Here is a 459,580-nt window from a genome sequence, read left to right on the forward strand (position 1 = left end):
ATTAATACATGCTGTTGAGGGTACCTCACTGTCTGCAGAGTGCTGGAAAATCTTTTCTGCAGAATACTGAGTATCTAAATAGTATATTTTAATTTCCTTTCTCATTGTGCAGTGAGAAAATACCATGTTTTATTTGCAAAAATGAATTTTGGAACAACTAGTACCTATATAAGATTATATTATTTACACCTTAGGGATTGGCAGCACCTGGAGTAAGTTACAATGTATCTTTCTAGTTCCTCCTCCTCCTTCCCACTCCCGATTTTTATCCAGGTGAAATCTAGTTACAGTGAACTTTAAGGGCAACCTCAAATAGGAACCAGTGTTAGTGAGGATAGACATATGGTAGAGGGGTGTGGGGAGATGACCTCTGCCTTGGTCTAGCTCTAGCCATTTGGGCCCTGAAGCAGCCTTGAATCCTTCAGTCTCAGGACCTAAGCTAGCATCCTATTTCTTTTATCTTGGAATGGTTCTGGTCACTCAGGTCCAAAACCTGTAATGGTATAGAATATCTGGCTTCTCTGGCAATTTATAGGGGCCACAGAAAAGTAAATCAACTTGTAATTGTTAAAGACATTTGTAGGCTCAAATCAGATAGATCTGGATTGGAATCCTAGTTTTTCCTGTTGGAAGCCATTGAAGATGTCAGAAAAAATAATTAATTTCTTTATGTATTAGTTTTGATAGCTATGAAATGGAGAAAAAAAAAACCTGTCTCATAAGATGAAGATGAGGATTAAATTAGATAGTAAATGTTCAATAAAAGGCTGAGGAGAGCATTTATTAACAATTCATTACAAATGCTACCACTCTTTTTTTCCCTTCACTCATGCTGCAAATATTATTAAATTGTTGCTTCCTTCTGAGAATATAGAAAAATGGAATAGATGTACAAAATGAAATGGAGAAGCTTGCATTTGAGTAGAAAAGGCAGCCATCTACTTCAGCAAATGTAATACGAGGGTAAGCATAAAACAGAGGCATAGCCTGGCCGAGTGGCCCCCAGAGGCCAGAGTCATTAGCACACCTGAGGATGTCAAAGAGGCAGTGTTCAAGCTAAGTGTTCCAGGATGAATAGGAGTTTTCCAAGTAGTCAAGGGTGAAAGTATGTTTCCACTAGAGGGATAGTGCAAGAGTTTGGTTTTGCTAGAGTTTAAGGTAGTGGAGAAAGTGGTCCCAGAGGCTCGGGAAAGACGCTGGGGCCAGGTGATGAGGGCTCCTGAATGTCACACTGACGAGTTTAAATTCTGTCATACTCAGTGGGCCTTTACCACGTAAGGAAAAGCAGAATGACATTAATGAGGTGATGCTCTTCCCACCTCTAAGTGTGACTGACCCAGAATAGAGACCCTAGAAAGCTCAGTCACCACTGATACGTCCAACCCTTCACTTATACATGAGGAACCTGAGGCCAGAGATCAACTCATTCTGCAAAACACCTGATCAAGCATGAACAAAACAAAAATAGGTTATCTGAGTCTAGTGCTTAAACTTCCTCCATATTAAGATCCTCATTTAAATCCAGGCTGCTTCATCTAAGCCCTGCATTCCATGTACTGGATTCCAATACAAGTACTGTTCCTGGGTGCTTTACTGAATAACTGCGTCTCCCCCACCTACTGAAAGCCAGCACTGTCAGTCCTGCACGCTGGAAGTGGGAACCTCAGCTAGGAACAAGGATAGGAGTTTTCCAAGGAGGAAATGAGTCGATTGTAATGCATTACAGATGCAGAAACAAATTCAAAACCCAAAACAGATTGAGAGACTTCCTTCTTTCCCTTGAATTTGCAATCGCTGTTTTAGCACTGGAAACCACCGCATCACGCAGTAGCTGCTCCCTGCTCTTATTACCCCCAGCTGCCACCCAGTCCTTCCTTCCCCAGGGCCTAGCAGGAAGCACGCCAGCCAAAATGTGTGTGTGTACCTGTGTGTGTGTGCGAGCGTGTTTGTGTTTTCATATTACAGGTGCCTGGGGGAACTCTCGCCCCAGAGCAACAGAGCAGGGGCTTGCCTGGGTCTCCTCCCACATCAGGGCCCAGAAAAAGGGGTAGAAGCTGGCTTCACCCCCAGCTTCCGCAGGCTGGGTTCCAGCAGCGCCTCCACTTCTCCAGACCCTGGGCGCTTGCCTCTCTCCTCCCTTAGCAACCGGGAAGCTGTGGATACCAACGGAGAGTGGGAGCCCGGTAGGCTGCGGGTAGCCCGGGCGCCCAGGGGCGGCGGCGGCCCAGCCCAGGTGCCCGCGCACAGGGGACCTCAATGCGGAGCCACCCCGCGAGCGCGACTGTCGCAGCGCCAGCGCGCACGGGGCCCCACGCACCCACCCTCCGCACCTGCCGCGGGGTCCAAAAGGGATCCTGCAAAAATGAGCTATTCTCACCCCTCTGGGTAAGTGACAACTGGAGCTTTTCCACGCTGTGGCAGGTGGCGGCTTCAGCCAGCGGCCCCTCCTCCTCCCTCCTGCTGCGGAGGGAAGGGGCGAGAGGGGAACGAGGGGGAGGGCTGGGGAGAGGAAAAAATATACGAATTCTGGGTTGCAGCGAGGATGGCAGAAATCCCAGGCATCATGTCTCCTCCCTCCCCTTCTTCGTTTCTTTCACCCACGTTCACCCCTTTTGAAATTTTCACCCTGAAAGGATTAAAAAATAGATGTGAAAAACGCATACATTAAGTAAGGACCTTCGCTGGGATCAAGAAGATCCTGTGGTGTGGAACATGTATGTTTAGATGCAAAAGAAGAGGTTACCAAAATATGCATTCATTTGGAGATTTGAGACTAGGAGATGCATTCTCGCCGCAGCTTACATATAAGCGAGATATGAGTTCATTCAGTATCGAAAGAGGTTTCATTGGGAAGAGGGGATATTATTTCAGGGATTTTTTTCCGCCCAACTCAAAAGAATCACAAGAGTCTTTAAAAAGTATTTTAATAAAGGAAGCTTATATGGCACAAGAAAGAGAGGAAGAAGTTGTGTGCCTGTGTATTTACTCATGATCTTCAGTTGCTTTAGGTAGGTGAACCCCTTAGAGGACCTATTTTGGCATTATTCATTGTATTCTAGAAAGAACGCCGTCATCACTGGCTGTTGAAAAAAAAAAGGTTTCTTTTTTTTATTGCAAGGGAGACTATCCAATTTCCTCCTGAATTAAACAATGTAATGCATATTAGACAGTTTTTTTATTATGATACATCTAGTAAGAAGATAAATATCGTAGTCAATCTTGCAATTAAATTAAGATACTTTCCTTTTTAATTGCATTTATTGCACATTTTTAGGAGCAGCAAATTAGCAGAGGACAACATATTTGAGATCATTTGGAGTTTGTGATGTTTGAAATACCACATTAGTCGTTGTGTTGGAACTTACACCGAAACTTCAAGATTTTACTTTTTAATGAATTCTCTGAGTGTAATGACATAAATGAAAATATTTGAAAAAACTAAAGCCATATAAGGTGCCATGTTGGAAATCATTTTGAGAACTTTTAGAAAAGTGATATAGCTATGATTAAATGAACTTTTTGTTTTGTCTCAAGTTGAATTTAATTTAGGTACTTTTAAACATTTTGATGCTGAGCTCCTGTGCAATTTTAGTTTTCTGTGGGTCATGTAAGATGTAATTAGCACTATTTTTCAGCAGCTGATGTTTGCAATATGTTTGCATTTGGGAAAATAAACGTGTCAGTCATGGTTGTCTTCCTATGTTTTTCAAGTTTTTGGCTAGTTAGAATCTGATTATACCATTTAATCATCTTTTATAAAATGTGAAAAAAAACCCTGTAGCTATTTATTAAACTGTGCACGATTAAGATTTCAGAAACTGAAGTCAAATTTTTCTGAAGTTCCATTAGTTCCAAGCCTATGGGGAAAAGGGAAAATTTGTGATTTAATGAAAGAGTATGTTTCATGGTTCTCTTCAGGAAAGATATTAAGATGGCAACAAATACTTTGCGCTTAAATGGTAAGCTCCTGAAAAGTAGGCACCATATTATATTAATTTCTCTGCACCCTTTACTTAGGACAGTGTTCAGAACAAAATAAAACTCAACAAATATGTGCTGAATAAATGGTATCGCCGGATGGTGCATCCAATCTAGAGGTGCATGTATTCAGAAATGAAAACTTTGTTAGAACTAAATATTTATTAAGTGCCTACCATGTGCCAGGCTCCACTCCAGTGTTTTACATGAACTACCTTATTAAATCTTCCCACTCATGCCGGTTTTTAGTCACCCTCATTTTTAAAGATAAGGATTTTGAGGACTGAGAAGTTTCTAGAAGTAGCATTGCTAGGAAGGGTAAGGGCTGGAATACAAAGCCAGACAATATAGCATCAGAGTCATTGCTCTTCACCATCACAATATGTTGCCTCACATGGTCAGCAACTGAGATGTGTAGGAGCCTAAATAAATAAAATTTTGTGTCTGGATCAAACCAACATCTGACAGAGGATGGCTGTATGTAAGTATCTAGTATTTTGATAGATGATTAGAGGCTAATTTTGTAATAGTGTGTGTCTGTACATTTTTTTGGTTTTAATTTATCAGAAGTAAATGAAGACAATAAGCATAAATACAACAAATCTAAATGTCTTAAAATTCACCCAAGAACAAAATTATTTGAATTGCTAAAGTTTTTCCTCAAATGAAAGTAGTGACTTTTTCTTGCTTATGTTACCATTTGGAAATAATAAAAGTTTCAGTAGCAAATAAAAGGTTTCATTAAAGCTGAGAAGGCTTTTCTATCATTACTGAAGCAGTTTGTACTTATTGCATTTTAAGGATAAAATGGTAATAAAGTGCAGTTATACACTAAAACAAAAATTTTAAATCCCTCAAATGCCACCAATCAATAAATGATGTCCTGATTCCTTCTCTTAGTGCTTCCTTTGATTTCCATTGCTTACTTAATTATAGCATGAAGCACTTGATGTAAACATTGCAAAGGGCCTGTGCTGGCTTTGTTCAGATAGAGTTTGGAGTAAATAAAAACGGTTTTTAAAACTTCTGCCAAAGATAATAGAGATTTTGAATCTGAGCTGCATCATAATTTGGTGGAAGTCAACTATAAAATACCATTTCCAGCACTGCGATCTCGAATGAAATTGTTTTAGAGTGCGAAATTACAATTGATTGTCCCTCTAGTTTGCTAAATCTCACTCATGTTGCTATTTGTGTGTGTGTTTGTGGATTGTGCATGAGTTCTAGAGGTGGAATGGGGATTTTATGTCCCTCAGTCATGCATGAGGATAAAATGATATGGCTCTTCTGGCTCCTTCAAAGGATCATTGAATTCATGTGAAGTTGGCTTTCTGTGTGAAAGATACACTTGGCTCTAAATAGAGATAGTCACACTCATCTGTAAATTTTCTTTGAGGAAGGACGAATGAGAAGCATTATAGATCATGACAAGAAAAAAAGCAGAAGACATATGTTTTGAAAGACTGTTGAAAGGTTTAGAAGCATTTTTTGTTAGTTTAGACTTATTAGTTTATACCTTTTTAATGTAAAGAAGTGTTTCTGTAATGACAGAGTACACTGAAGACTGGTAAAGAAAGAATTAATACATCCTTAGTACTACCTGATAACTTAGTCGTTTTTTCATCAAAGGCAGATTAAAAACCACTGTTAGGTCAAGTTGTCAATTTTACATAGTATGTGTATCCAGGAGGGACAACAATGATAAACCCACCACGTTATTTACTACAGAAATGTCCATTGCATTCTTAAGTAACATACGTTTCTTGCCTTCTGAGTTAGCAAACTAGGATGTACTTTGGATAGCTACAGTAACATCCTAGTCTGTTTGTTACCCACTTGCACCACCAAAATCATCTCTTTTACACAGAATTTCAGACTTTAGGTCATTAAATATTTAAATTCAACTTTGGTAGTTTCTATTCACCCTCCCGTTAAATATTAACAAATTAAGGAGTAAATTGATTGTGCTTAAATGAGGTGAATTGAATAGGCTCATTTGTTGTGGCTTCCTCTGTAAAGCATTTCATGTTATAGATTCTGCTCTTTTAAAAATATATATCGATATCTTTTATTCTCTTACTCCTTTAACAAACACGTTTATGTAAGTAGACGGGAATGGAAAGGGGTCTATTATGGCAATGTCACTTAATTCTTTGAATTCCTTCAGAGTTATAAGCCAAATATCACATAGTGATCACACACAAAAAATGTTTTTGATGTTCTTTCAAATGACAGCTCAATTAGGTCCTTCTTCAACTGAACTGAAAGCTAAGGATTGGAAACTACAGTGTTTGAATTGCAATTAGATTTGTTGCCCAGTCATGAAAGTCATTTGTTGTATTAATACCTGTGCAATACTTCAAATTGTCTGTTTCTCAGGTGTTTTTCTAAGCTCAAAGCACTACCTAATAAGACCACCAGATGAAGAGAGATGTGTCTTTCTGCTGGAAAATACAAAGATAATTACAACAAAGTAGGTGGAAATCAACATGACTGGAAGTGCATTTTTCAGGAAGATCAATTTTAGAGGAGTACAAAGTAAACTTGAGCAATAGAAACTGGTTCCCTTAAAACAATTGTATTGGCCCGTTTTTACACTGCTATAAACATACTACCTGACACTGGGTAATTTATAAAGAAAAAAGGTTTAATTGACTCATAGTTCTGTACAGCTGGAGAGGTCTCAGGAAACTTACAATCATGGTGAAAGGCGAAGGGGAAGCAAGGAACGTCTTACATTGCGGCAGGAGAGAAAGCAAGTGAAGGGGAAGTGCCATACTTTTAAACCATCAGATCTCATGAGAACTCCCTCACTATCACAAGAACAGCATGGGGGAAAGCACTTCCATAATCCAATCACCTCCTACCAGGTCCCTCCCTCAACATGTGGGGATTAAAATTCGAGAAGAGATTTGGGTGGGGACACAGAGCCAAAGTATATCAACTATCCTTACCCAAGTTCCCCCAGGAAAATCTTTGGGTTTCACTCAGTCTCTGCTGAGAAAAACCATCTGTAACTAGGAGGATAGGTGGAGATTTGCCCAACTTATTTTGATTATTCATAAATCCATATAAGGTTTTCAGAGAGATGGGAAAACAAAATTTCTGATTCAATTCTGAATTAAAAAATCAGCCCCAAATATTCTGAATCTGAGGTAAAGTTTAATCATTTTTGAGGTTTTTAATTTCCAGTGCTATCACTTTCAATTTAAACTTTAGCCACTGAAGGTAGTACTGAAATAATTTAACCTGTAGTTATTCATTTTGGTACAGACCAAGAGAAGTGGTGTGCAGACTGAATTACTGGACTTTTCCCTGCTATGGCTTACTCATTTCCCCACACAAATAGTTGAGAATAGTGTTATGTTATGGAATGACTCCATACATGTCAATCAGTTTAAATAAATCTATCAAATTAGGTGGGGATAAAATTTACAAAAAAAGAAAATCTAAGATTAAACATTCACATTAGTTTGTAAGTGTCTTTGTCACCTTTTTCTAAACTGGAAATCCTAAATGATATATTATGTTTATTATTCATATAAAAAAAAGGATAGAGGAAAATCAACTGAGTCATAGACAAAATAAAGACCTTGGCATCACAAAAAATAGTTAATAGATATATATTTATGCTTTTATTTAAAAAAATTAAGGTAAACGTATTCATATACAGTTATTTCATTAATTTTACTTTTTGTTTAACTGACCAGCTACTAGTACTGATTATATTGAATAGGAAGACTTGCGCAGTGCCCTACTTCTACAATGTCTACATATTCAAGAGAGAATTATTTGAGTATGTAGACACTGCATTTTGATGTTTCCTTTGTTTATTTCTTTGGCTTAGATCCATGGTTCTAAAACTTAAGCATACAAAAATTGCTGAATAGTACATTGAACACACAATCATGTGTATTGTACTTCATGGGTTAAATAAGTGATTTTCAAGGATAGATTTTTTTTTTTTAAACTAGGTAGTAAATTTGCATATTGTGCTAACTAAAAAGTTGACCCAAACACAAGATAGGATTCACCATACCTCTGGGTTCCAGCAGAGCAGAAGTCATTTTGTTCTTTCACTGGCCATAAGCTCTAAATCACTCTCTTCTTGCACAAGTCCCAGTAAGGAAACACATTCTTCATTGACAACATCATTGCTGCAAATTGTTGTATTAGGAAATATACTCAGATTAAAGTAATTCACCTGAGAGCTTGCCTTTTTGGATTAATGTTTTTCTGGAGGAAGGAGAAAAAGATGTGACAAGTTGAATAGCACAGCTTGAAAAATCATACCTTACTGAGGCTCTTTCAGTATTAGGATTAAAAATTTTTTGACAATTGTAAAATCATTGCTTTCATAGTGAGCCACAAGAAGCATACTTTAAAAGTGAAGAACATTGAAGAGTGTAGATATATAGATTTCATATAGATCTGGATTCTTTAATAATTTCTTATTCTCTTGTGGGTCTACTCACTCTTGCTGTCTTTGTCCCCTTGTCTCTTTTGTATGGTTAACTTTTTTGGTCAATGAGCAAGTTACTGTGAAGTGCAGTTTTTTTCTGACAGTGAAAGCATGGTTTCCCCATGCTCTGGGGACTCTCTTAGAGATCCTCATTATCCTCTTCTCTTTCTTCTGAGCTATCTACATGAATGTTCTGGGATGTAGAAGGTATCTATGCCCTTTTTTTGATGGTCATCAGTGATCTTTTTCTGTTTGCCAGCACGGATAATTCAGAATCAAGGTATGGTATTTTGGGTTTTCATGTACTCAGAAAAGATGTCCCTTATTTCTTCTGTCTAAATCCATGATACATAATTAAGTTGGTCACCTTTCTGGTTATTTCTGTGTCATGGACTCAATTGTGCCACCCTCCCCTCTGTCTGCCACCCCTCCCCTTGTAATGTAAATGTTGAAGTCCTAACCCTCAGTTCCTCAGAATGTGACTGTATTGGAGACAGAGTTTTAAAGAGATAATTAAGGTTAAATCAGGCCAATGTGTGGACCCTAATCCAATGTAACTGTTGTCTTCAAAAGAGGAGATTAGGACAAAGATATGCTCACAAACACAGCCATCTGCAAACCAAAAAGAGAGACCTGAAACAGACTCTTCTCTCATGGCCCTCAGAAGAAACCAACTCTGCTCACAACTTGATATCAGATTTCTAGCCTCCAGAACTATGAGAAAATAATTTTTTCTTGTTTGAGCTACCTGATGCCTTGTTACGGCAGCCCTACCAAACTTATGCAACCTGTTTGCAGCTGCTGATGCTCCTCATTACTTGGCTCTGCAAAGGCTGAAAGTGTTTTTTATGAGAAATGCAAAATCATTTAAAATAAATGATTGGTTGATTGACTGATTGATAACATATGGGGGTCATAGTCAATTTGGGCCCTTAAAATAGAATACCATAGACTGAGTGGTTTATAAACAATAGAAATTTATTTCTCATAGCTTTGGAGGTTGGGGAGCCCAAGAGACATTTGCAGGGTCCGGTGAGGGCCTGCTCTCTGGTTCACAGAGGGCCATCTTCTTGCTGGGCCTTCACATGGCAGAAGGGGTGAGAGACTTTCTGAGGTCTTTTTTTTTTTTTTTTTTTTTTTGAGACGGAGTCTCGCTCTATCGCCCAGGCTGGAGTGCAGTAGCGCGATCTCTGCTCACTGCAAGCTCCGCCTCCTGGATTCACGCCATTCTCTTGCCTTAGCCTCCGAGCAGCTGGGACTACAGGCGCCCGCCACCTCGCCCGGCTAGTTTTTTGTATGTTTAGCAGAGATGGGGTTTCACCATGTTAGCCAGGATGACTGAGGGCTGAGGTCTCTTTTTTTAATGCACTAATTCTGTTCATGAGGGTCCTACCTTCACTTAATTGACTCCTAAAGGCCCCATCTCCTAATAGCATCACATTGTGAGTTAGGATTTCAACATATGAATTTTGGGGTGATACAGACATTAAGTCTATAACATAGACAATAGAGATCTGAAGCCAAAAGTTCAAAAGGGAGATAAAAGTCAAAGCTAACAAAAAATATGAGTAAAAGCTTAGTGAGGAGAAATAATTAAGATAATAAATCAATGATCTCTACAGGTAAGTGTTGAACTGTTAAGTCTGATTAGTAATCAAATTACTCCCTACCTCTCAGTGCCTGATGCTGGTTGAGATAGAAAATTGAACATTTTAAGCTGGTGATCCATTTTTATGTGACTGTTATTATTTTTCTATAATAGTCATAAACATTTACAAATTAATGAAAATTCTTAGGGCAAAATATTGAAGCAAGGAAAGAAACAGCAGGAAACTAAACAGACAATATAAATTGCACATAGTAGTTATGAAACAGCATTAAAAACTAAGGATTTTAAATTGAATTGAATCATAGTGTTTTATAGTAGCAGTTAATTTGGCATTCTCTATATGCCACGGATTGTAATATTTTATATTTGTTAATATTATTTGGCTGTCATACAAAGAAGCTGTTTCTCTTCATAGCTTGCTCCAAGATATTTACAATAATATTGTTTCTGTTGTTTAGATTGAAATAAAATAATCTGCTGTAAATTATAGTAATAGAGTTAGAAGGAACTTCAACTCTCTGGGTACTAGGGATACAAGTGTGTGTGTGTGTTTTTTTAATCTTCCTCTTTGTATTTATTGTATTTTGAAAATTTTTTACTTTGAGTAAAGTACCATGAGGAAAATCAAAATCATTTGAACTTCTACATCCATAAATAATTATAGTTTGCATTTTTGTTATATTCCTGTGGATTATTTAAGTTGATTATTCTGTTTATAAAACTATACTGATAAAGCTGTACTACTTAAAGAGCTGCTTCTAAGACTATTTTGTCTTTGAAGTTATACCAACAAGTACCACACAGATACTTTCCTTGTAGCATTTGAGTAGTTTTTATATCTCCCATGTAAATTGCAAACTCCATGGGGTGGAGACCATACCTCTCTACATCTTTGGGTTCTCACTGTACCCCAGGACTATGCTCCAAACTTAGCTCAATAATTCCTACCATATGTCTCTGACATTAGTGACCTTAGGAATACTTACAGCTGCAAGTAACAGAAAGCCAAACTACTAGTGGCTTAAATCATAATAAAAGTTATTATTTATTTTACAAGTAGTCCTACAGGTAGGTGATTATATTTTTTAGTAATATCGGGACTTGGGGTCTTATCTCTGCAACATTTTTTTTTTTCTATGTTAGCAAGATGACGACCCTAGATTCAGTCATTATATTCTTATCAAACCACTCCAAACCAAAAGGAAAAAGATGGGTAAAAAGATTTCTTTTAACAAAAATCAGGAAGGATACCATTTTTAGAACCCTTCCAGTAGACTTTTCCTTATATCTCATGGACCATAACTGCAACAATGGACATGCTTTGCTATAACAGAGAGTAGGAAAGGGTGTATTTGACTTCTCTAACTTCTACTATGGGAGATAGGCAAGGAAGACAAGTTTGGGAATGGCTTTTTATAGCCAGTCAACCATGTCCACTACAAAGCTTTAGTGACTGGCTGTCTGCTACTGGACTTCAGTTGAGTATTAGATTGTCATATTTGCCAGGTAGTTGTTGTGTGACCCTAAGCAAATTTTGTAATCTCTCTGATTCTTGTTTTTTTTTTTTCCATCCTTGTGGGATTTATATCTGCTTTGTAGTTGTTGTTAGGGTTAAATTAGATGCTGTAGTACATTTACCACAGGGCCTGACACATAGTATATGTCAATATGTTTGCTTGGTGTCTGGTAGCTTATAATACTGATGGTACGTAAGTAGGCACAAACTTCTATAGAACAACTTCCACCTAAGTCCTGAGCTAGATGCAGAGTTGGGTTAATTGGAGAAGGCATCCTGGGGAGATTAATTTGGGGAAAGAATGTTGAAGGACGGGAAAGACATAAAATGATCTATCTGGAAACATTTTTAACTTTTTTAGAGATGTGATCTCACCATGTTTCCTAGGCTGGTCTCAAACTCCTGAGCTCAAGCAATTATCCCACCTTAGCCTCCCAAATAGCTGGGATTACAGGCATGAGCCACTATGCCTGGTTGGGAAACATTTTTAAATAGTAAAAAGCACTCTTTAAAAACTTGGTGTAATTTCAGTCATCACTGCAGTAGTCTATTGTGACTTTGAGTAAGTGAGAAGAGACAGCAGCATTACTTGTTTATTCAGGTGACATGTTCTTAGAAGCAGGCAAGGATGCTATAAAACCATGTGAAAGCTGGCCTGTAAGGAGAAGTTAATACCTCTAATTAACTTTTGTTTTTAAGTTCTACTTGTGTCTTGCTTAGTTTTTGGAACCTTGAGTACAACATTAACTGTACATAACAGATTAGGATTTTTCTTTTTTTAACAAAATGATATTTGCCTTCAATTTTAAGTCATAAATTAATTTCAGATTTATTTCTGATCATCTCCTAAGCCTTTATAAAAATGGGTTTGAACATTTTTTTTCTGTTGAAGTCAACAGTTGGCAATATCTCTGCAACTGTAACAAATGAATATTTCACCACAATTCATAGGGATTTATGTAAGATTATGACTTTTAAAATCTTCTTTCCCGTAGTTCTTCTTTCCTTTCAGTCAAGCTGGAGATATGGAACTTCAACTCATGCTGGAATCTTCCAGAACAAAACCTTAGGGAGTGGGTGAGGCTGGCCTCAGGCTACAGTGTGTGAAGAGGAATATTGAGATTTCAGTCCTTGGTGAGGAGATTGGCTCAGAAAAATTAATGGAAAGTCTGATGTTTCAGGGCCACATGCAAGAGCATGGAGCAGAAATCAAACTTGAGAATGCTGTGACAGGGAGAAGGAGAGCCCAGGCACAGTGGTTAAAAGACAGAGATATTCAGAAACTGTAGTCAGGAGTGTAGGCAAAAAATGGGAACACTTCAAAGAAGGAATGAATACAATTCCAACTGTCTGAAACTCATCTTTCCTATTTTTTTTCTCTTCCTCTAAATTAAAAGGACTGATATTCCAAAGAGAAAACATCAATGTCCAATGCAAAAAACTATGAAATAAACATGCTATTTCAGAAGAGGATTTATTTTTGGAGTCAGAAGGATGTAGCTTTAAATTCCAGTTATGCCTTATGTAAACTCAGGAGAGTTAATTTCTGCATCTCATTATCCTCCTTCAAAAATATGGAGCTAATAAATATCGACACATAATGGGAACTCAGTGAATGGCAGCTATTGTGTATTTATTTTGATCTTTGTGTAAAGCATAAGTTGCTTAAGTCTTTAGGATTTAATTCTTAATGGACATAAACCCCAAATAAATAAAATACACAGTTCAAAATAAGCAGACATGTCCCAAGCTAATTGGAAGGGAGCATAGAGAAGATGTTCCCAGTCAATAATTCACTTTCTTGTTCAATTAAACTAATTTCTTTTAAATGACAACCTGTTCTTAGATTCATGAATCTTTACAAAGAAAATTAATATTGACCTACCAATTCATGACCCCTCAAAATGAGGTTGCTCCTTTAAGGAAATCATGCTCTGAACAACTGAGAATTTTAATAAAAATGGAAGCAATGACTCAGAGTATTTGTACCTCTCGAGTACACTTGCTCTTTTTATCAAATTTGAGAATTCAAGACAAACTCATGAAACTGCATCATTGCTTTGACATTGACAAATGGTAGAAAGACTGGTGAAAATCTTAGGGGTATTATTTTTAAATGGTTGAGTATTTAAAAGTTAGTCAACCTCTTTAACCTTTGCCCACATGTCATTACCATTTTAAATCTTACTACTGCGCATAAGAATTACATTTTAGGGCACTTAAGAAGCTTTTAACATGGTTGATTATGTTTTCCTTCTCAACACACATAGTAAATTTATTGATTTGTTCTCTTTGGTGTCTGGCTTTTCTGTTTTGGTTTTTCATTTCCTTCTTCTTCTTCTTCTTTTATTCTTTCTCATAGTACCTCACTCTGTGGGATCATTTCTAAACATTTTCCCATTGTACATTAAAATTGTACTATTAACATTGAAAAGCATATGTGAGAGTTTTCTTTATATTTGCCAAGTTTGCTTCAGATAAGCAGACCCTGACTTGCATCACAGAAAACTAGTTGAAATCATTGACAGACACTAGGTACCATTCATAAGCATTTGTGGAAATACCCAAAGACTAGAAAGTAACTGAAAATGATACATACATGTGTAAAAGTGTGTGTGTGTGTGTATATATATATATACACACACTTCTGTGTCTGAATGTGTGCACACATATATATTGAGCCATCTTATAATCAATGGATGGTAAAGAGTTTAAGTAGGCTATTCGTATCTATAAGAGACTGTGTTCCAAGATCAAATATAAATAAAGAGTGATCACATTTCCTAGCCAACATAGCCCTCTAAAGTATATTTGACACACAATGGTAACTGCCTTAATCAACAATTTATAATTTAATAATAATGTAAACTAAATTCCCTTTTATTATACTAATTTTATGTTAAATTGTATTAGTCTGTTCTCACACTACTATAAAGAACTACCTTAGACTGGGTAATTTACAAAGGAAAGAAGTTTAAAGAAGTTCCTGGTAAGGTCTCAGGAAACTTGCAATCATGGTGGAAGGGGAAGCAAACATGTCCTTCCTCACATGGTGGCAGGAAAGAGAAGTGCCGAGCAAAAGGGGAAGCCCCTTATAAAGCCATCAGATCTCATGAGAATTCACTCACTATCACAAGAATAGCACGAGTAGCATGAGGGTAACCCCCATGATTAAATTATCTCCCACCAGGTCCCTCCCATGACACATGGGGATTATGGGAACTACAATTCAAGATGAGATTTGGGTGGGGACATAGCCAAGCCATAGCATAAATAATCAACCAATTCCTATTTGGGTGACAGAAACTTGTGATCTCTCTCTCTCTCTGGGACTTTGTGTATGATTTCCCTACTTCTTAGAATGAGTCCAGTTAGTACTTCTGTCCCCGTAATTACCCACCCAGGTTTTACTTCTTCCCTCAAAACTTGACTTGTCATTTAGGACCCAGTTCAGATTTCAGTTCTTCTTGGATACCCTTCTTGTATGAGTATAATTTACTTATTTGTGAAATGGGATAATAATCTGATATATAGGATGTTTTACAGATTAAATGAGATTGTGCATGCTGAACACAATAAACAGTTGCTGTTGTGATTGTAGCACATCATACTGCACTGCCATTCTTTCATTGGTTGGATTGTCCCTTCAGGGCAGGGACTGTGCTTATGCAGCTTTGCAGCTTTGTAACCTTGGGATAGTGCGAGGCCAGGCACATAATAAGCACTTTGGGTTTGTTGCACAAAATAACTCTTCTAATCTCCTTTGTGTCTGGCAGCAGGCATGCTGACTGACTACCCTCCTCTCAGTTTTACCCTCTGGGCTTTAAAAGACGGTGGGTGTCTTCTGTTTTTCCAAGGGGGGTTTTGGAACTGTGCATGTGTGTGCACAGGCGCACACACACACACACACACAGACACACACATGCACCTGTGCAACAGGGGTGGAGACAGTAGCAGGAGGTGCTTCTAGCAGGAGGACAGTATAAAGATAGGCACCATAGCGCTGTCTTATCCCTGGACCTTTGCATATGGTAATGCCTCTTCCTGGAGCAATCCTCTTGTAAGTTCCCGCACCTGCCCCTCAAATTGCAAGGCACTTATTCAGTTCCCTTCTACTGGCTCAGACTTCATTTTCTTCCTGATTGTTTAAATCATCCCCCTTCTCCCAAGTCGTCTTACTGCACTTCTTCTATGATTCTAAACCATGGTTTAGAATCCTGGTTTGAATCCTGGATCTGCTTTTAACTAGTTATGGACTAGTTATCTACCCACTCTACATCTGTTTACTCATCTATGAAGAGGGAAGATAATACTAATTCACAAGATTGTGTATGTTATATAGTTTATGCACTACAAAAATTTAAGAAAGTACCAAATAAATGCTAGTGATAAAAATTCTTAGTTTGCAGAACTTTCCATCCTGGTCACCTTTCCTCTGAACAGCCTCATTATCTCCCTTAGTTTAGATACTATTTTTCTATTAATGCATATTTTTCAAGCTGCTGCAATTTTTTTCTGTTCAAAGATGTAACATTATAAAGAGAAGAATTCATGGTATCTGAAGGCATATACCGTGTCTCATATGTAACTGGTCAAACTTAATGTGTCTCAGGCCTACTGACTCCCATTCACTGCTTCCCTATTGCCTCGTCTGTGAACACTGCAAAATTATCTTACCAGCAGTCAGCACAGTTGGAGACCAGTCTTGTTTTACTAGTCACTTCAAACCATCATATTAAGGCTATAAATAAAATAATATTATGGTTCTCATCTGGCTTCATTGTTAGAATAAGCTGAGAAAAATTGTAAATCAATATTTAGCATAATTGCTGAGATCTGGCAGGTTTGGATGCAAATAAAAAAGAATGAAGAATGTAATATAAAATCATTTATATGATATCAGTTTAATCACCCCCTATAAAGTGACAGGCTATAGAGACTCTTGGTGTAATTGTAGCTGGCAAAGAGTTTTCTTATATAGGAATATAAAATAATTGACCCTCATGTCAATTGTTCTATATTTGTCCTTCATCAAGTTTCTTCAAAAGGATATATTTTTTTCTGCCTCCCTGGGAACTATATTTTATTCTAATGAAATATGCAGCATACCACAAAGGCACCATTTTGTCAAACACAAGAACAAAAACAAATGACAAAAACAAATTGTTAGTATGATCACTCACGTGGACAATGCTGCATTTAAAAAAGCCAAAATACATAAAACATGCTTTTCCCATAGACTACTTCCATTTATTGTCCAGAAGCAGAAAAGAAAGGTGATTATCCTCACATGTGGATTTTATAAAAGGATATATGTCAAGAAATTGGACCAATATGCTTTGTTTCCATTAACTTATTTGTACATTTACTCAACAAATCTTGGCTGAGTTTGTGACAGTTTACTGTGTGCATGGCTCCATGCAACACCTTGTAGGAGGGTGTACAGGAAGAGAATCTTACATGAGTCTGAAGAAAGTGATTAAACATGGGTGAAAGAAATTCTGGTGGAATGTGGTAAGACAAGAACCCTAGGAAAGAGATAGGTACAATTTTAAGGGAACTCCTGTGACATTTTGGCATGTTCTTTATTGATTTATTGAGGAACCATACCTACTTTTAGAACCTCAGCTTCCTGAATGTAAAATGAGGCAGTTTGCCAGATTCTATGTGGGTATTTCTGTATGTGAATTTCTATATTCCAAAAATGATGAAGCTTTAAGCAAATATATTTCTAGACAAGTAAACTGAGATGTTCCCTACAGGGAGTAGTGCGAGCATTTTACTTGATGGATAGTGGCTAGGTCAAGAAGATTGAACTATCAAGGGTCATGTATCTTATAAGGGGTAGAATTAGAATTGGACCTCAAGTGAAGGGCAAATCATGGGAATCAAAATCAAATCATGGGAATGGGTGTGCTCTCTTGCCCTTCCACCTTCTGCCATGTGATGACTATTTTGTGATGGGGTTGTTTCAAAAGTGGTGGTAGGCGAATTCCCACAAGGGAGGGCCTCAAACCATCCTGTGATGGGGCCAGTTGGGATTCCAAAGAAAGAAACACTAAAGGCCAAGGTGATCAGTCCAAAGCATTTATTAAGGGAACCTAGATGGAGAGTGCAGCAGCATATTATCACAATGAATAGTGAGAGAAAAGGGATGTGCTATCTAGGCATGCCCATGGTGAGGGGGCCAGGGTATGGAGATTATATGAAATTTGAGGAAATTTGGTTCACAGTCCGGGCCAGTTTCTTTCCAGCAAACCCAGATAACTTTTTCAGTGCCTGAGAATGTTCAACGCCTCAGTTTGGGTTCAGGTCTGCTGGGCAAAACCTACAGCTGGCTGGTTCATAAAGCAGTCAACGCACTCTGACTTTTAGTCATGATACAGAAAAAAACTGAAGGAACTGGGGAACCTTACAATGACACAGCGAGAAGGGAGAAGGCCCTCACCAGATGATGGCACCTTGATCTTGAACTTCTCAGCCTCCAGTACTGTGAGAAATAAATTTCTATTTTTTAATAAATTACCCAGTCTGTGGTATTCCATTACAGCAGCATGAAATGGGCTAAGACACAGTCCAATCACCATCACATTCAGTGTCCAGTGTTTCTGCTCCTGGCATCAGGCTTATGGGAGAGACCTTGCAGAACACAGAAGAATGGCCCTCAAAGATGTTCATATTTTTGTCTTCAGAGCATGTGGATCTGTTACTTTACATGAAAAGGAGGAATAAAAGTTGCAGATGGAATTAATATTGTAAATCATCTGATGTAAAATAAGGAAATTATCCTTGATTAATGTGGGTGGGCCCCATGTAATCACAAAGGTGCGTACATGGGGAAGAGGGAGGCAGAAGAGCCAGAACCTGAGAGATGTCATTGTGAGAAAGAGTTGACCAGCTATGGCTGCATTTAGCAATGCATGTAGGCAGGCATGTAGACAGCCTGCAGAAGATTGAAAGGAAAAATAACTGAATTCTCCTTTAGAGCCTGCAGAAGGAATGCCACCTTAATTTGAGTCGTTTCTGTCTTCTGACCTCCAGAGCTATAAGATAATAGATTTGTATTGTTTTAAGCTACTAGTATGTGGTAATTTGTTATAGCAGCAATAGGAAACTAATGAACACTTTATTAGTTAGATGGAATAAGTCACAATTTGGGTTAAATAAAATGAACCTGGTTGAACCAAAATTATTTTTAATATCTCCTCAAACAAGTATACTTTTGAGGAAATTTTTAGTGCAAAGCATGATGCAGGAATATATATTTAAGAGATTAGCTGATTTTAAGACTTCAGCACATTGCTTTTATGCTAAAATTATAAAGGAAAGTTATGTATTTGTTAATATAAGTCTATAATAATTTTCACTTAAATGGTTTCTATCTCTGTAGCGGAGAATTGGGTGGATTATATTTCTCTGTGAATATTTCACTATTCACATTTTTCCATCATTATACTTAGCATACTGCAGTCCTCACATTAGCAAGACAAGATGAGCGGTGTTCACTATGATTTGTTACATATTAGCAGGAATAAGTCTTAGGTTATATGATCTTTGCCAAGTGATTTAAACTAAGGCTTGTTTTTCTCATCTACACAATGTGGATGATCATATCTTCTGGTATGGACTGCATGTCTGTGTCTCCCTAAAATTCATATGTTGAAACCCTAATCCCCAATGTGATAGTATTTGGAGATGAGGCCTTTGGGAGATAATTAGATCATGAGGGATTGGTGCCCTTATAAGAAGAGACATAAGAGAGCTTGCTTCTCTCTCCATTCTCTGCCATATGAGGACACGATGAGAAGACAGTCTTCTGTAAACCAGGGAGAGGGTCTTCTTTAAGAACCCAAACATGTTGGTACCCTGATCTTAGACTTCCAGCCTCCAAAAATAGTGTTTGTTTAAGCCACCTAGGCTATGGTATTCTGTTGGAGCAGCCCCAAAGAGACTATGAGAAATTGGTACTAACAGTAGGATACACATATCTAAAAATGTGGAAGTGGCTTTAGAACTAAGTAGTGGGTGGAGGCTGGAAGAGCTCTGAGGTGCATGCTAGAAAAAGCCTAGATTGCCATGAGGCGATTTTTAAAGGTGATTCTTGTGTGGACTCAGAAACAAGAGAAAACCTCCATCTTCTTAGAAAATACATAAACAATAATAAAGAGAGTGTTGGTGGAAATACGGATGGTAAAGGTCATTTTAATGAGGTTTCAAATGGAAATGAGGAACATGTTATTTGAAATTGGAGAAAAGGCAATCTTACAATAAATTGACAAAGAATTGGCTGAACTGTGTTCATATACTAGTGTTTTTGAAAGGTAGAAAAATTGATGCAGAGAATCACTTGCTCCCAGTTATGGAGCCAGTAATGGTGGAGCCAGAATTGAACTGAAGCTAGAGTTGGAATTTCTCTATCTCTTTTCATCCCCAAAGGTAATGTAGACAGTGTGCAGATGGGTAGTATAGGAAGAGATGAGGGTAGAGTTGCAGGGTGCTTCAGGCCAGAAGAAATGACTTTATCAATGTGATTCATAAAGAAATCTTGCCTTAGGTTTTCCTAAAACTGACTCATGTTAAGCAGTAATCTTGTTTTGGAGCTTTTCCACTTTAGCAAGATAAAAGAGCTGTAATAGTTAGATATTGTTCATATTACATGAGTCTAAAAGCAACTAGATGAGACTATGTATGTGAGAGTGCTTTGTAATCTGCAAAATGGAATATGGGTATTACACTCCTTCCCCAGCTCAGGATTCAGGGCCTGACATGAAGATACTTGGTAATGAATTAGCTTATGATGCAGGAAGAAATCTCTCTCTCTCTCTCTCTCTCTCTCTGTCTCTCTCTCTCTCACACACACACACACAGACACACACACACATGTACACACAGTATGTATATGTGTATCTCCCCACTAGATTGGGAGCTCCACGAGTGCAGTGTCTGTGCCATCTCTGTGTCCCCAATGCCTTACAGAATAACCTAAAATTAGTCATTAAACAATAAGCATTTGTGATTTAAAAAAAACTATTATAGTGCCTTTCCTTTTAGCTGGGATTTTTATATGGTAGACTATCTCAGTTTGGGATCAGGAGAAAGGATTGTCAGGAATCACTGACTTTACTACAGAGCCACATTTGTATATTACATGGTGGGAGGCAAGGGTCCGAGGGTTAAGTGCTGAAAGGCCTTAGCTGGGAAGGTAGCACCCCAGTAACTCAGCTTTGACTCCTCTAAACTTCAGGCCCTGAAGGATGTGGCACGTGCACTGAAGTGAGGGAAACAGGAACCACCATGGAGACAAGGTTGCTGTGTTTCCTGGGAGACTGTTTTCCCCAGTGCATTGAGCCAGGAAGTGGGTTTTTCCCCACCTAGTGACCAGGGGATGGGTAGATAATCTTGTTCATCACATAAAGAAACAAACATGTTAGACTGGTCTGGCCAGTGAGTTGTGGGTCTTGACATGACAACATGGCCTGCGAGTAATATGGTCACAATGACCTGGTGCTTTCTGTGACCAATGGAATCGATGAACAGGGTGCAGTGGAGGGTCACAGGCCTGAGGCAGCATGACCAGGAAGTCTAGTGTTGACACTGGATGCAGAGCGTAACATACAAAAGGAATGGAGTGTTCAGCTGCAACACAATCACCAAGCCCAGAGCAAGGTGACCTTATTCAGCCCAGGGTTATGCCATGAGCAAGGAAAAAAAAAAAAAAAAAAAAAAAAAAGAAAGAAAAGTGAAGGGAATAAGTGGCAATGAATGCAGAGGAAAGGGTGGAATTTCAGAAAAGCTCCACCAACCTGAGTTTGTGTTGGTCAGTGAAGCTCTTGTAGTTGGGTAAATGCAATGGTGGACTACAAGTCCATGTCAAGTACAGATGAAAAGGACCAGAACAGAGAGGATCAGCCAGACCACAGTGTGGCTGACACTGACCCACACAGCATTTGACCATCTCCCTGGAAAGGAGTCTTGATGGTCAGAAAGATGGTGACATGTATATGTATGCAGTGGAAATGTTTGCATTGACCATTTTACCAAATCTGTATATAATTAACTTTAGTGCAATTTCTTGATATCAAACAATTTAGTAATCTAAAGTTTCAGTTAAAAAATTCCAGCATTGTCTGAAAAGGAAATAACTGAGCCTGGGTGGACCCTGCTGGTTATTATTCAGCTGTTCTACCAAACTAGTCATATGATGATAGTTGTGGAAGGAGTTGCTTACAAATGGTATCCGAAGCAAGAACCCACATTTATTCCTAAATAGGAAAAGGTGATGTGTAAAAAGTTTCAACCTAATTGGACCTGCTCGACGATTTGTAAGCCTGGACAGGCATCATGCACACATTTGTTAGTAGAAGCCTGAGAGAGCAGAATTAAAATTAGGTGCTACCACAGCTGGCCAAGCAATTGTTATTAGGATCTAATTTATCAGTCAATAAGGAAGTTGAGGCTTATGTGATCCCAACTTTTTGACCCCCATTTCATTTAATCAGGGTTTTAGCACTCCCAGCTATTCCCAAGCTATTGATATTTTTAAGAAAAAACTTGAGCCTGAAAAACAGACAAAAGACTATATATTATATAACTCTAATGATTTATCTTAAGAATCTGTGAACTGTGGAATCATGATTGTTAGGACTGAGAGACACCTGCTCACCTTTCTGAAATGAGGAGCTGAAAAGATATTCTGAGATTTAGAAAGGGTAAGGTATACAATGTTGACCTTTTGGAGACAGGAAACCTTTGATGAACTATAGGACACCAAGACAGTTCATTTAAAAGATGGTTTCAAAGCATTATCTGGAGCTGGTTTTCTTTGTGCCTTACTGAAGCTCTTGGGTTGTCTTTTTACATAAACCTAGTGAAATAATGGCTTTTGCAGTTGTTCATATGTCTGCAACCCTCTTGTGGCACCTTGGTTTCTAAGCTTTGTAACTGCTTTCAGTCTCTTTTGAGGATGAAATTAAACTTTTCTTACCGTTTGGCAGCATGGAACTTTCCTGCGATGTGCTGTTAAGGAGAAAAGAGGCATCAAGAAGTCACCCATATCATCTCCATGTAATTAAGGAGTACAAACTGCTCAATGAAATTGTTGCTAATGATATTTACTTGACTACAGTATGAGTCCCTGCTCTTATCTCAGAATAAATTAAGGATTAGCGGCTCATAAAATGTATAGATTGTAAAACTTTGTTGCCTGTAATAGGGTATGCATTTTTTTAAAGAGAGCTTTGTGTTTGGACTATCTTTAGGCTTTCTTGTTCTCTTTCTCTGCCTCTCCCTGACTCTGCCTCTGTCTATCTCTGTCTGTCTCTCTCTCTCCCTCTCTCTCTCTCTATATATATGTATATAAGTGTATATGTACACACACACATACACACACACACACACAGAGTAGCCCCCTCTTATCTGTGATTTCACTTCCAGTGGTTTCAATTACCCGTGGTCAGCCACAGTCCAAAAATATTAAATGGAAAAATTCCAGAAATAAACAATTTATGTTTTAAATTGCACGCTGTTCTGAGTAGTGTTGTCAGATCCTATGCTGTCCTGCTCCGTCCTGCCCAGGATGTGAATCATCCGTTTTTCCTGGGTATACACATAGTATATGCCACCCACCCTTTAGTCACTTAGCAGCCATATTGGATATCAGATTGAAAAAACCTAGTATACATAGGATTTGGTGCTATCCACGGTTTCAGGCATCCACTGGGGGTCTTGGAATGTATTCCCTGTGGATAAGGGAGAACTACTGTATATACTAACATCTATGTGTATGTCTGTGTATGAATGTGTATGTGCATGCACCATGTACACATACATATATGTGTACAGGTTTTTTAAGTTACTGAATAATTAATGAAGGATAGGTTGAAACAGAAAATAGTGCTCAACTTTGACATACAGACTTAGATTGACAATTTACTAAGGTATAGCATATAATCAACAAACCAATTTATCCTCTTTTAAAATACCATAAAAATCAAAAGTGATCTATGAATTATTATTTTGATGCTGGATGTGAAATTAATGGAAATGTCTAGATATATATGAGGAAGTTAACACTTCAAAATACTGAGCTTAAATTTAGTTAGGAACTTATAACAAGAAAAATAAGTCCCAAACAAAATCGTATCTTTATTTACTGAGCACATTATTATTTTGATACATGACAAATAACATCAGTAGGGATACCAAGAATAATGCTCTATCCTGGCCTAGCCTTCAAATCTAGCAGAGGATACCAAGAAATAAACAATTACATATTATGTGATGAGATAGTAACTCAGGGTCTTATGGGGTAGGAGGTGGGGAGCGGGATTGGAAGGCAACACAGCACACCAGGACATATCAGAGAATGTTTCCTAAGAGAAGAGATGCTTATACACCACAGATATTATCTGCTGGCTGGCAGGTGAAGGAAGGGCCTTCACAGTTGGGGCACCACGTTGTATTCTGAACATGAGAGACAGCAGGTAAGTTTGAGTTACCAGAGTTTAGGGTATGTCATGAGAGGCTAAAGACTCTGCTGAAGGAGCCCTTACTTTCCCATCAGGCGTCCTCTGTGAAGCCCTTTGTGACAACTGGAGCTGGTGGCCTCCTTCTCTGTGCGGCCATGACTTTTTGCATATTTCTCTTGTTGACTTTCCCCATTCACTTTACTTGTTGATGTGTGATTTCCATACTTGTCTGTGGAATAATTAAAATCAGGATGATTTTCTAGGTCTTATCATGAGACTTACAAAAGAGTAGGGACTCAATACATGTTTATTAAATACATACATGAATGACTGGCAGGCTGCATGAGTGAATGATTATGCACTGTTTGGGGAGAAAGTAAAGAATTGCCTTGGTTATCAAACAACCCCTTGTAAAACCTTATTGGTTTTATTTTTGCATTTTAGGTTACTTGCAGCATATAATAGCCTTATGGATAAACACCTGGCTGGGTATTTTAACAATACAAGGATAAGGCGTCATCTCTTAAGATCAGGACTGGTAAGTTTTGGTTTACTTTCCAACAACCTTCTTGCTTCATGAAGTCCAATAATTCCCTACCTTTTCAGGCTTTCTCTTTGAGTGACATCTTCCACTTCCCTTCATTTTAGAAAAATTTCTTTCTTTCCAAAGTTTTGATTTATGTATTTGAGGTTGTTTGAGAAGATAGGAAGGCAGGTCACAATGACTGCTAAGAAAACTTATAAATCATTGAGGAAAAGGCCCTGAGAGTTTCCAACAGCCTATTTCAATTGTTTGTTTATTCATTCATTCAACACATATTTACTGAACACATTGTATGAGCTAGAAACTGTTAGGAATTGAAGATAGAGAAGATTTTACTGTCATCTTCGGAAAAAATATTGCTTTTGATATTCACGGAATATGGTGTGGAAGACATGTACATTTCAACATTCCCCCCACATTTAAAAGCAAATTATTTCCTGTGATGGTTTATTGATAATATTAGTGTATTTCATTAGCTTCACAACTGTTCTTTCCACAAAATTTCTATTCCTCTAAATGTATACAATGTCAAACCTTTTTAAAATGTTACGGTATTCCATGGAAAGAAAGAGATGTGGTTATAGAAAGTGTTAGCTGTTTACCTTCTTAAAACACAATGGGTTTCCTTAACTATTGTTGCCATGGTGTTGAAAGAGCACGTATTGCATTTCTAATCGTTGTTTCTGTGCTTGGCACTCTAGCTGATAGATCTCAGAGAGCTTGCTTTTCTCCTCCTGAGGCTTTGTTATCAGACAGACCTGGCTGAAACCGAGCTTGCCATTTATAAGCCATAGAATCTTGAGTAAATCACTTTCTTAACTTTTTCAGCCCCAGCTTCCTCAGTTGTAAAATGAGAATGATGGCACGCAGCGCTCAGAATTGTGGCAGTTAGAGATGTGCAATAAATGGGTGTTGTAATTATTGTTACTATTAACATCACTTCTTTGGATAACAGTCTGTGAGTTTTGCGTACAAATGAGAAGGACTTTGTATTTACTTATCAGCATCATTAACAAGCACTTATTGAACACTGGTTGTATGCATGGCAATTCAAATAAGAAAGATGCAGCCCTTTCTCTAGAGGTTCAAATATAGCCTCTCAGCTAGCAGTGTTCAGGGACACCTGGAATCCTGATAGAATATGCAAATATGAGAGCCCTGCCGCAGACTTAATTGAATCAGAAGCTCTGGTAAGGGGCCTATCAGTTTTTCAACAAGCTCTGCAGGTGGTTCTGATGCAGGGTCAAGTTTAAGCACCTTTGCCCTATAAGAGCTTCCACTCTAGTTGGGGAGCTCAGACATAGTCGCACAAAGACTGTAAGTGGATTATCTGTAATTCCAAGCACACTTTCTATAGGTACATCTCTTTCTTCCATTGGAAAATGTATTTGCAAAAAAAGATTACCAGTAACCCATCACTTGTAGCACAACTCTGGTTGATCTCAATACTCCAGTGTGTTGCAACAGTAGTGGTAAAAAAATATAGTTAGCAGAATTAAGAAAAATATGTGTCTTGCATGAAAGAGGGGAGAGAGCTTAAATAAGTGGAAAAGAAGAAGGTGAACAATCCATATGGGTAACGCTCTTTGTTTACAGGGGATAGAGAACAATACAACACATCAACAAATATGCCCACAGGAAGAATTAAAGAAAAGGAAAATAAGTAAATCCACAACAAAAATGGTCACTCCTGGGACTTGCAATGATGCCAGTTGAGACCAATATTGAATATCTTCTATGTATGCTACCGCATAATGTGTAAAATTCTGAATCAAAACAACAAATTAAATTACATTTTGGGCTGGAGAGTGGAAGAAAAAAAAGCAGTAGGAAAACAAAGTAATGAAACCAATTATTTTTAAAACAAACTGATGAGCTCCTCTGTAGCTACCATGTTTCCCATCAAAGTATTTCCTGCGAGATCATCAGTCCTATGATCACTGCTCCTGGTCATTGTTTCAAGGTAATACCCCACCCTGTTCCTCCAGGAAAGTGTTCAAAAGAGAAATGAAAAGAACACCTGGGTTCCATCAAGGGAAAATTGTTACTGTGATGAAAATCTTGTTTTAAACGTCAAGTGTACCACCTGTGTGTGTTTTCACAATGAAGGGTATATGAGACTTCCTTTCTCCTTTTTGCCTCATGAAATATGCATTAAAAGTGAAAGTTTATCAACATAGTGATATATTCTTTTAGGCTTAAAAGCTACTGCTGCTTTCTCTCCCTCTTTCTCCCCTCTCCTCTTTTTTCTCTCTCCCTCCCTCCCCGCCTCCCCAAGGCCTCTCTCTCTCTCTCTCTCTGTCTCTCTGTGTGTGTATGTGTGTGTGTGTGTGTGTGCTTGTCTGTCTTCTCCACCCTCCAGCCTCTCTTTTTTGGAAACTAACATCACATTTTCTATTTTATATTTCTATGTATGTTTTATTTATTCATGACAGATCACAAGAAGTGGAAGAATACTTTCTGAAAAAGAATATAAACTAAATATTATGAAGCGGGATCATCAAAAATATATCCGGGAGTGCTTAGCCCAGGCAATTTTTCATAAAGTTCTTGATATGGAGGTATAAATATATACTTATTTTTTATTTTATTTTTTTCTACTTCCACATCAATGAAGAGATGGAGGTATAAATCTTTACTATTTTCTTTGTAATTGATATTGTCTAATGTGGTAATTAATAATGCTTTTGTACCTAGAAAAAGAGATATTCTTTCTGCGTTTCATTAAAAAAGAAAATGAAACAAAGAAATACTCAATATCTCTCTGGGCATCCAGGAGCCAGAAGTCTAGCGTAAGCTTTTCTCCATTTCAGTTGGAGAAAAATATGGACATCATTATATATTTTGTGATATTTAATTTTCCAAATGTAGATTTTTTCATTCACAATGGCTACTCTAAAACATACCAGCCCTCACCATCTGTACCTCAATTTCCATTTGCTGAAAAAAGTGACATCTGTTTAAATATCAGTAATTCCATTGCCATGAATTATTTCAGATCTGTTATTCTTTTAAGGCTCTGAAGCTCAGCCGTATGTTACATTTCAAGGAATAGGCATTTTAACATCTGCTGTCCCTTCTACCGTAGGCCACGCTGGTCAACATAGATGCACAAACCAAGCATCAACAATATATTTTTTTAATCTGACAGGGCATCTTAGTGGGATATCTAGCTAATTTGATAAATTATTTCAGCCTTGCTCCATGGAACTTGAAGTTTCAAGCATCAACACCATTTTAATCTCTGTGAAAAAGCATGTCGCTTCTTGGCTTGACCATACAAGCAGTAAATCAGAAAGCTTGGCTCGTAAAACCATTGACCTGTGAGTGCAGTAAACATTTATGAACAACTGTAGAATCATCAGTAAACCAATATTAAGTCTAGTGCCACTGAAAATATTTATTATTATGCTGCATTAGGTAGATGAAGTGTTCACTTAAGATGTGTATGATCTGTTCATTTAGGAATTTACTTTGTGCTTCATATCATGACCGTGAATTACATAGAATTGTTGTTTGTGGCCCTAAATTCTTGCTTATAAAAGTATTAGCTGTAATTTTTCTGTGAAAACAATAAATAGTACAGCATAAAATTAACACCTTGTTTCAAATTTACCCCACAGGCACTGAGTTCTCTGTTAGCCTTAATCCTTGAAGTCTAGTTTTCCAAAATCTCACTTAACACATTCTGACACATCATAACTGTAGAATATGCTATTATTTAAATCTTTGTGGATTCCTAGTTCTGAATAAATATTTTAGATAAATGTTAATATGTAATATATTAAATAATTGTTACATAACAGAATAAATCATATATAAATATAATAGAGCAAACTATCTTTAAATTGTCACATTTGTCTCACATTTAGTTTATGCTGATGCTCCTTGCTAATACTGCCATATTCACATTCATGCATTCACTCATGCAACAAGCCATAATTGCAGGCTACCATGTGCCAGTATGAGGCTTTGTGTTGAAGCTGCAAGGTAGGATTAAAAAAAATACTGTAGAATGTGACTAAGTGCTAGAGGAGAGGAACAAATAGAGTGAGCTCAGAAAAGAAGAGAAGGATGACTTTTCTCTGTGGGAGTCAGAGGAAGCTGAACAGAGGCCTTGCTGTTTGAAGACTGAGTGAGGGTTCCTGTGAAAACGTGGAAAAGGTGTTCTAGACCTCAGAAGTTACAGAGGTGTGAAAGGACATAGTAGATGGAAAGGAACCCTCACTGAGGCCAGACTGCACAGTGGGTTAGTTGGCAAGAGTGGCAAGAAGTGACACTCTCCCACAAGTTGGTACCCAGTCTCTGGAGAGCCTTAAATTCTCAAGTAAGTTTGGGGTGTAGGTGATGAGGCGATGAAATGTTTTTCAGCAGGGGAGTAAAAGAAATGAGCAGAGCTTTTTAGAAAGATTATGTTGCTAAAAATGTGGAAGATGGATTAATGAGCTGGAAAAGATTGGAGGTGGGAGGTCAATTAGGAAGCTATTGCCGAAGGGTGTAGGCTAATAGCAGTAGTGGTAGTGCTGGGAGATGCAGCTGTCTACAGAGAAGCTGAAGTGGGAGAAAGATTTAAGCGGACTGAATGCGAAGGAGTGAGGGAGAAGAAAGAGCTCAGAAGAAAGAGTTTCTCACCTGGTTGGAGGTATGTGCACTGCAGGAGATCAAGAACAACAGCATGAGCTGAAAAGGAACCTTCAAGTGGTCACAAACATGCCTGTTAGAATGGTGTCCTGGAAGCGGGAAGATTTTCACAAGCTGCAGAATGGTTAAAAATGATGAGCACTGGGGAAACAAAGGGAAATTAGGTTTGACCCAGAAGACAAAAACATTGGTGGACTTGGCAAAAGTAGTTTCAGCAGTAGGGAAGTGGCAAGTCAGTCGATGTGGATGACTACAGTGAGTTGGGGATAAATGGAAGGTGGAAAAAGGTTGATAGTGAGTTGAACAGTTTGATAATAAGTGGGTAGGAGATCAGAGGAAGAGAGAGAGGAAAGAGAAGTGTTAAGAAGAGGATTGATGATAGGAAATTATTGAGTCTGCAGGGCTCCTAAGGCAGTAGGAGGGAACCAAGAACAGAGGGGAAACATTTTTTCAAAGGGCCAATGAATAAAACACTCTCAAATATGTCTAATTAATTTCAATTTGCCTTTTAAACGGATTATTTTTACGTGAGGCTTATTTTTAAATTATAGAATAATATATTACAAAAACTTGGGGGGAAAAGCATAAAAAAGGAAAATAATTACATACAATTCCTCCTTCAGAGACAACTGCTGTTAACATCCATTTCTTTCTAGTCTCTTTTCTATTCATATTTTTACCTTAGTAAACTCATACTATGTTGTGACAGGGACAACAAGGTTTTGTGAAAAAACAAGCAAAAAACAGGAAGTTAGTGTCAGATAGGCCAAGGCTGAAATTACAGCTCCTCCACTGGCTGGGTGTATGACCTGGGGCAAGTTCATTATCCTCTGCCTCAGTGTCTTTGTTTGTAAAATAGGGTGGCTTGGCAATTAGAGTTGTTCAAGAAGAAATAATGTATGTGAAGCATCTTCCTAGCACAGGAACAGACACACAATAAGAGCTTGATAAATTAAATTGTATTTCTGTGAAATTCTGTATCCTGCTTTTATCCTGCATTAGGTGCATTGTCCATCTTTTTAAACAGAATCTGTATGAACCTTATTTAATGATCTGTATGAACCATTATTTAAATGATCAATTATATTTTATTCCATCATATGGATGTGCCAGAAATATAACCATTCTTTTTATAGTTTATATTGTTTCTGCATTTTCTTTTACCTTAAAGAAAAAGGAAAAAAAAATTTTTCAGATAGCATCTTTGTGCATAAGACATTTTAAAAAATTACTTAGATTTCCCACAGGTTCAGAAGTGAAATTTAAGGGTTAAAGGTTATGAACACTTTTAACTGCCTAATATATGTTGAAAATTGAATTTCCAAATAGTTGCACCAATTTATATTCCCACTTGTGCACTGATGCAGATGATTCTTCTCCATTTCAATGACAAGAGGGGTAATTGAGAATATAGTTAGCTGTTGGAATTATTTTTCTCTAAACTGGTCATTGCTATAACCGATATGATTCTCTCCTTTATTCTTCCTGTATGCTTAGCGTTACCATCAGCTTGAAATAAAAAAGAAATTGGAGACCTTAGCTAGGAAGGAGCGAATCCAGATGTTTAAGGTAAGGAGTTATATAACTGTCTTTTACTTCATAGTATTATTTTATGATTTAAAAAAACAAAAAAATACAGTGAAACTATGATTCCAGTTCCCTGGGACACTTTACTTTTGGGTAAAACATAGTTGAAGTCAATGATGGTTCAACCAAGCCTAAACCTTAGCCATCACTATTACAGAAGATTGTGACAAAAATAGGAGCTGTTTGTACAAAATAAATTGTAATGAGGCACAAACCTTTCAAAGACAAACTTGAAAATATTCCTGAAATTTCGCTTTTATATATTCTTGTGATAGAGGGCAAGGGATTTTTGTTTGTGTCTTAAGAAGGTAAAAATGGATGGTAATGTTTCCAACCTGATGGTAAAAAGGGCTTTTTAAGAATGATACTATGACACATTTTCATTTGAATGTGACGTTGGAAATATATGGTGGAAAGGATCCTCATTAGCAAAAGAAAGCATGATAAAATGTAGATTTTGTAAAAGGCATTTTAAAATTCCTTGTTTTCTATTTTTAAATATATCTTCTTTGCAGTGAACTCAGGAAATATAAACTTGAATCAAGAGATGAGATATTCAGTTAAATTCAAGATTTCCATTTAGGTTGGCAGTTTTACTCAATTTCTGAAGTCATTCGTAATCACATGTTGTTCTTAATTTTCTGTGTACTGTGGTATTACAAATATGCAGCCTCAGATACGTTTCACGAACTGACGAATATTTGTAAAGCTTCTGTAGAATAACTTGTCATAAAAGACAGTAATTTTTCACCCTTGCCTGATGGACTCAGGTCTATTTTATTAGGGTGAGAAGATAATTTTGTTACAAAAATGTTTTCAAATGACAGAGGATGGGTCAGTTTTTCAAGATCAAAGAGTTCGTGTGTAGAGATTTGTGGTTAATCCAGCTTTGCCAATATTGCCCGACATCAAGGACTAAGTCATAGATTCTATAATTTATCTGCTGAAATGTTGATGGAGAAAATGTGGTTACTGGAAAAAAGAGTCACTCACACTGCATGAAGCAGGAAAAGTTGCTATGTGTTATTCACCCTTGTCCAGGTAGCCAGACCCGCTAAAGGAAGTACATGGGCATATTGTAGCATTGTCAGAGATTTGCTACCCTTGTGCCTCTTCATATGATTTTTATTTGAACAATTTTCACTTTATTACTGAATTTGGCACAAGATATATTTTAGCTCTCATTTTTTAAAACATGGGACACTTTTTGCCTAATGGAATTATTCATTTTCTAAGATAGAAAAGTACTATTTTCTGGTAGTCTACTGATCACAGTAGTAAAGTTCATTATGCCTTTTGTAGTGATCTGCTTAAAATTAACAAATATTATTACTAAAATGGAGGATACACTGCTTTTGCAGTTATTTCTTTGAGCACAACTAAAGTCGACTCAATTTCTTGCCTTTTACCACCACACCTAACTCCTTAACAAAAGTAACTCTTGGAAGAAACGAGAAAGAATTTCTTTAGTCATATAGTATTTCGTACATGTCATGCATAATCTAACCTAGATTACTAACTGTGTATCTATTTGCTAAATTGCTTTCTTATTCTAGGGAGAGCACACAAGAAGGTCTGTTGAAAATAACATGCCAATCCTATCTCCCCACCCACCAGCCGGCCCAAAGACTAATCGTGGCCATAGTGTTCTGATTGATGAAGGACATTCCAGTCCATTAGCACTGGTGAGTAATATTAAACACTTTGTCATGCAGTATCCCAGCTAATTAATTTATTATTTCTTATTCTCAGAAAGGATACTCTCTGGGAGCATGTCTGCATAATCCCTGCCAGTCCTACTGAATGAAAATATAGTCTTGTATCTATTCAACTGTGTCTCTTCTGAATGTCTCACTTCCAGTAAATATCACTACTGCCAAATCAATTTTGCTCATGAATGCTAGATTAGTTTTCTGGAAGTCCTGATTACTTATGTTACTTATATACCCAAATACTTTCCCTGGCCTGAGAAAAGCTCAGACTCTCAGGTGACATTTAAGACCTTAAACCATATGACCTCAAATTAGCTATTCCAAATTTTTTTCTGCATGATTACTCTTCAGCATCCTTCAATGCAGCAAAATGGGACCACTATACATATTCTATATTTTCTCACCTCTGGATTTTGTTCTTGCTGTTCCTCTACTTCCACCTTATCTGTATATATTCAATGGTTCCATATAGCATATTGGGCTAAATACTAACATTTGAGCTTCTTTTATTAAAAGTCTGCACACATACTCTAAGATAAAAATAATTAAATGTACAGAAATTCTATCCAAAGAAACTAAACAGTGATATTTTATTCCAGTTTGATTCTTTTCTAATCTAAAGGTGGTGTTTGCCTGAGGAAAGGTAAAGTACCTTGAAATAATATAGATACAGGAGAAGATTTGTAAAACATTTGCTGGGGGTTGGTGGTTTAAGTTGTAAATGAATTGCTTGATTATATCTTTATTCTTGCTTCGTGTAGCCTAATATATTTCCTTGTTAGCATGTACTTTTTCTGAATTGCAAAATATTTATGGAGAAATTGCGATGCTTTCACAGATTGTTGAAGTAGGTTCATCACATATAGTGTTAAGCTTTGACATTTTTCAAAGGGTAAATATGTTTTGACATTTCTTGATGAACAGCTCAAATGATGAAAAGCAACCGTCTTTCCTTTGTTGTCACCCTATTTCCAGGTTTGATTTGAATATATATGTATACAAATTCTTTTATTGGATGGCAAATTCACTAGACTCTCAAAAGCTTAACCTGAGTGAAACAAAAGAAACAATCACGTGCTGTTTCCTGTCTTCCCACCTGTTTCAGACAGGAAAAATCCTTGAAAGGCTTTCTTTTCAATTTTCCAGCTGAACACCCTCAATAAATAGTTTATGATACATCCAGCAGATCTTAATGTGGTAGGAGTGAAAAAGTAATTTTAAAATTACAGGAAACACTGACACCAGCTTCAAAAACCTTTCTCTCTGGTAAGCCAGGATTCTTCACGTGGCCCGCCCTGATGGTGCTTTTGCACCGTGATACCTATTGTGATCTTGGAATTAAATAGTTCCCATTTTACAGAAATCCAAATCTCCCTCCCTTTTTTTTCCAATCTGGATACATATTCTTTAAATTTGACTTATGATCTCCAAGTGTCCCTGAGATAAAGATAATAATCCTTTTGAGATATTGCCATTGATTTTTTTTTCTTTTTTAAACTTTTTTAAGTCAATAAGAAAATCATCCAACACAATGTTTGTGCCCTTGGTAACCTAAACTTTCAAAATAGTATACAGATTTTTAGCTGTACCACTCCCATTAAAACTATGGAAAATCATTTCAGCTAATTCTGCATATGCTTGGAACATTCACCCCTACTGATCTACTAAGAATTAGAAATGCTCAGCTAAGCTGAGTAATCACCAGGTAGTTAATTTCAATTCCTATTCTGGTATGGTTTTCAGAATGTTAAGCTACAATGCCATATTTATTCCAAGAAAATATATTACACACAATTTAAAATATAACGAATTTAAGGTGGCTTCTGATGTGAACTACAACAATTTGTAGCTCACAGCTGTTAGTTAATGGTGCAGATTTGTTTTTAGAGATAAATGTAATCAGTTAAACATTTGACTACCACATTCATCTAACTGAATGATATCTATATGCAAATGTAGAGAAGTAAAATTTAGAGCACAGCAGCCAATAGATCATGTTCTAGTTTGCAGTAAACTGTTCTCTTAAATTTCTACAATAGATTTTTCAAGTTTTTGTGTTCAGTTGGATTATTTGACAGGAGAGATCCTTGAGGCATGTTTGTTTTACAAAGTTCAAAAGAATTCTTTTAGGTGATCTGATTCCTTTGTTCAGAAACGTCTATTCTAATTTCTCTTTTTGGGTTTTAAGACCTTTTACCTTTTGGACCATATAGGCTTATTTTTTTGTTTCTTTAAACCAAATGCTGCTTTAGTCAATTCACTTGGCTTCTCATATTGGTTGTGATATAGGTTTGTGTATGGAAACCATAAATATAATAACATTGGCATAAACGAAAGGGTCTCCTCCCCATCTCAGCATATACATGAGTCTCAGCTGGCATGCTATCTTAACTCTATGAAGTCATCAAAAGTCCAGACTCCTTTTGTGTTGCTGATCTGCCAGACTTAGGGTATCGCTTTTATCCATAAAAGCCAAGATGGCATATCACCATTTGGATATTTCAGCCAGAGGGAAGGGTAAAGTGAGAGCACATATCTTCTCTCTAACCACATGACCTGAAAGTCTCATGTGTCACTTCTGCTCACATCTTATTAGCCAAAACTGAGGCATACATCTACACAGAATAGCAAGGGATGCTGGGAAATATCATCTTTATTCATAGTAACCATGTTCCCAGTGAAAAAAAGAAAACAGATATTGGGGAATATTATCTTTGCTACTCTTTTCAGGTCTTGCTCACAACCAGCTCTCTTCCTGGTTGGATGTTCAAATTTATCCTTCTTCTCTGCTTATCCACTTTCTTCTCTTGTTTACCATTTGGATAAAATCCAACTGCTTTTGTGGAACTTTAAGTTGTATTAGCCTCCTCGGCTTACCCTAAACGTTCTAAGAACTTTTACTTCTAAGTTATGGTCTCAGGTATTTTATTGTCTGTTTGGCAGTATTTGTGTGGTTCATTTGACACTAGTTGTTTTGTGTTGCCATTAGATGTTAAAAAATACTTTTTATGTTCTCACGGTTTCTATGGTGGAAATCCAATAAATGCTGACTTAACAAAATCAGAGATTTAGCAACATATGGCATGCTTCTTAAGCCTAATTTCTAAGGCTGGTTTTTGGTAGTAGGAGCTGCCTTATCATCATTTTTTAAAGTATTTACATACACTTTTCCAGAGCTGAATATTTGTTGTTCACCATTCTTTAAAGTCAATGTATTAAATGCTTTTCATTAGTCACTTATATACCATCCTTCTCATCCTCCTACCTAAATATGTATGTACTGTTCTTGATAGGCTTTCTACTATTTTATTGCATTAGAACAACTGGGTCAAAAGTCATGTATTCTACTTTTGACACATTGCTAATCTTTTTTTTTTCTTTTTTTTCTAAGACAGCATCCCACTCTGTGGCCCAGGCTGAAAGTGTAGTGGCACAGTCCCAGCTCACTGCTGCCTCGACCTGCCTGGGCTCAGGTGACTTCCCACCTCAGACTCCGAGTAGCTGGTGCACAGCACCACACCCAGCTAATTTTTGGATTTTTTGTAGAGACAAGGTTTCACTGTGTTGCCCAGGCCAATCTCCAACTCCTGGGCTCAAGTGTTGTACCCACCTTGTCCTCCCAAAGTGTTGGGATTATAGGTGTGAGCCGCTGCACCCAGCCACATTGCTAGTCTTTATACTAAACTAACAATATTCTTTCAATGCCCCCAGAGGCACTTCTAATGCATTATACTAGCACTTCTGGCATTTGCTGCAGTACATTCTTGATTAGAAAATGCATCAATCAGTGGCTCAGCAGGAGACAGATGGCTCAAACAAACAGTGTAATTAGAAAGTGTTTAATAAACTATTTGCAAAGAAGTAGGCAGGGCTAAGGAAATCCAACTACGGATGCTAAGCATGCTAGGGTCAGCATGTCAGAAGCCACAGCACCCAGGCGTAATGGGGGAACAGAGGAATTGGATACCAGAACCAGCTGCTAGTACCTGTAACTGAGAGAGGGCTTCCCAGAAGGAGCTGTGGACTTTGGTAGAGGGACCTACCTGGCCCATTATGACCCTGCAGGGTGAGTCAAGGAGAAGAAAGACCCTAATCTCATCTCCTGCTAGTGCCTCTCACTGGTGGACTCCAGCTGCAATCCTGAGGTTAGTGAGTGTAGTCCCGAAAGGAGTGACCCCCAAAGTCTAGGTCAGGCCAGAGAAGGTGAACGGTAGATCTAGAGAGACAAATGGAAAATATGTAGCATAGAAAACATATCCAATTCTATATACATTTTCCAAAGTTGCCAGTTACATTTTTTTTATTTTTGTTTTCCTAGTATTTCAAGGATGCCGTTGAATAAATTGTAATGCATTTCCTTTCCTCTTTTGTTTGAATTATACTGTCGCTTTTACTTCAGCACCAGTCATAAGGCTGAAAAGATTCAGAGTAGAGTTTATATAGAAGACATTTAGACAGAAATGAGTCCATTCCAATAATATCCTTTTAGACCCCTAAAATAGGAACATTATTCAACGTAACATTCAATTGAGCAAAGCCATTGTATGAAGAGCATAAATTAGTTATTGTCAGCAAGTTTGCAGTATGAATAAAATACAGGAATGTAACGGAGGACATCTCCTTTGTCTAGAATACTCTATAATTGTGGCATATAGTTATGTAGAGGACTTCAACACCATATGTTTTAACAAATACTTTGGGTCATAAGGGTATGTATAATGGAAGGACATAATTAAAGTTTAATCTGTTCAGTAAAAAGGCACCATTAATTACACTAGGCAATTTATTGGGTTATTAATTGGTTCTGGAAACATGTCAAGATACTAATTTAAATGGAATTTTTTCCCTTAATTGTCTAGACAGCCCCTCGACCATATACTGCTCCAGGAAATATGCAGCCTCCAATTCGATTACAGCCTCTTCCCAGTCACCCTGCAGTAGAAACTGTTCCAAAGGTAACTTCGAGGTCCAGATCAAAAACCTCATTGCTGGAAAATGAAGCTCTGTTTCCCATTGGGGTAAATGTTCTTTTTGTCAACAAATATATTTTCATTTTTGAGTAGATTATTATAGGTAATTACAGTGGTCAAGGTATTATATTAGATTAGAATCTACACAGTGAAAATTATATTGTATATGTATAAAACACTTACTACATACTTGTGATTAATTACGTCTTACTCAAATGGGAAGGCCTATAATTTGTGTCATTGAGCAAAAAAGTAAAGAACAGATTGGTAATAATGTATGGTGATTTCTCATTAGTTTACAAGGCTGATTGAAAAACAAAGGGGAAAACTTTTCCGAACCAGATATGACTTCTATCAGAAAAGGCCCAGTGTTGACTTCCTCCATATTTTAAATGCATGAAACCTAGAAAATGAAACTTTCCAAGAATAGGTTTGCATTTGCATGCTGACTTACTTTCCCATCAATGTATGAAATTGCTTCAAGTTTGACTTTTAGAAGGTTGAATATAGAAAGAAAAATAGGTCCATCTTTAAAAAATGCTGAGTTAATCACACATAGGAGCTTGATTCTGCTACCCTCTTAAGGTTATATCTCAGATAATTTTCCCTTATTTAATAGAGCACAGGAAGGAGGTATGGTAACCATGGAATATGAGTTACTTAAATAGGGAGGAAGAATTAGTACATTCACTAATTTGGAAGGTATTGTTAATTTTTCTAACATGAAGAAAATTTTGCCAGCTTAAGAAAAAAACCTGCGACATGAGTACAATTGTCACTATGTTCAAAGGAATGATTATGTTTCATTTCTTAAGAAACATAAGATATATGAAATTAAGTTATTTTTATTTTTAATTGACAGATAACCTTGACACTAAGAAATTAATTCAGACAAATGATTGTGTTTCACAGTAAAAGTATAAATACAACACTAAAAATAATAATATATTAATCCACTTAATGTGCTTTTCAGTTTCTGAAGCACTTTTCATAAATCTTATTTCAGTTAATTTAATAATATTTTTCTAGAAACCAAGAGAAATTAATCCAAAAGTGGTGGTGCTTTTATCTAGGGAAGACTACTTACAGTTGGGCAGGAACTTGTTGAGTCATATGTCAATTAGTTTGACACTTTCTAGGCTCTGGTCTCCACTTTGAAGGCCCAGAGAGTTCCTGTGTTAGCCAGTGTCCGGGAATAGTCACATCTTGTGAGACTGTCCAGGCTAACTAAATGAACTCAAAACAAGCTCATTTTTCTCTAGATAATAAACAAAAATAGGAAACTCAATGGTATTCAGGAGCTATTTATTCACCAAGAGATGTCATAGTCAAAGCTTATAGAAGTGCATTATCCCCTAGTAGGCAGACATATATGAGAAGCCAAATCACAATGAGAAAGTTGCCTAGTGAGCATGGAATCAGAATGAGGGGATACAGTGTAATAGAATGTTAATCACATAAGGCCTAGATGGCCTGATACACCCGTCTCATCTTGGGAATGGGCTAGCCAAAGGTACCAGAAAACTCAAAAGTCTTTGGCTAAAACCCTCTTTATCCTCCAGCGGTAACTTTGACATTAGGACTAGAAATATTCAAAGTCCAATGGGTAGGATTTCCTCTCCCCTAGATAGTACTCGGATGGGTACTTTCCATGCTTGCCAAGGTGATTATATTCGGTTGTAAGTTCCATAATTATTAATTCTACTTTGATCAATACTTTGTCCCATTAGATACGTGAACACCATCAATCAGGTATTACTTAAGCTCTGCTGGCTGGGGAGCAATTTTTTTTTCCTTTAATGTGACTCTTCAAATCTGTTCTGAGCCACTGGATAGATTTACTAATTGAATCTTTACAGGGCCTTTTCCTGTGTCAAGTTTTTGGGGTATGTTATTGAGAGCAGGCAGCTAATGGTAGCTCTCATGTGCTGACAAGATTGAGATAAATTCCACAATAATGTCAACTAGCTAAACTCACTTTTCATTTAGTAAATATTTATTGAGCATTTACGATGGCCTAGGTACTGCTTTAGGCATCAAGATAGCCAAAAGTAACTTATTGGAGCTTACAGTGTAATGTTCACAGACAAAGTATACTGTGATTATGTCTTATCTGTAATTTTTTTCAATGGCACTGATGATGACAATGATTTAATATAAAATCGGACAAGAAGCTCCTAAAGAAGAATAATACTCTGTACAGCGCTGAGCATGTAGTGAGCACTCAGAAAACTCTTACTGCTTTTTAAAAGAGTAAAATATATACATGTTGAAAGTACTTGAAGGTACAACAGATAGAAGTAGGTTGAACTTTGCTAAGTAGCAGCAGTGAGAGTCTTTAATTTAGGCAAAAGTGATTTGGTCAAAAACAGACTGGATGAGATGCAAATGAGTAAAAATAATGACTTGATTGAAAATGAATGTCCTTAGAATGAGAGTTTCTCATATATCATTGGTAGAAGTAGAAGTTAGTATAAGTATTTGTGAAGGCAATATGCAAATATCTATCACCATTTTAAATGAACATGCTCAAGCATTTTAACAAGTAGGAATTTATCCTAGGAATACACACATATGTGTAAAGAAACAGATTCAAGAATATTTTGTACTGTTGTATTTGCAATAGAGAACAACTGGAAGATACCTAAGTAATAGTGTATTGTTTTACCTTGTTGTGTTATATTAAAGTACATTTAAAAAGTATAAAGCAGGGGCCGGGAGCGGTGGCTCACGCCTGTAATCCCAACACTTTGAGAGGCCGAGGCGGGCGGATCACAAGGTCAGAAGATTGAGACCATCCTGGCTAACATGGTGAAACCCTGTCTGTACTAAAAATACAAAAAATTAGCCGGGTGGGGTGGCAGGCACCTATAGTCCCAGTTGCTCGGGAGGCTGAGGCAGGAGAATGGTTGAACCCGGGAGGCGGAGCTTGCAGTGAGCCGAGATCGTGCCACTGTACTCCAGCCTGGGTGACAGAGCGAGACTCCGTCTCAAAAAAAAAAAAAAATGTATAAAGCAGAATTATTGCACTGGCATGAAAAGATGTCCACAATGCTGTTGAACTAAAACAAGCAAGGTAAAGAACAACATGTTAATGTTTTTGAAAAACTGATAAACCTTTTCCAAACAAGGCATGCAATTGATACCTACACAGAAATCATTTTGTTTTAAATCCTTTAATTCAAAAAGTTCTAGATTCATTGATTTTCTTGTCCTTATTATTTTTTTACTTATTTTTATTTTTTATTACAATATAAATGTGCTCCCTTACAGAAAAAATGGAAAATATAAGAAAAGCAAAGTTAGAACGTGACACAATGCAATATCAACCATTCTAACAATTGTGAACTCCTTGGTGAATATCTACTTAAATCTCTTTCTGTTCGTATGCTTTTTTCAATCAAAATATGGGCTATCCATGCCCTTTGCTTATAAGTTCCTTTTGCTCATTTAGCAATGAGAGATATTTAGAGAATGACTTCTCTTTCTACAAAATAATATTTCACCAATAAGCATATTAAAATACAAACTAAGTTGGTCAAAAATTAATTAGAAATTTCAAAATAAACATAAGTACAATATAAATTGGTATTTTAGAAATATAAGTAAATTTTTGCAAAATACATAAATCACTTAAATATTCCTTAAAATTTGGAAAACTACCTCAGGTACACAAAAATTACCAATTTGTGAAAATTCAGTGACTCACTTATACCTGACAAATGTAATTATTGACTATACCTTTGGTGTTTTTTAATGATTAAAATAATACATGCTGATTAAACTCTAAAACAGTATGAAGGTATATCCCTAAAGGCAGCCCCACATTCAAATTTTTTCAGTCATTGCTGTTTTTAATCAGAATTCACACATAAATTATTTAAAAGAAATTTATGGTCATACCATATGAACCTTTTCATTTCAGGATAAATAGATTCATGTTATTTTTGTTTAAGCCTAGTGAGATCTATCATATGAACAAAGCAAGATTTAAACACCCTCCTATTGATGGACTTATATGATGTTACATTTTGTGTGACTAACTTCCTTATATATATATGTGTGTGTGTGTGTGCATGTGTGTATATGTATCCTTACACACATTTATATTAGTAAACTTGTATGGTTATCGGTGTAGGATTTATTCCTACCACTAGAATTTCTAGGTCAAAAGGTATGTACCTTAAAATTTTGATAAATATTTTAATGCTCCCTCTGTAAATGTGGTAATAATTTACTCTAAATAGTACATGAGTTATTTATGCTAAAGAGTACATGCCAGTTTGTTTACAGCTTTGCAAACCCTGCATATTCTAATACCTAGATGCTTGAAATCAGAATATGAGAAAAGTACTAATTTCCTATTGCGAAGTGGGCTAAAGCTCTGCTTTAAAGCACAACACTTCAAACTTCTTGATTTTAAATTGTTTACTTGTGTTGGGTTTAATGGATTGTTGAAGAAAAACCCCAAAAGTACTATAAAAAGTCATCACTTTATGTTATTTAAAAAATATAACACATAAGGTTAGAATTTTATGAATATTTAATTTGCTGCAGATGCTACAAAGTGTCATTTTTCAGCAGACTGGAGTGTTTTGAGTTTGTCTATTGATATCAGTTGTGTTTGCATGCAAAGTCAATCATTTAGGCTTGTCTTTAAATTTGGGTTACATTGAGTCACTGATTCTGTTTCATTGCTTCTTATGTGATGAAATATGATTACAGGGCAAGAAGGCAGTGATGAAGTTCAGGAACTCCATAGGCAATTCACAGAGAATGAATTCATATCAATTTCCAAACATTAACAGTTACATGATGCCTATTCCTCCTCCACCACCCCCAAATGGGAAAATCACAAGAGAAAATAGATCTGAAACATGGAGAGGGAGAAGATTTCGTCCAACCACTGCTCCAAATGGCTTAGAACCTCTTTTGACCAGGGTAATTATGGAACACATTTTTCTTTTATTAATTCATCACAGATTACATTGCACTATTAGATTTCTAGGTTTACAGTAAAAGAATTTGGAGGAAATTGCATGCAAAATATTCTGTGTAAAGAAATACAATTTTATAAGTAAGCTTGAATGAATCTGAAACCAAAGACTTGAGTAGTTCAGTTGCATAATGAGTTTAGCAAAATTAATAATAAAAGATTTAACAACTCTTGTGGTCAAATTTAATTTGAACAATACGTATTTCCAAATAATTTATTTCCTTAAATGCACCGATTCAATCACATGTTGTTAGAAGTATCTTAACATCTAATTTGTAAAAATTGAGAAACCTTGATATACCTAAAAAACATAATATAATTTTTAACAATTTATGGCAAATTACTATATCATACCTAGAAAAAATTATTTCAGTGTTCTTTGAAGAGATTACAGTTTGTTGTACTCATTTCCTCAAAATACTAGTAGAAGAAACAGTTTTAAGGCCTGTTGGACTTTATAAACATACAAGCTAGTAAGAAAGCAAAATAGCTCTTCATTTTTATTACGTTAAATATACAACCAATAGCAATTAAATGAAAGTTTTGTGATTGGCAAATGAGCTGGGTTAACATTTCACTGGCTGACCATCAAGAAGTGAAGTGTCAGCATGCACATAGATTCTTAAAAATCAACCTCACTTTCAGGACCCTTATTCACCCCATGTCCACATCTCACTCCCAGCAACTGTCCTTACCTCTAACCTTCTCAAAAGAAGGGGACCATCTTCTTCCTACTTGCTTGAATTTCCTTCTTTCAACTCTACTTTTACCAATTCTCTCCCTTTGTTGCTGTCTTTGACAGATTGTTTTCTCTCTCACCCCCAAGGCCCACCCTTGCCCTGTGTCTTTGATCAGATACTCTTTCACTGTTGGTGGTACTTCGTATTATCTGTCATTCTCTCTAATTTGGATTTGCCACCTTCCTCTAATATTCATCTCTGTCTCTCAACATATCCAGGCCTTAGATAAAGGAGCAAATTCTTTCCTCACATGATGTAACCTTAGACTTCTGTTTTATCCTGTTCTTCATTAGTAAGTTCTCTATAGAGCCTTACTGGAGCTTAGTCTAACCTGAGGCAACTCAACTTACAACAATATTCTCGCTCACAATCTTATCTACTGTTGGTCTTATCTACTTGCTCACAATCTTATCTACTGTTGGTCAGCTGTAATTCTGGGACCCAGACTGAAGGAACAGCTCAGAATGAAAGAGTCTGGAGTATGTTGGCCTCATGGGCAACAGAACCACAGAATGCTTTTAAGGTTCCACTTAGGAGTGGCACATGTCACTTACACTGGAATGCCATTTGGCAAGCCCTTGAGCAAGACTGACCTCAATGGAGTAGGAAGTATCAGTCTCCAACAGAAAAGGGCGGTAAATATTTACAATAATAGAATCTACCACATCCACTCACTTAATTTTTCACTCTGCATGCTGGCATTGGTTTCCACCTGGCCAATGAACATACTCTCCAAAGGTGTGGCTCACACTTAGCAAAAACAGTGACTTACTCCTCATTCTCAAACACTTGGGTGGCAGGATTTGATTTTCTGATGTTAAAATGTAACACTGGGGTACATTCTACCTGTTCATGCTCTTTAAAAAAACAAGTTTAAATGTCTCACAAGCCACAAGAATATATAAAGTCTTATCTATATATACAAGTTCAACAACAATAACCAAGCAAGCACCATGCACTTACTACATCTTCACAATGAACTCTACTATCATATTATGCAGGAGCCCCCTTTTTCCTGCCCCATCATTCTTTTTTCCAGAGCAACCGCCACACTGACTTCTCTGTGAACTATGTCCCTGCTTTTCTTTAGAGTTCTATCGCTTATATGCACAAAACTTCAGAAATAAGCTCAAACCTAGCATTGTAATGAAAGGACACAATTTCTAGAAGAAAATAAGCTGAATAGAATCTTTGGGTCACAGTCTGGGTTTGGTTTTTAAACAATTTTAAAAGCCCCTTCTGGGGAAGTCAGAGTGGTCAGGTCACGAATGTGTCAAGGTTTCTGGTGAGGTCCTAGTGTGAGTCAGACACTGGATGTCCAGCAGGAAAATGACCAGGGGAATGGGCTTCTGTAGCTGGGCATGGAGGAGGGAGCAGCAGCTTCTTCATCCCAGGGTCATGACAAGTGAAGCACAAATAAGCAGCTGAGCCAGGTTCCCCTGGGATTCTGCATTCAGGTTAGAAGCACAGCATGGTGTCAGCAGGCATGCTGGCTTTGACAGACCTTATCATGTCTGTCTCCTGAGTCACAGGGCTTCAGTCTGACTTACTCTTTTTTTTTTCCCCCAAGAAAGAAAACCATTTTTCTCTCTTTTTGGAATCTCTATTTTGGGAATGTTAGAACTACTAGACTGATGCTCTAAGATTCTTAGCTTTTCTCTCCTACTTTCTACCTCTTTGTCTTTTTGTTCTACTTGCTGAGAGGTTTTTTCAATTTTATCTTCCACACATTCTACTGAGTTTTTTCTCCTGCCATGTTTCAGTTCTAAGAACTCCTTTTGTGTTCACTGAATGCTACTTTTAAAATGCATCTTATTCTTGATCTGTATGATTTTAACTCCTTGGTATTTGTGGAGACTTGCTTTGTGAGCTAATATATGTTCAGTTTTGGGAAAGAATCATATTCTTTAAATGTTGGAATTAGGGTTCTATAAATGTCCAATAGATAAATGTTAAGCATGTTACTCATATTTTTATATTTGTAGACTTTTTATGTGTTTCATCTCTTAGTTCTTGAGTTATAATGAAAATTCATTCTCTATAATTATGGATTTGTCAATTTGTCTTTGTAATTATGCCAAGTTCTGTTTTGTATATGTTTAGAAAATCTTCTTATATGCTCTCAGACTTAAGATTATTTTAATCTTACCGGTGAGGAGATCCTTTTTGTCATATTACTTTTTGTCTTAAAATCTATTTTGTCTAATAATACTTCTTATTTTCTTTAGATTAGTGTGTGTGTGTCTGTGTATGTGTGAGTGTGTGTGTGTGTGTACTGTATATGGAGAGTTGACATTTGAATAACATGGGGGTTAGGGATGTCATTACTCTGCACAGTTGAAAATTTGTGTATAAACGTTGACTCCCCCAAAACATAACTACTTATAACCTACTGTTGACTGGAAGCCTTACCAATAACATAAATATTCAATTAACACATATTTTGTACGCTATTTGTATTATATATGGTATTCTTACAAAGTTAAGTTAGGGAAAAGAAAATGTTATTAGGAAAACTATAAATAAGAGAGATTACCTTTATAGTACTGTACTGTATTTATCAATACCATAAGTTATGTCTTCTTTTATAAAATGAATCATCACCTATAAGCAATCTCAGCTAGAGAATTCAATTCAATCTTTTCTTGTAATGTCATGACTTTGCTTCTTGGAATGCTTCTAGCTTCGCCAGTAAAACTTTGTTGAGTCCCATGATGTTATTCAGTGTTTACAGTATTATGCTAAACACAATGAAAAATATGTAAGAACTTTGAAAGACTACTTTTTACTCTGATGGATGATTTAGTAAAGAGATGAATTGCTCATGTGGACATGACTAGTGTCACATGGCATTTTAAGTGGATACTTGCAACACTTGAGCTCACTACAATAGCAACAGAAGGTGCCTATGAAATTATTACAGCAGTACAGTATGTACTGAAGTTAATTTTATGCAGTTATGATTTAATACTGCGTCTTTATATTTGTTTACATTTATCTTAATTGTAAATGGCACCATGCATGTCTGTTAAGTGTATGTGTAAGTTTTGATAAATCTTAACTTTTTATAATAGATTTGTGTGTATTTTATGGTAGTAAATGATAAAACAGACTAGCATCTACATATATTTTATGCATTCGTAACATACCTTTGTCTTATTTTTCAAAATATTTCTTGCTATACAGTTTGTCTTCAAGTCTTTCAAATTGTTGTAAATCTCCAAATAATTTTCCAATATGTTTATTGAAAAAAATCTGCATATATGTGGACCCACATGGTTCAAATCTGTGTTATTCAAGGGTCAACTGTGTATATGCACATATGTATGTGTGTGTATATGCATATGTGTGTATATATTCCTTTCACTCTTAGTCTTTTGGTGTCTTTAGTTTTAAACTTTAGGCTTTAAATACGTTTATGTAGCATAGGGGTGGATTGTGTTTGATTCAATCTGAGAATCTCTGTTCTATTAATACATGAGTTTAGTCCAAGTATATTTATTTTCTTTAGTGATATATTTAGCCTTATTTCTACCATCTTAGTTTTTTTTTTTTTTTAATTTACCATGACATTTCTTTGTAGAATTTTATGCTATTAATTGCCTCTTCCTAAAACCTCTCCTCTCTTGCCTTCCACGGCATTTTGTTTTCATGCTTCCTCGCTGTCTCCTTTTACGTCTTGTCCTACTCCTTTGTGATTCCTTTTCATCTTCACCCATAAATCTACCCATCCCTATAGGCTTCAGCCTTTACACTTGTTTTTCTATTCAAGATGTAGTCATCTTCACAGATGATTTCATGCTAGATGTCTGTTGGAGTTGACTCTAGCCCTGATTCTTAGGCATAGAGTAAAATTGACTCACTGGGGAGAGTCACACACTTTTACATTAATACTTGAGTTTAGTTTATTTAGATATAGAAAAGATTCATTTAAGGGGGAGATGGCTGTTGTGACTAATTTACACATAAATTCATCTTTCATTTTATGGCTACCATCCACCAAAGAATCTTTTAAAGGCTCTTAAAAAAAGGAAAGAAAGAGTAAAAAGCGATGAAATGTGGCTTGCTGGTAGCCACCACCTGCTTCTCTATGAATGTGTAGAACAACATGGTTTCTGGCTTCTGTAATTCATGTCTCTGGGGATGATCAGTAGAGCCAAATGACAAGGTGTGTTAAGACTCACAGTCCAGCAAGTTGTCTCTGGACTCTGTTGCTTTGTCCTGTTTTGTTCTAGCACCTTCAGAGCTTTGTACTACATTTACAGAATCCATGAGACTAGTTACATTTTGCACTAAGGTTTATGTCACTACCTCCAGACTTTTGTGTTCCCATTCAGATCGAGGTAGTCTAACCTTACCAGTCACCTACTCTACACAGAAGCCTGCTAAAATGTGGATAGTTTCATATATAGCTTTCATATATAGCTTCATATATAGCTCACTTTTATAAAAGTGAAAGTACAGGCTTCCAAATAAGAGCCTACTTAATGGTTATGTTTATCTATTTTAAAAACCAATAACAAAGTTTGCTTTTATTTTTTGTACATTTTTTGAAAGAGAGGGCAAAAAGGTTATGATACTAGTTTGGGACTTTTCCATGAAAGCCCCCTATCTACCTCCTAGGTTCCAAATGAGCCCTGTGCAATTACAGATGCCCAATTGATAGGTCCTACTGCTCCTCAAATTCAACATGGTTACAACTTAAGTCAGTTTCTCCATTCAGTCGCCTTATTTCTCTTAAAGCACAAACTTTTGTCCTGTAATTTGGCCTCAAAATCTGTAATTTCTTCTTCCTTGTGCATTGCACATCCAGCTAGTTGCTAAGTTCTCTAGATCAGAGATGTCCAATAGAAATAGAAGGCAAGCCACGTATGCAATTCTAAAATTTTCTAATAGTCAATTTAAAAAGATAAAGAGAAACAAGAAATAAATTTTAAGATTTTAATTATTTTATTTAATCAAGTATATCTAAAATATCATTTCCACGTGTAATCAATATGAAAAATTTTAATTAAGTATGGTATGTTTTCTTATACTATGTGTTTGATATTCAATGAATATTTTATACTTACAGCAAATGAGCTACCTTTCAAATGCCCAGCATCCAAATGGGGGAAATGACTGCTGTCCTGGATGGCACAACTCTAGATGCCACCTGAACAGTGGCTCATGTCTCTGACAATCCTTTTTCATACTTACTGCTACATCTCTAGTTCAGGGGCTTGCTAACTAATCTCTTAATGGAACTATGGAACTATTGCAGTCATCTATATACTTGTCCTGCCTCTAAATGAGAACATAGCTCAGTCCAGTTTTTATTGATATACTAGGCAAGTGATATACTAGGTCCTGAGGTTACCAAGATGAGTAAGACTAAACTCTTTCTCTCATAAAGATTGCAGTCTAGCAAGAGAGACAGATATATAAACCATGATATATTGTGTTGAGTACTATAATTATGATATAAATAAAACACAGTAGAAACACAGAGGAAAGAAATATTAGTTCTGACTGAGGAGATTAGAGAATGCCTCACAGAGAAGGTGGCATTTGAAATGGGCTTTGAATGATCAGTAGGAAGTTAACAGATAGAACCAGGGAACTGAGATTGAAAGGCAGGAAGGGAAAAAAAGAATGAGCAAAATTCACCTCGTTTTTATTAGATTCTACATAATGGTGCTAAATTAAACTTTATGGAAAAACTCTCAACATGCTCCTCTGCTGCTTGAAACCTTCACTAGTTGACCCTTTCTTAATGAAAGTAGGTATATCGTTCTGTATGGCTATTTTAAAATGTGGGTTTTTAAAAATTATTCAGGTTTGGTGAGACTTACAGATTAAGAGACAATTGCCATCAAAAAAATAGATTGTTACTCACATGTCCCAAGAGGAGGGGACACACCACGTGCATTGGCCAGGGATCCATCCGGAATAATGTTTGCCAATCTGGGCATTGGAATCCAGCTAAATTAATAGGTAAAATTAACCATCACAAGGCTAGGTGCAGTGGCTCACATCTGTAACCCTAGTGACTTGAAAGGCTGAGGCAAGAGGATTGCTTGAGGTCAGAAGTTTGATACCAGACTGGCCAACATAACAAGACCCCATCTCTAACACCTGTAATCTTAGCTACTCAGGAGGCTAAGGCAGGAGGTTGGCTTGGGCCCAGGAGTTTAATACTGTAGTGACTGCACCACTATGATTGCACCACTGCACTCCAGCCCAGGCAACATAGCGAGACCCCATCTTCAATAATATTAATAATAACCCTTACACTACACCATGCAGAGCCACACAAGGAAGCACCAGAGTAGATCAGGAAACAGAGGGAGTGGGGAAGGAAATGTGAGCAGGAACCCTTATTATGATATCTGTGGGAAGGAATAGGTGAGGTAGATCCTGAAAAATCTAGAGCTCTGATGCCTCTGTAAGGATTGAGGTGTTTCTGGGCATGTTAGGAATAAGCATGAGGTAAGGTTTACACAGTAGTAAGAAAAATGGCCCAGAAGAAAGTGAAAAGAGAAACCACACTAAAAGCAAAGTGGGAGGCAAAACCAGCGAGAAAGAGAAGAGAAAGAGAAGAACATATGTAATGCAGTGCTGTGAGGTTTTCATACAACCAGCTGCTCCCTAAGTCTTTGGGATATGAACACTCTTCCCCTGGCTTGTGTCAGATTTTCTCTGTCTAGGGCCACCAGCATCAACATGGGGATTGCTACTCTTTATGTCCAGGCTGGTTTTGTATCAATCTTTATCAAGGAATAGTCACCAAAGTTGGTGTTTGGTTTAACAAGACACTGTGAGTCAGTTTTCTTGTTCTGGTAACTATTGAGTTCCTATAAATGTACCAAGCTTCCTATTTAGGGTGGAACCCACCTACTGTAGCTTTATCAGAATATGGAAAGGACAGAATATGGAATGCCTAATTGTTCCATGTCTCTGTCCAGCTGGATCAACGTTAATTCGTTCCTTACTAAGCGTCAGCACTGGCAAGTTACTGGGGGCATGAAATCAGTAGGATGTCATCCTTATCTACTGAGAGAGAGATAATACAAGGAAATAGTTCCAATATCATGTGACTCATACAATTATAGAGGCCTGGAGATTAAAAGTAGTTGATAGTCTTTGGGCCACTACAATCTGTTCAGTTGCCAGACATTTAAATGTAGCATGAGAAATTGCAATCACTGGGAGATAGTAGGTGTTAGAAAATATAACACATTTTATGTTGTCTGGGGAATGTTGGAACTTATCCCATGGATAATGGGAATCACTGGAGGGCTTTAAGAAGGAGAGTCACATGATCTATTTAATAACAATAGATCCTTCTGATTTCCAACAGGAGGGAGATTTTGAGGGATATCAGACTAGAAGTGGGGAGACTAATTCGTAGGGTGACCATACTTCTCAGTTTTCCTGGAAGAGTTCAAAATTCTGCCCTTTTCTCCCCATTTCCTAATTATTAATAACACTTCTTTCACTGTGTGTCTAAGTTTGGATGATAAATTTCATGGTCACCCTACTTGGTGTCCAGAATTCACCACGGCTTTGTGAAGCAGATGGAGAGGAGTTACTGCCCAACACTATGAACAAGAACAGGCCGTTTGACCCCTGTACTGTTTGCGTGGGTGAGGATAAAAGAGATTTCAGTGAAAACTTAGTATATCAATTGAATGCTAAGTGTTGCAAATATATATAATGGCTAGTGGGTTAACCACTCAATGGACTTGCTGTTTATTTATCAGCTCAGTTGTACTTGCCTGAGAAATCTGAAAAGAAATGAGAAGGAAAGTCATAAGCAACTGGTGAAGGAAGTCAGAAAGATGAGCTTTAGTTATGCAGGGGCATGAGGCCTTGCTCCTGTTCTTCAAACGAAACTGAATTTTTGTGAAAGGTTTTGATACTTACTTGAGGATAGCAGAAAGGGCCAAGAAACCTTTTAAAGTTTCATCTGTCTCTGGTCATTACATCTTTGCAAGATGGTAAGTATAGAGGCAATTCAGTCAATTGAAAGAAACTACTGTTTGTTTCCTAGTGCATATATTGAATCACAAGCTGTCACTTGGGCCTTCTGTTAGAACTCAGAAAAATTTACTTGGTGGCAGTAATTAGGGGATTTTTTAAAAAAGAGAATGAAATAATGAGACCCAAGAGAAAAGAGATGTTACCATCAGAAATAAGCTTTAGTGGAAAGAAATATGAATAAGAGGAAATGAAAAGGATAAGGGTCTGCCTTTTCCTGTATTTTTCTCTTTAAAAGTTTTTCCTTCCAGTTTCTCATTTCATACATAGGACACAGGTCTTTCCCTGACTCTAATCCCACTATTACCTTGTATTTATATAGTGCTTACCTCCTACAAACTCACAGGGCTACCTCTAAATCCATGCTGCTTCAGAAAGTATTACTTAACAAAAGGGGGATGCTTTTATTTAATCAGTCACTTCATTAAGGTGCTAGGAGCAGCTTGGAGCTGGATTTGCCTGAGGTCTGCTGATTGTCCAGTGGGCTGCACCCAGGTTTGTCACAGCTCCACAGTTGCCCAGGCAAGAGGAAACATGGGATTATGATTGTCCAAGTAGGAGCCAGACCTGCCATCATCCCTTTGCTTCAACTGTGATTCAGGGAGATGTTTCTAATCTGCAAGAAATTATCCAGTTTGCTGATTTACTTTCATGGCTCTTGATGCCCCTGTAATATGTCTGTTGATTATCTCTTTATTTGAGAGCTCTTCCTTCCAACAGGCAAGAAAATTTGCTTGAATTTTTAAATCTTGGACTTTCTCCCTCATTTATACTTTCAGACCGTTGCTAGCAGAATTTCATTCCATCAGATTTCTTTCCTCTGGTTTTTGCTTCAGAGAAATAGAATGAAATGGAAAAAAAAATATCTAAAGTGGAAGAGGATGAGTTTAGGGATAGAAATATTTTAGTAGCTCCTTCAAAAATGTTTGTTGCAACTTTGTTATTCTTTAGAAAATTTATGGTTCTCATGCATCTATAATTTGATGGAATCAACTCAAATTACTGCCTTGGATCCACTTAAAGTTGGTCTCTGCACATTTTTTGTCTAGCTTAAAACTGATTTTTAGAAAAGTGAAGTAGATGAGAAGGAAAGGCTGTCCTGTGTACAATTCTAGAGGGCTACGATTTTCTTACTAGGCCCCCTTAAAGTCTTTCAACCCTCTCAGCCTTTCTTATTTCTCTGCCTCTTCCTCCTTTCCTTTTTTCTGCCTCTCCTTCTTCCTCTTCCTCATAGAGGTTAGGCAAACAATGTGCCCATTCACTATTATGAAAATATTTCAAACAATTAATTAGGAGTCAATGCCTAGGACATTGATTTTCTGGCATACACATTTGCTACATATTTTATAAATAATTTAAATTGGGCAATGCCACAGGATATCAAATAAGTTTATGTAGTAATTTTAGAGACTTTGTTGGGTAGATTGTTTTGATACTATAAACAATATTGATATTGGGTTTTCAATCAACTGAATGCCCCTGTGAAACTGGATAGTCCCAAGCACAAATGATTGATGCCCTCTGATCTTCTGAATGACCGTAGACGAAATCACACATGTGCCTCTCCCTCTCAGATGGACTAAGCCCAGGGAAGGATATGTTGTCAGTGCTCAGCTGTAAAGATAAAGCAGCCAATTACAAAAACTATTGCTAAATCTCTAAGTCAGTACAAATTGGAACAAAATAATGTTACTAATATTTATTTAGTTCATTTGTTTGGATTTTTATTGGAGAACCAGCTAAAAGAACCAAAAGTTTCTTCTTGGTGTCTTTGAAATTTTTACTATATATAACAAACACAGCCCCACACACCTCCCCACATACTTGCACTTAAAGTAAAAAATGACAAACTCTATCCAAATCCCCAGTATTTACATTAAAAATACAAAGCCAAAACATATATGTTATAGTTATTTAGGAGGATTTATTTTGCAATGGGTTTGACTTTTTGTGCATTTGTAAATTGACACTTTATTTAGATTTTGTTGGTAGGTACTTAAAAATAACCTTCTTTATTCTTCATATTACAATGTCAGGTAAGAACTCTGATTAGAAAGTAATTTGTTAATAAGCCTCATTTTTTTGTTTATTTCAGGATTCAAGAAGGATTCATAAAACATCCTTGCATAGTAATGCAGCTATTACAATGATCTATTTGGGGAAAAATGTGCACCTATCTTCTGATAATCCTGACTTCCGGGATGAAATTAAAGTTTATCAACAGCACTGTGGTGGGGAAAACCTTTGTGTCTACAAAGGCAAACTACTTGAAAAAGGTACACATAAAATGTGAATGTTTTTTAATTGCTTGGAGTTGGTGCTATAGATAAGCTGCTGTTGATATAATATCAAAATGACTTCAATCACTTTATGAAATTATGCATATCCAGGGACTTATAAACCAGCTGCCTAAAAGTAAATCTAGATTTACTGCTCTATGATTGAAACTGAAGCAGCAATTACTCTCGCAGATTGTGGAAGAAAGGATTTGGAGTGATTTAACCTGGTAACAGATTAATTTTGGGATGGAGATATATGATCATTAAAATGTTGCACGAATAAGCTGTCCCCCAAATTACAAGTTAACTATTTGGCTTGCCATAGTGAATTATACCATACATTATTCTAAGAGAAAAATACCAGATTGGCAATTTGTTCTTTAGAAGTATGTTGAGATAAAATCACAAATCCAATAAACTGCAGGGTGAGTCACACCTAAATAACTTGGTGGAGAATTTGGCTAAATAGCTTTTCAGTACATTTTTGCTTTCATTTGATCATAAATCCACATTTGTCAGCATAGGATAATTTTTATATGCAACATAGGTTTTCACAAATTATACTGTAATGGTTTTTCTTCAATATTTAGTTCAAGGGAGCAGCAGTGAAAAGAAATAGTGTTTACAGGGTTATATTGTTACTTCTTTGCTTAAGAAACTGGGTCCAAAAAGTAATAGCATTTTTACCAATTAAAAGAAATATTTATATTTGGATAATCTTGGTAGGAGTTAAGGGGAAAATTGGGGGCAAACAAGGAATTTTTACTTTTAGTCTTTCTGATTTCCCTCATTAATTGAAGACAGTGACTATCACTTAACATAAAATTCATGTCCTTAAAGAGAGACTATAAATTCATATTGAGGAATTACATATGGAAAACTTTCCATCACAAAAATGGTAAACACTTAAATGGTAGTTTTAACTTCAAGTGAAACATAATATGATGCTCAATGATGTTAGAAACAGTTTTTTTTTTCCATTTTAATTTTATATATTTGCAATTTACCTTGTTTATTTTGCTGTAGCATTCCCGAGTTCATTCCTTTCATTTTGTAGATGAGGAAAATGAGATGATTCCAGAGGTGGAGTGGCTCCCCAAGGTAACACTCTGACCAGAGTTGAGAGAAAATCCCGAGCCCCTGGCTAGGTGCAAGGCCCTTGATCAGTTCCAGGCAGCCCCAGTGAGCTATTCTGAGTAGCATGGAGTTTCCTACATTTTCATGATATGAGTGGTATGAAATCCCTAATGATAGTAGCATAGATACATACACTTTTTTTTTTAAAGTATAACTTTCAGCTGTTAATTTAGGAGAATGCTGAAATTAGCTGTAAAGTCGGAATTAACATGATGAAAAACTGTCCTGGACTTTACATCATACTTTATTCAACAAAATGCATATATAACATCTATTTGCTGGAAAATGTGGTAGATACAAATTAAAAAAGAATGCGGCTTAGCTAAATGATTCTCTGGTAGATGATGTACACTCTGTGATGAGAGTGAAAAACCAAAGGTTATGGGAGAAAGGGTGTTACTTGGCTTAGTGTTATTTTGCATACATATTGATGCTGGGACGTTTTGTTATGGCATTGGACAGTCTTGAATAATAGGATGGAATGGGGACTTAAATAATTGAATCTTGTCCATGCAATAATTTTGTCTCAGCTTGCCCTTGATTGCCAGGAAAGTAATTGTTCAAAATTGAAAAGTTGGGTGGCTCAGAGTTGACTTGTGGTTCAGCAATCTTAGCAATTTAGCTGGACTGAAAAGAATCTGCCCTTTCTACAAATCAAAGCTGTGCATGATTCGGTAAAATGTGAATAGGGTTTTAAAAGATTTCCGTTAACAAAAGTTGGAGAGGGAGCATTTAACATTGTGCTTGGAACAGTAAACTCATTAAAATTTGACTTTTGTTAATTCATCTTGCCTTTTTATTTGAAGTATCAATAAAATCAATTATTTAGAAATGTGGCAAGTGCATCCTTTATTCCCAAGTAATTCATGATGTCTTGAGATTTGATTTCAGACTTCAATCCACAAGCTGATTGTTTATTATATACACCTATGAAGTTACTGAGTATTTTCTGCTACTTGTAGAGTACAGTTTCTTCACAGGCATCTTTATTTGCCATGTTTATCTTTTCAGACAACACAAACCATGGCTTCTTGGGTTCATTTGAAGTGCGAAAAAAACTAACATTTTTTTTTTTCTGTCTTTCTTAGAATCCCTTCCTTTTCTGCCCCATTTTCTTGTATTTCCATAAACGGATCCTGTTGCATCTATCTGTGCATTCCTCATTATGCTCTGGCAAATACAGCTGCTTCACTATCCCATCCACACTTTTATTTTGCCTTTGCTTGTGCTATTTCCTTTGTCTATAATACTTTCTCTTTTCTCCTTTTCAAATTCAAATCTTACCCATCTTTTAGGACTCAGATTAAGGCTATGCAGCTTTCTCACTGACTTCTCTGTTTTATCCCAATAGCTTTCAGTCAACACTCAAAACTGAAGCAGTTCATTGTGCTTTGACTTACATTAACTGTTTTTAATTTTTTCTTTTTTGAGAGACAGTCTCTCTCTCTCTCTCACCCAGACTAGAGTGCAGTGGCGCAATCATAGCTCACTATAGCCTTGAACTCCTGGGGTAAAGTGATCTTCCTATATCAGCCATGCCCAGCTAATTTTAAAAATTTTTTAATAGAGATAGGGTCTTGCTATGTTGCCCAGTCTGGTCTCAAACTCCAGGACTCCAGCAATGCCCCTGCCTTGACCTCACAAAGCATTGGGATTACAGGCTTTGGCCACCACACTCACCTCTGTTTCTCATTTTTCTTCTATTCATTGACTTTTTCTTTCAGTTTTAAAGAATAGCTTTATTGAGGTGTAAATTAAATACCATAAAAGGTATTCATTATAAGTGTATAATTCAATTTCTTTTTGGAATTATACACAGTTGTGCAGCCATTATCACAAACCAGGTGTGGGACATCTCCAGCACTTCAGGACGTTCCCTTGTTCTCTTTGACAGTTGGTCCCTGTCTCAGAGCCAGCCCCAGGAAGACACTGATCTGCTTTCTGACTGCACAGATTTTCTTTTCTGGACATTTCCTATAAACACAATCATACCATGGGTAGTATTTTGTCTTTTTGCTCTCACTTAGCATAATGCTTTTGAGAGTCATGCATATTTATAGTATCAGTAGTGGCTCTCTCTTTGTATTGCTAAGTATATTCCATTACATGGATATACCATATTTTTAAAAATTTATTCCCCAATTAGAGGACATTTGTACTGATACTAGTTTGGGACTATGAACATAAACACACAAGTTTTTGTGTAGATACATGTTGGTCTTGATTAGATTCCTGGCTGTGGTTTTGATTGCTTTTATTTCTAAGTATAGGTCACATTTTCCCATTTTCAAAAACATGTCTTTGGATTGCTTGTTAAAAACTCCATATTTAGGTGATATATATATTTTTTAATCTTTGTATTATTTTTATTTTATTTATTTATTTTCTTAATTTTTTATTATACTTTAAGTTCTAGGGTACATGTGCACAACGTGCAGGTTTGTTACATATGTATACATGTGCCATGCTGGTGTGCTGCACCCATTAACTCATCATTTACATTAGGTATATCTCCTAATGCTATTCCTCCTTCCTCCCCGCTCCCCACAATAGGCCCCGGTGTGTGATGTTCCCCTTTCTGTGTCCAAGTGATCTCATTGTTCAGTTCCCACCTATGAGTGAGAACATGCGGTGTTTGGTTTTCTGTTCTTGCAATAGTTTGCTGAGAATGATGGTTTCCAGTTGCCTCCAGGTCCCTACAAAGGACACAAACTCATCGTTTTTTATGGCTGCATAGTATTCCATGGTGTATATATGCCACATTTTCTTAATCCAGTCTGTCACTGATGGACATTTGGGTTGATTCCAAGTCTTTGCTATTGTGAATAGTGCTGCAATAAACATACGTGTGCATGTGTCTTTATAGTAGCATGATTTATAATCCTTTGGATATATCCCCAGTAATGGGATGGCTGGGTCAAATGGTATTTCTAGTTCTAGATCCTTGAGGAATTGCCACACTGTTTTCCACAATGGTTGAACTAGTTTACAGTCCCACCAACGGTGTAAAAGTGTTCCTATTTCTCCACATCCTCTCCAGCACCTGTTGTTTCCTGAATTTTTAGTGATTGCCATTCTAACTGGTGTGAGATGGTATCTCATTGTGGTTTTGATTTGCATTTCTCTGATGGCCAGTGATGATGAGCATGATTTCATGTGTCTGTTGGCTGCATAGATGTCTTCTTTTGAGAAGTGTCTGTTCCTATTCTTTGCCCACTTTTTGATGGGGTGGATTTTTTCTTATAAATTTGTTTAAGTTCTTTGTAGGTTCTGGATGTTAGCCCTTTGTCAGATGGGTAGATTGCAAAAATTTTCTCCCATTCTGTAGGTTGCCTGTTCACTCTGATGGCAGTTTCTTTTGCTGTGCAGAAGCTCTTTCGTTTAATTAGATCCCATTTGTCAATTCTGGCTTTTGTTGCCATTGCTTTTGGTGTTTTAGTTATGAAGTCCTTGCCCATACCTATGTCCTGAATGGTATTGCCTAGGTTTTCTTCTAGGGTTTTTATGGTTTTAGGTCTAACATTTTAGGCAGTATATAAAAGCTGCTGTGAATTCTGGATTCTGACTTTTCCCCTCAGAGGTTATTGTTGTTTCTGTTTTTTTTTCTTTTTTTGTTTAATTTTTGTTTTTATTTTTATTTTTTTGGTTTTTTTTTTTTTTTTTTTTTTTTTTTTTAGTAAGTTACCAAAATTAAATCTGTGAAATTTTGCCTTTGTCATTCTGGTGCAGAGCCAGCCATGTTTTGCTCAGATTAAAAAATATTATATTGCTATTTTTTAGTCTGGACTCTTGGGGTAGTCTCAGTGTTTTATAGCTCAGGGCTAACGTCTCCAAAAGTATATCTGAAAACATCAAGAATTCATTCTCTCATAGTTTTCGAGGCCAAAAGTCCAAAATGAAGGTGTTGGCAAGGATACACTCCTTGAAAAACCCCAAGGAAGCATTCTTCTTAACTCTGTCAACTGGCTTTCCTCACCCTGTGGTTCCATCACTTCAATCTCTGCCTCTGTGTTCATACGGTATTCTTGTATGTCTGTGTGTGTCCTCACCTCTTTTTATAAGGACATCAATCATTGAATTAAGGGCCAAAGTTAAATCCAGGATGATCTCATCTAGATCCTTCACTAATTATATCTTTAAAGACCCTATGTCCAAACAAGATCACATTCTGAGGTTCTGGGTAGTCATGAATTTTTGGAGCACACAATTCAGCTGACTATAGTGGGTTCAGGGGTACATCTAAACTTTGGGCAATTTTCAAGTCTGTTCCAACTTTTATTTTCCACCAGATTCTCTTGTGTTTCTTCTATGCCTAAGGGAAAGCTACTGGTAGACTAGAGATGTATGAAAAGGTTGAGCCCTCTCTGATCCATGCCACTTCCAGTTAGCCAGGGATATACAGGGAGCTTATCAAATGCTTCTGTGACTGCCGTATTGCTTCTGTCTTCCTTTTAAATTTTGACTTGTCCACTGGCCTGTTGCTTGCCCTTAGTAGAACTATAGTCGTGGCTGGGTTTAAGTGGCTCATGCCTGTAACCCCAGCACTTTGGGAGGCCAAGGTGGGCAGACCACCTAAGATTAGACATTTGAGACCAGTCTGGCCAGCATGGCGAAACCCTGTCTCTACTAAAAAATACAAATATATATATATATATAGCTGGGCGTGGTGGTGTGCGCCTGTAATCCCAGCTACTCAGGAGGCTGAGGCACGAGAATAGCTTGAACCCAGGAGGCAGAGGTTGCAGTGAGCTGAGATTGTGTCACTGCACTCCAGCCTGGGCAACAGAACAAGAATTCTTCTCAAAAAAACAAAAACCAAACCAAACCAACCAACAAATCAAAGAAACAAACAAAAAACCCCAAAACTACAGTCACAGGCCCATGAGACCTCTGACCTTCCCTGTTAGCTTGCCTCTGAGATTCCTGCTTATTCCTGGTCATGCCATGGGCCAAGGGCTTTTCTTGCTCTCCAATCAAGTCAGCCCCCACTGACAGTGAAGTGGCTGGTTATTTGTGGCCTGGCCTACCCTACTAGAACTGCTGTGATAAGGTAGTAGTTAGATGTTGGGGATGAGAGTAGCCCAGGAAAAAATGCATGGATTCCCATTACCTAAAGTTCAGTAATTTTTCATAAATGCATGCTTCTCACTTTGTTTTAAGCCTTTGGTTCATTTCCAGAGATAAAATTTTAAAGAAGAGAGGATTTGGTGACTGCAATCCAGATTTAATTGTTTATTGATATCTTTTTCAGTGAGGAGACCACATTTGATATTTTTCTCTATTTTCATTTCTCTTTAGTACCTAAAACAGTGCTACCAACTGTCAGTGAACAATAAATAATTAACTGTACAAATATTGTAATTATAATCATATATAATGCTTTCTAATATTTTGCATTCTAAAATCTTTAAGATTGTGTGGTGGATAGACGAGTGCATTCTACTCACCCCCATCTCTATTTTATGGGTGAGAATTCTGAAAGGCAACAAAGTTAAATGACTCACCAAGATACGCTAACCTGTGCCATGGACCAAAACCTTCTAATTTCTAGACTATATTCTTTCCACTGCTCCATGAAGAAATCATCAAGTCAGGATGGGGAGGTGTCACTGTATTTAAAATACAAAAATAAGTAACAAAGGAGTAAAGGCAAAGGGTGTCAATTCTTGTTCTAGAAGTCTGAAAAACAATGAAAAAACAAAATGGAGTAGTATCTGGGTATGCTCTCCAGCTACATGAGCATCAGATGGAAGGGCAGTCACTTTTAGGGCCTGATTTCCTGAGCCCATTCTCAACATTTCCTTAACTGCCCTCTCTTCCTGAACTGGGAACGCAGGACGTTGTGGGGTATGACACTGCAGCAGAATGCTTTATATTACATGAGTGTAGAATCAAGCTTCTATAACAAAAACAATCAAACTCGCTTTCAACACCTGAGGAATCCATTCATCATTAAGACAGAAGGATTTTTAAAGATATTGTATCCTAGTTTTCCCAGACTCTAAACTTTGTCAACTTTCTCTTTCCAAATTTGTTTAATTTTACATCAGAAATACTAAGGTATAAATGACTGAATTACCTTTTTAATATGTCTGTTCTTTAGAATGAGTTGCATCTAATGTAAAGTTTTTTTAGTTTTTTTTTTTTTTTTAAGGGAACAATGTGGTATACACAGTGGTTCTAAATAACTTAAAAATAGATTAAAATAATAATTCACTCATTATTTTGGGGGAGCCTTCTAAGCCATTGTCCTGGGACTTGGAGAAAAAAGATGCATCAATTTCAGCTCTTATGGATTTCACAAACATGTAAAGCAGCAAACATCTAGATTAGGGAGGGTTCTTAGAAGCCAGTCCCTAGACCAATAGCATCAGCATCACCTGGAAACTTGTTAGAAATGCAAATTCTTGGTTCTTACCACAGACCTGATGTATCAGAAACAGAGATAAAGCCCAGCAATCTGTATTTCAATAAGCCCTCTAGGTGATGCTGATACACCATTAACATTTGAAAACCACTGGTATAGCTACATCTTAATCCATTGTAGTAAGTGCAAAAATAGAAAATGTGTACATAGTAGACAGGTGAAAATTGTCGACTTTATTATTGGCAGATGTGGAAGGGTCCAGAGAGGCTCTTTTTTCTTTTTCTTTTTTAGGAAGTGACATAAGAAATATTTGTGAGGCACAGGATTTTGAGTCACTCTGTAGAGAATAAAGTTTCCCAGACTTAGGGTTTAGGATGTCTGTGGGGATAGCGGGGCAGGGTGGGGGCTTTGCAAAGAGCATTATAAAGACTTGGAATTATTAAAAACTATTAATTGTAGGCAGTGGTTCTAAATTTATTGGTGGAACTTTTGGGTGGGTGGGGAAAACAAAGTCTTCTCAAATCCAAACAAAATTCAGTATAGCTTGGAGATGAAATAACTGCTTCATTCATGTTTGTATTCAAATATTTAAAGTCACAACTAAAAATAAAAGCATTTTAAAAGGCATTAATGAGTTCACAGTAGGCTTCTCTTATTAACTGCTTTGTTAATAAATGGCATAGCAAGATAGAGGCATGGAATCTACAGAGATGTTTGGATTCAAACTCTAACTCGCCAACTCGCTGTAAGATCTTGAGTAAGTTATTGAACTCTTCTAAGCCTTAATTTCTTGACCTAGAATCTAGTGATAGAAAAATTCCCACTTCACGTGATTGAAAAATAACAAGATAATAAGGCATAATGCCTGGCCATAGTATGTGCTCATATAACTTTAGGTATTATTATTTTATTAAAAATCAAAGAGTTTTTATAAAAACTTGGAGTATTTATTACAAATAAAAGTAATCAAATGCAATTTTATCATTAAAAATTGTCCTCAAATTAAAAGATGATCTAGATCAAGCTTGTCCAATCCATGGCCCACGGGCCACAGAATGGCTTTGAATGTGGCCCTACACAAATTTGAAAACTTTCTTAAAACTTTATGAGATTTATGCAAGAACATTTTGTTTTGTTTTGTTTTGTTTTGCTCATCAGCTATTGTTTGTGTTAGTGTATTTTATATGTGACCCAAGACAATTCTTCTTCTTCCAGTGTGGACCAGGGAAGCCAAAAGATTGGACACCCCGATCTAGATCATAATATTGTTATTTATCTAATAGAAAAACATGATTTAACAGATGTTAGTCCAAAGTCAGCTGCTTTCACTAATGTATTTCTATTTTAATTCCAGAGACCTTTCAGTTTATTTCCAAAAGGCATCATGGTTTCCCCTTCAGTCTCACCTTTTTCCTGAATGGGATGCAGGTGAACAGGTTAAGCTCCTGTTGTGAATACAAGCATCGAAAAGGTTCCAGGCTCGGAGGCAAACGAGGCTACTTTGGGTTTGTGTGTGTTGAGAGATCATCTCCTTGCTACAAGTATGGAAACAAATGTCCTTTGGTAGAGCGCAAGTTTTGCTACATTTTTCTTTGAATGCTTTTACGAATGCATTTCTCTTCACAATTGTTAAAAAAATTCAGTATAGATGAGCCTGAAATATCTAAGTTCAGGGTTATTTATTGTAACATGGTGTGCTGAATTTGAAATTTTAAGATGGAAATCAGACTTACAGAGGTGTTATATGATGAAGATAAAAGCTAGTACATTTTAAATTATTTCACTTTCTATCTCTTCTTTCTTCTCACTTTAAGAACTGTTTCTGAAGGGAAGGAGAGAGATTTTTTGTTTGTTTGTCTGTTTTTCCTCATTCATCTTAGTAACTGGTTTTAGGCTGAGCCTTAAAGTGTGTGCCAAGCATCTGACTTACTTGACTGGACATTTTCAGTTATGCCTATTAGAGGTTAGGTTTGCCTGCATTACTGTCTGACCCAGTTTTCATCATCTCCCTTAGTTTCAATCTTGGGCATAACAAAATGCATGATAAAAGGTCAGTTTTGACTGTTACCAGCTTTCATATTGAACATTCTGTTTGAAATCAGGAGTCTTGCTTATGGGCTTTCATATTTTCTAAAAGTATTGGCTAGATGCCAAGCTAGAACACAAGAGTGAATCAACTAAAGTACTTGTCTCCATGGAACTTATTCTAATGGAGGAAAAGCTGATAACATACCAATGAAGAAATTAATACATGTGAGATGGTCAGCATGATGAACACAAAACAGGGTAAGGGAGATACATGGAGTGAAGGGAGACAGGAGTCATGAGGAGTGTGTTATTTTATGTAGGAAGGTGAGGAAGGGCCTCTCTGATGAGATGTCTTTTGAGCAGAAACCAGGAAAAAAAAAAGTTGCTTTCTTGAAATAGCTTTTGAGATAGAGGAAAAGCATATACAGAAGGCATGAAGCAGGTACACGTTTGGTGTGTCTAAGGTAGCTTGACCACAGCAAAAGGAATAGAACCATGAAATTGGAGACGAGGTCAGAGAGACCATGAGGGCAAGCCACGTAGAGTCCTAGAGTCATTGCAAGGACTTTAACTTTTATCTGAGAAGGATGAGAATCTTCTAAGGTGGGTTTTGAGCAATGACTTATCATGATCTAATAGTAACTCTTGTGGGAAAAATAAACAAGGGAGTGTGGGGAAAATAGCAGAAACTGCTTTAATCCAGAGAAGAGATAATGGTGGAATGAGTTAGAAGTAATTTTAAAAGTAGAGCTTACTGATGAATTGAATGCAGGAAATGAGATAAAGAGCAGAGTCAAAGATGTTTCAATTTTTTTTGTCTTGAATAACTAGAAAGAAGTCCAGTTAACATGTATGTAAGATGAGACTGTGGAAGAAGCAGGTTTTTGGGGTGGAATGAAGCAGTGTTGGTTGAGGACACATTGAGTCTGAGACATGTATAAGATAAGCAAGTAGAGATGCTGAGTAGGCAGTTGAATATACGAATCCGGGGTGAGGTGAGAGGTCCAGGCTGGAGACGCAAATCTGAGACTAGTTTTTATACAGATGACATTTATAAGATTGCTTAAGAATTGAACATAGAGAAGATGTCTGAGTAATGAGTGTCACTCTATTTAAAAGATGAGGGAGGTAAAGAGGAACCGGCCTAAGAAGGAAAGGCAGTGAGTAGAAAGAGAACCTAGAGAGAGTAGTATCTTGGAAATAAAGAAAATGGTTAAAGAATAAAGGCATGATTAATGGAGTTGAATGTGTGGATAGGTGAAGTAAAATGAAGACTCAGGATTGGACATTGATTTGGTAGTGTGTTGGCCACTGGTGATCATGGCACAAGTTACAGTGCAGCAATTGGGGTGTAAGCTTTCTTGGAGTGGATTTAAAAAATAGTTGGAGAAGAACTAAGGCCAGAGACTATAGAGAAGGTTTAAAAATAATTTTGCTATAAAGAATGGTAATTAGGAGGTAGCCAGGAGGAAGAACGTAGGGGTTCAAGGAAGGCTCTTTATTTTTTAAGATGGGAGATACTATAATATGTTTATATGCTGATACAAAGGATTATTGAATACCTTAGAGAAGAAGAAACGTGAAGTATGACATAAAGGTGGAAATTTCTGGAGCTAAATACTTGGGTAGACTGGAGAAGATGAGATGTAGGGCTCAAGTAGGGGTATAAGCCTTAAGAAGAGGAGAAACATTCTTGTATGGTAACAGGAAGAAAGAAAGAAGGCATACAAGATAGAGATGTAAGTTGCTATTAATAGATGTGCTGGGAACAACTGGAAGCTCTCTGCTGATTGTTTCTATTTCTTAAACAATACATACATTTATCAGCTGAGGATAAGGCTGAGAGAAGAGGGGTTGGGTGTTTCCAGAGAGATAAGAGCGTAAAAGAATCATCCAGAGAATGGAAGATTGAATGGCCTAGGGCAAGATAGTATCAGTGCCCACCTGTACTTAGGGACCACATGAGCTGCCTTCCTATTCCAACTCAGATATGCTATCTCCTTATTTGGGGGCAGGTCATTTAACACAGTTCTGTTTAATTCCCAGGAAAGCTAATAAATATCTGCAATCATCTATGTGCAAATATATTACATTCTTTTGGAGTTGTGGTATAAATCCAAGCTGTAAATTATTAACCCTGAGCACTTTCTATGGAAGTTCAGTACCAAAATCTGACTGACAGCGTTTACTCTCGTTCCACACTCACTAGCCTCTGTATAATTCTTTCTATGATTTCAACACTTGGTCCCCTCTAGATTCTTTCTTCAATCTTTTCAAATAATAACATCAAAATGGTTGCAATATTAAAGAATAAGGCCTATGACTCTCAACCGAAATGCATGGTTCTTACAGAAGAATGGTTTTCAATTGTTTTGTTAACTTCATAACCATTTTTCCAATGAAATCTGTGAATGCCCAAAATAGAACAGTACATTGCCATTGGCTGTCTCCCTGTTGCAGGTCAGGTGAAAGTTGAGTCAGTGGTTTAAATGGGACAAGGTTAGGTGAGTGAGTGTTAGAGCCTTGCTTGTTTGTCCTCTTCCTCACTTGAGACTTTTCTGGTTATTCTAGAGGCAATGACACTGCAGAACTCCATGGAGAGTTGAGAACTACCCCAAAGGAGACTGATAGCACTTACTATCTTCTGTAACTTTGGTTTTTTGGTCACACCCATAATGATACTTTTAGTTACATTAAGCAATGCACACTAATTCCTCCAATATATTCAAAATGAAATTAATTTTAATTTATTTTTAAAATGCCAGTCCCTGAAACATTTATGATGAGAAAAAGGAGGACATGGTACAATAAAATGACAGAAAATTATATTTCTAAAATGATTAGGAATTACCTGTTTAAGGTCCTCAGAAAACAAGAAAAGCTGAGCAGTGGTCACTTCCAAAGTGTAAGGTTCCACAACTGTCCTCATCTCTCAATTATAGGAACTGTTTGAAGAGGCATAGTAATTTTCAATTGCTAGTATGAAACATGGGAAGAAATGCCTAACTATGTAGAATGCAGACGGCTTTGAGCTTTCGTAATCATAATCAACACCTCAAATTATATTCAGAAGTCAAATAGGTAGTCAGTGACGAGGAGAGCAGATGTTGCTCACTTTGTTTGTCCAATTCCCTTCAGCAGATGGGCAATAAAAAGTCTGTGCATGCAGTAGGGAGGCATCAAAGCCTTTACGCAGCCACAACATAAACTAAAAGTAACAGCATATCAGAGGCTCCAAATCAATGGATTTGGTGTTGCAATTGATAAGGGAAGAACAGCTTGAACAGAAGGCAATGCTAGTAATCATATACTGTGAAGATTCATGACACCTTTATTCCAAGGAAAGCAATGTGCTAAGCACATCATCATTATAGTCAAGAAATATTTATCGTGCTTAATATGGGTGAGATAAGTATAATCTCGTTATCTCATTTTTTACAGCCTGATAGTTACTTTGAGTGCAAATCCTTTTAGCTTTATTTTATGGGGACATATTGAAAAGTTAAGTGATATAACTCAGTTCTCATATTTGCTTGTTGGAAAAATGTATTAAGATCAATTCCTTTGCTATTTCTATACTGCAGACGGCTGAAATTTTGTGAAATCTTCAGTTTTAGAAATTGCCATTGGGTTTGTTCAGGTTGAGGCATTTTTCAGATTTTATATATTATTCCTATTCTTCTGGGACTGGCAGGTCTTGACTGCTTGCTGATCCCCTTCATCTACCCACTATAAATTCAGTTCTCTGATAGTTGTGTCACATGGAGAGAGGGCCATGTGAGTAGTTCTAGAGAAAGAAAATGAAGAGACTGATAACTACCAGATACCTTTTTCAGATCATGAATTTTATCCAGGTCTTGCCAGAAACTTCTCCAGATTGTATTAGTGTCAGCTGAGAGAGTGTGACATTTGTCTGTGTAACTAGTCATCTCTCCTAGTTATATCATAACTAGGAACTGGAGGCCTACACCTGTAATAGACCAATATGGTTGTGCTTCAGTATGATGTGATGGAGCCTAGCAGTCTTGAGCTAGAATCCAGCTCCATCACCCACGTACTGGGTGACCTTGAACTGCTAGAGCCTTTTAAGCCTCAGTTTTCTCATTTGTAAAGTGGTGATGATAGTTCTTAATTTATTGGTCTATGAGATAATGAATTCCTTAAGATAATGGATACAGAGTACCCAGAAAAGAGCTTGGCACAGCGAGTGCTCAATAATCTTATTATTATCATAATCATCATTTTTATTAATGTATATATTATTATCATTGGAATTCTTATTTTAATATCAACTTAGATATAAAAAAGCTTTAGAAGACAATTTATTCACATTACTTTTGTTATAATGGATTTAAAAGTTTGAATGTCATAATGCATTCAGATTATCTGCATGGTTCACCAGATTTGACTTGGAATGACTTCATAACCTCTATAAATTATTGCCATTTTTGAGGAATAAGAACTTATTACTAGTAAAAATCACCAGAAGACTGTCGTACAGACTTCAAAAGGCCATTCTAAAAGCAATAATGACAGTTCTATGAAAATGAGTGTACAAACTCCTGAGTTACTTACCTAAAAGATGCAACAATATTTGACTGTATATATTACTTTAAAAAATCAATCATATTTATTTAGAGCCAGTCTTGTAAGTCTTTTGTTACTGTTGTTGTGTTGTTAAAATACAAGTTATCAGACTGAATGGCATCTTGCTTCTTCTGACCATTTTTATATCAGCTTCTCTATGTTTATAAATCTGCATGTTCTATTATCACATAATTCTTATTTAAAGACTTGAAATATATTTTTATGTATGTAAAATTATATACCCATCTATATTTCTGTATCTATGATACATGTTACTGTTTAGGACCAAAAATATTCTTGAAGGCACAGATTTTAGTTTGAAACTGTAGTTCTTGGTTGATGTTTTATTTTATTTTGTTTATTATTGTGGATAACATTATTAAGAATTTGTTGTGTTTGTTTACAAGATTTTTGTATCAAAAAAGAATAATTTTTAATTAGCTTTTTAATTGTTTATTTTTATTAGTGTATACTATAATCAAAATATTTTCATATCTTTTTTTACTAGTATAAGAGATAAGTGCTTTCAAAAGCTTTGAGGTTCCATTGTGCTGTCTATAACAGTTAACACACACTTCCTGTTAATATTTTTCATAGGTGCATTATTGCAATGGGCCTTGACAAAAAAACATCTTTGCCAAAATCTAGGAAAGAAAAGAGCACTGAGAAAGGAGAGGACCTGAAGAAGGATGAGGGGAAAATGAGGCAAGAGAGGGAGTATGTGATACCAAAAAGAAATGAGATCAAGGAGAACCAATCCTCTGTCTCAGCCAAATTTTCAGCTCAAGAAATAAAAACAGGGCTCAAAGAAGTTATAACTGCTGTGGAGGAAATGACAAGTAAAGGAAAACCAGGACACGACGTCTGGGAAGACGACCAGGAAAATACTTTAAAATATGGTAATCAACAACACAAGTTTCTTTTCTTGTTGCTGCGGCTGTTTCATTTGTCTTTGAAGTGTGATTATCAAAATTTTCAAAAATACCCATTAAATGTTACCCAGCTGTGGACTTCAGGCAGCTCTGTTACTGTGGGGTATCCCTGACCTCCTTCCTCTGCTGTTTTGTGTGGCGTCCTTTGTCACCTACCTTAGAGGAGGGCAGACCTAACCCCCAAAAGGTTAAAGGTTCTTCCTGCAGAGATGAGGAGGTAGAATAGAGTATATGTCAATATGAATTAGAGACTCTATTGACTTCTGCAGAGACCATTTTGGCCAAATAAAATTTTACCTATTTTAAAAGTTTTTGAATGTACTGTTTTTCATGAAATTGATGAATTTGCTTTGACACCAGGTAGGTACAACCTATATAATTATGTGGTGATAGAGTATTCCATAACTAAAAACAGTTGGCTATAGGCTTAGGGTTGTAGAACCTATCTGTCTGCTGTTTTTCGCTTTCTTCTTTATTCTCTGTTCTCTCCTTCTTCCTCTCTCCTGCCTTCCCCTGCTTCTCTGTCTCCCTCTCTCCATACACATACACCTACCACCCCACCACACACACACGCACACATGCACATTCATATATATACATACACACATACGTATGCAAGCATGTCTCATTTTATTGTGCTCGCTTTATTGCACAAGCTTTGCAAATATAGCACTTTTTATAAATTAAAAGTTTGTGGCAACCCTGCATCAAAGTCTATCAGCATCATTTGTCCAACAGCATGTGCTCACCTCATCCCTGTGTCACATTTTGTCAATATTTCTAACTTTTTCATTATTATGATATCTGTCATGGTGATCTGTGATCGGTGATCTGTGTTGTTACCATTGCAATTGTTTTGGGATGCCATAAGCTATACCCTGTAAGAAAGTGAACTTAATCAATGTTCTGACTGCTCCACTGACCAGTTGTTCTCCAGTGTCTCCCCTCTCCTTGGTCTTCTCTGTTCCCTAACACACAACAGTGTTGAAATTAGGTTAATTAATAATGCTATACAATATACTTTAGATGTTCAAGTGAAAGGAAGAGTCTCATGTCTTTCACGTTAAATCAAAAGAATCGATTAAGCTTAGTGAGGAAGGCATATCAAAAGCCAAGATATGCTAAAAGCTAGGCTACTTGTGTCAAACAGTTAGCCAAGTTGCGAATACAAAAGTAAAGTTCCTGAAGGAAGTTAAGAGTGCTACTTCAGGTGAACATGTGCATGATAAAAAAGAAATCCTTATTGCTGATATATAGAGAATTTTAGTGGTCTTGAGAGAAGATCTAACTAGCTACAACATTCTCATAAGCCAAAGACTAAGTCAGAGCAAGGCCCTAACTCTCTGCAATTCTATGAAGGCTGACAGAGGTGAAGAAGCTACAGAAGAGAAGTATGAAGCTAGCAGAGTTTGGTTCATGAGGGTTAAAGAAAGAAGCCATCTCCATAGCATAAAAGTGTGAGGTGAAGTAGCAAGTGCTGATGTAGGAGCTGCTGCAATTTTATCCAGAAGACTAGCTAAGATCATTTATAAATGTAGCTACATTAAACAGTAGGTCTTCAGTGTAGATGAAACAGCCTTACATTGAAAAATATGCCATCTAGGACTTTCATAGCTAGAGAGGAGAAGTCAACACCTGACTTCAAAGCTTCAAAGGATAGGCTGACTCTTCTTTTAGCAGCCAGTGCAGCTGGTGAGTTCATGATGAAGCCAATGCTCATTTAGCATTCAAAAAGTCCTAAGGCCCTTAAATGGTATGCTAAATTTTATCTGCTTCTGCTCTATAAATGAAACAAACAAAGCCTGGATGACAGCACATCTACTTACAGCATGATTTGTGGAGTATTTTCAGCCCACTGTTGAGACCTACTGCTCAGGGAAAAAGATTTCTTTCAACATATTACCACTCGTTGACAATGTACCTGGTCACTCAAGAACTTTGATGAAGCTGTGTAGTGCGATAATGTTGTTTTCATGCCTGCTAGCACAACATCCATTCTGTTATTATCCTTATGGATCAAGGAGTAATTTCAGATCTTATTCTTTAAATAATATATTTTATAAGGCTATAACTGCCATAGATAGTGATTCCTCTGATGGATCAGAGCAAATTCAGTTGGAACCTTTCTGGAAAGAATTCACAATTCTAGACGCCATTAAGAACATTCATGATTCATGGAAGGAGGTAAAAATATCAACATGAACAGGAGTTTGAAAGAAGGTGATTTTAGCCCTCATGGGTGATTTTGAGGAGCTCAAGACTTTGGTGGAGGGAGTAATTGCAGATGTGGTAGAAATAGCAAGAGAATTAGAAGTGGAGCCTAAGATGAGATTGAATTGTTGCAATCTCATGATAAAACTTGAATAGATAAGGAGTTGCTTCTTAGGGATGAACAGAGAAAGAAGTTTCCTGAGATGGAATTTACCCTTGTTGAAGATGCTGTGAACATTGTTGAAATGACAACAAAGAATTTAGAATATGTATAAAATGTATTAGTTGATAAAGGAGTGGCAGGATGGAGCCCAATTTTGAAAGAGGGTTTACTGTGAGTAAATGCTGTTAAACGACATTGCATGCTACAGATAAATCTTCATGAAAGCAAGAGTCAATAGATGTGGCAAACTTTATTGTTGTCTTATTTTAAGAAATTTCCACAGCCACCCCAGCCTTCAGCAACCACCACCCCGATCTGTCAGGAACCATTAACATCAAGGGAATAACCTCCACCAGCAAAAAGACAATGACCAGCTAAGGCTCAGATGATTGTTAGCATCTTTTATCAATAAAGTTATTTTAGTTAAGGTGTATACATTTTTTTAGATATAATGCTGTTGTATACCCAATAGACTGTAGCATAGTAGGAACATAATTTTGGATGCACTGGGAAACCAAAAAGTTTATGTGACTGTCTTTTTTGCAGTGACCTGGAACTCAACCTGCAATAGCCCTGAGATATACCTGTATATTGAATATATATAGGTATACATTCAGGGGTATAGGTATGCTTGTATATACTTATACATAAAGCAGTAATAACAACAATAATAAAAGTGCCAAGCACTGAGCACTGAACTAGGCACTGTGCACACACAATCTCATTTTATCCTCACCATTCAATATGGTAGGTATTATTATTACTTCAATTTTACAGGCTGGGAAATTGAGGCTTAGATACACAAAAAGAAAGTAGCAGAACAAGAATTTGCACCCAGGTTTGTCTAATTCCAAAGCTCAGTCTTTCAAACACTGTACAACCTTCTATTACAAGTTAGCCTACCCACTACATGGTTGTGGATAGTGTGTCCAAAGTATCAGAAAGGGAGAACTGCCTGTGTGTCCCTCATTCTCAGGAGACAAAGCCTGGTTAGGGGGCACAATAACCATGGGTTGGGGTGACCTGTGGAAGGGCTGGCTTCGGGAAAGGGACAACTTCTAGGTATCTTCCTCCCCACGTCATATTTTTGCTGCCCAAGTGTTTCAGGAATCCAAGACAATAATTACAGGGCTGTTATAGCGCTAGACTTCATGTTGGATTACTACCGAATATAGTGAATCTTTTACAAAAGATTTCACTTAGAACAGTTTTACCAGCTCACCATTCTTCACAATCTCTTCTAGTCTTTGTCCTATCTTGGCATGAGAATTTTAATATATCTGTAGCAATAGTAATCAAAGAGGTATTAACAAATAGGATGTGTTTTCATGTGTTTTAACTTTGAAGACATGGTGGTTTATGGAAGTCATGTTCGGTGGAAGCTTTTCATTTTCTTTTTTTTTTCTTAAACCAACCTAACTAGTGCTATGAGTGATGTACTTTATACTTATGATACCTATGATAAAGTTTTTCCTGGGGTCTTTCTTCCGGGTTGGCTAGTTAATGGACTTTAAATGTCCATTTCCGTTTTTAAAAACGCAGCGGACTCTGTCTCAAAAAATAAAATAAAAATAAATAAATAAATAAATAAATAAATAAAACGCAGCCACAGCAGCAACGGTTCAGCTCTCTGCATAATAGTCACTGATGAAAGGGCAGCAAGAAGTTTGAATCGAGGCCAGCAAGATTAGGTTGTGGCTAGATTGATGTTGACCTGGTGTTGACTCACGTCCTCATTAGTGGGGATGGTAAACAACAAGCTAATTAAATTCTCTAGAAGAAGGCAAGTGGGATAGGGAGAACAGAAGAAATTATGTAAAAGGTTTTAGAAAGCATGCCACTGTTTTATTCATATCAAAAACGTGAGTAGATGGCACAAAAGTGATGTGCTTTGAGCTATAATGCCAATGGAAGGCTTGTGGTTAATAGAAAGCTAATATTTAAATGTGATGATAGCAGGGATAGAATAAAACCAGGGCAGCCTTGACTTTATATTTGAGAGAAAACACAAAATATGATGCCGGGACTGTTCTTGTGGTTCACTTCATGTTCCTTCACTTATGTGCTGTGCTTCAATTATATAACTGTAATTGTGTCCTAATTGCGGGCACTTGTACTGCCTGATTTTAATCAGGTGCCTCGAATAAAGTGTGTTGCTGTCAAAGGAGTACATATCATTTGTGATTTCTCCTGTTCTAAAATCTACTCCCTTCGCTACGCAATCACAAGGACTATTAGTACTAATCCATAATATTTATTATGCACCTGCTATTCATGGCACTGTGCTAAGCACGTTCCAGGGATTATTGCTCTCAATCCTCACCACAGCGTTGTATTACCCATGTTACAGATGGAGAAACTGAAGCTTAAAGACAAATTGCCCAAGGTCACATAGTTAGTAGGTGTTTTAACTGGGTCTTGGGCACATGAATGCCTGATTCCCAAACCCTCACATTTCACTACTATGTAACACTATGGATGGAATTACAGAAATCCACTCATATTCTCTCTGGCCCTCTGCTTATCTTATGATCAGTAGCAAACACCTGTAGTGTGATATATGTATGTGTATTCTGCAGCTAATCTCACCTTTCTCTTTTGGGAAGTCTTCCTTGAGACCCTAAAATGACTTTCCGCTCTCTTTTCATTCCATTCTGCTTACTTGACACTACTTCACACAATTAATTATATGTCCTATATAAAAATCCATAGCAATCCAGCCCAGTTGTGTTGAAAAACACATTACTGAGGATCACATATTAAAAACTACGATAAAGTGAGTTCAGTGTTTCTTGTGTACCTACATCTTATTCCCTCAATAAAAATTGGAGAGTCCTTCATGGCAGGGAATGTCTTATTGTAGTGTCTTCTATCTTGCAGTTTTATCCTCTTAAACATAGAAGATTCTCAAAAAATAGGCTTATTGATTGATAGTTATCAGGGTTATCCTATAACTTGGGAATTATCCTATAACTTGGCCGGTAATACTTGTATCAAAATATTTGCTCGTTTTTATTAGTATTTTCTGTTTGCATCTAGCAATATAAAGCAAATTCTTTATCTTCTTGCTTATTTTACAGTTTTGGTTTACTGATATTCATATTTTGTATTTAAATGTATTAAATCTCTTTTGTGGAAACATTTTTGTGATTATCTAATTTTCTTTGTTACAGGTTTTGATTTCACTTTTCCCCTTCTATCTCCCTCATTCTCTGTATTTACAGAGCTTTCTGCATATGCACAGGGCATACATTTCTAGATTAAGTTTGTTTCACTGGGTGGACAGCTCTCAAGTAAATTACCCGAGAGACCCACCCCTGCACTGACAGAGAAGCCAGAATAGCTAATAACTAAACCACACAACATTGAGAAACCTTTATTTTAATGGTAATTTTTATTTTAAGGATAATTGTTTATTTGCTTAATTGGTTCTGCATGAGATCCTTTTGCTCTCTATCCTTGGCATGTTGTCACTTCAAGATTTTTAGTTTTTCGTGGAAGAAAAGGGGGAACAATTAAATATGAAAGGTGAAAAATTATAACCACGAGGGACAGCTGGAGTTTATCTGATGTGACAATTTCCTTTTCCTGCTACAGATTTTTTGCACCTCTGCAGGGAATAAAGCAAATACGTGACTGTGACAGGAATATTCTATTTTGTATAAATTTTTATCATTGAAATGTAATTATTTCATTTATTGTAGGAATGAAGAATGCATATGATTTCAGTTCTGGCCTACATATAGAATCCTTCATAATGCCTTTTCTTGATGTCCATTTGTTTCTTAAAGAATGTGCTATTCACAGTGTTACTTCTCAGGGCCTTTGGACTTGATTAATTGAATTTTTCCACTTCACTATTCATTAAGTTGATATCCAAATATTTTGAACACTTCTCGTATGAAATATGACCTCACTGGATCTCCAAATTAACTTTCATTATTATAATCCTGTTCTCTTCATTTTTAATTTATTTCTAATTTATTGTTTTATATCAAGTTCTTCTCTTTCCATTTTGGTTATTTTAGATGATGATGTTCATTTGTAAATGAACTTTTATTAGGTTTCAGCCTTGTCATTTGGAGCTTCATTTCTTTTGTGCTCTTGTGTATGTAACTGATTGGAATCTTTGATCATTTGCTGTTAGTTTTCCATGTTCACTAATTGAACGAAAAAGAAGAAGCAAAGAAAGGCTCAGAGAAGAGAGGATAATGGAGTCAAAGTTCTCATTAGAGAGAAATAGGTTAAGATAAGGGGTTCTATTTTCATTCTTATAGTGGAGATTTTCTTTTTTCAGAGTACGAAGAAGATTTTGAAGTAGATGAGGAGAAACAAGGTGAAAAAGCTAATGAAGAAGGACAGGCCGATGTTCAAATGAATGGAATACCACAGTCACCTTTGGATGATAAAAGAGATAATTTAGACCCTGAAAAAGAGAATGAAACCTCATCACAGAAGGCACCAGATGCCCATGACAATGTGAAAGATGAGAATGATGGATGCTCTGAGAGTGAACTGGAAGAGGATAAACAAGGCGAGTTGTTGAGCTTATCATGTAACATAGGCTGTTTACTGAGTGTGTTTACTACTTTTCTTTGTTTTCTATTTAATGACATAATCCTCTTTTTTTCTCTTGAATATATATATATTTAACTTTTAAATAAGGGGTACATGAGAAGGTTTGTTACACAAATAAACTTATGTCATGGGGGTTCGTCGTACATATTATTTCATCACCTAGGTATTAAACCTAGCACACATTAGTTATTTTTCCTGATCCTCTTTCTCCTCCCATGCTCCACCCTTCAATAGGCCCCCGTGTTTGTTGTTCCCCACTATGTGTTCATGTGTTCTCATCATTTAGCTCCCACTTTTGAGAGCATGAGGTAATTTGTTACCTTCGTATTTTATTAATGCAGCTTCAAAAATCTAATGAAAGAGACGTAAAACAAATGTGTCTGTAACTATTTTAGAACGTAAAGGAATCTTAAAAAGGACATTTATGACTATAGCCATATCCTATCAGTGTTCCAGTTACATCGCAAATATAACAAATTGTTTGGAAGGAAAAAGTTAAAAATTTCCTATTTCCACAGTTCAGTGTATCTTTCCAGTACATAAACTTACATACCAATATTTATGTAATTTTTTACAAATATGTGAACATATAATTCATGTTACTCTTGAAATTGTTTTTTTCAGTTTAACTATGCACATATATTAAGTATCCCAAGAAGTCAATACATGTATGGATAACTTATTATTGCTAATAGCAATATGAATGTTTATGGTATGCCAATTTATTGTTTTGTGTACTGATATTTCTGTATCTTTAGGCCATATTTCCTTAAGTATTTGCTTATGTTTAATTTTAGTAAATCCTGGCAGACTGCTTTCTGAAAGGGTCATATAATTCACATTCCTAACAAGAATATAAGAGAAAGCCTGTTTTGTGATACACCCACTCACTGGATTTTATTAATCTTATTTATGTTAATCTTATGGGCAAAAAAATACTAGCTTATTGTTTTAGTTTTTATTACCCTAACTTCTGGTGGGTTGAGCATCTTTCCTAATATTCATTGTCCATTTATATTTCCTTTTCTGTGAATATATTGCTTGCTTTACCCATTTTTCTATTGGATATTGTGGTTATTGGGGGGCTCTTTATTAGGCATAGTTTATCACATGCTATCATGCTTTCATTTAATTTTTTTTTTACTTCATTAATATTTGGTCATTCAGAACTTTTTGATTTTTATTACTCTAATCTATTAATCTTGTTTGTTATTGTTTATCAGTTTCTTTTCTAATTAAAAAGCCTTCTCCTAATCCAAAGGTTAGGGACACATTCCCAAATTTTCATCCATTTTCATTATTTAATTTTGATTCAGATACGTAATCCCTATGAAATTTATGAGTTTTTTAAACAACTTGAGGTAAAGATTCTTTTCAATGCAAGACCATAAAATCCATGTAATAAATAGTACTAAATTTCACTTTTAGCATAAGTTGAATCAATGATTTTCACACATACCTCAGCATTTCAGAAATATAAAAAAGTATAATTTTAATAATAGGTATGATGGGAGAAAGAGAGAAAGCTATATATAAGAAAATATGTGGAAAACAGCAATCAGTAGACTTTCATGGTAAAAGAAAGAGAAATAAAAAAATCCTAAGTTAGAAAAGAAAATGCAAGAGGAGTAGAGAATGTTGGAGAGGATCGAAACACCAGTGGCAGACTACAGCATAATAAGCAATGTTCTCACTAAATGTTAGGAGTTTGGAAACTCAACAGATGTTCAGAAGATAGATACAGGAGATGAGGCAAAATGTCTGACTCTTTTTTGGTTCCATATGAATTTTAAAATAGGTTTTTCTAGTTCTGTGAAAAATCTCAATGTTAGTTTGATAGCAACAGCATTGAATGTATAAAAAACTGTTTTGGGAACTATGGCCATTTAAATAATATTGATTCTTCGTATCCATGAGCATGGAATGTTTTTCCATTTGTTTTTGTCATCTTTGATTTCCTTGAGCAGAGTTTTGTGGTTCTCCTTGTAAAGATCTTTCACCTCCCTGGTTGACTGTATTCCTAGGTATTTTATTTTATTTTATTTTTGTGGCAATTGTGAATGGGACTGCATTTTTGATCTGACTCTTGGCTTGAGTGTTGTTGTATAGGAATGTTAGTGATTTTTGCACATTGATTTTGTATCGTAAGACTTTGCTGAAGTTATTTATCAGCCTAAGGGGCTCTTGGTCCAAGACTGTGGGGTTTTCTGGATATAGGGTCATGTTGTCTGCCAAACACGGATAGTTTGACTTCCTCTCTTCCTATTTGGATGCCTTTATTTCTTTCTCTTGCCTGATTGCCCTGGGTAGGGCTTCCAATACTATGTTGAATAGGAATGGTGAGATAAGGCATCCTTGTCTTGTGCTGGTTTTCAAGGGGAATGCTTCCAGCTTGTGCCCAATCAGTATGATGTTGGCTGTGGGTTTGTCATAAATGGCTCTTTTTATTTTGAGTTATGTTCCTTCAATACTTAGCTTATTGACAGTTTCTAACATGAAGGGGTATTGAATTTTATCAAAAACCTTTTCTGCATCTATTAGGATAATCATGTGGGTTTTGTCTTTAATTCCACTTATGTGATGAATCATATTTATTGATTTGCATATGTCAAACCAACATTGCATCCCAGGTATACAGCCTACTTGATCATGGTGAATAAGCTTTTTGGTGTGCTGCTGGATTTGATCTGCCAGTATTTGGTTGAGGATCTTTGCACTGATGTTCATCAAGGATATTGGCCTGAAGTTTCCTTTTTTGATGTTGTGTCTGTGTCAGGTTTTGGTATCAGGATGATGCTGGCCTCAGAGAATGAGTTAGGGAGGAGTCCCTTGTCCTTGAATTTTTTGGAATAGTTTCAGTAGGAATAGTACCAGCTGTTCTTTATACATCTAGTCGAAATCAGTTATAAATCCATCTGGTCCTTGGCTTTTTTGATTGATAGGCTATTACTAACTCAATTTCAGAGCTTATTATTGGTCTTTTCAGGGATTCATTTTCTTTCTGGTTCATTCTTCAGAGGGTGTGTGTCCAGGAATTTATCCATTTCTTCTAGATTTTCTAGTTTATGTGCATAGAGGTGTTCATATTATTCTCTGATAGTTGTTTGTATTTCTGTGGGGTCAGTGGTAATATCCCCCTCGTAGTTTCTGATTGTGTTTATTTGAATCTTCTTTGTCTTCTTTTTTATTGGTCTAACTAGTGGTCTGTTTTATTAACTAAAAGAAACTAGCTCCAGAATTTGTTGATCTTTTGAATTATCTTTCATGTCTCAATCTCTTTCAATTCAGGCCTGATTTTGATTATCTGTTGTTTTCTGCTAGCTTAGAGATTTGTTTGCTGATGGTTCTCCAGTTCTTTTAGTTATGATGTTAGGTTATTAAACTTGAGATCTTTCTAACTTCTTGATGTGGGCATTTAGTGCTATCAATTTCCCTCTCAATACTCTCCTTAGCTGTATTCCAGAGATTCTACTATGTTGTGTCTTTATTCTCTACTCAAATGTCATTCTGGGGCAAATTATTCAATTTCCATGTAATTATATGGTTTAGAGTACATTTCTTAGTTTGATTTCTAATTTGATGTGCTGTGGTCTGAGAGATGTTTTTTATAATTTCAGTTCTTTTGCATTTGCTGAGGAATGTTTTACTTCTGATAATGTGATTGATTTTAGAGTATGTGCCATATGGCAATAAGAAGAATGTATATTCTGTTGTTTTGAGGTGGAGAATTCTGTAGTAGTCTACAAGATCCATTTCAACCAGTGCTGAGTTCAGGTCCTGAATATCTTTGTTAATGTTCTATCTCAATGATCTGTGTAGTATTGCCAGTGTGGTGTTAAAGTATAAGTGAGAGACTTTAACACCACACTGGCAACATTGCACAGTTACCTCCACATTATTGTTATGTGGGAGTCTAGGTCTCTTTAAAGGTCTCTAAGAACTTGCTTTACTTTATGAATCTGGGTGCTCCTGTGTTGGGGGCATACATATTTAGGATAGTTAGATCTTGTTGAATTGAATTCTTTACCATTATGTCATGTCCCTCTTTGTCTTTTTTTTTTTTTTTTTTTTTTTTATCTGTGTTGGTTTAAAGTCTGTTTTGTTTGGAACTAGAATTGGAGCCACTGCTTTTTCTGTTTTCTATTTGCTTGGTAGATTTTTCTCCATCCCTTTATTTTGAGCCTATGTGTGTCACTGCATGTGAGATAGGTCTCTTGAAAACAGCATAGCAATAGGTCTTGGTTCGTTATCTAGCTTGCCATTCTGTGTCTTTTAATTGGGGCATTTAGCCCATTTGCATTCAAGGTTAGTTGACATGTGTGGATTTGATACTGTCATCAGGATGTTAACTGGTTATTATTTTCGCATTGTTTTTACCTCTGAAATTTTTTTGGTATAAAATCGCAAAATTATTAATTTGAGAAGTATATTAGGATAATATAAAATAAAAGTAAATTAAGTAATCACAAGAGCAAATATTTAGTTTACAGTTCTACTCTTTTCAAAAAAGAATTCAAGCAATCCTATTCTAAAATTTTATGTACACACATACAAGGCAATAAAATAAAGAACATAAGTTATTAGACAAAAAGAGAAGATAGTTTTGCAAGTGCCAGAGATGGGACTGTGACTAGGCTTGAACTAAAAATTTAATCCCAGGCTTCCTGACAGTCAAGGTAAAGAATAAAGTACAATGGGCAAAATAAGAATGATGTTAATTACCAGTAAATTTTAAAAAAACATTTGCCATTATTTTTATTATGTTGAAAGAACTACTCAAGACCAATGGTCAGGCAATGAAATTTTCTTTTTAAGGTTTTAAACCAGGTCTTTTCTGTAATTTATCTTAATACATATATTTTATGTTTCTTAGATTAAATGTGACTAGTACATAAGCTCTTTTGTCAATTCGAATATTAATATTGGAGTTAGGCTTATAATCCTATATGATCTAGAGAAAGTGAAATATATTTTTGGAAAAGTGATATAATCTAAGAGAATAATTTTGAAGAAACTATCCAAGTGTCTCGAACCTGGAAAAACAGTGAAAATATGTTTGCATATTCATATAACTAGTTCAAAACACAAAGGACTCTTAATTATTTATTTCTTTAGTACTGGTGGGAAATTATCAAGTTGTTGATTTCATAAAGATTCAGTACACTCTTTGGATATCTTGTAATTGGGGGTACATTTTGTCCTGTATAATCATCTTGCTTTCTAGGAATCAAATAGATTTTTCTGAAACAGAATAATTTTTTATGTTCAAACAGAGAAAAAATTAGGCAGTTCTGGGTTCTTCCATGGAAGGAAAGCTTTAATCATTTAGACTTGTAATTATTGAATAACTGACAGCAATAGATAAGCTTTAACATTGAACACTGTTTGCACATAACTAATTGGAATCGTATGTTTGGAAAGGTATCTTATAATTGATAATGCAATAGGTCACATACTAGGCACTCTTTATTAAGACTATTTAAAGTGTTAAACCCTATGCTAAATATTTTATGAGAATTATCTCAGTTACCTCAAACAACCTTAAAATGCAGACAATTTTCTTTTATCACCATTTTACAAATAAATAAACTTGGAAATGGTGATATTAGGTAATTCCCAAAGTCACACAGTCAGAAAGCAGTGGAATCAAGATGCAAATGCTACCCAACTTTGGAACCTGCATTTTGGAGAAAAAATAATCAAAATCAGAGAATATCCACTTAGCTGAAGTTAAAGCAAATCTCCCCGATAAAAGAGTTGTGTTTCCTTAAAAATATGCATTTTAGATAAATTTATCTTGAGCTCTTCACTTTACCCTAGTCTCTAACCTTTGTTGTGTTTTTTAAATTTTGTTTTTAAAATGAAGATAATGGACAGTTTCTATGATCAACTTTTAGCTTTTTCCTCCCTGGATGGACTTCCCTATCTACTTTAAGATGGTTTGCTTAGTTCTAGCACATCTCTCTCTTCTCCCATGACTGTCATCTACATCACCAGTCTTTATTGAGGTCTATAATTTATAAAAACCCATCATTCAATAGTTTAGTTTTCACTCATTGTTTAGGTATGTTAAATTTTGCCCTCTAATTTATTACACAAGTTAGTAACACAAATTAATTATACTGTAAAAGCTAGGACTGTGTGTACTTCTTATTTCTCACATAGCTGATTTCTTTTTATTTAACTTTCATGTTCAGGCATTCATGTGCAGTTTTGTCATATACATAAATTGCATGTCATGGGGGTTTGATGTACAGATTATTTTGTCACTGAGGTAATAAGCATAGTAGCCAATGGGTAGTTTTTTGATCCTCTCCTCTCACTCTCTACCCTCAAGTAGGCCCCAGCATCTATTGTTCCCTTCTTTGTATCCATATGTATGCAAAGTTTAGCTCCTACTTTAAGTGAGAATATGTAGTATTTGGTTTTCTGTTCCTGTGTTAGCTAACTCAGAATAATGGCCTCCAGTTCCATCCATGTTGCTGCAAAAGGCATGATCTCATGGCTGCATAGTATTCTATGCAATGGAATAGTATGGCTGCATAGTATTTTTTATGGGTCTCTAGTATTCCATAGTGTACATGTAACACATTTTTTAAAATCCAGTCTACTGTTAATAGCATTTAGATTTATTCCATGTCTTTGTTCTTATAAATAGTGCTTCAATGGACATGTGTATGTATTTGTCTTTATGGTAGAATAATTTATATTTGTTTGGGCATATACTCAATAATGGCATTTGCTGGATCAAATGGTAACTGTGTTTTAAATTCTTTGCAAAAACACCAGCTGCTTTCCAAAATGGCTGAACTAATTTACATTCCCATCAGCAGTGTATAAGCATCCCTTTTCTCCACGACCTTGCCAGCATCTGTTATTTTTGAATTTTTTAATAATAGTCATTCTGACAGTGTGAGATGGTATCTCATTGTGGTTTTGATTGGCATTTATCTAATGATTAGTGAAGTTAAAATTTTTTTCATATGCTTATTGGTCATGTGCATTTCTCCTTTTTTAAAAAGGAATGTCCTTTGGCCACTTTTTAATGGAGTTATCTTTTTCTTTTAAACTTAAGTTCCTTATTGATTCTCAATATTAGACCTTTGTCAGATGCGTAGTTCACAAATATTGCCTCCTGTTCTGTAGGTTGTCTGTTTAGTCTGTTGATAGTTTCTTTTGATGTGCAGAAACTCTTTAGTTTAATTAGGTTCCATTTGTCATTTTAGTTTATTATTTTTATTTTTTATTTTTTTGAGATGGAGTCTCGCTCTGTGGCCCAGGCTGCAGTGCAGTGATGGGATCTTGGCTCACTGCAAGCTCTGCCTCCCGGGTTCACCCCATTCTCTTGCCTCAGCCTCCCGAGTAGCTGGGACTACAGACACACACCACCACACCCGGCTAATTTTTCTGTATTTTTAGTAGAGATGGGGTTTCACTGTGTTAGCCAGGATAGTCTCCATCTCCTGACCTCATGATCCACCCGCCTTGGCCTCCCAAAGTGCTGGGATTACGGGTGCGAGCCACCATGCCTGGCAATTTTTATTTCAATTGCTTTTGGTGTCTTCATCATGAAATCTTTGTCAGGTTTTATGTCCAGAATGGTATTTTCTAGGTTATCTTGTACAGTTTTTATAGTTTTGGGTTTTACTTTTAAGTCTTTAATACATCTTGAGTTGATTTTTATATATGATGTAAGGAAGGGGTTTAGTTTCAATCTTCTGCATATTTCTGACATAGCTAATTTCTTGAAGTATATTTTTAAAATATTAAGCAAGTACTTGAATGCTAACACCAATAATAGTAAGATGCTTTGTTTTGTGCCATGATATCTAGCTACATTTATGTTTTATGGTTATTGGAATTTTCAATGGAAAAATTATATAATTTGCAACATTGTATAGATACAGAATATATAATATTTTAAATAGATATGCAATGAAAACTATAAGAACATATAGCTGGTTCAAGAATATTGGGAAATTTAAGAGCTAAAATTAAATTGGCTAGCTATTTTCTTTTGTTGTTTCATTAATGATATTATTAAGCTACGCTTTTAAAGGGCTCTTTTGCATGCTTAGTGTTTCAAAACAGTGTCATTCTGAAATCAAATCTCATTGCTGATTATGTTTTTTTTTACTCCATTGTCAGACTTTCTTATTTTCCATTCCTTTATTGTGATAACTTGCCTTTGTGTTATTCAAGGCATAAACATGCCTTTTAGTATGTGGAATATCAGCATTAGAGATTTTATCCAGCGAACGAGTAGCATGTATTAAAAATGATAATGACATGATGGATTCCTTGGAATACTCTGTTGAAAAGCCAGACTGCATTTCATTTTCAAAAGTGTGAGAGGCATATGTGACCACTGAATCCCAGACACCAGTACATCCTTTTTATTGACATGATTAAGAATCTTGCTGTTAGTATTTGGATGTATTTCATTTGAACCTGCCTGCACCTGTTCCCAGAGGGCAAACAATTGCCCAGGCTGTCACTCTTGTGACAAGTCGGCCCCATTTGAACTGCCAGCTAACAATTGCGTCGACCCGCCTTGATGAATACACTGTGCTGAGCAGCCCATGAGTGATAGAGTGCTACTGGCTGCAAGCTGACTAAGAGAGGACACTGGTTTAGGAATGATGTGTGAGACTTCCTATCATTTAAAAAGAACGACAGCTTCCTTTTCTCTGCATTTGTGTTGACAACCCCAGGCACTAATTCACCAGTTGAAAATATATTGTCATAGATGAATGTTATAAGGTTGAGGGGAAAAGTATCATATCGCTGAGAATATACTTTTATGGACAGTTTGGATGATAGTGTCCATGAGTAAGAGGTCAACGGCTACAAAGTTACAGTTAGACAGGAAGAATAAGTTCTAGTATTTTACTACACAGTAGGGTGACTATAGCGAATAACAATGTAATATATATTTCAAGATAGCTGGAAGATTTTGAATGTTATCGCCACAAAGAAACGATGAACACTGAAAGTGATGCATATGTAATTACCCCAATTTGATCATTATACTATGTGTACATGCGTTGAAACATCACACTGTATCTCATAAATATATAAAAGAATTATTTGTCAATGATAAATTTAAAAATTCGTAATGAAAAAAAGCCTAGCTCCTTTTGAGAAAGATTACACAGACTGAGATAAAAGTAGAGATAAAGAGACAGAGAAGAGACTTCTCCCAGAATCTGGAAAAAAGAAAGACTTGAAGTAATTTTTTTCTAGGAAGAAAGATAATTTCATTTGTGCTATTTTTCAATCTGTTGAAGAAGTAAACCTTATAAACTTTTGAAGTCTCGGAATCACAATAATATTCTACTTAATTGATTTATGATTTTAATGATCTCACCCTTAATCTTTTGGCTTCAATATGGGTTTGAACAGAAGTATAGGGGTGGAGGCTTCTCCTGTGTTGAAATTCTATGTGCTGTGAGACGCACCCTTGGACTTCAGTGTAATGTGTCTGCTTCTTGGATCAGAGAGGATTATGGGAATATTATAGTTGGCTTCTGATTAAAGACTATAATATGTGTGATTTTTTGTTTGGTCAATCAAACTTAAGTGTTTCTTAATGGTAATAATTCCTCAATCCATAGTCACTTTTCAATTGTCGAAGTAGGAAGGCATAACTTCAGGTGAATACTTAAATGTAGAACCATCCTTTAATTCACACAGAAGTACTTTACTATGAAGTGTTTCTCTACAATTTGAATCTGCCTTGTAGAAAACAAAGGCATTACGTAGACACTCAGTGAACTCTTGTGAATGAAGGGCTGATTGACTAGATCAATAGATGAATGAAAATAATGTATGAAGCATAATGTGACACATGATTTGCTTGTATTATAAATATTTTAATAATTTATTTTAGTGTTTAGAAAGTGAAATTTAAGATAAATATGGAGAACATTTTATTTTGTTTTATTCTCCTCCTACTATACCTGCATTTACCTGTGAATATGTATTCTTCTTACATATACTTATCTCACTGATGATTTGAGACATTTCAACTGATAATAATAACTATCAGTATGAGGGCATATGTTCCCTCTTAAGGCTAAAAATCAGTTACTGTTCATGGCTGGAATCTGATAATTTATACTTTTAGTTTCATTAAGCACAGATTCATCCTACAATATTTATTGAGTATAAAGCACTTATCTAATTATCTATTACTGTACATGAAGATATTGATTGAACTGACATATAATATAAACAGATTTTCATGAACTTGTATCATTAAGACAGAACTATTTATACAACTAATAGTGGGATATATAAATTCATGTGTCATGGCTAGTTTGAAGAAAATAAGAGCAGCACATATGCAGATTTTGCTGTGAACTCTTGGGCTAAAGAATAGGAAGGAGAGAATTGGTTGGTATTAGAGTTGAAAAGCTTATTGGATCCACTGGGTTGGGATCCATGGTTATGCCACTGAGATCATTTAAATTTTTAATTTAATTTACGCATTTTAGTTTGTGAACTTAAACTGCAGTTTCTGTATGTGCTTTCAGCTAATAACCCAAAAACAAAGTAGTTAAAATCAGGACACTAATTAAGGAAATGGTGAATTTAAACTGTGGTAAAAGTATGCTGCTTGCTAGCAGGTGAGAAAGTGATTGAAAACTGAGGTCAGGTCTTGTCATTGGTTTAAAACAATTTGGCTACTGATTGCAATAAGAGTGTGGCAATAGTTTCTGAGAGAGTTATCCGCAGTCACTGTTAGAGTGAACCAATATCTTTATGAACATGTGCAGTGGATCTATTGCCCTCATGCGAAAGGAGGTGGATAATTAGTCTCTGTTTTGAGTGTATATTATAGGTAGAAGCAAGGACCAAGGCTTCTGTTTTCTTGTAGAACATTGTCTGGCACATAGGAAGTTCTCAATATATATTTAGTGGACAAATGAATCTATGTAAGTTGGAAGGAAAGTGAAGGACAACTCAGAACCTCAGTTATGAGGAGGGAGAGCAGACTTTATCCTGGATTTGCTGGACTGGTGTTGACTTCGGATGTGTGTGTGGCTGGTGCCCTTGGTCAGGTGTATCAAGCTAGCAATCAGACAGTATAAACAGTGAGGATTGCTGGCATATAAAGCATACACACGCGCGCGCACACACACACACACCCCATTTTTGTGAGTGTCCCCACAGTGTTCCATAGTTATTTGTAAACAACTGAATAACATGTATAGTTTCATAAAATAGCATCATGATCAATGTTATAAATAAACTAGGGAAGACTTCGATTGCTACCTTTTGCTTTTGCTTTTGCTTTGTATTCATATTCTGTGCCTCGGAATATTTTAAATGGAGTTTGTGCTCTAGAGTGGTGGACAAAATTAATAATGACCAATAGAGATAAAATGCGAGGACAGACTACACATTTCATGAGTTCTGATTTTTGAAAGAGAACAATTTCCTGTCTGTCAGTCTTGAGTGGTAACAGAGGAAAGTTAGCTAAGAGGAGCAATGGCGGGTCCGTGGCTGTGAGTACTTCCTGTCCCAAAGCCTTTTCGCAAATAGAAGGGTCTTGGTTTTACTGCAGTGTATCGTTACAAAATAAGCATTTACAAAAACTTTCTACTTACTAGCTAATGGACATTGGGTACTATTGAACCTCTTTGGACCCCTCTTTCTGGATCTCAAAATAGAAGATAATTATTATTCCATAGGATTAAGTGAGATGTTTGTAAAGTGCTATTTCATGGTTTGGTTTACAGTAGGTGCATAATCATGATTAGTTTTATCTTTATCATGGTAGCTGTGATATCACTCAATATCACAAAAACGAAACTACAAGAGAGAAATTTATTAGAATATACTACATGTATGACATCACAGAGGAAAAAAGACTATAAAGATAATTATTTCATTTGATTAGATTAAATATTTTTCTCGTGTAATTTCTACAATTTTGTAAGGAGAACAAGTAGAATTATCCCCATTTTACAGTTAAGAAAACAGAGGCATCACGAGGTCAGGAGATCGAGACCATCCTGACCAACACGGTGAAACCCCGTCTCTACTAAAAAATACAAAAAACTAGCCGGGCGAGGTGGCGGGCGCCTGTAGTCCCAGCTACTCGGGAGGCTGAGGCAGGAGAATGGCGTGAACCCGGGAGGTGGAGCTTGCAGTGAGCGGAGATCCGGCCACTGCATTCCAGCCTGGGCGACAGAGCGAGACTCCGTCTCAAAAAAAAAAAAAAAAAAAAAGAAAGAAAGAAAAAAGAAAACAGAGGCTTAGATAAGTTAAATAGCATAACCAAAGTAGAAATTATTAAGTAGCTGAGCTGTGCCTGGGACACCAGGATTTGTCGTACAGAAGAATATGTCATTTTCTCTCAACCTCGTGCTGTGTCAAACAAGATTTTAATTATAGTGATGCCAAAAAAGAAAGAAAGAAACAATTATCAATGACATGAAAAGGGAAGAAGGGTCTGGAGAGCTCCTGACTGTGGAAAGAGAAAAGTCAAAGATCTTGCTTAGGACATGGAACATGGCACCAAACTTGCTGGCTTCGGCCAAGACCTCAGGCAATGAGTGCAGATCTTTCCTTTACCAAAACAAGCAAAAGCAGGTTCTTACAGCATCACTACCAGAAGGGAATACACGAACAAATGGAATTGGGTAGGAGGCATAGCTGTTTATCAACATGCTTGCAAGATAATTTTTCCCTCCTAATGACAAAGCGAATTTACATATGTGTTCTGAAAGTTTTTTTTTAATATAAGCATTTGCTTTATCTAAGAGAATAAATAAAATTAGTTTTGAAAATCCTATTCCATAACCCTGAAGCTTTTTAAACTTTTTTATAGGCAAAGTCTTACCCCAGTGTCTGTGTATGTAAATGACAGAAAGAAATGAGAGTGAAACTAAATTATAGCATGAGGTTAGGGAGAAATTTGAAAACTGAAATGAGTTTGTATGGGAGGTCAGGTGCCCTGGCCACTTGGAGGCCATTCATTCTCCTGATCTTTCTTCTCTGAAGGACTGACTCAAACTTGAACCAGAGTATATTTCAGCCCTTTGAAATGAAATAATACAATTAATGGAAGCTACTAAAGAAAGTCAGAGGAGCACTCATTTTAAAAATTATATGACCAACTCTCAGAGCCAAAAGTAGGAGTCATCATTTCCATATTCAGATGGTAGATATATTTTTGGAGTTCCAAACGAGTATAACATTGAGTCCTAGCTAACTATGTAATTAATGAAAGCCATTGGTTAAACTGCTAATAAACCAGAATTGAGGTTCTTTTTGAAAGAAGAAACATAAGACTCCGAAGGGAAAGGGGAGTTCAGAGAACCTAAAGTTTCTGAACAGATACAAATAAGATGGGGAAGAACTCTCCTTGATCTGCTACATTTTCTACCAGGGACACGGCATAGCCAGATTTTATAAAATGGAGAATAAAGAATGAGTAGCTAGAGTGTATGATTTATTTGAAAAATAGTGGTCATCTGGTGTTTGTCAAGGTATCAGGAGATAAAAGCAAATGGAATTAGACTTAGGGGCTCTGTTGCTTAAAGGCTTTTTGAGTTTGTTTTTTACTGCTGTGTAGCATCTCTCAAATCTTTGTGGAAACTCTGATATGTCTCTGAGACTATATTTAAAATGCTAAGACCTGTCATGGAGAGCCGGCAGGACTGGAGGCTTGGAGAGAAGAGGATAAGGGCAAAGACAGTTATTTCTTCTCTTAAACTCTGCACTAGCTGCTACAGCTATTGGTGCAGCTGCCACATGGAACTGAAAGAAATAAAGAAACAGAAAAAACAGTGAGGAGTACAGAGAAGACAAAAAAATAGGCAGCATTTAAATGTAGGATATTTTATTTGAAAGTATATTTATGAAAAAAACAATTACAAACATAGACCTATTGGTTAGAAAAGCAAGATTGTATTTCTCTGGCGTATAGCAATGTATGCAGTGATTTGTTATGCTGTTCAGCTTCCTTATTGAGATTCAGTGTGTATGCTACTTTATTGGAAATTGTTAAAACCTTTCTAGGTATTACATAAACCAGTTGTGGCTACCGTAAGTTTCTAGACTGCATATCTGCAGCACTCTGTCGTCGAACTGCCTAGATGTCTGAGAATCTCTTACCAACTTTGTTCACCCATTGCCCATCTTCTGCTCCCTTCACCTTTTTCAGAGGACTGCCCTGACTACTGGAGGTGCTTCACCCTCAGACTCAAAGAGCCTGGAAATGCCAGAGAGTTTACATCCCCCTAGGGAGGCCCATAGCCAATGTCTGACTTTTCCAAAGTATGAAAGCCCAGCTCCTGCCTAATATAAATTACATCCTAATATAGCTTACACTTCAGAAGTGCCCATGGGATCAGGTTGAGGTTGAGATGGGGCTTGAAATAGCTCCCTTGATTGATTTCTGCCCTTCCTTCCTTTGCTTCCACCACTCCCTTAAGAGTTCTCCTGGAGCACATCTTTAATACATTTCTCGCACATGAATCTTCATCTCAGCTTCTGCGTCTGCAGAGCTCAAAATAAGATAAAATCTCCATCTATGCACACACACACATGCAAGTGTAACCTACATATATTTGTCTACTTACTGGGCAAATACACAGATCTTACTGTGTCCAGATACCAAGATATACTAGGATGATGAATGGTATGGTAGATAAAAATTTAAGTTTCATGCACATGGAACACTGTGGTGATAGAAGGAAATAAATAAATAAAGCTTTTGTTGAAGAGACAAAGGATTATTATTTTTTCTTTAACGAAGTGGATATTTACAAAGGTTTGTCAATAAAATGGCTTTCTAAAAACAACAACAACAAAAAACAGGACTGGTTGATAGTTAAATGTGATCTTTTGAAAATTTCTATATACTCATATGTTCCATCGATTCGGTAAGTTTTCTGTATCCTAACAATGATTTAGACCAGGGATCTAATCCCCGGGCCATGGACTGCTACAAGGTCCATGGCCTATTAGGAACCAGACTGCACAGCAGGAGGTGAGTGGTGGGGAAGCCAGCGAAGCTTCATCTGTATTTACAGCCACTGCCCATTCCCCATTGCTGGCGTTACTGCCCGAGGTCCATCTCCTGTTAGATCAGTGGAAGCATTCGATCCTCATAGGAGCAGAAACCCTATTGCGAACTGTGCATACCAGGGTTCTAGGTTGTGAGCTCCTTATGAGAATCTAATGCCTGATGGTCTGCCACTGTCTCGCATTATCTCCAAATCAGACTGTCTAGATGCAGGAAAACAAGCTCAGGGCTCCCACTAATTCTACATTATTGTCAGTTGTATAATTACTTCATTATATATTACAATGTAATAATAATAGAAATAAAGTGCACAATAAATGCAATGCACTTGAATCATCCCAAAACCATCCCCGCTCAACCCCAGTCCGTGGAAAAATTGTCTTCCATGAAACCAATCCCCGGTATAAAAAAAGTTGTGGATCGCTAAGTAGACTATATGGGAAAAGGATATCAAGTCTGTACTAAACTATATTTTAAAATTTTTAGTATGATTAATTGCTAACATAATTTTCACAATTAAACCAGTTGCTTTATGGAAGAACAACAATGTCATCACTTGCATTTTTTTGTAGATATGAAAACTGCTTCATCAGCCTCATCCAGAAGTCACGCTTATTCTAGTGACAGTGAGGATGAATCTGCAGTGGGGGACAGGGAAGCCCATGCTGACAGCAGCACAGAGGAAAGTGCCAGAAGTTCATCTTCTCAGGAGCTGAGTGAAAATGATGAGCCAAGAAAGTCCCACCTTCCAATTGAGGAATCCTTAGACATTGAAATTGAAGACCAAGAAATAACAAAAGCAGATGTGGAGGCCAAGCCAATGCCAATAGAGGAAAGCTTTGAGAATGTTCTTAAAGAAGGAACGGAGAAAGGAACCCAAGGGATTGCAGAGGGTTTATCTGAGAAGTCCGGGAAACATGTTTCTGCAGAAGAAAAGGAAAAGGATAAGAGTAAGCTTTGGGAAGAAAGCACTGCTCAGGTGAAGGACAAAAAGGCAGGTCTCCCTGGAGTGGAGGAAGGTGGTAAGTATGGCCGTTAAGTTGAGCTGCCATCGTGCTCATGCATGGAAGCTGATTTTGGTCATTGCATTACGCCAAAGCTTGGGAAATACTATTGTGATAATGCTTCAGGGATTCAAGATTTTTCCTGTGTCTCTCTTTGTCACATAATCATACATGTATTTTCAGTTTGCTGTTTGCCTTCTCTTGCACTTAAAAAATTACTTGATAATTTCTATCCAGCCTGTTTCTTATTTTCAGTAAATTCCCTCCTATGGGAATTTCACTTCAAGAATGAAATAAAGCACAATATGTGTTTGAAGGCAAGGATGTGTGTGGCTTTTAGAGGTTATTTATTAGTAGAAATACTATTTGCTTTTAGCTATATATGGATTTTGAGATATATAGCTAATGTTAATAGGTGCTTACTATGTTCCAGGCAAGGTTCTAAACACTTAGATATATTAACTCATCACATCCTCACAAAAACCCAATCGCCCTCTAAGTTACATTCTATTATCATCATCTCTTTTTTACAGATGAAAAATAAAATGTGGCTTCAAAAGGTTAAATAAGTTACCAAGGATTACACAGCTAAAAGAGGCATTCCTAGGATACGAATTCAGGCAGAGTTGTTCCAGAACTTCTAAATATTGCCTATCGCGTCTGTGTAATATGAATTTAGATTTAGCTAATAGTGTAAAATTTTCTTACAAGATTCCAAACTTGCCCTTGAGTTCTTCTCTGAAACTGAGTTACTTTCTGATCCCTGGGGATCCTGAGTGTGTAAGATTGTTCATTTGACATGGAAAGAGTAAGGAGTGTCTGGATAATAAGGCCCCAGACCTTAGACACATGGAAGGTCTGATGCTTTTCTCACCTTGAGGAGCAGAGTGAAAGGGCTGAGGGGTATCCTGTGGACAGCTGGATTGTACCTGCCTGACGCTTGCCTCTCACATAACCTTCTGTGCCCTGGAACTGGTTCACAGTCCTTTTGTTACTCCCTCTCATCTGTCTCCCCTGTCAATGCAGGAGCCATTCTTCTTGATTTTAAGACAAAATTTGTTTTCACATTTTAATATTACTAAAATTCAGCTGCATTTTAAAAACATATGAATATTTTTGGTGTCTATGTTACTTTTAGGCCCTTAAAAACTACTATTAAACCACTGAAGTCTCCTTCTAGGAACTGAAGATGTCGAATAGTTATCTATCACTTCAACCAATATTATTAATCTTCTACTATGCACAAAGCACCATAGTCAATAAAAAATGTGTAAGAGAGGGTTTCTCCCATAACATGCTGAGTGGAAGCCTTGGCACACCACCGGACAAAGGTTAGTAGTCCTATGTAAAATAGAGGAGTTACAAAATGCTATGTGGCTTCAAAGGAAGAGAAGTCCTGTTTGTTAAAGGACACCTTGAAAGTTTTCATGAAGAACATATTTGAGAGACTGTAAAGGTTAAATAGAATTTTGAAGGTGGGATACAGGAGGGTAAAGGTGTTTTAGATAGTGGAGTATAGCAATGCATATGACCTTTGAATAAGTTACCAAAAATAACTTTAGAACAGAGTTTGACAAACTTTGGCCCTGGGGCCAAATCTGAACCATTACTGTTTTGTCTTGTTTTCTAAATAGCCTGAAAGCCAAGAATGATTTTTGTATTGTTAAATAACCCACAAAATCCTAAGAATTTACAAACTGGGACTTTAGAGATAAAATTCATCAACCCCTGCCTTAGAATTATAATTCAAAGACCCTGAACATCTTCAAAAGAATTTTTGTCATATATAAATCAAGATTCTAGCTCCAATATATTTGAAACTCTTTAATAAAATAATTCAAATCTTTGATCTTGAATTTCATTATGAAATTTTCATACATATAAGGTGTCATCTAGAAAATGTGTACAAGATGACAAGCTACTAATCAAAAAGATAGAGGTGTTAAAGGTCAATAGAAACACTAACATTATTTTCATTTTTTAAATTTTCACTTCAGAAAACTAGGTTGTTTACCTGAATTTGTGCAAGTAGACATCTTTTTGTAAAGTAGAATATACATAATGAGGGTCATAATTAGGCTGTAGAATATCAGAAATGTGGCACTATGATCATGTCACCTGGAAAACAGTAGTTTTTGTTTTTCTCTGAGTTTGTGAAATGAAAAGTGTATTGGCTTATTACTTTTCTCAAATATATTGGGAAACCATGTTCTTAACTTGATAACATCTATAATTTTAAAACATTTTGTTATCTTTTTATTAAGGTGGATTCAATACAAGATGGCAAGGTTTGGGACTGTTTATCTTTGTTAAGCTGTAATATATGTGCTATTATTAATTTTTTATTAACAATACACGTGGAATGACATTTAGACAGTAGAGAAAAGTAATTTTGAAAAATTACTCATAGGTTTATTACACACAAAAAGATCCCTTTTAACATTTGGTCAGGATTTTTATTTGTAAACTTAGGATTTACAAAGTTTTGTTTTCATATTTTGTAAAATATATCCTGCTTTATATCTTAACATTAGACCATGATCATTTTTCACATCTTTAATCTTTATGAACATATTTAACCTCTGTATGTTATGCCATTCTGTGATTTTCTTATAATTTAGCTGTTTCCTTATAGTTGGACATTTATATTTTTTCTTACTTTCACTCTTGCTATTAGTACTTTAGTGAGTGTCTTATTGCTAAAATTATTTCAAATTTATAAACATTTTCTTAATATACATTTCAGTAAGCCTAATTTTTGTTCAAAAGTTATAGATATTTTAAGGTTTTTAATAAACTTTTTTCTCACAAAAGTTTGGTTTAAAAGTTTAAACATTACAGAACAGACAAGAATAAAGTGAAAGTGAAAGTCTTTCTTGCCCAACTTCTACTCTTTTTCTCCAGGGATAATGGTGGATAGCAATTTTTCTGTGTGCGCATGATTACAGAAATTATAGGTAGGTAGATAGATATAGATATATTAATATGTATTGATATATTACAAAGATACATACACGTATGTTATTTTTATATAGAGATGGAAACATACTATACATTTTGTTCTGAGACTTGCTTTTTTTCACTTAACCGTATATCTTGAATGTCTTGTCACATAAGCACACTTCTCTTTTCTTCATATTAATCTAATCTGTTACTCTTATATTGCCACAGTATTGTATAACTGCACATTTTTTAAAAATAGTTCTTTAAAACCTATTTTAAAGAACTCATAGTTTCGTTCTATTGTTCATCTTCCACAAAAGAACAAAATTTGAGGGTTGTGAAAGCTAGGAAATACAGAGTCAGGGAATATAAAGCACAAGACATTAACAGGTAAAACAGAACAAAGACCATGTATAACATTCAGAATGATGTAGAAGGATTAATGCTATCAAAAATCTGAGGCTAAGTAAATTATAACAGTTGGGTGGCTAATGTTTTCTAAATACGGATACTCAGGGAAATGATTCAATAAATTTGTTAATATTTTAAATAATAGATTTAAAAGTCAAAAATATTCTTTAAATTTTTGTATGAATAACAATTTCTAAGAAAATTCCACATAAAATCACAAAATATGCACACGTATATATTTTACTTAGATCCCTGACTAGAACTGTAGGTAGAAATGAAAGAGGGCTGAGAGAATGTGTAAATGACCATGTCTCACATTTGCATGATACTTAATCTTTTTAAGTTAGGATAAAAGCTGTGATTATGTTAAAGAATAACCTATGTTATGAATAAATCTGTGGGCTAAAAATCATATACAATTAATAACGTTTTATAGACTCTAAGGTAACACAATTTAATTTGAATTGTTTTTACTTGAGATCATAGTAGCGGTGGATAAATGAGTAAAGTAAAGCCATTGCCTTCATACCTTTTAGGCTGATTGCATAAAATATTTTCCTTCTCACTGTTTTATAGTATGTCATATTTAATTGGACTTTGTCCAGTCCATCAACAAATCAGATGAATTGAATAAAAGATATACTGTACACAGTGAAGCAGAAAGTAAAAGATTATAATTGCTAGCTACAATGAGACAGTGTTCTTGGGTGTTAATCCAGTATTACAGGGCATGGTCTTATTTTAATATGTTTATTTTCTGTTATTTTCAGCTTAAGCTGTCATGCATTGTGACATAATCTTGGCAATATGTTCTAATAGTGGAATAACTCAAGTGCATTTATTTGTAAAGTTAATTTAATTTATATATCATAAATATAAATGAAATAAAGAGTAGTATATTTAATGCAAATTATAATGTAAAATGCATATGGGAGTAAGCATTTTTTATTTTTGTATGTGAGTCAGGAAAAGTCATAGTGCTTGACCAGGCAATTTGAACTTAAATAATAGTATAACTAAAATGAATTGCAATTTTGTTATCAGGCAGGCAGGATAAAATGGTCCTGATGAAAGAACAAGAAAGTCAAGTGTTATGAGTTGAGGTCTAAATACAATTTCTGAATGACCTGTGGAAGCATGTATTTGTTCTAATAGACCTCTTCAGTCAATAAATATTTGCTGAGGATCTGCTTTATGCCACACACTGTTCTCACTGTGAACACGACAGTCGCTTTCCACATGAATTTTATATTCTAGGAGGGAGGTATGCCTGCCAAGTGGAAAATAAGCATGTGATGGGGTATCTGGGCTAAGTGATAGAAGGAAAATAAAAGCAGGGTAAGGGGATAATAGAGTGATGGTTTGAGGAAGGGGTGGTATTTTCGGGATGGCCTCTCTAATGATCAGACATCTGAACAGAGATGAATGAAGTACAGAGGGAGGCCACTCTGTCATCTACAGAAAGACCACAGGGAACAGGGAGTCCCGCAAGTGCAACAGTCCCAAGTTGGGAGCATAGTTGCTGAATGAAGGATTTGGAAAGGAGGCCAGTGTGACAGAGTCTAGTAAACAAGTGAGAGAGTAGCACAAGATGAGGTCAGAGGAAGAAGCTCATAGGTCATGGGAAGGAATTTATTCTGAGTTAGGATATCTTTCCTCTAGAAAGATGTGAGCCCAAAATGGCATGATCTGAACGTTTTGAAAAGACTATTCTGGCTACTATATGGAGGCTAAACTTTAGCATTCTCTGCAACTGTCTTTGAACATCTGTGGTCTTCGGTTTGTAATTAATCCTGGTATTTTGTGGGCCATGTGTCAATGTCAAAGATGACACAAGAACATCTTCACTGTGTAGGTAGATGATGTTAGTCATGAATTTTGTCATGGTGAGTTGTTGGGAAGATAATTGACTGGCTACACAAAAATGATGAAAGCACAGGGATGCTTTTCAAGGTCACCAGGTACTTGGAATAAGTTTGGGCATATCTTTATGGTGTTTTTATGGGCTTCTTACATTCTTAAAATACAGATTAAAATTCTTGATAAAACAGTCTTCTGATATTCAGTTGCTCAGGATTCTTAACAAGTTTTAAGATGGGATCAATTCGTTTTGTTTAAAACAGCATAGGAGAGAGAATGAATTAGATGTCATTGAGAATACACGATAGGGAATGTAAAAGATGTAATTGTATACCAAATTAGAGCATTTATGTTTGACATTTGGGAACCTGGAAGAAAGAACCGATAATGAAGATTCAAGTAAGTATGAAATAGAATAACTAGTATTTTTGTTTCATGACTTAAGCCATTTATTAAAGTTATATGTATTAGTGGTCCTACTTCTCCTTACCTTTCTATTGCCCAAACACCTCAGACACTATTGGCTAGAAAATATGTAGCACAGTTGACCTGCTTATCTGCAGTTTCAATTACTCATGGTTTACCTCAGTCTGAAGATAGGTGAGTACAGTACAATAAGACAGACAGAGAGAGAGAGGAGGAGGAGAGAGAGAGAGAGAGAAAGTGAGAAAGAGAGAGAGACCACATCAACATACCTTTTATTATAGTATATTGTTATAATTTTCTATTTTATTATTAGTTATTGTTGTTAATCTCTTATGTGCTTAATTTATAAATTAAACTTTATTATAAGGATGTATGTATAGAAAAAAGCATAGTATATATAGAGTTTGATACTATCTACTGTTTCAAGCATCTGCTGGGGTTGTGAATTGTGTACCCTGTAGATAAGCGGACTCCTGTACTGTAAAAACAAACAAACAAAACCCCTGAAGCCCCAAGATATACAGTACATTGAAGTTCTTGTATGATTTCTTGAACTTTCCTTCTTATTCCTCTGCATATTTTTCTTTTCATCTGCTCTGGCCGACAGTGACATCTAAAGCTTTACCATGGAGAACAGGCAATTACAGGACAGAAATACTGTGGCTTTGTTCTGCCCCTTTTACATTGTTTTAAAGGAGAAAAATGGCCTAGAGGATGTGTAAAATTGTGGGAAGGTCAGGGGAGAAACGAGAAAGAAATAAACAAAATAAGCACAGAATTACCAAAAAAAAAAATTAGAAAAGAGAAAATGCTAACCTGCAACTATGTTAGACCTGAAAAATTATAACCTTCATCATCATCATTCTAAATATTTTTTGTTAAATCAAAGTTTATGGTAAAGAATACCTGAAAAATTCCAAATTATTCATTTAAACTACATAAATAATGCTTCAAAGTGATCATAAGAATGTTTTTTATTTAGTAAATATTTAATAATTCAATTTGCATCTTGACTAGTAGATATTAAAGTGTCAACTTTTACATCCCACCTGTAATGGCCTGAATTTTAATATGTGATCTGATTTGTTTCCACAAAAGCAGCTGAATTATTGCAGTGAGTTTCTAAGTTTCTACATTAACATAGCAGCAAGTGATATGAAGGCTATAAATCGACTTTTAAGGAGAATGTTAATTAGAAACACTGTGAAATTTACTTCATTTGGTAATATGAATTCAAGTACCTGATTTCTTTCTCCCTGTTCTATTTTCGATGAGGAAGAAAGTATAAAAATAGCAGTTGAAATGTTTCACAAAGTTTAAAAAGTGTTTTTGTATCTGAGGAAGGTACCATCCAAATGTCACAAAATCCAAGGAATTTGCTACATGAGGGCAAATTAGAGAAAGACATCAGGAGCTATCTTGTGTTTGTTTCCCACGAGAAAGAGGAGCGTCCTCATAGAAGTTTAAAAAAAAAAATCATCCTAGACTTAAAGGATTAGAAGAGGCTGGAAGCAGGGGTGAGCTGTGAGGACGCAGAAAGCTGGTATGCTGGCCTCTAACAGTTCAGTGTTCTTCACTGTTGCCACCCTCCCAGGAAAGTTTGTGAGGCAACACCAACAAAAAGTCAGCTGCACTGATGGGTAGAGGGTCTTCTCCCCTGAATTCATAGAGGCACTTCCCTAACAAAGAAGATGGCAATGTCAAGAGTAGCTGTCTAACCAAGCCTGGAAGCTCTTGCAACCATAGAAAAGTAACGCAGTGAATTACATTTCTGCTAAGAAGGTTCAAAGCCCCACTTTCCTTTCCTTTCTCCTTTAGCTCTTGGGTCACTGAATTGGAATTGGAAACTACTTCAGCTTAACATTTGTGAGGAAGATCTGCATCCCAGTGGGATTTAAGAGCATTCAAGAAGCTAACCACTCTCTTAATGGAAAATACAAAATGAATAACTCTCATTTGTATTTAAACATAAACATCAGTCCTTTTTGTAATACATAAGGACATAGAAAAAATGATTAATGTGATTTAGAAGGTTGGTCTATCATGTAACTATTATTCTCCATGTGCCTTTTTTCATAGCAGCACAGAGCAGAATTTGTTGAATCCACATTACATGATAACAGTGCAATAAAACTATAAATTATTTATAAAATATAATTAACTCTCACCAGAAAAATTGAAAATTTAAAAGCAGTACTCTAAATAATTCTTGGATCTAAGAGAAAAAAACAATTCACTGGATAATTAATTAATTGCAATTATTAGTGCCAATAAGTGGTATTTGTAAGGTGACCAATTTCTAACTATAGCCTCAAACTACCGCCCCACTGAAACTATAACAACAACAACAAAAGTAATAAACCACAATGGAGAAGTATTCATAAACAGACTTTAAGAAACTTATAAGAAGGAAGAACTTAACATATGGACAATAAGAAAAACATGCTATTCCACACAAAGAGGATGAAAGAGAAATATGATAAATGGGAAATCACTCCCACTATTTGAATACAAGACTAAATATAAAGATGATGATAATTTTTGCCAGATTAAATCCAAAATTTGATGTAGAATGTCTGTAAATCCTAACAATAATAGTTTGGGATTTGAAAACAATTCATTAATTTGGAAGAAATAGTACTGAGTAATGTGAGATTCTTTGCAATAGCAGCAGCAATAACAGCAATAACACACGACTATACAGGAAAACAAACTCTGGAGGAAATATTTGCAAGATGGATATGCAAAAAATTTATGTTTGTATGCACATAAAAATGGCAACAATAAATATTGGGGACTACCAGGTGGGGGAAAGTGAAAGGGGGCCGTGGGTTGAAAAACTACTTATTGGGTATTATGTTCACTGCATGGTGATGGTATCATTTGCACACCAAATCTCAGTGACATGTAATTTACTCATGTAAGAAACCTGCCTATGTACTTCCTGAATCTAAAATAAAAGCTGGAAAAAATGATTGATGTTTGTAATACATAAAGAGTTCTTACAAATCAATAAAAAGACAAACATCATAACAGAAGAATGTACATTGTATAGCAGGAAATTCACAAAAGGAAAGTTTGCTGCTAATCTTGAAAGCTCTATCCTTGCCACTACTTTTCCATTACTAAAATATCAAATAAAGAAAGAATTGGTGGAAATTGTGAAAATAGTGCAGGCACATAGGCCTTTCAGTCATTATTGATGACATTGTTCGTCCCACCTCCTTTTTAAAAGAACATTTAGAAATATGTATAAAAAGCTTCTAAAAATTCATAGCAATTCCTATTCCAGGAATGTGTCCTAAGGAAATAGTCAAAAATATGTGTAAAAATGATTATAAGTAGCGTTTAAAGTAGCTTTATAATCACAAAATAATAGAAATAGCTCAATATTTAACAATAGACGTTGATGAACTGAAATTTAGTAAGACTATTAGAATGTTTTATGTGTTACTGAAGAGTCTTTTAAATTTAACGATATGGGAAAATAGTCACAATACATTTCTAAATTAATAAAGTTGGATATTAAGTGCTACCTTTAGTAAGAATTTAGTAAAAAATACTTGGAAATCTATTAAAATGTTAACTAGCAGCCTTCTCTGAGTAGTGAAACTATGATAATTATTTTCTTCTTTGTATCCTTTAATTTTTTCAAGCTTTGGATAATCTATCTAAATACTATCTCCATATTTAGGGAAAATACAATACATATTAAAATATATTTGTTTTTATACTAAAAAGCTGACATTGTAATATAAGAATATTTTGATATTTTAAAAAATACCTTAAAGTATCATTATATCATTTGCGTGAAAAGAAAAAGCTTATTCTCTAAGAAATTTTCTATGTGTGACAATTCCATTTTGCAACTAATGCTGTGAGAACTGACAATCACCTTTGCCTCTAGTGGTCACCTTTATCCATTGGTAAAAGACAGGAGCCTTAGGGGATGAAGGGCTAAATAGAGAGAAGCAACAAAGTGATGTGTCACATTGCTGAAATGGGAGTCTCAGCATGCACAGTCCTCTTTTACTATGGGTGGAAAACAGTTGGGGTTAGACACCAGCCAAGTTCTTGCTTTTAAGTTTCAGTTTCAGAAGAACATCTGAGAAAAAATGACCAAGTGAAGCCTTTTCTGGTTTCACATGTAGTAAGTCCTTGATACTTAGGCTAGCATTCCACTCATGCTGAACCCGAAATAGGCAACACCTAACTATACAGGCTCTCATCTACTTCCAAAGGCTAATCCTCCAGGGGCAAGCCAGCAGACGTGGGAAAATGGTGATAACATCCCTGAGACAGAGGGACTACAAGCTTCACTATCATTTCTGAGTGAGTTTTAATTTTCAGAAGATGTTAGTGTCGTTTGGCTTCTTATAGTAGTCTTTTGGTTCAGTAGCTGCTAATTGCGTAATTATTGTTTATTATTAATATTGTAGACTCTATTTTTATACCCTGTGGACTACTTGGACACAATTTTGATGTCTTAGCACTGATGGAATAAAGCTTCATGTAATTGCCAAATAAATTCATATGCAAAACCTAAAACATTGCTTATTTGAACTCTCTAGATATACAGCATTCACATTATACTGGAAGGAAGAAAAGGAAGGAAGGAAAGAAGGAAGGAAAAAGGGAGAAAAGGAAAGAAAGGAAGAAAGGAAAGGATGATATTTGACTCATATGTATTATGTTTATCAAGTTTCTAAAATGAAAAATTGATAGCAAATCCAACTATTACATCATTGTCATGAGTCAATATCGTCTCTAAACTCTTATTGTAAAAACCTTTTGTTGTATTGGATAAATGAGGAAAACTGATGTTCAAATATTTTTAAAAGAGAATATATTTGAACCATATTATTTCCCTTTTTCATTTCTGTTTGTCCTCTTAATATTGTTAAGTCAAAATTTTCCCTCCAAAACCGATTTGAGGCAGGTATTCCACTATTTGTTTCCAAATACAGAGGAGTCAGTAAGTAATTACCCCTTAGTAGTTCACCTTAAAAGAAGCAAGAAACCGCATTCTAGTTCTGTTTTCTCAAAGTAAAGTCGTTTTATCTGCTGTAACAGAATATCGGGGGAGGATGAAGGAAGGAAGGAAAGGAAAGAAGGAAGGAAGGAAGGAAAGAAGGAAGGAAGGAAAGAAGGAAGGAAGGAAGGAAGGAAGGAAAGGAAGAAAGGATAAAAGGGAGGGAAAAGGGAGAAAAGGAAAGAAAGGAAGAAAGGAAAGGAAAGAAATTAGTTAGTTTCAGAAATACCATGTTCTTATCCCAGAAGACAGATCTAAGTCTAGTGTTATTTGAAATAACTTGTTAACAAGGAGGTGATATAATGGTAATGTCAGGGATTTATGGGATTTATGATATGGGTCATCAGATGATAAGCAAGGGTTGTAGAAAGGGAATTGTCAGAAACTAAAGACAAACTTAATTGACTTTACACTTTGGCCTAGAATCCTACCACATTGGGTGATGACACTTAGAAATGCCCATTATCATCATCATCATCATCATCGCTGGTATTTATTAAGTGCCTAGACACTTGCTAGTAAGTGGAAGATGAAGATGCTCTCTCTCCATATTATTTCATTTAATCATCTCAAGAACTATTGAGTAGATAACTCTTTTTGACAGATGGGTAAACCAAGGCATTGGCTTAGGCCAAAGCAATTGCTCAATGTGATATGGTTAGTATGTAATATGAGAATTGAATTTAGGTCTCTGTGATCCTGAAGTCTATGCTAATAACCAACTACAGATAACAGAAATTTCTACAATAGCTTTTACTGTCAAATTTATAGGAATTGTGTAATAGCTTTTTTGCTTCTGTCCACATGGAGTGAATATTGGGGTCAAATCACTAAAATCTACTAATGGATGAAATGCTCATAGTGTAGTCAGCTCTAGTAGTTTTAGTAATTTAAAAAAGCAGTGATGATTGGTGTCATAAAAGCCATAGCACACATTCCTAGAAGGGAAAATGCAACTACACTGCTTTTTTCAATCATTTCATTGCATGTTCATTTGGCAAATCTGTCACTGCTCCTGGCTACTCGCTCTCTCCTTTTTTAATGCAAGTATTTCTCTGCATGGATTTCTTTACTTCATGATCTTCTCTTGTGTATTGTGTTTTCTCTTTGAAATCATAGCTCGGGAGTTGTTTATGCTTCAGAGATTTTTAAAACAAGGTTACATTTTAATGTAAATGCATTTAAATTGAACCACTTGTTTAAATGATGTGAAATGGCTCAACAATGTTCCCATGACCTGTTTTTATACCTTTTGATATTCTATGTGACATCCAATAAGCTGGACAGATAATAGCAGAAGTCTTGGCATCGGACTACCACTGCCACTGTGATGCTGAGTCTGGTGTCAGCAGTGAAGATGAGGGTGGGAAGCCACCGAGGAAGCTGGAGGTTGACACAAGTGGCGGTGAGGGCACATCATTACCTAGGAACGGCCTTCAGAAATCCTCTGCAAAAAATGGCCTGTTTCTACCCTTCTTATTCTTGTTTCTCCCTTCTGCCACCTTTTTTTTTTTCTTTTCAACTAATGAATAGCATGGCCAGAAGTAGTTGAAAGGCCCTAAGGGGAGCTTTACAACTAACATCAGGTAAAAATTTATTGTTCTTTTTTGAATATATTGATGTCTAGGATTAAATAAAAGAATGTTAGATTATACAATACCGGTAGGAATTTTCACATCATTCTTATTTCAATAGCCTGCCTCCCAGACAGTTGAACAGCTAGGTGAATTTGCCTTAACTGATCCAACTGGAGAGATGGAGAACGATAGTACATTTCACAGTGATTCATTTGAACTTTTCTTTCCCTTTTTTTTTTTTTTTTTTTTTAACTAGGAAAGGATTCATTTCCATTAGCCTATGACCTGGCTCTTGGTGGTAAGTATTCCGTCTGCAAGAGTTCCAATTAGAGTGATTCAACAGACCATGACTCACATAAATCTGGTCAAACTTCCCATGTTCTTGAAATCACTAGGCTTTCTGGTATTTATTGAATGACTTTTAAAAAATGCCCTGATTTGAATATATTTATGTGTATGGGGGCAGGGAAATATATTCATTTATTCATCATATGGTCACTTTATCCCACCTTCAATTTTAGTAATTGTCATCAAGCATTGTGAGGCATTTGAGATTTTACCCTTCTTTCAAGCAATAACTTAGCCAGCCACAGTTTTATGGATCATGGCAGAAGACATAAGACACCTGAGTCAGAGAAAAAGGACTTTATTGCTCATAGCAAATAGCAGTAGCCAGAGTACCTGTATTTATGCTGGTTCCCTGAGCTCCAATTCTCCCTTGGCAACACGAAGAGGAGCAGGTAACACTTGATTGTGCAGTGGGCTGAGTTACAGCAGAGGGACCCTGAGCTTAGAGAACCCACATCTTTTATAGTGGGCATTCAACTAGAAGAATTCAGGTGCACCTTCCCAAATATTTATTCTTCAATGCAGAGATACTGGTTATTATTGGTCAAATGGAATTCAAGCAAGAAAATCTAATTATTTGTAAGCAATGAAAGGTGTGCACAAGGAAGATTATTAGGGCTTTCTTTATGCCAGGAACTGTGCTAAGCATAAATTATCTCATTTACTGTCAAAGGATTCTGTGAGCACAGCATTGCTATTCCCATTTCATGGATAAGAAAATGAAAGATTAGAGAGGTGTTATTTCCCAAGTTTGTATAATTAGTAAATGGCAGAGCTGGCGTTTTTTACCCACGTTAGTCTGACTTCCAAGTACACATTCATTCCACTAAATCAAATTGCCACTGTTTGTGAATATTACTTGTTCTCTCATATTAAATATTTTTTTCAAAAGCCCATGGGGTTACCATCAAAAAACATGTAATGTTTTTATACTAATATTTCTTAGAAAAGCTTCAGTTACTCTTTCTCCCTTGCTTGAGGAACATCATATCTGGCTCCTGTATAGTGTGTGTGTGTGTGTGTGTGTGTGTGTGTGTGTGTGTGTGTGTGTGTGTGTGTTCATATAATATCTCAGCTGGATGCCATTAGCACTTTCTCTCCTAGAATTTAGACATAGTATATTACTACATGGTGGCTAGGCAATTTTATTTCCCTGTTTCCCTGAATGTTCCTTAATTAATCCATAAATTTAGAAAACAGATTAGAAAAACAGAGGACTTTTTTTATATACTTTCATGCAGGAATTTGAATAGCAGCAGATACACTATTAAAGAAACTTGACACACATTATTGTTTCCTATTGTTTCAATTTAATTTTGTTTCAAATCCGGTAATAATCTGTAATGAAATAAAATGGACCATATTCTCTCAGGTGAATTGGCTACATGTTCTGTGAACCAATATTTGATTCTATATTTCACTTTGGAAGCTTTTAGGTAAAAGTTAGGAAATAACTGCTGTGATAAGCAGAGGATGACTTGTAAAGTCAACCTCAGCCCTATTGATAGACCTGAAATTTTTATTTTACCCCTTTGAAAGGAGACATCACAAATTACCTTCCAAACACATTTTAAGGGAAATGTAATATCAGCTATTATTGCTTTACCTCAAAATGGTTTATCATAATAGCTGGCAAGAGACCGAGGAAACGCAACAAACGATAAGCATCTTTTGTGTTAGAAGAGGTAATGAAATGGTAAGACAGTCTTGGACGGGGTATAAAGTAGAGAAGTGAGTAAGATAAGGGCTTCAGGCTTCTGGTAGATTGTTGGTGATGATGTTGGGGGTAAGATGGCTAGCCAAGAAGGCAAGCAAGTGAAAAACAAATGAGGAACATCATACTTGCCTACTTTACAAGTTTTTTTTTTTTTTTAAGTTAGAGTTTGACATCTTGGTATGTTAACTAATTTTATAAAATCTAGTCTAGTGTTTTTTTTTAATAAATGAAAAAGAAGATTAAATTGATATAAATTATTAAGATGACCCTTTTCAAAGCTTCCAGCTCCCTAAGTCCTATTCTGCAGTTGGGAAATCGAAATGCTTTAGGTGTTTGGCATAACATGCCTTTTTTAACTTATTTTGCTTGCAACATATATATAACTTTATTTAATAATAAAAAAATCCACTTGTTGCTATTAAAAAATATCAAACCTATATTTATTGAACTATGAACTATGATAGCTTGTGCACCCAGGTTTGCCAGGAAATTATGGGTGAAAACTTGTACTTCAAGAAGAGTATTTAGGCTGAAAAGTGTCCCAGTCTACAAAGTCCTGTCTTGCTTTGTGATACTGTTTTGCCAAAGGCAAATTAGCTTCTGAACACAGGTGAGAGGTAATGCAAATTTGTGTCTTTAGTAAAAAGTCTTACCTTGAGCTACAAAGGTAAGACTTTTTACTAAAGACACCGATTTGTGATGACTAAATCTAGATATAGTAGCTTATCATGTGGGAGTGAGAATCATCAGTTCACACTGTATACTGATTGTGTTGCTAAAGGCCCATGTGAGTTCCAGAAAACATAGGCAGAAGAGAAACATATTATGCTGCTGCAGAAAATAATGGTTTCAGGGCCAGGTGCAGTGGCTCACACCTGTAATCCCAGCACTTTGGGAGTTTGAGACCCAAGAGTTGAAACCAGCCAGGGCAACATAGACAGACCCTGACTCTACTAACAAAACAAAACAAAACAAAACAAATCAAAACAAAAAAATTAGCCTGGCCTAGTGGCATGCACCCATGGTCCCAGCTACTCAAGGGGCTGAGGCAGGAGGATTTTTGAGACCAGGAAATCGAGACTGAAGTGGGTCATGTTCACACCGCTGCCATCCAGCCTGGGTGACACAGAGAGACCCTGCCTGAAAAAAAAAAGAAAAAGAAAAAGAAAAAGAGACAAATAAAATAATAATTTATTTGAAGATTAAATACTCACTATTTTTCTTATTGCATAATTTTTTCCATTCCACTTACTATTATTTCTAAGAAAGGAATCGTGTATGTATGTGAGAGAGAGAAAGAGGAAGCCAAGAGAAAGAGTGAGGTGGAGATTTTATTGATTCCAAGACATGGGGACATGATAATTTTTTTGCTTATTGCTGCTTATGTTAAACATCTCTGATGTTCAGCTTTTCTTTAATATCAATGTGTTCCTTAAATTGGAAGACATTTCTTTTCATAGTGAAAAACCATTATTAAGTCATGGTGCATGTTACAGTCAGCATCCTAGAATCAATGGAAAAAGTGTTTTATATATAATTCAATGGCCTTGTGATATCACATATAAATATCTCACACTGTAAATAAGTGTTATATAAGATTATAGTGTCTCCTCCCTTGTTCACTTGGATTAAAGTAACCTTGATTTCTAACCTCATTTTTATAGCGCCAAGAATGAATTTAGTGGTGGATGAAACAGCAGCAATTAACTCAAACAAGGAATCCCAGCAATTGGCCCAAGAAACATATACACTGGAGAAGAAAGGAGCAAAGGAGGAAGATGAAGGGCCCCAGCACAGAGATGCTGACATAGTACAGGGAAAAGGGGAGGCAGCCCTGTGGGGAGAAGCAGGAGTTGTTCACAAGGCTCCCTTGAGGGCATGGAAGCCAACAGCAGAGCAGTCAGAGTTGGCAGAAGAGTTTACAGAAAAAGGGGAGATCCCTCCAGGCATAGAAAGGAGGGCAGAGGCAGCAGCAGAAGCAGAAGGGGCCAGAAGGCTGGGTGAAGCATGCTCAGATCCAGTAGGACAAGCAGCAGCAAAAGATGCTATGGGTCTGAGTAAAGATAAGGCTCCCGAAAAGCAGGCTTTGATGCTCACAGTGCTTGAGACAGACAAGGCAGCTTTTGAAGGGGAACAGGGTTTGAAGAAGGCAGTGCTTGCAAATAAAGCAGCAACTCTGAACTCGGAGGATCTTCAGGAGGCAGCAGCCCTAAGAGAGGCAGCGACATCGGAGGAGGGAGAGGCTGAGGGTGGGGTGGCTGTGAATGATGTCGGGGAAAGTGAAGAGGAAGCATCCATAGACCTAGAGGACACGGGACCCATGGAGGACACAGCACCAAAGAGAGAGGATGGTTCTGAAGAGGCAATTCTTGGGGGAGAGGAACCAGCCAAAGAGAGAAAGGAGGTTATGAGAACAGAAACAGCCTTGAGCCCCTTCACAGGAGAGGCAGAGGCAAGCCGGATGCGGGTTTCAGAGGGCAGTCCTGAAGACCTTTGCCAGGAAGATGTGGAAGGGGAACAGATGGTGACTGAGGCAGAAGCTAATAGGGAAGATGATAGGAAAGAAATTTTACCCAAGGAATTAGATGTAGCAGGAGAGCGAAAGAAAGCTGAGAGGCCAAAAACACCTCTGAGGAAAACTGACTCTGAGAGAGAAGAGGTGACAAGGGTAAATGCACTCAAGGATGAAGACGCTTTTAAAGAAGAGCAAAAACTTAAAGCAGAAGAGGGGAAAACAGAGACGGAAGTAAGATCTGAGGAAGAGACAAAAGCCCCCCCAAATGAAATGGGATCTGATGCTGAGAACGAAGCACCTGTGGAGGCATCTGAGTTGTCTGACAATCCAGGGATTCTAGGAGAAGATTCACTAAAAGACACAGTGGTTCCCATATTTGAAGCAACACCTGGATTTGAAAAGTCGCTGGAAAACATAACAGCTTTGAGGAAAGAAGGAGGAGGAGAAAGACTGAGCGAAGCCAGAGACACAAAGCACAAAGACAGAGAAGAGCTGTCGAGCAGGGAGAATAGGGCTCTGGAAGAGAGGCCCCGCCAGGATGCAGAGGGGCCCTTGGCAGCTCCTGAAGGTGAGCCAGCAGAAAAGGTGCAGGCCCCTGAGGGGTTGATCCCAGCCACAGGCCAGGCAGAGGAGCTGGCCGCCAAAGATCATGACTCCTGCGCAGGACTGGAGGGGAGGGCTGAAGGACAAGGAGGAGCAGATGTCATGCTAAGGACCCAGGAAGCTGTTCCTGAGGAAGATCCCATGACGGCAGAAAAGTTCAGGCAGGAAGCGATGGGTGAGGACCCAGAGAAGGTAGAGGACAACGAGTGTACTCTGGGGACAGACGCGATGCGGGACAGGAACTCGGAAGGGGACGGGGCCATGGAAGGCGGAGGAAACACAGAAAAGAATGAGGGCATGAGAGGAGGAAGGGTTGTGGCTGAGGAAGATCTACATGGAGGTAGGGAAACGGCAGAAACAGCTGCAGAGGAGAGGGAGGTGTTGGCAGGTTCGGAGACAGCTGAGGAGAAAACAATAACAAATAAAGCCTCCTCCTTTTCAGATGTTGCTGAGGAAGAAACCTGGCACCAAAAGGATGAGTTAGTAGGAAAAACAGCAGCTGCAGGGAGGGTGGTGGTAGAGGAATTAGCACGGAATGAGGAGGAAGTGCCTGCAGTAGAGGAGATGACAGTGACATGTACAACAGAGACTGGGGTGGGCACTCCACGAGTCCTGGAAGGGAAGACCTCAGGGCTAGGACAGGAGCAAGAAGGAGGGTCAGAGGGCCAGGAGGCAGCCACTGGGAGTGGCGATGGGAGGCAGGAGTCGGGAGCAGCTGAAAAATTCCGATTAGGATTATCACGGGAGGGAGAGAGGGAAGTGAGTCCAGAGAGTCTACAGACGATGGCAGCACTTCCTGTGAAGCCTGATTTCACTGCAACCCAAGAGAAGCAACAGCATATGGTGCAAGGAGAAAGCGAGACTGCAGATGTTTCTCCCCAAAACATGCAGGCCTAAGAGACTTGCTGGCAGACGGTGAGTTTAAGCCTGTTGTGTTTGTAGAATTAAATAGCAGCCCTGCGGTGGGTCTCCTCCCCTTGGGGCTGGCTTGTCCCTTTATTGGTGTTTGTGCACATATAAACACACAGGCTTCAATTCTGTGTCACTTAGCCCTGAGCCTGTCAGGAAAGGGGCTGGAAAAGATGAAGGAGGGGCCAAAGCACACACAGGAGCCACTGCTCTTCCCGGTGTGACAAGTCATACTCAGTCTTTGCAAGGCAGCTCCCTCGAGTAGTGAGATCTGTGTCTCCCGGATAGGACCCCAAAGACAAAATGCAGAGGACAATGTGCCACAAAAGACAGACCATAAAAGTAAAGAATCAAACTCTATCTCACAATTCATTTCCACCTTAGTGTTTTAAAGGATGAGATGAAGGTTGTTTGTAATCATTTGCCTTTAAGTGGGCCCTATGCTTTCATTACTGCAGTTTTGCAAAGTTTAATACATTTCATTTCTACATATATAAAATATAAGCATTCTATATTTAATATTTTAAGTATATAAAATATTTTACATTCTGTATGTAAAATATTTAAATATATCAATCTTGAAGAGTGGAACTAAAGACTAAAATTATTTTTTTGCATATTCTGCTATTTCCTTAATGCCCTCACATTCTTAGTGTCCAGTTTCTACTATTGTGAGTGATTTTATCCTGTTACTACTATCCTTTTTATTGTTTTTCAGAATAATTTAAAGATGTCTTCTGGAAGATGTAAAGAGTGGAGAAAGATTCACCCAAGCATCTCACCAGGATTCTTGATTTTTTCTCTCTCTTCTTTTTAGTTGCTGGTTGCGCTTGTCTGAGATGATTCCCAATCTGTCAGCCCTGGTCAGTAGCTCAGTAAGCACCCTGAGAATAGCTCAAGTAGATCTGTAGGACCCTTATTAGGAGCAGTGGTTCCTCAGAGAGAAACTTGTGAGGCTGTTACACATTCTACACACCTAACATTTTCAAATGAAAATGATAATTTTCAAATGTTTGACTTTTACCAAAGATCACTGGAAGGCCCAGTTTGTAATGTTAGGGGTTTGTTTAAAGTCGTTTTTATTTTACAATACAGAGCCCCAATCAATTCCACAATCTCAATTTCATACATGGGACTTTTACTTAAAATCTGTGGTTTGGGGCTTTAATGAATTGGCCTGTGAAAATGAGCTCTAAAGGTCCTCCCACGCACATTCAAAACTAAAATTGCTCCAAATCTCTAAGTTCTTCCAGCAAAAGATTTCTTGGCATGTATATTCACTTATACTTAGAAATAGTTGTTCTTTTAATTTATGCCAGAATAACAAAGTGAAAATCTTATTTCAAAATGTTCTTTGTTTTTGTGTGTGTGTGTGTGTTTCTGTAGTTCTGCTTTCTGGGATAGACTAGTAAAGGGGTAGCTTCCAGCATTTTGTCCCTGGGGCCTTATTTATAGGGCCACTCAGATTTAAATAAAAGTAGTAAATAATTTAGCTAAGTGGAATAAGTATAATAATTATAGCGGTAGGCATAGCATATCAGCATTATGCCAACATTCTAGACTCTTTAGTTGATGTCATTAAATGGAAAAGAAACTTGGATTAAATGGGTGTACTGTTCACCTTCCCAAGTTCTGTTATTTCAAACCTGTGAACTAACCTTGCAGTTCATTATAAATCAACAGTCGCAATTGCATTCTGAATTACTCCCTGATATTATTTTCTAGTTGTGTATCAGCCTGCCTCCTAGGGGTTTTCAGTTCCTTGAAGACATAACCAGTGCCCCAGAGGGCATGTATTTATCTACCATTTCTCTAGGTAAGAAGGTAAAAAAAATTTCCTTAAGCAGTGATTTTCCAGCCAGAATATACATTAGATTTTCATAGGACACTTTTATAAATGACTCAACCCTTTTCCCCACCCCAGAGATTCAGATTTAATTCATTTTAGATGGATCTATGCATCAGTATATCTATTTTTAACTTTTCACTTGATTCGTCTATGTAGCCAAGGTTGAGAACCACTGCTCTAAATCATCATATAATCCATGCTGGCCACACTACACTCAAGGTCCCTAGGGACCAGTCATATTATCATAATAAGTATTTTCCATTTTAATGTGTAATGGAGTCATTCAATGATCAAAAATACACTGGGCCAGATAGTAGACTGGTCGCTTGATCAGAAGGATCAGCACACCAGCATTACCTGGAAATTGTTCCCAGCCTCTGTCTCCTACCTACTAAATTAGAAACTCTTGGTTGGGTCCAGTAACCCATAGCTTAGCAAGTCCTCCAGGTAATACTGATGTACACTGATGTCTGAAAACAGCTGTCATGGACTATTGATTGTATTGAGGATTAGTCTCAGTTGGAAAGCCAACTACAGAGGCATTTTGAACTTTCTTTCTTGGCCTCTCTATGTCTATCTTTTCCTGTCTTTTCATTTATCTGTCTCTTTCTCTAGTAAATGGCACTCAATATAAAAGTGGTGAAGTCAATCTTAAACTTATTTTTATTATGATTTTATGGATACATGCACGAAGTCCCTCTGCCCTACTCCCTATTAAAGGATATTACTCATTGCACATCATAAATCTCCATCATCTGTCTTAAAGTTTTACGAGTAGATTTCAACTACATTATATTCAAGTTCATTTATTACTGAGCTGTATTACTGTGGAGCTCTAACAGTATTTGTTTCCTGATTTCAACCTCAATGCTACAGAACACTTTGAATACATTGCACCTTATGGGAAAGATAGTAAACTTATTAATCCCTTTGAAAAATTAGTTTTGTACAATGTGCTAAGTGGTAATTGCTTTGGATTACTTTTATATTTAACATACTCCATCAAAACATCCCATAACATAATTCTACAATCTGCATGTGAATTTGACTGTGAAATTCAGTATTGTGATATTTTGAATAAGTTAATTCTTTCTCTGCAAATGCTATGTTGATAAAATTACTTGTATGTTCACCTGAAATGATGTGTTTCCTGTTTCTTCATTATTAAAACATAAATCAATGCGTTTACAGATACATGTGAATGGTTCTTTGTAAATAAGACTCAACTTTTAAAATCTCTGTGTTCTTGCCTTACAATATTTGAACTCCACAGAGCAGAGAAGAAAGAATTAGTTTCACTGGGCTGTATTTTTGCGTACAGTATATGATGTATTTATACTGACTGTCTACACTCACATGAGATAATGTCAGGGAGAAAAATTATTATCGCCTATCACCATTTTATAGGTAACTGAACAAAAGCTCAATAAAGTTAAATGGCTTGTCTAAAAATCAGTCAACCTCAGGTCATCTGACAGAAAATTTGGACTTTTTCTTATCATATACACGACTTCTAAGAAGAGGTATCTTAAATAGATACTAAGATACTATATGTGAACATCTACATGTTTTTGTTTACTTGTAGAAGGGAAAAATTTAAACTTCCTCAATATATCCTCTATCAGTGAGAAGGCAGTTATATTTCCAGCTAATGTCAATCAAAGAACAAAGGAGATTATTAAAATAGTTCAAAAGAAAAATAGGCAATCAAAGGAAATGTAGGTAGAATTAGGTTTTCTGCTTGAACTTCTTGAGTTAAGCCTTTTCTAAGAGTGTTGTAAATTTAAAGTACAGTTGAGTTCCTTAATCCTTCTAAGATCAGTAATTTTGCCAGAATAATTGCCTTTGGAAAAATGATTGTTTGAGAAAAGAAAAGAAAGCCTTAAGGAAGATTCATCTAGTAAGTGAAATATTCCAACAGACTCAAGGACAGCCCAGAAGAGGCCGCTTCTGACCTTGGGTAATATTTCCTCTCTGTTTTCTGTACCATTTGATTATATCATTTAAAAAATAAGTTCCTGACACCATGGCCAGCAGCAAGAGGTACAAAAGAACAAAGAATAAATACAGCTGGAATTCTTTAAAAGTTGCTCTCAAATTCACCCCTCTTTTTTTCCTTTGCTTTTTTGTTCTTTATGCTAATAGCATACCCTGTGACAGGGAAACTAAGCTCTTCAAAATAACTGGAAACTAAATCTGTAAGATAAAATGCCGAAATTTGAGAATGCACATGCCTTTTGTAATTTTTTCCAGAAGGCTCAAGCTATTTAATAATCTGTGGGACTCAACAGTATTTTGGAAAGTTGAAATACCCTCATTTTTAATTAGGGAAAACGCAGTACACAGAAGATTCTTGGGACAGAGAAGCTGGTGTCTAAGTCTTGCTGCTTTGTCATATGTTTCCTGGTCTTTATTAAATACCTATTTATAATTAAATATTATATTAGGGAACCATAAATTATGCGAGAAATCTCACAGTTGTTCAGGAGATTGGTGCTAACGAGACACAGAGACTTTCAAACTGGTGTAAATGTACCTCCCAGGGAAGATGAAGCTTTTCATGGGATTCACTGGCAAGGCTAGTTTGCAGATGCTTAACCTCCATATGCACTTTATCTTAAAATGGACTTGAGAACTAGCCTGCAGTCAAAGTTTTTGTCAGACCCCCACGTCTTTTCACAATAGAGACCAACTCTTCATTCACTTACCAAGTTTACTGTGATGCAATGACTCCTAGAAAGACACAAATCAGACAAAGGAACAATGTGAAATATGGCATAGGGGAAGGACTTTCCTTCCTGGAAATGACTGGGTAACAAATCTTCCTGCAAATCGGGTGGTTTTCAACTCTTTGTTTACAACAAAATTAAATGAGGATGTGATTGAATTGCCAACTGATAAATCATTGAAATATTTTTGGTATATTATCAGCCCGTAAATTTTGCCAAATCAGAAGGAGTTCAAATCGGAGCATTGTTGTACAATATAACAAAGTGACTTCCATTCCCATCCACTTATTTATGTGACATGCATAATTACTATATTTTTATATCTATGAAAATGAAACCAAAAGTGGAATAGAACTGATGTTGAACACTGTTATTTCAGCAGTAAATAATATTTGTTCACAGACATACAAACAAATTAAAAATAGAAATCACTATCTTAGATGCATTTTTACTTTTACTTTTTGTGTGTAATATTTGCCAAAATTTATGGTATGAATGTTGTTTTGATCAAATGTGTATTACTAATAATTGCAATGATAGCTCAGTCCAGGCGAGATTTAGCACATAGAGTCTTATGGTCACAAGAAATTTTTTAAATTAAAATTTAATTTACATAATAATTTAATGGCAGATAATTATGACAGGCTGAGAAGTAAAAGACTTTTAAGTATAAAAATATACTGAAGTAGCATACAAATCTGTGGCAAAGTGGAATGGAAATGTAAGTTTAAGAAAATAAAAAACATGAGACTTTCTAACACTAAAGAAGAGCTTAGCCACGTACTTTTGAAAATGGATGTCTTAGGTCAGGTTCCCCCAAAACACTCTGGGTTAGAGGTTCGTGTGCAGAAGGTTTATTGGGGCATGCCCTGGAAACAACACTGTGGAGAACTGAAAAAGCAGAAATGGGCCAAGATACAAGATAGATAGAGATGTAGTTGCCACAGAGGCGCAACTCCTCAAAGGGGAGCTCTCAAGGTGGGATGGTCAAATGCAGATGAGAGACCAGGCCTCTAAGTCCCCACAATAGGACAGTCGCTTGATGTTGGCTTCCTACTCAGGAGCAAGCATAATCTTGAACTGGGTGGTCCCTTCAGTCAAAAGCAATTCCTGTGGAGAAACTCAGATAGCATACCCTACCCCAGGCTGCTGGAGGCCGATCGTGTCCACTGTGAAGAGACTATCAGGGTGGCACCCCACTGCATCCACGACATGGATAAAGGTGATATGGAATTGCTATGGCATTTTCATTTCTTTGGATACATGTAGAAAAGAGATACAACCATTTCATCTTAAAATGTCTTGTTTTATAAAATGATAGAAGTCACATCTGTAACTACTTAAATATATAAAAACGTTTACATGTCAATATAAAAATATATGAAGGGATATTGTTTTTCAAAACCCTTTCAGAGGTATGTGAACAGAAATATTGGCAGTCCACTAGCGTAAAGGACAAGATGAATAGCTGAGGGCCATGTTTCTCGTGGCCTGGCAGTCATCCAGAGTTAGTAGCCAAAATTTTGATTAATATACAAAATTTGTTTTGTCTATATACTATTAAAGTGATGTCTGCCAGTAAAATAAATGAGTGGGTCATCCAGCTTGGTGTTGCTACAAGGAAGAAGAATCCTAGCATAACGTCTAGCTGTTTCTAGGAAAGGAAGTGTGCCCCTCTAGTGTGTCTGAGTACACCATCAGGGCATGATATGGTTTGGTTCTACGTCCCCACCCAAATCTCCTCTCTAATTGTAATCCCCACATGTTGAAGGTGGGGCCTGGTGGGAGGTTATTGGATCATGGGCGTGGTTTCTAATGGTTTAGCACCATTGCCCTAATGCTGTTTAGTAAGGAGTTCTCATGAGATCTGATAGTTTAAAAGTGTGTGGCAGCTTTCCCCTTGCTTTCTCTCTCTCCTGCCACCATGTAAGATGTACCTTGCTTCCTCTTCACCTTCTGCCATGATTGTACATTTCCTGAGGCTTCCCCAGTCACGCAGAACTGTGAGTCAATTAAACCTCATTTCCTTATAAATTACCCAGTCTCAGGTAGTTGTTTATAGCAGTGTGTAAAAGGACTAATACAAGGCAGTTAACAGTTGTATTCAAACAAAATCTCACTGCTAATGAACAGGGATTAGCTAGCTTTTCCTGTAAGGAACCAGGTGGTAAATATTAAATCTTTTAGGCTTTGTGGGATATAAAGTTGCCAATATTAGGATGAAAGTTGCCATAGACAATACTTACAAGAATTGGAATTGGTATGGGTATGGGTGTGTTCCAATAAAACTTTATTTACAAAGAGAGGCAAAGTGTCAGATTTGGCCTGAGGATTGTGCCCTGCAGACCTCTTCTAAAGTGCTTTCAACTTAATAAATAGTTCTGTAACTATGAAGAATAATCTTCACTCTGCCATAGAAATTTTAATTTTCAAAATGTGCCTTAAACACAAATATTTGGAAACAACTAGAGTAAGGAACTAATGACCTTTAATCATTCAGGGGAATGGATGATTTATTAGAATTTGCCTCTCCTTTTAAGATTATTATTTTAAAAACTTCATTTTAGTCAGGTTTTCAATCCTTCCTTTCCATTCCCATCTTCTCTGTTGTATCTGTTAGAATGCAAATGTGAGATGTTGTGAAGAAGGGAAAAATAACTTCAGAATTCTGACAATTACATTTCATGTTAACACAGGTATATTTGTTCTTCAATAGAGCAGTATTTGCCCCATGAGAGAAGAGATGTGATCTGTTCTGGTCCACGTGCAATCCCCTGTGTGAAGAACCGTGTCTGGCAACAGTGTATGCTCAATAAATATATGGAAATGAATGAATACCTGAAATAACATCCAGACTGGGGGAACATTGTTATATGCTGTTCTAAACATTTTTAAGGCCAGATTTGAGTGATGCTGATAGGATGCATGGAGTATCTGAGTTTGTTGATTGAAGAGAAAAACTAGTAATTTTCATAATACATTACAGTTGGTAGGGACATTAGATATCACACACTCTACCTGTTCCCCTTTATGTATCAGATTGAGAAAGCAGAGGCCCAGAGGGCCTGAGGAGTGGGTTACACATTGATTAGGGACAAAAACAGAACTGGAACTTCTATCTTTAGTCTAGAGCTTGTTTCACTTCAAAATGCTGTTTCTCATTAGTCAGATTTTCTTTTTCAGAGACGCAGAATCCTAATTTCTAATCAAATTTACTCTCTAAAACTCAGTGGGTTTTTTTTTGTTTGTTTGCTTTTTGTTTTTTTTTTTTAGAACAGCTAATTTAGTTCTTGCCTTGCAAACATGGAAATCCAAGTTTTCAAATGCAGTATAAGGCGAAACATTTTGGTTGTCTGGATCTTAGAGGTCACTGAAATTAGTCATTGCCCTTTTATAATCCCCACTGAGACTGTCAAGGTCAGTTAGAGAGAGACAGTGGTTATTTACCACACATACATACACACACCCGTGCTCGCACGCACACACACACACACACCCCCGTCATTAACTTAAAGAAAAGAAAATCTCTGGGAATGAATGGAAACTCTTCCCACTGAACTGATCATAATGTTAATGACTCCCTACTTAGCACTGAACTCTTCAGTAAAATTCAACAAATTACAAACCTATCTAAGCATACACAAATTGGCTTAACAAACTCAAATCTAAATTCCTGCACATTAACGATATTGGTTGTATATCAGAATTTTCCTGACAGATTTTTTAAAATTTCTGGGGGTAGAAGTTGGGCATAAGAACAACAACAACAAAAATCTTCCCAGGTGATTGATACGTGCAGCTAAGCTTCCCGACCACTAATCTCAAGTTTGAATAGCTACTGTGATTAAAAAGTAGACCTAAATGTTATTTCACAAGCCAATTTAAATCGTTATAACATACCTTAACCCATTATGCTTTTACTATTGTACTCTTTTACTCTTTAGTTTTCCTCTTTTTCTCCTTTACTCTTTAAACCTCAGAATGCCATGAGGAAAATACTATTATCCCATTTTACAGATGATAAAATTGAGGCACAGAAAAGTGAAGTAACATATTCAAGACACAGAGCAAGGAAGTATCACAGCTGGTATTCAGATCAGGCAAAGTGTCTCCATCCGCAACAGGAGTTCTCAAAGTTTGGTCTGTGTAAGACTGAAGGGTTTAGTAGGATAGAATTTACCGGGCCTTATCCCTAGAATTTCTGATTCAATAGGGCTGCAAACCACCTGTAATTCTGTATTTCTAACAAGTTTCCATGTGATGTTGATGCTGCTATGACAGAGACCAGATTTTGAGAACCTAGAATTCAAATTGTGTTGGTAATATGGATGTAAGGTAGAGTTTGAGAACGACTAGTCAGTGGTTCTCAGCCTAGGCTGCACATGGAGTCCCGTGGGAAGCTTTAAAAATCCTGATCCCCATTCACCCTAGACAATTTGAATCTCTGGGGTAAGACCAGGCCATCAATACTTTTTAAAGCTCTCTGTGCAGCCATGATAAAGAACCACTGCTTTAGAGTACACTGTATTAGCCACAACATTCTATCCCGCCCTCCACACCACTGAAATTCGTCTCTAATACATAATACTGCTACAATTACAACGTTTCCAATGCACAGTCCTACTGCAATTACAAGAGCCATGGTGGGATCATTGTTCTGTCATCCAAGACACAGTTTTTGAGTTGTACACTATTACTCTGTAAGATGCCAATATCCTTCCATTCACCACTGAGGCCTCTTCTGGAGTAGAATATTTCTCCCATAATAGATTCTATTGGTTTTCAGGGCTTCATCACCTTTCGCAAACCATAAGATCCATGAAGCCGAGTCCTGGTGGACGTGGGGCTGATGTTGCCTCTGGACAGCCATGGGGTGTTAAGTGCTGTGTCTAAGTAGAGAGCCCATGTTTGTGGCAATCACTAGCCCATGTGACCCCTGACGCTTAATGTAAGATAATTGTGCACCCCCATCCACCAAGTCAAGGCGCCTTCTCTAAACTGAGTGCCTCTAACCTCCACGCTTGTCCAGTCCACCCCTCAAAAACATCTGCCTCAGCTGATCCAAAAGTGGTTGGGAAGGGTCAAATCACAGTGTGTATTTATCTTATCTCCCAAAATTCATCTCCAAGGGAAATCATGGTATAATAAACAAGAATGGTTTTGAGAAAAATAAGTTAGACAAGAGTAGCCCAAGGAGAAAAGTTGGAAAGGGACCAAGGCAGTCTCATGGATTATACCTGTTGGCATGTAATAGTGGTTTCCATTTACAGGTTATTATCACACATACCTTGCATTCTCATGAAGTAGGCTCTAGTGGCAAAGGAAAGAAGATAGGGCAGGTGTTTTAGTTCCTCACAGGTGAGGCCAAAAAGCTCTGAGATTTTTCCTACCCTTTTGTTCTTAAATGTTGCATTCTATATAATTTTTTCAGAGTCATCTGCCAATTTGATTTTTATTTCTCTGTTTCCAATTTTCTGTTTAATGTATCCACTGAGCTTGTGCTTTCAACAATTTTCTGTTTTTTCTTTTTCTTTTTTTTTTTTTTTTTGAGATGGAGTCCCACTCTGTTGCCTAGGCTGGAGTGCAGTGGCGCAATCTCGGCTCACTGCAACCTCCGACTCCTGGATTCTAGCGATTCTCTTGCCTCAGCCTCTGGAGCAGTTGGGATTGCAGGCACCAGCCACCACACCTGACTAACTTTTTTGTCTTTATAGTAGAGACAGGGTTTCGCCATGTTGCCCAGGCTCATCTCGAACTCCTGACCTCAGGTAATCCGCCTTCCTAGGCCTCCCAAAGTGCTGGGATTACAGGCGGGAGCCACCACACCTGGTCTATTTTTTTTTCTTTCTTAAGGTTTTATGCAGTCACTAATCCAAATCTACCTGATCATTTTTGATAGTCACAGACTGCTTGTTAAGTTTTCACACTTCACATCATTTCTTTTAAAAATTTCTTTAAATATTTTACACTTAGCTATTTCCTGTTCTGAAATGGATTCTTCCACTATCTGGAATTCTTAGTGATCTGTTACTGCAGTTTGTTATTTCCACTGACTTTTATTCATGATGGTTTGTTTCTTAATTATGCATGTGTATTCAGTTAATCTTAATTCGTGAATGATTTTTTGGGGTCCAGTTTAATGTGCCAGTCTTTAGTAAATCTTCTCCTTATTGTTGAATTTTAGTACTAGTATTTCATTGTGCTCAGGGAAACCTTGATTTTCTGTTGTGATTACCAAGATCACTGCTGGTAGCTCACTTTTTTAAAAAAAGAGTTTCCTTATTTCCTACAAGTTCAGCAATAAAAAGAAAATATATATATGTTTTAAGTAGGCTCTACTAGTGTTATAATGGAAAGGCCCTTCAAAGTATAGAGTCCCTATATTATAAAAGGCAGACTTTTGACACACTCTTTAAAATAACTGTATCATTTAATTGAAAAGAAAGAGAATACATATATGTTTTCCAAATATTCATAGGTACCAATATATAAATAGGTACGAGGTCCCAAGAAAAAGGTTTGAATTTGATTATAAAGATACTAGCAATTGAGACAATTTTTTTCACAACCGAAGCTTCTTGCGTGATGGTTTAACACAATTGTCTTTAAATGGTTGTGAAGAGATTTTAAAATCGCAGTGCTCTTGTTATTGGCATTTAACATTGTAATATTCTTTTTAGTGGCATTCAAAATTGCAATGCTCTTGTTAGTAGTATTTCTTCTCTTATTCCGACTCTAAGGCAGGGTTCATACATGGGTCAAGGAAACAGCTAGATTGTATGAAACTTTAGAGAAGTAAAGGACTTAAGTATTTTGAGAACCCTATTTTTTGATTTTTTTTTTTAACTCTTTTGTAACTTGTCTGCTGCAGCTGATAAAATAAGATGGACTCAGAGCCTCTTTCTACTTAGCAGCAAATAATAGGACCATTTAATAGGGGAAGTGGGTTGTCTTAGTCTGTTTATGCTGCTATAACAAAACACTCTCACACACTGCTTAATTACAGGGATACATTCTGAGAAACATGTCAAGCAAGTTTGTTATGGGAATGTTGATGTGTACTAACACAAACTTAAACCTTATAGCCTGGGCTATATCTATAGTGTAGCCTATTGCTCCTAGACTACAAAGCTGTGCAGCATGTTACTGTACAGAATACTGTAGGCAACACAGTGATGAGTATTTGTGTATCTAAACATAGCAAAGATGCAGTAAAAATGTGGCATGAAAGATTGAAAAAAATGGTACATGTGTATAGAGCACTTACCATGAATAGAGCTTGTAAGACTGGAAGTTGCTTTGGGTGAGTCAGTCAGAAAGTGAATGTGAAGACCTAGAACATTACTATATCCTACTTCAAACTTTATAAACACTGTAAAGTTAGACTACACTAAATTTATTTTAAAAACTTTTTCTTCAATAAATTAACCTTATCTTACTATAATTTTTTACTTTATACATTTTTAATGTGTTATTGACTCTTGTAATAACACTTTTCTTAAAACATAAACACATTGTATATGGTACATAAATATTTTACTTCTTTATATACTTGTTCTATAAGCTTTCTGCATTTTAAAAATTTTCTATTTTTGTGCTTTTTAAACATTTTCATTAAAAACTAAGACACACACACACATATTAGCCTAGGTCTATGTAGAGTCAAGATCATCAGCACATTACTAGGCAATAGAAATTTTTCAGTAATCTGATGGGATCACCATCAGATTATAATGCAGTTAGTCTTTGACCAAAACATTGCTATGCAGCACATGACTGTATCTGGGACTTGGTCATGTATAAACAACAGAGATTTTTTTTTTCACAGTTCTCAAGTCTGGTGAGTCCAAGATCAAACTGCTGGCAGATGCTGTGTCAGGTGAGGGCTCATTTCTCATAGATGGCACTGTCTTAGTGTCCTCACATGGCAGAAGGGACAGAAGGGAGAAGGAAACTCTCTTTTTAAAATTTTTAAAAAATTATTATTATACTTTAAGTTTGGGGTTACATGTACAGAATGTGCAGTTATGTTACATAGGTATACACATGTCATGGTGGATTGCTGCACCCATCAACCTGTCACCTACATTAGGTATTTCTCCTAATGCTGTCCCTTCCCGCAAGTCCCCCACCCCACCACAGGCCCTGTCCCCTCCCTGTGTCCATGTGTTCTCATTGTTCAACTCTCACTTATGAGTGAGAACATGCAGTGCCTTCTTTTGAGAAGCATTTGTAAATATCCTTCACTCACTTTTTTGGGGGTTGTTTGTGTTTTTCTTGTAAATTTAAGTTCTTATAGATTCTAGATATTAGCCCTTTGTCAGATGGATAGATTGCAAAAATTTTCTCTCATTCTGTAGGTTGCCTGTTCACTCTGATGATAGTTTCTTTTGCTGTGCAGAAGCTCTTTAGTTTAATTAGATCCCACTTGTCAATTTTGGATTTTGTTGCTGTTGCTTTTGGTGTTTTAGACATGAAGTCTTTGCCCATGCCTATGGCCTGAATGGTATTGCCTAGGTGTTCTTCTAGGAGTTTTATGGTTTTAAGTCTCCTTGTAGGTCTCTAAGAACTTGGTTTGTGAATCTGGGTGCTCCTGTATTGGACGCATATATGTGTAAGACAGTTAGCTCTTCTTGTTGAATTGATCCCTTTACCATTACGTAATGGCCTTCTTTGTCTCTTTTGATCTTTGTTGGTTTCAAATCTGTTCTATCAGACACCAGGATTGCAACCCCTGCTTTTTTTGTTGTTTTCCATTTGCTTGGTAGATCTTCCTCCATCCCTTTATTTTGAGCCAATGTGTGTCTCTGCACATGAGATGGGTCTCGTGAATACAGCACACCAGTGGGTCTTGACTCTTTATCCAATTTTCCAGTCTGTGTCTTTTAATTGAGCCATTTAGCCCATTTACATTTAAGGTTAATATTGTCATGTGTGAATTTGATCCTGTCATTATGATGCTAGTTGGTTATTTCGCCCATTAATTGATGCAGCTTCTTCATAACATCAATGGCCTTTACAATTTGGCATGTATTTGCAGTAGCTGGTACCGGTTGTTCCTATCCATGTTTACTGCTTCCTTCAGGAGCTCTTGTAAGGCAGGCATGGTGGTGACAAAATCTCTCAGTGTTTGCTTGTCTGTAAAGGATTTTATTTCTCCTTGACTTATGAAGCTTAGTTTGGCTGCATATGATATTCTTGGTTGAAATTTTTTTCTTTAAGAATGTTGAATTTTGGCCCCCACTCTCTTCTTGCTTGTAGGGTTTCTGCTGAGAGATCTGCTGTTAGCCTGATGAACTTCTGTTTGTTGGTAACCTGACCTTTCTCTCAGGCTGCCCTTAACATTTTTTCCCTTCATTTCAACCTTGATGAATCTGACAACTGTGTGTCTTGGGGTTGCTTTTCTCAAGGAGTATCTTTGTGGTGGTCTCTGTATTTCCTGAATTTGAATGTTGGCCTGCCTTGCTAGGTTGGGGAAGTTCTCCTGGATAACATCCTGAAGAGTGTTTTCTAATTTGGTTCTGTTCTCGCCATTACTTCTGTGAAGCTTCTTTTAAAAGGGCATTAATCACATCATCTTCCAAGGTGCCCAGTTCTTAATACCATCAACTTAGGGGTTAAGTTGCAGCTTATGAAGTTTGGAGGGACACACACATTTAAACCATAGCCTGGACCAAAGTTAGTTTCCTGGTTTTGGAACTGCACTATACTAACACAAAATATTCCATTTGGGGAAAATGAGTGATGAATATCAATACCTCTCTGCACAGTGTCTTGCAAATTCCTGTGAATTGATTGTTACATAAAATAAAAAATGTTTTCTAAAAAACCAAAGTGGGGGCCTAGCACAGTGGCTGTAATCCCAGCTATTTGGGACGCTGAGGTAGGAAGATCCCTTAAGTCCAGGAGTTCAAGATTGACCTACACCAGATAGTGAGATTCCAGTCTCAAAACTGAAAAATAAGTAATAATGTAAAAATGTTTTAAAAATCAAAGTGGAAACTAGGGTAAGGCCTAGAGGATGGGAGACAATAAAGGAGAATGTTGTACCTGTCTCTGACTAGACCTGAAAAGAATGGAGAAAAAGGAGTCTTTGTGACACAGACAGTTTGCTCTAGTTCTCCAAAGGCCTTGTGAGCCAAAGCTCTAATTAGTGATAACAAGCATTCATTTGCCTGTTGTGTACTCTGTTATGAAATCCCTGAGTGACCCGGCAGGGTGACACGCAGCTATATGAGGGTACAGAAAACCAGTCATCTTCTCCTTGGAGACACGACTAATAGCCCCTTTTAAATGAATAGTGTTATTTGGATAGTTATTAATGCCATGCTTTACAAACATACCCCATAAATTAGCACCACAGGAAAAATAAACTCTATGGAATATATAAAAATCAGTGAAAACATGACTTTTAAGGCAGGTTATTTAAAATTATAAGGGGATGAAAGGCAATCTTTTAACCAGAGTAAGAACATTTGTAAACACTCCTATTTGTTGTGCAATGTGGTTCTGATTAATTACAATGAAGGCTTATGTTATGAATAATCATTTTTTGATATGGCAGTAATATTTGATGGAAAAATTGCAAACAGGAGGTATCTTTCTGCGATTCTTGAGCTGTATTAATACAAATCAATTAACAGCTTAATGGACAGGGTGGGGAAAGGAACATACTAATTTAGCTTAAGCAAGCAACTTGGACAGTTTCCACTACTCACTATTCTACATTATGCAGAATTTCCATTCGTATTAATAACTTATTACTTCTATTAAACATGCATTTTCCCTAAAGCTTAATGTTTCTTCAGTGGACGCCAATTAACTGAGACAGTCTTCTCTTAGCTAGCCAGTTATTTTAATTACTAAAAATTTTAAAAACGTGCCTGCTTTGCATAGATTTGACCAGTTGAACTTGCCTAAAGAATTCATTGACTTAGTGTAACAAGAGGTGAAAGATTTTTCGTGAATAATTCTAAAAAAAACATTTCAGACAGTTGGGTTCCACTGAGCATAACAATCCTGTGTTGCTATTACTTTGCATTTTAGTATTTATCTAGAACTTTAATGTGGTACCTTTCCAATCCAGCAGTTTTTTTTTTTTTGTTTTTTTGTTTTTTTGTTTTTTGAGACAGAGTTTCACTCTGTCACCTAGGCTGGAATGCAGTAGCAGCGAGATCTCGGCTCACTGCAACCTCTGCTTCCCGGGTTCAAGCGAGTCCCCTACCTAGGCCTCCCGAGTAGCTGGGATTATAGGCACAAGCCACCATGCCTGGCTAATTTTTTTGTATTTTTAGTAGAGACGGGATTTCACTGTGTTGGCAAGGCTGGTCTAGAATTCCTGACCTCAGGCAATCCACCCACCTCAGCCTGCCAAAGTGCTGGGATTACAGGTGTGAGCCACTGTGCCCAGTCTAATCCAGCAGTGTTTTGTTCTGTTTTTGATTTAGTTTCTTTGTTCTCTTTGTGCAGAACTATGGCTTGAAGGATGGGCAGGCAATTATAACTAAGGAGGAACTATAATGTGGTGGATAGGTGCAGCTCTCCTATAGAAAAACTTGAGTTTTTGCTTCCTGATTCTTCCTGGACTAGTGGTGAAAAACCATGCGTGAGGCCCAGGTTAATGAGTATTGAAGAGTTACAAGTACAAGTAATAAAAGATCATTGTACTCATTAGTCCTCTAGGGTGGTGAGGAATGCTTAAAAGGAAGGAACGAGAAGCACAGGAAGACAGAGTTTGTTTGGGGCGTTGGTATCCTCCAGACCACACCAGGAATCCAATTATTTTCATGCAAATAACAGAAGATCCTGAAAAGCAGGTAAAAAGTCCTTGCCACCTTGTGGAGACACTGATCAAGCAAATCAAGAATACTATTAATAATGTGAAATTTAAATATTAATATTCTAATAAAGTAGGAAAGTGAGTAAGCAGATTAATAGAATAAGAGCTACAACAAAGAGAGAGAGAGAGGAAACAAATAACTTCATGGAAATAGATAGAGCAAAGGCAGCAAATTCCTAGTAACACTCCCTAATTTTGCTGATGATAGCTGGACTGCAAAGGGGTTGATGAAACACAGCAGTGCTGAGTACCACATGCCATATGTAAGTGACTGCGAAATAGTGAAAACAGAGACAACAGGAGACATCACAGGGACTGAAAGAAACAAGACTAAAAATATAATCTCATCTTAACATCCAACTAAACCCATTCATTCATTTACTGATTCATTCTTACTCTCATTTGAGCATTAATTCACTTATTCCTTCATTCCACACACCACTCCTTACTAAGGAGGAGCTGATGGTGAAAATTTATTTGTATACTGTCTATCCTAGTTTGGTCCCACCTGAAAGCACAGCCTGAGGCAAAAGTTCAGAAACTGCTACTTTTTAAAGGCATGCAATCCTATAAAAGTAGGTTTGAATGGAGGAAAGTCAGAGTGAGAAGGGAGAGGAGGGAGAGCACATTTTACAGTTTGTTATTGAGCTAGATGCTGTTTGGAACCCAGGGCAACTGATTGTCAGTCTCAAGGAATTGTCTTCTGAGGCTCCAAACATGACTGTGCCTCAGGACAATGGGGTGCTGTGCAGAAGGGAAAGAATTTATTTCCTGGCTTTGGTCTCCACAGGGCTGGGAAGACCTGGAATATTTCTCCTCAAGGAAACAGGAGAGCTCAGGGGAACAGAGCAAGAGGCAGTAGGCACCTGCCTTGCCCTTAGGTGAACGTGGTGAGGTTGTGTCCACATGAAGTTAGTTATGGTAATGGTGGGTGGCTTAATTGTGTTTATTTTCATATTCTTTTTGTTATAGAGCCTCAATTGCAGCATGCTACTCTAGGGCTTATCTTACAAACACTCAAATTTTCTCAAACCATAATGCTTTCTTAGCATCCAGGAAATAAATAATTAGCCCTGGGTGCTTGGTTGATTCATCTCTCAGTCATGTGATTTCAAGCATGGCCAATTGTTATGGAACATTTATCATGTGCCTGGCCCTGTGATAAGTGATTTTCATGCATTATTTCACTTAATCCTGTCTCTGAGGTAAGAATCATTATCTTCATTTTACAGATGAGGAATCTGAGGTGAGAGAAATAAAGTAACTTGCCCATGTTTGCACAGGTCACACAGTGATGGGGGGAGCCAGACATTCACTCAAGCCTAACTATAAAGTTCATGCCCTTGACAACTATGCGCATGCTTTGCAAGTATGGTTCCAGGACAAGCAGCATCAGCGTCTTCTGGGAACTTGTTAGAAATACAATTTCTTGGGTCCAATTCCAGAGCTTCTGATTCCACAATGCTGGCGGTGGGCCCAGCAACCTGTGTTTTAATGAGCCCTCTACAAATTCTGCTGCAGGCTAAAGTTTAAGAACTGCTCTATGCTATTCCACCTTTTATAGTTCCATAACTGTATAAGGCAAACATGTGTCATCTGTTATTCTGATCACCTCAAGGTACCCTCAATATTGGCATTAATTCTTATTCCTCAGATGATTTTGAGTTTCAGGAAAGAAAAAAAAAATAGTCTTAAAGACGAGCCTGATATTCTTCACTGTGGACTAATTTTTGAAGTGGTGTTAAGCAGACCATGGATTATTATAAGTAAAACACTGAAGGGCAAACCTACATTCAAATTATTTTTATTGCATATCATGGTCCTGCTTCAATCTTACCCTTCCCTGATTAGTTGAGAAAAAAGAAGAGATGGAGGTCAGTGAAATTAGTGCGCTTCAAAACCTTCTTTAAAGATAGTAAAGATACCTTTCTTCTGCATATGAGCCCATTGGTTAAAAGACAGATACTTGAGATAATATTCTTTTTATCTCACTAATTAAACATAAAGCTAGGCTGGGAGTGCTTTGGAGACATGTCCTCATCAGCAGGGCCTGGCCTCCATGGCAGTGTTTTAATTCAAGAAGCCTAATTTAATTAGCACCCTGCCACTGGGTCGGCTGCTCTGCCGCCTTGGATCTCTGGCCCAAGGAGATATGTGCAACCCCTGCTTTTTTTATTTCTAGTTAGCCTCATAAAAGGTAGGATGTCCAAGGAGAGAGAGGAACTTTGCTTCTCCATCATGTTTTGCATATGGTGCTAATTGAGCTGACAGTCTTGGACCACAGTCTGTTATTGCTGCAGCTGAGTCTTGAGCTGATACCCAGTGAAGGGATTGCACATGTCAAATGGCTCATCTTTGCCCTTGTGGCTCTTGAAATATGGAAGCAAATTGATCGGGGGAGCTCTTCAGTCTGCATGCTTGAGTAACTGCAAGCAAAACAAAACTAGGAAAAAATAAGGTATTCAAATCCTACTGGTAATGGCTACACCCTCTCTCCTCACTTTCCCTACCCAGTGTGCTAATGAGGAAAGGAAAATGTGAAACTCCTTGGCTTCCCTAATTGCAGTGCTTTGCCCTTATAACTTTTTTGTTCTTGCTTATCATGGTGAGAGTCCTGTTTCTGTCAATCATTTTTGGTTCTTTCTGCCTAGAAAATAACAATGCATTTTTTTTTTTTGAGCCTTGAGATTATTTCAGCCCCTTTTCTTCCATAATTACAACAGGGAAAATAATGATTATTATTTTTTTTTGGTTTTACTTTGCAATAATAAGCTGTAGCAATCAGGAAAGGGTTTATTTTTCTGGCCGCTGAAACTTCTCCTGTGATAGTTTCCAAATTTTCCTCAGGACTGTAGAACTGCAGAGTTGTTCACTTTTACCACAATTCTGGATTGAGAGTATGTGCTGTTTTTCTATCTTTTCCTCCCTCACAGTGGAGGCTGTATTGTGTAGTGAACGAATCATGGACATGAGTGCAAGACAAAAGTTGTTTGAAACCTGCCTCTATTCTATACGAGTTTGGATTCATTACTTTGCTTCTCTGATTCCCCACTTTAATAATAATAATAATCCCCTCTTCCCAGGGCTATGCAGAAAATTAGGCCAAATACTATATTTTAAGTAGTTTTAAGCCATTTTCCCACATAATAGTGCTCAATAAGTGTATACTCTTTCTATTTTCACTTAGCATCCCCCTTGCTTGGGGAATCCTTTCTGGTTCTTGTATTTGGCTGAAACGATTTGATTTGTCTTCTAATTTAATTTTAGGATAAACAAGGCATTGCTATCTAAGGTCTGCTGGATCTTGGCTCAAACTGCCTCAGAAGTGTAGGCTCCCCAACTTGCTGTTTGCAAAGATGAAGTTTTTAGGGACATTGATAGTTATTTTTACAATGGAGAAAAAAGTCTTCACTGTTTTCATGCTCTTCTTTTATAATATAGTTCTTTGGATGCATAGTCATGTAACAATAACACAAACAACAACATATGCTGGCCAGGTCTGGTGGCTCAGGCCTGTAGTCCCAGCACTTTGGGAGACTAAGGCAGGCAGATTTCTTGAGCCCAGGAATTCAAGACCAGTCTGGGCAACATGGCAAAATCCTGTCTCTATAAAAAACATAAAAATTTGCTGGGTATGGTGGTGTATGCCTCTAGTCCCAGCTACTTGGGAGGCTGAGGCTAGAGGATTGATTGAGTCTGGGAGGCGGAGGTTGCGGTGAGCTGAGATCACGCCACTGCACTCCAGCCCAGGTGACAGAGCAAGACTCCATCTAAAGAAAAAAAAAAAAGAGGGAGAATTGTTATGGTGGTTCGTGAACTATAGTACATACTTTATATCATTTGAAACCCTTATAGCAAATCTACAGGATAAATTTTTGTTTGTTTGTTTGTTTTTGAGACAGGGTCTCACTCTGTCATACAGGTTGTACAGCAGTTGTACAATCACAGTCTTGATCTCCCAGGCTCAGGTGATTCTCCCACCTCAGCCTCCTGAGTAGCTGGTACCACAGGTGTGCACCACCACATCCAGCTAATTTTTTTTTTTTTTTTTTTGTAATTTTAGTAGAGACAGGGTTTTACCGTGTTGCTCTGGCTGATCTTGAACTCCTGAGCTCCGGTAATCTGCCTGCCTTGGCCTCCCAAAGTGCTGAGATTGCCACCACACCCAGTCAAAAAGATAAATTTTATTATTATCACCTTACAGATAATAAACTGGAGCTCAGACTGGTTGAGTGACTTGCCCAAGGTCACACAACTACTATGACAGGTCTGAGTGACTTCAAAGCCACTGCTTATTGTTTAAGAAAGAGAAAACAAATAAATGAAATAGGAAAGGAAGGACAAAGGGAAAGGAAAAATAAAAAAGAGAGAGACAAAGAGAAAGAAAAAGAGAGAAATCAAACACTTCATTTTAGATGGATTGTCTAGCATTAGCCTTTTCTCCTACCACAAGCACCCATTTTTTTTCTCTTTCCTAGGGAAATGTCAGCTTTGGAAATAATTTAACCCAAATAATCACTCTGTTGGAATAACTCTCTCCTGGTGCTGCTATAATTTGGCTTACAATTACAGTTAATTGAACATCTTCAGAGTGAGCTCAATGCTGCATGCACGTAGAAAGAAATTTAATGTGCTAAGCATGCAAAAACATGATCTTAGAAGTTCATTTTTTCTGGGAGAAAAAGAAAGCAATTAGTGAGACATTTTTCAGCAAGGAAGAAAAAAACCTTATAAAACCCATGGTCTTGAGACAAGCTCTAAGATGATCCCTGGGCCCCATTAAGGGTGCAGTAATGAAAAGGGTTTGTGAGCTACAGGTTGTAATCTGCGAAAAGGTTCTCCTTCTCAGGAATCAAGACACATTAGTCTCATTATTTGCAGACACTTGACAAGACAAGAGCCAGAGGGAAGCAGCCACATCAGGAAATGCAGTGTGAAGAGAGGAGGTGGCTAATTAGAGGAAACAAAGAAAGAGATCTTGATGAATCTGTTCTAGAAAATCTCTTTCTAAAAGAGGGGCATTTCAGAAGCAAACAATCCTCTCTCTGAATATTACCTGGGAGGACACCTGGCTGGGGTTACCTAAGCAGATATGCCTAAATACAGCCAGCGAGAGTTACCCCAGCACTGTCCACTGCCCTGACTATACACACATTTGGCACTATGTATACTGTGACTCTTTTGGTTAAAACTATCTTTTGAAAAAAACTCTCTAAGGTATTTCTTTCAACTCGATTCATAAAAGGATTAAGCCCCCAAAGTATCCCAGGCTAAGTGCTGGTTCGTTTCCCAGAGTAGCTAGAGCAAAGTAATACAGGGAAAGCTATGGAGATAGGTGTTCTTTAATCAGCTCCTTTTTCTCCTTCTCTGTCTTTGCCAGAGGGTTTATGCCTGAGCGGTCACTTCAGGTTCCTCCGTCCTGCTTATTACACAGTCCTTTGGGAACCTGATTGGTGGGATAGAGTACCTGTGACTCCAGAATAATTGCATAAGGACATTAAAAGGCTGGAGGCTAAAAGAAGATAAATCTAGTTGGAAGTACCAAGTTGCTTTTAATTTCTGTCTCTGAACCTACACTGGGCTCTCCACAAGCTAATCAGAGCATGCCAGGATTTGTGACTTTGCAACCATAAGTCATAACAAGAGGCTCAAAGGGATTTGAAAGGTGGGTTTGCTGTTCTTCTGATAGAAAATGCCCTCTAGAAACGTAATTTCTCACTGGCAACGGAGAAGTGGAGGAGAGTGGAGCTTGCCACAGATATCTAAGGAGCAATCAGCACTTCTACTATCCAATTCCATTTATATATGAACCCACATTACTTCAGGAGGAGGAGAAAGCAGGTATGCCTAAATTCAGCCAGCTAGAGTCAGGCTCTAAATTTCTTGTTTGCTCTTTAGGCCTGTGGTTATCCTCTTTGAATTTAGAGAAATGGGTCTCAACTTGGGGCAATTTTGTCCCCCATGGCATATGTAGAAATGTCTGAAGACACTTTTGATTATCATAACTTGGGAGTGTGTGTATTAGGGCTCCCTGTTAGAAAGAGAACCAATCAGATATATATGTGTGTGTTTGTGTGTGTGTATGTGTGTGTGTATATGTATGTATGTGTGTGTATATATATATGAAATTCTGGAGGCTGGGAAGTCCCATGATCTGCTGTCTATAAACGGGAGACCCAGAATAGCCAGTGGTAGAGTTCAAAGGCCTGAGAGCTGGAGAGCTGATAGTGTACATTCCAACCTGAGTCTGAAATCCTGAGAACCAGGAGCACCAAGGGCAGGAGAAGATGGATGCTCCAGCTCAAGCAGTCAGGCAGAGAGCAAATCTTCCCTTCCTCCACCTTTTTGCTCTATTCAGGCCTTCAATGGATAAGATGATGCTACTCACACTGGGAAGGGCTATCTGCCTTTCTCAGTCTACTGGTTCAGATGGTAATCTCTTAAGGAAACACCTTCACAGACACACCTAGAAAGAATGTTTAACCACATATCTGGGTATCCCATGGTCCAGTCAAGTTGACACATAAAATTAACTATCATAGGGGGTGTTACTGGCACCTGGGGTAGAGACCAGAAAGCTGCTAAACATCCTACAATGCATGGCACAACTCCCCACCCTCTCAACAAATATCAACAGTGCCAAGGTTGAGAAACCTTGATTTAGAGGATGTCCAAGATTCCTTTGCTAACCTTATTTCTCTTGCCAAAACCAAAATACATGATTATCCTTCAATTTGCAGCCTTCTTGACCTAAAACTTGTTACTGTTTTTACCAATATGGCTGGAAAAAAATATACTCAGTGGATGTCTTGTTGAAGTAAAATACACTCCTAAATCAATTTTCTATTTCACCAAAGAATCTTTAATCACAGAGGTGAGCACTAGAAGTAACATAATGAGAAAAGAAAATGAACAATGTTCTAAGAAATCAAACCCAGAGCTGTCAAACACAAGTCTACATAATTCAGTCCTGGAAAACATAATTATTATCTGTCCACCACAGACTTAGGCTCCATCTCCAAGTAATGATCTAATTTTTTTTTTAATTTACAAAATTAAAAACAATTCTTCATATACATTCTGTCTTGGTTCTTTTGCGTATTATTCCTTAGGCACAAATCCAAAGCCTGCTAATAGTGGGGAATTAAATAGGACCAGTAAATACCATTCCAATATAAGGAGACCTTTGAGAATAAAATGTTATAGTTGGAAGCCAGCTTGCCGTGGTTGGAATCGTTGCTGTCAGTTCGGGAAAAAAACTCTCCTTAGGTATATGCCGAATGCTGTCAGCTGCTGTCCTCAAAGCTGCTACTATTTCGGCAAAAATGAAAATGCATAGGGCTCATGGGATCGGATACATAGCCTGCATGAGAAAAGAAGTTCAGTTGTTACTTACTAGTCTTTCAGTACATCCCCCAATTTTTTATTACCAGCCTGAACCAGGCAGGTCTTCCAGATCATGTGAACAGAGAATCTGGACAATGGTTGCTGGTGAGTGGCTGCAAAGCAGAAGCAACATTTACAATGAAAACAGAGAGCTGAGACCAGGCAAATATGAATGATGAATGTCTAATTCGGACCCAAGCTGGCTAGGTGGCATTTTGGGTTTGGAGTAAAGAAGGGTACAGCTCAGGCAGATGGCATGCCAGGCTGGCTAAAAGCACAGGCCTTCACGTCAGGCAAATCTGGGTTTAAGCACGGATTCCACTACTTGCTGGCTCTGTGACTTTTGTCAACTTAAACTTTCTATGCCTCAGTGTCTTCATCTGTAAATGGGAGAAATAATAGCACTTATTCATAAGGTCGGCAATGCACCTAAGACAATTAGCACTGTCTGATACCCAGTGAATGCTAAACAAACAATGGCTATAGAAAGGAAGGTGGAGAGAGAGCAGTAAAGAAAAAGGAAAGAGGCCAGGCGCAGTGGCTCATGCCTGAAATCGAGCACTTTGGGAGGCCCAGGCAAGCGAATCACGAGGTCAGGAGATCGAGGCCATCCTGGTCAACATGGTGAAACCCCATCTCTACTAAAATACCAAAAATAGCCAGCTGTGGTGGCACATGCCAGTAGTCTCAGCTACTCGGGAGGCTGAGGCAGGAGAGTCACTTGAACCCAGGAAGCAGAGGTTGCAGTGAGCCGAGATTGCGCCACTGCACTCCAGCCTGGTGACAGAGCAAGACTGTCTCAAAAAAAAAAAAAAGAAAAAGAAAAGAAAGGGAAAGGAAAGAGCCTTTGTTTCTCAAACCAGATGGCTTTGTTTGTTTTCTTCTCCCAGGTAGACCAAATTTTAAAGGTAGATAACATTCTCAGGTCTAAATACCAGTGGCATTTGATGCCCTTTGAAGCAATAGCCTTGGATGTGTCCAGAGAATGAACCTAGTGGCTCAGGATCAGGCCACTGTCCAAGAGAACCACAGGGCTATGTATAGGGAAGCAGTTTTCTTTCCACTCTGAAGCAAGAAAGCCATTCATTGCTTCTGTGAAAGTGAGTAATTTGTCAATAGCTATTGCTGCTTTTGCTTCCCTTTGATAGCTGAGTTTTCATAACCAACCCAGTCATCTACATTTTCATTAAGACCCCTAGCAATATGCAGTTGGATAGACATATTTATTTTCATAAGAAAGGTCTCTGTCAAAATATCTTAGGTAGCACATAAACTCTCTTGAGAGAAAATGCCACTGATAGTGAAACTCCTATCAACTGGTATCTCCCACTCACTTCTTTTGGAACTGGCTCTGGTCAGATGTGAGGAAGGTTATGATGGGGCAGAATGAGATGATGGGCAGTGGGATATGTATCAGCGAATCTAAATTCTGTGTAGACTAAAACAAAATCTACCTCCTACAGCAAAATATTTTCTATATCCAGGCTAAAAATGAGACTTCATTTCAGGCACAGATAGATGCTTTCACAAACCTGTAATACTTTTATGACCATAATCAGCCTTCTAACATACCACATGCAATTTTACTGGCCTGTGATATTCCAGTGCCTCTTGCCCCATAGGACTCCAGTGGAAATTTGATTGTGGACATATATCCCACAAGGGTGGGTGGGCGCTCCCATCAGGAATGAGCAGCAAAATCAGTAAAGCATTGAGGCTAGCATTTATTGTTGATGCCATTATTGCCAGAATGTAAGAATAGATGTGTTGGATTGTGGACCCAGTCGGTTTAAGAGGAACTCAACTGAAATTTGACCATAGGCTTTAGGAAAGGACTGAACCAAGTCTGCATGTTTTGTTACTTTAAGGTAAAAGATCTCAGGTATAGAGAAAACAGCTATGTGTTTCATTTCATCTCCATTTTTGAGCTCTGCTCTTTGGCAGCAAAGCAGAGGGAGAAGCAGCCCATAAAATTGCTGTTATATTGCAATCAGTTTGGAAATAGAATAAAGGGCAATTAAAGGGTTCTTTCCTGTGTGATGTGATGCTCCTAATGGGAGATATCAAATGTATCTTCTTTTATGTTTATAGGTACTCTCACTGCATCCAAACACTCTCATGTTTTCTTCCATCCCTGAGACAGATATGCATAGGAAAACCCAAATTTTGCATTATTACACCACATTTGTCTTACTTCTCCATCTTGGGGAGATTCTTCTTTAAGAAACAAATTAAGTTAAAGAAATGCTTCATCTTGAAACCTCACCACTAAAGGAAAGACTTCTGGTCAAAGCACATGTTTCAAAGGATGCTCTATATTTTGTGGTTGTGAAGTTACATCTGTAAAGGTTTGAAGAAACAATATTATATCTATTAAAAAATGTGAGGATGTGACACTTGGAGTGCATTTTCCCCTCAAAACGATCTGTTACTGGACTGGCCAATTATGTTGTAAAGCTGATGATAAAAAGCACTCATCTGCATTCTAGACACGTATTGGGAGTCAGAAGCACAAAGTTTCCCTTTTTTTAATGTGCCCAAGTAGTTTGTCTGCATCCATTCAGAACATATATTTTTCTTTGTTTCTGAAAAGGTTTCTAATACCTTAGGTAATGAGTCTTTGCAGATGAGGTGAATTGGTGAGGATCCCAAAGCTGAAGGTCTCCTGGGTCTCTTGCCCCCTATCCAGGATCACATCATCCAATTTATTCTTTCCCAAACCCAACTCTTATAATAAATCTGATCTCTTTAACTGACAGACACTTTTTCAGTTCTCCATATAGTCAAAGGAAGTAGCAGTGGATAAATGGGCCCATTGTGCTAAAATTCCAATTAGACATAGTGCCTCTCAGGCTTAAAGGTTGGTAAAAGGACATCCCAGCCCTAACACATTGATATGGCAGCTGATGATAAAGGCAATTGTCCACCCTCTGGCTTCCAGAGGCCTGAAAAAACTTTGCTAATTATTTCCAAGAGCTTTATTAATTCTTTCTGAAGAAGCCCTGTGTAAAATGGATCCCATCAACTGTCCTCACCGCCTCTCCAGCTGTTTGAAGGAATGGCCGGATTTGCACTTTACCCTTGAGTGCTTGGCTAAAGGGGAAGAGCTCTCCCAACACATTATGTCATTGTGAAAATTCATCTCTTGTTTTTCCTCTCCCTGCCTACACACACTTAATGTGGGGCTTAGAAGCAATGGACTTAATAAAATGTTGACAAAGTATTTGGAATATCATGAGAAGAAGGAGTTTTTTTTTTTTTTTTAAGAGTTGTACTTTTTTCTATGTACACAAACACAAACAGGCATTCACAAATAATCACACATATACTTACACACTCATGCACACTCCACACATGCTCACACACACGTTATTAACCTTAAAGGTAAATGAGTCATAAAAGACATATAAAATCAAATTTTATACTTTTACATTTTTAAAGCATCTGCCATTTTGGATATTACAATATGCAATGTTTTCTCCCTTTTCGTTAAATAGATACCACCTTCCTAAGGGTAGTTTTCTTAACAAACCTAACGAATCTGTCTACTTACCATATTTGTCAATGGGTGAGTATTGAAGACTTCTTTTCATCTCCTCCAAAGACAGACCTTGAGAGGAATGTTGTCCAGCACTGGAAAATTAATAAAACACATAGTTTCACAGTGTGGTGATCTGATAATAACACTTTTATAAACACAGAATTTTTCCACTCAATATAGATCGTAGAGAAATGGCAAAGTGATACAAAGAAGCTTTTATCTTAAAAGTGATTAGTTGGGAAAGAGTTCAGAATTATTTGGTTTAAGTCATATCTAAGTGCGAATCCTGGCTCTTATGCATAGGTTACAATTTCTAGCAGTATAACCTCAGGTATGCCACCCTTTCTGAGCCTCAGTTTATTTATCTGTAAAATAGGAAAAGAACATAAATAATTTCCAGTTTGTGCTTGTAATCCTTACTAAAAAGAACTAGAACAAGAACATTATTATCTTAGTAATAATATAAATAAAACACATCCCAAGAAGCATTATTATATTATTTTTATGATAATGATAATATATAGTGATAATATTCATTACATGATTCTTTTGTGTTTATATATATTACTTTACATATAATATCATTTCCTTATTTGATAGATAACAAAACTGACACTGGAACAATTAAGTAACTTGTCACACAGGTTGGCTAATAGTTCATCCAGGATTCAAATCCAAGTCTTTTAGATTCCAAAGATGATGTATTTATCTACCATCAAATATGAAGCTCTTCCTGATTCCTACCTTCCTGACCCTTCTCCTTTCTCAAACTCCTCCTGCTCTTTTGCCCATTTGGCAAATGGGGTCACTTTCTTTCCAGTTCATTTGACTCAAAACCTGAATTTATCAAAACCCTCATCCTAAAGTCTACATCCATCAGTTAATTATATATCTATTATCTCTCTTGAAGCCATTCATCATTTGTCATTCTCAAAGCAACTACTCTAGTTCCCCCTAGAACTTCACCATGACTGTAGAAGAACTTTTTTTTTTTTTAATTATACTTTAAATTCTAGGGCACACGTGCACAACGTGCAGATTTGTTACATATGTATACATGTGCCATGTTGGTGTGCTGCACCCATCAACTTGTCAGCACCCATCAACTCGTCATTTACATCAGTTATAACTCCCAGTGCCATCCCTCCCCCCTCCCCCCTTTCCCCTCCCCATAATAGGCCCCAGTGTGTGATGTTCCCCTTCCCATGTCCAAGTGTTCTCATTGTTCAATTCCACCTATGAGTGAGAACATGCGGTATTTGGTTTTCTGTTCTTGCGAAAGTTTGCTGAGAATGATGGTTTCGAGCTGCACCCATGTCCCTACAAAGGACATGAGCTCATCCTTTTTTATGGCTGCATAGTATTCCATGGTGTATATGTGCCACATTTTCTTAATCCAGTCTGTCACTGATGGACATTTGGGTTGATTCCAAGTCTTTGCTATTGCAAGTAGTGCTGCAATAAACATACGTGTGCATGTGTCTTTATAGCAGCATGATTTATAATCCTTTGGGTATATCCCCAGTAATGCTATGGCTGGGTCATATGGTATTTCTAGTTCTAGATCCTTGAGGAATCGCCATACTGTTTTCCACAATGGTTGAACTAGTTTACAGTCCCACCAACAGTGTAAAAGTGTTCCTATTTCTCCACATCCTCTCCAGCACCTGTTGTTTCCTGACTTTTTAATGATCGCCATTCTAACTGGTGTGAGATGGTATCTCATTGTGGTTTTGATTTGCATTTCTCTGATGGCTGGTGATGATGAGCATTTTTTCATGTGTCTGTTGGCTGTATGAATGTCTTCTTTTGAGAACTGTCTGTTCATATGCTTTGCCCACTTTTTGATGGGGTTGTTTGTTTTTTTCTTGTAAATTTGTTTGAGTTCTTTGTAGGTTCTGGATATTAGCCCTTTGTCAGATGAGTAGATTGCAAAAATTTTCTCCCATTCTGTAGGTTGCCTGTTCACTCTGATGGTAGTGTCTTTTGCTGTGCAGAAGCTCTTTAGTTTAATTAGATCCCATTTGTCAATTTTGGCTTTTGTTGCCATTGATTTGGTGTTTTAGACATGAAGTCCTTACCCATGCCTATGTCCTGAATGGTGTAGAAGAACTCTTAATTCTCCCAGCCCTCAAGCCAGTTCTTTCCATTTCAGTTACTAGTATTACATCATTCAGTTACCTTGAGCCAAAATTCTTGGAGTCATCCTTTGTAATAGCGTCTTTCTCTCACGTTTCTCCCTCAATTCAAGCTTTTTAGCTCAGCCTACAAAACATAATCATAATCTATCCACCTCTCTCCAGCCTCAAGGCCTAGACTAATCTTTTTCTTCTTTGGGCTTTTCCAGTTTGCCACCTAATTGATCTTCCTGCTTTCACTTCTGTCTCTATATTGTCCATTCTTCATATATTATCGAGGGTGATCTTTTCAAAATATAAAACAGATTACGTCATTCACCTACTGAAAACTTTTCAATGGCTTCCCAGTTCATTTAGAATAAAATACAAATGTTCTACCTACAAGGTCCTGGTCCTGCCTATTTCTCAAACTTCAACCCATTCCCCTCTCCATCATCTTTTGCTAAATACTTCTTTTTGGCATTCTTTCTGCCTCTTGAACCCTCCAAGCTCTTTCCCAGTTCAGAGCTTCTGCATTTGTTAACTCTTCTTGTAATGCTCTTCTTAATAAATGCAAATCCCCTTTTGCTGAACACTTGCCCTGCCTTCATCTATCACTGCCTCCTCTGCCATTTAGGCCTCAGTTCAGGCCTGGGACAGTCACAGATCCTGACCACCACTCTGAGTGAATACTCCTCTGCCCATGGCCACTCTCTATCACATCACATCACTTTATTTCCTTCTTTCAGAACTATAGAAAATTATCTTGTTTATTTATCTGTTTACTTATATACCCTCCATATTCTTTCCACACAATGAGGGTGGGGACTTGTCTCTCTTGTTCCCTGCTGTATCCTCAACACTCAGAACAGTTCCTGGTACATAAGAGAAGCTTAACAAAGAGTTTTTGGAGCATTTAATAGAATTAATAGATCCTTAAATGACATTCTCTCCCCAGTCATTCAGTACTCCCCCTAAAGGGTCCTATTATAATAAAAACCTTACCACAGCATTCCCCTGCAATTCCCCAAGCCGATATACCAAGTTCTCTATAGCCCTACATGTGTCTCTGTGTCTTGTATTCTACAATTCCTCAACACATTTTTTGCCCAAGTTCAAGCCAGACTAATAAACTGAATTTTTCAAACATTCCTCAGTTTTCTCTTCTCTATGACTGTGGCTGAGCTGCTCTCAACTGCTTGAATATGCTTATTTATCCCTGACAGGAAGCAGTATAGTACTATGGTTAAGAATGAGCATTGTAGTGCCAGACCCCTTGAATTTGAATCCTGACACCATCACTTACTATCTTGGCAAGTTATTTAACCATTCTATGCCTCAGTGATGCAACTATAAAATGGGAATTATAGCAAGACTTAGCTTATAAAGTTAATCATGAGACTTAAAAGAGTTAATAAGTTTAAAGCACTTTGAACATTGCTGAAATTTAGTAAGCACTCAATAAATGTTACCTACTTTTATTATTCTTCAAGGTCCAACTCAAAGTTGGCATCTTCCTTGAGGCCCTCTTGAAAACTCCCAGTCAGAATTAACCTCTTCCTCTTCCATATCCCTCTAGAACCTGATAATTCTACACAGTACTCATCAGAGTCTGCCTTAGTGTAGAATTATCTGTATTTGTATGCTAGTGAACCTTCTTAGACAGATAGTTCCTGGAGGTCAGAGATTATGTCTGACATCTTTGGATTTCCCACAGGGGTTAGCCAATACTTTGCAAATACTTAAAATAAAAGTATGTTAAATTAAATAAAATTAGATTATTACAAAATGTTCATTTAAAGACATCAGATTTTCCTGAAAGCTAACATCAGTTCACACTGATTAATTTTTTCTACCTGCCTTAAAAATGACTGCGTCTTTGGCCTCACTTCCTTAAGCTATAGAGTAGACACGCTTTTTTTTTTTTTTTTTTTTTTTTTGAGAGGGAGTCTCGCTCTGTCGCCCAGGCTGGAGTGCAGTGGCCGGATCTCAGCTCACTGTAAGCTCCGCCTCCCGGGTTTACGCCGTTCTCCTGCCACAGCCTCCCGAGTAGCTGGGACTACAGGCGCCCGCCGCCTCGCCTGGCTAGTTTTTTGTATTTTTTAGTAGAGACGGGGTTTCACTGTGTTAGCCAGGATGGTCTCGATCTCCTGACCTCGTGATCCGCCCGTCTCGGCCTCCCAAAGTGCTGGGATTACAGGCTTGAGCCACCACGCCCGGCGACACGCTGTTTTTTTAGAAGAAAGCAATGCTTAAAAAAAAAGACAAAGTATTGACTTAAATGGGACATGATGTGTTCTCAATCAACATTAAACATGGCAATAGAATATCACTCAAGACATTTTTCAAAATGTAATTTCCCTTATTAATAAGACCTAACTTCTTTAAAACTCTATCTCCTTTTAAGAAATGTGCTATACACAGTAGTCTTGGCAACACAAGATAATAGGAAATCAATATTTTATCACCAAAATGGCTATCTGGTTTCCTCTAAATAAAAGCTCATATCCAAGCTGCTCTGTTTGTTCAGTTGCTAAATGCAATCCATGTCAGGGGACTTAACCTTTTTGCCCAAGAGATAGATACCACATAGTCTGGCTCCAGATGCTGTTCTAGGATGACAGACAGATGGAAGCTACCCATGGCCAGGTCAAACAAAACAGAAGAACCCAGACCCTGATCAATGGAACTAGCTGTTTCAACCCATGCGCATCCCAGACTTCAGCAAGTGTTTCACAGATGCCCGGGTTTAGAAGATACATCAGGACCTCTATTTGCTGAAGTTGTGGTCAGTGAAAATAAGGAACTTACAGCGATGCAGCTGCCTCAAGAATTCAACAAAAGTAAATGCGAACTAATGACAGGTAAGGAAAGCACTCAATTTTGCAAGTATTTCAACATTGCTGGTGAACTAGGTAGTCTTCCTTATGCTAAAATGATGATCTATATCACAGATGGCCATATATATGAATTACTAGTTACTATATGGGTAATTTTGTGCATGTAAAATAAAACTTTATTTTATAAAAAGAGAGTAACAGTCTTTAGGTTAGTTTTTGCATACTACCATGTTATATTAGTATGTATTATTTTAGTGCTAATTCAAATTAGCTCCATGATGTATACATAAATATAAACATTATCATCAGTCACTGTTTTTATAAAGGTACATTAGGATATGAATAATTTATTAAAATGAAGAATAGAACCAAATTTTTAAAAAAATATTTTTACTAATTAATTCATGCTTTAGGGGTATAGATGTCCTAGTGAACATCTGCCAATTAGACCAGTTCACACTCAAATCCACAATATGTAAACTGTATTTTGGAGTGTGCATGCCATTTAGGCCATAGCTTGTCAGAACAAACTAGCCTGTTTGCAAATGGTCATATTGTCTGTGAATGAATTAATGCACCCTGGGTAAAGACAGGAACCAGGGCATTTAAAACTAATGGCAGAAGAGTGAAGAATAATAGGAAAAGTGCTAGAAAATAATATATCCAAATATAGCCTCAACTCCCCAAAGCAGGAGTAAGACAGAGCCTACAAACTAGGCTAGTGAGTTAATGTACATTATAGGCAAAGCTTCAGAAAGGAATGATTTAAACAGAAGTTTTCCGCACTCTTGGAAAAATACTGATTCCTAGGAGCTACCATGGATACATTAAGAAAAGAAAATCATTCTAGATTTACTTTATTATATTTTTGGTGAAGATAAATATAAAGGGGAAATCAATAGGCTAGAACATACAACTGGATTCTAGCAGAGTGTTGGACAGAATTACTCCTGACTGCTTTGTAAGTAAGAAGGGGAGATCGGTGCCAGATGACAAGTGGTTAGACTGAATTGTGACTGACTGAATATCCACAATTGACACAGTCTTCAAATGGTGAAGGCATTTCATATAGATGACATTCCCACAGAGTTAAGTTGAGCCTTAGACATAGACAACAATTAAAACAAAACACAGCACTTCCTAAGATTAGAACTGTCCAAAAATAGATTGAATTGTTCTAGTAGGGGATACTGCTCCATCCCTAGAAGTCTGTAAGCTAAGGACTGAAGCACCTCTTGGCTGTAGAGGGATCCAGGCACCTATCTGTAGAGGGATCCAGGTGCTGTAGAGGGATCCAGGCACCTACCTGGAGGTCACAAGATGTGACGAGTGACGTTCCAGATTCCTCCATTTCTTACATTCTGTGATTCTTTTTTTGTTTGTTTGATTTGAGATGGAGTCTCTCTTGGTCATCCAGGCTGGATTGCAGTGGTGCAATCTCGGCTCATTGCAATCTCCGCCTCCCAGACTCAAACAATTCTTGTGCGTCAGCAGAAAAGTAGTTGGGATTACAGGAATGTGCCACCATGCCCGGCTAATTTTTTGTATTTTTAGTAGAGATGGGGTTTCATCATGTTGGTCAGGCTGGTGTCGAACTCCTGTTGATCCACCCACCTCGACCTCCGAAAGTGCTGGGATTACAGGTGTGAGCCACAGCGCCTGGTCACACGTGATTCTTTAGAAGGCATTCGTGAATCATGTAGACTTTGAGAAGCTAGCTTTGGCATGTTGGAAAGGCAGAGTGAGATTACACAGTCCCCATTTAGGCAGGAGACTTTTATCTTCCTTATCTGACATGTCCAACATTTGGCCAGGGCTGAATGCCTGATTTGTACATACATGCCACAGTGCATCTGGCTATACGTTACCACTGCTACTCAGCGTGCTGTTAGTAGCTTTTGTCTATATACATTTCATTTGAAATGGTAACTGAAACATGCTATATGCCTGAAGGAACCATTGCATTTAGTGCTCCATTTCAAAGGAGGAACTACATTGGCATTTAAAATGAAGCAAAGGAAACTGTAGAGAAACCACTTTCACATAAACCCATCGTTAAGGATTTGAATGACAGGTTGTGTAAGGCTGGCACTAGGAAATCCAGAGTTGCTTAACAAGAATTCTTATATAAAAGAAATTTGTAGAATATTCATGTTGCAATGCTTACAGGATAGAGGAGATACTCCTAAAACTCTATGCAATTTAATCCAAAGAGATATATTGTTAAGCAAGTCCCAAGAAGAAATACAAAAAATAATGTCTGAAGAGACGGGGGAATTCTGGTGCCATCTCTTTAGTGTGGTGGGACCAGGCAGTGTTACAATGAATCCAAATGGCCCCATTTAGAGCCTTGAAAATAGACAGTGTTGTGGCTTCCAAACTATAGCCTGCCAAATGTTTTTGGTATTGGAGCAATGAATCATGGTTTTGGCTGTGGGATTTCATGAATTCTCAGAATATTTGCTAGTGCCACAATTGCTTCTGACTGAATTGCATTCCAAAGAAGACTTCAGATGGATATGCAGTCCAAAAGGAATCATTTTTTAATATCACGTTCTTCTGAGTGTGGCTTTTGCAAACTTGGGAACTTTGATTTGATGAATTATAACAGATGTATACTATTTTACATGGCTTGAAAGTAAGAGTGAAATTAAAACAATTAAATAAAAATAAAGAGACCTAGAACATTAAGTTTGACTATGATATAATAATAATTTTTTATACTTGTAGAAGGCTTTATAGCTTGCATACACTTTTCTATCGACTAGCTTGTAACATTTTTACAAAACCCCTGTGGGGTGTCTGGGAAGGAATTAATTTCACCTGCGTTTTGGGGATGCACAGTCAGGCTCAGAAAGTTTGAATGACTTGCAGAAACTCACAATGCTAGCCAGAGGCAAAAACCTAACTTGAACAGAAGTTTTTCAGACTTTCATTCCATACTCTTTCTACTAAAACACACTCCATTTAATAATAGCACATGTCAAACTATTGTTCAGTTACCATTTGGAGAGCTCATTGAATTACAGAGCTGATAATAAGTTACAGAGTTTTGGATTATGTGCATATGAAGATGAACACCAAATTCTTCTTAGAGAAACATTCCTTATAATCATAGCAAAATCTGAATCAGCTTTCTCATGTTTGCTTGATCTTTAAAAAATGATACTTTCCTTTATTCAAAAATTGCTTGCTGTTACCTTGCTATGATGCGAAAACATGAGATACACATGCACTAAACTTTCTAAATGAGAGATTTATTATTCCTCTCAACCCTCTGATCTTTCGTAAAATTTTCTAAGCTGCATGCATGGATTCATCTTCCTAAACACAGCCTGGGCTATGTTGAACAGAAAACCATTAGGTTATTAGTGTGATTAAAGACTTCAGGCAAAATTTTCTTCCATTCAAATTGGTCCAATTAGTTTTTATGCAGCCAATAATGCCCTCAGGCTACCTGTACCCCGGAAGATTTAGCCATTTGGATTTTTAATAAGGCAACACCACTTAAGGCCTCACAAGTTTGCAAACATGTTTCGTGGTTTATTGCCATGTGTCATAACAGTGTTACCTATGTGATAATATTAGCATCAGGATCAATGGCCATATGCACATTTCTCCCCTTCTTCATGAGGAATATCTCCAAGTCAGAAGTTATCTCTTATACTCAAAAGGAAACACATACAATAATACCTGAACATAATTTCAGTTCTTTGCCCCAATCTAAGGAACTAATACAAAGAAAAGGTGGAGAACCAGCTTGCTGAGATGCCTAATAAAGGTGTTTACACAAGGATAATAAATGTCTTGCCATAGAAAAGGCTACTAGAGTCATCTGGCTCATCCTTTTGGCATTTAGCTGAAAACAAATAGATCTATTTAAAACAGATCTGTCAGACGAGGTAAATGCCTTTCTATGCTTTGCAGTGTCTTTCTATGCAGTCCACCTTTCCTCTGGCCTAAAGAGTAAGATGATATTTCTATTAGAGACAGGAATTTATTTGGCCTAACTTTGAAATGGTCCAGTCAGACTCTTATGAATGACCATTTGCTAATTTATCAGTTAAGTTCAACATGTTTATTTATTCATGATTTCATCCTGGCTGTTTTCAAACATTATTTTGTTTTTGTCAATATTTCCTACTTGACAATGTCCTAAATTGAAACAAATTTATTGCTCCCATTACAGTGAATGGGCAAGGGCAAAAGCATTTAATGGGGCCAGAGGTCAGTGCAAAATATCTCTTTCAGGAATATCAAACCCATCAGTTTTCTTTCAATGGCAAATGTCCCCAGGCTATAAAAGAACTGAAAGACTTGGCAACCAGGTCATGGTTCTGCTTGAGCCATTAGGCAAATATCCAAGGTCTCAGCTTCCCCCATTTTTAAAGGAAAAAGCAATTAGGCAAAGAATTATGAATAAGGAAAAATGCAGTGAGAACTTAAAGTGTGTATTAATTCCTAGATGGCTCATAAATTATTAAAAGGCTCAACAGTAACCTAACAACACTACCACCTATCAATTTACCTACTAATTTAAGCAGGTATAAATGAGTCAGCAGTACAAACCATTAGGAGGCACGCTTTGCACGCCTTGACTGCTAAAACTGAGGAACATCCTCTATAGCAAAATCTTTCATAGCCCTCCGCTTCTATACTATCATTCAGAAAGAAAAAAAAAAAAAAACGTTTTGAGTTCTTAGGTTCTTGGTAGCATGACAGTCATAAGGCCTACTCCTTAATTCCTCATTTTCTCACCTGCCATTTTACCAGGAAGGAAACTGAGGTCTTGAGAATTGAAGTAACCTATTCCAGTTCATATAGTAAGGCTGTAGTGAAATAGAGAATATAACCTAGAATTCTGATCTTCTAGTTTTATTTGATGATTTTTATTTTTATTTTTAAGGAGAGTAGGAAAACAAAATTGTTTCATACCTGCTAAGTGCCAGGGACTCTACTCGATGCTTTACAAAACTTACAAAATTTGCCCCACCTAACAACCCATTTTATATATGAGGAAACCAAGGCTCAGAGAGTCTATGTCTTATCCAAGATAACTCAGTTGTAATTCAAACCTAGGCCAGGCAATTATTAAATCTTTTCCAACTTAAACCTGTTGGCTCTAGAAGTGATTCTCAAAGTGATGTCTATATCCTTATCTCTCTCCCTTTTTCCGTGACTTTTTATCAAGCACAATGCCAGGAGCTGTGCTCTGTATTAGGAATGCAGACATGAGTGTGATGGACATAGACCCTACCCTCTGGGGTAAATAGAAATGTAGACACATAATGGCTGGGCACAGTGGTTCATGCTTGTAATCCCAGCACGTTGGGAAGCCAAGGCAGTAAGATCTCTTGAGGCCAGGAGGTAGAGGTTGCAGTGAGCTGTGATCATGCCACTGTTCTCTAGCCTGGGTGACAGAGTGAGACCCTGCCTCAAAACAAGAAAAAACCCCATAGACATGTACAGGTAAACTTCAACACAGGAGAAGAAGGGACATGCTCTAAAGACACTCTCCTTACGCAGAGAAAATGAAGAACAACCCTGGTTCACAAGGGGTGGGGTCATCCAGGGATAGAGCAAGGTAGGGGCATGTGCAAAGACTTTGGAATCAAATGTCTGAAGTGAATATATGAACTTTCTTTAAAAAACCTTTTCATTTAAAAACTCTTAAACATAAAGAAAAGTTGCCACAAGTATACAGTGTTTATTTTTCTGAACCACTCGAGAGTAAGTTGCCAATCTAATGCCCATCATCTCCCAAATACTTTAGTGTATTTCTACAATAAAGACATTCTCCTACATAACCACAATACAATCATTTGATTCTTCCATCTACCCTCAGACGCCATTCAAGTTTTGCCAATTATCTCAATAATGCTTTTTACAGCAAAAGAATCTAATTCAGAATCACATGCAGCATTGAGTTGTCATGTTTCTTTATTTTCTTTCCGTCTGAAATGGTCTCAGTCTCTACTTGAATTTCATAACCATGACATTTTTGAGGATGACAAACCAGTAATTTTGCAGAATGTCTTTCAATTTGGTTTTATCAGAGGTTTCCTAATGATTAGATTGAAATTATGCATCTTCGGAGGGAAGTATCACAGAAGTGACGTTGTTTCTTTCGTTGTGTCCCATCACATTTTGATTTGTCTCATTATTGTGTTGTTAATTTTGATTACTTGATTGAGTGATATCTGATAGGCTTCCACAGTATAAAATTACTCTTTTTCTCTTTGTAATTAATAAGTATTTTGTGAGGAAGTACTTTCAGACGATATAAATATTCTGCATCTCAGACAAATTTTATTTACTTCTATCATTTATTTATATCTATATGAACTTACAGTTATAATTTTATTGATGTCCTGTCATTATTTATTTTGATAGTCAAATTAACTCATAGTTGTCCACCTGGGGTGCCTTTGCTATATCCCTTTGATATATCACCATCTTTCTTTGTATCTCTCTACTTTCTGGTGCAAGATGTTTCAGGCTTATTTTCTTGTTTTGTACTTGTCTGAGCCTTAAAGCCTGTCATTTCTTCAAGTGCCTTGTTTCCTTTTGGTAAATAATAGTATTTGGAAATGAGGATCAAGGTACCAGGTGTGTTCCTGCGGATGAAGTGCCGCTCCTCCCAGGCCCTCTCATTTAGCAAGCACAGCTAGAGCATATGTATGAGAATATATAGGTGTGTAAACACATTTAGACTTCACTCTGTCAAAGCATAAGTTTCCAGCAACATCTCCAATTCCAAACTAACAAGCCGAGTGGATTCTAGTTTTCATTCTCTCCATATTTACAACACCATTCTCTGACAGTGAGAAACCCAACTCCCATTATCCTAAATATATTTACTTATTTGATCATTGTCCCTGAATGTACAAATCTCCCATTGCTGTTGCACCCTTTCCCCACTCCAACACATACACAGATATCCTCCTTTACCCACAAGGGCTCCAATATCCCACACCCATGCGGAAGGCTTCCTCACTCTCATGTGTTCTGACACCCACACGCCTATTCCCCACCTGCCTGCCCCAAGTGGGTCCGCTCCTCACTTACCTGGGGATCCAGCACTCAGCACTGTACTATGTCCCTATGCCATGCCTTCCTTACCCTGCTCAGGCTCCAGTCCCTTGCTTGCACTGGGCAGCCTGCCCACACATACACCTTCTTCACTACCCTTATGCTCCAACTTCCTTCCACCAGGCACTTTCCTGTGCCCATGTCCTTCTTAGCCTGCATGGAAGCACAGTGGCACTACTCTGTAGGATGTCCTGCTTACCATGCTTGGGCTCTGGCCTTACTTGAGCCACTGTTCTCTCCACCCTTCTCATAGATACCCTTCTTCCTCGGCTTGGATTCTGATCTCCTATGCCAGGGTGCTTTCCCATGTGGCTACCTTCTTTACCATACTTAAGCACTACCACCTTGGCTGGGCAGCCCCAACCTCCTGTGGAAACTCTTTCCTTCTCCCACTTTTGTTCTGACACCCTATGCCAGGCAGTGCCACCCATCACTCCCATCCACCACATAGACATTCTCCACGCCTTACTTGGATTCTGACATTCTGCTCCATATCCATTGGGGAAGTCCACCTTACTCAGCCCTGTCTAATGACTTTGGACTAAATCATTCATGAAGGGAAGGGAAGGGAAGGGGGAGGGGAGGGGGAGGGGGAGGGGAGGGGGAGGGGGAGGGGGAGGGGGAAGGGGAGGGGGAGGGGGAGGGGAGGGGAGGGGAGGGGAGGGGAGGGGAGGGGAGGGAAGGGAAGGGAAGGGAAGGGAAGGGAAGGGAAGGGAAGGGAAGGGAAGGGAAGGGAAGGGAAGGGAAGGGAAGGGAAGGGAAGGGAAGGGAAAGGAAAGGAAAGGAAGGGAAAAACAGTAACAACGGTGAAAGTTTTAAAATGCTAATCAGATCATGTCACCTCCCTGATTACAATCCCTCAATGGCTGACCAACACATGTAGATCAATAACCTAACACCCTGTCTGATAAAGCCCTCATGACCTGGACTCTATCTAGTTCTGGAACTTCATCTTGTGCCACTCTGCCCTGTCTCCCCTCCCTATCCACCATGGTGGCCTTCTGGTTCTCCTTTTTGCTCATGCCTTAGAAACCCCACATTTGCTTTTCAGCTCTGCTGAATGCATTTCTCAGAGTCTTCTTATGGCAGACTTGTTTTTGTCATTTACCACCTCATCTAACCTTGTGTTTCCTATTTTCTCCTGTGCCTTGTTTCTCAGTAAATATGGATTAAACAAATGATGGAATGAATGAATGATGTTTCCTCTTCTGCAATTTTATTCATGTTTATCTTTGTCTGTTTACTCTGATTCTTTTTAACAAAGTTTGTGGTCATTGCTGAACCTCCTTTCATTTATTTAGCCACTGCTCAAGGATGAGCCGTATGAGTCTCCATGTTCCTGGCACTTCCCACAGCACCTGGCACGGACTAGTAAAACTGTTTATAGTGACCTGAAGGTAGCCTTCGTATTTTTCCACAGGGAGATGGATTTCCAATGTATACAGTTTTGGGGCTATGTGACTTGAACAAATATAGATTTTTATGCTTTTAGAGCAGGCAGGGATCAGCAAACTTTTCCTGTAAAGGACCAGACAGTAAATATTTTAGGCTTTGTGGACCATATGGTCTCTTGCAACTACTCAACTCTGCTGTTTCAGTGCAAACACAGACATAGATAATATGTAAACAAATGAGTGTGGCTGTATTCCAATAAAACTTTAGGAAACAAGCAGGGAGTTGAATTTACCCATGAGTTGTAGTTTACCAATCTCTTTTTTAGAGTGTCAGAGAAGTCCTATATGTGTTGCTCCCCTAAGCTGCCTTTTACCTTTGGGCCAAACAATGATATCTCAGTGAATGTAAGATCTCCATTTTTCTTAGATTTTCATAGCTTCTCCTAGGAGAGGAATGTTAAAGACTAAAATGCATGAGCTAATGGAAAACAGAAAAAATACCCAATTTATATTGATTTAGTGTTTACCATATATTAGACATGTAGAAATTGCATTCTCACGTCATCTTCATTGCAACCTAATGAAGAAGATGATATTATTATTTTCATCCTATAGCTGAGAAATTTGAGACTTGAAGAGCTCAACCAACATGGCCAAGGTCACAGGTTATAAGTCGTAGAACTTGAATTTGAACTCAGGTCCATCTGAGCCCAAGCTTTTAACCACTACTTTATACTCATGGCCACTGGGTAGTTACATAAATAAAAATCACAAAACCAATTTTATTGATGGAAGATAAAAGCAGCAACTAGATTGGAGCCTACAGAGCAATACATATTCTTTTCCCCTATTGGATTGAGGAAAGTTCAAAGGCCATCTTTGTTGATTTTAGATCTCTGGGCTCCTTTGTGTGAATTCAGATCCCTGCAAGAAATTCCATGTTCCTTTGTTCTTTATGACAAGCCAGTCTGAATGGGAAGGTTTTAAAACTCCCTAAACTCTTTGAACATGTAGAACATTGATCTTCACAAACCATTTGAAATACCCTAAGGAGGTTGCAAAATTACAAGCAATGTTTTTTTGTTTTGTTTTGTTTTAAGTGAATGTATACCAAACCTCTGGGACCCTTTGCTTCATCACACAACACCAAAGCTTTCCTCTCCTCCTCTGTGTATTCTTTGCTGTCAGACCCTGCATAAAAATGATATTATGTAGTGGGGGTGCCTTGTTCTCATTGAAAACCTCTTCTCTTGCCGGTAATGTGGGGGCTCTTACCCCACTCTAGTGTGAAGTGCTGTGATGCTTCTTTGAATCCTGGGGCAATCCAAGGTTTGACACTTCCTGCTGGGCCAGCTGCTGCTCTTGGCTTTTGTATTGACAGGAACATGACTGTGGATGCTGTAAGAAGTACTCTGTGGCCTTCTGCACAGCCAGGCCTCCATGATCATATTTATATTGGTATTTTTTAAGCTTTAATATGTGGCACACCAGAAGCACATTCCTTCAGAATAGGAGTCATGCTTTGTTACTTATCTCGTAGCCCTGGCATTTGGACACAGAGTTTACTTGCAACACTTATTTTAAAAATAAATTTGGTTGAACTGAGCTCCTGGTCATTTCTTCAGCCTCATCTCTCAGACTCAATGTTCTATGCAGGTTGGCCAAGTGGTCAGGTACTTGGGGTGTGAAGCTGACTGAGCCAGTTTTCAGTCTGGGCATCTCTACTTCCTAGCTGCTGGCCTTGAGCAGATTATTTTACCTTCCTGTGCCTCACATTCCTTTTTTGTTGCATGAGGACAATAACAATACTTATCACATATGTAGTTATTTGTGAGAATTATATGAGATGGTATACATGCAAAGTGCTTAGAAGAATCCCTAACACACAGGAGGTGCTCAGTATTAGCTATCTTATTATTGTTGTTATTATTCTCATTCTCATGTATGCCTGCAGCATTCTTTCCTCCCCCTCTTCCACTGGATAATGCTACTGATTTTTCAGCCCTCAGCTTCCCCAACACTTGGTTAGGTGTCCTCTGTAGCATGTTTTATATCACACTGAAGAATCTCATCTTTCATTCTTTGTCTCTTTCCCCAGTATCCAGCTCATAGCCCATGCTAAGTAAAATACTTACTATATAATTGAATGCATAGAAAGTAGGTATAAAAGAGCAAATTAATTGGCAACCTCTCCTTCCAGCCCCAAAGTACCTCAGCCAGAGCAATCCTTTTAGAAACAACCCTAATGATGTTACCTCTCTGCCCAAACCCCTGCAGTGGCACGCATCTCAATCATAGTAAATCTCCAAGTCTTGCCAGTGGCCAGTCCCCTTTCATGATGTGGTCCCCTTAGTTCCTTTTTTTTTTCTGTTTCTTTTTTTCCTTTTTCTCTTTTCCTTTCTTTCTTTCTTTTTTTTTTTTTTTTTTTTTTTTGAGACAGAGTCTCGCTCTGTCGCCAGGCTGGAGTGCAGTGGTGCGATCTTGGCTCACTGCAGCATCCGCCTCCTGGGTTCCACAGATTCTCCTGCCTCAGCCTCCTGAGTAGCTAGTATTACAGGTGCCCACCACCATGCCCAGATAATTTATGTATTTTTAGTAGAGACGGGGGTTTCACCATGTTGACTAGGATGGTCTTGATCTCCTGACCTTGTGATCCGCCTGCCTTGGCCTCCCAAAGTGCTGGGATTACAGGTGTGAGCCACCACACCCGGCCGTGGCCCCCTTACTTCCCTACTTCATCTCCTACTACACTTACCCATGATTATTTTCCTTCATCTGGCCTCCTGGCTATATTCTCTAAATCTGCAGACATAATCCCACCTCAGAAAATTTGCACTTGCTCTTCCTAGAACTTGCAAAGCTGTTCCCCAGGGACTTGTGGTTCTCTTGTTCACTTAATTCACGTCTTTGCTCAAATGTTATCTTCTGGGTGAGGCTTTCCTTCACCATTCTGTTTGAAATTGCAAACTACATTGCTTTCTTCACTCCCTATCCTCCACACCTACTGTAATACTATATAATTTACTTTTTAAAAAGTTGCCTGTCACTCTCCTCCCACATTAGAATAAAACCTCTATGAGGGAAGAGATTATTTTGTGTGTTTTATTTGCTGCTGTATCTCCAGAGCCTAAAAGTAAAAGCTTTAGATATTTGCTAGATGAACGAATACATTAGATTAAAGTATGCCCATTGCCCATAGAACCAAGAAAAATGACAAATCTTTTATGAGCATCATTCCAGAAGAGATTTATGTGACCTTTTCCTAATGCATTTTCCTGTACAATTTTTTAATAGGGAGAAGCTGTGTGGAGATTCCATAGCGAGTCACCAGTTGGCCCTATATACCCCAGCTGTGACCACAGCCAGTGAAACTCCACAGCAGCCCGGGATTCCACACAGTGTCAGGTGCAGAATACTTGCACTGTGCTATCTAATAGGCCAAGCCCCCTCTATTTCTGGCAGGCCCACAGAGCTATTCACTTTGCATGTTTCCATAACCATCTGAATAGGGCAGAGATCAGGCTGTTAAAATTCCCAATGCACTCTTCAGAATGCCTCTAAATACTTCTGATGGTAATTGCCACACAGTTACTCTGTGTTTTGAAGACTTTTCACATAAAAGAATTCACTGAAGCTTTTGTGGACACTGCCACCAAAATTACTGGATTGTGTTTGCGGCTGGCCACAGTTAGGCTCTTGACAAATACCAATGCTTTGCAAAAACAATTTTTGGTGAAAGCAACAACTCCACATTCACTCACGCCTTTGGAATTGTGGCTTGATAGAATTGCCTTGTTCTCCATATGGGCACAGGGAGTGGAACATCCCACACTGGGGCCTGTCAGAGGTTGGGGAGAAAGGGGAGGGATAAAATTAGGAGAAATGCCTAATGTAGATGACGGATTAATGGGTGCCACAAACCACCATGGCACATGTATACCTATGTAACAAACCTGCACGTTCTGCACATGTATCCCAGAACTTAAGCATAATTAAAAAAAAAAAAGAGAGAGAGAGAGAGCAAACCACATGCCACAGGGCACTGGTTCCTCAAGACCAAAGAAAACCTCAAAAGTTGTATTAGCAATTACCAACAACTATGTATTGATCACCTACTGTATGCCAGACCAGACACTGCCAACTGTCAGGGCCTGGCATACAGTAGGAGCTCAACCTCTGCAAAGCTAGACTCACAAAAAGGGCAGAGCTGAAGTCTAAATTTTCACTGAAATTACTATAAGCAGCTAATGGTCAGGCAGAGTCTACAACTTTGAGGCCCCCCCCCCCTTTTTTTTAAGTCAATCTCTTTCTCTCTTTCTCTTTCTTGTTCTTGCTTTGGACATTTCAAAAAAAAAAAAAAGAAAGAAAGAAAGAAAGAAAAATCTTACACAACAGCCAACTATATTTGAATACACACACAAAAGAAAGGAAAAAAAAGAATTGCTTGTTCTCCTAGATACGTGTATAGAAAAACACAAATATCATGCTCAAAATTTGATGATACATGTCTTTACAAATCCATATGAAGTATCAAGTGAGTTAATGTCTATAGATGTGCTTTCTGAAATAATAGGTGTTAGAAAATTTATTTCACATACAATTCCTTATTTAATCTTCCCAGCTCCTCTGTGGTATCAGTATTATTATATATTTTTTTCTTGAAGAAACTGAAGGGCAAATTGGTCAGGTAACTTGCCTCAGGTCACCTGGCCAGTAAGAGGGAAGAGAAGAATCAGACAGAACCCACACTGAGGCGCATTGTTTTTCTGTTCCACAACGCGGCTGTGTTACAGAAACCTTGTGATCTGCTGTAGTGAATGCTTGGGGTGTCCCCCCTCATTAGTAATTTGGATTCTTCAATTTCCAGTGGACAGTTGGGGTTGGAGTTAGAAGTGTAGGCTTCTGATCATGAACCTACTGAAGCTTTGGATCATGCAGCGCTGGATTGTAAGTGTTCACAGTTTAATCTCGAATTCCTTCTACAGGCAAAGTTTCCACTAAAGCCAGGGGCTAAGGTAGAAAGACTACAGATTTTCAACCTAACAAATACACCAGTTTTAATCCAGATTTGAATCAAATGATCAATATTCCAATCAGGAAATGAATCATGTTATTCTGGGATTGCTTCCTGGGGTATTTCTCTCTCTCTCTCTCTCTCTCTCACACACACACACACACACACACACACACACTTTAGGGACCAGAAAAACAGCTACTTACATTTTGGGAATATGCGGTAAAAAGACAGATTCTCTCTTTTTCATGCTACTTTTTAAATGTATAATACCCTCAGGAGTAGGTCTTCTATACCGTGTGGGGAGAATTAGTCATGCAACTCCTACTACAAATATTCCCCAAGCACCATTCTGGAAGTGTACACCTTGGTCTACCTTTTAATATGAGACACCAAGCTGAAAGGAAATCCTGTCTAGGGAACGGGTAATCTGAGCTGCTGCAGGTTCCCATAGGAACGCTAGGAACTCACTGCCTTTATTTATGCTCATTTGCGGCAGCTGTCTCCTTTGGATTCTGGCTCTTAGCAAGTACAAGCAGCAGCTCCAAGAGCAGATCTGTACTAAATGTCTCTCTTTGAAGCCCTTGAGTCCATAGCCTTCTATTTGCGTCTGGCCCCGATTCATCAAGGGCCTGAATGCTTCACCTGCTATATTAAGTTTCCAATAGCACCTGAACCAGATTTTTTTTAAAAAAGAACAATCCCTGGCCAGCGAATCAGCATGAGAGCATTGGAAAAGTGATAAGGCAGATAGTAATTACTGCCCGTCATCTATTATTGGAGGGATGTTGATATATCTCCCTCATCTGAATTGTTTTGACTCTACCTGGATCTCAGTTACCTGTTTAGAAGATTAACAACAGTTGGATGCAGCCCCAGAATCACTCTGGGCTTTTGAGTAGTTATAATTCATAGCAGAAATGGCATTATGAATAGACCTGCACAGGCTTTAAAGAAATTCTGACTTATTCTCAGGGATCAAAACACTTAACATTTCAGTAGAAATAGCAAGAAACATTCACTCACACATTTATTCATTCATGTATTCATTTATTAGACCCTGTGCCCCTCTTATCATAAATGTATCACGCTTTGCTGCAATGGCTTGTTCACCAGCTCTGTGAGAATAGAGACTGGGGCTGTCTTGCTGACACTGTGACCTCCATGCTAGGAATATAGTGTCTCTTTACCAATCATTTGCTTAATAAAGGAAGGCAGAAAGGTAATGAAAAAGGCTTTATGGAAATAGTAGCATTTAATTTTGACTGCATACATATATATATATATATACGTGTGTGTATATATATATATGGACATTATCTAAAAATATTCTGAAGTTGAAGCTGTTGCCCAAAGGAGAAGATATATATATATGTGTATATATATATATACACACACACATACATACATACACACACATACATAAAGCATTTACATGTATGTGTGTGTGAGAGAGAGATAAGGTAAGGATTTATTGTACTAGAATACATATTTCATAAAATAGTTAACATTTATTGAACAGTAACTATGTGCCAGGCATTGTTTTAAGTGACTTGCATAGATTGTTTCATTTAATCTTCACAATAACCATGAAGTAAGTATCATTATTATGCCTGTTTTATAGATTAGGAAGCAAAGGCAACTGGAAAGAAGTGAATGAGCTTGGGTAAGATCTCACAGAGAAAATGGCAGTGCCACAATGTGAACCCAGCCAGTCTTCCTGGGAGCACATGTCCCTCATCACTATGATATACAACCTCCAAATATATCCTAAGTTCAGCTCTACAAACTTCTATGGTGATGGAGAGAGGACATTATCTAAAACTGTTCTGAAGTTGAAGCTGTTGCCCAAAGGAGAAACAGCTATAAGAACACTCTGTCCAGTCAGGGCATCCAGAGCAGAGAAGGTGGATCTGTGCTCCCAGAGATAGGACCCCCACACTGCCACAGGGACCCTGCAGACTATTCAATCTTCCCTTCACCTCTGCTCCCATGTCACCACTATTCACAACTGTGCAAAATAAAGCTCCAAGCAATCCTCCCCAAGATGAGTCAGCTCCACATATAACTACCAGGTCTAAATTTCATAAGGGGCCTCTTAGCCCTGTTACACCCACCCCAGCTGCTTAAACATGTTGCAACTCAAAGGGGACTGTTTTCTTTATCACGGCCACATAGACCAAGTCCCAAATACCACATAGTATGCCCCAGATCTCCCTTCCTTCTTCCTTCTCATTTGTTCTCAGTGTCTTAAAAATGGAGGCAGACCATACAGTTACCATTTAAAGAAGGATTGATTTTTCCCATTTTTTTGAAGTTGGGAGACAAAAATGTTGGTGTTTTTCCAAAAATTTTGGAAAGGGAGGAAGGAAAAGGTGAAAAGAGACAAGCAAGGACTGAGGGAAAAAGAGCCAGAGGCAGAAGAGATAACAGGGAAATAGACGGATGGATGGGCCTCAGAAATGAGAAGGTTGATTTCTCCATCCAAGGTAAAGAGAGGAGAATCCATGGAGTCACAGAGAGACTGGAGGGGCTGAGGAAGAAAGGTGGTGGAACTCATGCGAGGTAGTCTCAAATTCTTCAGAAAAGTCAGAGGCGAGGTCACTTCGATTCTGTACATGTATTTAAATACCATATCTTAAAATTTCACACTCAAGATCCCAGTTCAGTCTATTCTTTTGAAAAATTGAATTATCATTTATAATCAAGGTATATGAGGATGCAGATGCATAAGAATGACACTATGGACTTTGTGGACTCAGGGGGAAAGGGTGGGAAGGGGGTAAGAGATAAAAGACTACAAATTGGGTTCGGCGTATACTGCTCGGGTGATGGGTGCTCCAAAATCTCACAAATCACTGTTAAAGAACTTACTCATGTAACCAAATGCCACCTGTTTCCCAAAAACCTATGGAAATCAAAAATTAAATATATAAATGAGCTTGGGCAAGATCACACAGAGAAAATGGCAGTGCCCAAAGGAGAAATAGCTGTAAGAACACTCTGTCCAGTCAGGGCATCCAGAGCAGAGAAGGTGGATCTGTGCTCCCACATATAGGACCTCCACACTGCCACAGGGACCCTGCGGACTATTCAATCTTCCCTTCACCTCTGCTGCCGTGTGTGTGTGTGTGTGTGTGTGTGTGTGTGTATGTGTGTGTATATATATACACACATATATATATGTATATATTCTAGGCATAGATAATGAACTTTTCACAACAGAATGACACACATTATAAACTTAAAGCTTTGGCTTAACTATAACATATCTTCATTACAGTTACTTGTCCTTACATTAGAAAAATTTCATGTATAAAATTTAATTTTCTTTTAAAGATATATTCTGTGGGGTTATTTTATAAGACTATTTACTTTATAAAAAAAGATTCTTAGAAGTTTTTATCTCCATTATTCTGGCTTTCCTATGATTTTAGTTTAAAAATCAATTCAAAAAATTATACTTTTAAAATAAGGTAATTTGTTTTAAATTGAAGACTAAATACTCCTTAAGTAATCCATATTTGTAAATGTTGTCTTAAAAACACATCCTTTACTTATGGAAATAAATTATATAAAAGCAAAATACGTGTTCAAAACACTAATATAATAATTTTGAGCTTAAAAAACAGATACTGTTTTGAAAACACTATTAGCGATGGATTATGAAGCCTCTGCACTGACAGTGTGCTCTCCAGCTAGGTATCAGGTAAAACATGGGAACCATAAGCTTCGTCACGATTAGTAGAATCCACTAAGATCTGTAAGCAGTGGGAGCCATAGAGCCACCCTAAAAAGGAGGTATATTGGGGTGGGAGAATCAGAGATCCTTGAGGTAAGAATAGCATCTCAGAAGTGACCAAGAGTCTATAACTGTCCTTTAGATACATTGATCCCTTTAGGTAAAGAAGAAGAATGAAAATGCTGTGGAAATCTCATAAATAAAAACAATGAAATGAGTGAACAGTAAGAGGCTATGTGGAAACAGGAGATGAAAATAAATATAAAAGTAGAACTCCTTTCAATTTCTATTAATGACCTAATAATTCTTCTAGCCATCCAACTGAAAAGCAGACTGTCACATCTGACAACTCTTTTTTCCTTCATCAATCAGCCAACCCTCTCCTTCTACTCCACTGGGCCAATATTTCTCAACATCTATTATCATTTCTCTGCTTCTTCTTGACTTACCTGGGAACCTCCTGGTCCACCATCTGTCTTCTAGTAACCTGCACACAGCTGCCATATTCATCTCCTAAAAGTGCTATTCTGGTGAGGTCGCCACTTCCTCAAAAACTTTGAATGACTTCCCACCGTATGCCGACCACAGTCAAAGAGTTACTTTAAGTACTAGCTAGGGCAGTGGTTCTCAAAGTGTGATGCCTGGGACATCAGCCTCCCCTGGGAACTTGTTAGAAATTCAAATGTTTCACTCTACATCACACCTGCTGAATCAGAAACTCTGGTAGTGGGCCCAGCAATTTGTGTCTTAAAAAATTTCCCAGGTGATTCTGGTGCATTTTCAATTTTGAGAGCCACTGGCTTTGTGATTGAGACAATGAACTAAGACGTCTTAGTTTTAAATCCTTTTTCTGTTTACCAGTTGTACTCCTTACACAAGACACTTTCTAAGCCTCAGTTTCCTCATCGATGAAACAGAACCTAATTGAGGTTGCCACTGTGAGTTGGACATAGCAGATTATATATAATGCTTAGCACACAGCCCACACATATGGAGCTCTCCATAAATACCGTTATTACTAACTATTATTATTACAGGCGACTCCTGCTCTGATTCTAAACGCTTTCTACGGGCTGGCTCAGTTGACCCATTTACCATTTCCCGTCCAGCCTGGTACCACCAGCACAGTACCTTGCTCAAATAAGTGCTTGAGTGTTTGACATATGAATCAGTGAGGAGCTAATGCCAGAAAATTTTTGATACTAATTCAGTTCCTTAGGGAAGAAGAAGCTTAGTTTGAAATTGGATGGAGTGAAAATTCTAATGAATGTTAATGGGGCATTGATTTACTATCTGACCTAACATAATATAATAAACCAGTTGTCTTTTATTCCCATCTGTAAAATGGGATTAATGCTATTAACCTTTTTTTTTTTAAGAGTTACCCCTACAAGATATATTGCATATAGAAAGTGCCCACAGGTGTTGAGAATGATTTGTGCAATACATAATAATGAACAGCATCTACCGAAATAGGGGTGGGGGAAAAGCTAAATTAAATAATCCCCATCAACGGAGCTGGGGACAAGAATATTTCTGTTTTTATTTTTTTGAATCACTACCAGCATTTTCTCATAATGATGCTCATGGGAGCATGCATTGTAAATATTTCTTGTAGACTTCTGTAGAGAGGTTGCTGGAGAAAATACTGTCTATCATGTGGTTAACAATTGTTGATATCATTTTTGTGAACCGGCAATAAGGGCATCTCATCTATGTAGAATATTCTAACACTGAAAAATCCCAGAAGTAAGCTGCCTTAACTTGTTATAATAAGGGTTGGGGAAACATGTGGTTGTATGAGGGTACATTCATTATTACTACTAGAGAAATAATGCTGGAATTAGTGATGGGGAATATACAGTGATTTCTACATATATGAAGTGGATACCATATTATCATTTGTAACATATAATACTTGCCATGACTTGTCATTCCTCTTTTAAAAATAGCAAGACTAACTAAAGCCAGATTCTGACAATACTAAACTGATTTCCTCTACCACTGAGCATTCTTTTTCTCTCCTTAGGCCATCCTCAACCAAGCTGTGGAAATGTCCTTCTTTTTAAACGTGGCTGACCACGCCACTTATTGCCGAGGTCCCATGTCCCATAGTAGTAAGGTCCCACAGCCCAGGTCTCAAGCAGCAGGTCTCGGTCTATTTCTCCAGCTTCAACCTTTATCGCTCCCTGCCTCATATAGGCAGGCTCTGCACACAATGAACTTCTTTCTCACAGTTTTTCTCGCATACTAAGCCCCACAGTAAAAGGACTTGATCTCTTTACTCTGACACTTCATGCCTTGTGTTGTACAGATTTGATATTGCCTTCCCGACTCAACCATTCTCATCTTAAGTCAGAAACCATGTCTTATTTTTTGTTTATTTTCATCATTTAGCAACATATCTAGAAATTAGGAATCCCTTCCCCATCCAAGTAGATAGTGATTGAGCAGATGAGTGAACAAACAAATGGATAGCAACATTCACTGAGTAGTCTTCAACATTAGTCAATTTTTTTTCCTGGCTAATGGGAAATTTCAGAACAGAAATAAATGACCATATTTTTAAAAACTTTGAAATACCAAAGTTGTTATCAATAAAAACACGGATGATTTACACTTCATACCTACAATCTCAGCCTAGTTCCAGCTCAAAGATCCGCAGAGGATGGCTTCACCGGTAAGTTGATTGTCCTTTCCTTCCCCTCTAGTGAGGCTCCTAAAAACATCAGCACTACTCTCTCCATTTACATTTTCTGCAAAGGCAAGTCCCTTCTTTTCAACTGAGTCAGACATCAGAATCTAGAAGGCAGCCAGGAGGTAAACTGGCTCTATGGGGCATTAGGCTGGCAGGTGTAAGTATAGTCCTTTTAATAACTAATGATCTCCAGTCTAAAGAAATAGCCAATTTAGGAAGACTAGGCTTCTGAAGAGAAAAACCTCAGAATTCCCTTAGCTTTTATCACACTTATTTTTTAACCTACTCGAATGTCATTGCCAGATTCAGCTTTTAGCTATTTCCATCAGTGTTCAGTCTCCATTCCTCACCTGTTGTGTCTGCCCACCTCAAACCATGATCTCCTTAGTTTGACTACATCGGATGTCAGCCACCTGCCCACCCTGAGTTATGTCTGACCTCAATTACTTGCAATATCTTCCTGACTTCTGCCCTAATTAGACTTGTGCCTCTTGTAGAACTGGTTGCCAACAGCAACCATCAGAGAAACTTCAGTCAAACAGCACACCCTTTCCTAGTATCATTTTGATATGTATGGGCATGATAAAACATTAGAATTTCACCTTAATTTTGGTTAACTGTATATTTATTTTCTGAGACAGCACCAAAAAAAAAAGTCTTTCAAGTCTCATACTGGGTTAGGTGTGGGTTTTCTGCATAGTCCCAAATGATGAAGGAAAAATAACAGGACTATGACCCTCAGGAAGGGCACTGACCTAACATTCAGTCTGGAGCTTGTTTTCTTCCTAAGCTCTATGAAGTTATGTCATCCCCTGTATTTGTTTCCTAGGGCTGCCATAAGAAAGTTCCAAGCATGTGAAGGCTTCAAACAACAGAAATGTATTCTTTCACTGTTTTGAAGGTTAAAAGTCCAGAATCAAGGTGTTGGCAAGGTTGGTTCTTTCTGAAGGAATATTCTGAGGAAAATTCTGTGCCTGTGTCCTAGTTTCTGGTGAGGGCTGCAATCCTTATATTCCTTGGCTTCGAGATGCAGCACTTCAGTCCCTGCCTCCATCATCTTCACATGCCATTCTTCTACACGTCTCTGTGCTCTTCTTATAAAGACACAAGTCACCTTGAATTAAGGGCCCACCCTCCTCCAGTATAAACTCCTATAAACTTCTCGCATCTGCAACAACGCTGTTTCCAAATAGGGTCACATTTTGAGGTACTGGGGTCTGAAACTTTAACATATCTTTTGGAGGGATACAATTCAATCCATAATATCCCTTCACATTTTTACCACAATATTGATCTTGTTTTTTATCATGAGTTCCAAACAGAATTTCTTATGCTGTCCTGAAAAAAGCACACATGGCTTTGGGTTTAGATAGACGAGTCAACCCCAGCTTCCTCACTTAGTATCTCAGGAGATGTTTCCTGTTTTGACCAGTTTTCCCATCTTCAAAACAGAGATAATATCTACCTTGCAAATAATTGTGGATATCATATTAATGTGTCCTAGTACATAGTATATTCTCAATAAATTCTATCAAGACTTCTCTTCTTAAGTGAGTAATTGTTACATAATAGAGAACAACAGAGCAATTTTTATTAAAATGAACCTTTTCATCAATGCTCCCCTTTCACTTAAATGCTTCCTCTTGATAAGGAACTTCTCTGTAAGTGTATATACAATCACACAAATTGCCAAAAGCATTACAAAGCCCTTTCAGCTTGTCAGCTTGTAAGCCTCTGACAAATACAGAGAATTATGGGAAAATGCTTTAAAACAATTGCTCCTAGCATTTTGGTCAGAATGTATTTATTAGACCGTACCTTATACTTGATTGTGAAAATAAACAAGGACATAAATGATCTGGCTTTAAATGCTCTATAAAATCTGCATTACAAGACTCTATGATTCATACAGGAAGCTTCTATTTTGGTGTGCCTGGGTAAATTTGGCTATGCAAACTTCTAATAGCCTTTGAATTGAAAAACGCAGTTATCGTTTACTGGCTGACAACCTTTTCAAGGGGGAGAGAGGCAGGCACTGTACAACCAAAGATAACTTTACTTAATTAGTTTTTGGAAGATTATTTTCTCCCCTTAGTCTATAGAGAAACAAAGGTCTGTCAGCACCAGATGCATCTGAGCTTTGCAGATGTGGTTGTGGCTTCTTGAAATCTTTAAAGATTCATCTAAAATATGCTTTCAGGTCTCCTTTTTGTGAAACTTTGACAGGATAATAGAATTAGATTTGCTGAATTTCACTAAACTGTAAAGTAATGTGTCATCAGCTTCACTTACTTTCCAAAAAATATTTCTCTCTGGTAATACTCATCAATCTAGCTTTTCAACCCCTAAACATGAAACTCTGAAACAAAAAGGATGACTCCATCAGTTACGCAAGTGACAAGATGTTAAACATTTAACACTCCCACATAGTAGCACCAGCTGCCTCTGGATGAAGCAGATTTGCTTAGATTTGGCATAGAGGAAAAAAAGGAAGACAAGGAGAAGAAAAATGAAAGGAAGAGGAACTCCTCTTGCAGTGAGAATGCAAAGTTCTCTGCAGATGTGCAGGAGTCTGAAGTGGGATGTGCCTACTGCATAGAACTTTTCTCCTGAGGGAACATTGCAAAGACAGTCATCATCAGGTTCTCAACTCCCACTGCCAGTGCCCCTGCATCCCCACCATTTCATGGGCTCACTCTGATAAGAGTCCCTAGTACACTGGATTAAAATAATGAAGGGATGGGGACTCAGTACATTTCCACATCCCAGTATAATTGCTCAATAAATATCAGCTGAACAAACGAACTAGAAAAGCACACATGGGCCTCTGGGTCATTCGGACTCTCTCCACAACCATTTCCTTACCTTAGGCACCTAACTCTGCTGTAATCATAGGCCAGTGAAACAGTGTTGACTGAGCAAGCTGTGTGCTAGGTTGATTCTAACAACAGAATACCTTGACTTTGTTAACAGCCCCAAACTGGCATCAACTTTAAAGAGTCAAGACTATTTTCCTCTTTAAGTGTCTTATCAAGAGGAATGTTAGTGAAAGAGCAAAAGTCACCTACAGTTTTCCACGGTGAGCCATTTACCTGGATGAGGGACAGGAAAGGCCAGCTTTAGGTGATCACACAGGGACCCCATCATAAGGCTTGTTAACAGAGAAGTTTTCCTTGTAGAGTGAGGCATGCTGCAGGGGGTGCCCATTTTGAAGAACACAGTATGAAGCTCCCAACAGTGAAGACAGAACAGTATAAATAGCAACCCGTCAGTGGTAGGTGTTTGTTCTTTCACTCAGTGGACTTCTGATGAGTAACTACCATGTGCCAGGCGTTATTCCAGGCACTAAAGGATGAAGCCAGGAGGGGGTGGTGTGGGAGTGGAGATGCATATAAAGAGGAATAAGGCATATGGCTGAGATGCTGGACAGTTAACTCAGTAGGTCTCAGATTCATCATCCACCTTTTAATGTAGAGATTCACAAACTACAAGCTGTGAGACCTTTGGGTAAGTTAATTTCTTTCTTTTGGTGTTTTTGTTATGATGGCTGGATTTTTACACCTTTATTTCTCTTTCCTCACCATCTAAAGAGATAGACTTATAAACAGATGATCATGTGTGTGATGTCATCAGTACAGGAATAGTTGAGTGCCATGAGCCACCCTGCAGTGCTGCCTGTTTTGCACAGTTCGAGGGGCCAATCTTGGGTTCAAGGTGGAGCTCTACTGTGTCTATGTCACTCATGTCTCATCTAGATGACCATATTATCCCTAGCTCCAGGTCTGAGTCTGTACAATGACTCATAGTAAACACAGCTGCAGAAATCATGCTCCTTTAGGGTGCCTCACAGTTTCGAGTCATGCCCCAGGGCAATTTCAATAAAGATTGCTGGCTGCTCTACCCAGTCCCATCCAGATCTTTTTATGCTCACTGCCTGAACGAAGAGAAGAGTCTGAGGTCTCAGTGGTCTCAGTGACTGGAAGGGAAACCGCATGAAGGACAGCTACCCTCTTCCTTCCAACTTTCCTTGGGTACTGAACTTACTTGTCTCCGTGTTCTTTTCTGTCTACTTCTATTGACTTTAAATCCTCATCTATAGCTTCTGCTCTACCCACATTCAATCCTTTGCTATTCCCAAATGTACTGCACAGTTTCCCACTTTCCTGCCTTTGTTCCTGTTGCTTCCCTTTCCTAGTATACTCTTTCTTCCTTTCTCTGCTTGGTTAGGTTTGCCAAACTCAAGTGAAACGGGATGGCTTTTGGGAAGTCTACCCTGACTCTTCCCAGGCTCGTAGGGCTTCCTACACAAGGCTTAGTATTTATCTTCCTGTTTGTTTCTCTGACCTCCTCCCTTAGACTGTGAATTCCCCCAGGACTGAAGAGATGTCTAATCCATCATTGGGTGTCCAATATTTACCATATGATTCAATACATAAGAGATGCTTAATAAATGATAGATAAATGTGTATCCAATGGAATTAGATCAGTGAGGAGGCTAGTGTAATAGGGAAAATGACACATACCTTTGTGTTTTCCACCTGTAAGTAATATATTGTTAATTCTTTAAATAAAGTAAGGGTGGATTACATGAGGTCAGGAGTTCGATACCAGTAGTTCGAGGCCAACATGGCAAAACCCTATCTCTACTAAAAATACAAAAATTAGCAGGGTGTAGTGGTGCGTGCCTGTAGTCCCAGCTACTTGGGAGGCTGAGGCACGAGAATTGCTTAAACTTGGGAGGCAGAGGTTGCTCTGAGCCCATTGTACCACTCCACTTCAGTCTGAGCAACAGAGTGAGAGACTGTGACTCAAAAAAAGAAAGAAAGAAAGAAAAAAAAGGTCAGGTGCAGTGGCTCACGCCTGTAATCCCAGCACTTTGGGAGGCCAAGGAGGGCGGATCACCTGAGGTTGGGAGTTTGAGACCAGCCTGACCAACATGGAGAATCCCTGTCTCTACTGAAAATACAAAATCAGCTGGGCATGGTGGTGCATGCCTGTAATCCCAGATACTCAAGAGGCTGAGGCAGGAGAATCACTTGAACCTGGGAGGCAGAGGTTGCAGTGAGCCAAGATCTCACCATTGCACTCCAGCCTGGGGGACAAGAATGAGACTTTGTCTCAAAAAAAAAAAAAAAAAAAAAAGCATATTCAGTTTGCTAAAAGTCTTTATACAAGAATACAAGACTAGCTATCAAAATAGGGATAGGGGCAGACACAGTACTGTATACCTAGAAGGAAATCAACACACATTTGTGAGTTAGTTGATTAATTCCATGAACTTTTCAATGCTAGCTATATTTAATTAAACTTTGTATACTGTTCAAGATCCTATATATGTCTCTCCCAAAGAGAAAGAGAAGTTTATTTAACAAAGTATAACACATAGATCTTGGTAGTTGGTAGTTTTGAACAAATTACAGACAAGGTGCTGTCTAATTTAATGAGCAGTAATTTTCTAAAAATTCAAGAGATTTGACCATCTCTCAATAATTTTTTTTTTAATTTTATTCTTTTTTTTTTTTTTTTTTTTGAGATGGAATCTCACTCTGTCATCCAGCCTGAAGTGCAGTGGCACGATGTTGGCTCACTGCAAGCTCTGCCTCCCGGGTTCACGCCATTCTCCTGCCTCAGCCTCCCGAGTAGCTGGGACTACAGGCGCCCGCCACCATGCCTTGCTAATTTTTTTTGATACTTTTAGTAGAGACAGGGCTTCACCCCGTTAGCCAGGATGGTCTCGATCTCCTGACCTGGTGATCTTCCCGCTTCAGCCTCCGAAAGTCCTGGGATTACAGGTGTGAACCACCATGCCTGGCCTCAGATCTTTTTAAAAGGTGAGAACTGATTGCCCTCTGTACTACTGATCTCAGGAAGTAAAAATCAAGGGGTAAAAAAAGTAGTTAAACATCTCTAAGTCATGTTTAAACTCAGAATTGTCTACCTTTTACAAAAGAAATAAAATACCCAAAGAATATACATGCAATAGAAAATTTGTTTGTAACACTGAAATTCAAGCCGGGCGCATAGGCTCACACCTTGGAAAGCAAGCAGATCGCTTGAGTTTAGGAATTCAAGACCAGCCTGGGCAACTTGGTGAAACCCTGTCTCTACAAAAAATACAAAAATTAGCCAAGTGTGGTGGCGTACGCCTGTAGTTCCAGTTACTTGTGGAGCTGAGGAGGAAGAATCACCTGAGCCTGGGGAAGTTGAGGCTGCACTGAGCCATGATCGCACAACTGTACCGGGTAACAAAGTGAGACCCTGTCTCAAAAAAAAAAAAAAAAAAAAAAAAGAAAAGAAATTCAGATCACTCAATACCAGAAAGTAGTTCATAGGTACCTTCTAAGTCAAACACAATACTCTATTCCTTAACATATATGATATGACAAAATCAACAATCAACATTTTAATATGGTGCTTTGTCCTCAATTTTATTTATTTCATAATTTCATAATTCATTTTCCTCTATGTTAATCTGATAAAAGATTATTGAAGAAAAGAGTATATGATTTTTCTTGCCCTAAACAATAAAGGACAATTTTTAAAAATAAAATGAAAATCATTCATTTGTGTAAAACCAATAAATTTAGATTCGTTAGTTCTCACGCATTTTAAATCTTTTCTATTTTTATGTAGTACTCTAACATTCAGCAGCCACATTCACAATTGACTATCACTTTATTTTCAGGGATTATAGAGAAAAATTGAAATCCTCAAAAGTCATTTTCCTGATTTCTGTCATTGTCATAAATAGCTGCTGGGTAGAAAACATCCAGAAACCTTTAAGTTATTCCAAATGGCAACTTGACTGAGGAATGGTCAACATTGTCGAATTTGACAATCAGGTAGTGTAAATAAGTAAGGAAAAGCTATGAGAAATTTATGGGTAAAGCTGCTATTTAATGAGGAAAAAGGAGTGCTCTACTATCTCAAAGAGAATAAGTGATAAAAAGAAGTAGAAAGTGTCTGAAAAAGGATCCTGAATTTCAGATAGACACAGGCTTTCATTTCTCAACCTCAGAAAGGGGTTTATCCATCTGTGGGTAGAACTGTGAAACAGGGACATTTATCTTTAGTTTAAAACAAAACAACACAAGTTTCTCAGGGATGATATTAAGTGTTTTATATGAATTTTATGCAGACCCTGTAAAAACCAGACAAGGTAATATTATGGTCCCTATTTTAGTTACCGAGGAATAAGTTTATACCGTTCTTAAAGGCAGAGGTGGGATTAGAACATATACCTCTGGCTTCAAGAAGCAAGTTCTTTCCCAGTATAGCACAGTAACTCCCACTTCTGTTATCAGCAACGCATCCTTCCTCCTGAGCCTCTCTTCTACCAGCGCTGGGTTGGGCTCTGACCCATAGCTTGCTGTTGGTTTTCTCAGTTTGTGTGCAATCTCTCATGCTACTGGTCTGGCAGACTGATTCGCTACTTACCCTCTGAATGCAGTCTGTCTCCTGGCCTGTGGGCTATTTTTTTTATGCTTTTCTCTCTGCCTTTTGTAGAGTTTGGTGTCCAGATTCACCAGTTCTAGAACTACTCTGGCCAGGTTTAAGTCCCACATCAGGCATTTGCCACTTGTATTTTGGGGACTTTATTTTTTCTCATCTGTGAAATTGAAAAAATCATAATGCCTTCATTTTTATGAAGATTAAATGATATAACACATTTAAAGTACCATGGCCTGTTATCTGGTACAAAATAAGAACCCAATATGGTTACACTTATGATGGTTATTATTATTATCACTATTTTTATTATACCTTCAGTTCTAGGGTACATGTGCACAAGGTGCAGGTTTGTTACATATGTATACATGTGCCATGTTGCGGTGCTGCACCCATTAACTCATCGTTTACATTAGGTATTTCTGATCTCTTTGCCAAGGCCACCTTTTGCAAGAAGCTACCCACATGCCCTTTAACCTGATGGAATCATTGTCTGCCTCTCCTTTTTCTTAGTAACGCCTCCGTCTGTGTTAGAATACACTAGAGTCATGTACCCATTATTGTATACAATCACATTGCATTATAATACATTTGGGGTCTATTTTCCATACAAACTACTTAAAGGTAGAAATATTATACTATGTTTGCTTTTTGGCATCTTTGGTTCCTGGCAAACTCCTGGCACAAAATAAGGACTCTGCAAATGTTTGTCGAATGAACACCTGACCAATCAGAGAGGAAGAAATACAAACGCTGCCTCAATTTTCAGCTTTTGTGATTTCAAAGGGACTTGAGTTGCTAAGTCTCAGAGCCCATGTTCCTAGATGACTAGCTCATGCCATAGTACACTAAAGTACCATATTAGTAGGGAATACCAACACGGCTAAAACAAGTTCTTTGAAATTCTCACCATAGATCTGTGCATCTCCATGTTGTTGGTGTCAGTGAACCATGCTAATGTGAAGGAGAACAAGAAGTACATTAAAGCAAAAAAGAGACTTTGGGGCCAGAAAGATTTGTATTGATTGAGCCATTCATTCATTCGTTCATTCATTCATTCATTCAAAACACATATATCCATCACACTATATGCCAAGCATTGTGATAAATATTAAGAATGCAAAAATGAAAGACACAGTTCCTGGCTTCAGGAAGCTTACTTTGTGTAACTGCATGTGCATGTGTGTGTGTGTGTATGTGTGTGTGTGGCAACTGACATTCAAAGACATCAATAATTACAATAATGTTTCCATTCTCTGATGGGATATATACAGAATATAGTAACAACAAACATGATGGGTAACGAGTTGAGGGTATTTAGGACAACTTCCTAGAGGAGGAGACGTTGGGATTGAACTTGGTCTTAATTGAATCCTTTAGGTACTTTTGTGTTAAAAAGATGGGGGTGGGGGTGAAGAAATTTAAAAACTGCTCATCATGTGTGCTATTTGCAAATTTTCCTGGACCTATATTTAAAGAACTTGGATTGTGCTTGCCTTGAAATATTTGTAATGAATAATACAGGGATCTTGCGATCAGCACACTATTTACTATTTGTAACTAAATTAAGATAATGATTTGTTCAACATTCCTTTCAATATATTTTCTTTAGTTTAATGAACCTTGTCAATTGATATTACAGATATAAAATTATTTAATATGAATGGCTCTCCCCCTCAAGAAACTTATTCAACAGAGACATGATACCAAGTAGAAAGTGGTAAATGAATTAGAATAGACTAAATCTTTTCTGAGAAGACAGTGAATCTTTCCATCAAGTAAAAGAATGAGATTAGGAATGCTCACAGGGAGCGGCAAAACAACCTTGGAGAAGGAACAGAATCTAGAAAGAGATAAGAGCAAGGTGACTTTCTAAATACAGTACACTAAAGCTAAAAGGGTCCACAGAGATTGGTTACTGTATATTTGCAAATCGCCTGTTAAAATCTTGTTAAAATGCAGATTCAGCAGGTCCAGTGTGGGGCCTGAGATTCTACATTTCTAACAAGCTCCTAGGTGATGCCAAAGCTGCTGGTCTGTGAGTCACACCTTGAATAGCAAGCATCCAATTCAAATGCCTCATTATAGATGATAATCCTAAAACCCAGGGCAGGAAGGGATTTGCTCATGTCACACAACTGATTAGTATGAGAGCAGCTCTCTTGTCTCACACTGTAGCAGCTCAGCAAGTAGTAAAAAGATCATGGGCTTTGGAGTCAGGCTGATCTTGGCTCAAATCTTGGCCCTGCTGTTTACTAGTTACAAAGCCTTGGGCAGGCCATTTATACTTTCTGTGCTTCAGTTTCTCATTTGTAGAATAAATAACTCTTAGCTGTAGAAGAGTTGTGGTAAGTCTGTGCTACCACAGGCATACAAAAAATGCACAATAGCGTCTAGAACATAGCAAGTGTCTATGTTCGAATACACATTTCTGTTCTATGCTACCGATCAAAACATGTAATGTGTTTTCTCTTTTTATCCTTTGGCCAGGTCTGTATTGCCATCAGTGCACACGGCAATATTATCTACATCATATCCCCCTGGGGCCCGGGCTGTGTTAGCATCTGGTGACACTTAGTGGCACAGTTAACACTGGATGGGCTGGCAAATAAGAGACTGATGAAGGCCAAAAAAACAAAAAGTGATTTCATTTTTCTCACTGTCTCTTTGAAAGAGAAGTCAGGGTGGCAAACATATATCCACTAGTAAATTTTCTGTCCTCGTTTGCAGATGAGGCCTTTAAAACATCTGCTCATTAATAAAAAATGTCCAGCATATATCACAAATATTAATGGTGATGATTTTCATTCCACTTTGGTTAATCCAGCAGTTATTTTCTTCCTGGGCCCCTTATTTTTTCAGATTTCCTTAGTTGCCATTACCTAAATATCAAGAAAACTCCATCTCATGGGTTCCAAGGAGATAATAAGAAATGACAACTGGTTAAATGTGTGTGTTTTTTTTTTTTTTTTTTTTACAAGAAAATTCCTGCTTCAAATACTAGTAAGCAAAAGAAAGAATGATGGCATTTTTGCATTATATGAGGTTTAGATTTAGTCCACATGGAAGATGTTAAAGGTGAAAAAAAAGAAAAAAAAATCCATGAGGAATTAAACCTGTTAAACTGTTCAGAGCCATTGTGAGAGCCGCTTCAGAAATCTATTTAGAAATCATTGCTCTTGTATCTGAATCATTACAGAGACACCAGCATCGCCCACTTCTTATTGCTGCGAACATAGCAACAGTTGCCATGCTAGCAAGAGATTCAGATTCGCAACACAAACACTGGAGTCAGGAGGGAGCAGGGTGAGGCCAGAGCTGGAGTCAGGGCGGACGAACAGAACACAGTGCTGCCTGTATAGATTTAATTAGGCTGGTTGTTCTCTTTGGTCCCTGTGCTTGTCCTGTCAGATATTTCAGGAGAGCAGAAGCAGTCTCAAAAGCAGCATTTTTGGACCAAGTCTTACTTTCAGTTGTACACACAAGCAACTGCCAAAGGCAGGATCTGTGTGCTTTGATGTGCTTAAGAGTGGGTCTGGACCCTCCTTTGTGTATGAATGGAGAGGGTTTCTCTTCATTTCTAGGAATGAAAACCTCATAAAACTCTCATCATTAGAAAGTCAGGCCATTCGTTGTCCCAATATGTCATTTCATCTAATTGAAAACTGAGAAATCTGTCACCATTTATTTAGCAGTTTGCCTCCGGCGAATCTTCGCAGGTTCTCTTCATGTGACTGGGAATTAGTTAATTAGTATTACAAAACGCTTGAAGACGGAAATGCACTCTGGCTCGCCCTTTGGTTTAGGAGGGAGGGCATTTTAGCTCGCTAACAAGCGCTGCTGACGGATAGAAAAGAACACGAAATTACAGCATGAGAATGGCCACGGTGAGAGCTGCATCTCATTCTCTCTCTCAAGTGGATATGTTGTAACCTAAATATGTCACTCGCTCACTCTTTTCATGCAAATCTTTTATGTGTGACAATAAATCCAGGTCCTTAAAGCTTATTTTTTTAAAAAAAAAGGTGCCAGTTTTACACATGTAGGGCTCTTCTCATATCTTCACTTTTATTAATTTCCCATTTTCATCACCTCGTCTTTTGAACAGAATATTTTGTTTGATGTTCTTTTACATTTTTCATGGAGAAAGGCTGTTTCAAACTAAGGGTGGTTTTAAAAGTCAAGGAAAGATTGACATTTTTCACATGCTCCTCAACTTGAGGCTGCACACCTTTGTTCGGCGTGAAGTCTCCAAGCCTCTCTCCTTAGTACAGCAGTCGGGAGGTCTGGAGGAGGCCTCACTCGTAGTTTGTCAACTGACTGCTAGATGGCGCTAGAGAGCAAGGCAGCCAAAAACAAGCCGCTAACCTGGTTGCTTTAGTCCACATCAGCCGAAAAGGAGTTCTTAACATAGAGCCCTATGACCTTTCAGCACAGACTATGTCCAGTTCTGGTGATTTGTAAGATACCAGAAGCATGAAATGCAGAGGGCACTAGCAATCAATTTATAGCCCTCCTTTCACTTTTCGTGTATATGTGTGTGTAAGGGAATTGCTTGGTCTGGGTATGCATCTACGGATACGGTGAAGATGTGTTATGTAAATATAATAAATGGCTGTGTTTATTGTTTGGACCTTCATGGAGATGGTTTTAACTTCGTGAAAGACCCCTCCCCACTTTCTTTAATTTCCCCACCTATATAAGATGGCATTCAGGGACATAATGAGTTATACCAAATACTTTCACACTGTCACATCAAGATGCATAGTTACATATTTCCCTTTTCAGCCCCATACCACCAAGATATTAGGAGATTTTCTGATTTTGTTAATTAGTAAAAAAGTATGGGCATCTCAAGAAGATATGAGCTTAAAAAGAAAGAGATAAAAGGCAACTGATAGGCATCGTGGCACTTGCTTAGATTCTAGCTTCTCTCCTTTGGCTTTTATATTTTGCCACTGCAAGCCCTTAATGAGCTTGATAACTGACGTTCAGGAAGTGCATGTCATAAAAATTTTGCGTCTCAGAGATGATAGCTACCCTAAAAAAAAAAAAAAAAAAAAAAAAAAAAAAAAAAAAAAGGTTTGTCCCTAGATTTAGGCAAGGAACATCTTGTTCTCCTCATTATACGTACAAGATCCATAGAACTTAAGTCACCAGTGTCACTGAGTAAGAAAGGCAACTCTTCCTATAAGCTCAGAAGACACTGCTGAAGTGAGGGTTAGATACTAATATAATGTTCCAATAAGCACTGCAGTCTTTTGTAAATTCTATAGATGTCATATTTCAAATCAGCATTCTTTGAATAAGTAAAATATAGGTTACAAAGCCAAATACCCTTTTTGGTTTTATTAAATTTATAAATCTTAAAATTATTTCTATGTAGAATTAGCTAAAAGATGCTGATTCTCTATTGTATTTATGTATGAGAAACAGTGGTCTTTTTCTTCATTTCTGGCCCTGAAAAACTCTTGGACTCTCATCACCAGAAAGTCAATTGTTGCCCCCAAATGTCAGCTAAAAGTTTGTTGTTGTTTTTTTCATTCAGTGAGTGCAATTGACTACTACAGTGGAGAGTATGTTTAATGAGAAAATGAAAAGAAGAGCCTAATTTTACAGTATACTCAGTTCCATAAAGAAATCATGCTAAAATAGAGCTATCCTCAAAGCTAGTTCACAAATGTCACTTCAGTTAAGTTCCTAGAAAGAAGTCTGTCATTTTATGTGCTCTGACTGGTTGTCGCTACTTTTACAAATGTGGTCAGAGAGTGAGCCTGTTTTGGAGAAGCGTGATTGAAGAAGACACAGAGGGTAGGGCTAGGCATGGCTGTGAACGAGGCAGCAGCTGTGGAGTTGTGTTCAGTTTGGGTCTGTATCAGCACAGGCAGGTGATTATAGTGTTTCATCAGGAGGCATAAGCTTAGGCAAAGTGACTATTATCAGAGTTAGAGTGAGAAGGGAAATTTCCTTGCAATCAAAGGCTATTGGCCATAGACAGAGGGCAGTATGTTCCAGTATATCTGCAGAGTTTTAAGTGTGAGGTGGTTCAGTACTCTGGATAGCTCCCTGCTGATCTTCCTCAAAGCCCTAACTTGACATTAGAACTTTCTGGTGTTGGCAAACATGTCGGCAAAGTTTAGTCTCCAAAGATAGCATGATGTGATGAAAACACTACCGGACAGTCCCAGATTAAATTATGAACTACCATTTTTTCTACTAGTTATTTGCATTACTTACATTATTGAGTTTCTGAGTTTTAGCTAAAAAAATGGAAACCATGAGGCACACTTCACAAAATTGTTGAATTCAATGGCATCATGTTTGTGGGAAGTCATTATGTTCACGTACTTCACAAATAGGTGTTTGGCACCTACCATGTACCAGGCACTGTTCTAAGTACTGGAGAAACAGCAGCAAAAGGAGAGACACTTTATGCCTGCATGATGTTTACAATCTACTGTGGGTATGAATATAAAAGTAAAAGATTTTCTAACATTATCACTCCAAGCAAATATAAGTGCTATGAATTTCTCATACAGACTCTTGTTGGCCTGTAGCATGAATTTTAATAGATTATGTGGTGGAGACACGATGGGTTCAAGCAAGGTGGAGGGTCAGATAAGAAACACCTATATGAAGCCAAAATCCTCAAAGGGCAACATCCAGATTAGGTAAATCAGAAAAAATAAAATTCACTTTACATAAAGATATGCAGAGGATAAATATCCTACATTGTTCCTGGCTCCAGGTAAAGTGAGAAAAAGAATATATACAAATATATATACACACACACACACACACACACATATATATATATATATAAAAACTCGCAGAAGTCTCATCTGCCAACCCACATACAAGCTAGTTTAAAGCAGAATTATTACTACATGGGTTTTATGAAAAACTCCAAGTTGGCCGGGTGTGGTGGCTCACTCCTGTAATCCCAGAACTTTAGGAGGCCAAGGTGGACAGATCATGAGATCAGGAGTACACGACCAGCCTGACCAACATGGTGAAACCCCGTCTCTACTAAAAAAATACAAAAATTAGCTGGGCATGGTGGTGCGTGCCTGTAATCCCAGCTACTTGGGAGGCTGAGGTGGGAGAATCGCTTGAACCTGGGAGGTGGAGCTTACAGTGAGCCGAGATTGTGCCATTGCACTCCAGCCTGGGCAACAGAGCAAGACTCCGTCCCCCCAACCCCCCCCCCCAAAAAAAAGAACTACAAGTTGAAGTTTTAGGGTGGTCTTGAGGTATTAATATCTCTAGGTAAAATATGTTTGAAGAAATAAAAAGTATGGAGAGGGTCTACAGCTTTTTAAAACTCTCCTGTAAAACTGTAAGTGGCATGCAATTTCTAGAACTGAAATATAAATAAGAAATAAATTGAATTAGAAATGCAATGAACAAAATAAACAACACATTAAACCCACTTCTGAGAGAATAAGTGAACTGGAAGACTCTGAAAAAGCAGGATAGAGAAAGTAAAGGGTGGGAAATATTTTTTAAAAAGAGATTGAGAAATGTGGAAAACAGTGAGAAACTTTAAAAAATATCCAACTAGAATTCCAGAAAGAGATACTAAAGAAGATGTAATAAAGCTATGTTAGAAGAGACTGGCTGAGGATTACCCAGAATTTATGAAAGATGTCAATTTTCAAATTCTGGAAACGTAATATATCACAAGTTAAATAAATAAACATAAATTTATATCTATACACAACATAGTTAATCTATAGGATACCAAAGATAAAGAGGACTTCTAAAAGCAGTTTTAAAAGGCAGATTAAAAACAAAAGATATAACAACTAGATTCATAGATGAAATTTTAACAGCAGCAAAGAAAGTAAAACATGGAATAGCATTTTCCCCCTGAAGGTGCAGGGAAAAAAAGTAACTAAACAACGAAAATCCTATATCTACTAATATCTTAAAAAAGAGGGAAAATAAGTTTTTTTCATTTCTTTACTTCCAACAGAGTGAGGTTTAAAGAAGTTTTAAAGCTGCATTTATGGAAAAGAAAAACGATACTAGGAAAAAGATTTGAAATGTAACCATAACAAACAATGAAACATTAAACATGGGGTAAACCTAAATAAAACATAGTTGTATAAAACAATGAAATCACTATGGAATTATAAAATCTTGATGAAGATAAAATACCGGAAATTAAAATAAAGAGGTATTATCGAGGCCAGGAGAGAATAATCTTTAATTAAAATGGTCTAAGATCTTTCACTTGAGAATAAGACAAACATATTAAAAATATAATTTGTTGTTTTAAATAATGTATTAAAGTTTCTAGGGTGCTCACCAAAGAATAGAAATATAGCTCATATTCAAATAATCAAAGGAAATAAAAAAAGATAGGGTGAGAAAAAATACTAGACAGAATAAAATAATGTGGTAGCAATTAGTCCAAATGATTTCAGCAATCACAATGAATGTAACTATTTATCACACAAAAGTTATATAAGAACCCCATAGAGAAAATTATAAACTCTTACTAAAAGATATTAAAGGACATTTAAATAAATGCAAAAATGTGCTATGTTCATGGTAAGGGGGACTCAATATTATAAATATGTCAGACCTTTTCACATTGACCTATAGGCTTAAATATCTATAATCAAAATCGCATTTTTTTTTTGGTGGAAAATACAAGCTGATTATAAAAAGTTTAGTAGCCTCCTCCCCTCTTATCTACCAGAGATATATTCCAAGATCCCCAGTGGATGCCTGAAACTAGAGCTATTACTGAATCCAATATACAATACATTTTTTTCTTATACCTACATACCTATGATAAAATTTAACTTATAAATTGGGCACAGTGAGAGATTGACAATAATTAATAATAAAATAGAACAATTATAATAATATACTTTAATACAAGTTATGTGGGACATGGTGCAGTGGCTCATATTTATAATCTCAGCACTTTAGGAGGCTGAATCACTTAACCTTAGGAGTTCGAGACCAGCCTAGGCAACATAGTAAAACTCTGTCTCTACAAAAATAAAAATTAAAAATTAACTGGGCATGATGGTGCATGCCTGTAGTCCCAGCTACTCAGGAGGCTCAGGCAGGAAGATTGCTTGAGTCAAGGAAAAAATTCTAGGTAAAGTATTCATTCATAATAAATAATTAGACATGGTCCGATTTGCAGAAAAAGTACAGACCCTGAGTTCAAGGGAAATGCATGCTGGATGTCCCTTGTAACTCAGTGTGACACACCTGCACTGCTGGGATGTTTCTGTCCATTTGCTTGTTTGTTTATTCATTTCTCTAATGAAGATTTACATTAATAGAATATAAAATAAATGGGTCAATAATTGGTGTATTTATCAGAATATTATGTTTTGCTTTTATCTCATGTTAAACTGTCATATTAATGCTCTGCACGTGAAATCCACTGTTGAAAGAACAGTATCTTTTGTTATAGAACTTTTAAACATTAAAATATTTTTTTAAAAAAACATGCACGGAATGAATGTGGTAGTCACTTTTTCCCTCACACATCTTAGTCACCTACATTCTATCCTTTTAGTAATTAAAAAGAAATACATTGACATTTCGTGCCCTAATAGTGAGGGCGGGAGAGTGGAAAAGAGGTGGAATATCTAGTAGTTCATTATTTTTGGACGAGAATGTATTCGAACTTGACAGGAATGTAGGAGTCAAAAAAATCTGAATGCCAGAGTTTTACTCAAATTGCAGAAATACAAAGCCTGGTGTTTACAGCCTAACTAATAATTTTCCTAGTTTATTATAGATCAAATATTTAACATTCACCACATGCAGTTAAATAATAAATGAGATATAAATTATAACATGGCACAGAGTACTGTGGTCTTTAGTGAGGCATGAATGCAGATGGGGTAGCCCCCAGAAAATACTTCTTCATGACATTGTGATTACGCGGATTGAGATAATTACTGAAGACTGGTTAATATTTTGATAAGATAAGGGGGGTGTCAAGGTTAAGATACAGTGTTAAGATACAGTGATAGGTTGATGGTAGGTTAAACATGAGGTGTTTATGGGAACTAGTGGAACTTCTAGTTTGTCTGTAGTTTTCCTCTCCAAGACTGTTATTGATATTTTGTGTAAGATAATTTTTTGTTTTTTGAGATTGTCCAAAACATTGGAGAAACTTCAACATTCTGGTCACAGCTCACTAAATAGTAATGGCATCTCTTTAGTCCTTGGGAATACAAAAACAAACAAACAAACAAAAAAGAAGACTCTTGCAGTTCCAAAAAGCCTAGCATGTACCTGAGAAGAGAGAGCGACAGTATCACTCTCTGTTTAGAACCACTGGAACATATGATTGAAACGTGTATCACTGAGGATTTTGGACTCCTGAATCAACTGGACTCCCGAATTAACTTAATTTTAGAGGCAATGGAGAATTATTGAAGGTTTTAATGCAAATAATATAATTAGAATTGGAGTTTTACATAATAAAGATTATGATGGTAGTAGGTGGGTTAGAGCATGAGGAAGCTGGAACAGGAGAGAAGTTAAAGATGTTGCAAAAGCTAGGAAGCAGAGCGGTCAAGGCTGAATAATGAACTGGGGTTCACCTGTGTGTGGGGGGGAATGTGTGTGTGTGTAGATGTGTGCGTGTGCATGTGTGTGTATGTGCGCGTGTGTGCATTTATGTGCTGTGAGTTGGAGCCATGGGATTGTAGAAATGACAAGAAGACCCACGGAAAGAAGAAGCAATGTGTGAGAGCATTTATGGTGGTCATGAGCAAGGTGTTGATTGTGGTGAGTTGACAAGAAGTTAGGGATGGAGAGAGGATTGAAAGATTGGAAGAAAAGGAAATATTTGAAAGTTTCAGTACAAAAAAGAGTGTAAGAGAGGCGGTAGATGAAAGAGGGGAGTATTTGACCTGCGGTGATGAGGAGGAGACATGGCCACTGCCATCTGGTAAATACCTGCTCCACTGCAGCAAATGGACACGGTCCCCTTGCTGCTCTCCCTTCTTTATTCCTCCTAGGAACATCAGTGTCATGGTGCTATCATCTTCCACAATTGTTGTAACCCAGAAAAACTATGAGTAAATTAAAATTGTATAAGTTATATTCAACTTTTATAAAATGAATTCCATTCTAAGTGCACTAGGCAAGCTTTCTATTTAAAGAAACCTTTGATGGACCCTTTTGTAGTGTGAAAAATTAATCCCAAATGTATCTGTTTTACAGTTCCAAACTCTGGATCCCTGGTTTTCTTCTCTCGGACAGCTAACTAGGTCAAATCATTCTATTTTCAGAGGCCAGCCCCACACAAACACTAATTGGTTTTCACATCTGAAAGGTTGTGTATCAGTTTGTCATTTCTAAATTTACATGATGTAATCCATGTACAAGTTGGGATTTCATACCCTGTGGGAGGAGCAACTGCCACATGCTTAGTTTTCCAAATATATCTAGAGGCACAAAATATTTTAAAAGAGGCAGAACTTCAAGAGCGCCTTTCTCAAGCTCAGATTTTATCAATTTACGGTTTTAGTAGGAATTAGGGAATTCCTATTATCTGTGGAGAACATCTCTGACACAATTTTGCACCTCTAAATGTATTTATAAAGAAAAATAATAATAATTAGAAATAAATACACACACAACCAAAGACCCCATCAAATCAAGCACTACAAAACTCAAACCTATCATCTGTGAACCTCATGACAAAAAATGGAAAAGTAGATGCATCATTTTTCAAGACATTGTTGAGGTGTCCCCGCATCCATACCTTAGTAGGAACTATAGCAAAAACCTTGTACAGATTTTTCAAAACCATAATGCTATACTAAAAAATTACATTTTAACTCTGTCACTTGAATTAATTAGGAAATCCAAAGATCAGAAATTAGTGGTATATTGCAAGGAATTTTGGCAGGAACGATGCACGTAATAAGTCATCAAAATGGTCCCCTTTGGTCACAGATGCTATTTTACCTTGGCTTTGTCTTTCCTCTTTCATTAGCTGCATCCCCTTCTTACAGAATGACTGGCAGGTTAGCATTGTATCATTCTCTTTCAGCATGTTTCTTATACTTGGATGTATATTGGAATCACCTGGGAAACTTTAAAGCATTTTGATGCCTGGGTGTCAACCCCATGGATTTTGGTTTAATTGGTCCTGGGCAATGGTACTTGTAAAAGCTTCCCAGATGATTCTAATGTGCAGTCAAAGTTGAGAACCGCTGTCTCACAAGCTGTTAAACTCATGGCCCTCCTGTACTTAGTCCATCAATTCTTATATCGTTGGGCTCTTTCACTTTAAGCACCTATTGATCGCTGTTCTCACTTCCTCTGCCTTCATATCCACAAGCTGAAAAGTCAGACTTGGGAGAAATAGCCGAAGTTATTCACAGACTGACTTCCAGGAGAAACTGGAAGTCCAGCAAATACAAGTATTGGCAAAATATTTCAAGCTTCTGGAACATGCCACCTCCTATTCCAGAGAAACTCAGAAAGCACAGGAGAGTCCTGAGTGAGAATTCCAGCTTCGCTTACTTATTCTCCATTAACTTGGGAAAGTTGCTTACCTTTTCTATGAGCCTCAGTTTCCTCATTTATAAAAATTGGAATACCTACTTCCTAAGGCTGAATTAGATGACTATTTAAAACGTTTAAAATAGTGCCCCGGATGTTCAATAGCGACAGCTATTTAAATGGAAAGAAAAGAGAAAATAGTTAAGGCTCGTTTACTGATTACACACCAAGTGAAAAATAGTTACCGTTTATTGATCCAATTTATCTAATTTTTTATTCTTTATCTGCCCAACAAACATTTCTTACTGACTTTATGTCAATCATACTGCTACATACTAAGGATACAGTAATGAATGGAACATACGTAATTTCTATCTTGACACATTTTAAAACTTAGCTAAACGCTTTACCTATTCCTAGAGTTGATTTCAACTAGTGCAAAGATTGAGCTTACTTGGGGGAATGGTACTAACAAACTGACCTTGAATGCACCCTCACAGCAAATCCTTAGGGAATGCCACGTTGTTAAGAGAAACTTGCACCTAGCAGACAGACAAACCCTTATCAGAGTTCCATAACAGTCAGGAAGGGCCAGAAGACTATAAAACACTTTATGAGAATATCAAAGGGAGCACATCAAAAAAGCTGACGGGTTTTTTCACCCAGCATGTAGTTTTTTTGTTGTTGTTTTTGTTTTTTTTAAATTAGTAGTGGTATACATCTCTAGATTCTTGAAGGCTAGAGAAGCTCTGTTCCCTCCACCCTTCATTTGCCTACCTGGGACTGCTGCTGTGCCTCCTATTCTGTGTAGCTCTCCATGTATTGTACATTCTGTGACTTACCTACATTTTTGGAACTATATTCTTTGCTTGGTTCTGCTGGCATCTTTAGATCAAGTACTGTCACTACTATGACAATAGTACCTCTCCTTATAACAACTCTAAGATCTGGTATTATTATCAGTATTTTCATGTGAGATTTAAATAACTTGACAAGGTCATTGAGCTAGCACATGGCAAAGCCAAGATTTAACCTCACATCTGTCTGATTCCACAGCTTATCCTCTTAACCTCTGTCTCAAGTGGACAAACCTCAGGTGATTGTGCTTTAGAAATATCAAAATCTGGCTGTTCATAGAAATAGTTTTAAAAGCCACAAGTAGAGAATAAGAACAGCAGATAGAACTGGAAGATGATGATGTGACCAAATCCAACGTAGTCTTGGCTTATGGGCACTTTTGAAATTATGTGAGAGACTAAAATCCAATAAAAATGGTGTCCAGTTTATGTGGTTATCAATCAAACCTACTGATACTTAATTTCATGACATCCTATAGATTAAAGACTTCATGAATAAGAGTCCCATCTCTTCATAGCTGCAGCTGTAACTCTTTTGTCAGATCGGGAATATAATAACTACAGCTAAAAAAGCAACAATTGCAATTTGTAGATTGTATAGAAACCCTTGCTAACTCCAGATAATCTTTTCCCACTTAAGAACTTTTACTCTGATAATGGAGTGTATGAGTGTGTCTGTATATGTAGGTGTGGGTGTGAGTGTGCATGTGTAACTGGGCCATGTGCAAATGCTTTGGTTCTCATGTGGATGGAGACAGATTTTAAACTAGTCTTTTCTGGTCTTCCATGGGTTGGAAAGTATGCGCTCTATAGGGTATCTATGAAGCTCACAGCGACTGCCTTCTTTGCTCCCCACCTAGAACGGGGGCCCCTGACAGCCATGTTTATATTAATGAAATATGATCCCATTCCCACTCCAGCTACCCATGCCTTTTGCCATATGGCTTTGCAGTTCTTCCCACTAAAAACCAAGTATATTTTTCTTCCTGCTGATGTTGAAGTCAGCTGTGAAACTTGCCAGTGGAATGTTGTCAGAGGATATAACTTGAGCAAAGGCTTTAAATATGCATGTAAACTTGGGCTTGTCCTCTTGAGTTACTAGCCTTTGTCTATGAGAAGAATATACCACAGGTAGTACATTTTTCTATGTAGGTGTCCAAGGAGGGTGAGAGACACAAGGAACAGACCTGAACACAACCTGTAGTTCAGAGTCAAGCTCATCCAAAATGAGCCCACAAACAAGTGAGCAAGAAATTAATGCTTATGATTGCACACCCCTGAATTCTGGGATGGGTTATTATACGGAATTATTATAGCATTATATGACAGATACTTTTCGCCTTGAAACTTAACATTTAAGCTGAGAGACAAAGAGACTATCTATTGGGCACTGGGCCATGTAAATGGCAGAACTAGCTATGAAAGAATGTTGATTTCTTTTTCTCTTTTTCTGACTTACCTTTTTGCTTAATCTTTTTGTTTTTGCTTCCTTTTTCATTGAGGTAAAGTTCACACAGCATAGAAATAACCATTTTAAAACTAGCAATTCAGTGGTATTTAGTACATTCACAGTTTTAAGACCATCACTTCTAATTCCAAAATCTTTTCATCAGCCCCAGATAAAACTGGATGACAATTAAGCAGTTACTCCCAATTTCTCCCTCCTACCTATCCCCTGGAAGCAGCCATCTGCTTTTTGTTTTTATACATTTGCCTATTGCTATGGACTGGAGTGTGACCCTCCTCAAATTCATATGTTGAAATCTTAACCTCCCATGTGACTGCATTGGAGAGAAGGCCTTTAAGGAGATAATAAAGGTTAAATGAAGTCATAAATGTAAAGCAAGCCCTGATCCAGTAGAGTTGGTGCCCTTATAAGAAGATGAAGAGACACTAGAGCTCTGCCTGCCGTGTAAGGACAGAGAAAAAAGATGGATTTCTAGAAAACAGGAAGAGAACCCCCACTGGAACCATGCTGAACCTGATCTTGGACTTCCAGCTTTCAGACTGTGGAAGTAAATTTCTGTTGTTTTATGTACCTAGTATATGGTATTTTGTTGTGACAACCTGTTTTATCAACGTGTTCATTGGTTGATGGACATTTGGGTTATTTCCACCTTTTGGTTTTTATAAATATTGCTCTATAAACATTTGAATACAAGTATTTTTTAAGTACCCATTTTCAATTTCAGGGTATATTCCTAGGAATGGAATTTCCTGGGAAATGGATCATAAGGTAATATGGGTCATATGGTAATTCTTAGAACACTGAACTTGTGTTGCTCAGATCCTCAAAGCTGTTTCCTGGTTTCTACACAGGAATTCTTGCTTGGATGCCATAAAATAGCCTCAGAATACTTTTAATAAATCCCTTTTGTTGCTCTAAAATAGACGTGTCTTACTTCAGCTAGGTTAATACTTGATACTTGAAACTAGAGGACCTAGGCTAACAGATAATAAAATTTCTAATTTTTAGTCAAAATGTAAGAGAAATGGGCTGAAAACTCCTCTTTCAAAGTTTTTCAGAGGGGTGATCAAACCCTGTGATAGTAATCAAATCAGTTGACTATCTTGATAAGATTCTGAGATAAGACTTTACTGTGAGATTTGCTTATATTACCACTCACCTTTGGGACAAAGCAGCATAGGACCTTGCATTTAGAGCATATTCCAATTCGAAACGACTTCTTAAAGCTGCCACATGACTCCGGCCAGGTCCTCCCCGGCTCACCAGGCAATCAGAAGAAGAAGAAGGTGAGAGAGAGCCACTGCTGTTACTTGATGCAGGAGACATCAGCTGAGTGGAGGAGGGGTAATTTTAATTGTTTAATACTTCCAACAGGTGTGAAGACATAACATAAAATACGGATTTAACTTTCTATTCCAAGGTTTCCCATATTTTAATTTCTATTCACTCAGCTTGCTTCTGGCTTTTCCTTTCAGGAAAAAAATCTAATGGCAACATCTGGCTAGCTTAATTTACTTTTTTGACTCAGTTCTGTGCTGAGAGCTGGCCTGTTAAATTTATGCTCATCTTTCTAAAAACAGTAGGCCCAAGTCAGATTCATAAAATATATTTAGAAGGTTATTATTCAATGATCAAAAGATTCTTCACATTTTTCACTATGGCAATAAGATTTATGGCAGAGTTCCTTTAAATCATAGCTAAAATTTTTCACTTTACATGAAATTATTCCCTTCACATAAAATGAATTTACACACTTTTCTAAGAATACATCAATTTTATAAGATGAAAAATGCTTGAATGTGTGGCAAGTGTTTTCCCAGATTGAACAGACCACTCTCTTTGCCATATGATAGTTCTTCAGATGTTTAAAAACACCTGTTGGACTTGGCTGGTGCGGTGGCTCATGCCTCTAATCCCAGCACTTTGGGAGGCTGAGGCGAGCGGATCACAAGGTCAAGAGATAGAGACCATCCTGGCCAACATGGTGAAACCCAGTTTCTAATAAAAATACAAAAATTAGCTGGGCGTGGTGGTGCACGCCTGTAGTCCCAGCTACTCAGGAGGCTGAGGCAGGAAAATTGCTTGAACCTGGGAGTTGGAGTTTGTGGTGATCTGAGATTGCGCCACTGCACTCCAGCCTGGTGACAGAGTGAGATTCCATCTAAGAAAAAAAGAAAGAAAGAAAGAAAGAAAGAAAGAGAAAGAAAGAAAGAAAGAAAGAAAGAAAGAAAGAAAGAAAGAAAGAAAGAAAGAAAGAAAGAAAGAAAGAAAGAAAGAAAGCAAGCAAGAAAGGAAAGAAAGAAAGAAAGAAAGAAAGAAAGAAAGAAAGAAAGAAAGAAAGAAAGAAAGAAAGAAAGAAAGAAAGAAAGAAAGAAAGAAGGAAGAAAGGAAGGAAGAAAGAAAAAACAAACAAAAAAACCTGTTGGACTCATCCTAATTTCCTCTTTTCTGTGATAAGCGTCACTAGTTCCTTCAACTGGTTTTCATGTTACATGATTTTCAACTTATTCAGCACTCAAATCTCTCTCTCCTAAAATGTGTATCCCTGTTTAAATAGTTGAAATTATTCTTTTAAAAGGTTCAGGGTCACAACTGGGTACCACTTGGCCATTTCAGAACAAGAATAATCATATCTTTTATTTTACTACAAGGTAGTCACTTTGTATTCTAACTCCCAATGAGCTTATTCTCCTCTAGCATTCATGATGCTCCTAAGCCATGTCTCTACCATTTGATACTTTTATTATTTTTTCTTTAGCTCTGCTGCAGGACATTGTATTTATATGTATTCCTGTTAAAATTATTCTTGTTAGACATGTCCTGTTACTTCATCCTCCAAGATCTAGAGTCTTGCTTTCAAATATTTTCTGTCCTTCTTAACTTGATTATATCTGCACATGGGATGAGTAGCTCCCTCTTGGCCTTGATCTAAACCATTGACTGAAAAGTTGAAGAATAGAGAGGATAAATTCTTATGAAACTGCACAAGTCAAGCCTCTTTAGGCTGACTCTGGTCCATTAATTAGTGCAACTCAGTCCAGCAAACTGTCTTAGCATATAGCTCATTCATCTTCTCCCTTGGGGACAGACTATAAATAAGAGGCTTGATCAATATATTACAATAAGACAAACTAGTTTAGTAGATCCTATCATGGTTCTTGTTTCTGGAATCCACCTCCAGATGTGTCTATCCCATTAGGCTCAAAGCAAACTTGCTCAAACTCTAAGTTTCAAAATGAGAGGATATTTTAAATTCAAGTCTTGAAGGTGTCTCTTAATATCCAAGGCTTCTGGCAGATGCTTTTGTCCACAGGGGCTGCTGAAACCCCACCAAATATGTGACTACTTCTCCCCACTTTGTGTAAGTCCCAGGACTGAAGAACAGAAGGGAAAGAGGACCTTAGGTATAAACACTGAAGCTTCTTTCTACACAAAAGTTTTCTTTGGAAATTCCAGCAAAGAATCATGAGACAGAGACACTCACTGCAGGCTGTAACTGCGAATCCTTTTCCAATAGACTAGGTCCAATTACTCTTAGTTGAGTTATTTTTTTTTGTTTTTTGCTTTTTGTTTTTTGTTTTTTTAGAAAAAACCCTACTTTTCTTGATGGTTCCACTTTGAGACTTAGTGGTGCAATCTCAGGTTGATGCTATTTCTCTCTATTCTTGCCCCTTCCCTGCATATGCAGATGCATATGTCATCCTCTATGTGTGATGTATGTCTTCCTCCACCAGTAGCACTTATTTGCATTTGAGAATATATTATTTTTGAATTAGTGTGAATGTTTCAGCTCCCTCACCTATTTTGAAATGCATCTCTTGACCAGGTGTATAGAAAATTAAGGCAATTATAGAGAAAATTAAAGCAAACAGCTTTAATAAGGAAAGAAAATTCCATTAGCCTGATTACCAACATATATCACATTAAGCAACATATATGTGGTGTGAAAGCAATGCCCCTAATTAATGAACATATTTTATTGATAATTCTTCTTTTCGCATTGAATGTAAATGAACAATGTCTTACACATCTCTGTATGAAGAAACTTTTGCATAAAATTGATTAAATAATTACCTTCTAATGTATTTGTTATACTTTCCAATTTTCACTCATCAATTTTTTAAGCTGAGCATGACTGTGTCCATTTGCCTGCCCTATTATTTGTTGGAAGGGCTTCAATTCACTCTGATTTTGCCTTTATCCCTGTAGGCACAGCTAATTCTGCTCCACCCTAGGAATTTAATGAATAGGGTAAACATGGATGGAGTTATGGGTCCTCATACTAACTTTCCATAAGTACCATCTCACCTACATTCCCTGACAGCCTTGGATATTCAGGGCTTTTTTATGGACATATTTCAGAAGCTAAAGTTTTTACCTCAATGTTGCAGAGGCACTCTTCTAACTTCGTGACAACTTCAGAAAACTCGGGTCTTCCCTGTAAATAGAAAAAAGAACTTTTTTTTTCCCTTAAGAATAAAAGGAAGGAGACTCTCTTTGGATTTTAAAGTTGGGTATTAGCATTTGTAAAGAATGAGATTAACAATAAAGTATATTTTTATTTAAAATACACTTTTATTGAAGTGTTAATTGAATGTTCATTTGCTGTTCATGGAGGGATGTTGAGTCTCCCTCTGATAAGAGTTTTAAGTCAGAATTTGCAACTACATTCAGATAATGAAATAGTGGAAAAGCTTTAATTAGCTTTGCATGTTTTTAAATGGCAGGTTTCCTCTTCAAAATGAAAGAATAATAGTGAATACCAAAAACTATTAACTATCTCAGTGCCTTGTAATATACTGCACACTATGTATAAAAAGAACTGCTAAAGTAGATTTATAATGAACTTCACTTTTGAAAAGATCATCTCAGATTCAAAACTAAGATGATGATAGAAACCTCAGGACTATGCCTTACTTTAGGGTTTAAGATTAGCTTTTTATCTTCAGACAGTGCCATTAAAGATATTGCCCATTATTAACCTCTGTGTCAGATGAGTTTGGTTAAAAAAAGTTTATTCCAAATATATTTCAAGCTTTGTTCCAGTTGCAAGAGATAAAAATATTTATTGGAAAAATTCTTGGAATTTTAGAAAATGTTGACCTCTTTTGAGAAAATTATTTGTCTTCTTTCGTCAGATCCTAAAACCATACATCCTATCATTTCTCCCTTTATGAAACTTTCACTGCCAGGAGTGGGAGAGCCCAATTTAACATTCAGGAGTAGTAACCAACTAATTTAGATTCTTAGTAGAACAATTTCTCCCTTACTATCTAGCCTACCCCTGAGAACATTGCTTCCCTTATAAGCTGTTTCCTCTCACATACTCCTTGTATCTCTAGGTTGGTGGGGGCAGTGGGAGCAGTGGGAGCAGTGGGAGCAGTAGGGTGAACAAAATCCTGTGTCTTCCTTGCTGTCACTGCTACTTCCAAATGGTTTCTCTTCTAAACACCACCAGCTTGTCAGGCTACATGACCAGCTTGTCAGGCTATACCACCAGAGTCTAGCTACACCCCCTCATTCTTTGGGGATTTAAAAAACTGGCTGGCTTCATATTCTCTATCACTACTCTTTGTACTTTTATTATCCATGCAAATGATCATTAAAATAGCCTGACCTCTGGGTTCCTTTGCCTACTCTTCTCCAATGAGCTTGTCCTCCAAACTCCTTTAGTCACTCAGCCCCTTAGTTATACCCTAGACCCTGTCATGACCAATGCCTGCACCCCTCCATGCTCTTTAACCTCTCAATCTTTATCAGACAACTCTCTGAGCTGTCTCCTTTCTTTCTAGCTCACTTTTTCTAGAAACCCGACTCCAACAATCTTGGATCACACTGGTAATTGGAAGCCATTTTACCACTTAAAACAAAACAAAACAAAACAAGAGCTTTATATTACGAGCATTTCCAAATATGTCCTAAAGTAGATACCCTTCTATCTACCTACCTACCCATCTGTCGATCTTTTTCCTTACTTGTTGTTTTGCTCATTTCATCATCTTTTCACTGTCACTCACTTTCCCTTTACCTATCTTACATTTCATCAACATTTATCATTAGATTCACTTCCAACTATCACTCCCTTGCACACATCCTCAACTCTCTGGCTTCATCTTGCATTTTGTACACTACTGAAAGAATCCTAACCTTTATTGAATCAATTCTGCCTGTCTCATTTCAAAATCTTGACCCTCTAACCTCCCATAGACTGTCAGTACTGCTCAGAGAGCCTATTACATATTTCTAGCCCATTAACTCTCTCATTCTCCAGATGACTATTTTGTACCTTCTCTCTCCTCAAACCTCTAGCTCCCACTACTACATTGACCTACTCGCCTATGACCTACATAATTTGCCCTCACTTTTTTTTCTATGGATGAACTTCGCCTAATTCTGAGGCCAACTCCTTCACTTGTGTGCTCCAGCAATAATTCTCTCATCTGGTTTTTTTTTTTTTTTTTGCATCATTCATGTTCCTTCTTTATTGTTTAATCTCCACCAGCATACAGACATACTATACATTCTCCTATCTTAAAAGCAAACAGCAAAATAAAACCCTTAACCTCTCTTCTTCAAGCTACTGTTTCATTGCTGTTTACCTTTACAGCAAAAATGTTCTAGAGTTATCTAAATTTGTGGTCCTAATTCCCCTTCTTCCATTTGCAATCCATCCTAATCAAGCTTTCTCCTACAACACTGCTGAAACTGCCCTTGCCAAGGTTACAAAGATCTCCTCGTTGCTAAATTCAATGGTTACATCTCAGTGGTCATCTCACTTGGCATAGCATTGAATACAAGCAACAATTCCTTTGTCCCTGAAACACGTTTTTCAATTGGCTTTGAGGACACCATTTTCTTATTTTTTTTCTGTGCTCATTGGCTTCTTCTTAGCCTCCCTTTTTGGTTTCATCTCTCTTTCCTATCTTTAAGCTTTTCATCACCCCAAGACTCAGTCTTTGAGTCTCTTTACTCTTTAGAATTAATTTGTTGAGGAGCTAATTCAGCCTCATGCCTTTTAAAAAACAACTCCCAGCTGGCCGGTTAGCTCAGTTGGTTAGAGCGTGGTGCTGATAAAAAACAACTCCCAGATTTCTATCTCTAGCCCAGTACTTTCTCCTGAACTCTAAACTCATACATGCAATTAATTATATCTATAGCTTTTCCCATTTCAGTAAATGGAAACTCCATCCTTCTACTTGCAGAGGCAACAACAACAACAAAAAGTGATGATCTTTGACTACTCTCTTTATCATTCTTGCCTCTAATATACCAGCAAATTATATTGATCTTACCAGTCAGAATCTGAATGATCAAGTAACTTATATTAGATCAACCCTCCTACAGAAAACAACTAGAAACTCTGGACAAAATGTAAACGACAGCTACCTGAAGGCACTGGAAAGTTAATAAAAGCAAGTAGATCCTGGAGGAGAGTAAGTCACTTAGAAGAAAGGAACTAGTATGTTTCCCACCTCTCTCTCTCTCTCTCTCTCTCTCTCTCTCTCTCTCTCTCTCGCATTTAGCCTGAGGGTAGACCACTTCTGCATTTTAGGAAACAGTTAAAATTCTGATGGTTTGCTTGTTTGAAGGACCAGAGGACAGAATTCAGGGCAACTGGAGTGTATTATTTATTGTTTTGTAACAAATTACCATAAACCTAGTGATTTAAAACAATGTTCATTTATTATCTGTTTCCATCGGTAAGGAGTACAGTATAGATTAGCCGGGTTCTTTGCTCAGAGATTCACTAGGCTGAAATCAGGGAGTCAGCAGGAACTGTGATTCTCATCTGAGGCTCAAGGCCTCTTTTAAGCTCACCGGTTGTTGGCAGAACTCATTTCTTTGTGGTTGTATGACACATGTCTGTTTTCTTGCCATCTGTTGCCCAGAAATGACTCTCAAATTCTAGAGGATACCTACAGCTGCTTGCCACATAGGCAGTTCACAACATGGCTGTTTGCTTTTTTCCTGACTGGCAAGGGCACATGCTTGACTTCCTACTCTGTGACCAGCTGTAAAACGTATTCTGCTTTTGAAGGGCTCACCCAATTAGGTCAGACCCACTTGGGATAATCTTCCTCTGGTTATATGATGAAACATAATCATGGGAGTAATATCTCATCATATTCACAGGTTCTGCCCACACTGAAGGGGAGGGTATTCTACATGGCATGTACACCAGGGGAAAGGAATCTTACAGGCCATCTTAGAATCCTGCTTATTACAAATAGGCAGTAGAAAATGAGAGGGGATCCTGGTAAAAGCCCTGGAATCTATGTGTAAATTATACCTAAATCTCTGGTTGGCCCCTGAACCACACATGCATGAGGCACACTAACCAGTCAGGTAGGGCTAAAATAAATGAACTGAGATTAGATCTGCTGCCCCATGCAGGGCATTGTTCTTACTGTTTTCTCAGACTGGAATTATCTAATGCTTATTCTCTGCCCATGGAAATTCACTGCACTCTGCAAAGCCCAACTCACAAGCTACATCCTTCTTAAAGCATCCACATTATTCCACAACATAATTATTCACTTGCGTCTAGATTTACTTCATTTCTCCTTGTGTTATAGATAAGTATTTACATGTCTATCACTAGCTAGAAAGTGCTTTGATGCAATGGTTTATTTACTCTTAGACACCTAGCACATTCCATCAGAGAGGTTAAATGAGCTCAAATTTGTTAAATTAAATTGCATCATTATGATTAAAAAAATCATCTGGAATATGCTTATCTCTCTCATCCTGGTCTACACCACATCATCTCTTGCTTATATTACTACAATTGTCTCCTATTTTTGCTACTTCTGTTCTTTGCTTATCTAATAGTATGTTCCCAACCCAGTAGTTAAAATGATCATTTAAAAATGTACATCGGACCAAGTAATGCCACTCACTATAGCCTCCAATTATTTCCCATGTTATCTGGGTTAAAATCCTACATCTTTGCGTTCATCTCTAAGGTATACAACAACCTGCTCCTATGATTCTGTGCCCTATTCTTCCTCTTACACACTCCACTCTGGCCACACCAACTTCCTCATGCCCTCAGGACTTTGCATTGGGTTCTCTCCACCCTGACACACTAATGCCTTCACCTTCTCCAGCTTATTGTTCAAATGTTGTTTTATCAGAGAGATTTTCCTTGTTCGCCGTATTTAGAGCCCTCAAGCCAATGTGATCTTCTCCTTTTCTTGTTTTATTTATTCTATAGCACTTATCACCACATGACTGAATACATATTTTATATTATTTGTTTATTATTTATGTCCTTTTATAGGAAGTACACTTCCCAAAGGCAGGGTCTTGTCAGCCCCTGCTCTATGCCCAGTACTCTGAGAGTGCCTAGCATGCAGAAGGTGATCTACAAATGCTTGTTGAATAAATAATAGAATTAATCATTTTATGTCTTTTTCAACATTTCATTTTGTTCTCAAACTATCTTATAGGTAGAGGGTTTTATTATAATTTGCTCCTTTTTTTTTTTTAATCAACCAGTGAAGGCATTATAAATGAATTGTCTTTTTTGAACATAAAATTCAAGTGATGTTAAATATTTCTCTGGAGAGTTGAAAAAGCTTAAAAATAATGGTAAAATTTAACATTTAGTAAACACTTAGAGTACCCATTTAACTCTTATAACACTCTGTACTGTAGGAATTTATTATTATTTCTATTTTATGCAAAAAACAAAAAGATACATTTTTTTCTAAGATAATATAGTCACTAAAAACAGAGCTGAATTCAAAGCTAAGTAGAGCTTGTGAGTTTAATCTTGACTTCATACTCACTCCCTAGGTGTGGCATTTAAATCTATAAGGAGTAAGAATTTAGTTATACTCATGTAAAACTCAGTGCCTGAGATGAGCTTTGCATACTAGAAGAAACACTGGATTGAAAGTTAAGACTTGGTTAAAAAACTACCAGCTATGTGATTTACGATGGTTTACTAACAATCCTGAGCTGTTTCTTTAGTCTCTAATTGGGCTGCAGAATTAAGAGAACTAAGTAAGATAATGTTTGGTGAAAGCACTACAAACTATATATTGTTTTGCAAAGTAACTTAATTTTTTCAAAATACTAATAAATATGCCGTGGATGTGAGCTCTCTGAATTTATAGTCAAATGCTTTAACATTTTGGTTTAAATTCTATGCAAATTAAGGAATGTAGTTGTTTACCTGGCATCTTAAGAGAACACCAAGATGCTTATTGAACAGCAGAAATTACCAAAATGCCTCATGAGCTGTATGTACTAAAATAATGCATAGTAAATGCCAACATTATGATATACATTGCCGTCTACTTTCCTTTCAGGTGGATGGCTGGTACTCTTCGCCATCATGTTGCAGTTGGTGGCAGCTTGCCCTGAGTCATGTGTGGTGTGCACCAAAGATGTAACCCTCTGTCACCAGCTAACCTATATAGTAGGTAATAAAACTAATAACTCTACAAAGCAGTGCTCAGTGTACCTGGAAAATTGGTTGCCGTACCTTTCATTGTACTGACTGTTCTCTGGGCTCAGCTTAAAAGAGGTAACCCTTTAATGAGTAAGCTTCAAACAATGACTAAAGAGACTGGTAATATTTTGTTTTCCTGTTCCTGATGGTCTCAATCAAAACTATTTAAAGACCTTCAGAAGTAATTGAGATATTTTGCTATTGCAAAAGAATATCACCATTTTATCCAGCTACACACTTAACAAATATATCACTTTAATTATATTTTTGTACATACTTTGTGCAGATTTGAACCCTACCACCAGCTGGAAGAAATATAAATGAATCAGAAACCTGAACTGCAATCGTGCAGCATTAGTAAGATTAAGTGATGTACCAGTGAAACAGATTATTATCAAAGTGCGTCTCATTTTGAAAGTCTGGTCTTTTTTTATTGGTGGTAAATGAGCTGTAGAAATGCTAACAAGATACACTGCCTGTATTCATTACATATTGCTTGCTTAAGTCAACAATTTAATAAGACACCTTATTAACAAATTTGAGGAGAATGTGATTTACATCCTGATATCCAAGAAGAGATAAACAAGCTATAAGCTCTGCCAATGGAAAATTTCCATAAACAAGCTTGAGTTACGACAGAGTGGAAGAGGATAATTTCTTCCATTTCTAAAATTCCATGACTCTGATAATTAGGAAGTAGATGTTGTCACCATCCTTGACAGGAGAGAGAAGGTTTCAAGGATAGTTGACGTGTATATTGTTTCTAATCAGTATTGAAAATGCTTTAACACTAAACTCTCCCCATCTAAAATGGATTTCTTGACTTCACTACATTTATTTTTCCTGATCAGAGATAGTTGATGTCTGTAAGAAACAAATATTTCTCATCTACATTGTTGCACCTCTATATCATTCATCCTTCTCATTTACAGAACACCACATTTGTGAAGTTAGATTTCATAATTACAGAGAACAAAATGGATGAATTGGTAGTTGGGTTTCTTTTCTAGACCTAGACAAGAAGTAATTGATAGAAATAATAGCCTGCTCATTCAGTGTCAGCAAATCCCTAAAGGACTGAGAACCCATGAAAACAAACCTCCTTCATCCCGTATCAAAAACAATGACGAGAGGAACAAAATGCCGAACTGGCCAGAATGAATAGCATTCAAATAATCAATCATAAATGCTGAAAAAATTACCAGGATTTAAGCTTGCTTGTGCTGCAGGGATGAGAACAATTCTTTCAAAAGAAGGCACTCTGAGAATCTTTTGTCTTTTACATATTTTTTAATCTCTTTGTTTCTGCGATGCAGTCTGAATTTCCTAAGGGATTTGTGATTTGCTTCCCTGTGGTTGACTGTTCTAATATCACCTGCAGACCTCCCAGTGACAATGGACTCCTCTATCCTTATGACACTGTCATTTGCAGTCAAAACAATTTTAGCATGGTAAAGATGTGTTACAATAACTCCTGATTATAATACATCTTTATTGAGTTAAAATGCTTTGATTTCTAATGACAGAGCAGTGATAGCTCTGAGGTGATTATGGTGAAGGGATTTAACAGTTGGAAGCCCTGAGTACCACCTGTCATCACATGATGGACTTCATTGGAGGGAACAGATATTAGACAGGACGCCAAGATGGCCCAGACTATAATGAGAACCCCACTGACAGACACTTGGGTTGTCTGGAGTGAATATATATCCTTACCAAGTTGCCAACTTTTAGCCTGGGGCTAAAAAGCAGAAACCAGTGCTCCTTCTCACTCTCCCCACCCCAACATGCACCTTTATGTTTGGGAGAAAAGATGATTGACTTCACAGCATAAATATAAATTGCTATAGAACACTGACTAGGGGGATCAGACACAGGCTCAGCTCTTAGTTGACTCTGTACTGGATCTGCAGGGCTAGATCAGGCCGGTACACAGCCTTGGAGGGAGGGCCTGAAAAGACACCTTCAAAATAACATCCATGAAGATAATCTGAAACAATGAATTAACTTTGACATCTAAAGTAACAGATGGGTTTATGTTTCTCAAACAAACATGTCACAGTAGCAAAGAATATAAAAATCCATCATTTTGATATATAGCCAGCTTCCCCTTAAATTTAGAAATCAGAAAATCATTTTCATGTTGTGTACTGTTTACTGTTTTTACCCAGGTGATAAGATTGCTTAGAGGATATTGATTCTCTGCTCTCCACCATACCCCCGCCCTCCCACTCATGTGTATCCTGCATCTAGTCTGTGCTTTTTTGCCCACAGCAGCCCCTATGACCACGAGGGTTTTAATCATCACTGATGGATATCTGTCCTCTATTGAGAGCACCAACCTGTCTCTCTTGTTTAATCTTGCCCTGCTCTCTCTGAGCAGAAATGGTATCGAGGATGTTCAGGAAGATGCCCTAGATGGCCTTACGATGTTGCGGACTTTGTTGCTGGAGCACAACCAAATATCCAGCTCTTCGCTCACTGATCACACCTTCAGCAAGCTTCACAGCCTGCAGGTGCTGGTGCTGAGCAATAATGCTCTCCGCACCCTACGAGGGTCTTGGTTCCGAAACACAAGGGGCCTGACCCGGCTCCAGCTGGATGGGAATCAGATCACTAATCTCACAGACAGTTCTTTTGGAGGCACGAATCTCCACAGTCTCAGGCATCTGGATTTATCCAACAATTTTATTTCCTACATTGGGAAAGATGCCTTCCGGCCCCTGCCTCAACTACAGGAAGTGGACCTTTCGCGAAATAGGTTAGCCCACATGCCGGATGTTTTTACTCCACTGAAGCAGTTAATCCATCTGAGCTTAGATAAGAACCAGTGGAGCTGCACTTGTGATCTCCATCCCCTTGCTCGGTTTTTAAGAAACTACATTAAGTCTTCTGCTCACACGCTCAGGAATGCCAAGGACCTAAATTGTCAGCCATCTACCGCAGCTGTGGCAGCTGCACAGAGTGTGCTGAGGCTGTCTGAGACCAACTGTGATCCCAAAGCTCCCAACTTCACTCTGGTTCTAAAGGACAGAAGTCCCCTCCTCCCAGGACAAGATGTGGCCCTGCTGACTGTCCTTGGCTTTGCAGGTATGCCGGGGAGAAGTGTGCCCTCCTCTTTTCTCTTCACTTGTCCATATTTTTGCAGCATGCTAAGTGATGCTTATCTCAGACACTTGGGGAAATTTGCCAAGCTCATGGAAAGGAGAGGTTGCCAGTAGATGGGGGAGGATATTAGCTGATTTAGCACAAGTTGCAAGAATTTCCTGTTTCAAGGAAGCTGTCTAAAATAGAGGAAAGGGCCCTGGACCAGAATTCAAGAGCTCCAGTCCTGGTATAACTAGCACTGTGATCTTGAACAGGTTAACTTGCTATTTAGACTTTAATTTCCTTGTGTGTAATACAAGAATAACATTTACATTTCATCAACCATCCTTTCACCAAAGAGTACTGGTGCATTTGTTATGACACTAGGTGATAGATATTTAAAAACTGATGGGACATAGACTCTTTCCGCAAGGCACTTACATTTGTGTGCTTCTCCATGGCACATAGTAAGAGTCAGCGGACTTTCACAGATGCACAAAAGGATGCTACTATGGCAATCACATATATCTCAGTCTGCAGTGTTTATATGGCACAGTAGTTAAATAAATGAGCTGTGTAGTTGGATTACCTAGGTTTGAATTCTGGCTCTGCTATTGGCTGTGTGACTTTGAACACATTATCTAACTTCTCTGTGCCTTGGTTTTCCTCCTGTTGGGGGGATTTGAATTCTTCTAAAATTTCTATTTGTCCAACTCTATGTAAACTTTGCCCATACTTCCCCAGACCAACTAAGGGGAGGATAATATGCAATTCTTTATATATTTTTTGTAATTTAAAATTTATTAAACTATGCGTCAGCTATCATTGCATCTCACTGGATGAATAACATAAAATGGCACTTAGTGTCATTAGTTGAAGACCAAAGATGCATGAGATTTCTTAAGTTATCTAGCTCAATCTGTGTGTTTTCCCCTATGCTCTCAGTGCATGGTGAAATCCTCTGCACCTGTGGGTAACCATGGTGATGAGGGGGCAGGGAGAGAAAGAGAGAGAGACCAGAGACAAACAAATGGCATCCAAGACTGACGTATTTTAAATATGTGCTATAAGTCATTATTCTATAACAGTTATCTAGTGAATTGATTGATTGTATTTTTACCTCCTGACAATTACACTTTTAATCAGGATAGATGGAGACCAGCATCAGGTATAGACAATGGAACTACCATCAGCAGTAATCAAATTCACTCGGAAGGAAATTCAAATGTTAGGAAGATAAATTCTTTTAAAAACCATGTAACTATGTCAGTAATCGTATGTACTAAGAAGTAATTTGCCATAAAAGACATAAGTGATGGGGCAGCAGACAGGTTTCCCTTAAATGTGCTTCTTAGAACACTAGCACTGGTGGATAATTAATAGATATTCCAATAAAAACACACAGATGCACATATAGGCAATAGATGGTGGGGTTCAAATAGGTTTAAAAGGTACTAAGTTAAGCAAAGTGAAACAGGTGTACTCACTGCAGCACTTCTCGTAACCTTTCATTTTCTAATGAGCACTATACATTTCTAAGAGGAAGGTGTGATATGGAGCATTTCTTGAACTTATTTGGCCATGATCCCTTTTTTTCATAGAGGATTTCATTGAATTTGTGTTCTAGAGGACATCGTTTTGGAAATATTATAATAGAGCAATTTTTAATATCTTCTAGTTACCTTTTATACCTGTTTTCAGAAATATATATTCAGAAATATATTTAGCTACATTAACGGTTCTTTTTTTGTATTGAGACGAATACAAATTCTAGGAGATTCCAAAGGTTTTGTCAAAGTGAGAGGGAGCTTAATATACGTGAATAAATTCTGATAAATTATAAATATGATTACATATATGTTAGGTTTTGGTGTGTGAAATTATCATGCTAATATATCTTTCATCAAATAATTGTTAAATTATAGTGCTTTGAGAAGAGATTCTTCTTTAAAAAGACTCTGATTTTTAATGTTAATTTGCTCCATTAAGATTCCACTCTTTCTGAAGTACACATGGGGCGAGTTATCTATACTTCTAGATTGTAGGAAAAACACTTAGAACTATAATTTTGCCTATGAGTCCATTTTCTTCTTCAGCTATATCTAAGTCATAAAAATTCAAAGGAATATAAATAGCTATATTCAGTAAATTTAAAACTAATAAATGGTTATTTGGCATCAAACACTAATATCTTGACACGTATGCTATGAACTGGTAGATAAAAAGTTTTTATGAAGCTGTAACGTGTTTCTAATGTTTCAATAAGAACTTATCATTAATTTTCCCTTTTTCTCTTGCCAACTCAGAAAGATTGTTAGAATACTTTTTAAAAATAGAAACAATGCCCATGGCAAAGAAAATTCAAACAGCTTCTTAATAGCACGTTTCGCCTGCCTACAAGCTTCATTTGCTGCTTTTGCTTTCTACGCTAATGGAAAGTGACCATACCTGACTGGTAATGGGATACAGATATATACCTAGCATCAACAGCAGGGGAGTGAGTGAGTCCCTGCCATTCAGACACAATTAGAGGAGAAACTGTATCCTATAATCAGATTATGTTTACTCTCATTTCAATGGCTGATTCTTGTCTTCAAGAACACTTAGCCCTTTTGTTCCTTCATTATTTGGCCCACTAACTGCACCAGTCATATAAAATATCATCCTAATGATTGATTTTTGGATTTTTTTTCCTGATAGGTGAGTCTTTCAGGAACCAATAGAGCAATGCAAAACCTAAACAATGGTAGCTCAGTAATCATAATCATAATCATAAATCGCAATGAACGCTCATTGAACTCTACTATATCAAAGCACTGTGTTAAACATGTCACATATATTATTCAATCCCTGGATAGTATCAGTTATCCTTATTTGTGAAAGGAGAAAAAATAATTGTTAGAGGAATTAGAAAATACCAAGAAAAGTGTCAGAACATAGCTTTGAATCTTGAGTTTTCTTACCCATATAAGTTAAGGAGTGGTGCCAGTTTTTAATTTTTTAGTATGTTCTTTAACATGTTAAATCCAAAATCATTGCTTGGGATAATTCAAACTCTAGAATCTGTCAATGAAAGGATTATTATTTACATAATTTTGCTACAGCTTTTAAAAATGTACCTTAGATTGCTTCAATATGTTAAGAGCACTTTCCGAGAGTGTATTGTTGGCAAATGAATTAAAATAGATTTAAGAGCTCAAGATATGGTAAACTATACAATGGTTTGAGGGTTTTACCAGAAACTGCTATTCTCTGTGTTCTTCATGTTTAACACACACACACAAAAGAAACAATCATGACCTGATACCTTCTCTTTTTATTTAAGTTTAAAAAATATGTTTTCATTAATATAGTCTCCAGGGGATAAAATTGGGCATAGCGTAGCCAGTCAGACAATCTGGAATGTTGTCTTCATTTCCAGAAAAGGGCACCGTCCTCAGGCAATGTGGGTTTAGGACACAGATCTCTTTACTCAATCTGTACTGACACCATGTCTTCCTAATCACATTTTGAGGATTTATAAGATTAGATTACCAGTGATTTCATTATCAGAATTCATAAACAGAATCCCTTCTGTTGATTTAAGAATATATAATAAATATTTCTGCCTCCTTTGCCTCAGAGTTGTGGACACTGGGGATAGAATGTTGAACAGGACTAAAAGGATGTGTTGCCTCACAGTGCTTAATTGTAGCAGAGGAGGACAGTCTGTGAACAAGCAAATGAATGAATAAACACAATAATACACTTATAAGTGTGAAGAAACAAGGGAAATCACTGTGATAGATAATAAGGGTATGACTCAGGGACATTGGTTTGAACATTTAGGTGGTTGAGGATGCCATTTGTCAAGATAGGAAAAAGTGAAATAGAAACAGATTAGAGTCAGCATCTGGGCTCGAGAAACACTGGATCTTGCAATTTTATTCAGAGGAAAAACTACATAGAACATGAAATGACAGTACCAGGCAGTCTTAGATGAGATGTCATTGATTCTATTATGAGAGTTCGTAAAAGGAGGTGCCATAGACAGAAAAAATGTTACTGCAGGGACTGTTTTATCTTAAATGAATTTCAGTTCATGAAACAGTCCTTTTTCCTACCAAAGAGATTCCAGATGGTGTTGTTTCTTATAATCTTTAATATGTATAAAGATCCAAATTGGAAAGCAGAACATTGTCAATGGTAGCCTCTGTCTGAACTGATATTTTCCAAATGGTGAAGGACTTCCTACCCATTCTGATATCTTTCAAGCCATTAACCTTTATGTTTGTGGTTTTTACATTTGATGATTTATATGTTTCTTCCCAAGATGTTATCTTTTAATGGTCTCTCTATTTGTCATAGGAGCTGTTGGTCTCACTTGCCTAGGTTTAGTTGTATTTAACTGGAAACTCCAACAAGGCAAAGCAAATGAACACACATCAGAAAACCTTTGTTGCAGAACCTTCAACGAACCCCTGTGTGCTCATGGGGCAAGAAATTACCACACTAAGGGATACTGTAACTGCCACTTAACTCAGGAAAACGAGATAAAGGTCATGTCCATTGTGGGGTCCAGAAAGGAAATGCCACTTTTACAGGAAAATAGTCATCAAGCAACATCGGCCTCTGAGTCCACAACCCTTGACGGATCATTTAGAAACCTGAAAAAGAAAGACCATGGGGTAGGCAGCACTTTATTTTGCCAGGATGGTAGATTGCTGCATTCAAGGTGTTCACAGTCTCCTGGAAATACGACAGCTTTTAATGAAGCAGGCTTACTTACAACATATAATTCAAGGAAAGTTCAAAAGCTAAGGAATCTTGAGTCTGGAGAAGTCCTGCCTCAAACTCTGCCACACCATATAATAAGAACAGAAGGTGAGTTTGTCTTGTTTTAGAAAATCCCACTCCGTTTAATGCTTTTTGAAGGAGGGAGCCTCCCTTCTTTAATTTCCTCAATAGGAAATGCTATAAAAATCACTGTAGCACTAGTCTATTCCTTTTCTAAAAATATTGTGTGTGTGTGTGTGTGTGCGTGCGCGCATGTGTGTATGTGTGTGTGTTTAGGCTGAGATGGAGATGAAGTGTTCTTACTTTTAGGAGCTGAGATTGCATCTCCTGACTGCTAAAAGTAAATTTTGAGGCCCAACACCTAACAATGTTAAAAAAAGTAGCCTTTTAAATAGCAAGAGTGCTGTTAAGATCTATGAGATGGCTAATATCAGCTTTTATTCCAACATCCTTCGAGCTCTAATGCCAATTCTGCAGTAAGCAACCTTCCCAGAGCATGACATGTTAGAAGAATGGGCCCTCTAATGCTAGTGATTCATTTCAGGAATGATGTCAAGAAACATACTTTGCTTGCTGAGCTGTCAGGGATGATAACTTCCCAGTCCAGGCAAAGTCAGGACTTAATTCATCGTCCCATGCTGGGAGCCAAGTGAATCTGGCCGTGACATCTACCCACTGTACATGGGCGATGTCAATATTTAGGTGGAGGCAATGAATTAAATGTCTTCCTTTTTCTTCCTGAATAGTAAGGCTATGCATTCAGGCTCAGCAGTGAAAATGTTGACAGCTGCTCTGTAAAGAGGTTCCTGTCATTTATTTGAATTGGTTTACAACAAGCAGAGCTTTCTCTAAGAATATGAATGACAGAGGTGCTGTATCAAGAAATTCTTACCACAGGGGTCTGGCCCTAAGGATGCATTTTGGGGTGACTGGACAAGAATAAAGCCATATGTTATTTCACATATGTTATAAGGTAGGATGTGAGTTTATTCCATTGCATTCCCACACTCCAGTTCTTACCAGCGTCTGGGGGTTGATGATTTCACACAAGACAGGGATGGCTGAGGAAAGCAGCATACGCCATAGAAACTGGGTCAGATTGACTTTATTTTACAAAGAAATAAGCACTTACCCTTTCACTAGAATCATACCTTAGGCAGATGCTCCATTTCATCTTTTAACTTTGTCCAATGCCTGAACTTCTCTGTGAGAAACTCTTATAACTGAAGGGGTATGGTCTCTTAACCATTTAAAACCCAGTATGTTGTTTTCACACTGAGAACACTGGTTTGTCAGATTAGCATGAACATTTGTAAGAAATACCTGAAATGCTGCTCCATGCCAGGCATTGTACCAGAACTAGAGAGGGTAGGTATATGAGGAGAAAACAGCCAAAAAATTGCCACTCTGATTATGCCTTCTGACTTAGAAAAAGAATAATGGACTTTCCAGGGTAGAGGGGACTTTAGATCTAGACTAATAGTTCTTAATGTTTATCTCTGAGTCACAGAACTCTCTGAGACTCTGACAAAGGCTACAGATTCTTTCCCCGGCATAATTTGTATACTTACATAAAGCTCCCATCTAGTCCAACCTTCTAATACACAGAGAGCAAGTAGCTTCTCCAAGGTCACCTAGAATGTTGACGGCAGATCTTAGATTGCAATTAGATGCTAGTCTGGGACTTAGTTCACCTCTTGGGGAAAAGTGGAGATGGAGTGTCCCCACCCTTAGGAGTTGAGAGTACATCTCCTGTCTACTAAAAGTTAATTTTGAGGCCTAACACCTAACAATGTTAAAAACGAAAAAGAAAAAAAGCCTTTTAAATAGCAATAGTGCTGTTAAGATGTTTTGCAGTTAAGATGTTTTGCAGTTAAGATTTCCTTTTTTATCATGGAATAAAAAACTACTTCCTCTGGATGAAAAAATTTCATGAAACAATAGAAAGTATCTAATAAATAATTTTAAATTTTAGATGCATTGTAGTTAATAGGGTCGTTTAATGTCAGATAGACTTGGGGAAGTCATTGCCCAAGCATGGGGACTAGGGGAAAGCATTCAATTTCTTTAAAGCTCATTCCTTCATCTGCAAAAGTTATAAGACAGTAGGATATGTCCAATGGATCATGTCTCTTGTGAATATTAAAAGAGATGATGAATGTACAATATGAGCACAATGCCTAGCTCATAGCATGTGCTCTATTAATGGTATTACTATTATTTTTGTCATTAATATTATTTAACGTGTAAAAGGAGATTATAGGCAGACATTAAGGAGAAGCCAGTACAAGTTTCCTTCTTCTATATGTGCCTATAGGGCTGTAGAGATGTCTATCTCGGAACAGTAAAAGGAAGCTTCCTTTTTGAACAGTTCATCATGTACTGTTTTCTTTCAGTGAATGAAAGATTGTAACATTAAGAGGAATTTGCAGGCAGACATTTAAAAGAAACTAGCAGAATAAGTTATAAGATTAATAAGATTAAATATTATATTAATCTGTACCATTTTAAAAGTCCCAGGCAAAGACTGCTGCCACACAAACCGGGCTATATTTCAAAATAACTATTTATTTAACAAATATTTAATGAACATTTTATTAAGTTATGGGAAATAAAACAGATATGATCTCTGCTTTCATTGAGTCAATAGTATTGCAAGTATTTCCCTTTCGTTGTTCAGGTTATTATCTGAAACCTGAATCTTACTCAATATTGCACCCATATTTTGCCCAATATTTAAGTTGCAAATGGGAAATAAATTCAGGAAAAAATTACCATAGCCACTTAAAAAGGATTTAGATATTATTCACATTTAAAGCTAACCTAACCAACAACTAAAGATATATGACCATAAATAACATTTCTATTTCCAACTCCACAACTTTTAAGTCAGCATCACAACTGACTGCAGTGTGACCATAAAGAGTGTCATTCAAAACATATGGAACTGACAAATGTCCTTTGAAGGTTTGGTTAAAAATTAGGAAATATTCAAGAATTGCAATTATCAGAGAAGTCAGTTTTATACTTCTCACAAGCTTTCTAAGTATCTGGTTGGTTGGGGTAATAAAACTCTGCTAAGTGCTAAATTCTTGCATTTATTGTTCCACAGATATCAGCAGTGACACATTTAGAAGAAGATATGCAATACCCACTTCAGCCTTGGCAGGAGAAAGTCTTGAGAAGCATTTAACAAATGAATCATGGCAGCCTCCAATAGAAAAAGAAGACAATGGCTTACAACCTCATAGGCAGAGACATTTTATTACAAGCTCATCATCCAAGCCTTGTGAGCCTGAGGAACGCTATGTACAAAAGATTGTACGAAAACATAGATCAAAATATGATGATCCTTGCGGACTGTTAAAACAGAGCAGACCTAGACATTTTCAGCCAAACAATTCTCTTATCTGTAAATATGTGCCCTGTGATCAATTTGAAGATTACATGAAAGAAAAGCCAAATCGTAGACAACACTCAAAGCCTGAGAAAGAGCAAATCCAAATTAACAGCGCAATAGAAAAATTTCTTACGAGTGAGGACAACATAGATTTATCAGGATTATCAACAAAAATCAAGAAAGCATATTCCCCAAAGAGGGTTAGTGTCCATGATCCTGATTTAGTAGAAATAAATAGGTCAATGATGTCACCCAAAACATCAACCCCTTGGAAACGACAGAAAAATCAAAGTAACCAGCTGACTAAGTTGGGTGTCAAAAACTGTAGCAACCCTGGGGAGAGAAACAAAGGAGAAAAATGGTTTACTAATTCACAGGTTCTGAGAAGGAAGAGAACCCTTCAGCCTGACCTCAAAGGGAAAATTAAAGGACGAAACTTAAAGATAAAATTAAATTTACATCCTTTTAGAAAAGTCAGAGTCCATCCAGAAAAATCCTTGTCAGGTCTCCCAAAGCAATGCAAGCAAGTATTGTTGCCTCCTAAGAAATTATCCAAAACTTCTGAGACAAAAGCCAAAATAAATACTGTGTCTTCTGCAGATTTTCTTCAACAGTCAGAGAGTAGCAACTATGTTAGACTCACTTCAAAGCGGCTGCCTCTGAAACATGCCTCAAAGCAGACCCCATATTACCAACGAAACACTAAACGTGCCCCGCTGCTCAGTGCTAACAACTTGTCTGTAGTCAACCAGAGCTCTATAGAAAGCAACTGTTATTCAGCTGGCCACATTCCTGATGGAAACACATCAAAATTGCCTCAGCCTACACCTACTGATGCTGAGCACAGGCACTCACATTCTCAATTCTCAACTGAACAAATGGAAGGTGCAACTCAGCTTGAATCAAAAGTGCTTAGTTATTTACCAACTACTTGGGAAAATACAGGAAGTGATGTTTTACCATTCCAGCATTCCACGGGGGCTACTGACCAACGGACAACGGAGTCCACTGAGCACATGGGACAGAATGTATCAAACACCAGCGAGCTAAATCAGTTTTCTTTGTCCCCGAGGAATCAAACACAACTTTTAGATGCTCACAAGACTGACAGCTACAACAAGGAATACACTTTAGATCAAAATGAAGCCTTACAACACAGAGAGGAAAATTCAACTCATACACAACTTGGAGATAAAGAAAAAACATTAATGACAAAACCCCAAATACCACATCAAATTGTGGAAAATTGTATTATGGATAAGGAAGAAAATGATGTAGAAAAAAAACTTTCAAAAACAGATACTTGTGATTCCTCTCTCATTCCCCAAACACGATCCAAGAACAACCTATCATTTATGAAGACAAATTCAATTCCATACCAAAATAGAATAGAACTTCCCAAGGATATCAGTACTTCTCCTGTTAGTAGTCAAGCCATTTGGCACCTAACCAATAGTAGCGAAAAAGGAATTGACAGCACAAATGCATTGCCCAGAAATGACGGCACTGAAGCACTAGAGATAAAAATAGTAGGGAAAGAAGAGAAAAATATGCTTGATGAAAGCAAGACAGATTCTAGTATGTTAATTCAGATCACACAAATGACCTTAAAAGGCACCACAAAAGAAAGGCAGCAAACTTGGGAAAATGGAACAAGTGTAAAACATGTATTATATGATGCAAGCTCTGCCGAGGAGACCATTACAGCTAAAGATTTAACTATCGCAAGTTCCCATGAAACCCAAAATAGAATACTTTGCAGTGAAGTAGATCCTGAAATTAACAGTAATATGCATAATTTTAGAGAATTTCAAAATATTCAACCAGATAAAGATAGTGCATACAAAGAAGGCGCAATGACAGTGGAGACACATGAAGCACTTTCCTTCTTACCAGGGTTAAAAGACAGTTTTGAGGCAGAAAATGAAGTGTTTTTAGTTCCTAGAAGAATAAATGAAGCTGAAAGCTCTGCTCCAAAACCTGCACTGTATCCACCATCTGCTGAATATGCTACTACATCACCTTTAGAAGCAGAATAAAGTGAAGAAAATAACTCAAATAGTAATTATTTTCTACTTTAGCTTTCTTCAAGAGGACACACAAACACCCCTTAGCCTTTGCATGCATTACAAATGCATCATTTTGGAGGATAACGATGTCCTCAGTAGCTCTTTGTTATCAATAAAATAAAACCACAGAGTTGAATATATGACAAAAATCAAAGATAGAGTCATAGGATATGTCTGACACAATTAACTGAGTATGCTTCTCTAAGGAATGAAAAACCAAGTAAGAAAAGTTTGGCCAAGTCTTGCAAAAGCAAGCAAACATTGAAAAAGCAAAAAAACAAAAGCCTCAAAAAAATGAAAGACTACATAAGAAGAGTATTTGAGCAGATTTACATTTGATGTTTATTTTATGTAAATTATTCTACACATCTCAATTAGTGGTATTACAATATTGCTTTCTACATGGATAATTATATATTCATATTTGCGTTTGATCCATTTTCCTAATTATAGTATGAAAATAAAAATTCAGCTTTGTTAACTGTAGTCTAACTGATATGCATATTGGCATATTTCATACATTTGCAATTGTCCTGTTGACAATTATCTTAGATTTAAGTAGAAGTCTTTAAAACCTGTTATTTCTCTAAGAGAAAAAAGTTAAGGATTTCCAGGGATAGTTGGCTGTTTCCATAAAAATCTGCAAAATCCAATAAATCCACTAGGTGGAGATCTCAGCTTCAATCATTTTAGAAGAACAGGGCTTGAAGATCAACACAATGGATCCTGAACAAAAGGAATTTTAATGAGCTTTATTGCCAATTGTTATTAATTTAAGATTTTGAAAACTAAATAACCTATTAGTACATAGCTTTCAAGGTTTGATCTCTTGGGTTTCGCATGCTGCTATTGTTTGGAGTGAGAACTCCTCCTTGTACACTGGAATTAAATGTGAATATAAATATTACATTTAAAAATAGTAGCAGAACAAACATGTCTCATTCAAAGCCATGCTTATTTGAAAAATATATATAGGGATTCAAATAATTTAATTTTTGAGACCACTGTAAAAAATATTTAAAGCATACCTTCACGATTTAGAATATTATCATATTTTACATTTTTTAGTAGGGGAACAAAAAGGTTAAAAGGGAAACAAACTTCCTTTTCTCGTATCTGTATACCTGTCTAGGTCTATACATCTTTATATCTACATTTGGTATAATAATAATAATAAATAAGCTTTGTAAACCTTATAAGATTATTAGAACAATATAAATATAGCCCACATACCTCACCTCTTTTGTTTCCCTTCCTATTCAGAATTGCTAGGAAATGACTTAAGTTGTTTATTTTGAAAGTTCCTAAACTTCTTACCTCTCTTCGTCTTTTCTCACCAATATTCAAGACTTTATTGCTTTTAATCCTAATTCCTCTGGTATTTTTGTTCATTATCTCTGCTTGAGCTTAACTCCTATGCCACCTATCTGCCTTGCCTGATCCCACTTTATTTTTAAAGCACCTTTAAGGTGAGAGAAGTATCTATGCCAACTTCTTGCATGATAAGTTTATTCCACCCTAATTGACGGCTTCTTCATCTTTGTAGACCAGGTCACTTTTTTTTTCTTGGTAGCTATCTTTCCTTTTCCTTTTTCCTTTTTTTCTACTTTAAAGCACTGTCACCTTACTGCAGCACCTTTAGCTTTGTTCTCTCTCCTCTCGCTGCCAACAATATCCCTGATATCTAGAGGCCTAATGAGTACTCTTGGTCACTAGCTGACTCTCAGGAGGCAGCAGTGCTAGTTCTCCTGGTCTCTTTTCTCTCTTCCATTTCTGAAATTCAGTCTTTTATCTCTTTATGATGTTTCCTTTGAAATCGTTCTCAGGTTTACCCTTGCCCTTGAATCTCCATGGTAACCATTGTAGTCTGTGTGTTGTAATCAACTGGATTACTCAAACAGCAATCCAGCTGGCTGCTCCAACTTCATTGTCTTTTGCTTGAGTTTCAACCCATCAGTTCTCTGTCTTTGTTGGGCACAAATCACCTGGGGTGCTTGTTAAAATGTGGCGTTTCAGGCTCAATGTCAGAGATTTTCATTCAGTAAACTTAGGATAGGGCCCCAGAATCTTTGTTTCAACAAACATTCTAAGGTAATCTGTAACCCACAGTTCGCAGCCACATATTAAGAAACAATGCTCAGCTATTCCAGTGAGCATTAGAAGATAATTCGGCGCTTGCCTTACTATAGGAACTACATACAATTTTTTAAGTAAGTAAATAAATCCTTTGTATCAAACTCAGATGAACTTTCTAAAAAATTACTTTTATCTTGTCACTGCTTTAGAGATAAAAATACAATTGCCAAAATTCCACGTCCAAATTTCCTGTTCTAGTTTCCAAAATCTGTCACTATCTAATATCAGGCTTTTTTTTCTTCTTCTTCTTCTTCTTCTTCTTTTTTTCTTTTTTTTACCTCTTACTGTTTTCCAACCTTCTCCCATCTTCAATAGACTGGTCTTCTTACTCTCCTCAATGTTCTAGTTTATGAATTTTGACTAAGAAGACACCCTGGAGAAAATACTGTGCTTCAAATTCAAGGAATGAGGTAAAGACAGATATACCAGAAAAAATGAGAAGCAAAGTTGATAACCTAGAAAGTAATGACCAGGATAGCATGATGTTAGTGTCCTCCATCTAAAGATGAACTTGTTTCAAATAATGCCTGATACAGAGATTTAACCTCTCCATGACTACAATGTTGCAACTACTACTAGTCTTTCCCTTGTATCTGTTCTCCCAGTGAATTTTCACATGTTCTAGTTGCTTAAACTGTTCTTTCTCACCAAGCTGTCTTCTTTCAGAAAACTCCTGTTTATGATTTCAGCTCAAGTGTTACTCTTTTTGGGAAGCCTTCACTAACCTACATTCTGACTTTGTCCCCCAACTTGCTTGTAGTATTCTTTTAGTATACATTCTCACAGAGTTTTGTCTTTCTTAACCTTGGCAGGTAACTATGGAATCATTAATGTGTTTATTCAATCAATCTCCATATAACTACCAGGTCTTAAACTCCATTTCAGTTAAGAGTTTCCATCTCTATTGAATCCCTTGCCCCTATCCCTAGGAGGTATACAGGAGGAACCCAACAAATAATTGTTGAAGGAAATAATGAAAAATAGCCGATTGTTTCCTTTTCTTTGCCACTCAGCTTGCTGACATGGTAAAGACCTTACTTGGCAATTAAGGAAGACTCAAATGTGTCACATACAGAAGCAGCTCAACTTCACAATACTGAGGTGGTTGCCAAAGCCAAGTCAGGCTCAACTTACTGGCAGACCCACATATCGCAAGTCAGTTGAAGATTTTGCTTTCCTAATATGGTTTTTCTCTATCTTCCCCTCTGCATCTCATCAGCAGAACAAAGACTCTGTGCTGATAGCAATACAACTTTTCTACTAAGCAATCGATTTTTGTCTTTTTTTTTTTTTTTTTTTTTTTTAACAGAATCCTTCTTTGGCCATGTTCCAATTTCTGTTTCTCATTTCCCAACCTTTTGCTTAAGACATCCGTTCTATTAAAAAAAAAAATGCTTTTAGGACCTGCCAATGACTTACCTTTATCTTGAAATTAGAAATTCCACACGCCTGTTATCTATAATTATGAAGAGGCACTTCATCAAAGCAAAAGGGATTCCCTTGATTGTTATTTGATGGTAAACTTTGTCATAGCTCACATCCCACAGAGAGAAGGAAATTCTAGAATAGGTGCTTGACATACTTTTTCTGAGAAAATATGCCTGAAGTTCATAATGAAATACAAGAAAAGGTTTTCCTAAACTATTTTATGTGATGTAATTTTCAAGAAGACATTTTCTGGACATCAAAATTCAGATGCAGGGATTGAAGGCACTGATAGGCAATAGTGGTATTCATTCATTTACTCAGCAAACATTCTTGAGCATCTAACTTTAGATGTTAGTGTTATAGCAGTGAACAAAATAAAAGAAAACAAAAAGCCCCTGCTTTCATGGAGCTAACATTTTGGTAGTGATGGAAGATTCTAAACAAATAAACATGTAACATATCAGGTTGAATGGCCAGGATAAGAGGTTATCTTCTGAGATACTCAATGCATCCCAAAACGATCTTCATTTTTTCTTCTTAAGAGTTTCTGTGTACACAGATGAGACTGGGTAATGACTTGGTCTGGATTTTGCCTTTAGGAAAAGAATGGAAAACTTGTTTTCTCTTTTCAAATATCTGGACTGGGGCTTATTCTATTTCTCCTAAGTGATTTCCTGAAATAATAACAGCCTCACTTTATCTATTCTCTTGTTGAAGAGAGATAAAGTGCCTAGGAAGGATCAGAAACAAAGTTATATTTTAAGAGGACAATAACTAGGATGGCTTAGGATGGAAAGATAAGAACCATTAGGTCTTTATGTATGAGGTCCTCCAGTGTGAAGAATGCAAACTAATATTCTCCACTCTGAGCAATGGAATTAATGGATTGATATCAAAACACAAGGATTTTAAAAGACAAAATATACTGGCAGAAAGATTACTAGAGACTGGACTGGACTGTGTTACTAGGAAAGAAGTTGTACAATCTCCTCTGTGAATCTCTGAGAACAAAGCAGGCATAACCTGTCTGCACACTTAAGAATCCTTTCTTGTAGGCGGATTGTCTGGAATTTCATTCTGTGATAACATTCCCTCACTATTCTTTTAGACCTATGACCATATTTAAAAATTTATTTTAGTGTTTACATATCCCTTCCGTAACATTGATCACTCCATTTGAATTCTAAGTCTATGCTGTTAACCACATCATGATACTATCACTCAGAAAGTTAGAGAGGGATTAGGACCCAGGTCTTCTGCCTCCCACAGTGCTCCTGAAGACCACCTATTCTGAGGCCTGCCTCATGTTTAAAAGCCAACACAAATCCATCCTGTGCCAAATTTCTTGCTTTGGAAAATGACTAAGTGTGGCTCACGCATAGTTAATAAAAATTGCAGCTGAGATGAGACTGTGAGTCATCTGTCATACCCTGGTCTCTCTTTTACTAATCAGTTGTGAGAAACGTTTCAAAATCAGAAAGCAGCAGCTAAGAAATATGAGATACTCAGACTTCTTGAGGCAATTAGAGACTAAAGAGCAGAAGGCAAATCAGTCTTCCCGCCTTGACAGTCTTAAAATACACACTGAAAGTAGACTTTGGAGTTATACTATTTGTGACAGATTTTGACCATAACACATTTTCTAAGAGGAAATAAAAATTACTCACTTCAGGACATGCGTTCCACCCTCGTATCAGCAGAGATGATACAGGCTTGGGAATGGAATAGCCAATGGGAGGTCTGATGTGGTGGTAAGCCATGTCTGCTGCCGCAGCCGCTGCAAACCAAATGGTCATTTCAGTTTTGAAATTCACATATTTATTTCAAGAAACAAATGAAGAGACACACACACACACAAAAAAGGCATTAAAAATCAATCTGAGCAATATCAGCAGAGATTCAAAGAGACTTCTAGGCCTTTTTCCCCCCAATGGTATAAATAAGTGATGGATAATTTGATACTATAAATTTATCTTTATAATTGTTCATTCATTTGGTTTCAGACTCAATAAATAGCAGAAGGCATTTATAAGGAGTGAAGGAATATGCAAGGAGCAAGTCGTTTTGTTTGAAGTATAGGGTATGTACATGATATTATAAGAAGTAAAGATTGAAAGGCAGATTAAACAAGACTGCATAATGCCATAAATCCTAGGCTAAAGAGCTTATATTGCATGTAGTAAACATGGAATACCACTGAAATTTCCACTTCTGATAGCACCTGTATCATTGAGCAAAATAGATTTTTTAAAGCTTAAATCCTATTACTGGTTATAAGGTTGTTGGGATTTTAGTTTTTAATTTTATAAAGTAGTTATTATTTTTAAAACTCTCTTGGACACTTCACATCCTTATTTTAGCTAACGACACTCATTGATTGAATTCTGTCGTGTTGCCTGCCTGCATGGATTTCTGAATATTGCTCATCTCAATGTCTGCATCACTGTGTTGTGATTCTTAGAACTTCACTGTAGATTCCTGATTGCTAAATATTTCCTGTTCTGCAACCAATGATTTCTATACTCTCTTAGAAACCAAGCTTGTAGCTACTTTTACTGAATGCATTTTGTATCAGGCATCATGGCAGGTAACTATATAAACTCCTTTAATCCTCCTAACAACCATGCAAAGTAGGTGGTGGTGGTGGTGGTGGTGGTGGTGTGTGTGGAACTAGTTTTTAATGTATAAACATTTTACATATAACTAGTAGTTGGTGCAGACTTTTGTTTCAAAATCCATGGTCTCTTCAGCACACATTATAATGAAAATACTCTGTAATCAACACATGATGCCCTGTTATATCTCACACAAATTGCTCTGCATCAGTGAAAGGATAAAGTTCCAGGACATTGCTGCTTCCTATCTTTTAGATTGTGGCGTTGTAAGCATCTGTCTATATCTTAATGACTTTTGAGATATAAGCCACAACTACTGCCTCTACTCTACCAAAATTTACTCCCATCAAATTCTGTTTATCCATACACTTTCAGTAGGTCTAGTGAAATTATATGCAATGTGATTTGATCAACACTTTGCTTTATGGATTATTCTGAATTATTACCTAATTTTGCCAATTGTAAATTAATACTTGTTCTTTGTAGAAGTTTAAAAAATTAAGAGAATTAGAAGGAATAAACGTTATCATTTAGAAGAAACCATTGTTAAAATATTTCATGTATTTCTTATATATTCTTTACGTCATTGACCATATGTCAATATGCAATTATGCAATTTTTTCCTAAATATTAAATAATTAATCTAAGCAATCAAGCATTTTCTTATGTTATTAGCACTCTATGTTAACCTATTTTAATGACACTGCGTTTAGCTTTTAATCATTTCCCAATCTGAGGTTGTTCCAAATTTGGGTGTAAACACTTCAAAGAATATCTTTTCAACACGAGTTGCCAGATTTCATAGATTATTCATTTATGATATTTTGAGGAGTGAAAACGATGTGCCAAAGTGCGTAACTACTTTAAAGACTTCGGTACAACAATTATTCTAACAGTTGTACTAAATTTATACTCTCAACAGCATGTGTGTGAGGGTTATCAATATATCTCATCTGCACCAGAATTAGGTTTTCTCATTTTATAAAACATGTTACTAATTTCAGAGGTAAATACATCCACTCATTTTTTGTTGTTTAGATTGTGTTCTTATCAAATATGTCACTCCTTATCAAATGTTTTCTGTGTCACAAAAAATTAGGCATTTTGGTGTACTTTCACTGGTTACTCTTGACTTTTTTTTTTTTTTTTCTCGAGACAGTGTCTCGCTGTGTCACCCAGGCTGGAGTGCAGTAGTGCGATCTGGGCTCACTGCAGCCTTTGTCTCCCGGGATCAAGTGATTCTCCTGCCTCAGCCTCCCGAATAGCTGGGACTACTGGCACGTGCCACCAACCCCAGGTAATTTTTTTGTATTTTTAGTATAGATGGGATTTCACTGTGTTAGTGGTATGGTCTTGCTCTTTTGACCTCGTGATTCTCCTGCCTTGGCCTCCCAAAGTGCTGGGATTACAGGCGTGAGCCACCATGCCCAGCCACTCTTGACTATTTTTAAATTATTTCTGGAATGAGGTAAATCAATAAGCAAACAGACTGGTGCTTAGCAATCATTGATCTTCTAACTTTGCTCTACTTTGTTACCTTATGATCATTTGGATATTGTTGAGCTGGTGTAGCTCTAAGTACATAAGCCAGTATGGTGAGCACATTTAAAATAATTGTACACAGCCTAATGGGTGGGGAGGGACTACTCATAAAATGAGTTAAACTCAGATGCAGGTGCCAGCCATCCCCCTTTGAAACTCTTTTAGATTCTGGTATCAAAAATATAGAGTTACTTGTTTGCTTCTTGGCAGTGTGTCTGGAAAATCAGTTTAAGATGAATGATATTTAATTCTTCATTATTCAAAGTAGATTCTGCAAAGTCTTGGCATCTCCTCCCCTTTGCTTTAAGCACTCTTGGCAGTGATACTACTTATCAGTGCCTCCACCGAAAGTGGGCAACGCAACATGAGGGGGTCATGACATGGAAATTTGTCACCTTGAGATTGTTTTGTCAGTCTTGCTTAAGCAGCCATGCTACACTAACATTTGGGAAATTTTCTGGTATTACAGATTCAGGAAGGCGATTGTCAGCCCATTAATCAAATTTTTACCTTGATTGCTACAAAAAATATGTTAGAGGATTTGTGTAAATGTTGGTTTCTACTTTAAAGAGTGAGACTTTACCATTAAAGGAGAATAAAGCTAAATTTAAAAATATTAATAACTATTTATTGAGCAACTATTATGTTTCAACACTATCCTGAAATATTTATCAATAGTTTAGTAAAAATAATAATCTAGATCTAGAGTAGGAATATCTAATAGAACTTTTTACACTGATAAAAATGTTCTTGTAATCCCAGCACTTTGGGAGGCCAAGGCAGGCAGATCACAAGGTCAGGAGATTGAGACCATTCTGGCTAACACAGTGAAACCCCGTCTCTACTAAAAATACAAAAAATTAGCTGGGCATGCTGGCACACACTGTAGTCCCAGCTACTCGAGGCAGGAGAATCACTTGAACCCAAGGCAGAGGTTGCAGTAAGTCGAGATCATGCCACTGCACTCCAGCCTGGGCGACAGAGCAAGACTCCGTCTCAAAAAAAAAAAAAGTTCTACATTGTTCAATATGATAGCATAAAGTTACAGAGCACTTAAAATGTGGCTACTGTGACTGATACATTGAGTTTTTAATTTGTTTAATTTTATTTAATATAAATTTAAACAGTCATGGTAAGTGGCTTTCATATTAAACAACATAATTCTAGAGCATAGCTTGCACTCTCATTATCCTGAATAACAAGACCTGAGTTAAACACAGTATTGTGAGTCAGCTGCAGAGTCTATGTAACCATGGTGTCAATTTGTGGATTCAACTTCTCCCTTGTTTGTCAATACTTTATCAGGAAAAGAAAAGACACGAATGGAGACTGTCTATGTTGCTTCTCAAAAGTGACAGACCAGTGAAAAGCTACAGAACAAGCATTCAACACAACACGTGATAACCTCATTCATATATTCATTTGTCAAAATGTACTGACTATTTTATGTAAGTGATAATAAACCAAAAATAATCTGGTGTTATTTTTTTCAATGAAAGTTGGTAAATGAATAAATAAGAAATAAGTGAATGACTAAGTTTTTTCACTGCATGTTATGGTTCAGTCGTTAATTCTAAAATGTGATTCCTTTTGCCTGGAATGTTCTCCCCTACCCCTTTTTCCTTCATAACATCTACTGTCATTTAGGTCTTAACTTTGATTGACTTTTCCTGGGTACCTTCCTACGTACTCCCATAACAATCTGTACTATCATAACATGTATTATACTTAATTGCCTCTTTATTTGTCTGCCTGTGCATATAGATCATAAATGCCTTGAGGTCAGGGACTGTCTTTTAACCATTGTATCTTCTGTGCCTAGCACAGTAATTGGCTATTAATAGGTATTCAAAAGGTATGCATTATTTCCCTTAGGATAATGGCCTCCAGCTACATCCATGTTGCTGCAAAGCACATTATTTTGTTCTTTTTATGGCCATATAGTATTCTATGGTGTATATGTAGCATAGTTTCTTTATCCAATCCTCTGTTGATGTGCACCTAAGTTGATTCCATGTCTTTGCTATTGTAAATAGTAGAGGTCATTATCCAAAGGGAATTAATGCAGGAACAGAAAACCAAATAACACATGTTCTCACCTATAAGTGGGAGCTAAACATTGGGTACACATGGACATAAAGATGAGAACAACAGACACTGCAGACTACTAGAGGGGGAAGGGAGAGAGAGGGGCAAGTTGAAAAACTGCCTATTGGCTGCTATGCTCACTACCTGGTGATGCGATCCATAACCCAAACCTGAGCATCACAATATACCCATGTAGCAAACCTGCACATGTGCCCCCGAATCTAAAATAGAAGTTGAATAATAATAAATTAAACAATTAAAAAGGTAGGCACTAAAAGTGTTATTTAACTGGAACTAATATAAATTCTGGTATATAGGACTCAGTAACATTTACTGAATAAATGAATGAAGATGATAGCTCAATAGCAATAAATATCTTATTCATTATTATGTTTAGAGAACAGGGCACAATGCCTAGCCATCAAGAAACACTGTAGAATGAATATAATGTTTAGTTTAATTCTAGATTACAACATGATCAGGTAAATTACTGAAATCTCGTGGCAAATTTAATCAATAATATTATCTTTCATTAAAAAATATGGGAGGAGGTGCTTTGATAAATTGAAGCAGAGTGACATAATAAGAAGTACCTTTACCAAGGAAATCTGGAGGCCTAATTTTCAGTCTGGCTTTGCTGTAAACTCTCTGGGAGATACTAATTAAGCCAATTTGCCTCATGAACATTAATTTTGTTAAATGTAAGATGAAGCAGGGAAGACATAGTATAATGGTGGCAAGCATGGGCTTTGAAGACAGGGAACCCGAGTATTTAAGTCTTGACTACTCTCTTACATTGATTCTAAAGGAACTTAACCCACACATTACTAGGACTAAATGAGATAATATACATAGAGCTCCAGGCACATTGTTGTCTCTCAGCAAGTGTAGCTGCGTTGTTGCTATTATTATCATCATCTGCACATCTGAGAGTCTCACCATTTCTTTTTGGTTTGAACCTAGAGAACTAGATATAAAAAACATAATTGCATGTTTTCTGTTTTGTTTAGAATGCCAGTTATCTTAGATCCTTTTTAGGTTCTCTTTGGGTATGAATACCAAGTAAAATATTACATTGAGTTACTGCAAATTTTAAGGCTACAACCTATCTCATTGGTCATAAGGCTCAGCTCATAATGCAATATGACTATGCAGACAGAATGACTGAGCAGCTCTCCTTGACAACCTTAATTATCTATACCCCACTTATGGATAAGTTAGTATTAGTTTCTCAGTCCCTAAAGTAACCTTTCACTGTCTTCTGTTTTATAAAATTAAATTTAGAAACTCATATTAAAAAGACTGAAAAGAGAGCAATACACTACAATATTTTGTTAGTAAGTTTTGACCAGTATGAAATTGCCATAAATATCTTAATTTTTCCACTTTGATTGTGTTTATGTGTGTTCTGAAAAGTATAATTGATTCTACTTCATTGTTTTTAATGGGCAGGGCTGTGGTGAGACAAAGCAAATGTGTTCTACAATCCCAGCAAGAGCTAAGACACATTCTTTGTTAAACTGACACTTTTCAATGATGTATCACCAGAGTGTATAGCATCTGAGAGAGACCATGAGATTGCAATCTTGAGATTGCACCAAGAATGGCTTAATTTTTTAAGCCACATCCCATTCTCATTACATACTGTCAGAAGAATAGATTAATTTGCTCCATTGTCTGTTCTCATTGCAATCTTTGTCAGTCTAATGAAATATTGGAATGTTAATATCAGCTATATTCATAGAAAAATCTCCATCTATTGGCCTGATTTAATCTTTCCAGTGATCTGGGTGGTGATTGGTTGGCTCTGCTCTTTTTAGTGATAAACTGATAAGGATTAGCACAATAAACAAGATTTCAGAACTTCAGCTCACTCCTATTTTCCTGCCGCTTGTCAATGCACAGTCCACACCATCAGTGTGTTTGTATCCTTTGAAGTTATTATATTCAGAATACTTTATGGTCCAAATAATATGTTGAAAAGGACATACTCATGTAATATTTAAGGATGGGTAGTAAACTCAAATGGCTACCAATATGAGACCTGTTGGATATCTGTGTATTTAAATGTACTTTAATTCATATTTTTAAATACCATGTGACGTAAAAAGTCTGCAAGCCATATCTGGTTCCCGGACTTCCATTTTGCAACTCTGAGTTAAAGTCTCAATATGAAGTCTCACCAAATCCTGCCTAGAAAAAATTGGCAGATGTTCTTAAATTACTGCTATATCCCAGGCTATAAGAGCCTGGCATTAAGGAATCTCAGGACACAGAGTTAAATTTCTTTGTGAACCAGCTGGCTTCACACAGGAAAACAAAAAGAAAACAAGAGACTCTCTTCTCTGGGCCCAGACTATAATTTGAAAGTGATCCACAAATCTGGGTACCTGGTTATAAGGAAATGGGAATGGATACAATACATATTGATGGATTAATTCATCTCAGCTTTCTTCTTTAGTTGATCATGATGTATTGGAGGAGACAAGCCCAGGAGAGAAATGAAATCTAGGAAGCAGGTGTTGATTTCTTTCTGTAAAATGTATTGAGTATAGCTCTTATTTGCCAGGTTGTGCCAGCTTCTTTTTCATCTTGCCTGGTTCTTCTCTCTCTGTTTGGCTTCACACCTTGGCTCCTTCTCTTTCTAATCTGATCATTTCCCTCCTAAATCTGCTCCTTTTCTTGTATCCATCATTATCATGATGGTTAAGCCAGAAGCCTAGAAGTCTTTCTTGACCTCCTCATTTCCCTTGTGCTCCCACCTCAATCCATTGGGAAGTCCTATTGAAATCTCCCTAAACCAATATGTCCTTTCTCTTTCAAAGCTACTGCTTCAGCTAACGTAATAGATATTTCTTCTAGATAAACTGATTTCTCTGCCTCCAGTTTTGAATTTCTCCAACCCAGCCTTTGCTTTGTTACAAGAGGAGCATTCTAAAATAATAATAAGAGTTGTTCTATATCCCTTCTTAAAACTTTGCAGTGACCTCCATTGATGATACACACAAGGCCTGTGATAGTTAATTTAATGTGTCAACTTGACTGGGCTAAGAGATACCCAGATAGCTGGGAAAATGTTATTTCTAGTGTGTCTGTGAGGGTGCGTCTTGAAGAGATCAGCATTCGAGTCGTAGACTGAGTGTAAAAGATACACCCTCACCAATGTGGGCTGGCATCATCCAATCCCTTGAGGGCCCCAATAGAATCAGGAGGCAGAGGAAGGGTGAATTAGCTCTCTTTTCTGGGGCTGTGACATGCATCTTCTCCTGACTTCAGATATCAGCACTTCAGGTCCTTGGGCCTTCAGACTCTGGAACTTACAGTGGTGACCCTGCTGATTCTCAGGACTTTGAATTCACACTGAATCACATCACTGACTTTCCGGGTTCTCTGGTTCGCAGACAGCATATTGTGGGATTTCTTGGCCTTCATAATCATATGAGACAATTCCCACAATAAATCATCTCTTATAGATATAAATAGAAATATTTCACTGGTTCTGCTTCTCTGGAGAACCCTGAGTTGTACAAGGACCTTCAACATCTGGTTCCAGTTTTACATTTATAGTCTGTGTTGTTTGACTGATGTCCTTGTCTTCTCTGATTCATCCCTACTGAACTGTCTGTGGATTTCTCAGGGCTCTGGACCTTGCCGGTATAGCTTTCTTCTGGATCATCTTACTCACCTCTTCATAGTTTACCTATTTAATTAGTAGACATCTTTTAAAGGTGCATTCAGGTATCATCTGTTCTAAGAAACCTTCCCTGATATCCTTTTACTACCTCCAGTCTGGGTAAAAGGCCCTTCCAGGGAGCATCCTTAGCCCTCTGTGCTTCTCTCTAGTTGAGACTTACTCTGCTGATTTTACTTCTGTCACTCATTCTCTATACTATGAGTAGTTTGATGGCCTGGTCACTGACCTATTCCTCTTTATTTTCTGCTTACTATGGCACAGTTTCTGGCTCATGGAAAGAAAGAACTCTATGGTGGCCTAAAGATAATAATAATAATAGCTAACATTTATTGAATGCTTATTATTGTCAACCACTGCTCTAATCTTTTGAAGTAGGTCTTATTATTATATCCATTTCAAAAATAAATGAATGCTGGTGAGGATGCAAAGAAATGGGAACTCTCATAAACTGTTAGTGGGAATGTTAATTAGTACAGCCACTGCAATGGAGAACAGCATGGAGGTTTCTCAAAAAACTAACAATTGTACTACCATATTATCCAGCAGTCACACTGTTAGGTATATATTCAAAAGAGAAGAAATCAGTATATCTAAGAGATGGCTGCACTCCCATGTTTACTGCAGCACAATTCAAAATAGTAAAGATTTTGAATCAACCTAAATGTACATCAATAGATAAATGGATAAAGAAAATTTGGTACATATTCATAAGGAATATTATTCAGACAGAAAAAGAATGAAATCCTATTTGCAACAACATGGATGGAACTGGAAGTCATTATGTGAAGTGACATAGGCCAGGCACAGAAAGACAAATATCACATGTTCTCGCTTATATGTGGGAGCTTAAATAAAATGAACTCATGGAGATAGAAAGTAGAATGATAGTTACCAGAGGCTGGGAAGGGTAGTGGAGAAGATGAGATAAAGTGGAAACAGTTAATAGATATAAAAATACAGTTAGATAAAATGAATAAGATCTAGTATTCAGTAGCATAATGGAGTGACTATAGTTAACAATAATTTGCTGCATGTTTTAAAACAACTAAAGAATGGAATTAGAATGTCCCTAATCCAAAGAAATGATAAATGCTTAAGATAGATATCCCTATTATTCTGGTTTGATCATTACACATTTTATGCCTGAATCAAAACATCACATGTACCCTGTAAATATGTGCAACTATTATGTATCCATAATAACATAAAAGAAAGAATTAAGAATAAAAAATAATAAACTAAAGTATAGGTAGGTTAAATAAATTGCACAAGGTCACAAGACACATGCCAATTCTCTTTAGTCCCTACAGTGTTAGCCTGAAAAATGTTTTCTTTAAAATATTGAATTAATTTCCAACATTAAAAAATGTATAGATTTCTTAATTAACAAGCAGAAATTAGTTGATATGGTCAGCGTGGGTATACCTATGTTCCTGCTCAGTGCTGTTTGGCTGAAGCATGAGTCAGAGCACGTGATTTCTTATTCAACACACTGTTCAGCCTTGAGCATCTGCATGCTTCCCATGGTCCTGTGTGCATTTGATCTTTTTTATTTGACCTTTAAGGTGGTGGATGTGATGGTTTTTCAGTTTTCCTAAACCTGTGATTACAGGTTGATTTGAACATGTGAGATGCAAAAGAGACCCTAACTTCAAGCTTTTCTGAATGTATACCTATCACTTGTGTAGGAGTCAATGCTAATATTGGTGTTCTTTGTTTATATTTTTCCCAGGAGGTAGTATGCTGCGAAATCCAGAAGGATGAGTCCTGTGTAATGTTGCTACTACAATAATTGATAATGCTGTCTCACTTTGGAGTCATGGATTCGTTCCTCATTGTAAATGGCTAATATGTAGCTTATATTGAATCTGATGCTTCACATAATTTATTGCTGAACATATGCTAGATTGCCTAAACACTGCAATGATATTAGACATCTTGTTTCTTGATTCATGGTAACTGTCCAAGTTTGAAAAATTCAGCATCTATCATAAACAAACTCTCTTTCCAATAAAGTACTATACATTTTAATATCTGGGATATTGGAATAAAATTACTCTTAGGCAAGACTTTCAACATTTTATTAAATATTCTCCCTCTAAAATGGGTAACTATTTCAGGGGTCCATGAACTAAAATCTCAGGGCCATCTTTACCTTTTTAAAGTATTCAGTTTATAATTAGCAAAGTCTAATGAAGTAGAGAAAATTACAAAACTGTGAGTAAAATGCAACAAATACAATGATAAATGGTGACTTGGGATAAGGAGGAAATTGCACATAACTTGATATTGGAGAATTAAGAAAGATTTTTGGAAAGAAATTACATTTAGACCAAGACCTAAAATAAATTGGAGTTAGTGTAATGAAAAGTGGAGAAGAGTGTCTCTGACAAAGAGACTAATGTGCACAAAGGCATGGAGGTAAGAGGAGACATGCTGGGGAAATGAAAGTTTCCTGTGGTTGGGATGACTCTGGATGACAGGCTGCATGTGGTGAGAAGGAGGCCGGGAGGCAGGCAGGGACATAATCATAAGGGGCTTTGAAGATTGTGTTAAGACATATTGTTTTTATCTTAAGAGCAAAAGAAAAACACTGGGAATTTTAAGTCAGAGAAGTGCTATGTTCAAATTTGCATTTTTAGATAGCTAAATCTAGTGATTGGTGGAAAAAAGATGATGAGCAAGGCTGAAGACAGGATACTATTTAAGACAATGTGCAGTATTCGACATGTGAAATAAGGAAGTAGCTGTGGAAATGGAGATAACTGGATGGATTTGAGAGGTAAACTGTAGAACCAAAAATAGGAAAATAATTTTAAAAAGAAAGAAAGAGATAAATAAAATGAGAACTAAAGAGGAGTCAAGGACGACTTTGAAATTTCTACATGGGCCGCCTAGAGAATGAGAGTGCCACTAAAGTAGAGAATCAAAGGGAGCCTTGACCTTGTGTTACACTTTTCCCTAATCTTGCACCTTACAGAGAGTTTGCAGTTTATAAAGTGTGTTCACAAACATCATCTCATTTAATGCTCACAGTAATTTTTGTGGTGGTCATCATTAATTGCATTTACTGAGGAAACAGAACTTGTGAAAAGGCCTAGAGGTCAGATGAAATGCAACATACTGAGAGTATAGAAAGTGAACTAGTGTTAGTAATGTGAGAGGTACAGAATCAGGGAGAGTTTTACAGGACATAGTAAGAATTTTGAGATTGAATCCTAAGAATATGGGAAGCCATACAATAATTTTAAGCAATGGTAATATATCAGGTTTATGTTTTTAAAATATCATTTCAGTGGATGTTTAGAGATTGGAGAGGAAAAGAAAACAAAAATAAACCAAGAAAGAACAGCCAAAAACAATTTCAGAAGTTCAAGCGATAAAGCTGGCAGTTTGCACTAGGGTGATGGCAGATGAAACATTTTGAGAAATAGACAAAGTTAAGATATATATCTTACCACTTCAATTCAACATTGTACTGGAGGTCCCTGACTGTTCAAAAAGGCAAAGACAGACAGAAAAGAAAGAAAGAAAGAAAGAAAGAAAGAAAGAAAGAAAGAAAGAAAGAAAGAAAGAAAGAAAGAAAGAAAGAAAGAAAGAAAGAGAGAGAAAGAGAGAGAGAGAAAGAAAGAAAGAAAGAAAGAAAGAAAGAAAGAAAGAAAGAAAGAAAGAAAGAAAAGGTACAAAAAAGGGAACTAGGATGGACAAGTAAATTTAGTAAGTTTGTGGGGTACTAGATTGTAATAAAACATTATTATATTTCTATATATTAATAGTAGCAAAAAATTGGACATTGATTCATTTTGTTTTATTAAGTTCTCGGGAAACGTGCAGGATGTGCAGGCTTGTTGCATAGGTAAACATGTATCATGGTGGTTTGCTGCACCTATCAATCCATCACCTAGGTATTAAGCACAGTATACATTAGCTATTTTTCCTGATGCTCTCCCTCCCCCGGCCTTCCCCAACAGGCCCCAGTATGCATTGTTCCCCTCCCTATGTCCATGTGTTCTCATTGTTTAGCTCCCACTTATAAGTGAGAACATGTGGTGTTTGGTTTTCTGTTCCTGTGTTAGTGTTCTGAGGATAATAGCTTCCAGCTCCATCCATGTCCCTGCAAAGGACATGATCTTGTTCCTTTTTTATAGCAGCGAAATATTCCATGGAGTATATGTACCACATTTTCCTTATCCAATCTATCATTAATGGGCATTTGGGTTGATTCCATCTCTTCCCTATTGTGAATAGTGCTGCAATGAACACAAGCATGCATGTATCTTTATAACAGAATGATTTATATTCCTTTGGGTATAGACCCAGGAATGTGATTACTGGGTCAAATGATACTTCACATTCTAGGCCTTTGAGGAATCACCACATTGTCTTCCACAATGGTTGAACTAATTTACATTCCCACCATCAGTGTAAAAGCATTTCTATTTCTTCATAGCCTCGCCAACATCGTTGTTTTTTGACTTATTAATAATCGCCATTCTGACTGGCATGAAATCGTGTCTCATTGTGGTTTTGATTTGTATTTCTCTAATGATCTGTGATGTTGAGCTTCTTTTTATATGTTTGTTGGCCGCACAAATGTCTTCTTTTGAGACATGTCTGTACATGTCCTTTGCCCACTTTTTAATGGGGTTGTTTTTTCATGTAAATTTGTTTAAGTTCCTTGTAGATTGTGGGTATTAGACCTTTTTCAGATAGACAGATAATAAACATTTTCTCCTATTTGGTAGATTGTCTGTTCACTCTGATGATAGTTTCTTTTGCTGTGCAGAAGATCTTTAGTTTAATTAGCTCACATTTGTCAATTTTTGCTTTTGCTGCATTGCTTCTGACATTTTTGTCATAAAATCTTTGTCCATGCTTATGTCTTGAATGATCTTGCCTAGATTTTCTTCTAGGGTTTTTATAGTTTAGCTTTTACATTGGTCTTTAATCCATCTGGAGTTAATATTTTTATAAGGCATAAGGAAGGGGTCCAGTTTCAGTTTTTTGCATATGCCTAGCCAATATTCCCAGCACAATTTATTAAATAGGGAATCCTTTCCCTATTGCTTGTTTTTGTCAGGTTTGTCAAAGATCAGATGGTTATAGATGTGTGGTCTTATTTCTGAGTTATCTATTCTCTCCCATTGGTCTATGTGTCTGTTTTTTGCTTACCAGTACCATGATATTTTGGTTATGTAGTCTTATAGTGTAGTTTGAAGTTGGATACCATGATGCCTCCAGCTTTGTTCTTTTTGCTTAGGATTGTCTTGGCTATATGGGCTCTTTTGGTTCCATATGATTTTTTTTTTCTAATTTTGTGAAGAATGTCAAAGGTTATTTAATGGTAATAGCATTGAATCTATAAATTACTTTGGGCGGTCTGACCATTTTCATGATATTGATTCTTTCTCTCCATGAGCATGGAATGATTTTACATTTATTTGTGTCCTCTCTTATTTCTTTGATCAGTGGTTTGCAGTTCTCCTTGAGGAGGTCCTTCACTTCCCTTGTTAGTTGTATTTCCAGGTATTTTATTTTCTTTATAGCAATTGTGAGTGACAGGTTCATTCACAATTTGCCTCTCTTCTTGTCTATTGTTGGTGTATAGGAATACTTGTGATTTTTGCACATTGATTTGTATCCTGAGACTTTGCTGACATTGCTTAAAGCTCAATAGGTTTTTGGACTGAGACAATGAGGTCTTCTTGACATAGGATCATGTCATCTGCAAACAGAGACAGTGTGACTTTCTCTCTTCCTATTTGAATATGTTTAATTTCTTTCACTTGGCCTGATTGTCCTGGCCAGAACTTCCAATACTATGTTGAATAGGAGTAGTGAGAGAGGGAATACTTGTCTTGTGCCAGTTTTCAAGAGGAATGCTTCCAGCTTTTGCCCATTCAATATGATATTGGCTGTGGGTTTGTCATAAATGGCTCTTATTATTTTGAGGTATGTTCCATCAGTACTTAGTTTATTGAGAGTTTTTAACATGAAGGGATGTTGAATTTTATCAAAGACCTTTTCTGCATCTATTGAGATAATCATGTGGTTTTTGTCTTTAGTTCTGTTTATGTGATGAATTGCGTTTATTGATTTGCATATGTTGAACCAGCCTTACATCATGGAGATGAAGCCAACTTGACTGTGGTGGATAAGCTTTTTGATGTCCTGCTGGATTTGGTTTGCCAGCATTTTATTGACAATTTTTGCATCAATGTTCATCGGGGATATTGGTCTGAAGTTTTCTTTTTTTGTTATATCTCTGCCAGGTTTTGGTATCAGGATGATGCTGGTCTCATAATATGGATTAGGGAGGAGTCCTTCCTTTTCAATTGTTTGGAATAGTTTCAGAAAATAAGGTACCAGCTCCTCTTTGTACCTCAGTTAGAATTCAGTTGAAATCCTTCTGGTCCTGGGCTTTTTTTTTGGTTGGTAGGCTATTTATTATTGCTTCAATTTCAGAACTTAATATTGGTCTACTCAGGGATTCAACTTCTTCCTGGTTCAGTCTTGCAGGGGTGTACATATCCAGGTATTTATCCATTTCTTCTAGATTTTCTAGTTTATTTGCATAGAGGTATTTATAGTATTTTCTGGTGGTTGTCTGTATTTCTGTGGAGTCAGAAGTATATCCTCTTTATCATTTTTTATTATGCCTATTTGATTATTCTCTTTTCTTCTCTATTGGTCTAGCTAGTGGTCTATCTATTTTATTAAATTTAAAAAAAAAAAAAAAAAAAACACCTCGTGGATTCACTGATTTTTTGAAGAGTTTTTTTGTGTCTCTATATCCTCCGGTTCACTCTGATGTTGGTTAGTTCTTTTCTTCTGCTAGTTTTGGCGGTTGTTTTCTCTTGGTTCTCTAGTTCTTTTAGTTGTAATGTTAGGACGTCAATTTGAGATCTTTCTAGCTTTTTGATGTGGGCATTTAGCGCTATAAATTTATCTCTTAACACTGCTTTAGCTGCATCTCAGAGATTCTGCTATGTTGTCTCTTTGTTCTCATTGGTTTCAAGGAACTTCTTGATCTCTGCCTTAATTTCACTTTTTTACCCAGGATTCATTCAGGAGCAGGTTGTTCAATTTTCATGTAGTTGTGTGATTTTTAGTGAGTTTCTTAATCTTAAATTCTAATTTGATTGTGCTGTGGCCTTAGAGACTGTTCGTTATGATTTCAGTTCTTTTGCATTGGCTTAGGAGTGTTTTACTTCCAATTAGGACATTGATGTTTTTAAGAGTAATATTTACAATAGCATCAAGAGACACAAAATAAATAGAGATAAGTATAATAAAAGTTATGCAAGGCTTGCATGCTAAAATATGTAATGTATGAAATTTAAGAAGACCTAAGTGAAGATAGAGATAAACCATGTTTATTGAGGAGAAGACTAACATGGTTAAGGTGTTCATTCTTCCCAAATTGATGTAATAATTCAATGCAATAGAATCAAATTCCAACAAACTTTTTATAGGAATATAGACAAGCCAATTCTAAAATTTATATGGAAAAGCAAAAAACTCTAAATGGCCAGAACCTTTTTAACAAAGAAGAACAAAGTTGGAGGATTCACATTACTTAATTACACGACTTATTATAACATATTAAGATAGTGTGGTATTGATTTAAGGGTAGACACATGATCAGTGACACAGAATAGAGTCAGAAATAAATGCATACATACATGGTCAACCGATTTTTGAAAAATGTATGAAAATAATTTAATAAGAAAGGATAATATTTTTGAAAAATTATGCCAAAAAATTGGACATCTATATTAAAAAAACAAATGAACAAACCAAAGAATAACAAGCTCAACCCAAACTGGGTACTTTAAAAAAATAAGAACTCAAAATAGATCTTATAAATATAAAACCTAAACCTGCAACACTTCTATAAAAAAATAGGAGGAAGTTTTTATGGCTTTGAGTAAGGCAAAAATATTTTAGATAGGATACAAATTGATTTAAAATTTTGGTAAGATGGATTTCATTGACATTAAAATTTCATTTTGCTCTTTGAAAGACGTTGCTCAGAATACAAAAAGGCAAGCCACATATTACAGGAAAATCCTTGCAAAACATGTAGCAGATAAAATCCTTTTCCCTATAATCCCTATAATCTAAGAAGTCTTACAACTAAATGATGAGACTTTTTAAGCAAACGTTTCACAAAAGAAATATGGATACCAAATAAGCACATAGAAATGTCAATATTTCTAGTCATTGGAGAAATGTAAATATCACAATGATGTTCCCCACTCAAATGGCTAATATATACATATATATTTAAAAATAGACAATTCAAAGTGCTGGCAAGGATGTCAACTGAAATTCTCACCGACTACTGTTGGAAATTCATAACGGCACAGACACCTTGGAAAAACTCTTATTATAACATGTAGTAATCCATCTGTTACTCATTTATCCAATGGAAATGAAAACAACCACACAAAGGCCTCAATTATTTGAGCAGATTTATTCTTAATTTCTCTAAAATGAGAAGAACTCAAATGGTTATGAACTTCTGTATGCATAAACAAATCATGGCACATCTATAATATGAAATATTACACAGGAGTGAAAAAGAATAAATTACTGATAAATACGGCAACATGATTCCATTTATATGACATTGGTATATAGGCAAGCTTATCTGGACAGAAATGAGCTCATTGGTTGCCAAGGGCTGGAGGTGTGGGAAGTGGATTGATCCCAAACAGGCACTGGGAACTTTTTGGAGTGATAGAAATGTTCTACATCTTGATTGCAGTTGTGGTTATACAGCTGTATATATTTATTAAAACTCATTGAAATGTTAACCTAGCAAGGTAAATTTTACTGCATATATATTATACCTAAATAAACCCGATTTTTAAAAAGACTATTGCAATGGTTTAAATGATGGTGGTGGATGATGGTAAGTGGTAGAGAAACCCATGTATTAGAAGGTAAAATCAACAGGGCCAGGTTAATGGACTGACACAGGGGATGAGGCAAAAGGAGCTGTATTTCTTTCTTATGAAAAAACGCCACAGTACATTTAAAATTATAATCAGTTTTCTGTATATCCATCAATCTTATCAGGATGCACACTCTAAGAGGCAGAGAGAAGGAAGGACATCAGAACAAGACCTTACAAATGGCAATGTTGTTTCAGCTCAAAACAGAGTCCACACATCCACACTGTAATAAGGGCTAAGTCTAATTTAAAACTATAGAAAATATGTAGAGAAAAATTAGGACAATTACATCACCATTATGCTAAACAAACTATGCACAGAGCACATAACCTATGAAAAGCACTCTGCTATGCAGAGTGTAATTAAAAGACCATATGGTAGCTTGGGGAAAAAAACTCCAAAATAGAGTATGAGATGAGATGAGATGTGGCTTCCTCTCTGTACATGAGACTCATAAATATTTTGATCTTGGTCAAGACTTTTAACTTGTTAAAAGGGATGTTTAAGTAACATCTCTTTTGACTTTATCCTTCTTATATAATGTTATAGGGTGGCCATTAGGAGATTACAATATAATTATTTAAACATTACTTATGATTACATTTGACAACTACTTTACAAGTGTGCTAAGTTTTAGGGATGCAAAGTCCTTAAGGAGATTTGTCTAGTGTGACAAGATATGAAAGCAATCCAAATGCAATTGAGAGATAGATGCAAATGAAGTTTACTTTAAACCTAAAATATGCGTATATTCTACCTGTGATTAGATTCCTCACCTTCACTTTCTACATGTAAGCAAAGCATAATGTGTATCATCAATGAAAGCCAGACTCACTGCATGCTCCATTTTTAGAATGTATCTATATATAGAGAGAGATAGATACATATATATAGATAGATACATATATAGATGCATACACACACACACACACACACACACATATAATACAAAAATGTTAAGAAAATCAATCTTCTTTTTTATGATGTGAGGTAAGCAGAGAGCAGCCCTAATAGGTTATTTCTGTGTTACTACTTTCTTATCCCTATATACATGTTAAAAGGGCAATTCTAAAATCTAATCTCAAAAAATAAATATCACATTGTCCACCTTATTTGCCCTCACATGCCACATGATCGTAGTTATTTGCTTGTTTTATTAACAATCAATAAGTCAAGTCCTAAACTTTAATATATATTTATACCTGCATTTCTGTGTGTCTGGGTCTGAAATCACGGTTAAGTCATCAAATTTTCTGGGTTGGGCACACACCTTAAAACAATCTGAGATTGTTTGCTTACTTCCTCTTTTGCCATCTCACTGAGACTAATCATTTTGTGAAAAAAAATTTCTTGAAGTTATAAAAATCCAGTGAACTTTGTCAAACAGGAAAACTTCAATTGCAGCGTGTCTTACCTGGCTTGAGATGAGCGAATGGAATTTCGCCAGTGAGAATTTCCCACAGACACAGAGCGTAGCTGAAGACGTCTGCTTTGATGGTGTACCGAGTGCACTGCGTGAACACCTCAGGAGCCATCCAACGGAGGTTCTGCACATCAAGAAACATCCACAAGCCATTTACCAAGTGTTTGGTTCCTCCGCTGCAGAGTAGCATTCTTCTCAGTGAGAATTTGCTGTGTTCTCCCGATGCTCTCAAAAGGCATAAATATAAATTAACATCCATACATATTGCCCTCAATGTGTATAATCAACACATTTATACATACACAGTGTGTTTACTGTGGATGTTCAGTTCCTCAAAGGGCATTTTTTAATCATTGGAAGATCATAAAATTCATAATTCTTCCTAAAACATCACACCAGTAATTAATCATCAAGTAACTCTGCCTCTTATACAATGAGAAGCAGTATTATTTTTTTTAAAATCTATAAACATCTTTCTCCCTTAGAAGCCTTCAAGGTTCAGAATAGCCAACCATGGATTCATCTAGGGACCCTATGTCTCCCTGGGAGTGAATCACACTCTGTGGGAGGCACCTCCTGCAAGTCTTCAGGTTGTAATTTAGGAAGTTACTAAATTAGGCCCATAAATAGTGCGCTCATGGCTGAGAAGAGAAATGGCTCCAGAGGAGTGCCCAGAATATTCCTATGAAGTAGATTTATCACTGGCAGGAGCAGGTCTGTCTTATTTTCTCTGCCCAGATGTGCTATTTATGAATGCTGTTTGTGCAATATCCTGGAAAGGAAGCCCATAAAATATTACAAGTCCCTTCATGCAAAGTTCTAGCCTCTGTTTTGATGAAATTATGTACATTCTTTTCATTTGTGACTTCCCATTTTTCAGTTAAAAAAATTAGTTTCCATTTTGGGATGCAAATGCATAAATTCAGTTGATTTCTAGTTTAGGGCACAGAACACTGGGTTTTGAGTTAGGAGATGAAAATTCTAGTTCTGGCTCTACCACTTACTGAACAGCTCTGGGCAAGTCTCATGTTTCCTGGACCTCAGATTCCTCAAGGACAAAGCAGAGGAGCCACACCCTCCCAGTTCTAAATCCCCACGGCACCTTATCTTACAAATAAACTTTGCTAAACACTTTTAAATATCCATTGAAGGAAACCATTATTCTTTTATCACTCTTACCAAAATCTTGTGTGTAGTGTTGGTTGCTAGTTCTTTTGAAATGTACACCTTATTTTGAAATCAAGCATAGTTACAGCTTTCCAATAATATCTTTATTCTTATTATGGTGCTCATATGCAATTTTTCTGCATGAGCTTCCACATTCCAGAGAGCCTCCATTTTTATAGCAAATTATGCATTGTGTCACAACATTGTATATGTGGGAGCAGGTACACAGTATGCCCGTTTTTGCACAGAGGGGTCATAGAGTGATTAGATAACATACATAAAGCCACAGAACTAATAAGAAACAAAACAGCTTTCAAGATAAATTTCAAATTAACTCTCTTATTCTAGCAGCATAGTCTTTAAGCACAGCACTAATTTATTTATTAGCACTAATTTATTTATTTATTAGTGCTGTGCTTAAAGACTATGCTGCTAGAATAAGAGAGTTAATATTACCTGCTGTTGGTTAAATTCAATTTAATTACATTCAACAAAAGTTTATTTAGTTGGAGAGTCTCAACTAACTGCTTTTTAGAATTATGCAGTTACTCAAGATCAATCTTAGGCCAATAAAATCATAATTTCTAGGGATCAGATTCAGGTACTATGCTTAAAAAAGTTTCTAAACTTATTTTAATGTGCACCTAGGGTTGAGGACCACTAATTTAGCTGCCTCTATGTCCCATGTCTTGGATGAGCTTTGTGTCCTGCCAAAAGATCACTCATTGTTCCCACCTCCCTCACCTCATAAACTGCCACTTTCCTCCTTGATCACCTCACTCCGGCCACGCTGACTTTGAACACACCAAGAACTTTCCTGCCCCAGGACCTCTGCACTTACTATTGCCCCCACCTGCATAGCTCTCCCGCCACGTAGATTACTCCCTTGTCAGGCCTCTTATTAAATGTTAACTTTTTCCTTCATCCTATCTAAATGGCATCCTCATCACTCTCCATTCATTTACTCTGCTTTCATTTTTCTTCATAACACTCATCACTGCCTGAGATATATTTTGTTAATTTGTCCAGTATTTATCCCCTTCCAGTAGAATATTAGCTCCATAGGAACGAGAACTTAGTTGATGTTGCAAAGAATGAATCAGAAGAGAGGACTGGAGTTACAAGCCTGTTGTGATACTAGTCCAGAAAAGAAATGATGAGAATCTGAACTGAAGCAGCAAGAAATGAGAGGTTTAAGAGGTTAAGATGAACTTAAAGAAGAAAAGAAAGAGACATCCAGAAAAGGTGACTGAGTGTAAGCAGAAGCAGGAAAGGGAAGGAATGAAAAATTACTCCAGGCTTAGGTAATTAGTTATCACAAGTAGTCCAGAAAGAGAAGTCTACTTTTTTTCAGGGGGAGGGACTGGGGAGAGTAAAGGAGAGGGCAGGTAATGAATTTAATTGCAGACATTTTGAGTACAATTATCCTTGCTTCAGATATTATAATTTATATTTTACTTAAACATTAATACTTGGATATACCACTTATTACCTTACAATGGTAAAGTGGAGAACGATGAATAGTTAATAGATGCTGATGAACTACCAATTTTATAGTGAGTTCCCTATTAAATGTTAACTCCACTATAAGTAGTTAGGTGATCTAAATATGAAATGATCCATGCCCACCACGTTCTTTTCAGTTACATTTGAAACATGTTCTATAGTATTTTATCCATAATGTTTTCCAAATATATATCTTATCTATTTCTCTAGTAGAACCTTGAGATAGTTATTTTGAAAGCTTACTAAAAATAAAAACATAAGCCATTATCCTGACACTGAGACAATGACATTTCTTCCAGTTAAAACTGTTCTCATCTTACGTCCTCTCACGCTGAGTTTACACATTTTAATTGGTTTATAATTATAGGAAACACAAGCAGCAGCAAACCCCAGGTTGTTTTGTCATGTTGTCTTCATCCAGAGACTGTAGAAATCTTGATTCTGAGGGAAAGAGAAAACAAACCACGTCAAAGGAAATATCTTAAAACCAAGGTCAACAATCACAGCTAAAATTTTGAAACCTCAAGAAACTTCTGTCTTTTTCAAATTCTCACTTCCCTTCTCTTGGCTGGAGATAACAAAGAAGAAAAACTAGAAATAAATGACAGAGTTTCAAAATGTAGGGTCACTGAAATTTGAATGATTTAGAGTAGGATAGCTGTCAGTGTTCGGTGTTCAGTTTCACGCTAGAATATCAGGTGCCCAGTAGGAACAAAATAAAAAAGGATGCCATTTGGGGTATTACTCATGGAGATCTCACCTCCAAAATCTGCCACCACAGCATGCCCGTCCTCATAGAGAAGAATATTGTGACTGTAAAAAAAAAAAAAAAAAAAAAAAAAAAAAAGTAGACATTGAGTAAGCTTTGCTATGTCCTAATCTAATTGGTCCCTCAAAGAAGAGGACCATAGACATCATTTGTTTGCCCTAGAGACTAAATTGGCCCCAAAGGGCTAAATCAAATTTTTTTAGTTTTGCTGATTCAAAATAGCTATTTATAAAATGTAATCATGTTTATACTTTATCTAATGTTGAAGGTATAAAGAATTCCTACTTTAGACAAACCCTCTAAACTTGTCAAAAAGACCCATCAGCTGAAGATCAGTTTCTCAGCTCCTTGAGGCTCATTTGCTAACACAATTGTGGTTACAAGGAAAGAGTGAAAAGCATCATGGGCCTATTAGAGTTTGAGCAAGAGAACCAGCTTGCTGGAACCCTAGGCACAAGGACAGTTCAAGACAAGGCCTGAAATGAATGTAGCAAAAGGATTCCCTATGGAAAATGCCATGATCAATACATTCTAGATACAATCTCAGCACAAAGGAGTGTTTTGAGATCTGTGAAATGATGCCAGCTAAACCACTTTTTAAGGTTTTGAGGAGAATAGCATAAAGGTCACCAAAGTCCCCCTTCAACCAAGAATTCAAGTTAGATTAAGAACAGTGTCAGAGTAGATCTTAAATGTTCTCACAACACACACAAAAAGGTAGCCATATGAGGTGGATAGATATGTTAATTAGCCTGATTATGGTAATCATTTCACAAGGTATACATAAGTCACATCACCTTGTACATCATATGTATAACTTTTGTTTGTTAATTACACCTCAATAAGGGCAGAAAAAAGAGTGTCGTTTTTAAGAAGTAAATCAAACCTGAGATAGTCCAAGGAGAGGTTACTCTTCCCCAAAATTAGTAAATTTAGTTGTGGACTATCTTACAGACATGCATATGATAGTCCAAGATTGTCTTTGAATGCTTCTTACCATATGTCTTTGATGCTCATTTCACATTTGGCTTTTAAATGAGTCTTTTCAGTATTAGGAGATTGCCACTGGATTTTTTTAGTGCATATGGGCTATATTATATTTATTTTATAATAAATTACATAATGTTCCTTTATCCTTAATTATTTTGCTTCATGGTCAAAACATGAAAAACACCACTATTTCTTAATCTTGAGTGAGTCCAATATGATATTGAATCACTTTATATAATTGCTTTCCCACCTTGACTTGACCTTTACAAAAAAAGTTACTTTTGAACTTCTTTTGTAATTGCTACCGATTTTGTCTTTGGAGTATAGATAACCTTCTTTTAAATTACAGAAAATCTAAAATACGTTAAAATCGTATTTCTTGTAGTAGCGCGGTGTAGAAGTATTCCAGGATGTCAAACAAAACAGAGACCTCCAACATGATGTCTTTAACAACAAATTACTAATGAATATACATGATGAGAACGAGACTGTCCTGTCAGAGAATGCTACAGCACCAGGAGCTCTCTGGAAGTTCAAATGCAACACAAAAAGTGCATCTACACGCTGTACTACTTGATAGAGTCGGTTAAGAAAGGGATTAGCTAGGCCGGGCGCGGTGGCTCAAGCCTGTAATCCCAGCACTTTGGGAGGCCGAGACGGGCGGATCACTAGGTCAGGAGATCGAGACCATCCTGGCGAACACGGTGAAACCCCGTCTCTACTAAAAAATACAAAAAACTAGCCGGGTGAGGCGGCGGGCGCCTGTAGTCCCAGCTACTCGGGAGGCTGAGGCAGGAGAATGGCGTAAACCTGGGGGGCGGAGCTTGCAGTGAGCTGAGATCCGGCCACTGCACTCCAGCCCGGGCGACAGAGCCAGACTCCGTCTCAAAAAAAAAAAAAAAAAAAAAAAAAGAAAGGGATTAGCTTTAGCTTTGAAGTGGGCTTTGAAGAACAGTTAGTTTGTAAGTGTATAAATATGTGCTGAGACTTTATCATGTGCCAGGAAAATTTCTGTATACTGGAAAACAGTGGTGAACAAGACAGGCAAAGACTGAATTTATACGGTAGTGTAAAGGAGATGAGGCTGGAAGAGACAAAGGGGGAAATGAATTCTAGATTGGGGAAAGATCTTGGCAAAGGGCAAGAATTGGGAGTGTGTGTAGTATGCAATAGGAATTATACTAAAAATGTACTTATTAATCAGTGCATGCTAAAAAATAATGAGGGAATATTTGGGTGAAAGTGGTGTTGAACTGCTAGGGAATTTGAAATTAGAGAACAATTCTGGACTTGATGCAGGATGTCAGAAAGCACTAGTACAGGTTTTTATGTATATATTTTAATACTCTGAAATCACAGACTATTTCCGAATAACTTTAGAATGCAGTTACCAAATGACTAAAGTGCGAAGGTAGAGTAGAAAAAAGAAAGCAGTGGAGTGGATTCACCAAAACATCTGAGAGAAGTGTCTATATCTGGGAGCAGTTTAAATATTAGAGGCTAAAAGACAATGACAACAATAACAACAGCAACAAAAACAAAGATAACCTCCAAAATTCTAGCTTGGCCTTCTGACTACAAAGCAATAATATACACAGTGAGAAAGAGCCAGAAAACCTGGCAACTTTTATGAATAGAATAGTGGCTTACTTGGGAGTTTGTGGAACTTGAGTCAGAGTTATGCTTGGGAAGATTAGACGCACCTGATAAACAACTATAACATTTATCATATTGAAGTCACATTCAAAGTGAACTCTTATGTTTAAAAAACAGTAACAAGTCAAATAAAACACAGGATGCAGTGACACTTTAGGAACACAGGACAATGCGAGTTCATAGCAATAAATGGGTCTAAATGTCAAAAAGGATGCCATGAAAGTGACTTTGCAGAATGAGACTTAGCAAGTGCTAGAATAAAGTGAAAGTTTCTCTTCACTTCAAGATAGTCTTGGATTTGTCCACTCCTTCTCTAACCACTCAGTAATAATGAAAACTAAATGGTAAAACCATCTCTAAGATTCTTTCACTCATTTTTTCCCACTTTGAAGTAAGCTGTGCTTCCTATATGGAGTGAAATTCATGAAGGGGAGCAGGCAGGGTTGAAGCTGAGAGAACCTGTGCCAATCAGTCACAGTGACCTAGCTTCAGTGGGCATCACACCCAGAGTCAAAGCCTCTAGAGTCAGGAAGGTTGAGTGAAGGGTCAGCAATGTCAGGTTTGAGGATACCAGGGAAGGAGAAGAGCTTGGAGCTGAAGCCAGCTAGGACAACAGAGCTGGTGCAATTATTATTAAAGATGAGTTCAAGAGTTTATTACTGAGAGATGTCATGAGCTACAAGTTTGGAGCAGTGTAAAGATTGTGGGAATGTAGAAGCAGTGGCACAGAGGGTGGCAGTGCAGAGAGAAGGGAGTAAATATTGAGTGAGGGTCTCCTGTGAGCAGGCACTGGTGTTTTCAACGTTTTTCCATTCCTCATGGAGCCACTATGGAGATGGTATTAGCATACCTATTTTACAGATGGATAATTGAGGCTAGAGAGGTGAAATCAGTGTCCCTTACCATAGCCGGAAAGAGGTGGAGCCAGAATTCAGTCTCCAAAACTTTCTCGTTTTAGGAGAAGCTGATTCTCATACCAACCATACCCAAAGAAGGAGTCAGGACTGCTGTAATTAGATGTCTGGAAATAAATTCCAGAAATCTTGTTTGGGTGAAGTCAGGCCTACCAGCTAGTGCCCAAAATACCTGTTTTCAATATGTTACTGTAAGGTGATGAGACTGAAATCAATAAGCTAATTAGAAATAAATCTAATATACCTCTGTTCCACCAAGGCAAAGCAGGCAAAGACTAACTTTCCTCCCTTCAAGAGATTGGATACTATGTCATAGGCTCTTTAAAGAAATGTAGGCAAAGGAAGCATAATCACTGCAAACATGGAAAGTGCAATTTGACCTGGGAAATAAGCCAGGCACATGAAAAGGGTCAACACCAGGGAGACAATCATCAGGATCAGGAGAGAGAAATAGAAGGGTGATGGGAATTCTCAGACTTCTTTTCCTTCAAAAGATCACCCAAGAGGTTTATTTACAGCCATTTGCTCTTCTATAAAATCTTGAGAGAGAAAGACAGTCCTCTGTTATACATCATGCTGCAGAGTATATTCATGAGCATTGTAACATTCGTGGAAACAGCCCCATGAGTCAGATCCTTCTAATTTGAATCTGACAAATCAGAAAATTTTGATTTGATTTGACAGATGAGCAAACCTGTCAGTAGTTAGTTGAGCTAGTGTCTCAGCCCTTACCTTTGAGGTCAAGGAAAATAGTTAACTTATACTATAATATACAAACATGTACACATAAGGTGTGCACATGCATGTGTGCACACACGCACACATACATACACTTGCATCTTAAACTCTCCAGAAGCATCTTTTAGGGTGAAGAGTCACTGAGGAATGCTTTTTAGATAACAGAGAGTTTGGTAAAGACAATTAAAGGAATTTAAGTAGATAAAAGTCAACAAGTCCTTTATGCTTAAGGTAATTTTTAGCATTTCTGCATTTACCATTTTGATTTCATCTAAATAAATGTGATTTCTATACTCCACGCTGTTTGCTCACTTGCAATTTTGTTGTGTGAAGGGAGGCTTAAGCTCAGAAGCAAGTTGTTTAGTTCATAAGCATGCCCAGCTAACCTTGCAGTGTCAGCAGCTCAGAAGGCTTTATTGCTCCTTTTGATCACCCTGCTTTATAGGAGATATGATATGCTAGAAGCACATTTACTAATCTGGAGATCTGAACAAATCTCTACATTTTACTGTAACTTATCTCCTTTCATCTCTTGCCCCTCAGTCTCCTTGGCTTCTTGCCCCAGATGGTAGGACTTGGGTTGAAGTTCTAGCTCAACCAATTTCTGACTCAGTTTACTGTCTCTGCTGTGAAGGCTAAGTTCTGTGCTGGAAATTGCAGTGTATGCCTTCAGAAAGACAGTGTGGTCTGATTGGGAATGAAATACGAACTAAAAGAATGATTAAGTTACATAATCTAAAATTTAAAGTGGTTTACATTCTGAGATACCTAGAAAATAATATAGTGAATGTAAGAATTTATTATAAAACGGATCATTAACCAAGTAGAAAAAAATAGTCTTAAGAAATATGAGGAACAGGAGGTACTACATAGAAAGAGGACCTAGAGTCAGAAGACAAATCAATACCTAGTTTTTGCTATTACCAGTACTGTGATTTTGGCCAAATTATAACACTTTAACTTTTTGAGACTCCTTTTCTCATCTTCAAAAATTGTAAGAGGAATGAAGAAAATGAAAAAGAGATAGATGGAATTTGGTAAATTCTGAACTGCTAAATAAGTATTAGTTATTATTAATATACATAATACCTAGCTTACAGCATGTCTGTACAACTTAAGTGCAAACGCACTATTGTAAACAATAAAGCCGTATACATTAGGTATTAAGTAATGAATCTTGGAAGCAAAGTGTTTTCTGACTCAAAACTCACAATAGAGACAGACTTTACTGTGGAATATTTCAAGTCACTCTTAGCCCTAGAGAGTCTCTTTTCCATCCACTCTTATTGTCTAATTCTCCAAAACTATTTCTGCTTTGATTGAATGACTGTGTTTCACCTAAAGGAATCTTTGTTCCCCTGACTGCACTGATACCACAGTATTTGGATTTGGTTCTAGCTTTGTCTTTTACCATGAAGCAAATGATTTGAGTCAATTGTTTATGTAACAGAAGTGAGTATTTATCTCTTTGAAGTGTCTGTCTTTCACAGATTACTCCACAATAATGTTCTCTTAACCTTAACAATGCATGCACTTAGTGGAATACAAAATATAACTGAGGGCAAGATTTACTTCATCCAAATAAGCGATGTAAATAGAATCCATGCTCTGACCTTCAGTTCTTTCTTCCTCAGTAACACAGTTCACGTTCAGAGATGAATAAGGTGTTTGCAATGTGGTGTCTGCATATGTGTGTGTTGTGTTTAAATCTTATAAATGTTTTCTCCAGATTTCTTTTAACCAAAAGTGAATGGAAGTTAAATTCTGTTGGTTCCTTTCTACAAAATAAAATTTTCCCCAACCTCAGAACTGAATTAATTTAATGAAGTCATTATGTAAGGATCATGAGTCTTTTCATTTTAATTGCCTGTATTGAAAATTTACCTAAAGCGCTCAAATGATTCATAATCAGTTGGTTATGCACTGTAGTCCAATACTAATTGTCACTATTAATCAGACTGGCCTGATTATTAGACCATTTTCCAATTCTGATTTTCTTTCAGAGCTGGACTGAAGTTCATGGTGGCCTTAGAAGGATCAAGGTGACTTGCTACTTTCACTCTGCTACCATTAGGAGTTCTTTTAAGTCACTTAAAAATTCATAAATATTAATTCATTTTTTCTGAATTATAGAGCCATGTAATTGCCTATGTCAGTCGTTACTAACAAAACTAGTGTAAGGGCACCATGGCCAACCTCTCAGCGTCCTTATTTGAAGAGATGACAACCCCCAGAAGTGTAGGCTTAATAACACAACTGCAATGCTTCCCAGGCTTCCTATAAGCCACTGTTTTCTGATGTATCCCTGAAGGTGATTAACTCACATGATTAAAGACACATGGCTATCGGCATGCCTGGAAGCATTCCAAGGGTTAAATCAGTGGAAGCAATTAGGCTTCATTTTCAATCTCATCACACTGTGAAAGTCATTAGTTTACAAACACATCTGCCTGACAGGCAATCATTCAAACCTGATGCTGAGGAGTCCTGGTCTTCCGATCTGCTGGCTGCCACAATTTGCCCTTAGAGCTGCGTGATAGCTCAGGACTCTCTTCCTGCCACAGACCTTTCTGGGGAGTCTCACCTTGGTGACCTTCAGAATAGGCAACTACATTTTTCTCTTCTCTTGAGTCTTACTTGAAAACCCCTCATGAACTTTTGGCAGCTGCCACTGCCAAACTCAGTGGGATACCTGAACATAAGACTCCCATACACTGAACTGATTCCAATTTGTTTCAAGGTGCTGACTAGACCATTGAAATGCAATTCACATCCACTTACTTTGGATCTTTGTACCCTTTCCTAAAAAACTCTTACAAGTCATCTAGATCAGTTCCTTGTAGTCGCAAATATAGTCTCATATGCTTCCTATTTTGGTCTTTTTCTTATCTGATTCTATCTATCTATCTATCTATCTATCTATCTATCTATCAATCATCTAGCTACCTATCTAATCTCTGCTTCTTACATAGCTAGGTAACAATTGTTGATCATCAAGTCATTATCTTCTTGAAGACAACTGCTAGAGGTCCTGGTTTTGAGCCCCAGGATAACAGAGACAGTACCTTTGGGCTCAGGGAGATTAGCTCCTTATTCATGTATGTTATGTGGTAACTGGACTATCAGGAAATACCTGAGGCTGTTACACAATTTGGGCTGCAGATAGAAACATGATAACAATTGTACAGTAACATGAGGAATCACATGCTTTAAGTTCATAGCCAAATAAAGCCTCAGCAGACATTCTGTTTTTACAGAGACAGGGTCTCACTCTGTTGCCCAGGCTGAAGTGCTGGAGTACAGTGGTGTGATCATAGCTCACTGTAACCTCAAACTCCTGGGCTCAAGAAATCCTCCCACCTCAGCCTCCTGAGTAGCAAGGACTACAGGCACACACCACCATGTTTGGCTAATTTTTGAACATTTTGCAGAAATTAGGTCTCAATATGTTACCCAGGCTGGTCTTGAACTCCTGCCCTCAAGCAATCCTCTCGCCTTGACCTCTCAGAGCACTGAGATTACAGGCATGAGCCCCTGCATCAGGCCACTTCACCCTACATTCTTGACACCTCCATGTACCTTGGGGCCTAACATAAACTACTTCAGGATTCCTACCATGTCCAGAAGAATTCTTCTCAAGATAAATGAAGCCTACAGAAGTCTGTTTTTCAGACTTTATCAGGGCACTCCCCTCCTTATCAAAGGCCAGAGAACCTCAAGTGTAGGCTTTCCTATTAATCTCTTTGAAGGCAGTTCTTCACTACAAATACAAATTGTAATTTTATTGTTTTATGATGCCAGAAAACAACCCTAGTTTGACTTCACACAGATTGCCTTGAAATTCCTCGTTCTAAAGAATCCTTGGTTCTTTAGAGGAGGCATGCAGGTGAAGAGCCATGTTGACCGTTCAATAGCTCCCAATACTCATCCAGGAATAGCAATATACAGATCTTAAACATAATCTAGGTTAGAGAAAAGGAATTTACCAAAGCCCCGATCATGACTTCTAAACATGGAAAGCCTAATTTCAGTGAACTCTTGGAAACCATGGAAACTGAAAACTCCAATAAATGCAAAGGATTGTAGAACCTTGATTTTTCCTAAAACAAACTTCAACCTGTCAGTAGAAGTATATTTGAAGGCTTACCTCTAAAGCTAGTGGATTTGTCCCATTGCCAGTGGGATTGAAGAGGTGGATTATAAGATTTGTATTGTGGTTAAACCCATTTATTGAGGGTATTGTGAAAAAAAAACTCATACTCTTCACTTACTATTTGCTCAACACCATAAAAAGCAAGTGGAAGAATGATAATGACCGAATAAATCTAACCACATACATGCATGATATTGATTCTGAGGTTTCCATGAGCAAGTGCTCTAGAATAAACAAGCAAATATAATTTTCATTTCTGTGTATGGTTACAGTCATTTCTTATTCATTTTAACGTGGTATAATCTTATGAAGAATCTTAGGTATGCAAACTGCAAAATGTAACATTTTTGAATGCTGAAGTGACAATCAAGGTAACAACACAGGAAATGACAGCTATGAATTCATTACATATAATTTGTTTTCTTTTTAATTTAAAATTGAGAAAGGGAGGAAGGATATTGGAACAAAATTGGTAATTTTTCTTCATACAGACTAACATTTCTCTAGTGCATTGGTACTGTGGATGAGCAGAGGTTTCTGAATTTCAACAATTGGTTGTGAAACTTGGATTTGGTGGTCACAGGTGAACAGTGTGGGAGATTTTTTTCCCATAAAGCATATAGTCAAAACTTTAGAGGACAAAGAAGATGGCAAAAGATATGTGACATTTAAGTATGAAAAGGTAATAATTAGCTAGCCTGATTACTGAAATAAAGTCATCAAGCCAAAAAAAAGTAAAGAAGTTTCCAACTTTTGCTCTTTAAGTATTACCTAAATACTGCTTCCTAGCCACCTTTCTGAATATTCAGTTTTGAATATACTAAAAATTACAAAGTCACTATGCAATCCCTACTCCGTACATAAGCCCTGAAATGCACTGGACATTTGCATGTGATGAGCAAACACAATTCTTCCAAACCAAAGGACAGGCAGGAAAACAATATGAAAGTCTACATAGCATAAATGTAGCAGACAGAAAAAAAGGAGATACAGCAAGCAATATTTTAGAATTGAAAGGAAAAGATCATTAAATGATCCCTTATTCTATGAAGGAAGAATGTGAAGAGATGTTTTTCCCCCCAAGGCCACCCAATCAATCATTTGACTAATAACTATTCTTTTTCCTATATTACTTAGTCTTTTTTACCTGAACTGAGGATCTAAGCATGTCTCCAGCCTATGTGAAGTGTGGAGATACAGATGATAAAGGCACTAACTACAGGATATCCATTTGTACAAAAGTGTCACTGGATTCTTTTCACTCACATTTAAGAAACCAGATCCAAGACTAACTCTTTGGCAATGTGCCAGGGACCTTCTGAGCACCTATTCAACAACCAGACATAAAAGGTCTGTTAATACTCTCCATCTCTGCGTGTTAAAATTCAATCCTAGACACTAGTGGGGAAGTGAGGGAAACAAAACAAGGCCAGGGAGAGGAGAGGTTAAAGGACAAATTATGTGAAAGATGAGTAAGAGAAAAAAAAAGATGCCATTGACATTTTGTGTGCCAAGTTTCCTGTTAGAAGACCCTGGCGTAGGGGTATCATGTGTCAAGCAGAGGAGGGCTGAGCTTAAAAATAACAGCTGTGAGGAGAGCTGGGTTTTATCAACAAACGTTTTCTGTATTAAGAAGAGAAGCCTCAGACTTGGGCAACTCCAATAGAGCAGGCGAGACAGCTCTATCTCTGACGAGCAGAGGCTTTGCTCCTGCAGAGCTTGACCTCTAAGGAGTCTTTTCTTCTAACCTCTCAGAAGGAGCCACAAACGAGTGTTTTAAAAAGTATGACTTCAGGGGAATGTGTTTGCAGTTCCCTGCAAAGCAGGGATTTGTTGGTAACTCAAGAAAGGAAACTGCTTTTACCTACTGGACTAATCTGAAACTATAGCTTTTACTATGGTATCTCCATCTCCCCTTAGCGAACACAGGGAAACTAAATGCCCATGTGTCTGCAAAAGGGCAGGTTAAAAATGTATTTAGTCCCATATGCCTTCCATCAAGGATACTTTGAAAATTCACAAGAAATGAACATATCTATTTTTTTTAAACTCACTGAACCATTCAGCGTCTCTTCAGTTGCTGAGAAGAGAAGCTGTTTATTTTTTTCAAGACACCAGATAGTCTATCCCTGTGAGCTAGAAGTATTAGTCACAGAAATGTAAGTTATCAACCATGACGGTTTAGGGCTATTTTAGCTCTAACCCTTCGTCAATGCTATGTGACTGTCCCCAGAATACCCTCTAGCTCCTTCTTGCTTCTCTCCTTCCCTTTGTTCATGGTGTCTCCTCCAAGTTTGAATTTACTTCCAACTTTTTTTCTAAATAAATATCCCCATATTGCAGGACCCTGCTTGATGATTTCTTCTCATCCCGGCTTTCATAGCATTTGTTTCCAATAAGGTTATAAGCTCTACCAAAGCAAGAACCATGCCAGAGAGTTATTGGTAACCAACGAATTCATACTGAATTAAAATGTATTCCTGACACTGCAGGAGTAAAGGGCAAGAAAGAATGAGAAGAATGGGAGAATTTTATGGGGTGGTTATATTTAGCAGCAACTTTCCCTAGAATTGAATTCTTTAGTTATCAGACCAAATTGTTGTTTCGTATTTTTTATAAATATCCTATTTGTGACTTAATTTTCCCCTTTTAGTGTTACTCCAGGAAAATTCTTATCTATAGGTTTTCTATAAATTCAACATTTACTCAATAAATATTTATGAAATATTTATTTGACTTTTACTACATTGCTGGATATTGTGCAGGACACAGCTTTCCAACAAGCTCACCTTTCCAGTAAAGATGAGAAAATGAGCTGAATAAACACTTCACTTTATCCCTCTAATCATTGACTGCCATGCCGAAGCCAGGCCTCTCTGTCTGAAGTTCTACTCACACCAATGACTCCTGCCTCATGACCTTCCTGACCAACGTGTTCCTCGTCCTTATTTTAAAACAAACTTGTCTTGCCTGTTGTTTGAATCCTTGCCCAAATATTCTAGCCTGCACCAATTGAGACTAAATGCTTTTAACTATTTTCAGTTCCATACATATGGCACTTAGTATATGTTCTCTCTTCTTACTACCTTTTTTCTCTTTACACATATCTCATATTTCTCCAGGTAGATTAAAACTATTCTTAAGCCACTTTGTATAATTTGTCCCTATCTAAGCAAACTATAGCAGCTCAAGAAACACTATGGTTGTGAAAAATCAATGTAGTTACTGATATAACATCTTGACTCTTAAAAGTAACCTTCTGAGAAACATTCTATGTCTCTCTCTCTCTCTCTCTCTTTTTTTTTTTTTGAGATGGACTCTCACTCTGTCATCCAGGTTGGAGTGCAGTGGCAAGATCTCTCAACTCATTGCAGCCTCCGCCTCCTGGGTTCAAGTGATTCTCTTGCCTCAGCCTCTTAAGAAGTGGGGATTTCAGGTGCCTGCCACCATGTCTGGCTAATTTTTATATTTTTATTAGAGATTGGGTTTCACCTGTTGGCCAGGCTGGTCTCAAACTCCTGACCTCAAGTGGTCTGCCTACCTTGGCCTCCCAAAGTGCTGGGATAACAGGTGCAAGCCTCTGTGCCCAGCCTCTATTTCTCTCTTCTTTATAATCAATACTCTTAAAGGGTTTACTGCTTCTACATCTTCACTGACCATCCCCTCTTCAATCCACTACAGTCTCATTTTGTCTTTACCACTCCAATAAACCTTTCCAGTGTAAACTATTGTGTGGTTAAAATCCAGTGGAATCTTTTAGGCTTTATATTACACCACATAATGCCTTTGAGCCCTCCTTCTTCTCAACCAAAACTTGTTTCTTTTCTCTTAGTGCAGGATATCACCATGAATTTAGTTACCCAGTTATAAACTGGGGGCCATCCTTGATTCCAAGCTCTTCCTCAGCCCCCTCATAAAATGTCACCATGTCCTAACAATTCTATTTTCAAATCTATTCTAATGTGTCCATTATGCTTTTTAGATATTACTCAATTCAATAGTGTGCACTTATCTCCACTTGACAAATCAATAATCTAAGACTTTGTCTTCTAATATCTTATTTGTAGAACTATAGGAGCTCTCCTTTCAATGGTAAGCATGATGTTAGGCATTAAGTAATTATAATGATAAGTATTACTCTGTGCTGGGCATAGTTGTAAGCAACATATGTTAACCAGTTTAATGTTCACACAACCCAATGAGATATATAATTATTACGCAATTTTAAATATGAAGAAGGAGGAGATAAGCTGAAGCATGAAAGGATGAATGACTCTGATAGTGTTTAGAAAATCTAATGAGAATGTGTAAGGAGAAATGTGATGTGTGACTAAACAGTTAAACCATATGAAGAAATGTAATCAAAGAAAGGTTAAGCAACTGCAGTATGGTAACACAGCGAGGTACTTTGAATTCCTCATCTCATTTAGTCTCCACAGTATCCTTATATGGAAATATTAATATTTCATCTTTACTACTGAGGTATAAGGTCACACATTTGATAAAGTGTCAGAATTATGATTAGAATCCACATTTTGCTGGTTTCCAAATTCATTTACTTTCCTCCACATATGCTTTGACAGGTCACACAGAATGATTTAAGTAAAGTTAAATTAGAAAGTATGGCCTAGATTTCTAATTTGTTGAATTAATTTGGGAACATCTGTTTTGAATATTGTTTTTAGTGGAAGTAAGGAGAATGAGTGTTAGAAGAGTGCAGTCTATAAGCTACCGAAAGTATGTGCAACAAAGGGCACAAAAATGATGATTAAGGAAAAGTCTGGAACATGGAGAGACAAAAGAAAGAGGGGCCACATGAAGGGGAGAGGTGAGGTGTGTGCGTGTGGGAGGGCTGGGAGGGGAAGCGGTGGTGGAAGCAGCCTGTGGCATCTGAAGGAGGAGATAAGCTGAAGCATGAAAGGATGAATTACCCTGATAGTGTTTAGAAAATCTAATGAGAATGTGTTAATAGAAAATGTGATGTGTGACTAAACAGTTCAACCCTATGCATATTTCATGATGATGTCTTTATGTGATCAGGTTACTCATGAATCCACCAACTGAAACAAAGCCGAAAGTTACCAGTGATTTTATCCAAGTTTACCAAAAGCTGCTGAGACTTTGTATGCATCGTGGAAGTGACACATGATTAGTATTCTAAAGATGTCTACGGGCTATCCAGCACGTTGCTGATACTTTGTATTCTGTACTTTACCCCTGCTGCAGAACATTTCGTTCTTAAAGAATTTAGTGTGTGTGTGTGTGTGTGTATGTGTGTGTGTTTGTCTTGATTTATGTATAGCTGTTCTATTTAACTCCATGGTAATGGAAACAAGAATCTTATAAAGATTACCCACATACCCTGTATAGTCAAGAAAACAAATGCAAACATTAATTTCAGTGGCTGGTCTCCAGCAGATGATGAGTTGAAGTGGCCCTAAACTCAGGCACTTGAAGTTTGGTTAAAGAGCTCTTGTGGAATGTGGAAAGAGTAAGGGACTGTGAAGTGGAGACTTGGGTTCAAATATCAGCTCTGCCATTTAGTTCACTGAGTGATCCAGGAGAAGAAATTAATTGACTGAGCTTCACATTTCTCTTCTTTAGCAATGTGAGATTTTTAATAAAGAAGAAATGAAATAATACTTGTGGAAAAAATCATCTTTCTTAAACCTGACATATAGTGTTTTCTCAATAAAGAAATAAATAATGGAAATCAAATACCTGCATTGGAGAATTAATTGGTTGCTTTCTAATAGGATAGAAATAAAAAAATCAAATGAGATATTCCTCACAGAGTGATAAAAAATATACATATACCTTCACTTTATTTTAGGTAAAGGGGATGTGTGAACAATCTTAAATAGTGAGCAAAAGAATACATAACCTTAGGTAGAAATCACCTTAAGATATTAACTCTTATAGAAGGTATTAGCACATTATGACTCTAAAGGCTGTGAGTGAGTACATATTTATCACCCCAATTTAAAATGCCCTTTATTATGAGGAGCAGGTTTCTGAAAAGAAGCAATTGTGCTGAAAAAATTAAAATAAATTAATAATAATAATAAAAGCAATCCAGGGCTCTTCTTTCCTCCTTAACTTGCATGTGACTCTTGGTTTTTCAAATTTTAACCAACTTGGAAAAATGCTTTCAGAAGGCTGAAAACCTGGGAGTTTGGTGACCAGGATGCCATTCCAAGTTAAGAGTGCTGAGGGTGGTATGCTACACAGTGGGCCTAAGAAGGTCCAGCACATCCCCTTCCTCAATGACCCGGAATGGCTTATGTCTTTACCCTTGCCAGGTATTCAGGTGATGTCAGTCCTCTTATCCTAAGCAATCAAGCTAAGCCACTCATCCTTGTGAAGTCTCTACCATTTTCCCATTTTACAATCATCTTTCTTTCCGATTTAAATTCTTACAGCACTTAATTCATACTATAGTGTAGAAAGAACAGTGAATTTAGAGAAAAAAGATTTAGACTTTACCACAGCTCTGCCAATAAATAGCTTTTCTTTTTAATAAATTACCTCAAATTGCTTATCTCTAAATATGTTACCTCAATTTCTCTTATCTCTAAGTGCTATCTTGCCAGGTTATTGTAAGGATTAAGCAATAAGTCTATAAGACCTTAGTAATTTGCAAAGCACTACATAAATGTAATCATTCATCATTTATGTGTACTTCTGAACCCCCACTTGGCTGTAAGCACCTTTAAAACATGAATCATCCTTTTTGTTCTTTAAATCTTTGCGATTAGAAGTCTGTAAGGTTTTGATTTTGATTTTTACACACTGGACGTTCAGTAAACGTTATTCATGCTGGCAGTGTTCTGGGGCTTGTCAAATATCAGGAAGAGCCTTTAGACTTCACAGAGACTCAAGATAATTCCAGTAATTGCTCTTCCACCTAAAAGCAGATAAGTGACTGATGCTGACTATGGATAGAGAAAAGATATTTTTAAACCCACTTATGCCTAGTGTTCCATTATTGGAACGCTAAGCATGTGGGAGTTATTTATATCATACTGCTCAAGATCATCGCCAAGGTTTCATTTTTCACTCATGCAAAAATTCAAAAAATTGCAACCTCCAGCATAAATGGGTTAAGATAAGAAAAAGAACAAAACTAATTAAAATTCCTGACAATATAGATAAGAATTAGCCATTTTTTTTTCCATCTAAGGTGGCATGTAAATTTGAAATCATTTTCAAAGATTGATAAAAGTCACATTCCAAACTTGAAAGAGTTACCATGTGATAATGTTCTCTGACACTTATAGCTATTGCTAAAACTGGCATCTGCGGAACATTGCATCTTAATGTCAACGTTGCCTTGTTATGGCTTGAGTGGAAGCACTGCAGTTTGAATGCAGCTGCTTTATGACATGATAAAGAATTCTGAAGGCTGTGATGCTGCTTGCAGTGTTCTCTCCTGATAAAGTAAAAGTGTAGGAGATGTATGTTGGTATTTAATAATTTTGAAAGCTTTGAGAAAGCTGTGAGAGCTTGGCAAAACATAGCTGGCCAGAAAACCTCTATGAAGTATTTCTCAAGCCCTGTTCTTATCCTCAAAGGCAAAGTGAAATTCAAGGAAGACACTGCATGGGAGCAAATCCCAGTAACTTCCTCTGGCAGTCTTTCCAGAATCCTACATTGTTCTTTTCTTCCTTTTCTTTGAACAAATAGATGCATAGAATGAATTATGTGAATTCTAAAATGTTCAATTTCAAACAGCAGTATTAAAATATATTAATTTAAACATAGCAAATGATTTATTTGCAGTTTTACTCTTCCAAAAATAGTAGAACTTCTACTTAATTTTTGGCTTTTACTACAAAGATTTATACCTCTCTTGTAGTTGCAAATGCATAAAAAATGCATCCAAATCTATTTACTCATTCATTTCATACCTATATATTAAGGAATCAAAGTGCATGTCTCCCCTAAATTATTTTGTCTTTTCTCTTTTCACTCTAACACCCATGGCATTTGAATGTATTCACTCCTCGGATCCTTATTATTTTCTTCTTTGATGTATAGCCATTTATGTTGTATCATACCTTCTTAATACATTATGAAATCTGTGAATACAATATATATGTATCTTAATCATTTCTATACTTAGCATGACTCCTGGAACATCATAGTCACCCCAGAGATGTGTATTTAATGCATAAATGAAAGCATATTTAGCTTTTTTCAGCAACTTTCATTTGTTATGCTACTTTGGTAATATCCTGTGTAGGTTATCCAAATTTTCTGCCTGAGAGCAGAGAACTAGATGGAAACTTTTGCCTGAAAAATAATGGATTATATCATTTCATATATATGCAGAATATCTAGTTTGTAGACACAGGCTATTGGGTACCCTCAAGCTTCCTTTTGAAGCACCAAAGAAAAACAAAACACATACACAATGTACACACATCAAAAACACACATATACACAAATTCACAATAACGTTATGATAGACACTCAATACACAATAGCACAAATCAGTGATTGGCTGATCTTTCAAAGAAAACATCCCTAATTGTAGCATGAATAGTGTAGTAAGTTGAATGGTGGCCTCAAAAGATAAGACCACCTCCTAATCCCCAGACTCTGTGAATATTATCTTATTTGGAGAAAAGGTTTTAACAGATAATTAAATAATTAAGTTTTTTGAGATGAGATCATCTTGTATTATCGAGATGGGTCCTAAATCCAATGACAAGTGTTCTTGAAAAGAAGAAGACACAGACACACAGAGGAAAAGGTGATGCGAAGAAGGAGGCAGAGATTGGAGTGATGTGACCAAGAACTACCAGAAACAAGAGGGGCAAGGAACAGAATTTTCCCTAGAGCCTCTAGACAGAGAACCACCCTGCTGACACCTTAACTTTGAATCTGCCCTCCAGGACTGTGAAAGAACAGATTCCTGTTGTTTTAAGCCACCAAGTTTTGATAATTTGTTACGGAAGCCACAGGAAACTAATATAGATGGACTGGTTAAAAAATAATTCTTTGTTAATTTAAACCCAGAACTTTAAAACAGCAACAGCAGAAACAAAAAGGAACTATGAGAAAGCATCTAAATGCCTCTTTGTGATTATTACCCACCTGCTAAGTAGGAGCAATCAGCCACACCTAAGCATATCCTAGCGAATTATAAAATATTGCAATGACTGAAGGTATCCTATAAACATCTAAGAAAGAAACTGACTTAAATAAAAGGGAGTTTATGATGATTTTTATGTGTGTGTGTGTGTGTGTGTGTGTGTGTGTGTGTGTGTGTGTGTGTGTTTTCCTCTTGAGCATCTAGAAGAATGGGCTAGGGAGAATTTTGTTTAGGAGGTTAAGATGGAAATCGTGTTGTTAGTTTGGACAGAATATCAGTGTAAGATTAGGTTGAGCTGTAAATGCCAACAATTTTTCTTAAATTTTTAGCCAATTAGAAATGCTTTTGCTATGTAAAATTGACTATTTTATAATATTTAACATTCAAATAAAGATAGATAATTCACATTGGACTATAATAAAATTCTTTTGAAAATGCTTTTGAAATCTCATATCACCTCAAATTAGTTTTTGAAGATGAAAATTACTAGAGAATTATAAAATAAATTATCACAAAAGAAAAAACGCATCAGAATGAGCTGTCTAAATAAATTGAAGACATCAAATAACAACTTCTTCAACTAAATAAGAGTTTATTTCTCTTTTATGTTTCAGAGTCCTAAAGGCAGGATTCTATGGCTGATGCCTTTATGATGTAACTTCATTCGTTAGGAACTGTGACGCCTTCTTTCTTGCTCCTCTGCCCTTTCTGATGCATTGCCTCATGTTCAAAAGATGGCTGCTTGAGCTCTAGCAATCACATACACAGTTCAGGAAGCCCTGAAGGAGAGGGTGAAAAGGAGAGACCTCCTACCCTTTAGGAAGACTTCCCACAGTCCCATATAACATGCTTACTTGTATTCCCATTGCTTGAATATAAAAGTCAGATGATGTTTTAATTGAAATAAAATTTAGGCTGAATGCAATGTGCCTCAGATAAAATCAGGGATTTGTTACTGAAGAGAATAGACATTGAAGTTAGAAATAGATGTCTCGTCAATACACATGTTGAGCTTTATATATCTCTTATTTTTTTGTAATTTTTAAATTTTTATTTTTTAGCAGCCACATTTTACTTAAAAACTTTCAAATCTTAAAAAGAATAATGCAATTAATACAAGTTATTCTCCTCCTAAATGTATCAATTATTAATATTTTGAGATATTTGCTTCCTTCCTTTCTCTTCTCTCTCTTTCATCTCTCTCTCTGTTTTTCTGACACACACACACACACACACACACACTTTTCTCCTAAACTACTTGGACATCATAGCATGTAACCCTGTTAGTTCAGACCCTCTGTGAAGTAGATGCCAGTATAAGATTGGGCTTACAAGAGATATATTGTGTGAGCTGCAAGAAATAAATGGTTGGGGCAGCAGAAGAAGACTCAGAGATACTTGAGACTCCTCTGAAGAACAGGGAGAAGAAGAGGAGATTGGGGAGAAACATTTCAGAATGCAGCACATTTCCAAGTAAGTTTTGGCCAGGCCAATGGGAAGTCTTGAGCCAAAGTCATCTGTTAATGGGGTCCCACTTCTTCAGGGCATGGGCCTGCATTAGTCCACCCACTGTGCACAGCCACTGACTGGAAGCAGCATGAAGGGTACCTTGGCTTGATCAGGGAGGTACTTGACATATAGCCACCAGGGTAATCAATTTTGCTCTTATCTACAGGAGATCTGAGCAGTACATTTTCATAGTTGCTACAACACCTAATACTTCATCACATATAACCTAAGAACAAGTGTATTTCCCTGAATAATCAAAATGCTGTTATTATGCCCCTGAAATTTCAATTTTTAAAACATAAGGTTATGTAACATATTAACAGAGATATATGTAACACATTAACAGAGATATCTTTCAAGCATTCGAGTGGAGATGACCCAGAGATAGCCATAGGATTCTGGAGTTCAGGTGAGAGTAAGAGCTGGAGACATCCTAGTCAAGTCTTTGTCTATCTTAAAACAATGGGAGGAAATCATCAGATATTCAAAGGCTAAAAATATACACACATCATGGAGTCTTCCACGAAGACATATTTTGGAAGAAATAAATAGAAAATAAAAGGACAGAAATGAAGAAAACATAGTATAAAAGAATTTCTTAGCACATGACTACCAGTCAGACCTTTTTCTAAATGATTGTGGTAAATATGACAAAATTAAATCGTACGGGGAAAAATTATTCTTGAAAAAGAAGATATTTAATGTAAGAATAAGAAAAAAATCAATTAAAATTCATGTATCCAATTTCAATTACACTAGAAAATATTGAGTAGAAGAGGAAGGGGAAACAGAAGCATATTAATTTTGTTGCTTTTTATCAGAGGAATGCAAAGCTATAATTTGGTTCTTGGATTTGACTATATAAGCCACCTTCCCACTGTCACACCTACTAGTGTAAAGCCTCTACCTTTTGGAAGAATCTACTCCAGTAACTTCTAAGCACCCTAAACTATGTCACACATGCTAACCAAGACTTCTTTTCAGTTGCTCTGTGCTAGTTCCACAGCTCCTTCTTCAGCTCAGCTTATTACTCTCCATCATTAGTGTAGCCCTTCAAAGGCACCACACTAAGGTCCCTTTTGGTAGAGCCTACAATGACATAAAAGGTTATTATCACCCAACGTTGCTACCAATCCTTCACTTGAAAATTTGACTCTGCTTTTTACATTCCTCACGTCTTTGAATTTTAGTGCTATGCTATGCTTCATGCTAAAGCAAGAAGAGCTCCCTTTCCCCAGTGAGCTCCCTTTCCCCAGTCATGTGCTACATTTGGACGCTTGAGAACTAGAGATACTCTGGTGAAAAGGGTAAATGTGACTCCCACTTACAACACCTTCCTCCAAAGATCTCAGCATCGAAACTTTGAGGTGGAACCTGGGATCAATCTTAGACTGGGCCATCCTAGAAGACCTCCTCTTCCCACACTGACGATTCTTTCTATTCTTTGTGTCAACAAAACTCCTCATGACAACTGTCTAAAGCATATTCCCTTCTGGAACACAAACCAGAATGTCTGCATACCAGCAGTAGCTGTAGATTGGCAAAAAGCGAGGACTCTTGTCTCACTCATATTAAGTAGATAAAGTAGGTTTAACAATGATTTATAAAAATATAAAGATGAACATAATTTAAAACCAAGAATGGGATATATATTGTTCAAATCACTGGGAAAAGGAAAACAAAGAAAATTTAGCCTATATAGGAAAGACATAGAAAGGAAAATATCAAAAATGTATAAATATATAAAGATCACTAAAGTAGAAAGAGTATAAAAATCAGAAATTAATAAAATTTAATAACAGTTATAGTAATGAATGTGATTCTATTAAAGGCCAATATTAAAAGACAAAGATTTTTACAGAAAGATTTTTCAAAAAGTAAGAAAGATTTTCCAAATAAACATAATAGGTGAAAACAATGAAAGCAGGAATAATAAATGTTAGAAAAATAGACATTTTTTCAAGCGATAGTTGTAGCAGTGCATAAAATATATAAATCTCTATACTGAGAGTATTTACATATAGTATGACAAGACAATGAACATTTATAGATGTAAGCTATGTGTAGAAAAATACAACACAGTAGAAGAAAACCAGGAAAAGCTGCAAGGGTGTGGGTGACTGTTTGACCTACAATGGTCAGGGAAGGACTCACTAATAGGATAATATTTGAGTGCGGACGGAAATGAGAAGGACAGTCATATGGAGTGGGGGAAGCCAGTTTCAACTTGAGGGAGCAGCAAGTGCAAAGGCCTAAAATTGGGCATGCTTAGAGTGTTTGGGAACAAAACAGACGCCCCCTTGTGGCTGTAATAGAGTAAACCAGAAAGAGAAGGAATTTGACAAGAGTTTTCACAGAGACCAGATTAGGGCCTTGTAGACAATTGCATTTGACTTTTATTGCAAATGATTCAGAAAGCCTTTAGAAGGTTTTGAGTGTAGGAGTAACATAATCTGACTTTTATTTTTGTAATGACTTTTGTTACTTTTTTGAGGTTAGGACAAAGGGTTGGGAGGAGCAAGAACAGAAACAGCGAGATGAATCAGGAATTTACTATGATAGTCCACGTGAGTGATAAGAGTGATTTGGATCAAGATGGCAGTGGTGGTGATAGTCAGAAATAGTCTAATTCTGCGCACACATTCAAGAGAGTTAACAGAATTTCCTGAATGGGTAGATGTCTTTTGTACCTATTGATTTGCTTGTTTTTCTTATAAGCTTTCAAGTTCAATGATGACAGAATAGATACGTTTTTCAGCTTAGATCCTTTGTACCAACATAGCATTTGCCCTAAAACAAGCAATCAACATTTTTAAACTAAGTTCAATTTATATATGCTAATATACAGGTACATCAACATGGGCATTGCTGAATAGCAAGAGAAGCAGAACAATGTGAAAGGCATCAACACTACTCAAAAATTTTCCATCCATTGCTTGACACAAGTTTATGAGCAGAATCACAATCCCAAGTATAACTGGATGGAATAAAGGCTAAAATTAGCATGCCAGATAAATGGTCCTGTTTCTTTTATTGTTATAATTTCTTCATATGAAACTCCATGCATATTTTATTCTTTAAAATGAAACACGACTAGACTCTTACATCACAATGTCAAGATATAAATTTTAGAGAAAACACAGAATGATTTGTTATTAATCAAAATTGTAAAATAACCAGCATAGATTGTTATATATGGACAGAATGTTTTCAAGTAAAAATTTCATAGGATTTTAAATCTGTGATTAACTCAGATGCTACAAGTACAACACTAATACACACAACAGTTTCATTATAAAATTGTCACTCTGCCTGTATTTGATGATCCATTTGTTTTTTTAGTAGGTTTTAATGAGGTGAAAACTTGTAGAGTGCTCCTAGTCTGCTATCATACAGCAAATATCCATGGAAAATGATGTACTCGTTGTGAAATCCAATGCATGATATGTATCTTAAAGCATTCTAAATGCAATGATAAATACATCAACGTTATCTGCAATCACACCGTTAAAATAACTGATTGCAACAGATTTTACTGAAATCTATATATTGTTCTAACTTTACACATTCTTTTCTATTCTCTTTGAAAGACACTTGGAGCATTATTAAGAAATAACATGGCCGGGCGCTCACGCCTGTAATCCCAGCGCTTTGGGAGGCCGAGGCGGGTGGATCACGAGGTCAGGAGATCGAGACCATCCTGGCTAACACGGTGAAACCCCGTCTCTACTAAAAATACAAAAAAATTAGCTGGGCGCGGTGGCGGGAGCCTGTAGTCCCAGCTACTCGGGAGGCTGAGGCAGGAGAATGGCGTGAACCCAGGAGGCGGAGCTTGCAGTGAGCCAAGATTGCTCCACTGCACTCCAGCCTGGGCGACAGAGTGAGAAAAAAAAAAAAAAAGAAAGAAAGAAAAAGAAAAAAAGAAATAACATTAAATAACACAATAATTTGGATGCACACTAAAACACCAAGTGGAATGTAGAACCCCACTATAAGCCTAAATTTTTGGCACTTGCCTTCAAAATATGCAATGTTCTTTATATAGAATTAAAGTGCCTCCAATTAACTTCTATGGAAGTTGCTACTTTTTAGTTTTATTAAATGTAATGGCACATGTACTGTGCATTAAATACATTTTATCAGAAGATATCAGTTAATTTCTTAAACATTAACATATCAGACTGTACAATATTCTTAAAATTTAGGAAGAATATGTGGCTCTACCATAACAACACCTTTATAATTGATTACCACTATTTCAGAAACAATAGCTTTCTTAATTTAGCTTGGGATTAAGAAGAGGTGTAAAATGTACTTTATACAGTGAAATGTATTGTGTGACTATATTGAGAAGATGTTAGAAAAGTAAAATAAATAAATTACATTTAATGTTTTATACGAATATCCAGGAATTTCTCATTTGTTTCAGACAAGCCTGAGTGTAACCAATATATCCACTTTTATTTCTATGCTTTTTAGAAGAGCCTGTCTTATTCCTTTCTCTGTTCCTACAGTGTCCAGCACATGGTAAACTTTTCATAAATGTCTGAATAAATGATCACTCTGTGAATGAAAGAATAAACACATACATGACTGAATTTATTACCAACAATCAAGTCATCAAGGTGGCATTGTTAATCTGACATCACTAATAATACCTGTTTTGTATTCTTTTCTACACACAATGACTATCTTTCACTGAGTTACCTATATTTTCTTACCTGAACAACAGAGAACTCATGGTGTATATTTAGAGAACAGGGGATTAAGATTGAATGCGATGAGCTGGGCATGGTAGCGCATGCCCGCAATTTCAGCACTTTGGTACGGCCGAGGCAAGCGGATCACTTGAGGTCAGGAGTTTGATGCCAGCCTGGCTAGCATGGTGAAACCCATCTCTACTAAAAATAGAAGAATTAGCCAGGCATGGTGGTATATGCCTGTAAATCCAGCTACTCAGGAGGCTGAGGGATGAGAATTGCTGGAACCCTGGAGGGGGAGGTTCCAGTGAACTGAGATCATGCCACTGCACTCCAGCCTGGGCGACAGAGTGAGACTCCATCTTAAAAAGAACAACAACAAAAAAAGGATTGAATGTGATGAAAAAACAGTACAAAATATTGTGGCCCGATGTCATTGAGTCAAGGTGAGACAATATTTAATAGGTATTTTAAAATCCCCAAATCTTCAGCAACCTCCTACCTTGGCTGCATCCACATCCTCCTCCTTACTCTCAGCTTGGGCTGCTTCACATGGTAATGGCAGTATTCCAGAGGGAAAATTCCAATGAATAAGTATATATCAAGCTTCTGCTTGTGTCATGTTTGCTGGTGCTTCTCTACCTAAATTAAGTCACTTGTCTCAGTCCTCAGTGAGGGTAGGAACAGACTACATAAGTGTGTAATAACCAGGAGGCATGACTCCTTGGAGTGGGGGAGGGGATTAATATAACAATCTACCTAAGAATAACGGAATTAATTACGTAGTCTGGAAGAGTTACTCTGGATGCAAAGTAGAGATTTAATTAGATGTAAGGAAGACAAATCAGAGCCCAAACTCCCCACGGTTATCGCAAAGAGCCATCCAAATCTCCTTACTCAATAAGCAGTGCTCTTTTATCTAATCTGTGTTGCTACCTTGCTACCTTTTTTGTAGTTATGTTTAAATGTAAAGAAGGATGCTTTATTGCTCTGATTTGCTTAAGATTCCATGCCTAATACTTTGAACTATGTATTCTACAATATGTAAACTATTTTACTTTATATCTCTTAATAACAAACAACTCTAATTTACCCAGTTCTCTCAGTCTGGAATGCCCCTTCTCCCATGTCTACATATCTATGTGTCTAAATTCTGTCCATCCTTCAAGAGAAGATTCAAATTCACCTTCTCTATTTCTTCTTCTTCCTCAATGCTCACTCCCCCAACATTTAGATGTTAACATCTCCTTACCTTATCTATATCCCTTGTTATTTTCTTTGTTCTGAATAATTGTTTCCCTTCTTTACCTATCTTACTATCTTCTAGAAAGCAGCAATTGTTTCTTATTCATTTTTCTATCCCCTCAGTGCAAGACACATAGTAGGCAATCAAAAAAGGTTAGTGAATAAATGCATTGGCAGAATTTCAGGCAGCAGTCAGGGGTCTTTAAGGCCGTTATTTCTTGACAAGACTTGTTTGTTGGGGTGGGGGAGGGGGTCCTTCTTCGATGTACACCAAATAATTTTTTACCTATTTGACCTACGTGTTAGACCCCTTTTGGCTGCATTTGTATATAAACATTTCTAATGAGGGTTATCTCAGGTTGATTCTTACAAGAACCAACAAGTTTTACCCATGGTTATTACCCTCTCTTTTAGATAAAAAAGTTGTATCTCAGTGTATCCACAGTTAGCTGTATCCCAAATGGTTTGTAATTATGATAATTAGCATTTAAATAGAGCCTTACCTGTTCAGAGGCCTTATAGCTGTGCTTATTATTTAATGAAACGGTCACACTATTATCTTTTATTGAGAAATCTTCAACTATAAAAACCTACACTATATAGACATCATAAAAGCCTAGGAGCTGATAAAGCCAGTGATGCTGTGCATTTTGCCAGCAACTTCAATTTTATGGCATAAAATTGAAACGTGGAAGACCATAAGAACTTTTTGAGCCCTGAAACTTAGCATGCAATGTATGCTTTAAGGTATGACTACACAAAGACAAAAAAAAATTATTTCCACAATAATCCACCATTTGTTAAAGAGAAAAACCTTTTCTTTTCAACAGTCTCTTAATCACCACAGGACACAGTGAACACTGAAAGAAATCAGTCTGTTTGAAACTCTTGGTGAGATCATTCAAAGCCAGTCTCAGGCTGTGATTCCTCATAAGACACTACTGATTTTGAGAGCACCATAAGAGCATAGTTAGGCTTTCAGAGAATACATCTCAATTCAAGATCCCTACTGGCTTTTCATAGTTATCTCATCATCTTGGCTATTACATTAGTGTATCTTAGAAAGAATACCAGGCTTTAAAAAAATTCTCTTCTTAGATGCCAAGTTTCTATCTAGTCTTTCATCGTTTAGTTTTGCAGCTGATGAGCTCTTCGAGAAATATTAGACAAGGTCTGAAATCAGGTTAATGAAAGAATTGTAGTGTAACTTGAGGTAAGTAGTGAAATGCAAATAAAACTAGATTTTTTATCCTTTTAGAAATTAATATTTTCTTACTTCTCAACAGACATACATTTGTGTTATGAAAATTTGGAGATTCATATATTGAGGAAGCCTGGAGTAGTGGAAAGTGCACTGGATTAAAAATCAGAGTTAGATAATGTTAGTTCTAATCTCAGTTTGCCGTTAACTAGTTACGTGATTTTGGAAAATTAATATAAGCTCTTTGGGACAGCTAAAGTTCCACAGTTTTAAAACAGGAAATTAGGGATTAATAATACTTTAATTTTAAAATGTAAAATGGGATTCTATAAATGGCAATATACAATTAAAAAATAGAAACTTCTTTATCGATGTGGTTAAGAGCCTGGGTCCTCTTGTATATTTTATGAGAATTAATTTGTCATATAGAATTCTATTACTATATTCATCCGTCAAGAATTATTTTAAAACAAAATTGTTCTTACATGTATGCTTTAAATTCTTGCAGCTTAACTATCTTTTTGCGTTATCAGTTGGAATCTTGGTGCAACCTCACTCATTGTCTTTCATAGTAAAGTCACTAACTTATCCAATTGTCAATAAAATAATAATAATAAAAAATATAAAATCCTGACATAAAAATTGGCTTTCAAATTTGAGATGTGCACAAATACAATAAGAAATATAAAAGAAAGGGTGGGCACGGTGACTCACGTCTGTAATCCCTGCACTTTGGGTGGCCGGGGTGGGTGGATCACTTGAAGTGGGGAGTTCGAGACCAGCCTGGCCAACATGGTGAAAACCCATCTCTACTAAAAATACAAAAAAATTGCCAGGTGTGGTCACAGGTACCTGTCTACTTGGGAGGGTGAGGCAGAAGAATTGCTTGAACTCATGAGGCAGACGTTGCAGTGAGCTGAGATGGTGCCATTGCACCATTTGCCAGTGACAGAGTGAGACCCCCATCTCAAAAAAAAAAAAAAAAAAAAAAAAAAAAGGAAAAGAAACAAATAGAAAATAAAATAGTTTTATCCATATTGTAGGATACATAGTTCAAAGAATTATGCATGGAATCTTAAGCAAATCAAAGCAATAAAGAATCCTTCTTTATATTTAAACATAACCTCAAAAAAGGTAGCCAGGTAGCAACACAGATTAGATAGAAGAGCACTGCTTATTGAGGAAGCAGATTTGGATGGTTCTTTGTGATAACCATGGGGAGTCTGGGCTCTGTCTTTATTTAGTCAGACTTAGGTTTGAATACTGGCTTCTGGATTTCCTAGTTACATGACCTAGGGCAATCAACATAACTTCTCTTAATCTCAGTGTCCTCAAGTGCAAATCAGTGATAAATGTCTTTTCTAGCTTATAGAGTTGTTGAAAAGATCAAATAAATAATGAATAGAAAAGTATTTATAAATTGCAAAGTGCCCTGCCAATGTAAATTTTATTTGATAGAATAGCTAATTCTGGTACCTTTAAGAAGACTTTTTTTTTTTTTTTTTTGGTTATATGGAGGCATTAGGTGAGTGTCATCTTTCTTGAAGTCTTCTACATTTATACATAATGAAGACAAAGCTTTTTCTAATTAAGGCATATGTGTGATGAGTTTAAATAGGTTTTCTACAAACTAGCACAACAAAATACTTATACGGACCTAGATTATGAAATTATCTACTTAAATGTTAAACTATAATCTTAGTCTGAAGGACTCTGAAAACACATTACCACGTTGTATTTGGATTTGAAGCGGGGACTTCTGCTTTTTAAAAATCCAGGTACACTAAATAAAGAAGGATTTAACTTTCTAGGCCTATGACTTGTAACTAACTTGAGTATAATTGATGATCAATAGGGAACCCAGAATTAGAATGTCTATCTTTTCTGAACTTGATTTTTGGGCAGATGAAATGTGTCACATAGACTTAGATTTCTTGGAAAGAATGAACGACTGGGAAAATCAAAGCACAAACTTGACGAAAGCAAGAAAGAGAGAACGGAGGGAAGGAACCACGTTTTTTAGCTGTCTGTTATACATTGGGCAATTTGGAAGTTATTTTGCAGATAAATCTTCATTTATTACTCCTGGAATGCTATGAAGCCAGCAATATTAACTTCAGTTTTTATAGAAGAAAGCAAGAGTGAACAAAAGAGAATGAGCTGATTTAGTCCATGGGCTAATAGGTGGCATACGTAAATGAGTTTCAGTGAGCACTGAGGTCTTTTCTAAAGCCAACACTTCATAAGGAAGCCTATCCCTACTTGAAAATTTTCATCGGTTTGGCATTTAATGTCCTACCCATGCACTGTAAAATTTTATGGTGGAAACAAGGTAGATTGTTTTATGTGACATAAGGGTGCTCACATCTAGCTATTATGTATGTGATGATATTTAGAGAAAAGCAACTTGAAGTATTGCAAAGGGTTCTCCAGGAGTCTTGAGATTTCTTAGGGAAAGACTGTTACTGTACGGGAGTGGTAGTGATGTTATAAGCAGTGACCGCAATAGTAGGTCAAATTCATGAATGTGATCTATGAGGGCAAGTGACATTATGGAACTTTGAAAGGGAAATTTAGTGATAACCATGGGCATATACCTGTAGGCTCTGCAAAAGGAGCAGGTGATTGTCATAAAGCTAAAGTTCTGTATTATTATTTAGGCATCATAAGTGGTATCCCCTTACATCAGTTTATAGAAGATCTAGACCATCTTCCTTGGGTGGGACCTGGAAAAAAGTTCTAATTTGTACCATTCTGTACAAATAATACGAAAGTGGATATAGTTTAGAGACCAGGTATCTCCTCTTCACTTAAAGTCAAGTATAAGATCAGCAGCTGCCAGGCATTATCTTCACTTCAAAATGAAGGAAATGTATAAGTACTTCAAAATGGAGAAACTGTGTAAGTCTGAATAAGACGACAGAAAGAGCCAGCCTAAATTGCACTCAAATATGTATTTTTAGAAAAACAATACAACAAAACCTATGACTGTGCCAAATGCAAATCTTTAATCATAAGACCTTAAAAATTGTTTCCTGAATAAAATATTTATATAATTTAATGCTAATTTAATTTTCCATTGATAACCGTTATAATATTTCCTTTGCACTTAGGCATCAGAATCACATTTCCTTGTATCTGATATGGCAGAAATCCCTGCTGCAAGGCAGAGTAGCAAAATAACCAAGATAAAAGATTTTATACAATTACATCTTCCAAGGAGTTCTCAGTTAATAGCATATTTCTCAATCTTAGAAGCCCCTGGTAGACTTCCTAGTATATATTAACCACACCATCAATAGCTGAATTATTTTTCATTTATTTTAAATGCAGAGGAGATGGCAAAAATGTTAGCAGAATAATCTTCACTGATTGTACTATTAACTTTGGCTTTGTTGAACATCATGCCTTCAAATATACATGTTAATCCTGTGTATTCATTAGCTTAAAAATAGCTCAAATTGACAACTGATTTATTGCTGGAAGTCTTTGATGGAAACGCACTTTCACTGATACCAAAGACACTAACTTTGACAAATGGAGTGCCAGAAGAGGACAAGGAAGAAAAAAGCAAAGAGCACATCTCTAAATTATTTGCTTGATGTGGGACATTTGTGGAGGTTCTTTATGCCATTTTGGAGCCCAAACAGAGACATTCTGCAGTTAGAATAGTAAATGGCATAGGTCATTCACACTTGACTATGGTTTCTGTTTTCTTAGTAGATGCAAAGCCTTAATATGAACTGTGGTAGGAAAGATGGCCACTCAAAGATGTGTATACTGTAATCCCCAGAACCTATAAATCTGTTAAACTGTACATGGCCAAAATAACCTTGCATATGTAACTCAGGTCACATGCCTTAAAATAAGGAGATTATTGTGAAATATCATGGTAATCCCAATCTAATCACCAGGGGCCTTAAAAACACAGAATTTTCTGGAGCTGAAGGCAGAAGAGATACAGTAAAGTATGTTAGGGAGATTTAAAGCATGAGACAGATTCAAAATGTCTTGTTGACTGTAAAATGCAGGGGCCCACATGCAAGAATTGCAACCTCTAGAGCAGGGGTGCCCAATTTTTTGGCTTCCCTGGGCCACACTGGAAGAAGAATTGCCTTGGGCCACATGTAAAATACACTAACACTAACGATAGCTGATGAGCAAACAACAACAAAAAATAACAAAAAACTTATAATGTTTTAAGAAAGTTTACACATTTTTGTTGGGCCACATTTAAAGCCTTCCTGGGCCACACAAAGCCTGTGGGCTGTGGGGTAGACAAGCTTACTCTAGAGGATAAGGTAAGCCTCCAGCTGATAGCAGAAAGGAAACAGGGACTTCAGTTCTACAACCACAAGAACTGTTTCTGCCAACAACCTGAATAGTTCAGAAGTGGGTTCTTTCCAGCAAGAGCCTCCCATTAGATCAACTGACCCATCTCTCAATTTTGGCCTTGTAAAACCCAGAGCAAATAAATTAGCCCACCTTACCCAGACTTTTTCCTATAGAGCTGTGAGAAGATAAATGTGTTGTTTTAATGCACTAAATTTGTGGTTATTTGTTATACCAGCAAGAAAAACCTAATACCTGAATATAACTAAATATGAACATGCTTACAGTAAGCAGAAGTCCAATGTTGACATGTAGAAGTTTCAGATTAGTGCTCAACTGACTTTTTGAAAATCACAAGAGAATAATAGCACCTCAGGTGGCTTATTCTAACATCACTAAAAGTTGTTTACAGGGAGTCCAGTAGTTGATCATAGGGAATCATGTTTATTTCTTTCTATTTCTAGAATGCTTTCTCTAATCCTCATTTTTTTTCCATCTAACTAGCCTCTTTAATCTTTCTTCTTGATGTGCCAGTTGGTTCTGTCATAAAGACAGTGAGATAATCCTTGGTGTTCTTCTCTGTCGTGAAGTCCTTTAAGTACTATTTTGTAAACAGTTTTAAAAACCTCTCTAGTTCTCCACGTATCAGTTTTCACTACTTTGGTTTATTCTCATTATCAATCGCTTAGATCATTGCTTATCACCTAAGACTAGTTTATTTACCACTTTTCAATTCTAAAAATGTAAAGAGGGTCATAATATTTACCTGCTTAAAATTAACGACTCCTTATAGTTCCAAACTCATTTGTTTGGTTTAAACCACCCTGCATATTTTGGCACATACTTCAGCCTCATGGTTTTTTTAGACTCATATCTATATTCTTTGATCAATCACACTGAGATACCTAAGCTCTCCACAACTTTTTGTATATGCTCCCCAATCTCTAATGCCTTGTCTCTTTTCATCACCTGAATAATCCAACTGGCACCTAAGAGTTAAACTTAGCCATCATCTCTTTCTAGAAGCCTTCAGTACTATCCTCCAGGCAGGGTTAGAGTTCTCATCTCTGTGTTTCTGTAGATGCCAGTGCTTAACACTGTCATAAAACACTGTATTTTGTTGACATTGTCAGTTTACTCAATGGTCTTTGTTTTTTTAAAATGTCAACTTCTTAATAATAATATTTTTAAATCTTAGTCAATGACTGTCACATACTAGGCATTAAGTAATATGGGTTGAATGATGAAATTAATATGAATAAATGAACCAACCAATCATCAAATCAGTTAACAGAGTTAACTTTTAGGTTGCCCTTTAGGACTGGGAAAACCAGAATCATAACCAGGAGTTCACTTAGCAGGGTTATAGTGGTCTATAAACATAGATAAGAATCAGAGCCACAAATATAGGAGATTCATAAACAGGATGAAGCATAGAGAACTGAAATTAGGTAAAATGAGTCCATAGTCTGGGAGATCAGCATAGGCCAGAGGTTCTCAGAATGTGGTTCCCAAATCAGCGCATTAGTCTCACCAGGAAACTTGTTAGCAATACAACATTTTGGCCCCAATTAAGACGTACTGAATCAGGAACTCAGGAGTGAAGTCCAGAAATCAGTGCTTTAACAATCTGGCCAGATAGTTCTGATGTATGCTGAAGTGTGAGAACTACTGTCATAGGCCAAGAGAATTAGACGAGTGACTTAGATTTTAGCAAGCACAGTCAAATATTTAAGATATCAAGTTCTCAGGAGGAAGGAGACAAGTTAAGAGAAACTGGATATGAAAAGTTAAGCTGTCAAACCTGATGAAATTAAACAGGCAAGAAGAGGTAGAAGGGATAGAGCAACAGATAGAGAAACAAAAAACAACTCATACAGCAATATTGAGCCAATATTTCCTAAGGTTGTGGGTCTCGATAGGCTTGGGTTTGGGGAAGATATAAATTCTGACATACCCTTGGTGGTGATGAAAAAGATGGATGTAATAATTCATATTTAATGAAAGCTTTCTAGGCGACTCAGATACACATTGCCTCTTGTTCTTAGGTGAGATGCATTTTCTTCTTACAATCTATATCCGAAGTTCCTGACTTTTTGTGTATGAAGTAGTCAATCTAGCTCAAATAAAAGGACATTGTGGGGGGATCCAGGTTCTTAACTGACACACATTACTAAATAGATAACACATAAAAAGGACTGAAGAAATTTCAATTATTTACTCAAATGGTGGTAATAAGAACAGGATGCAGGCAAAATGAAGCATAAGAAGTAGAAATTTAAAAACAAATACTCAGCTCTCTCTTCATTATCCATGGTAATTCATCAGCATGGACTTCAGCCAAGTCTTTCAACTATGTTTCTCATTAACTATGTACAAGAATTCTTAACAAGGAGCAGAAGTTCCATGAGTTTGCATACATGATGCCAAAGATTCATATAAGAATAAAACTTCAGTCAATTATCTAGGTGTGTCCCCAAATACAAATATTTAGTTTACGTAAACAAAGCCACTGGTTCATTTTCATTTTTCATGTAGATATTTTGGTAGCTACAGCCAGTACAGTATTGTTTTTGCCCCTCTGATAACTTGTTCTGGGTTTGAATCTAATGTTAATAATAGACAATAATAATAAATCAAATGTCTATTGAACCTCACTTTATGTTCAGCGATGTCTAATTTAATTAGTATTGACTTTGGCAGTAACACGGAATAGGAGAGAAACAAATGTTACTTCAGAACTGAGACAATTCAGAACAAAATATAACTCTAAATTATGAAATTGAACCTCAAGCTTGATGTTGATAAGTTAAAATCACTTAAAAGAGGATGTACCATGAAATTTTTACTATTGATAATAGCAGATGAAAACCACTTCTGAGATAAAGTGTATAAAATATTTTTGAAGGTTCAAAAACAGCTAAATACAGTGAAGAATTAAGGGGCTATGATCCAGAAGGAGAATGAAACCAAGAGATGTGACTCCAGAATTATGGGTCACTTTTTCTCTTTGGAAATCTTCCTATTGCATTTCTTAATAAAATACCCAACAGAAGCACATAGCTAGAACACACCAAGAGACATGTAAAAAATGCTCAGAGCAGCATATTCTTATTACAGAAATAGTTTAAATATCTATCAACATTAGAATGAAAAATTAAGTATATTAGTGTAATGGAATACTATAGAGTTGTTAAAATTCCATTGGAAGAATTGTCTTGGGCCACACATAAAATATACTAACACTAATGATAGCTAAAAAAATAAAAATAAAAACTCATAATGTTTTAAGAAAGTTTACACGTTTGTGTTAGGCCACATTCAAAGCTGTCCTGGGCTACATGTAGCCTGTGGGCTGTGGGGTGGACAAGCTTACTTTAGAGGATAAGGGAAGCCTCCAGCTGATAGCCAGAAAGGAAACAGGGACTTCAGTCCTACAACCACAAGAACTGTTTCTGTCAACAAGCTGAACAGTTCAGAAGTGGGTTAAAATGTTAAAATTGAAGAATCTACCAAAAAAGTTTAATGAAATAAACCAGATATGAAAACTGTCTATGAATCTACACATACAGAGTTAAAAATTGGCAAGACTAATCCACGGAATCACATATCAGTATTGGGGAAGGGGTAATAATTACACATTTGAGTTTTGATTCAACTTGCCATTGTTCAAGACTCCTGTGTAATTCCAGAATAGGATAAAAATTAGTTTTCTCCAAATGGTCCAAACCAGAAACATATATATATATATTTTTTTGAGAGGGAGTCTCGCTCTGTCGCCCAGGTTGGAGTGCAGTGGCTCGATCTCAGCTCACTGTAAGCTCCACCTCCCGGGTTCATGCCATTCTCCTGCCTCAGCCTCCCGAGTAGCTGGGACTACAGGCGCCCGCCACCACGCCCGGCTAGTTTGTTGTATTTTTTAGTAGAGACGGGGTTTCACCGTGTTAGCCAGGATGGTCTCGATCTCCTGACCTCGTGATCCACCCGTCTCAGCCTCCCAAAGTGCTGGGATTACAGGCTTGAGCCACCGCGCCCGGCCGAAACACATTTTTTTCAGTGGGTTTTGGAGGTAGATCCTCAGCTAATAATATCTTACTATTCCTTGCTTTGTTATAGTTCTCTCTACATAACTATTCCTGCGGAACTTCTAAAAGAAGAACAGTATAATCACCATGAAAGCAGGCATTAGGCGTCCTGGGTTGTCTACTGAAATAACTTCTCACTACTGCCCCACTGCATCCTTTTCAAAAGTCACATAATTACTGCAAGAATTGATTCAAGAAGTCAGATCACTTGACCCAGTTGTGTTTCTGTCTGTCTACACTTGGATAATTCTTTATGGTGGAACAAAATTTAGCTATTATAAATGAAGAAATAAACTAAAAACTCTAAAGGATGAGAACCAGATTATGCCAACCAAGTTTATTATTCAATATTGAATATATATATATATATATATTTAAACTTTGTATTATTTCTATCAATACCTTTCAGTATGGCAGAAGTAAGTATACACCTGAAATTGCATTCTTCCCTGTTAAAGTAATGAGCTCCCCTCCAGATGCAAATGCTATGGGTGATCCAGATCCTAGAGGTAATTGTAGACCTTTGCTTGAAGAATTAAATATTGAAACATAAAATGAGAAGAGTTTTGAAATAATTACCTAGCAATTTTGTTGTTTGAATTTACATGGCAAAGACGAATCTGATCATATTTGACATCTTATTTCTTCTGTTATTTTCTCTATGTTAAGCTGTTACTATCTTTCTTAACCTCCTAATGGGAGAATTATATTTGAGCAATTGCCTCTCCAGCAACATTTATGAAAATGTTTAGTACTCTAAAAGTACTTTCCTCTGTAGTTCATTAAATATTCTTTTCTAACTTGTTCAAATGGGGTATGGATTATTTAGCTTTCCAATAACTGAACAGTAGAATTTACCAAACAATGGCCATCTATTTATACATTTTTTTTTTTGTTACAAAATGCAGACGGGTACATGCCTTTTCACTGATAGTGTTATTAAAGATTCAATACCACTTGTAAATAACAATCGTATGAATTATATAGTAGAGTATTGAAACCAATAAATAAAAAGTTGGAAAAACATTTTTCTTCCCACTGTGAATGCATTTAAAAAATCTTTAGAACATTGCAAAGAACTGTACAAAGTACCAGAATTGCTATGACCTGGAAAATCAGCCATATATGGCATTTGATGTGTCATATGCATGTGCGCATATGGGCTTGAATGATTTATAGGAAGATATCTATGTTTCTATGAAAGCTTTTCTATGAATATAGAGTCTATCCTCACTTACTCAATGCCTTTGTCAGTACAGAACAACTACCTAAAAATTGTCTTTTAGTATTAGACTCATCATCAACTTTGAAAAGTAAGACTGAATCTTGAATTAAAGACTTTAAAACTTTCCAATATTCTTGGCATCCCTTTTCCAAGTGCTACCAAGGTCAACTTTCTCTTAAGACTTAAAATTATTCAAAAACTTTCTGCTGTTTGCTTTTCTTCTTTCTTTATAAAACAAGATATTGAAATGGTTCAGTTCTCTGCTCCCAAAGATATCACTGCAATTGTCTGAATTTCTTTCCATTCCTCTTTTTCTCGTTAAAAGGCATTGACGAACCCTTTTTTTTTCTACCCATTTTAATTGATTTCTCTCAGTCTAAATAGCTCTTAAGAAAAGTTGCACAAACAGTGGTCTGGGATGTTGTATATAATTTTTTTCTAAATTCTCATAATGCTTTAAATTGCTCCTGACCTTCCTCAGCCCAGTGGTGTTTGTGTCTGTGGTATGTGTGGGTACTCAAAATTTTCCCTCCTGATCCTCACATATCTTTGTCTCTCAACTCATATAGCAGTAGAGTTTAAGTGTCTCAAATAAGCTCCAAATTATCTTGGCTTATTTCAGACACTACTATTTAATTTAATTTAATTTAATTTAATTTAATTTAATTTAATTTTGCTCTGGCAGGAAATTCCTATTTCTTCAAATCCCAGCTCAACTATCACAGTGGCTTTGAACCCTTTCCCATTATCTGCACAGAGTAGTTACACTTTCCTCTGTCCTTTCATGATGCATTGTATCATATTTGGCAATTTTGCCTTCCTACTAGGTTTAGAGGTGTTTAAAGACAGAAACTACATCTAAGTTAAATTTGAATCTCCTCATACAAAACATAATACAGAGTACATTCTGAATCAATTCTTGCTGAATATATGAACAGGCGAATTAACTGCAACAACAAGGTAAGGATGCACCCTTTTCATCATGTGGTCTTTAGAGTACGGAGGTGCAAGTCATGTGTCATAGTCCCTTGGGTGGCCAGGGTGTTATTGCTTGGCAATTATACAGTTGGCAAACTGTAATTTTCGTCTAGTCAGCATACACTCACACTTCTTGATTTTTCCTTGGGAAGTCTCCCTTTATGCTATTAGTTCATGAAGTTCATGTAGATCTAGGATTCTAGGAGTGGTTTATGAACTGTCTGGCCAATCAGAACATGACATCCTCCAATCTCTAGTGATTGGTTTAGGAATAAGTATGAGACCAAAGCTAGGGCAATTAGAGCCAAAGATACACAATTCTAAGAAATGTGTTGGTATTTGGTATCTAAGACATGTATTGGTAATGTAGAAGTACAAGTCTACTTTCCACTGCAAGAGTAGCCATCAGGTCACCAGGTGCAGATTAAGAATAAAGCCAACAATAATAAAACTAACATGAAAAAATGCTTAGAGATGGAGAGAGAACCAATTTTAAATATATAATTTGAAATTCTACATCTAGACCTGCTTAAATGATACCTACTCCCGATTTTTCAGTTATATAAGAGAAAAATCATTTCTGCTTTGCTTAAGCCAGTTTGAAAGGGTTTTCTGCTATTTGGAACTTTAAAAGGTCACTTAATAGTCTAACAATCCAAATCTGCATTAAGCTTTGTCTAGGGACTAAATATATATGTGTCACACATATATATCATTAATTTTCAAATATAAGCAACACTACTATAGTGTAAGAAACAAACTCACCCATCCAAACCCAAAAAATGGACTCAGAGACCCACAGAATAGCCAAAGTGAGTCTCCTGAAGACGGTCTTGCAAGATTGGGTGTCTGATGGGCAGGCACCCCCAGCAAGGTTAAAACGAGCAACATATCCCCTAGTACACAGGTGCCTGCCCTGGTTCCTCGATAGGCTGAGTACTATGAGGTCACAGTCTTCCCAGACATTGCCCACTGGTTGTTGGGTACGGGCTTTAGGGCTTTAGGTCTTTTCTTTTCTCCTCTTTCCTTTTCTTTCTTTCTTTTTTTTTCTTTTTTTTTTTTTTTTGAGACGAAGTCTCACTCTGTGGCCCAGGCTAGAGCGTAATGGCACGATCTTGGCTCACTGCAACCTCTGCCTCCCGGTTCAAGTGATTCTCTTGCCTCAACCTCCCAAGTAGCTAGGTTTATAGGCACATGCCACCATGCCCGGCTAATTTTTGTATTTTCAGTAGACATGAGGTTTCACCATGTTGACCGGGCTGATCTCGAACTCTTGACCTCAAGTAATCTGCCCACCTTGGCCTCCCAAAGTTTTGGGATTACAGGCATGAGCCACTGCGCATGTGTCTTTATAGTAGCATGATTTATAATCCTTTGGGTATATACCCAGTAACGGGATGACTGGGTCAAATAGTATTTCTAGTTCTAGATCCTTGAAGAATTGCCACACTGTCTTTCACAATGATTGAACTCGTTTACAGTCCCACCAACAGTGTAAAAGCATTCCTATTTCTCCACAACCTCTCCAGCACCTGTTGTTTCCTGACTTTGTAATGATCGCCATTCTAACTGGTGAGAGATGGTATCTCATTGTGGCTTTGATTTGCATTTCTCTGATGACCAGTGATAATGAGCATTTTTTCATGTGTCTGTTGGCTGCATAGATGTCTTCTTTTGAGAAGTGTCTGTTCCTATCCTTTGCCCATTTTTTGATGGGGTTGATTTTTTCTTATAAATTTGTTTAGGTTCTTTGTAGATTCTGGATATTAGCCCTTTGTCAGGTGGACAGATTGCAAAAATTTTCTCCTATTCTGTAGGTTGCCTGTTCACTCTGATGGTAGTTTCTTTTGCTGTGCAGAAGTTCTTTAGTTTAATTAGATCCCATTTGTCAATTTTGGCTTTTGGTGTTTTAGTCATGAAGTCCTTGCCCATACCTATGTCCTGAATGGTATTGCCTAGGTTTTCTTCTAGGGTTTTTATGGTTTTAGATCTAACATTTAAGTCTTTAATCCATCTTGAATTAACTTTTGCATAAGGTGTAAGGAAGGGATCTAGTTTCAGCTTTCTACATATGGCTAGCCAGTTTTCCCAGCACCATTTATTAAATAGGGAATCCTTTCCCCATTTCTTGTTTTTGTTTTGTCAAAGATCAGATGGTTGTAGATGTGTGGTATTGTTTCTGAGGGCTCTGTTCTGTTCCATTGGTCTATATCTCTGTTTTGGTGCCAGTACCATGCTGTTTTGGTTACTGTAGCCTTGTAGTATAGTTTGAAGTCAGGTAGCATGATGCCTCCAGCTTTGTTCTTTTGGCTTAGGATTGTCTTGGCAATGTGGGCTCTTTTTTGGTTCCGTATGAACTTTAAAGTAGATTTTTCCAAATCTGTGAAGAAAGTCATTGGTAGCTTGATGAGGATGGCATTGAATCTATAAATTACCTTGGGCAGTATGGACATTTTCATGATATTGATTCTTTCTATCTATGAGCATGGAATGTTCATCCATTTGTTTGTGTCCTCTTTTATTTCATTGAGCAGTGGTTTATAGCTCTCCTTGAAGAGGTCCTTCACATACCTTGTAAGTTGGATTCCTAGGTATTTTATTCTCTTTGAAGCAATTGTGAATGGGAGTTCACTCATGATTTGGCTCTCTGTTTGTCTGTTATTGGTGTATAGGAATGCTTGTGATTTTTGCACATTGATTTTGTATCCTGAGACTTTGCTGAAGTTGTTTATCGGCTTCAGGAGATTTTGGGCTGAGATGATGGGATTTTCTAAATATACAACCATATCCTCTGCAAACAAGGACAATTTGACTTCCTCTTTTCCTAATTGAATACCCTTGTTTCTTTCTCCTGCCTGATTGCCCTGGCCAGAATTTCCAACACTATGTTGAATAGGAGTGGTGAGAGAAGGCATCCCTGTCCTGTGTTGGTTTTCAAAGTGAATGCTTCCAGTTTTTGTCCATTCAGCATGATATTGGCTGTGGGTTTGTCATAAATAGCTCATATTATTTTGAGATACGTCCCTTCAATACTTAGTTTATTGAGAGCTTTTAGCACAAAGGGCTGTTGAATTTTGTCGAAGGCCTTTTCCGCATCTATTGAGATAATCATGTGGTTTTTGTCTTTGGTTCTGTTTATATGCTGGATTATGTTTATTGATTTGTGTATGTTGAACCGGCCTTGCAAAATATCAACAAAATTGATAGGCCGCTAGCAAGACTAATAAAGAAGAAAAGAGAGAAGAATAAAACAGATGCAATAAAAAATGATAACAGGGATATCACCACCGATCCCACAGAAACACAAACTATCATCAGAGAATACTATAAACACCTCTATGCAAATAAACTAGAAAATCTAGAAGAAATGGATAAATTCCTGGACACATACACCCTCCCAAGACTAAACCAGGAAGAAGTTGAATCTCTGAACAAACCAATAACAGGCTCTGAAATGGAGGCAGTAATTAATCTACCAACCAAAAAAAGTCCAGGACCAGATGGATTCACAGCCGAATTCTACCAGAGGTACAAAGAGGAGCTGGTACCATTCTTTCTGAAACTATTCCAGTCAGTACAAAAAGAGGGAATCCTCCCTAACTCATTTTATGAGGCCAGCATCATCCTGATACCAAAGCCTGGCAGAGACACAACAAAAAAAGAAAATTTCAGACCAATATCCCTGATGAACTTTGATGCAAAAATCCTCAGTAAAATGCTGGCAAACTGAATTCAGCAGCACATCAAAAATCTTATCCACCACAATCAAACAGGCTAGTAAACTTTCTTCTTAAACTTCTTTGGTTTAGGTAGGTGAGGACAACTAAGCAGGGTGTTGGTGGGGGGACGGGTACGGGGGTGGCTGACAAGCAGGCATCAGCTATCCATGCAGGGGCCTAGTATATCCTGTTTCTTCTGTAGTTTGCTGACCTAAGATGATTCAAGGCACTTTGTCTTGGAAATGGACCACTGTATACATTATTTCCTTCACTTCCGTCCTTTTTTTCTTTTTACTCCTATTGTTCCCATTTCCACATTTATTTTTGTGTGCTTTGGTTCTCCAACTGTTTCAAGAGCTGTTGATTCTTCTCATCGTAAGAGAGTAGATTTGATTTAGTTTCTAGTAATAGTTGATACATTATGGGCATTTGTTTGTTGATGGCTATTTCGATTATTTTTGGGTTAACCCTCTAACACAGGGGATGATGCAACACCCTACAGCTGTTAGGACTCCAGCCACTATTATAAGGGATGACAGAATGGAGACTACCATTCCTTTCCATTTCTTGAACCACCTCTCTAGCCAATCAGTAAATGGGTCATCAATTTCGGCATTTTATGCCAATTCATTGGCTAAAGTTGTTAACCTTTGGAACACCTTTGTGATGGTTCCATCTGGAGCAGTATTGTTAGGAATGAAAGTGCAACACCTTCCACCCAGCATGATGCATACGCCCTTTTTTCTGCTAAGATCCTGTCTAGGGCAAGTCTGTTCTCCCAGGCCACTTGGCTGGTGGCATCTAACTGGCTAGCCACTCCTTTGAGAGCATCTCGAGTATAGTTGATGAATCTTTGTTTATTATAATAGATGTAATTAATCCAATCCACATTTTAATTAATAGTTGACCACCAGAAGAGTGCTGATTTAAACCCAGCAGCTTTTTGGTTTTGGGCCTTACATTCATTAAGTACTCCTCTAGGGACTCCCATTGAGTCAATATAAATGTCAGGATCAAAAGAATTTGTTAGATCTCTCTGATTTCAGTGGCCAAGTGGATTCTTGGGAATCTTATGGAATGCCAGGGTGAACGGAATGGCCAATTGAACTAAGGCACAAATTCCAGTCCAATTGAATGGTAGTAGGACATGGAGGTTGCTCTTTCTACAATACCACCAGACATCAGTCCGGGGTATATGAAGAGTCAAGTAGTTGCCTTTGTTTGACTCACCAATAACATTTAGGATGTGGGTATAAGCTGAACGTTCTCTCACAAGCTTATTGAACTCCGCCCCCTCCCTAGAGAGGCAAGAGGAGTGGTTCATATTTCCTATGGAGAAAGAGGGAATTGCTCTAGGGTCTGATTTCTACAAGGTGGGAAACAGCAATGATAGACTCTTGCAAGTCTCATTTCCCCAAGCATCCCTGTCCTAGTATACAGCTAACATGCAACAAATTTGGTTGGGATTGATATCCCATCCTAGGGGGAATGGTACCACCTGTGTGTGCCTCAGGCCAGCCAGCAGAGCACACATAACAGTCACTCTTACTAAGAGCTAGTACCAAAAATTTGGCCCATTCAACCTAGGTATTTACATCCCCATATCCACTCTAAATTTGTAAAGTCTGCCTCAAGTCAGTTACCTTAATTATTTCTACTCTCTAAGAGTCATTGTATGGTGGATTAAAGGAAGTAGTGGGATTGGAAGTTATAGTAATCTTAGGTGGGCTTGGGTGGAGTTGGTGACTACCCTAAAAGCTAACCATCCCATGGGATCCCTTCCTCAGATGTCTATTCCTAATCCATACCTTCAAGGTTCCTGGTCTAGAGTAGTTGGGTTGTTTATGATAATTTATATAGGATTGCATACATTTCTACAGTTAGGTGGCATAGGGCCCTTATACAAATGTATTTTATTCTTTAAGGGTTTGTTTTTGGAAGAATGGCTCACCCAGCCTCAAAATTGGGTGGTCCACTAGACCTCATTTCAGCCAGCACAAGGCTTTCCCCAGTTGCAACCTGTTTCACAACATAGATATTTGCTTGTGACATCTGCCTTTGGTTCCCTAAATTCCCACAATGTAAGACTTGGCAGACATCAAATTTTATGGTCTGGGGGGTGAAGGTTCTAGTTATGTTGACTATTAGTTTGATTGGATATTCTTTTTCTACTGGGCTCCATCCAATAATTGTGAACCCTCTCACTCTTGGTAGCAGGATTAATCCTAACCACATCCACCCCCAATGACACAGCCTCCCCATAGCTTCCTTCTAGGTTTTCCTTAGGGTTAGCTTCAAGGGTTCCTTAGGTGATCTATACACTTCCTATTCACCCTTTTCCCTTCCTTCCAGGGGTTCTTTTACCAGTCTCTTGACTCCAGTGTGATGTGTCCACTGCCTACCTCCCGCACTGTACAGCTGTTCATACGGCTGTCTCAGTGATCAGGAGCACTTGAAAGGGACCTTCCCAGCATGGTGGAGCTTGTATTCTTTTCAAGTCTTAATTAGCACTGAGTCACCAGGCTGAAAGTGGTGAACCATGAACTCAAGAGGCAGGGTTTGAGTCAGAAGTCCTTTCAACCTAAGGGATGACAGGGTGGAGGATAGGACCAGTATATAATTTCTTAAAAACTGGTCTTTGGTTTCCACACTAGGAAGGCCAGTAGTCCTACCTAAACGCGGGAGTCCACATAATAACTTGTAAGGGGAAAATCCCAAGTCTTTCCTTGGGGTTGTCCTAATCCTAAGGAATGTTATTGGGAGACATTTGGACCAAGGCATTTTGGTTTTGTTTTTGGGAGTTTTTTGTTTGTTTGTTTGTTTGTTTTTTAAACTAGGTTTTGCTCTTGTTGCCCAGGCTCGAGTGCAATGGCACGATCTAGGCTCACTGCAGGGTCCACCTCCCGGGTTCAAGCGATTCTCCTGCATGAGACTCTCGAGTAGCTGAGATTACAGGCGCCCGCCACGACTCCCGGCTAATTTTTGTATTTCCAGTAGAGACAGGGTTTCAACCATGCTGGCCAGTCTGGTCTCAAACTCCTGAGTTTGATCCATGTGCTTCGGCCCCCTAAAGTGCTGGGATTACAGGCGTGAGCCACCATACCCAGCCTTTAGTTTCTAAGATTAGTTTAGTAGTATACTTTTTGAGAGTCTGATTCATTTTCTTGACCTTTCCAGAGGAGGGGAGATAACAAGGGGTGTGGTAATACCATCGAATGTGTAAATCTTCCATAATTCCTCTTAGCACCCTCAAGGTAAAGTGGCTCCCATTGTCTGGATCAATGTTTTCTATCAGGACAAATCTGGGTATAATTTGTTCTAAAATTACTTTGACCACATTCCCAGCAGTGGCAGCTGGGAACGGGAAGGCCTCCACCCAGCCGGACAGGTGGTCTACCATTACCAGTAGGTACTTTAGTCTCCCTATTTTGGGCATTTCTGTAAAATCTACTTGAATGCTTTGAAATGGCCTTAACCCAGGAGGTCTCCCTCTGGTAGTCTGTTTTCTAACTACCTTTTTGTTTATTCTCTGGCAGGTCACACAACCCCCACACACTTATTTAGCAAGGGTATAAATCCCTATACACCCATAATTCTTGGTATTGCATCACACGTGGCCTGAGGACCCCAATAACTTCTCCTATGCAGTTTGGACATCAGTTCTCTCATTATGGTTTTGCTTATTTCTCTTCCATCAAGGAGCATCCATCTCCCATCCTCAGTTTAGGTGGCTTGTATCTTGCTCAGCTCTTCCTCTTCTTTGGAAAATTAGGGTCTTAATACCACCCTAGGGATATCTGGGATTAGGCTAAACAGTTTAACTTCTTCCCCCTGGGGGGGGCGGTGCGTGCTTAGCAGCTTTATCCCCACGCCTGTTTCCTACAGCTTCTATAGTGTTTCCTTTCCGACGGCCGTTTACATGAACCATGGCTACCTCTGCTAGAAGCAGGAGGCTTTCTAAAACTTTTTAAAACTGTTCCCCATGTATTAATTTTTTCCCCTGCTATTTGTTAGGGCCCACTCTGTCCAGATCTTTCCAAAGGTGTGTACTACTCCATAGGCATATTTGGAATCACTATATATAGTGCCTTCTTGGTCTTGTAGGAGCTTTAGGGCCTATATAATTCAGAGGTTTGGTCTGACTAGTTATTGGGTAATCTACATTTTCCATGTAAGGATGGTTTGTTTCCATCAATGACGGCATAGCCATTGTGTCTTTTACTGTCTATCACTCGGGATGACCCATCCACAAACAGACTCATCCCATCATGTAGTGGAGTTTCTTTAAAGTCTGCTCTAACTTTAGTCTGATATTCTATGATATCTAAACAGTTACGGTTTGGTGTCTCCTCATTTTCCTCTCCTTTTCATAAGAAACTGGCTGAATTCAAGCAAGTATCTATTGTTAAGACAATTTATCTTTTTCTAGTAATATGGCCTCATATTTTAAAATTCGGGAACCAGTCAACCATCTTTCAGCTCTTTGATTTAATATTTTCCTGACCTAACGTAGGGTGCTCACTACCAGAGCCCTGCTGAAGGTCACCTTTCTACTCTCCTCTACGAGCAGGGCTGTGGCAGCTACTTCTTATTTGTATTTTTGTCTCTTTGTCTCCTGTCTTTTATGGTTATTCTCTTTCTCTTTCCTCCTCTTGTACTCTTCCTTTTACATTTTCTCTCTCTCCAGTCTTACCTTCTGTGTCTCTCTTTAATTTCTGTCTTTTTCAGTCTCTCTCTCACTCATTTTCTTCTTTTAACTCTCTCTCTGTCATCCTGTTTCTTTCTCCCTCATACTCAGTTTCTTCCTCTTTCTCTCTCTGTGCCTGAGCCAAGCTGTGGTGTGCCATGGCTCCCCCGTGTCATTTCAGCAGCAGCTTTCATCAACAACTTTCAGCATTCGGCTTCCACACACAGCTGCATGCGTGGCTGGCTTTCCCTTGCCTTCAGGGTCAGCAGCTTAACTCTTTCTCTCCTTACCAAAACCTTCTGAGCTTCCCACAGTAATTCCTCAATCATTTCCTCATTCCATCCATCAATCTTTTGCAGCTTCTTAGTAATATCAGGCCAGCTTGTAGTCACAAAATTAACCTTTAAGAGGCCTTGCCCTACTGAGTCCTCTGGATCTAATCCTGAATATTTTCTCATTTGATCCCCGAGCCTCTGCAGAAGCAGAGGAAATCTCCTCTTTTTCTTGTTGGTTCTCAAATGCTTTTGGGACATTCTGTGTCCTAAGAGTGGACTCTAATTCCTCTAATTATTAGCTCCCTAAGGACCTGCATTCGAACCCATTCCCTGGGGTCATGATTATCCCATCTGGGATCTGCATTTGGGAATTTCTGCTCAGCTGGCAGGACTCCTTGCCCAGGAGGATGCTGTCTCTCCCAGATGGTCATGGCTGCCCTTCTAATCATTCCCTTCTCCTCCCCAGTAAAGAGAATATTCATGATAGACATTATCTCAGCCCAAGTATAAAAACTGGGTCCTAACAATTGATCTGCCTACTCTGCTAACCCGAGGGGATCTTCCAAGAGTGGTTTCATTCCCTTCTTAAATTCCTAACCTCAGTAATTTTTAGAAGTGCACTCACAAATCCAACTTCTCCCTGTCCCATAGGGACTTCTCTAAGAGGGTACCTGTTAGACATCTGCTGTTTAGAAGGAATGGGGAAATTCTCAGTATCTCTCTTACATTTTTCTAATTCTTTCCTCAAGTTTGGATAAGGATTTAAAGGAGCATTGGGTTTAGCTCCTTCATGACCCCCAGATTAGTCTTACTCTGGCCTTCCTGTTGCCCCCTGATCTCCCTGTCCTCTACTTTGTGAGATGTATGGGATGGGGCAAGCATGTTAGGGGATCCAAGGGCTTTTCATTGGGAGAGGGCTATTTATTACACTCTTTTTCTTCCTCTTTAAGGGGGAGCATGAGGGTTAATTCACTAATCTAACAAAGAGCATAACCCATCTCCTCTTGTAAAGATGGGGTTTTATTATGCACATAAAGAATTAAAGCTTGGCACACCCAATCCTCATCTGAGCCAAACTTAGGCCAAGAGCCCAAAGGCTGATGAATGGGCTCTTTGGGCCAGATAAAACAGCAATACTTTATCATGTTTTGCTTTTCCCTCTGAGGGAATTTCAGAGAGGGTCTCTTCAGTTCCCTCTTTCCTCTGTTCCCTAGGCCTAGAATTCTTATTTCACATTTTCAGTTAGTCTGTATGTCTGAGCTTTTCCTTGTGTACTTAGCTCCCACACTGGAGGTTTCCTGCATACCCTGAGAATCACTTCTCTGTCTCCAGCCATTTTCCTTGTGGGAAGACAAAACTATGGATTGGGACTCTGCACTCGCTTCGTATCTTAGATACATCTCAGTCACACACACTTGACCTCTGAAAATGCCCAACCACCAAGGCAGTACATATAGTCCAGTTTTCCTACCTTGGCTCATACACGAGGTTGCCCCAGTTGCTGTGGTGCCAGCTTTTCTCCCCGTGTCACTTTCATAATTTCCTGAATAACAATCTCAGAATTGTCTATGGGTTCTGCAGGGAGCCAAGACACTTGGGCAGAGCAGGCCACCTAAATCAGGTGGGACGCATCTCCTCTCTTGGCCGGAGTCCCACTCCATGCAGGCACAGAGTTCCCCATACAGGCCACCAGGTTCCGATAAACAAACTTACCCGTCCAAACCCAAAGAATGGACTCAGATACCTTGAGAACACTGAAAGTGAGACTTTTAACGATGGTCTCGCAAGACAAGGTGTCTGATGCTCAGGCACCCCCAGCATGGTTACAACAAGCAATGTATCCCCTAAATTGCTTGTTGTAATCCCTGGTTCCTCATAGGCTGGGTACTATGGGGTCACAGTCTTTCCAGATGTCGCCTATCAGTTGTTGTGTAGGGGCTTTAAGTGTTTTCTCTTGTTTTTTTTTTTTTTTTTTTGAGATGGAGTCTTGCTCTGTCACCCAGGCTGGAGTGCAGCGGCGTGATCTCGGCTCACTGCAAGTGCTGCCTTCCAGGTTCACGCCATTCTCTTGCCTCAGCCTCTCAAGTAGCTGGGACTACAGGTGCCCACCACCACGCCCAGCTAATTTTTTGTATTTTTAGTAGAGACGGGGTTTTGCCCTGTTAGCCAGGATGGTCTCTATCTCCTGACCTTGTGATCCACCCGCTTCAGCCTCCCAGAGTGCTGGGATTACAGGCGTGAGCCTCCGCACCCAGCCTAAGTGTTTCCTTTAGGGCTGTCCTGCTGCATTTTGTTGCAGCCCACAATACATTGCAATCTTAGTTAGCTCAGAGGTTCAAGTATTTGACTTATGACCTAAATAGCTAGGCAGGCTGATAAGAACAGACAAAAGTGAGCTATTTTGCAGGCTAGTAAACTTTCATCTTAGACTAAACTTCTTTGGTTCGGGTGAGGGCAACTAAAGGGGAAAAGGGGATTGCCGACAAGCAGGCATCAGCTATCCAAGCAGGGGCCTAGTATATCCTGTCTCTTCTGTAGTTTGCTGGCTTAAGCTGATTCAAGGTACTTTTTCTTGGAAATGGACCACTGTGTACATTATTTCCTTCATATAGTAAATAAAATATAAAAAATTATTTATAAGACTTACTTTAGGGAACCATGGCTAAGCATGCTGTAAAAATTCAACAGCATTCCTTGAGGTCTTCCTAATTTTTAATACTAAAAGAAATTGCAACACCCAAAAGCTTTCTAACCACTGATTTGACACATTTGGTGCAGTCTTGAATATGGAATAAATGCATATTAATTGATTTTGATCATAAGAGGAGGTTTTTCCATTAGCTTAAAGATAGCATTACCTTGAACCAGATAATATTGTTGATTTGCAACCATTTTGATCAATATTTGACCAAAGGCAATATTTGACCAAAGGCTGTTTCATATGTTTCACCCTAATACAAGTCCAATAAATCAATATAGTTCCACTATTTTTATCCCATGGCTGTATGACAGGGGTCCCCAACCTGTGGCCTGTTAGAAACTGGCCTGCATAGCAGGAGGAGAGTAGCAAGCGGGTCAGTATTACCACCTGAGCTCCGCCTCCTGTCAGATCAGCAGGGTCATTAGATTCTCATAGGAGCACAAACCCTATTGTGAACTATGCGTGCAAGCGATCTACGTTGTGTGGTCTTTATGAGCAAATCTGTAATGATCAATGATCTGAGGTGAAACAGTTTCATCCTGAAACTATTCCCCTCCTGGCATTGCTTCCCCTCAGGGGCCCCCTCCCCCACTTCCCCACCTTCTGTGGAAAAATTGTCTTCCAGAAAACTGCTCCTTGGTGCCAAAAAGGTTGGTTACTGCTGCTGTATAATAGTATTCCAAAAGAAGTAGAAATAGCAATTTTGTAAATATTTGTTACTTGATCCACCTTATTTTTTGTTCAAACTGTCTTGTGTGTTTAGACATAGTATAAGAGATAGAAATATTCTGGAAAATTAATTTCCATTTCTAGTTCTTTTGTGGTCTGCTAAAGAAACAGCCATTTCAGGTGCTTGAACACAAGTAGCCTTTTCTCCACCTCATAAAGTAAGCTCACGTTCTTTTGATAGATGTTCCAGGCCCATATAAGTTTTTCTTTCTCTCTCTCTCTCTCGCTCTTTTTTTTTTTTAAATTATATGGTATGCTGATACAAAGAAAATGATTGAGAATAATTTGTTTTTTTACTTAAGTTTTCAAATCCTTTCTGTGCTCATTGTTTTTGTCTAGAATGCTTTTCCATCCTATCTATATCCCTATCTAACTCAATATTCCTGTCCTTCTCCACTGCTTTAATTATCTGAGATAGCATATAGAATAAAACAGAAGAAAACTGCCCTGCAATTATGAGAATAAAATAAATATAAGCCAGTGCCCACTGCCTTTTACCTACACATTCACTCCTCTCAGCACACTGCTTTCTGCTAATTGTCACAATGACAGCCATGCTGATTATTTGCCACCTCTATGAGTACTACATGTTCTGTGTCTTCACAGCACCGGGGGTGCTTTTAGAACACAGGAAAACAGCTATAAGTGGCTTGTGTTTAGGCAGAAAATGTTCCCAAAAACTCTAGATGCAAAAACAGTTACTTTGTATTCCTGAAGACACTCATGATACTGCCTGAACCTTAATTATGCTTCCCAACATTTGCAAAATTAAAACCTCAAATTAAACATCTCATTAATGTAGCTCCTTTGCAATTCATTCATTTGTTTCAAAAATGATAAAGGGGAAAAATTATGCATTTCAGGAGGTACTCGGTCACAATACCAACTCACATTTATTTGAATGTCTCAGAAAATAAAAACTGCAAAGCCTGTTTTGGGAAGAGTGTGGAAAACAGGAAGTCAACCAAGTGAGTAAACATGAAATGGAGGATTATCCTTATTTGTGAGAAATCCATTCCAGCAAGAAATTGAATCAAGGGTTTCTGCATCTAAAGCAGTAGGGCTACTGATGGAACCTGGGAGAAATGACTTTATAGATGAGAAGCAGACTGGACTAAGGGCTATGGACAGCACGGTCTAGTGACTTGAGAACTAAACTAGGAGTCAGAGATGAGGAGTTAAATCCCAGTTCTGTTACCTGCTGGGTTTAAGTAATTTATTGTAATTCAGCAGACTCATACTTAGCTTCTACCTCTGCCAGGCCCTGAGCCAAGTGCTAGGACTTTGTTCACACAATTAGATCCTTCTATTTTGGAACATCTACTTTTCTCTGTACCAGATTATTCCCTCATCATGGACACCCGCTCTAGTAGCTCCCATCCTTAATTTCCCTCCCTGATCCAAGGCCCCCTCCAATTACAATCCAGTTATTTACGTATGACAGACTTGTAAGTGGAAAATATCTTAAGTGGACAGTGCATTTAATACCCTGATAAACTTATTGTAAAGTCAAAAAAAGAATAAGCTGTACCATCCTAAATCAAGGGCCATCTGTATGTTTTGCTCATCTTATTTAAATTATCATGTATACTCAGCATAGTGATAACTTCTGACTAATTGAAAAATGCTCCCCTCTCAGCTACCATAGCACCATTTGCTGCTGGCTTTCCTTTTTCCCTTTCTCAGGCCTTCTCAGTCTTCTCTGAGAGCACCCACTTCTCTGTCTTAGGTCCTCTTCTCTTCTCTTTTGTTTCTCCACAAATGATCTCATCTATTCCATAGCTTTAAAAGACATCCATTTGTTGAGACTCTCAAATGTATAGAGTCATCTGAACCAGAAACATTTCAGAGTTAAATACTGACAATACCCACCCCTGTACCTTTTATAATTAGAGAGTATAAGCCAATTTGCTGTTATACAATCAAAGCAGAGTACCTCAAAATAAAGTCCAGGAAATATGATTTTTCTCTCTGGTATGTTAATGGGTAAGACTAATTAATTTTCAGGATCCCTAAAAGTGAGAGGTAATACTCAATCTTACCCAAACTTCTTTCATCAGAGAGTCTTTTTCCATGGCATATCTCACCTGACCAGAATTCCAAAGTTTTCCTTTAGGAAAACACTGAATTAAAAAATCCAGTGGTTGTGGGAGTTATTAAGATGCTCTCTTCATTCTTCTCAAACTCATTCTTCCTAGTTTTGAACTAATAATGAGACCCTTTATTTTTGCTCTGCCAGTGCTATTCACTACCCACCACCTTTCAAATGCCTGTAATATCATTATCTTTTCCAAGTGTCCTAGATTTTTTGAGGTAACTGATACTTTTGACATCTTATACTACCTGAAATTGTCCCTTTTCTCTTATCTCCATGATTACTCCTCTCTCCTTTCTCTAATGGCTCTTAACCCTGTATTAATGTTTTACCCCCACTGCTATTTCTAGTTGAAATCTCTATATGAAGTAGTCATTTAATCCCATGACCACAGCTATAACCTTTTGTTTTCCTGAAATTTATATCTAGCCCTTTCCAACTTCTAAAGGGTCTAAAGGAATGGTTAACCATTCAACAGCTTTTCAGCACTTTCCATTTAGCAGCTTCTATGCTTGGTATATGGTACTAAGGTGAGGAAAATGGTCCTAGTCCTTTATCTTGCCCAGCCTACATTCTAAGTGAGGTGGCAGAATAAAAAAAGGAAATTCCAATAAAGGAAAATAAGTGTTAAGATAAGGAAGAAAACAAGTGTCATAGGGACACAGAAAGGCAGTACCTAACCTGGTCTAAGAGGAGAGGTGTATCAAACAAAGCTTCGAAAAGATACTAAGGTTCATGAAATTTCCAAATGCCCTCTACCATATTCTTCACAATTTTCTATAAAGATGATTATTTAGCTGGCACTTCAAACAAAATGGCTGAAATCAGTTTCAATATCTTTATGTGCATCTTATTTTGTGCATCATTATCTACCCTGACAACTAGGTTGAAATATTGACATCTTTCCATTTTTTCTTCTTCCCAACCTTACTTGGGATCATTTACCAGATCCAGTCAATTTCACCTCTACTGTAAATCTATAATCTTTAGATTCCTTTGCTTTCCCATGGCTTCTGTCTCAGATCCAACCCTCATTACTTCCAGCTTGTGCTATTTTAATTTCCTCCTGACGTATGGCAAATGCTCCTGTACTAAGCCACTCTCCATAACACTGCCAGAGAGTCTTGTATCTGTGGTCTGTTCCCTTGCAGTTAGCTGATACTGAGGTGGGGGCATGATCTCTCCATCCAACAAAGTACTCTCAGTTGCACGGGTACTTTCAGGATGGTTAAACATTTGTGTTAGCTGTCTGTTGCAGGCAGCACATGAATGTCACAGATGGTGGTCAAGAATTCCCATCAAGAAGTTCCTGTACTGTGCTGGACTTCCCAGCTATTTATTGGTGGGGAGACATTCCTGAGAAATGTTACTCTGGCAGTATGGAAGGTTAGTATGAGATTCTGTACCTGTAGTTTGATGGTATATTTTTCAAGACTCAAAAAATAAAAATAAATATAATATACCAGGAAAATATTCAAATACGAGAAACGTTTTCCTTGTTATATTTTTCAGATAAGTCAGGAAGTCTATGCCAAGATAAATAAATGTAAAATTAAAAGTAGGATAATGTCAATTCTCAGTTTTCCACCTACAAATTATTTATGGTGACCCAATGTTGCCTTCCTACCTAACCAGATCTCAGGTGGCTGAGATAAGACAAAGTCTGATGTTGTGGACGACATGAGGAGAAGGAGACTGATTAGTTGTGGTTTGATTGTTAAAAGGTATATTTTTAATATTGACCTTGGACTATTACTTTCTTTGAATTGCCATTGCATCTGCATTTTCCTCCTCCTCCTCTTCCTCTGCTTCTTTCTATTTCTCAAGATGATTAATGTAAACAAAGCATATTGTGGCCATCAAGAGGAATAATATTTGTTGGGTAGGAGAGTGGGAAGACAGAAAAAAAATTATCATTATTATTATTTTTTGTGACGGAATCTCGCTCTGTCACTCAGGCTGGCGTGCAATGGTACAATCTCGGCTCACTGCAACCTCTGCCTCCCAGGTTCAAGTGATTCTTCTGCCTCAGCCTCCTGAGTTGCTGGGACTACAGGCATGTGCCACCACACCTGGCTACTTCTTGTATTTTTAGTAGAGATGGGGTTTCACCATATTGGCCAAGCTGGTGTCGAACTCCTGACCATGGGATCTGTCTGCCTCAGCTTCCCAAAGTGCTGGGATTACAGGCGTGAGCTGCCGCGCCCGGCCTTAAGTGTTCTTTAAAGGTATTATTTGAAACTTACTTGTAACAAAGATATGAGAGTTGATACCTTAATAAACATACATTCAAACAAGTTATTTCTAGAACCATTTAAGACAAAGGGACCAAGAACTAACATTTATTGAATATCTACTATGTGCCAGACACTGCTAGCCATTTTAAAACACTATGAGGTAGATATTGTCCCTATTTTATAATGAAAAAATTGATGTTTAGAAATAACTTGTCGGCGGGGCACGGTGATTCATGCCTGTAATCCCAGCACTTTGGGAGGCCGAGGCAGGCGGATCACGAGGTCAGGAGATCGAGACCATCCTGGCTAACACGGTAAAATCCCGTCTCTACTAAAAATGCAAAAAATTCGCCAGGCGTGATGGCGGGCGCCTGTAGTCCCAGCTACTCGGGAGGCTAAGGCAGGAGAATGGCATGAACCCCGGAGACAGAGCTTGCAGTGAGCCAAGATCCGGCCACCGCACTCCAGCCTGGGCGACAGAGCGAGACTCCATCTCAAAAAAAAAAAAAAAAAAAAAAAAAAAAAGAAATAACTTGTTAATCATTGCAGTATTTTGAAGTGGCAGAGCTGGGATTATACCTCGGTACCTCCAACTTCAAAGTGCACAGTCTTTCTGCTATACTTTGGTAACAGGTTCTCTTTTATTTTCCCACTACTCTTAAAACTGCCATCTTGATTCCTAATCTCTGTATTGTTGACCAAAGCTCATGGTGACTTCCTTTATAAGAAATGATACTGAAAACTTTTTTGGGCAAGCCAAGCCCAGCTTTTGAGACATGGGCTTCAATTTGGGAAGTCCCTACGGTTCTCTTTTTGAAACAAATCCTAGCTATGAACCTTGATCTTCAAAGCAGGAATTTCTTGTATATAAAGTTGTGTATTCTTGCTGATTATACAAACATTTAACCAAAATATGATTTTCAAGGCACTTCACTAATCAAATGCTGAAAATATGAATATTTAAATGTATTTGCTTGTTTCTTTTTTAAATGCTTTTTTTTTTGTTTCTTTGACCCAGAGTATATTCTTGATTCTCACCATGGTAGGTTTTACATACCAAAAGACCACACTTTTTCTTAACATATTCTAAAGAATGTGAAGCACAATAGAAAACATGTATCATAAGTTGTTTGTATTGTTCAATTGTTGAGATATTTGAACAAAGGTAAGCATAGAAGTTATACAATTACAGCTTCCTTTCAGCAAAAACTATCTGTTAAATGTATTTGCCAAATAATAAGAATGAATATAGATAATATATCCTGTGTAGCCTGTCTGTAGAAATTTTAACATTTACAAGTAAACAATGGCTCTCTGAAACTCCCAAACATCCCTTGTCCTGACAATGAGTACATATACTTAATATACAGTTAAGGTTAGCAAAGTAAACAAACTACTGTCCAAATGAGATCCATGTAAACTACACTTTTGTGAGTCACTTATAGTCATCAAGGGATGATTTAATTTATCACAAATACCTTCATCGTGTTTATTTTGAAGCTTTAACTTTCACACTACTAATTTCTTTCTGTCAACTAATTTTAAATTGTCCAATCAAATTGTCTGAATTTGGGCTAAGCTGACCTTGGATCAGAGTACAAAAGAAAATATTTTTCACAGACCAGTTATTTGATGTATAATTTTCACTTGTTGAGACTACATAAAAGTGTCCCACAATTCTAATTTTGAAAAAGTCTGATTTTATATTTATTACACATGAATTATATTATTTATATGATTTCCTTTCTTAAACTTGATTGTAAATTAATTAATTTATTGTATTTTTTCTGAGTTACAATATCAAATGTCATTAGATCCCATAGATGTGTTCTCTCATAAATGATATTTTGTAAAAGGAAAAACTCATTCTAGCTGCACCCCCATGTTCCACAATTCAATGTTGCATATCTAGTAACACATTACTCTGAATAAATGGTATGATCTTAGGGTAGATTTTTTTTTCTTTTCAGATGTTATATCTGCCAGTTTTCAATAGTGAATAGGTCTGAAGTCTTCAATCTACCAGTTGTTTGATGATATATTGGTTTGTTCTCACATTGCTAATAAAGACGTACACAATACTGGGTAATTTATAAAGGAAAGAGGTTTAATTGACTCACAGTTCCACATGGCTGTAGGCCTCACAATCACGGCGGAAGGCAAATGAGGAGCAAAGTCACATCTTACATGGCGGCAGGCAAGAGCGCGTGTACAGGGGAACTCCCCTTTATAGAGCCATCAGATCTCATGAAACTTATTCACTATCACGAGAACAGCATGGGAAAGACAAACCCCCATGATTCAATTACCTCCCACTAGGTCCCTCCCACAACACATGGGGATTATGGGAGCTACAATTCAAGATGAGACGTGAGTGGGAACACAACCAAGCCATATCAGATGATATATAAATACTCTAGGCCTTTCCTTTGTCATCCAATTTATGCACTTTCATATTTGGCTAAGGAGTAGTTTCTGTCACTGAATACCTTTTGTATCAGATCAGAACCTACAAGAATAGAAAGTAAGTGCACAGTCTCAAAGGCACCCTCTCATCTTCCCTCCTGTCAATGTTTACGGTGCTTGGACTGAACTCTTAACATTTGCAGACAGCTACCTTGACCTCAGTGTGATACAGATTTGAATTCATCAATGCCACCTTAGTAAACCTTTTTCTCTTCCATTTCAGTTACGTTGATTTTTCTCTGTTAGCTGGAATTGTCTTTGATATCCTTGATGAAATTATGTGGCAGATGATTATTTCTCCCTTGAAGGTTTTGAAAAGGACAACTACCTTTGTTCATGATTGGAAAGGTGCCAATTCACATTACTTTGCACACCTCTTTTTAAGAATTTCACACTTTTGTATTTACCACCCATGTTAGGCAATTTACTTGTATCCACATTAGAAGGAAGAACTACATCTACTTAAAGACTACAATTTGATGAGTTTTAACAGTTATATATTGCTGTGAAACCAGCATCTCAATCAATACACAAAATATTTCTGTCACCCCAAAAAGATTCATCGTCTCTCTTGCAATCAACTCCTTTCTTATTCCTCAGCCCTAGGAAAGCATTCATCTTTTCAACTCTATTGATTAGTTTGCATTTTCTAAAATTATATATAAGTGAGATAATATGGTATGTACTATTTTATGTGTGCTTTCTTTCACAGAGCATAAGTGGAATGAAGGCAGAGAATGTTGACCATATTTAACCCACAGTTGAGATAATTCTGATCAATTAGGAGGAGTGAGGAGTAGCTGAGAAGTGAAAAAGATAGGTTAGATAAATCAAAATATTTTTTACTAATATGAGTAGAAGGCACAATATATTGGTCCTGTTACAACTGTAAAGAATATTTAAAAAGGGAACAAAAATCCTTATCAGAGACCAACTTCTGGGTCAGCTAAAAATTAAAAGTTTTCCATTAAGGCATCCAATAATCACTATATTTAAGAAGCTGAACATCAACATGAAACAAAATTGTGAAATGATTAATTTAGACATAAAAATTTAACAAGTTCAGGAAATGTTGCCACTGTTTTTTCAGGTTCACATGAATCTGATTTTAGTTCCCACATACTCTTTTCAGAGGAATATTTAAATAATTTGACTGTGACAAGCCAAACTGTTTTGAGACCTCATTGAAAGTCAAATGAAAACATTAATCAAATGCAAAAATATTCCAGTCAGGCATAGAAATGCTGCAGGTTAGAAAATAAAAATGTTGCCTGTGAGAGGGAAAATCAATTGATTTAGAAAAAGCAAGTATTGGTTCAAATCTACATGGTTGGTAGTGACTGGAAATCACTACAGTTTCAGGAGGTTGTATTTTTCTTCTAAATCATCAGATAGTCTTGAGCTGTAGCTACATTGCAAAACCAGTTTGTTTGACTAACTTTTCACCTGAGTAAAATAGAAAATCAGATCAGTCAAACAACTGATTGTCTTTCCCTTTCTCATTGTTTTTTATGGACAGGCTTTAGTGACTAGCATGCAAATAATTATCTACAGCACAAAATAGCCAGAGAAGTGACTTGTGGAATAGCAGTGTTAATTGAGCAAAAGAATGACTTTCATACTCTTAAATGCCACAGAATTGTTCAATATTAAGTGAGCACTACCTTCTCATTTCAGCTATGAATTCTAGAAAGTACAGCTCCTTTGGTAAGGTGATCTGACAAATACATTGCATTGCTATTCAGTCAGTGCTGCTCCTGTTTTGTGGGGCCAAATGACTATACATCGCTATATTTTGGATTATCTGACTATTGCTACTGTTTTGTGGGGTTAAATGACTAAACATCCTTATATTTTGGATTATCTGACTACTGCTCCTGTTTCGTGGGGCTAAATGACTACATATCCCTATATTTTGGATTATCTAACTATCTAGTGTGGGTGATAACCTTAGTCTGTCACTTACCAGCTTTATCACCTAGATAATTTGCTAAGTCTCTTTAAGCCTTTTTCTGTCATGTGTTCAAAACTGTCATCATATAGAGCTATGAAGATTTAATTAGATGATGTCTGTGAAGCACTAAGTTCAATGCCTGGCATAAAGAAACATTAATGTATGTTATTTTTATGTTCCTTGATTATTATTAATTCATTCATCTGACAATTATTAATTGAATTTTTATTAGGGCCCAGTCACTGTACAAAGCACTGGGAATAAAATGGTGAAAAATCCACAGCTCCTGTACCAATTAAGCTTAGTGTATAGTGGGAACACTCTCAAGTTCATGAACAATTTTAATAGTGTAAGAAGTGCTCTCCTGAAATAAGCAAGAGTATGATGTGCTGTGGGAATGTGTAGGAGGGCTTCCTGAAGGAAGCATTTGGGATAGACAGGAGTGAGAAGGAAAGCTTTATGGAGGAAGTGTGAGGAGGGGCACAGAGGAGAAGAGAGAGGTAACGCAGGGGCGAACGTTTGTGTCTGAGGGAATAGCATGTGTTAAGACCTATAATAAATGAAACTTTTCAGGTGGAGGCTATAGAGACAGTTCCACCAAGAAAGCCAGAAAACAAAACAAGAACAGAAAAATTCTTCTTTTTCCTCTCTAGCGCTTACAGTGCTGAAGAACAAGCTGGGCAAGTAACAGCTCTTTAGCCTCACTCATATTTAGAAAGCAAAAAAGAAGAAACATTGTCAAACCCACAGTAGATTAATAAAAGTTCAATGCTAAATGTCTGCCTGCAAGGCCACCCATATCTCAATAGAAGAAGACTCAGAATGTCTTTCACATTCTTTGTATGAAAAGAAAAAAAAAAAGAAATTAAAGAAAGAGAAAGAATTCGAAGCCTGTAATCAATCTTTTCCTTTACAAAACCCAGCAATTCAGGAGGCCTGCCAGAGGCTAAGTCTTTCAGAGACCATGGACAGGAAAAAGCTTATTAAAATGTGCTTCATTCCCAAAGAAAGAGGTCACTCAAGATCCCCAGACCCTTAACTCTGAATAGATTTAATGAAAGCCAACTGCTATTTTAAGAATTTAGAAGGGGGATTTCCCTCCCTAAAGAAAATAAGGCAGATACCGTCAATGCTCTAACGTTATTTCATCTATGGCACCAGGCATGCTTTTCACTAACTTTCTGTAGGTTGCTAAAGTCCTTAAATGAGGATTTAGTGACTGAGAATACAGTTCTTCACCTACAAGGCTTGAAACGTAATTGATACAAAGACCATCCCTCCAGGATTAAAGAGTTCTAATCATTCTGTGAGGCTCGCATGCTCTTTCCTCCATGCTGGCCAAAGAAACACTGCATCTTTCAGAAAGCGACTATGCTGTTTCCCACATCATTTGGTAAGCACAAAACCTTTCACCTTTAGTTAGAGAAAGATAATCTAGACTATTCTGCAAATAGTACTGATGCAGCAACTGGATACAAAATGAATCTTAGTCCAAGACTTTCTGGTAACCCTGCTTTATGTAATTAATATAAATTGCATACAAATATCTCTTGTAGAATCTTTCTCTAAAGTCCTAGTTGACTATTGTCCTGGTACTCTTATTAATCACAAGGGTATTTCTGTGAATAGGTAGACATGGGCATCATTATTTCCATTTTGTAAATGAGGAATCTGAGGCAGAAAACAGTAAGTGACATAACAGCAACAGAGTAAGAACAGGAATAGAAATGACAAAAACGATTGTCTCTTGGGAATCAAGAAGGTGTGATAGGATGAATTCTTCCTTTTCTTTCAGTATTGAAGGAAGGATAAGGGACAACAACCTTCTCAATGCTAATTTTGAAAACATCCTCCCTGGCTGTTTATAGTCAGAAGACAATTGCTGAGTTGAGTCGCTGAGTGCTACTTGAGTATAGAGAAGAAAAGCTGCCTAACCACATAGGTAGTATACACATCCTCTGTAAAAATAAAGCCTCTCCTACTTGGATTTTTCAGTCTCCAGAATGTGCCTCTGATGATACTTCCCCTTCTCTGCCATTATGTTTCCAAATAAATGATGGTTGAATGTCTAAATGGATGGTGTTTAAATTGCACCTTTAAGTTTTGTGAAGGAGCACTAGGAAGAAGAATCACTGAGAAGGATCCTGGATAATCAAATAACCTCGTTAACCCTCAGCTACATTTTTAATCAAATTCTATTCCAGATCTGCATCTGTCTAATGGGAGTATCAGACTGAATCCCTGATTCAAGTTCAAACAAAGAAGGAGTAAGAGGTCTTAATGAAGGCAGTAATCTGTTATTTGAATCCCCTTGACCTTCTCTATAGAAAGAGATCTACAGTAAAACAATCCAATTATTTTCCAGATCTTTATGGCAAGAAGAAATTATCCATCTGAGATATTATAAGCAAAGTTTGTGTAATACAATAAAAAAGGAGAGCTAGGTAATTAGAAACATTAATTCAGGAAAGCAACTTGGGCATGGAAGAATATTTAATAGTGAAAAGATTCTTTCAGAAGAATAAAGAAGAAAAATAATGCTAATAATGCTAATGTATTTTCTCATTTAAATCCAATAAGGTAGGAATAAATATAACCATCTTAGAAATTAGAAAACTGATATGTTGAAGAAATTAACCAAGGACACAGGTAAAATGTGGCAGAGCTGGGATGTGAACATGCTTAGTCTGGCTTCAGCGCCTATGCCCTCAATTAGTTCTCCTGTGGTCTTCCAATAGGATGATCCCAGATCAACACATATCCCCAGAGGCGTCCACGCTGTAGTCCCAACCAGAGAGGACTAATATTATTTGGAAACTTTCTTCCAAATAGGGAGGATTTTGAAATAGAAAATATTAAATGGGACTTTAAAAAGGTTTATAATTATCTGTATCTCTTTTTCTAGGCCAAATTCAAAGTATAGCTAGCTACTGGAAATTCAATCAGTTAGAAAGAAATTTCCACTTATTAAGATTGTTTCTCATTTATTAGCTAGAAATTTTGGCTCTGGGTCCATAGTCAGGTTGCACTCAATTAAACTCTAGAATCTTAAGAACACAACAACACAAACGAATCTCAGCAAGCAAGGGTTGAAAACGATGAAGTGAGAAATGCACAGATTACCACACGGCAGCATTAATATCATTATTGAAAGGTTAGCTGCTTAGGAAATCGACAAAGTGCCAAGAGGGCATTCACGGTGCCTCCCAAGAAATGAGAGCAGAGAAGAAACGAAGCCGAACAGAGAAAAGCTTTTGTTGACATTTTCAAAAGCCGACTTTATACAGGCCATATCCCCAAAGAATAGAAAATGGCAATGTAAGAAACCAGTAACACCAGAAAATTGCAGGCCAGTGAGTTCACCACCAGTTACAGGAAAGCATTTGAAAGGTTTTAGAGGATCAGGAAGGGATTCGCTTCTCCCCCTATGCTCAGTCTGTGGGTGAGGGAAGGTGACATTGTTATGGGGAAGGTACAGTTGCCACACAAGCTTTGGGCATTCGCAGGGTGTGAGTGTTGTATTAAGGAAAGGGGCTGCAGAGTGAACCACTTCAACCACTAGAACGCCCTGGAATAAGTAATCCTGACGCCAGGTTCCAGTGTAGAGTAGCACTATTTCTACATCAAATAAAAAGTAAATGTTGGTATCGTAGGATTTCTAGTTTTGGTCAACTTAGTACTTTTCTGTGCTGTTATACACACAGAACCATTTATTTGCACACACACATCGTCTTGTGTAGCATTTCAAATGGCATACAGAAGACATGAGATTGGGGAATTTGTCTGTCTGGGCTGAATGAGGCAAATTTCTGATGGGAGCTACTGGGAGAGATGATAAGTTTGTTCAGGTTTATGCAAGCAATATGACAGTGTGGGGAAAATGAATGACGTTTTCTGACTTAAATACACCTGTTTTCATTTAAAGGGAGTATGTGTCTAAGGGAATTTATTTAATGGGGTGTTAAGTAAGAGCACTATTTTTAGAATTAGTGAATGCAGCCAAAATTAAATGAGACATTCTAATGAAGGCAGATGAGAGAAGAACAACATTTTAACTGGCCCTGGGAGGAAACTTTAGCTATTTCTGTAGGGGGACAAAAAGAGGACAAGTCAGGACTAAAGGACACTCTAGTAGTGAAGTATGGGAGGGAGAATCTTAACCAAAATGAAATGTCAAGAGAATGTTTGGAACATAGTTGGCCCTCTGGAAACTATGAGCATTAATTGAGGAGGCAGGGATGAATCTACCCTCAGAGAAAAACCAGGAAGAGTGGGATGGTGAATCTCTGTGTAAATAATGGGTAGAAATTTGAGTCAGAGAGAACTCACTGTTTCTTCCAGAGGTTCAGGGAGCTGAGGACAGACTGACTTCAGATGGAAACTGAACATGTCAGAAATGGGGACAGAAATTATGACTGGACATCAGCAACCGAGTACAGCTCATAAATAGGATTAGAGTAATTTGTAGAACTAAATGGTTAAGGAGACCCTTCTGTTGGATGTGGTATGAGGTTCTCTAAATACGGTGGTCATCGTCTTTTCATTTTAACGTTTACTCCTAAAGAAAAAAGTGTATGTGTGTGTGTGTGTGTGTGTGTGTATGTGTTTACTGACATACAGTGCATGAGATTATGACTTAACGTTTTAAAGTGTATATAGCCTATTTAATACTATTATATTTATATAGTTACATGTTTTTCCTCTTGAGCCATATTTTGCTTCAGGGACATAGTCACAGGTTTTTCTTTTTGGGCCACATTTTGATTCATAGACATATGTCCCCACACTCCCAAAGCTACTCTCATGTTTTTAAATTAACAAAAGTGAATGAGAAGAGTTATTTCAAAATTAGTTCATATATAGCATGCTTTATTAAGTAGTTTTCATTTGTTTCCCAATTACTGCTATTAGTTCATAAATTGTGAAAATACATTCATAAACTAAAAATATTTAGTATGCAACTAACATTATATTTGTATAACTGACTCATGCAAATCCAGATCAGATTTCTCAAGTATAACCATTACTCAGACTCCTATTACCTGTTATTGACAGTGTACATAAGGTCAATGTAGCACAGACTTCTGGCTGACCACTAAAACTCATTTCCTCTTCTTCTAGGCACACAACTAGGCTACATTTCCCAGGACCTCATATGGTACCACCAAGACAGAGCTGACTGTACCACCCAATGCCAAGCCCTCAGTATCACTGTCAAGTCACATTGGTCATTATGAATTGTGTAAATGCCCCTGGGGATTAGCTGAGGTGATGAAATGATATATTTATATTATAAAATTAAACTGACAACAAAAAAATGTGTGCCATGCTAATGCCTGGCCCACACAACATGTCATTCTCATCTTATATAGTCTTGCCTCATTAATGCTCACTTGAATTTGGATGACCCTCAAGGAGACCCCAGAAGTCACATATTGAAGATGGGTCCTGAGTAACATCATGGATAGGGACCACCTCAACAACTTGTTCATCCACACAATCAAGATGTAAATTTCAATTGTATTGAGAATCATTATACATTATGGACTCTATCATTACAGCAGATAAACTACCCTAACTAATCTGAATTTCATATTGGAAATATAAATAAATTATATAATTTAATTTTTTCATTACTCAAAGCAGTAATAAAATTGAGTCTGATTGCAGCTGATTGCTTTTGTAAAGAAAAAATTTAACTTGAAAATCTGAAATCAGATTACAATTTTGGACATAAACATTTCAGAACTACAGGTAGTCCTAATCCCTAAGGCATCCATTGTATATTATGAATTAACTTTTCTTCTATGTACTCCCAATAATAGTGATTATTTCTCATGCTGAGGAGATTTGAAAATCCTCCCTGAACTCACCCTCTGTGGAGCTAACTTCTCTCTTCTAGTTTTAAAAGGCTGGAAGCATTACAAGAACACATGGAAATGTGTATGTTTATATGGGCATTTATATATAAATGTGTACACTTATATGTGCATTGATATAATAGTGAATTCAAAAGACAGAGATCCAAAGACCCATGGTACCTATGACACAGAATAGGTACAAAGATCTAGCAGTTTCCATGGGAGTTGTGTTTTATGGGCTAGGCTCCTCGGGAGCAAATTACTTAGAATTCATGGGTGATAATCAGAAAGTTCCCAGGAGTGTAGAATCTACACAGATAGCCAAAACAGAAATAAAAGTTTTAATATCAGACAACTGCAGTGCACACTGCCGTTCATGTGGGTATTCAAGGCTATAAACCCCAGAAGAATACAGAATATGTACACATATATATGAATCCTTCTCTATATGTGTATCTATTCTATATAATTCTGTATTATATGGGTATAAAGTACTCACATAAACCAGGTGCAATATAATTGTCTGGTATTGAAATTTTCGTATCTGTTTTGGCTACTTGTGAAGACTCTACACTCCTAGGGAACTTTCTAGTGCCATTCATAAATTAGAAGTTATTTTCCCTGGAGGAGCCTTGTATAGTACAACTCCCATGGAAACTGCCAAATCTTGGGACCTATTCTGTGCCATAGGTACCATGGGTGTGTGGATCTCTGTCTTTGACATTCATTACTGAATAAGTAGATACGCACATGTATGAATGAATGAACAATTAGACTGACTTTAGGGTGACGATTTTGAAAACATTTGGAGTTACATTGTGACTTGATTCCCTACTATTCCCACTTTACTCTGTCAGCAGAGAAGAATGAAGTTATATGGCAAATGATTAAGAAGAATAATTGACATCAGACAAAAATGTGATTCTCAACCTTGCCTAGATATTGGAATAACTTGAAGTGCTCTCTCTCCAAATATGATACGTGGGCTCTAAGCCTGGAGATTCTGATATAATCAGCTTCGAGATTTTCTTAAAGTTCTCTTAGAGACTCTGTGCAGCCAAAGTTGAGAACCACTGCACTAAAACAATGTTTCCTCGCCTAGATAATAAGAATTAATTGGTAGTCTTGTTTAAATTGTAGATTCTCAGGCCCAATGTAAGACATTCTGAGTCAGTCCCTTCAGTGCCTTTGAATCTTTTTTTTTTTTTTTTAAATGAAGGCCCCCAAGTGATTCTTCAGGAAAGTTTGTAAATGCCTCCTTAGGCTCTAAGCTCTGCTAGAAAAAGTGTTATGATCTGTTATTCTCACCTGTATCCCTGGGGCATGGCATAGACCCTAGATCATATTGTGCATTCAATAAGTATTTTATATTATTTAATTAAATGACATTTTTAAAGTGCAAATGAGTAAAAAGAATTGATAAAATTTAAAATGCCACTTGTGATGACTGGTTTTATACTAGAGAATCACAGATACAGGGCTGTTAAGGATTTCACGAGTTTTAATGGGTTCTCTTGCAGGACTTTTATAAGTATGGTAATACAATCAGTTAATTGGTCTGCATATGGGTATTCAGAAGTCTCCTGAAGATGATATTTGCCAATGGATGCAAAATTCTTTCTGTATAAGCACTTATTAGAAAAGTCACAAGTTAAAGAAATAGCTGGGAGAGGGATTCTGTGACATATGGAATTTCAGGAACACAAAATTAGAAAATTAATGATTTGTTTATTTTACTTAATTGTTGTGTTTTCTTACATGCAGGAATTTTATATTTTGCATTCAACTGAGAGGCAAATGCATATGTCAAATTAAAAGCAACTATTACAATTTTCTATCAATAATATTTTTCTTTGGCACTTCCTAAAATCTTCACTATTTTAGTTAAATGTCATCTTCAAAATTAAGATTCTTTTAGCTCATAACAGCTCTGTCTTTTTAAATTACCTATCATTTGTCATTGGAAAGTTGGCTATTTTAAAATTATCACTCATTATTTTCCTTTATACCCACCAGAATAAGCTGACAGTCAAAAACAGTGAATCCTTCTCAGATCCAGACCCCAAACTAATTAGTTATATCATATAAAAAAATCTCTGTACATATGAGAATATTGTTGTAACCCTTCAATGGGTTCTCATTGCCTGGTGCCTAGATAAATTTGATTTATCAAGACAGGGGAGAATTGCAATAGAGAAAAGTTTAATTCACGCACAGCCAGCTGCACAGGAGAGAAGAGTGTTGTTATTACTCAAATCAATCTCCTCAAAAATGTGGGGATGGGATTGTTAAGGAAAACCTCGTGGGTAGGGGTCTGAAAGTGGGGAATGCTGATTGGTTGGGTTGGAGATGAAATCATAGGGTGTCAAAGCTGTCCTCTCGATGCTGAGTCAGTATCCTGGGGACAGGAGACCAGATGACCCAGTTTATCAGTCTGGGTGGTACCAGCCGAGTCATCCTGTACAGCATCGGCAAAATAGCTCAAGCACTGATCTTAGGTTTTGCAATAGTGATGTTATCCCCAGAAGCAATTTGGGGAGGTTTCGAATCTTGCAGCCTCCAGCCATGTGATTCCTAAACCATTATTTCTAATCTTGTGGCTAATTTGTTAGTCCTGTGAAGGCAGTCTAATCCCCAGGCAGGAAAGAGGTTTGTGTTGGGAAAGAGCTATAATTGTCTTAGTTTCAAGTTCCTCCCAAAGTTATTTTGGACTATGTCCAGGAATGAACAAGAACAGCTTGCAGGTTAGAAGCAAAGTGGAGTCAAGTCAGATCTTTCAGTCATAATTTTCTCAGTTATACTCTTTGCAAAGGTGGTTTTAATTGTGGAGTGTTTTTCCATACCCAATATTAAAGGGAACAAATGAGGGATTAAGAGTAATAAAAAATGCATTTTGTATGGTGCTTCACAGTTTATAAAATGATTTCATATACATATTTCATGTGAATGTCATGTGCACCTTGTGATGGAGGTTATCACTATTTAATTCCTTACAGTGTTAATATAACATATATAATACTATATATTTATACAAGGAGAATACCATATATTTGATCCATGTATGTTTGCAGTGATGTTTCTGCTTCAATCTCCAACAATTTGAAAAATATACTTTTCCAAGAAAAACACACAGCTTCTAGTATTAAGTAAAAAGCTTTAAATCCTTTAAGCTATAAATAATGACTAGCAAGCTCAAATGCCACAAAATGAATGTATATATTAGGCCAAATATAAGTTGGTAGGTGGTGAGGTCTACAGCAAATTAGAGAGGTGCATTCCTGCTTGAATTATGAACATTTTCAAAATATTTAAAGACTATGGGCCAAACAAAACCTATCTGCATGCTTTCTATGCAACATCTGTTCCACACCAGCAGAACATGGAGTGTGAAAGAAGAAATAAAGCAGGAACACAGAAGCATAAGACGATGATATGAGAAATTGTTTGGGTCACAGGAATTGACTTTTTAAAAGACTAAAGTACAGAGAGTAAGGTTGATAAATATTGCTGATGCCCATTCAATATCATCAATGTGCTCCTTCTATCTCTCTCTTCTGACATGGTTTTGCTGTTGTTGTTGTTACAGTGGAAGATACAGAATACTACAGACTTAGTCTCTTTAGTCAGTTTCCTTGTCTGTAAAACGGAAATAATAATAACTGTCCCCTAGAGTTGTGTGGTTAAATGAAAGCATGACAAAGGCTTAGCAAAGCTCCTTTCATATTGTGATAAATAAATGGTAGGTATTATCATTATCATCATTTCCATTGAAAATAACTACTTTCTTACTCCTTCCTTGAACTTTTCCTTAGTGTATATACTTGGCCCTCTAAATCTGCAGGTTTCACTTCTGTGGATTCAACTAACCATGGATCAAAAAAAATGTTTAAAAGATTGTGTCTGTATTGAAGACATATAGACTCTTTTTCCTTTGTCATTATACCCTAGACAATACAGTGCAAGAACTATTTACATAGCATTTACATTGTACTAGATATTATAGGTAATCTTGCAATGATTTAAAGAACAGGAGAGGATGTGCATAGGAAATATGCAAATGCTACAGTGATTAATACCAGGGACTTGAGCATTCTCAGACTTCGGTATCCTTGAGAGGTCCTGGAACCAATCTCCTGCAGATACCAAGGGACATTTACTGAAGATCAAAATTAACTTTCAGAACTGGAAGGTAAAACCCTCAGTTGGCTTTGCTTGCCATGGGAAAAATAGAGTTCTTTTTTTTTTTTTCACTCAAATAATTGCAACAACCACAAACTCAAATATAAAAGTGCCCTATCCTGTGGGCTCAAACATCCTTTTCCCTTTAAAATTATAAAAGTTATTGGGCAAGTTGGATGCTATACACAAGTAGTCATACTTACACCAATTAGGTCATTGCTTTGTAAAATGACATTCATAGAAATGCCACAAGAATTTGGTTCAGTTAAAAAATATTAATTAGACATTTTCTCTGTGTAAGACACAATGCTCGGTTCAGAAAATGTGAGATGAAGAGAGCAGTCTCTGACCCTGAAACCCTGATTTGTCCAGGCTAATGGGGAATATAAAAGTATAAACATACCATGTCAATACAAATGCAAATAAGTGTACGAGTTTCCCAATCTCTGATGTGCATCTTTCTCTCTACTTCTTTGAGTGAGACTTTCCAGGTACTATGCTAAAGCAGAGGTTAGTATGCTGTGAAAACCCTGAGAAAAGATTAATGCCTGTTCTTCAAACTCTACATTTAGCTCCACATACGCTAAGAAGCATTCTACTCCACTTTCATCTTTGACTTATTTGAAATCCTCTGAAAGTCACTATTTCATCATTTTGACCCTTAGTTATTTTCTATATAAAGTGGAACTTGAGTTGCTTTCTGGGTATATGTCTTATACAGCCAAGTAGTGCAGTAAGCTCTCTGAGGGAAAGGACCCAGGCTCTTTTGAGCCATGTACAATGCTACATATGCATGCATCTGAAAAACAATGTTTTGCTGTTGCTACCAGATTAAAGATTGATAGAAAATGGTCTACAAATAATTGATACAATAGTTTTGGACTCTGTCATAATGAAGGTACCTACAAAATGGTGTTTCATACAATTTTAAAACTTTTTGATGCAATTAAGCATTTAGGTTAGATTAGAGGCAACACAAATTGTAGATATAAACCTATATTGGCTATATAGTAAATGTTCTGTTTTTATTTTAATCAACATTTATATTTTTGGTCCTGCCCAACAACTGGTGGTAACAACTTGCACATAACTCACAGGGCAACAGAATATATAATGGCCCCACAAATGAAGAGTTACAGCTAGAGAAAACTTGCAATGATTACTTATTGCAATGATTACTCATTTGTTTTAACACCATGTGCAACAATGTTTGGGATGGAAAGATAATACTCTTAAAACACAAAATCATCAGTTTATATTATGCTAATTTATCATCTAAATCTGTTTCTGAAACAGTTAAATGTTTGTTAACATAAATGTTTGGTTTGAAATTAAGAAAGGTAAAGAACTAATAGCTAACAATTAAGAAATGACTTTTATGTGAAAACTAGTAAATAATTACAAATAGATTGAGACTTATATATGTTTACATTCAATATCTAAGATTCTGCCACTCACGTATCTGATTTATCTCTCCAATCTTTCATATCTATCTGAGAAGAGAAAAATAGCTGAGGGCAGTCTAAGCAGTATGAGCAACACAAAATTTATCAGGCCCAGAGAGACATGAGCATGGGACTTTAGTCATGTCTCCAATCTCCATTCCCCTGGGGCAATAATGTAAAGACATTTTGTTACTGACTAGCTGTGTTACCCATTATCTTTATGTTCCTATAATTTTTGATTAAAGAACAAGGTATAGTCAATCAAAAGCTTATATTATTTTAATGTAAATTCTTGGTAAACAACTTAAAAACTGCTTTTTCTTAAAAACTAACTTGTAATCACTGCTAATGGGAGATGTATTCAGGACAACTTGAATCCATGCTCATGAGTAATGATCCTTAAGCTCTGAGCTTGAATAAACTCTGTATTTTGTTATTTAAAGTTGACATGCCTCTTCCTTTCATTTCCACTGCCACTAGTGAAATTCTGCTTTTCATTACTTCTTATCTAGATTACTGCAACAACTGCCTCACTAGTTTCTTGACTTTCCCTTCAAGTTGATATTTTACCAGATGCCAGATTAATCTTTCAGTAATATAGCTCCAAATTTGTGATTTTTCAGCTCAAACATCTTCATTGTCTCCTTACAGAAAAAAAAATCTGAAATACCTTAGCAATAGCATTCACTGGTGTCTGTGCTCTTGTTCTATTTTTCTATACTTTTTCCCAATTGTCCACTTCATACATTATACACACTACATACATTTATACACTCTGTACACTAAAATGAAACTACAGTTCCTATATATACCTTTAACTTTCTAATCTCTATGATTTTATTAATGTCTTCCATAAGCCTATAGGATGCTCTTCCAAACTCTACCTGTCTTTCAGGACCAAGCTCACATGTCATCCCTTCCATAGAGTTGTCGTTAGAATCCTCAGAAGCAATTAATATTCTTGTTCCTGAAATTTTTGTACTATATCTTGTATATAACTTATTATTTTATACCTAAAATGCATTTAGGTAAGTATTTTTCTCCTCTACATAGAGTGTGAAAACTCCTTAACTGTAGTGTATGAACATCCCAGTTTGTGAGCTCTACTGTGCTGGAAATAGTCTTTAAACATAGATGTTCAAATAGTTGTTGACCAAATGACTGACTAGAGTAATTAATATTTAGTAGTTTCAGAACTGTAAGGCTTTTATAAAGGACTGTATACACAATTTATCTGAATCTTATTGATTATCATAAAATGAAAGCGATTGATGTGGAATAATCTGACTTGCTTCATAAAGTAAATCAGTGTTTGTCCAACTATTCTCTACAGCACCTTTGGGCTTCCACAGAGGGGGCGCAGGAATCTCTCTCCTTAGCAGTGGGAAATGGGAAGTAAATAGAGTTTTCTCCTCCCCACTTTACCTTCACCCAACACTGCTCCATTTTGTATATTGGCCTTTCCTATAGGACTTTACTCAGAGAAAGTTTTCACCATTTAGGAAAAGTTTTGAGATCCCTTGGGGTTCCACCACTAACAGTCTGATTTCATATTTGCTTCACACGAAATCCTCTTTACCTGATAACTAGGTAAATAAGCTGTTGTGGTTAAGCTGAATTTACTAATATAAAAATACAAAAATGGTAGCACAAAGTACGTTTCAGGTAATTTTATATCAGGAGCTACTCCAACACTTCACTTTATAGGAGACATATCATTTTTTAATAGCCATTTAGCTCACTGCTTGATCTGACCTTACTGACCTGGGAACTAGTTAGCTGATGCATCTTACAGATATTACTATATTTGTGAACATTCTTCATAGATTTAAAAGATCCCTGAGAAGCAGTTATATAGCTTTCTACTCCTTAAAAGACAATGACAGAACTTTCTATCACCTAAGCTTATGGTAGCCTGTCCTCTTACCCACAGAGCACCCTCATCTGCAATAAGTCTAAAATGTATCTTCACTGAAATCTGTCTTAAACTCACAGTTAGTTATACCCTTCTGAGTTCATTATTTAGGATAAAAATACCTGTTCAAGTCACGATGTATAATTGGCTGTGTCAGGTTGTGAAGGTACTCCATGCCTTTGGCAACATCTACTGCAATAATTAATTTAGACTGCAAATCAAGAATCCTACAATTTAAAAATAGATTTAACAAAGACGAAACGGTCAAAACGAATACCAAAAAAGCAAATGATGTGTGAGAGTTGTTATTTTGTATAATCTTAACCATTTTTTCTTTCTTGAGGGTTAAGCTAGAAATTCAACAAATCTGAAAAAATAGCTTTCCTACATCAGAAAATGCTTAATTATGAATCAGTTAAGATACACGGTATCTCTTAAGATATTATACTTGGTTTTATAATTTATTTATAATACTATACTTAATTTCTTTGTAATATTGTAAAATGAAATCCATTTTAATCACTGAATGAAACTACATTCTAATTACTATATGCATAAACTCAGGAAGTGAATTCATATTGGATTTGTGCAAGATCACTTTTTTTAAACTTTATTTTATTCTGAGCTTACATATATCTTCTTTATCAGTATTTCAAATTTAGCCTAATTATTTTAAGCTCCAGTTTCCAATTTAAATTCCTTAAATTTGTTATCTTCAACTGAATTTCTGTTAAGAAAGCACAGAGTATTTCTATTCATTGAAAGATAATTATTAGGCATAAATTATTAGCAATATTAAAAATGCCACACTTGCTAGCAGCACTCAGATTTCAAAAGGTGAAGGCTCATCCAATGAAAAAGCCTCTGAAGTATTGCAAGAGTAATTCCAAAATTCTAATGGTATGTCCAAGGATAAATCAGAACAAAAGACCCATACCTTTTCTGCTCATGAAGGAGGGAGAACAGAGAACCCCCTGATATGTATTGAGTGACAATGGCAAACTGGCTGGGATCATTCAAGCAAGCGCCCACAAACTGAATTACACAGGGATGATTGAGCTGGCAGAGAATGGACACCTCTCGGCAAAACATATCCACATCTGACTTGGAGCAGTAGGTATTGGCTCGATAACTGGAAATGGCAGCAACAGAAAATTCTCAGTAAACAGATGGATCCAAACAAGGGGCTTGCCATGCATATGCTTTTCAAAGGTCACAATTTCACCTGGATGCTAATTTTTTTCATTTGCTTGCTTACCGTTTTATAGCCACTATTTTATTTCTGCATCGTCCTTTATATACTTTCCCAAAAGAACCTACAATTGTTTAAAATAAATAAATAAACACATATTAACTTGAACTCATTCAACTAAACCAGACCTTTATTTTTTTTTAAGTTACCTGAGCCGATAATCTCATGGAACTCAATTTCTGAGAGCTGAAGATGGAAATGTGAAGGCAATCCTGCTCTTAGGAGGAGAATATCTGCCTTCTCTGCAAATAGAAATTGTCATTTTATTTTTTAAGGTGAAAAGCTCACATGTGGATGTGTATACACATGCATATATATGTTTAACTAAAAACATAATTTCCTAATAACATCTAATTTTAAATTTTCCAACTGTAATTGACTATTTGAAGATGCTAAAACCTTAACCAAAATGATCCCTGCCCCGCTGCATTAAAATCACGTTAGTTCTACGTCTTGATTACTCACTCCTTGTTACCAGCGCTCAGGGTTTATTCCTGATCTGATCACCAACCAGCTTGCCTACATGACATGGCAACCCTGGAGTCCAGTCCATATCACATTATGAGAAAGGTTCTGATCTGGTAACTCTCTTCAGTCTATTCCAATAGGCTTAGCCAAATATCCATAAACTAATCTCAAAGGGATGCCAATTAAATGACAGGAAATAAGCCTATGAATTATTCTAGGAAACACTAAGAAAAAAAATACTGTTAAAAGACTTTAAATTCCAAATAGTTAAATATATATTTACATTCGAATCAAAGTTTTTACTTTCCTGGTCCAATGTTATTCATCTCTGTGTGAAGCATACATTCAAAAAAGGTCCCAAAATATTACTTATTGGGGATATTTTGAAAAATAATATATATTTTTCACACATGTTTTCTAGCCCCAATTCTTCTTAAAGAAATATTAATATTTATAATTCATTTTTATAAAAAACAGAAACATCTAAACAGTCCTGTGAGAATTTGATTTTTCTTTAATAGTCATGTGAAATTCTCACTGTTATTATATCTTCATGCACTGAAAGGAAATAAAAGGTAAGGTTAATTATGAAAAGAATGGTCTGTCGATAATATTTGTTGTGCTTGTAAGATAGTCATCATTTGTAATATGTAAGACAAAATTGAACGTTATATTTGAAGCAATAGTTATCCTTAGTAATGAAATATAACAATTGTCCCAGATTTGTAGTACCTTTTGTCATGCTTTTAATCTTCCCCAAGGGGGATGGAACAGACACATAGGAGCCATCTAGAAATTAAATTATATAATAGAGTTGAAAGTAGCAATCAGTTTTTTTCTACATAAAAGTTCAACATTATAAAAATAAGCAGGGGACGAAACCAAGTAAAACTATCGCTTCAGGCCCAAATCTTTCTCTGGATACTGAAATTGTACTGCAAGTGTTTATTTAGAAAGTACATAAAAAGATTTTTCAGAAAATCCAAGTTGTAGCAGACTCTAGCAGATTTGTGTCTGGATATGAGTATTCAGTAATAGATTACTGAAATGGAAAACGACTGCTCTCAGCTTATCCAGGCCTTCCTAGTCGTGCACAAGCCTCATAAACATCCAGTCTGGGAAATGTTAAACTTGGAGGAGCTGCAGATTGGTGAGTTAGAAAATAGCTGAAATGGAGGCTTCTTTACGTTCAGCCTCTCCCAGACACAAGGTTACTTAAAATAAATCTAATCTGACATAGGCTATTCCCTCCTCCCTAGCCCCAGAATGATAGTAACAGAAACACAGGTTTACCTTTAGGCACAATATTATACAACAATGAAAACTGAGTAAGAAAAGGGTACCTCCTCCAGGCTGAGAATATTCATTACAGAGCAATTCATCTTGCGGTCTCTTATAATGCTTCAGGAGTGTGACAATGGCATCATTCCCTTTATGAAAAGATACAACGAACAAAGAGTCCTAAATTTTGTTTAAGTTATTCAGTCTACTCTCAAATCCAAAAATTATTGGAAGTAGCTTACAACATAGGACAAATCATGAGAAATAATGTATTGCAATAGAAATTTAGTTCATTCATTCTTCGGTTCAAAATAATTTCTTAAGACTACCATATGCGAAGCACTATGTCAGGCACTCTACTGGGTACAGGTACTGGTGACGCAGTGAACAAAGTGACTATGGTCTTACCCTTAAGAAGCTTACAACGTAGTTGAACAAATAATCGGCAAAATGATGAGAATTTCTAAATAAGGCAATACTAAGTACTATGGGAGTATATAATAAGGGCACGATTGAAAGGGCAAAAAGTACATGTCGTAACCAGGAAAGAGAGATGTATTTGCTGTGATTGAGCAGTACATTTGATTCAGAATTGCAGTATTAGGATAATTTACATAGGTTTTCAGAGACAGCTGGCTGCCTGCCAATAGTTGTACTCCTCTTTCACAGGGTGATTTTGTCACTGGGAATGACTGCCCACCCAGTGACATTTTCCTATGTATCTTGCATCCAACTGTGGCTTTGTGACATATTTTCATGAAGGGAATATGAGCAAAAGTGAAGTAACCTCCAGGTCTGTGCCTTAAGAAACAAGTGAGCCTTCTCTACTCTTCCCATTTGCTGGCTAGATGCAGAAGGCTCCGAGGCTCTGAGGGTTGAAGAAAGCCATCCAGGTGGGCAGAAATGCCCACCCTGGAGTCCTATATGAGAAATACTTTTCTATTATAACACCACCAACATTCTAGGGTTTACTAGTTACACTAGGGGCTTATTATTGTGAAAGATAAAAAATGTCAAATGATCCTCTGAGTAATGCAATGTTTTTCAATAAAATTAAACTTCGATACTGTTTTAATGCATCCACCACAAAAATAATCTATGAAGCGAATTTACAAAAGAGAAAAACAGCCAACCTTAAAGATCTTGCCACAGGATTTGTGAAATACAACAGAGCTCATTGTAAAACTGGCAGACTTAAGGAATTGAAAAAGCATAAATACTTATCCATCACAAAGGACCTGTAGTTAACATGAATTAAGCATATACCTAGCTTATATAGAGAGTATATGCTGAGATTTGCTTTCCTTTCAAATTTTCCCTTCCCCAAAAACTTTAAATGAACAGTGCATTCAAGATTATGAGGTGGAAAAATTATGGTATTTACAAGCACGAAAAGCTTTTCCACAGGCAACAAGGCTAAGATTCTTCGAGAGAGAAAAAAAAAAAAAGAAAAAAAATGCATTGTGATTACAATTGCTAAAACAGGTAGCAAAACTTAAATCTACATAGTTGAAAAACTAGTGTCCATATTCTTAATCATCTCCAGCTTTCTATTCATGACTGGTGGATCTCCAATTTTCTCAAATCATAGACATAAGTTATAATGAAATAATGTGCGAGGCAGTCCCATTGGCATTCTTTCTTTGAACCGTAGTGAGCTCACAATCAGGGAAACCTTAAGATATTAAGGACATTAGCCAACAAACACATTTCTACAGGAAGCACCTAATAGGCAGAGAGAATAGATAATGTAGTAGTCCCAAGATGGGAGCAAACATACCATGTTTAGAGAATGAAAGAAGGCCAGTGTGGCTTCACAAGCAAGGATGAGAGTGGTATCAGATTTGGTTGGAGAGGTAGCCAAGTGTACTTCACGTGGACTAGTGCTTCTCAAACTTTTTACTATGTATAAGAATCACTTGGAGTGCAAGTTCAAACTGATTCCTGAGCCCCATCCCAATAGATTACGATTGAAAAAATCTGTAGTAGGGGCTGAGTGTTGCATTTCTAACAAGGTCCCAGGTGATGCTCATCAGCAATCTGCACTTTGACTATGACTGATGTAGAGCTTTACAGGTAAGGATAAGGAAATCAGATTTTCGTGTAGTGTAGGCAAGATGGGGAGGTGCTGAAGCATTTTAATTAGTTAAAGGATGTGATTTGTTTTACTTTTTAAAAAGATCCTCATCTACAGGTTAGAAATGATAATCCACCCTTGTAAGATTGTTTTAAAAATTACCTAAGATGATGTATGTAATATGCCTTACAGTTCTAACACATCAATGTGCCTTTTGGGTCTTGTCACTGCTTTTTCACTTTACTTTTTGCCCCAAGAATTGTAGGTGAACTTGGAAACTCCTTTTTGGAACTTCAGATGAATCTTCTAAATACCAGTCTATTCATTTTCTATTGCTGCTATTGCCAGTTATGAAAAACATAGTGACTTGAACAACACAAATTTATTATAACATAATTCAGAAGGTCAAAAGTCCAACATGGTTTTCTCTGAGCTGAAATCAAGGTGTCAGCAGGACTGCATTTCTTTCTAGAGGCCTTAGGAGATAATTGGTTTCCTTGACTTTTCCAAGTTTTAGAGGCCACCCACATTCCTTGGCTTGTAGCCCCCTTCCTATAGCTTCAAAGCCAGCAATGGTTGGCTTAGTCCTCATATCATATTACTCTGACCTCTGCTTCTGCCCCCCTTTTCCATATTACAATGAGCCCACTAGGATAATCCAGGATAATCTATCTCTTAAAGTCAGCTAAATAACAACCTTGATTCTTCCCTATGTAAGGCAGCCTACTTACAGTTCCAATGAACAGGACCTAAACATTTTTGGCGGGGGGCATTACTCTACCTCCTTGATTTTTCCCCATGTGAGGTAGCCTGCTTACAGTTCCAGTGAACAGGAACTGAACATCTTTGAGGCGGCATTACTCTACCTACCACATCCAGTTTCATGAAGATTTCAGTGTGCCTGTGTCTTGCTTGTGTGTTGGTACTGCCTGCTGTTGAGCGTTTCCTTTTCTTGCTTTGGTGGCCATTTTAACCTCAGGATAAAAGTAGTTCTACAGACCAGAAATTCCTTTGGAATTAAAATTTGGCCGACTGCCTTGACTCACACCCCATTGTTTTGTGAGGCTGAGATGGGGGGATTGTTTGAGACCAGGAGTTGACTGGGCAACATAGCATGACCCCTATTTCTAAACAAAATTTTTTTTAAATTAGTGGGACATGGTAGCATCTGCCCGTAGTCCCAGCTACTGGGGAGACTGAGGTGGGAAAATCTCTTGAATCCAAGAGTTCAGGATTGTAGCAAGCTATGATCACACCATTGCACTCTAGCCTGGGCTAGACCTGGGTGAGACCCTGTCTCTAAAATAATAGTAATAATAATAATAATAATAATAATAATACCCCTCATCTGTTCCTTCCTAGATTCACAGATTCTAAGGTTGTTTTTTTTTTTTGTTTGCTTGTTTGTTTTCCTCCCTTCACACTCTTTGATCCCACATTAATAGGACCTATAGTGCTTTTGGAATCTTCCTTTTACTTAGTTTGGTCTTCAAGCGTTTGGGCCCAGGAAAAACACAAAAACAAAAACTTTTTCTGATTTTTGTTTTTCCTAGGAGAGACTTCTTGGCGGAATAAAGACAACCCAAACCCCTAGCATTTACTCAAGCATAACAAAGCTTAATTCACAGAGCCCACCTTCCAGTCTATCTCAGCCCCTCTATAGAACTGACATCAGCTAACAGACGAGAGGGCCTCATGCTTTCCCCAGTGAAGCAGAAAGTTGCATCCTGAATCCTGAGTGCCTGTGTGAGTTAGTGATCACACCCTTGATGTTACCTTTCATTTCAACAGCTCTCTTGGCTCCACTTGCTCTGAGCAGTTTTCATTTCCTGCCAGCACAGTGGCACAATTTGCTGGCATTTTCTTTGGAATGCTTTTCATCAAGAGCCTAATGAGTGCCTGGGTTCTGGCTGATGATAAGCATGAGGCTGCCAGGGAAATGCCAAGAGGCCCCCTCAGCTCTGGAAGGCATCTCCGCCTGATTTCCCACCTCCTGCTAACTGTGGGCTAAGGCACCCACGTATAGGAAATTTTCCATGACTAGAACTGCTCAGACAAGCCACTAAAGTACATGCAAAGAAACCCGAAACCCCCTAAAGCCCAGCTCCTGGACACTTGGCCACAAGGAGTTAAGCAGAAAAATAAACCTTAATGGAGCTCACTAAATGGACTTGTTAAGCCAAACTCTCGATAATGGATACACCCAGATAACCAAGGCACACTAATGGAATACCTCCAGAGATAATCAAACTTCCACTAATTAAATAAAATGTTTTCCTATATCTAAGAATTTACTATCTACACCCAAGCATTTTACCAAAATAGAAGGTTGCTATGTTATTAGCCTAATGCAGCTCTAATGATGATCTGCGCTTTCCGGGTATTATTCACGGGAGCACCTGAGGGTTTTGGCAAATGTGATTCCTCTCCCAGCTTGAAATCTCTTTCATTTCCTGCTCCTCACTCTTCCAGTCCTGTGTGTATTCTCCAAATTCAGTCCTTTCCTTTTAATTTGTCTGCTTGTGTTCCTTTACTTCTTATATTTTGTGTGATTTCTCCCCTTCTTAAATCTTCTTTGCTTTCAACTTTCTTAATAGTTATTTTAAAACCTAAATTTTGTTTAAGATGACAAGTCAATCCAAGAGACTGTTACAAAGACGGTTTAATATCTACATCATGGTCATATATACAACAGATGCTTTACAATTATTTAAGAAGGGAAGTACGATTTATCTCCCTATAAGGTTGTCTATCTGTCCCCCACAATTTTAACTTAAAAACAATGAAAGCTGATTCTAACCTCTTGCTATGAGAATATTTTAAGAACTAGATCTGGAGATTAGTGGTAAATGATACCAGTACTAAGATCTCCATGATATGGTGACCCAGAGGCCCTTTGGGTTCATGGCTATGTAGAGAACATGGAGATTTAGTCTCAGTTACAGAAGGAATTCTCATTGACCTCATGTCTCACATGCCCAGGTCATCAAAGGAGCAGCCTGGGCCTTGCCTTATACTTGGCCCAAATAATGAAACTTTCACAGCAATGATAAATTTGAGGCTTTGTTCAATATTTTAATATATCCCCTTCCCATTATGTTAAAAACTAGTTCTCCAGAAGCATTGAAAAGTGGAATCAGAGGGTAGCTTTGGACATTTGTCCTTCAATGGCTCATCTTCCTCCTGACCACCCTGGTCCCATACACTGTTCATTATTAGATCAGATGCAACAAAAATTTCTGACTTGCTACATCTTCTCATCACTTAAACATGAAAGATGTCCTAATTTTATATCACAGAGAGGGAACTCACATCACCTTTGACCCATTATTCTTGTCCCTTAATCAGCAGCCCCAGTAAGGATGTCACTAGTCCTTTACCTTAAGAGAAGAATCCACAGGCATGAAGAATGCTTTTGCCAAGATATTTTTATATCCAAACTAAATTATTTAGCTATCCTTTCTTTTTCTCTTTTTCTCATTCTGCCTTCCTTTCTGTTTTCTTTTCTTCTTCAAATATTCATTGTGCACCTATGAGGGGCCAGCTCCAATAACGTCTTCCCAGAGAGGCCTTCCCCTTCCATGATTACTCAATTTTAGATAGTATCCTTGAATTTTGTGTTCACCATTGCATTTCCTTTTTATTTTATTCATAGCACTTATTGTTAACCCATATTTTCTATTTGTTTTCTTGCTTGCAGCCTGTGTCTTCAAGTTAGAAATGTAAACTTTCTAAAATCAGGGAAATATTATCTGTTTTACTGCTCCTAGCACAGTGTCTATCACACGTTAGGTTGGCAATACATTTTTGTTGCACAAATGAATGGTACTAGGTATGAGAGAGAGGGTTGAAGTAGAAATATTATTTACTCTTATATTCAATGCTATCTAGTGTAAAAAATATATAAATATGATTTCACTCAAATTTTATTTAGCCAAGCTCTAGGAATAAAAGGTACAAAATGTGAACATGTATAATGGTGACTCTTACAACAGTCTGGAAGAGTCAGGAGAGTTGAGACTGTCTTTCAAGCTCAACTTGAAAGATGAGGACAAACTGATTAAGCAAAAAGGTAGGAGAAAAGCATTCCAGCCAGAATAAAATTTTGCAGTTCCAATGCATGGAAAGAGGAGCTTTAGAACATTCTTTAAAATATTTTGCCTATTTATTTGAATATTAGGATTGTGCGGTTAATAAGGAACCTATGATATTTACAGAAATAGTTACAGAGACAACAGAAAAGTGGTAGTTAGTATTTCTTAGAATATCAACTCACCAGATGCCATGTAGTAGAACATGGAAAAGAATGTTATGTCTAAAATATTTTCCTCCTGTTTTTCTTATTGATTTCAACAAGCATGTATTGAACATCTATTAGGAGTCATCCACTGAATTCAAATTTTTGGAAGACAATGAATTAATGGCCCAAATGCTTGCTCTCAAGAAGTTTACAATTTGGTAAGAGGAGAGAGTGTTTCAGTTTAAAGTGGTAAACACAGAGATAGAGATGTGCACATAACAAAATAAAATATAAAGAAACGATGTGTGTGCTAGACTGGAATGTCAGGGAAGACTTTCTAGAAATCTTCAATAAGACTAGGAGACTTCCATAAACTAAGTCTTGAAGACCAAGTGGTAATCATAAATTTAAAGAATGGGGTGACATGGGGAGGACAGAGAGGATATAAAAGCAGATTGGACTGTCATGAGAAAAGTCTTGGAAACATGAAATAACATGATATGTGTAGAGATGATGAGCAGTTTTATACTATTCCTATTAAGTGAATTGACACTGGCTCACAGGGCTAATTATGTGGATTTCATAAGTTAATATATGTGAAGTATTTAGAACATGCATGACAGAGAGTGAACACTGAGTGAATGTTGGTGATCTAGTGAGTATGATGATGGTTGTGGCATCTGGGGTTGCCCATGTAACAGGAGTAAGAGGATATGAGGTTCAAGAGGCAAGAAGTACACAAGACGATAAAGTCTCTGTATGTTATGATATCAAGCTGAGACTTTTTCTTATGGGTGACAGTATATCAGAGAAAGGTTTTAGACTGGGGAATAATATGGCCTTATTTGCACCTTGAATATATCTCTGTCTACAGTTCGAAAATTTTAAAATGCTGAGGACAAAAAGGGCAGTTATGAGGTTATTAAAATGGATTAGAAAAAGTATTATGACGATCTGAACTAGAATAGTGATAGTAAAAAAAAGAAAAAAGGATGGATTAAAATGTACTTATTAAACAAAATAAAGAAGACTTTTTGATTGAATGGATAGGATGTGTGCTGGGAGGAGAAGTTGAGGAGGAAAAGGTAATCAAGCATCATTCAAGATTTCTGACCTAAGTGACAAAGTGGATGGTAATACCATTAAATGGCTGATTGAATAAAGGATACATAGTAGAAGAAACAGAATCATGAGGACAAAAAAAATGTTAAGTTCAATTTTGAACTTGTTGAGTTTTGCAGGGTCCTCAGATATCCAAGCAAAGAAATCAAGCAGTCAGTTGGTGTGGTAGTTTGAAAATATGATAACAAATTCTCTGACATTCCTCCTTGACCGTGGAGAAAAACCCTGCTGTAGGAAAGAGGCTTGCAAATTTGTGCTATAGTTTTAAAATATTGTTTTATATATTTGCATGCAACTACGCACATTAGAATAATGTCTTTGGATTACTTTCATAATATTTTGATTAGTTATTTTCAAAATCTCCTTTATTTTGCTTCAGTTCTGAGGCTTAAAATTAATGGTATAACTTGAGCCATAAATAAGAAATACCAATATAACAAAACACACACTTTTATATATGCAGGGATTGTCCAGAGGCGTTTGGCAAGAATATAAGCCCTTCATTAGAGGGTTTATAGTGGATGCCTATTATCCTAATATATCATAATTTCTAACTGTACACTAAAGCATGTTATAAATTAGGAAAGACCATGAAGTTTGGGAGTTAGGTGGATTCGATTGAATCTCTGCTCTGCATTTACCAATAATAGTTACTGCCATTCTTATTGAGACTCTGTTATGTGCCAAGCACTTAAATCTCATCCTTAAACCTCATCAGAATTCTGTAAAGTGGTTATTAATATCCTCATTTTGAATTTGAGGGTAAATGCTGAAAGAGGTTAAAGAACTTGCCTAAGGTCATTAAATAATAAGGATGGAGTTTTGGCTTAGATCTAATTTTACAGTGTGTTGGTAAGAGCTTGAATTCTACAATAAGACAGACCCCCTATTTGGTATTGACGCTGTACTCAACAACTGCATGGGTTGGGCAAGTGTGACTCAACAGCCCTAGGTCTTAATCTCTTTATCTGTAAAACAAAGATAATAACAATTTAAAGGGTTACTTTGATTAAATTATATATACGTATACATGCATATGTAACAGATACTCAATGAACGTAAGTTCTCTTTTACTATCCATTTTAAGTATGTGAATTCTTACATTATTATATTTCAAAAAACATTTTTGTGAGTTATCTCCCTGCAATGATGAAGGTTCTTTCCATTCTAATGACAGTTGAGATTATTTTACTTATTTTTTAAAAGAGAGCAGCTAAACATGTAAGAAAATAACCAGTATACAAAAACAAAAATTCACACATAGATTCCTTACCCCAATCCACTCTTGCACACTGAACTAGTATCACTAAACTAAGTAACTAAACTTGAAATAGATAGGAATTCAATACAGAAAAAGCCTGGGAGTTCATAATCCATTGGTGAAAATTTATCAAATAATGTAATGTATCTCTCTCTTCTTACTTGTACTCCTCTCCCACCCTCATCTCTCAGTTATTTTTTTACTGTCTAAAAACTGTAGAAACTCATTACTGTAAGATTTCATTACTTTAAGAGAATACACTATAGTATGTTTACTACAAATAATTCACACAATACTACACTTGTCAAAAGGAATGAACAAAGTATATATCATGGTAGAGGAGCCTTGATTTTTATTGTTTTTGCTCACTTATTCACTAATTCTCCACCTCCAGCTTCTTGTCACTGTGAATTAGGCACCTTTGCCATATACAAATATTGTATTCTGGGTAATTAGATATTGTGATAGGAGCCTCTGTGTATTACTTTAACTGGTGTCAGTACTGAAGTGAATAAGAAGTTTTTAGTTCTGTTTCAGTTTGGGTTATTTTCTGACCCTAAACAGCCTGATATAAAGGAGTGCTTTTCTTTGTCAAAGGCAGCCTTTTCAAATCTAACTGCCAAACACACTATTGAGCTATGTGTTCAATTCTAATTGGCTGAGATCTTTTCAATTTGGCAGTTTCATCTTTAATGCAATGGATGTAAGATTATGTGTAGGTCTTTTCAATGGGTTTTCCATACTAGTGATTAGGGCAGAGGATTTGAACATAAGCAGGCTGCTGGCTATTTCTTCTGACCAATTTAAATTGATTCATACAGGTCCTTTGTACCACAGGGAAAGGGCAGAACAAATCCAAGTGAGTGAGACAGCGATCGCTACACTTTCAGATGGAATAGTAGAAACGAAGAAGGGGGGAGATGGGGAGGGGAAACACTCTAAATACTGTAAAATTGGAGCTCTAAGCAGTCTGGCAGATAAATATTGAAACTTAAACAGTAGGCTTCTGTGTAGGATGAAGGTCACCAGGAAAATTATTTTCAAGATTGATTTTGATATATTTAGGTTAGAAGAGCTATGCAAATAGAAAGCATTCTTTATATCTGATTCCACAGGGAACCATAGTGAGTAAACCCTTTTCTGAAAATATTCCAAAAGAGTATATATAACTCTTCCAGAACTCCAAATCACACTTCAATGTGCCATATCCGAATAGTAGAAAGAAGGTCAGCTAAAATTTAGCTTGAGTCAGGTGAAAACTTTGGCTTAAAGCCATTCAGACAGAGACGGGTGCTGCTGAGAAAGACTCCACAGTTTTCTGTTAAGAGATTAGACTAGGATGGACTATTTAAATTGAATGTATCCAAAAGTACACCTATTCAAATAGATACCCTTGATTGTGAAGCTCCCTTCTTGTTTATCTCTCCCGGGATAGGATAGGGTACATGGTAAACCACAATGGGGCTATTCTTACATCAACTAAAGTTTTAGTCCTTCCTCAACTTTACCTTGAAATTGCTCAGGGAACTCCTTAGTATGCCATATCAATTAATATAGTAATTCCCTCTCCAAGGAGACAGGGAAGCATTTTTTGTTTCAAAGGATACAGGGACAGGTGCACTGCTGACAATATTAACAAGGCCACTTCAATTCTCCCTGAACACATGAAAACAATGCAACATTTTTTTAGGAAGAGAAAAATAGCAACAATTTCATTTTGTCATTTGACTTGCTTTGCCCTAGAACATATGCAAAACATCCATCTGTCTTCTGAGCAAGAACATTCAATTTGTTAAAATTCATAGTAATAATGGAACGCAACACTGATGCCTGGCACATTAGTTTGAACAAATACGGTGACAAATACAGCATATGTTGCAGAGGCCAGTGGGCAAGTCCTCTAAGCTAAAGGATCTTTGTTGACATTTCATAGGAAATCTTAGAAGCTTACACAATGATTCATTGTTTCATAAAAGTGTGGAATTCCACGAAAAATAAAAGTAAAGCCAGTTTTCGACTATCACTCTCAATCAACTAAAAACAAACAAAGCCAACCCCTGTGAAGAGATAGCTGCAGCAGCAATATCTGAGCTGCCTTCCGGAAGACTAATGCTTTGTAAACAGTCTTACACTGAAGCTCACATTTCTTGAGAGACACTGTCTAAGAATCACTTGAATAAATGCAGTGTGTTGAGGAGACAGAATTTAGTAAGGCCTCCTGAGATTTCAGAACATTTAAAATTTTCCAATTGATATTTAGATATGGAGCTACCTATATTTTTTAATACAAAGTACAACACCTTTATATCTAATAGAAATGCAACCATATGTTCAATGAAAGACATATATCTAGGTATATGAATGTTCATAACACAATACTCTTAATAGCACCAAATTGAAAATTATCCAAATGCTCATGAACAGTAGAATGAATTTTAAAAGTTGTGATATAGTCACAAAACATTATACTATACAACATAAGAATGAACAATCTATAACTGCCTACAACAATGTGAATGAATCCCACATATTGTTGGCTGAGAAAAGCCAGACACAAAGAAGTACATACCATAGCATTTCATTTATATAAAGTGCAGAAAGTGGCAAAAAAACTATGCCACAAGAAGGCACGGTAACTTCCTTAGGGGAGTGATTGGAAGAGAATGTCAATGGGGCTGTTAGGGGATTTGTTATGTTCAGTTTCTTCATTTGGGTGCTGGGTGAGTTCAATCTGTGAAATTCATTGAGCTATACAGTTATAATACGTGCAAAGGTGTATGTGTTTGTATTTATACAATATTCAAATAAAAAGCAAACTAAGCCCACCAAAACACAGCAGGCCTATATCTAACTCATTACTTAATATTCTATGTCTGCTCACTTGTCTTTATTAAAGTAACTCCCATATTGTTTTTCTACTAGCAGTCTTCAGACCTGTACATTTTTCCTTCTCCTTGTCTATATACTTACTGCATGCTTACAACAGCCCCTCATTTTCATTCATCAGACTATATTTCTTCCTTCATTGATGGACTTTCATGTCTCACTTTATTTATTTATTTATTTATTTATTTATTTATTTTTGAGACGGAATCTCGCCCTCTTGCCAGGCTGAAGTGCAATGGCGTGATCTCAGCTCACTGCAACTTCTGCCTCCAGCGTTCAAATGATTCTCCTGCCTCAGCCTCCAGAGTAGCTGAGATTGCAAGCATCCACCATTGCACCCAACTAAGTTTTGTATTTTTAGTAGAGATGGGGTTCCACCATGTTGGCCAGGCTGGTCTCGAACTCCTGACCTCGTGATCTGCCCACCTTGGCCTCCCAAAGTGCTGGGATTACAGGCGTGAGCCACCGTGCCTGGCCCATATCCCACTTTAGTCAGAAAACCTTTTAAATCAACTTGGTAGGCTAGGAAATCTTATAGCTTAATAATTGCTATTTTCAGTACAATCTTTTAGGATTCTAGTATTTAAAAAGATAACTATGTTTCTTTACATATTTTTAATATCGTAAAAAGACAATGCAGTCATCAAAAGTTAAAATAACAACTAAAATGTGACTTTAAAATCTGGTATATTTTTAAAAGTATTCAATTATAACCTGTAATTTCAAAGACAATATATACTCTTTCATAAAAGACTATGTATTCTTTCATAAAAATCTAAACTCCTTAGGAGTGTATGTGTATATGGAGAACTCGCTTATGAGGCAAATATATCTCAATAACAATTACAAAGATGCTTTTCACCATCTGAATGTCTTTGGTTACTTCTCCTTTGAAATGATGAATTTGTTATCAATCATCTTTATTTCGGAGTTACTACTACTACACTACTATCACACTAAAATAGCAATTAGTATTTATTTTGTGTCAGCCACTGTTCTAAGCAATTTGCGTATATTATCTCATTTAATCCTTACAATCTTATGAGGTAGAAGTTATAATCCTTATTTTTCAGATGAAGAAAATGGAGCTCAGAAATATTAAATAATTTGCACAAGGTCAAATAATATGGCTTGATTTAAATCCAGTTGTTCTCATACCAGATCTCAAGTTTTCACCACTTTGAGCTCAGATAAGTTTCTACTTAAGCAAATAAGTTTATATTCAAATAAGTTTATACTTGGCTCCGTCACATTTTTCTAGCACAGGCATTGTCAGCAGGGTTAGATCTGACAAATATTTCTTTTTTCCCCCATTGTACTCACTTCTTTCTTATAAATTTGAAACCACATCAAAATTCCCCCATATAAGAAATAAAGATTAGCTCTGAGCCCACTCTACTATCATTAGCCATCACAATTTTGTTTCTCTGGTACTTAGAAATGTGACTATTCCCTTTCAAAGTGCCAATACTGAGAATGCCTTTGGCTCATCTGCAGCCTAGGAGTTGCCTTCTCTGATTACAGTGTATTGGACTCTTTGATCCAAGGCCCCAGAAACTCAAGTAAAATCTACAGAAGAAATGAGAGTGTTCAAGTCATGCAAGCAAAGTAATTATTGATGCACTGACATAATCTATGCACACAGTTCAATGTATCACTATAGAGACACGATGATTAAAAATATACCTTTTTCATAAGCCCACATCAAACATGTCTGCTCATCATTTTCACCACTAGACCTGCTGGGATCACAAGCCACTAGATTCATATCAGCTCCATTATCCAGTAAGAACTGAACCAGGCGAATGTGACCGTGGTAGCAAGCAGAGTGTAATCCTGTAACAGAAAAGAATTGAAAGAACAAAAGGAGAAAAAAGAAAAACTGCACCCCAAATTTTCAAAAGACAGTTATCACCACATAATAGCATTATTTCCAAAGGTATGAAGTAAGGATTGATTTCTTTGATAAAGAACTCATTTTATTATTGACCAAAAGAGACATTACTTTAAGCAAAACGGGTATTCTATTGTACTCAGTCTTCTATAGAGACTGTCTTTTCCTCAGTACAATTATAGTATTTCTACATCCACCGTAATTACCAAGAACAAGTGTTAGCATCTTTCCACAAGTAAAAGAACAAAGACCTGACATAGGTTTTTTTTTTTTTTTTTTTTTTTTTTTTTTTTTTTGATCACCAAATCAAGGGCAGAGCAGTGTGATCAGTCTGTCCCTAGTGCAGGTCATAAGAGGATGCATTGACTGCAAATAATTTAACACAATAATAAAATTGACCAAGTCAGTCTGCTTTTCATTATTATCAGTCATTATCAATTATAAATGATGCCAGTTGATAAAATATCCTTTCCCACTGGAGTTGAGCACTCCCAATGCCCTCACATCCCTTTGCATACCGTTATTCTTAATCATTGACAAGCATCTAGAACTAGTGATGTTTTCATCACAGTCTTACCAGTGTGCCCATCCCTTCCTTGGTGGTTGATGTTTATGACGTTCTGATCAAGAAGAAATTTGACTAGGTCAATTCTCTTGCCATAGGTACAAGCACTGAAAAAACATAAAACAAGAAAGATAGAAGGCCCTTGTTATGGACTAAATTGTGCCCTCTCCCCTACACCTCAAAAAATCATATGTTGAAGGTATAACCCTCATGACCTGACAATGAGACTGTATTTAGGGATTGTGTCTTTAAAGAGGTACTTAACTTAAAATGGGGTCATTAGGGTGGGCCCCAATTCAATATGACTGACATCCTTATAAGAAGAATCTGGGATGAAGACACAGGTGACATAGACAGAGAGGCAGCCATGTGAAGACACAGCAAGAAGGCAGCCATCTGCAAGCCAAGGGAAGAGGCCTCAGGAGAAGCCAAACCTGTTGACATCTTGATCTTGGACTTCTATCCTCCAGGACTGTGAGATGATAAATTTCTGTTGCTTAAGCCACCCAGTCTGTGGTATTTCTTTATGGCAGTCCTAACAAAAAAAATGTAGCCCTGATTAAGTCAGGCATTCTAGACGCACACATGTATATAAGAGAGCCAAAGAAACAGAGAAGGGAGGAGATGATGAAAAATAAACAAGCACCATCTACAAAGGCTAAATAAAAACGTGGATATACGGTGAGAAAAATTCTAAAGATTCTCACATCTGGATCTTTCAGAAAAGAGCTGTATAAAATTTCCAGTGTTTTTTAATCAAATGTTTTCAGGGATATTAGTTATTTTTCATAAAAGGACATAAGATATAAGAGATCCGTGCATTTTTAGCTGCAAGACCTAGGAATTATTCTGCAGGACAATCAAATTAGAAATTCAGGAGGGTTCTGAGAGTTTTAGTCAAATCCAGGCCACAATCTGAAATTATTCCCGGTAAAACCATCTACTGTCTCTTCAAACACTTCCTTGACCAGAGAGTAAGATCTCAAAGCTTTCATTTTACTGAAGGAGCATTAGTTGTGGACTCAAAATCCAGAATTCTGCCACACACAAACCAGAGGTCCTGGACAAGTTCTTTGACCTCTGTGAGTTTTAGTTTTACCATCTATAAAACAATGATAGACAATACTTTCTCAAGTTGCCAAATTGATGCTGAAATTTCAAGTGAATTAATGCTTATAGAATCACATTACAAATTGTAGAGGACATTTCATTATCAGCTTTTTCCAGTTGTGAGAAAGTATTTGTGGAAAAAGTAATAAATTTCAAGATGCAAGGAAATAAGATTTTTTAAGATAAATTTTGCAAATAGATTTGTTGAAATACTTAGCTGAAATTCTGATTTCTACTGTTTACTGGGAAAGCTAAGATGCATTGAGAAAAAGATTTTGTATGAAATTAACATGCCTAGTAATGACTACTGGATTTAACTTTTTGATTAGTAATTCTCTCATAAATGTTCTTTTCCTGTAGTTTCCCTCATACCTCTGCTTTTGCTATCACTTGTTAACTAACAGTACTGTATATTCAAATCATGAAGAGAGATGAGGTATGTAATAAGTGACTGGAAGGAACTAGCATTGGGCAAAGCCTCAACTAAATAATGGCCAAAGGAAGGGCATAGGGACTTGGTTCTAGAAAAAAGAGGGAGTTCACTGGGTCTTAGCATTTCCTCCTCGGGGGATGGCATTGCCTAAGTCATTTTTCTTTCATGAAATACCATTCATTCTTCATCTGATTAAACTGAATATGAAGTATCCTAATGAACCAAAGGCAGAATTCATTGCTGACCCCTCTGCTTCTTTGTAATTTCAATCTTACAGTGCTTATCACACTGTGATATGGTACTGGATACACCTCTGTTTACCTTGATACCTTACAATAGGGCTATTTTAAGGATGGAAAGAATCCTGTCATCTTAATGTCCCTAGTAGCAGCAATACAAGGTAGGTGTTTAATAACTCTTTCTTGAATTATTGAGTGAATAAAAAAACTACCATCTCAGTGCAATATATCATGTCATTAACTATTTGCATTATAAATACGACCCATAACAGTACACATTTAATATTGATTCATTGCTCTTTTTCAAAGAAACTACTTACAGAAAATGAGTTCTGAATATATGCACATATATATGTATACATATGAGTATATATATATACATACATACATGCACATACATACATGCACATATATGTGTATATGTGTACATCTATATACACATATATATTTATATATATGTGTGTGTTTACATATGAAAACCACAAGAGAAATGTGCTGAGTGCTTACTCTGTGCAAAATACTATGATTGTACATAGAAAAATTCGTATTCAGAGTGAATTCCTCATGTAAAAGGAGATTCTTTTATAAATATTTGCTTAAAATGAATACAACAAAAACATTAATCTGTTAACTCTGAGTAGCCACAGGCTTACACAAAATAAAACAATTGGGTATATACTTTCAACTCACTTCACAAATCTTCTCATATAGACAATCTTTTAGAGGTGACAGTCACCCTCTGATTACAGTTGGTTTCAATTTTAGTGCATGAAGTAGCAAAATTATTTGAAAACTAGCCTGAGGTGTCAGCTGTAACAGGCATGACCTAATGGGAAAGAGAATACCAGCAACCAGTACATATCAGTTCTGCCAACTGTCCCCTGCAGGGACAGATTCCACTGAACCGTTTGACTGAAGGTATGATCTAAGGAGTTCTTGCATCTGTTCTGTTACTGAGTGTGTAGAAAACAGACAAAATATTTTGGTACTAGAACATGAAGAAATGTAAAAAGCACAGGATTTAGAATTAGGTAGGCATTTGCAACATTATTTTCTATCCATAAGGAACTTTGGCAAATTACATAGCTTTTCTGATCCTCAATTTTCTCTTCTGTAAAAGAGAGATAATAAATCCAACTTCATAAAACGTTGTGAGGATTAGACGAGATAATGGATGCAAATCATCTGGCATATGGTCACTATTCCATAAACGGTGGTTTTACTTCACCGTTTTTTTGACTGAGTCTTTGGCTGACAAGAAAAATCTGGAAATGTATGTGAAATTTGACAGGTTGATGTCTGATGCAGAAGCACAAGCTTAATTTTAGTTTGGTAAGAAAAAAAGAGAGTCTCCTCATTTTTATTATTCATCAATGCAATGCAAAAACTTTATGTGAACAACAAATTAGTCTCAAATACATTTTTAGAGGTTACAAACTAATAAAAAATATGTAATGTGTAGGCAAACGAACTAATTTTCAAGACCTACTAAATACAAATTACTACAAACTATGCTTTTACTGTTATAGCAAAACAGTTACTCATTAAAAATGAAGGCCTTAGATTTTATAAAACATCCACCTTCCTTTTGGGCATTTTAGGGAACTATCGCTCTGACTTATTAGCAACCTTTTCTTTCTTTTCTTTTTCTCTCCTTTTATTTTTGGTTGCAACTTTTCTAATCCCAGCTGTTCCTTCAGTGTGCTTTTCTAGAGCACACCGTAAAGGGCTCTCATGAATTCCTAGAGAAGAGCTAATGCTTTCTTAGGTATTTGAGTGGCCACCCTGACTAGGCTTTTACAGGCTGACAGATGGATGTTTTAGATAGGTAGACACATTTTCACGTAAGGTTTAAGTGGAAAGGAAAAAAGTGTCACATTTAATGCTGATGAATTCTGGTAATGAGATTCTTGTTGGAGGAGGATTATGGGAGCATCCCTTTTTGGCAGCTTTCCATGGAGTGAAGAGGAATAGAAGCAATATGCTTACAGATGTTGATACGCTTGTTGCCTTGGCAACATCAGTCCCTGTCTTTGTGGCTGCTGCCAGGAACGCAGCATCTGGCTTCGGCCCCATCTGTTGTACTGACTGCAGCATCTGCCTCCACCTTTTCTTCCCTGCATCTAGCTCGGGCTCTTTGTCCTCTGCCCTACCTCTGCTATTGCTCTCTGATTGCAACATCTGCCACTATTTGTTCTTGCTTTATGCACACAACTTCAGGTGCTTTAGAGTGTCGGCTAAGTTTAGTCGCTATTGCACTTAAATATTCTTTTACCTATGAAAAGCAGTTTCACTGAAGATGTTTTCCTTAGTCAGACTTTCTGTTCCTGATATTTGGATGATTTCCTTGGCAACTTCAAATTTGCCATTGTAGCATGCCCTAGATTTGAAGAAAATATCTTGTTAATATTGTAAGCAAGTACATGCAGTATACCTGGAGGACCTATGGAACGCTACATAATACTCACAGGTGCAAGGGGGTATCTCCATAGATATTAACAGCATGAGGTTGAACTTCCAAATCACTTTGCAGCAGATACTTAACTATATCATGGTGTCCAAATCGAGAACAGAAATGGAGCGGGACATGGTCTTCATTATCTTGAGCATTCACTGTTATCAGCAAGAAAGAAAAGGATATGTTATCTGGAATTCTTTATTTCTCAACCTTCATATGTATAGTACCACAGACATTTCTAAGTACTTGAGTGATTCCTGGAAATGCCAGTTAATGATAATAATAAAGGAAGTTAAGGGCAACCAATTTTTAAAATTATAATTTTATTCTATTGCCTACTACCACATTAAACAGGTTTCCTTCTAGCTTCCATAAATTATATGGAACACATTAAATCAAATCTATCTCAAACAATGGAACAGTTTGGGAAACTAATAGCATCCAAAAGGTACACGTGGACTTGTTTCCACAAGGATCACCTTTCAAATTGATTTTTTTTTTTCTCTGAATGATGTTAAGAATTACAGATCCTGGCCAGAGCACCATTCCCAGAGATTTGGGTTCAGTAGGTTAGAGTGGGACCCCACAACCTGTATGTTTACAATACTATTGTAAACAGCTCTGATGTATATCCTTAGCTGAAAATTACCATAGTACACTATGCAAAGCATGGTATCATGAAAGGAAAAGTGCTTTAGACTTAGGCAGACCTCATTAATTGTTTTACTTTAGACAGGTTATTTAAAATTCAATTCTTAATTCAGTAGTGCACATTTGTCCTTCTCTTTGGAACACCCAGCCTTATAACCTCTTCTGATGTTTGGGTAATTCCGTATACTGTGAGTACTAATGAGAAGCCAAGACCACATTCTATCATAGAAGCAGAAAATGTGCTTTCCATGATCTCTTTGCAGCTAGGGAACAGAATTAGCAGAGGGTGACCATATGTCCTGGTTTAGACTTGTTATCCTGGAATAATTCTTAATGACACTTTTACTCTCAACAGTTCCCTGGTCTGGACACCTCTGTAGACTCCTCCAATCAACACATCATATGAGACTGACTTCAGAGCTGATGACATAAAAAGCAAGGCCTAATCTATCTTGGCAACGTGGCAGTAGCTCCATCCAATTTCCCATGGTAGCAATTCCAGCCACAGATTCAATGCCCTTCATTGTTGGCATCAGAAGCACAAGAATTTATGTGTGCCTAGCAAGGGTGGCAGTGCATCTTCACAGGACCACATTTGGGCATGATTTTGGATGTTGTTCCTCACTGTGAGAATTTCAAACATGGCTTTCTACTCTGTTCTGAAGAAGATTCTATGTGCTACATGATATCCTTTAATCTACTCATTTTATGACTAAATTAGCAAGAGTTAGTTTCTAATACTTGAAAGAAAAAAAACTTGACAGATACACTCTCATTCCTCAACAAGAATCAAATGATCACTCTGTATTAGCCATTAAGCTAGTGTTGGAGGTATGGATGTCTTATCAGTAACAATCAATATAATAAGATCATTGTTCCAGGGATGCCGAAAAGAATAAAGAGGATCATGATTGGAAAGCCTCTATCAAGCATGAAGCCTGTCATATACTAGACATTTAATAAAAGTTACTTAACCTTTTTACTAATGTCCCTCTTAGAAATTTGCTATGTCCAAAGCTAATAACAGATAAATGCAGAGTCTATACTCTCAAACAACTTACAGTCTAGTTAAACAGTCAATAATTACAGTCCTGAAGTAATAACAACTGAACATCAAACTGCTCAATTCCTAATCTGGCTTTAATAATTTTTAAAACTAAAATAATGGAATCAACTGCTCTAAAGCCATTTGTTTTATTGTTTGATTACTTTGTCAATCTAGACAGGGTCTTAATTAGGCCTTGTAGCTGCTGTATTTATAGACAATCATCCTCATTTTATTTTCCTACAAGATTTTAAGCCAAAGGGAAATCTTTAACAAAGTCATTGAGCTTCTCCTCCCAAGGCTGTTATTAAAAACAAACCTTTGAATCTTTTTTTATTAATGAGTAGCTGAAAAAATACATCTTTCATTCAGAAGAATGTTCTTGGTTTTTTTGATTATCTCCCTTTTAAAAAAGCTTTTCCTTTGTTCACATTCTGTTCTAAGCCAGGGAAAGTCAATGCCACAAGTCAGTATTTGAGAACAGTCAGGAGTCCAGGGCATCTGGAGCGTGACATAAGAATTCTTAAGGTTCAGGAGGAAAAATGCAAAGCAGAATGCAGTGCAATCTTCTATGAATTTATAATTTGCCTTTGGCCATCCTTGGCCCCACCCAGTATTCCTCTCCAATTGAATCAGTAAACTTCAAATTAGGTTATTTACTTGGTGAATTATCCGCAGTGGCTGAAACATTATTCCCTTCAAAGAAGATGTAAATACCAACTGAAGGAACAAGCCAGGACAAATATGGAATCAGACATAGAATTTATGTGTATACACATCTGTTTTTGCTTCAGTCACTGTGATGTATTTAGTTTTGTCTTGGACCAATTTGCAAAGACAAAAAAGAAAATATATTATTATATCTTAGAAAAATTGAATGCATGGATAACATTCTATGTGCTCTAACTTAGCATCTTATTGAGAAACATATAAAGGAGAATTTAAAACAAAAAATACATGTAAATCATTATTGGGAAAATATCTAGTGCCTGGTGCTCTGTTTAGAAGAGAGTGGGTATATAGTGATGTCTTTTGAAAGAAATATTGAATACTGGGTGAATGGATGCTGTTTCTTCTTTACTTCTGCTTATTGACTCTAAAAATAAAATAAAATTTTCCAGATTAACCAAGCAATATCAGCAGGTCCTACAAGATCTTTAAAATTACTCCCAGGTCTGTCTTTAATAAGCTTTCAGTAACAGATCTGTGTAATACATCCAAGAAGCTATATTTCAAAAAGTGAAACACTTCCTATGGCTGGGCATGTTCTAGAAATTTTTTGTGGCTTTCTGTAATATCCAGCTCCATCCAGTTGCAAGGATTGTGTTATTTAAAAGAAATATAGCATTTATGATTAAGATGACAAAATTATTAATTCTAAATTTAAAATTTTCAATTTTTAACATTATCAAAATGGTATATTTTGAAGACTGTATCACTATTTTTTTTCTTATGCAGTCCATCAATATTTTAACCTTTTCAATCTCATTTAGGGGGCATTATACTTCTTTTTCGTTACCCTAAGAGATACAAAGAAGCAGAACAGAGATTTAAAACATACCTAACTGAATAGGTCAGCCTTCCAAACATGCTGAACTAAAGAAAGTGCTTTCAGAATTACATTTTGAGTAATTTTGCAACCTGAATTTATTTTCATTTGTGACATTCTGTTACCATGGAAACATACTGTAAAGACTGGATTTCAAATTGTACTCTTTTGGGGCTATTTACTTAATCTTTCTGCTATGTCCATTTACCACAGGCAGGGTCCAGATCTAAAATAAATCATTTGGAGGCTTAGCTACATTTTATAATAAGTGAACTCACTGATAATAAGTCCTGCACAGTGTCCATTGGCATAGCAGATCTTCTGGTTTATTTTTTTGCGATTGGTTGAAGTGCAAATGGAACTTAAATATCAAGCATGTACTAGAAAGAAATAAAAATACTTAAAAATCTGAGTCATGCTGTCTCTTGATTTTATAAAATAGTTGAGTAGGAGGCATGTAACACTTGCATGCACCACAAAGAAAATGTTAAAAATTGTATCATATGATGCTGGCATGTAAGGGGGATGTGGCTGTAGTATTACACATTTCAATGCCTTTTGCAGAGGAGTCTTTTGATCCTAGAGACATGCTGATCATAAATGACATTCATTTTGACACTACTGAGCTCTGGAGTTGTGCAGAGGAATAAAAAGCTAAGGTTGGCATCAATAATAAAAGGAAAAAGTGATGCAGTTCCTGACCTCTTGGAAAAGTGAAGCAGTTTCAAAAACACGATTATGTGTTCAGTGGTTCACACAGGTGTACCTGTGCCTATTCTAAACTAACAAAATGAAAGAGACTGCTTAAACAAGGTCCAAGGAACAGCATTCCTTACATCCTAACAACATAGGTTGTTTATAATAATGCTCTAAAGTAGCTGCCTGAGTTACTGCATACTGGCGTATAGAAAACAATGCAAGCTATGTTTCTTAAATTTTACGAAATAAAGTGGCCCCTGTTTACAACTTAGAAACTGGAAATTACCCTAGTCTCTTGCCACAGTTGTCTCTAGGAGACTTTGTGTATTCCTTATGGGTAGATAAAAAACATTGGTTAGCTTTATTAACTAAATATCAATCTGAATTTTGGACCTAGGAACTGGCAGTTCTAGAGATTTGACAACCGTGTCCTTTTGGAAATGTGTATTGTTCCTGCTGCAAAGGCCAGCAGTTCTTACAGCTGGGCTTTTAATTGGGTCTCTTGGGGGTCAATGGAAGAATGTTGGATATGCCTGAGAGAATTTAATGGCAAGATGCAACTCTGAGTGAATTTTTGTCAAAAAATAAAGTTTGTGAGGAAAAGTGAAAAAAAGAAAATTTTCACTAGTTATAATCAACTTTCCAAAATTTATTTTATAATTAAGAAAATAAAAATGAAAGGAAATTCTATTCCATCAGCTGATTCTGAAGTCCTTCTATGTATTCTAAAACTTTTTTTCCCCAAATGGATCACACTCAAACTCCATTAAAAAGTGTAGTAATATAATATCAAATATTGGGGATGCTGTGGGAAGCAACTGAAATTCTCATATATTGTTGTAAGATTTTAAAACAGTACAAACATTTTGGAAAACTGTCTAGAAATTTCCTAAAACATTAAACATATGCATTATTACCTTTCGAATTATCAATTCTCTCATATATATATGTGCATATATATATATATATATATAAGAGAGATGAACATATATGTCCACAAAAAGACTTGAACAAGAATGTTACTGGCAATTGTATTCATAACAAAAGAACACTAGAAATATTAAAATGTCTACTAGGAGAAGAATGGATATACCAATTATGGTATATTCATGTAATCTTCAACAATATAAAAGAACAAACTATGATCCATACAACAGCATGGATGTATGTCCAAATCATCTTGTTGGGCAAAAGAAGCCAGTCATAAATTTATACAAACTTCAAGAACAGACAAAACTATATATAGCAATAAAAGTCAGAATATTAATTACCTTTGGTGGTAAAGTCTATTTCCCTAAGATGAGTGCATAAGGGAAAATTTCAGAGTGATGAAATATTCTAAATCTTGATCTGGGTGGTTTTCAATGGATGTATACATACATAAATATTCATCAGGTTATATACTTAAGATTTGAGAATTTTCTAGAAGTAAATAATATCTCAATTTATAAAAGATCAGTGAACAACAGCAAAGACAACTAATTTATCTACGAGAACACTTTACTTTCACTGGAGCACCTAATATATTAAGAATTGAGCTAAAACATGTAAAGAAGGATTCGCATGTAGGCCTAATAAATATATTAAAGATAAATTATGACTTGTGGAGTAAATAAGTACATGACTACAGGATTAGTCAACTTCAAGATTTTTCTCTAGTAAGAGAATTACAAGTAAAAAGTATGCATAAAGCAAATGATAGCAAAGGTCTTTTAAACATATAATCTTACCATCTGCTTTGCTGCCTTCTTCCATCAAGAGTTTTGCAATATTCAAGAATCCTTTTGCGGATGCTAGGTGGAGGGGTCTATCTCCAACTTCACCACTTACATTTACATCAGCACCAAATTTCAAAAGAAGGCGAGTTACCTAAAGGATTTATTCATTTGAAATTAGTATCAAAATTCAAACAATAATGCAAAACTTTTGGCAGTATACAAAAACCCAACTGGCGTAAACCACAAAAAATTTATTGTTATATCACCTAGCAGGAAGTCCAAAACTGGAATAATTCTAGGGTTGATTAATACAACAGCTTAATAACTCAAGTTCTTCCATCATTCTGTTCTGCCATGCTCAGCAAGTAGGATGATCACCCCATGGTAGCAAGAGAGCTGCAGCATCTCCAGTCACTACAAACTGAGGTCCACAGAGTACAGCAGGAGATGACCTCTACCTTTTGGAACAAGCGGCTATTTTTTTTAAATCTAGAAATTCCTTCTTAAAAACTCTCCAGAAACCCTCTTCCCATATCTCTTCAGTCCGGACTAGGTCATTTGCAATTTTCTAAACCAATCCCTGGACAAGGGGAAAGATTTACCGTGAGTGGCTTCAACTGAACAAGATCTAACACACAGTGGATGGGGATAGGAGCATCTCTAAGCACAGCCTCTAGGAGAGAGGTTGAACAGTAAAATAAAGAGTCTGCAAGAAAGAAAAAAATATATGGCCCAAAGTGGTAATAGTTGAAATGATAGTTTTGCCTAAGCAGCCAATAAATAGTGCCTGCTACTGACCTTATGTTAACTTGAGGGGTAATATCATATACTGATTAAGAATTAAGGTGCAGGCCGGGCGCGGTGGCTCAAGCCTGTAATCCCAGCACTTTGGGAGGCCGAGACGGGCGGATCACGAGGTCAGGAGATCGAGACCATCCTGGCTAACACAGTGAAACCCCGTCTCTACTAAAAAAAAAAATACAAAAAACTAGCCGGGCGAGGTGGCGGGCGCCTGTAGTCCCAGCTACTCGGGAGGCTGAGGCAGGAGAATGGCGTAGACCCGGGAGGCGGAGCTTGCAGTGAGCTGAGATCCGGCCGCTGCACTCCAGCCTGGGCGACAGAGCAAGACTCCGTCTCCAAAAAAAAAAAAAAAAAAAAAAAAAAAAAAGAATTAAGGTGCAGTTTGAGATATTCCTAGATTCGAATCTAGAATCTGATTTATATCAGCTGTGTGTTCTTGAGAAAAATTAGGTAATTTATTTATACCCAAGTTTTTTCATATGTGCAATGGGAATAATAATAAGACTTAACTCATGGGTTGTCATGAGGATTAGATTAGGAATTTGTTTAAAGTGCATAGCACAATGACTGTCATACACTATTTGTTCTGTAAATGTTATTTTTTATTTTTGTTGGTGAACTGAGAAAATGTTGTTTACCATTTCTGTTTCAGAGTTAATGTGGGGCTAGATGAGATGCTAGGGAACTTTGAAAACATTTTTTAAAAATCCTTTCCATATTTTTTGACCTTGAAAACCTACTTTTGTCATTTGCTCTCTTTAGTATCAACTCTCTTGTCAATTTCATAATGTAGGTCTTCACTGTACATAAATAACCCTCTCTAGAGTCATGCAGAATCTTCTCTGAATGATCTCTTCCAAAGTCTCCTTCTGGCCAGAGTCACTGGTAGTTGACTTGATTCTTGATTTTCATGGCAGCTTCAGTCATATACCATTACTGGCCATCTTGCTACTGGAGTTTTGGGCCTTTTTCTGGATATGTGAGTGAACTGGAGACAGGAACAGTAGCCCTGACATCTTTTCCAATTCACTGAGACTCTACATCCATAGGGTCAGAGAAGGATAAAGTGATGAAGCAGGTAGGGGTCTTCCTGGGATTGTTTTAGGTAATTTAGGAATTCCTTTGAGTCACTTGCATATATACTTAAGAACTTTCCAAATAATTTATGTAAACTTGACATTGCCTCTCCTGAGAATTTCAAAAGTCATCTCAGTGATACTAAGAGGTTAAGTTAAGATGCGCCTGAGTCCTTAAAATAGCAGTTAGGGTTCAAATAGCAATTGACCCCTCTCAATTGTCTTGACCACTGAAGTGTCAGCACAAAAGTGAATTCAAGCTCTAAAACTATTTTTACTTCCCATGAGTCAGCAAATAAACATGTCTTGAGTATAAATCTCTCAAGAATATGGTAGACATTTGATAGAAATTCTAGGTAAAATATTAGCTGGGTACAATGTGGGGAACTGAGTTCCTATTGAGTGTAATGGACAAGAGCAAGGGTTTGGAAATCAGGCTTCTATTTATCAGTTATATTGCGTTGAACAAATTGTTTATCATTTTGATACTTCAGTTTCTTCGTTGCTAAAGTTGGAATAACAATATTTCCACCTCTTGGAGTTGTTGTGAGGATTAAATAAGTCAGAGCATGAAAAGCACTCAGAAAAGTGCCTGGCATTCAATAACTGTTAGTAAAAGTGGTAGCCCCAACTTGGAGCATGTGCATTTTATCTCTTTGTTGGCTAATGGACAGATCAAGACTTAATTCAGGTGAAATCAGAACAGCAGAAGTTTAGTTTCAACAACCTTGCATGCCTAAGCAGACATTTCCACTTAAACAGACTCCATATATTCTGATTATGTGACTTTATAATAGACAGATTTAAACTATCTCTGAAATCGATTGTCTATTAAGGACTATTATTACATACCTAGGAAATATCACTCTTGGTACAAAACATCTACTCTTCCACTTAAAAAATAAGTAAATAAACAAATGACAAGGAACATGGCACATTAGGTACATTTATATATTGAATGTACCATTCTCCTTGTCAGCATATTTTAGCAAATGACAATAGCCTCCATAAATTACTTATGTGCTGCCTTCACACACAGAAAGTGAGTCCCTTATCATAAAAGGGCCATCCACATTTTAGCATAATTTTATAAGACTGTGACTATATTTTCAGGGAAAGTAAACAAATTTAGTTCTCCACCCAACATGCATACAGGCTGTTTATGTTTCTGCTGGGTGATGAGGTTAATCGTCAAAGAGGATGACTCTACAAATAACATGCATTGTATATATCCTGTCTGTGCCTGAGGTTAGGAAATGATGGGATTTTTCCATTACTTGTGCTTTTGGGCCTGTACTTCTAAAAGTATTTTCGGTGCCCAGCTCTTCATTGCACTCCAGTGCACTCTGAGCAGCACATCAATGAAATAAGCAATCTTCCTACCTATAGGTCATGCTTCACCGGTCTTAGAGTGTCCAGGCATATGCCAGCTAGCAGAGGAATAAAGCCACAATGACTATTGAGCACAGGGACACAAGTAAGTTTCATCTTCAACTTGGAACCCTCAGGTGGTGCTGTGGCATGACCTCCAGGAAGGTAAAAAGGTATAATTCTATCCTAAAATTGAAGGAGTCTAGAAAAACAAATTGTGGAAGAGTGAAAATGGAGTATTCAATGAACAGTTATATTTGGTTATCCAGTTACATTTGTTTCTCTCTCTCTCTCTCTCTCTGGTTATTTTCAGTTCCTTGAGTATTCTCACTGCCAAAGGACAGTGTTTTAAAGAAACATACAATTTTTGTCTTTTGATATGTTAAGGTTGAAAATCAGCAGACTTTGGAGTTAGAACATGTTGCCTTGAATTCTGGCTTCTCCATTTAGGAAAATTGTCTGGACTTGATAATTTTTCTCACTGGTTGAAGAAGAATAAGAAGAGGTACTTTGGTACAGCAAAACAAATATAGGCTTTGGGATCAGACAGAACTGAGTACATATTCCAGCTCTTCTATTTATTATTAATAGCTGCATGGCTCTGGCATGCTACCTCACCTGACTTAGCTTCATGCATACCATTGATAAGAATGGGCAAATAGGCCAGGCGCGGTGGCTCACACCTGTAATCCCAGCATTTTGGGAAGCCGAGGCAGGTGGATCACGAGGTCAGGAGATGGAGACCACCCTGGCTAACATGGTGAAACCCCGTTTCTACTAAAAATACAAAAAATTAGCTGGGCGTGGTGGCGGGCAGCTGTAGTCCCAGCTACTCGGGAGGCGGAGGCAGGAGAATGGCGTGAACCCAGAATGCGGAGCTTGCAGTGAGCCGAGATCGCGCCACTGCACTCTAGCCTGGGTGACACAGCGAGATTCTGTTTCGAGGAAAAAAAAAGGAATGGGCAAATAACAGCCAATTTCAGGGTTGTGGAAAAATTAGAAAAAAAGATAAAGGTTCTATTATAGTGCCTATCCCATGGTATAAGCTCAATCATGTGGCAACTCAATAATTTCATAAAGTTGTGAAGGTTAAATAAAATCATATATTGAACAAAAGTATGTTAAAAACTTTAAAGCTTTCTATATATATTATTTTTTATTACAGAATATAACATTTTATACATATGGACCTGTTATAGAATCACATATTTAAAGTAAATTATAAAGCACATTAGTAATTGTTTTTATAGAGCCTTTATGAGTTGTTTTACTGTTATTGCCATTAGCATCATCACAGCTACATTTACTGAGCATTTGCCAAACAATTTATATTGCATCCGAACAGCAGCCCTATGAGGTTACTATTAATATCTTTCCCCATTTCGTAGGTGAATAAATGAAGATCAGAGGGATTACATAACCTATACCTGGTCAAAACACTAGGGATTTTTCAAATTTAGGCTGACTGATTCCTGTGGTCACACACTTACCAATGTACTGTTCTGCCTCTTTGTGTACTAAGCTCATCAGCAAAAATGAATAGCATGACAACCGTAATGCTTATATGGATCTACAAGTTCCTCAAGGATGGACTGATGAGAATATGGCAAAAATAATTCAAAGATATTTTAAATATAAACTCTTTGAAGACAGGACAATTCAACAAAAGCCTACACTTAAGCAACACCTAACCTTTGGAAATTCTACTGTCAGACTTACCTGTTCATGCCCATAGTAGGCTGCAATGTGCAATGGAGTGAAAAAAACTGCATCTTGAATATTGACATTAGCTCCATGTTGCAACAGCACATCAGCAGCCTGGACAAGAAAATGATTACGGTTAAGAACTTCAGTTGAGTTATCTGCCTATTAAGATTCAGTTTACAACCACCATGCACAAATCTTCTTCAGGAGTTGCCACGCTAAAACACAATTTTCTTCCATCCACCTCATCCAAAACCTCCAGTGTCTTATTTTTGTTTGTTTTTTTTTTTTATGAAAGATAAAGACTAAATCTCCTTAGTATGACATTCAAGGTTCCTTCAATCTTACAGTGTTCCTTTTAAATGTATTTCTCATTCGTCTCTTTCCTAAACCCAATTGTAGAGTCAAACTGCATCCAGCTTCCTGCTCCTTTGAGACTTTGTTCACATTATTTCTTCAGCCAGAAATGTCCTTCTGCCTAATATATGCATGCTTAATCTCCAGCTAAAATGCCATCTCCTCCCAGATTTCCTCAATTTCCCTCCCTTCCTTGCCATCTGCCTGGCTGAAATTAAATATTACCTCCTCAAAAATCTCACATAACTTTCACTCATATAATTTAGAACATTTTTCTATTTATATACGTGCCTTAACATCCTTACTAAAGAGAAATTTCTTTAAGGACAAAGTATATGTCGGATTCATCTTTATAATCTCACTCTAGCATGTGGTCATGCAAATAGTAATCATACAATAAATATTTGTTAAAGAAGTGAATGAACAAATGAAAAACTCTACCAGGAACTGTTGGCCAATTGTCATCATGGAAAGCCATAGATTGGTATTTGTAGGGGACAAAAAAATATTTTTTCTATCCATTTTAGGTTTATTGGCTTAGGCCATATAAATTAGACTGATAAAAAGGCAGATAAATAAGAGAAAAACAAACGGGAGTTTATTAACATGTGTATTGCACATAAATGGGACTGCTTAGTGATGAGTAACTCAAAGTAGCAGTTAGAACTTGGGCTCTCCTATAATCTTAGCAAAAATTTACAATAACTTTGTAGAACAGTAATAAGACAAAGAAAAATAACTTTGAACTTCTACTGGCAACAAATTGGGGGAAGGTAAGTATATGGAGGAAACTAACGGAAAATAGAAGTTAGTTTTAGCAAAGTTTGTTATATAGATTCCTCTGGTTACTTCTCTGGGCTGATAAGTGTTTAGAGTTATCTCTTGTGATTAACTTCTGTCCTTTCTGGTAGAGAAGACAGGAAGGAATCCTTCATAAATTTATGTCCCTCTTTTAGGCAAATAGAAGGAGAGCAAAGAGTTTCTATATCTGTTTCTTTTCAATTTTCTGTAGTTCAAAATAATCAATATGCCAAAGTAGCATATTTTGGGGGAGCATATTTTGCTACCCTTCACAACAAACTTGCTGATATTTCAAATTTCCTCTCCTAAAAACCTATCTCCTACTCTCTCTTTTCTGTTCAACAGATTGAAATAATTTCCTTCAAATGTGTTCATTTTCATTGTGGACTTTGCTAATGTACTGTCTATTCTTCAGTTGGTTAAATAATACACATTTTGAAAATTTTTCAAAAGGCTTTTAGAAGAGAAAACAGAAAGATGGAATTTAAGAGCTCAAGGGACTTATGTCCTGTCACCTCTTCTGTTTCTATGAACAAATTGCCTCTTAAGTTATATTTCCTCAATTGTGTGAATCATAGACCTACAGAACTAGGGAAGGACTATGGACATTACATATCAAACCCTAACATTTTAAAGATAAAAAAATGGAGAACCAGGAATTAAGAAATTTTTAAAGGTCATAGAGCAAGTCAGTGTCAATAGGAAACTAAATCTTTAGTCTCTTGCCTCAAGCTTTGTTTCTGAGTGCTTCATGGTTTGAAATAGTTAATTTTTAGTCATCTATTTATCCATTAAACACAATTTATTGAGCAAATATGAGCCAAAACTATTATTTTACATGCTTATTTCATAATTTATTCACTCGGGGGGATAGCATTAGAGATGCTAATAGTTGTCATATAAAATAAGGAATTTTTATTGGAAAATCCGAAATTTCTGATGGGTCCAAATATAAGCAGGTGTATAGGATTTTATACATTCTCACAACAATTGTTTCTTGTTCATACTTGAATATTATTGACTAATGATCAGCAGAATACACATTGTGTACGGTGAGTTGTTTTTATAATATAAAAATTAAAACCACAATGAGCTTTTATTGAGGGAATATTATGTATCAGGCCCAGAAACAAGTGTATCAGTGGTATTCAGTCTACTCTGTTTCATGCCGAAACACAGAAAGAGGTGCTACTCTCTATTTTAAAGATGAAGAAACTGAGTGTCTGGGGAGCAGAAGTGAAATTCAAATACAGGTCTGTTTGACATCAAATCTTGTTTTTACCAGTCCACTCCTCTGACCTTGATTGTACTAACACGAACCTTTAAGTAAATAAAGTAACTAATTCAATCCCAGATAGGAAGAAGCCATCTGTCAGTAGAGGTTCCATAGATTTAGACTGAAAATGAATGTGGGAGCCATTTATAACAAGTGCTTGGTATCTTTAGGCTTCACATGCCTGGGAGTTCAATCTCAGGAACCTTTGAAGGAGGCCCCTAGCAATCAAGGTAGATTAAGCTTTTTACAATTTCTCTTATTTTAAATATAGCATAAAGTAGACAGCATGAATGTTTATGTAAAACAGACTTTCAAATGTTAACCTATAGAGCCAATTTCTTAGGCATGCTTCCAGAACTTTCATTCTAAAAGATAAGAGCTCTTAGGCTTTAATAAACAGTCAAAAGCCATTTTTTTTCCTCCTAAGTTTGCACTTCTCCAGTTAACTCAGAAGGTCAACCTTTGGCGAAACATTCATTAATTATGAAGTGTTGGTTTTCTGAGAAACTGTCAAAATGTAAGTTTTAATGAAACCATACAGAGTCATTACTAAATTGTAGGCTTTACTTAGTTTGTTTTAAAATTCAAGCAAATATTTAACCATTGAGAGCAATGCATGTTAGAATTATCTGATTTTAGCTAATGAGTAGAATACATGTACTAATTTGTATGACCTTTGGAGTAATGATGGGGAGAGTATCTCCCAGCACTCTAACGGGAATATGGTATATTGTCTGCCATGTGGACTAAGACAAGTACACTCATATAAACATGTAGGCTTCAGTATATACCTATCAAGTTATTTTACTCATGGTTCTTCTGCTTTGGCACCTGAAAAAGTTGGTAAATCAACTTTACACTCTTTCCACTACATGAAACTCTGTGAAGTCACAGACTGAATCTATTTTGTTCCCTACTATGGTAGGTAGGTAATAGGCATCCAATAATTGTTAAACTGGATGTACTTCCAGTACAGTTAAAGTGAAAATTTGGAAGGTGTATATACCACCAGGAATAAGGTAATATAAACAATAATTAGGACTTAATTATATGATAGAAATTTTAAACAATTCAATTCATCAAACATTTATTGATAATTGATTTCAAATTAATCTTCAGGAAACCCCAAGTATTTGCTATATTTCAAGACCTGTGGTTGGTGTTTTAAATATATTATTAACATTTTTCCATGGTATATATTCTGTTATTTTGACTTTTTTTATGAGACTATATAGTCATGATGTTTTTTTCTCAGAAAAAAATAACTAGTAAAATTGCAAATTAGAAACAGATTTTATGACAGCTATCTTAATACACTTAAAGGATATAAATCTTTAAACATTTTAAGGATATAAATTGTATCATACTTAGATTTATATAACTGACATAAATATATATTTATCTTATTGTTATTCAATATATATTTAATATTATTAAATGTATAGAATATATATTTATATAAATTTATTACATTTAATAATAGTACTGAGATATATAAAAATATATATTTGACATATAATAATACTATTAATATAATAGTAGTATATAATAATACCACTGATATATATATATAAAATACTACTATTGAGATATATATTATATATACTCAATATATATAATACTGAGATATATATATATTAAATGCTACTACTTAAATACATATATAAGAATAATACTGAGATATATGTATCTCAGTAGTAGTATTTTATATGTCAATATTATTATAAAATATATCTATGTACATATTATTAAATATATAAATGTCAGTAGTATTATTATTAAAGAACTAAGATTCAAATATGGTCTGGTAACTTGGTACTTTTTACTGATGAAAGGATAAGTACTATAAATTGCCCCCCATTAAGTGGTTGTTTTATGAGCACAGAAAATAAGTCAGATCTCTTTATCTCGATAGAACAATTACTATATGGATTACCCTTTACAGATATTTTTATTTACCAGTTGACTCTCAAAAAACATCCAAGTGAAGTTCCTCCAGTTTCTAGCTTGTAATTTAAATACCGATTTAAGCATTCTGCTTTTACTTTTTCTGACATGGAGTCTTGCTCTGTCTCCAGGCTGGAATGCAGTGGTGTAATGTCGGCACACTGCAACTTCTACTTCCCAGGTTTAAGCGATTCTCCTGCTTCAGCCTCCTGATTAGCTGGGACTACAGGTGCGCACCACCATGCCCAGCCAATTTTTGTATTCTTAGTAGAGACAGGGTTTCACTATGTTGGCAAGGATGGTCTCGATCTCTTGACCTCATGATCTGCCCACCTTGGCCTCCCAAAGTGCTGGGATTACAGGCGTACGCCACTGCGCCCAGCCTGCTTTTTCTTTTTACAATGTCTCCCCTTCTCTTTCTCTGCTTCCACACACCCAGTCTCATGACCAAGCTCAGTTCCCATGTTTTCCATGAAAAGCTATTGAAAATAGGCCATTGTATTAATCATTTATTTTCTGAATGCCTATAAAACTTAGTGACACAATGTAATCTTTTTGGTAATTAACTCTTCGGTAAAATTTTAAACTCATGTTCCCAAGTTGTCTCTATAAAGTGTAAGAAGTTTTGACTCTGGTAAAAGGATTTTTCACCTGAGGCCCTGAAATTTAATCCTTATAACTAAAATACCCAGACCTTCAAAATTTCAGAAATTCCAAAAGTAATGCCTATAATAGCAAAGGCCCTCACTGTTATTTCTTATTAAATGGTTTTGCTACAGTATAACTTTAACTTATTTGACTTGGTTCCATTTAGCTCCCTCTCTATCTTTTATTTTAAGGAGCTCATTGGGTAGGGATAAAGGAGAAAAATGAATGACCATATAAAGAGGAACTAAATGTCCCATGGAAGAGAAAATAGAATAGGGTAAATTCTAGATGAAATAAAATGACAATCAATCTCAGTTGAAATTGCCAAACCAAATATAGTGTCTCATACCTAGCAGACTTTGAATAAATAGCTACACTTGGAAATTAAATTTTTCTTTGCTTTAAGTGGTAATTTATTTTCTATTATTTCTTTGGATCTTCTTCAAATTCATGCTTATACCAATGTTTTCCTTAAGATTTATAGTTTGCTTAAAGCTACAATTTTCTCTTCTCAATGCCTGCGTCTCACCTTTATTATTGAGATTTATAGAGAGAAGAACAATGAAGCTGTATTGGGATGACACCCATTTCCATTTAGTGGAAAATCTGTGTTAGTAAAGCTTTAGAGGAAAAATTGTTTTTCCAAAGTCTATGACTTATCAGCTCAAAATGATCCTAAAGACATTGGCGTGAAAGTTGATTTAGGATTGATATTTTTTTTTCCAGTTATTTTCAGTTCTGACATTCAACAACCGGTTCTCAATTATTGTCCCCCCCAACTATTGTCCTTCCTTCTAAACTTCATAGACAATTTTTTAGAGTCATCTCCAACTTTCCTCTACCTTTCCTCACCTCCTATTCACTCCTCAGTCCGCTACAATCTGTCTTTAGACCTCACCACTCCAGGGATATTTCTCTGGAAAATGACATCAAAGGTCCCCTAATTGCCCATTCTCATGGATGCTCTTTAGCCTGTAGTGGATTCTTATAATTTTATGTTGTCTCAGGATTCATTTCGAATATAAGTTTTCTTATACCACAAGCAGGACTTTGTCACCAGGGACACAGTTTCTAATTCTCTGCCTCTTCCCAGTTCCTCAATGTGGTTGATCCAGATACCTGCCATGTATGACAATCTCCTGGTGACCCTCTCCTTATGGGACAGCTAGACATAATCGCTGGGTCCGTACTGCAGACCCTGACTGAGCGACAGATGAAAGGGAGTACTCAGACATAGGTATGCAGTTAAGAGCAGCTAGGGGTCTGCCGGGCTCTAGTGGCTAAAGTGCAGCAGCACCGATAAGCTGGAGCTGCTTGCTTTTATTCAGTGTAGACATAATTCCAAAAGCCTGGAGCAAACACAGTCTGTGGGTAATTAACATTTATTGTTCCACTTTCGGGGAACCTCATGCATGCGGATGATCAAAGGTCAGTTCCTGGCCAACATAAGTAAGCAACTCTGTTTAAGATTAATTCCCCTACACTTACTTGTACCTACTCCTTGCCCCCTGGCTCAGGGTCAGGGAACAGCTGCCTTCAGCTTATTCTCCCCCGAAGCTATGCAGAGCTTTCTGACCTTTCAGAAGGTCTGCTCCTTTCCCTATAGTTTCTCCCACCACCCTGACCAATCTCCTACACATAATCTGCTTGGCTTGCTCCTCTGATGCCCACGCCTACCATGAACTGCGCAGCAGATAAGCAGCAGTGACCCCTCTCGATCACAGCAAGGCCCCACAGAGCTAGTGCCTGCTTACTCTAAACCCATTAATTAGAACTTCCCTCAGGAAACCCACTTGTGTAACTGTTGGATTCCTATTGGAACCCAATAAAGGCTTTAGCATAATGGTTTCTCTTTCTCTCTCTTGCTCCTCACTTGCTGGTTGAGTGTATGTGTCCTGAACTGCCCCTGGCCCCACTTCCCATTGGCCCTGTAAGGTGTGCTGCCCTCTTCTTTCTGAGATCTGTAAGTTTATCTTATAAACTCAGGTTATGAGAGCACAAAGGCACCAAAAAGCACCCATGCTTCTTTTTGTCTTATGTGGTATTATTTGGGACCAGTTAGTAATTCCTTCCCGCTGCAGAAAGTCCTGTTGAGCAGATAGCTTTTCAAAGGTATTTCAGTGATCATCATATTGGCAGCATATTTGTAAAACGGACCATGACTATGTTATTGTTTGCAGTTGACAGCTTCTGTTATTTCATGTACTTTGTTGAGTTGCCTCCTCTGTGTCTCACCTGACTGACACATTGAGCCTGTTTTCTAAGTCAAGGCTCTCCTAAAGAGTGACTGCCTTTGTAGGATAATACTAGACACAGGTCAGATAAGAGCCACAAAGAGGTCTGTAAATATCAACAAGTTTCCTGTGAGAGGAGCACCTGGTCACAGGTTGGACACTTAGGTATTTGGCTATCTGCCAAGATAAAGAGGTAGCTTGTGAAAATCCATGAAGCCCTGTCAGGGTGGGACTAATGTTTATAGTCCTCTTGTGAGGGAGACCTCAAGACCAAATTAAAAAGTATATAACATGTCCTTTTCCTTATTTGACTGTTTATCCAGCATTTGTTACTATTGTCTACTTCTTCCTTAACATTTTATTCTCCCTTAGATTGCTTGACATCACAATTTTCGAGTTTTCTTTCTACCTCTCTGCCTACTTATTATTATTCCTCCATAGAAATGACTTTTTCTCAGTTCATCTCTTAAGTGTTACTTTTTCTCGCTGACATTAGTGTTTTCTTTTGCTCTCTGCTTCCTGTAATTCTCTTGTATTTATTAATACATGTAAAGAACTTAGCACAATGCTTAGCATGTAAGAATAAATGTTTCAGAAATGATAGCTATACCTATTTTTCTCTATATATGCCTTGATTGATTTCATCTATGACTACTACTTCTACTCCTATTACTAGAAACACACACACACACACACACACACACACACACACACACACAATGTTTTTCTCAGACTTCTTTCAACACTGGATCTACCTTCTTTGGCAACTGATAGTCCTGTTTTGTATCTTTTCCCTATTTCCCAGCCACCTTTACCTTTGGCTGATATTGTCTTTGCATTGATCAAATCTTTATCACTTGCCTTTTGATTCTCGTTATTTTGAATGAAGCATTAGAAGGCAAAAAAAAAAAAAAAAAAAAAAAAGTGTGCCAATGGGCCAAGAATATCTATTCCATTTAATGTTCACAACAGTCTTACAGAATTGTTATTAATAGCCCCATTTTAAAAACAAGGACAGTGAAGCTCAGAGTTATACAGCTTGTAAGGAAAAACACTTAAGTTTAAACTCAGGTTTATGAGAGCCCAAAGGCACCAAAAGGCACCCATGCTGCTTTTTGTCTTCTGTGGCATTATTTGGGCCAGCTAGTAATTCCTTCCCATTGCAGAAAGTTCTATTGTGGAGACAGCTTTCCAAAGGTTTTTCAGTGATAGTCATATTAGCAGCATATTTGTAAAAAGGACCATGATTATATAATTGTTTGCACTTGACTGAAAAAAAAAGTTAAACATATTCTAAGTCATACGTTAAGAGTCTTGAAGAGTCTTATATATTAAAATGAGAATTTTAGGATTTTTTCCTTATAGAGATGCAACAAGAGACTTTAAGAAAAGAGTAAAACATATTTAATTTGCATCTTAGAAGGATCTTTCTAGGAAAAGTGTATGGGTTGAATGGATTGAAGAAAGAGCAAGACTGCAAACAGGTAATCCGTGAGTAACATCCTGCAGTAAGTTTTGTTTTGTTTTGTTTTTAAGAGATAAGAATAAAATGAATAAAATGAGATGTGGTAGTTGCGTTGGCCTGGAGATGGAGAATGGATTTCAGAGATACTGAGATGGTAGAGTCACCCAGCTTGGTGGCTCATGCCTGTAATCCTAGCACTTTGGGAGGCCGAGGTGGACAGACTGCCTGAGTTGAGGAGTTCAAGATCAGCCTGGACAACACGGTGAAAACCCATCTTTACTAAAATACAAAAAATTAGCCAGGTGTGGAGATATGCACCTATACTGCCAGCTACTCAGGAAGTTGAAGCAGGAGAATTGCTTGAATCTGGGAGGTGGAGGTTTCAGTGAGCTGAGATGGTGCCACTGCACTCCAGCCTGGGCTACAGAGTGAGACTCCATCTCAAAAAAAAAAAAAAAGGTAGAATCAGTCATAACGATGACATATGGGAGGCTGGTGATAAGTAAAGATGAGAAGAAATGGTCAACAAATGACTATAAAAGAGGATGCCTACAAGGGGAGATGAACATGAAGATAAAACTTTGTTTACTTCATGAACTTATAAAATAGGAAAATCACTTTGAGTTTTTCTCTCTTAGATTAATTACTTGTAATAGCTAGTTTATTTTGGCAGAACTGTGCTCTTACTCAACACCACAAACTGTTTCCATTGGGGTCAATCTCTCAATCAAGATTTGAACATAATTCTCAAGGTTTCAAACAAATGAACTGAAAGCTATACCAATTAAAATTACTAGGAATTGTTTATTCATTTGTATTGAAGGCTTATATAGATTAGAAAGCATTTTAGATGGTAACATCTGCTTTAGAGTTACCAAGCCCTTTTTTGACTCTATGCTCTAATTTCTATAGGCTTTTCGATTTTTAATTTTATATATATATATATATATATATATATCTCCACTCCTTGACAGCTATTACAAATGTTAGCTGAGATTTCTCTATGTCATGTGATTACAGAGTTTTTCACTTATAACGTTGGTTGAATATTTTTATAATGACTATCATTTTCTTGACATATCTCTAATTAAGTATTTGAGTACAAAAATCTATTGGAAAATAGTTTCTTCAGGCTGTCACAGAAATGAGGTCTTTTTATGTGATCTTTCTCTTATTATCACAGGTTAAAATTAAATTGGATCTTAAAATTACACAGAAGATGATTCCACAAGATAATATCATAAAATAAATTAAAAGGAAGCTCTATAAAGTCATGGAAATAAAACTTAGAGACACACACTAACTTATGTATATAAAATAATTTAATCAGTTATATAAATTTAGCATCGCTTCTCAGGAAGTGATGAGAATACAAGCAGAAAAGCTGAGGGAGGAGAAGTGAGAATAGGGCAAGGCTGAAGATACAAGTGATACATTTTATAGAGGCAATAATGGAAACTAGCAAGTAACATCCTTTCACCAAAATAAGAAGAGATACTTGTAGGATATTTATGGTTTAAAACTGAGGAGGAAGGGAACCAGAGAAGGAAAGAAAAGACTCATCTAAGAAGCAGAGAACAAAAGAATGCCTGTCAAGGTAGCCCACAAAAGAGATATTTGTAAGAAAAGAAAGGCAGATTTTTCTGTGTCATTCAGTTAATCATCATCTTGCTGTGCTATTTGCTTCATTAGATGTATACTTTTTCCCCCATCATTCTCTTATGTGGAGTTCTTATTTTAAAGTCCCTGGCTGTGAAAACAGGCTTTCAACATTCATGATGCTATGACCACATCATGTTCTATGCATTTCAAAAGCCAAAATTCTGTTTTAGGGATTTATTTATACAAATTGCCACAGGCCCCACAGTTTTCACTACATTGCAATTGTTCAGACTTGGAAACTGGAGTACAAGTTAAACTCCCTCCTTCTCACATTCTTCCTCATATTGCACCTATCTTCAACCTCACATTCACAGAGGAATGAAAGTAGCGTCTGACTATCAGTTTTGTTCATGACTTTCCTCCTCCTACTCAAGTCACCTGTTCCTCTCTTTTCTCAGAAAAAAAAATTTCTTCTGCCAAAGTATTTTGAAAACCACAGTGACTTGCCTCTACTTGAAAAATCAACTCTAAATTACACTCAAAAGGTGAGTTGGAGTCATCTAATAAAACATAAGAAGGGACACAAAGATTTTGCATCTTACACTAAGTAATAAGAATTCTAAAAGTTATATCGTTGTTTAATGAATATCAATTTTATATTACAGCTGGAATATAAAAACAAAAAAGACAACATTAACAATTAAATCTTGGGCTTAAGGGTTAATCTTGTTGCAAGTACATGTGTAGAATATGCAGTGTGTGCCTGTTTTGGAACTCCTTCATTAATAAAACCAGAAAACTGACTATATAATACACTGCAAGATACTTTTTAAATTCATTTTAGGACAGCAGATGTAGGTAATCAGTTATACCTTACAGACTATTTAACAATAAAATTGAAAACGTTGGTCTGCAAAAATTTTAGAATAAGTGATTCCATGAAAATGGTGCTTCCACAGTTGTAAAAATGTTTAACTGGTTATGAAACACTGTGCTTTGACAGATACAGAAATGGATTATGAATAATTTTCCTTCTGAGGAAGAGTTTATCAAAATGAAGAACACACATCATCTAGTCAGAAACCTATTATTAGGATAGAAAACAGTAGGCATAATAGTGGTAAATGCATCAACCATTCCATCGGTCATATTAAACCATGTTAAGGTAAATACAGGGTGGCTAAATAATAGAAGCCTACAATAAAAATAAAAAGAAGCACAATATCACATGCGCCCAAGTAGTTTTGGCTTCAGAAACAGAAACGAACAAGATATAATTGCAGATGGGACTCAAGCCCAGACTTCTATAACCCAACACATGGCTAGGAAATGGCAGAACCTATATACAAACACACTGTGCAGGCTTGCTCCAGAGCCCACATGACTAAACTGCTCTGCTTTGCTATGGTCAAAAACCATCGCTCTTGGAGCCAAGTTTTGCAAAAGTTTCCAATATTTTCACATTTTTATTCAATGAACTCAGAACTCAACCTGAGTAGTACTATGACAGAGTAGAGCTAGGTGGCACCTAATAGTAGGGGGCGTGACTCAGCACCCCTTTCTTGTTCCCTGCATGACCTCCAAGGTACCATTGGAACCTTAGACATCAGAGAATACATATTGAAAATCACTGTTCCACAGAAAAGAGTTGTTACATTTTGGAGAATAGCATTGCTACCATATCTATTTGCCAGGCCATGTTTGCTCCTAGATGAAGATGAAGCCAAAACATGAGTATAGCATCATGCTAAGTTTCCTGGGGTAACGGAGTCCATATCTTCCAGACATAACAAGTAATCTCTCTATGAATCGATCTCTCTATATATTTGATATTGTCTTTGATAAAATATAAGTGGCATTGGTTCTACATGAGGCTAAGTAGTTCCCTTGAGTTTGGGGTTGACATAATTAATGACTTATTTCTAACAACTAAAATATACAAAAGGTATAAAATGTCACTTCCAAGATTAGGTTTCAACAAGATTATGGTTTTGTCTTATATTCTCTTGACCTCTCCCTCAGGTGCCTTGTTGTGAACTGCCCTATGGATAGAACCACATGGTAACTTTGATGCCTCTGGATAGCACAAAGTATGGATTTAAAGCCTGCCAAAGTCCATGTGAAGGAGCATGGAAGTGGATTATCTTCCAAACACTCACTGACATGGCTATAGCCTCACCTAACACTTTTACTGCAGTCTTCTGAGGGGATCCAGCTAAGCCATTCCAAGATTCTTGACCTATAGAAACTGCAGTATAATAAATGTTTGTTTTGTTAAGCCACAAAGTTTTGGGGTGATGTTTATATAACAATAAATAGTTTAACATACTATTGTGCCTCTCAATTCATTATTTAAAACACCCAGGTTGGAAATGACTTTTACATTGGAATAGTTACTTATGACTTACTTGTAAATATTAAAAGAGGAGCAACAGCTCAGATCAATAAATATTTTTGAGTACCTAGCTATTCTAACCACTGTGCTAGGCATTGGGGGTCAAAAATAAATTAATTACTTCAAAGCAATATACAGGTTAGTGGAAGAAACAAAGTAACTGTGATATAAGGTACATGTAAATTTGATGATAATGTGTGAACTATCACAACAAAGGCAAAAAGCTGTACATTTTACATTCTGTCTGGGGAAGAAAGAGAAAGCTATAGAGAGGTATAAACCTAAAACTTGAAATAGAAGTTTTCTAAGCAAACAGGGGAGAATAAGCAAATTTATCCATTTCCTCATTTTCTCATCCACTGGTCCCCGACACACAGCATGTGCTCACCAAATTCCACCCTTTCTTAAAATCTAATTTGAAGTGTATTCTCTTCAGAAAACCTTTTTAGACCTTGAACTTTATTGAACTAATTATCTAGACAAGCGATTAAATGTCCTGGTAACCTAAGAGTCACACTGAGGCCTTTAAAAAGAATTTATTGCAGATATCCCCTCCAGAATCACTGAATCAGAATCTCTCGATACCACAAATCTACATTTTAAAAAGCTCCTTAGGGATTTCTTCATGCATCCAATATGGAGTAACAGGGACTGGATTACTCTTACTTGAGACAGTCTCAAAATGGGCTAAATGTATGAAGCATTAATTTTTAACAAATGAAATTAGGCATCAGGCAATGAAGGACAATAGTTCCTAGGCAATGAGAACAAACCCGATGAGCCCAACAATTGCCCCAGTTTATTATCTTTAGAGAGTATCCAGGCCACGATATAAAAGGGGAAATTCAGAGAGACCGAGGCAAACCACCTTTCTTGAGAAGACATAGTTGAGAGTCTGGAGAAAGCAACATGGCTATAGTTCATAAAATAGATTAGTAAAGATGAGAAAGCTGTGCAAAGAAAGAACAACAGAGATATGCAGAGCGTTCCCCTGGATGACTCAGCAGAGCATTGATCAGCAGGTCCATCTGAAGAGACTACCACTGATCGGGAAGTGGACCAATAGAGACAATTAGTGGCAACAGTGCCCAGGGCTCACACAGGTACAGGGATATACTCTATTCCCACTACCCAGACTAGAAAACTTCCTGATTGATGCCGTACTCATAAGAGACTTATGATGGAAGTCTCATAAGAGACTTAAGATGAAGTACTCATAAGAGCCTTCCCTAAGTGGTCGGTTACTAGCTCTACACAGCACTGCTTCATTCTCATCAAACAAATCTTAAAAGCTAGACCTAAAAGGATTAAATTTAGTTAAGTTAACTGCATCCTAGTAGGAACAGATATGGGTTAAGGTTAAGGATATTTATAGGAATTCAAAAATATACAGAACCCAATACCAAAAAACTGATAGTATTTGGAATTCAGTCATAAATTACCAGAAAAGCAGAGGCCAAAAAAAACAACAACAACAAAAACAAAAACAAAAAACCGACTTTAAAAGAGGGGAAAAAATCAATGAATCAAAGCTGACTCAATTGATACAGATGTTAGAATTTTCAAATAAGTACAATAAAACAGTTATTAGAACTATATTCCGTAAGTTTAGATAGTACAAGCACGAAGATATAAAGACAAAGTTCAAATTTCTAGAGATGAAAGCTATATAATATGTAAAATAAGAAACATATTAGGTGAGATTAACAGCATGTTAGACATTGCAGAAGAAAAGATTAGTAACCTGGAAGATGTAGCAATCAACATAATACAAAATGAAATGTGGAGAGCAAAATTTTTTGTTGTTGTTTTTGAGACATAGTCTCACTCTGTCACCAGGCTGGAGTGCAGTGGCACGATGTCGGCTCACTACAACCTTACCTCTCAGGTTCACACAATTCTCCTGCCTCAGTCTCCCAATTAGCTGGGATTACAGGCACCCACAATGACGTCCAGCTAAGTTTTTTATATTTTTAGTAGAGACAGGTTTTCACCATGTTGGCCAGGTTGGTCCTGGCCTCAAGTTATCTGCTTGCCTTAGCCTCCCAAAGTGCTGAGATTACAGTCATGAGTCACTGTGCTTGGTCAATAATTTTTTTTTTTTAAAGCAAAGAGTATCATTGAGATTTTGGACAACAGCAAACATCTTAATACGCATGTAATTGGAGGAGAGACAGAGAAAATATTTTTTAAAAAGGGTCAGAAATTTTCCCAAAGTTAATGTAAAATATAAATTCACTGATGCAAGAAATACAATGAATTCTGAACACAAGATACATGAAGAAAACTATACCAAAAACCAACATGATTAAATTGCTCAAAGTTAATGATAAAGAGAAAATCTTAAAAGTAGCCAGTATAAAAACACACATTACATACTGAAGGCCAAAAATTAGGAGAACAGATTTCTTGTCAGAAAAAAATGCAAGTCAGAAAACAGTAAATAGTTTTAAAGCAATAAAAGAAAATAAAAGTAATCTAAAATTTTACACCTAGTAAAACATCTTCTAAATATAGTGATGAAATAAAGTATTTTCCAATCAAATAATATAATAGTCAAAAGATTTTAACAGACACTCTATCAAAGAAGATATACGGAGGGCAAATAAGCATATGAAAATATGCTAAACTCATTGGCCATTAGGGAAATGTAAATTAAAACCAGAATGAAATACCACTCCTTACCTATTAGAATGGTTAAAATATTTTTAAAAATTGACCATATTAGGTATCAGTGAGGATGTGGAGAAACTGGTATACACCCAAAGGTTTATAAATCATTCTACTATAAAGACATATGCACATGTATATTTACTGCAGCACTGTTCACAATAGCAAAGACTTGGAACCAACCCAAATGCCCATCAATGATAGAATGGATAAAGAAAATGTGGCACATATACACCATGGAATACTACACAGCCATAAAAAATGATGAGTTTATATCCTTTGCAGGGTCATGGATGAAGCTGGAAAGCATAATTCTCAGCAAACTAACACAGGAACAGAAAACCAAAATCCACATGTTCTTACTCATAAGTGGGAGTTGAACAAAGAGAACACACAGACACAGGGAGGTGAACATCATACACCAGGGCCTATTGGGGGGTGGGGGGGCCAGCAGAGGGATAGCATTAGGAGAAATACCTAATTTAGATGATGGGTTGATGGGTGCAGCAAACCACCATGGCATGTGTATACCTATGTAACAAATCTGCATGTTCTGCATATGTATCCCAGAACTTAAAGTATAACAACAACAGCGAAAAAGGAATTATCATACACTGCTGAAGGGAAGGTCAAATAGTAAGACTTTAGAAACCATTCATCAATTTTTTAAAAAGTTACACATAAACTTACCAAATGATCTAGCCATTGTACTCTTAGATATTTGCCTACAAATATCTACAAATAGATAGGGTCAATCTACAAATAAGTCTCCTAGTCACCTGGTCCCTAGTCATTTTCTCTAGGCTTCCATTCCACCATATTCCCTGACTCAGCTTCTGACATACCCTCTTTTCACGTCTCCTCACTGCATTTCCTCCAGCGAGAAAGCTCTTATACCTGCTCTTTCCTTATACCTAAATATCCTCTGCCCAGAAATCTCTCTCTGTACCCCAGCTTCTTATTTCTAAAGTGGAAATAATAATTTTACCTACCTTTCAGGGCAGTTACAAAGATTGAGAGTTAATATTTGTAAGCCACTTAGTCCATAGTAAGCACTACATGTAATTGTTACTACTACAACCGATACTATCATTATTATTTCTTCCTCTCTTTACTTGATTAACACCTACTCAGATTCTCTGGTTGTAAGCCGAGTGATCAATTCCTCAGTGATTCTCTCCCAACCTCCATGACCATGAATATATTCTTTCAGCAAATATTGTGTTGCCTATGTGCCAGGCAGATGCTGTGTTAGGAACTGAGAATAATGAAATGAAAAACAAAAGCAACGTTATGTGTCTTTGTTGAGCTTATATCTTAGCCAGAAGACAGGCAGCAAAGAAAAGGAAATAAAAGATAGACTGTGTTATATAATGATCAGTGCTGGAGAAAAATAAAAGAGGGAAGTGATTAGAGAGTTTCAGAGATAGGATGGTCTGGAAGGGCCTCCCTGAGAAAACTGCATTTGAACCAGAACCTTATGAAGGTAAGGGAGTAAGACATTACATAACTGAGAAAGAAGAAAAGTCTGGGTAGAGAAAAGCACGTCAAAGATCCCAGGCAGGAGCATGCCTGGCATGTCTAAGAAGCTTAAGGTTGAAGAGGAATGAATATAAAAAGAGTAGAGATAAAGGTTAGAAAGGAAATGAATACTTTTGTTCTGAATAATATGGGATGTCTTTGGAACAGCAGAGTGGCATATCTCATACATTTTAAAAATCTCATTCTGGTTACTATGTCAAAACAGGGTAACGGAGAAAAGGCAGAAGAAAGGAGATCAAGTTACCCTCTTTTAGACATAGCATCATGGTGACCTTCCTCATAGCTTTTATCATAGTGGCAGTTCTATGTTTCCTGTTGATTATTTGATTGCCAGTCTTTTTCACTAGACCACAAGCATGGTGAGGCTAGGAATTATATACAATTTTACTCACCATTAAATTACCAACATTGAACACAGATCTTGGAACCTTTTAATTGCTTGGTAAATATTTGTTTAATAATTGTGTAAAAGAATCAGTGAATATATATTATTAAATTTCAAATTTTGATTTCTTTAACAGATTGTAAACTCCTAGATGGCATAAAGCTATATTGTATACTTCTTTCAATTTCTACAACTATCCTATATCCTTGTGCATAGTGGTCAATAAATGTTGATTGACTTGATTTGCTGTTTCCCTAGTCTATTTTCATTTCTCCTAGAGTATAAATTTCCTTGAAGAAAAATATGTAGAACACAAAAGAAATCTTCTAGAAAGTCAAGATAAGCTTTAAAAAGTCTAAACAGATAGCATGAACTCTTAACATATTGCCAGAAACTATGAAACTAACACAAAGGAGAATCAATGATAGATATTTTCCCCTGTCTTTTGGGAAATAAGACTTGATAACAGAAGTTTATTTATAATCATAGCTGCAAAATTGCCTCTAGGAAAGCAGTAATAATGGAGCAAGCTATCTTGTTTTCTTACAAATCCAATTAAAAAAAAAACTAAACTAAAACTTGGTTTTATTTGTCAAAATCACACCAAGAGAACCAAACCTACAGCATTTACCAAACCAAGTCTCCATCCAGTTTACTAATTCCCTGACATTGTAATACACAAATGCAGGCATTAATTGGTTGACCGAAATACACAATAATAATACATTTTACTGCTTGGATATACTTGATACATTTTAAATACACAATAGATGTATTATTCATTCTCTAATGGTTCTTCACTGGGCTGAAAATACATAATGTCTTTAAATATCAGTCTTAGAAATAGTATTTAAACTAGACTAATAATGGAATCTTCACTGTTTCTGGTTACTTTTTCTCTTCTAAAGACACTTTTACTTGTAAAATTGCTGGTATAAGCTCTCTTTCATTACGTGACAAATTCTCATTACTAAGTCAAAATAAAACCTAATTTCTATCCATGAATAATTTGTATGCAAATCACAGAGTATATGCAGCATTCATGTAAGAAAGAGGTTACAATGGGTTGTATTTTCTTTCTAGCAATGTTCTTCATATGCTTGAATTTTGGTCACAATTAACAGAGGCTTCATAGAGGCATTTCATGATTTTTTTCATGACAAAATAAGCAGGGAGTGAGGTAGAAACAAAAGTTTCAAACTGCTTTTCTTCCTTTGACCTATTTCCTAAGTATAAGATATAAATGACTCAAATCATTTCCCTAAGCTCTAGCAAAATGTAAACTATAGTTTAAGAGCCTGTGGAGTCTGTTCACTATGATTTAACTAAATATACGTTTCTACCCAAATTGTAATCAAATTAGAGGGAACAAAGACAATTACATATATATTTTTTCACTATCAGCATTTCATTTTCTTATGCTTTTGATCACTTTTCTGTTAAGAACATTCTCAGGAATATTTATAAATGTGCTGTGACATCAAGGTGTGCAACCCAAGCAGGTGCAAAGGATCCTGTACTTAAGAGTGACTTCATGTACTTTATGATTTAATGTTCTGTTGTTGCCATCTTGAAATTATCCACACCCCCATTTTTAAACAAGAGACTCTACTTTCATTTTTATTCACTGAGATCTAAAAATTATGTAGCCTGTTCAGATAAGTAAATTAACTAGTCAAATTTTTAAGCAGATCAATACTATGCAAATGAGATAGATACAAAGAAAGCGAGTTTATTTGTTGTAAATATTTTAACAAAATGTTCTTTGTTAAAGAAAATTTGAGTTAAAAAAATTCAGTGCTAATCAGAATCAACCAAGAATACACTTACCTTGAAAGTTTTGAAACACAACTTTTTTCTTTTCTAGTTCTTCTGAAATACACCCTTAGCAATAGTCTAAATGTTCACCAAAGATGGATATATACACACACACACACACACACACACACACACACACACAAAACAATAAACGATGAACTTTTTCCTGTCAGTTTCCCTGAGGTAATTTTTTTTTAAATTTTATTTATTTATTTATTTACTTATTTATTTGAGACGGAGTATCGCTCTTTTGCTCAGGCTGGAGTGCAGTGGCGCGATCGCCGCTCACTGCAAGCTCCGCCTCCTGGATTCAGGCCGTTTTCCCGCCTCAGCCTCCCATGTAGCTGGGACTACAGACGCCCGCTGCCACACGTGGCTAATTTTTTGTATTTTTAGTAGAGACAAGGTTTCACCGTGTTAGCCAGGATGGTCTCGATTTTCTGACCTCGGGATCCGCCCGCCTCGGCCTCCCAAAGTGCTGGAATTACAGGGGTGAGCCAGAGCGCCGGCTCCCTGAGGTAATATTCTTAAAGATTCCCTCTCTTGGGTTCTCCAGAATATCAGTTAAGACTTCAGTCTTGCCGGGCGCGGTGGCTCAAGCCTGTAATCCCAGCACTTTGGGAGGCCGAGACGGGCGGATCACGAGGTCACAAGATCAAGACCATCCTAGCTAACATGGTGAAACCCCGTCTCTACTAAAAAAATACAAAAAACTAGCCGGGCGAGGTGGCGGGCGCCTGTAGTCCCAGCTACTCCGGAGGCTGAGGCAGGAGAATGGCGGGAACCCGGGAGGCGGAGCTTGCAGTGAGCTGAGATCCGGCCACTGCACTCCAGCCTGGGTGCCAGAGCGAGACTCCGTCTCAAAAAAAAAAAAAAAAAAAAAGACTTCAGTCTTATCAGAGGTTAAAATTTAGACTCTGAAACAATAGCTGTATGATTTGGTACAATTTACCTAATCTCTGTTTTTCTTATTAATAACATTAAGTGAGGATTAAATGAGATGACGTAATAATAAAGTAAACGAAAGCCCTAACTAAAGTAAATTCTTCATAAATGTTCACTCCTCAGCTCTAAGATTAAAGTATCAACACAGAGTACAGAGAATAGCTTTTCACCAGGCAGGCCCTGAGATGGCAGAGGATCCAAATCACGCTCAGCACTATGTCTGAAAGCAAGGCAAGTCTAGCTCTGTAGGGCAACCCTGAGTGCTGCATCTATGGAGAGAATGCAGTAGCTGGTACTCCTGAGAGTCCTAATGTAGTCCAGGAGGCAGATGATTGTCCTCTGGACAATCTGCTAAACCTTAGTGAGGCTCTAAAAGCCAAGACTCCAGGTTTAGGAAAACGCCTGACCAAATGAAGACAGGAAAAGAGGAGCCTAAACAGAAAGCCAGACCTGGGAATTGGTGTGAGAAAACTGAGTTCAGGGTGGCTTCAGACTGTGTCAACCTGTAATCCACTTCTAAGTGTCTAATGAATGCCTGCTCTGTGCCAAGCATAGCAGATAGAGAGGCCTGGTCCCGGATTTAAGTTTACTGTATAGAGTGGATAAATAAAATATGTGACATCAACGTAGTGAGAGAAGAACGCTAGAGATAAACCGGGTGTTATGGAGCAAAGAGGAGGGACCGGATGAGGGGATGGGAAGTGAGTTCCCCAAAGAGATAATGCCTGTATTGAATTTTGCATCTTAGGAGGACGTGTAGGAGCTATCCAGGAAAAGAGGTATAGGAAGTTCCAAAAATATAAACCATAAGAATCTCAGGTTCTAGGATGCAAACAGTGAGCCATTCTCAATTTCATAGAAAAAGACTGGGTTAAAAAGTGACTGAGGCTATTTGAATACTGTCTGCTTAGGTACAGATTGGTTCTAAAACAGAACTGAGCCTTTCCATGGGAGCTCAGGTGGCCCCACTGATGAAACAAGGAAGGCAGAGATTAAAAAATTGGGGCAAGGGTAACGGGGAAATAATAGAAGAGACAGTAGCAGTATTGTAGGAAATAAACAGCAACCCTCAACTTTCATTTTCAGATTTCCCCTTTCTCCTATGTGGAATTTTTAATTGGTAGCTAGTGAAAATAATAGATGTCAGGATTTCTTCTTTTCCTAACCATCCCAGCAAGGTGATGATCAAGACAGAGATGGCCAAAAGGACCATTGATAAAGGTTAACTTGGACGGTTTTGCCAATTAGAAAATAGTCCAGGATAATCAGAAATCAACCTCTTGTTTTAATCTTTCCTCATTAAATAATTTAAATTCCTCTCTGCCTTGTGATTATTTTGATTAAAAATATACAAGATCTCATTGTCAACTTCCAGTGAGCCCTCAAAGGCAAGATCAAAGGCAAGATTAGTCATAAATAACCTCAGTAGAAGATATCCTGTTTATCTTTTTCTTATGTTTTGTTTGCCCTTAACACTCAGCTCTGCTACAATTTCATAAACATATTCTGTGATAAACCCTGTATCCCAAAAAAAAGCATTGTCCTGGACCCAAACCAGCCAATGTCAAATGCTGTTGAACATGTCTCAGAGTAGAGGATTACCAAGAAGCTAGGAGGACCTCCAGGCACTGCTATTAACAAATGAGACTGATAGTGATTTATCCTTTATCCTATTTATCCTTTTAATAATTTCCACAAAAGAGGTCCCACAATTTGTCTGTATTTGTACCTCTCCCCTGACGTTCTTTCCATGTCCATATGCTTTATAATTTTTTTAAAAAAATGAATGAATAAACGTAAGTAATTTTCAACCCAAGAAGTATAGTAACCAGTATTCCCAGAAAAGCTGTTCATCTTTTAAAAGAGCAAGGGAGCAGAGAACTCACAGAATCTAAATACAACTTATATGAAATAGAAATCACACAGGTTATCAAACTTAAAGACTGTTAACTTTATCATGTTAATGAGGCATAATACAAATATTCACAGTTAATATTTAAAATACTAATGATTAGACCAGAATGCTATAAAGTTTGTAAATTATTTCACAATACACACCAACATAAAAATACATTATAATAATCATTTAGCAAATACCTTTATATAAAAGGCAAGGGATTTTTCTGTGCACAAAAGTTCAATATTCAGAGGAGAGGCTCAAACAGACTAAAATTTCATTTGCAGACCTGTGGCAAGACTCATTCCCATTTACATGATAAAATGTCACCAAGAACAAAGAGAATTCAGATTTGGACCAGATAACAGATATTTCTGAAGCACACTAAAAACAATTTACTGTTCTTCATATCTTCATGAAATGTGCCCTGGGAATGTACCCTGAGAAGAAGGGCTTAAATCTATGTTTATCATATTCATGTTTTATATTCTTCTGTGTTAATATATTTTAAGCTATTTTCATAGAAAAATACAAGGTGTCACATATGGAATCCTAGTTCATTAGAATCAAGGGTACTTATAATTGGAATAATGACTTTTTTCAATAAGGAGGAAACTAGAGATAATAATTTTTAAAAATCTTCACTGTATATGACAGATTTTTTTTTCTTGACAGCTAGAAGCTTACAAGTTCTGAATTAATTTATGTGATTATGACACCTGAAAACATATTAGTATAACTCATTCTAACTCCTAATTGCTCACATTTCTGAAAGAAGAATAATGATTAAAAGTTATGTTTTCAACTATCAAATATCTCCAAATTTGCCATGTACCATACATAGTTCAATACATAGTTCAAAAGTAATGATTCTTGCAGCTGGAAGTTAACTGCAAAAAACAAAAAAATGAATCTGTTCAACAACAAGCTGATCTAAAATTTGAAATGTCTATCTTGAAGAAAAATAATGTTTGACTGGGGACCAACTGACTTAGAGCTTTCTTAAGGTTAGCTCTGTTTTGTCTGTAAGTACTGAGAGGAAAGTACAGTGAGGAAGTAGAGGTTATAGCACTTGATTATCCTCTGTATAGAACGAGGTGGTCTTTCCCTGAAGTTAAGTGAACAAGAAGTATCTAAAAGATAGAAGACATATTTATATTTAAAAAAATTACCAAACTTCTAAGTTCAGATGTCTTTGCAGGTATCTTTAAATTCTTGGTTCATTCAAAAAAAATTAAAACAATAAACTTTAGCTAATTCATTACAAGTGTTGTTTAATCAACAAAGAGGAATACCCACCTGGTAACTTGCATTTAAAGGAAAAAGCTTAATTGTAAGTATATGGCTTTATTCTTTATTTCTAGGTTTTCTATTGTGTTCTGTTGATCTATATGCCTATCTTTGTACCAGTACCATACTATTTTAGTTACTGTAGGTTTGTAGTATAGTTTGGAGTTGGGTAATGTGATGCCTCTGGCTTTGTTCTTTTTTGCTTAGGCTTCTTTGGCTATTCAGGGTATTTTTCGGTTCCATGTGAGTTTTAGAATTTTTTTCTACATCTGTGAAAAATGACATTGGTAATTTGAAAGGAATTGCATTGAATCTGCAGATTGCTTGGAGCAGTATGGACATTTTAGTAACTGATTTCTCCAATCCATGATTATGGAATATTTTTCCAATTGTTTGTTTCTGTCATCTATAATTTATTTCATCAGTGTTCTACTTGTAGTTCTTCTTGTAGATATCTTTCACATTCTTGGTTAGATGTATTCCTAGGTGTTTTATTTATTTATTTATTTATTTATTTAGATTGTGTGTGGCTCTAGGAAGTGGGATTGCATTCTTGATTTGATTCTCAGCTCAAATATTATTAGTATTAAGAAGTGCTACTGATTTTTGTACGTCAGTTTTGTACCCTGAAACTTTACTGAAGCCATTGATCAGGTCTAGGAGTCTTTTGGAGGAATCTTTAGTTTTCTAGATATGAAATCATATGGTCAGTGAATGGAGATAACTTGACTTCCTCTTTTCCCATTTAGATGCCTTTTATTTCTTTCTCTTGCCTAATTGCTCTGTCTACAACTTCCAGTACTATGTTGAATAGGAGTGGTGAGAATAGACATTCTTGTTTTGTACTAGTTATTAGGGAAAATGCTTCCAACTTTTGCCCTTTCAGTATGATGTTGGCTAATGGTTTGTCATAGATGACTCTTATTATTTTGAGGTAAGTATCTTCAATGCCTCATTTGTTGAGGACTTTTACCATGAAGTGATGTTTGATGTTATCAAATGCCTTTACTGTGTCTATTGAAATGATAATTTGGTTTCTGTTTCCAATTCTGTTCATGTGGTGGATCATATTTATTGATTTCCACATGTTGAACCATCCTTGCATCCCATGAATAAGCTCCACTTGGTTGTGGTGATTTTTCTTTTTGATGTACTGCTGGATCCAGTTTTCTAGTATATCATTGAAGACTTTTATATCTATGTTAATTAGGAATATTGGCCTGTGGTTTTCCTTTTTTGTCGTGTACTTGCCAGATTTTGGTATCCAAGGTGATATTAGTATTCTAAAATGAGTTAGGGAGGAATTACTCCTCCTTGATTTTTTTGGATAGTTTCAGTAAGATTGATATTATCTCTTCTTTTTACATCTGGAAGAATTCAGCTGTGAATCTGTCTGGTCAGCACTTTTTATGGTTGGTAGTTTTTCTGTTACTGATTCGGTTTCATACTTTTTTATTGTTCGGTTTGAGGTTTCAATTTCTTCCTGGTTTAGTCTTAGGAGGTGGTGTGTTTCTAAGAATTTATTCATTTCCACAAGGTTTTCTAGTTTGCGTACACAGAGATATTTATAATGGTCTCTGATAATCTTTTGTATTTCTGTGGAATCGATTGTTACTTTTGTCACTTCTGATTTCACTTATTTGAGTCTTCTCTCTTTTTTTCTTTGTTCATCTGGCTAGTGGCCTATCAATCCTGTTTATTCTTTCAAAAACCAATTTTTCATTTCATTGATTATTTGTATAACTTTTTGGTCTCAATATAATGTAGTTCTGCTCTGATTTTAGTTGTTTCTTTTCTTCTTCTAGCTTTAGGTTAAGTTCTTTTTTTCTAGCTCCTCCAGGTGTGACATTAGGTTGTCAATTTGAGATCCTTCTATCTTCTTGATGTAGGCATTTACCACTATAAAGTTTCCTCATAACAGTGCTTTTACTGAAGCCCAGAGGTTTTGATATGGTGTGAGTCTTTTCATTGTTTCAAATAATTTTGTGATTTCTGCCTTAATTCATTATTTATTCAAAAGTCATTCAGGAATAAGTTTTTTAGTTTTCATGTATTTGTTTAGTTTTAAGAGTTCTTCTTGGTCTTGATTTCTAATTTTGTTCCTTTGTGGTCTGAGAAGATGCTTGGTATAGTTTCAGTTTTTTGAAATTTATTAAGACTTGCTTTATGACTGAGCCTATGATCAATCTTAGAGAATGTTCCCTGTGCAGATGAGAATATATATTCTGTGCTTGATAGGTGGCTTATTCTGTAGATATCTATTAGGTTGATTTGGTAAAGTATCCCACTGAAGTCCAGAATTTCTTTGTTGGTTTTCTGCCTTGATGAGCTGTCTAATGCAATCATTGGGGTGTTGAAGTCCTCCACTACATATATATATATGTATTTTTTTTTTTTTTTTTTTGGGGGGGATGGAGTCTTGCTCTGTCCCCAGGCAGGAGTGCAGTGTCATGATCTTGGCTCACTGCAACCCTGCAACCTCCACCTCCCAGGTTCAAGTGATTCTCCAGCTTCAGCCTCCTGAGTAGCTGGAATTACAGGCACGTGCTACCACGCTCAGCTAATTTTTGAATTTTTAGTAGAGACAGGGTTACACCATATTGGCCAGGATGGTCTTGATCTCCTGACCTCGGCCTCCCAAAGTGCTGGGATTATAGGCGTAAGCCACTGCGCCTGGCCGTCCTTCACTGTTATTGAATGGTTGTCTATCTCTTTTCTTAGGTCTAGTAGTAATTGTTTTACAAGTAAGGGTGCTCCAGTGTTAGGTGACTATATATTTAGGATGGTTAAACTTATTGTTGATTTGAACCTTTCATCATTATATAATGCCCTTATTTGTCCCTTATTACTGTTGTTTTAAAATTTGTTTTATATGATACAAGAATAGCAATCCCTGCTCTTTTTTTCATTTTTCTGCATGACAGATCTTTCTCCACCCTGTTACTTTGAGCCTAAGGGGTCAAAGTAAACCTATCACATGCAAGATGGGTCTCTTAAAAATAGCATAAAGTTGGGTCTTGATTTTTATCCAATTTGCCACTCAATGTCTTTTAAGAGAAGGATTTAAGCCTTTATGCTCAAAGTTAATATTGATATGTAAGGCTTTGTTCCTGTCATAGTGTTGCAGCTAGTTGCTCTATAGTCTCAATTGTATAGTTGCTTTATAGGGTCTGTAGGCTTTGTACTTACATGTGCTTTTGTGGTAGCAAGTATTGTGCTTTCATTTCCCAAAGTAAACAATGGAGAAAGGACATTCTAATCAATAAACGGTGCTGGAAAAACTGGCTAGCCATATTCGGAAGAATGAAACTGAACGTTTACCTCTCACTGCATACAAAACTTAACTGAAGATGGGTTAAAGACAAGGGTAAGACCTTAAACTAAAAAAGCCCTAGGAGAACACCTAGTTAAAAACTCTTCTGGAGTTGACCTAGGCAAATAATTTATGATTAAGACTTCAAAGGCCAATGGAACAAAAACAAAAATTAACAAGTGGGACTTAATCAAAATAAAGAGCTTCTACACAGCAAAAGAAACTATCAACAGAGTAAACAGACAACCTACAAAATGTGGAAAAATGTTCATAAACTGCATCCAAGAAAAAGATTAATATCCAGAATCTATAAGCAACTTAAACAAATCACCACCACCAACAAAATAACCCCATTAAAAAGTAGGCAAAGGACATGAAGAGACACTTCTTAAAAGAAGACATACAAGTGGCCAAGAAACATGAAAAAATGCTCAACATTGCTAATCATCAGAGAGATGCAAATTAAAGCCACCATAAGATACCATCTGACACAAGTCAGAATGGCTATTATTAAAAAGTAAAAAACTAACATATGTTGGCATGGATGCAGAGAAAAGGAAACACTTATAGACTGTTAGTGGGAATGTAAATTAGTTCAGCCCCTGTGGAAAGCAGTTTGGAGATTTTGCAAAAAATTGAAAATAGAACTACCGTTTGATCCAGCAATCCCATTACTGGGTATCCACTCAAAAGAAAATAAATTGTTCTACCAAAAAAGACACCTGCACTCACATGTTTATCGCAGCACAATTCACAATAGCAAAGTCATGGAATCAATCTAGGTGCCTATCAATGGTGGATTGGGTAAAGAAAATGTGGTACATACGTACCATGGAATATTACATAGCCATTCGAGATTATGTCCTCTGCAGCAACATGGATGGAGCTGGAGGCCATATCTTAATTAAGTGTTAAGTGAATTAACACTTAGAATTAACTCCGAAACAAAAAGTCAAATACACCATGTTCTCACTTATAAGTGGGATCTAAACAATTGACACACAGATATAAAGATGAAAATAGACACTGAGGTTTCCAAAAGTGGGGAAGAAACGGGGGGAAAAATGATTGAACAACTACCTATATTCTCTATTTAGGTGATGGATTCAGGAGCCCAAACCCAAGCATTATGGAATATATTCGTATAACCTGCACATGTGCCCCCTGAAACTAAAATTTTAAAAATAGTAAGAAGAAAGAAGCAGCTTTGGCTCCATATTAAAAGTATGACAATAAATGTGTATTTATATATTAAATTAAAACAAAATATTGAACTATAATATGTATTTTTAATGAGTTCTTTCTTTTGCAAATTTAAAAAATTAACCAACTCTATCTAGGTCTTGATCAACTGAGATGGTTTTGTAATATCTGAAGAAGGTATTCCCCAAGCTTCTGGGAATACTGTTGGACCAAGAGCAGACAGCACAGCCCTTAGCTGTCAGCCCCACTCTGGGGATTTCCCTTGGCTGAAGAGAGCTGCCTTGCTCAAAGTCATGTGCCCCTTCCAGTGGGCAGACAGAGACCAACGACTAGTTGCTTTGCAAGTATAAAAGAACAGCTCCCTCCTTACAACTTGGAAAGCTTCAAGGGTTATCCAGTTTCGGAGCTCTTCATGGGATTGACTGGGCTTTCATTAAGGCTGCATTACAATCCAACTTCTTCCCAGCTCAGTCCTGGTTCCTTCTTTTTCTTCATGGGTATTGATCCTGAAAGCATGTTCCAAAAACCTCCTGATCCTAATGTCTGTGTGAGTCCGCTTCAAGTGAGTCCTGCAGTAGTCTTCTATGGTGCATTCACTTCAACCTGGCTCTTAAAGAACCCCTCACTACTTGCAGCCTGCCTGACAATCAACACCAAAATTGTCAATTTGACCAAAACACAATACAGGTATAGGATCCCCACCTTCTCTACATCCCTTTCCCACTTGCAACTCCTCTCCCTATGCCTCTTTTTCCTAATCAAAGTACAGCAAGAATAGATACCTGATATCCTACTTTAGTTTAATTTTCATTATATCTCATTACCATATTATTGTAATCAATAACTAAAATAGGGTAATACTAGCTGCTGTAACAAATGAACCCACAAATGTATGTCTCAGATCCAACATACCTAAAACATATTTTAGGCATACCTAAAAGATATTTCAGTCTTGGTTCCAGAACACAGCAATAAAATGAATTTTGCAATAAAATAAGTCACATACAGTTTTTTAGTTTCCCAGTGCACCTAAAAGTTATGCTTACATTATTCTGCATTATATTAAGTGTGAACAGTATAATTTCTCAAAACACAATGTATATACATTGATTTAAAATATTTTATTCTCAGCTGGGTTCAGTGGTTCATGCATGTGATCCCAGCATTTTGGGAGATTGGAGCAGGAGGATCAGTTAAGGCATGAAGTTTGTGACAAGCCTGAGCAACATAATGACACCCCATTTCTACAAAAAATTTAAAAATTAGACAGGCATGGTGGCACAAACCCATAGTCCTAGCTACTCTGGAGGCTGAGGGAGGAGGTTCGTGTGAGCCTGGTAGTTCAAGGTTACAGTGAGCCATGATTGTGTCACTGCATGCCAGCCTGGGTGACAGAGCAAGATCCTGTGTCTAAAAATAGTAATAATAATAACTTTATTGCTAAAATATTGAAAAATGCTAACCATCATCCTAGTATTCAGTGAGTTGTAGTCATTTTGCTGCTATAGGATCCTGCCTTGATGTTGATGGCTGCTGATGTGGGGGTTGCTGAAGATTGGAGTGGCTTTGGAAACTTTTTAAAATAAGACAATGCTAAGGTGTGCCACACTGGTTGACTCTTTCTTTCATGAAAGATTTCTCTGCAGCAAACGATGTTCAATAGCATTTTACTTACAGTAGAACTTCTTTCAAAATTTGAGTCATTCCTCTCAAGCACTTCCACTACTTTATCAACTAAGTATAAGAAATGTTTTGAATCTCTTGTCAATTCAGCATTGTTCACAGCATCTTCCCCAGGAGTAGATTTTATCTTAGGAAACCACTTTCTTTGTTCATCCATAAGAATTACTCATCCAATCAAGTTTTGTAATGAGAGTCTGGCAATTAAATCACATCTTCAGGCTTCATTTGTAATTTTAGTTTTTCTATTTCCAGTGCATCTGCAGTTACTTCCTCCACTGAAGTCTTGAATCCCTCAAAGTCATCCTTGAGGGTTGGTATCAACTTCTTCCAAGCTCCTGTTACTGTAGGTATTTTGACCTCCTTCCATGAATGGCAAATGATCTTAATGGCATCTAGAGTGATGAACCCATTCCAGAAGGTTTTCAATTCCCTTGGCCCAGATCCATTAGAGGAGTAACTATCTATGGCAGCTATAACCTTACAAAATGTATTTCTTAAATAATGAAACTTGAAAGTTGAAATTATTCCTTGGTCCATGGGCTATGGATTGGATGTTGTTTTCACAGACGTGAAAGCAATATTCATCTCCTTGTACATCTACATCAGAGCTCTTAGGTGACCAGGTATGTTGCCAACGAGTACTAATATTTTGAATTAATTTTTTTTTCCTGAGTAGTGGGTCTCAACAGTGGGCTTAAATATTCAGTATACCAGCCGAGCAGAGTGGCTCATGCCTGTAATCCCAGCACTTTGGGAGACCAAGGCGGGCAGATCACATGAGGTCAGGAGTTCGAGACCAGCCTGGCCAACATAGTGAAACCCTGTCTCTACTAAAAATAGAAAAAAGTATCCTGGCATGTTGGTGGGTGGCAGGAGAATCACTTGAACCTGGGGGTGGAAGTTGCAGTGAGCCAAGATCATGCCATTTTACTCCAGCCTGGGCGAAAGAGTGAAACTCCATCTCAAACAAAATTTTAAAAAATAATAATAATTCAGTGTACCATGCTGTAAACGGATGTGTTGTCATCCAGGCATTGTTGTTACATTTACAGACCATGGGCAAAGTGGATTTAGCACAGTTCTTAAGTGACTTAGGATTTTCAGAATGGTAAATGAGCATTCACTTCTAGGTAAAGTCACCTGCTGCATTATTTGCTAACAAGAGAATCAGCCTGTCCTCTGAAGCTTTGAATCCAGGCATTGACTGCTCCTCTCTAGCATGAAAGTCCTGGATGGCATCTTATTCCAATATAAGACTGTTTCATCTACATTAAAAATTGTTTTTTATCGTAGCCACCTGCATCACTTATCTTAACCAGGTCTTCAATATCATTTGCTTCAGTGTTTACACCAGCAATTGTTGCTTCACCTTGCACTTCTGTATTAACGGAAATAGTTTCTTTCCTCAAATTTCATGAACCAACCTCTGCTAACTTCAAACTTTTCTTATGCACTTCCTCATCTCTCTCATCCTTCATAGAATTGAAAAGATTTAGGGCCTTGCTGTATATTAAACTTTGGCTTAAAGTAATGTTGTGACTAGTTCAACTTTCTATCCATATCGCTAAAACTTCCTCTGTATCAACAATAAGGCTGTTTGGCTTTCTTATCATTCATATGTTCACGGGAATAACACTTTCAGTTTCCCTCAAGATTTTTTCCTTTGCATTCACAACTTGGCTAAGAGGCCTACCTTTTGGCCTATCTCAGCTTTTGACATATCTTTCTCACTGAGCTTAATTATTCTAGCTTTTGATTTAAAGTGAGAGACATGTGACTCTTACTTTCACTTGAACAGTTAGAAGCTATTGTAGAGTTATTAATTAACATAATTTCAATATTATTCTGTCTCAGGGAATAGGTAGACCCAAGGAGAGAAACAGAGATGAGAAAATGGCCTATCAGTGGATTAGTCGGAATACATAAAATTTGTATTAAGTTCACCATTTGGTCTGGGAACTGTTTATGGCTCCCCAAAACAATTGCAACAGTAATATCGAAGATGACTTATCACATATCACCATCACAGATATAATAGTGACAAAGTTTGAAATATTATGAGAATTATCAAAATGTGACATACAGATATGAAATGAGTGCAGGGTTTTAGAAATATGACACCAACAGACTGGACTGATGCAGAGTTACCACTAACCTCCAATTTATATAAAATGCAACATCTGTAAAGCACAATAAAGGAAAGGACAGTAAAACAAGGTATACTATGGAAGTTCATTTCTAGCACATTTACCAATAGGCACTTGGTAAACAGGTTGGCATGTTGGCTGTCCTCCACATAGTCATTTAGAAGTCACTGCTGTCTTTATTAAAATGTTTCCAAGGTTCCTCTGAGAGATAATTTTAGTCTAGTCAACCATAGGAGAAAAGTGCATGGAAAAGCAGGTATGGTTATTGGAGGTCACACCTGGAAATAGTGCACCCCTCCATCATTGAATATTCGGTTGCAAGGCCACTTCAAACTACAAGTGGGACAGGAAAATTCAATCTTCCTGAATGTCCAGGAGGAAGAAAAGAACATAGATTTCGGTTAGCTGCTCTGTTACATTAGGGTCACTGAGAAGGCGTATCTCCAAGGACACAATGGATAAGTTCTCTGCAATCGAATCTTTCTTGGGGGACTTGTGACTAATTTATAAAGTTAAACTTCTTTGGTTATTCCTTCTCTCCATGTAACTATTTAATGTGATAGCTGTTAATCTTTTTTCTGTTTTTACCTTTTCTAGGATTATCTGGGTCATTCTTAACTTCCTGTATCAACCCCCGCACCGACCCACCCATTTTTTTTGAGATGAGTCTTGCTCCGTTGCCCAGGCTGGAGTGCAGTGGTTCGATCTCAGCTCACTGAAACCTCTGCCTCCTGGGTTCCAGCAATTCTCCTGCCTCAGCCTCCCTAGTAGCTGGGACTATAGGCGTGCACCACCATGCCTGGATAATTTTTGTATTTTTAGTAGAGATGGGGTTTCACCATGTTGGCCAGGATGATCTCAAACTCCTGACCTCAGGTGATCCACCCGCCTCGGCCTCCCAAAGTGCTAGGATCACAGCGTGAGCCACCACGCCCAGCCTATCCTTTTTAACTAACACATATAAGAGAGAAATATGTGTAAGTATTTTACACATAGTCATATCCTTAAGATAATTCTTGCATACCTCTCCATAGAAATGAACATTCACACTTTATTGGCATATTTATGCTTAATTAAGGAGATAGAATCCCGTAGATGAATACCAGTCATGGTTCTAGGCTCTTTAGTTACATTTATTCCCCCCAAAACAACACACCAAGTCAATCCTATTATTATGATTATGTTAGAGAGAAAGAAATGTAGAGTTCGATAAAGTAAGGACCTCATCCTCATCCAAGGCTAGCCAGATAGCAAACAACAAAACTGGCATTTAAATTTAAATTTGTGTGCCTCCAGAGCATACCTACACTTTTATCCAGTCGGTGTACTGCCTTATAACTGGTGTCTATGCACCAAATACAATGAAATAGATGTACAAGCTAGAAACTGGGACAGGAGTTGTGAATAATTCTGCTCAATCCTATTTCAACATTTTAGTGGGAGAATGGTCTTTACTAAATTGTGAGCTCCAAAGCTTTATGCCTAACATCTTTGCATTTTATATTGCTCTCCAAGCTCTCTTCTGCCTTTCACTTTGTCCTCTAGTAAATCATTTATTTGCTCCAATCTTCTAACATCAAAATGATAATTCTGTAATTCCATTCAGGGAGTTTCTATCAGTGTCACTAATTACATATATCTTAGTTATATTTAAATGAAACCCTAGAAATTATGTTTATGTTGAAAGAAAACCCTTAGAAAGCTGAGATTCTGATATAATGACTTAAATAGACTCTAAAATATGACTATGTGAGCACATATGTAGGTGTCTGTTTAAAGTCATTTTTTTCTCACAGAAAAACACATCCTGTGGTCCATAAGCTTGATCTAATGCATCTCTGGCCAAGTAAAAATCTTTTCAGAAGTATCTTCTCTTTCTTACTATGCCCCTCAATGTTCAGTGTGTTGCTTAGATTTCTGCTTCTTGAAAATTATGACAAATGCCATTTAATCCTGTCCACAAAAGTGATAAAGAAAGAAGAAAATGCTAAAGCCAAAAGAGTGAATTCAAGGTAGAAGCAAATATATATTATTCTAAGTTATAAAATTAGCTAGAAATTTTTGAAAACTTCTTGGATATGAAGAAAAATTAGTGGAATTTTAATGAATATGCCATTTAGTACATCTTTAACTTTATATATTTGTTGATATGTAAATATAAACTAACAATTTTTAGTTAATACAATATAGCAAATATTGGCTTCTTGCTCTAGAAGATAACATACAAATATCTTCATCAAAGAGCTACTGCCCGTCTCTTCAACATCCTCTCCAAACCCTGTTATGTTAAACTTCAAGGTCCAGCCACATAAAACTGTTAGTATTTTTCTAAATATACCATGATGCTTCTTCCCTCTGTGAATTCATTTATACTGTTTCCTTCACCTTGAATCTTCCCACATTCAATAGGGTGACTTAGTTTCCTCATGTTTATAATGAAGATAATAATACCACCTATTTTTGGAGTTATGAGAATATAAAGAGACAATCAATGTAAAATGGTTAGAAAATACCTGGCATATTGAAAAGACTCAATAAAGGTTGTTTTCAAAGATAGGTGGCTTCATCTGTGCCACATGTATTTCACAATAGTTCAGCCAATGATGTGCTGTTGGTGTGGAAATTTACTGTATCAAAAAAAAGTCTTTCAAGATTTCTAACCTACTTATTTGATATATGTTTGTAAAATATTACACTAACACTAAAAACATATTTAAAATACCAAGATAAACAGGATTACACTCATGTATATTGATAAATTCTCTAAACAAAAACAAACTTCAATATTCTGTCACAAAGATGCAAAAACAGTAACCATAAGGAGTTAAACACATATATTTGTCACCATCAGCACACTTCAGGGTAGAGGTTGCTACATTTACAATGGCAAATAATTTGACATATTTCATGAAATCAATGATTCAGGAGGTTTTTAATCTCTGTTTTTCCCACTCTGAAGATCAGAACCTCACTCTGTCTCTTTCCACCTCTAATGTAATTCAGGAAGAATATCAAGTCTTAATTTAAAATGAGTGATGTAGTATAGAGTTTCAGACGATATATCTTTTCAAAGCTATCAGTTTCCTTTCACCATGTTTCCTATATTCCAAAAACAAGTTTAAATTAAACATAGATCAACAATAAATCTGCCAATTGGTATCTTATTTATGGCATTTTAGAAGATACATTGATGCTTTTTATATAAACCAAAATGGACACTTTCTGATTCTTTCAGAATTAAAATGAAAACAACTAAAATATTTGTTGAGAATTTATTAGCCATGAGATGTCTACATGTCTCTTATCCTCACAATATTATTCCCTGATGCAACGTCCATGTAAGGCAGGGAAGCATATTATATATAGTATGTGCAAAAGAGGCCTCAGTTTTCATCGTCCAAACTTATTAAGTATGAAATTATTATGATTTAAGGATTGAAAAGGAGAAAAAACTACAGTAGAAGATGATTTAACCAGATACCTGGGACAAAGTCTATTGCAGATTTATAATATCTCTAAAAATTTGGATGATTTAACTCTCAAATTTGAGTGAACAAAACATCAGTATAATTTTATATCATGATAAAAATTTCAATTATCAACTTGCAGTTGTGCAAATATTTATGCTTAAATTGGACATACACAAATGACAGTTCTTTATTTTAAAATGCTTACCTATATATCTATGTAAGTAACCAAGAGCTCTTACAACTCACTGCAATCATTCATTACTATTTGCACTACCTGGCTACGTTGCAGTGTTTGAGTCTTTGAGAAGAAGATACTCAAACTCAGTATCAGGTTATCTGTTGTGTGCCTCTAATTTTTACTTTTTGAATAGGTATATCTATGCCTACTCTACCATTGCATGCTGAGTATATGAGGGGCAAATAAATGATATCTTTAGTTAGTAGAGATTCAGAATGAGATCAACTATAGTGGAGGAAGAAAACTGGATCCTCATCCACACTTAGACCTGATTTATTTGATCAGATCCTGAAATCTGGGCATAGTGTGGTAATGGAATGAGATTTATGGAGGGAAACTGAAGAGGAGAATGTATTTACATATGAGATTAAAGTAAATAAATTATAGTCAAATAACAGACTTTGGAGGCTATAAAACATAGTGACAACTTCTTTGAAACTCTCCAATTAAGAAGTTGAGTCAGTTTCTCCTCCCTCTGAAACTGGATGGGTTTATGATTGTTTTAATCATAGAGTACAATAAGTGATGCTCTGTGACTTTCAAGGCTAGGTCATAAAGGGCCATGTAGCTTTTATTTATTTGTTGAAATATAAAAAATTATAGACCAGAGGCACCTCACAAAAAAGATGACTACCCTGACATGCTATGAGAAAACCCGAACCAAAATAAATGAAATCAGTATCTTGAAGAGATATCTGTATCCCTCATGCTCATTGCACATTATTCACAATAGTCAAGATATGGAAACAACTGAAGTATCCATTGACAGGTGAACGGATAAAGAAAATATTATATTTATACACACACACACACACACACACACACACACACACACACAATGGACAAGATGCCAAGCATGGTTAGGTTCTGGTGAGAGCCCTCGTCCTGGTTTCCTCACATGGCCAAGAGAGAGAAGAAGCAAGCCCTCTCTTACCTCTCCTTAATTCCATCATGAGGGCTCCACTATCATGATCTTACTGTCTCCCAGAAGTCCAAAAGTCCATCACCTAACATGATCCCAATGGGGATTCATGTTTCAACATATGAATATCAGGGGGAACACCATTGTTCAGCCCATAACACACTAGCTACTTTTGAAGTATTTGAAGTATTCAACATGTGACTATGGTAACCAAATTAGCAGTGCAGAATTTCTACATCATAGAAATTTCTACTGGATGATGTTGATCTATATTGAAGTACAGAGACAAAGAGAAAAAGAAAACACAGGGAAAATATTATATTAGTGTAAAAAATTCTAAAATTAAAAAAAAATCAAGTCACAAGAGGAAAGGAGAGAATAGGACATAAAGCAATATTTGAAGAGATAATGCCTGAGAGATTTTCTCAAATGATGAAATACATGAAGCCACACATTCAATTAATACTACAAATCTGAAGGATTACAAATAAAAAGAAAATCATCACTAGTAATATCATAGTAAAACTGGTAACACCAAGGGAAAAAATTTGAAGTAGCAAGATTTTTTAAAAGACACAATACTATCAAAGAAGCAACAATAAAATTGATGACTGGTTGCTTGACACAAATAACGGAATGGTGTCTTAAAAGTATGAAAACAAAACCAAGCAAGACCAAACTCCTATCCAACCAGAATTTAGTAACCACTAAAAATATCCTTCAAAACTGATAGTGAGTAAGTCATTTTTTTTCTAACAAGAAAAACCAGAAAATGTACCCCCAGTATATGTGCCTTAAAGGAAATATTCAAGAACATATTAAAGGAAATTATTCAGGCAGGAACAACATAACATGACTCCAGAGAGAATAACAGACACACAGAATGGAATAAATAGCTATGGAAAGGGTAAATATATGTTTAAAGCTAAATAAATAGTCTATATTAAAAATAATAATTATGACATAGCATTTTAAATAAATACAAAAAAGTAATATATGACAAACACAGAAGAAAAGAAAGTGAGAAGTATATTATTAAGGTATCCTAAAGCTCTTTCACTGTTTGGGAAGTAGCAAATTTAATTATACTTTAATGAACAATGTTATATCAGAATTTTAATGAGTAAAGAATGTACAGTATAATCTCTAAGGTGACCACTCAGAGACTAGTAAAAATATTTAAGTTAAAAGAAGACAGACAATAAACAAAAACAATAGGTGGAGCAACAAAATCAACTAATAAAACAATATATTTGAACTCAAATATATTAAATAAACTAAATATTAAATAAACAGACGAAATATTATTAGTCTGAATTTTAAAATACAAATATTTCTTACAAGAGACACATATTAAATATAAAGATACAAAAAGTTTGGACATAAAAGGATCAACAGAAAAATTTCATGCAAACACTATTCAAAAGAAAGCTGGCATAGTGATACTGCTAAAAGATAAAGTAGAAATCCAGGTGAAGAGAATTACTAAAGATAAAAAGGGACGTTTCATAATTTAAAAGGAGCCATTTCATCAAGAAAATGTAGCAATTCTAAATCAACAGGTATTTTATTAGTATAGGCTTAAAATATATAATTCGAATATTGAGAAATAGAAATAAAAACTAGATATCCATGATTATAGTGGGAGAGTTTAAAGCAACTTTTTTATTAACTGTTAGAACAAATGCATAAAACAGTATGTATACAGAAAAATTTTAAAATGTGATTAACAAAAATTACCTAATTGGGAACTAAAGCAGTAACTGAAGAACGGACATATTTTTCATGTATGCAGAGAACATTTGCCAAAATCCACCATATGCCTGGTCATAAAGCAAGCCTCACCAAATTTTGAAGCATTGCAATAATACAAACTATAATTTCTGACCATAATGCAATTATACTACAAATCAAAGTAAAAAAATAACTAGTAACTCTCAAAATGTTTGAAAATTTAGCCTTGAAAAAGTAAACGACCCATGAGACAAATAACAATGGAAATTTGAAAATATTTTGAAGTGAATGAGTGTGTAAATATATAAAAACTTCAGGTATACCACTAACACTGTATTTAAAGGAAAAACTATAGTCTTAAATGTAAATATTAAACAAGAAAAAAGGATGAAAATAAATAATCTAATAATTCATCTTAAGAAGTTAGAAAACATTCCAAGTTATATTTTCCTCAGAAAACTAAAAGAAACAGTTATAAAAAAACACAGAAAACAATGAAATTGAGTGAAAAATAATAGAGAAGATAACAAAAGTACAAAAGGTTTTTAAACAAACAATAATTATAAATTGAAAAATTTCTGACCACATACCTGAGGAAAAATATTGAGAAGGAACAAATACATAATATTAGTAATGAAAAAGATCACTATTGCAGATCATTAAATATAATGAAGCACTTATCATCAAATTTATGCCAATAAATTTGGAGATTTGGGTGAAATCAAATACCTTGGAAATCACAACTTAAAAAAATGAACATAGGAAGAAGTGAAAAATGTAAGTTTTCCTTCAGTTCTCAAAAAATAATCCACACCTCTTTTGATTTTTGTGTTGTAAATATTCCCACAATGGCTAATTTTAAGCTACTTGCACGACATCACTGAGCAGAGAGTTAGAAAGAGGTGTGCAAAATGCACCCTGAGCCAGTGTCAGTATCAACTGATTCCCACAAACCACTATTCATATCTACTGAAAATATCAAATTCATAATTTAAACACATTTCCAGAAAGAAAACCCATATCCTAGATAAATTTACTAGATAATTTTATTAAATATTTATGGAGGAAATAACAGAAATCTTCAAACTTTTCCAAATAACAAAAGTGTCTAATTTCTTCTATGAGGCCAGGGTTTTCTAACATTATGAGAAAATAAATTACAGGACAATGTCTTTCAAATACAGTTGCACAATTTCTTTTTTATTTTATTTTATTTTATTTATTTATTTATTTATTTATTTTTTATTATTATTATACTTTAAGTTCTAGGGTACATGTGCATCACATGCAGGTTTGTTACATATGTATACTTGTGCCATGTGGCTGTGCTGCACCCATCAACTCGTCAGCACCCATCAACTCGTCATTTACATCAGGTATAACTCCCAATGCAATCCCTCCCCCCTCCCCCCACCCCATGATAGGCCCCGGTGTGTGATGTTCCCCTTCTCGAGTCCAAGTGATCTCATTGTTCAGTTCCCACCTATGAGTGAGAACATATGGTGTTTGGTTTTCTGTTCTTGTGATAGTTTGCTAAGAATGATGGTTTCCAGCTGCATCCATGTCCCTACAAAGGACACAAACTCATCCTTTTTGATGGCTGCATAGTATTCCATGGTGTATATGTGCCACATTTTCTTAATCCAGTCTGTCACTGATGGACATTTGGGTTGATTCCAAGTCTTTGCTATTGTGAATAGTGCTGCAATAAACATACGTGTGCATGTGTCTTTATAGTAGCATGATTTATAATCCTTTGGGTATATCCCCAGTAATGGGATGGCTGGGTCAAATGGTATTTCTAGTTCTAGATCCTTGAGGAATTGCCACACTGATTTCCACAATGGTTGAACTAGTTTACAGTCCCACCAACGGTGTAAAAGTGTTCCTATTTCTCCACATCCTCTCCAGCACCTGTTGTTTCCTGAATTTTTAGTGATTGCCATTCTAACTGGTGTGAGATGGTATCTCATTGTGGTTTTGATTTGCATTTCTCTGATGGCCAGTGATGATGAGCATTTTTTCATGTGTCTGTTGGCTGTATGAATGTCTTCTTTTGAGAAATGTCTGTTCATATTCTTTGCCCACTTTTTGATGGGGTTGTTTGTTTTTTCCTTGTAAATTTGTTTGAGTTCTTTGTAGGTTCTGGATATTAGCCCTTTGTCAGATGAGTAGATTGCAAAAATTTTCTCCCATTCTGTAGGTTGCCTGTTCACTCTGATGGTAGTTTCTTTTGCTGTGCAGAAGCTCTTTAGTTTAATTAGATCCCATTTGTCAATTTTGGCTTTTGCTGCCGTTGCTTTTGGTGTTTTAGACATGAAGTCTTTGCCCATGCCTATGTCCTGAATGGTACTACCTAGGTTTTCCTCTAGAGTTTTTATGGTATTAGGTCTAACATTTAAGTCTCTAATCCATCTTGAATTAATTTTCGTATAAGGAGTAAGGAAAGGATCCAGTTTCAGCTTTCTACTTATGGCTAGCCAATTTTCCCAGCACCATTTGTTAAATAGGGAATCCTTTCCCCATTTCTTGTTTCTCTCAGGTTTGTCAAAGATCAGATGGCTGTAGATGTGTGGTATTATTTCTGAGGACTCTGTTCTGTTCCATTGGTCTATATCTCTGTTTTGGTACCAGTACCATGCTGTTTTGGTTACTGTAGCCTTGTAGTAGAGTTTGAAGTCAGGTAGCGTGATGCCTCCAGCTTTGTTCTTTTGACTTAGGATTGTCTTGGAGATGCGGGCTCTTTTTTGGTTCCATATGAACTTTAAAGCAGTTTTTTCCAATTCTGTGAAGAAACTCGTTGGTAGCTTGATGGGGATGGCATTGAATCTATAAATAACCTTGGGCAGTATGGCCATTTTCATGATATTGATTCTTCCTATCCATGAGCATGGTATGTTCTTCCATTTGTTTGTGTCCTCTTTTATTTCACTGAGCAGTGGTTTGTAGTTCTCCTTGAAGAGGTCCTTTACATCCCTTGTCAGTTGGATTCCTAGGTATTTTATTCTCTTTGAAGCAATTGTGAATGGAAGTTCATTCATGATTTGGCTCTCTGTTTGTCTGTTACTGGTGTATAAGAATGCTTGTGATTTTTGCACATTAATTTTGTATCCTGAGACTTTGCTGAAGTTGCTTATCAGCTTAAGGAGATTTTGGGCTGAGATAATGGGGTTTTCTAAATATACAATAAATTGAGGCAATAATTAATAGCCTACCAACGAAGAAAAGTCCAGGACCAGATAGATTCACAGCTGAATTCTACCAGAGGTACAAGGAGGAGCTGGTACCATTCCTTCTGAAACTATTCCAATCAATAGAAAAAGAGGGAATCCTCCCTAACTCATTTTATGAGGCCAACATCATCCTGATACCAAAGCCTGGCAGAGACACAACAAAAAAAGAGAATTTTAGACCAATATCCCTGATGAACATCGATGCAAAAATCCTCAATAAAATACTGGCAAACCGGATTCAGCAGCACATCAAAAAGCTTATCCACCATGATCAAGTGGGCTTCATCCCTGGGATGCAAGGCTGGTTCAACATTCGCAAATCAATAAACATAATCCAGCATATAAATAGAACCAAAGACAAGAACCACATGATTATCTCAATAGATGCAGAAAAGGCTTTTGACAAAATTCAACAGCCCTTCATGCTAAAAACACTCAATAAATTTGGTATTGATGGAACGTACCTCAAAATAATAAGAGCTATTTATGACAAACCCACAGCCAATATCATACTGAATGGGCAAAAACTGGAAAAATTCCCTTTGAAAACTGGCATAAGACAGGGATGCCCTCTCTCACCACTCCTATTCAACATAGTGTTGGAAGTTCTGGCTAGGGCAATCAGGCAAGAGAAAGAAATCAAGGGTATTCAGTTAGGAAAAGAAGAAGTCAAATTGTCCCTCTTTGGAGATGACAGTTGCACAATTTCTAAAGAAAATATCAAGAATCTGTCAAAACATCATGTTGTACCCCATAAATATATATATATAATTTTTAATTGTAAATTAAAAAATAAATAAAAACATCAACAATCTGAATTCAATGAGTATAAAAATGACAACATGTCAGAAAAAGTGCTGCTTATGTTAGGAATCCAAAATTAATTTAGCATTCAAAATCAATGTAAATTAGCATATTAATGAAATAATAGAAGAAAACTACATAATGATCTCAATAGATGAGAAAATACATTTGCTAACAATTTAATATTAATATTAATTGTTGACTAAATTCTTAGCAAACTAACAATAGAAGGAAACAATTCTTAATGTGATAAAAATGTCTATACATACTTAGAAAATAAACACAAAATTATAGAAACTCTATAGTTAATGCTGAAATATAATTTTATCCCTAAAATCAGGAATAAAACAGGGCTATTCTTTGTCACCATTTCTGTTTGACATTGCTCTAGAGGGCCAGTGGAGTAAGGAAAGAAAAAGAAATAGAAAACTAAGGACAGAAGAATCTATTTGTAATCTAATCATTCCCATAGTAAATATAAATCATTAAAATGTGAATTAAAATCACTAGAAACAAGGCCAATGTACAAAAATTATATTTTTATTCATTAGCAGCAAGAAACAAATAAAAATTTTAATTTAAATTTTAAAAATAGTTTTATCAAAAATCACAAAATTACCAACCTGATTTTGATATATATTAAAATGTAAAAAGCCAAAAAGTAACAAAGAAAATCTTAAAGAAGAAGATTATTACATTCTTATGCTTGGATGTCAAAACTCATTGTAAAGCTTCAGCAAGGAAGACACAGTGGTATTGACATACAACAAACAACAGTAGGTTAGTAGAACAGTAGGTTAATACAGAGTCTAGAAATAGATCATCACGTATACAGGCACTTAATATTTGACGTGAGACAAGATGGAGCAGATAGAAATACAAAATATGTTGGTGGATTTAACTCCAAATATGTAAGTAGTAATAGCTATTAAAAGTGAATTGATCTTTCAGGCAAAAGAATATCTGTCTAGGATAGAATAAAATTCAATTCTATGCCATTTACAAAATGCCTTTAAAGTAAAACAGTTATGAAGGCTTAAAATAACAGGATAGAGAAGGATATGTCCAATAAATTCTAAGCAATAAAGTCTCATATTATTAAATTGATAAGGGAAAAATTGCACTTCATGGATAAAGTAAACCATTGCTAGAGATAAAGAAGTTCAATTTATTGTAATGTATTCATTAATTCACCCCAGGAAACTCTAAACCATGTTAAATTTTATATCAATAACACATAGCATCAAAATATATTAGGCAAAACCTTACAGAACTTCCACAAGAAACAGCAAGATCTACAACCATGGTGAAAAATTTTTAATACAAAATTGATAAATAAAGGCAAGAAAAAAAACAATAAATATAAAAGATATGAAGGACACAATTAAGCCCTTGATCAAATTTGCACCTATAAGCTGTGTAGCAAACAACTGCAGAATGCATATTCACTTCAAGAATAAAGAGAACATTCACAAAATTGACCAAATATTGGCCCTTACAGCAGCACTCAATGTATTTCCCACACTGGAAAACTAATGACAAAGTTCTTTGTTTACAGTACAACTAACTTAAAAATCAATATAAAGATAATTTAAAAACACTAAGTTTGTAAAGTTGGAAACCTACTTCTAAATAATTTATGGGTCCAAAAAGAATTTATAGTAGAAGTAAAAAGTTTTAAACTGAACAGTAACAAAATATATTAAAACTTAAATGTACCAAAAACAGAACTTAGAAATGTGTAGCCTAAAATGCTGTTAGACAAAAATAAGCTAAGCTATGCATCCCTCTTAAGAAATTAGAAAAAGAGTAGTGAAATTATATGAAGTTAAGAAAGATAGAAGCAGAAATTGATTTAAAAAAACAAAGAAGACAAACATATAATATTAGAGAAATTCAACAAAGCCAGAAGTTGGTTCTTTGCAAAGATAAAAAATTGCTAAACTTCTGATTTCTGATAAGACTGACAAAAAGAGAGACCAAAATAATCAGTATCAGGAATAAAAAAGAATATGCCACTGTTGATAGAAAATTAAAATTATTAAAAGACTATTCTGAGCAACTTTATATAGGATGTTGAATGACTAGACAAATAAATCAAATGAACAGAACAGGGATCTAGAAACAGATTTACAATTAAATGGACACTTGATATATGACAGAATTAGTATTTTATATTATTAATAAGGAAAACATAGGCTTTTCAATGAAAGGTGTTGAGACAATTGAACATGTCAAAAAATTAAGTTAAACCCATGCTTTGTACCATAAACTGGAATCAGTATTAGGTAGGTAAAACACTTAAATATTGAAGGCAAACCATCAAACTGTAAGATAATAATTTAAAATATCTTTATGAAATTGAATATTGGAGGATTCTTAATATATGAAAGCATTAACCATAAATAAGCAGAAGGCATTTGTAGCATACTTATCCACAACAGAAAGCAGGTTGGAACTATGGTTAAGATCACAGACTATGAAGTCAGTCACCTTAGGATAGAATATAACCTACACCACTTACCAGCTGTGTGACCTACATTAAGTTATTTAATCTTTCTGGAGCTCAGTTTTCCAATTTGTAAAATCAAACTAATAATGATACCTATGCACTACATAAAACAAGATAATCTGTATAATGTGCTTAGAACCTTCCCTGGCACATAAGACCTATTTAAACATATATTATGTGGCTATGTAACAGCCACATGCATATGAAAATTTTTAAAATGTCATAAGCGATCACTCGCAAAGAAGTCACAATAAATAATAAAGTCACAAAAATATGCCTTTGATTTCATTTACATAAAGTTCAAGAACAGAAAAAATTAAAAATATATAATTAATGATTTTATACAGAGATATGCATTCACAAAGTTACACATACATATACATATACTTAATATCTAGGAAAGCAAAGGAATAGTAATCATAGAGAGAGAGGGATTACTCTAGAAGAAGGAGACAGATATGAAATCAGAAGTTCTCATGAAGATTCTCTGGGGAACTAGAAATTATCTACTTCTTCAACTGGTGGTGGTTGTATGGATATCCACTTAATAATTATTCTTTAAACAGCCTCTTTCTCTCTCTTTATGTATGTGTATATATTTAAAATACATATGTTTACAGAAGAACATGGTGCACACTTAGAAGCTGTCTGCTGTATTTTTTAAATAAGAAAAGAATGCTTCAGAAGCATTTAGTGTGATCCTACTTTTGAAAAAGACATACATGAAACAATCTAGGAAAATATCCATCGAAATGTCAATAGTAGGTGTCTTTGGGTAGGAGTAAGTGGGGAGAGGTGTGTTGCCATTAATTGTGTAGTCATTTCTGTAAAGGTGAATATTTAAGAAAATGCATTCATTCTAGTAATAAGAAAAACTAAAAAGAAAAAAAACTTTAGTGTCACAACAAAGCTTAAATAACATTATACATGTTTCACGAAGTTTTTATATGTGTCTTTTCATGTCAATGTATAATTTTGTACAATGTCATGTTTAATGATAGCATAGTGTCCCACCATATCCATGTACTGTGTTGATTTAATCAATATTTAATGCTGGGCATTTAGGGCATTTTGCTTATTTATTTTGCATAAGCACCCCTGCAATTCAATCTCTTATTATTTTTCTAAAATAAATTTCTAGAAGTGAATTTCTTGGGTTAAAAGGTATGCAAAAATGTGATGTAGAGTTTGTATCATAATTTTGACAGCAGTATTTTGAAGGTAAATTTATTACTTATATATTGGTACTGGGTTTTGTTCAATTACAAATATTATAAAAGGTTAGAAAGGGTTAAAATGCTTAGTTACCTAAATTAGGCACTATTTCAACAATTCTCCAGGGAGGGCTCAGACTTGATCTCTTGAAAAAAATATATAGAATGGCAAAATACGTTAAGCAAAGATTCAATTCTATACATCTCTTTAATCCCATACCTAGTTTATTCCTGCAGATGTGGTATGTGCTCAGTGTGCTTGATTAATTGGAGGTTACTAAATTTGCTTGATTCACAGGAGGATTCCACTTTTCTGGGGATGCCCAAAAAAGTTAGAAGCGACTATGTAATAGAGGCAATAAGACACAAAGCTACAAAAATTCAGAGGCTTTTACTATAAAATGGTGATTGACTAGATTTTCAAGGAGCTATGTTATCACATGGCTCATGGGGTACTCCCTTCTAAACAAAGTGACAGTCTCTTATTCGAACAATTCATTTCAGCCCTTCTTAGCATTATCGGTGTGAGAGTCATGTATTTGGTCATAGCCAATGTATTAGGCTAAAAGATATAAAAATCAAGTTGGAGAGGGACTAGACAGATATAATTTTCTAAGTATGAAGTTAGTGGAGGAAATAGATATAAATAATCTGAATAAACTTATTTATCTTGACAGTTTGCAAATGGATCAGAAGCTATCTATGGCAAGGCTGTGTGATATAGCACAGGACTGTAAGGCAGTATCTGATTTTATGTCAGAGAGCACAATTCCATGTTAGAGTGGAGACAAGATTATTGATTAGATCAAAGATTGGGAAAGTTCAGCCAACTCATAGAGAGAGACATGCAGACCTAAAAGACTAATGATACTACCTACGGGTGAATTGGACTTCTTTTTTGTAGAGTGGAATAAATTTAAACCCCATTAGTCTCTTTTGTTAGGTCAAACTTCTTCATTAGATTAAGTCCAAATTCTTTTTTTATATTTTAAATGGTCAAAAGATACATTAAATGGGGAGAAGAAATGGATAGGTTTTAAACAAAAAAATTTAAAGACAAAATGTGATCATAATTTTTAATTAATTTTTAAAAATCAAAACAGCATATATCCGTTTTTTAAGTCAAAAATGGTTCTACAAGGTAAACTTTGAGAAACAAAGGTCTCTGGTTTACTTCTCCTTCCATTATTATTTCCCAAAGATAAGCACTTTGACTAATTTAGCTGCTGCTTTGGATATTTACATCCACAATGTAAAAATAATTGATTTTTAAAAATATTTATTTTTTTCTGTTTAACCACACTATGTGGAAGATGAAGATGTAATCTTTTTACTTGTTGCTCCAAGCCACAACATACGCACTTTCCCCATCCCCCATATATAACTTTTAGCTTTACCTATATTCAGTGTTCAAAAATTTATTTTTCCACCTTTATTGAGGCATAACTGACAAATTAAAAGTATGCATTTATTTTGTGCAACATGATGTTTTGATTGATGTATACATACATTGTGAAGTGATTACCACAATCAACCTAATGATCATATTCATCACCTCACATAGTTAATATTTTTGTGGTAAGAACATTTAAGATTTACTCTCTTAGCAAATTTAAAGTATACAACATAATATTAATAATTATAAACACCATATTGTACATTAGAGCTCCAGAATTTATTCATTCTTCATAACTAAAACTTTGTATCCTTTGACCAACACATCCCTGTTTCTTCACATCCAGCTCACGGCAACCACCATTCTACTCTCTGCTTCTGTAAGTTTAAAGCTTTTAGATTTCACATGGAAGTGAGATCACGTAGCATTTGTCTTTCTGTGCCTAGCTTATTTCACTTGGCATAATGTCCTCGCAGTTCATTAATGTTGCTGCAAATGAGAGAATTTTCTTCATTTTAAGATAAATAATATTCATATATATTATATGTGTAGTAGTCTATATCCACATTTTCTTTATCCATTCATAAATAGATGGACACTTAGGTTGACTGGTTGATTTCATACCTTGGCTATTGTGAATAATGTTGCAATATGAATGAGAGAGCAATAGAATGAGACTCCATTTTTTTAAAATTAGGAGTGCAGATATCTCTTCAACATGCTGATTTTAATTCTTCTGAATATATACCCAGAAATGAGATTGTTGGATCACATGGTAGTCCTATTTTGAATTTTTTGAGGAATCTTAATACTCTTTTCCATAACTGCTGTACCAAGTTTCACTTTTCTCCATATTCTTGTCAATACTTGCTATTTTTTGCCTTTTTGATAGTAGCTATTTTGTAATGGTATGGGGTAAGTTCTCATTGTAGTTTTAATTTGCATTTCCCTGATAATTATTGATATTAAGCATTTTTAAAATATGCTTCTTGGCTATTTGTATTTCCTATTTTTGAGACATATCTTTTCAGGTTTTCTGCACGTTTTTAGATTGGGATATTTGTCTTTTTACTGAGTTGCTGAGTTGAGTTCCTTACATATTTTGAGTATTAACCCCTTATCATATGTATGGTTTGCAAATATTTCCTTCCATTTCATAAGTTGTCTCTTTATTCTGTTGATTGTTTCTTTTGCTATGCCGATGCTTTTTAGTTTGATGCAATCCTATTAATCTCTTTTTGTTTCTTGTGTTTTTGAGGTCATAGCCAAGAAATCATTGCCCAAACCAATTTCAAAAAGGCTTTTCTCTATGTTTTCTTCTAGTAGTTTTAAAGTTTCAGCCCTTAACATTTAAGTCTTTAATCAATTTTGAGTTGATTTTTGTATATGATGTGAGATAAGAATATCCAGTTTTCTCAGTATCATTTATTGAAGAGAATGTCCTGTCCCTATTGTGTGTTTCTGCCACTTTTGTTGAATAAATATTCTTATACCCCTATTAAGGTTTCTTTATATGTGATGAGTCACTTTTCTCTTGGTGCTTTCAAAATTCTTTCTCTGTCTTTGACTTTTGAGAATTTAATTATGATGTGTCTCAGTGAATACCTCTGTATCTTTGGGGTTCTTTGGGCTTCATGGATCAGGATATTCATTTCCCTCTCCAAACTTGAAAAGTTTTCTGTCATTATATCTTTCAATAAGCTTTCTTCCCCTTTCTCTTTCTCTGTTTCTTCTTGGACCTCAATAATGCATACACTAGTTTACTTGGTGGTGTACCAAAAGTCTTGTAGGCTTTTCCACTTTTGTCATTCTTTTCTCCTTTTTGTTCTCTGAGTAATTTCAAATGACCTGTTTTTTCCTTAGTTGTTTTTTGTTTTGTTTTGTTTTTCTCAGTGATTCTCTCTTCTGCTTGATCACATTTGTGTTGAAGTTCTCTGCGAAATTTTTTAGTTCGATCATGGTGTTCTTTAGCTTTTGAGTTTCTGATTGATTTCTTTTTATGGTTTCTACCTCTTTGTTGAACTTCTGATATCTGTGTTCTCTTGCAGCACATTGAGCTTCTTTAAGGTGATTATTTTTAATTCTTTGTCTGGCAGTTCAGAAATATTAATTTCCTTAGGGCCAGTTCCTGGTGCTTTGTTTCCTGAGTGGTGTCATGTTTCCCTAATTATTTGTGATCCTTGTGGCCTTCTATTTGTATCTGCACATTTGAAGTACATACCTCTTCCAGTCTTTACAGACTGGCAAGGAAAGCCCTTCACCAGACAGCTTGTCCAGAGATTCTGACTAGGTCAGCCATTGGGGTTTGCAGTGGGCTTGCCACTGGAGTCCTCAGGCAAGCTGGCATGCTGCCTAGGTCAGGGGGTTCGTGGGCCTAGTGCCTAAGTCCACATGGGTCAGTCTGATGTCTTATTTTGTAGGGGCAGGCCTGGAGCCTGGGTCTACTGGGGAGGTCCTGGACATTGGGTCCATACGGGTGAGCCTGGTACCTGAGATCATGTAGGAGGACTTAGAACCTGGGTCTATTAGGGCTGGCCTGTAGCTTGACTTATGGGGGCCTTCCTGGCACTGGGGTGGGCCCAGAATAGGCCTGGATCCTGGGGCTGTGAGGGCTTGTCTGATATTAGAATGAGCCTGAGGCCTGAGGTCACAGGCTACAGGGGCTAGTTTGGCAGTGACATGGGCCTGGATGCTGTTGCCATGGGGGCCATAGTAAGGTCTGGGGCCATGAGGACTGGCCTGCTTCTGGGATCCACTGGGGTAGGCATAGTGCTGGGGCCTGCAATGAAGTTAGGGACTCACTTTATTCTTTTCCTTTACATGGAGGGTATCTCTATTTGTACTGAACTGCACAGGCTTTAAGGAAGGGTGACACGCATAACATAAAGCTATTCTTCTTGCCCTCTTCAATGTGTCTTTGCTGATTTCTCTGCTCCATTCAGATGCCATAATCTCTCATCTGAATTTCTTAGCTCTTGTGAAGATATTTTCGTGTGTGGTTAGTTCCTCAAATTGATATTTCTGTGAGATGACAAGCAATGGAAACACCTATTTTGCCATACTGCTGACATCACTTAATTGTCATCATTTTTTTTTAAGGCTGTGATACTTTTTATAGGTTTTAAGACTAATTTGTTTGAAGCTATTCATGAAAATTGCTTGTAATTTTGTAAGCTACTTTCTTCATGAAATGTATCATTATAATCTCTTCTGCTTTTATGGAGAGGAGAAATAATTTTCCTCATTCTGTATAATTTCTAAAACACTCGAAAAATTATTAGTTTAATCATTTGACAGAAATTTATTAAAAATCTACTATATGCAAAAATCACAATATCGGAACCTGTGAGAAATATGATGATTTCTAGTGTGCAGTTCCTGTGCTCAAAAAAGAGTATAATAAAATAATCAAATAAAACCACGCTCATGAAACAGGTGGTGTTACATGTTATTAGAAAGTTACAAATAAAACGTTGTAGTTGTTCAGAGCATAGAAAAACTTCAAGATAGATGGATCGAACAGTTTTATGAAGTGGCATTTCATCTGGGCTTTGGGGATGGGTAGAAAATGCAAACCATAAAGAGACTATAATGTAGAAGCACAGGGCCTACAAATGGGTAGCAGTTAATTTAATTTAGAGCATGTTTTCCAAGATAAAGAGCATAAAGACCCATGGCTGAAGAGGTAGGAGAGCTAGATTATCACCACTCAATCCCTTGCTATGTGTACGTTGAGGTCAGAAAGGTTTTTGTTCAGGAGAATGCCTCTACCAAAGCCATGTGTTAGTGAGCCCCTTGAATTTTCAGGAGCGTTTTGAATGAAGTGGACTGTAAAAGATCTGGACACGGGCTTTATAAGTCAAGGTACTATTGTAGGAAGTCCAGGAGCAGAATGACAGAATGAATTCAGAGAAGAGTGAAGGAACATACTGGCCGCTAACTAGGAATAATCTTTATATTTCTGGACAAAAAAAAAAATGTGTATCTACTGTCCTTTATCCTATTAAACTTGGAACATTTCTCAAGTCTCCTGAATAGCTCAATATATATCTTTTCAGGACAAATTATGAGAAAAAAGATCTTCAACTATTGGCAAGACCTGCCCAGATGTGGAGATCTGCAGTAATTGTGAGAAACTCAGCCCAGAGTTGAGGGAGTTAGCCCATGTATGCCTAGTGTTCCATTACTGGAACGCTAAGCTTGTGGGAGTTATTTATATCCTACTGCTCAAGGTCATTGCCAGGGTCTGATTTTTCACACACAAAAATGTGCAACTTCTGGCATAAATGGGTTAGTTAGTAACCTGAGATTTGCCTTAGGGCAGAGAAAAAAGTAAAATGGCAGCAAAATGAAAGATGCAGTTAGAAGCTACTCTGAATTGCTTCTCAGAGTGACTTTAGAAGGTTTTGTGTGCCTTGCTTAAAAGTTCCATCCTTTACAATAACTTAGGTTGGTACAAAAGTAATTGCAGATTTTTTTAGATTAAAAATAATTGCAAAAACCATTATTTATTTTTGTACCAACCTAATGTATTGACTAACAACTGATAAATAGCAGATGCGCCAAGTGCCTTTAAGGGTCACCGCAAAAGAGACATTCTGTGAGAGAGGACAGTTGCTGAGAGTCAGTTATGGGGGCTTTAGCCTCTCCCTCCACACAACCCTTAGCAAGTTTCTAAAGGGTTTTTGGAGATCCACCAAAGGGAGTCATCAAGAACAACTCACACAATGTTTATAGAATATCTAATACTCAAAGGCCACTGTCTAAACACCATCCCAAGATGAATCATCCCCGAGAAAAAGCAAGTAGTCCCCACTTGTTATTTTACTACTATATTCAAAGGTCAAGTAAAAAATATTAATATTACAATGTATTCCTAATTAAGGGGAAGAAGAAGAAGAATTTCCTGTCCTCCTGAGACATAGTGAGCTCAGAGGCTTCCAAACTCTGAGGATGTGACTTTAACACGCTATAGAAATTTTGATTTACAACTCAGTCTTCAAATTCCTGGTAGTGAGTATGGCATGCAAAAAGAAGAAGGTTAAGTGCAGATGTTATTAAAACATATAGGTGTTTCTTATCAACTGCTGCAAATATGTAACAGAAATATTTCTGTTTAGCTAATACATGTTAATAACATGAATTATACACATACATATATGTATATATTTCTATATATATAAAAATATGTATATACATTATCTATATCTATCTCTCTCTCTATATATATATGTATGGAGGACCTAGGATGTTGGAAGCAAATTCAGTGCATAGAAAGATTGGCATAAAGATGCAAATTAACACAAATGGTTACAAAGGGATTTCTCATTTCAGGTTGATTTGATTAGCAATAATCGTTGAATCTAATTTTTCAGGTAATGTTTCTTCCATCATTTTCCAGGGCAGCAAGCTGATGAACATCTCATTTACATTTTTATTAGCCTATAAAGCTTTTCTTGCTTATGCTCTTCTACCTCACCCTGAAAGCAATACTTAATGTTTAATAAAGCCAACAGAGTCTATGGCAAAGACCTGAGTGACAAAAAGAAATTGACAAGCTAGTATCCTTTTATATTACTCCTTACAATTGATACATGCTTAGAGAATTGCTCTGAGACCTTAAAATAACTGATAATAATACATGATCTATGATCTTGTGTTTATCTCCAGACCAAAATCCTGCAGAGTAGTAGACTGCTTTTTTGTCTTTAATAAAGAGTATTCTGTAACATAGGGCACACTCAGTAATGGGGTATAGAGTTTATGGTTTCAACTCCTGAGAAAACCATTTTTGAATGCCACAGAATATGCAGTGTTCTTAAATTGAGTCTTAGATATTTAAGACTATGTGTAAAAGAAAGGTTTAGTTTCAGAAACTTAACTGTTTGAAATGAAGGTATGTCAAGTTTTGGCATTGTGGAACTGCACATGACTACGAAAATCAAGTACAGAAACCTATAAAGTTAATGACAACGAATGGTGATTATAATACCTATCAATCATGAATGACATTAACTAGAGAGATATTTAAACAATAATTTGTAATGATGTGCATCGGCTGGCATATTTGGCCCTTGCCATGTTTTCCATATCAAAATTATGGTAGTCCAAGGTGTGCATATTGGTGGACTCCTACAGAAACAGGATTTGTTTCTCTGCCTGTGAAATTTTGGGAGACTTATCAGAGACAAGGTAATATTGCTGTATTGTGTGAAATGACAATGACATCAGGCTACGTAACAGATTCAGAGAAAGACAGAGACAGAAAGAGGCAGAGAAGAGATTCCAAATTATTTTTACAGACTCAGTATGACATTTATTTCAAAATCTGACAAGGATAATTGTTATGGGGAATTGTGTCCCCTCAAATTCACGTGTTGCAGCCCTAACCCCATAATACCTCAGGATGTGACTATTTAGAGATAGAGCCTTTGAAGAATTAAGTTAAAATAAGGTCATTAGGGTGGGTCTTAATTAATATGACAGGTGACCTTATAAAAAGAGTAGATTACAACACAGAGACCAAGATGCCAGACATGTGCACACACAGAGATATGACCATGTTAATATACAGTGAATGCATCTGCAAACCACAGAGAGAGGCCTCAGAGGAAATCAAATTCACCAATACCTTGATATTGAACTTCTGTTGTCCTGAGCTGTGAGAAAATACATTTCTGTTGTTTAAACCACTCAGTCTGTGATATTTTTTGATGGCAGCCTTGGAAACTAATGCCATAATACAAAAAAGAAAACCATAGACCAACCTCACTTATGAATATTAGCAAAACAAGTTTAGCAACAAGCTAAGGGAATAATGTACCATGACCAATTGTGTTTCATTCCAGGAGTACGATGCTAATTCAATTGAAAAATGATAATTGTTCTGAAAATATCAACCATTGCAATTAGGAAAGAGAGAAACAAGATGTTTAATTATCGGAAGGGAAGCAAAATTATCACCATATATTGAAATTTAATTGTAAACCAGGAAGTTCCAAAAGACTCATCTAAAAAATATGACAATAAAACAAATCAGTAAGTTTAATGGTTTAAACTTAAAAATCAAGAACCAATGTTTCTTGATTTTTAATATGTTTTATATAGTGTGTATATAGGATACACACACTATAACAAATTAGAAAATGTCATTCACATTGCAATGAAAAGATAAAATACTTAGGAACAAATTTTAACAAATCTATGAGAAGAATATTCTGCTGAAACATCGAAAAAGAAACTTGAATAAATGGAAAGAATTTGTTCTGAAATAGAAGACTCAATATAATGGGGATATTAAATTTCCCTAAGTTAAATTGTACATTAATGTTTTATTCTACCTAGGATACTACATTTTTTCTTTAGAAATGTATAACAGTAAAATCAGAAACAAAACAGAACAAATAAAAATGATTGCTAACCTTCCTAAAGTTTATGTGCTAGGTAGTGTCTAGGCATTTGACATATATCGTCATTTAACACATACACACACACACACACGCCCACGTGTACACAACTATTATGGTGTGTGATAGTATAATCCACTTTCTAAAACTAGAAAATTGAGGCCAAGGGAGGATAAATTACTTTCCTATAGCTGAGACTGCGCTGGGTCACACCTGAAGCCAGCATAGTACTGGGTCTTGCCCAAAGCCTGTGGTGACTGTTTCTTGGCTACCACTCTTGTTTATTCAAGGCCTGAGGGCTCTTTAATCAGCAAGTGGTGAATCCTGCCAGGCCTGGGTCCTTCCCTTCAGCGCACTGGGTTCCCTTCTGTCCCAGGGTGGGTCTAGAAATACTGTTCACTAGCCAGGGCCTGGAATCAGGAGAGGGCTTCCAGAATCTGCTAGTTGCTTTATTTTACTGTAGCTGAGCTGGTTACCAAAGTTGCAAGACATAGTCCTCTATACTCTTCCTTCTCCCTTTCCCAAGCAAAAGAAGTCTCTCCCCAAGTTGCACTGCATGGAGTTGGGAGATGGGTGATGCAAGTACTCCCTTGGTCACCACCGCTGGGGTCTCACTGGGTCACATGCACCCCAAGTCCACTGGCTGCAAGCCCAGAAGAGCGTCAGTACTTGCCCAAGTACTGTAGTCCTTGTGGCCTTTCAAGTTTTTTCAGGATCTCAGCACTATAGTCAACCAATGGTAGAGCTAGCTGGAAGTCAGGTTCCTACTGCTGCAGTGGAGGCTTACCTTCTGGCTGAGACTGGTCTAAATGCTTCCTCCATGGGGGCTGGCAGAATTCTGCCCTGTATTGTTTTCCACTATGATAGGCCAGCATTGAATTCCAATGCAAAGTCCGACGATCACTTTGCTCTCTCTCTCTCTCCCAGACACATGGATTCTCTCTGTGCCATGCCGTGCCGCCAGCGAGGAAGGGGGGAAGAGTTTAGGCAATGCAAGATTGTCTTTCCCACCCTTTTCAGTGCCTCTTTTCTTTCCTCTTTTTTTGAGACAGTCTTGCTCTGTCATCCAAACTGGAGTGCAGTGGCATGATCTCGGCTCACTGCAAGCTCTGCCTCCAGGGTTCACACCATTCTCCTGCCTCAGGCTCCCGAGTAGGTGGGACCACAGGTGCCCACCATCACGCCCGGCTAATTTTTTGTATTTTCAGTAGACACGGGGTTTCACCGTGTTAGCCAGGATGGTCTCAATCTCCTGACCTCATGATCTGCCTGCCTCGGCCTCCTAAAGTGCTGGGATTACAGGCGTGAGCCACCACACCCAGCCCAGATATCTCTTTTAAATCTAATTTCTTCTAATATTCTTTAGGTAAGGGTGTCTTAAATTTGAATATGCATATGAATCACCTGGAAATCTTCTTAAAATGCTAATTATAGGCAGGTCTGAGGTAGGCTTGAGATTCTATTTTCTAACAAGTTCACTGGTCATACTATATTGCTGATCAATAAATCAGACTTTGATTAGGAAAGCTTTAGCCTATGAACTGATTACTAAAATTTTAATTACAAAAAGCTAACTACAACTGAAGCATTAGAAACTTCTGCATTTTTACAGAGTCATAACTGCTTAAGAATGCAAAGAGTGAGCCTGTGGTGGGAAGGAGGATTAATCATCTGGAGTAGGGGCCTTGTCCAGTACCCAGGTAAGAGGTGGCCTGCCAATTCAGGAAGAGGCCCCACTTGGCCACTTTCTCTCATGGGGGTGTTCCTAGCCTGATAATTTAGGCACATTCTTGTGACTAGAAGTACAGTTTGGGGACTTGAAGTTTTCGTTGAAGATTTCCTTCCAGCATTGATTTATAATGAAAATAGACAGATAGTAGAACGAGAATTGCATTTATACTATCAGTTGATATGTAATTATATATCAGTCATATATAATCATAACATAATTTTGATAGAAATCAACCTTATTGAACATGAATGAACCTTGAAAACTTTACACAAAGTAAAAGAAGACAGTCACAAAAAGACCACATGTTACATAATTCCATTTATATAAAATGTCTGGAATAGGCAATCTGTAGAGATGGCAAGTAGATTAATGGTTGTCTTGGCAGTGAGGGGTGAGTGAGACTGACTACTTAATAGGTATAAAGTTTCCTTTTTGGGTGACAAAAATATTCTAAAATTAGATTGTGATGATGATTACACAACTCTGCAACTATACTAAAACCCACTGAAATGTACATTTTAAATGGTTGAATTATATGGTATGTGAATTTTATCTCAACGAAGCTATTAAAAATGTAATGCAGAAATTTTAGAGAAAAATAATAGAGCCCAAAAGAATGGGGACCATACAAAAAGGCACCAGAATATCTTAATGTGCTTAGTCTTTGAGATGGTTCAGATCTGCAGATATGGCATGTTTTCCTCACATATTCTAAGCTTCTATGTATCATGTCCAAAGCTTAAATTCTGTTCAGCTGAGCTGAGAGGTTACTGTTTGGATCAGGAGAGAAGCAGTGTAGCACAGGGAGTGAGAGCCAGCTCTGAAGCGAGGTGGCATGAGAAGGCCTGTTCTACAAATTTTTGGCTCTGTCACCTTGACAAGTTACTTATTTTTACTTTGATTTTCTCATCTGAGGAAAATAAGGAGAAAATCTCAACTGAGGATTAAGTCAATTAATATGGTCAGTACGAAGTTATCTATTCAAAGCATTAACTGTTACTTTGTTTCACTATTTGTTCTGATTCCAAATGGAGTTCACAAGGGACTATTGCCTATTCACGAGATTGGGACAGACCTGCTACTGTTTAGGTAAAAAACTCATGACTACTTTCTCTCTCTCTAAAAAAAATAATAATAATAAGAGAAAGATAGAGAGAAACCACATTTTATAATTCTAAGCATTTTGTCATTTGTGCCTTTGGAGAGAAAACTAAAGCCATTATTAAAAAATAACTTACACAGAGTCCAAGGCTTCTTGGTAAACAAAATTCTCTACTGAAACATTTAGATGATTTAGTAAAGAATGAATTGAAACAATACTGAGTGCATTTCCTTGAAATCAGAAATAAATTCCAAAATAACTGGGAAGCATTTCTGAAGCAGTGATTGGATAAGTGTTACAATTTGAAAATGGGATATGGTAGGATAGAATAAGTTCACCTATGAATAATGCTCTCACCTCACAAGGTGTATATGAAAGTACACTTTTCTGTAAAAAGAAAACCACTCCACAACCGCTATATATCATACATTGGTTTTACTTGTTTACTGCATGCCTTTCTGTTCACTGCTCAGACAGCTGACACAGTTGTCAACGGCCGCAGAAAACTGATTTGACTTCTGGCAACTGCAGAAACTACAGCACGAAACACCAGAGAAACAACTTTTTAAAGAGTTATTTGACTAAATATAAAGTGTTTTACACTTGTGGTGTGAGTGTGTTGTGTGCTCATATACCTACATTGTACTTCCATAGGTTATGCCCATATAGTGAATGCGTTATAAAATTAGTTTTGAATCATTTAATGTTGCTTTAATCATATATGTAGTCATGCCTGGGCTTTAGATAGTAACATACTCAGTTTGTTTTTTCACTTTCTGAATACTTTTTTGTGTGTCTTGTAGGTATAAGCTGTGTTATAGCAATAAACAGAAGAGTCTCTGGGGAGTAATTGCTCTTTTATTTATATGACTACAGACGTGAAGGTAGATCACCAGGTTGGAGTCCCATCCAGCTTATTTATTTATCATCTGAATGCCCATGTAGATGTCATTCAACTTCTCCAGTCCTCAGTTTCCTCACTAATAAACTGAGTCTGACAGTAGTTATCTCACAAAACCACCAAATGACAAATGTATGTGAATAATAAAGTACCACCAAATGTTAGCTAATATTTTTCCTTTTCCATGCCTAAGAAAGCATATGACTCACATTCTCCAAACCTAAAGGGAAGAAGAGAATTTAATGCATGTTTATTGATTGCTGACAGGATCTTAGGCCTTGTACAAAGCAGCATATGCAAATGTATTGATAGATGGATGTATCAGTCAAAGAGAAGTATTGAAACCTGGGACAACTAATATTTGCCTACTCTTCAAAGCACAGTAAATTTAAATCTGAGTCCCAAATTGTAGTCAGCTTGTCTAGGAATCTGCAGCACATGTTCTCTTCTATTATTGAAGAAGACAGCTGCCTAGTCAATGTAAATTTTATTATAAGATTGTTTAATAGAATTCACAATTATGGGAGGACAAACACACTTGAGACACTAATGGAAGGTCTGAATTTGATATGTGGAGACAAAGAGTCCTGTCAGCCTTAGCATCAGCTATTGTTTCACAGAGAAAGGTGGGCAATAAAAGATAGTGACTATTAATGAAACGGAACACCCACTGATCCGTTGCGATTCCTGCTAACCATCATAATAAAAAATAGGAGTGGAATAAGCACCTAAAGTTTTAGTATAGTAAGGAAATACTCGATGTATATTTTATCCCAATGTGCTCTACCTTTCTACACTAACCTTTTTGATACCCAGGATCCTTTAACTCTTGAAACTCTCCTAATTGTAATATTAAAATAATCTTAGTCCTTTTCACATCACTGAGCAATTCTTTATTTCCTTCAGTGGCTATTCAATAATTCCTTAGGTCTCTGTGGAGATTCTCTTAGGCTCAGTCCTTGGACCATCCATTATGCCCAATATACAACTTTAAGCTGTTGTTATGGTTTTAAATATTACCTCTATATATAATCTCTAAAAATTTATGTTAATCTCAAATGTGTCCATTAAATGTCGTTTGTGTGTTTTTAAATGATTAACGAACATTTCCACTTGAAAATTTGGATGTCATCAGAAAATCAACATGTGTGGAGCTAATTGATTTTTCCTCCAAATTGAATCCTTTACCCAAGCTTTTATCTTTGTTTGTTTAATCATCATGTAATCGCACTAGAATTCATGCTAAATAATGCAGTCAAAGAAATCCTTTTAAACACATTACTCATCAAATCTCCAATTATTCTCTTGCCGAAATATTTTCTCAATAGCTCCCTATTTCCTATGGGGGAAAAAAAATCACATTGGTTCTTTTAACTTTCTTTAAAGAGTGAGAAATTCTGTATTCTACTAATCTCTTAATCTACCACACCACCTACTCTTGTATGTTATATATTATAAACCACAGAAATTGCTTCTTGCATTGAATTAAACTCCTTAGACTTCTACTCTCCAAGTTTCTTTAGTCTGGTCCATTCTTAACACCTAATTTTACCTACAGGAACTCTTCAAGTTTGTTTCATGTTATTTTACTCACTGTCCCTTAAATGTGCTTAGCTCATTCTTTCCTTCCTGTTTTTGGGCTAGATCCCTCTTATTTTTGCTGTCTAGTTCTCATCATTCTTTAAAGACTAGTTCAGTTTTAAATCCCCTCTCACAACTCCTTCCCTAACTCTTTGAGTCCACATTAATCTCTGATATGGTTTGGCTCTGTGTTCCCACCCAAATATCATCTTAAATTTTACTCCCATAATCCCCATGTGTTGTGGGAGGGACAAAGTGGGAGATAATCGAATCATAGGGGTAGTTCCCCCAATACTGTTCTCGTGGTAGTGAATAAGTCTCAGGAGATCTGATGGTTCGATCAGGGGTTTCCGCTTTTGCGTCTCATTTATTCTTTCTTTGCCTGATGCCATCCATGTAAGATATGAGTTGCTTCTCCTTGCCTTCTGCCATGATTGTGAGGCTTCCCCAGCCATGTGGAACTGTAAGTCCAGTTAAACCTTGTTCTTTTGAAAATTGCCCAGTCTCAGGTATGTCTTATTAGCAGTGTGAAAATGGACTTATACAATCTCTATCCTCACTAAACTCTTAACTCTTCTAATTTTGTGTTCTCTGAGATTTTCTCTATATTATTATGTTTCTAATTATAGATAATCCCTAACTTATGAGGGTTCAGCTTACAATTTTTTGACTTTACAATGGCATGAAAGTGATACATATCAGTGAAAACTATACTTTGAGTACCCGTACGACCATTCTGCTTCTCATTTTTTAATACAGTATTCAATAAATTACATAAGATATTCAGCATTTTCTTATAAAAGAGGTATTCTGTTAGATGATTTTGCCCAACCGTAGACTAGTGTAACAGTTCTGAGCACGGTTAATGTCAGCTAGGCTAAGCTGTGATGTTCAGTAGGGTAGGTGTGTTAAATGCACTTTCCATTATGACATTTGCCACTCGTGACAGATTTACTCAGATATAATCCCATCATAAGTTGAGGAACACCTGTATTCCTAATTATCAAACCTACTCTCATCCTTCCTACTCCTTACTTATAACTATATTGCTGTTTTACTTTTGAATTGCTTATATGTTTTTTCTGCATATTTATTTTGTGTGCCCAGTTACATTACAAAATATTTAGGGGGAAAATCTATGTCTTATCTTGTTGTATCATTCCTATATTCCTATACTCTAACCGTTTATAGACAAAATAGGGGCTCAAAAATGTTAAATGAATTAATACATATGGGTAAAGATATATTGACAGTGAGTATTTACTACAATTATAATTGACCCTTGAACAACACAGGTTTGAACTGTGCGAGTTCACATATACATGGATTTTCTTTCATCTCTGCCTCCCCAGTGACAGCAAAACCAACCCCTCCTCTTCCTCCTTCTCCTTAGCCTATTCAATGTGAAGGCAATGGCGATGCAGACCTTTATGATTATCCACTTCCACTTAATAAATAGTAAATATATTTTCTATTCCTTATGATTTTCTTTATAACATTTTCTTTTCACTAGCTTACTTTAAGAATATAGTATATGATACATGTAACATTAAAAATATGTGATAACGGACTGTTTATATTATCAATAAGGCTTCCAATCAGCAGTAGGCTATAAATAGTTAAGTTTTAGGGTAGTCAAAATGTATATATAGATTTTCAACTGTACAGGGGATCAGTGCTCCTAACTCCCACATTGGTCAAGAGTCAATGCTAATAGTTTTCAAAGAATAATCCAACAAATACATTCATTTTGAATATAATTATTTTAGATATTTTTGGATACCCTTTTCTTTATTATCTGATCAGTAATTTAATTAGCCCCCCATAGAAGAAGAGAATAAAGGCTAATGTATCTATACTGGCTTTTTGCTGTGTTAGCTGTTGACTGTAAAAGTCATCAAATATCAGCTAATGAGGGAAGTCAGAAAACCCATGAAGAATTGCAAGGCAAGAGTAGAGATCTATTTGGAACACTTTGGTGAAGTTTGCCCTAAGTCCGGTAAAATCAATATAATACCTTCTTCCATATTATGATTTAGAAAAAAGAAAACAGAGCTATTTGAATAGAAGATGAAGAAACTAAGCTCTTAACTAACTCTTTGCTTTAGAAGCCTTTGTAATGCTATCATTCACAAATGTAATAAATACATTAGGGAAAAAAAGCATTTTGTTTTGAAGACATAGTCTGTCATTTTCCTGCATTAAGAGGTTGATCATGTTTTGCTAGAACTTAGTGTCTAACTCATAAATTATTTCACCCAGATTTCTTAATGTTTACCACTCATTTACTTTATCAGTGGCCTCCGTTTTTTCTTTCTTTTTTTGGAAAACATTTATATTTAAGTGAATCTAATGGAATTTCCCCTTTCCTCACAAGTACCACAAACTCACTTATATTTACAATGAATCTCACCAAAAGGATTTATTTTCCAGGAAATAAGGTGATATGGAAAGGAGTGGAAATGTCAACATGAAGGAAATTATTTTGCTCTCAATGAGATATTTTAATATTTATTGTATGTACGAGTCCTTTGAAATGACACTGTCAAGAGAGATGGATCACATCTATTTTATAGGCTTCATGTATAATTTTATATGCAGCTCTATTTGTTCACAGTTTGTGTGCATATATGTGTGTGTATTAGTGAAGAAGGTATAATTGAATTTGCAACATCACTAAAAGGGAGAAACATAACTATTTAATAATGAGGATATGAGACTTCTCATCTTTTACATTGTTGAGCTATTGGTGTTTCCACAATTGATAAAGTGTGACAATCATGGGATTTTGAGTAAAATGATCAGGATTCCAAACGTGCTTCTTTTCCTCAATAGCTTTGTCATTTGTCAAGACAATTATTATATAAGAGCCTTAGTTTTATATCTATCAAATGGCAGTGGCAGTAAAAACTATTCCATGAGGATTTGTGAAGTTAGTCAAATCATGCAAATGGAAGTTCTTCCCATAATAGGATATATAAAATTAATACTTTAAATTTAAGACAAGATCCAGAGTCCTTCCTGTGACCTTTAAAACACTGTGTGATTTGGCTTGGAACCATTCACCAGACCTTGTCTTCATCATTCTTTCTCCAGCTCACTCCACTCTAAAACTCTGACTCAATTATGTCCCTCAATCTCATCCAGCTTTTTTAGGCCTCAGGGTCCTTGCAAGTGCCATTCCTTAAGCTTGAAATTCTTTTCTCTCCTTTTACATGGTTGACATTCTCATTACATTTAAATCTATTTTCCTGTATCACCTCCTTTCAGAGGCCTTTTCTGTATAGCTTATTTTAAATAGTGCCCCCTTTTCTCATTGTTTTCATTTTACCTCACTTTATTATTTTATAGTACTTACTACTAATTAAAATTATATAATATTTTCTTGTCTTTATTGTCTATTTTATTCTTTACAGCTAAACTCTACAAAATGAAAATTTCGCCTTTCTTGCTACTGTCATCCTAGCACCTAGAACAGTATCTGGTGCATAATAGGTGATGAATAAATATTCATTCAAGTAATACATAAGTAGATAAACGAGTGAATGATTTTTCATTTTGTCCTTACTCTGCATTAAGCAAACGATAAAGTTATTTATATAAATTATCTAATTTAATCATTATAATAGGCTTACAAATATTCCTATTTTATAAGTGAAGAAAAGAGCAGGTCATGAGATTCAGTAACTTTCCCAAGGTTAACTTGGCAAGTTGTGGAAATTGAGCCGCTATAAAGCCTCTGTATATCTAACTATGTTATTGTTATGTTAACTGATGATTGAATACACTGTTAGAAAATTGACTGAATTGACTAGCGAAAGCTTGCTTATTTATTTATTTATTTATTTATTTATTTATTTATTTATTTTTTTGAGAGGGAGTCTCACTCAGTCGCCCAGGCTGGAGTGCAGTGGCGCGATCTCGGCTCACTGCAAGCTCCGCCTCCCGGGTTTACGCCATTCTCCTGCCTCAGCCTCCCAAGTAGCTGGGACTACAGGCGCCCACCACCACGCCCAGCTATTTTTTTGCATTTTTAGTAGAGACGGGGTTTCACCGTGTTAGCCAGGATGGTCGCGATCTCCTGACCTCGTCATCTGCCCGCCTCAGCCTCCCAAAGTGCTGGGATTACAGGCGTGAGCCACCGCACCCGGCCCCAAAGCTCATTTATACAGCGAAATTTTACCCCAGTAAGAAATCAATGTGTTCAATAGCTAAAAAATAAACCAACCTGTAGAGTCTCAAAGACAGTATTTGAAAACAGTTAAGAACAAGACCCAAAAATAAATAATCTTTGTTTTCACAGGTGCTAAAGGCATGATTTACCTCTGGGTGGCCAGCTATTGTAGCAATATGGAGGGCAGTGAGGCCACCATATCCAACCTGCTGTATATCAGCTCCACTGTGAAGCAGCGAAGTGATCAATTCTGCATTATCCTGTAAGGAAACATATCTTTAGTGTTACTTTTCTGCTAGTAACAAGTTCAAAAGCTGTGCAACTAGATGTATTGATCTTCTATCAGCCAGTTCAGGTGCTTAAAGGAAACTTAAGTGCGATTTCTAGCATAAGAGCACCTTAGATATCAGAGAATAGTTCTCAGATGGTGGAAATGTAGGACCAAATGACAAAGGTGTTCAGTTCTAATCAATCCTCTACCACTTGAACAAGACAGACAGAAAGGACATTACCTATGGTGAGACTCTTGCAACCACAAACTCAGTTTTACATGTAGGTTACTCCAATGAATATGCTTTCCCAGCAACTAGAATTAACTCCCAGTGAGGTCAGGAATTTACAGAAACAGTTTAAAGATTTATTTTTTTTTTCTTTGAGAGATGAGGATGAAATATGCCATCTAAGAAGAGAGCATGAACCAAGTACTGAACAAAGTGCATGCAGCCCGGTAGGCTGTTTCATGATAGTTCAGTAATTTCTTCTTATCAAATACATAATATCATTAAATCTATGAACAATTAATTCATAATATCTTTCTTAACTTGACTCATTTTTACAAGTGAATATGTTAGAACCATTATTTGAGCCTCTAAATTTGAAAAATTTGTGCAACAATTATTCTTACTTTTTTATAATATTATTTGTATTGTATTTCTGCCTCTGGAAATACATGAAATAATATTTATAATATTAATAGCAATTAACATTCATTGACTTTTTATTTTGTAATTCAATATTGTAATTTTGTATTGTATATAATCTTTATAATACAAAGATTTCCATGTTTAAGACTCAAAGTAGGAATTTAAACCACAACTTCTATAATGTTTGGTCTATCAACACACCAAGTAACAATAAAGTAAAGTCATAAGATAGGCCAGTGCATTTATGGCTTACATACATATAATATCAAATACTGTTTGTTAAGAAAACTTTACCATTAAAAGACAAAGTTTGATTTTTTAATGCTGTCACACCTACATAAAGGCCTACAAGAAGTTCTAAAAAATGAAAAACCTTTGGTAAAGAGCTACAAATAGTAAAATTAATGTTATGGTTTCCAAATCTTCTCCTTTTTCTATTTGCTTTCTCAAGAAAGTGAAATAAATATTGCATCTTCAACCTTTCTTCTTGCATTGGCTCTATATGCTTGAACTATAAACTTATGTTTTCTCCATTATTAAAAAAAAGGGTTTTTTTTCCACTGAAGCTAAGCTAATTTTATCCCTATTCTTGCCTCCATATTCCAACCTTCTGAAAAAAAGATATTGAATCTGTTGACAGTTCCAATCTCATTTCTTTAGCAATCTTTAGGTAGGTATACCCAAGTTCCACATAAATCTCAAATGAGTTCATCATACTTATTCTACATTGAATCTTGCTTTTCTCACACTACTCCTCACTAAGGCAGATTATTTCCCGCTTCTCTTTGCATTGTATTACCAGGAGAAGTCACCATGACTGTTTCTTCCACCAGAGGCATTAAGGACCTCACCAGTCTCTTCAAATCACTTCCTCAATTTCTAAAGGTAAACTATTTATCAAAACCAGGGTCTTTGTAGTCATTCTCTCTATGATTAGATCATCTCTCTCTTCTCAAAATTCTTGTCTCCTTTGCTTTCCTAAAACTATACATTCTTTGATTCCTTTTTGTTGCCTATTCTTTGTTTCTGACTGTCTTCTAAAAGTGTATGATTTGGAAATTTAGCCCTAAGCTGCTTTCCCATTCCTAAATCCCGCTTTGGTAATTCTTACACAATCTGACAAATGCAGCTTTGGTCCTGACTTCTCTGCTAACTCTGAGTCCCATATATTTTGCCTATTAATGGCATCTCAAATGCAAAATTCAGAATTGTTCTTGTAATTATCATTTATAATTTTCCCAGGCTGACTTGTCATCTAACATTCCTTACTTATATGAATGGCACTTTTTTATTCCAAGGGACCTAGAGTCCCTTCAGCTCAGTTTCAGAATTTTACTGGTTTTAACTGACTTACACTTCTCTCATTTCTTCTCCTTATTTCTAGCATCATCCTCCATATTATGCAGCTTCCTAACTAGTCTCCTCAACTAATACTTTTTCTCACTGCAGTCCATCCTCCATACTATTAGATACATTTTCCTACATCCAGTTTTGATCATGCATTTCTCTCTTCAATACACCCTTTATATGCCAAACAAGTATTTATTGAGCATATCTGGTGTATTAAACTCTTTTCTGAGCAGTGGTGACACTGCAGTGAGTAAAGATAGTGAAATCCCTGCTCTCACAGAGCTTATATTTTACACAGAGCTTATGTTTATATGAATGAAGAGACAAAAAGTAAACAAATAAGAAATTGCTATACAGTAGCTTAAAGTATCAACTGCTATGAGATGAAAACAGACAAATGATTAGATGGCTATTTTAAACTGGTTAATCAGGGAAAGCTTCACTGCAGAGGTGACCTTTTAGATAAATGGTAAATGGCAGAAAGTCACAATTTCAAGGATAAACATTAAAATATGAAAAATAGTGCAAAAGTTGTAAGACAGATATAAGTTTGTTGTGTTTGAAGACCAGCAATAAGACCAACGTTGAGTGAATGGTTAAACAAATGAAAAAAGTTTTCAAGATGAGGTCAAAGATGTATAATCTTGCAGAACCTTCTAGGCCATGGTATGGGGTATTTGGATTTTTTTGCAAGTGCAATAAGCAATAGGAAAATAAAATGAGAGAGAGATAGGGAAGAACCAGGAAGAAGCAGATTTTGAGGCAGAAGTAAAATGTTTCATTTTCACATGTTAAATTTGAGCTGCATATAATGCAGGGTTAAGATGCAGGTCATAGAATTAGCCTCCCTAATTAGAATTTCAGCTCTGACAATGACTATGTGAACTGGAGCAGTTCTGTCACCCTTCTTTGCAAATTTTCTTGATTATATAAAAAGAAAAGAGTAATTATATCCACCTTAAAATTGTTCTGATAATATCTGTGAAGCAATTAAAAGGTACCTGGCACCACAATACTCAATACAATTCGTTATTATTGGACATGGGAGCCTGCGGCTCAGTATAATCTCAATGAATGGTACCTTCCAAATAAAATATTGATTTGATTTCATCACTTAGCTTCTCTTTCCCCTTTCCCTTCACCTCCTCCTTCTAACTCCACTCCCTCTGCTTCATGAGTTAGGCACTGAAACAAACAAAGGAATAAAACATGGAAAAAGGCTGTACCAGTACTGGAAATGAGAAAAGTCTACTAGTTTAACTGTGGATAGGCTGCCAGAAACTGAGAATTCCTCCTCCAGAGAAAACAGTTCAAAGGAGTTAACTCTCACTTTACCAATAACCTTAGTGAAGGATAAAGGCATGAGTAGTCTTGAGATAAATAGGAAAAACATTGCCTTAAAACGTTTTTCCTGCAGATGGTCATAAATTTAAATGCAGAGTAGTAGGGAAGATCTTTTTAAGCATAAAGTTATATTTTAAAATAGAGAGAAAATATGATAGATTTGAGCAAATTAAAGTGTTAAAAACACAATAAGGCAAGTGATGAGTTGGAGAAATATTCACAACATATAAAACTGACAAATGGTTTACATATTTAATACATAAATAACTTGTATAAAACAGTAGAAAGAGGGATACTGTTTTATTCAACAAATATTTATTAATAAATGTCTATTTTCTGCCAAGTACTGTACTAGGCTCAATTAAAATAAATGTTATATAAATCACAGAGCATGTGAAACATTTATCTGTTAGGCAGTTTTAGTAAACACACATTTATCCTTTCCTCAAGTATCTCTGTATTTTCTCCTTATTCAGTCAATATTTGTGGAATTTTTTTTAAGTATATTAGGATTCCTTCAGAAGGGCAAATGGTAAGGTCAAAAGTTAAGAGTAATAATTTATCCTTTCATACCTTGGTTGGATTTCTCAAGATTGACTTCTAATTGGTCTAAATACTTTTTAACTGAATACTACCAAAATAAAACTTTTATCTTATGCAGCTATGCTAAAGATAATAAACATAAATCAGTAATTGCTGCATATAAATTGCTTACTATAAGTCAAGTTCCATGAAAAGTGTTCTATATATATCCTCTCACTTAAGCGTCACAATTTACTTATGAGAGAAAATAATTATTAACCCTATTTTATAGCCGGTGTCACTCAGGCTCAAAGAATTTAAAGTGCTAACTGAACTTTAGTTTGTAAGTGTTAAAGGTGGAATGCAAACCCAGGTCTGTTGGACTCCAAAGTCAGTACTTCACTTCTGAATTTCCATAGTGGTTTTCCTGATCCAGTCTCAAGGAAAAACTTGAGAGGACATACGTTTGTTGTATTTAACTGATAAGTCTCTTACTCTACAGGAATATTTTGTCCTAATGGAATAATTTTAAGAGTCAGCAATATGGTACACACCTCCTGGAAAAAAAATTTCCTGTAAAATGCAAATATTGGGCACATTTCGAATACTCTAAGTTTGATCTCATTTATTGCTTGCAGTTTGCCATATATAACAAACATCTAATGGCAATGTTTTTAAAAGAAAGTCTGTTAAGACTTGCTTAGAGAAGAGTCTTGTGGGAACTGGCAAGTTTCCTTATGTACTCTCTAGCTAAATTTAAAGCATTATTATTCAATGTGACACACAGAAGCATCCTATAAGTGTGAGATAAATAAGCTCTTTGTAATGTATTTGTGTGTATCATATTTATTATTTTTAAACAGAAGAAAATCCATGTGCAGAAGAACGAAGCTTAGACAAAAAAGCACTCCAGCTATATCCTTGAGAAATAGAATTTGAGGGAAAATTGATCTCCCAAAATGTATGTAAATGGATAAAAACATGTTGTAATGGTAGTAAATGCAACTCTGTACTACCCATAAAACTCTAAAACAACGCTTACTTAATATCCTGCTTTGTTGTTAGCTCTGTGATTATTGCTATGGATAAAGTCAAGATAAGCGACCACTATATCACAGAGCTCAAATCCTCTACTACAATATCACATCCATTTTTAAAATGTATTTATTAACAAAAAAAATTTTCAACTCTATTTCAGTATAGAAAATAAACTGATGTATAAAAATGTACTTTCTTCTGATTATGGACAAAATATACTTTCTGGAGGTTTTATGAGCATTCATCTATACTCTACCCACAGATATTTGCTTTCATTGTCCCTTCCCCTTGAACCTGGGTGGATTGTGACCAATAGCGTGGAGCAGAGTATTTCTTTTCTAAGGCTAGGGCATAGAAGACCACACGGCTTCCTTCCTGTTTGCTGAAAAACACGCTTTGCGATCCCTGATCTACCATGTAACAAATCTGACTAACCTGTGTCAGCCATGGTATAAGAAAATGCAGTCCACATGGAGAAGGCACATCGCTCATGAAGGCTCTCCAATCAACTGTTTTCGCTAAGTTCAGCCTTCCAGTTATCCCAGTCAGTGTGTTAAGCCTCCAGAGAATTCCTGTCTACTGGCTGATGAATAAACCCATTCATTCACATTTTCTCAGGTGAGGCTCTAAACATTGTGGAACAGAATCAAGCCATCCACATAGCATCCTGTCTGAATTTTTGAACTAAGAAGCCATGAGAATAAGAAAATAGTTTCGTTAGAGGACCAAGTTTGGGATAGTTTGTTATGCCTCAACAGGCAACCAGAATACCTCTGAGAAGAAAATGTAAAAAACAAAGAAAATGAATAAATAATTCAATAACCCACAGTACTACCATATAATCACTATTATTTATGTGTGTACTTTTCCCTTCCATTCTTTGTCCTATGTACGTATGTTTGTGCAACTAGATGGAGCACAAGCTACCCCAGCAAAGCAAACTCGTGTTTCCATATTGATGGGCACTTCCTACATTTGTGACACGTTTCTTAACCTTTTGAGCTGTCAAGTTTTTGTCTGTAAAATGAATATACAATTGTATCATTCTCATAGCATTGTTGTGAGGATTAAATTAGATAGTGTTGTAATGTGTTTAGTACAATGCTTGACACATAATAATTGTTATTATGGACACTATTGATCTAATTCTACATATACGTACTTTCCTTTTATCATATATTGTAGAATCATGAGCATTTCCTCATGTGTGGCAGAAATAGATATGCCACTGAGACCTCTCTTTATGAAGAGTGTGGCAGGATGGTGGTTCGCTGGCAGCTTTCTCAGTTATTTCAAGATCCACTGCAGCGTTAGAGCTGTGGTCAGTCTCTTCTCAGGGTGGTCCTTACTCCCAGTCGATGACTGAGTAAGGTGGTGGTAAAAGAAGGGACTCAACATTTCTACCCCATGTGGCACTCCTTTCATAGGCAATTTTTCCTCTGGAGCTCCTCAATGGGCTGGCAGAGATTTTAGCAGATCTGTATTGGGATCTGACAGCACCCCATAACCAATTCTGTTTCCTTCCTTTTCCTTTCAGAGGTGTCACCTTTAAATAAATCTCTTGTACTCCTATATTCTTTTCAGAGACCACTTTTTAGAGAACCCAGTTAACATTCCATAGCATAAAATGTGTTTCTTTAATGTAACTTTAAATTGAGGCTGAACTGGGATTTGAAATCAGGTCTTCGGTTTTTTAATATTATGCTTTTCTTAATACATCATGTTATTTCCCCCTCCCCCCATTATCCTTCAACTACTAATAATTTGTCTTTCGTGTATAAGCCCTGACCTTATATTCCTCATTTATATAAAAAGAAATATAAGACCTACCTTACTTATCTTACAAGGTTGTAATAAAGATCAAATGACATAATGTATGTGCAAATGCTTATAAACTCAATATACTTACAGGTGTAAGCTTATATTCATATTAAATGTATCACCACCAAGATTGGCCTACCTCTATGAGAATATTCACCTATGACTCAGCCCACTCTGTCCCAAGAGATGTTTAGTCATAAAATACTTACATTTCTTTACCTGTAGGGTTACAGAGTTGGACTAAATTCTTTTCTGTAATACCTTATTCACCTCTAATATTCTCTGAAGTGTCATAACAAACTCCAAGAAGGAGCTGAACTTGGTTTGGAAAGAAAACTAAGTTTCTGGATATAAAATAGGGACATATAAATAAATGTTTTCAAAATATGTTTCTCTAAGTAAATTTTTTCTTCACCAGCATAGCAATTGTTAAAGTTTATGTGTTTTTTAAGGAAAACAGTTTTTTTAAAAAGCAATTTTGGAGGTGTTGAAGAATATTATTAAGTTTTCCTTTAGGACAAGGAACTATTCAGGGCTTCAGTATGAAATGTACTTAGTTCCAGGCATTAAAATTTAATGGACTAGAGCTGCCTCATGCATCATAGACATCCCCAGTGAAAGTATCCATTAATCCGTATGAAAATAACTGCTCACTCACAAAGGTTCATACCTATACGTCTCTTGTTGAAATAATTTTGGATTTATTTTCACAAAAGATATCAGTTTTTAAGAGTTTCAATGTGGTGGAAATACTTGACTTTGCTTGAAATTTTGGAAAAAAAAAAGTAAAAGAGAGAAGTAACATACTCTTAGATTGAGTATCTGTACTCTTGCTTTAGACCTATTTTTTACCCTCACCTCTGCCAACCCTCCTTCTTCTATTTTCTCATTTTCTATAATGTCTTTCTCCCTGCAGCATGCTTCCAATTGGCCCTTGAACATCCTTAAATCATCTCTCATTTAATAATATAGTGATGATTTAACAGGAAGAGGATAATAAGAATCTCTAGCTATTGCAGTGGGGCAGGGGAAGTAAATACATGCTACTTGAAAAGGCATAATGAATATTCTAATTTTTAAAATTTGTTTTTAGCTATAACGTAATATATATTTTAAAGTTTAAAAATAATATTTAAACAAACTCTGAACTTTTATGTTTATACAAAGAGAAATAGTTTAAAAAGATAGGACAATGCTGTTTCAGTAACCTTCCTGATCTGGCCATTCCTCAAATATTGCCCAATCTTATACTTTTTGGAAGAGTAATTAATGTTTATAGCCTCCATTTCCCTAACTCGATTTATTTTCAACCCAGTTTTATATCCTCTTCTCCCCAGAATTTACTAAAATATCCCTTAAAGAGATATCTGACAATTTCCTATTCTAGTGGCCCAAATAGGACACTATTTTGCCCATTGTCAACCTGATTCTACCTCCCTTGAAATACTTTTCTTCTCCCCAGTTACCATAGAACTATAACTTCATTCTTCACTTATAAAACATCGATTTATTAATGTGTGTACATAAAGGGTTGTCCTAAGCACTCAGAATAAGATGATAAACAACTTGGATCTGATCTCTGCCTTGATGATGCTCATAATTACTATCAGAGATTACAAACAGGCTACAAGAGGAATGGAAATATATATGGCTTAGCCTGTAGAGTATTTATAACTAAAAATCTGCATTAATGGCCAACATTGAAATATTAGGAAACTTCACATCATTTATGATTCTCTTAAATTTAGGGAAATAATGGGTCTACATTTTTACATGACAATGATTAACTGAAGCTGAAGAGTGACCATTCTCTTTACATGAGGCATATGTTTTCTAAGTTACCACAGTCTTTGCCACTCTCTCGTATCTCAAAAATATTCAGTCTTGAGTTTAAGTTCCCATTTATCATTCTCTGTTATATTATCCAACACTTTCATTTACTTATGTCATCCTTAAAAATATGTGAGATTATGACCCCTAATATAGAGGAAAATATAAAGATTTAGCTAAGTAATAATATACAGTAGCATACACAGCATAATAAGTACTGGGTGCTAAGAGAGTACAATGCAGCAATATCTAACCCAAACTTGGGAGGGATCAGGGAAGGTTTTCCAGGAAATACTACTGTCTGGTATAAGAATTGAAGCATAAATTACAAATTACCATCTTCAGCTAGGATCCTATAAAGATTTTATTGAGAATATGTTCATTTACAAAGAGACTATGAAATATTTCATTACTAAAAGGAAATGTGCATATAAACAAGCTATCTTAATGATTGTTCTAATTTATGAGTAAAAATTTTCTCTAGTTTCTTAAGTGAAAATCTACTGTTAAAGTGTTTAAAAGTCATCATTAACTGGAGAATTTAGTTAAATATGCAAAAAGTGGGATTTTTTTTGATTTTTTTTTTTTTTTTTCTTCTAAGTACTTCTTATTACTGTCTCGTCAAATTCCCATTTAGGGAAAATGCAATCTTTAATCAGGAACTTTTATTTGCTCAAATAAAAAAGTAACTTAGATTTAAAAACTCCATTTAAGTTAATAAATATTGTAATCTGTCTTCTAAATCAGTGGTTCTCAACTGGGAGTGATTTTTGCCTCTCAGGGGTGATGTCTGGAGATATTATTGGTACTCACAATTGGCATGAGGGAAGTGGCTGCTGTCGTCTAGAGAACAGAGGACAGGGATGCTGCTAAACATTTTTATAATGCACAGGACAGCCTCCCACAACAAAGAATTACCCAATACAAACTGTCAGTAGTGCCAAGGCTGTGGAACCTTGGTCTAAATCGATAGCATTTAGAAAGTATGAAACACTTACTTAGGGTCTTAGTTTCAGGATAGTTGAAAACAAAATTTCAACTTTGCAATCAAATATATGTGCTAAAGAGGGAAAAAAAGTCAAGATAAAAGATATTAATACAATGATTCAGGCTACAAATCGCCACTGATAGAAAACAGAGTTTTCTGATGGGCACAGTTATGTAACAAAAAATACGTAGGTCTAGTAAGCCAGGCAACATAGGTTTAGTTCGATTTTTTCCCCCATTCGGGTCCTTCCCCTTTGTAACACCTATATAAAATGAGTTCTGTTTCTGAACGATTGGAATTAGATCTTGCAAGAAATATATAGGATGGGATAAATGACCATTACCATTCAATATTTGCCTTTATCATATGAAATGTTAAAAAAATGTTAATGAATCAAAATGCTACTTCTTTCTCATGAAAGAAATTTCATTAAGTGACTTGTCTGCATATTGAATGAGAGTTACATGTAAGGCTAAATTAGATGGGCTAATAGGATTTTGTTCATTAGCTTTCTCAATTAAGATCTTCTAAACTATATCAGAGGTCTCACTTTTTTCCCCAAAGTCTTGTGTTTCATTTTAGGATTACAATTTAGATACCACCTAAAGAAGTATGCCCTATAGAGGGATTATAAATGTGACAGGAATCTTGTAATAAAATTCATTAGGTACAAAAAGAATTAGAAAATCTACTTATATACATTTATATATAAAGATGAATGAAATTTCATTCATGTTTAACATGTAAATTTACACTGGCGGCTTCAGTTCATATATCAGCTAGTCATGTGTCACATATACTACCCAAAGTATAATATACAAATACTTAAAATTCTACATACGAAAGGACTGAGAGCTGCCTCTCTTTCACTCTTTTTTTTTAAATTTTTAGTTATTGGGGATGTGCCATAGCTTATGTGAGCCAAAGTAAGTGGGTTTATAAATTTTAATATCAAATTTTAACTGAATAGACACTTTAACTGAATAGACAAAATTAGCAGATATGTTTAAGAGAGTCCTGTGAACAAAATACACAACATATATATTACTAAGGTAAGAAGCAGCAAAGAAAAAGCTGGTACTTTTTTCTACCAATCTGAGCTCCAAATAAATCAATTTTCTAATCTAATCATATTTGTAATAAACTTGTCAAAATATTTTATATTATCAGAAAGGCTATTTGAAATATAAATGTATAGTTACAAACTTTAACACTGATTGTCTTCCAAAGAGTAGATTTTGTCTTAAGCTATTAACTGATTTTTTTGTTAATGTATATAATTTATGAACACATGTATGCATTTGGGGGTGCTAATTTTATAGAGTACATGATAAAAGATGTTTGGAGTCCATTGATCTAAGTATAGACACCATTTCTTTGGTACATTTTCTCATCTCTTTAGAGTGTAATAATCCAGAAAATCCAATCCATTTCTTTTAATTTTTCTATGCAAAATGAAAAACATGTTAGTTTCCAATAAATGTCGAAGTTAGAGTTCAACAATAATAATGGTTAATTTTTATTAAGTACTTACTATATGCTAGGTATTTTGCTAAGTACTGCATATGATTTGTTTCCTTAAACTCTAAACTACACCATAAAATAGATAATTCCATCTGCTTCATTTTAGAGGTTAGAAAATTGAGGAGCAGAAGGAAAACTCAATTTGCCTAAATATGCATAATTAGCAAGTCTCATAACTGAGATATGAACAGAAGTAGTCTAGCTTCTAAGCTGACAGTCTTAAGCTACATAATATCGACAGATGTCAAGTATTGTTTCTTCTAATGTTTGGACACTCATTAATTTCCAAATATTTCTTAAGGATCCTTTACAGGCCCCATATACTGAGGAATCAAAGAAAAAGACTCAGTCCCAGTGTCCAAAGTTCACAGACCAACATTTGAAATATGCAAATAAATAATTATAAGTGCTATAATGAAATATAATGTAAACTTAATAATTGAAAAGAGAGTGCAATAATATCTGTCTGCGAGTTCAAGAAAATTCAATTTATCTTGGTTTTAAATAAGCAATAATTTTGCATCAGGAAAAGAAATTAGAAAATATTTAAGCAGAAGAAATTATAAGAACGAAAATAAAGATGTGTGGAACTGTTTGGCCTAAAGAATGGAGTTATCCAAAATGGCAATCTTCAAACTTTAGTCTACAAATACATCAGCTGGGATTTTTAAAAAAATATACATTCTGGTTGTGATACTTAATTTTACGTGTCAACTTGACTGGGTTAAGGGATGCCTAGATAGCTAGTAAAGCATGATTTCTGGGTGTCTGTGAGGGTATTTCCAGAAGGCATTAGTTTTTTTGTTTGTTTGTTTTTGAGACAGGGTCTTGCTCTATTGCTGAGCTGGAGTGCAGTGGCACAATCTTGGCTCACTGCAACCTCCACTTCCTGGCTTCAAGTGATTCTCCCACCTTAGCCTCCCAAGTAGCTGGGACTATAGGCGTGCACCACCACACCAGGCTAATTTTTGTATTTTTAGTAGAGACAGGATTTCACCCTGTTAGTTTCAAACTCCTGAGCTCAAGTGATCCACCTGCCTCAGCCTCCCAAAGTGATGGGATTACAGGCATGAGCCACCATGCCCTGCCAGCATTTTCATTAGTAGACTGAGTAAAGAAGATCACCCTCACCAATATGGGTGGACATCATCTAATCTTTGGAAGGCCTGAATAGAACTAAAAGGTAGAAGGAAGGTGAATTTGTTTATATTTGAGCTGAGACATCCATATTCTGCCCTCAGACATCACTGATCTTTGTTCTGGGGCCTTTAGACTCAGACTAGCATTTACACTATAGGCTCTCCTGGTTCTCAAGTCTTTGGACATAGACCAAATCATACTAACAGCTTTCCTGATTCTCCAGCTTATAGATGGAAGATCATGGGACTTTTGGGCTCCATAATAGTGTGAGCTAGTTCCTATAATAAATATGTCTCTAGATAGATAGACAGACAGGCAGATAGATAGATAGACAGACAGACAGACAGACAGACAGATAGATAGATAGATAGATCCGCCAATCCTATTGGTTAAGTTTCTCTAGAAATCCCTGAATAGTACTGGTTGAATAGGGCTGGATAGGAAATGAGAGCAGCATTTCTGAAATCTTTTAGCTGAGGTGGATGCTACTGATCATATGACCATAATTTGAGTTGCCACGCTTGAACAGTAATCCTCAATATGTAGAGTTAGATTGCTTACATCAAAATTCCTAGATTGTTTGTTAAAAATTTAGATTCCTAGAATACCCTAGATGTACAAGTTAAATGCGAGTAAAGTAGAAAGGGAAATATTCATTTTAAACATATAGTTACTATATGATTCTCATGCACATTACATTGAAAACCATTAGGGTTAAACAGGCAGAAACTACAGGAAAAGAGTATGGAAAGTGATTCCAGAAAAGTTATAAATTAAGGAATCTTGAGTCTTTTATTTAGGAGTTTGAATGTCATTATATAGGCAATGAATGACAAGAGTAAGTGTTAAAGTGAGCACTGATAGCATAGATTTTTGTTTCATTCAGATCATTTTGGAAGCAATGCAAAAGTAGATATGGGCATGACAGAACAACTTATATAGACTTTCTCTACTTGTAAATAAAATCTACAAAATGGAACAAAATATACGAAGTAACTGTTCTCAAGCACTGAAGAACATGAGCAAAGAGCTGTGTCCTTTAAGAGAAAGATATAAAGCAAGTCACACAATATCCCATGGCAACCACGGAATATTGTGTGATTCCATGGTTTTCTGCCGAAATACTTTTCTGCCACAAAGCATAATAGGAAGACTCACTGAGTTAAGAGCGTAAATGAGAGTTCTGATATTATGAAGTGGCTGTATTTGTGGAGCAGGGTAACTGAGAAGCAGCAGCTGCACAGAGAGGGCACTGCAGAAATCTGCATGGAGATCCATCATGAATCCTTGAGCTGGGCTGCATAAGCACAGAGAAAGACTCTGGAAGATCTAGAAAAGATCACTTGATTTATGGCTAAAAGGTGAATGGTGGTGATACTGGAGGTCATGCAGTACTGAGGGATTTTGGAACTCCTGTCAGCTGAATGAAGAGACTTTACTGAGTCTCTCAGTAAGACTTGGGAATTCAGGTGACATACCAAAAAGTCATACTTTAGGAGTAAGCACCATGTCCAGGAGTGTGAACCACATGCTAGAATAAGAGTATGCCAAGAGGCAGCTGGGCGCCGTGGCTCACGCCTGTAATCCCAGCACTTTGGGAGGCCGAGGCAGGCGGATCACGAGGTCAGGAGATCGAGGCCATCCTGGCTAACACAGTGAAACACCATCTCCACTAAAAATACAAAAAATTAGACAGGCGTGGTGGTGGGTGCCTGTAGTCTCAGCTACTCGGGAGGCTGAGACAGGAGAATGGCATGAACCTGGGAGGCGGAGCTTGCAGTGAGCCGAGATCCGGCCACTGCACTCCAGCCTGGGCGACAGAGTGAGACTGTCTCCCCCAAAAAAAAAAAAAAAAAAAAAGAGGTATGCAAATAGGCTAAGTTCAAACTGAAATAGATTCAGCCTAACAAAATATCCAATCAAGACTGATTTGATTGAAATATATCCACCAGAAATGCAACTGCCTGCCAAAAATGAAACAAAAACAAACATAAAAAAAGCTCAACATTCTTTAAAGGAAGATGACATGATAAAAATTTCCTATAACACAGAATACATAATTTCTAACTTTTGATAAAAATTAATTGATATATGAAGAAACAGAAAAATGTGCTCTGTAGTCAAGATGAAAGGGAAACAAATACTGAGCTAATCCAGATGTTGAAAACAGCAGATTGGACATTTAAAGTAGTCACTAATAATAGGTTCAAAAACTTGAAGGAAAATATGGAAAAAATGAAATAACAGATGTGTCATTATAGCAGAGAAATTGAAATTATAACTTAATTAATCTTAATAAATAAAAAGCCTAGAACAGAGAAGTAAATAACCAAAATGAATTAATTCACTGGTGGACTATCAGATGGGAGATGGCAGAGAAGTGGTCTGTGAACTTGAATTCAAATAAGTAGGAATAATCTAATTTGGAGAACAGAAAGAAAGAAGATAGAAGAAAAAAAGCAGACTCAGTGATATGTGGAAAATTATCAAACAATCTAACATATGTATTTGAAAAACTAATGGTCAAAATTTCTGAATTTGATGAAACCATAAACTTACAGGTATAAAAACTCAATGAATCTTAAAGAGCTTTAAACAGAGAAAACCATACATAGGATTATTATTATCAAACTTCTGAAAAACATATTTTCTCTCTTGTTAATTTATTTAAAAGATATAAATGTTTAACACAAAAATTCTAATAATATATTTAGGCTCCTATCATGTATAGATGCAATGTATATGGCAATAATGGCACAAAGAATGAAGATAAAGTGAAACTATACTAATGGAAGGTTCTTATATTTTAAGTGAAGTATATCAATATTTACAGAGAGTGGACTATGAAATGTTAAGAATCTATAAGGGTATTGTAATCACTACAGTCATAAGTTAAAAAATGCAGAAAACTTTTACTCCTCAACTGACACTATTATGAAAATGAAAAGGCAAGTCATAGACTGAGAGAAATTTTTGCAAAAGTATATTCAGTAAAAGAATTGTATTAGAATAAAGTTCTCTTACAATTCAAGAAAATAATAAGCAAAATTACAAATGGGAAAAAGAGTTACAGACACTACATTAAAAAATAAAAGATTCCTAATAAGCACATAAAAACCTCTTTAGTCATCAGGGAAATGCAAATTAAAATTATAATGAAATACTAAAATTCATCCAATAGAATAGCCAAAAAAAAAAAAAAAAAAAAGAAAAGACTGACTACACCAAGAGATGGAAAGGATGTGAAAAAACTACAACTCTCATACCTTGCTGATGGGAATGTAGGAAGGAATTGCTAGTTTGTTAAACAGTTTGGTAGTTTCTCATAAAATTAAGCATGTACTTATTATGTGACTCAACAATTCCACTTTTAGGTATTTCCCAGGAGAAATAAAAACATATGTTCAAACAAGTACCTGTATGTGAGTGTTCAAAACAGCTTTGTTTATAATGGTCAAAATCTGGAAAAATGTCCATCAGCAGGTAAATGGTAAACAAATTGTGGTATATCCATATAAGGGAATACAATTCCACAATAAAAGCATTAATTACTGAATATATAACATGGGTGAATCCCAATAGCATTATGATAAGTGCCAGAAACCATATAGAAAAGAAAACATACTGTATGTAATAAATTTATTTAAAATTCTAGAAAAGAGAAAACTATAGTGATAGAAAACACTTGTTTCCAGAGACCAGGTGAGAAGGAGATTGACTGCAAAATGGCATGAGGGAACTTTTTGGTACAGTAGAAATGTCCTATAACATGATTGTGATGATGGTTACATGATTACATACATTTTCAAAAGTTAACAATTGTAGACTTAAAATTGATAATTGTATTCGGTACATATTAAACCTCAATAAAACTAAACCCTGTGAAAAACCCAACAAACTAAAACAAACAAACAAAAAGGTGTATGGGGATTAATCTTTCACGTAGTATTAAAAAGCTAAATATCTGCTTTGGTTTTATTAATGAAAGCAGAGATTATTCATTAGAAAATATCCAGTCATGATGTCAGAGGCGTTTGAACCAGAGTGAGCTACTCCATTTTGAGTGAGGGCTAGGAAAATAGGAAAATGAGTCTGAGACTTACTGGGTTACATTCTCAGAAAGTTAGGCATTCTTAACCTCCAGATGTTTATGGTTAAGGGAACAAATTAATAATGTTTACTGAACAGATCCAGACTTGGGAGTGTCCAGATATCCTGATATCTGTAGAACAAAGGCATTCCTAATTTTGCTTTAAAGATAATAATATCGATTCTTGCAAAATATAGTAATTAAGAAAATTAATATGTTATCACAAACCCTTGTAGCAGGACACATCTCCCCAAATATACGAGCATTGTACCTAGGGTGGATGCACTCCTCCTCTTACTTTCAGGAACGTCCTACTCCGTCTATGGAGTAGCTGTCTTTTCACCACTTTACTTTCATAAAAAACTTGCTTTTACTTTGCACTGTGGACTCGCCCTGAATTCTTTCTTAAGGGAGATCCAAGAACCCTCTTCTGGGGCCTGGATCGGGACCCCTTTCCTCTAACGATTAGTCAGGCCCAGCATGCCAGGGTGTATAATTGAAAGAGCTATTTGATGTAGTGAACAAAAGGATGGGATATTTACATTATTCATTTTGTGAGTGTTATGAACAAAATAAAATTCGATTGTAATACCAAAAAAAAAAGAAATATGTATAAATAAGTGGTATGCATGAAAAATATTAAGATAATAAAATACAAGGATTGGGTGAGAAATTATTTCAGAGTAAGGGAGATTACAGAAATAAGAAAACTGAAAATGCATGATTGTGGATTGAATCCTATCCCAGACAAGAAAAAATAATCTATAAATGACACAATTGGAACAATTGATAAAATTTGATTTTGAACTATAGATTATAATATATCATGTTAATATCATCTCAATTTTTTTATTTTATAATTGCATTGGAGTTATATAAGTGAATTTTCTTGTTTTTAGGAAATGAAGACTGAAGTGGCTAGAGTGCATGTTGTATACAATTTACTGTCAAATGCTTCTAAAAAAAACCAGAATAATGGAAATGGGACAAAATGCAAACAGTTAATGAACCTGGATAAGGAGTTTCTTGTACTATTCTTGCAATTGTTCTTTTAAGTTTGAAATAATATTAAAATTAAAAGGTTATTAATACTATATGGGGGTGGGGAACTGGGCCCAAAATTAATTATATACTTAGTGGAGTAGTTCTGTCAAGGGATAATTAGGAGTAGGTTTAATGTATTTAATGGTTACTAGGTTTAATGCCTGGTAGTGTGAACAACTACTTTATATTATTTTTGTGTTTAAAATGAAATAGTAACTTTAATTTGTTTTTTACCTTTGTTAAGAAATTTGCAAAATAACTATGCATTTTATTATGGCCTTTTAATATTTTTGCCTGCTTTGTTTCCTAAGAATCTAAATTTTCATTTAAACTTGCTATGAAAAAGCTATAGTTTATGCACCCTTCTCTAAAATAGAAGAAAACATAAAAATAGAGCAAAGAAAACTCTAAAAATGGAAATTTAGTTATTATAAACAGAGGTTGAAGAAATATATTCTTTAAATATTGTAGCACTAAATCATTCAGAACCCATTCGTGTGCCAGTGTCATGCTAAATCTTAGTAAAATGAACTAATACAGAAAAAATCTCCCAGACGGTGAGGTTCAGAATTCATGGTTTCATACAGTGCCATGGCTATCCATCACTACCTTCCTGTTCCTTGAAGCTCTTCTACTTTCACCTCCTGCCTTTCAGCAGAAAAGTCAACATCAGATGCTGTTTTCTACACTGGAAACTCAGACTCTTTTGTAGTTTAGCAGGATAATTAACAGGTATTAAAGACGTAAGTGAGGCTTTCTCCCAGAAGGAATTAGAAGAATTGACTAGGCATTGACTGGGCATGAAAAGAGACGAAACTTTAGAGTAGTTGCACTATGAATTATAGGAATTTGTGAAGCTAAATCATGGGAAAATAAGGTCCTATTTCCTCCCAATGACAAACTCTCTAGCAGTCGGGGGAGGGAGATATTGCAGGGAGTTCCTAATACAGGCAAAAAGTTGTCCCTCCTCCCACACCTGCACACAAAAAACTGAAATAAAATTCTGTTACAGACTCACATGAAAATGAGAAAGAACAAAATACGTAATATACAAATGAGATTCTGGGAGTAATGAGCCAACTGTACTTGATTTTAATCACTATTCTAATATTGTCCAGGTATCTACTTTAGTCTTTAATTGCATTTTCTGTAAAATAAATCCTAATATGCAATTATTTTAATGACTAAAGTACATTTAACTTAGTATGATATTTAGCTCATAACAAATATAAAGTAGAAATTGTTATTATAATTATAAAATGGTCAATGTATATTATATAATTTGTACGTTTTATAAATTTATATTTATGAAAATCTCAAGGTTCAATTCCAACAGTAAGTATCCCAGTTTGTCCAATCCACTATTATATTTATTATTCTATCAGGTGCTGAGATTAGGTTGGAGCCAGGGACTAATATAAGAAAAAAAAACAGCTGAAGCAAAAAGGTTTTTTAAGAAAAATTTGCAGTAAAGAAACACAGCTTCAATGTGCTTCTTTTGTCTTTAAGTACAGCCTCATCTCTCTCTGCACAGAGGCAGCATGGTGTTCTGATGAGGAACTTTGGCAACAGAACTAGACTGCCTTGTCTTAAATCCTGGCTAACCCCTGGCTAACCATGTAACCTTGGGAATAATCATATTGACTTGTGGGATTCTTGTGAGAATTAAATGAGCTAAATAGAGAAAGCATTAAAAGGAGTATGTGTCTAGTATACAGAAGATATCTGCTCAATAAAGAGAAAGAAGTCCTTTAGTAATGTAACGCCTCTGGTCACTGAAAATTTTCCATAATTACTAATTTGGAAAAAAAAAAAAAAAAAACCAACTCTAAAGATACACATTATCCTTAGTTCCAAAGCAGTGATTATGGCAATTAAAGTGTCATACCTTGTAAACTGCCAAATGCAAGGCTGTAAATCCATTTCTTGACAGTCGAGATGGGCGGAGCCCTTTTAACATAAGAGTTCGAATATGTGATTTGTTGCCTTAAAGAGAAAAATGAAAGAAGGCTAAATCGTTGTGGGGATGGGGTGAGTTTAAGACTCTCTTTGACTTAATGATAAATGCCATACAGCTGTTTAAAAATGTCAAGCTGCCGTTCTGCAGGCCATTTGTAAAGTTTTCTATTAATTGGCAACCTTATTTAGTAGGGAATATTTCTTTTCCGTTTTTTCCATTTATAAAACTTTATTCAAATGCTGTGTATTTTGATTCTTCATCTTAGATTTTTTTATTTAGTATCCTCATCATCGGATGGTTTTGAAACATAAACACATAAGAGGATTCACCATAATAAACTATTAGTGAAAAAGCTTAAATTAAAAAATCTGGTTGTAGAGGATTTATCTGAACATTATTAACAGTAGAGCTTATTTAGATCAAAGAAATATGAAGGATATAACCAAGGTTGGGAAGGCACATTTAAAGTTGAGAGAACAATCTGTTAAGTAGAGTCTGTTTGGTTTGTTTGGGTGAAATGGTTAAGGAATATGGTTAGAGTTCACACACATTTCTGTTCCATTTTAAGAAGTTAAGTTCAACGAATTTAGTTTGGGTTAACAAAATAAATATTAATGGTTCATTCATTAATTCAATAACTTTACTGAGTGGATATTATATGCCAGGCACCATTCAAAGTGCTTGAGATACATTAATAAACAAAACAAATTAAGTGTAAGCCAGATTAAACTCTTAATCTTCACTTTCATCAATCCTTACTTTTAGATTTTATCTTTGGCATTTGTCACTTTTCCACATACCCTTGTTGAAGATTGTGAAGCAACTGCTTGATGCTATTTGGGGGAATCTTTAACTGCTTCTGAATTTAAGTTAATCCCTGACTGGCATGCCCAATATTGAAAAGAGATTTTTGATTTCCAAGCAAATTGAGTGACTTGGTTTCCGGTAGGAACACAATGAAGCTTAAATTTAAAGCTAAATCAATTGGAATATTCTGCCTGATAGTTACTGCCTAAACTGAGATTATCAAGGTTGGAAAAGGCAAAGCAGAAGAGAAAATTGAGCATGAATAGAATTCTCTTGTAGACTATTAAGCAGCTCAAGTCACTGATGATATACACATATAACCAGTTTAAGAAGTACTAAGTTTCAAGTACTCACCTCCACAAATGCAACATAAATGAAGTAGAGACAGCCCATTTTCAGTGCGGTAATTTAAATTGACTTTACTGAAGGCTTCATCAGAGCTGAAAAAAACATTTTACAGATGATCACAAAATTCATCTTTTAGCATATTGTCTTTCATTTGAAAATTATAAATGCAAATTCTGTTACTATCAATTCAGAAATGTATTTTTTCTAAGATTATTTTGTACTTACAGAAAGAATCTTGAACCCTCTATATGAAGAATTAAAATTGAGAGGAAATTCTGTAGTTTTACATTGTAATGATGTCACCAGAAATAACACTATGTTTCCAATAGTTGCTCCAGAATCACTGACAGCTACTAGGTGTCACAATAGTGAATTTAGTGCCACTTTTTAAAGACAAGTAAAACCAAGGTCAGACATAATCTAGGAACCTGAGAGTCACTGTTAGTAGGGAATACTTATACAATACATATATAAAATTGATTATTATTAAAATCAGAAAATCAGAAATCAGAAAATTGTTGTCAAATATAAAAGGCCAAGAAAAGTCAAATATGACATGAAATTATAGGAGACAAGAAAGACCTTCCCCTTTGCCTCTCTGAACGTTTGCTGAAATCAACTGACAAAAGGGACATTAATAGAAGAAAAGGCATAAAATATGTTTGACCATAGTTTTAAAAGGCACAAGACACACAAGACATAAGAGCCTTCAGAATGAAGACTCAAAGATACAGGAACAACTCTGTAAGTTCTAGTTTCTATGACCTGCCTTGAGGGGAGAAGGATTCTAGTCTCTATGGCTATCCTCAGGGGAAAATGAGGGGCCAGAGACAAGAGGACAGGAGGAGGTCAGAGAGAAAGTTTTGCTTCTAAGGCTGCTTGTAGGGCTTTCATTTTGAGGTGTCATTTTCTGAGCCTCAACAAAAATGATGCTAAAATTACCCGAAGAGTTATACTTCACAAAGAAAGTTGTATATTCACAGTGAAGTTGGCAATGTTAACAACAGTGCAATAATCATTTTTTGATTACATATCACATGCCAGATACTGTAGTAAGCACTTAACCTTACTTATTCCTCACCAAAGCACAATGTCATGTGTATTGTCACATATATTATTTTACTCATTTTATAATTGAAGAAATTGAAGCTTAAAGAGGTTAAATAATTTGCCCAAATTGGAAAAAAGAAAACAAACTATTTAAGAGGCAGAATCAGGATAAGATTTGAATCCTGGTGTAACTGTAAGAACAAGGCTTTCAAGGATTACCACGCTGATGAAATGATTTTTTTCCACTTTGAAAACATCAAAACATAACAGGTATTGCTATATAACATTGGACATACATACTGAAAAACTGCATTTTCTCAGGGGTTTATTGCTACATAGGAGCTCCAAAGCTTTTTCTTCTTTCACTATTTGCCATTAAGTTTATTATGGTTAGCTCAAAAGAACGTGCATCCTTCCATCCTTCTGTGTTTTGCTTAGGCTGCTGGTTACATAGTTTTTCTTAGGATCAGAAGGCCTCTCTCACCTCCCCCAACCCAATACTTTGTTTTCTTTCTTGTGGTTTTATACTATGTTTCATTTGCTGGACAATAGAAAGACCAAGGAAGAAAAGCCAAAGCAGCTCAGAGCTGAATCATTGTCCATCAACATTCTCAGTTTCCAGTCACAGTTTCCTTTCCCTTTTTATTTATGGACACTGATTTCCTACAACCTTTAAGAGAAAAATCCAATCTACCTAGCTTGAAAGGCAGAGTTCAGCTCTGCCGAATACCTCTACTATTTGAAGTCATAACCACAAAGAAGACCTCTGCGACCTGTAAATTCATTTCCAAGTGTGTTCCAAGTACCTAGTTTACTTTCTTCCAAGACATCCATAATATATTTGGGTTCGCGGGTTTAAAAGCCTGGCTGAGCCCAAAGACTACACATTTCTAAGAATCATGTTATTTTGTGAAGTTACTGCAATACCATAAACAGCTCTATCATTTATAAGTAGGCTCATTTTATTATAAGTGGACATTTGAAACAGTGGTACTTTCATCAGAAATGATTTTGATTGCCGTATTCTTTGAGCTGAGGGAAATTGCTGATAGAAGTGAGTTAAATTCTTAACTATCTTCATGAAATTCTAAACTCCCTGCTTATATGATTAACATTTATAAACACTGGAGTTTATTGTACTTCTACAAAAGGCTTTCCAAAGCAAGTTGAGTTGTGTTTTCCAGTATTAGTAAGCTGTCGACATGTTTTGCTGCAGGGAAACACAGAAAGCAAGAAAGGTAGGAGGGTAAAAAAAGTTTGAGAATACTGTATTCCCACGACTGTGGAAACAAACCACAAGACTTGCCATTTCTAATTAAAGCATTTCACTGAGGTTCTTCAATGACCCTGGATTTAGAGCCTTTCTCTTTTCAGCAGTACCTTGGAGAATAGCACCTTTTCTTTTTCTATTTTAAAATTCCAATAGCTTTTGATGTTCTTAACTGGGTGCCTTGATGATAATGTTCTGAATTTATAGTACCTTTCAAGTGTAAGTACTTTACAAGTGATATGAGACTTTGGCTCACTCACCAAAGACTATGCTATCTCTCTAAAGCTGCTAGAGATTTAAATAGGCAGGAGGCAGCTTGAAATTGACCTGTAAGGCCAAGGATATGATCTCATTTCTACTGAAAAATGTCCTGGGAGCATCATGGACCTCAAGAGGTCGAGAATTTTAGCTTTACATTCCTTTTGAAAGGCTACCTGTGGCTCTCTAGGGCCCTCCTGGGGCAATGGTCTTTGTTCAGACAAAGACAAGGATTTCATTAATAGAATCACTCCACTTCTCACCAGGGACTATATCACAGAACCTTACCAGAGTTTAGACCTTTATCTGTGAAATCTGACCCAGTCAGAGTACAAGAGAACTTTGCTTCAGGCAGAAGTTGTAATACACTGGGATTATATTCTTTTTTCCAGTATCTTATCAGATGCGACTTCCCCCCCACCTTTCTTTTTGGAGGGATTTTCCTGAATTTCTCCTTAGATACTATGTGAGATTTTGGGTGTGAGTGAAATGAGTTTACTTTCAGATGTCTGTTTTCTATTCATAATTTTTATTTATCAAGGTGCCCTGAAAAGTTTAAATTATACATAGAACACAGAACTGCACATGAGATTCTCTTATTTAAACTTGACCTCTCAAACTTTTAATATTACTGTATTTTCAACAGTGGAGATATTCAAAGAATGAAAACTGCAAAGGAGGGAAAAAAGGTTAAAGTTGAAATGAAAATCACTTTATTTGAGAGGGTAAACTCAATTGCTTTCTTATTCTGTGATCTAACTTTGATGATCCGTTCAATAATTCTGGCACAACACCTACTAAACACCTACTACATGCCTCGCTTCTGCTCTTAAGGCTCACTTCAGGTTGTGTTCAAGAGTCTCCTTGATATAAACTACTCACTAATTCCTGGATCCTTTGAATGCATCCGTCCTGGAAATATACATACTAGATAAAATCCTGAAATTGACTGTTGCGTTAGTCCTGATATCTAATACTCTGATCAGCTTTGCAAAACAAATGAACATGGAATAAACAGAAATACAAGATGCCAGGGTCCATTCTTGATTTTTTAAAAAGAAAGGCACTAAGTAAATGTTTATTATTTACATAAATAAAATTGAAAGCAAGATTAATGACTCTTTATTCAACAATTATTCCTCAGCTAACTGAATCTTGAACTAGACTTTACCATCTGTAAGTGACTCAGTATAGAGTCCTCGAGTTCCTTGCTTTAAACTGAGCTGCTCCTTGTTGCTTTTGTTCTCCTTTTGAATTATATCCTCCTTGAACTGATGCAACTTCTATTAATGTCAACAAAATGAATCAACAGAGAATAGACTCCTGTAATATTTGGCAGTCAAGTGTGATTTTAATAGTACAATTTTTAGTTCAACTTTAATAACTGGAATGTACATTTTTAAAATGAGAGTTACTTTGGGGGCTATATTTGAATCCTAATTCTCACTTCCCATTAACTTCTAGTCAAACGTTTCTGTTTTGAAACATGTAATTAAAATATTCAAGATATTTAAGCAATCATTCCTAGGAGAGAAATTTCATTTTCTCTTCTTTTGCCTCTTCTAAAGTAACTGTGTATGTCAAATTCACTGCCAATTGAGCATCACTTATGTATTCTAATACCCTAAGCTCAATTTATTTTTTAATTTCCCCTTACATTTTTCATCACCTGCCATGCCACACTGTAACTTAACATATCCTAATGAGTTCATCGTGCATGCTGGGGCATGAATGAAGTTCCTAATTAAAATAAAGCCACTATTATGAATATATTTCTAATAGTAAATGCTGTTCTTAATCATTAAAAATGATAGTTCTGTACCCAAAGGTTACTTTCTTTCTTGTAGCATAATGAATTCTTTTCCTAGCCTTTACCTTTTACCCAGAAAAGTGTGCAGTTTTGTGATCCAATTAAAATTCTTTTTCATGACCTCATCCTTTCAAGAAGATATCTGACATGAATGACCACAAGTGGGAACTTATTAAAATGTAACATTTGAACAGTCGGCCAAAAAATAACACACTGCTGTCCAAGCTATTCAGACAGGTAGATACATTTTAAAGCTAATTCATTGGTTGAAACTTAGGGGAAAGCCAATAATGTAGAAAGAAGGTAAGGATTTTTTATGGGTCGTCTCGTTTCCCAAACTGATCATTTAAGTTTCAAATGGCTAGTTGCAACTTCTTGCCTATTCATTGCAGATTCTTCCCTGCCCCATGCCCTCCAAGCAATAGAAGCAGACAAATAATAAGATATGTTTCTAACATATATCTCCAAGAAATATCCAGAAATATATTTGTTCAATATCTTCCAAATAAAATCTGCAAACTAATACTGTGAAGTATGTTCATTTATTCAGCCATTCATACAATAAACAATTATAGAGTTAGAGTGACAGATACAGCAAGAATAGCTAAGTATCATAAAATTGATGTAATAATTGTTACCTCATAAGATTGTTGTGAAGTGTAAATGAGTTAGAGTTTGTAAAACTGTTATAAATATTAACTGCTATAATAGTTATTTCTAGTAAGGCATTGATATTGATTATTTTTACTATTTTATTTTTTGTATTGTATTGCTCTTCCAAAGAGGGATAGGAAAGTAGAAAGGAATCATGGAATTACAGGATGGAAGAGAAGAAGAAAGGAAGAGTAAGGGGGAGAGAAAATGATAGAAAGATAGCAAGCTAGAGATGGAGAAGGAGAGGGAGAACAATAGGGAGAGATAGAGAGAGAGAGACAGAGAGAGATTGAGGTCAAGTTGCTTCTCAATGATTTCACAAGATATTCCTGTAAAATTATAGTTCATAAATAGTTTTACCTGGACAAACAGGAAACGAATTAGAGAAATAGACTGGCTTAGGGCATTATGAATTCTTTGTTTCCTTTTGGGGTTCGGGTTTTTTGTTGTTATTGATGATTCTTATTTTTTGTTTTGTGGCTAATTAGCAAAACACACTACCCAAACATGTCAAATAATATTTTCATTCTATGTTAATTATAACATGACATTTCCCCTTCAATATCCTACTTAGTAGTTTGACAGAAAGGGTCTACTCCTCTTAAATAAGATCAGCTTGAAAAGTTTCCAGAGCTATTCATCTTGTAATAGCCAGATTTCATAGTTGGCTATAGTGCTAAAAATAATTTTAGAAGATAATTCATTTAAGGATGAGTATAGTGGAATGCAACAGGCCTCAGCAGAACTTTTCAGAGAGAAAAGGTACAAAAAGGTATATCTCAGAAAACATGTTTTTTCATTTCCTCTATACATTTTGACTTTTTAATGGAACAGAGCATTCTTTTGATCATTTTTCGTACATAATTAAACCCAGTCAGTTTTAAAGTGAAGCACTGTAATTACTGACCAAGATGTATCTACCCAATGCCAAAAAAATACAGGTTATTTTGGATTATGTTGATGCACAGTGTTTAAAAATTATGACTTTTCTGGGCCGGCCGCTGTGGCCCATGCCTGTAATCCCAGCACTTTGGGAGGCCGAGGAGAGCGGATCACGAGGTCAGGAGATTGAGAACATCCTGGCCAACACGGTGAAACCCCGTTTCTACCAAAAATACAAAAAAATTAGCCGGGCCTGGTGGCGGGCGCCTGTAGTCGCAGCTGCTCTACTTGGGAAGCTGAGGCAGGAGAATGGCATGAACCTAGGAGGCGGAGCTTGCAATGAGCTGAGATCGCGCAGCTGCAATCCAGCCTGGGCAACAGAGCGAGACTCCGTTTAAAAAAAGAAAAAGAAAATTATAACTTTTCTGGAATATTCTCATAGTTTTACATATTATATTATAGATTAAGCAGACACAAAGTTGGCCTGACAATGAAATTAGCAAAACATAGTCTTAAAATTTATTATGATAAAAACTATTGAAACAAAATAATTTAAATGAAAACGTTTTAAGTCACATATGGAGAGCCATCACTTCCATAATCTTTTCAAAAAGGTTGTACAATATTCATAACCAAGATTATTAATATGATACATTTTTAAATCAAATAAAGATGGGTGTAATCCTAGGTAAATCATACAAATTGTTTAATCTAGTTCAAGCCAGTTTAATTTGATTAGCCTCATTTTCTCCAGGTATAACATGGCAATTGCAACACTTACTTCAGAGGGATGTTAACATAAACAATAATGATTAAGTGTTAATAAACATTTCTGAGGTTTGGCCATGTGTCAGACACTGTGCTAAAGTACTTTACATATACACCATTAGGATTATATAAGCTGATGCACAAAAAGATATAGAGAAGCATTTCTGGCATATGGTAAGCACTAAGTTATTAGTTTGTTTCACAAATAAATACAAATATAAATAAGGTTAAATAAGAAAAAAACGCTGCCTTTAGTGAACACATATACTAGTGGGGAGATAGACCTATAAATGGATAAGAACACCACCATGTAGTAAGTGTTATTATGTTGATAAAGATTAGAGGCAGCACCGAGGAGGATATAATCAGACAATGGTACTCTAAGGTGCCCTTTTCTGTCTTTCCTTCTCCTCCTGCCTTCTCTTTTTCTTCATTTCTTCCTGCCACCAATCCATTACCTAAACAAATGTCCAAAGTTGTGAGTGAGTAGCAACTTTACAGCAGAAGATGAAAGAACATTCCATTTCCATTTCCCTTCTTTCCCATATCAAGCTGCCATTCCAAAGCTGCTATAAATTGGCATAAGCAGGATAATTATTTAGCTCTTTCTGTCTTTCATTTAGTTCTATATTGCTGTCTATTATATTGTGGGTAAAAGCTATGTCAGGAAGATTGTGTATTCGAGCTAATAGAGCAATGGTGTATTATGTGGTGAAAAATATCTTATAATGAATGAAATTAGCATCTACAAAGAATGTCATAAAGAAATTGGTTAGCGAATGAAAAACTCTGTTTACATCAGTGATCCTTTACCTTTGACGCTAGTGTTAATGTTCAACGTTCCATTTTGGGCATTGTATACAGTCTCCTTGCTATCTAAATGTTTAGAGAAAGGCTGATGTCAGGCAACATAACATAATCGCTTATCATAGAAATGCTCTTTATATTATAAGAGAAATAAATAAGGGTGAGTAATGAGATTCTAACATTTATTCAGCAGCTATAATGCTCTAGATACTCATTTAAATGTCATTTCATACAACGTTATGTTTGATCTTCCCAACTACCTTTAAAATTTGGTGAATGAGTAAGTAAGAAAATTTATATTCTCAGCACACTATTCTTTTCTTTCTTTCATCCATCATTTTATTCCAAAGAAAAGAAAACACTTAGAACTCTGCCCTGGAAGCAATTGACTTTTCTGTCCCAGATTATGCTATCTACCTTGACGAAATCAGACAAAAGCATATTATTCTGTTTTTGCTTGTTTGTTTTTTGGTTCTCTTGACTCTCTGTAGAACATATCAGTTGCTTTCTTTCTGTTCCCATATTCCTCATCCCTTCACTAATATCACCTCAGGTAAAGAGTTCTCAGTGCAACTTGGATATCTTTCTAGAAGTATAGTTTTCAAACTTTAGAAGTATCATTTTTATTATGCATAGTTTTATCTGGGGAGTTTGTTAAACATTCAGGTTCTTGGAAGACATCTCCAGAGATTCTGATTCATTTGATAAAGGGTGGAGTCATGGAATCTAAAATTTTGGCCAGTACTACAGTCTCCATCTCCATTAACATAAGAGGCCCCTAGTTCTTGCAGAAACATCATTCTAGACTGGATAATCCTCTCCTCAACTTCCTTATCATCACATTCTGTAGCTTCTTTAATGTCATCACGACCAGGTTATTGGTCTTTCTCTCCAAAAATGTCTAACCGTTATCCTCAGTAAATTTGATAGCCATTTTGATGAGCCTTCTAATACTCTAGTCTCAAAATTCTTCAAATACCTTTCAATAAAAATCATTAAAAGCTACATTTCAGATTTTGGAATCATCCTAAACTGTGCTAATACTTTACATTTTAATTTTGAAATAGTCCTCTTCATAAAAACTTTCATTCTTTCTAACTTTTAATAAGCTATTTGTTACTCTAACTTTATGATAAACGCTTCTGTTCTTTAAATTGTCGTTATTTATCTAATCAATCATGATAATATAAATTTCTAATTATTCAATGCTTACGATGTGTTGGGCCCTGTACTTAGTATTTAATTTACCTCATTTTGAAAATATCCTGTGAGGTAATTATTATTCACCTCATTTTATAGATGGAAATGAGGATTAAGGAGATTAAAAAACATATCCATGGACATACAGCTTATAAATAGAGGAAGCTGTATTTAAAACCATGTTTGTATGACTCCAAAGTTCTTACATTGATTCGCATAGCTTTCTTACTCAACTCAGATAATATGGTCAAGACATTATTTTTTCTCACTTTTCCTAAACTTTATATGGTACTCATTCATTGTTGCCTACACACCTTTACTTAACTATGCTTTTTATCTATAATGATTCAAAAAATCAATGAATACATCAGGTCCTAAATCTTGTTTTTGTAAGCAGGGTATAGTAGGAAGAGCACTATCTATGGAGTCGGGCAGACCTTGACATAAGTCACATTCCAGAATTTACTGACCATGTGATTTGACAACTCCCAATGCCTTGTCTCTAATCCTTAGTTTATCATCCACTAGAGTTAATATTATTGGGCACACATGAAATGACAACAATCTACATATGATAGATAAATAATGTCTTGTATTTGATGTATCTGGAACAACACTTGAATATGAGCTGGCACTGAACAAATTCTGGACTGTAAGCTCCCTGACACAGATTTCTGCCTCTCACCCCCAATGCTACTGAGAAAACAGGTCACATTTGTTGCATTTAGTAGAAACATAGGAAAAGTCCATTATGGCAGTTGTCAAGACAGGTTGTAGTTGTTGATGTGGTATGAGAAAGAACCTTACATCTTAAATCTATTGTTAAGCCTAATATTCAGGTTTGGATACATCTAGTTTAAGCTAACCTTGACCTATTTGTGCAATACTTTCTAAATTAAAAAAAATACTAAATAACTGAGGCTTTGACCTTTAAAAGTTGAGGAAAATTTCTTCAATGTAATCACATTTCATTTAGCATATTTATTTAAGTCAATAAGAGCTGGATGTTTATGATTAAGTTCTATATTCATATTTTTCCAACAAAACACATACATACTTATAATTCTCCTATACTAATGTACCAGTTATATTTCTATAGGAATTTCAAATGTTGTTCCATATCTCAGCATGTGATACTACTTGCAAAAGTCAGATCAGTGGTATCTCATCACAAGTGTCACTGTTGAGTTCATCATCTTGGGCCAAACTATAGAGAGAATCAATTATTTTTTGAACCATAAGTTGAACACTTGTGAAAGCCTTGTTAAATCCACTGACAAATTTCATATAAACTATATTATACATGGATGATTTTATTTGCCAGTTATGTGATATTTATATGTTTACGGTATCTAAAATTTTGTTTTAAAGATATGACATTTGGTCATTGCTTTACACTTGTTTCCTAAGTAAAATAGAGGGAGTGATGAGTGCATTACGTAACACAGCTGTAAATGAACATGACTAATTGGCATATTTGGAACTTTTCCTTAGGCAGGCAGGTAACTTTCTTGACCCTCTAATGGGCATCTAGTTTCTCAATGTCAGATTCAATTTAACCAGAAGGCTTTCTGTGTATATAAGGGTCTTGCTCCTCTTTTCTGAACATTTTGTGTCTTCCAAGGTTGTGACACTGTCTTAGATTATTTTTCTCTTGTTATCATGGAACAAAACCTACTGAAATCCTGAAAGCAATATTATATGTTGTTATATGATTGTTCAGGGGCAGAATGATACTCAGTTCCATTAAGGGACAGCCTTTCAATGTCAAGAGACCAGAGGCTTTGTTAAAATTGGACTTACCATCATAGTTCAAAGAGAACAATGTGGCCAATATGCAACCACTATGTGGGAAGAAAAACCTTGCTTTTCATTGCTGGCATGGTTTACAAGAATGATCTAATTCCAGAGAAGATTATTGAGATTAACAATAGCTTGCATTCAAAGGCTAGCCCTTAGTTTCTTATTTTTAAACTTTAATGATGGCATATTACAAGTCATATTTTTAAGGAGGTGAGACATTATGTTTACATTTTGAGAGTGATATGAGTGGTCAAAAAGAGATAATCTGACATCCTAAGGCTTAGAACATGACTGCTTTTGTCTGAGGTTCTACAGGTTTTAAAAATACACAGATACTTTAAAAAATAAGGTGAATACTGTAGACACTTATACAAAGAAATAACTCTTACAACTTTACCTAAATATATGCCTTAGTTCTGTCAGTTCTTTTTCCTTGATCTGCAGGTCATCTTCTAATCTTTCTATTGTGATAACATATGATTCACTGACTTTTTTCTTCCATTCATCTAGTAAAGAAGAACAAATGAGATGGATTTATAGTTGTGTTTTGCAAAATGTAGACACAGATCATAATATACAAGTAATCAAAACTGTTTTTATTCTAGAATTTACAATACTTAATTTAAATTACGGATTGTGAGTTTAAAATGCAGATGTTTATATTTAAAATGCAATCATATTGAATTGTAGTAATTAAGAATCCATTTGTTATTGGATAATATATTTACATAGAAAAATATATTTGACTTATTTCATTTGATTTTATTGCATTTTAATTACAGCAATTTCTAGTTGCAAGACGGTTTTTAGGTTTTAAATACTAGATACTTAAGATATAATTCTAAAATCCCTACATTCAGCATTATTCCAAGTTTTTTTCTGTAACATTATACCAAGGAACTAAAGTAATATTTTTATAAGAAATTTATTGTTTCCTATAAAGATCTTCAGAAAAAAAAATTTGAGTTCAGATAGTTTTTCAAAGACTTCCACATAACATGCTGCCTTATCTTCTGTATACAAATTAACACATATTCCAATGAGTTGTTAGTTATCAGTAACTGTAATTGAACCATGTTACATTTAAGGAAATAAGAATAATTAGAATAATTACCAGTACAAGTTTGGGTTGGTCTAGATTTATAATTTCCCATTTATTATAAGTTTCTTCTTTTCTCCAGGGCAGTTCTTCAAGTTATAAGATTCCAAGTTCAAGTGCAGTGACAGCCCAGTTGAAAAATACTTTGATAGTCTGGCTAAAAATAAGCCCAACTGCCAAATGGAATGTCATGCAACAATGACAAAGAACAAAATCGTGTGTGCTTTCAAGGGTGAAATCATAAAGGGAACTAATCAGTCTGTTTAAAAGAACTGTATCAAAAATAAATAGCAAATGTTTCAATAGGATTATTTGCTTCCATCAATTATCTACCCGTACATACTTTCATGGACCATTTATTTAACAGATAAATCTAGAAAGTTATTCAGTTACATCTGAAGTTCACAAAAGAGCTATTAAAACTACCCAGACCTTCTTTCGAGATCATTTTCTCCTAAGCCAAAATAATGGCAGTTGGTAAAGAGTAGTAATAGAATGTGTCTACATAAATAAATAAATAATAAAAACTCATAATCTCTGGCATATAACTAATAGAAATGAATGTAAATTTGGCCTATATAAGAGCTACATAATTATGTTTGTATGAAGAAATTCTCAACATAGACCAAGATTTATACTGTTGTTGAATATTCTGACCATAAGAATCATAGATAAGAATCTAAGACATTAAGTTCTACAAATAGCAATCCATAAAATAATAAATGACAAGAACAATAAGATTAAGAAGATTGAGCATTTGCTATGTGTCAGACCCTAGTCTAAGTGCTTTACATATATTTCATTATTTAATCTCATGCAGTGCTGCTAGGTAGATATTATTCACAAATTATGGATGAGAAAACACAGAGTTGCTAGTACGCTGGAAGTCTGGAATCAATTATGACCATGTGACTCTAACATCCAAGCTAGATATTATTGATTAGTCTTTCAGAATTTCTCTTTCATGCACCTTCCATTTACTTTATGGGGACATTTCTCTTTGTGTGCATATTGTATGCATATTTCTACTGATCTAAAGAACCCAGGCTATGATGGAGAATAAATGGGAAACCCAGAAAGAAAACATTAAATTTTTCACTGTATATTTATTTCAGATAATCTTCTTATACCTAGAAAGTATAAACTTTAATCTTCAGATTCACATCCAGAGGATATAGCTTTAACTTAACAGATATGGATTTCATATTTTCTATAGTTAAATGTTCAAACAACTCTCTTTTTGAATAAATGCTTAGGCAAAGTTAGGATTCAGCACATCTTTTGCTCAGCAAAAGTAATCAAAGTTTCAGAGGTAAGGCTTCCAGACTGATAAGATACAGTTGGCGCATCAGGTATCTGGCTTCATAGACACTTTGTCCTCACCTGGACATATTCTCCTTTTCCCTTTTTATCAGTACATGCCTACCACAGCTGTTAATACTTGCTGTACTGCAGTGGCATCTAGTTACCTTGGTCCATACACTCTACATTCTCCTTGTTTGAAGGCCAGACATCTTCAGTTCCACCAGCTTTCTCTAAGCACTTATGTGACCCCCATTTTCTCAGTTTGGAAAGTCTTTGTTTTGTTCAGGGACCTTCCTGCTTAATCTCTTCTTTCTTCCTTATCTTGAAGACCATACTGGATAGCCTTCTTTAAAAGGCTTGCAATCCCCCAGGGCTTTACCTTGGGAAATAATGCACCAGCTCTTTCTCCTCTTGGTTTCTTAAAATAGTCATGGTTTCTATACTCTGAATCCAGAGGGACAAAGATGGGAGCCTTCTAGAGGACAACTATATTTTTCTTCATCTCTTTTCTTATTTGTCTCTAATATCTCAGATCTTCCATCAATGTGTGTGTGCGTGTGTGTGTTTGTGTGTACGTGTATCTTTTCTACATATGGAGGAAAAATAAGCTCTTATATCATCTTCCATTGTGTTTCTAATTTCCTGCTTGGGACACAAATTTTAGAATTTTTCCTTTTGCTTTTCAAGAATACTTTCATTCTCTTAAAAAGCCGTTTTACAAATGAAAGTTTTGGCTTTCAAAGGTGTGATTTCTGCTACGAGTTTGAAAATCCAATCAGGAACTCAGTTGAACTCCCCCACATTCTAACGCAATACATTTTGCTGGAAAAAAAATGGAAGGATAGCAATATAAGAAATGCAGAAAATTACTCAAAATATTACCCAAAATATTAACCATTATTGAACTATAACTGTTTCCTGGTTTGAAAGAAACAATCTTTATCGATAAGCCCTTCTTAAGAATTTGGATCTAGGTAATGGTTTGAGGTACTAGAGTAATTTTTTCTGGGTACCTTCAGCCTGATGAAGAAATGCTGGAAAAAGTAAATGGTCCAGGATAATATCCTTGCATTCCTTTTCCAAAGAATGTTGGAAAGAAACAATATAGAATCAAAAAATATTTTCCCTGATACTCAGTACATTTCTGTAAAAATTACTTCTTTCTAATAAAGAGTTGGCCACATACTCTAACTTGAATCTTACTCTCCCCAGTCCCGAGACGTCCAAAAGTGGAGAAAGCATGTTATATCATACATTATCAAAAACACAACTTGATTACAAAAGCAGTCTGCTTTCAAACTTTAGTGAGGGTAGGCAACATGAGGAGCTTTGTTTAAAAAAATAGAAACCTGGGCTCCATCCCCAGAAATTCTGATTCAGTAGATCAAGAGTAGAGTCCGGGAATCTGAGCTTTAACAAGTTACTCTGATGATTCTAATGTAGACGCTACATGGAGCATCATTTAAGAAGCACTATTTTAAGGTTCCTTAAAGTGAGATGCCTACTTAACAGAAATTTTTTTTTACCTTTGAATTTCATACAAGAGAAAAGAGATAAGTAGAATAAAAACAAAAGAAAGATTACTTCAGATTCTCAAAGAGTTCTATCCTGTGGTAATTCCTGGGGCAATAAATGATTTGGCTGTGCAAGTATAGTCTCATATTCTAAAAGTGATTCACAAAAAATTGAAACAACCAACATATTCCTTCATAAGTGAATGGAGAAACAAACTGTGGTATACCCAGAATATGGAAGATTATTCAGCAGTAGAAAGAAAGGAGCCATGAAAAGTCATGGAAGAACTTTAAATGTATATCACTAAGTGGAATAAGCTAGTCTGATAAGGCTACATACTGTGTAATTTCAACTATATGACATTTTGGAAAAGGCAAAACTATAGAAACAGTAAAAAGATCAGTGGTTACACGGGTAGAGGAGAGAGAGGAAGAGATGAGTAGGTGGAGCACAGGGAATCTTTAGAGTAGAGAAATATTCTGTATGATACTGTAATGGTGGATACATGATATTATTCAAAACTCGTAGAACTACACAACACTAACATAAACTATAGACTTTAGTTAAAATCATATATCAATATTGGTTCATTAATATTAACAAATATGCTATATAAATGTTAATAAGAAAAATTGTGTGTGTGTAGGGGGAGTATATAGTAACTGTACTTCCTGATCTGTTTTTTTTATAAACTTAAAACAATTCTAACAAAATATTAATTTAAAAAATTATGGAAAAATATAAAACAAATAATGCAAAAATAATAATTCATTCACAACAGCATTTGAAGTATTCAAGGAAATTTAATAATTTATAAAGAAAAGCCAATTCAAATACATGATTAATACTAAGGTTTCTTTCTTTTATGCTTGCTCGTTTCTTCATTAGAAAATGTCAGAACACATTTAGTAAATATTATTTCTTCAACTACTTTGTTTCATCTACATTTGATATTCTACTGAATTGCCTAAATCTAGTTTTAATGCCTCTGTCTTTTCAACTGATTTATCAGACCACTTCTGCATACAAATAGTTATATTCTAATACTCCTTCAATACGCTTACTTATGTTCTTTCTGCATTACTTTATTTGGGGTTCATATGATTTATTTATCCCAATCTACACTTACACATCTGCTATTTATATTTATTTTATACTGATTTCTTCATAAAAACTTAAAAGGATGCTTTCAAAATGAAAAACATAAAAATTGACCTTGACACTTCTACCTTTATGGTTCCAACAGAGAAATGATAAAGAAAATGTATCCCATGAAATCAAACTAATGCACTTGGAACAGTTATTAGCACATTTAGGGGTTGAATTAGTTTATACTTTGACAATTTCTTCATTGTATATGAGTCATTAGTATATTTCCATGTTTTTGGGAAGCATAGAGTTTCAATGTGTTGCATCTGGTTGACAAATTAATCGTTGCTTTAAACATAAGAAGCTCAAATTACTAGTTTATATTTATTTTTTTCTCTTATTTTTAATAAAGATTAAATAATTTGTGTCGAAATAAAATTATTTTAAAAAGAAATTGACTGTTGCCTAAGATGCATACAACTATTCAATTGCACACAATTATTTGATTTTCTTTTAAATAATGTGTTTCCACATTTAAAAAAGCATAATTTGTAAGAGTCTTATTTATCAAACAATTTTCTTTTTTTTCCACTAGAATATCTAAGTTTATAGTATGTTGGATGATTTATAAATCACCATGATGAATCTGAACATGTTGAGGTAATATTCAGATTAATCCTCAAAAATGAGTAGGACTTGAGAATACATTATAATGAATATATAATATATTTATAATATGAAGAAATCAATGTCACAGTAATTTAAAGATGTGTTCTCAGTATCTTTAACTGCTAGAGTATATTTTAAAAAGGAATAAACAATATTGCTATTTCTGTGTCCAATAAAGTATAATAGCAAATGCAAAGATCTTAGTTTTTCCTGTAACTTCTTTTGTTGGTGGGTAAACATGAAATAAATTTGATTAAATAATCTAGATTAAATAGAGATAAGAGTCACATTTCTGTAATTGGCTAAAATTTCTTTTCCAAATTTATATGACATCTCTGAATTGTCAGTCTAGCTCTTTACAGATTGATGAGTCCATTTATCCATTTAAGAAATATGTGTTTATGTAACAAACCTGCACATTATGCACATGTACCCTAGAACTTAAAGTATAATAATAAAAAAAAAGAAAAAAAGAAATATGCATTGTACCAAGAAATACACAGAGCTCATGGGGCCAGAGATGCATGAGTAAACAGGTAACTGCAATACAGTATTTGTCCTATGATGAGATATACATGATTGGCATGAGAAAGTCCATCTATTGAAGGCTAAATTTCAATCAGAAAAAGTTTACTGGAGGAATTAAAATCATCAAATAATCTAAACTTCATGACTCAGGCCACTTCCATTCCTTCTTAAGTCTTTCTTCACCCCTCCTAAAAGTTAATTAAACAGCTTAAAAATGATATTGTGTGATAATTATAGTTCAATTAATAGCTAATTATTGTTTTGGACAAATAACATTTTTAAAAATGTTATTTAGAATCTAATGTAATCAACTTTAAGTTTGTTTTAAGAATTAGAGGTTTCTCTAATTAGTGGTTTCTAAATCACATAATAAACAAACAAACAAAAAATTGGGGGGAGGGAAACCAAAATAATAGTTCTACTTATATAAGAGTTTTTCTTTTTTTTTTTTTTTGCAATTTTTATTTTCTTTTAAAAAAATTTTCAATTTAAATTTTTGTGGGTACATAGTAGATATATATATTTAAGGGTCACATGGTACATATTGATAGAGGCATACAGTGCATAATAATCACATCAGGGCAAATAGAATATCCATCACATCAAGCATTTATCTGTTTTGTTACAAACAATTAAACTAGAAACTTCTAGTTATTTTCAAATGTACAATTAAATTATTGTTGACTATAGTCACCCTGTTGTACTAACAAACACTAGGCCTTATTCATTCTTTTGAACTATTTTTTGTACCCCTTAACCATCCCCACCCCCGACCACCCACTACCCTTCCCAGCTTCTGGTAGCCACTCTTGTATTCTCTATCTCTTTGAGTTCGATTGCTTTTATTTTTAAGCTCCCATAAAAAATGAGAACATGCAAAATTTGTCTTTCTGTGTGTGGCTTATTTCACTTCACATAATGATCTCCAGTACCATCTACATTGTTGCAAATTACAGGGTCTCATTCTTTTTTATGGCTGAATAGTACTCCATTGCATATGTGTACCACATTTTCTTTTCCACTCATCTGTTAATGGACACTTAAGTTGCTTTCAAATCTTAGCTAATGTGAACAATGATGCCACAAACATAGGAGTGAAATGATCTCTTTGATATACTGATTTGTTTTCTTTTGGATATGTAATTCAGCAGTGGGATTGCTGGATTATATGTAGCTCAATTTTTAGTTTTTTGAGGAACCTGCAAACTGTTCTCCATAGTGGTTGTATTCATTTTCATTCCTACTAACAGTGTACAAGGATTCCCTTTTCTGCACATTCTTCCCAGCATTTGTTATTGCCTTTTTGATGTAAGCCATTTTAACTGAGGTGAGAATATATCTCTTTGTAGTATTGATTTGCATTTTCCTGATTACAAATTATGTTGAGCATCTTTTCATATGCCTGTTTGTCATTTGTATGTCTTCTTTTGAGAAATATCTTTTGAAACATTTTGCACATTTTAAAATTAGATTATTAGATGTTTTTCCTATAAAGTTGTCTGAGCTCTTTATAAAATTCTGGATATTAATGAATCCCTATCAGATGGGTAGTTTGCAAATGCTTTCACCCATTTTGTGCGTTGTCTTCACATTGTTGATTGTTTCTTTTCTATGCAGAAATTCTTTAACACATGTGATCCCATATGTTCATTTCTGCTTTGGTTGCCTGTGCTCATGGGATACTACTTGAGAAATCTTTGCCCAGTTCAATGTCCCGGAGAGTTTCCCCAATGTTTTCTTTTAGCAGTGTCATAGTTTGAGGTCTTATAGTTAAGTCTTTAATCCATTTGGATGTAATTTTTCTATATGGCAAGAGATAGAGGTCTAGTTTCTTTCATCTGCATATAGATACCGAGCTTTCCCAGCATCATTTATTGAAGACACTGTCCTTTTCCCAATGTATGTACTTGGCATCCTTGTCAAAAATGAGTTCATTATAGACATATGATTTATCTCTGGGTTGTCTATTCTGTTCCATTCATCTATGTGTCTGTTTTTATGCCGGTAGCATGCCATTTTGGATGCTGTAGGTCTGTAGAATAATTTAAAGTCAAGCAGTGTGATTCCTCCAGTTTTGTTCTTTTTGCATAGGGCAGCTTTGGCTACTCTGGGTCTTTTGTGGTTCCATAAAAATTTAAAAAATTTTTTTTCTATTTCACTGAATAATATCATTGGTATTTTGATAGGGATTGCATTGAGTCTGTAGATTGCTTTGGGTAGTATGAACATTTTAACAATATTAATTCTTCCAATTCACAAACGTGGACAATTTTTTCATTTTTGTGTATCTTCTTCAATTTCCTTTATCAATGTTTTTTATTTTTTATTGTAGAGGTCTTTCAATAGTTGGTTAATTCCTAGATATTTAATTTTATTGGTAGCTACTGTAAGAGGAATTAATTTATTGATTTCTTTTTCAGATTGTTTGCTCTTGGCATATAGAAATGCTACTGATTTTTGTGTATGTTGATTTTGTATCCTGCAACTTTACCAAATTCATCAATTCAAGTCATTTTCTTGTGGAGTCTTTAGGTTTATCCAAATATAAGATCATATCATCTGTAAATAAGGATAATTTGACTTCCTCCTTTTCAATTTGGATGCCCTTTTTTTTTTTCTCTCTTCTCTGATTGCTCTAGCTAGGACTTCCAGTGCTATGTTGAATAACAGTGGTGAAAATGGGCATCCTTGTCATGTACCAGATCTTAGAGGAAAGGCTTTCAGTATTTCCCCATTTAAAATGATACTAGCTATGAGTTTGTCATAGATGGATTTTATTGTGTTTAAGTATGTCTCTTCCATATCCAGTTTTATGATTTTTATCATGAAAAATGTTGAATTTTGGCAAATGCTTTTTCAGCATCAGTTGAAATGTCCATGTGATTTTCGTAGTTCATTTGGTTGATATGATGTAGTACATTAATTGATTTGCATATGTTGAACCATTCTTGCATCCCTGAGACAAATCCTGCTTGGTCATGGTGAATGGCCTTTTTAATGTGTTGTTGAATTTGGATTGCTCGTATTTTATTGAGGGTTTTTGCATCAATATTCATCACTGATACCAGCCTATAGTTTTCATTTTTTGATGGGTCTTTGGTTTTAGTATCAGGATATACTGGCCTCATGAATGAGTTTGGAAGTATTCTTTTCTTTTCCATTATTCTGAAAAGTTAGAGCAGGATTGGTATTATTTCTTTTTTAAAATGTTTGGTAGAATCTAGCAATGAAACTATTGAGTCCAGGCTTTTCTTTGCTGGGAGGTGCTTTTTATTATTGCTTTGGTCTCTTTACTTGTTATTGTTCTGTTTAGGTTTTGGATTTCCTCATAGTTAAATTTTGGTAGATTGTATGTGTCTTGAAATTGATTCATTTCTTCTATATTTTCCGATTTATTGGCATATAGTTGCTCATAGTAGCCAATAATGATCCTCTGAATTTCTGTGGCAACAGTTGTATTGTTTCCTTTTTCATTTTTCATTTTATTTATTTGGATAATTTCTCTTTTTTTCTTAGTTAGTCTGGCTAAAGATTGTACATTTTGTTTATCTTTAAAAAAAAAAAAGCCTTTTTGTTTCATTGACATTTTGTTTTGTTTTAATTCAGATTCATTTTTTTTCTGCTCTAGGCTTTATTATTTCTTTTCTACTAATTTTGGTTTTGGTTTGTTTTTGCTTCTCTAGTTCTTTAAGGTGTATCATTAGGTTATGTATTTGAAGTTTTTCTACTTTTCTGATGTAGGCACTTATAGCTATAAACTTCCTTCTTGTTCTGCTTTTGCTGTATCCCAAAGATTTTGGTATATTTTGTTTCCACTGTCATTTGTTTCAAGAAATCTTTCAATTTTCTTCTTAATTTCTGTTGACCCACTGGATATTCAGAAGCATATTGTTTAATTTCCTTGTGTTTGTATAGTTTCTAGAATTTCTCATGTTGATTTCTAGTTTTATTCCATTGTGGCCAGATAAGATCACTGATATTATTTCAATTTTCATGACTGTTTCAAGGCATGTTTTGTAACCTAAGATATGGTCTATCTTTGAGAATGACCCAAGTGCTGAGGGAAAAAAATGTGTATTCCAAAGCCATTTGACCAAAGGTTCTGTAAATATCTATTTCGTCTATTTGGTGCATAGTGCAGATAAAGTTCCATGCTTCTTTGTTGATTTCCTGTCTAGACAATCTATCTAGTGCTGAAAAGTTGGGTGTTGAAGTCTCCAGCTATTATTGTATTGAGGCCTATCTCTCTCTTTACTTCTAACAAAATTTGCTTTATATACCTGAGTGCTCCAGTGTTGGGTGCATATATATTTAGAATTGTTATATCTTCTTGCTGAGTTGACCCCTGTACCATTATGTAATGACTTGACTCTTTTTTTAGCCTTTGTATTGAAATCTTTTTTTTTTCTGATAAAAGTATAGCTACTCATGCTCTTTTTTGGTTTCCACTGGCATGGAATATCTTTTTTCATCCCTTTATTTTCACTCTATATGTATCTTTATAGATGAAGTATGTTTCTTGTAGGCAACACATCATTGGGTCTTTCTTTTTCCCTCATCCATTCAGTCAGTCTGTCTTTTGATTCAAGAGTTTAGTCCATTTATATTCATTATTATTATTGATAAATAGGGACTTAGTTCCTACTTTATTATTTATTTTCTAGTTGTTTTGTGATTTTTCTCTTCCTGTCTTCCTTTCTGCCTCCCTTTTAGTGAAGGTAATTTTCTTTGGTGGTATGATTTGTTTTCTTGCTTTTTATTTTTTGTGTATCTGACACATGTGTTTCGATTTGAGGTTACCATGAGGCTTTCAAATACTCTCTTATAACCCATTATTTTAAGCTGATAACAACTTAACACTGTTTGCATAAACAAATAAGCATAGAGAAAACAAATAAAAACTCTATACCTTAACTTGTGCCCCCACTTTTAATTTTTTGTTGTTTCCATTTATATCTTAATGTACTATCTATGTTTTAAACATTTGTTGTTGTAGTTATTTCGATTGGCTCATCTTTTAGTCTTTCTACTTAAGAGTGGTTTACACACCACAGTTATGGTGTTATAATATTCTGTGTTTTCGTGTGTACTTACTATTACCAGTGAGTTTTGTACTTTCAGATGATTTCTTACTGTTCATTAACTCCCTTTTATTTCTGATTGAAGTACTCCCTTTAGTAGTTATTATAGGACAGGTCTGGTATTGATGGAATTCCTCAGCTTTAATGTGTCTGGGAAAGTATTTCTCCTTCAAGTTTGAAGAATATTTTCACCAGATATGCTAAGGTAAGGTAACAGGTTTTTTTCTTCAGAACTTTAAATATATTATGTCACTCTCTCCTGACCTGTAAGGTTTCTACTGAACAGTTTCAGCCAGATGTTTTGTAAGTCCATTTTATGTTATTTGTTTCCTTTCTCTTCCTGCTTTTAGGATTTTATTCTTTATCCTTGACTTTAGGTGTTTGATTATTAAATGCCTTGAGGTAGTCTTCTTTGGGTTAAATCTGCTTGGTGTTCTACAGCCTTCTTGTACTTTGATATTGATGCGTTTCTCTAGATTTGTGAAGTTCTCTGTTATTATCCATTTGAATAAAGTTTTTATCACTATCTCCTTCTCTACCTCCTTTTCAAGGCCAATAACTCTGAGATTTTTCCTTTTGAGGCTATTTGCTAGATCATGTAGGCATGCTTCATTCTTTCTTATTCTTTTGTCTTTTGTCTCCTCTGTGTATTTTCAAATAGCCTGTCTTCAAGCTCATTAATTCTTTTTTCTGTTTGAACAGTTCTGCTATTAAAAGACTCTCATGCATTCTTCAGTATGTCAATTGCATTTCTAAACTCCATACTTTCCACTTGATTTTTAAAAAATTATTTCAATCTCTTTGTTAAATTTATCTGAATGAATCCTGAGTTCTTCTCTGTGTTATCTTGAATTTCTTTGAGTTTCCTCAAAACAGCTACTTTAAATTCTCTGAAAAATTAAATATCTCTGTATCTGAGGGATTGGTCACTCATGTTTTATTTAGTTCATTTGGCAACATCATGTTTCCCTGAAAAGCCTTGATGTTTGTGGATATTCATCTTTGGGCATTGAAGAGTTAGGTGTTTATTGTCATCTTTGCTGTCTGGGCTTGTTTGTACTTTTTCTTCTTGGGAAGACTTTCCAGATGTTCCACAGGACTTGGGAGTTGTTGTCTAAGCCATATCTGCATTCAGGGGCACCCCAAGCCTATTAATGCTCTGGCTGTTGCAGACTTGTGGAGGTTTGGCCTTGATAGTCTTGGGTAAGATCTGGAAGAATTCTCTGAATTTTTAGGCAGAGACTCTTGTTCTCTTCCCTTACTTTCTCACAAACTAACAAAATCTTTCTCTCTGTTCTGAGCTGCCTGAACTGGAAGTGGGGTGACACAAGCACCCCTGTGGCCACCACTGGGGCTTCACACTGGGTCTTACTCAAGAGCCACTGCAACCTCTACCTAGCTACCGCCTATGTTCACTCAAGGCTCTGGGCTCTACAATCAGTGCGGGAAAGCCAATCAGGTTTGTTTCCTACTTTTCAGGATGGCAAGATTCTCCAGGTCCTGGGCAGGTCTAGAGGTGCCATCTTGGAGCCAGGTACTAAAGTCAAAACCTTGGAATTCTACCTGGTGTTTTATTGTACTTTGGCTGAGCTGGCAACCAAACAATGAGACACAGTCTTCTCCACTCTTCTCTCCTCTTTCCACAGGGAGAGGAGCCTCACACTGTGACCACTACCATCACTGGCCCATGCGGAGTACAGCCAGACTACTGCCAATGTTCCCTTAAGACCCAAGGGCTGTTAAGTCAGCTCATGGTGAATGTCGCCTGACCTGGGACTCAATTTTCAGGGCAATGGTCTCATCTCTAGCCTGGGGCAGGTCTCAAAATGCTGTCCAAGAGCCAAGACCTGGAATTAGGGACCTTAAGAGCCTGCTTGATGCTCTTCCTGACTGTGGCTGAGCTGATACCTAAGATGCAAGGCAAAGTCCCCTTTATTTTCTCTCTGCTTTTCTCAAGTAGAAGGAATCTCTCCCTGTAGCTACCACAGCTAGAAAAGTGCTGAGTCTCATCTGAATCCAGCAAGACTCATAGTCTCACCCAAAGCACATAGCATACAACCTAAGTATCACTGCTGGTTATTCGCTCTTTAGTCAGCAGGTGATGAGTCCTGCCAAAACTTGGTCCTTCCCTTCAAGGCAGCAGGTTCCCTTCTGGCCCAGAGTATGTTTAGAAATGTTGTCTTGAAGCTAGAGCCTAGAAAGGGTACCTCATGACTCTGACTGGTACCCTATTCTACTGTGACTGAGCTTGTATTTGAGATGTAGGACCAAGTCCTCTTTACTCTTTCCTCTTCTTTTTGAGAATTTTCTTTTCACTTGTCAATTATCTACCTGTGGCTGTTCCTCAAAGTGAAAAGAAATATATTTTGATATAGGCAGGACAAATTATTTAAAGATTTGAAAAGTGGGACTATATAATGTGGTTGTTAGAGAATCCATAGACATGTAGCTATTATGTAGCAAAATTAGATAAACAAGTTTGCTTGGTTCCCCCTTGTTGACTCAGTGACTAATTCCCTGTTGCTTACTGCAGCCAACTCCAGTGATAGAGAAAGCAGGAAGTTGCTGTGTCTGCTACAGTGTGGCCCCTCAAAATTAAAATCGGTCCTGGTAGTTCTTCAACTTTAAGGGAAATGCCATGCCTGAGCCAAAATCACGCCATTGCACTCCAGCCTGGGCCACAAGAGCGAAACCCTGTCTCAAAAAAAAAAAAAAAAAAAAAAAAAAAAAAAAAAAAAAATTGGAATGTCCTGAGACAGAAGAGCATTATCTAAGCACCATGTCTCTGAGTTTATGTATGATCCTTGAGTTCTTGAGTTAGCATGATGAGTGATTCCATAGGACCAGTACTTTACTTATTCCCTCCAAGCAGAGAAAGTCTCAGTAAGCTGTCTGTCTATAGTCACCATCATTTTTGGTACATCTTCTCCTATATCTTCTTAATGGCAGAATAGTGATTATAGTTATCATGTACTATGTTTTTTAACCACCTTGTCACCATTCTCTATAACAGCGGCAGAAATAGCATCAGCAATTTGTGTGTATGCATAGGTTCATGATCTTCCTTCATCACATTGGCAAGCTCAGCACTCCACCAATCAGAACTAACTTTGATTCAATTGTATTTTGTTTCTATACATTGTATATTTAGTTGTGGAGCTAGACTGACTCTTTTCACAGTTGAAATTTCACATATATAATCTTTAATACCTTGCATAAAATTTAAAGGAGTGCTAGGAGTTAGTATAATGCTGTTAGGGGTACAAAAAACTCAACTTTCATTCATAACCCCATTAATGGGTCAACACATTTCATTCAGTGAATTAATAGAAAGTTGCAGTTTGTATGGCCACACAGACTTCTGATTTCTTTTTGCAGAGACTATTGTTTCTGAAGCCAATTATTTATGGGCTTGTTATAGTAAGTAATATTTGAGTGCATCCTCAATGCCAGGCAGACTTTTAATAATAAACCCAAGTTAAGTGCTTCCAATTCAACATATGTCCTCATAGATTTATATCTCATTTTATTGGCATCCAAATAATATACCCTTCCCAACCAGAATTCAAGTTTAGTATCTAAGTATATACAAAAAGATTTACATTTTAATTACAATTTGTGAAAAACTTCATGTTTTCCTTACAACTGTACTCCCCTTCTTCAACATGGATTATCAAGGGTAGACTATAATTATTATGAATTTCAAGACCACTTGTTTTCATGGAAAGCCATTTTTGGGAGTTCCCACTACTAATAAGCCTAAATTGTCTGGTAATATGGAGAGTGATTGCTCTAGTATTCTTGCCTTTATCTCCAGGAAAGTCATATTCCTGCTTCAGGATTCAGTTTAAATGTCAGCTCTTCTGAGGAGTCTTTACCGACTTCACAAAACATTTTGGCCATGTTGTCCTTGTGCTCCCATTGTATCTCCTACCCTGCTTTCTCTCTTTGACCAAAATTTGGTCACATGAAGTTCACACTAATGGAGAAGAAAAATTGTGAATTAATGGACTTAAGCTCAAGCTAGAAACTTTAAAAATGAAATTGTCCTCAATACTAAAAGGCAAGTTCTGAATTACAGATCAGAGGAAATTGTACATGCAAAGGTGTTAGAAGCACTCTATGTTGCCCAGGGGTCCCATTGTTCCCATACCACTAACTTTATAATTTAAGGTCACCCCCTCTTGAGGTCCAAAGCAAATGATGTGAAGACAATTCTAACTGTGATGTTTCTGATGCCTAAGTTTATTAAATCATAATATAATATACTGGATTTGATTGTAAGTCTTGAGTCTATTTGTTTAAGTTGGCTCACTATGTGTTACAATTTCCTAACTGCTGACCAGAGTTTCCCAGGTTGAGGTCTAGGTCTGATTACACAAATAGTTACCTAAAATTATCACCCATATTTCCCTAGTTCATATATACAGTCAGAGAATAAATGATAAGGCCTGTGGTAAAGGGTATCAAGGCATTTGGAAATTGTGTAGGCCTTAAGCACATCAGAATGAGAGATAAATGCATATTATCACATTGGAGTTTTCACAAATTAACTCCATCATTATCTTTCTGAAACTCTCATTGCCCATGATGCTCAGTGCAGCTATATAACAGTCAACTTATTAGCGAACTACAATAGTTATGTTTGGGTCCTCTGAAGAGTATACATTCTCTCTTTGACTTATTATATAAAACTCATTTCTTCTACAGAGTCTGGACATGTACTAATCTACAAAGTCACCTTGAGATGATCTATCAGGGCTGCATCATTTAATGTTACTAAAGATGGCTGTTAGTAAGTATTTCATTTTGAAGGCTAAACATATTTATATTTGGTAAGTTTATAGTATAATTTTATATATGTGCATATACACTATATATAATACACATGTATACATTATATAAATATATATATAGAGAGAGAATACATATATGTAGTTTAAGAAAGTTGCGATCCATGCAGCATCTGTGTCTATTAAGGGATTTACTACAGAATATAGAATTAATGCTTTTATCCCTCCTCCTAGGCAATAAGTAACTTGAATGCAGGCATCTTTGCATTTGAAATAGCCCAACACAGTTCCTGATAGGTATAGATATAAATTTAATTGTTTTGGAAGGAATTTAACTGAATAAAATTGAACTGAGCTGAAAGGGATTGAACCAATTGAACTGGATACAATCCATTCCTTCAGTAAGAGAAATATTGCTAAGTTTGGAAAAGAGGTAAAGTGAAAATAGAGTAGGCCATTGCAATTCTGCAGACTAAATACTACAGTCTTTTGAAATTCTATGCAAGGAAAATTCACACAAATATTAGTCTCTTTGTTTTCCTCATCTTCCTGTTTATGTAATCCTCAAGAAGTTTTTGCATTAGTTGGAGTTGCTAGCATTAGTAATTTATACAAGGGATTTGATGCACTAGCAATAACTTACAAACCAGACTTTCAGGGAGATTTTACAAACTACAATTACAAGAACCTACTCATGATCAACTAAATCAGAATCTGCTGAGGTTAGTTCCTTGAATTAGAAGTAAAATAAAACTCCAAAAAGTGGTTTTTGACACAGCTTGTCTATAAGGAAGTATAAGGTAGGGCCCTTGCTTACAGAGTTTATAACCTAATTTGATATTCAAAAATCTAATTTATTTTACAAAGTAACTTTTGATGAGTATCAAATGATTGGTGCAAAACAAACAAACAGAAAAACCTTCATATGCTATGGAAAAGGAAGAAAGGGCTACAATGGGCTAGTACAGAAGGATTTTCGAATCTGGCATGATTTGCAATAAGTCTTGCTACTTGTAGATTTTTTAAAATCTTAGTGGGAAATAAATAATAATTTAATATCTAAAATATGATAAATTAAGAGTCTGGACACAATTTAGATTCTACCACAACAGAGAAATTATTAAGATGATGTTCATTAAAATCTCTATTATTGTTTTACACAGTAAACAAATTAAACAAAATTGATGGGATCAAAGTAATTTAAATTTCATCTTGGATTTTTTTAGGGGACTAAAAATTGATGAGGCTAAATTAGACAAAGCCATAAATACGAAATGACAGAGAAATTATATAAAGTAGCAGCAATGGTAGAAACTATGAACAGAAAAGATAAAAAGAGTTACAAAGGAAACATGTAATCAAACCAAAATAACTTAGAAAAGCTTAAAAAAAACACACAAAAACACAATATAATTATTGGAGGACAGAAGTACCTGAAGAGTGGTATAAGCCAGTATTCTGTAAGTGGCAGAAATACACAAATTATATATGAATTCATGGTATGTTGAAGAAAGTGAGTGGTTTAAACAGAGGCATCATTTTATAAAGAATAACATAAAAAATTTGCTTGTTGCAAGTCTGTTGGGATTACATTTGAAATGTAATGTTCAATCCTGTACACATCTACCTCATTATCACGAAAGAAAGATCAAAGAAATAAAACTGTTCTTGGCAATGAAGAAATCGGTTATGAAATATATTTGTCCCATCTAAAGACAGTAATTGCCCATATTCTGTAAGCGCTCCTTTAATAATTCCATTAAATTTTCTTAGATATCATAACTGAATAGGAGGCATATTTTCAGCTGTCAGGAAGGTTGTTTTTTTTTTTCCTTTAAATTTCAAAACACTTTCTAGCACACCATTTCAGATTCACAATGCCCAGTGGCCTTTCCTGTTCATATATTTGACTTTTGGTTTAATGAAGATCACGGTGAGTTAATAGCAGTGCTAGGAACAAAGCTAAAGTGTTGTTTCATTTTTACATGTTTCCTTTGTTGAGCTTTATGCTTAACTAGAAAGTTATATTTTGTTTTCATGCAATGAAAATCTTTGAAGACTGTTTTATTGGTTTGGCTAATGTCTGACTATGGACTATAAAATGTGCATTTGTGTACATATTTTGGTTGTTGCTGTTGTTATTTTTCTACTAAGAGCCATGAAAAAAAAGTTTATGCAGTGTAGTTTACTCCATAAACACCTTCTTTTAGTTCTTTAAATCAGACTGATATAATACTATCATATGTGATGTTGTTTCTATACTGTATCAGTAAAAAAACCAGCTGTATACTGAATTTTTAGCTCAGCACAGATAGGGAAAAACTCTTGTAAAGACAAAAGTAACTACTCATGTCTAAACAAAAACATTTCCAAGAAATACGTGTTTTAATGAGAATATAAAATATAGGATTAAACACTAAAGTTTTAAAATCTAATTTAAGTTTTTTCAGGTTCAAAGTAAATACTTTTCTGTACAATATTTGTACTATTTTAATGCATTTGTGAAGTTTCTCTTTTCCAGTTCTCTCTTGTTTCAGTTCTACACAGTTCAGTAAGTGCTGCTTATCGTTAAGCAAAGCTATAACATAAATCACCATATCCTTTAATTTACAGTGTTTTATTAGGAAGTGATCTGTGGGAAGACATTAATTATTATTATTTGTTTCCCTATTCGTTACTATCCATCAATGTCTAAAGTCAATTTTGTCATTTGGTAGCCAAATACTGGGACTATCACTCCCATATTACATACACACACACAAACACATACCACTTTCTCTCTTCTTTCCCCTTCTTTGAAATAAATCGTTAATCATAATTTGGTCAGAGGTTTAATTTCTAAGGTACCTGCGTATTTACGTAAATATGAAGTTACCTGCATATTTATATAAAATACTATAAATTAATCAAGTGTAGACTTTTTCCCAAGCCACTCTTACACTTCCATGTGATTTCTGAAGTGACACACTACACTGCGACTGGGTTTCTTTCAGACCTTCCTATTGACCGAGAACTCTTACCTACCAGACTAAGAGATCTTTCCTCATCACGTAGCTTTTGTTAGTTTCTTTGGCTGACTATTCGAAAGCCTTACTTATGGTAGCTCTAGCTAGGAATTATTGCAATTTTTTTTTCCTTTCTTATCCTCAACTAAACTGGAAGAACCCTGAGAGCAAGGGATAAAATATTCTTAGTGCTGATCAAATATCCTGGCACATAATTAACTTCAAATTGTGACAATTTGAAGTCAGGGAGGGTCTAACACTGGTCTATGTGTTCTATCTACTATAAATGGTGACTTTTTTAAAGGAAATTATGTAGGCTTATTTCCTATTTCAAAAAATATACATTTAACATACTTTTGTCTGCTTATGTTTATTCCGACCTCCTCTGTAAAAGATTTAACACGGTTTATCATCTCATAGCAGGCACCATGCTAGGTGCTGAGTTGTCTACTCCATCATGTGGCTTATGGGATGGGGGATAAATGGGATAAGGGTCTAAATGTTTATTTTATTTGCTGTTTTTTTCTTCATATGTTTAGCATTTTCATGATCATTATATTCCATGACTGTAACATTCCTTATAAAATATATCATCTACTAGTACTATCCCCTACACTAACATACCATACCTTCTACCAACTAAAATATAGTGAAAATGTTGGATAATAAGTCGATAAGATAATGCAGAATTAGAGTTATGTTTCACAAAAGTGACAATAATGGACTGATTTTAAATGCTAAGTATAAAAGTCATAATCACAAAAAACAATGAGGAACTGAAAACAATAAAGTTGTATACACAAACCATTTCAGGAAAGTGCTTAAACCCAGAAATATAAGGGGATATTTATTTGTATAAGAAATATAGTTGGTATGGAATATGTTTTTGCCCTGAGGAATTCGCCAAAAGCGCACACTTAAACTTAGGTTCTACGGAACCAGAGGGTGGCCAAGTGTTTCCTCAGGTCGGAAATTCTTAGAGGGTGTCCTTGACACATTAATCTAAAGCCTCCCAAAAATATGCCTTTGGATAAGGATCAACTAGAAGTAAATACGTCCTCCTTTATTCCAAACCAAAGAATTGTCAAGCAGCTTGCCTTGCTGTTAAGCAGAGCAGAAGAAATAAAAAAAAGAAGGAAGGAAAAAAGAGAAGGAAAAGAAAGTAAAATAAGGTTCCTGACAAATTATTGCTACAAAAATACTCACTTTGGATTTATACAGAGCCTAGTAAGTCAGAGAAGCTCACTCTTGAACTTAATCTGAGGTAGTTCTTAAGTGGCAATGCCTCTCTGGTCTCCTGATAGGAGCAAATATAAAGTCTCTACAGGAGAGTCCATTCATCTTAGGCCATGGGAAACCTCGGCAAATAACTTTGCTAAGGGCAATGACCAACAAACAAAGTCAATCAAAGATATACATGAAAGCATAGCAATATAACGCTGAAGAACAAGGATCAGAAGCATATCCACCCTGACTTTAGACAGTAGAATTATTAGATATGGTTTAGAAAACAACAGTGATTATCACATTTGAAGGAAAAAAAGAGAAGACGGAAGGTGGGGACAGCAATGATGATAGATGTCCAGAGAACAGAAAACTTTAAAAAGGGACATAGCAGATTTAAATGAAAGGAAAACTTTATGAATTAAAAAAGAAAAAAAACGCTATTTTCATTTCTTCTCTCCCCAAATACGTTGGAGAAAAAGCTTTTAATGATTAAGTTATATTTTCATTTCAAATTCACATCTGTGATTTTAATCTGAAAAAAAAGTATCCCTAAAAACATACTGATAGACTTGACAAAAATGGTTAATACTTTGTGTTGTGCATTTCAATATTTTAGATAACTAAGCAAATTATTAAGACGTTATGCTAGGCATGTTAAATCCTATTTTTCTCAAAATGCTAGTCATTCTTGCTGAACCTTCCTTCTTTCAGATTCCTGATATTTCCGAGACTAATAGAAAATAACTATATGGAGTCTGCTGTTAGTAATTCTCAAATATAGATAGAATCATGGTTCAGTGCAAAATATAGTTAGCATTGGACACCTGTTATTCCTTGACTCCTTTCTGAAACAAACTTATTAGGAGTCTCTGCTATGATGATGGTATATTTTGTGCACTTCTTGGAATAAATAATGTACAGGAATCATTCAAATGCATATTCAGTGGGAAGCCATCTGGCTTCATGTGAATTTATGAATATTTTAGCTTGCTCAGCTAGTCAAAAGTAAAATCTGGCACTAGGGATTATCATGTAGATTTCTGACAGTATTACAAAAAAAAAAAGCTTCTGTAAATCAATGATTGACATATCTACTAAAGTATAGTTTCTTCCTGGATTGGGTATACTTAAAATAAGTACAATATTTCATGATTAGTTTGGAAGTCATAATTCAACTTGACATAACAATGTTTCATTAAAATAGTTACATATAGAAATTGAACCTTGGAATTGAGTTGGACTTCATAATGTTACTGTGGTGAACACTGTGATAGCACCCATATCACTTCTTCCATGAAGAGCTTGTTACCTCAGCTACTGCAAGTGCTGTCAGTGGAGAGCTTTCACGGGTCAGTCCCCTTTCACATACTGCCTTATTCTTAAAAAGGTATCTTGTCCATTGTATTCCTTATCGATTGGGCACCTGAGAAAAGATAATTGATGTGTGGTATAAATCCTGGCCAACCAGGTTAAACTTGGGAAACACTGAAGTGCTATTCTAGTATCCAGAGCTCCTCTTGGGATTAGCCAATTAAGGCTGTCTTTGGGATTGCATCTCAGCTTCACTTCTTCTTTGTTTTGCTCTCTCCCCTTCCTTGTACAAGTGTTAGTCCCACAGGCCCTCCTTAAGAATATTTTGCATTCTAAAGTACATCTCAGATTCTGCTTTTCAGGAAATCCAACCCACAGTCATTAGCTAATCCTGTTACCGGTGGACAGTGACCAGGTTCTGGGCATTTTGAACAAAGAATTAGACAAAACACACAAAGCGAAGAAAGAATGAAGAACTTCATTCAAAATGAAAGTACACTTTACAGTGTGGGAGTGGGCCAGAGCATAGGGTCTCATGGACGACGTTACAGAATTTGCGGGGGTTTATATACCCTCTAGAGATTTCCAATGGTTACTCGGTGTATGCCCTATGTAAATGGAGAGGATGAAGTAAAGTTAAAGTCATTTACTCTGCATACACCCTCTGGAAAGGATATTTCCTGCCATAGTTTAAGTGTGAATCAGCCTTATGTTCCCTGTCTCCAGGCCCTACCTCTTATCTAAAATAAGAACTTGAGAAAACTCCTGCTAAATTGTCTTTTGGACTTTTTGCTTAAGCCTATTATCTCATAAGAAAATGTACTCTAGTATTGGACAAACTTCTTTATAATGTTGTATATAAATTTTCTTCCTTGTAGCATCTGGTACAATATAAAACCAACTTCATAATCCTGCTGGTTTCCTCATTAATTAAATTCTGACCCACGTTCACAATTTATGGATTCATATTTTAACAATTTGAGAGTTACATTTTGATAATGGGAAATACAGATTTGAGAATTGATAACACATAGATGCTATGAGAATGGATGGTATTCCAAAGGAGTGAATGTGGATAGAGTAATTCAAACACAAATATCTGTGACCTTCTAGTGATACGAGGTGAGGAAGATAAGGAGAAATCAGTTAAAGAGACTTAAAAAGAGTGACCAATAAGTTAGAAAAAGAACCAGTAATTGGGGTTCCTTGAATCCAGGTAAAGAATACAAGTCAAAGAAGTAATCAATTGAGATAAATGCTGTTTAAAGGGCAAGAAGATGAGACCAAGAATGACCCCTGGATTTAGCAAAGTCGAGAGCTCTGGAAATCTTCAGAAGAACAAGTTTAATGGAGTAGTGGTAATGAAGAGGGGTGCTAAAAGCCTGAACTGGGTTGAAGAGTAAATAGGAAGATGGGAACTGAAGAATGGAAGAATAGACAATGTATTCTAAAAATTTTAGTGTGAAAGGAGCAAGGAAATAAAGTAATACCTGAAGGAAGTGTAGTCAAGGGTTTTTTTTTTTTTTTAATTGGAAAAACCACAGAATATTTGTGTACTGATGAGAATAATCCATTAAAGGACGAAAACTAATGACACAAGAGAAAGAAGAGATAAATGCTATATGTCTACAATGTAAACAATGTGTGCATATCTCATAATGGGATGGAAGAAGTTGGTCTGAGGAAGAGAAACAAAGTTAGACATAATTTTGGATTATAAAAAAATAGCTAATGAAGAAAGTCTTGGTGATGAGGATGCCAAAGGATTTCTAAGAACAATTATTACTTAATGCTGTACTCTGATATGTATCTTTCTCTTTCCTTTCAGCACCTTCCTCCATAGCTCCAATGATTCAGAGAAATTTGCTACACATAAAATTTGTGTGAGAAGGCCTTTTTCTGGAGGTGATATGGTGATGCTCTAATTGTGGGGAAGAGGAAAAGTTTGAGACTCACATAGTGAAAAATACGTGCTCAGCTCATAGAATTGTGAGAAAATCACATGCAAGCCCAAACAGAACTAACTCAACAGAAGTGGAAGCTTACAGCCCAAAGTAATTATGAAGATGTATGATCTCCAGGAATTTCACAGATATTTGAGAGAAGTTTTTGACATCTATGGGGTTTAGAATAGAGGTTCAACTAACGTTGCCTGCATCTAAAGGGAAAGCAAATTTCCAGCGGACATCTGATTACACGTAGCAAATATGAAAAAGGTAAAAAACAACAATGTGGGTGGTAAAGAGATTGCAGACTATCACCAGGCAAAACTTCATGGAGAAAATAAAGTGTAGAATGTCAGAAAGTAGTATGAATCTTTGTCCTAAAAGGTAGTCTTCAGGGAAGCAAAATGGGATACAAAAACAGTACTAAATTAGTGAAGCAAGGTTGAGATGGCCACAGTATTCCTTTTTCTTTCAACGCCTCATACACTTCAGTGCCAATCTTTTAAATCTTTCCTTTGTAGGCTTTCTGTAACTTTGCCTTCATGTGCAATTATAAAAGTCAGATCATTGTTATTACAGTATACAATAAGGCATTATGGGATGTAAAAAAAAATTGCATTCGTCTAGAAAACGGTAGCTCAACAAGTTGAGAGAGGTGGATGGGTTTTGGTTGTGTTTTTCATATTCATGTGTTTTTCATTTCATATGTTTCACTTGTTGAAAACAGGATGAAAAGGATGAGGGGAAGTACCTGAAGAGTCATGGAAAATTTCCAGGTTTTTGCCTTGAGCAATTTGGTGAATGGCTGTGTCATTTACCTAGATGAAAAAGATTATCTTACTTGATAGAGAGAAGGTTAGAGCTCTCCAAATAGAGATGCCTATGTATTTTTTTCCAGTAAGGGAGGGATACGAAGCAGGGAGGTACATATCTGAATCTAGAATTCAGTGTTGGGTATATTATGACGGCTAGTACAACTTAGGTTTCATTGTAGATGAAACTAGGCTTACTACATCCTGATGAAATAATATGGCTAAGAGAAGTATTGTTTTTGTTTTTGCTTATTTATTTTTATGTTATGGAAAATTGCAGCATGTTTGTAGTCTAGAGATACATAATTGAAGACAAAAGAAACATGGCTAATTTTGTAAATTGCTTCTTCTCACTGAACTCATGGTAAATATTTATTTTGTATTGAAGAATCACCTGTTGCAACAAGTAAAAAAGAATTACTCTAAAACGTTCTCCTTCCTTCCTCATAGGCTAGCTTCCACAGACAGCTCTTTATTCGACTGGATAATGCTTAATTAGAAGCTCTATCAACTTTAACCAGTCATAATGAGTGATGATCTTTCTTATTCAATTTCATTAAAGATTGATCCCAGTGATATATAATTAGTGCATTTTTAATTTATGACTTGTCAGTGTGCCTGTACATTTAAAATCTGAACTTGGGCCACTTGATCTATTCGTAATTATTTCTTTGTGTAGTCCAAGTTTTCTAGTTCTAGAAATATTTGAAACTTCTCTAAAGAACAGCATATTGACAGACATAATTTACTTTCTCAAACCCCAAGGCTAAAAATAATAGGAAAAAAACCACTCACGTAAACTTCATTAAGCAGTGCAACATTTCTAAACCTGCAAATGAAATGAACACTTACTTGATTTCAACATAGTTGTATTTTAAAAGATTTTTTTGCCTCAAGATGTAAATGCTTTAATTCTATTCTGGGCGATGTGACACTCTCCTACAAGGAAGTGGTAAATTAAAACTCACTTGAACCATCTGAATGTGCTGCAGAGAGAAAAGAGTGGATACTGGTAAGAAAAGAAATAAAAAAAAATTATTCACATGTACAGATTACTTAGCTACGATGTGTTGGTTGTAGCAAAGATTTTAAAAAGCATTTAAGGAGGCTGGAGATTCAACAAGCATATCAGTAACACATCATAAGCCAGTGGCCAAAGAATATAGACATTTTAGTTTAGATTGTTTCAGAAATGCACTGAAGCACAATTGAAGGAGTATAATTCTGGCACAGATAGCTAGGAAATGACACTAGCAGATGGATTGCACTAGTCTATAGCAATCAGAAATGAATTGCTCTGTGTGAATGGTTGAAATTTATATGTGCGATGGCTAAGAGATTCCTGCAGCCAGAGGCTTCAAAAAGATAGACTATTATCCAAGCAG

General features: G+C 36.4%; 3 protein-coding genes and 2 long non-coding RNA genes across 31 annotated transcripts; 3 read left to right on the forward strand and 2 right to left on the reverse strand.

Annotated features, from left to right (window-relative positions):
* The first annotated feature begins 2,157 nt into the window (after positions 1–2,157).
* Positions 2,158–112,957, forward strand: ERICH3 (glutamate rich 3). Of its 6 annotated transcripts, none has more exons than XM_005543006.5 (16): positions 2,158–2,385; positions 24,477–24,570; positions 27,012–27,137; positions 30,715–30,786; positions 32,361–32,489; positions 37,376–37,534; positions 42,212–42,427; positions 53,340–53,520; positions 62,382–62,568; positions 68,240–68,541; positions 75,246–75,482; positions 91,142–91,591; positions 103,525–103,650; positions 104,079–104,120; positions 107,552–109,920; positions 110,633–112,957. In XM_005543006.5, exons 1-15 carry the CDS (start codon positions 2,363–2,365, stop codon positions 109,900–109,902), a joined length of 4,695 nt encoding a protein of 1,564 aa, XP_005543063.3. In that variant the 5' UTR covers positions 2,158–2,362; the 3' UTR covers positions 109,903–109,920; positions 110,633–112,957. The 6 variants fall into 6 exon arrangements, with proteins under 6 accessions (XP_005543063.3, XP_045224679.2, XP_005543064.3 ...); XM_045368744.3 differs by having other exon boundaries at positions 37,376–37,471; XM_074003700.1 differs by lacking the exon at positions 2,158–2,385 and adding an exon at positions 2,926–3,008.
* On the reverse strand, positions 48,150–103,574 carry LOC135964915 (uncharacterized). 2 transcript variants are annotated; one of them, XR_010577653.1, is made up of 3 exons: positions 103,495–103,574; positions 60,179–60,269; positions 48,150–52,858 (listed from the first exon to the last, which is right to left on the reverse strand). It is a non-coding gene; the product is annotated as an uncharacterized lncRNA (long non-coding RNA). The 2 variants fall into 2 exon arrangements; XR_010577652.1 differs by lacking the exon at positions 103,495–103,574 and adding an exon at positions 91,315–91,487.
* A 20,213-nt stretch (positions 112,958–133,170) lies between the features above and the next one.
* On the reverse strand, positions 133,171–435,034 carry TNNI3K (TNNI3 interacting kinase). 21 transcript variants are annotated; one of them, XR_001484720.3, is made up of 28 exons: positions 434,930–435,034; positions 434,213–434,321; positions 423,320–423,405; positions 422,087–422,184; positions 402,734–402,844; positions 338,563–338,661; positions 333,608–333,746; positions 327,944–328,088; positions 327,751–327,855; positions 323,706–323,800; positions 322,921–323,070; positions 309,711–309,797; positions 309,100–309,156; positions 308,049–308,141; positions 307,906–307,963; positions 307,585–307,779; positions 306,770–306,874; positions 235,550–235,602; positions 235,178–235,230; positions 232,108–232,240; positions 213,459–213,568; positions 188,812–188,871; positions 185,593–185,762; positions 182,590–182,650; positions 182,162–182,279; positions 180,552–180,667; positions 137,271–137,350; positions 133,643–133,694 (listed from the first exon to the last, which is right to left on the reverse strand). XR_001484720.3 is itself a non-coding variant. In XM_005543011.5 (25 exons), exons 1-25 carry the CDS (start codon positions 434,967–434,969, stop codon positions 133,618–133,620), a joined length of 2,508 nt encoding a protein of 835 aa, XP_005543068.2. In that variant the 5' UTR covers positions 434,970–435,034; the 3' UTR covers positions 133,171–133,617. The 21 variants fall into 21 exon arrangements, 19 of the variants coding, with proteins under 19 accessions (XP_005543068.2, XP_005543074.2, XP_005543073.2 ...); XR_006691546.3 differs by lacking the exons at positions 182,162–182,279; positions 182,590–182,650 and having other exon boundaries at positions 133,171–133,694; XM_005543011.5 differs by lacking the exons at positions 180,552–180,667; positions 182,162–182,279; positions 182,590–182,650 and having other exon boundaries at positions 133,171–133,694.
* On the forward strand, positions 165,574–208,510 carry LRRC53 (leucine rich repeat containing 53). The gene is made up of 5 exons (XM_045368827.3): positions 165,574–165,662; positions 194,753–194,866; positions 197,170–197,985; positions 202,330–202,845; positions 205,871–208,510. Exons 2-5 carry the CDS (start codon positions 194,779–194,781, stop codon positions 208,195–208,197), a joined length of 3,747 nt encoding a protein of 1,248 aa, XP_045224762.1. The 5' UTR covers positions 165,574–165,662; positions 194,753–194,778; the 3' UTR covers positions 208,198–208,510.
* Positions 287,707–331,588, forward strand: LOC135964948 (uncharacterized). Its single transcript, XR_010577687.2, has 2 exons — positions 287,707–287,976; positions 328,940–331,588. It is a non-coding gene; the product is annotated as an uncharacterized lncRNA (long non-coding RNA).
* Positions 435,035–459,580: the final 24,546 nt, after the last annotated feature.

The sequence above is a fragment of the Macaca fascicularis genome, chromosome 1 (genome assembly GCF_037993035.2).
Source record: "Macaca fascicularis isolate 582-1 chromosome 1, T2T-MFA8v1.1".
In the NCBI taxonomy this organism is placed as follows: Eukaryota; Metazoa; Chordata; class Mammalia; order Primates; family Cercopithecidae; genus Macaca; species Macaca fascicularis.

Coding starts and splice junctions, on each gene's coding strand:
- ERICH3 (XM_005543006.5), top strand. CDS start 2,363: ATGAGCTATTCTCACCCCTCTGG. Junction 53,521..62,381: donor AGGCAAACTACTTGAAAAAG/GTACACATAAAA, acceptor TTTTAATTCCAG/AGACCTTTCAGTTTATTTCC. Junction 68,542..75,245: donor GGAAAATACTTTAAAATATG/GTAATCAACAAC, acceptor TTCTTTTTTCAG/AGTACGAAGAAGATTTTGAA.
- LRRC53 (XM_045368827.3), top strand. CDS start 194,779: ATGTTGCAGTTGGTGGCAGCTTGCCCTGAGTCATGTGTGGTGTGCACC. Junction 194,867..197,169: donor CCAGCTAACCTATATAGTAG/GTAATAAAACTA, acceptor TTTTGCCCACAG/CAGCCCCTATGACCACGAGG. Junction 202,846..205,870: donor CCATATAATAAGAACAGAAG/GTGAGTTTGTCT, acceptor ATTGTTCCACAG/ATATCAGCAGTGACACATTT.
- TNNI3K (XM_005543011.5), bottom strand. CDS start 434,969: ATGGGAAATTATAAATCTAGACCAACCCAAACTTGTACTG. Junction 333,747..338,562: donor CCTACTATGGGCATGAACAG/GTAAGTCTGACA, acceptor TAAATCCTTTAG/GTAACTCGCCTTCTTTTGAA. Junction 328,089..333,607: donor AGAAGGCAGCAAAGCAGATG/GTAAGATTATAT, acceptor TGCTGATAACAG/TGAATGCTCAAGATAATGAA.